Source organism: Cheilinus undulatus, linkage group 17, assembly GCF_018320785.1.
Source record: "Cheilinus undulatus linkage group 17, ASM1832078v1, whole genome shotgun sequence".
Classification (NCBI taxonomy): domain Eukaryota; kingdom Metazoa; phylum Chordata; class Actinopteri; order Labriformes; family Labridae; genus Cheilinus; species Cheilinus undulatus.
The window spans coordinates 11608614-12158758 of NC_054881.1; the positions used below are offsets into that span (position 1 = coordinate 11608614).

Here is a 550145-nt window from a genome sequence, read left to right on the forward strand (position 1 = left end):
CTGTCAGGCTGCACTACCAGAATAAGTGAGGTAAGCACTCTCCAGCTCTCTTTGTTTTCAATATTCTACAAGCGCAATGTTATCCCTTTGAAAAATCGACTGCTGAAGTAAGACATGGGGTACTAAACATTTTCTACAAGAAGCTTCTAGCCTGGTGATCAAGCTGATGTGTAATTGGCCACAGCTAATGCCTTACAGATATTGGGATTTCTTTCTCTTCTGGGTTGACTCTCTACTTAGCTGCCACAGCCGATTAAAGTTTTCTCTTTGTGTTGCTCTCTCCGTTAGCTGCTAATGCCGGTCTCTAAGGGAGCACTTTCCATGTTTGCTGTTGTACCACGCTTACTAAGTGCACAGTTGAGGTGGTTTTCCTTCATGTCATGTGTATTCTGATGATAAGTAAATAAAGACAGACACTTAAGAGACTGAAAAGGAGAGCTACCCATCGATTTAGGGTTGTTATGTTTTTGTCAAGAAATAAAAAACTTTTCATTTTGATATAATGCACTAAAATGACCTGTTTGAAGGAACAAAATATATATAGTTACATGAAAATAAGTGGATAGTGATAAAATATCCACACTGGTCATACAATTGATGCAGCCCCAATTCAAAAACAGTTGGAGCGCTGTGTAAAAGGTAAATAAAAACAGAATGCATTGATTTGCAAATCTCATAACCCATATACAGAACATAAACAACCTATCAGATGTTGAACCTGAGACATTTCAAACATTTTATGAAAAATATTACCTCAGTTGAATTTGATGACAGCAACACATTTCAAAATAGTAGGGACAGGGCCATGTTAACCCCTGTGTAGCATCCCCTCTTCTTTTAACAACAGTCTGTAAAGGTTTGAGAGACAAGGAGACCAGTTACTGGAGTTTTAAGAGAGGAATGTTGTCCCATTCTAGTCTGATACAGGATTCTAGCTGCTTACTGATGCACCAAATGTTTTCTATCAGTGAAAAGTCTGGACTTTTGGCAGGTCTGATCAGCAGCTAGACTTTTCTACTGTGAAGCCATGCTGTTGTGATGAAGGCGTTATGTGGTTTAGTATTGTCTTGTGTAAAAATGCAAGGCATTGTCTGGATGGGAGCATATGCTGCTGTAAAACCTCTGTATAATTTTCAGTAGTGACAGCTCCCTTCCAAATGTGTAAGCTGCCCACACTATAGACACCAATGCAACCCCAAAGCATCAGAGATGCAGGCTTTGAACTGTGCACTGATTCATCTGACTACAGAACAGTTTTCCGTTTTGCCACGCCCATTTTAAATAAGCTTTGGCCCAGAGAAGGCAGCAGCATTTCTAGATTGTGTTTACATATGGCTTATTCTTTGAATGATACAGCTTTAACTCCAATTTGTGGATGGCACAGTCAACTGTGACAGACAATGATTTCTGGAAGTTTTTGTGAGCCCATGCAGGGATTTCCAGTACATAACCATGCCTGTTTTAATGCAATGCGGCCTGAGGGCCCTGAAGATCATGAGCATCCAATTTGATGTTTGGCCTTTTCCCTTGCACACAGAGATTTCTCCTCTGAATCTTTTATGATATTATGTACTCTAGATGGTGATATATTCAAAATCTTTACAACCTAAGTGATAGCAAAATGCACCTGCAGCTGATTTTAGTTAATACCGCTTACTTCTCCAGCCTTTTGATGCCCTGTTCCTGCTTTTTTGAGATGTGTTGCTGCTGCCCAATTCATTGAAATGGGAAAATGTCTCAGTTTCAACATCTGATATGTTATGTTCTTTTTATTTACATTTTACGTGTGCCCCAACTTTTTTTGGAAATAGGGTTGTACTGCAACAAATAAGTTGCACAATAAACAGAGCTTAGCTTCCTTAGCTTGTACAGTTAGGCCAGCAACATGGATTTCTATGCACCACTTACAAAATCAGCGATTTAGCTCTGGCTGTGTTGACTGCTAATGGCATAGCATAACACAGATAGCGCCATCACAGCAAGAGGGGACACTAAATGCTCACAGTAGTTGGACTTAGTTAAAGTACTCGACTAATCAGAAATGTTTTGCACAGCAGATACCAAACCCTAAAGATTCTGGGCCATCGGAAAGCAAAGACTTCTCAAGTGGTAGATCCTGGGTAGTGTGGTCAGCATAAGTCCTCAAAAGGTTAGAAGTTTGTGCTGTCAGAGAGTCCATTACAATACAGTGAGTGTACAGAATTATTTAAGGATGGTGGGGCCACTTTAATATATCTCACTTTGACATTAAAGTTAAAAAAAAACAATGTAATGTTGGTTAAGATATGCTCCACGATTAGGTATGCTTAAATTGTTAGTTGATGGCTGACAAGGCAAATGGCCAATCATTTAAGGATTTCGGGGAGGCCAATCAGATTTCAGGGGGGCTAGTAAGTTCTGTCTACCACTGGCCCCGCCCCTGGAACATCATTGGTGCTTCTATTTGCTGCTGTGATCCCTTAGGGCATTATAAATCAAGATATCTTTATTATTTTGGTTGCAAATATTTTTACAATTTATAGTGTGGGCTCAATTTAGTCCTGAAAAGCAGCTATAACTCCTTGACAGGGTATTTGTTTACAGTATTACCATGGTAGTACTGCCTTGTTTGGTAACTAAACTGTTAAAAGCAAAGATCATTACTGATCTCTTCTACAACTGCTGTTTTCCGTGATGACGAGGTTGTTGCATCATTGCTCAGCCTCCCAGAAAGTGAGGCGTGTGCACTTTTGTGTTGCTGAAACATCTTTTGATAGTCATACTCTAATGTTATTGATGAATTTCCCTCTCTAAAGGAAACCCTGCCCACTCACTGAAAGATATGGTAATGTATGGAAAGGAAAACACAAATGTAAATGAGTTTAAACAGTAAGTGTAGCACTAGATAAAACCCTGACTGGCTGTAAAGACGAGTGCCTCCGTGCACAGACTGCTGAGCACAGCTAGCCCCTTGTAAACAAAGCTTCTGCTATTTAGTTTCAGTTGGCTTAATTAGAATGAATGAGGGGGCCTTGTGCAAAGAGGACAGTTTTTTTTTGTGGGTGGAGGGAAAGAGGAATTGGCCACGCTGGATGGAAAGCTGGACAGAGAGATAAAGTTACTAGCGGGTGGCACGGACCAATTGGACAATGACAGACAAAGCCTCCAGCCAAAAGCGCACCGGTAATGAATTTAGGGGGACAACATACATGTTAATGTGTGTTCAAATTCAATTAGTGGGATTGGGTTCCATGTTTTATCTGTAGGCAGAAGGGGGAAAAGTGTGTTTAGGGGAGGGGTGTTTGCTTCTGCAGTTGTGATTTGTTTTTGCAGTCTAATATTTCACATTAGGTTTTACTGAAGCGTTTCAGCATAAGCATAACACATAAAAGAAATGGGAACAAATGCAAGTCATTTATATTTCATACCAGTGTAAGGCAGATTATATCCTTAAATGAAAATAACTTGTCAGAGAGAATATTCTGTGGAAAAAAATGCCAGTGTCCCACTAAAAGCACCACTTTAACACAATCTTTCCTCACCACTGGCTGGAATTATTATTTATTTTGTAATTAATACCACTGTGAGATACAAATGCAAAATTCAATATGCAAACAGAAAGTCTCGGCATGTAGCTCTGAGTGGTGAAAGACCCATATATGACTGTTACCACATGCATTTATTGAAAAACAGAGGGGCAAAATCTACAAAGATGTGCAAACAGCCATAGAGCTATATTGACATATGGCATGTTAAAATGACCAGATTTTGCACTTTTAAGTGTCTACAGCCCGTTTGCAAACTGTGCACATGCTGTAGAGAGATATCCTGACCACATTAAAATAAGTCAATTCATTTTTTTGAGCTGTAAAGAACAGAGACAAACTAGGACAGCAATTTGCCAGCTATAAATAATCAACTTTATGCATTAAATCTACCTTAAAAGACCTTGTAAAGTCAAAATGAATCGGTATTTAGGTTTGTTGTATGACAGGTCACTGTGTTATAAACCCCTAAATCAAAATTCAGTCAACTAAAACACCTCTAAATCTATGAAACTAAGCTTCAAAATCATGAAAAATTAGGCAGTAAAATCTGCTCCAGGGTGTTGTGGGCGTGTCTGTTGAATAAGCTGAAGCCACGCCCACTCAGGAGAAATACAGTCCTCTCAGATTTAAAAAAAATGCTACAATCGGAATGGAAGAAAGCACTCATGCTATTAGCCTGCCTCTTGACCTAGTTTAGAGGTAAACTTTTCAGCTTTCATCTTTCAAAAAGCTAATCAAGACATAATAAATAAATTCAAAATGAAAGTGCTAGATGTCATACTATTTAGAGGAGAGCCTGAAATTCCCAGGGCAGAGAATTAAATTTTTAATCAATGCAGTTTGGGCAGCAAGTGCACAATGCTGCATGACGCCACGCTATGACTGTGGGAAATTCGTCTCTTTTCAGTGATCTGGCTCATTTGGCTCAGCTCAGCAAAAAGAGCTGACTCTTTCTGCTCCCAAATGACTCTTTATTCAGGTACCAGTTTGGCTTCATTTGACCTGCCAGTTTTAGCAATGTTAGAACAAATGGTTTATATTTGGGCAGGTATTCTTCTCCAACTGTGCTCAATTTTGAAAATAGATGAAAAAAATCATGTAATTATTTAACAAAATCTACTGTCTCCCCAAAACACCTTGCGGGTTGGATGAAATTTGCTCTCTGGCTGGGCTGTATGACACATCTGGCATAAAACATTAATATTACACCATCAAACATGGGTCCTTAATGCATGGTGTGCCTGTGGTAGAGGATAAAATATCAACCCCACTAATAAATCAAATAACACACAGGCACACACAACCTATATAAAAATAATAATAATTACAATGATATAAAACGTCTCTCAAACGGGATCCGGCTCTTATAGTTCAGTTACATAGTGCTGATATCAGGTGACTGGGGTGCTCTGTGGAAATGGGATCAATGCCCTTCCCCTTTTTGAAAGTTATTGTACTGACAGATTAACACTGAAACAAATATTTTAAGGTAGAAATGTACGGAGCCCCAGACATGACATGGTAAAAAAAAAAAATTAAACTGTGGCCACAATTTGCAATAACGTGCGTACGAAATACTAATTCATGGCCACAAAATACTTATTCGTGGCCATGAAATACCAATTTGTGGCCACCGAATAAGTATAACATGCGCACGAAACACTAATGAATAATATTAATATCATTTCTGGACTAAAAGGTAAGCAAATTGAGCGCACCTTCTCTAAGGTCTAAGATAGAAGCAGTAGAGGGGCTAAAGCTAAACAATGGACAGGGGTAGTATGATTTAATTTTATTTTAGGCTGAGAATGAGCTACAAAGACATTCTGAGCAGCCTGGCATTGCAAGTTACCATTATTACCAAGAGGCATTTAAACAGAATATTGAGAGCCATCCTGCTTTACTGGCGGAGATACGACTTGGACGCCGGGATAGGAAGGTGCACTTGATTTGCTTACCTAGCTGTCCAGGAATGATACTAATATTATTAATTAGTATTCCGTGTGCACGTTATACTTATTTTGTGGCCACAAATTGGTATTTTGTGGCCATGGATTAGTATTTCGTGCCCTCGTTATAGCTATATTGTGGCCACAATTTAATTGACAAAAATTGACACATTTTTTGGACTATGTCACGTCTGGGGCTCCATAGAAATGCTACTTTTTGGTACACTAACTATTTATATGTTAAGAGGGTCTTAAACCTAGGGCTTACAATTCAATCACATTAAAATGTTGAATTCAAACAACACTCCTGCTTAGGCCTAAGGAAAGAAGAGTCAAGTTTTTAACTGCACTTCTGAGATCTTCCTTAAACTTTATCTCTTGCAAGCCGTTGACATATGTGATGGTTTAAAACCTCATGGGAGCTTTAGTCACCCTTTAAACTGTCAAAAAAAGCATGAACAAGACGAAGAAAACCATTAGTTCCATGTACGGTCCCTTGAGACGTGACACATTGAAGGTGAAAAGTCATGTCCACATAGTGAAGGTGATAATGACTAAAGTTTGGGACAAAGATAGAGGCTGGAAGCCAATCAGGTACATGTCACACTGAGTTTCATCAAACCCTGGATGATCGAGGTCTTGGTGTTAAATGTAAATGACTAACCAGTAAGAAAGATGGTTTTATTCTTAGTTTAAGGAGATAGAAAAATGCAAATGTACTCACACATTGACATTAATGAATACAGTTCATTTACATTTATCCTGAGATGCATCAGGCCTTAAACAATGGCGGTGAATCTACATCTCTGGAATATTCTGTCCCGTATAAGTTCAGCATGGAACAACAATAACACAGAGGTTAGCGTGTGATGTGTTCAAACCTGAACCGGTCGCCCATATTGACTTTGTGTCACCCCACCACTTGGCCTTTTGTTTTGGCGGGGATAGCCTGTCACGGAGATGGCAGTGGAGGGAAGGAAGATTTCTCTGAGGGAAGACGGCGAGGGAAAAGGTCATGGTGAATAAAAGGCTTTTAATCTGAGTACCTTGTGTCGTGTGCCCAGGGAATATCAAAGTCATCCCATTTCGAGGGAGGTCAGACCAGGGCAGCCTCCCTGTTTACCCACTGCTCTCCTCTGTGTTTGTGATGCCTAAATACCTCCAGTTGGAGAGCTTTTGGAAAAGGTTAAAGGCAGCATGCTGTGTTGTCTTGCTGGTTTTTTCTACCTTTGGCTGTCTCCATCATTACTTTCTTGTGCTTTTTCAAGATTTGCTGTCATATTGTTTGTGGTTGTCGAGAAAAATCAGTATTTCCTACCTGATTCGGGCTTAAACACATCACAAATGCTATTAAATATCTGTAGGGTTTGTGCAAGCGCATGTAGGTTCTTCTTTTGTTATACAACACGTTTGGAGTGGCTGTCTGGCCATGCCTGTGGAGACAGATAGTACGGCTTTAATTTGATGTCAGCAGTGTTGGCAGCTTGGTGAAATGTCGGAGCCTTTATTTAGGAACTCTAGCAGTCAAAGGGATGGCTGACTCCATGAATGCACACGCCCTCTGCTTTGTCAGACAGATCTGGCCTCCATGCAATCCATTATACCTAAAAAATGGTCATATTTATACCACAGGCCAACTGGCCATACATTTACTATTGTATTTTCACATAAGATAAAAATACTTTTACCAACCTGTAATCAAACAGTCTGGAAAGGGTTACAAAGCAATTTCTAAGGCTTTGGGACTCAAGTGGAACATGGTGAGAGCCATTGTCCACAGATGGTGAAAACTTGTAACAGTGGTGAACTTTCCCAGGGGTGACTAGCCCCTGGGAACCCCTTCAGGCCTCACTTGACTCATGGAGGTGTTAGATAATGGCTTCATTTTATTAAGAGAAAAAAGCCATCCAAACTAACCTGGCCCTATGTGGAACAGTAATTGCTATCTAAACCTAGGTGGCAAAACTGAAACAAGCATTTGCCATAACTTGCAATGATCCTTTCACATTACTACGAAGGAATTTTGACCCACTCTTCTTTGCAGAATTGTTTGAATTCAGCCACATTGGAGGGTTTTCTATGAGACATGAACGGCCTCTGTGAGGTTAAGCCACAGGAACTCAATCAGATCTTAGTACGGTCTTTGACTTGGCCTCTCCAAAACCTTCATTTTGTGTTTGTTAAGTCTTTCAGAGGTGGACCTGCTGGTGTGTTTCTGATCATCGTCCAACCACTTATCCACTTGAGCTTGAGGTCACAAATTGATGGCCAGACATTCTCCTCAAGGATTTTCTGGTAGAAAGCAGAATTCATGGTTCCATCAATAACTGCAAGTCATCGCGATTATGTAGCAGCAACACAGCCCCAGGCCATCACACTACCACCACCATGTTTGACTGTTGGTCTGATGTTCTTTATATGAAATGCTGCGCTAGCTTCATGACAGATTTTTGAGTGTTTTGTAGGAATATGTGTCCATTCTGTAGAGCATTTAAGAGGTCAGGAACTGATGTTGAACAAGAAGGCCTGCCTTGCAACCCCTATTCTGATTCCTCCCTAAAGTGGTCAATGAGGTTGAGATTAGTGTTGTGTTTGGGCCAGTCAATTTCTTCCACATTGAACTCATTAAAACATTTTTTATAGTCCTTGCTTTTTACACTGGGGAACAGTCATGTTGGAATTGAAAGGGGCCTTCCCCAAACTATTGCCACAAAGTTAGAAGCACAGCATCGTCCAGAATGTCTTGAAGCATGAAGACTGGTCTTCACTGGAGATAAGGGGCCTAGACCAAACCAAACAGCCCTATACCTTTATCCCTCCTCCCCAGACTTCACAGTTGGCTCAATCCAGTCAAGCAGGTACAGTTCTCCCGACATCTGCCAAACCCAGACTCACCCATCTGACTGCCACTTTCCACTGCTCCACAGTCCAGTGTTGGTGTGCTTTACACCACTCCAGATGACGCTTGGCATTGGACTTGGGAATGTGAGGCTTGCATGCAGCTGCTCGGTCATGGAAACTAATTCAGTGAAAATTCCACCACGCAGGTTTTGGAGCTTGAATCAGCAGAGCAGTGGTGACTTTATGCACCATGCACCTCTAAGCAACGACCCGTTTTGTATCACAAATCTTTGCAAATGGAGACTGCATGGCTAGGTGATGATTTCATACTTCTGTGGCTACTGGTCTGTTTGAAACACTTGATTTCAATGATTTAAACTGAATGGGAATCTGCCAATAGCTTGTAATCACGCATTTTAAAAAAATGTTGAACAATTTCACATTTATCCAATAAAAAAAAAATAAAGGCTTAATACATGAGTGTTTTTATTTTCTACAACCTCCTTGCACCAACAAAAATATCTGCTGCCAGCATCCATAACCCCTCACTGACCTTGTTTATCATTAAGACTGATATTTCATGTTCCTAGAAGCCTTAATCTAAGGATTTCAGGTTTATTTGAGCACATGTGGGCTCTACTTTTGTTGTGCAACATGTTAGGAGTGGTTGTCTGGTCATGCCCGTGGAGACAGATAGTACGGCTTTAATTTGATGTCAGCAGTGTTGGCAGCTTGGCGAAATGTCGGAGCCTTTATTTAGGAACTCTAGCAGTCAAGGGGATGGCTTGCCAGTCCATTAGGTGTGAAGTGGAATCACGTTTTCCACAACACTGGCCCCGAGCATCCATCATGTCGCACATTCACAACTATTCAGCTCCAGCACTGGGTTCTCGGACTGCTTTTAAAGTTGCACTCTGTTATGCCCAAACATAAACAAAAGCTTCAGACGGGCCGAGGATCCGAACACAACAAAGGAAAAAGCTATCACTTGAAAAAGTGACTGGCAGCTGCAAAAGAACAAAAGCATCCGATAAAATCTGAGGTCAGGACGGTGAAGGGCAAAGAGTTTGAGGGCATACTGGAGTTTATGAGTCTGTCAAACTCAAGAAAAAGTCCCCATCTGGACAAAGACATACAAAACATTATTGTCTGTTTCAGATTGTGCCTGAAAAACAAGATTACAGTAATTTTGGTGGAGCTATGCTCTGTTTAAGTTTGGTTCACTCATTTATAATGCTCATTTATAGGGACACAATACACCAATGAAACTCTGCAGGTTGTGTTTGGGTTTTATGATCTATCTGTAAACAGTTTATTGATCTATGAAGGATGAAGTGACTTAAGACAATGGTTAAAGTTAAGCCTTTAAATTGAAGTACATGGTAGAAGACAGATTCTTTTAAATTGTGTCTCTAAACAGTCTGTAATGGAGACAGTGGTCTGAAATTTTTAACTCTCTCGGTCTTTAGTTGGATCCTCAGTTAGATACACAGGGACAACTCATGTACAGTTGAAATAGTGACTAAATATCAAGGCCACTTTTTATTTTTGAAGTATCTAGCTATTTTGTTGAGCAGTTAGGGTCCAAATCTTACTTTAATTTCCACATTCATGTTAGACACATGCATAAAGCAAATTGAAACCAGGCAATTGCTACTGATTTTTTGGATTGGTTAATGTAGAAACACATGACATATGTGATGCTTTCATACCACAGAGCTCAAAAGTCACCATCCACCTTTTCCAGGACTGTTTGCTGCAGCAGCTGCGGCCAAAAGCGGCTAACAGCAGGCTTCACCAACCAGAGATAATGCTTGGACACTTTAGGACTGATGGTAATGTAGGTCTCTGACTCAAGATCATAAAAAAAATCATGTTTTTCCTTAAAACCAATAGGGATGAATACCGAAATCTGGTACCAACATGGCACCAGTGCCAGGACGCCTTATACCTACCAAACCAAATCAAAGCTTTGCATGTAATTGTTTAATACGAGGCAGGACGTTTAAGCACTACCTCATGTCCTTTCTAAGTTTCTTTCTGATATTTGTCATCCTCAGTATGAAATCAGAGCTCTCCGTCCTGCAGCTGATTGCTAGCCTGACGCACACAACATGGGTTCATTCGTTTCAGAGCAGGGGTGCACCTAAAATTGTTGGATGGGTGGCCCGGGCCCTTGTGCATGGGGGGAAATGAAGTTTGTGTGCACACAGACAATAGATCATCGTGTGTGATTATAATATTTAACTTTGATTTAAATATACTTAAAAAATACTAAAATAATAGAAACAAAGTACTATGAACAATTTTAACAAGTAATTAAAATGTTCAAGTTCGAGTGGGACTAAAACATTTAAAGAACTTAAAAAATAGGTCATTAAAAATGTAATGTAAATATAATGTAAATGTAATGTAAATGTAATGAAAATGTAATGTAGAGTCGAGGGTGGTGTTGTAAGTAAAAAAGTTCAATTATCACAATTGGGTAAGGTTTGATTAAACGTATTAATTTTTCCAAAGGGCATTTTATAATTGCAAATGCCTTTGAGTTTTCAATTATAAAACTGCAACTAATTCAACCCTTTTCCTAAAGCAAGCATATGTCTACAGGAGCACATACCACCGTCTCACACTCGCGCAGCTAATGTCTACCTGTTATGATTCTAACATTATGTTGAATAATCAAATCTCAATCAAATCTGCAAAATTGTATGAAATTGTTGCTGATGGGGACAGTGTGTAGGAGTAAGTGTACAGTAAAAACTGGAATTAAAATGGCCTTTAGCATTGTAGTTGTGGCGCCCTGGTTATTTGTATCAGTAGGATAAAGCCCAGAATTGTTGCTCATCAGTTTCTGTTATCATATTGGTCCCCCCATCTATAATTTTTCTGGTTAAATTACATTTATTTAGATGCTTTTTGTCACTTTAAACAGGATAAACTCACCTGCTTGAGTCTAATGTACCTTCAGGGCGATATCCGTTTTGGCCAGTAGGTGTCAGTAGTCGCGTTGTTTTGTTGTCAACTGACGCTGCTCTCCTGGCTTAGCAGGAAGTAAGCTCAGTTGTATTGCATTAGACAGTCTGTAAGGAAGCATTAGACGCCGGTTCTCAAACAAGACTGTCCTTCTGTTATGTTTGCAGGTGAGAGAGAAGTGCACATTTATATTAAGTTTATCTATATTTGAGAAGTAAGTTTACATGTTAGAACCGTTGTTTTTGTCATAAAACAAGGATGTAAACTAGCGCTAGCATCCGAAGCTAATGTTAGCATGTGAAGCTCGCTAGCGGTGTTTAGCATTTGTTAACTGACATATCTGTTAAGGTTGTTAATAGGTACAATGTTTGTAAGATGTCATATGCATTACTGGCTATCAGAAATGTATTTTTGTCAAGAATAGCTGTGCATTTCATGTCCTGTATTTGCACTTTGTTCAGTCTGGATATATTTAGTCAAGGTATATTGTTATCTGAGTTACATGTAACTGTAAACTTAGACTTAGCAGGAAGTAAGCTCAGTTGTATTGCATTAGACAGTCTGTAAGGAAGCATTAGACGCCGGTTCTCAAACAAGACTGTCCTTCTGTTATGTTTGCAGTTACCAAGGCTGTAAATAAAGACCACCTTTTCTTATGGAACCACATTGCCATCATTCAGTGTGCGTAACATAGTTATTTAAAAGTGTTGAATAAAAAACATACAATTTTAACCAGGATTTCTAACTATTCTACCAATGTATGAAAACTTTGTCTGCGCCCACTGCATTCAGCAGGTGCCTCTTTTATTATTCCCCCCTACTCCTCAAACATCCTGGGTCCTCCTTTCATTCATCTGTTCCTGAGTCTAGGTCCAACAGTAGAGAATATCAGCCATAGGCTTCACTGGGATACATGTGATATAAGCCTGTAAAACAAACCAATAGTTTTGTTATTTGGGAATTAAGTCAGCAAAATTACCAACATCATGATGCAGATTTGTAGAAAGCAAAAATATAGACTGGTACCTCTGCAACTGCAAGACCAAATTACAGACTTTGTCTGACCAAGTTCTGGACTAGTGACTCTGATTCTAAGTGCATGCTGAATATGCTGTCTTGTCCAGACTTGGTCTAAAATTTAGATTGATAACAGGAGGGGTTCAGGTGTTTTTGTGTCTGTTAGACACCTACAGTGATCCCAGCACAGCAGCAGAAACGATCAGAGTGGCTCCTCTGTAAAAGAGGTGAATTGCACATACAGTACAGGCACGACCTGTAGTGCTGTAACTTCTTTTATAATTCTTGTAGCAGAATCAGTGAGAATCTAATGCTGAAAAATGAAATGTGCTTTCATTTATGGCACATAGTGTGCAAGCTAATGCAACCGCCAGCTTAAATTCTCTATATATTCAGTCATATGTTCAAAGGACAGGTGCTGCAGGATCTTTATGTGTTGAATGGTCAGGCTGATTCCATTATTCTTGATGTAGCTGTAGCTATTGTTGAGCTCCAGTGCTAATGTTTACTGAGGTCTTGTCCTTGACCTTCTGTAATTAAACAGACTGAGCATTCTCTTAACAGTGCCAGCCTCTCCTTTCAGACTGAGAATGTTTAAGTTGTTGTGCTCTTAACCTGTAACAGCCGACAATACTGTGACTCACACAATTGGATGCACTTTGTCACCATTGTTAGCAGTATCTACCACTATGCCTGAAGTCTCTCACAGTGCAAAAATATGGGCAAAATGGATTATGTGTTTTGACCAACGGCTGTTTGAATGCAGTCAATAAAATTCAATGCTGTTCTCTCCGCTCCATCCTTAGTGCCAAGGTCAAACTCAGTCTGTGTTGCTCTCCATTGTGCCATTAGATTCAGTTTGCTACTTTGATACCACTGTGACTCCTGCAAGTACATTACACACCCAGAAACTCCACAGCAGTGCTGCAGAATTGTCACAGAAACTTTCCAATGCACTCTAACTTCCGACAACATTTACAGAGCGCTATGTTTTCCAGGAAGCAATATTCTAACAAAGTCCACAGGGAGGCTCTTTAGAACCTGAGGAACTTTGCAGAAAATGATCCGAACTTGTCCCTATTAAGACAGATTTTCATCATTCTCTTGGGAGCTAAGTTAGGGATAATCTCCTGTGTTGGCGTGTTCTTCCACTGTTCCAGTCTCCATTATAACTCAATAAATGGACACCTCCTAGGGCATCATCCCACTCATACATAGGTCAGCTGCCAGTAAGGCAAAAGTAAGACCACCTACTTATATTTTCACAAAACTAAAGTTTTTTTCTTAAATCTTAACTATTTCTCCTTGCTTGCACCTGACTCTAAATTTCCATGTAAGGCAATCTGCATGGCGTTCCCTCCATGCTGAGTGCACCAGGGAAAATTGCTCCCTTTCTAGTCAATCTTTGGGTTCCTACAGCATCAGAAGTGCCGGATGCACCCCTCTGCTCTGCTCGTGCTGATTCTATTATCAGTGGAGCTTGCTGAGTGTACATGACAATCTGTACAGGGTAGCTCGACTTAAACAGGAAGATACACAAGGGAAAGAACAGAGCATCTTGTCTATTTCAAAATAAGATCGTAGGTATGTACTGTCTAGGGTTTATCCCAAAACTAAATCAACATTACATCAAAGATGAGGCATCAATGAACAACCCCAGTAGCAGAAAACCTGGGGCATTTAAGCCCAAATTTTAATTACAATCAGATGATGAAACTGAGATATTTTACCATTTCATGAAAAATATGACCTCATTTTCAATTTGATGGCATCAAGACACCTAAAAAGAGTAGGAGCAGGGTCATCTTTTGTAGCATCCTCTCTCCTTTAACAATAGTCTGTAATTTTCTGGGAAATGAGGACAACAGCTGCTGGAGTTTTGGGAGAGGAATGTTTTCACATTCTTGTCCGATCAGTCCTGGGTCTTCTCTGCTGGAAGTCTGGTTTTATATTGAGCAAAATGTTTTTAGAAGACTTTCAGTATTGATGGTGCCTTTCCAGATGTGTAAGCTGCCCACAACATAGGCACTAATGCAACCCCATACCATCAGAGATGCTGGTTTTTGAACCGTGCACTGATAAGCTTCTCTCCCACTCCTCTTCAGTCTGCAGGACACAGTGTCCATGCTTTCCAAAAGGAATTTCAAATTTTGATTCATCCAACCACAGAACAGTTTTCCTCAGCCCCTTTAATGAGCTTTGGCTCTGAGAAGACAGCATTGTTTCTGGGCCATATTCACCTATGACTTCCTCTTTGTATGATGCAGACAATTTCTGGAAGTGTTCCTGAGTCAATGCACTCGTTTCCAGTACAGAATCATGCTTGTTTTTAAAGCAGTGCCACCTGAGGACCCAAAGATCATGAGCCTTCAATATTGACCTGTGGCCTTGTCCCTTGTGCACAGAGATTTCTCCAGATTCTCTGAATCTTTTGATGATATTATGTACTGTAGATGGTGAAATAGTCAAAATCTTTGCAATTTTAAATTGAAGAACATTTTTTGCTCCACAATTTTTCAAGAGGATCTGGCTGCAGACCTCTACAGTGGGGCAACCTAGACCGTTGGGCAGTTCGTGATGTACATTACCCAGGCCAGAACCAGAATGATGTCCTTAATGATATATATTTTCTGCTTGCTGTCAGAGGTTATGATAAGTGGCAATTTTTTGCTACAGCAGAATTTTAGGGAAAACATATAAAAATGTACTGAGGGGGTTAAATTTAAATGTAACACAATAAAAACAAAGGAAAACCCGAAGTGGGTTACGGTAAGGTAAGGTAAGGCATCTGAACCCTAAAGATTAGGGTAGGGGGGGAAGGTGAAATTAAAAATAACACACCACAAACCAAGGAAAGACTCAACAACGGTTAGTCTGTCACTTCCAGTCCCACGGTCAAGGTGGTCCCATTGTAGAGGTCTGCAGAGATGAGCCCAAAACGCCCCACCATAGAAGTCTGCAGCCAGATACCTCTCTAATGTTTAGATGCATTTTTAGGCAGATTTGATAAACCTCTGCCTATCTTCTGAAAGACTCTGCCCCTCTAAAATGCTCCTTTCATACCCAGGCATGCTACAGGCCTGTTACCAATCAGCCTAATTAGTTGCAAAATGCCCCTTTAGCTGTTTTTCATTTGTACCATTTACTTTTCCAGCCTTTTGTTTCCCTGTCCCAACTTTTTTGAGATGTTTTGCTGTAATCAAATTCAAAAAGAGAATGTTTTCATGAAATTAAACTTTTGATATGTTGTTTTTGTTCTACTGTGAATAAAAAAATGGGTGTATGAGATTTACAGATCATTGCATTGTTTTTATTCATGTTTTACACAGTGTCCCAACTTTTTTGAAATTGAGGTTGTAGTCATACATGAGGCTAATTCATGGTATCCTTTCTTCATTTGCTTTAGCAGCCCTTAAAGGGTCTTAAATTGCCTGTTGCTTCTAACAACTGCCATTGTTTGGCTTCACATACAACTCCAGCAAACAATGAGTGATGTCACTAAGATTATGTCCATGTTTATTATTATCTGTTAGGTATAAAACAGTTTGTCTGCCTCATAGCTTCATTTGAAGGTGAAAAAAGTGATATCTTCTGGTGATAAAGACTTTGAAATTGTGTTGTTCTGTAGTTTCTTTGAGTACCTTTTGACTAGCAGCCTTGTATGTCTTCTTCTAGGCTCATATTGACCGGGCGTGCATCGAGTATAGATCTATTTTCATTTATATGAACCACAGCACACTGTAAGGGAGGGATTCAGACAGATTAGCATCCTGCTGGGTTGTCTAAATGAGAAAAGTCAAGGATGACACGTAGGTCAGGACTAGTCGATGTCTGAGTGACTGCTGTACAGCTATTCATCCTGACACCGTACTCCTCCCCTTGTGGTCTGCTTTCAGGCTGAGTCAGCGTGCCAGATTGCCTTTGAGGGAAACTAGTTCATCAAAGCGCAGTGAGACACTGGAGAAATCAAGCTAAGAAACACAGCCGTGGTAACTTAATAAAAGTGTTACATGTCCCACTTTGTTTCCTGCTGCTGGACTGGTTTTATGAAATCATTTGGACAGGCAACACCTGTTGCAGCAGCTTTCCTGTCATCATGTTTTCCCAGTATCCTCTCTGTCATGTGTGCTTCTAGTGCTGGTGGCTGTTTCTTTACTACCAAATATCATCTCAAAGCTGAAAAAGAACCCCATAACAAATTAATTTCAATGCTCTCACCAGAGCTGGATTGTAAAAGAGAAGAATGGCGGTCTTTAATGAGATTGGGATGAGATGCCACTGTATGGAGGTCAGTAAGATGTATTGACAGGAGGCTGAGGCAGTGGAGAAATTCACTGTGGGAAGGACATTCTGGATTAGAGAGATGCGTCTGATGTGGATGTGATATGATGAAAATGCTTGAAAAAAAAGCTGCTTTGGGACATGAATGCCAATTTTAAGATCAATGAGGATGACTGTTATACAAAAAGGTGTGTTGGAATAGGATGTATTGCGGCCATGCTTCACTGGAGGAATGTGCATCCTGGACAGGTTGACCTTTCTTACCGGGTTCAGGTAAGGCAATAACAACAGGAATTTTCCTGGTGCTTTTCAGCACGTCTTCCTCTTTGAAAAAAGTCTGTTTTTCTTCTGTTACTTCGTAGCAGCACAGGAACATTCTTGTAGAGAGTTCTCTGAAAGAAAAATCACAGTATGGAGATGTATGACAGGAGTACTTTTCAACAGTGCAAAAGTATGCAGGAGGAATTACAGCTCTTTGAAGTGCAGAGGCATTGATTACCGTGCTCGGCCTTGGTAGTCTGTAATATTAATAGGCTAACTTGTTGAGTAATTTAATGCAGAAATTACTTTGCATTTCTGCAGAGTGATTTCAACGTTAAAATGCACAGTGGGGGTTTGTGCCCCGGAGGCATGGAAGATGGAGCGCAGCTCGACCCAGGCTTAAGAGGATGTGTCTGCCATGTCGCCTTTGATTAATGGCGCCACAGGTCTGCTCATCAAGAGCTAATAAAATATGAGGGCATAAGTCAGGCCTCATCACAGGGTTCTGGCAGGTGACCAGGTCTTTCAGCACAAGCTTCCCCAAGGTAGGCCACAATGAAAGATCTGTCTTTTTATGCAGCTCATGATCACAACAGTAAGGTGGAGGTGCAGAGCTGTATGTCATTTCTGGCTTTTTAAATCTTTAGATGCTTTATACTAGGGATGAAACATTTTCAGTCTGTTTTACTGTATAAAGCATGGACGCAGTCTCAGTGACATCACTATTTGGTGACTACAGAAACATCTGAATCCAAACAATGGCAGTCACCATGTTGGAAAGTCTTTCTCCTTACAACTTTTGATAATCCAAGCAAAGAGCTGGATGGCAAACAGTATCAAACACCTTTCTTGCATATTTCTCCCACTTCAATATTTTAACAAAATTTAATATTGGACAAAGATAACCCAAGCAAATACAAAATACCATTTCTAAAGGATGATTTCATATATTAAACAGAAAAAGGGCATCCAAATCTATCTGGCCCTATGGCCCAGTATCTTTATAATTGCCAAATCCTGAACACTGACCTTAACTGAGTCAAGTGAGGCCCAAGGGTCTTTAGATTTTGTTCTGGGTTCTTTTGTGACCTCCTGGATGAGTGGTCATTGCACTCTTGGAGTAATTTTGGTAGGCCAGCCACTCCTGAGAAGGTTCACCACTGTTCTGAGTTTTCCCCATTTGTAGATAATGGCTCTCACTGTGGTTCAAATGAGTCCCAAAGCCTTAGAAATGGCTCTGTAACCTTTTCCAGAGTGATGGATGTCAAAGACTTTGTTTCTCATCTGTTCTTGAGATCCTTCAGCCTACTTCACTTTGTCACAGGTTCTATTTAAGGGGTTTCCTGTTGTTGAGCAACCAGTCCGAACCAGACCAGCAAAACAGAAGAATATTGCTTTGGAAATGGTGAACTTTCTTGTGCCAGTTGGCTTAGAACTAGAAACATACAGTATTTATTATATTATTTTAGGCAGGCACACAGACCTCTGAAAGAGAACAGCTGCATAGATTGGATGGGCATCGATTAATATGAGTGTTAATTATAGACTGTAGAAATACTGTAACTCAGTCTTATAACAAAGAGTTGAGGTGGATCTTCAGCCTCCTGAAAATGACTACAGTGCTCTAGTTTTCAGTTAAATTGGCTACAGTATGTCCCCAATAATGCACAATATAAATCTTTATTTTAACCAAAATGAGCAAGATGTAGAAGGAAATTCAACCCCTGTACAGTGTTTGCCCATGAAAGTCTTCCCAATATGGCAACCGTCATCTGTCGGCTTCAAAGTGCATTTCAAAAACCAGTGGGTTACATCACTGAGGCTATGTCCATCTTTTTCACCATCTTTGATTTTCTCTTGCTGTTTTTATAAGAAATTGATGCTCCAAACTCAAGTCACACGTCTTCTAAAATTCACAAGCTTTACAAAGTGTCTTCTCCAGACATCTTCTCCACCTCAAATGGACTGGCCGAGAAATGCGCTGTCACAGAATGACATTCTAAAAGATGGCAAATCCTTAAGACAGTCTTAGAAAAATCCAGTCAGAGGAAATCTCTCTGTAGCTCCAAAACCAGCTGCCTCCAAGAACTTTATAGTGGAGTTTATGTGACTGAAAAATAGAACTGGAGCTGATACCCAGCTTTGAAAATCAACAGCTGAATCCATAGCTACTTCTGAGATGCATCACAGTCTCCACAAAAACTTGTCCTACAACCATGATATGTAGATGCTTTATCTTATTGGCTGATTTCCTGCTTCTTCTTTAATTAAGGGTTGTCTAAATGTGACAATCAATGAAAAGTATTGGGCAGATTTTAATGAGTCTTATAACCAAGCTTGACTTCTATCCATTATTTACATTCTGCGGGTGCTTCCTGTTCTGTGTATGCTAGACGTCTTGGGAGCCAGCCGGTCCAAGCAAATGTAAATGTGATGCACGCACAGGGAATGATCTTTAAACAAATATTCCATACTGTCAAACACAGAGGAAGAGGAGCTGGTGGAGACTATGCTAATGACTAATGAGATAGCAGCAGAATATAGATTCTTACATACCTACTAAATAAAACAGTGAGCACATTCCCAGTTTAACCATGGTGGTTTGTCGGGGATGTTTGCTGTACAAATGTGTTTGTCTGCTGCTCCTAATGACTCTCCAGGAAGAGGAGATACTGAAAGGCTTACTGCTGGAACCGTTTTCTGTCAATATTTGTGGAGAAAAAAAAAGTATGAAATATTGACATGACTGCCAGACACTACATGTGTTACCAAACTCAAAACAATCTTTGAGACTGAAAAGCACAACAAATGTTTGAAAAGAAGAGTGGCCTCCAGTGCTCCACACCACATCACGTAAATGAGAATGCCAGTCAATGCACCAATCAGACACACTGAAACTGATACCTCTCTGCTTCCTCCTGTTGTACAACATTTCAGCCCAAAAATCCCTGCTGACATATTGCACAGGTGACGTTATTCGCAGCCAAGACATGTGCAGTTGGGATTCGGCTGGTGGAGTCACAGTACTGATGCCAAAGCACACAATTTCCTTACTGAATCAACTGCAAAGGGCTGGTACGCTCCACAGCAGCACTGATTTTTCTGTCAGTTTGAAGCACACCTCATGGTTATGGAAAGCTCTGGCTTGAGTTAGTTTTCTATGCATTGGTCTTCCTCTTCTAGTGTCATCAGGTATGGAAGACTTCATAGCCACAAACTGAGCTGTCCATTATGGCATTAGACTCTATAGTGCATTGATTAAGTGCAGCTAAACTTGGCACAAAACGTAAGGAAATTTGTGTTTGCTAGATGCTTCTTGAAAATCTAATGGCATTGGAAATCTTCCTATTAATAGTACCACATTGGTAAGGAACATGCATTCATGGGATGAGCAGCAGAGCTGAGTATGTAGGTTGCACCCATTCAAAATTTGCAAAATCTTCTCTGCCAAAGCCAAACAGGTTATTTTGCTGTTGCCAGTGACTCTTTTTGAGGTTTCCTCACCTTGTCAGCACTTGGGAACTGTTGGCTGTTCCTAAGATGAGATTCTGCAACCAGTGGCAATCCCATATCTCCACAGTCTGGGACTGAACTCTGTCCTCCAAGATGACAACGCTTACCCCATGGTGGGGTTAATCAGAGACTACCTGCAGAATTTGGGAGTGGAGAAGATGGAATGGCCTGCAAGCAGTCCTGACCTAAACCACACTGAACACATGAACAGTATGCATGGTCTTTTCATGTCAGAATGACAAACACAACCACATTGGCTGACATGAGCAAATAATGGTTGAAGAATGGGATTACATCCCACAGCAGTGTGTGACCAGACTTTGGCAAATTTTCCATGGACACAACTGACATACTCAGCTCTGCTGCTCATCCCACAAATGCATGTTCCTTACAAATGTGGTGCCATTTAAAAGGAAAATAAACAGGCTTTCCAGTGGTGTAAGATTTATTGAAGGCTGCCCTATTTCAAAGGTTCTTTCTAATGTGATGATAATTATGTTCTCCTTTACCCGGCTAATGAAGGATCATTCTGGTCCTCCTTCATGGCCAAACATATCTCATCATTCATCGTAAGCCAATTCAAATGGGCTTGTGGGCACCCAAGAAAGACCTTCAAATGTCAGTAATTAGCTCAACATAACAGCTCAAACATTGCTAAAAATACTAATGTGAAAAACAGACAAGGCCTTCAAATTTCAAATTATTTTTAAAGAATGGATTAAAGGTGTTTTCACATTAGATTTGATTTCATTCATTCATGAACATTGTCCCCCTCTCTCCTATCCTGCTGGTCTTCTTTTACATCAGCAATGTTTTACTGTGCTCAAGCATACCTGCATATGAACACGTTTCAATACAGTCTGTGGCAATGTGCACTTGTAATTGGTTTGCAAATCTGCCAAGAAGAAGAAAGAATAAGTAGTAACCATGGAAGCACATGCATCATCAACTGGGCGACACCAACAACAACCCTCTTTCTTCTTCCACATCTACAATAAAGGCCAGAGAATAAAAGTAGTCTATGCTTGGCTGATGTAACAGTTTTTGCAGAAACATTAAGATTTACCTTAAAAACCCCGTACTCAAGCACAGTTGCACAAGCCAGAGCTGACACATGCTGCAGACGCCATGCAGCCAGCATGCACTCAGTCTAAAACAGCCATTAGAAATGAAACTGCAAATGATGGAGACAGCTGGTGACTCATTCGGGAATCCTTAAAAGACGGTACCTTCTCATTTCAGGTAATCTGATTGGTCTCTGCAGGCTACAAAGGTTGGAACCTGAATTAAGACAAAACACTGCCAATGTTTTGCCTACCATGAACCACTGTTACTTTCTCTGCTGCATGGCGAAAAACTGAAATCCTGTTTTAGAAATTGTCTCTAACCTTTAAATAGACTAAAGTCAGACTCACTATACAGTTCATACCAGACAGTATTTTATTAGGCATTAACACACACCTGCTATTTTTCTGCCAGTCATGCAATATTTCTGCAAGTCCTGCTCTGAATCATGTTTTAAATTTCCTGTTCTCAGCAGGCCAGTGATAGCAATAGTTGATACTGAGAGCTACAGAGAGATCATCCAATGAGATACTGCTGAAATTGACTCCTTTGCCAGACTCTTCCTCATATCTGGCCTCCCTGTTCCTGATACAAGGAGATATTCTTTCATGTTTTACCCTAAAAACACATTGATTTTCACATTGTGACCCTCAGAGTGTTTGTATAACTTCACCTTCTCAATATTGTTGATAGCTATTGGCAGTCTTGGCCTTTTTGCTAATCCAAGTCAATCTGGATAATTGTCTGTAGCCTATCAAAGTGCCAGTCAACTTCCTGAAGGTCAGATGAAATCAGAATATGTCTATCAGTTTATGAAGACAACAGCAGTTTATAATGAGCAGGATGATGATGTAACAAAATGTATCTGTGAGGTGAGAGCTGTATATATTCTGTATGGCGGACATGGTGTATAATTACCATATTGAAGACATGATCTATTCATCTGTCTTTAGCTTGTCTGGGGCTCGACCGTGGTGGCAGGAGGTTATGCAAGTTGACCCAGACATCTACCCTGGCCTATCCTGGGTTTCCCCCCAGCTGAACATGCCTGGAAGACTTCCCACAAGGTGTCCTTTTCAGATGCCCAAAGCACCTCAAGTGGCTCCTTTTTTCAGTGTGGAAAATCCTGCAAAGAACATGACACAGGAGGGAGTGATTTGTACTGAATAGCAGCAGTGTTCTAATTAAGTCATGGGCAAAAGGCCACAGGCAGAATGACGTAGATGATCAAAGTAGTATCAACCTTCAGTGTGATATTCTTAAAATAGAACTACAACCAGCATACAGAAGACAATTACATGGGGGTACTGGGAGGTAGAGCAGCAGACATCAAAGGCATGCTGCTGTGGATCTGCCATCTACAACTGCTTCATCAACCAGCATAACCCTCATTTCTTTTACCATTACCAGAACAATTAAATTGAGTCCAAGTGCAAAGACACTTAACTGAAAAAGTGAAAAGACCCATGGCACTTTAAGAAGAAGGGAAGTGATTTACTTTTGAGGCAACAATAAACACAAAGGTTATGTTTATAAAAGTTTTTCTTTAAGTTTTTGATTAAAATTTGGCAAGCATTGCTTAAATTTAGGATGGACTATGTTTTGCCTACCTCCATGGACCCCTTTCCTCTGCTCGGTCCCAGAAGGCTTCCCCCCTTTCCCCCCTGGGGGGCCCTGCAAATCACGGTAGCAATTTATTTCAATGGGCCATTATGACCTAGTAATTTTATGGTGTAATTATCTAGTTATTTATCAAGATTAAGGTGTAATTATCTAGTAATAAGTTGGCATTTTACCAAGAAATGACTTGGTAATATTTAGGAAATATTTACCTCGTAATAATGTGTTTATTATCAAGTAATTCCTTGTAGTATTGTGGCAATTCTCTGGTAATTAGGTGGTAATTTGCAGATACCCTAACCCCTACCCTCTAACTTTCACTCTCATAACATTGTGGAAACTTTAATTGTTTTCCCCTAACCCTAAAACCCTCACCCTAACCCTCATAATATTTTGGCAATTCTTTCGTAATTAATTATTTCCCACTAACCTTAACCCCAAAACCCTCACCCTAACCCTTGTAATGTTGAAGCAATTCTCTGGTAGTTTAGTGATTTTTTTCCCCAAACCCCAACCCTCAGACCCTCACCCTTGACCCTCATCCTTGATAACTGATGCATTATTTCTGGGAAAACACTTCCTTAATTTGACCATACATCTGTTTTACTTGCCAACTTATGGGGTAATAACCACAGTGCTGCTAATGTGAGAGCAAATCAGAATGGGTGAGGAGGGAGGAGTAATCATGCTTGGGCATAGCACAAAACAATCATGTTTAAATTGAAAACACCCCTAGTTTTATGCATATTTATTTGCATACTAAGAAGGAGTCTGTTTTGTGATTTGTAGGCAGCATAATCAGGACAGATGTCTCCTATAATGCTAAATTACTGTGTTCAGCACACCTGGCTTGAATGGGGATGCACATTATTCGTGTTTTAGTCTATTTAGCAACTCCTTGTCTTCTTACTGTTGTATCAGAAACAATAAGGGACTAAAAACCAAAGTTTCCAGGTTAAAAATTTGATGAATCAGTGAAGGAGGATTTTGATTCTGAAGAAGCTTTCCTCATAATGAATCTTTCCATTGTATCTGCACTGAAAACAAGTTGCCGGATTTCTATGCAAGAATTTGCTGGTCAAAAGACTTTAGACAAAGAAAGGGAATTGTAGCTGAAGACAGCACTGTAATGTGTTCAAAGGTTGCTACAAAACAAAATCACAACAGAGCCAGAGATTGATATGCTCTCTTTCATCCAATTGACTGTAATGGGGTGCTGTCAGAATGACTTCATGTCAAGCTGTCACTCCAGGCTGCGCTCAGTCAAACTGATGCTCTCGGGCTAAAACAGAGCATTGTTTTTAACAAGCAGGGGCCATTAGCAGAGTTATTTACGATAAAAAATTAAAGTTTCCACAGATGGCAACCTAATTTAACCTGAAAGGTAATGAGCTACCACTACCACTGCACTCATAAGCCTCCGAAGAGGCAGGCTGTTTGTATGTTAGAAACTGGCTGCAATAATTAGCATGCCAGGGTTAGTGTGGTGATGCTGTTGACTTTGTAGGTCTTTAGACACCCTTTCCCCTTAATTTGTACCACTTACTTTCATTTGGAAACTTGAAATCTTAACCTTTCAATTATGTCAAATATTGTGAGAACACTATTAAGTTTTTCTAATTTTGAGGTGCTACAGTTGTGCCTTTTCCTTCTCTATTTGGCTCCAAATCACATTTAAAGCTTGGGAGAAGCTATGGCATTTGAAAGTTAAAAACTTCTCTTACTTTTTATGTTTCAAACAGAAAGTATGCATCAAAATTTTCCCATAAGTCCCCTCTCTTTGAAAATATAAAACTCTCACCCACAGGAGTTACAGTTTTGAAGGTTTAATGCTTGATTTAGTGGTAGAATACTGACTGTAAAACTCATATAGATGTCAATTAAAAGGAAGGCTGAAGCTCTTCTTCATTTTCTTCTTTTTTTAACATATAAAGGCTCACTTAATTTAAATGTCATCATATTCAGCTACTCCTGTTCACACTCAAAGTGTAAAAATGACAAGTTAGGTGACTTATTGTTTGAAGTGAGGGCTTCAATTTTGTCTTTTTACAACTCTCTGCTATCATAAGGCTTTCCTCCCCACACAGGTGTATGGCATTTGGATAATTAGCCTTCTCGTCAGGAAAGCTCACCCTGGAGCCATGTCAGGTCAGCGGTTAGCACTGTTGCTCTGATATAAAAGGTCCCTGGTTTGCCCTCAGTGTGGCCAACTTTCCATTTGGTTAAAATAAGATGCTTCTTAAATCACTTCTCACCTCAGCACTACCCTGATAATTGAACTTGGTGGATTTAACTTCCTGCTCTTAAGGACTACACCGCTACTGCAGGTGTTTGGCTAATTAGCTCTATCCTTAGAAAACCTTAAGCTTGTGAAACGCAGCGTCCCCAACTGAAATTCAAATTCAGCTAACATCAGACTCAAAGGACCCGAGTTTAAATCCAGCCAAGACAAAGGCTAATGATGATTTCCAGAGTTACGCCTATTGCAACATTCACTCATCCATACTAATGGAGGTGGCTGCATGAACTTTTTAGCTTTCTAGTATTTCTTTATGCCGTAGACTGTAAAAAACACGTTTCTTAGTGGTGTGACCTCCAATTTCCACATACTATGGCTCCACTGCCCCCGCCCCAGTTGGACTCTAGAGCATCCCTGGTGGCTGCAGCTCTATTTTCGAAGCTGGCCACTGTGCCACGCCAGTTCACATAGAGCAGATCGATCCAAACAGCCAGACAAACATGCAATGTATTCGGTCAACTTCAAAACACAACACAATGCACAGACTCCCAATTGTATATCATCATGATAAGTCATTACATCTCATCCTGCAACATGAGCAAAAGGTAACTGGGAAGTCGTTGGATCACAGAGCTACGATGGCATCAATGAGAAGGATAAGTTCATTTTTGAGATAAAGAAAATCATAGAATTTTACATAAAGCCACTGATTCCTGCTAGCGAAAGTTAACCTTTTAACCTCATAATGTAGTCATTAATGGTGAAAGCAATAAAATCATGGAATCATGTCAAAACTAGAAAAGCACTCAGAGAGTGCAGACCTCCGCTATTAGCCCTATCTCCCAATAGTAAAGAATCCTTTAAAAAATTCCTGGATCCGTCCCCACGTGCCCCCCACCATGGCATTCACACCCCGGTGGGGTGGAAACACAGTGAGGCAAAGCATTGGCTACACTATGGGTTAACTGTCATGGCGGACGCATTGCCTGCCGGTGCCAACAGATGCACTGACAGTCTCACCCATGGTCTCACTGGATGACTGGAAGTCATGGCAGAGGATGAATATTCCTCTATTCCTCCTAGCGCTGTGAGTATTCTCACTACAATTCACTGTCTTTCTCTCTGTTACGCTCTGACTCGTATCCTCGACCAGGCGTGTGTCATTCAAACTCTATAAACTCCAAAACTTTGAATAGAAACACACACAAAATGCTGCTGGGATTGAAGTTACTCATGTCCGCCATCTCCTGGTGTAAAGTGGTAACAGTGCAGACCTCTGCAATAAGCCCTATCTCCCAATAGTACAGAATCCTTTAAAAAATTCCTGGATCCAGACGGTGATCTGGATCAGTCCCAAAATCTAATCAATTCTTCCTTATGCCATCTCTGACATTTCCTGAAAATTTCATCAAAATCCGTCGGCAACTTTTTGAGTTGTTGCTAACAAACGAACAAATGAACAAACGAACAAACCAACCCGATCACATAACCTCCTTGGCGAAGGTAATGAATGACAAATGAACCCCAAAAACATGACATAATCCACTGTTGGCATTCTGTTCCTGCGTGAACTTGCAGTTTTCCTGTGATCTCTGCTCTCATGTGTCAAGCTGACCAGGGCTACCCTATGTTGTGAGCGCCAGTGTGCAAGGTCACGCGCCTTCAGGTGCACAAACCATGGCACTGCGGAGCGCGTCACAACAGTTGTATGTGGAAATTACGTGTAACTCTAGGACTCTGATGACGAGATATAAAGCCCAACAACAGAGATTGCCATCTTAAAACCTAACTTAATAAAAAAAAAAATGCAACCCCCGTACAGTGTGTACCAAAAATAAACGAGCTATTGATACAACATTTTTTTTTGGACTGGGCTGTAAACACGTTTATTTCTGTTGTGAAGATGTTATGAGACCTAATAGAGATTCCTTGGTTGTTTTTTCCAGCCTCAAGTGGTCACTAGAGGAACTGCAGCCTTTTACACTGTCTGCACTGGTTTATTTTTGACACATGAATGGTAAAGGGAATTGTGGCTCTTTTTAAAGATCTGGATCATCTGGCTCATCTTAGCAAAAAAATACAGCTCTTTCAGGTCCCAGCCAGCTCTTCATTTGGTATCATTTCAGCTTCATTAAATCTACCAAACTCAACATTCTTTTGGCATACGATTGATCCACGTAGTAATGTTTAACTCCAGTTGTGCTTTATATTTTCAATGAAGAAAAATTATTTTCTGAAATATCCTGTCTCCCTTGTTGGCCAGGGGAAACCAGCTCACTGACTGGGCCGACCCCAGGCATAAAATATTTATGTTATACATTCAAGCATGAGTCCCCATTGTGCAGTGTGCCAGTTGTAGAGCAATGTGAAGAAAAGATAATTCTTATTCTATCAGTCAAATAACAAAGAATAAAGGTTCCAGAGCCCATAGTCAACACACAAGAGCCAGATCTATAGAACCGGTTCATTCACAAACATGTCATTACACTCTCTGCTTGGTTAGGGTACTGCCTTACAGCAACAGCAAGCCGTTTTTAAGGGTAGAAAGTGTTCATTGCTCCACACTCAACACTTAGATGCCATATCTTAAAAAGGCTTTGAGAGAAAAACTGACAACATTTTGGAAATCATAAGTAAAAGGCAAAGGTTATCTGGCCTCATGTTCTCCCCTTACTTTCCAGGCATCCTGGTGAACACAGTATCTTTAGGACACTTTGAGGAACTTTCTTCAAACTTTGCACATATTTCCTGAAACACTCGAGGATTAAACTAATACGGCTTTGGAGGTCAAAGGTGAAGGTCACTGTGCCTCATAATCATCCATTGGTTATGAATGTTGTATCTCTTGATCACCTAAAGGGATTTTCTCGAAAATATCTTGAATGTCCACTCTGACTCAGGGACTGATCATTCTGGTGGTCGGAGGTGAAGGTCAATATGACCTCAAATCTTGTAGTCGAAGGATGCATTGAAAGGCTTTTGTCAGGTTGGTGCAAGCCTACACTTAGACATGAGGGTGACTGATTGGATTTTGAAAGAAAAGTCACTGCAAATTTACATATTGTGAGGTTGGCCTTCTGGTTGCCTCACAGTAAGAAGGTTGCTGGTTCCCTCTGGGACAGGGCCTGTCTATATGGGCTTTGCAGGTTCTCCCTGTGCTTGCAGGGGTTCTGGGTACTCCTGCTTCCACCCAAAGTCCAAAAACCTGCTTGTTAGGTTAACTGCTAACTCTAAATTGCCTGTGGGTGTGTGTGCCTGGTTGTTTGTTTCCCCAGTGACAGCTGGGATAGGCTCCAACCTCCCACGACCCTAAATTGGAAACCAAAAACACCTCTTTTGAGTTGTTGTATGCGGACATACAAGGAATAACAGTCTGTTCGTACTGCATTAGAGAGACTTAAATGTTGATAAAAATACAGCAAAACACCAACAATTTTTTTAGCAAGGTTGCAGAGGCATATAACCACCTGGTGGTTGTTCTGTTTTTGTCTTTATCAGTCTCTGAGGGAAATTTAAGCTTTATAGGGGAAAGTTTCTTACACTTATGCAGCTAAATGCACAACTTAGTAGCTGCTAAATTTGTCTTTCCATCTGATGGCTTTTATGCCAACATTCACTCTCTTTTAGCTCTGTTTTGGTTGCTATCAACTCCTTAGGGAAATAACTTCCCTTGTAGCAGATAAATGCATCACTTGCTAGTCACTAACTCTGTCAGTCTGCCATTATGTACACATCAGGTAATGTATATTTGTTTTCTTATATAAATCACCATCTGTCATTCTGTTTGCTTTCAAAGTGCTTACAGTAAACCTTTATCAGAAGCTAAACATATGCTAAACAAAAGCTAAACAATAAACTGAAACCAACTGCAAAGGTGCTATTATCCTTGGCAAGCTGGAACTACCCCTTTCAAAGAATTACTCTCACATTGTCATTTGATACCTTGTTATTATAGATCTGTCCATTCTGGCTGCTTTAAACACATTATGTTCTGTAGATAGGTCTAGACCTATCTGTCTGTATCTGCCAGATGCCCCTTCAAACATGAGGCAGGCGGGGATTTGCTTAAGAGGCGAAGCAGAATGTGCTAACTGCTGTGAAAATGAAAGCAAACAATCTCCCAGTTGTAATGCATCTCTGTGCCTGCTCCCTAAAAGACCTCCTAAATGATGGAGCCTTTTAGTGAAATCAGATTTCGTCCTAATTGGATGACGGCTCTGTGTAGACTCCCTCAGGACACTGGTGCACATACATGGGGCGGATCAAATAACAACATACTACAGAGAAATGTCATGCCATGCAATAACAATGCAACAAACTGTGAAACTTAATTGTTGATACTGTGAGATAAGATGTTGATTCAGGGTGGTAAATTACTATGCTGAAGTTTATGGTGATAGGACAAGACCCGTGATGGTCCTTCTATCTGTACTAGTGTAGTTTTGCTTTTCTGGTGTTGTACTTACCTGTTTGTTTCTTGATACATGATCGATTTTTGGAAATGAGACCACTGAATGTACAACGCATTCAGACAGCATTCAGACCTCTTTCACTTTTTTCAATTTTGTTATGTTGCAGCCTGATGCTGCAATCATTTATTTTTCTTTCTTAAGCTACACTCAGTACCCTGTCATGTCAAGGTGAAACCAGAATTTTTAGAACATTTCTGAAAAATAAACCACTGAAAAATCACATTGACAAAAGAACTCATACCCTTTACTCAGTAGAACACCTTGGGCAGCAGTCTTTTTGAGTCGTTTTGAATATGCTGCAAGCTTTGCACACTTGGATTTTCTGCCATTCTTCTTTGCAAACCCTCTCAAGCTCAGTCAGGTTGGTTGTGGACAGGAGGTGGACCACCAATCTTAAGTCTCTCCAGGGATGCAGAATAGGGTTCTAGACAGGCCTCTGGCTGGGCCACTAGGACATTCACAGAGCCACTCCTGTGCTGTCTTGGCCGTGTGCTTTGGGCCATCGATATGTTGGAAGGTGAACCTTTGGTGAGTGCTGTGGAAAAGGTTTTCATTAAGGAGATCTCTTTCCTTTGCTCCATTCAGCTCTCCCTGACCAGTCTCCCAGTCTCTGCTGCTGAAAAACACCCCCACAGCATGATGCTGCCACCACCATACTTCACTGTTGGGATGGTACTGGGCTGGGTTTCCTCTGGACGTAATGTTTAGAATCGAGGCCAAACTGTTCAATCTTGGTTTCATCAGACCAGAAAATTTTGTTTCTTACAGTTGGAGAGTCCTTCTGATGCTTTTTTGCAACCTCCAAACAGGCTTTCATGACTTTTGCACTGAGGAGATGCTACCATCTATCCACTCTGCCATAAAGCCCGGATCAGTGGAGGGCTGTGGCGATGGTAGTCTGTCTGAAACGTTGTCCTATCTCGGTCACTCTTGACTTGACTGGAGCTCAGTCAAGTCAAGAAAGACCGTCAAGTTCTTAGTTGCCTCTCTTTCTAAGGCCCTAATTCCCCTGATTGCACAGTTTGGTTGTGCAACCAGGTCTTGGAAGAGTCCCTGTCATGCCAAACTTCTTCCATTTGAAAACAATGGAGGCCAGTGTGCTCTTGGGAACCTTTAGTGCAGCAGAATTTCATTGTAGCCTTTCCCAGATCTGTGCCTGGACAATGGCTATCAGGAGGCCAGAGCAGTACAGGACCAAGGTTGAAGTGGCAAAGTGCCAAACCGGCACATGCTCCCAGACCTTACCTGAAAAGATCAATATCCATGCTTTCTGATAGAGTCCCAGGACAATCCGGTCTCTGAGCTCTGTAGCCAGGTACACTGACCTCATGGCTTGGTTTTTGCTCTGATATGCACTGTCGGCTGTGAAGCCTTCTGTAGAACGGGGTGTGCATTTCCAAATCCTGTCCAATCAGTTTAATTTACCACAGGTGGACTCCAATCAAGGTGGAGAAACATCTCAGCAACAATCAAGCGAAATTGGAGGAACATGGGCTAAATTTAAATGTTGCAAAGGTCTGAATGCTTGTTTTCCACTTTTATAAATTTGCAAAATTTCCTAAAATTCTGTTTTCAGTTTTCATGATTGGCAATGAGTGTTGATTGATGAGAAAATAATGTATTTTTGACTGTAGCATCAGGCTGTAATATAAAAAAGTTGGAAAAAGTGAAGGGGGTCAGAATTTCTGAATTCACTTTATATTAAAATGGACACTACACCTCTGTCTCCTAAGTGAAGCCAAAATACCTCCACTACTAGTGCTGACATGTGATGGTGTTGTATTTTCGAGCCAATAAATGGGTTGAATTGGAGTCTTTCTGCCCAGTAAAAGACACATTTCACCTACCGGTAAAATGTCAAAGATTCCTCACATCAGAGCCCAGAGCTGAACCGAATCTTTTGCCAGTTTAGCAAAACACTCGTCATGGTTATGTAAAGCTCAGTGACTGTCATGCTTGTATTCAGTGTGTTTCTTTACTTTGCTGACTTTGTGAAGAACCATCATTTTTCAGCAGTGCTGTCAGTCACGAAATTAAAGCCAATTTTTGGCATCAAATATATCATTGCAACAAGTTACTCTGAAACAATAACACCTTGACATGAATCGTCATGATAATAACAAACCATCAGAACAGGATCGAGTTTCGGCTAAACTGATTTGACATGTAATTTCACTTCATTGTTTGACTCATGTCCCATCTGTTAACATGGAGGAGTTTATGATCTATATTGCATCTAGTCAGCAAGGAGAGATCTAAACTTAAGCAGCCGTTGCTAAGTCCATCTTCATATTTAGTCCATGGTTCACCATGTTTGACATACTTTTTACATTTAACCCCTTGTTGTCACAATTTTTCACTTCATAATCATAAGGACAGATCTGGGCAAGTTTAGAGTTAATCCACTGAGGAAGATCTTAACTGTGACAGAAGTAAATCAGCTAAATTCATTAAGCAGCTGAAGTTAATCTTAAGAACTCTTATAAAATAACAACACATTAATCAGCTTTTAACTCTGTCAATACGTATAAGGTTATGTGAGTCCATTATGTTGTTGAAAACTCAAGATAACACCTTTTGTATTGAAAATCTTCAAACAGTGGAAACCTTTTGGTTAAATCACCCCTGTGTTTACTCAAGAGGCTCTCCAGAAGTATGCAACTTCAAATAGGTCAAGCAGCATTTCACAATAAAAGCGCCCAGGGCAGATACAGATATATTGGCTCATTGTTTAAGACACTCTCGAGGAAATGTGCTCTCGTTCAGGTTTTCTGTGAGCCATTTTACCAAATAAAAACAGGGTTTGGGTTATTACACAGAGGTCATTTGGTAAAAGCAAGTTTATAATGGCCAAGTCTATTAGAATTTTAAAACAATCAAAGTAGATGTTAACTTTTAGACAGGAATGTGGAACTTTATTGTAAGTGGGTCCAAAGCAGGCTTCTTAAGTCACAAATTGAAGGGGCTCCAAGGAAAAAGGTTATGAATAGACACACTGACCCTCAGTTATCAAATGTGAGTACAGCAGCAATTTGAAAGTGTGGTCATTTCCACCCACAGATCAGCATTTACCAATCTGGACGAGAGCGTACAATATGGTCAAATCCTATGCCAGCACTGAACTTAGATATGGTTTATTCAACATTAAACCAAACCTCTGTCAATCCATGTGAGAAATATAGCTTTTAGATAATCCTTATTGTTTGGAGACTGAACTATTACTGATTTATTTTAAAAATAAAACTAACAGACTGCCTTCAGTAATTATTTAAAGTTCTGTTGTACACTGTAATATCACTTTGAAAATATCTAGGGAGAAGGTCAGCAGTTATTTGGGGTAGAAGAAAGGAGGAAATTGAATGTTTGGCTTCTTAAATAGGAAATATATTACACTGCTGTGATTGGGTTAAAAATTAAACAGGAAGAGGAGTGACTTACTCCAGACTATTTAATTGTATAAACCTGGAGTCTGTGTTTAAGAGCTGACCATAAAAGAGCATAAAAAATAATTTGCCATTAGATCAAAATCAATCGGCATGTCTGGAGACTTGAATAATCAATCTAATCCGCTACTGTGTGCATAATTGCGCACTGATGCAAGGCTGAAGGCTGTAAAACAGAGACAGGATCTCACAATTCTCTAAAATATAAGAACTATAACTGATGTGTTTGTCAAGAAAGTGATTCAAATTAGAAATAGAAATTATAACAACTATTTGTTTTATTTGCTGGTGGACATTTCAGGCTTTCTATAGTCTCTCGTTAAGTCTTACAGAGACTCAGAAGAGAGTTTGATCTCTCCTTCAAACCAGCATATCACTTTCTGACACTTAAAAATTGCCTACATTAATAATAATAATACCTGAAACTGAGGTATGGCAGCAACTCTCCTCTCAGCCCAAGCTCAACAACGCTGTTAACCACAGCTGTGATTTCCCTCCACATGCAGTGTTTTTGATTCAATTTAATGTCACTTTTCAGGCTGAAAAACAAGAAATGTTTATTTTTCTTTACTTCTCTGACTGGGAGACTGATCCCATAGTAAAAGGGAGTAGACATCTTTGCCATATTGCATATCTCAATGTTGTAAACTCTGGAGGTGAGGCTGGCTGAACTGCGACTATCTCAGGGCGTGTTATTTCACTGACAGTTGTTTTAGCCACTGCTCATTTATTTGCTGTGACTGGCCAGATACGCATGTCTCATAAATCACATGTGGACCTTGTCATAAGATGCTTTCTGCACGATTCCTACGTAAGTTTGATAAACAAGGGCGAGTATGTGCAAAAATTTCATTACTGCACTACAATTCAACTAGTCCTAAAGGTCGCAAAAGGTTCAGAGGCTGAGATGAGGACAAGAATAGCTTTTTCTATTCAGATATGGTTGGCCAAATAATGGATGCTTATTGTCATAAAAATGTGAGTAAAAACAGCAGCAAACAATCAACAATCTGGAGATGCCATCCAGAGGATTCTGGAGCTCCGCAGGTTCTCCTATTGGTTCATCCAGCTGATGTCTGCCCAATATTCTGGTAAAGAGAGAACTGTAACAGGTGAGGCAGGGGTGCTCCTCAGTACCTGTATGGACTGGATAATAGACAGTTGGACATTTGGTAATTTCAAGATCACCGATTTAGTCTGAGTTAGGAAGCTGAAGCGTTGGGAATGCATGTCTCCCAGGCTGACAAAAGATCGCGGCATTTGGGTATGCCTTGGATGCTGCCACTGAATCTGGATCTGTGAATGTTGAGAGCATGGAAGTTGTAGAGCAGTTCACCTACCTTGGCAGGGTAATCCATCAATCCACTGAGATAAACCATGGAAGTGGACTCACACACATGGTGCTGGGTTACCTGAGTGAGACAGTGTGGCGTTCCTGGTGTCTGAGCATTTGGATGAAAGTTGAAGTCTTTCAGTCCTTGGCCCTTCCGGTCTTACTCTACTCTTGTGAGGCCTGGGCGTTGATGGATGGCCAGAGGTGCCTTCCCAGGCCTGATCTAGCTCGCCGCATACTGGGGGCACATGATCCTGTGGGTTGGTCCTGATGATGGGGGCAGCTGGGAGGATACCTGGAGAGATGGGGCATGGGCCTTGCACAGGCCTGCACAATGACCGTCAGGAGCCTGGAGCAGTACAGGACCAAGGTTGAAGTGGCAAAGAGCCAAACTGGCACATGTTCCCAGACCTGACCTGAAAAGATCAATATCCATGCTTTTTGATGAGAGTCCCAGGACTTTCCGATGGCATGAGTGATGACAACATCAATCATCAAGGGACTGGTACCATCTGAAACAAGGAACCTGTCAACTCCAGCACCTCAAATCCAGCTCCTGAAGAATAATGGCCCTCACCCTAATCCTATTAGGACTTTCTTCTCTTCCCTCCATGGTCAGGATTACACATGATATAGATGTACCAGTTGCTGGAACACAAATAGATCTGCTGTCTCTTCTCTTTGGAGCATTGGGGTAAAAATTAAGTCAGCAGAAGCAAAAATAATAAAAATGACATTAAGAGGCACCAAATTTTCTGGAATTTAAAGGTTTTGATAATTGTTTTCCAAATTAATGTCCATGTTAAAAATTAATTTAAGCAAATAAATGCAGATAATTAATCACTCACAGATTAGCAGACGTGCACACAGCCCTGCAAAAGAACCATTTAATTACAACTTAATTTGTTTCACTTATTAGCCAGCTTTTAATTTGTGTGATTCAATAACAGATTCTTGTTAAACAATCCAACTGGAAATGTAAAAAGAAAACCTTTCACATTTCTGGCAAAAAGGACGTATTTGTCACGGCAGACATCACAGGTGCAGCTGCTAATGCTCTTGTACCAATCAGACAGCCCAGTAAGCCGCACAAACTTTCACCCTAAATCTCAATGGCAAGCATCCATTTTTTAACCGTGCATGATTATTACATCTATGCTCTTTAATATGAAAATTCCTACAGACTGCACAACCTGGTTTCCTGCAGATTTCTAGGGATGAAAGAGTATTTTAGGAGAAACTTCAAACATTCATCAATTTAAATGGAGATGTTTATCCAATTACAAAGACAAGAATCATGTTTTTTCCTATAAATGGGAAATCCTCTTAATTACCCGGAGCTCAGATGGACTCTGAGTGAAATAAAGCTCTAATAGCAGCTTCTGCTCTCACTCAGAGCCCTAACCACTGGAAGCCTTTAAAGGGTCTCTTTCTGAGATATGTCCTGCTGCTTTCCCAGAAGGAAGATTCGGGGCTATATCGTCTGTCAGGGGCTTCAAACAGGAGCAGAGACAGAAGCGCTACTGCTTGTGGCATCCATGATATCTCCTCTGAACACACAGCACAAGAAATTAAAATAAGATACTCTTGGGGTGATGCTTTTGCTCTTCGGCGGGGAGCTGCGGTGTTAGATAACACCTCACTTTTCACGCAGGTACAAAGCAGATGAGGCATCATTAAGAGCTGTCACTAATTTGTTTTTGTCAGCATAATATAAAGGTGATGTGGGGATAGCAAACCCATTTGACTGTCTTAAAAAATGAAGGGTGAATTCATTCATTCTCCTCTAAGCACTGCTTTGGGATTCTATGTAATATTTGATAATGGCATAGCTGGAGTGCTTCTCAAGATGTGTAATCAATCCTGAGTTTCCATCCAAGGGATATGTTGACCCATATTTGCACGCAATTGTGTGGCACAAAGCACAGTTTTGTGTTTGTAAAAGCACCTCTGCAGGGAAAAAGAAGAAAAAAGGAAGGCAGACAAAGGGGATTAAAAAGGAAACAAAAGCATGAATTCACACTCAGTCATTACCTCTCTAAGCTGCTTTTTCAGAAAGTAATGATGCACATCGAATCGCCAACTTTTAAAACGCATAGTAAGAGAGTAAAAGCTTTGAAGTGTCCCAAATTTCCCTCCTTTTTTCAATCCAGCTTGTTTGGCTTCCTAACAATGTTGACTGGGCGAACGAAGGAGGAGGAGGAAGGGCTTCTGACTAGGCGCTGCTGCAGTCCATCGACTGTTTTCTTCAGAGGGAAAGGTCAGAGGATACAGTACGGCGGGACACCTGCTGAAGGTAATCATTAATAAGCCCGCTGTCCTGTCAGCAGCCCCCGGCTTTGCCAGATGTGTTTCTTCTGAAAAGAGGGAAATGTGGCAGCGTCCACACATCATTACAATACTGTTGCTTGCATGTAAGCCTTGCATGAGTGAGGAACTGGATGCCACAGAGCTTCTACTCTACCCAGGAAGGTTTCTAATTTAAAGGTTACCAAGGCAACCCTCTCTCATACACTAGATGACTTCCAAGGACAACTGCTAATGTTTGAAACTAGGTTCTGTGGCTGCTCAAATAGCATGGCTGAGGACAAGAAAAACAGAATTAAACTTCATTTATCTCAAGGGAAATATTTATGCAGAATTTGCAGAGGAAAGTAGGAAAGAGTGGAAATGAAATATGAAGTCAGGAAAATAGGTTGCATAGTGCTATAAGCTAATGGCATGATAATAAAAGGTACCTGAAATGAATATAAATACAGTTTTGCTGCAGTTTGATGTGGTTAAGGTTGTACCTTGGGAAACAAATTATGCTAATTCAGAAAGTTTTCTGTTTACCCATTTTGTACAGAACTTTAAGTGGCAACTGTAAAGTTAGCAATAGACCAAATCCTTGAAAGCATAAAGTCCCCTAACTAATACATTTGGCAGCAGCAACTTGTAGCTGCTGTCCTAACGTATTAAAGAAAGGCTTTAAAATACCTGTGGGGTAAAAGCAATAAAATATTCACTGTTCTAAAGGCTCATGCGAAAACAAAGAATAAAGAACAATTATGCTAAGGTTTAATGTGTTGAATCATGCAAATTTCAAAACATTATTATGTATTTTGCTCATACAATACATGTGCCGTCCAAGCTAAAGTTAGCAGTTTGGCTAAAGTTAGCAGTAAACAAATTTATTGCTAGCATCAAAGTTACCTAGCTAATACAGTTGCTTTAAATATGTTTGTTATTTTGTATCTTGGTACAGCAGCAGATACAAGACTTGTATTTGATCTGCCGTTGTTATTATCACGGTTTTCCAGTGGTAGTGGATTCCTGGTTATTGCTAATTCTTCACATATAACCTCAATCATTTTGGATGTTATAGCTATATCCTACAAAAACAGAAGATAATTTTATGGCCACTACAGCCACAAATATGCCTTCCTACCATTTGTTGTTTTGTTGTTTCTCTTGTCCCCCCCTCCCCCAGCCACAGTGCGGCTTTGGCTAATGGCTATCAACATAAGTCTGATTCTGCTCATGGTTCTTGCCCGTTGAAGGGAAGATTTTCCGGACCACTGTTACAATGCTACAATGCTACAATGCTACATAAGCATTGGTCTTTATAATAATACATATGGTTGAGACATGCCTTCTTTGTTAAGTGTCTTGTGAAATTTTTGGTTATAGATTTGTGCTGTATAAAAAAAAAACAAAAAACGATTGATTGGCATGATTGGATGGATGTGAAGTGGTAACATTTTATTCAAGCTATTTGGTGTTAGCATTAACCTTGGCTTGATATTTCTACTTTTGATAGGGTTCTATGCCTTTCGTTTCTTCTGTAGTGTATACTATAACGTGATTATGTTTACCAGTAAAATATGCTAATATTCTCTCATTCAGCAGAAATGAAAGGTTTCTAATGAGAAAAAAAGTAGACTAAAAGTTGCAGCACTTTAGCTATGACAGCATTTAACCGATAGCTTGCTAGCATTAAAGTAAGATATCATTTATCCAGAAGTAAAAGGTTAGTGAGATAACAAAGAGATGTAAAAACATGTAACCAGGCTGTATGTTGACCTATTCTGTACCAGCATCAATCTTAGCTAGCTAAAAGTACTGTTGATAGAAATAAATGGCATTCATTTCTTTGTAGTAACATGTCAGGATCTTTTTCATTGCTAGCAAATAAAAGAACAATGAAAAAGATACATTTGGCATCTTATTAAAATAATTTCATGCTAGCACTAACCTTAGCTAGCCACCACTACTGTTAATAGGAATGTTTGTTTTTAATTTCTTTTTTACATAAAAATGTTTGCTCGTTCGTTGTAAAGTTTGCTAATCTTTTCTTATTCAGTGAGAGGTAATACGTTTAACAAGCAAAACTTAGCTGTGAGAACGTCCCACCAATAACTTTTTAGCATTAATGTGAGCTAATTTGCAGTAATAGGTCAGGTCTTGTTTACTAATATGCAGTAGGTAAATAAGGTTATGCAGAGAAGCAGATTTTAAAAATGTAAATTGGCAGTTTGTTATTCAACCTTTTTGATGCTAGCATTAGCCTTAGCTAGCCACCACATAGGAATTTATGCCTCTGATTTCTTCTTAGCATTAGAAAATGATAATGTTTGCTTGTGTTTGGTAAAATATCTTAACATCTCTCATATAGTAGGAGTTTAAATCAATAATAATGTAGAAAAAATGGCAGCAACTTAGCTATGAGAGCCTTTAGCTGATTGTTAGTGTTAGCTGCTGTTGATAGAAAGATATGCCTTTTATTTCTTTTTATTGTATCAATGCTAGACAGTTTTGTTAGCCAGTAAGTGCAAAAACGCTAATTTTTGAGGTTTTAATTGGGTTTAAAGAACAGTGTTAATGAAATAAGTGTTTAAATTAGCAGCAAATTATTCAAAAGCCCTGAGCAAATTTCATGTCCCAATAAAGTTTAGCTAGCTCTAACTTTTGTTGAAAGAAATGTATGTCTTTTTCTTTATTTTCAACAAATATTATGTAGCTAGTTAGCTAGAATTGTTAATGTAAGCTTCAAGATAGGAGTAAGTAACAGGTCAGTGAGGTTATATAAAAAATGTAGATTAGCTGCAATTTATCTATGACTCCGCTTTTAGCTCTTTGGCCCTGTCTAACCTTTTCTTCCTTGTTCTCCCGTCTCCACACTTTACACTTCAATTGCAGCTTCATGCAAATAAGTCTCCTGTCCTGCAGAGGAGAAAAGGTGGGAAACCAAATTGGATCGAATGTAATTCAGTTCACCTAGCAGAGAATGAATCAATAATGCTGAGAAATGGCTTTCGAAGGACTGAGTGCCCACCTTGGGTAAGAGCTTTCTTCTGTTTACGGCTCAACCCGGGCCTGCCTGCTTATGTATTTTACGACAGGTTAATCAAGAATCACAGTTCCTCCCTGACATCTCTTCTTGTGATGTTCGCTGTGCGGCACCTCAGAAAAATGTCGTCTCGTTTGCATTCAAGTGTGATAGGTCAGCTTGAATGGCTTTTTCATTGACTGTAGATTTGCATTCACATCTCTGTGTAATGTATTCAAAGAATACAGCTGAGCAAACAATTTGGTATAGTTTGTATTTATTTTCAAGGCCCATCAAGCTCCTTACAAGACACAGTGATTGTACTTGTGTACTTGCACAGATTCCTTATTCGGTATCTGCATATGCTCTTAAAATGAAACTTTACTAAAGCAGTCGTTTTATGCTGGTCTTACAGGCAAACATAATCACACATGGCATGAGTGAACACTGCATACAAATCACTGCAGGCACAGTGAATGAATTTATCCTCTTAATTTCTACTTTTTTGCTACTGAATCCAGCCTAATAACTAGTTAGCACTTTCTTCTCACATTATAACTTAATTATGTATTTCTAATTATACTTTGATTTTTATGTTTTAATGCAGCATTTATAAACGCAAGTATGTAAGTGCTTATGTTGCAATTACCCAGAGGCACTTTGTATTGTAGGGCAAGGACACCAGTGAACTGTAGGGACCTTGGAGTCAACAGAGAGAGTTTGTTCAGGCACCTGGAGCTGATTTTTCTTTATTGAGGGTAAGACTACAACCCTGCGTAGTACCTGTTCGAGGGATCATGTCGGATAGCAAGGCAATAGGAAGGAGATGCTGAAAACAGTGTGGTTTCTTTTGTAAAGTAATGCTCACTCAGATACCCGCACAGCTTAAGAATGGATGCATGGAGAACCCAAGGCTTTATCAGGGATATTTTCCTTGCCAAGGGCTCGGAGGCATCTCACCAGTGAAAAACTGCCTCACCAACGGAGGGAGTGTTATAAATTACTGTTGGTATTTGGAAAGAGAGTCCAGAGTTACTGAGACTTTTGGAAACTATTTCAAAGAGGCCTTGAGGCTGGGTAATCCTGTTGGTACATGATATTGAGGTAGATTTTGGGCCTGATTCCCTACACTGAGAAAGTAAGCAAAGTTCTGCTGACTCTAAAGGTTATTTTGCCAGATTTTCCTGTGGTGTGAGGTATTGTAACAATTAGATAATCATTATTGTACAAAATAACAGCAAAAGACAAACCTTTATGTTTTAGTATCGAGATAGGAAAAGTTGTTTCTCTCAGATAGCCATGTTTAAAAGACCTTGAGAGGACTCTCATTCAGTGATAAGTTGGTGCAAGCAAGGCCACCCATAAGGGGGGATGGAGGGGAGGGCTTTCTGGGGCCCAGTTAAACTGGAGGCCTGGAGGCTCATGATACATTGTAAAGTTAACCTGTGATTACCATATTCATTTTTTTTTTTGCCCCTTTTTCTTTTATTTATTAATAGTATTTTCAAAATGTAAGCCCATGTTCTTGAAAGAGAATGACCTTTTTCTGGTATTAACAATGTAGATAGGCACATTAGACAATACTATTAGGAAACTAATGGCAGGCATCATTGTTCAGCCATGATGTTCACAAACGTCAGTATGCCAGTGAATAAAGTAAAAGGTGGCATAAATTGGCTAAAAGTGGTAAAACTGGGCAGTTAAAATGGTAAAAAGGCAGTTAAAAGTGGCCAAAATTGGTGGAAATAAGTGGTGAAATGTGGTTACACAGTGGCAAAAAATGGTTAAAAGTCACAAAAAATAGATTAAAAGGGCAATAAATTTGAAAGCATCAAATATGGGTTATGAAAGGACAAAAATGGGTTGTAAAAATTGAGAAAGTGGTTAAAAAAGGCAGGTAAAATGGGTTAGAAGTTGCAAGAAGAAGCAAAAACATGGGCTGAAAGTGGTGAAAAAAAGAAGAGGTTGTAAAACTGGTAAAAGGTGCTGAAAAAAAAGTGGCAACAATGGATTAAAGTGGAAACAATGGGCTAAAATTGGCATAAATTGGCTAAAAGTAGCAGTAAAAATGGTAAAAGGCAGTTTAAAAGTGGTAAAAATAGGCTATATGTGGTAAAAATGGGTTAAAAGTGGCATAAATGGGTGGACATAAGTTGTGAAATGAGGTTAAAGACCGGCACAAAATTGTAAAAAGTGGCACAAAAAAGGTTAAAGGAGGCAAAAAGGGACAATGCCGCGAAAGGGGTTTAGTGGCAAAAATGGTTGGTAAAATGATGAAAAGGCAGCAAAAATGGGTTTTAAGTGGAATACAGTAGCAAAGAAAGGCTAAAAGTGGCAAAAATGAGTTGTGTAAGCCAGCAAAAAGTGGTAAGTAAAAGTTGCAAAAGGGCAAAAATTTGGTGGTAGAAAAGGGTTAGCAGAAATTGGCTAAAAGTGGCAACAAAAAGGAAACATTGATGTAAAAGGGTTTCAAAAGTGGCATGAATAGATAATAAGAACCTAGTAAAAGCTTCACACATTTTCCAGCTCCAAAGTGAAGTAACTGTTAGCAAGGATGCTAGCACCAGTGCTACTGATCCTACACTCATGCATTCATATCATCAATAAATCACAACTGAGGAGGGCCCATTCTCTGGGTTTTCAGGGGGCCAGGCAATTCTATGGGCCGGCCTGAGTGTAAGTTAAGCCTATGTTTTACTGATCATGTATTCATAAAGCACCATGGAAGACCTTGCATTGTATGGTCAGAATAAAAGTGCCGTGTGATCATCCTTACTCTTGTTGTCAGTCAACTGTCTGAGCTAACAGCTATAATGTGACATTTGCTTACTTCTGCAAATTCCCTTAGCCTCTACACCCAGTCATGTTTCAGTATGTTAACAGCAGCGTTTAGTGCTTTATGGCTAAAGTTACATGCACGGTGCATTTGTTCTTAATGCAGTAATGTCATCAGTTGTGCTTTTTCATGTATGCTTATGCATTTGTCTGATAGTACATACGCCAGGTTGGCTCCAATCCAACTAGAAGAGTCTCTGGTCCACACAAGAGGAAAAAGAAAACAGCAGGCTAAGATCAAGACGTCTTTCGAGCCTTTGAGATATAAAACACTACTTTGAATTTGAGTGATGCAGATGATAAGAGCATGATGCCAACACCAACCAAAGAGCCGAGCTTCGATTGTAAACAAAAACAGCTGAGAAGTGTAACACAGAGCAAGATTAGACAGTAAGACATGCCCTGTTAAGCCTAAAGTCAGTATTCTGTGCCAGGAAGTGGTCTCTCTTTTAACCTGACCAGATCACAGTAGTACCTGACTCCTACCTACTGGTAATTGTAGCCTGGTCGAGATTAGGTTTTGCTATGGTTAAAAATGACCTCAAAATGTTCTTTGTGTGCCTCAACAATCTTCTGCTTAGGGAAATTGTTTATTGAAACTAGAATTATTGTAACTCTACTATGCAGTTACATCAGTACATGCTCTACACATCATAGGATGAAGCAATAAACTTGTATCACAGAATTAGTTAAGTTTATGGAGGTCAAATTGACCTTCATAAACTGGTAGAACTGGTAGAATTTGAAATGAAATGAAAATAAAACAATGGCCTTTTGCTTTGACTTCCAAAGGCTGATCACTTTGTAATTTAGTCAGAGTGGATATTTGTGCAAAGTTTGAAAGAAGTTTTTCAGAGGGTTCTAGTGATATTAAGTTCAAAATGAAAGTATGAAAATGAGGCACAATACCTTAAAGTTATGACTAAAATTGAATCAATTCATCTTCCAGTGAGATTGGATATTTTTGCAAAATTTGAAGAAATATGCTCTAAATGTTCTTGCGACATCGTGCCGTCAAGAAAGGGATGGACATGTCACAAAAATAACCTTGACGTTTGAGCACTAAAATCTTCTTCAAAATTCTTCCGCCAGAGTTGACATTTAGAAAAAGTTTGAAGAGACACCCTAATGCTTCCTCGAGATATTGCACTCAAAAGCAAGGTATTAACATGAGGCACAAAGACCTTGACCATTATGCTATGACCTCCAAAACTGGATCAATTCATTATTGGGTCAAAGTTGACATTTGTCCTAAATTTAAGAAAAATCACTCAAAGTATTGGGATGTTGTGTTAAGAAGCAAGGGATAAATAAAAACCAGAATGACATTTGACTTTTGAGCTACTGTATGTCTTTCAAAGTCCAAATAGTTCATACTGACACCAAGATGGATATTTGGGAAAAGTTTTTCAAGTTATAATTTGGGCTTGTATGCCATTATTTCAAGCGAACAGTGGATAGAAATAGGGATAGAGGGGTGGGTTAAGACATGCTGGAGAGGGGTCACAGGCTAGACTTGAACCCAGCTTTCTGAGAACATGGGGCGTGACCTAACCACTAAGACATCTGCACCCCACATTTGTGCAAAGTTTGAAGAAAATTCCTTGAAGTGCTCATGGGATATTATGGTCACAAGAATGGCTGGGACACATGAAAACACAATTCTTTCAGCCTTGACGATACCCAATGTAGAGGGAGGAAAAATCTGTTGAACCCTAACCCTAACACACTCTCTCATTGTCCCCTATCAGGATAAGCTCACAGTAACCTTGCAAAGCGGATGGATTAGCCAGATTTCATGGCTGTCATTGGGCAGTTTCATCTCACAAAGCTGCAATCTGGCATTATTTGTGGAGAATGAGACAGTAGCTACGGGCAGGGTTCAGTTGTACTGGAAGCGGGTTTATACAATGGCTGCTGGTGTAGCGATTAGCTCGGATTTAGCCATTGTGTAGAAGCAGTTTCGGCAGAACTGGGACACATTTCTTTATTAAAACAAGGGCAGGGGCTACACTGAAAGCTTCTCTTGGGGTAGACAATGTTTTTGCTGTTCTCATGGCCAGCCTTGGCATGAATTTTATCCACCAACAAGCTCCACCATTCATTTGGCCACATACGCCTGTCAAGCTCAGGTTACGACTGGAGCTGTGCATGCTCATTTGTCTTGTCACTCTGATTGGCTCATCATGATTGGGACAGACGGGACGTTCGTCCAATCACTTTCCAAGAATTTTGGAAGAAGTCCTGCCCTTCCCAAACACTTTGCATAGGAGGTTTCTGAGACGAATGTGAAGTATATCCCATGCAATAGATATTCGAAAGACTTTATCTGGCTTGTCTGGTTAAGCTCACAAAGCTCTTACCTTAAAGATAACTTCCTCCAGAGCAGGTTAGGTTCTTGGCACAAGTTACCCTGGTGAATTGAAGTCGTGAACTGTCTTTTTAATACTGAAAAAGAAGTCTGAGGTACCTTGATAACTGGAAATCCTGCTTTGTATTACAGGCCCATGTCTTAGGCACTTAGGCACAACATCAACAGCACTTTCTTAAAGCAGTGCCACTATGGCTGGGCCTTTTTCTCTTTGCACAGTGTAAACTCTGTCACAGACAGTAGTTTTCCAGCTATCAGGCAAAGCTATGAAAAGCAGGGATCCATTAGCCACCCATTAGCATTTTGTTTGAACAGTTCTGTGCCTGTGTCTCCCTGCTTGATTTAAGACAGAGGGGGGAAGGGACAGAGGGAGCAGGAGGGAGAAAGGCAGACAAATAGACAGGGTGATGATGTACTGTGAGAGGGAAAATTAGCTTTTCATCTCATGACAGACACAACTCAAAAGAGATAGAGAGACGAAAGCAAAGCTGAGGGAGTAGAAGAGCTGAACGATGCAAAGCCGACGATACAAAAAAGTGTGGCACATTGCTGGAGGGATCAAGAGACAAGAGGTAGAAGAAGGTGGGCTGTGAATAAAGTGAAGGGAATCAGGGCAGGATGGCAGGCAAAAAGACATCAAGGAGCAGAAGAAGAGAGAGGTGGCAACAACCTTACAGTACGCACATTAAGGATGACTGACTGGTAGAGAAGAGGTGTAATTAAAGTTCCATTAAGCAATATTAACATTAGATAAATGCCTGTGTAATTAAACTGTCTGAACAATGTGGAAAGGTTGAATGTAGGCGACTGACAAACCTACAAGACACAAAGCAGTTTCGAGCCTGAGTTCTCAAACCTATACTCTGGCTGTACAGCTCTTCCCCATTGGCTCTATCTATAGGCTCCCAGTTCCAGCAAACAAGATCAAACACGCTGACTTTACATCACTTGAAACAGCAGACAAAGAAAGCTATACTCTCAGATTCCTCCGGACCAAAACAGAGCTTTAAGTTGGAGGAATTCTGCCCGGGATGAAAGAAAATACAACAAAGGCATACCCATGTTGCTGTTTCAGCTGATTGTGAAAATATGTTATTGTGAGCTGTGTGACCTTGAAAAGCCAAACTAGACTAAGGCTAAGGTGCCTTGATGTTTTTTTGAAGTTTTAACTCTGAAAGATTCAAAATCCAACAGGCATTCAAAACACTGTGCATGTGGGACAAACTAGAAACTAGAATCACTGACAGTCAAAAGGAAATGGCTTTAATACATAAACACAAAATGACACTTATTGACCGCAATGTTACATCAAATTAAAAAATATACTTTCATGAACTGCCTGCCTGTCTCTTCAGCAGGCGTCCTGACACTTCGTTTTCAACTCAGAGGGCCTCCTCACAAATTTATCTCAAGTTTTAAGTCTGAAGTTGGATTTTTTTGCACTTGAAAGCTAAGTTTTTCCTAATTTGCATAGAGAAACATTCCTTTAATGCACATCTAGACCTTTATCATGTGACGCCACAGTCCGTCCCACCTGGTCCTGACCCCTACCTAAATAGCAAATGGGACATATTCCCTGGATACTAGCGCTAAACAACTGCTCCTGTCCACAAATTCCCTGCAATAATCTGTGTAGTGCACTTTCTGTACACGAAAGTTTAGAGAGCTTGGAAAGTCATCATTAGATACCTGTGAGCACTGGCAGTGCCATATGTGCTGAAAATCCAAAAAGCTTCTCAGTCGGTTGAAGAATAACAGACTCTCCAATCGGTCAGGCAGGCAGCGGGTGAGTTAGCGTTGGCATTGTCGTTCTTTTTCTTGCCCATTCTCCACCTCTCTTGGTTCAAAAGTGGCCACAGACTGTTACCTGGCTTACTCTACCTATTGATGCACTTGGCACTCATAAAGCGTTGGCGAAATATTTATTTAGAAGGCATTTGCAACAATTCAGGTGAGGAGCTCAGTGAGGGAAGGTCCTCACATGCTTCACCAGAACCCGAAGTCTTGGCTGTGCTTAAAAAAAAGGACAGCCCACAGAGTTTTTGCTTATGGGGCAGTTGAATACACTATTTTTACGCAACTTGAAACACACATTTAGAATTAAAAGGCAAAAGATATTTGCATAATTTTGGCAAATATAACGCAGTTCAACTTAAAAAAAAAAAAATCAAATTTTTTTCTCAATCCAATTGGCTGGCAACGCTGCTGAGAAGTAAACTACCTGAGCTCAGGCAGCATTTCTACAGTGTTTACTATCAGTGGAACCAGTTAGTATATAAATGCTTGCCAAAGCTGGTTTAGAAGACAGCAAAAACATCTTTTCCATGAGCTTCCCTTGATAAGAAAGTTTGTCAGGTTGTAATTAAACTGCTGCTTTAGCTGAATCCACGTGACATGCTCCAGCTCTCTATACTAGTCAGAGCAGGGCCCTGGGTTCTTTTAGCTGTGCCAAAATAGTCAGTTTTAACTTTGTATGTGTATTATTTAGCTTGAGAAATGTGTTCTTTATTAGCTTGCTAAGTGAACTTAACTAAAATAAAATCAGTTTACTCAATAATGCAATGTCTTTTAAAATCCTTTTTAACTTTTTGGAAAGAAAACTCTTTTTTATCACAGAGGTGGAAACTCTTCAAGTAAGTACTTTAATATCTTCCCTTCAGTAGATTACAGCACTTCTGTACCCAGACAGTCCACAAATAACTACTTATAACCTATAAAATAGCTTAATCACTATAAACACAATGAAAACCAAGTAAATCTTAAATTTTAGAACATTTGCATTTAAAAATGTTTTTTCAAAGCACAGTTTTGTATACAGCAAATTTCCAGATGACAAAATATGGGTCCACAAATTGCACCAAATATCTTATCAAAGCTGGTACTTACAGCCATAACTTTAGTTGCAGGTCTGGGTCAATGCTCAGGTTCGGTGTATCCCAAAACTTAATTGCCCCTTTGCTCAGCAGAGCTAAAACAAAAGAGTTACCTTAAATGATTCACACGTGGTTCAAGGTCTCTTCCATTTGAAGCCCTTCGTGGCAGGAATGTCCATTGAGCTCTGCAGGATCACAGCAAGCACTGTCTCCTCCTGTTGTCCAGGCAGCTTTGTAGTCATGACTGAAAACTTAAGCTTTACAAAGTCCCGCCATGCTAGCCAGGCTGTATTCCAAAGGCTTATATTCGTCTGCTATGCTAACGAACTGCTAAACACTGCTCACGCGCAGCCTTTTCTGCACAGTGCAAACAAACGTCGGGCTGGAGGTCTGATGTACTTTTCCAGGTGTGTAGTCCACAGTTTCTGCTCAGTTATCTTGCTGACACCTTTAGAAAGCCCAAATAACACTCAAAAAGTCTGTTGCAAAACTTATTTGTCTGGTAATTGTCCTGCTGTTGTGTTCTCTTTCCTTCTCTCTCCTGCTTGTTCTCCCTTTCACACTTAACTACATCTCGCTTGTCTTTACATTTCTTTTGACAGCTTTCTTTTTCCCATGAGAAAAATATACATAACCTTATATATAACATAAACAAAAAAATACAGAGCAACAAGAAATAATTTAACACAAATGAAACAATGCTCTGATAATAACAAGCAGAACTAAACATTAAGTTTTAAATGTTGTATTTCCCACAGGGTCATACATGCTAATCTCTTCACCAGCAGACATTTGTACAGGCTTGCAGTCGCCTCAACTAACCCACAAATACTGCCTCTTCTTCCAAAATGAAGCTGATTGGTCCATTCTTCTCTGATGGAGAGCCAATCCACTGGCTTTGAGTCCTTTTTTTAGTTTTATTATTTTTTTATTAATTTAGATATGGGAACATTGTGCCTTTAAGAGGAACATATTTTAAAAGCTAAACCTCATTGACCAGCCATAGTACCATAAGCTAAACCTGAATGCCACTTGAAAGCCCTTCTAAAAGACAGGAAGACAGATGTACTCAGTGACTCAAGTCACCAAACCCAAGGAGGCCTGTGTTGCCCCCAGCAACGGTCTGCTGTTCTTCCCTTTGCCTGTAGAGAGGCATCCATAACAAACAAGCGTGGCCTAGAGCACGGCTGGATCTGGCTAGCTGCCCCGCTTTCATGTATCCAGGCTCAAAGCCGAGGCGAGAAATGGGATGAAGAAAAAGTTAGAGTAGGGAGACTAACAAAGTTAAAGAGAATGCAAAGGGAGGGAGACGCACAAAGTAAGGCTCAAGGGTTGGAAACAAACAAGAGTCACGTTCGCGGGGGCTAAAGCACACACACAAAACAATGGATTGGAAATTAATGGGTCGGTCATACACACTTAATCTGAAGCAGCATTGGCAGTGGCCACTAGAGAGTCTGAGAACAATTAGAACTGGTTTTGGGGCACTGATTTTCTGATAGATGGCTACTTAGAGGCCCTATACCTCCTGAATAAGAAACCCTGGGCAGTCTGTGGGGATGATACATCAATGCTACTCACGTAACAGGCAGAAAATAGAGGGGGTGACTGGCAGTAGGGGGGAGCCGTGCTATTTGGAGTAAATCCACTGATGTACAATGCACTGAGTGCACATAGCAGCAGGGGCAAAAAGCAAGGCTTATAGAGAATGCAGAAACAATCTAAAGGTACATAGTGACTCAGAAATAAAATATGTATTTGACATCCAAGTGTGGTCACCTTGAATAATTGTCGCCTTTATAGATGTTCGAAGTTGGAAGAAAAACTCAATCTCTGCAGTGTAAAATCCTGAATGCTGTTTATGAACCGCAATCTTGTAGTTTCTTGTAGCCTCCTACTTACTTCTGTGATTCAGTTTTTTCTCTACAAACCTTTGCATAACTTCTGAAGGTCATTTTATGCTCTGTGGTCTCTAAGGTTTAATCAGAAATATTGCAGTCTTTGGACGGTGAAAGACACTGGAAGAGTAATTTGTCATGGTCATACATTAATTGTAGTAGCCAGTGTATTATCAAATACATCTTGATTAAAGATGAATGTTTTTGGATGTATAAATTAAGGTTGTAATAGCACCAATTTCTTTTATCAACCATATTTCATTTGTAGAGCACCTTTCGGACAAATCTGATCCAATTCTTATAAAATAAAAAAAAACAATTCTACCTGTTTTGATACAATAGAAAAAAAAACACAAGTTCTTTTCTCCAAGTGTTGACCACTATTTGTTTATTGTTGCCAAAATGGCAAGAAAACTCCTGCAGAATATCTTAATTTCACGGCTGCAAATTTTTTGAACAGAAACATTGCAAATGCATTTGTACAACTACCACTGCTGTCTCTCTTCCTATTGTGGCAGATTAGGGTTGAAAATGACTGATGGTCTGTAATTATTTACAGATTTACTTCTGCCTAATCGTCAAAAACAATGGAGATTGCATGTTATGAAAACACATGGTGTTGAAATGTACCAAAAAATGTAATTTAACTCACCAGTAAATGAGAGACAGTTTATTTTGGGCCCCTCCCAGAGGGAACAAGGGCCTGTGCACATTCAACATGTTTATTGTCCTGGCATTGCCCACCACCTCAGATGGGCCAGAGTTTATTGTTTAGGTAACAAAAATTGACTTCTGCTTTCAGCATTAATTACATGCAATGACATATGATAATTACCGCATATATTAATTTCTTTTCATGGCATTGTTCACATGCTTTAACATCTTTTTCTGCACACTTTGGTTAAGTCACTGCAATGCCCCCCTGCAGCTACACTGACCACCTAAAAGTCTAATTTCAGTTTAAAAAAAACTTACAGACAGCTGAGAGGACTAGCCAGAGTCATCTGCATCGTGTATTATCAAACTTTTACCTTTTTTTGTTCCTGTATTTCCTTTTTAATCCATAACAAGCTCCTTTTTCATGGTTAAATTTTCACCATAATCTTAGATCTACCAGAAGTTCCTCATTCTCTTTCAAAATAAGATTAGGTCTGTGTCCAAACAGGAAGTCAGTTACCCTTATATAAGGACAGTACAAAAATCAGGACAAAAATGAAAAAAAAAAAAAAAAAAAAAATCAAAATTCAGTTTTAAAGGTCAGTTTAACCAAAATTTGTGAAATTTCAGATTGATTAGAGCCATTTGTGAGCCCTTAAATAAAGCTGACTTGACTTGACTTACCAAGTACAATTTGGCTTTGCCATGCAGAGCTAGCACTACTGTGAGCCACAGGTATAACCGTTGAGTTCTCGACCTGCATTGATAATTGTGAAGTACAGATCCAAAACCCGTGAGTCAAAATGTCCATCTTTTCTGGTCACTTTTTGTCTATAACAGCCTTTTCAATCAAATTACCACTTCACAAGGTTTATTTAATAATCTGTGGACCACAGTTTCCATTAAATGCATTTATGACTTTACAAGGGACAAAAGGTGTTAAAAAGGTGTGCCACTAGCCTGGTCTAGGTCAGAAATCTGGGGAAGTCATTACGAATGAATGAGAATGGAGGAAAGTTAGTACTTTACAGCTCTAAATGGACGTGTATGCTGGAATTATCATCAGAATATTTCTACATACATTGAAAAGTGTTTTTTCCCCAGTTTGCCTGGTGTGGAGGCAAGCAATATCACAAATTACTCAGTCCTGCTGACCTCCTAGCGTCTAGCGTTGTCTAGTCAGATGAAGGGAGACAAGAGTCTCGAGGTGTCTTGTACTAAGCTGAGTAGCTGAGCCACATAAACAGAAAAAAAAGTGTCATTTTGACGCAAAATGCTTTTAATTGAAATGATGTGCTGTTCATGAATGAACTCCTTCTACAAAATGGGTCTTTAATGTGAGCACAGTAGCTTCCTCCTGTTTGGATGCCAATGTATTGTTCTCCATCCTCTGTCATTATTTAATAATATTGATATTAAATTGGTTCCAAATGAAGAGTCGTTTGGGAGCAAAACAACCAGCTCTGCTAAGCTCAGTCAAATGATCTGGATTTCTTACAAGAGATTTCCTGTCATGATGAGAGAGGCTGGGCCGATAACAGCTGAGGAAATACGGGTAGGACCAGAGTATAAAAGGGACATATTTGACCCCTTTAAGACAAGTTTATATTCATCTCAGATGTCCCCAAAACATGCCTGTGAAGTCAGTGTTGTAGTACTTGAGTCCAGGACTCGGACTCAAGTCCTAATTTAGAGGACACGTGACTTGGACTTGGACTCAGACTCAAGCTTTAACTGCATCAGGACTCGAGGATAAAGAGGAGGACACGAACCATTTTTGCTTAAGACTTTTTTATTCTGTAATATTTGTTGTTTTTGTGTGAGAGAACCCTGCATAACTGATCAGTGTTCACGCAGTGCCCGGTGTGCGTTCACATTAATGAAACACATCAGCATAGCTCTCCTGGAAAGCTGGAATGGCTTAAAAATAATAAATAATTCAATTTAATTTGGCTTTATGTTTTAGGTACAGGGGACTCGTCTAGGACTCCAATCTGGTAATAAGGACTCGACTCGGACTTGACAACAAAGGACTTGGGACTTGACTCGGACTCGAGGTTTTGTGACTTGACTACAACACTGTGTGGAGTTTGTTTCTGAAAAACACTCCAGTGTATGATTTTTTGCATATCTTAAAACACATCTGTTTCAGCCTTGCTCAGAAGGAGCTGTTTTTGTGTCTGTGCCTTTAAATCTTATTGAGCTGTCTGACTCCGCCCCTAACTCTGCCCATCTCAGGAAATGGATGTGGCATAATAGATGTGGCTCTCCTGATTGTCCTCTCAGCTGGCAGATCAGGAGAGGAGGGTGGAAATTTCTACCAAGAGGGTAGGACCAACCGAACCTAGGGGCGGTGCTAACTTCCCACATGACATCATGAGGGGAAAATCTGAGAACAGCTTGTTTCAGCACATATTTTCTGAAAGGTGAAGAAAGAGAGGGGGGGATTTTTCTGGTACTTGAGGGGATTGTAGACAGGCCAGGGGCATATGTTTTTGTTAGAAAAGCCTGAAAAAAAGTTTTTTTTTTTAAAATAATATGTTGTCTTTAATATCCTAAAAATTGGCAAAACTGTAACTGACCATACGGGAGTGTTGTGTGACGCTAGTCCTTTTCAATCAAATCAGCACATCACAATGTTTATTTACAAATCAGCAGAACACAGTTTTTCTTAAATTCATGGTTATGACCTAAAAGGAAGGAAAAGCTGTTAAAAAGTTGTGTCACTAGACTGGTATGTGTCCCTGTATTCCAACGTGCTTTGAACAGTGCTGCTTGCATACATAACAGATGGGATTGAATTTTCAGTGCTGCTGGGCCATGTGCAATAAGGAATGGTGGCAACTGCATGTGGGAAAATGACAATAGGAGTCAGAGCATTTAATACTAGTGTCTTGATCACAGTGGTACATAGTATGAAGTCACTTTAATAGACAAAAACATGTTTTTTAAGTATCTGAATGTTTTTGGCAGCTGTAGTATTAACTACATTCAATGCCATTGCACCATTTATTCACAGTACCTGCAGACAGAGTGGAGTATATTGTACACAACACTATATGGCAACTACTCTCCGTGAGGACACTTGACTAATTGGAGTATCTGTTACCCGTTCAAACCACTGACATTGAACCGAGCTGATCTGAGCCCAGCTGCCATGGCTGATCGGGTTTTAGAAGAAATGCTGGACTCCTACTGGGAAACTGCCATCCCTAAAGAAGAAATCAACTGATTGGTTCAAGTTATGCTCAGTGCACCCTAATTAGCTGCAATTTTTCTAATCCAGTGATTTAGAGCGTGCACTGACTAGGTACCAGTTGTCAGGGAAAGTGCTTGCTTTCTGGCAGAACTAAGAAGCCAGCTAATTATGTCATATAGAGCAGATGCAGCCAAAGCCTTGATCATAATTATTATTATTGTGATTTTTGGCCGACCAGTCGGCAGCTCTCATAGCTTATCTAACCAGGATGTGTCACAGTTTTATTGTGTGGCTTTGTGACAGTTTATGACAAGTTTGTAGATTCACGGCCTTGAGTCTTTAGTGCATGGGTCTTTGAAAAGTTCTCTTGGATTTAAAAGCAGGAACACCTTTTATTCATGGGTAGAGTGTAGCAGATTTTAAAAATGATTCAGTGCTTTATTCTCATCTCCTATAGTTTAACATCACTGGAACTTTGTACAAAGTTTCCAAATAAGGACCAAGCACTTTAGTTTTGCCAGCAATTGGCAGGAATTTATATCCTATTTGCCTACTACAGCTCAAGTATGGCTCGTCAAACATGGTCAGAGATGGTTTAATCTTTTCTGTTTTTTTTTAACCCAGCTGAAGAACTGTTTCATTTGCAATGCTTTGGTTGGCATTAGTGCTTTACTCCGTCTGTTAGGTTTGACATAGTCTTGCATTTTGTGAGGAAAAAACATGTCTCAACAGTTTTTGTTAAAGTATTTTGGATTTTCCTCTAGCACTTTTTGTTTTCAATAAATATACTGACTTCTGTCTAATACTTATGCTTCCTTGGCTCTTGTACATCCTTGATTGGCGCGTCAACCTGAAGGAGCCCACTGGTTCCAACAAAGTATGGTAGTATTAAAGTTTAAGGCTTTAAATGATGCCTTCTAACAGCCGCGTTTCTTGGTTTCAATCTCAAAACCATCGGCTGTCATCAGTGGCAGCGATGGCTAAATTTAAGGGCTTTTTAGTCGTGGAAGTGCCCACATCCTCAGCTTCAGAATGCTTTTAACTGTTGCAAAAATGATCTTCTGCTCCCCTCGACTGGGTCTGTTTGGTCTGTTTTAAAAAGCGCCATACGCTTTTCTTTTATTTGAAGAAATGTCACCATGAAAACAAGAAAACAAAGTCAGCTATGTGCAGATGTGGCCTCAGGCCTAAAATCTCACTTTTGGCAAGAGTACGCTGCCTATTTTTATAAAATGAGAAGTATATATCACAGCTACTCTTTTAATGTTAAGCTCCAAAAATGGACAGGGAAGGAATTTAACAGACCAGCAAATAGATAAAACATACAAATCAAACAAAATACTGTAACTTTATTTATCCATGGTGTCACATCACTGCTGTGACCCTCTGGCAGACTGATGACCTGTGGCTTTTGCCAACAGCTGTAACCTCATATTGATGTAGTGATGAGTTTATCTAGTCCAGATGCTGTGCATTTTGTTATATTTTGACATTGACTGGTTGCTTTGTGTGTTTTAGTTCCTGCTTGGGATGATCGGCCACTCTATGTACATTGGTGCTTCTGGCATGTGCCAGATGTGGATCACTAAGCATGGAGTTGAATTACAAAGACTGGTAAGAAAGACAGCAATTTGCACCAGATTCCTTGGTTCGCCTAACCTTGCGAAGTGGACGGCTTGGCCAGATTCCATTCAGTTTTCATGGGTCTGCATCATGCAAAGTTTAAATCTGAAATGATTCGGCCCAGTCTAAGAATGGACCAGACCAATCAGCATCATTTGAAGAGAATGAGTCAGTAGCTACAAGTGAGGTTAAATTGAACAAAAGGCATGTAGCAATGGCCACCACCGATGTAGCATTTAGCTTGGACATAGCTATGGCAACGGTTTTATCAAAACTGTGCCACATTTCTCTATTAGCCTTTTAAGACTGACTTTTTCATTTACAACCAGAGGTGACACAGTTTCTAAAAACTTGAACAACTTTTGCACCATAAATAGTAGCCTCTTACTTTATTTTTCTCTTGTAGGTTAGGGAAGTTTTGCCCTTCCAATGACGCTATCCATGCCTTCTTGGCCCTTACGATGGCTTTTCTAGTGAGCTTGGGGACTTTCTGGGGTCTTTAAAAGAAGAGCAAAGAACGGTAGTCAGAGCTTTTCATGACTGAAGATGGTTTTACTCTTCTCCCAACCAACTTGGGCGTGAGTTTGTGACAGTTACAGGCAGAGTTTATTTGTACTGTATGCTGGTATATACAATGGCTGTCGGGGTAGTGATTAGCTCAATAATAGCTATAGTGGCAGTTCTTTTTAAAATCAGATCTGAAGATGTTTTCGCAATTATCCTGACCGGCCTTGGCATGAGTTTGATCCAGCAACAAGCTCCACCATTCAAAGAGTTTGTCTGACAATCTCACTGGAACTACAAATATCTACAACATTATTTTGTCTTGTTTGTTGGTCAAACATTCTGTCTTGTGACAAACAGAATGTTTGACCAATCACCTTACAAGAATTTTTGGAAGGTCCTGCCCTTTCCCAAATACTTTGTATGGGAAGTTTCAGTTTCCCTTTCAGATGGCATGCCAGAGTATGGTTTGTTGGAATACTTCACAAACAGAGTATGTGCAATTTAAGGGTAAACACTGAAAACACTGAACTGCATTGGCTTTAAATAGAAGATAGCCATAGCTAGCACTAAAAATTACATAAATTAATCCTCAAGTCTTCCAAAGCAGTAAGGATTAAGGACTTCTGCCCTTTGGTGATGTGTGACAAAATTACAGAGTGGTTTGTTAGCTGCACGGATAAGAAGAATCCTGTTAAAAAAACACATATTAACAAAATAATTGTTAGATGGCTGCCAATAGATGTTGGCCTTACACTTTATTAAAATGTTTTCAGTCTTGTGCCCTCCACTACTTTCCTCCAAAAATTCAGGGCTTAGTGAAATGCTACCAGACAATTATACTGGCATGGAAATAGAAAAACAAATCAGAGGGACAAATGCAGTGTGTATTTTTGTCTGGTTTCTTTTTCAACCCATGCAGCCACTTCAGAGGATAAATCAAAGAAAAACAGAACACTCTTGCAGCAAAAATCTAGCCTGGCACCCATCGCTCCCCCAGAAAATGTTGCACCTGTAAATAGAAAGTGGGAGCATTGGGAATGGTTCAAACTTTATATGTCATGAAATATTTGGCCTTCAAATAGCAGCTTCTACCGTGATGACATACCTATCTGTGTTTTATCTCCCTGGCTCAAACAGAACTAGAAGTTGGACTGACAGTTTGATAGGTTGTGTGACTGGTAGGCATTTACAGTCTGCTTCCAATTGTATTCCTACAGATCAGATGTTCTGCATGTCTTTACCTTTTATATCAAACAGCAAGTTATGCTCATTATTGCATCTTGGTGGCAAAGAGTTGGACATTTAATCCTGTAAAGAAAAAAAAGCTTCCACACATTTATAATTAGACCCTCCTTTTCTGAGTGATGCCTCCACACAGGATACATGCAGCTCCGTTTACAGCGTGCAGCCTGGCGCCGCTTTGCCACTGAGACGACTCGCAGCGATTCTCACCGCAATCCAAAGTATGAACTTTAGTCGTGTCAGTGGATTATCATCGGGGGGTTGTCAGTTAGTGTAGTTCTTAGCAGGATTTACTTTGAATTGGTGCATTCAAGGACTCCACAGATGAGCAGCAAAATATTCCACTTTACTCTGAAAGAGCATGGGGAAGAGTGACTCAATTAGGGATTTTAGAACCAAAAATTAAGATCTATTTTTTAAATAGCAATTTTCAGATCTCAGATACATTCATAAAAATGTCTAAAATCAGAATAATACATTGGAAAGTATTAGCTGCTCTTCTTCTATTGATTTGCAATTGTTATAAAAGCACTCTCTGGTGTTTTGGTTCCCATTGAAAGTCTCTAAGTGCAGGCCTGTCCATTATTTACTCCAGTCTGGCTTCTTGCTTCATTTTCCTCTTCATTTTGATGTGCTAGCTTCTTCTTTATTTCTTCTTCATTGGTTGTTTCTAGTTATCAAACAGTTACGGGAATTATTGCCGTCTGATTGGATTCGGGCGTGGACTCAGTATGGAGACCATGTATGATTGCATTTTGCCCCAGATGTGTGTCAGATGTGTTTATCCTAGGACTGCATGCACAAAACGACATCTGATATGTGATGATTCAGGATATAGACAAATACCATCACACCCCTAATATAAAGCCTAATTCCTAAAAAGTTGGGGCACTGTGTAAATAAAAACAGAACACACTGATTTGCAAATCTCTTAAACTCGTGTTTTATTCACAATAGAATATAAACAGCACATCAGATGTTGAGACATTTTACCATTTCATGAAAAATATAATCTCCTTTTGAAGTTAATGGCAGCAACACATCTCAGAAAGTAGGCACAGTGCAACAAAAGGCTGGAAAAGTAAGTGGTACTCATGAAAAACAGCAGCAGGAGCATTTTGCAATGAATCAGGTTCATTGCAACAGGTCAGCAACATGACTGGGTATAAAACGAGCATTCTTGAGAGGCAGAGTCTCTCAGAAGTGAAGATGGGCAGAGGTCCACCAATTTACAAAAAACTGTGTCTAAAATTCTATAACAATTTAGAAAAATAATCCCCAACATTAAATTGCAAAGACTTGAAATATCCCTCAGTCTACAGTACATAATATCATCAAAGATTCAGAGAATCTGAAGAAATCTCTGTGCACAAGGGACAAGACCAGTGGTCAATATTTGATGTTCATGATCTTCAGGTCCTCAGGCAGGACTGCATTAAAACAGGCATGATTCTGCACTGGGAAAAAAACACACTTAAGAGCACATCTAGATCCATCTTGTGCTGGATAAAAAAAAACTGAAGCAAAAAAGTAAAGAGGTCCATGCACCAGGAAGCTCCCACATTATTGCAGGTGATGTTTCAGTTTTAAGGAAGGGCATGTTGGCTCAAAATGTCACAATTCTATATTGGAAATAACTGCATGGGCTCAGGAATACTAATCACTGTCTGTTAACACAGTTTTTTTGTGCCATCCACAAATGCAACATAAACCTACATCATGCAAAGAAGAAGCCACATGTGAACATGATCCAGAAATGCTGCTGTCTTCTAGGCTAAAGAGGAGAAGGACCATTCAGCTCGTTATCAGCACGCTTTTCTAAAGCCTGCATCTCGAGAAGCATGGCTGCAGACTTCTATGGTGGGGCGTTTTGACCAAGCTGCAACCTCCGGTCCTGAAAAATGAAGCCAATGCAGAAGTGCAAAAAATTGCTATGCCGCTAGTGTCCACTTGAAGCTGGCTGCAGGAACACCAGAAGTCCCGTCCGGACACATGTTAAACAGCTGGTTTTGACCCTAGAAATAAACTGGTTTACAGCCTGGTTCAAAATACCAAACGTGTCTCATTAGCTAGTGTCTTACTGTGCTTCTTCTGTACTCCTACTGGGGGATGAATTTTTTTGTACCATGATCGTTTGGAATATATTTAGGATGAAAGCTGATTGGCACATCTCATTTGATTGACAGATTTCTGTCAACCAGAATCCTAGCTAGCTGACAGGAAGTCGCGCTTAGTGGGCGGGCTGTTAGGTTGATCCAAAGTTCGGTTGAGACCGCGATTTCAATATGGATGCCTCCACTGATTGGCTTCAAGAGCCGTTTGAGTCCACCTATCGTAAGCAGACGACTGACTTCACATGGGGTTTGTCCAATTCTTTCTACAGTGTATGGTTTTGACCTCTACAATAGGTTGTAAAGTGACATACTAACCCTTGTTGGTTTTATCCTCAGTCTAGTGTTTTATTTTATTTTTATGGTGGATTGAAATTTAAATTGATCACTCTAGAGTATATTTTCGAGTTTTATTTATTAAGTTTTGCTGTTGTGAGAAATAACCACTTACCGTAACCTCTGATGACGAAAGTAAACATCATTCAGTACGTCTCTCTAGCGTGAGTATTGTACGTCTTTTACAGTTGAGGTCTACGAGTTCTGTGGCCTGATTCTCTCATGCATCTCTGATAGTATGGGTTTGCATTAGAGCCTATGGCATGGGCAGCGTGCACATCTGGAAAGGCACTATCAATGCTAAAAGGTATACAGAGGTTTTAGAGCAGCATATGCTCCAATCATCTCTTTCAGAGGTGGCCTGGCATATTTCAGCTAGACAATGCTAAACTACATACCTCATCCATTACAACAGCATGCCTGCTTCCTGCAGTCCAGACCTTTCAACAATAGAAAACATTTTGCACATTATAAAAATCCTGCAAAGAAGACCTGGACCTGTTGAGCAGCTAGAACCCTACACAAGACAAGAATAAGACAACATTCCTCTCCCAAAACTCCAGATACTGGTCTTCTAATTTCCTATTATTTACAGGCTTTTGTTGAGGAAGAGGGAATGTCCCTTTTTTTTTTTTTTTTTTTTTAGAATCAGAGTCAGCTTTACTGGCCAAGTATTCTCACACAACAAGGAATTTGACTGGATCCATCTCCATGTGCCCCCCACCAAGGCATCTGCTGAATACTCCCTGGGGTGGAAACATGGTGAGGCAAAGCATTCACTTCGCTACAGGTGGACTGTCATGGTGGAACCATTGCCTGCCAGTGCCAACAGATGCACTGACAGTCTCACCCATAGTCTCATCGGACGACTAGAAGTCATGGCAGAGGGTGAATATTCCTCTGTTCCTCCCAGCATTGTGAGTATTCTTGCTACAATTCGCTGTCTTTCTCTCTGTTACGCTCAGACTTGTCTCCTCGACCAGGCGTGCGTCTTTCAAACTCTACAAACTCCAAAACTTTGAGTGGAAACACACCCAAAATGCTGCTGGGATTGAAGTTACTCATGTCCGCCATCTCCTGGTGTAAAGTGGTAACAGCGCAGACCTCCGCCATAAGCCCTATCTCCCAATAGTACAGAATCCTTTAAAAAATTCCTGGATCCAGACGGTGATCTGGATAACTTTCAAAATCTACTCAGTTCTTCTTTATGCCATCTCTGACATTTCTTGAAAATTTCATCAAAATCCGTCCACAACTTTTTGAGTAATGTTGCTGACAAACAAACAAACTAACAAACAAACTAACAAACCCACCCGATCACAAAACCTTCTTGGCGGAGGTAATAAACTGACAAAAGTAGTTCCTCTCTGGTAAATGTGGACAGAGAGGGGGAGCAGTAGCCAGAAGAAATGCACAATAACACAAAAAGTATGAGAGAGCAAAGTACTGAGGCTGCTGAGGCTCAGTACTTTAAGGCTGGAATTGGGGTATGATCAAAGCAGACATCTTGGATCAGCCCTCCTCACTAGACATGGTTGATAAAGTCCTGGTGCCGTACAGGAAGCCTGCTTTTCAATGAAACAGCCTGCAGTTCATATCCAGTCTCCGGAATATTTCCTGGCCCGGTTCTGAGCAAACAATCACATTCACACCAGTTCTACCTCAGCTCACCATGGATTGCCATTGATTTCACAGTTTCTCTAGGTGGCATCTGGTGCTCAGTGTAGTCCAAAGCATGTTGGCAAACTTAATAGCCCGACATTCTTAGCATATTGGCTTTTGAACGCTTTCACTGGCTGAAAAATTGGCTTTTGAAAATGACTGAGTACCACTGTCTGAACCTTGCTGAAGCGTGCCTGTTGCTCCTCTCTTTATCAAAACTGATATTAAAAAAGGTGTCTCCGCTGCTGCATTGGAATGAATGATGATAGGATTTATAATTAAAATAACACTGGCAACTGGAGCGTATATCTGAACAACACTTTGCATGTTCCCCCTTTACCTGCATATTACTGAAGTCTTTTGTCTTTGTAGAGACTTTAAGAGATGAAAAATAAAGCCTGTGTAGTTTTAATATCATCTGAGAGGAAATTTGTGCTACAGCAGAAACAAATAGTCATATTAAGAGGACATCAATTAGGCTGAAAACAAAAATACTGCAGAGAAGTGTCAATATATTTATTGAAAGCATCATTAACTGCCAGTAAAGTACGTTTGCATTTTGGTTCTTTAATTAGCATTCTAATGAGAGCTATACAGATCTGTCCTATTGCCTGAAAACATAATGACAAGCATTTATTCAGTAAGCACTGCATTGAAATAGCATTTTCTATGGAGCCTTACCTCGGAGAAGGACTTCCGCAGACAATTAGTACTTCAAACAATCGTGTCACTCTTTCAAAGAACAGCCAGATGGTGAATAACAGAGCTGACAGCCAGGGAGTGTGTTCACCAAAATGACTCAAAGAGGGTAACAGCACCAACAGCGAAAAAAGAGAACAAAAGCGGGTCTTGTTTCAATTGGAAAACATAATTCGCTGTCCCTTAAAATCAATGGGAAAACACTTAAATTTCATAAATTACACTGACAACAGCAATGCGCCGATATAAGGGAGAAAGCCATAGCTTTGACCACTGTGGTTCGCCATTAATCGAGGTTTGCAATCACAAAAAAAGGTCATTCCATTGTGTCCCTGGCCAGGCAGGGGCTCTTTGAAGGGAGCAATTACAGCATCACTGCTGCCTCGCCTCTGACTTATTTCTCTTATTTCTCTCCAGCGCTGTACACGCAGTCCTTTTCTGCTTTTGCCCTATTTCAACACCGTTCTGTCTTCACATGCTGTTCTGAGCACTTGTTACGACCGCCGCGGCTCCCAGCACAAAGACCTAATTACAGTAATGGCAAGGGATAAACAGATAAACAAGCAAGCAGATGAACTCGCCGGCCATGCCGGTAGTTTGATAATATGTAAACCTCCCACGCTGCTTACATAAAATCCATCAGGACTGGCCAGTTAGCGAGCAAAGAAGCAGATTACCAATAAGGGTTAATATGAAGCAGCTCTGTGTAATTATTCAGGAGGTGTGCGGCGGTCTCATAAAACATAGTGTTAAAATTAAATCCAATTCCATCTCAGACATATTTTTTGATTCGGAACATCTTTGAACATCTGCATTAGTGTCTATGTGAGGTGTGGATGTATTCAAAGCATGCTCACTACCTCCAGGCAATGATAGGGAGCGGCTGACTAATGAGAACTTGTTTTACCACCGTTGCCACCACTCTCTGGATGTAGAGCTTAATCGTGATCGTGCATCGCGTACGTCGTTTAACCGCGGGGACCTCCGTCTGCACAATAAAGGGATTGATGCAGGCGTTGGAGAAAGGATGGCCGAGATCTGGGAATCTGTTGTTGTCCTTGATGCTGCATAGTCCTGGATTATTGATCCAAGGAAAAGCACTCAATCATGACTGTGTGCCTTCTGTAGAGCCAGCAAAAAAATCCCCCTGCCGGAGAGTCCCGAGGTGCAGCCCCCTCTTCAGTTTTTCAATCACAGACAGACACAGAAATTACAGGGAGAATGTGTGTTTGTGGTTGTGCATTTATCCTGATTTTCATTTGATTTTGATGGAGATAAATATGAACAGCTTGCATGTGTGATAGGAGGAGAGACGATGTGAAAAATGGGAAAACAAGCAAAGAGGCTGCAGCAAATAAAAATGAACAAACCACTTGTAAATTTTGCTGATAATTTAAAATGATCCTTTTTTTTTAGCACTATCATGATTGTTTTCTTACTCCCATAGCATCAGCTAAACCACCAATAAATTGATCATAGGCAATAAAGACAGGCCAACTGGATACAAACGACTCAAGTATGGATCTTTCTTTTACTACCAAACCATCTGCCACATTCCTATAATGGGGCACTGCCTGGAATTGTGCCCCCCCCCCCCACACTAAAGGCCCTGCCACCAGCCCAACCCAATCCTGTGTGCTTTAACACTCATTCCAGAGTGGGTGTGTTGCGGCTGCGTTACAGCTGTGTTGTGACTTGATTTTCATTTGGGCTTGCATGTTAACAAATCAGGGCTTTCAGACTGCCTGCCTGGGTGCCGCATCTCACAAATCTAGAATCTAGAGAATAAAAGGCTTGCCTATTTAAAATAAATACCTCACTTTTTTCATATTCATATCTACCTTACTTTAAAAGACGTACGGTATATAGGCACTCTATATCTACAATGCCTATGACAAGTATTCACCCCGTTTTATTGATTTCATAAATCAATCATGGTCAATATAGTTTGGCACTTTTGACAAAAAAATTACAAAAAGGGCCTCTTTAATGTCAAACAGAAAAAAGATTTCTACAATGTAATGTCTATTAAATAAAAATATATAATGTAAAATAAGTGACGATAAATATTCAGTATTTTCCTATATTTTGCTGCATTCATTTATTCACCTTTACAAGCCTTCCACTGCTGGCTGCTGAGAACCATCCCCACGGCATGATGCTGCCAACGCCATTCTTCGCAGTGGGGAATTGGTGTCCACTTTACAAAGCATCTTGTCCAATGGCCTGTGATCTGGGCATTGCAAAATTACACTCCACAGTTTGCCCCTGCCCCATTACCATGTCCGTACAGGAACTGAGGACAGGGGGTCTAAGACGCATCCCTGCTCATTTAATTTGTGTCCATATAATAGAAAATATTGAATAGAATTTTTACTGACTGCATGCACACAGAGGCAAACGTGAGCGTGTTTCATTTCTAATTGGATTAAAAAGAATAGTAGTACTAATGCCTGCCAGCTATAGGCCTCTATGAAGGTTTCAATTGCTGGGCAGTGAAAGTATAATGGTGGGTTGACAAGACGGTCATGGTACAAATGTTATAAGTAATGGGTGACCATGAGTCCAGATGACCTTTACCTATGAGCTCCAAAATCTAATCAGTTCATGAATGAGTCGGTGTAAAAATATGTGCAAAGTTGGAAGAAAATCCCTCATAGTATTCTTGAGATATTGTGTTTACAAACAAGGGATGCACATGAGCCCCATGATCTTGACCTGTGACCTCCAAAATATAAACCATCATTTCTTGTGCCTTAGTGGGCATTTTTTTTTTTGCAAAGTTTGAAGAATATCCCTCAAAGTGTCCTTAAGACATCTTTTAAGCAGGGGATGCACAAAGACCTTGATCTTTGAACTGTGACATCCAAAACCTACCCAGATCATTGAATCAGGACAAACAATTGTGCAAATTCCTAAACATTTTTAGAAAGACAAACTTGTGTTGGAGATTAATGGATGAAAATGGGGCCCAGTGACCTTGACCTTTGACTTAAGAGGTCCAAAATTGAATCACCTCATTCTTGCGTGAGCTCAAACATTTGTGCAAAGTTTGAGGAAAATCGGTCGATGCTTTCTTTACAAGAATTACACTGACTGATGCACAACCTGAAGACATAAAGCCTTTGGCTTTGGGGAGGCATTAAATTATCAATAGTGCTGAAAACCTAGTTTTGTATTGGTTTTTCTGATTGATTCAATATTGCATTTTATCACTATAACATAAAATAAACACCACCTTGACTCATGAATGTGATTATACAGAGATAAATGACATAAATGCTGTTTGTATGACTATTACCCAACATTGGCTGGGTAACAAGCCAACATGAAGCCAACATGAAACCACTAAAGGGTTAAACCAGAAGAAATAGGAAGCGAATCAAACTGCCTTCAGTTCAGGTTAAAGGTCTCCTTGCTTGGTTCTGTTAACCACACAACGCTCTGACTCCAAATGAGGCCCCAACTGGCTTCAGAAATCCAAGAAGGCATTGGCCAAAATGTCAAACTAAATGCCTCAAATCCATTTCACAGAGTGATACATGAAGTCCATGTGGATATAATATGATTGGACTGTATTAAATGGTACACTGCTCTTGACACTAAATTTTTATCTCTCTTTTTATCATGTGGATAAAATAACAGAAAAAGTACACCATTAACTGTTGTATCTGGGTCAATGATGGTACAAAGAACACCTAAAAAAAACAGGTTCTACACCTCAGTCACAGGAAAAATTACATCGACTGGTAGAATTGCTTTTCTTTTCATGGCAAGTGCCAGAGCACTCGCTCTCAAGTGAAAAGAAACAGAATAAAGACGAAAAAGAACAATGGTAAGAGGAGGTAGCCAATGAAGTGAAATACTGAATCGCACAAAGCACAAAGAGGGATTCAGATTTGTAGAAGTTGAATAATCGACACTGAGTTAATGTTGTACCGATTTAGGAACTCAAGCTGAACTTCTGCACCGACAAGCAACTGCTAATGGAGTGAAGGTGAGAGGAGAAGCTGGGGAGAGGAGAGGGGGCCTGACCTGTTTGAGCTGACTGATGACATCCATGTGTAGAACAATGAATTCTCCTCGGTGTGGTATCAGTTTCTTTCAGCACATGAAAAACAACCAAGTCGATGTTAGTTTGTGAAGTAGTCTCAATTTAATCATATATAGACCCATGTGCAGTCAGAGATATCCCATATTTTTCCTGTGGGTTTGCACAAATGTCAAGTCTTTCAGTAGGAACTAAATCGCATGCTTTTGACATGAAAGCTCAGGGAGGCCTGTGATGAAGCATGAACCCCCCCGGGGTTGTGGTAGAGGGTGAAGGAGGGGTCAGACATACAGACCTTCACACAGGAAACTGGAGTTTGAGTGCAAAGTCAAAGTTGACTTATTTTGACAGATCCAAGGGATTGAACGTAGCTCCACTCCCTGCTGTCATCTTTCTCTGAAGTACTGTTTACAAGCCTGAACCTGACTCGTCCATAAACCTGAGCAAACTCTGAAAATATATCAGCAGGTGAAATTACCAATAAACCAGGGTTTGAGTTTTGGCATGAAAAGTGTGGTAAGGTTTGAAAAATATGGGAAATTGGCTAAAATCACACCTTGAGCAACTTCTGGTTTCGAATGGGACCCGAAAGCTGCTTTTATGTCATTGACTTAAAGGAGACATCTTCAAAGTGTGTGTTCTGTGAAATGCACTGTTTCTCTCTGTCATACAGTAGAAGTATGCAGGAGCGCATGTACAAAATGACTCACTGATCTCCAAGTAATGTGAAAGCATTCAAACTTTCAGGAGTTCCAGTTTAGCTGCTTTCTTTGTGTAAGAAACTCATTTTAACGTTACAATTAAGTAAGAAATCATGAAGCTGTTCTTTGTTATGCTTTTACTTTGTTATTACTGTCTCAACCTTAAGGTACTTCATGTTCAGATAAAAACCTGCTTTTAATTTGAAAGAAAAACAATAGTGTGGATGCTTATTCAGCATCCCCATTAATAAGAAACTTCTTATGGATCAAATGTAAGGTTAATCATGAGATAATCCATCTTACATATAGAAAAGTAGGGTGCGGTCCAAGCAGCACTGAAGGGCCCTTGCCCCCCAGTGTATGTCTTCCTGTTTGGATTTGGGCATGGGTCCAAGACACTTTTTTTAGGTCTTATGATGACCCACATGCAGACTCAAAGTTCATATATTTTTTATGCTAGAATATAATTATTATTGTTATCTATGAATTTTCAAATTTACTGATTTACAAAAAAAATGAAAAAAAAGTAAATCACATTATTATTTCTTGATTAATATGTCAAATTATAGTTATTTACTTGCATTCTTGAACAGAAAAATGAGTTATAGTGGTTGAATGTTATGCTTGATTAATTTCTGACTTCTCAGAGAAGCCCAGTGAGCTGGCTCAAATTTGGGTATAAAAAGGTGAATTCAGTTTGAAATTCCCCTTTCCTGTTCAACATGGTAAAACATGGAGAGCTCACTGAAAATGAAAGAGTCCGCATTAAAGCACTTCATCATGCTGGATGGTCTCTGAGACAAATATGACAGGTGGTCTAATAAATTTGTTAAGGACTGTATATATAAACATGTTAATGTTACTATCCTCATCATTTCTCGTTTTTAAAGACTGATGAAGGTGAATTGGGCTGTTTATTTGCATAAGAAGAGGGAAAGTGTTCAGATGAGACATTGGGATATGATGAGGATCAGACCAGGTGTGAATAGTGGTAATTAGTGCTGCACAGGTGCCAATGGCCAGGACTCACTTTTAACCCAGGTAGGATCACCCTTTCTCTCTCTTAATCTCTGCAGTCATTAACAGAACGCTGTAATATCAGCTCAACTCACGTCTTTTTGCCTCTGACTACATTTAATTTGATTTACACTTTATGTCTTCATGATTTTTCTTTCCACTAACAGTATGATTATGTTCATAGAGGAAATTAGAATACTGTGATAAAGTTAATTTGATTCAATTAAAAAAAATTAAAGTCATACATAGATTAGATAATATATATTTCAAGCTCTAATTTCTTTTAATTTGGATGATTATGGCTTACAGTCAATGAAAACTCAAAATTCAGCAACTGCAAAAATTAAAATGTTACAGAAGACCATTAAATAAGGATTTCTATGTTTATAGAAAATGCTGGCCCTTCATTTAAATGCACCCAGTGCTTGGTTGGGGCTCCTTTTGCATACTTTTTTTTTGTCAGTGCAGTGTGGCATGGGGGCGGTCCATCTGTGGCACTCCTGAGGTGTCATGGAAGTCCAGGTTGCTTTGACAGCAGCCTCTGCTACACTTTTTCCCTTCCACTCAGCTTTCTAATAGCTTGGATACAGCACTCTGTGAACAGCTAGTGGCTTTAGCAATAACCTTCTGCAGCTTACCCTCCTTGTGAAGGGGGGCCAATGACTGTCCTCTGAACCAGAGTGAACCAGATTAAGGGATCATTTAAGGCTCAGGAAACATTTGCAACATTTTCATTTTATTCTAATTATGTGGGATACTGAATTTGGGGTTTTTAGTAGTTGTAGGTCATAATCATTACAATGAAAGGAAATAAAGACTTAAATATTTCTCTCAGTGTGTCATAGGATATGTTATTTACACCAGGGGTTTTCAAAGTGTGTGAGCCTCCCCTAAGAGAAAATTAGTCATTCGGTGGACCCCCACCCACATAGAGATTCAGATTAAAAAAATATACTTAACCATATTTTCAAACACTTATGTCTAACTTTAAATACTTTCAACATTTCTATATCTTTGATATTTTGGTCTGCAAATGTTCTTAAACATCCGTCTTTACCAGGTAAACAGTTATTTGGTGTTAGTAATGAATTTATTGCCAATACTACCTGATTATTCTGCTCTGATAATCCTTAAAGCAGTGTTACTCAGCCAAAGAGCCAAACTGTTGAAAAATACCTTTGCAAGAATGTAAGCGGTGAAAAGTGGCAAAACCAGCTTGAAGTAGCAATAAAAATAAGTTAAAGATGTCAAAAATGGGGATAAAAAGTGAAAAAAAGATGGGTGAGAAGTTACAAAAAATGAGTAACAGGTGGCAAAAAAATGGTCCAAAGGTGGCAAAAACAAGGCATTAAAAAATAGAGTAAAAAATGGTTAAAAAGCAGTTAAGAGTGGTAAAAATGGGCAAAAGGTAGGAAAAAGTGGTATTTAAGGACAAAAATTTGCCTTATTGGGCTAAAAGTGGCAAAGAAATTGTGATAAGGGCAAACATTGGAAAAAAGTGGGAAAAAAGTGGTATTTAATGACCAAAGGTGGCTTAAATGGATAAAAAGTATCAAAAAATGGTATAAAGGGGCGAAAAACTAACTATAAGTCTATTCATTTAGCTCCATGCACAGCAGAAATTAGCAAAGCAAACCACCTTTTTTCTTTTTTTTTTTTTTTTCTGGTTCATGGTTCCACGCCTCCCCTGAAGTTCTGTGGCGCCCCCCCCCCCCAGGGGAGGCCAGCCTCACACTTTGAAAACAGCTGATTTACACTTTTTGAATGGAACTACTGAAATAAATTAACCTAGCCACAATATTTTAATTTATTGAGATGCACCTACTCATGTGAGATTGGCCTTGTGTAATAGAGCATCTGCCTGGAGCCTCATGCAGATGTATCTGTGACGGCTGATACATTAACTGTACCCTGAACATACAGGGGGCACACAAAGTCTGCATGCACAGTGCTCAGTTCTCTAAATACTGGTTGTTATTTCAGGCAGATTTCAATGCAGATTAATCATAGATAAAAGGAAACAAATGGTTTTGGTTCTCATCTATCAATACAGATGTAACAGTATGACCTGCTTCAGGTCATGTGACTAACATCACACATCTTACAATGTGATTGTTGTGCATGACTGATATGGAGAGATAGAGAAAATCTTGTGTCTTGTGTTTTAACCTCAGTTAAATCTTTTTTTTTTTAAATTATAAATCAGCTTTTTAATAAAAATATATAGCATTCAGTGTTCTCATTTGGTTTGTTTTGATTGCTTTTGTAATACAGCCAATACACTGTACAAAATGCAGGATTTGGTTCTGACTACCATGAGCTCATGCCAAACAGAAAACCAGAGCAGAACATCCAACTGATCCTCCTTGTATATAAATGTCAGACAATGTTAGATCACCAATATGAGCAGTAATAAAACTGGGGCAAATCTTTTATTAGTGACTCCCTGCCAAATGTCACATCTCGATTTGTTTTATTCAACAGCAGCAGGGAGTCAGAGAAGAGCAGCCAGTACTGTATACGCTTATGTTTGCTCATACAGGTGAACATATGGAGGGAGGCCTTTCATCAGCCCTGAATTAATGAACCTGACAGTCTGACATGAGCAGAATTCTGATAACAATTATTCAGAGCTGTGTCCTTCATAGCCGTGAAGCCGGGCTGGATTATGCAGTGAGGGTTTGAAGAGTATAATGACAAAAACATGTATGAATGTTGAATCTTAATCGACACCACCAGGAGTCCTGCCAAGGCGGTGTTTGCCGACTGCGAAGCAAAAAAAAACAAAAAAACAGAGATACAATCCATCAGTGTGAGATACTTAAATTCTTCATATGGTGCAACAACTCAATCCAAGCTGGGAGTGTTAGTTGGGGGCGAACCGCCCTTTTTCTGGCAGAGATCTGTTGGCATCAGACTTGACACAAACAAGGAATTAAAGCTGCAGTAAGCGATTTATTTTTAGGGTCGAATGCCCCCAAATACAACACAAATGGTCAGGGTCTTGTTATTGAAGCCATCTAAAAGAATAACACACCTCTGCAACGCCTCCTCGCGCTGCACTCTCACTTGAGGAAAACCAGCAAGAGATGATGCTCCAGCCAGTGAGGAGGCTAGTGCTCACGGCCAATCAGGACGGAGGGAGCGTTCCTATTGGCCGATGTTGTAGGTGCGCTTGCGCCTCAGCTCAGTGAGGCCATAGCTAATGGGGATCCAAATAAATTAAATCAAATCAAATCAAATCAAGGTGATACAAAGGCGGAGTTACCAGCGTTACCAGCGGTCCTATGTACAATTTGTTCATGCTGAGACGAAATGTTTTCTAACCTGTAATTCGGCCATTGATTTCAGTGGAAAAGTGGAGCAAAATCACTCCATGAGAGCTTTGCCACCCTCAGTATTCGATTCAGCGGATGTGCACATTCACAAAGAGATATGTGAGAAGAGGGGCAGAGCTACGGAGCCCAAAAACAGAGAAGAACAGGAAGGGAGGGGGAAGAGTTGATTCTACACTGTTCTCTCTGAATTTTACATACTCAAGCTTTAATATATTAACATAATCATTGTAACGGTATTTCAGTTAGGAACTCTCGTGATACATTTAACCATTTTTTGCAGATATACAGTTTTACTTGTTGGAGAAGGCTCTGCTTATAAGAGGCTTCCTGGCAGCATGCTTTGACTTTCCAGGGAGTGCATGGCTAGAAACCCCCCTCTGGATACACTAAAATATATTCTAGGCCTTAATAGTGATTAAGCTTTATTTTTGGGGCAAAATGCAGCTAAATTAGACCAAATTAAATGATATTCAATAATAAAAGCTAAATCCAATGTAAAATATGCTTTGAATAAACCCAAAACAAGTAAGCTCTATGTGATCAGATGGGTTTGCTCTGCACATATGTGATAGTACTGGTACCATCAAAAGTTAGTGTTCATGTTCAGAGAGTACAATAAAGTTTCAGTAATCATAGACGAACTAATTTATTGTGCATTTGCATTAACAAATAAAGATTATGTGAAAGATCAACTTATGTTTATATTTAGTAGCTACATGAACACTTAACCTTTATGTAAAAGTTTGCATAACTCTCATTTAACTAAATATGATCAAGATACCCAGCTGTTTCAAGCTTTTTCTACAATGTTTTAATCATTTCTTTAATGTAATATTTCACCTTGGACTAATGTAAGGCATTGACTGATGTGTTATTCAGATTATATCCTGAGAATAATGGACTTCTTGGCCTGCTTTTTCCTTTGTACATCACCGTATAAGTTAAGGTCTTGTTGGAGTAGAGGGGACGACGTTGGGGCGTCAGTGTTGACACGGTCTCCCACTTCCATTTGTTCAGTCTCTTTTAACGAAGGGACACGAGCCCCCTGCCAGTGCCTGTGCCTCTTAAATTCCAGGAGAATTTAGGTGGCCGGCAGGCGTGAGACATATAGCAGGAGGCTATCACTTTATCTTCCACCTGCACTGACAGAGACGGTACTGGAGAAAACCCTGCAGAGAATGAATATACAGTGAATGAAAGATCAAAACCAGTAAGCAAAAGTGCCTTAGATGATCAACACTTACGTATGACATTGATGACCACTGCTTTTTTAGTGGAGGAGTAGCTGTTGTAGTGCCGTATTTCAATCCTGAAGTAGACACGATCCTTATCTCTCCTCCTGATGTTACCCATCAACATGGTGCAGTTATCCTGTTTCAGATCTCCCAATAAATAGGTCTGTTTTTTTAATATTCATCTGTCAGTTTCAATCCTCGCTTACTAGTCGTGATGGTAGTGTTCCCTCTTTTCCAGAATCCCCAGAATGTGAGCTGGGGCTTGATGAAGTAGAAGCGAGGCTTGGGGTAAGAGAAGGTGCAGGGGATGACCATGCAGGAACCCTCCAGGACTGAGACGGGAAATGACGGGACGTTAATGAACCATTCGCCAGGAGAGGACTGCACGTGAATGACTAGAAAAACATGGAAACAAAATCATTTCATTCAGGTGAAGCTTAGATGTTTCACTTAGCAATATTTTAAGACTCACCAAGTAGACATGGAAATAAAAGCCACAGCTTCAGCCCCATTCTTGTAGAGGAAGAAGTCCAAGACTTAATCAGTATAAAGACAATAAAAATATGAATCTTTGCTCCTGTTTGTATCTAAATGATTTACTCACGTGTGTCTGCTCTTTGGTGCTCCTTAGATGTGATCCTTTGATGTGTCATTGGATCTCTGATTTATAGCCTGAATCTGCCCTTTAAGATCGAAAGTGTTAACGATGTTTCATACAGACTATTTTCCTCTTCATAATGCTCCATACATTTTCAATGGGAGACAGGTGTGGACTACAGGCAGGCCAGTCTAGTATCCACACTCTTAGTGTGAAGCCATGCTGGTGTTGTAACTTATGCAGAATGTGATTTGGCAACACATCCTTGAAATGGAAGCATATGTTGCACCAAAACTTGTATTTACCTCTTCCTATTAAAGTCCCTGGAAAGTGAAATCCAAATTTTGTGTCTTAACACATGAAATATGTTGGAATAATGCTGCTGTAAACGTGTGGAAACACTGAGATCTATGAGTGACTAAATTTTTCATTTTGACCGTTAGAGAGTTGTTCAAGTCTTTCCTGGTTTAATTTGGCCTTGGTAAATATATGAGCCCATGACATCACCAGTCATGATGAGGAATTACCCCACCTCCTAACACTACAACAATATAACATCACCGCGCTGATGCCTGGGCCTTCATTGAAAGTTAACAGTCGGTATTTTCCTTTCATTTACACGGCACGATTAGCATAAAATCTAACTCTTTCTGGCTCAGTAAGTCATTCAGAGGTAAGACACTATCAGCTTTCAAACCATCTACGGTAAACATTAGAACTTAATTCCAGTGGATTATGCTGGTCTTCTGCTTTGCTTACCATAACAATGTTCCTTCTATCGATGTTGTCAGTCACGAATCCACATTTATAGCGGGACGCTCCTGCTCAGGACAGGAAGTACAGAGCAGGTTATAAATTTGTGACATTTCTGAATGAGCGTTTTCAAAGTAAAAGGCATTAAAATATAGATAGATTCATTTGGTACCAACTTTTGCTGTCTTATTTTGGAAAAACTTACAGAGATCAAGACCTCGGTGACCTCATAGCTGGCTACAGCCTAGAATGTAGTGACGTTAGCTTTAGCAATGTGAGCTTTAGTTAATGTACCCTAACCCTAAACGGTGGTTTAATCTGATTTTATTTCTAAAGTTTTAGCAGGTATTTCTGTCCTGAGAAATATGGTTGCTCAGATGAATGATTGTGAGAGCTGTCAGGAATGAACGGGCTGCAGCCACACTGTCTTGGGGGACTCTGAAAATGATTGGTTGAGCAAAACATTTTTTAAGCCTTAAAGCATCAAATCATAAGAAAAACTCAAAACCAAGATACACAAAAAGCCCACCTTCTTGAAACTGTCTATCTTCTTGAAACAAATGTATTTTCATCGATGACTGAAATTTGTTTAGTTGCTTCATTTTTGTTCATTCGGTGTCTGCATACTCAGTCACTTCTCACTGGGACACAATTCGAGCATCTATCCAAAACGTAAGAATTACAACTGTAACACCTTTGCTTTCCTAATCTGACAAGTAAAAATGTCTGCTCTGAGAAGGCCTATTAGATAAAATGTACATCTCAATCCTTGGCACTAATGTGAGTCAACTTTCACTCATGTATTGACTTTAACTCTTTTCTGATTGAATTCCGATTGATTCTTTGCTGACATGCAACCATGGTCCAAACACCTCTAGTTGAGGTGAATTCGGAGATTGGGAATTAAAAAGCAACAAGTGTGCCATTTGGTTCAGTTTCTGTAATTATCAGCCCTCTTCCATGACAGAATAATTTAAATGTTCACGTATAAGAGTAATGCAGCTTTACTTTCAATTAGAAATTAGAATTAGAACAATTAGAAAACATTTGACTCATAGCCAGCTTAACCTTAAACGAGCTTAGACTAAAGCGTGATACAATTTGTGGTTTTTAAGTAGTCTCCATATCAGATGAATATTCTGGCTTTAACTGATCAGTTGTGAACGGGATGGATTATCCCTACTAATATTTCATCAAATAAATCTTTAAAAAATGTGCTTTTCCCCAAATTGAAACCATTTGTTTTTATTTCCTTATCACTGCTAGTCATGTAGACCTTATAACAAAGAATGGTGTTGTTTCACTCCAAGCTTTCTTATAATCTTCATTCTTTGGCTTACAAGTCAAATGCATAGCTTTATCTGGGCCAAAAATATTCATTTATCATGATAAATGTTACTTGCTGAATGGCTGTATTAGATGCTTGATTTTCTCACATAGAAATGACCTGCTATCTCTCGATAGCATACTGTTGTTAAGAAAATCAACCATGTTTGTGGAGACCAGATGTTAGCTTAGGAGACCGTTCAAATCACAGACTCTGGGGGAATAACTGTTATCATGTTAAACAAGATTGCCCAGTTAAACTCATGGTATGTACATTTGCTGCAGATGTTATGTTGTTCACCCCTTGGATTGTACCCTTTAATTGATTTTATAAACCAATTAATATTCAATATTTTCCCCACATCAAGTCACAATCACAGCACTGACTCTGTGTGGATCGGTCTTGGAGGCGTTGGTCCAAAATGCTATGTAGGAACTAGAAGAATCAAAGATGTCACGGAGACAGTCTGGTTCAGAGATCTGTAGCTTTTACTGCACAGCTGGGTCTTTGACAGAAGAAAGACATGGTACACAGACAAGAACATCATTTTATACTCTTGACAATTGGTCACTGGAAACCACCAAGTACATGTGTCAGTCCTTACAAGGCCATCTCACTATTTCTGGCTTGCTGCCAACGTAGGCAAACACAATTTTAGCTGTTACTTGTTTCCATGCATACCATAGAAAACTCACACTAACAGGTCTCAGTGAGCCCTCCAGAGCTGGCTGCTGAGAAGCACTCCCCTAGCACGATGCTGCCACCTGGGTGCTTCACGGTGGGGATGGCATGTTTGTAATCATGTGGTGTTTGGTGTCTTGTCTGATGGCTAAAAAGCACCACCTTGGTGTCATCAGACCTAAAAACTTTCTTCCACTTGATTATGGAGTCTCCCACATGCCATTCGGCGAACCGTTGTCAAAACTTGATGAGTTTTCTTTGACAGCGGCTTTCTCTTTGCCACTCTCTTATAAAACTTTGACTGGTGAAGAACCTGGGCAACAGCTGTTGTATGCAGAGTCTCTCCCAACTCAGCAGCTGAAGCTTTTAACTCCTGCAGAGTAGTCATAAGTATCTTGGTGGCCTCTATCACTCGTTTCCTTCTTGCACTGCCTCTCAGTTTGTGAGGACGGCCTGATTAAGGTGGATTTACACATGGCTCGTATTCATTCCATTTCCTGATGATGGATTTAACTGAACTATGTGGGATGTTTGGTGCCTAGGAAGATTTTTGAATCAATTTCCTGCTGTATGCTTTTCAATATTCTTTTCTCTGAGTTGCTTGGAGAGTTCTTTAGTCTTCATGGTGTAATGGTAGCCAGGAATATTGGCTACCTCACTTTTAAGGGGGTAAATATTTACACACTTGATTTACATGACTTATTTTGGTTGATTTGACATAACTTTGTAGAAATCTGTTTTCACTTTGACATTTAAGAAGATTTTTTTTAGTCAAAAAGCCAAATTATATTGACCATGATTGATTTATCAAATCAGTATCAAAGATGGTGATTACTTTTTTCTTTGCTTGCCAGGGCTCAAAACAGTCATGTGACAGAAATGTATGACTTGCCTTTTTTTGTTCTGCCAGTGTGAAAGACTGGGGCGATGTAGCCTGTAGAAATCAACACTCCAAATCCTTTAAATATTTAACGGGGGGCAATTTGGAGCAGAGAAAATCAGAAAATCCTCATTGCAACCTGAGGATTTAGTGGCATTTATCTTATCTCCTTGACAAATAACCTAAATGATTAACCAATTTGTCAAAATTGTTGTCCGTTCTCTAACTTTTGACTAACTAAGAGATTAATCAACTAATCCTTTTAAGCCCTAATTGAATTCAATAAACGCTTCTCCTGCCTCCACTCTCTGAGCCCACTCTTTCATATTCCTCCCCTCCCTTTTTTTTCTTTCTTTCTTTCTTTCCACTTCCTTTACAAAACTAAACACTTTAGGGCACAATCAGGGACACCTGCCATTGTCACTCTCGTCACTCGCGCGTAAGCCCTTGTCCGACCCCAAGGACGAGTGCACTCAATAACTGTCCCTGTCCAGACGCGGTAAGCCTGTGCCACAATCCCTTAAACCCCTGAACTCTGACATGCTTCAATGAGGTACATGAAGCCTCCTCCTCTGGGAGATTAAATTGAAACTCTTTCCCACTAAACTCCTGATTAATTGGATTTTTTTCCTTTATAACTGCGCTAATCTTCACTGTTGTGTATTGTCCTCGAGCAGTGATAACATCGGGGCGTGCTGATGAGACGTGACAAAGCTCCAGATCGAACTCGGAGACAGAAAAATGATACTTTGACGAAAGCCTTGGATATTTCTCCCAAGCAACATTGATTAGGTTTTGTCTCCACACATTAAAAACTAATCAGAGAGCAGAAAAAGACAATTTTTGCCACTAAGTTTTTGACTCCTTCTTGCCTCTACTTTTGTTTACTTACGAATTCAAGATAAATGTGTCAACTGCTTTTCTTCTGTGAGGCGATTAGCTGTCATTTCCTGCTATCTGCTGCCTGTGTCCTACATACGGTTCTGTATTTACCCTTCAAGTTGTCTTTATTTTCAGAGTTTTTTATTCATCAAATTGTAAGCATGGCAATCACAGACACGCTTTTATCACTTGCTTCAGCAGCCTGCTGTGTCACGAACGAAACCTTGACACTAATCAATATTATGACACTGGGAATGCCAGCAAGAATATGAGCTATTCTCTAAAATCTAATCTCTTTTGACCTATCTCCCCTCTCTCCGTCTTTCTTTTTTTTTTCTTTTCCGTCTCGTCTGTCTGGTATCCGAAGACGCCACAGTGCACTTGTTTACTTTGACTGCACACTATTGTAATCCCTGAGGTGAGGAGAGATGCCAGAGACAAAATATTGTCTGAAGTGGGGAACTGGAAGTAAAAAAACTCTCAAGCTTGTGCAGTTTTTTTGTGTGTATATTTGGGGCTCAAGTCAGATCCTGCTGCTCTACAGTGAGCAGTGCAGTCACACACAGTGCTAAACACTGCTTCTACTTTATAGCTTTTCCAGCAGAGTAATTGAATCTCTACCTTGGCTGACCTTTTGCATCAATACTGACTTTATATTTTTGTTTTATCCTGAACTGAACCTTTAAATGTTCTTTTTAAATGTCTATAGCTGGACTTTCAATTACATCTTTCATCGATCTGTGATTATTGTGTGAATTTATTTATATGTTTTATTTCTATTACTGCCAGTAGGCTTGGAGCTTTCTTACTGATACCTTTAAATGGTTTATGGTTCACCACACCAGTATGGCTCCTAAAATGTCATTTAACTGCAAATAGAAATGGAGCTCAGATCTTGAACTTATCCTTTGGAGCGCTTTTTTCCCAATTTGACTTCACTATCTGACCTTTTATCTTAACCTCCTTTATAGCCTTTATGTATATCTATGAGAAAAGGCACTTTTTATCCCTATTTTGCATAAAAATTCCATTAATTTCTCTCACATGTTATGGCTGGATACGTTTTGGAGGCCAAGATTGAAGGCTGATTCATCATATTATTCATAGCAGTTTTGTCCATTGGTGCGCAGGCGGAACTGTTTTTAAAGTGGGTGGAAATATGAAACATGAATATGAAAATTAAAGCCGATAAACTGTTTTTGTTTCAGTTTCTACAACCCCAATTCCAAAAAAGTTGGGGCGCTGTGTAAAATGTAAATCAAAACAGAATGCCATGATTTGCAAATCTCATATATTATTCACAATATATCAACTGTTAAAATTAAAACATTTTAAGCTTTTGGGAAAAATAATTAGCTCAAATATTAGCCCTCTTTTCCTTAATAACAGCCTGTAAATGTCTGAGAAGTGAGGGGACAGGTTGCTTGAGTTTTGGGAGAGGAATGTTGTCCCATTCATGTCAGATGTAGGATTCTAGTTGCTCAACCATCCTGCGTCTTCTATGCCAGATTTTTTTTTGTTTTATGATGGACTAAATGTTTTCTGTTTTCTGTTACACTGAAGACCGTTCATCTGAGACACCATATAACTGCGAAAGGAAGTGCTGTTATTTGAGCAACGTATTTCCAGTTTTTTCAACTTTATTTACAAACAAGCTAAAGCTAGCATAGCTACCCTGGCTATTAACATTAATACATGCTACATAATGCCAGTGTAGATAAGAAAGCTTTCTCTACAAAGGTAGTTTAGCAAACGTACCTTAAACTAAACTAGCTATGTAGGTAACATAGCCATGTAGCTTACATAGCTGCTTTGTGACAGTAGCTTTAGCTACGTGGCTACATTGGCTATGTAGCTTCATAACTGTTATCTGCAAAGCTAACAGAGCAATGTAAGATAAACTGTGTTGGAATGTTTTTGTGAAGGTTGAGCTTAATTCCTGTAAGCAGACTGTTTACTTGGCTTGGCATACATTAAACTTTAATTCAATTTTGTTCTAAAAGTTTGAGCTTGTATTTCCGTTCTCGGCATAATGGATGGATGATCAGTGAGAGTTGCTGTCAGAGATGAATGGCCTGCAGCCAGACTTTCCTGGAAAGGTCTGGACTGCAGGCAGGCCAGTTCAGCCCCCGGACTCTTCTAATATGAAACCATGCTGTTGAGGTGGATTCGGTTTAGCATTGCCTTGTTGAAATATGCGAGGCCTTTGTGTGGATGGGAGCATACAGTATGTTGCTCTTAAACTTCTATACTTTTCAGTATTGATAGTGCCTTTCCAGATGTGTAAGCTGCACACGCCATAGACACTAAAGCAACCCCATACCATCAGAGATGCAGGCATTTGAACTTTGTGCTGATAACAGATGATTCATCTGACCACAGAACAGTTTTCCATCTTGTCCCAGTCCATTTTAGATGGACTCAGTTGTGTACCCATATGACTTCTTCTTTGCATGATAAAGCATGTTGGCACCTGTGGATGGCGCGGTGAACTGTGTTGACAGACAGTGACTTCTGGAAGTGTTCCTAAGCCCATGCAATGGTTTCCAGACCCAAATCGTGCCTGTTTTCAATGAAGTGCCACCTGAGGGCCCAAAGATCACAAGCATCCAATACTGACCTTCAGCCTTGCCCTTTGCACAGAGATGTCTCAGACTCTCTGAATCCTTTAAATGTATTATGGACTTTAGATGGTGGTTTATTTGAAGCCTTTGCAATTTTATGTTTTAGAATATTTTTCTGAAATTGTTCCACAAGTTTTAGATGCAATTTGCTGCAAATTGGTCAACCTCTGCTTACATATACTACTGAAGGGACTCCTTTTATACTCAGTCACTACTGACCCATTGCCAATCAACATGCAAGTTGCAAAAATGCTGCTCCAACTGTTTTCCATCAGTACCACTTACTTTTTCCAGCCTTTTCTTGCCGCATCCCTACTTTTTTTGCCATCAATATATGACATCAATATAATGAGCTTATATTTTTCATGAAATGGTAAATTGTCTTAGTTTTAACATCTGATATGTTGTTAGTATTCTGTTGCAAATTAAAATGACTTATGAGTGCCCCAACTTTTTTGGACCTGAGGTTCAATTACAGCACTACTTTTAACAAATTGTAACAATTAAATTATAATTGTGTCTTAGTAAATTATTAATTTGCCCTCTGGGTAAAAAGCTTGTTACATCCATGATTTAAAAAACAAAAAAAAAAAAAACAAGGAACTGATATTAAAACCATCCTTGCAGCCCTACATTAAGTATGACAACTCCTTCAAAGTAAACTTAGCCGCTGAATAAAGCAGCCACTTCAAAAATACTGGCAGGCATTTATTTTACAAAGGTGTCAGTGTCAAGATAGCATCAGCGCTGAGAAGCCCCAGAGCTCCTCTATATCAGGAAGAAGTCATTAACAGATTCACACTTCACCTCTGGAATTAAATAAAGTGCAAATTTCTTTCCTGGTGCTTCAAATCCAGAGGTACAGCTCTATGTCATTTTAGTAGGAAACAACTAAACCCATATAATGCATTTGAGAATACAGGAAATGCTCAACATGTAGGTGTATTCTGTTTCTGTGCCAAACTACAAGGTTTAAGTCACTGGGTTTAGGCCATATAAGTGAGGCACATATTCCATGTTTTGAAAACCGTTTGCAGCTGTAACAGCTTCAACTCTTCTGGGAAGGCTTTCGACAAGGTTTAGGAGTGTGTTTATGGGAATTTTTGACCATTCTTCCAGAAGTGCATTTGTGACACGCACTGACGTTGGACGAGAAGGCCTGGCTCTATGTCTCCGTTCAAATTCATCCCAAAGGTGTTCTCTTGCTTTGTGCACTGGTGCACAGTCATGTTGGAACAGAAAGGGGCCATCTCCAAACTGTTTCCACAAAGTTGGGAGCATGGAATTGTCCAAAATCTCTTGGTATGCTGAAGCATTCAGAGTTCCTTTCATTGGAACTAAGGGGCCAAGCCCAGCTCCTGAAAAACAACCCCACACCATAATCTCCCCTCCACCAAACTTTACACTTGGCATAATGCAGTCAGACAAGTACCATTCTCCTGGTGACCACCAAATCCAGACTTATCCATCAGATTGCAAGATGGAGAAGTGGAGAAGTTTTTCACTCCAGAGAACGCTTTACACCACTGCATCCAACGCTTTGCATTGCACTTGGTGATGTCTGGTTAGGATGCAGCTGCTCGGCCATGGAAACCCATTCCATGAAGCTCTGTACACACTGTTCTTGAGCTAATCTGAAGGCCACATGCAGTTTGGAGGTCTGTAGTGATTGACTCTGCAGGAAGTTGGTGACCTCTGCGCACTATGCGCCTCAGCATCTGCTGACCCCACTCCATATTTTTAGGTGTCCTACTTTGTGGCTGAGTTGCTGTAATTCCCATTCGCTTCCACTTTGTTATAACACCACTGACAGTTGACTGTGGAATATTTAGGAGTGAGGAAATTTCACCACTGGACTTGTTGCACAGGTGGCATCCTATCACAGTACCACGCTGGAATTCACTGAGCTCCTGAGAGCGACCCGTTCTTTCACAAATGTTTGTAGAAACAGTCTGCATGCCTGGGTGATTGATTTTATACACCCGTAGCCATGGAAGTGATTGGAACACCTGATTTCAATTATTTGGATGGGTGAGTGAATACTTTTGGCAATATAGTATACTAGTTCAACTCCTATACGTGAATAAATTGCTTGCTGGGGTTATATATTTTTGTAGGTCAACCAAGATGATAGCATTGCACGAGTTCAATTGCCTAAAAATCAGGGATTTTCAAAATTGATTTTCAGATTATTGCTGAAATTAAGGTCTGCTGTGAAAAAACGTTTTGTTCAACAAGATATCTTCATAGATACAGGCAGGTTACACCAACTTCCTGTGAAATTGGCGAGGCATCAAAATGCTTGCCAGCACTAGTGAGGTCCATTAATAAGACATGCCAGTGTTGTGGACTGTTATTGCAGAGTTCTGTTGAAAAGTTTCAGCACAGTAAGTGGCACAAATGACCTATTTGTGCCACTTCCTGTTGGCAGATGTTTACCATGTGGGCGATGAGATGTTGTGTTGCTTGAGAATGTTGAAGAACACAGGATAATGTGTACAAAAGTTACAATAGGTTAAAGTCATTTGGACAATCAAAAACACCTTATTTTGAAATTGAGATGAAGCTGGTATACTTCCTGTTGGGATTTGGGTATGAGTTCAAAGGCTTTTTTGTAGGGCTGATAATGCCCCATAAGTAGACCGAAAATCATAAGCCTATGTTGAATGGTGTGTGGGGGCTGAATGTTTTAAATTTATTTTTAGGAAAAAAAAAAAAAAATCAAAGAGGAGAGGAAAGCAGAGGAAATGTTCAATTGGCACAAGGTGACGCTGTAAAAAAATAATAATAATGATGCATGAATGTATTCAGGAGCAATGTGTTACCATCCCTGTGAAGTTTGGTGATGCTACACATAGGCACTGTAGAGTTATATAGAATAAAATAATTGGTACACTGTAAAGAAATAGCAATATACTTTTTTTCCAACTTTGGTCCCCTATTACGGCCCGACTCTATGGCGAAAACTCCTGTATAGCATCATTTTAGATCCACATCTTGTCTAGAATAAGCACAAAAAAATTTGAGAGAAACTGATTACATTTGTAGGCGAAGTTTGTTCAGATGTGACACTGGGGATGGTGCTCCAAAACAGCCCAAAGTGGCCAAAATTTGACCTTTAACTGTTCATAGTGCACTTCCTGTACATTTTAGAGGATGGCCCCAAGAGACTTTTATTTTCATCTCATCATGGTACATATGTATACTGATTTTCATGCATGTAGCTTTTACTCAGTCCCCTAGCTTGCATTTGGACTTGCACAATTCCACTACCAGACAAAAATGTTCCCTGAGGGACCATTTTCTGGAAGGTTTTTGGGACTTTTTAGGCATGTCCCAAACATATCTGAACGATTCAGGCCCCCAAAGCAAACTGCAAGGGGCCAAAATGATAATATCTAAGCATGCAGTTTTAATAGGGTCCCCGATCTGAGGTTGGTGCTCTAGCCCCAATAAAACAGTCTTATCTTAAACCCAGCTCAGAAAAGCTAAGGACAATCTCTGACAGCTGTCCAAAGTCTTTAAAAGATTTTCTTAATGAGGGCTGATAACTGTATGCAGGGAAATGCTCTTAGTGCTTTTCATCCTTCATTTGCTGCCTAGTGTTGTCTTCACACAGGTGGTGTTGGTAAGGTGGGCAGATAAATGCATTAGCATCAAGGGCAGTCAGCACCACATTTGATCCTTTAAACATGAGAGAAAGAGAGAGAAGTCTGACAGAATGAATCAAACCATGAGGCTTTGACTAATCAGATAATTAAGAACAAGTAGACGAGCTGGAGGTCAAGCTCAAAGGGAGTTGTAAATAAAAGAGTAAAGGTAACACTCCCAGCTCTGACAGGAAGAACATACAATCAAGTCATAACATATAGACATTAACATGTCCGAGCATGACAAATTTAGCTCGTTGTCACCAAATATGCCTGACACACTCCACATGTCAAACAAGCAGAACATGGTAATCACCGACACAGCCACACAAGGCCCGGCTTCAGAAAAGTCAATATCTGTCAGCAGAAAGACATCAGCGGTGTGGTGCTGAGGCCTGCCCTCCTACAGCAGACCTGTCAGTATGCCTCAGGCAATGCATCATTAGTAGAACCCCATGGCAGGGCTTGCTCATGTTGTAGCCAAAAACCCACTGTTTGTGTTTGCAAAGAGCATATCTGTGCGCTCATATTCACCTGTAAAAGAAAGATTAGGACAGGGAGTTGACTCACGCTGAGGCTGACACGTTGAACTTTTGTATTCTGTCATACTGTTTAAGTATATTCTGACTGTTGATTTACCTTCAGGGTGCATTCAGGGTCCACAGAAAATGGACATCCTAAGAAACAGCTAAACTACATTCTTTTGACTTTATTTATAAAGCACTTAGAGCATGAGTCCCAGAATACTTCACAGAAGAACAACAGCAGGGAAACAGCGCGGGGGATTCTTGGATACAGAACACACAACCAGTGGCAGATAATAATTGTAGTCTATCATAATTACATAGCAAAAAACGTGGAGGTACAGCAACAGAATGGAGGCTTCCAGCTTCAGTTCACATTTTCTTGTATAACCCCAAGTCCAAAAACATTGGGGCACTGTGCAAAATGTAAATGTAAACAGAATACAATAATTTGCAAATCTCATAAACAAGTGTTTTGCAATAGAACATAGAAAACATATCTGATGTTAAAAGTGAGACATTTTACCACTTCCCAAAAAAATACAAGCTCTTTTGGGATTTGGTGGTTGCAACACACCTCAAAAAAAGGAGGGACGGGGCAGCAAAAGCCAGGAAAAGTAAGTGGTACTAATAAAAACAACTGAAGGATCATTTTGCAACTAATTAGGTTAATTGGCAACAGGTCAGGAGCATGACTTAACACAAAAGGAGCATTTTAAAAAGGCAGAGTATCTCATAAGTAAAGATGGGCATGCATCATGCAAAGAAGAAGCCATATGTGAACACAATCCAGAAACACAGTCATCTTCTCTGGGCCAAAACTCATTACCTCCATCAAGGCGGTTATGTGATCAGCAGGGTTTGTTGGTATGCTTGTTTGTTTGTTAGCAACGTAACTCAAAAAGTTGTGGATGGATTTTGATGAAATTTTCAGGAAATGTCAGAAATGGCATAAGGAAGAACTGATCAGATTTTGGGAGTGATCTGGATCACCGTTTGGATCCAGAAATTTTTTAAAGGATGCTGTACTATTGGTAGATTGGGCTAAATGCAGAGGTCTGCGCTGTTACCACTTTACACCAGGAGATGGCGGACATGAGTAACTTCAATCCCAGCAGCATTTTGGGTGTGTTTCCACTCAAAGTTTTGGAGTTTATAGAGTTTGAAAGATGCACGCCCAGTCAAGGAGACGAATCGGAGCATAATAGAGAGAAAGACAGCGAATTGTAGCGAGAATACTCACAATGCTGGGAGGAATAGAGGAATATTCACCTTCTGCCATGACTTCCAGTCGTCAGGTGAGACCATGGGTGAGACTGTCAGTGTATCTGTTGGCACCGGCAGGCAATGCTTCCACCCTGACAGTCCACCCGTAACGAAGCCAATGCTTTGCCTTGCCATGTCTCCACCCCACCGGGGAGGGAGTAATCAGCGTATGCCGTGGTGGGGGGCACATGGGGACGGATCCAGGAATTTTGTAAAGGATTCTTCACTATTGGGCGATAGGGCTAATGGTGGATGTCTGCGCTTTCTGAGTGCTTTTCTAGTTTAAAATGGACTGAGGCAAAATGGATAACTGTTCTGTGGTCAGATGGACCAGAAATTGAAATTCTGTAGAAGGCTGTGCACTGAAACAACATATGCTCAGGTCTAGACAACATCCCTTTCAGAGAAGGCCTTGAATATTTCATCAAGGCACTAAACCACATACCTCATCCACGTTTTTACGATGATTTTAATAACTGAAAGTTTTCAGTAAATCTTGGCAGAAGGTAGTGCTGATCCAAAATAATGATATGGAGGCATTTATAGATTCAGGATCAAAGTGTGACCATCCCTGTGAAGTCTGGTGATGATACACATAAGCACTGCAAAGTTATATAGAATCAAAATAGTTGGTACACTTAAAAAAAAAAAAAAAAAGCAAAAAATGTTATTTTTTTGTGCCAACTTAGGCCCCATTTACAGCCCCACCCATTGGTGAAAACTCCTGTGTAGCACCACTTCAGATGCAGATCTTGTCTAGAATAAGCACAAAAAAATTTGAGAGAAACTGATTAAATTTGTAGGCGAAGTTTGTTCAGATGTGACACTGGGGATGGTGCTCCAACACAGCCAACAGTGGCCAAAATTTGACCTTTAACTGTACATAGTGCACTTCCTTGTACACTTAAAAGGATGGTTCCAAGAGACTTTAAGGCTGGTCTACTTTTAAGGTGCTACACCACATACCACATCCACATTTTTACTATGATTTTAAACAACTGAAAGTCATAAATTAACTTCAAATGTAGGATGTTTATATTCTCTAAGGGGTAGGGGGCAGACTTCCAGATGCTTCTTGTTACCTGTGCCTCACTTTGCTTTTTACATTTTAATGTCTTCCTTATTTATCTTCTCATCATTGTGGCCATTATTTCCCTGCATTATCTTCTCATTTAGTCATGTTTCATTTTTCCATTTTTGGCTTTTTTTTTTCTTTTATAATGAAAAGAAACAGTTCTTCATATTCTGATTTAGATTAAAATTAATAAGACTCAATTTAGCAATCATGAAAAAATATGCCCAGTTAAGTCTTCTATCTATAATTCTTTTAGCTGTAATTTAAACCAAATGCTTCGACATCCTGTGTCTTAAATCTGAAGATAAACTCATTAAATGCAGCCTTTTAGCGTCATAAAAAATGGAGGCTAATTAAACCATAAAACTGCCTTTAATCAAAATGCCTTTGTTAAAAATCAGTTCAGACTTATTTCTATACAGAAAATGTCGCTATCCCTTATAAATAAATGAGTGCCAACAAATATATATTATAAAACGATTATTCAGTTTGAGTCAAATGCTGCCTTTTCCTCCTTTGTGCTGTTAGCTTCCCCGGGTCATATGTCCCCTGTAGTCATACTTTATGACTCATTTGGAGCTTTTCCAATGAGTCCTTAGGGGCTGAATTATTTTTCCTGATGAGGACACTGATTAAACACTTTGTGCTTTAGCAGTATCGAGGTTGTTGTCGGGTCAGAGGCACCTTAGTTAATCAAACAAAACCAAAAATTAAGATCTTTAATCAGATCCAGGTGCAGAAACAGAGGAAGAAAGCAAACAGAGGGAATAATAGCTGTGCAGAAAGCTCATGCCTGGTGTCTGCCTCCTCTCTTCTGTGCTGTTAGCACATACAGGATGCCTGGCATGAGTGTCAGGATGAAAGAGTGAGGGATCACAGTCATTTTTTACCCTGTAGCATGCTCGGTCTAAAGCTGAGGCAACAAATGTGCCCTCCGGGGAGTCTGTGTGCTTTTTACAGACAGAGGATGTATGGTCACTGTCACTGATGTCACAGTCGATGCTTGTTAGGACGCATTTATGAGAGCTCTGCACTGCCTGCCTTTGTTTTGGCCAAAAATGACACAATTATACTAAAGAAGTCATTTGAGGCCAACAGGTGCGCCCAATTTCCTCCTTTCATGAGTCAGAGTAGAATGGCAAATTTAAGAAAATTTGATGTTATTATTTGTAAAAATCAATACTAAACAGTAGGGCTGACAATACAGAAAAATAAAGAAATTGAATTTTTTATGCAATATATTCTATGATTTTTTTAAAAAGGGAAAAAGCTACACCAGATAAATGCAGTGTTAATTGGGGAAATCCATTAAGTTTTCTATCAAATTGTGTTGTTTTTGTTTTATTTGGGCCTATGATTCATTTTAGGACTGCAAACCTTTTATCACATATTCCAAAAATGTTGGGATGTTGTTTAAGTTGTAAATATAAACAGAGGACACAATTTGCAAATCCTTTTCAACTTATATTTAAGTGAAAACAACATCAAGACAAGTTATATAATGGTCAAACTGATTTACTTTATTGTGTTTAGAAATATACACTCTGTCTGAATTTGACACCTGCAATATTCTCAAAAAAGTAGGGACAGGAGGACTCGTACAACTGAAAATGTGCATAAAGCAAAAAGAAAAAACAAAACAAAAACAAAAACAAAAACAAAACAAAAAAAACAAAAACAAAAAACCACTTTCAATACTTCAACAAGTGGTTGATTTAGTCCTAGACCAGGGGTGTCAAACTTAGTCACAGCAGGGCTGGATTCTGAATTTAGGTCCAATCTGAGAGCCTAACAGGGTCAAAATCCAACCATAAACTGTCAACCTCATTTTCACCAGTAAAAAACTTGATGATAAATAATTTTGAGATTTTAAAAAAGTCAAAATAATAACTTCAAAAGCCCCAAAATTTGAGATTCTGAAATCTGAATTAAAAAATTCAAAATTTGAAGTCATGATTATGAGGTGAAAAAACAAAGTACGGAACAAATACAAAAATTAATTTCTAATCCCCCATTCCTGACTTTATATCTACTTATTTTTACCCTTCATAACATAACAAGGATATTTTAAATCATCATGGTTAAATTGACTTTTTTTTCTACTGGAGGTATCAGCAAACCTTATTCTGGTGGGCCCGTTATAACAGACCCCCTGGGCCTTGCATTTGACACCCCTGCCTTAGACACCAACAGAGAATTGTTAGAATAGAAGCTACTGTTCACAGCTGTTAACAGGCTCTCTGACTAACATTTTTAAACATGCTGTAGGCTTGAAATTCAGAAGGTACTTTTTTTTCTCAAAATAGTTGTTTTATCATTTTGTTTGTTTTACATTCTTCGAACAACTCTCCATAAGTGTCTAAGGTCTGAGGGTTATAATTATTAAAGTATAGAAAGTGAAATTCTTTCAAATTTGTCGATGATATACATTCTAAGTTTTACATGTGCTTCTGTCTCAACTATTTTGGAACATGTTGAACATTCAGATGATGTCAAAATTTCCACAAACAATAAATTTAACCATGGGGTTTCCATTGCTGTATTCTGTACATCATAATTCTCCATACATTTTCAATGGGGAATAGGTACTCACTCTTTTACTGTGAAGCCATGCTGTTGTAACTCATGATGACTGGGCTTGGATGTTAAGCATTGACATCCCTGAAAAGATGTTTGGTACTCCAAAAACCTTTATGTACCACTCTGTATTACTGGATGTGCAAGTTACCCATACCACGGGCACTAATACACTCCCACATCGTCACGGATACCGCCGATTACAATCTAGACTGCAATTAGAAGAAAAGTTAATGCAACACATTGGACAACCAGCCCCTGTCCCAACTTTTTTGGAGTATTTTGAAAGTCTCAAATTCATAGTGTGGGTGAATATTTCCAAAAAACAGTAAAGTTTATGTATTCTAACCTTAAATATCTTGTCTGCTTAGTTAAATAATCTGAAAAGGATTTACATATCACTGCATTTGGTTTAGTTCATATTTTACACACCTTCCCAACTTCTTCATAATTGGGGTCTCAAAACCCCCTCCTTCTCTCATCACTCCTGGTTCTTCCCTCTGGCAGCAGCTCTGAATCACTCAGCGTAGGAGGAGGAAGTGGAGAGAGTGCCACCTGAGAGAGGGCGACTCTTCTTCACAGGCTAAACTTTACTTGCTGCTTGTTATTGATTTAATTAAACTTCATCAACCATCTCTAACAACATTCAAAGTTACGTCTAAGTCACACAATCAGGCTTGTGAGTGTCACTTTTTATTAAATGAAAGCATCAGCTGCCTGCTGTGACCCTCCCACACTACAGCATACACCTGCAGCTGTAAAGTAAACACCAACAGCCACGTCCTTACAGTCAGTAGTGTATCCGTGCCACCTGTAGCCTTTTCACCTGCCAGGGACACAGAGACATGAAGACTCTGCATGCACAGTGCTCTAGCACAGAAATCTACTTTACAGGAAGAAAGAAGTCCAGCAAAGAAATCCCAGGACTGTTGGGTAACTAAAGTCCTACACCAGACAAGAATGGGACAACATTCATTTGCATTCTCCACACCAAGCACCCTTTCTTGAAATGATAAATGAAAATGTTTGCGAGGTAAACAATCAAAATTAATACATCTGCATATATTTTCCTCAAATTGCAACATTCTTAATCCTCAAAGTAATGAAATGCCTTCATAATTTATCTCTACATTTTCCATATCAGATGCATTTTTTAAATTAACTTCTCTTTTTTTAATTTAATATATCCTCTTGAGATCCAAGCTTTGATTTGCAATGCATGATTTGTTTTTCTCACTTATTTAAGACCTGCAGGACCTGATAAGAAAAAAAAACCTTAGGACTGTCTTTAAACAGGATGTAGTTTTGACCAAAATATGATATGAATATATATTTTCAAGACATTACCAGAAATTCATATAAAATGACAAAAATCCCATGACAATTTCACCAAAAATTTCATGAAAATTCCTGCAATTTTTCAAGCAAATTACCCCGAATTTCAAAACAAATTTCACTTAAAATTTCTGATCAAATTCCCCAAAATTTACACATAAATTGCACCTGAATTCCATGGAAAAAAGCCCCAAAACCTTCAAACAAAGTCCCTTAAATTCCATGAAAATTCAGGGAAATTTTGAAGGAAGTTCCCTACCCAAGTTTCCAATCAAATTCCCAAAACAAAAAAAACATAAGCTCCCTGTAAAACTAGTGGTAAAAATACCCCAAAACGTCCTCATATATCCCCAAACATTTTAGGTAACATGACATTTTCACCAAAAATTCCATTAAATCCCTAAAAATATTTCAGGCAAATTCTGTGAAATTTCAAAACAAATATTTCTAAACATTTCTAACCAAATTCATGAAAAATTTTGAAGAAAATTCCCTACCCAAGTTTCCCATCAAACTCCCAAAACATAGAAAAATTCTCCATGTAAAACTCCAAAGATTCCTTAAAAAATACCCCAAATATCCTCAAATATTCCCCAAATATTTTAGGTAATCTTTCTGGAAAATGCCCAGGGATAAGCATGAAATTTAAACCAAATATTCCATTAAATCCCCAAAAAGTATTTCAGACAAATTCCCCTAAATTCCAAAACAAAAATCACTAAACATTTCTAAACAAATTCTAAAAAAAAAAAAAATGAAATAAAATAAAATAAAATAAAATAAAATAAGATAAATAAATAAAATAAAATAAAATAAAATAAAATAAAATAAAATAAAATAAATAGATTCCATCCTAAATCCATGGTAAATTTACCCCCAAAATCCTCCAAACATCCAAACAAAATCTCTAAAATTCCATGACAATTCAGGAAAAATTTTGAAGGGAATTCCCTTCCCAAATTTCCAATCAAATTCCTCAAACTCCTGAAAGACATCCCAATCAAATGACTAAAACTTTTATTGAAATTCTGGTCCATCATTGTGTGTGTGAGCAATGTGTATCATGTGTTTTGTTTTGTTTTGTTTGTCTCTGATCTGAGAAATGTGTATCATGTATTTTATCTATTACCGATAAAATAAAGATTTAAAAATAAATAAATAAATTCTGGTCTATCATTTATAAAAATCTAATAGCAGAATTTATAACTATGTTGTAGGAAAGTCAAAATGTTACAATGTCCTAATATGTGCATGCAGGGTCTCAGGAGGATATATTCACCCCTAATATCCATGTTGCATGTGTTAATTGCACACATGTTTTCTTAGACTGATGCCTGATTGGCTACACAGAAAAAGTATCAACAAACAGCTATGTAACAGATTTAATTCAAATAAAGTATTGCAAAAACAAAAAAAGTTTTAAAATGAAAAATTGGTGAAAACTGAATGTAAATGCATCTTTTTAAGAAAGGAGGATCGACAAAGCAGCAGGTAACACAACTCTCAACAATAAGTCTTAACTGACTCTGTTTCTCTTTCGTGCATCAGTAAAGATGAAGGCCGTGTTTTCTGGGCATTGAATCCTCATCAACATGTCCATTCATCTTTTAACTTGTGTCTGAGTGCCTTTTTGAGAGCTATCTCAACCAGACGGGCCCTCTCTTTTTGTTTTCAGCAACATGTGATGCTCGCTGCTCGCAGCCAAATGCTTTTAAGAGTTGTTGTTGCATGTTTCAGTGGATACCTCCATCACAGAGACAAGGCTGAGAGCTGAGAGTGCTGTCCGTACGTGGCCTCGAGTGCACACAGCTCCATCTTTGGGCAAACTCACTCCGTCTACATCATGTTTTTTTTTCTCTGGATCTTTGCTCTGAAAACAACATATTCAGATTTGGAAGAGTTCAGTGCAGGTTAGAGATGGATCAGCTTTGATGGATGAACAGTGTTTCTCATGCCTCTGGGTCTGATTCAGCAAGCCCGCTAATGACCTAGCTACATTACTCTTTCTTTTTCTTGCATATCATCCATAAAGCTGTTAAACACACTCTAAAGTTTGAAATTTCAACTGTGCAATTCAACCTTTTTATAATCCACAAATCCAGGCTACTCTGCATGCATATTTGGCTTTGTTTTTGCATCTGCAGCTCAATCAGTAAGGACCTCAAATGGTGTAAAATAAAATCTCTGTAAATGCATTATGCACTGATTACAAATTCAACACCATATTTCTCTCTTGTTTTGCTCTGCCTGACAGCTTCACAAATGCAAAAGTTTTTCTCGATGTATTTTTGAGTGTTTTAGTGCACAGCCTTCACGCCCATTTTCTTGTCTTATAAGGCAAGTGTCTATAAAACAGCTTTAACGCTGCTTGACTGCTTTTCCATAACTTTTAGGAGGATGTTTTTATATAACAGGCTTTGTGCCCTAATACAAATCCTGAGTTACAAGCAGAGTATAAACTTTCAGTGCAGTGTGGATTGATTTCTCTGGGAATAACCGCGATGATAACCATGGGGACTGTATCATACACCAGCCCTAACAATGAAACCTGCCGTCTCTTTGCTGTAGTCTTGAATCATTGGCAGCATTTTTTTCTTTTATGCTGGATGACATTTGCAGCAAGGCGGGGAAATGACAAAGTCCTCTATGCTGTGTGTCATGGAGTGTGTTCACTTGAAGGCAGACTGAATCATTATCTGTGCAATTACGCAACTTAATTACGACTGCTAGGGGCTGACCCTGCAACTCTTCTGTCCATCTGTCAGGCTTCCTTGAACTCAATCCATCTTTTTTTCCTGTCCTTGGTTTCAAACCTAAACCAAGCTTTAAAGGCAGCTGAGGGCCGTCACCCATCCCAGTTTTATTCCCCTCATATTACAGCATCATAAGCTGTTGTGTTTTTTATTCTCTATTGAGTGAATGATATTCACTTTGAGCTGAAGTTGTTTTCAGAGTTTTGGCATTCTTTGCTGAGGACGTATAGAAACCTTTTTTCTTTCAAATGCATTCAGGCTGCAGTCTGTCTCAGTGGTGACAGAAACAAGAGTCTGAGTGAAAAATAGACTGTTATCCTCTCAGTACCTCTACGGCTGGTTTAACAAAGTGGTTAAAAAGATGCAGTGTTTAGATTTACCCTTTCTTAGTCCATGCATATTAGCAAAAAGGGGATATGTGGCATGCTAGAGCATTGTATTTAAAAATAACAAAGAACCAACTTAACAATTTAAGTAAGAGTAGATGTGCAAACCCCAATTTCAAAAACATTGGGACAGTTTGGTGGATTATTTCTTGTTGTAACAATGCTTTTGGGTAATAAATCTTATACCTTTGGAAAGCCTGCTTATTTCCCTTTTAAATGGTGCCACATTTGTAAGGAACATGCATTTGTGGGATGAGCAGCAGAGCTGAGTATTTGGGTTGTGCCCATGAAAAATTTGCCAGATCTTCTCTGCCAATGTCAAACAGCCTATTATGCTTTTGCAATTGATTTCTGCTTTGAGCTTCTGGTACTCCCAGGTTCTAGTGTTCAGGCGCTTGATTATTTGGAGTGAACCCTAGAACCATCTCCAAACTCAAGGGCGAGTTCCATGTAATAGGGGATGTCAGAGACAGGCTGTGAAGAGGGCGCCCCAAGTCGACCACACCCAAAGAAGACTGTTTCCTTGGCCTGTCAGCACTTAGGAACCGTAGGCTGTCTTCTTCAGATTTGCAGTCAAGGTTTGCAGGATGATATGGCGGATGCCTCTCTGTCCTGACAATCCGGGACAGACTGCTCACAGCCAATCTCTGGTCTCATAAGTCTGCCAGGAGGCCTAGCATGACTGCCCTTCACTGTCGGGCCCATTTGAACTGTTGGCAACATGTGCACTAGAACCTAAATATGTAGAGGAACGTTATGTTCAACAATGAGTCCAGAGTCCCTCTACGGCAGTCAAGCCATAGGGTCAAAGTGGGGAGGAGACGCATGGAACACAATGCTGATTGCTTCACCTGTAGAGTAACATCTTTTGGTGGAGGCAGTGGGATGGTGTGGGGCGGGGCGTCATCTTTGAGGCAGTCTCAATGCAGAGAGGTATCGAGATGAGATTCTGCAACCAGTGGCAATCCCATATCTCCACCAAGATGACAGCACTCATCCCCACAGAGCAGGATTTATCAGAGACTGCCTCCAGAATTTGGGAGTGGAAGATAGAATGGCCTGCCAACAGTCCTGACTTCAACCCTGTTGAACACTTGTAGAATCAGCTTGAGCATGCTGTTTTAGAAGAGTGACCGACAAAACCACATTGGCCAACTTGTGACAAATGCTAGTTGAAGAATGGGATGCCATCCTACAGCTGTGTGTGACCAGGCTGGTGACCAGCATGAGGAGGAGGTGCCAGGCTGTTGTGGCTGTGTATGGTTCTTCCACACACTACTGAGGCTCCTGCTTGTTGAATGAATGAATTTTCAAATTGCCAATATGTCTTATTTCTTCAGACTTCAATCATTTGATCCACCAAACGACACCAACCACACACAAAATTCCGTGGAGAAACAGTAACCATCTGTTACACTGTATAGTATAGCTTCTTGGTTGCTACAACCAGTGATTCCTTCCTAAAGAAGCAATGCTCACTTAAATCACTGGAGGCTAATGCTACTTCTGCGGCTAGGTACCGCTTATGGCCCAACTTCAAAAATACTGAAATGTCCCTTTAAGAGAAAAAGGACCATCCAGATTGTTATAAACACAGGGATCAAAATCCAACATATGTGATGATGTGAGGGTGTATTAGTGATCATGGTGTGTGTAACTTGCACATCTGTGAAGGCATCATTAATACAGAGCGGTATATATAATTTAGGTTTTAGAGCAACTTATTTTTCCACCCAGACAATACCGAGCCACATTCTGCACAAGTTACAACACCGTAGTTTCACGGTAAAAGAATGCTGCTATCAGACTGGTCTGCATGCAGCCCGAACCTGTCTCTCATTGAAAATGTATGGAGCGTTATGAAGCACAAAATACAACAACAGAAACCCCTGCTGAGGTATTTCAGAAGCACATCAAGTAAGAAAGGGGAAAGAATTCCAATTTTAACATTAACATAGAGGTTCTTCAGTCCCCAGACGCTTACAGAGGATTTTTAGCAGAAAAAGTGATGTAACCATGGTAAACAGGCTCATTTGCTGTTTTGAAACATTAATAAAATGCATTTATTCCCAAAAAATAATTAGGCCATGTTGAGCATTAAATATCTTGGGTATGTGTTGTATTCAATTAAACATAGGTTGAAAGGGATTTGTCAATCATTCCATTCTGTTTTCATTCATGTGCCATTTTCATACTTAGCATTATAAGCTAAAGCCTGTGGATGTTGATGACATGTATCTATATATTGCATCCCTGCTGGTGTCATTGAGAATATTTCTCCATTGTCTTCATATGAGGCCAACTGTACTAACAGAGTGTAAACTTTTTGGAGAGGTGTTTTCATGAAGTGAATTTGGACAAATTCTGGTTTTGTCATGTAAGCAGTTATTGCTAAATATTGGCTCTCTTCACTAATGGTACCTAACTTTTTAGCTTGTTCAGCGCCTCTCCATCATTCAATCTTTTTTTTTTTTTTTTGGCCTTTAAGTGTATTGGAGTGAGTATTGTTGGCTGTCCTTGCAGAGAAGGCAGTGGGCCATCCTGATGAGAAGATTGGTGCTCTAAGGTAAGACAGTTTATTTTGTTTAGCTACAGTTCGCTCCAGTCAGCTGCAGAGGCAAATACTTTCTTTATATGGAGGTTATTAGCTATGAATTGCTTAAAAACTTAACCTTGAGTAAAGGCCTATTAACTTTTTAAAAAAGACTGAAGGAACACTGAGAATGACTGGAATGCTGAACAGTTTTCGGCTCAGTTGTTGGTGCTATGGCAGCCACATCATCTTCTTTTTTATTGTGTAAGGGAATTCCATGCAGGCTGTGGCTTTTTCGTCATGGTAGAGCTAAAAGCACTGCACAAGTTTAATCAAAATATTTGGACTCTTTTTAACCAAACAACCATTTGTAAAGTTGGCAAGAAAGTTGATCAAATTGTGATGCGCTTTTTTAAAACTGAAGTCACATTTTTTTTTTGTGATTCAACAGAATTATTTAAAAACAGAAACTAATGAACCGGGCCGGACGGTGTTCTCGGCCCTGAAAAACGAGTCAACATGCCAAAACCAAAAGGGATTTGGTAAAATAACAAAGAAATGCATCAAATTCTCACACTGGGGAAGCTGGAACAAGAGGGTTTTTCTGCCACTATTGCTAATTAAAAGACCGATTTGTAATCAATCACTAAAGTGTTCGGCAATAATTGATTGTCCATTGATTTTGTAATTGTTTTAGCCTTAGTGTGAGAATAATTCTTTACATCTTTATGAGTCCATAAAGGCTTTTATTTCTGAATTATACTTCTTTATTGCTTGGCGTGAATCCAGACTGAAAGACAAAGAGAATTTTTTTTGCTGTTTTTGTTTATAAGTATTTATAGTCCCATTTTTCCATGAATAATACTGTTTCCATGTGGTTGGATCGGTATATTTGCCTGATTTATTGGTAGATAACGTCTCACACCCAGTGTTTTTCCATCTCTGTGAAAACTTCTCAGATTCTTCACTTAAAATTCAATTCAAAATGCACATTTTTAGTAGTTTCACTGGGCCATTACCCTTACATCAGTATGAGTAAGGAAGATTCAAATTATTAGCAACAGTCGTCCTGCTTTATTAATAAGAGTTCAAACACGCTGGATGATTTCCATATCAGTGGGATGTGCAGTTTAACAAAATAAACAGCACACAGAGCGGTGAGTTGATTCACTTTAATTGATTAGTTTTGATTTACAATGACTCAGAGCTTTACTGCCGTCCTATACTGTTGGACTTCAGATGGATGCAAATGTACACAGTGACATTATTCATGAAGCCGAGGAGTGAGACTGCAATGAATGACTGGACTGCATATTATTCAAACACACATCCACGGCGCACTCACATCGGGCACACACAGGCTGCTTTGAAACCAGTTTTCTGAGTCAAGAGTCAGAACAGCTCTGTCAGGCTTATCAGCAGTCAACACAAGCTCAAGATCCATCAAAAGAGAGGGAGAGATACACAAGATCAGTCACTTTTAAATACTTTTATTTATTCTCACTCTCCTTTGAGAGATTTTTTTACTAAACTGCACTAGAGGAAACATGTTCATGTTGTGAATTTTGCTAATAAAAATCACTAACTTTACTATAAAAAAAGCCTTACTTCTCTGTGGCTCACAGCACTATGGGAAAAGAGGGAGATAGAAAGCAGTTGAAAGAAATTAAAGGAGGATAAACTGGGGGTTTGGGGCAAAGGGATGGTGAGTTAATATTGCCTGTAATGATCAGACCTGGGGCGGCTGAACGGTGGAAATAGTCTGGTTCATTTTCTCAAGGCAGGCATGGAGCCAGCATGAACACATCAACAAAGGAGAGAAAGGGTGTTTTATAACGGCGAGGGTGAGTTAAAAAAGTGTGCATATATGTGCCTGTGTGTGCCATTGCCATGTGTTTACCCAGTTTTATGAGCTACAACCTTGGCACTGTTTTCATACTCCAGACATGCTCCTCCACCCACACAGTTCTGCTGGTGAGGAGATCTGGAATGAACCATTTCAACCACCCACAAAGCAGCCTTCTAACAAGTAGTCGTGAAGCGTGTGTGCTCAAATGCAGCAATCAAAAATCTATTTGGCCAGGAGTCCGAAACGTCCACCCAGCAAAAGAAGCAATAAAGCAATTTTCTTCATTCTAACCCCCAGAATTTAAAGCATTGACGCTGGTTTACCAAATGTTTTTGTGTCTCTAAACTTTGCCATGTGGCTCTGAACTTCTCAGCATCTTATTAGTTTAATAATTCTTTCTCACCTTTTTGACACAATACCTTCACTAAGAAGAACTAGAGACATAATGTCATGTGAAAAAGACATCTTTCAACCTGTTTCCAGCAGCAATTTTTTGTAACAGCCCTCCTTTTCCTGCCAGTCAAGTCTTTGGGTGAGGTTACTAACAGGTATGGATTATTGCCTGTATGTTTGTTGATGCTTTCAGGTCAGAGCTAGGTATGCCAGTTCAGCACTTTACGACATCAATCAATGGCCTTGCACTGCTTCGGTGGCGATCATTCTGGTCTGTACCTGGTCCATGCACATGCCCCATCCCCTCAGGTTTCCTCCCAGCGGACACTTCTACAAGGCCTCGTCCAACCACCATTCTTGGGCACCAAGCATGAGGGGATCTGGATCAGGCATGAGGAGATGCCAGGTGCCCATTGAAGTGTAGCTGGTGCTTCCATATCCAACAGCTGACCCTTCAAGGGGACCTTGTCTCCCCACCATTCTTGGGCACCAAGCCTCAGGTGACCTGGATCTAGCTGGGTGCCTATAGAAGCGTAGCTAGCATGCCCATATTCAACAGCTGACCCTTCTACAAGGCCTTGTCCACCCACCATTCTTGGGCACCAAGCATGAGGGGATCTGGATCAGGCATGAGGAGACACCAGGTGCCCATAGAAGCATAGCTGGTGCTCCTATATCCAACAGTTGACCCTTCAAGGGTGCCTCACCTACCCACCATTCTTTGACACCAAGCATGAAGTGACCTGGATCTAGCTGGGTGCCCATAGAAGCGTAGCTCCCATATTCAGCAGCTGACCCTTCCCATCCTCTGTCTCCTTTCACCATTAATCTGATGATACGCCGTATGTCATGGAGTGGAAATACATGCTAAAACTTTCTAAATAAAATTGCATGTAACTTCCATTTATGGTTAGGGTAAGGGTTAAGCTAACGGCTTGGATATCAGAAGTTAAAACACAACAAGTCTTGCAGGCAAAACCAGATGACAAAATGTTTAGTTCTAACAGCCAGCACAGCTTATGTAGCTCTGTTACTTTCATAAGCTACATGAATAATGTAGCTATGTAGCTAACAGAGCAGCATAGCAAATGGAGCTGTGTAGCTAACAGAACTAAAGCAAAGCTCAGAAAGAAGCTATGTGAGCTATGTATCTTTGTTATCTCTGTAGCTAAGTAAGCTTTAGCTACGTTTGATAAAGCTCACATTGCTAAAGCTAACTTAGCAACATTGGCTTATGTAGTAACATTAATACGTAGCTAGTATAGCTCTGTTAGCTTTTTAAGCTAGTTTTAAGTGCTGATAGTACTGAAATGTTCAAGCAAAAGTTGAGTTATCACTGCAGGACTAATATTTTTATCATGTTTAATTCTAAGAAGGTGGGAAGGTTTATGTAAGAGGTGTTACTGGCTGCTAACAGTAGGTGGTGCTGCAGAAAAAAACATGAAATGAAAATTTGATTGTGTAGAGGGGTAGACCCTGATCATACATGTGAGATTTGAAGCCAATCAGATGTTTCGTCTGAGTATTATGCCTACTTCCTGTTAAATGGCGAGCTATTAAAATGGTTGCTATCGACCCTATGGCAACATTTAATGAAACATGTTAAGTGCTGTGTGGCCTTTATTGGAAAATCTGAGCCTGATGGGTTCAACAGAGTAGTCTTCATATGTCTCAAATATGTCCACACAGGTGTGAGAGGTGTTGATATCTTCCACATCCTCCCTATCTCACCTCCTAGCTGTTAGCAGTTGCTTGATTACTGCTAGCTTGTTTGGAAGTTCAGGGCAGTGTTCAGCTGGGCAGAAACTATCCAACAGGAAAGTTAAAAATAGAGACGTAGCTTAAAGACGGTGTGGAGTGATGATTAGTCTCTATTGAATTTTTTTCAGATACAAAAAATGGATATATTGATCCACACTGACATCTATCATCAGTCTAGCTTTAACCAAGCTTTATTTTTGTTTTCAGATTCAAGGATGCATTTCTCAATGCTTCACTCCAGACCATAAGTTACATAATTAAAAATGTATATACAACCAGAAGCACCATCTGGCGACCTTACAAAGTACATTCTGATTGTTTTTATTCACTCAGCGGTTTCTATTTCACTCTGACAGAGTTGCCACAATGCCCTCAGTCCCACTTTGAATGCATTAGTTCCAAGTAAAAGAGCTCAACAATAACAACAACAAATACAAGTCACCATAATGCATTAACACATCACAGTTGTGACTGCAGCTTACACAAACCTGTCTGAACTGTCTAAATAAAGCGAGCTGAGTGGAACCTGTGTGACCCAGAGTCATCGGGGCTTGTGCTGACTGAAGGTTTTGTGTCTGCTGCTTCTGATGAAATGCATGAACACAAATCAGTAACGCCACGCTAAGTGTTGTTTAAGATTAGGAGCAATTGATGTAACTTCTTCTAAACTATCACGAAATGTTGAATAATTGATGTTTTGTGGTCTTAGATCATTTAAAATTGCACTTTCATCTGCAGCTTTGAGATTGTGAGTTTAGAAATTAAACATTCAATCATATGATGAAACATTCCCAAAAGCTAAAATAAATTTGTGTCTACTTTTTTACAAGTCAGACTGATGTGGGAATACTAAGACCAATAAAGAAATTGATTTCAGGGGTGAAAATTTCTCTGAATACAGGTTGATCACAAGTATAATTAAATTTTCAGTATTGCTTACTTAAGCAGATGTAGTGCCTATAAAAGTTATTCACCTCCTTGGATGTCTTACCTTTTTGTTGATTTTGTACGTCTGAGTCTGTGTGGATAGGTCTCAATCAGATTTGCACATCTGGACACTGCAATTATACACCATTCTTCTCTGCAAAACTGCTCAAGATCTGACAGATTGCATGGGAAATGGGCATGAACAGCCCTTTTCAAGTCAAGCTACAAATTTTCCATTGGATTAAAGTCTGGGCTTTGACTCGGACACTCCAGAACATTCCCCTTGTTGCTGAAATCATTTCTGTGTAGCTTTCGCTGTATGCTTCAGACCCTTGTCTTGCTGGAAGATAAATCTTCTTCAAAGGTGTAGTTCTCTTGCAGACTGAATAAGATTGTCCTCCAGGATTTTCCTTTATTTTGGTGCATTCATTTACCCTCTACCTTTATGAGCCTTCAAGTGCAGGCTGCTGAGAAGCATCCCAACAGCATGATGCTGCCACCATTGTGCTTTACAGTTATGATGTTGTTTTTGTAGCGACATGCTATGTTTGGTGTCTTCCCATAAAGTGATTAGGTATGCTGTTACCCTGAGTTATGGTTGCTTACGGATGTCCAGTGATCTCCCATTGGTACAATAAATGTAGCTTTGGCTAGCTGCTCCACTTACGTTGCCTTTCACTGCCATACAATTCATGGATTCTTGTGATAATAGTTCTTCTCATTGGTGTTTTGCAGCATGGGTCACCTGAGGCGATCTGGATGATCTTTGAAGCCCCTTGTCTTCAAGGATGTTGATGTCTGCAGTCTTTGGTGACCCATTTAGCAATTGCATTGGTTAGCTTAATTGTCTGCTGCACTCAGCCAGTGTAGCTTGACGACCACAGCTTGTGTCTTTGCTAACAATAGCAAGGATGTGCTTTGCCTGTAAATAGTCTTTTAGACTCGTTGTGCTTCGGTGGAAAGACAGTTCATCGCTGCAGTATGTACACACAAATTTGGTTTTATTTAAACTTCCATTTGCCGGCTTTTTAAAACGTAATTGGCTGTTAAGCTAGTGGTGTGTCATTCGCGAATGAACCTATTCAAAGAGCTGGCTCTTTTTTTGCAAACGAAAAGATCCGGTTCCCTTCAGAGAGTCATTTTATATCATTATTACTATTTCTATTATTATTTTCATGTGTATTATTTGTGTGTCATGGATTCGTAGGGATAATCTTTTCTCCACACTACTCTACCATAGGCACACCATGCAGTGGGACTCATGCTTGATAGTGTAACATAAATGTTTTATATCAGCCCAACCAGTTAACAGATTTCACTTGACTCGCGAAATGTTTAGAGGAGAACGGTGTATTTTGGGAAAAAATACATATTTTCAGTATTCAAAAAACACTGAGCACACTTTCAGTAACATACCAGCACAAATATCAATCATATGTCATGATTTTGCTAAATTTTGCGTAAATGAAGCCAGACCTGTACTCAAATAAAGAGCTATTTGAGAGCCAAAGGCACCGGCTTTTGCCAAGCCAAATGAATCAGATCACTAAAAAGAGCTGAACTTCCCATCACTACATTAAGCAGACCTAGGTCAGCCTCATCACTCATCACTGCTGGTTGTATTTGATCCCCCTTCACCTCCTCATCCCCAGGTATGTAAACACCATGCTGGAAGACTACGGGAGGAAGTTGTGGTCAAACTTGGTCATATGATTAAACTGAGTTTTTTTTTTTTAAGGCATTAAGGTTTAGAGATAAATCACAAGCGTTGGCATGTTAATGTTAACAGCCCTAGTTTTAAGAAAAAAATACAAGCTAATTTGCCCACTTCATGGTACTTATAATACTTCTTATTTTTTATTTTCTGATTTGAGAGCATTAATGTGTCAGTTATTGCTTTACTGTTGCAGTGGACAAACTGAGCATCATTAGAACAGTAAGTTGGAGGCTTTCAGGGTGGAAAATAGGTTGCTACAATGAATGGTTCAAAAGTGAATCAACTTTAAATAAATGGTGGCCTTTTTTCACATATGAAAACGTTCTCACAGAGTTGAATGTTTCTATGTAAATGAATAATAAATCTAAGTATTATCATGTGAAATTGATTTTTTCTAGGTTCAAAAGAAACTATGCTAGATCTGTTAGCTCTTTAATGGCAATTTCCACAATGTTTTAGCATCAAGCTAACAAACTGAGACTCGTATCCCCGTCTGTCTGTTGGATTTTATTTGAATAAATAACTATCAGTGGCTTTTCCCTTGAAACGTACAGCCCTGGTGTATATCAGGAAACACAGCTGCTATGAATGATTTATCTCAAAATGATTTTGTTTATCCATATTCTTCCCCCCCTTTTTTTTTAAGCTGGAGCAGGACTTTAAGTTTCAAGATGTGGTTGTCGTAGCAACCAAGTCTAAGCATATGAAGTCTATAAATTAGTTGTGTTTTCTTCCCTTCTTGCAGGCCACTTGTTCCCCTCCCTGCAGCACGTTCCCACTTATCGAGCGTTCGCCATAGAATTCAAAGTGCTGGCTACAATATTTGCTGATAAACAACTCCGTCTCTGTCTGTTCCCTCCAAGGACTGAACGAGTGAGGTACACATGCTCTGACGAATGTAGTCCCTCAGCAAACAAATCAATAAAACTCATTTCCTTTTGGTCAATTGTTAATTAAATGCCAGTTTTCCTTCAATTAAAAACTGACAGAAGTGCACTATATGGCATATAATCATATTTTTCCCTTGCATCCCTCCTGAGTGATTGCAAAAACACCCTGGGATGCTTGCTAATGCAAAATCATTTTTTTGATTTGTATCTGCAAATTGCTGCAGCCCTCGTGGTATCATCAAAGCAAGGTAAGCTCTATCAGCCCCCCACTTGGTAAATGATTTTAATGTTGATGGTTTGATTACCCAGAGAGAAAGGCTTGCCAGTGCGCTAAAGGTCATTCAGCATTATCTAAAGGTTATGCCTGACAATTATGTAGAATAGGAATGTGGTCTTAAATTCAAGCAAAGGGTTTGTGCTTTTAAATGGGGAATATAAAAAACTCCAGCCATGTGATTCTGCCAGGATGAGGAGTTTAAATAAGACCGTGATATTTCTCCGAGGGATGACGAAACCTTACCTTACCTTCGAGTTGAAATATCTGCAATCTGCCGTGAACAGCGGTAAGATCTCCCTGTCTTTAAGCTACACTACATTACACGAAACCTATATCTGACCCTTAGAGTAATGCATTACACGGTGGCCTTGGGTGAAGTCACCATCAACAAGGATCATGCATGATTGGAGGGACAGGTGTGGAGGAAAAAAGAGGAGGGGAAGTGGGGTGAAATGGACTGAGAGTCGACAGGGGGGAGGAGTGACCATGGATCAAGCTGTGGTGCAGAGATGTTGCTCAATGGGCCGCGCTCGCACTGAGATATAAAGCTCATGACAGATGCTTCTCTTGAAAACGCATTACTGCAGCACACTCCAAACCATCCGAGTCCTCCTGGGTGTTAGAGGGAGGGAAAAACCTAACCAAAGCACCTGAAGCTTTCACCTAGTCAACATGCATTCTGTCTGTCATACTCCCAGACAAACATGTATCCTCGCTGTCATGTTTCCACCCAAACACACTTGCACATGCATAAAAAATAAGGAAATTCCTCCCCTAAGCATTAATATTCTCATGAAACCTCCACAGTTGTAGTCAAATATTCCTGTTCTTCTGTTTCAAAGCTCCCCTGAAGCAAAGTCTGCAGGACCGATTTGCTCTGCACTCTGTAACACCGAGATTTAGCATTTTTCTCCCTTTCTATTTACACAGCTTTTACCCGCACAAATATGTGTTTATCTTGTGCAGTTTCCTAATACAATGATAGACAGAAAATGCATTTAATCGAGCAGTAAAACTAATTAAAACTGCATATACAGTGGGCAGTCGCAGCTCAGTTCTGTGACTTTAGAAAATCAGACGTGAAACAAACAAAATCATTTGGTCACCTAATGGGCTTATGCAACACAATTGAAAATCTCTCAATATAAGGGCAAAGCAGTGCTTTAAATACTCCATTATGCTGAGAGGAAAGGCTTTATTGTCTTGTAACAGAACAGACTGTGGATCCTTCATTCGTCCTAGCAATTTAATCCATATGAGTGTAAGAATTCATCAGAGGCTTTAATGAAACGAGGGTTAAGGAGAGCTCAGCTGTGATTTCAGAGCTGCTTCAGACAAATGCAGTCTCTAGTGTAAGTTACAAATTTTTTCTTAGTTAAAAATACACTGTTTCCAAATGTGTACTTAGTCCTGAAAACAGCAATTGCACCCATCACCTGCCCAATTTGGTCATTTTTGTGCACCGTTGGGGGAATTTTCTCAACCTAACGACCATGGTGGCAGATAAATAAAAGTAATATAACACTGATTTGTGACAGACAATCTAAACTGAATCCCAGTCTTCTGCTTGTTCCAGGCACAGAGCTCTGTGGCTAAAGAGCCCTACCACCTCCTCATGTCACAGCAGGTGTCAAAGTTTACTAAATGAGATCGTGAGACAGGTCTGGCTGTAGGTCTCAGATGCCTCCCCCATGCAGATCACCACAGTACACTGCCTCTGTCAGAACAGATGTCCCCCAATTTGCTGGTAAAACATATTTCCAGTTATAGTTTTGCACATTGCAAACATTACAGACCTAATTTAGTAGTAGTTACATGAACAGTGGCTCGCTTTAGCTTTGTTAACTTTAGATTCAGCTATGAGGCTATCTTACAGCTAATGTAGCTTCATTAAAGTTCACTACATTGCTACGTTATCCGGTAACTTGTGTAATAAACGAAGCTTATATAGCTTTTTAAGCTTTAGGTTTAGCTATGTCAGCTACATAGCTAACATAGCTTCAGTAGCTTTAGATTAAGCTACTGGTTTATTAGCAAAAGATGTGCTAAAAGAGATTGTTTGCTAAAAGTTGAGGATGCTAAAAGAAGCAGGCTAAAGCTATGACTCATAGTTAAAGTAGTGGCTGTAAATGTCTTTACTACTAACAACACTATGAAAAATATGTGATCCACTAAAGCAAAGTCTATGCAGCGAACCCATGTTAGTATGTTATAGAAATGCTCTATTATGAACATTGCAGACTAGGCAGCATTTCATAGATAAAACAGAAAAAAGGAAGACATCTCATCAGGGATTGTAGGATTGCAGGATTATGTGTAGACCTGTTAAGAAGTAGTTACATGAACAGTACCTCGTTTACGCTTTGAGTTTAGTTTTAGATACATATTTACATTATCTATGCAGGTAATGTAGCTTTGTTAGCTTTCGACTTGTTAATTTTGTAGCTATATTAGTAAAGTAAATTATGTAGTGAAGATTTTGCTGGATAGCCACATTATGTACATTGCAAGTGTAGCTTTGTTACCTTTAGATCAAGCTACATCAGCTACAAGAGCTAGTTCTTTTACCATTGCTTTAGATTTAAGCTATGTCAGCTGTGTATTTACATTATCTATGAAGCTAACGTAGCTTCGTAAACTTTAGGTTTAGCTACTTAGCTACATTTTCTATGTGGCCAAAGTAGCCTTGTGAACTTTAGATGTAGCTTAATCAGCTACTTTATCTACTTTCTTAACTTTAGATTTAGTTATGTAGCTCCATTATCTATGAAGATAGCTTAGATTTGTGAACCTTAGATGTAGCTTCATTTCCTTCGCTGTCTACTTTCTTAACTTTAGATTTAGCTACCTAGCTACATTATCTACGAAGCTAGCGTAGCGTTGTGAACTTTAGATGTAGCTTCATTAGCTATGTTATATATGTTCTTAACTTTAGATTTAGCTATGTAGCTACATTATCTATGTAACTAACATAACTTTTTAACCTTTAGATTAAGCTATGTTAGCTACATTAGCCATGTTATCTACCATAGCTTCATCAGGTTTGAAGCTGGTTAAAAGAAGCAGGCTGTGCCTGTGACTCATAGTCAGAGGAGTGGCTTTAACACCTACACTCCTAACAAAAATCTGTGCTAATTGTAGCTCGGCTAAAGCTCAGTTAATTGATTGAAGCCTTTTATGATGTAATTGAAACACTTTCTCATGAAACAGCCATGTTAGGAAATGGGATGCTTCCAGTAGTTGCATTTTAGCATGACTCAGGTATTGAAAGCATCTTTCTTAGGTACTGTGCACACAAGTTTGGGAGGAGGGAGGTGCAGATGTCACGTCAACATGGGATTATTCACAAAGTATGAAACTCACACTTTCTGACAAAAACATATATGACTATGAAGCCTCTTTGCATTAACCATAAGCATAATTAATTACCTTGCCACTAAGTCAAGCTTAATTGTGGGTATGACTGCAGTAGAGACTCTAACCAGACTTAAGAACAATAAGCTAATTCACAAAAACTTTTTTCTGTTTATGAGGGGGCAACACATAATAAAACATTAATGCCTAACCTGAAAATGCCCAAAAAGCATGTGAGTACAAAGGCTTCAACATTTAGTTTCATGAAACAGCCTGCTGCTTGAATACTAAAAGCTGTAGTAATTAAATAGGTTTTATTAAAGTAGCTGGTGAAAGAAAAGCTGGTTTTTAATCCAGAAGCCACAAGGGCAGGTAGTCAAAAACTCTAATTGTTAAGGGTTAGGTTTAGGTAATGTGACATTACAATGGCACAGTGACTATGATTTTAATCAAAAGGTTTCCAGTGTAAAAAACCCTTAACACCTAATTTTCTGAAGCATTAATTATTTCAAACAAAAAGTCAAACTTTCAAACTCAGTATTTAGGGAAAAACATCAATTTGAAAATGTCCTCTGCAGGAATGTGTGGGAGTGGGATGATCAGAAAATACTAGCTTGTAAATGTCATGAGATATGATTCAAATGTTGCTCAATCTTTGCTTCAAACTATGAGGCACACTTGACTTTTGAAAAAATTAAATATTTTGTGTTGGCTGTTTTATCAACTGGTGAGAAAATGAAATTAAATCCACAAAGCCCAGTTGGAATGAAAGGGCCAGTGATGGGTCTGAAAGCATTTAAAATGCAAAGGACAAAGAAACAGATGATACAATTATAAGGGAGATTTAATTTATACTGTTTTAGAAAGTATCATGGTTTAGATCACTCAGTGTTCTGCTTTAGTAATCCAAAGTTACTGAACTTTGAATACTTGTATACTTTTAGGTACCTAATGTAATCACAATGCAATCACTTTTGTGTTCTTATTGATTTGATCTAAAAAAAAAATACCAGTGTAAAAAAAGAAAACACAAACTACAGATGTTCATGAATATTTCACCTCAAGATTGCCATACACAAAAGAGAAAGCAGCAGTGATGCATTCAGATTACCAGATCAGCAAACACTGACATTTTTGTTTATGGCTTCTCACCCAGATGGAAACCATACAAGGAGCAGATGAGGGTTCACATACTGGATTATTGCAGCTATCCAACTTGCTGTTATTTGTATTTACAAATTTATTTTGGCCAGTGCAGATATTGGTGCCAACATACAGATGTAGTTGAGACCTAAAGCTTAAAGGTCACATATTTTACTCTTTTAAGACAAGTTTACATTAGTCTCAGAGATCTCAAAACACGCCTGTGAAGTTTGTTGCTGAAAAAACACAAGTGATGGATTTCTGCATGGCTAAAAAACCCTCTGTTTCAGCCCTGCTCAGAACGAGCTGTTTCTGTGGCTTTAAATTTTAATAGGCTGTCTGACTCCGCCCCTGACCCCGCCCCTCTCAGGAAACGGATGGGGCTTAATGAATGTGGCTCTCCTGATCCTCTTCTCAACTAGGATCAGGGGAGGAGGGCTGAACTTTCTTCCTGGGGGCGGGGCTAACTCCCAACATGACATCATGAGGGGAAACTCTGAGAATGGCTTATTTCATCACTCTTTTTCTGAAAGGTGGAGAAAGAGAGGGGGGCATGGATTTTTCTGATTCTTAGGGAGATTGTGGATAGGCCAGGGGCACATATTTTTGTTAGAAAAGCCTGAAAAAGTGTGTTTTGCATAATATGTGTCCTTTAAGTCAATTGAACACACTTTAATGCTTAAGGAATGAAGATGAACACTTAAAAGACTTATTTGTGTTTAATTCAATACTGACAGCTCTTATAAACCTACATTTACAGCAGACATGCTGGTTGTAAATGTAGAAAGACAATTTTATATCTGCAGCTGCGCTCGGTCATCATTCAAGGTCAACATTCAGATCAGTTTGAGAGGATAATATGTCTCCTGAGTGGGCGTGGCTTCAGCTCATTCAACAGACACGCCTACACCATCCTCAAGCAGGTTACTGCCTCATTTTTCATGATTTTGAGGCTTAATTTCATAAACTCAGAGATTTTTTAATTTGACTGAAATTTAACCTGGCGGTTCATGACACAGTGACCTGTCATACCACAAACCTAAATACAGATTCATTTTAGGACTTTAACAGTTACGGGTCTAAAATGCCCCACTGACAACAGTTCATTAATCTTTAAAGAGCTCTGCAGTGAGTTCCAAGCGGATGGTGCAAAGAAGTATCCTTACAAAGCAGATGGATACACCAGTTTCTGTGTTTCTCACTGGCGAATCCTTCTTGCAAAGCTCCCGTCTGAACAGTTTGGGCCAGGTTAGAAAGTGACAGAACTAATCAGCGTCGAGGGGCAGTACTTTTAATAAGGCTGAATTTTCTGATAACACGACAGCCAAGCTGCAATCTCAGGGTGTCTAGTTGTAGCCGTCTTTCAATGTAACCCCCCTCCACCCTCTTCTTTTGGCTAAGCCCTCCTCTTGGCACCCAGATTGTGCTCGGATGGGTTCAAGTTAACCCCTTCTGCGGGAGGGGGGCACTTTCTTTTGGCACAGACAAAATATCCAAGGGCATATGCAGGGTATGAATCACTTACAAACTACTAGTGTTCTGTTTGAGTTATTAATCAAAGATGATGACTTCATTTATATCCCTCAGGTCTAATATTAAAGAGGTAAACTTTATTAATTTTTCCCTTTTATCTCCAGTCTTCTTTGTGCTATTATCATAGTTTTTATCTAGATCATAAAATTAGTTAATTAGTAATTTTATGCTTGCTAAAGCTAATCATTTAAATGCATTCTAATATGAACTATCATCTGATTCATCTCCTTTAAAGGCTAAAATAGTTGGACCCTTTAAGTAAGTTTCCAAATATGTTATTTTTCTACCCTGAGAGCCCTCAGTCATGTTGGCCTATCTCCCTGAGCAGGACAGCCTGAGTGTGGTCTTGTCAAACCCCACTACCTCCGTCTCAGCTCTGGGAACCATCACTGGATGCCAGGGATTCATGCTGGTCGTCCATAATGTTCAGCAGTCTGTCCTCTGTTGTTGGAGATGGCGCGAGCGTGGAGCAAACTGGTCCAATGTTTTCATGCCAGATGCAACGGTGCAACTCCTGTTCTGCATTGGGAGCAGCTTGTGGATGATTCATTTGAGTTCCAGACGGAAATTATCTTCCAGCAGGTAAACAGGGAAATTATTAATACCTTCAAAAACCTATACACAGGCAAACAATCACACACAGAGATAGATTATTAAAAGATAGAGTCAAGAGCTTACCAAGGACTGAATCTGTACTTCAGACTAGCATTAATGGTCACATTTAAAAGGTCATTTGGATATGCAATAATTTAACAATGTTAAGGCTCTGTATGTCCCATTTAATGATTGCTTTTATTTATTAATCTTCAACATATAATTGCTGAATTATTCTACAAAATCTGGATCTCTATTTACAGATTAAAGCTCCTTTTATGATGCTTTTGTTTGGAATACTTTTTCTATTTCACCCACTTATTTAGAGTTAGTGGGACCTTTGAAGTAGAACAAAAAAACACATCTTTTTGTTTACCTGTAGGAAGTATTTTCACAAAGAATATGATTTTTAAAATGCAATAAATTGTGGTGTTATTTCTCTCATGGTAGCCTTGACCTTTGATCTCCAAAGATATCAGTTCATTCTTGAGTTAGAGTGGATATTTGCAAAGTTAAGAAGAATTAATGTGTTTTGAGAAGTTTGACTGACAGACAAGGGGTGAGCATGAGGCCCAGTGGGACTCTGGCCTCCAAAATTAAGCAAGTTCATCTTTGAATCAGAGTGGACATCTGTTTACGTTCTAAAGAAAAATACTTCAAGTTTTCATGAGTTATTGAGTTAACTAGAAAGGGATGAGCCGTATCTCTTAACAGTTCGTGACTCGTTGTGTTTGAAAGCAAGAGATGGCCATGAGACCCCTTGACTTCGACCTCTAACATAATCAAAAAATCTGTCCTTGAGTCTGGGTGGACATTTGTGAAAGCTTAAAACCTGTTAAGTCCTGGCTCTTTTTCTTAGGCTACTGCTCAAAATGACCAGCCCATCTTTAAATGAGTATACCTCTGTAACTACAATGTCTATTTGAATGATCAAGCTACAACAATGAAACAATGAGGGCCCTTGTGAAATTTGTTCAGAAGTGTAAATATGTGTATATATGTTACTGGGTCAGAGTGAATAAACTTAGCACACACATTATAAATGAAAAATTTCATTTTTGCCTAATTTATTTTTTGGAAATTTTAGCATATATATCCGATAGAAATAATGCAGTTGAAGTCCAAAAATCTCCAGTAGGCTTAAGCACCACATTTTGACATTACCTGTTGAAACTTTTATGCCACTAGAGGGTTATCAGGAAAACAGAGAGAGATTTTAGTAAAAAAAAAGATCCAAGCAAAATTCCCTCTTGTGTCATTTGGGCACAGTTTGGCCCGATTTGGCACTATCTCTGCCATTTGAAAAATCCACGGTATAATTTGTTTTTTTGTTCTCAAATGCCATTATAGGTGGTCACTGCATCATGGAATTCTCCTTTTTTTGCCCCCAAATCACCCAGACCTCTATATATTTCCCTTTCAAAGAAAGTCTGTTGAAACAAATGGAAACTGCACAAACAAGACTTGAATCTCCAGCAGAGGCTGGGCTTTCACATAAGACCATGTTTGTTTCTGTAGTACCAGGCACCATCCTGTAAGGGGAGGAAGTGTCTGGCTACATAGCGCTACAGCTGCTTTGATATGTGGTCATTAATTTGCTTCCTATTTGAGTTGTTTGGAGTATAGGTAAAAATGGTTTATTTGGGCTTGTAGCTGAGCTACTTCTGTTTAATTTGATGTGTAACATGACTATTTTTGTGCAAAACTAGAGTGCACAGAGAGCAAGGTTGTTCGGATCAACCTAGCAGGGCCAAATTTGGTCCCGCTAAGGCTTAAGTGGTTAAGTGAATCTCTTGCATCTGTTCCAGGGTCGTTTAGTTGATAAAAAAGGGATGAACATGAGGCCCACTGTTCTCGATCTTTGCCCTCCAAAATGTAATCAGCTCATCTTTAAGTCGGAGTGGACATCTTTGCATAAAGTATATAGAAAGTCCCTCAAAGTTCTCTTGATATATCAGGCTGACAAGCAAGGGATGAACAATAGACCCAATATCTTGACCCCCTAACTTTTATTATTTCATCCTTGCATCAAAGTGGACATCTGTGCAAAGTCTGAAGGCAATCCCTTTAAATATTCTTGGGATATGGCACTCACAAGAATAATGCTGACTAACTGATGGGCAGACTTGTGAACGCCTCCGCCCCTGGCTAGCACTGTCACAAGATGAAGAAGTATAGACCAACTAATGCTTGACATTCTTGCATGTTTAATGTCTGCAAGAATCAATCGATTATTAAATAGTAGGCGATTAATTTCCTTTAAGCTGATTAATCAACTTAGTGACTTATCGCTGCAGCTTTATCTTGATGCAGTTTTTCATTAAAAAGTGCATGCTTGAACTAATTTATCTGGTGTTTAATGTTGTATGATGCTAGGCAGCACACAGTGAGGGTGCCTGAATATACAGCTAAAGATCCCACAGTTGAGGACAGTTGACAAATGGGTGAGCCGATGGTCTTTGCAAAGCCAGGTTTAGATGAATGCATGCTACCCTGCACGGAAAAGCTGCCAAGGTAAAATCAAGGAAGATTTTGCAATTAAATACTATATAGTTTAAACTACTATGCAGAAAATTTGTGTATTTCACAGAAATGCTTGTTGTGGTCTGCAGCCTTTTTAGCTGAGGTTTCATCCACCATGTGCAAACCGCGAACCTGCACCACTGCCTGATAAAGACGGGCTCTGCAGCGAGGCATGTGAGCTGCATGGATCATATAAATCGATTGTTTCTGCCACTGAAGTCAAGGGGAGGTAACTGGTCCAGAGTGTACTTGCAGACAGCTGGGGATGATTTGAGGGTTCTGAGGCAGCAGAAAAAAGTCGCCATTAAACACACTATGCTGTAACTCTCTTCATTACAACACCAGTATTAACCTTGACAAGGAATATGCCACATTTTCCAATTCCCGATTGCAGATATATAAAATAGAGCAGCATGAAATGTGTAGAAATAATAATGTCCTTGAAAATTATGTCTTTGCCACAGCACAAACTGCTCTGACATTTCTTGTTAATACAGAAAACGAGGTCCTAAATTGTTCCGAAGCTGTCAGTGTTGAAGGATTCTGCCACCTGGCCAGACATCACGCTGTGTGGGAGGGCGATGGTGATAATGGAGTTCTCAGAAATGGACCCAATGTGTTCTTTGGATGAGAACAAAAACTCCTTTACCGTCAAGGTTTTACTGGTTGGATTTGTGAGGCAATGCATAACTCATATTCATAATAAGAAAACTGACATCCATAAATAACCACCACAATTATTTCCTAAGAGGTTTGCAACCAGCTTACGAGAAAAAAAAGTTAATAGGATCAACTTTAGTCTTTCGTTGTGTAGGAAATTATGAAAAATGAGATATCAACTTTAGTTTCCTTCAGAATTTCAATTATGTATATAGGTTTAAAAAATTAACTACAGTGCTGTGAAAGAAGTGTTTACCTCCTTCTAATTTACTTTCTTGCATATTTGTCATACTAAAATCATCAAACAAATTTGATATTAAGGAAAGGAAAAAAATACCCCCAAACCTACCTGGTCTTATATAAGAAAAAGTAATTGCCCCCATCCTTCACATTGCTGTGGAGGAATTGTGGCCCATTCTTCTTTGCAGGATTGTTTGAATCCGGCCACACTGGAGAGTTTTCAACGATGAACGGCCTGTTTAAGGTCATACCAAAGCATCTCAATCAGATTTAAGTCTTGACTTTGATTAATCCACTCCAAGACCTTCATTTTGTTGTTTCTACCTTAGACAGAGGTGGACTTGCTGATGTGTTCCCGATCTGCATAACCCAAGTGCACCCACGGCAAGTCATCCAGGTCCTGAAGCAGCAAAGCAGCCCCAGACCATCACACTACCATCACTTTTGACCATTGGTATGATGTTTTTGATGAAATCTTGTGTTAGATATAATGGGACGAACACCTTCCAGCAAGTTTAACTTTTGTCTCGTAAGTCTACAGAATATTTTCCCAAAAGTTTTGGGGATCATCAAGATGTTTTAGCAAATGTGAGACAAGTCTGTGCTCTTTTTGGTCAGCAGTGGTGTAAGCCTTAGAACTCTCCCACAGATTCTGTTTCAAGAGGGGTCTGGCTGCAGACCATGGATCTCGGTAGCTTTGTTAGCTTTGTCTAAAGCTAATGAAGCTAAAGTGAGCCACTGTTGGCATAACTACTTCTTAATCTGGTCTACCGTTAGCAAATGTAGCATAATCTAACGTACCTTTTGTTTGCTTTAGCTATGTTACTTATGGAGCTACATTACCTACATTGCCTTTGTGTTCTTTGTGGTCAACCTATGTAGCTATTGTAGCTTTAGGTTTAGCTATATAGCTATGTTTTCTACATATCTACTGTAGCTTCCTTAGCTTAAGCATTAGTGATATTAGAGTGTTTTCAGAGGGGACAAGCACACCATTTACTTGGCTTTATTAAATGTTTTGTAATTATGTTGTGCAGGTAAGAATTTTGATTTTAAACTTTTGGTATCCTAGCCCATACCTTAACTCTTAACCCTAACCCGAACCAGAACTTTGATTGGATTTTATCTTGAAGGGTGTTTTTCTGTCCTGACAGCGGTGGTGTCTGACAGTGGTGGTCTGCAGAGTGGTCCTCTGAGAGTGACTTTCTTGACCATTTTTTCCCAGTCTCTGTCTTATTGTTGAATCATGAAAACTGACCTTAACTGAGTCAAGTGAAGCCTGCAGGTATTAAATAGTTATTGTGGCCTCTTGGGTGTCTCTTCAGTACCCTCTTAGAGTAATTTTGGTTCACCACTGTTCCAAGTTTTCTCTGCTTGTGAAGAATGGCTCTCACTGTGGCTTGCTGGAGCCCCAAAGCCTTAGACATGGTGTTGTTACCCTTTCCAGACTAATGGATGCCAATGATTTTGTTCTCATCTTTTCTTGAGTTTGTATAGATCGTGGCATGACTTGTTTTGAGATCTTTTAGCCTACTTCACTTTGTCAGACATGTACTCTTCTGAATGATTTCTGGATTCAACAGATCTGGCAGAAATCAGCCCTGGGTGTGGCTAATGAAACTGAACCCAGTTTTCCAAAAAATGTGGTTAATCACAGAGTATTCATGGGTGCTGGCATAGCTCAGTGGACATAGCAGTTGCCCATGAGCACAGGCTGGAGTCATCGATGCACTGATCGTGGTACTGATTCTTAGTCTCGCTGCATGTTGGTGCATGTCTTCGCCCAGTCTCTCTTCCCATGTTTCCTGTCTTTCTTCAGCAGTAATATATTAAAAAGGCAAAAAAGTATGATTTAACAAGGGAGCAATTACTCTTAAACATAGGGCCAGGAAGGTTTGTATTTTCCCTTTATAAATGAAATCATCATTCAAAAACTGACTCTGTATTTTCTCAAGTTACTTTTGTCTAATATTAACATCTTTTGATGATCTGAAACCTTTAAGTGTGACAAATATGCAACAAAAAAGAAATCAGGAAGGGAGAAATACCTTTTCACAACACTGTATGTAACAATTTTTAATGATATTGTAGTATCAGCTTCTTTTCTACAATACTGTCACAGCTTTGAGTAGTGTTGTACTCATGACCTCCTAATCCAAGAACAGTCAAGACCAGGACCAGAGTGTCCCAAAGCCGAGACTCGACTAAGACTGTGAGGGATTAAGGCAGAGTCAAGATGAAGATCAAAGCATGGTAAAACTGAGACAGGATCAGAATCAAACGAGTCCAACACATGATGAAACACTTAAAAGGTGGAACCTGAAACCACAGGTGGTAATTAATTTGCTCTGCAAGATCCATGTTTACTAAGAACCCACAGAAAATTAGAAATAAAAACTCAGAAACTTGTTGGTATCCCCAGCAGTTATTAGTATTAATAAAGTAGATCTATCAATCCTTCTAATAACAATTTAGAGATACAAACCAGAGTCCAATGCTGAGACTAACCAAAATGAATGTGAGAATTTCCAGACTGGCACCTATAATGGTGCAACGACAAATGGACAAGACCAATCTAGAGCTCCAGCTTTGATTGTAAATGCAAAAAAATCCCCAAATGATGCTCATATTTACAAGACTTAGAAATTTCAGCAACTCTCAGAAAAAAGGAAGCCATGGCTAGAGTCGAGACCTGAGTCTGAAACAAGACTGATTAAAACTGTGGGTGATCAGAGATGAGACAGAAACTTTCATTAATTAGTCTCAGCAGTTAAATCATACTCCTTTTTCCACCTTTGAACACAGTCCCCTGTAGTCAAAATAAACAGTCTGTGCCGTGCTTTGGCAAAAATGCACAGTAGCTTTTCTCCAAAGGAGGTTTTTGATCCTGTATCAATCATCTTTGTCATTCTGGTGTCACTCAGGGAGACGGTTTTGCACAGACTATCAGATCTCATGTTTTCAGACATAGGTGGACCACTTACAAAGAGCTGGGCTGACTAAATTCCCATTTGGTTGGTTGGTAAACACTAGGTACAACAGTCTTCAAGCAAAAACACTGTGAAGAAGTTATGTCCCCCAACGCAGCTGTCTTTTATGGAGACATTATTGTTGCAAAACTCCAGAGTGCATTTTAAAGATTTGTGAGCGTGACTTGTTGATTTTGGGGTCAGATTTTTCTTTAAACTGTCCATTAAATCCTGCATTTGATCTCAGAATTACCTCACTGTTCTTTGATTTTTTTCTGTTTATGCTCAGCATGTCTGTTTTTGGGCAAAAATACGCAAGACGTGTTCTCTAGATAAGCCTTTCCCAAACTTGATTATGCTACGGCCAAAAATGAAACCTAAAATCTGAGGCCGACTGAAACACTTCAACAACCATAACAAGAGATTCAAAGTTTTTACCTATATATTTCTACTTCATATAGAGATAATTAGTTTTTAAGAGACACTGACATTTATAGGAAGGTTTTTGCAGAGTCTGACTCTGACTCTGTGACCCTAAAAATGAATTCCTGGAAACCTGTCTCTAAAGGCACTGATAATTTCCTATGTTTCTGATGGAGAACAGTAGAATTTTAACAGCGTTGCCAATTAATCCAACACCATTTGAACAATTACATCACTTCTGACCATCCTACAAAATCCAACTGTTTTCTTTCATTCATCCATTTACTGCAATGCTTATCCTAATTGGGGAATTGGGGTAGTGGGGGGGCTGGAGCCTAGTACAGCTGTCATTGGGTGAAAGGCAGGGTACACCCTGGACTGGCTGATATACAGAGACAAACACCTTTACACCTAACACCACTGTCTAGTCATCAATGTAGGAGAAAGCTGGAGAACCCAAGCAAGTATTACAAGCATTTTAAACATTATCTTAATTTTCAAGATAAGTTTTATGGTCATGGTGGACCTCTCACAGCCCACCTAGAGTTCCTCTGTGGCCTACGAAAGGGCCCCAGCCCAAACTTAAGGAAGCACTGTTTACAACACTTGTGAAATGCATACATCAACCGTGTGAGACCCCACACTCATTCAGGTAGTCTGAAAGCCCTAACTGGTTAACTTAAGCACTATTCGCACGAGATTAGTATTACCTGGGAATTCAGATAATTTGTGAATTACCCCTATACATTTTCATAATCGGTATCAAGCTGTCCATGATCAATAAGCAAGTTATTCATCTAAGTTTTCTGCTATTGATGCTATTTTGCACCTTGTTAATTTCAGATGTTTACAAACAATAGCGCTCCTCGCACAGATCAGCTGTTAGAGCCTAATCACTGAACGTTGAACGACGCATTTCAAAATGGGAATTGTGATATGCATGAAAAGTGTGGTTAAATAGCATAATATCAGGCACAGGTGAAGAAAATAGGGAGGCATAGCAGAAGTGTTGTGCCTATTTAAAGCAGCGGTGCAACCACTTGTGCTTGGAAAGTACTGTTTAGAATGATAAATCAAGCATAATAAAGTTATTTGTCAACATAAGATGAAATTAACTAAAAAGAAAAGCATGACAATGGCCTATTTGTGTTAAAACTTTGTAGCGACAAAACAAAAAAGCCACACGAACTGTAATAAACACACAAATACCATCCTAAATTACAGTGAGGCTGACTCACACTGGATTAGTATTACCTGTGGACCTCTGTGTGTGCTGAAATATTGTTGTTTAAATTGCCTTGAAATTTTACTCTGCAACTTTCAGACATTGTCAGTTCACATGGGATAAAAACACAGACATAATGTGCTATTATTATGAATTACCAGAGTTCCATCAGCAATACTAATCCCATGCGAATACGGCTGTACATGTAAGAATGAAATTCAATCCATCAAACAGCTGTCAGGCTCTTACTCTGAAAAGACCTCATGTGTAAATTGCAGATGCAAAAGTTGCAGGTTAACAAAAGCTCCCCAAATGCTTCTATTTACAGGTTTTAAACATCTCTGACAATGGCAACTCTGGGTGCTTGTTAAAACGAGAAGATTGCATTAAAAGCTCAAGAAGTTACTCTTGTTAAACTCAATCCAAACACATTTGCTGTTGGTTATTTTTGTTCCTGCAAATGTCAAAACATATGGATAAGTGGCTCTTTCTAGAAGTCAGTTGTCATGCCATGCTATTTTCAGACTTAATGATGTACACTGTTTTTGTGTTGCAAGTTATCACACCAAGATGCCAGTGAGCCTTGAAAACTGAAGAAGTTAACAGGTTAAGAATCTATAAGTCATTAATAATCACATAAAGTCCCAACTTTTGTGTTTTTAGACATTATTTTCTCATAAAACTATGAGTTATTACTTGTCCAGGCACAGCCTGACAGGCACTTTAATGGTCAAGAGTCTTGCACACAAGCCATAAAATGTGACCAATATAAAAACATTCCTTTTGGGGATTTGGGAATTTCTTGGATGAAATGTTTGCCTAAGCTGGAACTGAGCATTTCGTGTCCCCAGCCCTTATCTCACAGTTCCAATTCTGCACACGTAGGACGACAAAAGAAGTACTGTACCTGCAAAGTTTCTGCAACAGTGTGGGAAGGATGGAATGTTTGCCTTCCTACGAGGCAGGTAGCACAAAGGCTTTAAGGGATTTAGACGTACCGGGGGGAAGATGAGGAATAAAGATGAAACACAGGTTTGATCTGAACAATGGATTAAAGAGAAATGGCATATATATTCAACATAATGTTCGCTGAGTGAAGTCTTTTGAAAGAATATGACGATGTGGTTTACTGTTTCAACCTTGAGGGGTCAGATACTATATTTTCTGATAAAAATAGGTATTTTTAAAGGTCAGGAATATGTGTTTTTAAAGCACTGATGTGTTTTCATCTGCTCCCAGCATGGAAAAATAGGAAATTCTTGCAAATTCAAAACTTTCCTGGTTTTGATGAACTTACAACTTTCTAACTCAGTTCTGATATCTTTTTTTTTTTCCTGCTGTCGCCTCTTTCACCGCCGTGCCGCCAGAGTGGTTAAGTGTTGCGTCTGACTAAGCTCCTTCCCATGAAAGACTTCCAGAAGATGGAGAATTATCCGTCACTCTTGTCACGCACATTATTTGTGGAGAATCAAAATGATGTGTCTCATATGCGACTATTCAGCAGTCCCAGTCTCAGTCTTTTGATACAGATGGTGTTGGCATCCTTGAGTGTTACCTTTCAAAATGCAAAATGACTAAGGTAAACGCTTCTGCAATTTCCTCTTTTCAAAAACTGCTAAAGCAGGAATTCATTGAGAGCCAAATGGTTTTTAGTCCCCGGTGTAATTTATGCTTGTTAGGGGTATAAATTGTATTCTCTACCTCAGGGAGCGTCCAAAAATAAAAAAATAAAAAGGAAAAGAAGTGTGTTTACTTCAAGTAGGGATCCCAATTGGCTTTGAAATCAAAAATGCACAGACGAAAGAACTTCAAACCAAGAGATGGTTGTACACTTTGATTTCACTGCAGTGTAATTTGAAGCTGCAATGTTTTATCAGGCAGACAAGCTTCATAAGAGTTGAGACAAAAAAATCCTCCACGCCAGTCAGACACAGCAGTAGGTGGGTGCTACTTTTGTTTCAGGAAAAATTGACTGAAATGCTAAACAAAGGAGGGGTGAAAGTATAAAAAATGATGAAAGTGGAGGTGATAAAAACACCAAAAATTAAGTGATTGATGAATTTGAGGTCATTTTGATGACAATAGTGGCAACATTTTTCCTGTTTTTCATTAATCATTTTCCAGTAACAGCAAACATTTTTATTTATCTTGAAAGGAAAAGAGCCTCAAGGGAGAGGGTAACAAAAAGGGATGATAAAACTTACCCCAAAATTCCACATACTCCATCTATGCAGAAATCCTCACAGAAAGCACACTGTAGCAGATAACTACCTTTATAATTCATTTGTGTAGGTCCCTTGTGCACACTCTGGTTCGTCTCCAGTGAGTTTCAGAAGTGCCACTCTGCTCCACTCCTCGCACCGTTTATTTTCAGCAGAAGCCGCTGCCTAAACCTACAATCCACGTACGACAGATCGACCAAAAAAATGTGCAAAGCATCCAGTTAATCTCAAAATACAACACAGTGCAGACACTCCTCACTGTCATCACAGGGGTCATCGAGTACATCTGCACAAGGGCATGATTTAGTCTTGACAGAAACTCTGGGGGCTGGACTTTCACATAAATAAAAATTAAATAAAGATTTTGGTCTTATAGAAATATTATTGCAGGACATTTTTAGTCATTACCAGTAAGATCTATGCCTATTATCTATAATGCAGCAGGCCACTAGGAGACAGGCCTGACAACAGAACTGGCAGGGCCCTCCCAAATTGTGATTTAGCACCAATATATACTCATGTCTTACACTTTTAATTGCTTTTAGATACTTTTTGCCCTTTTAACCAACTTATTGCTATTCTTTGACCCCCTTTTAACCACTTTTCCTGCATGTTTAACCCCCTTTGAGTCACTCTTTTTCTATTTTTTCCACTTTTATACCAATTTTTGCCACTTTTCACCAATTTTACCACTCTTCTACCCCTTTTTGCATCATTCCTGCCAGTTATTGCTCCTTATTTTAGCTACATTTTTTTGATACGTTTTCCCCCTTTTTTTTTATCTCTTTAACCCAATTTTTTGCTATTCATTAACCCCTTTTAAACCACTTTTCCTGCACGTTTTATACCTTTTGTGGCATGCTTTTGACAATTTTTGCAACTTTTTGAACCCTTTTTATTACTTTTTGCATAATTTTTGCCACTCTTTACCCATTTTTGTTACTCTGCCATTTTTTCCCCTCTTTTACCAATTTTTGGCACATTCCTGCGCATTTTAGTCTGTTTATGTCACTCCACAACCCATTTTGTCACTTAGCACTCATCACTTAATCACTTAAGTCATTTTGGAAACATTTCTGCAAACCTTAACCCCATTTTTTTAATGTTTACTAAAAATGGCTTTTATATTTACCATATAAACAAATCAAATGTTAAGTCAGTCCAAAACTGTTTCAGTATTAGTCATTTTTGTAATGGATTTAACAGCTGCAGACATTTAAAGCAAAAGGATACTCTTAAGACCACATCTTCTTTTCCTCTTTTTCTTAATTTATTGATCTTTTTGGGGCCGGACAGAAAGCTTTGGGGGGCCTGATATGGCCCCCAGGCCGACAGTTCAGTGCTATAGGGTTTAACGGTGTGGTTCCGGAAGAAAAGAATCCTGTTCATTTTCTTTATGGTAGATTTAATTATTAGCCATATTATCAGAAGTATTCAGGCTAGACTTACCACAAGCTACTCGAGAGTGAAATAATGGTATATGCTTCTGTTCAAGAAAAAGTTTGTGATGTATCAACTTAGCCAGACATGCCGCACCGTGGCACTTTACGCCACTTCTCTATTCCTGGCGTGGCTGACTGCAGCTAGGAGAGTGTTTTATTACTTTCACGTTTTAGGTCCATTTCGTTAAATGATAAATTTGTTTGCAGTGTTAATGAAGAATGGTGAATGAAAAGATATTAAAATGACTGAATTTGCCAATTTTCACCTGAGATTGCAGCATCTTTTTATATCAAATAAACCTCAAATTCATCAAATCATGTCAAATAATTCAGTGCTCCAGCTTTCATTTCAAATAAATTGTATCACTTCATCTTTTAAATAAATTTGCTTTTATCACCTCCCTTTTCAATATTTAATTTTGCTACCTTCACCTCTGATGTAACAAACAACTGAATTGCTAAACACTTTAAAATATTCATTTCTTTCTCTGCCAACTCTCATGCCTTTGTTACAGAAAGCCCTGCAAGTTTCACCTGATTTGTGTCAAACCACAGCATGGATGGATAAATCAATATACAAAATTCAGTATACTGAACATTTAGAAGCACTAATCTGTTCAGAAACAGAGATTATCCAAATGCTAATCATGCAGCACTGCTAGCATTCTACTAAAGGATAAACCTTTTTACCACCTTAATCCTGCAAAGCATAATTTCTGCACTGGATATAATTGTGCTATCTTACCTGGGGATCATTCGGAGTTCATCCCTCACACACTGTTTACCCTCCAACATCACTGCTGGCTATCTGTGCTACTGCACAGTCAGGTTTTATCCACCCAGTCGAATTAATCCTCAGGAACAGCTTTGAATATACCGTATCACTGCTGGATTTGGCACCTGCACATAAGAAAAATGTCTTTCAGAGGGAAATTACAGGCTCCTGTTGGCAGACATTTAGAGACAAAAGATATGTTAGCAGCCCATGTGGTTTTCTGTTCATTGTCCAAAGTACCTATCCACTCCATATGGTTCTACGTAAAGTTAATTAATGTGGAGAACAGTCGAGTGCTCTGTTCATAATATTGTAGGAAAGGATTTCACTTTAGGAAGCAGTGCTACCAACATTTATAACTCAAACAACAATCCACTTACACTTGGAGCAGATCCCACTTCTTTATTCAGATGGCGATGGTTAATAACATTTGATCCATCTGTAGTGCAGTAATTTGCCAACATCTATGGTACCTTCAGAAACATGCATGGTTAAAAGTGTAGAAGGAGCCTGATTATATCCATATCTATAAAACATGGACATCGTCTCTGTGACATCATCTATTGGTTTCTAAAGGTGCATTTAGAAACCAAATGATGGTGGCTGCCTTGTTAAAAATGCTCTGTCCATATATTTTTCAATCAGTCTAGGAACTGGCAAAGTATTGAACTAAGGCAGAGCTGAAGTTTCATGGCAAACCATTACCATGCATCCACTAGTCGGTCAGTTCAGTCTTGCCCATGATTGGGCATGGTGTGTATGTGGTGATGTGCAGTGTTAGGTGTCCACCAAATGAAGCATCTTAAATCAATCATGGTCAACATAATTTATGTTTCGACAAAAACAAAAAACAAAAAACAAACAAACAAAACAAAATCAAAAACAAAAAAGAAACAAACAAATAAAAACAAAACTGAATAACCTATCTCCAGAGGCCTTCCAGGGTCAGCTGCCGAGAAGCAGCCCAAAAAGTCTGATGCCAAAAAACACCATTTTGGTCTCATCAGACCAAAGAACTCCCGTCCACTTGACCATGAAGTCTCCCCCATGCCCTTGGCAACTATAATCAAGATTTAACGAGTTTTCTTCAGCAGTGGCTTTCTCTTTGCCACTTTCCCATAAAGCTTTGACTGGTGAAGAACCCAGACAACATAGATAAACTGTATGCAGAGTCTCTCCTATCTCAGCTGCTGAAGCTTGTAACTCCTTCAGAGTAGTCACAGGTGGATGTGTTCAAAGGCTGACTGCCAAGAAGCATCCCCACAGCATGATGCTGCCACCACCATGCTTCACAGAGGGGATGGTGAGTTTGTGGTGATGTGTCCACCAAACAGTATCTAGTCTGTTGGCCGGAAAGAACCACTCTGGTCTCATTAGACCAAAGAACTTTCTTCCACTTGACCATTGCGACTCCTACATGCCTCTCGGCTAATTGCAGTTGAGTTTTCTTTAACGTACAACTCTTCCATAAAGCTTTGACTGGTGAATAACCTGGGCAACAGCTGTCGTATGCAGAGTCTCTACCATCTCAGCTGCTGAAGCTTCTAACTCCTTTAGAGTAGTCATAAGTATCTTGGTGGCCCCTCTCACTTGTCTCCTTCTTACACGGTCACTCAGTTTGTGTGGCAGCCTGATGTGGGCAGATTTACACATGGACCATATTCCTTTCACTTCTTGATAATGAATTTAACTGATCTTCAGGGGATATTCATTGCCTTGGTCATTTATCCATATCAATCCCCTGATTTATACTTTTCAGTAACCTTTTCTCTGATTTGCTTGGAATGTTCTTCTGTCTTGATGGTGTAATGGTAGCCAGGAATACTGATTAACCAGTAACGAGACCGTCCAGGCACGGATGTCTTTATAGTAAAAGCACTTGAGACACATTGACTGCACTCGGGTGATCATCATTTCACTAATAGTGAGACTGTTAGCACCAGTTGGCTGGATCTCTGTGGAATTAGGTCAGTCACTTAAAGGGGGTGAATATCTATGCAGTCACTTATTTTAACATACATTTTGTAAACTGATATTACTTTGTAGATTTCTGTTTTCACTTTGACATTAAAACGTGTTTTTTTTGTACAATTTTTGGTTAAGAAAAGCCAAATTATATTTAACATGACTGATTAATGAAATCATTTAAAAGGGTAAAACATGCAAGGGGTGAATGCTTTTTATAGGCACTGTACAAATTAAGGCCTTTCTTGTACCAGCCAGTCAACGTGTTAATTTCTGTTTCTAAAATAATAATGATATCATGGATGTTAGAGGAACTTAGAGGGCTTTTGGAGCCAGAACCAGAAGCTGCAAGTTTATTGAATGCGGTTGTCTTCTTCTATGGTAATTGTACATTTTATTGATTGACTTTAAGGACACTGCCAACCACTGACTATATATTTTTAAAAGATTTTCTTACTTTATAACACTATCAATTATTAGAATAACAAATCCTATTGTTTAAATACACTTGGTATCATAAAGTATTCGTGTATGGATAGGATAGGATAGATATTTTGACAACCTTAGTGTATTTTTAGTACAGGTAAACACCTTCCACATCATTTTTTTGTCTCTTGTAGACAAATATTACACTTGCAAAATAAAAATCGAATTCAGCACAGTTCAAATGTAGACTAGCAGAGAGAACTTGTAACTCTGAGTCCATCTTGTAACTGACCCACACTTGATTTTTTCAAAGATCCTTTCATAGAGTTAAACTATTTATAAATGAGTAGGAGCAGAGCCAAAATTATCTCTCAGCCTTGCACTGTTTTTGTAAATGTTCTTTTTGACTCTCTTATCCCAGCGATAAAACTGGGATATCTTCAAAAAAGCCTAATACAGTATAATTCCTTATCTTGGAGACTTCAGCAGACTTAGAAAAAAGGTGAAAGGAGACGTGAGATAAGAAATACAGAACACCAATACAAAAATGGAACATTTGTACAAAACCTGCATGGGGTGGTTGAGGATTTGAAGATGATTCTGCTGCATGAAAAGGTATAAAAGAAACTGGGTTAATAAGGGTTGTTCATTTAGTTTAGCTGTGCAGTCCTTTTTCATGAGTGTTAAACCACCGTACTTTAGAGCTGCTTTAATTTATGTTTTTATATATTTGAATGAAGAGGAAAAAAATGACTGGTAAATTAAGCCTCATGGTGTTATGATGTTATGAGAGATTTCAGAGAGCTCTTGTAGTGTCACAGTTACCTGACAAAACATTAAAAAACATTCTCTGAAAGTAGATCAGGATGACCTTTATTTGTAAATTCATGTATTTATTCAGAGCTTTTGAAAGCTTGGGATTACATGAAGTTCCCCTCATTTGCAGTGGCACGGAGATGGAGGAAAACAGGACTCACTCACTGAAAACATCTGCAGACCGAGGTACAGCAGATTCTTAAATCAACAAGAAACTAGAACTCCTGTCTGGCAATTATACATCTCTGTGACCTTGCTAACCATTGTTGGTATTCTGCTGTATTTCTATTCAGATTTACATCAGTCAAATGCAGTAGAAAAAAGACAATCCAACTGTATTTAATTGCTTGCATCCATGTTTATATGCTCCACAACGCAATAAAACCTTTTTTTTTGGTAAAACGTGTGTTGCCACTGTCACTGAAAGGCGGTTTAGCTATGACTAATATGCCTCAGTGCATGATTGAAATATTATGTTCATAAGATTTGATGGAAATTTTTACCTTGATTTGTCTTTTTTGAAAAATCAAAACAAAACAAAAAAAACTATTCAGTGTCAAAGTGAAAACAGATTTCTACACTGTAGTGTCAATTAAACAAAAACAAATAATGTAAAATTAGTGACTGCATGAATATTCACCCCCTCTAAAGACAGTGACCTAATTCAACAGAGGTCCAGCCAGTTGGTGCCAATAGTCTCGCAGTTAGTAAAATAGGTATCTAATGAGTGCAGTGAATGTGTCTCAAGTTACGTAACATAAAGACGCCTGTGTCTGGAAAGTCCGGTCACTGGTAAATAAGTATTCCTGGCCACCATCACGCCATGAAGACAAAAAAAAAAAACACTCCAAGCAACTCAGAGAAAAGGTTATTAAAAAGTACAAGTGAAAAGATGGACCCAAAAATTACCAAATTACCAAGGCACTGAACATCCTCTGGATTTCAGTTAAATCCATCATCAAGAAATGGAAGGAATATGGCACCTGAGTAAATCTGCCTGATTGGGCCATCCACACAAACTGAGTGACTGTGTAAGAAGGAGACAAGTGAGAGAGGCCACCAAGACATCTATAACTACTCTAAAGGAGTTACAAACTTCAGCAGCTGAGATGGGAGAGACTATGCATACAACAGTGGTTGCCCAGGTTATTCACCAGTCAAAGCTTTATGGAAGACTTGTATGTAAATAACAACTCTTACAGACCAAAGAACTTAAAGAAGAAAATTCTTTGGTCTGATGAGACCAAATTGGTTCTTTCTGGCTAACAGACTAGATGCTTTTTGGTGGACACATCACCACAAACTCACCATTCTCTCTGTGCAGCATCATGCTGTGGGGATGCTTCTCAGCAGCCAACCCTGGAAGGCTCGTTAAGATAGGTTTTTCATTTTTTATTTTTTGTCAAAAAGCCAAATCATGTTGAACATGATTAATGTATAGAATCAATAAAAGGGTGAAACATCAGAGGGGGATATACAGTACTTTTGTGGGCACTGTAAATGAACATTCTCTGTTACTGAGAAATACATTTATTTTGGTTGATAATTTGTCAATGCTACTGCTACTCCTTAGTTTCAGTGGTCCCAGCTGGCCAAAATCAGAGAAAAAACTTAGGTTTATTGTATGATACAATGAGTTTCAACATATTGCAATCAAGTGGTTAACATCTAAAGCTGAAATACAAAACCTGCAGTCCCCTTGTGCCCTTTTTTAAAGTAAAAAGAATTAAGTTCATTGCCTGGCTCCTTAAACAGATTTTATCAAAATAGCCCCTTTGTGTTGCAATTGCAAGAGAGTTTGAGACAGCATTTCAAAAAAGGATACTGCCATCATTGGGCTTCATAAGCGTACATCAGAAACCATTTGGTAATGTCACTGAGGCAAAATCCATAGCCATACTGTGTATAATTGTGATATCATATTTCTTGTCTCACATAGGGTTAAAATATTTGAACTTGAATGTTTTCAGCAATGTTGTAAAACTGCGAGAGTTCCTGTGTGTACACGCGATTTCAACCTCCCTCCAAGGAGAAATCAGCCGATCACATTTTCAGCCACTTTGTTAATGACAATGACTTTCTTGTCACATTTTTCAGACTACTGGAGCCTTACCTTACTGATGCTCGTTTTATCTAATTACATTTTATCAAACAACAAAAGGCCAAAGCAGGCAGAGGAGATTCACACTAATTACATTAGAGCTGGAGGTAGATTGGCACGTGTGATGGAATGATTTGGCCACTCAAAGCCCTGCCAGCCGTGCTCAATAACTTCAAGCCCGTCCCGGTTGTTTATGAGATTGAGCTGTCATTGAGCTGACATCACTCACATTTAAGACGCTGCTTTAGTCTCTAAGTTACAGACCCTCACCCATAGAAGCAGTGCTGTGGGGACAAGAGGAGATGTTATTGACCGACTTAATCCAATTAGGGAAAGATTGGGTAAAGAATGGTCGACTCGCAGGAACATTATTCATGCCATACAGTACAGCTCTGTGAATAGGATGCAAATGAAACAAACACACACTCTGTATTAGATGAATGGATCTCCTATGCTATTGTAACAGCTTGTCAGCCTAATAAAAAGCAATATTCATACAGTGGGCATAACCTATTTCCTAGTGAAAACAATAAACAGTGAAAATCCAGGGGAGTTCTATGCGTATTTGACTAATGTAAGGTAGAAAGATCACTTGATGTTTGTGTCACACAATTAAACTTCAATAGAATTGACTTGCAGACCTGGTAATTGTCCCGCTAGCTAAGAAATAACTGTGTAACAACCATAATGTTGGCTTGATCCCTACAATAAAAAAGGTAATGTTGGCTATATTATGTCCAAGTAATGTATTGCAAGCGTTGAATTTGCAAACATAACGTAACGTTGAAAATAAAGTGTTTAATAGTAATTCTATTTTTAAATACTGCAGTGTTGAAATGTTCTTCTTGCAAAAATAATGTTAGATGTGGATTATTTCAATTCTGCTAGCTAGGAATCTACTGTCTAGAAAGTTAGAGCTAGAAATTTGACAATTACTAGCTAGGAATTCATTTAAAAGCTATACTAATGCTACCGAAATGTTTACCTCCAAGCTAACATTATGTTCACAAATGTTGCATACACAAGCAAAGCAGAGTTTTGTTAGTTGGGTATATACTTTCTAGGAACCAAAGTATTTATTAGGACTTAAAGGGATACTTCAACATTTTGGCAAATTCGTCCATTGCCATTATCCCTGTAGTCTTAGTAATAGGTTTGTTACCTTCAGTCGTCAGTGCAAGCTGTTTTTAGATCGGCCGCTGCCGAGTTCGGATCTGCTGTGCCAACTCAATGCAAGCAGAAGGTATTCTGGCTTTCCCTCATCAAACTCATCAGATACACAATCCAACAACTCCAAAACGCTCTCGTGGACAAGTTGTGACCTGCACATTCACCACGCTATGGAATAATCATGGAACATTACGAGATGGAGACGTTTTAAAGCTAAATGCAAAGCCGGAACTACACTCCAGGCATGGCTGCTGCACTGTGTCACTCCGCCCAGTGGTTTACTCAAGAAATAGTTCTATTTGCTTCATGCATCGTAATGTTACATAATTATACGTTATTATTTCATAGCGTGGTGAATGGTGGTGGTGCTAACAAACAAACTAACAAACTAACTAACTAACTAACTAACTAACTAACAAACCCTGCCGATCACATACCTCCTTGGTTGAGGCAATGACTACAGATAGAGAAAACTTTCTACTGCCAATACACTGCAAATGGGCCGGACGAACCATGGTAGCTACCAACATGGCGGATCTCCCACAAAGAGTTGCCATGTGACGACATGATCCCATTTCTTATTGCTAGCTAGGAGCTAGGAATTCCCCAGGCTAATGTCTAAGAAATTTACCCCTAGGCTAATGCAATGTTGCCTTACATAGTATAAGCTAGCAATTATCTACATTTTACTGAAATTAATTACAACCTAAGGGATATAACTTGAAGAAAATGCAATGTTGGCTAAAGGGAATTGACCTTCTTGCTTAGGCTATGTATGTTAGCATAAAATTTGTGTTAGCATACATTAGCTACAAATTTATCCCAAGAAAACATGGGGAATGATTATAAATTAACCTCAAAGCTAACATGTTAGCCTGGAATTAGGTGAATTCTTGGTTAGTGGTTGTCACCGACAGATTATGATGTTTAATGTTCCTCTCCTGCCAAGTGTTTCTCTGTTCATAAACTAGAAAATAGTAAATGATAATCTCAAAGTCCTTCACATTTTCAGGAAGCACAACATTGAGTACAGCAGTAAAACATCATGAGCTCAGAAACTGACTATGCACGTGCTATAATGATGAGTCTTGTGGATACTCTTCTCTATAATTTTCACCAGATGTTGGTGTGATGAGCTCCAAAATTACCAGCTTGCTCAAACAGGCCCCAGACAGCAAATCCGGCAATTCTTTACGGCACTCAGCGAATTCTCCCAAGAAGACAGAGTGTCGCTCTTACTACAGTACGAGCTTTCAACAACCCAGAATCCTCTGCTGACACAAAAGGGTGTTTGCCTGCGTGTGAGAGTGTGTATGTGTGTTTATTCGTGTGCGTATGTTTTTGTCTGTTTGCTGAGGGGCTACAGACAGGAACTCAGGAGTTTGCAGCTGTCACAATGAGATGTCAATATTTATGACATGTTGTTTGCAGTCTGGTTCGTGTGAACTCCTTCTCCTTCAGACAACTGCAACGGATATTTGAACGTTCAAACTCTCAGGCATTTTTTGTAGAAACTAGTTCCTTGGTAAATTCAAATTAACTATAGATAATGATTTTATTTTCCCTTTCAGCTCATTCTGTATGATTTTTCCTCCTCTGAAACTTTGAAGAAATTCCCCCTGAGAGAGATGCTGTCTTATTACCCCTAAAAATTCCTGCTCATGCTTGTAATGTTATCGTAAACACCTACAGCATTCCCAGTACATCCACAGTCTGATCTGTTTGCTACTGGGGTAGCTGTGGATTAGAGGCCTTAAGTGCTCAAGGGAAATGAAGGAGGAGCTGCCGGTCCAGGTATCGAACAACCCTCCAGTTACAAGCCTCTCCCTCCATAAGCCAGAGGTCAAACATTATGGATTGATTCTTTCTTTAGAACAAGTATAAGGGAGCAAGGTGCGATGGCTCGCAGCTGCTATAAAAGATTACGGCTGCAGCTTTATTACAGGTTTATGTGTGTGGTCAATCCCATTTTCAAGACCCATTCAAATACCTCTAAGCTCCAGCAACGATCTCATAGTCGCACAGTGAGCACACAACTGTGTAAGGCATTTTGGCTTGTTTTTGAGCTGGATAGACCATCAGGGAGATGAATTTGGCTTTTGACGCTTCACTTGCACCTCTGTGATTTCTATCTGCAGCCTCTAACCTGCAGCTGTTTATATCAGCCCATATGGCTCTTAGATAGTACAGTACAAGTGGACTTAGTCTCTGGTTTTAAAGTGATGCCAGCTCTAAATTGCATTTAACCAGCATGTATTCCCAATAGCCACCTGGGTTCAACTGTATTTGCAAAAACAACCCCAACAGTATAATTGGAGATGTTCCAATACCATTTTTTCCTTCCCGATACTGATTCCTATACCAAGGTGTTGGGTATCGGTCGATACTGAGTACCGATCTGATTCCAGTGCAAACTTTCTGGACTGACTGTGCAGATCAGCAAATTATTTCAGACCTATATTTGACTCAGAACATGGCTCAACAAGCTCTCTCTATCGCCATCTCCATTATGCTCTATTTAGGCAGCATGATGTGGTAACGGAACAGCCTGCCATTGGCTGACAGACCCTCACAAAGGGTAAACAATATGATGGTTGGCACACAAGCTAGCGATCATACATGATCAAAATTGGACTAAAATGGATAAAAGACATTCAATTTCAGAGTGGATTTAATCATTAAAGTCCCCAAAAAACACAACTTCCAGGCTCGCTGAAAATGATACCATAAGGGATTCAAAGGCATCAATAGCGTTGATGGGAAGGCACAGCTAGCTTCAAGAGGGAAAACAAGTAAGAGGCAATGATTTATGGTTAGAAATATATTTCACTTTTGATAAACTGTGTCACTTCTTGTTGTGTATTACATTATCAGTCTAGAAGTTATTTTATTGATCACATCCAGAGAGAAAAAAAAATCAAGCAGCCACCATTCTTTGCTACTGAAATGGGTCCTTTGCTTCTTCCTCACTGCTCTAAAAACAGTAGCTTGTGCATGCAGAATTTTCTGGCAGCAAAGAAAAACAGATTGGTTAATAGCAACATTTATAACATTTAGCATGGTTAAATGAATCAAAATATAAAGTTGAACAAAATGGCATTGGATAGGTGCATAAACACATGGACTTGCTGATACCAATACCTGCATTTTAAGCAGTACTGGACATATCCGATACTGCTGTTGATTTAGTTCCTCAGAAAACAGTTCTCCTCAATCACTCAGTCAGCAATATTATTGGTAAAGTTTAACCTTGCAAAGTCAGTGGACTGGCCGGACTCCATGTTGATGATCAGGTGGGTCCTTCTTGCAAAGCTTCCATCAGAAATACTTGTTCCTGGTCAGAAACTGTCCTAACCAATCAGCCAATGGTTAAGTTCTGCAAACATATAGTGAAGAGATTAGTATAGTTGTAGTCATAGCGGTAGTTGTGATGGAAAGAACATTTGTCCAGTCACCCTCTGAGATTTTCTTGGAAGGTTCTGCCCCATGGGCTGTTGCCCAGATAGATGTGAAATATATCCCATGCAGTGGATATGTGAAACAGTCTTTCTGGTGTGTCAGGAAACATAAAGTAAGCACCAGAAATAATGGTCTCCTTTACAGTAAAACTGATGATAAAGCAAAGAAATTTGCAGGGCTTGGCTGCCTCCGATTAGAAACACATTGGTTATGCCCGCTGTTAATCTACAGTCTCTGGTGTAGATCAGAACATCTGACAGTTTTTTTTCCTTTTTTTGCTAGGATGCGTTACCATGAACCACTTGTGACAACCAGATGCTCCGCTGTCATTGCTCCTTGACTACACCTCTGCACCACCCACATTCACACCCATTCCCCTCTGTCTGCTCACCCACTGGCTCATCATTCGTGCCACCATTCAATTCTCCACCTGTACAGCTCCCCAGCCTGAGACAAGTAGAAGGAAAGAGGAGAACCAGGAGAAAACTGTGTGTTTGGGTTGGAGCTGCAAGCGCATTGTGTGGTATAAAACATAATGAGATCATTCAAACCCTTCCATGTTCATCTGCAGCATCTACTTTCTGATCCCTCCATATTCCATGTAACTCTGACTGGAGTGAAGATTGACCATAAGTACAAACAATCAATTGAGACATCTTTGATTGTAAGGTACATTTAATTTGATCATTTTTTAATACTTATTTTCAAATCGAACAGAACTGAACTGAACCAATTGTTTTTTTTTTCTGTTTTGAACATGGTTCTTTTTAGCCTGGTATTGAACTGAGAAAAAAAAAGGCAAAAAAAGTGTAAATTTACATTGGACTTACTTTTTTGGGGGGAACTGTGGGATCATGGGGTTTTGAGTTTGAATTATATACTGCAGGGGTGAGGGCCACACACAGAAATATATCAGGATGATGGGGCCACTTTCATATTCCTCGTCATGAGGATTTTTAAGTTATTAAGACTAATCACATGTAAGTTAATACAGGCTTAGCGATCGAGCATGCCTAAATGGCTAGTTAATGGCTGACAGGGCAAATAGAGGGTCATTTTCAAGATTCTGGGGAGCCAATCAGATTTCAAGGGGCCCCGTTTAGCCCTGGCTGCCACTGGCTCTGCCCCTGAAAAGTTACTGGTGCCGCTATTTGCTGTGATAACCCATCAGGATATTATCAATCAAGATATCTTCTTGTCAAAATGTTTGTTTACAGATTTAACACGGTAGTACTGCCTTGTGCTGAAGACAAGAAGTACAGTCCAGTTAAGCAAAAGCTTAATTTATTAATATGGGCCATATTTTATTTAATCTCTAGAATTTGTTGCATGCCAATCAGAAATGAGCTGCGGGCTGCATTTGGCCCCCGGGCCATAGTTTAGACACCCCTGATACACTTTGAAATATTGTTTTTTCTTGGAAAATGTGATTATTTTTCCTCTGATTTTATGAGTTTTCCCTTTGATTTTCTTTGTTCTGTGCATTTCTTGTATGGGTTTTGTTCAACATTCAGTCTAAGAGTTTGTATTTTTTATGTTTAACCCTTGTGTGGCATTTTGGTTAAAACTAAAATTAAACTCAAATCATACTAATATTTAAAACAAATAGACAGACTATATTATACTACACCAGGAGAGAGACCTGGCCGGCACCCCTAACAAATGTATAAAAAATAAAAACAAGAAAGAGTGCTTAACCTAGAAAAGTGGCAACCTCTAGTCTCTCTTACTTGTTTCAATATCATTACCCCTGATAGCTGCAGAACCTGGGTCATGGCTCACCTGACTGACAGAAGGAAAGCTTGAAAGGGTAACCGACTGAAACGTTGTTGTGACTTTATTGCAAACACACTTTAGCTGTGTCTCATTTCAGGGCTTGCATCCTTTGTAGTCTGCATAGATACTTCACCTTTAATTTGTAAGCACTGCTCATGTTGCCAACGGCTGCTCCTGACAAGCTATTATTTTGAAGATGAGTTGGTGTTTTAAGCCCCATTAACTATTTTAACACTACCAGTATGATAAGATACCATACAATGCAATACTATACACTTATTGCCCCCTAAGGGAAATTTATCTTGAACTCCAAGTGGTGCACACATTTAGCTGCAGGTAAAAACATGCAAGTAATAAACAGTAGTAAGTAGAAGCAATTCAGCTGAATCGGAACCAATTAATTACCTACTAAAAGTGCAATATTTAGCTGTGTTAGAGTCAGCTAACCTATTTAAATGGCTGCACAATGGATCTTGGGACATGCTGGAGCAGGAAGGATGCATAGGGTGAATCCTTTGTTGGCCCATGGAGTGAGGATGCATTTGATGACCACTTTTAAGAAACCTTTGAAATAGGACAGCCTTTGACACTCCATTAATTTTTAAACAGCATTCAATCACAAGTCAACCTAAGACAAATCCAGAAACTTCAAAGTGCAATGAAGGCTTGCACTGTGTCTACGTTTGTAAGCCCATGTATTTGAGTGTTGTTTCACCATTTATTTTTTCTATGAAATCAATAGATCACAAATTGACTTGCTGAGTTTCACCTGCAGCTATGGCTCCCTTGCTGCCCCAGTAACACTCGGGTCAATTGGAGAGAGTTCTATCACCTTCTGAACCCGCCTTAAGACAGGCATGCTGATGTTTTGTCCAATTTCACTCGTTTGTAATCTGAAACTGTTTTCTTACCTTGTTAAGAGAATGAAACTTTGCCCCCACAGAATCCCTAGCCTGCCTGGCCTTCTGTCACCTCGCTTTTTTGAGAAACAGATTCCATCCAGCAAGAAAATATTGTTTTTCTGTTGCTCTCTGACTCACATTTCAGTAATATTTCTGCTTCTCTGTACTGTCCACACCGTCCTTTTTTTCCTCAAATGCATTGCTCTGCTTATTGCCTTCATGCTGTGATTTGTAATAAGACACAGGTGTATGCAGTGTTTGCAATTTTCTCAACATACATAGAAACAAGGCGTTGTAAATGCACATTGTCTTGCAAATTAGGATGTTAATACTTTGGGTGAAAGCTTCCATAATGTACCAAACTCCTGCCAGGCCCAGGCATCTACACGCTCTCCTTTGGCTTGAGGTGATTAAAATATCATCACAGCTTAAATTAGCACTTCATTAGCAAAAAACTAGTTATTCCAAGACGGAGGAGGTAGGACTCTCTGCAAACACAAAAATATACAGGGGTTTTAAGAAATGAAAGAGCACGGCATGAAATGAAATGTCAAAATGATTAAATGAATGTGGAAACAAAGCATCGTAAGTGTATTATGCTCCAAAAAGTGCCCTTAGCTGAGAAATGGGAGTCTTCACAGCGCTACGTAGAATGCATAAATGATGAGTGGGTACACACATGAAAAAGGCAGAGGAGCAAAATATAAGCTGAGGAAGAAAGACACGTAGATGCAGACTTAGAGGGAGAGAGAGAATGCTAAGGACAGTGAGAGTTGCTGTCAAGTGGAAAATGGAAAAGTGGGAAGCATGAGATTTCTTCTCTGCTGGCTACAATAATGCATATTTTTGCAAACGGAAGGCTTCAGCATGGGCCACAACATGCCACAAACTCTTGTCAGACAGCCTTTGGACACAACCTAATCACTGCTTAATTATTTAGTCTGAACAACTGCTCTCAAGGCTGCTTTGTTTCCCTCTCCCTGGTAATCTCATTGCATATTAAGTCGCTTTTCCAATCCCGAGCAAGACACCAAAAAAATAAAAAATATTTTGTTTAAATTACACAGTGTGCCAAGAGCAATAATGGGACAGAGAATTCCCCAAAGTCAGCACTTACAACAGTTAAGACTCTTCCTCAAATTGGCCCACATTTCTACTAGAGATTCTATGTAATGGCTAGTGCCTCACATAATAATTGGTGAGCCATGTGGAGATTCAAAAATAAGTTAATGTTCTATAGCACACAATTATCTCTCTGTAACGCTGGTATACCTGCACAGAGTTCATACTTAAGAGGAAGTTTCAACCTACAGAAAGCAGAGAGGCAGCACTTTCATATTCTTTGTGGTTCATTGTTTAATTATCCTTGAACCCTCTGTTATGAGCTTCCAGTAAGAAAGCACATGATGTACAAACTGGCTCTTCTATATGTGTGACTCAGCTTTCTGAACATCCTTTCATAATAACCCATACTGCCTATTTGTGAAGGCTTAGCACAAGTGGTTCCTGAATATGGCTGCATGATAACATATTTTAAAAAAATCATGATCTTCATAAATACATGCAGACTGTTTTCTAAAAACGGTGATTCATGTGTTCCAAATTCATTCAGTACAAGCTGCATGCGAATGTTCTCGTATTTACGTCACAACAATCCAAGCTGCATTCGATGTTTTAATGAATATGGAAAAGATGTGCGGATTCCAGCTAGATATTGATGCGCAAGTAGTCAGGATTAGGAAGCAATGCTTTGGCATTGTTGTGGCACCAGATTTATCATGACATCATTCATCTCTAGCCACCTCAAACATCACTGCAAAATACAATGCATTATCAGTGTGGCACAAGGTGTGCACACTGAGACTGTTATTCTTTACATCCCAAAGTTTTACCTGACATGCCAGATGGAGAAAACCTCCCATAGACAATGTTTGGGAAAGGGCAGAGGGTGATTGGATGAACGTTCTGTCTGCCACATCTTAATGGGCCAATCAGAGCAACAAAACACGTGACGTCATAGGTGTGCAACCACTACTGAGGAGTAAACTTCATGGAGAACTGCATAACCTGAACCATGGAAGCTGTAGACATGTCAGTACATGACTTTTGTCGCTTTTGAAAAAAAAGAAAACAACTTTGTTCTTTGCTCTTCCTTTAACGAAGAAATGTCACCAAGTTCTGATAAAACTGATGCTATGGCAGCATCCATGCTAATCTCTTCTACCATAATTGCACCGGACTCTTGTCGCTGCTTGCTTACGTCACGACTCTGCCGAGCCTGAAAGTACTGCCTCTTACTCCTGATTGACATCCGTCTGACTCCTGTCACTTCATTACAGGGCCCAGTCTGTTCAGATGGGAGGTTTGCAAGATGGATTCAAGTGTGAGAAATACAGAAATGGGCGAATCAATCTTCTTTGCAAGATTAAAAATTAAAAAAAAAAAAAAGATAAATTATCTTATGTTGTTCTAATCAAGTTTACACACTGATGCAGAGACCTATTTTTCCTTATTTTCTCTTGGAAGAGGTTCAATTTTTGTGCTTAAATGAGTGGCCAATTTGTTTCAGAATGCTTCTGCTGCTCCCTTCTTGCTCGCTCGCCCCCTTCCCCTGTCTCCTTTTCTGTCACACTGAAACCTCACTTTTACACACATGAATTGCCCATGTGTTATATGGACGTCAACCATGGAACATATTCGATCTTGTGCCAAAGATTGTACTCTCAGTCACGTAACAGAGATTGAAAAAAAGTTGCTTTCCATCTCTCCAACTTGACACAGGGTTACGATGCCCGAGCTTGTGCCATATGAAGATCTCTGTTAGGATGGATGGATCCAGTGTGTTTATCAAGAAGCAGGAGGAACAGAATCAACTTAATTTTTTTTTTGGCTCTTTTCTGTATGAAACACTTTTCACATCAAATGCATTGGATTTAGTCCGCAAAGTTTTAGTGCATGACTTCTTTTCGGATTACAGATCTGAAAAAATGCATTCAAAACTATCGGACTCAGTGTGCAAAGGCCTTAACTTAAGGATGAACTGATTAGACTTTTGGAGTTTAAAATTAAAGTCAAGGCAATTGGCCTTATGAGCTTCCTTGCTTGTGCATGCTATATTTCAAGAACAGAGATTTTAGCAGTCATAAATAAAAGTGCAAGATCACTGGCTCTTTTGGTCATTTCTAATTGTGCGCTAAGAGATTTTTTTTACACTTTGCATGAATATCCACTCAGACTTTAGGGATTAACAGATTAGGTTTTGGAGGTCAGAGGTCAACACTGATGAGCCTTGTGGCCATTGTGTACTTGTGAACACAATATCTTGAGACTACATTTACTTATTTTCTTCAAAATTTACTCAAATGTCCACTCTGGCTTAAAGATTAACTAGCTGAATTTTGGAAGTCATTGTTCAAGGTCACCGTCTCTAGAACAGCGCTGTTCGGTGCACATCTTCCCCCACTGACTTTATTTCTTACCCCAATTTAGCTGTCCTATTAAGGCATAAAATCCAAAAACTAATCTTTTAAAAAAGTTTTGTAAAGCTTACTTTTTTGCATGTGCGGGCCACAAGAAGGGGGCTGCATTTGGCCTCCAGGCTACTGGTCTCTGACACTGAGCTACAGATTAATGAACGAAGCAAATGAAAGTAGTGTTGGAGTAGTAGTAGGAGATGGAGTTGGAAGAAGCGCTGTCTGAGAGGAGAGCAGCATGTGCATGTGTGAAGGTTTTGATAGTTAATCCCAAAGGAAATAAACACCCTTGACAGCCTCTGAGTTTTCCATCAGTAAAGAGAAAAATCAGGAAAAGTCACAGATCATCATGACCAGAGGTTCTCAACTGGGTCAGGACCCAAAAGAGTCATTTTCAGTGAGTCTGAATGTGTGCCATGTAAAGAAAAGTGTGTCATAAAGTCTATGAAATCCTCCTTAAACCTGTTTCCTTGTTCTCTGTCTTTGTTTTGTCACATTTTGTACCTTCTGAGGGCCAAACTACATTTTTTCCCAATAGAAAAAATGAGATTAATTGAAAATCTTTACAAAATTAAGGTAGTGATTTTCCATGAAGGAGTTGGTGGTGGGTTCTGAGGCTATACCAGTTGAAAACATGATAATCCAGACAGGACAACTGGAATCTGCCCTGGAATCTTACTTTACAAGTTGCAGATAGGAATGCAATGATAAATGGGCTGTGCAGCATCAATTTGAACATACATAACTGCTGATTTAGATTTTTTTTTTTTACCAGGTACAGCTTAAATCTCAGGCAAACTGTGATCTGTTGTTGTAGTCAAACATGACAGAAAATGACTCTATTTTCTGAGTCTTACACCAAAAGAAGAAAGAAAAAAAAAAAATCTTCATTGGTATCAGCAATCAGCTGAACTGTTATCATAAACATTGGTATTTGCCCTGATTTTCATAATCAGTGCATCTCTAATTACAGACATGGGCAATTTACACTGGATTAAAAACACAGACATCCTCCGCAATAATTACAAATGATCAGGGATCACAGATAATACTATTCTATTTTTAATTTTCAGTCATGCACAGGACAAATTTGGCAAAAAGGTGACGGTTTGTCAGTGGGAGGTGCCAAAATTGACACTAACTAATGCTTTGGATGAACATACTGAAGCAACTTGATTGTAGATGTCATTCCTCAGCCCCCTCTCCATTACCCTTTTCTTAAATTGCTGCAAACATTGACCAGTAAATCGCAAAGGGGGTCTTGTCTGGCCCCCATTCGCTCCCAAAAGGATGCATAATGTCATCAGTAATGGCTAATGAGATCAGAGATTTATTTAACTGCAGTTCCTGCTTACAGTGCTTGAAATCAGTTGTCTGTCTGTCTAGCAGTTGTTTTTGTGATGAATCTAATGTTTATCCTAATACAACTCTAAATACTCTGAAATGTTTTGGACTCATGAATCTCTCACACCTACATCTGCCGTGGGTGGCTGTTAGCAGGCAAGACTTGCCCTCAATGACCTCTGAGCCCCCACCCATAGCCCACACTTATTCTTAAGTTATCAAGTACTGACATTTGGCCGCAGCCCTCGGCATCCCATTTAGAAGTACAACTAAGATACTGGCGTGAGGATGTTAAAGTTATTTACTATGATCAGAGAGAAAAAGAAGTAGAACTCTAAGTAGTTTTTAAAATTGAAAAAATCCAAGTTGGTTGTTATTTTTTAGAGCAGTGGTGTATGTACATGATTGCTGTTTACATGCAGGAGATGCAGTAGGCTTGGAACTGGTGCAGGGCCCCAAGAAACAACCCTGAAAAGGCTGGATATGTAAAAGCCTAAATATTGATATATCAAATCCAAATGTCCCCTATTTCAATATTTTGTGAAGTACTGACTGACTGAAAAGATGGTGAAGTCAAACTTTGGGTCTGTTGTTCTCAGCTCTTTGTTTACAGATATCTAAAACTTACATAAATCTTTATGAACTGTCACATCTCTAGAATAGACCAGCCCAGAAAGCCCCCCAAAAGGGACTTGCTACTGTCCAGATACAAGAACTAAATACTTTTGTCCACAAATTCCTTGCAATAATCTATGTAGTGCACATCTTGTGCAAGGAAAGTTTACAGAGGTCTTAGAGGTAAATTGGCAGTAGTGACAGCTACAATTTCTTTTCCATATTGTGTTATTTGAAACTACCAACGGGCTGCACGGCAGTGCAGGGGTTAGCGCTGTTGCCTCACAACAAGAAGGTCCCTGGTTCGCATCCCAGTCAGGGCCTTTCTGTGCAGGGTTTGCATGTTCTCCCCGTGCATGCATGGGTTCTCTCCGGGTCCTCCGGCTTCCCCCCATCACCAAAAACATGCTCATTAGGTAGAGTGATGGTTCTAAAGTAGCCGTAGGTGTGAATGTGAGTGTGCCTGGTTGTCTGTCTCTCTCTATATATGTCAGCCCTGCGATTGACTGGCGACCAGTCCAGGGTGTACCCCACCAGGATAAGCAGTATAGAAAATGGATGAATGAAACTACCTATAATAGCTGGTATAGCCTGAAATGTTCATTACAAACAGCTGGCAGCAGCAAAGATACACTCTTGATAGAACCTACTGAGGTAGCATGGGGCGGTGTGTACGAATGCAGCGGCCCGGCACTCCATCGGTAGCAGCGAAACAAAGCTCTACTCATACCAGAACTGACATTCTGTGTACAAGAGACTGCTTTTTCGACTACTGCAAAGGAAAAGTGCCCACAGAGTTTACATCTTTCCTGACGAAGATTATCTGGAGAATGGGACGCTTGAAGACTGAAAGGAGGAGGATGTGGAGAAGCACAACACCTACAGCCGGGTGGGGAGGACAGCTTTGTGCGACAAGGCGGAAGCTGCACAAACAAGGCAGGCTGCAGGCTAGGCTAAGAGTGGCCCCACACAAACCTGATGTACAGAGCACCTTTCTCCCGGGTGCCCGCTCCCTTGCCAGCAGGATGGATGACGTGAGGCTGCAGATTTCCAACCACCACTTGGACGACTGTGTTTGCTGCTCCAGAGGAGACTGCCAAACGTAATTTCGTTGTGTTTTTACAATGCAATGACAATAAACAACTATCTAAATAGCTAAATGTCTATCTACAACACATGAAAATAGAGCAAAATGATGCAAAAATTAACACAAAAATTAACGATATATCCTGATTTGAAATCGAATTGTCCTTATTTTTCTGAGATTATTGTGGCTGTCAAATTTTAAGATAAGCTAATGTTTTTCATGGGGACTGGAACATGTTTACCGTTGTGAAGCATCCTCCTTTCTTTTCATTACAGACTGTAAACATCTGGGAAGTGAGGAGACTATTTCCTGGAATTTCGGGAGAGGAATATTGTCACATTCTTGTCTTGTCTCGCAGTTTTACATCAAGGAAACTTCTGAATTTCTTCCACAATTTTGGATGCAGTTTTCCATGGATTGATGAACCTCTGCCCATCTTTACTGTCTCTCTAAAATGCTCCTTTTATACCCAGTTATCTTACTGACCTATTGCTAATTAGCCTAATTAATTGCTTAGTGCCCCTTAAGCTGTTTTTTCATTGGTACCATTGACTTTTCTGAACTCTTGCTGCCCCAAACCATTTTCTGAGATGTGTTGCTGCCATTAAATTCAACTGAGGTAGTACTTTTCCTGAAATTTCCAATAATAATTGTTTATATTCTATTGTGAATAAAATATGGGCTTATGAGACTTACAAATCATTGCATAGTGTCTGAATTTACATTTCACACAGAGGCCCAACTCTTTTGAATTTGTGCAGGAATATGGTCCTGTCACTTCACAAATCTTTAGTCTGAACTGGGCTACAGCGAGCAGGAGTATAGGATGATATTGTCAGCAAACAGCTGAAGAAGAAATCCTAAAACGACAGTGTAAATGTATGAAATTTTAACATGCACTCTGGCTCCACATTAAAGTGCTTTCATGTATATATGCAAATTATGTAAGTGGACACCGGTCTTGTGCTTAAATGGTGACTGTATATGGATTTAAAGGGAAAGAACAAGAAGGAGTGGTCAGCAAATATACCTGGGTGGATCACACCAGTTTCACCTGCTGTATGCTGGGGAAAGACTTACTAATGTGTGAAAGCATGCATGGAACTGTGATGTCCAAACCACTAGGGACAAATATAAATTACTGCTACACTGCTAGACTATACCAGACTTTCAGACTTCATTATGACTCTATTAAAAATGGAACAGCATCAACACCTGCTTTAATACCATGACAGCAAAATCAGAAGCCCTGAGGCACCCTCCCAAAAAGAAGGCAGACTTATCTTGACTTAATTACACCAAATGTTAGTGTATTTGTGCAGTTTAGACAGCATGAGGATCTGTACTTTTCAATGCTGTTTATAAAAATAAAGTAGCCTGCATTGTTTTTAAGCAAGTGCTATTGAAATCTCCACAGCCTTCCTTCTACATATCTGACTACTGTTCCTAGACTGGACATTTAACATCTCTGGCTAAAGATACAGAAGTGTTTTGAGCTTATTTTATCATCACCAGGTCAAAAATGTTCCTTCCTAATATGTCTGTTTCATTCTGCTGCAAAGCAGTGCACTGATTTAAGGTTTTCTCTTTGTACTGAAGGCGTAAAATAAGTCTAAAGCCAGGGTTACAGAAAAGAAAACAAGGGGAAACACTTAAACTTGATGCTGAAGTGAATGTGAAGCCTGAGAGGCAACACTCCAGCAGTCAAGCACTGTCCTCTGTTAAGAATTCAGCAAAGTCATTGAAAAACACTGTCAGGTTGTTTATATCTCATCTGGCACTCCAGACTTTTTCAAAGCCTGCTTGAAACTTGAGTTTCTTTTTAAAGCTTTGATAAACTTGGTGATGTAGTTTGCACCTGCAGTGTTCTACGTCTTTGCTTTTGTGCCAGATGGGTGATTAGAAATATTGCTATCGCATGCTGAGCAGCCACCCACATACTGGCTGCTACAATGCCACATGTGGCGAGATTACCTGTAACACCACTCATAATCTATAAATCAATTGAAGGTCCTTGTAACGGCACCTTCAAACTTTTTGTGCACATAATAGCTTGAAGAAGAGACCGAAAGAAGCACTGACATGTTTGATTTTGGAGCAGTGAGTAGTAAACAGCTCAGTCACAGCATCAATATGGCCTTAGACGGCTTTACAAAGATGTCATTGCTCCAGTAATTTCACCCTGTCATTGTACTTTAGGTCGGTGATGAACAGTTGGATATGAATGTTGTGTTGATGCCTTTGGGGTTGATGGTGCTCTCTAAAAGTGCTTAATTTCATGTTCCTTGGTCCTGTGATGAACTTTTGTCTTGTGTTAATTCTGCACCCCTGTAGACATACAGGTACTCTTTAGAGATCTTGTTCTATGGACACAACTATTTGGCCACTTGAGGTAATCTTTGAATGTAGGTATTTCAATCAGACCTGTTGCCACAGGCGTATGGAAAATGGGCTGTTCTGAAGAGCTCAGTCACTTCAAGCGTGGTACTGTGGTGGATGTCACCTTTGCAGTAAGACAGTTTGGGAAATTTTATCCCTGTTGGATATTCCACTGTCAACTTTAAGTGATATCATTATAAAATGGAAGCATTTAGGAACGACGGCAACACAGCCAAGAAGCAGAAGACAACGTGGAAATCACAGAGTGGGGATACATCACCAAGTCCAATGCCAAGTATTGGATGAAGTGATTTATATCATCCGGATATAGGTTTGGTGGATGCCAGGAGGATGGTACAGGCAGGGGTGGACTGGCCATCTGGCATACCGGGCATCGTCCCAATGTGGGCCGGATTGGTCCGCTACGTTTTTTTTTTTAATTATTATTTTGACATGGCCTATCAGACGGCCTTTGTGGGGCGATGCAAGTTTCTTCATTTTCTAAATTCCCTCCAACTGGGCCTGCCAGCCACTTATCATTGGCTACAGAAAGATAGCAGTGTGTTGCCAGCAGCCATCGACACATATTACTGGTCCATTGTTTGTCATTGTCAATCAATCACCTGACCGTGCTGTCAATCACTACCCGAGCCAGGCTGGGGCGAGACCTCATGGGCGGGACGGGCAAACTGTTTACTAACTTTGCTAACTAGCCAGGAAAAATCAAATGGACAGGAAGAAAAAACGCCCGGGTGGCGCTGAGAAACAGCGGACCAAAAAGCTAAAATCTCTTGAAGTTGAGGCTGCTAAATGTGCAAAATTGTTGGACCTATTTGGTGGCATTGTCACCAGCCCAGAAGCAGCGGGTGCTGCTGCACCGCAAGACGAGCAAGAAGGGGATCAGACTCAGCAGTGGGAGCCGGTGGTGATAAAGTCTGTGATCAGCGATGATGAGCGATTGGAGGCAGACATGGTAAGTAACGTTAGCCTGGGGCTGGCTAGGCTACATTTTTGAGACATGTCCAAAACAAAGTAAAAAACGTTTTTACATTGAATGTGATGTTACCTTTATTGAGTCAAGTCAAGTCAAGCAGCCAATTCTTCATGCAATGCTTTACCTGCAAAGTGGCCCATGAAGCTTTTTGAGAACAGAGTGTAGTATTTAGTCCGTTGGAAAAAACATGTACAACCATTCAGTAAAGTATCCAGTTACATTAAACAGGAAAAAAACATGACCTGTTTTGGATGTAAAGACTAAGGCATTAGTTTTGCCTGATGATTTTGAATTATTAAGGGTCAAACACCTTAAAAGTATAATGACTGCACAGAAAATGTTTATAACGGTATACATATTTTGATCTGGAGTACAAGACGAGGAGAGATAGGATAGGAAAGGATGGTTATTGTCAGACATTGTCCAATTTAAGGCTTCAATAAAAGTGCTCAGGCTATTTTAAAGCTCTCAAATATATTTCTTCTCACTTGTTTTGGTGCATTTCTCTGATCAGAATTAAGTCTCATAACTGTTAGTTCAACCTCCACAACATTGAGTCATCCCTGCACATCATAGCAGCAGTTTGTCATTCCTTCTAACAAACTGCAAATGCTTTTGGGTATGCATCAATTGCTTTCATACAATTTTCTGCTGTTTTGTAACATTATCATTTGCTTATGTCATGTCAGTCAAAATGAACTATACTTATGAATGCTCAAAAGTCATTCCCTATAAAAATGAATAGTCCTCATTTAGTTGCTTGAGTCATTACATACAAAAATGTTCAACTAGTCGTCAAAATCTGTCAAGCAAATTTTAAACATTTCTTTATCACCTTTTTTCCAGACAATGTTGCCTAAATTAAACAGCTCCAATGGACTATAATATTGTTTGTGCACAGCTCTATCCAAAGGTTGTATTTTTGTTTTGTGAAGAAATTAAAATTGCAAAGAGCATTATGCAGTAAAAATGTGAATCATATGTATTCAGTATCTTGTACTCAGTTACCTCATTAAATGCAGTAATTTGTAATTTCTACTGTAGTTTTCAAATGGCTGTGCAAATAGTGCCGTCTTGAGCATTTTCAGGTAGTGTCACAAAGATCTGACTTTTTTGCATTGGAAAACACTGGTAGTTTGAATGAGAGAAGACGCCGCTGGATTAGTGGACTTCTACGTGGTGTCTGCTGATAATGTAGTGGGTAGTCTGGACAGAAAATGCCAGGGCTGAATTTTTTCCCAGTCCACCCCTGGGTGTAGGGCTGTTTTCAGGGTTATGCCAGAGGTGTAAGGTGGGTTTTGAGTTGTTTTACTTTCTCCGATCTGCTCAGAAGATAGTCAGGTGGCTCTGATTTGAAATTGCAGTGTTTCTTGTAGTGGCCAACCATTCCAATTCAACACCGTGCTACTTTTAAGGCAAAGCATACTTTGTGGAATTAAGCCTATTTATTAAGAAGAGCTCAGCATCTTTTGTTTTTCACTGTCCCTAGTATGTCTCTGCTGAGGTTAAGGTCAAGAAGGGGCAACAGCCCATTGGCTGTTTTCTCCGTGCCCATAGTTGATAGGCAGTGGTGATTTTGGCAGCTATTTTAAATTTAATCTTACTTTTTATACTAAAGTGCTATTAAGTTTAAGTCACATTTCAGTCATTTTTAATCCTTATGGTTTTAGTCTAGTATTATGTTATAAAAACAGTCCTTACATTATAGTCTTTACTTTTAGTCACAATGTTTGTTCTCTGAAATATAAATGTAAAGCACTCATATTATGTACTATCAATACATAAGGTGATTTAAAATACACAAATGAAAATACTGACAAACAGTTTTATTTTGAAAGATCTATTTGTTGCTAGTCTTGGTCTAGTCTTTCACATGAAAAACAGTAGATTAATATTGTAGTCATAGTTTTAGTTGATGAAAGTAACACTGTAACTGCTCTTAAAGGTCTGTTTACACTCCTCTCCCCACACTGCATTTGCTAGAAAGTGAAAGTAAAGTGTAAGGAGGAAGTAAAACTTTTAGACAATAATACAATTTGTACATAATCATCAAATCAGAAAACTTTTAAACAAGTTGCTAGAAAACTGATAAAGACTGCAGATTCTGCAGCAGACATGGGTTGATACTGCAGGCAGCTACATGTGGAGGAGGAGAGATGAGCCACAGAGCAGGAGAGGCAGAGGGGTGACAGGCAAGCAGAAGTACATCGTGAGCATGAGGAGAGTGAAGCAGGGAGCAAGTTAGATCTGCAGAGTATCATGAACATAATCAGATTGTGGGTTTGGGATTAAATCTATCTGAGATCAAAACAAATAAATGGATGGTTGTTTCAGTCATCTGTCATACTTCAACGGTATCCACCATGAGTACACACGTCCTGAATTCAGACATAATTATTGAGAAGCAGGCTTCGTCAGTATTTCATCAGTTTTCAATTTGTCATTTTGATAGTAGAGTAGAATTTGTCCTTTTTAATGTCACAGTTTAATGAATGTGTGCATGTGTTGCCTTTTTTGCTCAAGATGTTGAATGTTTTTCATATTTGCATGACCTTAGAAAACAACTGATTCAAGAAGAACAGCACGAACAGATGCAATGTACTAGGGTACAAATATAGAGTACTATCAAATGGAAATTAAAGACAAGTAACTATTTCTGAAATGTTTAAAATTAAATTTGTATTTATCTGCATTATTTCTACAAATCTAATTAACTAATTTTAACAGTAAATTTGTAATTCGAAATATATTTATATTTAATGCATGCCTATTTAGCTTGAAATAATAATAAATTCTAGCAAACATATTGTCCTTCTTCAGTTAGGATATTGTGTCCACCGTACCCACCTCTGACCATAAAGACCATATTGACCATATTGGCTCTATTTCTGCCATAATGGCAAACAGTATAGCAGTTCACATAGCAGCAAGCAGCAGTAAATGATCAAAAATGGATTAAAAATGAATCTTCAATGTTGGATATACCTGCGTGGATTTAACCTTGAAAGTCCCCGAAAAGTCCCCTTAGTTCAAGGCTTGCAAGAAAAACTTCCATACGAATATTGAAGACATGGATAGCATCACTGGAATGGCACACTGGCTAGCTTCATGAGTGGAAAAAGTAAGAGGCTATGATTTAAAGTTTTATAGCCTGTGTCACTTATTGCCATATATGACTACTCTGGACTGGAAGTGTTTAAGATAATTTGACTCATGACCCTCTTGTTTTAGGCCCATGGTGACTCAAAGGACAGCTATACACGCTGTAGCTCCATACACTTCTTGGTACCTCTGCTAAAGCTTGGTTAAATCAGTGATAAACATGCTATTTACAACAAGTTTCACACAATGAAACTCCTGTTATATTGTTTGAGAGTCTGTGACTGCTCACATCAGGAAATAAGGAATTTGTTTTGGCAGCTAGATGGACCTCAGCAGGAGAGAAATGAAACTTAAAACTATAGATGGAGTGAGAAAGGAATTAATGCAGACAGACTTTAAAAAACTGGAGATGTGTTGAGTATCTTATCAAGGGTTTTTTAGGGGGAACAGGTGGGTTGCATCTGAATATGCATTAAATTGCAATGCATTTTAGGCCATTTTGTCTTGCCCTATCTTGATAGCCGATGTCAGTATGCTGTAACAACCCAATCAGAAAGCCATGTTCAACACATTTGCATTAAAATCATGAAAAAGACTCTTTAACATTGAATTTCATTTAGTTGATATATTTTGCATTTATCAGATTTTGCCATCCTTTTACCTGACCAGTACTTGGTGTGCCTCAATTTCACAAACTTTCACTGTGTGTCAAAATCATGAACTAAATGTGTTGTTTTTCATTTGTACCCATATTTTACTCGATACATTTCATATTAGAATTATTCCTTTTTTTCTTAAAGCAATTTTCAAGTCTAAAACATGGCGCATCACTGAAATGTTTCCCCCCTTTTCTCACATAAAATTGAAGATTCAAAGCATGGCTTCAATAGAAAATAGTCAAACTTTGAAAAGTTCCTGTCCTTACGCTTGGATCCGGCTGGCTGACTGTCTTATTACTCAGAGAACTTCCTGAAAATGAGTTTGTTTTTCATTAGAGAAGCAGAGCGGCCGGAATGGTGTCATCTCCATTTATCTGCGCGTCTCCCACTTGACCCTCCCTCCCTCGCTCTGTGATAAAAAAAAAAATCCTCATGACTGATGGACCTGCTGGCTGTTTGGACATCTGTCTTCTCCTTCATAGCCGTGGCGAGGATAGGTCTGGGTACAGTGTGACAGGCCTCCGCAACAGCGTGTACTAACACCGGGTAAAAACATCTCTGTGGCCTGAGCCTCAGAGATCAGCCATTAGTAGGATGTCAATCCAGCGAGTGCTAACAGTCTTCTGGGCTGTTACGCCGAGGATTTAGCCTATGGCTTCCAACAAGTGGGAAGATGTGTCTGGATAAATTTAGCTCCTGTAAGGGTTTTGTGTCTGGGCAGGCGCTGAATGTGGCACAATTATTACAGTTATGTGGATAATGGAGTCAGATCTGCTAAGAATAAAAGTGTATTTTTACCTGACAGTGGTTCTCCCAGAAGGCTGACAGTTGGAAACTTTGCTCATGTTTGACATTAAGGAACACATGCTCAACAATAATGAGCTTCTGACTGGCATGCACAGCATATTAGTCCCTAATTCCTCTTACAAGAAGTCATTAAGGAGGCACATAGATGGGGTTTTTAGTATGCTTTGCACAGCAGGCTTCAGGTGTTTCCAATGAGAAGGCTTAAAAGCAAACTAATGAGAAAATACAATTAGTTTCTGCAATAATAATAATAATTCAAAACACATGACAAAAAGGGTTTAAAGAGATGTCGTGAGCAAAAGCAAAAGCTTTCTGTGTCTATCCAGTTACAGCAGATGGCTGCAAAAGGATTTACCCCATTGGAAAACAGATTTCTAAATAGCAATGTCATTTAAATAAAAAAAAAAAAAACATACGTAAGGTAAAATGAGGGATTGCATAAATATTAGGGGTGTGTATTGGCAAGAATCTAGCGACACGATATGTACCGCGACACAGGGGTGCCGATATCAATATATTGCGATACTATATGCAAGGTAGCGTTTTTTTGGTAATATAAATGTGTATTTGTAGGTGTGTGTATATATATATATTTTATTTATAGAAATAAATAAATGTAATTTTAAGTTAAAACGGAATATAACAGAACAGAATTAAGCTATTACTAAAATATATTAAAATTAAATGAATAGTATGGAAATAAAAAATATATGGTGTATTATAAAATATATGGTCCTGCATCATGTGGAGTTTTAACTCTTTCTGTGCAATTTGAAGATGAGGAATTTTCCCCTTTGTTGTCATGAATTAAAATGCTATCAGGATTTTCCAAAGAAAAGAGGAAAAATTAATCAATATAGAGTAAATGTATTAAATCTTTTATATTTCCTGGTATGTCAGCTTGTATGTCAACATGCTGACAAGGTGCTTGTGTAGAAAGACTGATCTTCATGTCCGGCTTTAAGGACTGACGGACTGTGTTGTGAGGACGGCATGACGAGACGGGTCAGTGTTTTGTGTTTTTTTTTTTATCATATTACAGAAGCCTTCATTCTTAACAACACTACGATGGCACAGGTCCTTACCAGAAAACACAAAGTACTGACTGAGTAATTGTGGTGGCATGAGTAAAAATCAGTGGTGGCTTCAGCAGGCGCCTTTTGTGTTAGCTGTTAACCGCTAAGCTATCGCTATGATGCTCAGGTTCGTCTTATTGTCCAAGTATTTCACTCTGGCGTGGCATATCTTACAAACGACTTGAATCCTGTGTAAGTCTGTACCGTCCTTAATTATTTGGAGCCCAAAACAAGTCCACATATGTGAATGCAGCAGAAGTTGCAGTGCTGGATAGGACTGAGCAACCGGCTCGCTCAGAATGGAAGTCTTGAGTGATCTTGTTGTCTAAAGCCCTTTTAACACCGCAACGCAGCAACTACCCTGAAAATCGCCTCCCTGCCGGAGGAGTCCCCCGAAATGCCTAGCGTTTTTTAAAGTGGCTGCTGCTGCAGTACGAGGCAGCAATGACGTAGAGGTGCTTCGGTGAACGTCACAGCAGAGACCACCCACAAGTCCATCACACACCCCTCCCCAAAAACTCGGTAGAGTACCTCACAATCTCTGTATATTAACATGTATAATGTACTATAAAACGAAGGGAAAACTATGGTTCCGTCATCAAAATAATTCCCCCTAGAGAATATGTTTCAGTGGTTGGTTCCACAATTTTTCTTCTAGTTGTCTTTATACAAAGGTAGAGCTGTGTTGTAGAGCTCAGGATATTCAGGATACACCAACATTATGAGCTCCTCCATTGTTTGCTTGGACCCACGAAGACTGCTTTTCTGGGTTCTCTCCCTCCTTCAAAGTGATTGGCTGCTGCCAGGCGGTGGCCGCCAGAAAGTTCAACACGCCGAACTCCGAGCGGCAGGGCAAAATCTGTGCGTGTTCACGTGGGCGGCAACCGCTTCTGGGTCCTACCGCCGTGGTTAAAACCACTTCCCGTCTGCCGCCGGTCCCTCATTAAAATGACTGGAGGCGGAAAGTTGCCGCATGGCGGTGTGAAAAGGGCTTAAGCAGAAGAGAAGAGGGAAGAGTCAACTGCTTGCTGCCAACTAGCAGTCAGGGTAGGAAATTACACCACAAACTACCACACCAACAAAGTAAATTATTAATTGAAAAAATATCGATACTGCATTTTAAAATACTGATAAAGTATTGCACCACGAAATATCGCGATATATCAGTGTATCGATATTTTCTAACACCCCTAATAAATATTAACACCCTTTAAAGTGGCTGACCTAATTCAGTAGAGGTCCAGTCAAGTTATGCTAATAACAGCAATTCCTAGACGTGTGAAGGGGGGCTCAGTGGAATAAAAGGTTGGGAACCACTGCTACAGAATATAATGTCTAATATCTTCATAATAACATAAAATACTCACAGCATTGCCTGTCTTATGCCTCCACATGGATGGTAATGGGTTGTCCTCAGCCGTCTGGCTGAACTGGCAGCAACTGTCAACCAACTCCCCAACAAAACAAAGCCCACCCGTGACAGTTTTGTAAGCCAACCCAGGAAAGCCAGGAAAGTCAACCCCTCAAGTGACGAACGCCACTAAGCAGCACAGTTTCAGTTAAATGTCAGTTCATGACAGAAGACACTGGAAGGGAAAAACCCCAAAGCATTTCTTTTTACACAAAAAACACAATGCAATGTCTGTCTTTTTTATGTTACTTTTCAATGAAAGGAATAAAAAGTGGACATTTACCCTCAGACCTCTGAAGGTACAGACCTGGACCCTGGCGTATGTACACAAACAGTGATTTTGATGATAGCGTCCTAAAGACAAACTGTTTGTTAGCAGATATACTGGCGAATAAGAGGGAAGCCATTAAGCATCTTAACTGACCAATGCTGGAATTTGCATGCACTGAATTTTAAATATGGTCAATTCTTCTTTGCCCGACAAGTACAACTATCTGACACCATCACCACCATACGGGTCGAAGCTCTTTTGCTAGTAAGTCAAAATTAACCAACACTTGAATGGTTCTTAGACTTCTTCAGCAACGCTGTTTGCCCTTCAAGAGCATTTCTTCATAAGATACAATACAGCTTTACCAAAATCTGAGACTCAACTTGTGTGGATGTTTTCAGAGATTTCATTTGGGTCTTTTTCCAACTTTTTATAGAGGAAAAAGCTCAAAAGAAAAATATGGAAATCACATGTTGCAGAGTACTGTGGGTCAAACCTGGTCTGCCTGCTTTGTGGCTACAGTCTCCGTGATAAAAGGCTGAGATTAAAACATGAGGCCAAATGGTGCTCTGGTTGTTTGGATTTTTTTTGCAGGTCACAAAGTTGAGTTTTTTCTCAACAGGCAGGGGGGCCCGACCCCTAACTCTGGCAATACTTAGGTGGTCCGAGAGTTAATCTGGTGCCTGATATTCTTCTCTCTCTATCCTGCTTTTCCAAGGTTAATATGCCTCCATCTGCAGCAGTTCTCTTTTGCATTTCTTCTGTTTGTTTGCAGAGCATTTTGCTATTCATGCAACTGTTTTGGCTTTTTAACAAATTTTTTTGCAGTTATTTTCTGACTTTGTATGTTTTCTGAATTGGCAAGTTTTCTAGGTTTCCAGACTTTTACTCTCAATAGAAATCCCCGTGGGCTATGGAGCACATTTTACTCCATTGTCTGTTTACGAATTTGAATAATACATCTTTGTCTCCCTCAGTTGTACAAAACTGAAGCAAAAATTCGACCCCAATTCACAAAAAGTTTGAGCGCTGAGTACAATGTAAATAAAAATAGAATGCAGTGATTTGCAAATCTCACATCCCCATATTCTAGTCACTGTAGATTATAAACAATGCACTGGATGTTCAAACTGAGACATTTTAGCATTTCATTAAAAATCTCAGCACACTGAATTTGATGGCAGCATTACATCTCTAAAAAGGAGAGACAGGGGCATGTTTAGCGTCCACTCTTTTTTAACAACAGTCCATAAATGTCTGGAAAGAGGGGAGCCCAGCTGCTGGAGATTTGGGTGAGCAATGTTATCCCATTCTTGTCTGGTCTGATGTAGGAGTCCACCTGCTCAGCGAGTCTATGGTCATCTTTGTCTGGACTGAGATAGATTTGGTTGTGGTTTAATATTTTCTTCCGAAAATATGCAAGGCCTTCCCTGGAAGAGATGCTGCCTGGATGGGAGCACATACTGCACTTAAACTTCTATCTATTTTCAGTATTGATGGTGCATTTAGATGTGTCAGTTGCCCATGCTATAGGCACCAAGGCAACCCCATACCATCAGAGGTACAGGCTTTTGAATTTCAAATTTTGATTAATCTGACCATAGAACAGTTTTCTATTTTGCCTCAGCCCAATTTAAAAACAAGCTTGGCCCAGAGAAGACACCGGTGCTTCTTGATCATGGCTTCTTTTTTGCATGATACAGCTTTAAGCTGCATTTCTGGATGACCTGTGTTGTCAGACAATGACTTCTGGAAGTGGTCCTGAGCCCAGGCAATGACATTCATGTCTGTTTTTAAGGCAGTGCCGCCTGAGATCCCGAAGATCACAGGCATCTATCATTGACCTTCAGCCTTGCCCAGTGTGAATGGAGATTTCTCCAGATTCTCTGAATCTTTTGATGATATTATGGACTGTGGCTGCTATAAATGCTCATTTTATACCCCGTTATGTTACTGAACTATTGCCAAGTAATCTTATGGGTTACTCCAGCTGTTTTTTACTAGCACAACTTACTTTTCCAGCTTTTGGGTGCCCCATCCCTACTTTCTTGAGATGTGTTGCTGCCCTCAAATTCAATATGAGCAAATATTTTCATGAAATGGTAATATGCCTTGAATTCTACATGATATGTTGTCTATGGTCTGTTATGAATAAAACATGGGTTTATGCAAATGATTGCATTGCGTTTGTATTTGCATTTAAAACAGCATCCCAACTTTTTTGGAATTAAAGGTTGTAAAAACTATGCAACTGTGCTGACTTACTGCACTGGCGAATTAATTTGGTTGAGCCAAGACATGCTTGAAAGGGATCTAGCATGTGGAGCTGCAGACTTGGGCTTATTTTTGACTTTTACTCCTTGCCCTCGGTTTTGAGCACCCTCTTGTGGCTTGAAACAGAGTTACAGGGGAAGTGATGAAATTGTACCATTTCCAAAGCTCCTCAAAACCTGGTAAATTAAAAAAAGAAAATGTTAGAATTGTCACAGGATGTGTTTTGTTATGGTGGCTGAGACAGACATGACTTATTGTTGCCAGTGAATCACTGCATGTCACTTGAACACTGCCACATAATGAAGTGGTAACTGCTACTGGAAGCTGCCCATCTTTTAAGGCCAGATCTGCTACCTCTGTGGCTCATTTCTTGTTTGTAATTGAGAATGCTGTTTATTAAAACTGCACTCAATATGGTGTGCTGACCAAACAGTAAAGCGTTGTTTTTGTTTCATGGGGAACTTTTAAACAATCTGTGGGAAAAGCGGTTAAAAGTACCCTAAATGTTTCATGCTGTGAGACATCCCAGAATGCTTTCTGAAAAACTCACAGTGTTAACCAGGAAGGCAAATGAAAATCTTTTCTCTCTTATGATGAAAAAGGCATCCATAAAACCATAGTGTTTTGTTTTGATTGAGCGCCCCCTGGTGGCGGAATTTACATCACGTGCATTTCAAGATTTGAGATTTTCCATCTTTTAAATCAGGGGTGTCAAACTGAATCCCAGCAGGGGCTGGATTCTGAACTTGGGTCTAACCTAAAGGGCCTAACAGGGTGGATATTTAACCATAAAATGTCAATCTTATTTTCACTGGAGATGAAGTATGGGGAAAAAAAAACCTTGGCACTGATGATAAATGATTTTGCGATTAAAAGGTGAACATGATAAGTTAAAAACTCAAAATCTAAAATAAGTCAAACTTATAAGTTTAAAAGGTAAAAACATGAAGTTTAAAGTGAAAACAATGTTTTTAAAAGTTAAAATATGAGACAGAATACTGAAACCATAAATTTGAAATGTCAAACACTGAGATAGATTTCGAAATCGTAATTTTTAACAGTCAAAATATGAAGTAAACATCGAAATTTAAATGTCAAAAATATGAAATAAAATTAAAAATCATGTGTTTTTAAGTTAAAAAGTGACATAAAAGTTAAAATTAGGAGTTGAAGAAGGTCAATACGTGAGAAAAAAAAGTCAAAATCATGATTTTAAAAGGTCAAAAATCGGAGATAAAATTAAAATCCTGCGTTTTTAAGGTTATAAAATGAAATTAAAGTTAAAGTTAGGAGTTGAAAAAGGTTAAATGTGAGATAAAAGTCAAAAACCATGACTTTAAAAGGTCTAAATAGGATTTAAAAATTTAAAATTATGAATCTAAAAGGTAGAAATATGAGAGAGAAAATGTAAAATGTAGAGAAAACACTAATTTCTTTCCCACGTTCCTGACTTTTTATCAAATTATTTTTACTTTTTATAATTTTTATGACTCAACAAGGATATTGTAAATCATCAGGGTTTAGGTTCCGTTTATATACTGGAGGAAAGTGCAGACCTCCTAATGGTGGGCCAGTTATAATAGAAATGTCATTTGATCTGGTGGGCCAGGTATAACTGCACCACGGGCCGGATTTGGCCCCCGGGCCTTGAGTTTGACACCTGTGTTTTAAATGAAGGAAGTGTGGTCGGACTTACATGGCGGCTCAAATCTTTCAGTTTCAATTCCAGGTATTTTATGTGTCCGTGTTTATATTCTGTCTGGTTTGCCCTTGTTGGCCATCGTACAATAAAACATCTCTTACAAGCTTTAGTAACTCAGCTATGATGGCAGAACTTAAGGAAAGTGTGAAAAACAGAAAAACTCCTTGAAGTCTGTCTTGGCAGCATCCTCACTTTATTCCTAAAGACTCAGACCCCAGCATTTAAAGAACATATAATTTTCCCAGCGAATATGTATGCTGTTGAGGAAAATTACACCGCAGTCTGCTCAGAATTGGATTTGAAGAGTTTGATTTTATCCTTCATCCAAATTCATAAATAAGTCCCTCGTATATCTGCTGAACTGCTCTCCTGTCGGCTCTGCCTGGGGCAAACTTATCCTGGATTTATTCGTATGAAAGGTGATGTAAAATCACAACAACAGAACACCTCATTTTATCTCTAATACCTGCTGTACAAAACGACAAAAAAGTCTGTTTGCTCGCCGGGGTCTCTATCATCTCCATCGATTGACAAACACAAACAATAAGAATGAAAGACGGTGAGCTGTAACGCTGCAGGTTCCTGATCAGATGCAGGAACAGTTTGATTTTATGCGACTGGGAGATGCAGAAATGTCATTTTTTGGCTTTTTTTCCCCACTTCCTAGACCTTATTCTTCTGACACTTTTTTCCTGTGCAGTCTTCTTCTCCATCTTTATACTTAAAAAACAGCTCCTCTCCAGCACTCTCCCTCTGGAGAAGGTGAAATTTGAAAAATGCATCTCCCCGACACTCCTATTGTCACCACCTGACTGCACACACAGTCACTGTGCGACACATTGCATCAGACAGGTACCCAGTAGTGCAGCAATGGTATTGATGGTTCACTATAGCATTCATGCAGCATACTGAAAACACAATGCCTTTTTTTCTGCAAAACTTCTGCAGCTGCAACAACACATGACATTTCACAACACAAAGGTAGCTTTTATTTCTTTGGTTTGTTTGAAAAAACCTCGAAATGCATACAGATGTGAGCGAACACTCCGGCTGGATACACACTCAAAATCCAAATCTTAACAGGTTATAAAAAAGATGTGAGACCACAGACATAAGGATGGGTTCAAGCCAAATTATAAAGTCCATGATTGATTTATAAGATGAATAAAAGGGTAAAAATTCCAAGGAGGGGAATACTTTTTATAAGCATTGTATATTAAATACCCTGACAGCCGGCTATGGACATCAGTTACCCTCCCTGTTTGTTTTTCTTCTGAAACCCTGTTTGATCATGCAAGTTTTAGATAGATTTGAAAGGCTCTTTCTCTTTACTCTGTCATTTTGTAACAGTCAGGGTCCAAACTTCACCTTTTCATGGAATAAATCAGATTGGTTGGAGAATGTCCAAAATAAGGGTTGTGATTTTCTTTTTAGTAAGGATTTGTTGGTTGATTAGAAGGCTTGACCTGTTGAGAACCACTGGGCTAATATGTAGCCAGCTAAGACCACAAACAAATTTCACTTCCAGGCAAGACTGCCCGTAAAAGGGGATAAAGAGCAATGCTTAATGGGGCCCAGCCAACGTGGGGGCGCATGGAGGTCAGGAAAATCATGATAGAATGTTAGTTAATCTGTGGAAACCATATTTTACACCTGAATAATAACCACTCAAGAAGGAAGGAATTGGAATTACTTTTGAGTTAATTAATAAAAGAATTGCAGAATACAGGCAAAAATTTGTTAAAAATGACTTTAAATGGCAGAATGGGTGGTAAAATGGTGAAAAGCAGTTAAAAAGTAGCAAAAACATGATGGGAGTTTGAAAAAAATATTTAAATGGCAAAAGGGGTTTAAAAGTGTCAAAGTTGGGCAGTTAAATTAGTGAAAAGCAGTTAAGAAGTGGCAAAAAAATTGGTTAAAAGTCAAAAATAGTTAGCTAAAACAGGGAAAGTGGTAAAAGTAACAAAAAATGGCTACAATTGATTAAATGGTTGGTAAAAATTGTGAGAAGTGCTTTAGGAGTGGTAAAACTGTGTTGAGGTTGCAAAAATTGATTAAAGGAGGCAAAAATTTGCTTAAAGTGGCAACAATTGGCAGTTAAGATAGTGCAATGCAGTTACAAAGTGGCAAAAAAATGGGCAAAAGTGGCAAAAATTGATGTAAGTTGGTGAAAAGTTTATTTAAATTGCAAAAAGGGTTTAAAGGTTGCAAAAATGGGCAGTTAAATTGGTGAATAGCAGTTAAAAAGTGTTAGGAAATTGGTAGAAATTGTGAGTAGTAGTTAAGGAGTGGCAATACTGCGTGAAAGTTGCAAACTTCGATTAAAAATGGCAACAAAAAAAAAAAGCTAAAAGTGTCAAAGATTGGCAGTTAAGATGGTGTAAAGCAGTTAAAAAGTGGCGAAAATGGGTTTATAGTCACAAAAAGGGGTGGCTCAAGTAGTTAGGTTAAAAATTGATTAAAAGTAGTAAAAATTGGCTAAAAGTGGCAAAAATGGGCTTAATGTGAAAACGTGTGGCGATTTAGGCAGAAACAGTAATGAAAAAGGGTTTAAAAGAGGCAGGAATGAATAGCTTGAATATCAGAACCCAATAAAAGCTTGACACACGTTTCAGCAACAAAATGAAGTAACTTTTAGCCAGGACGCTAGCGCCAATGCTACTGATCCAACACGCATGCATTAATATCATCAATAATCACGACTAGGGTGGGCCCATCTCCTGGGTTTTTCAGGGGCTCTGCCAATTCTGTGGGCAGGCCTGCCTCCAGGTTACCAAATCAATTCAAGTGTCTTGTTACATCCTAAATTTAGGTTTTCTTAAAAACATAATATTATATCTTGTTCCCAGTCCTTATATCAACCCTTAAACACATCATTGTGTTACATCATGTTGCCTTGTTTAATTAACTTTACAAGTTTTTATCTAAGGGATCTTACCTTGGTGGGTAGAGGAGGATGACTGTGACTAGAGGCATTGTTTCTGATCCAATAATTACATATTTATAAAGGATATCAGTCAGTAATGATTGGTTGCCAATCAGTCGGGGCATCTCTAGTCAGGAACTAAAGCATTGTAGGGAAATACTAAGAAAGTATGTGAAAGAAATGATGTATAAAGGTTGCATAAAATAAGCACACCCTCTGAGAATAAATTCTTGAACACATTCTCCCAGGTGAGAACAGTAAATCTCTTATGCCTCAATGAATAACATACAAAGGAAGTTTAACATCAAAGCTACGACCATTGCGATTGCCAAATGTAAAGGCTCCAATGATCCCTGGAGTATTTTATGTCTATGATTGCAGAGGCAGCTTGTCACATGTCACTACCACTTCCAGCCTAATGACTCTGGAATGGCCCCATTCATCCATTTGGCCTCATTGAGTTCTATGCAATGCTGGTCCCGCCAGGTTCTTTGCCCATTGCTGGATGCTTCAAACACTTGACTGCGAGAGGACCATTGGAGAGCTAGTGAGTTGCAAAGCTGTCAGAGACTGGGATGGATAAAATGATGTCAAAATCAATCTTTTTTTCACACACTTAAGCTTTGAACTACAACAAAGAGTGTAAATGAATGTACAACCTCTGGCTGCTGTCACATCCACACATCAGATGTTGGATTATCTGACAGGAAATGGAGAGCTTTCTGGGGATTCTGATGAGGGTTACTACTGGAGTCTACTCAGCTATAATACAGGGCATGATACATATTATTTGTCTGAAAGAAGGCCAGACTTGAAAGTGAAAGGGACAACTGTAAGTTCAGCTCACTTAGACATCATTTTCATAAGAAAGCTGAATATTTTTCAGTTGAATTTACAGAGAAGGGGGCAGAATGTGTAAATTTATACTTCTTCCCTCGTCTTTTCAGAAATCTAAATCAATGCATCAAGTGTTGACAATTTCCTCAGCACGTTACCTTTCATTGTTTGTGAAAGTAATGGTTTCCCTGCCTGCCTGCCCATTTGTATAGACTTTTTTTCATTTTTTACAAGTTTGAAATAGATGTTTACAATCAAATCACAATCAAATAAATCCCTTTTTATGCAGTAGTGACAGTAATAGCAAGAGCTAGAAAAATAAGGTTTTAAAGTTTTCCACGTGGGCCGTTTTTGTGAGTGTGAAATTTAAAAAGGATTTCCCTCAAACTTTACACAACTGTCCACTTTGACTCAAAGATGGATTGATTGGACTTTGGAGATCATAGGTTGGGTTATTGGGATACATGTTTCACCCTTGCTTGGGTCAAAAGCCACCCCAAATTATCAACAGCTATGTTTGACATCCTGTGGCTAGATTGACAGTATGTCTATTGTTAAAACACAATAAATATGCATGTTTAGGTATTTAATGTAATTGACATGACTGCAAAGTGCAATCGTATTTGCACCAAGGACAGGTATTGGCTTAGCTTAGTTGGGCGCCCATGTATACACACACGGGTTGCAGTATCATTTCCCAATCCAGGCAATATTTGGTGCATGTCTTCTGCTCTCTCTCCCTATATATCCTGTCTCTTCAGCTTTCCTATCAAAGAAGAATCTTTGCTTGCAAAGATTGAGTTTTTCTTTGGTGCAGACTTTGGTTTTTCCCACAAGGTACAAAAATTGCTTGTCCAGTTGCCACTGAGACATTAGCCATGTTGTTGGATAATATACCCATGGAGCATTGGGAAATGACAGATCAAAAAATCTCAGCCATCCACTAAGAGTTAGCTTGCCTCTGTAAAGTAACTCATCTTCCACTGCCAAACAGTTAATTGAAATACTGTAATAGAAGAAGGCATCCACAAAGTCCAGAAGTTTCCAATGTAAATAAGCAACAAGCAGGTGCTAGCTAACTTCCTGCCACCAGTTGGCTCTTCCCTTAAAGTACACACTCAATCAGCGGGAGCAAACACAATAATAGTCTGCCAGAAATTTTCTAGGAATTTTGGGTTGTGCACTTTGCACACAATCGCCATATCCCCAAAGAATTAATTGCATACACTAATATCAACAAGACTAGTTTTAGTGTCTGCCATTTCCCCTGTTTTTCCACAAATATAAATTTGAACTTATTATATGCTGGAACCAACACATCTGTAAAATATGGTTGCAGAGTGCAATTGCCACAAGAACACTGACAGAGTGAGACAGGATAAAAAAAAAAGACAATATGTAGACTGAGAAAGCATATCTGCAATTTTTTAAATGAGTGATTAATAGATTCTGCATCAACGTTTTACTGTAAAATGTTACATGACATTAGAGAATACCCACTGTTCCTCAAATACTGTTGCTCACAGTCTGCGTGGCTTAGTAGTTTATGTAATTTTCCCCCTTGCACATGCTCTGTGGATTGTACTGTCATTTGCACAAGCAGTGCTATTCTTTTGTGGATCCGTCCCGAAATGTTTGAGCCCATCATGCACTTCGGGTCCTGAACTTTGTGCACAATAACCATAGGTCAGCACTAACAGTCCCACAAAGTCTGGCAGCTTAGTGCACTTTGCACATGTATTGCCACAAGCCAAATGGCACATCAGTGGCTTTGAGCTGGGTTCACAGACACTGAAAAAAAGCAACAATTTTCAGACTGAGTTAACATATCTTTAAACCTTTTAAACTTAAGATTCAGGGTGTCCCCTATTACAACATGTTAAACTAGAAAAGCACTTGGAAAAAGTCACCACTGCTTCCTAAATACTGCTTCTCACTTTCAACTGGAGTGTTTTTTTTTTTTTTTTTTTTAGACAAAATAGATGGTAAGAACACATGGCAGCAGAGCATGATGTATTAGGGTAATAATGTTTTTAATACATGAGTTCAGCTGGTGTAAAGTTGCACCACTTTTCCTCCTGTTGCAATTAGCCCTGGCCTTTGTGAATTAGTTTGCACAAGGACTTATAGACAGGACTTTTGTTCCAACTTTTTAAATCTTATTTACATGGATGCAAATGAGACAAGCACACCCAGAGGTTTGTGTGGCTTACGTCGATTTCCGCTTTGCGTATGCTTTTTGGATTGGATGCTGTCTTTTTTGTTATTTCCACACACACATGCAGAAATAGTGCTTTTCTTCTTTGGATCCTGCCAATATGTTTTGGCACCATATACAACAACCATCTTAACACTGATTGTTTTTTAATATCATGGATACCAAAATGGGACTGTAACACATAAGTGAGGTAACAGCAAAAATGAACTCTGCTTACAAACACTATAAAAATAGTGGACTATACACATGATTTAAAATCCAAAACTTTAGGACTGCCGATAAGGAGTCTGGGATTTTAAGTAGCCTGCATTAAGTTTCTAAGTTTCAGTTGCCATCCATTATAAACTTATCACATTAAAAGTCCATACATACATATATTTTATTGTGTTTTTTTAATACAGCACAGAAAATGAATTTTGTATCCCTGGTATCTAGTATGAAAGAAAGCAGCGAGTACAGCAGTTCTTATATATAATTTAAATCTTTCTACAATGGCCTGGAGAGAATCTGCTCCTGAACTAGTCATGTTTTTCTTGTTTTATCTCTAAAGAAGGCACCCCAAAGGCAATATCTGTAGATATTGGTAGTATTTAATGCACAGATCAGGTGTTGCACCATAAAATACAACACAACAAACTCACAAATTAACAAAAGTGCCCTGCTAAGACTTTCAGACATAGTTCAAAATGCTTGGAAATTCAAAAGCCTCATATAATGGAATCTGATTATACATTCTCACACTCTTGCTGCATTGTCATGGCTTTCACAAAAGGTGAAATGTAGAAGCTTAAGAGTGGAAATATTCAGTGGGAACACAGTATGTGGGCTATGAGTTACACATCACTTTAGAGCGAAGACAGCAATTAGACTCCCACATAGACTGAAGTTAGCATTGCTTTATGAATGTCTAGTTTGTTTTGATTTATATGGATTCAAGTTATTAAACTGCCTTTGAGGGAGAAATTGTGCTTTACAATATGGCTCCATTGTAAGCTTGACACATTGAGTAAAGAATGGTTGAAATGGCTGAGCTTTAAACAAGCGAGTAGAATATCTTGAAGCGACAAATAAAGAGTGAATGTGTTATTCATACTTTGCTTGAATTGAACCATGCCCTCAGATTACCTACAGTGAGCATAATGATGAGTTTCAGGGATGGAGGCTGGGTTTAGAATATAATCAATAATGTCAAAGATCATAGCCTCCCACACCATAACATGCAGTCACAAAAAAGGCTATAAATACACTGGATTTTTCTTTCATACATGCATATTATTTACTACAAAAAAGGGAACTTTAGAATGATAACTAGGGATTAAATTATCATGTATTTCCATGTACAGTTATGAAATATTTATCGTGAAATTGGAACTCTAAAATACCAATTCCTACTTTAGAATCTTGAAAAGACTCCTTTGCTCTGAAGATTGAACATTTAATTTGTAGGAGTCCAAAGTCCTTCATCTATAGAAACAGTTGCTGCTTAACATTAACATTGTTCTCTTTTCAGCACCATGGACAGCATTCTCCCCCATACTGTATGTGTAATCACTGCAGAAAGTGAATGTTACAAACTTACATGTGCACTTCATGACTGTAGACATCATTTTTTGTATCTTTAATTGTAATGTTTCAGCACCACGGACAGCACCTTTTCCCCTGTATTTCCCCAGCACCTAAAATGTTTGCTCTGGGGAATGGACTACTTAATGAGATATGGGGTAATCCTAGTCTGTGGAGCCTAAAAGCAGAGTTTCAATGTCACAGAGCTGGTGATTGATCACCATGGTAACTGACTCTAAACTCATAATCTTGTCCAGACCAATTTATGTACAAGAGTGACAGATTAAAACAGGCTTAGACTGTCATGTTTTATCACTTGTTGTTTGGGATATTTCCTTTACTGGCATTAAACTGATCTTCAGTTTATAGATTTTATTTATAGAAACATGACACTTCGAGGCAAGGCATAGTAAGTCATGTAAAGTAAGGTCAAGTCGGGTCAAGTAAAATCACTTAATATCAAGGCATATCAGGTCAATTCATGTCAAAAAGTACTGTACCTTTATGACCAGTTAGCATCAAATAACGTAACATAATGCCATTTTACATCACATCACATCAGGTCAGGTTGGGTCAGGTTACTCAGTGCCATCTTACATCAAGTCATGTAAAGTCATGTAACTTGACATGATGTTGAGTCACATCAATTTTCTGCTCCATCAAATCATTAAATGCCACATCTCATGATGTCATGTCGACTCATGTGACTTGTCACTTACTGCCACATCACGCCAAGTCAAGTCTCGTAACTCAAGGTCATGTCATGTCTTGTCACATTTTTTAAAGTTACTTAGTGCCATGCCACATCATGTCAAGACAAATCATCTTATTCAACATCATGTCAAGTCACTTGAAGTTGCATCACATCAAGTTGATGGCAAGTTACGCCAAATCAAGTCAGGTTTCATAACATTATTAAAGTCACATTACTTAATGCTCCATCACATCACTCAATACCAAGTCATGTGATGTCACATAAAACCCATTGATGTGGCAATGAGCAACTTGTCACTTCCCGTCAAGTCACTTAATGGCATGTCACATCAAGTCACATCACACCACTTGAGGTCAAGTCATGTCTCATCACATCAAGTCTAATTACTTGACACCAAGTCATGCCAAATCAAGTCATGTAACTTAACGTCACATCAAGTCACACTATTTTATGCCACATAATGTCTCTTAATGCCAAGTCACATGATGTCATGTCATTCGTGATGTGGCATTAAGTGACTCGTAACTTCACGTCAATGTACTAAATGCCATGCCAAGTCAAGTCACGTACCTTTAGGCCGAGTCACATCTCATCTCATCATATTAAGTCAAGTCACATACATTAATGACACATCACATGATGTAATGTCGACTCATGTGACTTGGCATTAGTTGACTTGTCACATCACGTCACATATGTAAGGTCATGTCATATCACGTCATGTCAAGTCACTTGATTCCATGTCATGCCAAATAAAGTCATGTACCTTAATGTCATGTCAAGTCACATAACTTTATGCCAAGTAAGATCACTTAAGTGACTTGTCACCTCTTATCAAATTCCCTAATGCCATACCACATCACATCAGTCACCTTATTTTATCACAAGTTGTGTCATGTCACTAAATACCATATCACTTGATGTCATGCCAATTCATGTTAGTAACCTATTCTAAATTATGGAACACTACATCAGGTCACATCATGTCACGTCTCATCTCGTCTTGTCTCGACACGTAATGTTTGTTACTTTTGATGCCACAAAACTAAACCATGCTGCTACAGTGACACATACTCCACACGGGTTCCAATTTGGAAGGTGTAAAACTAATACAGCATTTCATAAAAAGACCATCACACCAACGGTCAAACCTGGTGGTGGCAGTGTGATGGTAGTGTGACAAACGTGCAGATAATATAAATCAGGACGGTGGTAAATACATTTTTCACAGCACTGTAACAGCATAACAGAGAGCATCATTCAGATAGTCACTTGTAATGTTTCAGCACCTTGGACAGCGACATGATATAATAGTTTCAGCAGTGGATTAGGACTCAAGCTGGTGTGTTTCAGCACCACGGACAGCAACTACCAGCTGTAGTTTGACTTTACAGTGGAGAAACGGAGACTTTGCAGGAGCTGGGCTCTGATTTTTTTTTTCACTTCAAGCTTTTTCACCTTTACATTGAAAAAGTCACGTTGTATTTTATGCAAACCACACAGCCTACACGTGGAACAGTGGGGCACCTTCTATGCAACTCAACGCCTTCTCACTTTTTTACAGTTCCTGTAATTTTCCAGCCTTTGGAGTAAATCTAGCACTATGCAAAGACTTTTCCTGTCACTATAGCTCTCTGGTCAAGCTTATCCCATAGCTTTGGTGCTAATGTGTACCTATGGGCATAGAAAAGTCACGACACGGCTTCTTATCCTCATCCACCCTCACTTCCCTTTGCCTTCCGCCTCATCCAGTCCAGACCCACCCCTTTACTGTCTGCCATGACCGTCCTCTACAATATGAGACTGTATTCTTTGTACCTCCCCTTTCTCGCCCTCAGTCTGTGCATCCCAGCCTCCCCTTCCTAGAGATCCATCCCACACCTCTCCACCCGCAAACAGCTCGGTGAGAGGGAAAAAAAAAAAACGAGAACAGTTTCAAACACGTCGGCATAAAATCTCACATCCTGAGCTCCCTATTTTTCTCTCTCTCTCTCTTCTTCTCCCTCCTTGCCTGCAGACGGACTTCATGACTTTATTCCTCCTCTGCGCGCTAATGCCCGAGACCACACCGAAACGAAGGATTTTTCTCCCTTGAGCATGAAAAGGATTGCCAAATCATCCGCAATCCAACATCACCGACTGAGCCACCAGCAGCATGAGCACTGGATACATATGCTCCAGCAGAAGTTGTTGGCTAGAGAACTAACAAACCTCGGAGCACAGATACAGCGAAGAGGGGAGAGTCAGTTTTAGGTGAGTACGCTTATCCCGACTTGGACCTCTTAAAAAATACCATACCGTGTGTTTTTCTCTGTCCGTCTCTGACCACGAGGTAGTGATCGGGGTAGGCAGGGCTATAGTGTGCCACGATTATGGCGATGTTGCGTGGTCAGCATGTTAGTAGGGTGGCCGGTGGTGTCCTTTTCAGGATGGAGGTAATCTGCCCTTCTGGAAATCATCTAGTGCGTAAAAGCTCCAAAAACGGAGCTATTTTCAGCTTCGCTTGTGAGCACAGCACGAGTGTTTTAATGTCATAAACCTATGCACCTCTTAAAAAAAAACATTATGCAAATGAGTTGTCCCCTCGGTTATGTGCACTCGGCTATGAAGCCAGCATCTTCCCGGGTGATTCTGCAGGAGTGCGGGGCAGAAAACATTTGGAGAAGCAGTGATTTTTTTGAATCAGTGGTACGTATTTTACGCAAAAGCTTTGTTATAAACGCTTAAAGTGAAGGTGTATTTTCAGGCCTAGATAGATCACTGTGCAGTCGGCATCAATATTTGCATTCAAGCTAATTGCGTTTGCAGCCACGTTGATCAATTCCTCCCGGAAACTGCATGATCCAATAACTGAAAGTGAGTCTCATGCCAGCTTGGATGTTGGATGTGGAATGAGTTTCGGTCATGCTTCCTGTTATTATTCCTCCACATTCAATGTAATGGGTGAATTTCTTCCTGTAATAAATTCTGTGAAAGCAGCCGGATCTGTGTTAGTGCGCGCGAACCTCTCCTTGCCTTGTCTTTCTGCGTGCATGGCAAGCAAGCACGTTCATGCTTATGGGTTTTTTTTTTTTTTTTTTTGGGTGTATGCGTACGTGCGCGCCCGTATCCGTGTCTCACCGTGTCTGTGTGAGAGAGTGTGTCACCAGTGAGGCAAAGTTGCCGTTCCGTGCCCCCCTCAAGTTGCTTTGATTGCTGTTCCGCTGTCTAACTGCGAGGGGAGCTCATGCTCTTTTACACTCGAGGTGTCATTACTGTGGCTAAAGGCGAGACAACTGTGTGTGATACTGATACCAACTCTATGAAATTAGAGGAGCAGCTTCTGTTTTTGAAATTAGTCCTGGAGCATTTATCTGCACTTCCATTACTGCCACTGCAATTCCTGTTTTGTTTGTCATTGTGTCTCTTTGGAAAGTTGGCCTTATCTGTTACGCTCATGCAGTATTTAGGCGTATATGCGGAGAGGAAGGCACTTTATGGAGTCATGATGGAGCGTAAGGCTTGGAGATGGGGGCTAAAAATCACATCTCCATATTTTAAGCTTATTGGGGTTGTCACAATACTAGAAATACTAACTTTGATATGACTCAAGCAAAATTCATAAATCTGTTTGATACAACAGCAACAACAAGAGAAGCTGTAGACACCCAATATTGGATAATATGTCCTTTCTTAACATCGACATGCACTTTAATTTACACCATGGATGTCAGATGACAATACACTGAGTAATTATTAAATGCAGTTTTTAAATAATGATTTCATTCGTTAAGGAGGCAAAGTTATCCAAACCTACCTGGCCCTATGAGAAAAAATAATGACCCCCCTAAACCTGATAACTGGTTGTGCCACCCTTGGCAGCCACAACTACAAGCAAGCGTTAGCGATAACAGTCGGTGAGTCTCTTGCGTCACTGTGGAGGGATGTTGGCCCGCTCTTCTTTGCAGAATTGTTTCATTTCAGCGACACTGGTGGGTTTTCAAGCCTGTGTTATGGACCGCTAGTCCACAGAATATTTCCCCCAAAAGTCCTGGGGATCGCCGAGATATTGTTGGCAAATGTGAGACAAGCATTTATGTTCTTTTTGGTCTCAGTTTTGGCCTTGGAACTCTCCCACTGATGCCATTTTTGCCCAGTCTCTTTCTTATTGTTGGATCATGAACACTGTCCTTAACTGAGTCAAGTGAGGCCTGCAGGTGTTCAGATGTTCTGGGTTCTTTTGCGACCTCCTGGATGAGTTGTCCATGCGCTCTTTGAGTCATTTTGGTAGGCTGTCCACTCCTGGGAAGGTTTGCCACTGTTCCAAGTTATCCCCATTTGTGGGTAATGGCTCTCATCAGCATTTGCTGGAGTACCAAATCCTTAGAAATGGCTTTATAGCCCTTTCCAGGTAGACAGATGTCAATGCTTTTGTTTCTTATCTGTTCTTGAATGCTTCCAAATTGCAATTTCTTTTGGATTGTGTTGCTTTTTGAGATATTTTAGCGTATTTCACTTTGTCGGACTATTTAAGGGATTTCTTGATTTAGCCAGTCTGGCAGTAATCAGGCCTTTGTATAGATAGTTAAATTGAACTCCAAAAATGTGGTCAATCACAGATAATTCATGATTTCACTGTTTGTTTTTCTCACAGGGCCAGGAAGATTTGGATTATTTTTCCCCTTCATAAATGAAACCATCATTTAAAAACGTTGCTTTGTATTTCTTTTCATCATCTTTGTTTGATATCAAAATTTTTTGGATGATCTGAAACATTGAATTGGGACAAATAAGGAACAAAAGAAATCAGGAAGGAGGCAATTATGTTCTCCCAGCTTTGTAGATGTGTGGTTTGTTTTTGTGCTGTGTTGTCACTTGTGTTAACTGTACACTGATGCTTTTACACAAAGAAGTCTCCTAATGGATACATAGTTATTTAAAACTGACATTAAAAAAACATGGGCAGCATATGTGTGCACACAGGTTGTCAAAATGTTCTCTAATCTCAAATACCATGTGTTTCAAGATGATACAATTTAAGGTTTATGTTTAAAGGTAGGTTTGTTAGTTGTGCAGACAGAAGTTTTGCAATTCCAGAAATAAAATGTACAAATAACAGCGACACATATTCACAGTTCAAGACACATCCAGACAAAACACATTAAAAAACTAACATTAAAATGTTCAAAGAAACATAATCATCATCAGAATCTCCATTATTTTAATGATCCATGAAATAAAAAAGAACAGAAACTTACTGTGCTTTCCCACCATGTCGTACCAGCTCAACTCATCTTGACTCTCCTCATTTTTATAGTTTAGATGGTCTTGTACCTCACACTTTATAGGGGCATTCGCTCAGCTGAGCTGATATAGAAATGTGAAGTCAAGGCACTGGCAGCACTGATTGGTCAGAGAGAATCCTTACAGGAAGCATTTTGAGTGGGATGTACAACCTAGGAATCTAACCCTTGTGTTATCTGTTTCCTTTATCTGTGTAACTTTGCAATCTCTCCTGCACTTTTAATATTTTGACTCACTGCTTGCAACCGTCTTGTCAACGTCCCACCAAAGAGCCACAGATCAAGAACCAGGTTCACTGTTGCACCAGTGTCCTCCATTGTTCTTGTCGTGTTTGACATTGTGGCAGATTTGTTGAGTCAGTTGAATCAAAAAGGAGCATGTCTGATCTTCAGTCATATTTTAACAGAGAGAGAGAGAGAGAGAGAGAGAGAGAGTATGTAAATTACAAAATGATTTATATGAACTAAATGTGTGATCTTGAGCCTAAAACTAAATATTTATCATAAACTTGGCAGTGGAAAAATGCCATGATCATAAATCTAACTTCTTCACTGTCAGTGACACTATAGGAGTCTGGCAGGTCTTTAAAATTAAACAGATGTTGGATGTTGCTTTATTGTCTGTTCGGTATTGGCTGATAAATCCCTGTAGCGTTACTCAGCTGTTGGCTGTTGTTCCTCTTATTTGAACTCCTGGTGGTGACATAGGATGTGAGCTCACACTTTTAACACTTTACTCAAGTACCTCATGTTCATTTAGCAGACTTAGGGATGTACACTCTATCAGCATGATATCAGTTATGCCAGATATTACCCTGAAAAGTTATATAATGGTATCAGCAGATATGTACATTTCTGCTGATATTTACAACTGATATATCAACCCTAAATATCAGCAGAATAAGTCATATATTGGATGTAAAAATTTGTAAAATGTAGGTGGTTGCCTTGGGCTCCAGATACTCAAGAGGGGCCCACCATGATCCCTGAATGCTCTGAATTAAGCCTCAAACAACTACTACCCCATTCACTTGACTCAGCCTCTCTTTGCACAGCAGACACTTGGTGCTCTTTACAATAAAAAGGTGCATATTTTGGTACTGAAGAGTATGATAAGCAGAGTGTCTAACAGATCCCAAGACATTTGCAGTAAGACATGTCAGCCAGTGTAGCTATGATAGCTTTAGCTAAACCTAATGTAGCTAAAGCAACTGATCATTAGTGCACCTATTTCTAAAACAGGTCAAGCTTTAGCAGATGCAGCATAACATAACTAACGTAGCCTTGTTTGCATTACCTTTAGCTACTTTAGTTGTGTTGCTACATTACCTCCATAGGTAACATAGCTAATGTAGCTTCATTAGCTTTAAAGTTAGCTACATAGCTTAATTACCAACATAGCTAAAATGGCTTTTTTGGTTTTGTTGGCTTTAGATTTAGCTACGTTAGCCATGTTAATTACAAAGCCACTCTATCTACATAGCTAAAGTAGCTTTATTAGCTTTAGCCTTGGCTACATTAGCTGCGTTCTTCCTGTTTACAGACAGTTTACTCGCCTCTTTAAAATGTTTTGTGATTAGGTTTTGCAGGTCAGGTTTCTGACTTTTAACTTCTGGTATCCCAACCAGTACCCTAATCAAAACCATTAGTTTTATCTCATTCTCTTTTGAAAGTTTAAGTGTGTATTTCCATTCTGACAGATAAAGCAACCCCACGTAGTGGTCTGCAAGGTGGGTGTCTCAGATCTGTTACCTACATAGCTTTAAGCTAAAATAGCTTTGTTAACTTTAGATTGAGCTACATTTGTGATGTTAATTACAAGCTACTCTATCTACATAGCTAAACTATCTTCATTAGCTTTAGCCTTACCTACATTAGCTGGGGTTTTCCTGTATGAAGGCTGTTTGCTTGGCTCTTAAATGCTGTGATTAGGTTTTGCAGGTCAGGTTTTTGACTTCTAAATTCTGGTATCCCAACCCTTATGATGTTTATGATCTGCAGCCATATGTGATGTTGATGTTGAGAGCTAGCACTGCTAATGCTAACGGTGCAGCCAACAAGCCTCAAACCAACATGTAAGAAAACATCAGTTGTAGGGTTTGTGGTGATAAAATTGGCCTCTGTTAAAATATCTTTAGGATGAAGTAAATTTCCGTTTATAAATACTGATTTTCGGATATTTTCTTTGAATTCCGAATCACAGCAATTTGGAAATTCTGACTTGATTTGAGTTTGTTTGAACCATCTTGTGCCTAGGATTTTTATTGTTGTTGCGAGTGTATGAACAGGTATCACTATAATTTTAATTTTCCCTGATAATGAAAATAAAAATGATAAACAACGTTTCAAGTAGACTATGTTGGAATTTGGATAGGATCCTGGGACATTCTCCACTGGACATTCGTTGCTAGCAGGCAATTAAATGTATTTTCTTCAAATATGTAGGATACAAATTGCTTGCGTTGAGCAAAAACTCATATTATCCAAAATCAACACTTTTCAGTGAATGGTAAAAATACTGTATTTTTAAAATAAACTAACACTGAATGGTCATAGTTAGTTTTTGACACTTTTTAATTGGTCTAAAATTTGTAAACAAGCAAAAAAACAAAACAAAACAAAAAAAAAACTGACAGATATATAAGGTGTCCAATAACCAGGGCTGTGAATAGGAGGAGAGGTTCATAAAGAACCAAAAGTGGTGTAGAAATAAGTAAGCATTTTTCCCAATGTGGGGGGTTGGAAAGCTAACATGGTATATTGTGTCAAATAAACACATAATATAAATAAATAAAATGAATAAAATGCATGGATATTCATAAAATGACAATTTTCACTTTGCTGGCCAGCTAAGGGGGGGCTGTGTCATTTTCTTTCTGGGGCCCAAAAATCCCTGGCTACGCCCCTGCCAAAATCTGTGATTTTTGGAGAAAAAAACCCCACAAAAAAACACAAAAAACTTCGAGATACAAGATTTTGGCTCAACGCCAGAACAATTTAGTTCAAAAATGGCAACAAATGGGGCACGCCGGTAGTCAGGTGGTTAAGGTGGGCATCATGTACGCAGGCGGTCTGGTTTCAGGTCCGGCCTGTGGCACTATTTCCTGCATGTCTCCCCCCTGCTCTCTTCCCTGTTTCCGAGTCTATTCACATCTAACAAAGGCATGAAAAGGCCCAAAAATAAATCTGAAAAAAAGGCAACAAATCTATACATCATTATAGCAAAAATGATACAATTTAACCTTACGAAAACCCTGCCATCATTTTTAGTTTCTTTCGATTTCTTTCTGAAACAACACCCCTTGTTAAAATCAGAGATTTTCTCTCCTGAAAAATGAGCAGCAACTGTTGGTTTCTTTATGAAAGTTGCAAAAAAGGTTTGGTGGGAGTTAAAAGTGGAAGAAAAGAAAAAAACAGATGTTTCAGGTATGGATTTATCAGTGAAAAAGCAGACATTTTTAAAAGTTTGTGCAATGAGGATTTGTATTTTTTACACTGCATTAATAAATCTTTAAAGCTGGATGTATTGCCCAGCCCCAGTGGAGAACAAGCTCTCACTTTCAAGCCAAAAAAACAGATATGATTCTACATAAATGAACAATTCAAGATCCAGCCTTGCTGAAAAGCTAGAGTTCATTCTTTAGAGAGCAATTTGACTGATCCATGCAGCACCGAGCCGTAGATAATCCTGCACACATCCTTAATGTGATCGTTACCTAAGCTTAAATGTTTAAAAATAACCTGATATTGACAGCACATCAATACATCCTGCCATATTGTGTCTGTCATCTTCTCCACCAAATGCTTGGTGGAGAAAATTGCACTGGCAGCGGAAATTGCAGAAAGAAAAGCCGCCTTATTCAGTATGCCTCATTCAATCTGGTGGCCTTTTCAATGGGCAAAAAAAAAAAAAAAAGCTGGCAACATGTAATCATTTTCAAGAGGGAGGGAAAGAAAAAAAAGGCATTCTACATCACGTTGCCAAAATGAAAATGCCAGCAGTAGCTTAAAGCCACATTTGTGTCATGGCTTTAGATGACCCCGATGTTGATGATGATGCTTTCAAGGACCTGGAAAGCGAACATTCAGCAGCAGGCAGAGGCTCCCTGGCAGCAGCGAGACGTAGCGATGAATTGTCTGCAGGAGCGCGTGGGTGTGATTCTTAAAAGGCGAGGAAATAAACACGCATAAACATAATTAGGAGGGAAAAGGGTTATAGGATTCATGCATTCACCTTTCAGAAGCTTTACGTGCAGCGTCTTACATAAAGATAAGGCCGCTTTTTTCTCTGTGCTGCACTGAGAGAACAGTATGATATTTATTGGCAGCACCCACCAGCTCTCTCGCTCCCCCTCTCTCCCTCTCTTTTTTGTATTATTCTCGCATTGGCACGCCATTGTTTTTATGTGGGTGCTGGCTCGCTGGCTGCAGCTGTAGCGGCCAGAAGGCTGCCTCCCAAGAGGTTTGAATGGAAGAAAAAAAAATCTGTTTTATTTATTGCAAACAAACACTAGGGTCACGTAATGACATGTGACAAAAAATCTCACAGTGATGCCGGGGAGCTAAGAATATTTTGGAGAGGCAGCTGAATCATTTGACCTCCACTAGGGGCCGTCTGACCCGTGCACCGCCGCTATCACTCACATGCATGCAGCTGTGCTTGTGCAGCGTGTTTGGAAAGAATTCACTCTGCTGTAGGCTCATAATTAAAGGGTTGGGAGCTGATCACAAGTAGTAAATTGCCCTCTTGAACGGCATTAAATTTAAACCATGTTAAGCCTTGATTACAATTCCAGAAGGAGGGTTTTTTGCTTTATATTTCTCACAATGGCCTCAATAAAAGCACCCCTTGCCCTCCTTGCACAGCACAGAAACTCTCAAAAAGTGCTGGAAATTCTTCTAAGAAAGTCAAAGGAACATTTTTGAAATTCATCGCTGCAGCTACACCTCGTTCCTGTCTTTTTTTTTTTCAGCCACAAAATTCAGCTCGCTATGTGCAGCCCCACGGGAGCTGAAAGCAGGGAATCCTCATAAACGTGACGATTTTATTCCTTAAAAAAACTATTCAAACATTCAGCACGCACACTTCTGCTGTGGCCTCTGTCCAATCTCTGCATCTCCTCCTTTTCCCCCTTGCAGTTGGAGCGTTTTACCCCTGTTCTCGGCGTAATTAAGACAGAAATTGCACTTCAAAAAGTCAACAAGAAAACTCAAATCTTTAATGGATTAGACAAATATGTGCACTTTTACTTCCAGAGACTTACGTGGTCTGCTTTGTGACTGCTGAGGAGCTTGAATGTGACGTTATGTAAAAAGCATTAAATATTCAGTTTATTTGCAGAAGCAGCTGCATAGTTTTATCATGGGATTATGTCTGCACAGCACTGTCTCTGCTTCTATATATGTACTTTAACATAAGTGAAAATAAACCCATAAGAGCTGACATAACAAGTCCACTCAGACTGGTGGGTGTAATTTAAATTCTTTGAATCTGCAGTGGCTGTTCATTTAAAGTACTTTTCTGTGCAAAATCACAGCCTGATTTTTGGCAAACTTTGATTAGAGTATATATCAAGCAAGTGCTGGATTGTCTGGAGTAAAAGTTTATGAAAAATCCAAATAAAGTCAGTTTTTTCCCCATATTTCTACTTTGTGTAACAGTTTTAGAACATGATTATTCAGAACAACAGAGCCGGTGAGTATCAACAGTGGTTCTAATATGAAACCATGCAAAATATCCCCCTAGTGTTTCATTATAAAGAATTTGGCAGATAAATGCACAAAGATGACCATGACCATAACCACAGCGTTTTTTATTTTCAGGACTTCTTGCATAATTAGAAATGTTGGCTAGTGTGTGCAGCAGCCTTTTCAGATGCTTTAGTTGAAAACCATCCAAAATATCCTCCTTACAAATGATTTCTGAAGAATTTAGCGGATATTGTTGGAAATTTTGACTGAATTCTGGCAAATTTGACCAAAGAACAGTAATTTGGCTGTCATTGTGAATTCTTGAGAATAAAACAGTAATACAGATCTTTGTTGGGGAACTTTTTCTAAGGATTTCTGCTCTCTGATGTTCATTTTGTTTTTTCAAAAATAGTGAGCTGGGAAAGCCAAATCAAAAATCCTCATAATCTGACTTTTTTCATCTTATTTTGGCATCTTAAAGTGCAGCATTAGCCCAAAGACTCATATCTCCAGAATACCCAATTCCCATGGAATGAAAAACAACAACAAACAAACAAAGAAACAAACAAAGAACAATACATGAATTAATAAATACATAAATAAACACATTTTTCAAATGATATCACACAGAATGGTCATTTTTGACAGTATTTATTGCTTTGAGATTTGTTAAACCTGCTGACAGATGTAAAGTATGACAAATGGCACCGACTTATTAAAAAAAGTAAAGACATCCTGAAAAAAAGGGGGGGGGTTGGGGCAAAACAAAACAAAAACAACCAAAAAAGTTAAAAAAAAAAAAAATGTTACAAAAATTATAAAACACACATTTTCAAATAATTTCACACAGAATGGTCCTTTCTGACAGTTTTTGTTGCTTTGAATTTGTCCAAATCCACTGACAGATGTAGAGGTTGACAAATTTCACTGACTTGTTGCAAAAACGTAAAGACATCCTGAAAAAAAAAAAAAAAAAATGTTTTGGCCCCATGCCAGCAATACAAAGGGCAAAACAAAACAAAACAACAACAACAACAACAACAACAAAAAATACAGTAAAAAATGAAAAACAAATAAAAACTATACATTTTTCAAATAGTTTCACACAGAGTGGTCCTTTCTGACAGTTTTTATTGCTTTGAGATTTGTTCCAACCCACTGACAGATGTAAAGGATGACCAGTAGCACTAACTTATGAAGAAAAACTTCATTAAAAAAAACAAACAAACAAACAAAAAAAAAAAAAAAAAAAAATCAAAACCATGAAAAGACAGAACTACAGGGTTTGGCCCAATGCCAATAATATTCAAGACAATTTCCCCAGTGTGTATCAGCAGTGGTTTTCAAATGTCCTGAATTCAAACCACGCTTAATATCCCCCCTAATGTTTCATTTCAAAGAGTTTGGCTGATAATTGCACAAACACTGAGCTTGAATTTGGCAAACTGACTAGAAAACAGCATGTCACCTCTGAATTTTTTTTTTTTTTTTTTTTAATATCTTGCATAATTACAAATATTGACTAATGTGTCCAGCAGCGATGTTAGATGTTTTAGTTGAAACCATTCAAAATTACCCTCCTTACAAACATTTTCTAAAGAATTTAGCTGATAATGTTGAAAAATTTGACTTTAAATCCTGGCAATCTTGAGCAAAGGTAATTTGGCTGTTGTGAATTTTCAGAATAAAACAGTAAAGCAAATCATTGTTGGGGCTCTTTTCTCAGGGTTTCTGCTCTCTAATGTTCATATTAAGATTTACATGACAAAAAAGTTGGCTGGTGTGTACCAGCCTCCTTTTCTTTTGCTTTTTTGGATAAAAGCCATGTTAAAAAAAAAATCTCCTCTAGTGATTGTTTCCTGGATAAATATTCTCACATATGTAGAATCAGGGCTTGCATTTGCCAAACTTTGACTTGTGTTGTTTTTCTGTGGTGCAGACAAATCAAAAATCCTCATAATGTGATTTCTTCATCTTATTTCTGCTTCTTAAAATGTGGCATCAGAGCCTACAAAATGCTGGCATCAGCTCAAAACCTCTTCTCTTCATAGGAACCACTTTATAAGGGATGGAGAAAATGCTATTTTGTTCAGACAATTTCACACAGAATGGTCCAAGTCAGCATCTTTTAAAGAACTTTTTATTGCTTAAACATTGTTAAAACCCACAGACAGGTGCAAAGAGTTTTAAGCCGAGCCTTAAATTTATCAGACTTTGAATAACATCCAGAGTGCTGGCTCTCATTGTGAATCTGTAAGAGTAAAGCTTTGTTAAAAGTCCTCATCAGAAAGCTTTATTTTCAGGATTTCTGATTCTTTGTCTACATATAGAGATCTTGTAAAAATGTTGGCTAGTGTGTATCAGCAGTGATTTAAAATTGCTTTGGATTAAAAGATTGTGAAGAGATTGTGAATTTTTAGGAGTTAAACAGTAAAACAAATCTTTCATAGGAAACTGTTGCTCTCTTATGTTTATATTGAAATTTTGACTGATATAGAAATGTTGGCTAATGCCTATAAGCAGTTGTTTTGGAATGTTTTCGGTTAAAAGAATGTGAAAAATTCCCCTGTTGTTATCATTTCAGGGAGAAGTTTTCTGACAATTTTTCACAATCTGGCCTTGCATCCAGCCAACTTTTGCTGAGTGCAAAACTAATGTCCTCAAAGTATAACATCTGTTTGATTCCTCTATTGTAAAACACAGCGTTAGCTATGCATACTTTGAACGTATCAGCCATTGTGCATCAGAAGTGTTTCTTATTTGTATTATTTAAAGTTACATCACATATAAAATAATATGTGGAATTTAGCAGATAATTGTTAAAATTTGGACCTTTAGTTTTGCCAACTCTGATAATAGACAGCACGTCAGCTGTTACTGTGAACTTTCAAGACTAAAGCGGTGTTATAAGTCTTATTGTGGAACTTTTTCTCTGGATTTCTATATTTTATCTCCCTTCTGAGATCATGCATGACTGGGATGTTTTGGGTTAAAACCACGTGAATAAAAATATCACTGGGAATATTTTTATTGAAAAGTTCTCTGACAAATGTCCAAAATTAGATCTGGCAAACTTTGACTGCTGCAATTTCCTAGATGAGAAAAATGATCCTCATAACGGGACTTGGCAAGTCATTGGACAAATAATGGACCTTGAATTTGGCCAAGTTTGACTAATATACAGAAAGTCAGCTATAATTGTGAATTTATACGAGTAAAATGATGTTTAAAAGTCATCATAGGGTAATTCTGATCAGGTTTTCTACTTTCTGATGTTTATTCTAAGATCTTTACTGGAACGTGTTGGCTAGTGTCCAACAGCAATCTCACTTTCTGAAGAAGGTAATGACAAATATTCAAAATCAGGCCTTCCACTTGGTAAAATTTGACTTTTGTATTGTGTCTTTTTCATTTTTATTTCTGCCTCTGAAAAACACAACACCAGAACGTGCAAACTTAGAACACATTTGCCAGTGTGCATCAGTTATAATTGTTAAATGTTTTGGATGTAAAACTGATAAAATGATCTTCTTTCTGAGTTTGCAAAGATTTTAATAGATTTTAATTTCAGTTCAAGGTTAAATTTGACTGAATTAAACCTTGAATTTGGTACATTTTGACTAATCAACTGTAGGTCAGTTCTGACAGTAAATTTTTAGAAGAAAAAAAGTCTTCATCAGATCTTTTTCTCAGCATTCTATCTTCCCACTGTTCAAAAAGTGACCTTGCATGACTAGGAGGGTATTTACCCATTTGCATTGGCAGGGATTTTTGAATGTTTTGAAATAAAAACATGCAAAAATACTCCTTGTAACAAGGTTTTTGGAGAAGTTTTCTGACAATTTTAGAAAATCAGGCCTTATACTTCTCAAACTTTTATCAGAATAATTTTCTGGAGACAACGCTGGTAAAAAAAAAAAGTCCTCATAATGTGACCTTTTCTCTTCGCATTCCCTCTTTATGAAAAAAAAAGGAAAAGACAAAAACAACACTAGAAATTGCAAACTCAGAGCACATCAGCCAGTGTTTTATCAGTGCTTTTTAAATGTGTTAGATTCCTACTATGCAAAAAAATTCCTCCCCTACAATCTTTTCCTGAAGAACTTAGCAGATAATTGAGAGAAAAGTCAGTCATTGAGTTTGTCGAACACTGACTAGTACACAGTATGCCAGCTGTGTTTTTAAAGAGTAAAAAAATGTTAAAAACTCCACATTTTCTCAGGATTTCTCCTTTTTTATTTATATATTGTGATCATCCATGAGCACACATGTGTGATAGTCTGCATCAGCAATGGTTTTGTGAATGTTTAGTGTTAAAGGCAAGAAAAATCATTTATGTGACCATTTCCTCAAGAAGTTTTCAAACAAATGTACAGAATCAGGCCTTATATTTGTCACATTTTTCCAGATGCAAGGCCTGAAAGCACAAAAATCCTCAAATTTGACATTTGCATCGTATTTTTACATGATAGTGAACAACTGTGGAATTGTTTGCATTCAGAAAACTTTCATGTATCAGCATTGGATTTTGAGTGTATTGTTATAAATCACTGTAAAGCCCCCCTCTACTTTCGATTTAAGATTTCATCTTTCCAATGCACAAATGCTGCATATCAGACATCTTTATTTGATGTTTTTGTGAGATTTCACCTCTCTTACTGTGAAATCAAACCTTACACATGTTGTAGACTCTGACAACATGTTCACGACTGAGAACAAAAAAATCCTCCCCGAGGGCGACTTTTCTTTAGATTTCTTGTTTTGAAAAGTTCATCTCAGATGTAAGAATTATGCTCACAAATGCACAAATCAGACCTTTAATGAGACAAAATTCTTATTTAATTTTTTGAGTAAATGCATGTGGACTGTCTTCATTCAGTCTCTTTATTTTCTTCTTCCTAATATGCAAAATCAACTCTTGCATATTCAGCAAAAAATCACTAGTATGCATCAGCAGTGGGTTTCTAATTTTCTATTAAAACTAAATTAAAAAACATTTTTTATGTGCAGTTTCAGTGACTTTCTACCAATGCATAAATTCAAACACTGCACATAGACCATGGTATGACTGATAATAACAGCAGCTGTTGACTTTTAGTGGTTTCTAAACATGAAGAAAATCCTCCTTAAAAACAGAAATAACATCTTGCACATCTGGCTTAGTTTGTCAAACATGTTTCTGTTTTGTTTGTAAAATAGTTGGAAGTGAAACTATTCTAAACATCCTCCTTGTTTGACTTTTCTGAAACCTCTTTTTTATGATATGTAATTCAGATTTTACACATTTTGCAAACTTTGAAAGCTTTGAGCCATTAGGAAAATCCTTTCTGCTTACATTTTCTGGATAATTTTGCTAAAAATGTACAAAATCACACCTTGGATGTGGCAAACTTTGTGGTTGTTGAATTTTCTGGTTATTTCTATCTTCTCAGATTGAGACTTAGTTATTTAAATATATTGAAACTTTTCATAGTGTGTATCAGCATTCTATCTCATATATTTTCCCTTTAAAAACATTGTTTTGGCTTTGAATTTTGTGTTTTGACCCTTTAAACTCAGAAGTTTGACTTTCATCTCAGATTTTGACCCATTAAACATGTATGTTTGACTATTTAAAATCTGAAAACCATTTATCATCAGTGCTCTTTTTTTTTTTTTTTTTTTTTTTACTGGTGCAAATGACAGTTTATGGTTTAATGTTGACCCTGTTAGGCTCTCAGGTTAGACCTAAATCCAGAATCCGGCCCCTGCTGTGATTGAGTTTTGCCCCCTGTCTTAGGCAAACAGGGAGGTGATGAACATTAGTAACCAACCTCATCATATTTTGGCTTGTGAGTTTATTGGAATGCCCTCAGGTCCTTATTACTGCTGAGTAAAACTAACCGTTACTCTAAATCTGTCAAGTTACTGAGCGCTGACAGCGCTCATTTCAACTGAATTCTTTAACTGCTTGGACTTCTACCAGTCTATCTGTTGACATTGTTATTTATATATTTTCTGGTGTTTTGGACCTTGTGGTCCTCCGCTGTTGACTTGTCGGTGCTGACGTGTTTATGTTGTGGACAGTGTCCTTTTGGGATCAGTAAAGTTGTCTGAATCTGAATCTGAAACAAATTCAGATTAACTCAGATTATCAGCATTAACACTGGCTAAACCTCTCAACATAAAATAAGAGCTAAATAAGAGCTCAAGCTATTTTAAGACCAGACGTACATTTTAGAACAATCAACAATAAAAAGACGGTTCCTTTGTTCTTTAATAGTCAGTTTTTGGTTTGAAATTTAAAGGCAATCTTTGCTTGAATTTCAAATGGACCACGTCTTTGCTGCCCTCTGTTGGCCACTCCATTACTCCAGTGGTTCTCAACCTTTCCAGCCTGTGACCCCTGAATTAAAGGTGCCAGAGACCGAGGACCCCCACTGTACCTGAAAGTAGTTGAACACAGCCATGCACAATTTGGAATAGTCATGTGCAGACAAAGCCGCCCATAAAGGGGGATAAATGGGAGAGCTCTCTGGTGCCCAGCCGAACTGGGGGACCATGGAGGTCAGCAAAACCATGGTCCATTGTAAAGCTAAGCTGTGATATCCATATTTCATATTTAACCTGGGAAAAAGAACCATTCTTATCAAAGAAACAATCTTTTTTAATCATTTGTGTAATAAATAGCCTTCTTAAAAATGTAAATCCCCCTTTAAAAAAAAATAATTAAAATGATTTAACAAGTTCTGCAATAGGTTGATAATGGCGAAAAATTGTGGAAAAGGTGGTGAAATTGGGTTTTAAAAGTAGAAATGGTTTAGATGTGGCAAAAATTTGATAAAAATGGCAACTAGAAAGGCAAAAATTGGTTCAAGGGGCAAAAATGTGCGTAAATAGTGGTAAAAATTGGCAAAAATGGGTTAACTGAGAATGAAAAAATATGCAGATACTGGCAAAAATTGGTTAAACAAGCAAAAATGGCCGTATCAAATGGTGAAATGGGCTAAAAATGGGAAAAATTGGGTGTAAAAAGTGGTTAAAACATCTACTATATTGGTTGTAGTTTTTGGCTGTTTTGGTTTAAAAAAAATCCTCCTTAAATGCATATTTCCTCAGTATTAAAGCTCATAAATGTTGAAATCAGTCCTTTAATGTTTGGCATACGTTGACAAGAATGTTTTGGTTTTGGTTGCTGAGAAAATCTCCTCTGATGACTTTTCTAAAGATTTCTACACTTAAACGTCCCATTCATACCTTGAATATCTGGCATAATTGATAATTAATACATAGATTACTCAAATTTATCTAACTTGTGTACTACATGTCAGCTGCTTTTTATATTTACTGAATATATGTGGTCAAATCATATCCTTTTTCTCATGATTTCTGCTCTCCTGTGTTCACACTTGTGTAGCATATTCTGGCACACTTTGCCTCGTGTGCATCAGCTGTGATCATTGAATATTTTGGTTTGAAATTATATGAAATTCCTTCTAACATACTTGTTTTGAAGAATTCTGCTTTCAAATATGCAAAAGCAGACCTTGCACATTTGTCTCACACGCACACAGCCCTCTGCAGACTCTGCATCTTGACCTTCCATTCTCCGCCTGCCAGGTTGGAGACGGTACACATATAAAAAAGTGATGTTAAATGTAGCTTCTGAAAAACCTGACCCCTTGAGTCATTAAGCACTGCCAAGGAGCTCAGTTATTACTCCTTAAAAATATGATAACTCTGACAACACAGTAATAACTGCTGTAATTTATCTTCCCTGACACCGCCTTGGTCTTTGCTGGCGTGGCGATAACTCAGCTCCATTTGAATTTTCTGCCTCGTGTTGCTGTGAGGAGGAGGAGGAGGGGGAGGGAGTTATTTTGATTCGCTGTGGTCTCACATCACTGAAGAATAGACGTCTGCGCCGGACAGCGATTACAAATAGAACCTTTAATGTAATTTGCTTCAGCGTTGCCTCCCGTGTTTCCTCCAGCGGTATAATTTGATCTGCTCCAGACTGAAAGTTGTGTCTGAGGTATCTTAAACACAATATAGTCCTCTCACTGCTGAAATATTTTCAGGTCTCAATTTGTATGGAGATGAGCTGAAGCTGAAACAGGAATTTGGAAAATGGTATTTCTTCAAGGAGATTTTTTTGTTTCACCTCTATCTGTTGGGTTATTTTGTTGGTACCAATGGGATTAATACATTCAGGTTCAATGAAATACATGGTGAATAGCTTGTTACGCATTTTTTTAGTCCAGAATCCAAAAAGTTTAAGAGATAACAGTTAGTGTAGGGGCGAGGAAAGCTGATTAAATTACAATTTGACACAATATGACTCAAAAAGACACGTTATGATGGGATGCATTGTGAAACACTATTTTACAGTTCATTCTGATAGGATAGGATGCAACACAATATGACACGGTAAAAACGATAGAGTACAAAAGGATATGATGTATTATGATATGTGACAGTGCATGCCCATCTGAAGACACAACAGGACATGGTACTATACAATTACATGCAATACAATAGGCCTGATACAATATAATATGACATAATACAATCAGATATGATCTACATTACGATGAGCATCATGTGATGCAATATTATATGATACGATACAATACCATGCAATATGAAATAATACCTTGGTTCCCAACCTGGGGTCCGGGACCAGAGATCTCAGTGGGGGGGTTTCGAGGCTCTGTCCACCCTGAAGTTGTTGAAAATAGATTTTCACATAATAACAGAAATAATGGTATAGCACTTATAAATAATTCATACAATGGTTGTTTGGTAAAAGAATATGTGTTTAGGACTGCTTTGTTTGGATTTACACAAAAAATAATTAAAAATTATGTTAATTTTGGCCAGAAAGTATCACTATTTTTCCTTCGTGTTGGTCCTGGGGGGGCTCGTTTTTTTTTTTAGGGCTTAAAGCACAGGCGTAGCTAGAGATTTTGGTCACCCAGAAAGAATATTATACAGGGCCCCCGACAAGCCAAGCAACAAATGTTGCGTAAGTTTTACGTATATCTCTGCATTTTAATGTATTTTTGAACCATAATTTCCCCTTTTATGATGAGTATTTTTTTTACTATGGTTCAACTGAATTTACTTCCATTATTTCAGAGCAGTGGACTATACCATTTGGACATTATTAAAGGAGCAGAGGCCACCCCAGTATTTTTTTTACTCTATTTCATACAAATTTCAGTCTGTGGATTGATTCATTTAGTTGCTTTTGATTCATTAATGATGCTAAATATTAAGAAAAAACAAATGAAAACACACTTTCATTGCAGTCTTATTAAGGGCCCTTACCTACTGTGGGCCTGGGTTATCGGTACTCTTTTTCCTCCCTGTGCTACGCCCATGGCTCAAAGGAAAAAAGGTTGGGAATCACTGATATAATGTGATATGATAAGATAAAATACATTACAATCTGATACGATATTACATGATACAAAATGTAATCCAAACAAATATGATACCATTTGATACTATATGATATGAAACAATATAATATAATATGATGTGATAAGGTATGATACAATACTTTCATAACAATACAATTTTATTGGATACAATCTGATCTGAGCTGATACAATACAATCAGGGGTGGAAAGTAACAGCATTTACTTAAGCTACTGAAATTGAGTAGCTTTTTTGGTGTACTTGCACTTTTTGAGTACTTTTCAAAATCACTACTTTTACTTTTACTTTTACTGGAGTCTATTATGAGAGAAGTATTGTACTTCTCTACAGTTCTACTTTTACTTCTACTTAAGAGAATTTTATCCCAAGTAACTTTACTTTTACTTGAGTACAATAGTCTAGTACTATTTCCACCTCTGAATGCAATATATGCCATACAATACCATTTGATTCTATACAACCATAGAATATTGTATAATATATAGTGATAAGGCATGACACAATAAGATTATTTCATACTTTAATTTGATGATACAACACCATCTGACAGTGTCATACAGTAAGATATGGCTTCATTCTCTCAATTCATTATAACATATGACATCCTGCAATATTAGTATGATATGGCATGACATTTCAATACAATCTGATATGAAACCATACGTTATCATACAATATGACATGTTGCAATACAATATGATATTGTTAGATTAAATTTTTTTATGACACATTAAAATACATTAAGATACAGTAAAATATTATACAATACCATACAATACCCTATGAAACCCTAGAGTAAAATAGAATATGTTATGATGTGATACAAGGCAATACCATACAGTTCTACTTGATCTGAGACATTAAGATACAATACAATACAATACAATATGAATTCAGAACAATACATTCAGAAAAGATATAATATATGATAAGACAGGATGAAGATACACAAAACAATACAATATGGAATAATACATAAGTTATAACATACAATGTATCACACCAATAGGCCATATTTACATACTGTTGTATTACATATGATAATATGGTGTGATACAATCAGATATGATAAATGTTATCAAAATAAAATATAAATAAATAAATAAATAATAAAATAATAAGTAAATAAATACCTAAATTCCAAAAAGTTGGGACGCTGTGTAAACGTAGACGAAAAACAATGCAATGATTTGCACATTGCAAATTGCAAACCCACATTTTATTCCCAAAAGAACATCAGCACCATATTAGATGTTGAAACTGAGACATTTCACCATTTCAGAAAAATATTAGCTCAGTTTGAATTTGATGGCAGCCACACATCTCAAAAAAGTAGGGACAGGGCCAAGTTTACTACTGTGTAGCATCCCCCCCTTTTTCAACAACAGTGTGTAAACATTTGGGAAATGAGGAGACCAGTTGGTGTAGGTTTAGGAGAGGACTGTTGTCCCATTCTTGTCAGATGTAGGTTTCCAGCTGCTCATGAGTTTTGCTGGCTTTTGAACTGTGAACTTATAACAAACTTGATCCCTCTCCTCTTTAGTCTACAGGGCAGCAACAATTATTACAAGGTCTGATTCATCTGACCACAGAACAGTTTTCCATTCTATCCATTTAATGTGAGCTTTGGCCCGGAGAGGATGGTGATGTTTCTGTACCGTGCCAACTTGTGGCTTTTTTATTTACTTGTTACACAGCGCCCTGTTTTTTTTTTTTTTTTTTTGACTTGGGGGTTGTGAATATATAATTAAATAAATATGATCTCCGAGGCTTGTGTTGTTTCCAAATTGCCTAAATTGTAGATGTGTTTTCGAGTTGGTTGAGTATAGGATGTAAAATAGCATGGTTGTGCTGCACCAACAAGTTGCTTCTTATTTTTGGGCACTCTCTTCACTAAAATGTTCCCCCTCCATCAAGTTAGAGTTTTTTTTTTCCAGTGTTACCTGCTTTAAAAAATCCTCAGCCATGTGCCAAGCATATCATTTTAACTTCTACCTTCTGCCCTGAAGTCATTGATCAGAGCTGTTCAAAATCAAACCCCCTCCTTTGAACACAGTTATTCACACCAAATCCAGCCTCATTCCTTCTGGCTCAGTGTTTTTTTTGTTGTTGTTTTCATAGCTTTTTTAGACTCTGCAGGCGCACTTTCTTTTCCCCGGCTGTGTTTTCCTGACTACACACTGCTGCCTGCTGCAAATCCATCAAAGATTTTTGGGGATAGTAAGTCTGTATTCTCATAAAACAAAACATTGTGTTCCAGAGGTGGATCAGTAGCGTGTGTTGTCTTGTTCTTCCCAGAATGTCTGAAAATAACTGAAAGATGACAATCGTCACAGCAGAGTTTGATTGTGTCGGGGTGTTTTTTTTAACTGACTGATGATTGGTTGACAGATTTAGCCCAAACAAACCAATAAAAAGTGAAAGTAAGCGCTTAAGTCATTAGAATAAAAATAGGACCACCTACTGAGCGCAGCCTTTTAAAGCAGAATGAGGAAAACAAAATACTGGAAACAACAAACAGATGACATGTTTTATCTGTACTGTCTGAATCTCTGTCTCGTAATTACTTTGGGTCAGACAAGACGGAGCTGGGGATTTCACGTCTTTGCAAAATTAAGACCATCTTAGAATTAAGCTTGGCTCTGTCTGTAAAATTGTCAAAAAGCTATGACAGCTTCAGGCTTGATTGGCAAAAAAATGAATTTGGTCCATGTGCAGATGAAATACAGCTTGCAACACTTTAATTATTAAATAAATGAAATGATGATGAACCTTTGAGTCCACCTTATTTGAAGATATTTTAAAATTTCATTGTCTGACTCATTTTTTCATTCCTCACCAACCAATCAAAATTCAGAACGGTCAGGACTTTTTATATCCACTTTGTCAACAGCAAAGGAGGGCCTTGTCTTATCGAGGATGCAGTTTCCAGATCTAAAGCGGCTGCCAGGACATCCCTATTTTACATTGTTGTCTTTGTAATATTTTCTTCAAAAGAAAAATTATTTATAAGAATCATACAAACAAATTTAAAACAGATCCAGTGGACACTACTGGGGGAAGTCGAGGTTGACTTTTGTAATCTAGCCATTGTAAGTGTCAGTGAGAAGCAGGGCCGGCTCCAGCCATAAGGTGCCTCAGGTGAGATTGCAGTTTGGTGCCCCCCATCCCAAACACTACATCATTATGGACTAAAATTAGAAACTATAAAGGGTAGAAATGGCTAAAATGTGATTAAAACTGAAAGGCATTAAACTTAAAGACTAAGACTGAGACTAAAACAAAAAATAGTTGTCAAAATTATCACTCCTTTATGCTTTGTTTGAGTTCTGCTGCTTTGTTTGTCTGCATGATGAAGTACTTTGTAAACCTTTGTTTTTAAGTGCTATACAAATAAAGTTATTATCATTTAATGTATGTAAATGGACATTAAGCAGACGTGATTGGGCCAGTAGACTGCCATTATAAAGAAAACAACTAATGGGCTGCTGCCCCTTCTATACAGTATTTTGCAAAAAAAAAAAAAAAAAAAAAAAAACACACTAATGTCTTTCATCATAATTGCACCGGCCTCTTGTTGCTGTTTGCTTACATCACGACTCCGAGGTGCATGAAAGTACTGCACCTCATCGCTGATTGGTCCTGTCACTTTCTAACCGGCCCCAAATGGTTCAGACAGGAGCTTTGCAAGATGGGTTCTCCAGTTAGAAACAAGGAAATGGGCGTATCCATCTGCTTTGCAAGGTTAGGTATATCATTAGTTAACTCCGCCAAGGAGGTTATGTGATCGGGTGGGTTTTTTCGTTGGTTAGTTTGGTAGTTTGTTTGTTAGTTTGTTAGCAACATAACTCAAAAAAGTTATGGATGGATTTTGATGACATTTTCAGGAAATGTCAGAAATGGCATAAGGAAGAACTGATTAGATTTTGGGAGTGATCTTGATCACAGTCTGGATCCAGGAATTTTTTTAAAGGATTCTGTACTATTGGGAGACGCCCGGTCGAGGAGACCAGTTGGAGTGCAGTGAATTGTAGCGAGAATACTCAAAATGCTGGGAGGAATAGAGGAATATTTACCTTCTGCCATGACTTCCAGTGGTCCGGTGAGACCATGGGTGCATCTGTAGGCACCCATGGCAAAGCCAATGCTTTGCCTAACCGTGTCTCCACCCCACCAGGGAGGGAGTAATCGGCGAATGCCGTGGTGGGGGGCACATGGGGACAGATCCAGGAATTTTTTTAAAGGATTCTTCACTATTGGGAGATAGGGCTAATGGCGGAGGTCTGCGCTCTCCAAGTGCTTTTCTAGTTTAAGATCAATTAGAGCTTGTTGGAATACATTAAAACCAGGTAATAACTGAGACAATGCTTGACTGTTTGAGGAATACACTACTGTGTCATCTGCCCATCGACTAACTTTACAGTACTTCTTTTTTTCTCCAATGTCATTGAGACATAGTGTAAACAAGAGTGGACCCAAAAATGGACCATGGGGTACTCCTTTGCTGACCACCTTGAAGGTAGACCTTGCATGATCTGCAATGTACCTGAAATGAAACAATGACAGTTTCAAATGAGTGCTTTGAACGTGCTTTACCAACAATATAATTTAACTTTTACTGTTAAAATTTCACATTTCTCTGCATTTCTTCTACATTAGATCAATGTATTACACTACTGTTGTTAGTCTTATTTTGTTGTTTAATTATAATGAATATTTTCACTACTTTTGTTGTTTTTCCTTTGGAGGCATTGACAATACTTATTTACAGTCATTTCAATTGTTCTTGAGATAAGTACGTAAAAAACAAAACAGAACATAATGGTTCCAGCCTTGCCTATCACCAATTGTTCAGAGGCATAAAAAACAACAGACATTAGAGAATGTCTAAAGATTGAAAATAAAATCCAATGTAAATTCAAACCTGTAAAATTGCTTCAGTTGTCAGTGCTATACATTATCATTTGATTGTAGGTGTAAAGAGTTTCATACAACTTTAACCATTTTCATTAGATGCAAATTGGATTAAAAACTGAATTTTTAAGGTGAATTTCCTAAAGAATGGATCATAAACTGCGTCCCAGACTCTCACGTGTTGCTCAAGTTTAAAACCAAATCTACCATGTTAATTATTTCTGTGAGTCAGCTAATTGTCTTCTATTGTTGAAAAAAGCCTCATTCTGAGATGTGAACAATCATGGGATGTTAATCTTCCTGAAATTTTTTTTAATTAGTCCTCTCACAGAGCCCATTTTTAATCTTTTCCAATCTTCCTAGTGCTGACTTGCAAGCGAAGAAGCACTCCCTCTTGGAACATTTGAGGTACCCCCAATTATTCCTCAAGAATAGAAATACATTTGCTAAAACATTTCCGAATAGTCTGGGATTTATAAAGCAAAGCCTTGGAGGAGATTAAAAAGCCTCTATTTTCAGAGCGTCTCAATTTTTTTTTTTTGGAAAATGAACCAGTGGAAGAGTCATTTGGGACGGAGAGGGGAGATTCATAGACTGACCCATGAGTGATGGGATGCTGGTGAGTCAATGCACTGTTGGCTCGTGCTCGTGGCTCTCAGCATCACTGACCTATTTTGCAGCTCGGGGCAGCGGCGGCCTACAAAGGGTGATCAGATGTGAATGCTCAAAGCAGAACTGAATATTATCATGAGGTGCTGGGAAAAGCCTCCATGTCCTTTATCAACAAGATGCATGAACTCAACAATTTTTGCTTTCTTACATAATCTTATAATAGCAGTGAATTTGTGGCCGCACTTGTTATCTAATTGTATGAGTATGTGAGCATGCTAATGAGTAGGTACCCTGACACTCTGATTACAAGCCGCGGCCACAAATTATGTAAATTTACTTCCCTTCACCCCAAGCTGGAATTTTGTGACTGCTGTGAATACAGTGATTTAGATAACTGCAGAAAGCCCCATACAGAGGTACACTTGTTATGTAACAGTGATGGCAGCTTCATTTTACAGCTTCAGTGCTGTTAAATGACCTGAAATCACTTCTGTTTACATTCGAGAGACAAAGACATTGTTACTTGTGTAATTATCGTGTATCTGCAGTAGCAAGATCTTTGCTTATGTTTTTACCATGAACATGATAACAAAGGTTGCCCCATTGAATCATGATGTAGTGTTGAACAAGGATAGACACAGAGGCATATATACAACTGTAACATTACACATAATGCACTCATTGCATATCACATTTAAGCACTTGTCCTCTTTTACAGTCTGTAATCTAGGCGTCATTATTATTTCAGCTTTTTGGGTGTGTGTTATTTATTCATAAATTTTGACTTTGTTAGACCAAAGTTAAGCTTATGTTGTCACTTTTTCTCCCAATTTTCGACACTTTCGACTTATATTTGACCCTGTATAATCTAACTTTGCCACTTTTTCTGCCCATTTTGACTCTACCAACCCAGTTTTCACACTTTTATTTGCCACTTTCCACCAATTTTTTGAACTTTTTATTGTTTTTTTTTTTTTGTTTGTTTTTTGTCTTTTTACTCATTTTTGGTAGTTTTAAACCAATTTCGCTCATTCCTGCCCATTTTTGCCCCTTTCACCTATATGTGTCACTTTTCTGCCGATTTTGCTTCTTTAAACCTGTTTTTGGTTATTTAAACCAATTTTTGACACTTTAAAATCTCATTTCATACCATTTCTTTTGCCACCTTTTCTTCCCATTTTGCCACTTTCAACACAAACCCAACATTTTCTGAACATTTTTGCCTCTGTTAACCATTTCTTGCCAATTGACACCCAATTTTGACACTTTAAACTATTTTTGCTCTGCAAAATCTAGCTTCTCCACCTTTTCTGCCCATTTTGACACTTCTCTTGGCCACTTGCCACCAATTTTTCGAACTTTTTGCCAAATTTTTGTGTCTTTTTACTGATTTTTGGTAGTTTTAAACCAATTTCACCACATTCCTGCCCATTTTTGCCCCTTTTCACCTATATGTGTCACTTTTCTGCCAATTTTGCCTCTTTAAACCTGTTTTTGCCTATATTTCGCCTCTGTTAACCCATTTTTGTGTGTTTAAACCCATTTTTGACACTTCAAAATCTCATTTCATACCATTTCTTTTTGCTGACTTTTCTTCCCATTTTGCCACTTTCAACCCAAACCTGCCATTTTCCGACTATTTTTGCCTCTGTTAACCCATTTGTGCAACTTTTTCTTCCCATTTTGCCACTTTTTATGCAATTCTTGCCATTTTTAATCATTTTTCACCACTTTTTAAGCCATTTTCAGCCATTTTCCATTTTTTCACTTTCATTGCCACTCTAAACCCAGTTTTTCCATTCCCCCCCTTTTTGACTGAATTATTCAAATTTTCCCCTCAAAATTGTCTTAGTTTCTTCATCTTTATTTTTTCTGGTGTCCTGATGTTTGTGCTACAAATGAAATCTTAGACCAAATCTTTGCCTTTAAAAGTATTGTTAACATTTTAAAATAAGATCTTGCTTTTTTACTGCCCCTTATGAGCACTTTCAAACCTGGTAGGTTATTTGCCTCCTTGAATGCACAGTTTGTAAAATTTTACCACCAAGGGTCTTGCAACCAAAACAGTAACACAGTATGATGAGGGTGGACCAGTGCTGCCCACCTCCACCAATCCAAATTCTGTAGAGTTCATCTTAAAGTCAGAGTGGATGTTTGTGTCGTCAGTTGGAAACAAAAAAATGTTCAAAGCATTTTTGACATATTGTGTTCACAAACAAAGAATGCACATGAGATGATGAAATTGACCTTTGACTTAGATCGTTTTCACACCTGATAGTCCGGGGACTCGGTCCGTTTTGGAACAGAAATGGCAACACTGTTGCACTTTCCTTTGGTTTGGTTTGCATTCACACTGCTCTCTTTGGTCAAACGGACCAAGCCGTCTGAACACCTACAACCTCTGCCCACTAGGGGCGCTGTCACCAAAAACAAACGGCGACCAAGAGGAAAAGATAGCATATACATGAGGAAGGGAGGAGCATATGTCTCATGACCTTGGCATTTGTCTCATGACCTTAAGTCGACATTCTAGAGTTAAAGTGGACATTTGTGCAAAACCTAAAGGAAGGGATGCTCTCAGGCGGACGAGCTTGAACTTTGACCTATGAACTCATAAATCTAATCAGCTTGTCTTTGAGTCAGAGTGGACTTTTGGTATTATTTATGGAAAAATCTGGTGTTTTTGAGATATCACCTTCACAAGAATTCCCTGGTATGCAAGGGTAAGATGATGAGGTCATTGACTATAACCTTTGACCTTTAGATTCTAATCAGTTCATCCTTTAGTTAGAGTGGACTTTGGTGCAGGGTTAAAAACCTGTTGAAGTCTTGAGATATTTTGGCCTCAAGCACAGGATGCACATCAGCTGATGAGCTGATCTTTGACCTATGACCTCCAAAATCCTATCATTTCATTCTTTTGTCAGAATGGACATTCCAGGAACATTTAAAAAAAATCCCTGGTGTTCTTGAGGTATCACATTGGCACGAAAGCATCAGAAGCAAAGATGCTTTGATCGATGACCTCTGAACTCTGATCGATTTATGCTTGGATCAGAGTGGACACTCTGGATATCTCAAGAGATGGGCCTAGGTGGGTGTCACATGGGCTGATCCCACTGGAAGCTCACATGGACCATCACAGGTGGGGCCACCATGGAACCCAAGCTCACATGGGACCCAGTTTGCAGCCTGGAGCCTAAATGGACACATATTGCTCGTATATTCCACATTGGAATATTGTTTTAGATTTTTTAGATATTTTTATAGATTTTTATGGTTACACAGATGATGCTCAGCCTTACAATAGTGGGTAAGTTTCAGCCCATAAAGAGCATACACCCAAGATCTTGACAGGAGTTTTGCTTGTTTTCTGCTGTTTTGTTTAAAACTGCTTGGTTTCTTTACCAGATTTAAAAGGTTCAGACATGTGATGTCATAGTGATGGAGGATCAGAAAGCTTCAGCGTGTCAGGGGCGGATGTGTAATTCAGACAAGTGAAGACTTCTGAGAGAGGTCTGGATTCTTTGGTGGTTGGTGTTTTTCTCACTGCCAAAAGAACAAATATTTTTTGATGTGATTTTACCATAGTAGAGAGCAGCTACATGAAAAAAAGAAGGAATTGAGAAAACCATCTCATACCAGAAGCCAGAGGCAAAAAAAAAAAACTTGAAAAAGTTATGACTTATATAAAACGCAGAACTTCTGGAGCCGTACGAGTGCACCAGTCTGGTAGAATGTATGTGTATTTACATCAATACTGCACTGAAGTTAACATTTTCTCTGATATGTGGGAGGAAAACATCATCCAGGCAGCAGTTTTCTCTCTTCAAATGTAACTGCTGAAGCAAAACTGACATCATCCGCAGGAGATACACATGATTAGAGCAGCATTCTTTTTTTTTTTTCCTCTACAGCTTCAGAGCTGTAAAAGACAGAGTGCTACCGAGTCCAGAAGTAGCACATGAATGACCTGACACAGCACTTTCACAGAAGTACCAGCCTAGAGATTTTATGTACCTGACCTTGCCTGTGCCTGTATATTTGTGTGTGTGTGTGTCTCCTCTTCCAGTGGCGGTAGGTAGCAGAAAATGTGCCACGACAGCAGGCATGTATATTAATTAGGCTGCTAAACATAGATCCTTCATATTCGCTTATGTCAGTCCTATATGTCCCAATGGATAAAGCATTAGTACATTGGAATTCATAGCATATGACGTCCACTAGCTGAGCTCTGCTTCCTGTAACATGTAACCCCAGGGACATTGATTGACTACAAATCCATGCATGCTAGTGATCTTTTTTTACTTTGCCTGCATGGTTGTTGTAACTTTTATTAGGGTAGTCACGATACAAGCATTTTAAAGGGCCAGTATGTGATTTTTATTCCAGTAGATGTCACACCAGCCCCCCTCAGAGCACCACCCCATCCACCACCACTCTTTCTTTAGTGTTTATTTGTCTGAATGCTGCATTGTAGGACGTGTCTCCATTCAGATATGCAGCCCAGAAGCCAAAAGCCAAAGCCAAAATTGACAATTTTACACAAAAACTCAAAAAATGGGCCGAACAAAATTGTTGGCACCCTCAACTTAATATTTGGTTGCACACCCTTGGAAAGGGTTTCTTTAATTTCAGATTAAAGAAATATTGCACCTTCTGCGGTTTGAAAATTGCATCAAGCCAAATTGCAATTTTATCCCATTTGCGATTAACTGGCCAGCCCTAACTTTAACTCATTTTGCTGAATTCCCCCTATTTTTGCGGCTTTTATCTAATTTTTTGCCAGTTTCAACTCATTTCTCCTGTTTCTAAAATCCAATTTCACCAGTTTCTTTTTTTTTAACCTTTTTATTTTGCCATTTTTAACCCACATTAGCTATTCTAACCAATTTTAATTCTTTTTTTAAGAAACTGGATTTGGCTATAGACTACAGCACAAATTAATTAAAAAGACATTTGTTTCTTTAATAGAGTGGTTAAATTCAGTCAAAAAATAAAATAAAATCTGGTTATCACAGATTAACTTTACAATGGACCATGATTTTTGCTGACTTGTTGGACCCCCAGTTTGGCTGGGCCCCTTTTCCCCCTCTTATGGGCGGCCTACAAGTCTTTGATATTAAATTCTTTTCAATTCTTGGCAATGATTAATACACCACATTTCTCATGGTGGACATGTCCCATAGCAACAACAATTACTCAGGATTTGTCTGGCTTTGAAAGTGCTGGGTATATTTAAGGTAACAGAAAGAGTCAACTAGGAATATAATTCTATATATAATTTAGTTTCAATCATTTCTTAAATAGTTCAGGAATTTAAATGCAAAAGTTGCTTATATTATTCCTTCAAACATTCCCACCACAGTGGACAAAACAAACAAAACATGATGTAAGAGCAAGGAGAAAGAGTTACATATTAAGTAGACAAAGCATAAATCAAACAACCAACTTAAAAGAAGGGCATGGAAGCACGAACATTTGTAATAATTCAGATATTCTGAATATTTAAAATCTGTTGTCTAAAAATGAGGCCAGCTCTGGGCCTTCCTCCATGCAGATAAACTCATTTGAGCTGCTTCATTTGTGAACTAAATCAGTAAAATTGACTTACATTAAAAGTAATAAAACCAAAAGTGTTTACTGTTGTGTCTTCTGCTGTGCTTCCAGATCACTTCAGCTTGACCATTGCTCAGCTTCCACTCATTTCCTCAGCTGAAAGGCAGTGACCTGGGATTAAACATCTAAAAAAAAAAAAAGGCAAGATTTTAACTGAACCCTGCCAAATCCCACATGTAATGTCCACTGAAGATGAAACAAGTGAGCAGATGTTACTGAAAGACACAAACAGATGGAGCTATGCATCATTTCTAATGAAGAAATCTTCTTCTCGGTTATTGATGACTTTGCTGTAAAATGCATAAAAGTAACCATTACTCCAAATGAGACTCTGCTAAGTATTCAGACACTTCAAAGAAGCCTTACTTTGAAAAGTCCTGGCAGCATTTTTGAAGCATTTGACAACAGAGATATTATTTCCAGCCGTGAGGAAGGCCAACTGTGTTATTATTATTTTAAAACTCTGGATGGAAAAGGTCAATCTTCAAAAGCGGTCATAGTTTGCTGAAAAGAAGGTTAGGTCAGCTGTCATCGTGGATTCTGAGAAGGGGATCAGGCCCTGCCTATTTTCAAAGTGAGAGGGAAATGTGGCCAGAGAACCAGTAAAAATAGACAAAAGGCTGATTTTAAAAGGTTGGAACTTAGCAGGGCAGATTTATGAGACAGACAGTGGACTTTTTCAAAAGGGTGCAATTATTCAAGTATTGCTGAAGTTTTAATAACCCGTCATAACGTTTTATCTCCTCTTCTGCTCATGAAAGTCTCTTACAATGTTGATCAAAGTGTTTGTGGGTGGAAATGTGCCCTGAGGTGGCTGTGGATCTTTTCTTTTTTAATTTGTAGGCAAGTTGTGACATTTGATCTACTCTGTATTTAACAAAAACACAGCTACAAAAGCTGGAGATAGAAAGCTTAATGCAACATCAGCCAACCTTTAACACTTTAAAGCTTCTGTGAGGGTTTCTAACTGAACTTCTGACTGTCAGAAAACAGGCTGAAAAAGAATCAGATGCCTTTTAATGATCAGGGGATGCAAACGAAGTGATTAGTACAAAGCAAACCTGATTCTATATGGAAATTTAAATGCCTGAAACTGCTGCTGGATGGGGTAGGGGTCAAATGAAGTGAAGCTAAAAGACTGTTAATGGGTTGATAAAATAAGGCTAGTGGTTCTCAGTGTGGGGTCGAGGCAATGAGAGGGCGGCGCCAAATGCTTGGAAAACTTTAAAGAATATTTAAATATTTAAATAATTTCAAACTGTATATTTTCACTTTTTTTGAAAGTATATGCAAAAAATAATTATAAATGAAATGGTCATTTGGTGAAATGTATGCTGAATTTAAAGAAATTCTTAAAAAGCTGTTAAAAGTAAGTCTTCACACAGGCCCACCAACAGAATTGTCTGGGCCCCTGACAAACCCTGTAGAATGGGCCCGTCCCAGCTGTGATTTATTGATGGTATCAATGCATGAAAAGTTTGCCAAACAGTTAATAGGCTTTAATGTTGATAGTATTTATTTATGCCACTTTTTAACCACTTTTCCCAGCCAATTTTGTCACTATTATTTGCAACTTTTCATCAGTTTTTGCACAGTTAGCCCATTTTTGCCTCTTTTTACACACTTTTGCACTATACACCAATTTTGCCCAATTTTAACACCTTTCTGAGACTCTAAACCAATTTTTTTCAATTTTAAACCCTTTCTACCACTTTTACCATCTATTGTTGCCTATGTTGATCCATTATTGCAACTAGTCACCCCTTTTTACAACTTTTAAGGCCCATTTTTGCCCATTTTAACCACATTTCACCGTCATGCCAAATTTTGCCAGAGTAAACTACTTTTTCCCATTTTTTAACCCCTTTTCATCACATTTTCCACCTATTTCTGCAATTTTTTTTAAATCTCCTTTAGTCACATCTTTCCACTTTAACCCATTTTTGCCATTTTTTTGTTAATTTTTTTTGCCACTCTTATCTAATTTTTGCCACTTCTTACCCATTTCTGCTATTTTAAAATCCACCTTTTTGACATTTTTAACCCATTTTAGCAATTTTGAACCAATTTTAATTTTACTACAAATGAACAGAAAAATATATTTGCTGCTTTGATAAGAGATGTATTTTTTCAGGTATGGATATCAGAGTTTAACTTTGTAATGGGCCGTGATTTTGCTGACCTCAATGGGTCCCCTGTTTGGTTAGGCCCCAGAAAGCTCTCCCTTTTACCCACCCTTTCTACTGCTGACCATGCACGGCTGTGTTTAATCACCTTCAGGTACAGTGGGGCCTGCAGTCTCCTTCATCTCTATTTTGGGGGTCCCAGGCTGAAATAGGGATGATTGTTATTACATAACGTTGCTCACATGTACACAGTAATTCAAAAATTGAGTGGGGTAATTTCAAGAAGTTGCAGTGTGAGAGCTGGTGAGTACAACCTCGTCTTGAACCCGGGTATAATCAACAGTGGTTATTGGCTTAACTGACTGAACCACAAAGGGTGTGGATGTGGCACATACATTTCCATAACATGAGCCTATGACACCATATTGAAAGAAAATGTATCTTGCCATGAAAGTTAAAATGCTTTCACATTAATATGTTGATCATTCTAAACATTTAAATTCAAGAATCACACCATAAATAGTCAAAAAACACACATGAACAAATTTTTGTTAGTGTTCGTTGGGATTTCTTGGTAGTCATGAGATGCATCTCAAAATAGAAAAACTATTTTGCATATTAAAGGCATTGCAGCATGGTTATTCATATTAATGTTGTTACACCATCAAATGTTGTACAGTAGCAGCTGAGTGTTACAGTGCATCAGATGTTAATGCACCATGAATAATGTAGTATTGTGCATAAATGCACAGTGCTTATAGTGTCAAATGTACTGTGGGTCCTTTAGAGTTCACTGTTAAGTGTTTCTTGGGGATTGGGGGTTAAAAGGTGTCAGGCTGTTTCTGTTGGGTTCAGAAAAGAGCAACATCATCTGCATACAGTGGTAGCTAAGTGGTGTTCCTGCAGTGATAGTAGGAGTCAATTTCCCACGGTATACCCTAACATGATGCCACTAGGAAGTAAGCTTTTATTATTATTTTTTTAATCATTCATGGTTGCAGGGAAGGGTAAAGGGGCCCAGCCAATTAGGGGGCACATGGAATCAGGAAAATCATGGTCTGTTGTAAAGTTAAGCTTTGAAAACCAAAATTTATTTTTATTTGTACCTAAATAATAACCACTCGTATCAAAGCAACAAGTATTCTTTATTCATTTGTGCTGTAGCATAAAGTCTCCTTGAAAATGCAATCCCCTTTAATTAGAAATATCTTTAAAATGGGCTACAAATGACAAAGATGGAGGGAAAATGTGTTGACATGGGATTTGAAAAGTTGTGGAAACTGGTTAGAAGTGTTAAAAATACGTGTAAAGTGGCCAAAAAGGATTAAAATTGGCAGATAAGGCAGGAAGTGGCAAAATGGGTTTAACAAATGGGGAAAATGGGTTATAATTGACAATACTGGGTCAAAAGAGGCAACAAGGAGCATGAAGTGGCAAAAATGTGATAAAAAATATGTTTAAAGTGGTCACAAAGTTTTAAAGTGGCAACAAAGGCAAAAATAGATGGAAAGTGGCAAAATGGGCATAACAAAAATATTATATGGTTTAAATTTGCAAAAATGGATGTAAAGAGGGGTGAAAATGGGTTAATAGTGGCAAAAATTAGTAATCGGAGGCAACAATCGGCAAGAAGTGGCAAAAATTGGCTTAAACTGGCACTGAAAGTGGTAGAAATGGTTGAAATGTGGCAATAATGGCCTAAAAGTAGCAGGATGGCTTGTAAATGTTGTGAAACAAAAATTTAAAGTTGCAAAAATGGGTAAAAAGTGGCAAAACTGGGCAGAAAATTGATGAAAAGGGTTAAAATGTGGCAATAATTTGTATGAAGTGACAAAAATGGGTAAAAAGAGCTGAAAAAAGCTGAAAATGGCCAAAAGTAGGCAGGAAAAATGTTAGCATGGGATTTTAAAAGTAGCTGAAATGGGTTAAAATGTGGCAAAAATGTGTTCAAAGGGAATAACAAATACAAAAAAGTAGATGGAAAGTAGTAAAAAGAGCAGAAAAAGTAGTGAAATATGGTTTAAATTTGCAAAAATGGATGTAGATGTGATGAAAGTTGCAATAATTTATTAACAGTAGCAATAAAAAGGCAGAAAGTGGCAAAAACAGTCAGAAGAAAGTGGTGGAAAGGGTTTAAAAGCTGCAAAAATAGGTTAGATAAAAGTTGCAGAAAAAGGTGGTGAAATGGGATTTTAAAAATTGTTAAAATTGGTTGAAGTGCCAAATATGGGCAGGAAAAGGTGATGAAAAGCAGTTAAAATGTGGCAGGAATTTGTGTAAAGTGGAAAACAGGTAAAAAGAGGCAAAAATTAGAGGTAAAAGTGGTCCAAAAGTTTCACAAATAAATAATTTAATATCAGAACCCAATAATAGTTTGACATGTGCTTCAGCTCCAAAATAAAATAGCTGTTAGCCTGGATGCTAGCATCAAGGCTACTGATCAATCACACATGCATTGATATCATCAATAAATCCCAACTAGGGAGGGCCCATTCTCTGGGTTTGTCAGAGGCCCAGCCAAGTCCTGGGCAGGCCTAAAAGTATTCATTTTCCCCCACTTAGTCCTAAACCTTGATATCTTTAAAGCTGCACAGATCTGTGGCCTTGTTATTTGGCTTAAAAACTATAGACAGGAGAGTTGCCAGGTAAGGAGGCAGGTTTCCAATAGACGTATTCAGTGTAGTGTCAAGGGGTGATATTAACATTTCACCTTCAACATGAATGTGCAGAGATCTAATGGTGGGATATTGTTCTCCCCTCTCTGTGCTGGGTTCAGAGGTAGTAACAGAGGTCTTGCAGAGGTGAGAATGGGTTAGTGGAGCCGGTTAGGGAGCACAGCACTGTATGTGCGCATGTCTGACAGCATGTGCATGTGGAGCTCCCTTTTGTGCCACGCTCCCTCGCACTCCCTCAAAGCCATAATGCAATGTGAATTAACCAAAGAGACATCAATATCACACCTTTGCGGAATCAATATGAATGCCTTCAGGCGTAGAAACAGTGGAGCGCCATTACTGCGAGCATCAACAGAATACTGTGCTGCTTTCTGTATTGGCCCAACAACAGATGGCTGTCAGAGCTATGCAGGTCACAATGTGGGTCTGTGACCTGTGATAGAGAGAGGAGCCCTTGGACATGGCCTTAATTCACTTATATAGAGTGCCTCACTATGGTAGAAACTGGCAATGCTGTAGCTAACACAATGTTTTTTATTCCTTACCTTTAGGCTGGACTTGCATCTGCAAAGAAAACCTCATGTAGGCTGGAATTTCCCAGTTAAATTTAAAATGCGTGACTCAATAGATAACCCTTCATCTAGCCAGATACCCACACACTTGAATCGTTGAACACGTTCAATGTTTACATCCTTTGAAGAGGACAAGGTAGCATCATTGAGGTCAAGATTCACCCTTGGTAAAGTATAAAAACAAAGCAGAATCCCTCACCCTCCCCTTCTCAAACAGAAATAAACTGAAGTATGACAACAACTCAGCCAGGTTAATGGAGTACATACTCTTTGGGCATAATTTAGCCCATCCAAGATGAGGCTTTCTGGCACAAATATTCAATTCTACATTAGCCTTGTTATTTCTTAGATGGACTGCTTGAAAATGCCGTGTCTCACCACCGCCTGGTTGCTTGCCGAGTCAACTGAACCTTTAAATTCTCTCATATGACAGCATGGAAAAGAAACTGTCTCACTGCAGCAGAGGCTTTCATGCACTGTTGGACTCCATTCACCTCGACTTTGGTTTCCATCAAGGCTGTTGGGATTACTAATAAACAATGGCAGCGGGTTGCCACCTGGCAACCTATAGCAATTGCCCGGCGGAGGGAGGAGACCCAACCAGCTGGCCGTTCTTTCTCCACATGTGCCAGATGCTTTCCCTTCCTCTGCACATGTGAAGTGTTCAGTGGAGGATGCTTGCTTTGATCTGTATTCATCATCCTCTGTCTGTTATAACCACAGACTGTGGCAATAATGGATATAGCCAGTGTGATGTCATGTATTGGTTTGTCTAGCCCTTTTTTTAGAGCAGTGGTTAAGAATATCTTCCACATGGGGCCATGTAGGTCTTTTGGATGACTGTATTTGGTAAAGAGGATAACCCTGGAGTGGTAGGGATGTTCCTAGGCTACTTATTTAAAAGTCAAAGAAACCCAGTTTGAATTTGGAGGCGTGGCAAAACGCAGGATCACAGCGCCTGCAGGTAAACCATTTTAAACTGGTTTGCCAAGTGTGGCTAACATTAGCGGGGCTAGCATAAACAGCTTTCAGTCCTCCTTGCAGGTTAATGTCAACATGCCTCTCTCTATCCAAATCCACCATATGCCAATCAAGCATGACATATACATCCTCAACATCAAAACACTTCCTCTCCACAATCCACATCTGGTCTACAACCACATAGTAGAGCATTAATTGGTGCTACAGCCATGGTTAGTTATGCATGGAGCCAACATTTGACAAGAACTGGATTAACAATATTATCAGCTAGTTTGAGTGACTGGTAAATCTGGTTTCTGCTCATGTTTTAGATATTGTTTTTATCATTCTTATGGCCTTATTTACCTAATAAATACACACTATACTCTCAGCTTTTATTTGCCAGCTGAACGAGCTACTTTAGCGTAACATTTCACTAAAGTTCTCTAAGGCTCAGTCCCATAACTTTTACTGCCACCCCTCAATTTAAAGTGCCCCCTTACCACTTGAAACAGAGTTACCAGGAGTAGTAGTGAAATTTGCATCACAAAATGTGATGAGCCTCAAATTTCCTGATATATCATCGGTAGTTGTCAACAGTATTTGCATAAAAGACACACAGCATTCCCAGTCAATTCTACTACCAGTGATTTTATTTTTTAAATATCAAAAGCTGAGTGTCGACCACAAGGCGAGCAACCATCTGTCCCAGCCCCCTCGATTCTCTTAGCTGAGTATCCCGCGGGGTCCAACTGTATCCTACTCATTGTCTTGCAATGTGCTTTTTCTTGTCTGCATTTTTGATTGGGACCCCCCTTGAAAATGAGATTATTCATCTCAAGAGGCTATCCCTCCACTGAATAAAAAGAAAAGGACCATAATGTGCTGAAACTGCATTAATAAATGATTTTAGATGTAGATGATTTGCAAAGTATTCTGGGAGACTTCCCCTAACACTAGGATCGGGGTGCTCCGCTTTTCTTAGGTACATGTAGGGGGGACTCCAAGGAAAAATGGTTGAGAAACACTGCAGTAAACCACATAGTAAACCATAATATTTGTCTGATATTTCAATCTAAAAAAAGGCCAAAATATTAAACAACAAATACAATTAAGAACGTTTTACTTAGCAGCTGAATTAGCAGAGGTACACTTGGCAAATACATTGTTTCTTTTGACATTATTTTATATTATATTGTTGTTATTTTAAGATTTAGCCTTTGCAAAGTAAGTATAAATTGACAAATTACCTATAAAGGCCAAAAATGTTGCTAAACCTGGCTAAAAAGATGCACAATCCTGCTGTAGTTTGATATGGGGCTTAACGGAGATGAAGTTGCTTTGGTGCCTGCCCCAAGTGGCCACTGAAGGAACTGCAGTTGATGGGGTTGTAATGTCAGGTTTATTTCTCAGGACTAGAGGTTGCTGATTGTTGGTAACACTATTGGGGACTTAAAGCAAGGCATTAACTGTATGCTCATAGTAGCAGCTTAAGCTGTACTGTGTCTGGTGTATGGAGTATGGTTTACTTCCATGCAGTATAAGCTGGTGCCATTGTGCTCTGACTGTAGCTGCTTTATGTAAGCCTCGTACTGTGAGTCCCACTTCAAAGGGGAGACGATTGGAGGGCGAATAGAAGCTCAGAGTCAGTCAATTGGCCCTGAATTGCTTGAACTTAACTGCAATATCAGCAGAGAGGGGGGAAAAAAGTGGCTAGCGTGGTCAACTTTTTTTTCATCGGCTTTCCTTGCTCAGCCCCTCACATTGACATCAGGGCCAGGTGGACGGGGAAGAAAGTGGAAGGAGAGGAGGCAGTGCGCTCGATTTATCAGTAATTATGGAGTGCTATTTTCTCCGTCTCCTATCTGTGTCTGCCCTGGGAAGCGGTAGCCATTCTTTAATCTTGACACCCGGTGATCATGTAACACGGGGAAGAAGTGCCTATTAGAGGTGGAGAGAAATTGAAGGGGGGCTTCTCTCCTGATCCTCTTTAAGGAGGGGGTTGGGGTGACGGAGGTGGCGAGTTTGGGGATACATAAGGGAGGAAAGGGTTGACAGGAGATGGAGGGCGAGGATGTGAGGACAATTATGGAAGAGGTTTCCAAAACTCTAGAGGTTTTTTTAAGGAGAGCGAGGTGAATGGGAAAAACCTAGGGACTCTTCAGGAGAATTTTCTTCTGGTATATAAAAGGAAAGATTTTCTAAAGGACACTAGGACTAATCTGATTTTTGAAACGATTTAAACAGCTGTAAAAATCGGAAGTTTAGCTGTTAAGCACAACAAGTCCTTGCACTGCTCCTAGTGTGATAAACACAATGAAAAAAATGTTTTTATTGTATCAGTTGGATTTTTACTGGATACCTAAACCCAATCACTGCAGATGCAAGCAAGGTTCAAGGTTGCATTTCAGTGCCTCATCAATACAAGGATATATCTGTAGGAAAAACACGTCTATACAAAATAAAACCGTCTGAAATGAAGTTCAATTTCTTTCTTGAACCTTTTACCAGGGATAGGGATCAAAACGTGGCTCTTAATAAGGAGCATATTTAATATTTTCAAAAGCCTAAAATCAGTAACATATAAGCAGATGCTAGGTCAGGGCTCTGTGCAGCCAGTCAAGTTCTTTCACATTGAAGTGGAGTGTTTTTGTGGGAATTTGTGCCCATTCATTCTGTAGAGCATTCATGAGGTCAGGCACTGATGTTTGAGAAGAAGGCCTGACCGGCAGGCCTTGAGGTCATGGCTCTGTGCAGGCCAGTCAAGTTTTCTACACCCAACTCACCAGACCATGTCTTTACAGTCTTTTCTTTGTGCACTAGGGCACAGTCATGTTGGAATAGAGAAAGAGCCTTCCCCAAACTGTTGCCACAAAGTTGGAAGCATAGCATTGTCCAAAATGTCTTGGTATGCTGAAGCATTAAGATTGGCCTTCACTGGAGATAAGGGTCGAGCTCAAACCCTGAAAAACATCCCAATACCATTATCCTTCCTCCATCAATCTTCACAGCTGGCACAGTCAGGCAGGCAGGTAACATTCTCCCAGCATCCGCCAAACCCAGACTCACCTATCTGACTGCTATGTGTCTTAGCAGTCATTGACCCTGCTCTGTGATTCCACATGGTCTTCTGCTTTGCGTTTTAGTTGCTGTTGTTCCTAAACACTTCTATTTTCTAATAACATCACTCACTCACAGTTGACCGTGGGGTATCTTCTCTCAGAGTCAAGCTTGACACATGTCGACATGCATGTGTCTTCCTTGACCTTGTCTGCCAAGGTCAAGCTCGACTGCATCTCTTTTGACAGGGCCTTTTCACCCCTGGTAATATGCCCAGAGGCCACCAGTGGTTTTTGGGCCCTTGGGACATCCACAGAATATTCAGGGGCTTGTGGAAACCTTACTACAAATCCAGATGTTACCCTAGGCCATGCTTACTCATCACACCCACCCCTTACTGTGCCCTAAAGGTGTGGACTTTGTTATTTTTCAACATATTATTTTCCAGTGTCCCTGGTAATCTGCAAGGACATCCAGAGCACAACCAGGGTGCGTCAATCCTCCTTCCCACCCAATAGTACCATCAGACATTTTACTCACATCTATTCTTTACTTTAGCCTTAATTTTTGGTTTAAACATGCCTAAAAGTTCTGCACAACACTGTATGTAGAGTCGCCATTTCTCACTTGTACTATTCATGCACATCTTTACTCATTTAAATACCACTAATGCAGCTGTCGAGGCAATTTGGGAGTTAAGTGTCTTGTCCAAGGACACGTGACTGCAGAAGCTGGGGATCAAACCCCCAACCCTCTGACCAAAAGGTTAGCTACAGAGCTAAAGTCTCTCAAAAAGACTATAATGTGAAGGTTTTGACAGGAAATTTGAATAAATACAGTTGGTTGGAAGATAAAGGGTTTGTTTCCCTATAATATCAAATAGATTTACCAGTTTTGTTGAAAAGGTATCATTATGTATCTACCATATTATAGAAAAATGTTGATTCAAGTATCAATATGGACTTAAATTGTTCAGGAAGCCTGACAACAATAGCAATATTTGTAAAAAATAACAATTCCTATGCCTACCTATTATACTATTAACCAAAATAAATCATTGGAATTCTGTCTTAATTAACAGAGTGTGGATACTAACCTCACTTCATTATCACTTATTAAAAATAAAAAATAAATAATAAATTAATATGTCAGTAATATCACAGTAAAATATTCCCAGTTTTATTAATTGTGAAGCCCTTTATTGGATGACTCACTTGTTGCCTTCTATCAAAAACAGCAGCAGCATTTGAAACACACAATGATTGAGTCCCTCAACATGAATAATTTGCTTCTCAGGAGCGCCGCTCCATTAATGATCCTCTTCTAAATTTGGAGTAACAGGAAATCACAAGGTGCCAAGATTATCAGTCTTATATGTTGTTCTTGACACAGAGAAGACAGACACAGACTAAGCGTTTGAAGTACGTATAAAGAATCACAAATCAACCCCCTCGTTGGGCCTGTTTGCTGCGCTGAAATGCTGTTTTAGCAGGAAAATACCCCACAAAATCCGACAGGCACGCCTGAGCCAGACAGGGAAGAGATTTGTGTTTCAGTCAGATTTGTGTTTGAATCAAACTGCTGACAGTGTGCTGACTGGGAGGAGATGCACAGTGTGTGCACTGTAAATTCACAAGCATCTCATATATGATTTAATCTTTCACTGTATACTGAGATTTACTCTGAACTTATTCTGCTATTTTTAATTCCTGTCAGATGAATAATGGATGTAATGCTTCAACGATGTGGGTATTCTGCATACTGTAGTGTTGGAGCTACTCTCTTGTTTATTAGGTTTCTTGCTGAAGCTTTGCTGGCTGGTAAAAATATGTTTTGCTGGCTTGTGGTTGTCTTACTGTGAAAGAATATAATATTTATTCTTGGCCCTGTCTTGTTCTATATTTGGAATTTTCCATTTTTTGGTGACTGCTTTTGCATGGACTTATATATTATATTTATGGTTGTTTTTTTAACCATCCCAATTTATTTTTGAGCATGCACAGATGCATTTACTCCAGAAAGATAAATTTCCATATATTCTAGATGGATCTAATACAACCTGAAAAGTTCAGGACTTTTTTTTTGTTTTAATCTCAGTAATTATGGCTGACAGCTCACAAAAATTCAAAACCATTCACTACTTTAAAGGTCACATATTTAACCCCTTTAACCTCCTAAGACCCTGCATGCACATATGAGGACATTACATTCTAGCTTCCCTACAACATTTATTTATTGATTATAATTTTTTTAAATAATTGTCTGGAATGTCCATTGACTTGTAAGTAATTTATTTGAAATAGAGGGAGAATTTGCTATGAAATTTTCAGGAATTTTTATGGATGTTTTTGGGAATATATCTTGTAGAATTTTTAAGTATTCTCATAGAAATTTTGGGATGTTATACCTTTTTGAGTGTTTCATTGGATTATTTGTGCAGTGAAGTTTTTAAGCATTTTCATGGGGATTTAGGAAAGGTTTTGCATGTTTGGGGGAGTTTGAAATTTTCATACATTTTCCGTGTAAGTTTGGTAAACTTATTTGTAATTTTTGGGGGAATTTTGCTTTGAATTTTTTAAGGTGTTCTCAAGAAAACTTGGGAAATTCATTTTGTTATTTTAGCAGTTTAATTAGACGGGGGAGTGTTCGTTGAAATTTCTAGAACTGTATGGAAATTTCAGAGAATTTGTTAGGATTTTGGGGAATTTTCTTTGAGATTTTTGGGGAAATTCTTATCAAAGTATAGGCTTTATGATATGGTTTCACTAACCATTTGAGGAAAACTTGAGGAATGCATTGGGTAGTTTCTTTGAAATTGTAGGGATTTTGTGCAGCAATTAGACATCATTTTTGGTCAAAGGAAAAGGCTGAGATTTAAACTTATCGGTTACTACTGAACCCAAACAAGTGAGATAAATTAAAAATGCATTCCAAACAAAAGCTCAGGTCTCAAGAGGTTAAGACAGGTTAATGTAATATTGGTCTCAGAGGTCCCCAAAACATACCTGTGACGTTTGTTGCTGAATAAACAGTCCAGTATTTTTGCATGTCTAAAAACCCCCCTGCTCAGAACAAGCTGTTTCTGAGTCTGATGCTTTAAATGTTAATGAGCTGTCCGACTCCGCCTCTGACTCCGCCCCTCTCAGGAAATGGATGTGACTCTCCTAAAAGTTCCGCTGATTTCAGCCAACACCTTAGAGGAGGATCAGAGTAACTCTCAGGAGAGTGGGGAGGGCCAACTGAACCTGGGGGCGGGGCTAACTCCCCACATGACATCATGAGGGGAAAATCTGAGAATGGCTTGTTTTAGCACATGCTTTCCTGAAGGTGTGGAAAGAGAAGGGGGAAGGAATGGATTTTTCTTATTCTTAGGCAGAGGCGGACTGGCCACCTGTGTGTTCAGGAGCAGAAGAAGAAGTAATATTGGCAGCAAAGCACAATAATTGAGTAGTGGAAGTGGATCTTTGGAAGTGGAAGTGGCAACAATATGGATAATGAAGGTAAAAAAATGCAAAGAAAAGGGTGGGGCTGGGACGGCGGGGGAAAAAATGCAACATTTTGAGAGTGAAGCCGCTAAATGTCACAAATTACCTGAAATGTTCAGCAGCACAGCCAGCAGCAGGAGCAGCACTGCAGCACAAGTTCATGTTAATATTAGCAGCATCCAAGAAGTGAATGTTGAGGCCAGGACTTGCAGGAGCCATACAGCTGTGCAGCCTCAGCATGGTACGGCCACCTGTGATGATGAGGGACAGAGAGATGAGCTGGTGGAAGTTCCACAGACAGATACAGGGCACGTAAGTATAGAACATGAGAAAGGGAGAAAGAGAGTTACCTGCTAAGGCTGATGTTAGCAAATGTCATTCAGGTTGCTACATTTTTTTCTATACCCAGTTTGTGTAGCTCAGTACAATGCAAAAAATGAAATGAAATAATGGTTACAGTAGTTAAAACAGCTCCACTTTAAACATTTTAGTTGTAAAAATGACACATGCAGCAGTAATATTAAGAAATATATAATAGTATAAAACTGTTAGGGACTGTTGTGTTTTTACCTTTATAAGTTTTGGTAACATTCCAGTTTTCTGATAATACTTAAAATCTTTGAAGACTTTGAGTACAGAAGTTACATTTGTAGTGGTGTATTTTCATTAAAATGTGGTATTATTATTTGTGCAGTAAGATTGATTACTGCATAAATTAAGATTATTTATAAAGTAATTTTAAGATTGCATGGAATAGATGATATAATATGCAGTTATAATCAACGGGATACATAAAACCTGTTTTTTAAAAATCCACTCCATCATTAGGTATCAAATAGGGGGAAGATAAAATGAGAACGAACCACTGAATGAAATTGTCTTTAATTGATTTAGACAACTTCAGCGTTGTGTGCCAGGCATTGAGTTTCCGTGCACCAGTTATTGTTGGCCAGGCTGAGTCAAAGTCCAGGGCTGTTATTTAGTCCCAGTCCGTCCCTGTTCTTGGGGGATTGTGGACAGGCCAGGGGCACATATTTTTTTTGTTAGAAAAGCCTGAAAAAGTGTATTTTGCATACACTCTAAGATATTAGAATATTGTGGAAAATTCCAGTCTGTAATATTTCCCTTCATTCGTGGGCGACTGAGGCTCAGTAGGTAGAGCTGTCAAAACACAATGGGAAGGTTGTAGGTTCCATCCTGGGGTCCTGCAGTCACATGTCGATGTGTCCTTGGGTAAGACATTTAACCCCAATTTGCTCCAACTGTTGCATCACTGGCGTGTAAGTGTATGAATGGGATTAACTAATTCTAATGGGCAATTTGCCATAGCAACCTCTGCCATCAGTGAATGAATGTGTGAGTAAATGTGTGTGAATGGGTAGGTGTGGCTTGCAGTGCAAAAGCGCAAATATTACTGTCAAATTAAAGGCATGGAAGCCTGATGTTAACACGACTTTGACTGTCCACTGTGGTGAGTGGCATCATAACTGACATATCTGCAAAAGATATACATGAAGTTTACCCACTTATTTATCAGTCCCCAAGGAGTATTCCCACTTCTTAATTCTAGGATGCATCCTCCTGTAGGTTTGCAAAAGCAATGAAAAGTAATCTGAGCACACTTGTGCAGGACTTAGCAATGCATTACCCCCAAAACTGCTGCAGAATATGCAATAATTTAATCAAAATGCATCATCCTGTAGTCTCAGCCTGTAGTCTGTGGGGTCACTAGTGATAGTCAAATCTGCTCCTCATTGGCTTTTAATTTCATGTTGATGCTAACTGCATGAAGCAGCTGAAGTAAAGCAACAATGTGCAAAGAAAACACCCACATTTAGATGAATTAAATATGCAGGATGGGCCTATGTGCCTTTGTTTACAACACAGCGTGGTTATGCTTTGTCGGATGGGGATAAATTAAGAGTATACCCTCCTGTTCAGGCACCACTCCACCACTGTGGATGCCTGTGCCAATAGGATGCAGTCAAATGATGATCCTAATATTCATCATTTATACAGAGATAGGAATTACCACATTTCTCTGTGGTGTGCATGTAAACTCCAAATGATAAAATATGGGATAAGGTTCATAACTGGCATGGGTTTGCATTTGCTTCTCCACCCCGCCCCCATAAGATTCTCGTAGCTTTCAATTTCTATCAAATATGAGAGCAGCAGGAAGTGCCCTCAACAAAGGAACCACCTCATGCTTGATTTAGTAACCGAGCGTCCAAAAATAGATGGTCGGACTAAATGTAGACATGAGATGATACCATGCAATGCAATTAAAAAATGATGGTACTCTTTTCTAGCCAGCAGAGAATGTCTGTCAAGTCAAGTCAGATTTATTTATATATAAATTTAAAAACAGCATGAGCTGACCAAAGTGTTTAACAGACAGAGGAAGATTTCTGCTCTCAACTTCTCTTGCGCAACGTCAGTAGCTGGAGAAGAGAAGTGTGCAGAGTAGATTTTGTGTCTTGTTTTAAAGCGTAGACATGAGGTGTGAAAAAAAGAGTACAAACATTGCAAGACGCTGATGACAATGACAAAGTCAACATGATGCAACATGTAATACAGTGCCACTCTGAGAAGCTGTAGCTCCTTGTAGGAATTGCTTGAATGACAAACAGGGCTGTGAGAAAGTATTTGTCCCCTTTCTGATTCATATTTTTCTTTCTTTCTTTCTTTCTTTCTTTCTTTCTTTCTTTTTTTGCATATTTCTCACACTTAGATATTTTAGATCATCAAACAAATGTCAAAATATTATTTCACTTACTAGGGGAAAAAGCCATTCAAACCTAGTTGGCCCTATGTGAAAAAGTAACTGTCCCCCTTTATTATGAATTAACTGTGATAAACCTCATTTTTTGGAATGCTGAGACTGGCCACTGCCAGATTACCTGCCAGATCTGTTGAGTGAAGGAATTGCTTAACAAGCAACACATCATACTGCAATCTAAAGAAATTCAAGAACATATAAGAGAGCCATTGACCGAGCAGTCTGGAAAGGGCTGCAAAGCAATTTTAAAGGCTTTGGGACTCACCAAATGCTGGTGAGAGCCATTACGCACAAAGGGGGAAAACTTGGAACAGTGGTGAACCTTCTCAGGAGTGGCCAGCTTGCCAAAATTACTCCAAGAGTTCATCAACAACTCATTCAGGGGGTCACAAAAGAACCCAGAACAACATCTAAAGACCTGCAGGCCTCACTTGACTGTTAAGGTCAGTGATTTAACCATAAGAAAGAGACTGGGCAAAAATGGCATCCATGGGAGAGATCCAAGACTAAAACCACTGTTGGGCAAAAAGAACATTAAGGTTTGTCTCACATTTACCACAAAAACATCATGATGATCCCTGAGAATTTTTGGAAAATATTCTGTGGACTGACAAGACAAAATCTGAATATTTTTGAAGGTGTGTGTCCAGTTACATCTGGAATAAAACCAAGACAGCATTTTGTTAAAAGAACATCATACCAACAGTCAAACATGGTGGTGGTAGTGTGATGGTCTGGGGCTGCTTTGCTGCTTCAGGACCTGGACCACCTGCCGTAATTAATGGATCCATGAATTCTGCTCACTACTTGAAAATCCTGAAGGAGAACGTCTGGCCATCAGCTGGTGACTTCAAGCTCAAAACATACCCATGAGTCCACCTCTGAATGGCTTAAAAAAGTAAGGCGTTAGACTGGCCTAGTCAAAGTCTGGACTCAAATCCTGTTGAGATGCTATGGCATGACCTTAAACAGGCTGTTCATGCTAAAAAATCCCTCCAATGTGACTCAATTAAAACAATCCTGCAGAGAATAAAGAGGAGTGGGCCCAAATTCCTCCACAGTGATGTGAAAGACTGCTTGCAGTTGTTTCCGTTAAGGGTAGCACAACCAGTTATTTGGTGTAGGGGGTAATTACTTTTTCGCATAGGGCAGGTTTGGATATTTTTCCCCTTAATAAATGAAATCCTCATTTAAAAGCTGCATTTTGTATTTCTTCAGGTTATTTTCGACTAATCCAAAAATTTGTTTGATTATCTTAAATATTCAAGTGCAACAAATTTGCAAAAATAAAAGAAATCAGGAGGGGGCAGACAATTTAAACTGCCATGATGAAACTGTAGTCCCAGTATTGTGATAAATCTCTTACAAAATGTACGAGACTATAAAAACTTTGTTCCAACATACAGAAGCCATATCATTGGGGATATACATATGTTTTTGTTTAGTCATGTGTAAAATATGACACATTATCCATTTGTGCCACATTGATCCTCTTCATTGATCCTATATCAGTGCTCACTCAACCACATAAACGCATATACAGTAAATACATATACTGTGTGTTCAGTGTCTGCAAACAGAAAAATATTGATTGAATCCTATGGGACAAGGGCAGCCACACATTATCATACACACGCCAGTTTCCAGGAAGCACACACAAACGTGTACCATCCCCCAAAGTCCTCCGCACCGCCGTGCTGATTGAGCTGGCATTGTTAGTTTTAATGATGGCGAGGCCGAGCCAGGTGAGCAGTATCCTTTGTGGTGTTTTTGCAGACTCAGCACACCGACTTGACACCGATGTAGGGCAGAGAAGAGACAACATGGCAAGTCACAGCAGTAAGCAGAAAAAAAAGTGCTACGGTGGTGTTCGCCTTTGGCTGGGTAACAGTCTGGGTACATTCAAGGAACAGCAGTTCAGAAAACAGATCAGGACACAGATACAGATACATTCTTCCTTATTGTGTAAGATCAACAAAAATAATGCATGGCATTTTTCTCTGACATCACTCTCAGAAAGAAGCTCAGATGTGGTTCCTAAGCCAGACTGCAGTGTTCTGATTTACAAGTTATGATATTTTCTTTCTTTTTATTGCTTCTTCATTAAAGCTTCTGTGAGGAATCTTTGACTGGTTACAAAACAGACTCAATTCAACACAGTTGCCTTTATATAACCTTAATGATCGACCTAGACTAACATCAACAACATTTATAATTCCTCTAATGTCAAATGTAATGTCTAAAACCACTGCACCAGGGTATCTGTCAGATGAGGTGATCGTCAAATAGTTTACTTACATTTTCCAAGGCAAAATTTCAGTGTGAGTGATAACCTTAATTGCAGAAAGCAGAACAAGATTCTTACTAAAGTGCAAAACCAGATCAGCAAAAAGGCCCAAAGATGTACCTACGGAATTGTCCACAGGAGGCGACAAAAACCACACAAACAAAAAAGGTCCTGACAGGAGCTTTAAAAAACCTAAAGAGACAAAAAATAGTGAAAATAGAGCAGGATATCTGGTCATGTTTAAAGTAGAAAACACTGATTTGATAACCTATACTGTTATGCAGTAGTTAAAGTTAGCATGTAATGACTTATGCTACGCTAGCTAATGTTAGCTAGCACTAGTAAATTCGTATGTAAAATGTAACAATTCTCAGTGTGCTACCTTTGACTATAAGTTTTCTGGGTCAAAAATAAACTTAATTCAAGGCAAGATTAGTGTGGCAAAAATGACATTCCACTATGTCCAAAGGGGGCACCAAAACTCCCCAAAACAAAATATTTCTCATAGGAGCTTTAAAAGGCTTATAAGGAGCAAAATAGTGAAATCTGTTCACATTCAAAGTAAAATATAATTTGATGATCAGTAAGCTAATGTTAGGCAACAGTTAAAGTTAGCATTTAATGAATTTCTTCCTTACATTACACAAACTGAGAAAATTTTATATCTCATCAGAATGCTATCTAGAAAGTTCTCTCTTTTCTAATGTTTTTTGTAGCACTACTTATCGACTTAAAAAAATAGTTTTTGTCAGAAGAAACTTCTCATTTCTGTACAAGACAAGATCAGCAGAGACATAAAGTTGTCCCACTTTGTCCTTCGGGGCAACAAAAGCCACACAAACCCAATGTTTTTAAAAGACTACTGAAAAGACAATATAGTGAATCTGGCCATGTATTCTAAGGAAAAACAACTGATTTGATGGCTTGTTTTTGTTTTGTAAACCTTTAATGTTAGCATTGGACTTCCTAGCTTGAGCTTTGTTTTTAGGTTGCATGTAACACTACAAAATAATCACATTTTCCAAATCCTAGCAAACTGAGAAATTAGCTAACAGTCATATTATCTGACAAGTTAACAAACTAACAGCCGTGCTAAACATCTACTAGCCATGTTTTGTTATTTATTCATTTATTCTTAAGAATTCTCGAACTCTAGCACACCCTTTTTAGTGTTAAATGTAGCACAGCAGATGAATATAATCTCTGCCATTTCTTAGCTAACACTTATATCTTCTTGTAAGTTAGAAAGCTAGAACTAAAAACAAGCTAACATCTATTCATGTCAAGCTAGTCAATGTAGCCTGTTCTAGCTGTGCTTTACTTAAAGCGTTTTTTCGCCCTGGCAATTTCCACCTTTTCCAATGATACTGTGTGTTAGTGCTGCCATTACTCAGGCAACAGCTAATGTTAGCATGGGACCACTTGGCTCCACCAGTTCCAGGCAAACAGTGATGTAACAGTGACATTTATCATCACTTAACAAGCTATCAGCTATCAACAAGCTAACAGCTTTGAGCAAGCTAACATAACAAGCAATGCAAACAAATTTAGCCATGTTTTATTGTTGTTTTTAGCATTTTTAGATATAGACAGTTTTCTGTAATGTGAAATACAACAGTACAATAATAGCCTGAAGCATCACCACTTCTTAGCTAACAGTGGTATTGTCTAATAAGTTAACATACTACAGATAAAAACAAGCTACGTGGAAGCTAGTTAGAAAGCTAGTACATTCAAGTGCTGTCCTTCAGCCATGTTTTTTTTTCATTCCTTCTCTTTCTTTCTTCATTGTTCATATTTTTTGTTGTAAAGGGAAAATTACACCCTTTCCAATGTTAGTCTACATAATGATGTTAGCCCTGTATTTTCTTTGCAAACAATGATGTAATATAGGAACGTTTACAAGCTAACACATAAACCTTATTGTTACGGCCATGCACAGAATTTTAGCCATCTTTCATGAATATTTTTAACCATTTTCAAACATTAGTTTTTTTCCTTGGATTTTTAATGCATCCAAAATTTGATTATTATACATTGTACTCGTTTTTACTGTGTTTTATGCACTAGTTGTTATGTTTTATAGTCGTCTGTACTCTTCTTTTTGTGTTTATGGTTTGCGAGCTGCAGGTTTGTATTTTTCTTTACACTTTTGCCCTATGCAATTTTCCCTCAGAGATAATGAAGTACGATATTTCTAATGTAATCTTTACTAATCTGGTTGTTGAAAGATAATGTCAGCTTTTGACTCACTGTAGCTCATGGATTATTTTAATTGAAAGTATTGCTGTACTTTGACTTTTAAATGCTGCTCAATGGAGAAAATGTGAAATGGTAATGATTTGTCTGAAATTTGTATGACCTGGAAAATATATAATAGACATCATTTTTCAACATTAAGGGGTCTCCCTTGATATCAGAGGAAAATGTTTAGTCATTGTAACCGGGCTAACTTTATTGAGGTCTATTTCCATCCTTTCACCTCTAGGCTACATTTCATTCATTACACCTTCCAGAGCCACGCCTCTTGGCTGCAACCCCCTCATTCCCACCTCCTTACATTGTAATATCACTTTAAATTCAAGTGGCACATCCTCTTAGTTCATCATCCACTCAAGTGAGCCTAAAAATCACTCTCTCTCCAACCCACATGGGAGCTAATCGCTAATCAGTGCGCTTTTTATTAACCCATTCAACTGCTGCCGAGGCTCACCGAGTCTTGGTTCCCTTTCCTTGGCCTCGAGCGAAACAACCTTGCCATTTTCATTACAAATTGATCCAGATGCTGGCACAAAAACATCATGTGAAAACAATGATTCAGCCAAGCCACAGTTTTGTCTTAAAAGAGGAGAGCAAATTTCCAGGCCAGACAAAAATGGCCCTCCTAGTGGGATTTTCACTCAGACATCATTTCTCTAAAACATTTGAACATTACAGTGTACTGATACACCTTTTTCCCTTCAAAAGCAAAGTCAGTCTTTAAACTATGATGAGCACACTCAGAGAGAGATAAACTGATATAAAAAAAGAAAAACGACTTATCCGGACATGGCAAAGAGTCTTAACATCAGTAATACTTTGCAAACGAGCAGAACAGGATAAAACATGTAATCAAGTTCATATATTTACGGCAAGCACCATAAAACAAGATGGGAGATTTTCCACAAAGGATCCACATGTAAGAAGCTGCCTGTATCTGTTTTCTTATTGCATTAAATGGTTTACGTTTCACTTTGAGCCTATTAAATAAGCCTATAGAGGCATCTTGTTTGCCGTCTGTCTAAAAAGCTGTCTGGGTTTCTTTCTGGTAACAGAATACGGCACAACAGAGGCCTCCTGTAAGACAGAATATAATTATTTTTGTGTGTTATGACACAGGCTTTGCAATGCTCAATTTAAGGCAGTTAATAAAAAAATAAAAGAGACCTTGACTCTTCCATCTGGATGACATTTAATCCTCCGCTGATCCTTGATAGATCTGAAGGATGAGGGCAGATATGATTGGTGTTTGTTTTGTTCACCAATGGAGACCTGGCTGTGCCAAATCCTTCTTTATGCCATCCTGCCTGTACATCTAAATTAATCTCTTTGTTTCATGTTTTTATATTAATCATAATTCTGAAGTAATTTGAAAGAATAACATTAGAATATTTACAAGCACTGGAGTCGGTTAATCTCCCAAGGGCCTTGCACCGGCAGCGACTATTTCCAACACAAAACCAGTGCAGTTTATTGTGTGTGGTGTTTAGCATAAACTAAAATGCCCTCATTGTTGGCTGTTATCTAACACTGTGGTCACAGCATTAACTTTGCATAGCAGATAGATCGACCAGATTCCATCTCTGTCAAAGCTTCCAGCTAAAAACGCTTATACCTGGCCAGAGAACGACCAGTCAATCAGTGTCAATCCAGGTTAGGTCTAGTTATAAAGTGACTGCAAACTTGTAAACAGTGGAGGCTGTTAAAGGGATTATCAAGGGTGAAGATAAAGGGATAGTGCAGTTTTTAATACAAAAATGATCTTCAGTGCTAAATAAAACTGAGAGCTTTTCATGGCAGAAAATATGTTTTTTTTTCCTCTTTTTCTGAATGGCTTTGCCACAAGTTGGATTTACTAACTGACCACTAACAGTGATAACAACTGTCTTCAAGCTTGTGCTTCATAGTTTACCCCCATGGGGTGGTGCACTTCAACTATGTCATATGTTTTGTCTCAAATTAGCTCATAGTGACGGACTCCGAGTATTTATTTGAAATATTCTCAAACACCTTCTAGATTGGATTCTGAATTTAGGTCTAGCCTGAGAGGCTTTGAGGGTCAACCTCATTTTTAACAGTAATACATTATAGAGACATTTTTTTAATCAACAGTGTTAAATAATTTTGAGATTTAAAAAGTCGAAATGATAAGTTTAAAGGCTCAAAATCTGAGATTAAGAGATAAATTTATTACTTCAAAAGGCCAAAATACGAAATTAAATGTCAAAATAATGATCTTAATAGGCAAATATATGAAATAGAAATTATAAATCACTAGTTTTAATGTCAATATATGATTAGAAATTTAAATTGTGAGTCTAAAAGTTCTAAATATGGGATTAAAAGTCAAAGTAAGAAAGCAAAAAGGTCTACATGTGAGACCAAATTTGAAGTAATGAGTTGAAAAGATCAAAATATGACTTTAAATTCAAAGTCGTGAACCTAAAAGGTCAAAATATGTGATTAAAAAGTCAAAATCACAATTTTAATTCATTGTGAGATGCAAAATGGAATAAATAAATTGAATAAATAAATAAAATAAATAAATGATATGCCTAGCATACGCCTAGCCGTGATCAGCAACCAGCTAGCTGACCCCAATTATCACCTCCCACTTCCCACAGCCAATCACAGCCCTTTCTCTCAACAAAGCAGTCCATTTAAATATGACGTACTTCTCACTAATCCCTGCTTGTAGTATTGCTAATGCACCATACTGCTGCTGCTGGCAAAGCTTAACCTCCTCCACCCCAGCCTCCTCCTTTATGGCATGACGCTTGCTGCACCCTGATATTGAGAGTCTTAATTGCTTTTAAACTAGTTTTACTTGATTTATTACCCCTTGTCATTAATGTAGCCATACATATAGGGGTTTCTAGCTGTGCTCCCTGGAAAGTCAAAGCATACTGCTTGACTGACCCAGGGAGCATTTTTTGAGCAGATCCTTCTCTGCTAAGTAAAACTGTCCATTTCGCAATAAGATGGTAAAATGTATGACAAGTGCTCTTGACTATTTATATATAAAGCAACCTATGGAACACTGTAGGTTTGTATGTAAATAAAATGTCTTTATCTTACTGTACATGGAAAAACACATTTTAAAACAGCTGATGTGTTGCACCCTACTCAGGTCTTCATAAGGGCTTTTGCCAACAGTGGCTTGCACACCTGAGAAGAGTTGCACTGATCAGGTAAGGGTGTGGATCATTCCCCTTGGAAGTGCGAGCCCATTGGTTCAAAAGCAGGAAGACTAGAGCACTGTGAGTTGCATGTTGTAACAGACAAGTCAGGATTTCATGGGCTGTATGCCCTGGTTTTCTGAGGAATTTTTCAGGACAGTATCTGCAAAACAAAACAATTTATTTCTCTGTTCTAGGCGTCACCTCTGTCTTTAAAATACCATTCAGGGGCACCAAAGTAAGAAATGTAGCTCTACTGTAAACAACAGCAGCTCTAATTTAATTTACGTTTGATGTACAGTAAGTGCTTTAAACCCCAGAGAAAGGAAGGATTACCTATATCACCCGGTTTAAATGTAAATTGTTAAGAGACATTCATTGAGGCTTTATTGGAACATAAACATTTGGAGAAGACCTGAGAAAATCAGCCCTTTTCTTCCTTGGCCCTGAGCACACATTTGGAAAAATTAGTCTTTGAATTATTAAGCAGCTATAGGCTTTGTAAAAGGTCCGCACTTATACAGCAGTGCTCTAGTCTTGTGACCCCTTGGGGCGCTTTACAATACATGCAATTTCCCCCATTTACACACACTTGTATATTGATGGCAGCGGCTCACGCATACTCACACTTATGCATAGCAGAGCCTTTGGGAGTCATTTTGGGTTCAGCGAGGACGCTTCAACGTTGGATATGAGGATTGTTATTGGCCATCTTGCGCTGAGGTTTTCCTTAGTGCTTATAACTACTGATATCTTAAAATGTCATGCATTTTAGCTGCCATATGACTCAGTTCACTTCCGTTTGAGCAAGGCAAAAGAATCCACAGAAATGGTAGAGCTTGGGAAATGATAGTGCCAGCCTCGTGGCAAAAGCCTCTGAGCTATACGCCATGAAAAGAGGACAGCTCGGGGGGAGGAATGGAGCGACAGTGGTGGAATTTCAAAGGCAAGAGGGGGGTCAAGAGCAGTCTATTTTCAATCCTAACATGGGGAATGGGTGCAAGTTGGCTGCTGTAACCCGTATCAAGGGCATATTTTTGCAAATGATAACCTCCGATGAAATATGGAGAAGAAAAAAAGAGGGAAAAAGCTCTTCTCAGCAAAAATTCACAATCCTTTTAGTCATATCAGGCCTGGAAACGTCTGCTTGGGATGCCTTCGTGCATGTGGATCAATGCACTTGTGCATATTACAGACTGTCTCCCCAAAGCTGTGCCACTTTGCACTTCATCCCTTCTTGTGAATACAGTAATGTATTTCTAAAATGCTGTGAGAAAGTATTTGCCCCTTCCTGAGTTCTCTTTTGCACATTTTGTCACACTTAAATGTTACGGTAAATCAAACTAATTATATATTAGATAAAGATAACCCAAGTAAATACAAAATTCAGCTTTTAAAAGATGATTAGCCATCCAAATATACCTGGCCCTATGTGAAAAACCTAATAATAGCAGCAACAACTTCAAGCAAATATTTGCAACAACTGGCAATGAGTCTTTCACATCCCTGTGGAGGAATTTTGGCCCACTCGTCTGTGCAGAATTGCTTTAATTCAGCCACACTGGAGGGTTTTTGAACATGAATGTATGTTTAAGGTAATGCCATAGCATCTCAATTGAATTTCAGTCCAGACTTTGATCACTCCAGGCCACTCAGAAACCTTCCGTCTGGTTTTCTTTTGAAGCCATTCAGAGGTGGACTCGCTGGTGTGTTTCAGATCATTGTCCTGCTACATAAGCCCAGTGCAGTTGAACTTGAGGTCAGGAACTAATAGACGGCCATTCTCCTTCAGGATTTTCGAGAGGGGTCTGGTTGCAGAGCCTACATCTCTGACAGCCACTCTTATCTGAGACACTGTAAATCTCAGAAAGCAAGTAACGTTATTTGAATCAACATTGCCACATAAGCCAATGTAGATAAGTTAGCTTTAGCAATATGAGCTTTGAAAAACATAGCTAAAGCTTACATAGCAAATGTAAATATGTAGCTTAGATAGCTAATTTGAGAGCTTACCTTGGCTTTGTTGGCTATATTAGCAACTTGCTCTGTTATCTATAGCTAAGTTAGCTTTAGCAACATGAGCTTTAGTAAACAAAGCTCAAGCTTACATAGCTACATAGATAATGTAGATATGTAGCTTAGATAGCTAATTTGAGCTTACCTTAGCTTTGTTGGCTATATTGGGGACTTGCTCTGTTATCTATAGCTAAGTTGGCTTTAGCAACATGAGCTTTAGCAAACGAAGCTAAAGCTTACACAGCTACATAGATAATGTAGCTTACATAGCTGCTTTGGTACCTTAGCTTTAGCTATGCTTACTGTGTTAGAATGTTTTTATTGAGGATTTTTTTTTCTGTAAGCAGACTGTTTACTTGGCTTGATTAAATGTTTTGTAGTCATGTTTTTGTGGATCAGGTTTTTAACTTTTAGGTTTTGGTATCCTAACCCTTACCTTAACCATCAGTGAAAATTTGAAAAAAATATATGATTTTATTTTAAAGTTTTAGTGTGTGTGTCAATTCTGATATGTATGCCTCAGGGGAACAGTCTGCAGCTAGATTGTCTTGGGATTTTCTGGTAGAGAGCAGAATTCATGATTCCATGGATTACAGCAAGTCATCCAAGTCCTGGAGCAGCAAAGCAGCCCCAGATTGTCAGTAACACCGCCTTGTTTAACTGTTATGATGTTCTTTTTACAAAATGTTGTGTTAGTTTTATTTCAGATGAAACAGGAAAGTTCAGCTTTTGTCTCATCAGTCCACTGAATATTTCCCAAGAGTCTTGGGGATCTTTAAGATGTTATTTTGTGAAATGTGAGACGAGCCTTTGGGTTGTTTTTGGTCAGCAGTGGTTTTAGCCTTGGAAGTCTCCCATGGGTGCCATTTTTGCCCAGTCTTTCTGGTTGTTGAATCATGAACACTGAACTTAACTGAGCCAAGTGAGGCCTGCGGGTCTTTAGATTTGTTCTGGGATCTTCTGTGACCTACTGGATGAGTCATCAATGCGCTCTTGGAGTTTTTAGTCAGCCTGCCACTCCTGGGAAGGTTCACCACTGTTCCAAATTTTCCCCATTTGTGGGCAATGGCTCTCACCATGAGTTCTAAAGCCTTAGAAGTGACTTTGTAGCCCTTCCCAGACTGAAAGATGATCTGGTCTTATATTTCTTTAAATGTGACAAGTATGCAAAAAAATAAGAGATCAGGAAGGGGGTAAACAACTGACAAAAACAGTAGCTTTTAGACAAACATGCTGCATTTTCCACCACATTAAGCATCTGTGACCTCAATTTTTTAACGTAATTGTACAGGAATGCATCTTTCAGATGTATTGGATAATTGCATGTGCAATAAGACAGCGAGAAACTCTTACAAACACATCCAGGCGAGCTATTTCCAACTGCTTTGCGACTTAATTGTCATTGTCCTTGGCACTGCAGGGTAATCACTAAAAATGCTCCCAGGGCTAAACGGCAGATGCATCCAATTCATCTGGAGACAAACAGCACATAAAAGCACCCACGTCCTCCTTCTTATATATGCTATAGGCTGTAACAGACTGCAGAGTGTGGCTGGAATAACAAAAAGGTAGACGTAGAGGTATTCTCTGTGCATCACTGTGTGGCTGGAGCTGTAATCTACATTATGTGAATTGCAAATGACAAACTGTAGGTTAATAGATGACACTATATCGCGGTTGACACAGTTCATTCTAACTGTGAGGGAGATTGAGCCTGGCATTGCAGAAAACACCGTCAGAATTTTGATACTCATGCACAGCACCGACACCAGGCACACAGTGCAGTTTAGCTTTGCAATGCTTAATCTGCAAAGAATTGAGACGAAAGCACTTTTTTTTCCTGCCATCTGCTGTGTGTCTCTGCAGATTTTGCTGATTTATGAAACCCACTGAGTTTGTGCTTTTTCCTCTCTTCCATTGCACAAATTTATGGCTTTGAATTAGGAACAATAGAAGGGGTGACCGTCGCCTTGACACCCCCCCATTCCGAGAGCGAGGCGGTTGGTCAGAGAGGCAGGGACTCTTGCCAAAGTTTCGGATTAGCAATTGGCCAAAATTGGAAGTAAACACCAAATTGGGAGGAAAACGAGGTCAGTAAATTCAGGGATGGCGTTGCATCAGAGTGTGCGAGCAACTGGGGGTAGCAGTGCGAACCAAAATAACCCACTGCAGCTGGACAAAAAAGCTCCACATCTCCACATAATGCCAGTGGTCGGTTCTCTTGAGAGGGCAGCAGCTGTTATGTGTTTCTGTCAGAGAAGCACCCCCCGTGAAAGAGAAAAAAATGGGTAAAAGTGGAAGGTTGTGTTGAAAAGGTTAGGTGAAACAGCATTAACACTCAGTAATGAACTGGCACAACACTTCCCTCTTTTTTCCTCAGACTTTTTCCCACTGATTTATAATCATCCGGGTGCAGGAATTGCTCGAGTATGACGGTCATTAGGCGTGCTAGTGCGAGAGTGAAACTCATTGTTCTGCTCAGGCTCCATTGTGTGCACACGCTGATAAAATCCAGAATGAAGAAAACAAGAAAATATTCCTCCTCTGTACCTCAGATCCTGAAATGGGATTTTGCAAATCACGCCTTCACCCTGATAAAATGATACTTTCCTCACATATGCCTGGAAAATAAAATGCGACTCTGCAATCCAATTGCAGTCTCACAGTTGCCTCGCAACGACACTTCATCACACCCAACCCGGTAGCACCAATAGTGAGATTTGAATAAAATGTTTCAGACGTGAGCAATTATGACAGATCAGTCACAGAAGGGAGGAAAAAGAGGAAGGAGGATCTGCTGCTTAATTCTGCTGGTAATTGCAGTGGGAAAAAAACACTAATGTGGCCTGGGGTGAACTTTGCAGCGGCTTTACTTTTATGCCTGCTATGGTTGTTTATGCATCCACAAATGTGTCACAGAGATATAAGAGTGCATGTTTGCACACACGCATTAATATTACACCCTTTTCACACATTCTCCCTTCAAGATAAATGTGTCCAAGACATTCATTTTCTCCATTTTTCTCCAGTCTAGACCTTTCGTTGAAATCATACATCGGATAACATCACCTGACATTTACATGCATGAGCAGGGAAGTGCTGCAGAGCAAAGAGTGTCATTTACATCCTCCCAGCGACTCTCATCCAGGCTCTTTATTCATGTCAGGAGCTCCTCTGGGTGCATTTTCACTCTGACCAGCTAAGGGAGCAAAATTCACTCTGGCATTTTTTTCCATTCCTGCCTTTAATCTCACATTGTTTCAGTGAAACGTGCAGAACAAGAAAGAGGCAGCACGCGGGATCTGGAGCATTTTTGAAGCCCATTTTTATCCGAGGAAGGTGAAAGACAACATATTGACAACAAAAGAGCAGGCCCGGTGAGGTAAATCGAAGGAAAGCAGTCAGTGGTTTCTCATCAATAAAACCGCAGAGTAATTAGAGAAAGCACTTGAAAGCCAATTTGTGAGTTGACAAATGATCAATCTTCATCTGTTATGTGGCCACAGTAGCATAAAGAAGCGGTGGTGATATGAGGACAAATGGCATGTTCATGCTACCCGTGCTAGCCCCTTATTCTCATTTATCAAAGAGCTGAAATACTTCTTTTTTTTTCACCTCCATGAATGAGACAAAAATAGACGCTCATAAGAATTGCTGTTCTTTTCTTTTAAATTAGCCTAATACGCTGGATATAAGGTGTTCTTGCCGTTTGTGTTGGTGGTTACCCCAGAAAATAAACATGTCTTCCTATACATTCATCACAGTCCACAACATACAGTTTCTGTGCGGCAGGCCTGCCCACAGAATTGACTGGGCCCCTAAAGATCCCCAAAAATGGGCCATCCCCAGCTATATGATATCAATGCATGTGTGTTGGATCAGTAGCATTAGTGTTAGCATGTGTCCTGGCTAAGAGTTACTTTATTTTGGAGCTGAAAAGTGTCAAACTACTTTTGGGCTCTGAAATTGGAATTATTTGTGTTACTTTTTAACCTCTTTTCATCACAACTTCCATTTTACCACTGCTTTTTGACACTGTAAACCCATTTTGTTGTTTTTTTTTCTCATTTTGTGACTCTTTTTTTGCCATTTTAGATCCATTCTTTGCCAGTTTTATCCTGCCTTTACCACTGTTTTTCCACTTATAGCCCATGTATGCCCTTTCTATTATACACTTTTATCCCTTTTTTGCCATATTTTACCAATTTTTGCCATTTTCATCTTTTATACCATTTTTTTGCCCCCTTGACTCATTTTTGCTGCCTTTTGCCAATTTGTGCCAGTTTCATGCCACTTTCCCCCTGTAATTGCATCTTTTTTTGCTACTATTATCTGTTTTGCCACTTACAACCCATGTTTGCTACCTTTTTTATGCACTTTGATCCCACTGTTTGCCTAATTTTCCCAAATTAACCCTTCTGATGCCACTTTTTTGCCCGTTACTCATTTTTGTTGGCTTTTGCGCCAGTTTTCATGCCACTTTTAACCATTTTTCCCACTGTGTTGCCACTTTTATCCCACTTTTGTTACTTTACACCCATATTTGCCTCTTTTTTGCTGCCTTTTTTTAAACTCATTTGCTTCTTTTTGCCTGTTATTGCCAATTTTTGACACTTTAAATTAAATTTTGACACTTAGATCCCACTTTTACCACTCAATACCACTTAGGACTCATGTTTTTCACCTCTATTGTGCACTTTTATCCCATTTTTTTGCCTTAATTTTCCCATTTTTGCCAATTTTACCTTTCTATGGCCACCCTTTTGCTACTTTGATTAATTTTTGCTGCCTTTTGCCCATTTGTGCCAGTTTTTATGCCACTTTTAAACCTTTTCTGCCATTTAACACTCATTTTTTGCCACTGTGTTGCCACTTAACAGCAATTTTTGGCACTTCTTTTCTTGGCACTTCTACTGCCATTTTTTTTTGCCCATAATTGTCCCCTCCACCTATTTATTTTGCTTCTTTTGCCCATTATTGCTACTTTATTGCAGCTTTTTTTAAACCCAATTTTGCTGCCTTTTCCCTCCCATTTTTCCCTTTTATGCTACTATCAACCAATTTTTGCCTCTTTTTTGGGCACTTAACCCATTTTTGCCACTCCTCATAATTATTTAATTATTCCCTGTTAAAGTTGTCTCAGTTTCTTCTACTGTATTTTCTGCCATCTGGATAGTTCCCATCCACATTGTTAACATCACCAATAAAATATAGTTCTGTTTTAAGAAAAAGGGTTTACATTTAAGAAAACAGCTATATACTTTAGCATGAATTAATTAAATTGATGTTTCTTTTTTTGAAAAGTGCAATTATTATTCATATTAAAAAGAAATGATGTATATCACAGATTTATTTTACAATTAACCATGATTTTCCTGATCTCCATGGCCCGCCAGTTTGGTTTGGCCTTCCCAGAAAGCTTTTCCTTTCATCCCTCCTTATGAACGACCTTGCTGTGCAGCTTGTAGCTCTTTTACAATCATTCATTTAAATCATGTGGAGTTTAAAATGTTGCCTGCTACAAGCAGTCATGGGAAGGCCGGTCTACAGACATGGCTAACAGCTAAAAAAAAGCAGGGTGTGCATTAGGGCTGAACAATGTATCATATTTCTATCATGATGGCAACCCAGTGCATGTCATGCCGCTGCTCCTATGCTTTTGGATTTTGGCCAAAAAACCCTCATTTTCTTGTTTCCGTGGTGGACGTGCAATTTAAGTCTGCCTGAAATCACAATGAGAGGTCAGAGAAGTGAGCTCTGAGCCGAGTCTGTGAGCCTCCTCTGACGTTTCTGCCGTCACTTCATTTGATTGACCCTTTCAGGCAGACGCTAAGTTAAGTGAGGCTGAACCTAGGTGAGTTAAATCCAGCTATAAACAGCACCTGGTCCCGGAGCTTGCTGATAAACGGTCTGTTCACACTACGGACATGCCGATTGTTTATTTTACAACTTAAATGTGTGCGCATCAGCAATGTGCATTACACACACCATGTGCAAAACATTGCATTTTTTATATGAACTTTTGAAATAAAACTACATTGTGTGTTTTCACTGCTGCATCCGTGCAGAGACTTCATGTTTTCATTCATGCCTGTATATTTAAGTGCATTACAGACTTCACTGCTCCAAACACTGACACCAGGGGGTAATTCACAAATGATCAGAGGTCCGCAGGTAAAACTAATCCTGTGTGAATAGTGCTGTAGTGATAACTTTGCTTGCAGTGATAGTGGAGCATGTCTGTCCATGTACTCGTATACTGATTGCATTAATAGGATGCAGCCAATGTTTTTAATGGAAAAATAGGTTTTCAAAGTGTGCCTTATACGTTGTATTTTATGGTAATGTATCCCAGAGACATATGCTTTTGATAATTAATTCAGCTCTCACATCCAAAGTGGTGATGGGAAGGTGAGCTCTGCTTATTTAAAAAAAGGAAACAGATGAAGAGAAATGAACAGCATGGAATAAAAAAATTCAAGTGCCAGAGTGTTTTTATGTCCCTTGCTGCAGGATCCCACATGGAGCAAATTGATTTCATTTTTGTATTTCACGCTTAATTTAAATCTCTTTTGGTAACCTGGATTTATCTGAACCTCACAAAATAAACCGTATACCTTTACCTTCCAGTGTTTACTCCAACCTTATTAATTAGTTTGCTTTATGACAGAAAGCGGCCTTGTTTAGAAGCAGCTCATAAACCGCCCCCGCATTGCCCGCTGTTCAACTGGGCAGCTATCAAATAAAGCCTCGCTCTCCCAGCACCCTCCTCCTCCTCCTCGCCCTGCTCTTCCTCGCACCGCTTCACATGACAGATGCAGCCGGCTCCCCTTCTCCGGCTCGCATTGATCCCCTCCGAATAGATTTGGACACAATAATTCAGCAGCCAGGTAAATTGGAATAACTCTGACCATTAGTGAATTAGTTTGCGCTTTAAAATCAGCCATTGATCCTTGAGCCCTGAGCTGATTGGTTGCTGACCAACCAGAGAATTTAATTATCAAACAGAGTGTTTGCTTGCTCAGCCGTGTTTTTTCTCTGAAGGTCAGGGTGTCACTGCGGCCTTTTTTTTTTTTTTTTTTTTTTCTTTTTTTTTTTAAGCGACAGGAGCAAGGAGGTGAGAGATTCAGGGGGAAAAAAGGAATCCAGTACAAACAAAGTTATCCACGCACGGCTTTCCCATTCCTCTGACGCTGCCCTGCAATTGCAAGTGGCAGACCATTACCACGCCTCTCCAGACATGGCTGTGAGCTGTGCAATAATAATTCCCAGACTGCACATGACACTGGTTTGGCATATTTAGATGCATCTGTGCTCTCTGTCTCCTCATTCTGTCACTCCCTTGCATCACATAACCCTTTAGTCCCATTGAGGTCATATTAATATGAAATGTGGACCTAAAATAACCCAGAGGAGTATAAAATGCAGAAATCCATTACTTTAAGTCAAAGCTTTTTCCTGTATTTGTGCATTTTACCCATATCAGAGGAAAGTAATCACTCTAAAATATGGTTGGGAAAAGGAGATAAAGGTAAGATATTTTTTATATCTATAAGTCGATTAAAAATGCCACAAAGCTCCATCAAAGATTGTCCACCCAACTGAGAACATCTGCAAAATTCCTCCTCTGCACAATATTTTCATCTGGAATAGACCAAGACGATGTAAAAGAACTGAGACTGTGTAACCATGCTAGCTTAGCTAAAAGGCTGCTAACTAGCTAACATTTAATTATTGATATTAATTGTCCAGTGAGTTGTATGGTTGAAAATTTGTGAATCTGTGTCATGTTACTCTGCTAAAATTTCGTTGTACCTTACATACAGCCATACATTTATCTGATTGCTATGATACACATTATTTATTAGTTACTATGAGGTGCAGTCACATCTCTTAGCAATTTCAAATATTTATTCATACATTTAACTGAAGAGTTAGATGGCATAATTAAATAAAAACAAACATTTCTATGGCTAAATGAGTTTCTAAGCTAAATTGGATGCTTATAGATGTTTTAAATAAAATGTTTCACAAAACATTTGCCTCTTTTTAACTGCTTTTCACCGCATCTGCTCCCATTTTTGCCACTTTTTTCCCCCACTTTCCACAATTTCTCGACCATTGTTCCCCTCTTTTGCCTTTCCTGGTCCATTTTACAATTCTAACCGGTTTCACAATTTACTGTCCTTTATTTATTTATTTATTTATTTTACTCCTTTTTGCCTTTCTTTGCTTACTTTTGCATCTTTAAAACCATTTTTGCCACTATTTAATCCCTTTTCACCATTTTTCCAACAGTTTTTTGACCCTTTTGCCTTTCTGACCATTTTTGCATCTTTTAACCAACTTTTGCCACTTTTTACCATTTTCCCATTTTATTTACCTTTCTTAACCCATTTTTACCTAATTTAGCCAATTTTGACTGTTCTCCCTCCCATTTCTGCCTCTCTTAATCCCTTTTTGCCACTTATTTTTCCCACTTTCCACCATTTCCGGCCCCCCCCCCCCCCCCTTTTTTTGCCTTTCTTGACCTATTTTACCATTTTTAACCTATTCCACAATTTCCCTGTCTCTTTTTGCCCATTTTGCCTTTCTTGACCTTTTTTTTTTTTTTTTTTTTTTTTTTTCATCTTTAACCCTCTAAATCTGATAACGTTAGATTTGATACACAGAGATTTCTGGCTCATCAACATGATCAACAATTACCTTAAAAGCCTTCTGGATACAATCTGATAGATTATTTTAAAAATGCCTTCCTGTGGATTATCAGCCAGAAATGTTTAATGCATTAAACATGATACAAAAAAACTGACTTTTATGGCTTTTTTTTTTTTTTTTTTTTTTTTTTAGAATTCTCTGGCTTTTACTTGAGTTTTCAGGCTTTAAAGGGTTAAACCCATTTTTGCCACTTTTTAACAGCTTTTCACCAGCACATGCTTATGTGAGGATGTTCCTACCTATTTGCCAAGCCACAGTTATGACAGCATGCAGTAAATTTACCAAAGTAAATTTTACTCAAATTGAATCTAATTTTAATCTGGAAAACCTAACATTTGGTCCCAGTGTATTTAGAGTCAAATTCACTCTGCTTGCAGAGTAATGTTATCAAAGTTCTTTTTACTCTAAAAAGTGTTGTTATTTAACTCTAATAGATGATTATGTGCCCTGTCATAAACAAAAGTAACTGTACTTAAAGAGTAATACAGACCATAGGTTTCTTATCAAAAAGCTGTTTTTATTCAATAGTGTTGTATTTAATCATTTTGGAGGTGTTTCTTATTCCTTATAGAAATGATTCCCGCTCATTCTAGAAATGGATAACACTTTATATAGAGCTGTATTAAATAGATTGATGTTGCTCTTTATATAAAGCTACATTGTACTTCTGCAGCCTTTCCACCTTTTAATGAAGAAACAACCGAAGATGTTTTTTGTCTATATATAGGTAATAAACTTAATGTTCAAATATTATGAAAACCATCGTTATGAACACATGACAAGGAGCAGAGCATGAAATGAGGCGGTTAAAAGAGTTTATTTGACAGCAACAACAAAGCAAACAACAGTGAGTGAACCTGCTGGTGGCTGGCAGAATCAGTGGCAGCTAGACGGCGACACTCCAAAAAAAGAGGACCAAATGGAGTTAGAGAAAGCAAAAAAAAAAAAAAAGAAAAACCTCACTGAGAAATCACTAGCTTCAAAGGTTGAAGGGAGCCAGGTTATCTGATAGAAGCTGCTGTACTCAGGTGTCTGAAGGGTCATCATAAGGTGTGTAGATCTTGATTGCTGAGGATTACCTGCAGCTGGGACACCTAACGAGCTGCAGCAGTGATTGATCATGACGGCAGCTGAGTTAAAACTTAAGTGGCCGTGGTTAAAGTTTTACTTCAGCAGAATTTCATTTGTTTTTACTCCAACTCTGGCAGTGGCTGCTTATAAATACACCAAAAAAATAGAAAATTTACTATTTTTTAATGAAATATTTTAACTCTGGAAAATATCTCTGCAGATTTTCCTGTGTGGCCTGACAGTGAAAGAGAGTAGGCTGTAGCTTGGCCTGAGTGCAGTCTAGACCGTTTTACCACTGAAAATGCAGGGAGCATTATGAAGCACGTTATATAACAGAACAGAAATCCGGCACGGTTGAGCATTTTAGGATGTGCATTGAACAGAAATGGGAAAGAGTCCCACCTTAACACTTAAATGATCAGTGTCTTCAGTCCCCATACATTTAGAGCAGCCATGCCCAAATGGTGGCCAGACCAGATGACCTGGTCCACACTGAGTCAAGTCAGAACATTAAACAGAGAGGAAAAATGAAATAAAGGCCATAATGTGAAGCATGTTGTAATTAAATTTGAAGACTTAATCCTTTCTCTTGACACCTGACCCATTACATGTTTATGTACTCTTTGCGTATTCACTGCTCTCAGGCCAGTTAGCAAACAATGTAAGTCAAAGATACTCGGTCACCGTCCCGAGCCAAGAACAACACGTCCAACTTGAAAATGTGACCAGTGAAAACTGTCAGTTTAAATCTGACTGGTGCCAGTAATAAATTATATTCCTATGTAATTAGAAAGAAACAATATCTGTGCACATCCTAAAATTTCGATGGTGTCATGGGTAGGAAAAAAATCTGACCCCTGGCCTTTGACGTTCTTTACTTAAAGACCCTGTAAAGTGAAAATTAATCTGCATGTAGGTTTGTTGTATGACAGGTCACTGTGTTATGAACTCTCAGGTCAAATTTCAATCAAATAAAATGTCTCTAAAATTACACTTCAAAATCATGAAAAATTAGGCAGTAAAATCTGCTCCAGGATGGCGTGGGTGTGTCTGTTGAATGAGTTGAAGCCACGCCCACTCAGGAGAAACATGATCCTCTCAGATTTAAAAAAAATGCTATAATCACGCCATTAACCTGCCCCTTGACCTTACAATGACCTTATGGTCAGAGTGCAGCTGCCTGGCTCTGTGCCAGAGAAGAGACAAAGTCCATTTCCTGGCTCAAATCTCTGTTATGGTACTTTCAATGCTCCATAGACCACTGTGGCTGATAGATTTGGCAAATTTACCTCACAATGACCAAAAACAGCATTTAACTGACTGTTAACTTTCAGTGAAGGCAATGACATCATCAGCCCACATATTTACATATAGAAAGAGGTGAAAAACTTTTGAATGGTTTAAACCAGGGTTGTCAAACTCAAGGTCCGGGGGCCATATCCAGCCCGTGGTACAATTATACCCGGCCCTCAAGATCATATCACATTTTAACTTTAACTGGCCCACCGGTTTGAGGTCTGCAGATTTCCTCCAGTATAAAAATATAAACTAAACCTTGATGATTAAAATATCTTTAAGCCATCAAATTTAGAGTAAAGAGTAAAAACAATTAGATAAAATTAATTTGTGTTTTCATTTCTTCATCTTACAATTACAACTTAACTTAGGTTTTTGCATTTTTATTTCATATTTTGACCTTTTCAATGAATGATTTTGGCCTTTTAAACACAATTTTTAATTTCATCTCATATTTTACATTTTAAATTCACAAATATTAATTTTACCTCATATTTTGGCCTTTAAAACTCATGATTTTGAATTGTATCTCATATTTTGGCCTTCTTTATTCACAACTTTTAATTCTATATTTTCATATTACACCTTTTAAATTCACAGCTGTGAATTTTGTCTCATATTTCGATCTTTTACACTCATGATTTTGACTTTCAGTCTCATATTTCTGCCTTATATATTATTTTTTCTATTCTATTTTTATTTTTAATTTGTGTTTGGACCTTTTGAACTAATAAGTTTGCCTTTTTAATTCAGATTTTGAACGTTTAAACTTATCATTTTGACTTTTTTATGTTGATGTTTATGGTGTTTATCATCAGAGCTAAATTGTTTTTTACTTCCCATAATTCATCACTAGTGAAAATGAGGTTGACAGTTTTTGCTTAAATGTTGACCCTGTTCGGCCCTCAGGTTAGAACTAAACCCAGATTCTGGCCCCTGCTGGGATTGAGTTTGACACCCCTGGTCTAAAACAAAAATCAGCCACGTGTAGATCTCAGTGTTTTCACATGTTTCCAACAACCATATTCCAACATATCTAGTGTGTTAAGACAAAAATTTTGGATTTCACTTTACAGGGTCTCTGAAATATTAGGCTTTTTGGATAAAGTAATAGGGGAACCCTACTTAATAAGTGTTGTTAGAAAAAAAGAGGAAATGTAACACAGTGGTACAAATGCTTCTGTACCAACTTTTTGGAAAAATGTTGCATGCCTCAAATTCAGAATGCGTATATCTTACCTAAAAACAGTCAAGTTGATCAGTTTAAACTTAAATCTCTTGTCTTTGTGTTATATTCAGTTGAATAGAGGTTGAAAATGATTTACAAATAATCTTTTTTCATTCAAATTTTACTCCACATCCAAATTATTTTGGAAGAAAAATAGGAAATTATCCTGTTATTGATTAATTTCATTGTTATTAAAAATATGATATCCATACTTAAATTCCACTTACAAAAACAGACATCCTGTAGGTCCAATGTTGGGATATTTATGTTTTAAATGATGAAAACTGCAGTCAAACTCCTACATCACATTTCAGTTCCACAAATGCATTTGTTTCCTTCAATTCTTGCAAGTTCCACCAACTTTTCAGACATTTTCCTGCTTATTTTTGTTATTCAGACCACGCTCTGTCTCTTTCTGTTAAAATTATGACTGAAATCATTTTCCTGTACTTTCTGACTCCTCCAATCATCAAAATGATGGCGATGTTTGAAACACATGGTTTTATGGACATAGTAAATGTTGACAACCCTAGTACCCACCGTTTTTGTCCAGTTTTGGCATTTTTCTGATGATCAAAAATGAAAAATCTCCCCAAATTTAAGTCATAGACTGCTCTTTTTGTAGCAATAGCAGGTTTCACTATAGATGGTTTCATGGTTGGCTTTTTACTAGAATCATTTCCCTTATTCCCCCACTCGCCATCCAACTAAAAAAAAAAAAAAAAAAAAAAAATCAATATGAGATTTCAAGTCTATAATGCCCAGCCCTGATCTGAGGCTCAGAGCTGCAGATTCCATTTCTTTCCATTGAAAAGTCATGTAGAAAATAAATATTACATATCAGTGACCGGGTGTCATTTGTAGTGCAGAGACAGAATATTTTGTCCTTATTCCCTCGGGTCTACCTGTCCCCCCACAGACGCCTTCATTCCACCCTGATCCCTCTCCTCCTCTGGATTTAGAATCCAAATAAGCAGAACAAGCCTCCCCATTCTTATGAACTTTATAGAATAAAGAGCGACACTTAGGGCGCCACACAGGGTAGAGAGGAGGAGGAGGAGGAGGAGGGATTGATTGGCAAAGCCAGCGACGGCACCAGAATGGAGATTGAATCCCCTTGAATGAACCAGAATGGAGGGGGGGAGCGGCTCCATGAATAAGGCTGTTTAAAAAAGGAGGATGGAGAAAACAAGCCTCCCTTGTCCTGTCTTGTGATTTCCTGAGGCAGACATCCTCCCCTCATCCACCCCCCCCCCCCCCCCGTTTTTTTTTTTCACCCTGCTTATTCAAGGGTAGCGTGATCCACTCTGTCTGTTCCTCTCTAATCCACTCCGCAAATATCTGTAATCTGCAAATATCAGAAGATAAAGGATATTTTTGACGTACCGCCAAAGAAAATCTGTGAAAGATAAGGGATCCCTTTGTGTTATCTCACATGGTAGCTGGATGCAACTACCTCAGGATGGAGAGAGAGTCGGGAAATTAGAGCTCTGAAGGGAGATTTGAGCTGGTTATGGAACAGACTTAATGTCACTTTGATGCCTGAAAAACAAACAAGATCATCAGCACTGAGAGTCACTATGCTATATATTCACATTTAATTCCTACTGGATAAATGCTGGACCAAATCATTAAGTACAACGACTTTAAAAACTTTTTTCAACAGTAAAGACAATCAACAAGTGAGATATCTGATTGTTTAAAGAATGCATGGTGGTCTGTTTTAAAAGACACTATTGGACCATTTATTAGACAAAATCAGTGCCGATATCTACACTCCATTCTCCAGAGGGAGCGCCAGAACCAAAGTTCTGCACTTTAAAATCTGTGTTAAGGCTCTGTCTATCTTCAGGTCTTTGGATTAGTGGTTCTGAAAGGGATATTAAATAATGGACATCATGTGGATATTTGATTTCTTGTTTATACATAGAGAGATTAAAATTGGACTATAATGCGATTTACAATTTTGCGGTTCATCCAATCCATTTGTCTTTTCTGCCATGTCGATGAAAACATCCAGTGTATTGACATGCTTTCGTTTCCTGAAAACACATGCTATTTCAGTTTTAATCTGCATATATTAAAATGAAAAGCAAATACAAAGCTGTTTTTTTATTGTTTGATATCCGTTTTAGAACCATAAATCAAACAACCAAGAGACATAGACCATGAGGCACATGGTAAAAAATGATTTGTTGTTGTAGTTGTTCAACTAATAAAATAAAGGTTTAGTTTCAGGTTGCCTTAAAATTTAAAGTAGACTGAATATGAAAGGATAAGTTGAGATAACTTTGGTATTGAACAACAGAACTTCTCATTGTTAACCCTGCAAAGCAGAGGGATTGCCGGCCTCCATGTCTGTCATCAGGCAGATCCATCGTGCAAACCTCCAATCTACAACTTTTGTACTGAACTGAAAATGGTTCTGACCAATCAGCGTCATTTGAGGAAAACAAACCATTAGAGCCTGCAGAGCTCAAGTATACTGGAGTTGCATGTGTACAACCTCATTTTGTCTTGTCGCTCCGATTGGCCGTAATGACTGAGGCAGGCAGAACGTTCGTCCAACCGCGTTTTGAGAATTTTTTGAAAAGTCCTGCCCCTCCCAAACACTTTGTGTGGGAGCTTTCCCAGATGAATATGAAATATATCCAAGCAATGAATGAAACAGTCTATCTGGCATGTCAAAAAGCAGCAAATGTTTCAGTTGATGCCTGTATCGCTTGCTGCTGTCATAAGTGTTTCACAGGGCTGATATAGACAAGAAACCCTGACTGCAATGTGTAGTTCGGGGTGGAGCTCAACGCCGCTCAACATTGGCATTCCATTGGCTGAGTTGGAGCTCAGCGTCAGCATACTATTGGCTGAATCCAGCATTTGACTCCACCACGAGTTAGCAGTATTTAGAAAGGTATTTCGATGCTGACGTATAACAATTTGATTGCTACCAAAATGCTGCAAAATGAAGTGAAGTTGTATGTAACGAGACTGAATCGATTGGTTTATGGAACGTTGAGATGGGTGGAGTCAAACGCTGGACCTGCCCCAAACGTTGATATAGACATATAGACATATAACTTTTTGTGTTTGAGTTTGTGTTGGTTTTGGCGCCCCATGTGGACAAAGTGGTACCTCTTGTTCCCTCGAAATTTTGTTCTGTACTTAATCATCTGACACCTACCCATGCCAGCAGTTTGCAGTAATAATAATACTTAGCTCCGCTCTGATGGTCTTGATTGCTGGAGTTGGACATTTTGATGCATCAGGAGTAATTCCAGTCTGTTTCATTGTCAGCTAAAAACTCACAGGAGCTTTAAAATGTAAACTCAGAGCCAGCTGGGGTCCAAAAATAACTGCAGATTTTCTCAATGTTAGGTATTCAACTTTACACTTGAAATCTGCAGACATTCTTGTTTGCTGGCATTGAACTAAAGGGGATCGATTAGCTCAGCTTTGCACATGGAGGCTCTTAATATCAGAAAGGGCTGTCGATACATTTAATTAATGCAGGAGGTTTTGGAAGGGTTGATTGGGTTTTATGACGAATTGTGCATTTTTATAATAACAAAAAGCAATGTTAAATCTACTTGGCATGAGATGAGATGATCAATCCCTGAGGAAATGCCCATACTACATAGCCTCTACTGTTCTCATACTGCAGCACTACAGTGAGGGTGGCCCAAAGCCCAAGTGAAGTCATGTGATTTGTGGTTTAAATAATGCCAACTTTTGTACTCTAGGGGATGCATTTCATTGACAGCAACTGTCAGGCTTAAATTGTCCATATTACAGCATGGACAAAATGCATACATGTCATAGGTAGTCAACATGTTGTGCTACTGATTATTAAAGACCACACAAGCAGCTAACCCAACCAGAGTGACATTAGCAGGTACGTTAACACGCTGTTGAATCTGCCACAGCTGAGCAGCTAATTAGCTATCTTGCCTGCTAACTGTCATTAGCATTGCATTTGGATGTTAGATAAGGGGGGAGCAGGAGCAGGAGAGCTGATGTAGTTGTTGTTCAGTGTCTGCTGCTGTAGTGATGTGTAGCATGCTGCTGACGGTAGAGACTGATGTTGCTTTGTGCAAGATTTGACCACTTTTTATAAATATATGTCCAGGGTTTCACACAGAAAGGTACTTTACTTAGGTGGTGGAAGTAATGCATGGTGGTTTTTTCTTTATTTATTAGGCTATATGTAAATAATAGGTTTCTATCTATCTAATTTGCTTAATGCACTTATTTTAGCGTGTCTGCTTAGTCCCAGTAGCTTATTATAGGCTGTCACAGGTTGTAGATTATATATGACCATACACAGATTCAAGAAAGGGAGAAAATGCCAAACAACATTACAACCCCATTCCAAAAAAGTTGGGAGACAATGTAAATGTAAATGAAAACAGGATGGGCTGATTTGCAAATCTCATAAACCCATATTTTATTTCACAATAGAACATAAACAACAAATCAGATGTGGAAAGTGAGACATTTTAACATTTAATGAAAAGTAATGGCTCATTTTGAATTTGATGTCAGCAACAGATCTCAAAAAAGTAGGGATGGGCAACAAAAGGCTGGAAAAGTGGTATTTTGCAACTATGCTATTAACTGGCAACCAGTTTAGTAACATGACTATAAAAGGAGAATTTTAGGGAGGCAATTTCTCTCAGATGTCAAGAGGGGCTGGGGAACACCAATATACAAAAAAATGCTTTAAAAATGGTTGAACAATTTCAGAAAAGCGTTCTTTAATGTGCAATTGCAAAGACTTTAAATACCCCACCATCTATAGTATACAATATCATCAAAAGATTCAGGGAATCTGGAGAATTCTCTGTGCACAAGGGACAAGGTCAAAGGTCAATACTGGTTGCTTGTGATCTCTGGGCCCTCAGGTGGCACTGCTTTAAAAAAACAGGCATGATTCTAGACTGAAAATCGCTGCATTGGCTCAGCAACACTTCCAGAAATCATTGTCTGTCAATAGTTTGTTGTGCCAGCCACAAATTGCTGGGCAAAAACCTTTTACCTCGAAATCACCACTTTTCATTGAATACTGAACACTGAATGGCCATAGTCAGTGTCTTCTGACACTTTTATGGTGTAAGATTTGTTGAAATCCACTGAAGGACGTAAAGGTTGACCAATAACAAAAAAAAAAAAAAAAAGTCAATATAATAAAAATGGAGATATGAGGTTTTGGCATGACGCCAGCGAAATGCAAGTTAAAGCTGTATCATGCAATGAGGAAGCCATATGTGAACACAGTCCAGAAATGATGCTGTCTCTTGACCAAAGGGATTTAAAATGATCTGAGGCAAAATGGAAAACTGTTCTGTGGTCAGATTATTATTTTTTTTCTTTTCTAAGAATTTTTTTTTCCTGGGGGGGGGGGCAATTTGCCTTTATTTGATTAGACAGCTGAAGACAGGACAAATTGGAAGAAGACATGCAACAAATGTGGGCCGAGGCTGGGAATCAATCCTGCAACTAGTGGGTTGAGAATTTTAGCCTCCTGCTTATGGGCACCTGCTCTACCACTGAGCTACATCGACCCCCTAAACGTCAAAATTCTTATTGGAAACTATACTGCTGTGTCCTGCAGACTAAAGAGGAGTGGGACCATATAGCTTGTTATCAGTGCTTGGTGAAAAGCCTGCATCTCTGATGGTATGGCATTGCATTAGTGCCTATTGTATAGGCACTAATGCAACATAACTAGAGCAACATATGCTCCCATCAAGACAGCATCTCTTTCAGGAAAGGTCTTGCAGGTTTCAGCAAGACAATACTAAACCACAATCCACATCTATCACAACATCTACTGGCTTCACAGTAGAAGAGTCTAGGTGCTAAGCTGAGCTTCTCCAATTGAAACCATTTGGCGCATTATAAAATAAATAATCTACAAAGGTAACCCAGGACTGGAGCAGCGAGAGTCCTACATCAGATTAGAATGGGACAACATTCCTCTCCCAGAACTCTAGCAAATGGTCTACTCACTTCCCAAACGTTTACAGACTGTTGAAGAGTTGGTGAACATAGTCTGGTATTGTGATTGCATATAGGTGGCTTCTACTTTTTGCAGATGATACTTAACTGTACCTTTGAAACGATGCAAAATAAGAGCATTCTATTAACATAAAATCACACAAGACATAACCTTCCCCATCACTTCTTTAACTATAATGGTGACAATGTTAGAAGTTATATTAAAAGCTGATATGTATGATGCTACCTAATAATTATTATTTAAATTCACTTGGACTTCATGAATCCCTCTCATCCACTTCAGAAGAGACCAGGGAGCAGTAATGTGCTGTCTTTCTTTTAACGCTGCACTGCTTTCTTTCTCTTACCCGCTCTGACCTTGATGTGGGTGTGACAACACCTACGACTATTCTTTATCTGTAGCAAAAGGGACTGGGCGTATTTTGCACAACACATAAAAAACAAGAACAAGGAGTTCTTTATCATCCGTTCTGAGCAGAACAAATAATGCTGTTTTCTTTGGGAACAGATAACAGCATTAACAGATGAATGCATTTTGATTTAAATGCTCATTTTTCAGCCTATAACAAAATACACTACTCAGATCTAGTATGTGCTGTCATTTGTGTGCAGATTTTCATAATGGACAAACATAGACAAATTAGTCACCCCAGGGGTGCACAGAATTTCTCAAAACATCAACATTAAAGCTAATTAGAGAATTGTCAGAGTTATTAGTGTTTTCAAATGCCAAGCCCTTTACCCTTTCACACTTTGAGCTTTCTTTGCAGACTCAGTCACACTCTCAGCACCAGCGAAGGCCCGGCTTTATTGGATGGCACCCATCCAGTTGTTAAACTGTCCCTGAGGTTCTAAGCCAAATTATTTGGCCGTCCTTGTGATGGCATTGAACTGTTTCCTGCATCGGACAACAGACCTCACAGGACCAGAGCAACAATTATTAACCACACATGTTATCTCCTCCCATGCTAATTCAACAGCGCCTGGCCTCAGTGGCTTATTTACAGAGCTGCATATTTGCTCCTGGTGAGTCAGCACTTCTAGCACGTCGAATTAAATTCTGAAGAAACTTTTCAGCATGGTTAATGCTCCAGCCTGCTCTCTGTAGTTTCCATATTTAAACTGAAAGAGCAGCATGAAGTCGAGTTTGCATCCATTAGAGGGAAGAATAAACGTGGATCTGATCCTTAATCTCAGCTGATCTCCAGCTGTGCAGCTGCGGCTCTTCACAGCATGACTCCAAACCCCCAAATACCAGAAATCTATAATCTCAACCCATGTGGACAATGTTTCATCTTTGTATGCAATGATTTACCAAAGGCTCCCAGAATTTCAATGTATGTTTTGATCAGTCTGTTAGCCTATTTTTCAAAAAAACAAACATCTATATAAAAGAACTTTACAGGTCTTAACTTTGGTCCTCTGGTCATTTACAGCTTGTTTCTTTGGAACTAGAAGTGACAATGCTTAGATAACAGTATCTAACACATTGCTCCGTCTCTATCCTGCTGATAGAAACACTAATAGCAACCTATCAATCAATTTGCTACCATAGCAACCTGATTTACACCCCCTATAGTATAGCCAGCTTTATTTACGCAAAATGAGACAAGTATTTACAGATTTGAAAAAGCAGTTCAGATCATTACCTCATCAGGAAAATGTTAACAGCGCTTATAAGTCAAATGAGATGTAAGGCTATTTTCCATCTGGCTCCATACAATCAAGAGGGAACTCACTATGAATGCATTTCAGGTGCAAATACACAGAAGTCCTGCTGAAGTCCCTGCAGGTTGCAATTCTTTTTTGTGATTTAGTGTGGAGAGGAGCAACCTGGAGCTTTGTGGAGCTGTGCTCTCATTGTGATGGAGTGCATTTCTGTCTACATAGAGTTGGTGATCGCAGCAGCTTGATTAGGTTGAAAATCCTGATCACGATTATTTCAGGCGGACACTGAGATGACAGTTTTAAAACATGATGTACTGCTGATTTTGCAACATTTATATAGAATGCATCTATTGGATGTAAACACTCAGCACAAGCAATACATGAAAATAAACTATACAAATATAAGTTAGTAGTGTTTGTAAGTAAGCCATTGGAAGCCATCGGAAGCCATTATCGCAAATAAAGTTGATTAATTGGCCAGCACTAAAAGGAGAGGTGGGCAACCTTTTTGAGGAAACTGCTAGTCCAGCTCTAAAAAATGTGATGTAAGTTTCACTATAAATAACATAGCTTCCTCTCTGAATAAAGCAAGCAAAGACAGCTTGACTAGAAAAAAAACACCTCATCCTCACTGGTGGCATGAAATGTCTCCATACATGTGGATGAAGTGTGAAGCCTTTGAAAGCCTTGCACTGATTTAACTCTTAATTAGAGGCTGAATTTGAACTGTGACCAGCCAAATGTGGCCCCTGGTCTTGAGCAGGGCTGAAACAGGCCTAAGCAGGTCAGGCTTTATTGTTAGATTAGTATTTGATTGGACAGCTGGAGGGGAAGGGGAGGACATACACCAAGCGTGCTGATTCAAATCAATCACACAACCAGTGCATTAAGGACTATAGCCTCTTCCTATTGGTGCCTCCTCTACCTACTGAGCTACACTGTTACCTGCATCTGCCCATTGAGGGCTTTGTTGTTCTGTGGCACAGGTTACAGTTCAGTAAATCTTTTTGTGCTTTTTCTGAATCAGACCACATCTTTTTACCTATTTGTACACATTTAGTGGTAGAAAATGGTATACAATCCATTTATGTAATGCAGGGGTCATCAAGTACTTTTCGCAAGGGCCAGCTTTTGTTTTGACAGAGACTTTGGGGGCCGGCTTTCAAATAGGCAAAAATGAAATAAATATTTTGGTTTGATTAACAGATTCTTGAATGAGTATTTTTATTTTCTTTTAAAATGCAGGACATTTTTATTCATTACCAGTGAGATCTATCCCTATTATCTATTATCTATAATGCAGCAGGCCACAGTGACACAGGCCTGCCCACAGAATTAGCTGTGCCCCTGAAAATCTCAGAGAATGGGCCCTCCCCAGTTGTGATTTAAAACCAGTATTAACTCATTTTTGGCACTTTTTCAACCCCTTTTCAATATTTCATTCTGCCATTCCTGCAGCATTTTTGTCCCCTCTTAACCCATTTTTGATCATTTTTAGCATTTTTTGCCCATTTTGCCACCCTTTTTGCAACTTTCCCACCAATTATTGCCCCTGTGTACCACTCCTTAACCCTTTCCACTAGTTTGCTGGGCTATTTATTCTATGTTTTTGACACTTTTATCCCATTTTTTATTCTTTTTGCCTCTTTAACTCATTTTTTTTCAGTTCTTTATTTCCTTTTAAACCACGTTTTCTGCATGTTTTATCCCCTTTGTGCCACTCTATTTTATCCATTTGTTGCCACTTTTTACCCCCTTTTTGTTAACTTTTTGACACTTTTAACCCATTTTTAGATACTTTTTGCACCTTTTACAAGATTTTACACATTTTAACCTCTTTTCACCAATTTTCAGGCAAATTTTCATCCCCTTGTGCCACTCTCGAACCCATTTTCATTGCCTAATCTGGCCATTTTTGCAACATTTCAGCCAGTCCTAAACAATCAAAAAAAAAAAAAAAAAAAAAAAAAAGTAACTAATAATGTCTTACAAGAAAAATGTAAAGTAATTCTAAAATTATTTCAATACAACAGCTGCAGATATTTAAAGCTCAAAGATAAAATTCAAATCACATCGTCTTTTCCTTCTTTTCTGAATTTAATGATCTTCAAGGGGCCGGACATGAAGCTTTGGTGGGCCTGATTTGGCCCTCGGGCCGCCAGTTGATGATCAGTGATGTAATGCAACAAAGAAGTTGAATCTCCCTCTAGTGGCCAGTAGAAAAATTGCAGCCTTAAGACAATCCCTCATTAGCATCTTCAAATGTAAACATGTCACATGGCCATGCTTTTTAGCCATATTTTAGCATTTCCTCAGTTTTTGTGATACAGTTTGCTCTTTTCAGATCTTTTTATTGTAACACCTCTCGTAATCAAAACAACAGAATCTTTAATTATTTAGAATAGATGCATAATGAAACAGGTGACTCCAATCATGGCATCATAGGAGCTAAGTGGTCTCGATGACTCATCCCTCCCCAGACTCCCCTGTGTCACCAGGTGCAGTTTGTTGACTCAGAATCTCTTTTATTTTTGTTTAAGGTGAGATAATGTTCAGTTACAAAACCCACAAAGCAAAGAAGCAGAAAATCCACCATGAGATGAGAACAATTTCACGGCAGTAGCAGATAGACACATTCTAATCTGCAAAGAGAAACTTGTCTTACAGGGAGTAGAGCTGAAAATTTACTCTCATCATGTGGCCAAATGAATGTAAATGTTCTCACTGCAGGGGGTGTCCAGGATTCAGACAGGGACGGCTCACCGGGGAGAGAAATGACTCAGCCTCTGGGTCAACTGCAGAACTGGTTTTCAAGAAGAGCAGACAGGAACTAACTTCTAAGTTAAGGTTCATTTTGTAATTGTAAAAGTGAAGATCAGGCTCTGGGGTTCAAACTGAGTTTAATAAGTGGGACATTTTCAGGAGCATGTAAGGGAAAATTATCTGTCTGAGATGCTTGTATTTTAAATCTACAAAGTCTAATATTAAAGCCACTGTTAGGAGTTTTAAACTGGTTATGTAACACGCTGAAATTAATACTGATGATTCTCTTTGAGCTACAAAAACAAATGAGACCACGAGTGAGAAGTCTGATTATTTCTATGTGGTTATTTTCAAGGCCTATTAAAGCCTGCCAAGGGGTAGGTGTCAGACCAGATGATTCACAGCCAGACATTTTTTTTAACATCTTTCACAGCGAATATTCACAATGATGACACATTTGATTTCAGAGAAAGCAGGACTAAGTTTCTTTGGCACATAGCTCTACATTTACAGGCACGTGACGATATCAACACAGAGGTGTGAGGTTGTACTTTACCCATAGGGGGTCAGAATCAAGACTAAGAGGAAATTCCTCACAATACAGTTAGCAGACCGCAGATTCTTATTAAAACCCCAGTCTGTAAGAGTTTAGTTAACCTGGGGGGGTTTTACAATGCTTTGTCTGCTGGATGAGAACCCACACTGAACCAAGTTTTGTCCACTAGATCAGTGTTTCCCAACCATTTTTCCTTGAAGCCCCCCCTACATGCACCTAAGAAAAGTGGAGCCCCCCAGGACCCAAGAGTGAAGAAAAAGTGACACACTGATGCCAAAAATCAACAAAGATTTGAACTGTTTCACTGATAAAACCCCAAAAAGAGGCCTATGAATGCTTTTATAGATCTAAAGACTTTTGCATAAACTACTTACTAATTGTTTTATCATGGTTTTAGTCAATATTTGCAAATCTATTTTTGGCAGCCCCCCGGGGGGTCCTGGATCCCAGGTTGGGAACCAAGGCACTAGATGGTCACCTTTGAGGGCAGTCAACCAGGTTTTGTTCACTGAAGGATATTCTAGAGGGCATTTTATCACATTTTGTCCCCTGGAAGGGCACCCTGAAGTGAACTTTATCTCATTTTGTCCAATGAATGGGCACATAAAGATGGTTTTTCACTGGACGGGCAAACTAGATGCCCTTAACCAAGTTTTTTTTCCCATTATAAGGTCACCCACTTAAGCTAATTTTGCCTGATGGAAGGGGAACCTACAGGGTGCCAAACCAAGATTCTTCCACCAGATGGGCAACCTAGAGGGCATTTAACCAAACAAGGGTCACTGAAAGGATATTCAAGAGGGCACTACATCATATTTTGTCAAATGAATGGGCACCACAGAGGAAACTTTAAGATTGTGTTCCACTGGAAAGCCAAACTAGACACCCTAAACTAGATTTTCTCCTAGAGGGCTTCTGCATAGCTTTGTCCACTAGATGTGCTACATTAAAACAGGGTTTTTTCACTAAAAGGATGTTCAACAGGGCACTTTATCATGTTTTGTCCCCTGGAAGGGCACCCTGATGTGCACTTGATCTTGTTTTGCCCAATAAAAGGGTGATATAAGGGAGCTTTAAGATGGTTTTCCACTGAAAGGGAAAACTACACTCCCTAAACCAAGTTATGTCCACTAGAAGGGCATCCAAGAGGGCACTTAACCAAGTTTTGTTTCATGGAAGGGTTAAATACAGGGTTTTTACATTGCTTTGTCCACTGGATGAGAACTCAAAGTACACTGAACTAAGTTTTGTCAACTAGATGGGCCTAGAGGGCAATCAACCAAGTTTTTCCATTGAAAGTATAATCTAAATGACACTTTGTCACATTTTGTCCACTGGTACGTTACCCTGACGTGAACTTTATCTTGTTTTGTCCAGTGAAATGGCCCCTCAAAGAGAACTTTAAGATGCATTTCACTGGAAGGGCAGACTAGATGCTACCTAGAGTGCAATCAACCAAGTTTTGTCCATTGAACAGATCTTAAGGAGTTCACTTTATTACTTTTTGTCTAATGGAGGGACACCCTGAAAGGCACTTTGTCTTGTTTTGTCCAAAGAAAGGGAACCATAAAGAGGACTTTAAAATGGTTTTCCACTGGAAGGGCAGACTAGATGCCCTTAACCAAATTTTGTTCTCTGGAAAATGTACCCTGGAAGGCACTGCATCACACTTGTTAGGCCACCTCAGAAGGCACTTCAGCGTTTTTGTTTACTAAAGGGGAACCCATTAGGGCACTTCACAGTGTTTTGTCCATAGAAAGGGCATCCTGGCACTTTAATATGTTTTGTCCACTGGAAGGACACTCTGGATAGCACTATGTCATTTTATTTGTTGTTTTTATGGGGGCATTCAAAAGTTCATTTTCCTGGTGCTTTTACAAACATCAGGAAACCAAAGGGGTCGATGGTCCCTCCTGCCCCCATCTGAGTTCACCAGTGAATCCAACACCAACATTTTAGTGTTGTTTTACACCCAAAACTGACTTTTCGTCAGAGATTTTATCACCAAAGATGATTTTTAGTTAGCCCAAGTTGACTCAAATAATTCATCATAGTCAGCTCAGTTTCTAAGCAAAGAAAAAGTGTGACAAAACCACTCTTCTATCTTCTAATTACAATTCATATCAACAACAAGCTGGTCAAAGTCATGGACTGATGGATCCACGATAATTACTGTTACATAATTTACTCAACCCTTATGTAGAGTCACTTGTATACTTTAAACAGTCATTGTTGTGTGCTGACATGGGTAATGATAGCATTTACACATAATTATGCATAGCATAACTACCATATTTTCATTAAATGCACACATGCTGTATAGTGATTACCTTTAACAAGAATGTCAAGGTTTATAGAGAATAAAAAGAAGAGATGTATCTGTAAAAGTTTATCTGATGTATTCGTTTGCAAGATTTTTCTTTAAACACCCAATAAAACGTTGACTTCACGATATAAATCAGCTACTTATGCATCATTCTGAACCAGATTTAATCTTTTTAGGTTGTAATTCACAGTCATTCTTGTAATTTTCTCTATATTCACATGCGAGGTCACAACTCAAAATACCCCATCTTTGCAAAATGGCAGATAATCATTCATCATCCCGAATGAGATAATGGGCTTTTTCATTTTGACAGCCAAACTCAAATCAGTCTAACATAGTAGTATTATAAGTATTCTTTCATATCTTTTATATGCAACTGACTGGTTTAGGCTTCCTTCTGTCACATGTGCATTAAAGATTAAATGAAATGTTTGCAGATGATGGTGTAGAATCCATTACAATCAGCTGTAGGGATTTTGCTCCAAATATGGCAGTATAATGAAATTAGCTGCTCAAGTTGGCGTCAGATAATCAAATTATCTCTGGTTGTTTCGAGTCTTTTGGCATGTATGTGAAGCAGAGTTTGGTAATTAAAAACATTAACTTTCAGATCATAATAAACCGTCACCTATTTTAACTGATGTGACAAAAACTATCCTGCTGTGATGTCCTTAACGTCTGCAATCACACACTTCATCATCTATTTAACAGCAAGAGATTAGAGCCATTACATTTTCCCTGCTCTTTATGGTGTTTTATTGTCTAATAAAGCATGAAAGAGGGGAAGAATTTTTGCATACAGTGGCAGATGATAGCACACTGTTGGCTGCTCCACGGCCAGGGGGCCAAAGTTCTTTAATGCAATTACTGATGGAAATCATTTCCTTATCAGTAACTAGGAGACATAATTCCACTGCCAAGTGGATAATAATGTTCAAAGTCAATGCACAATGAGGATATGTGTCATATTAATGGTCGTCCAGAATTAAAGGCTTCCAATATATTATTTTAACTCTTTTCCTATTAAGCGTACTGAAGCAAGATTTCATTCTTGCCTTTTGTGGTTCAATGGAGCATTTGCTTTAAGGTTAAAGTAAAAGCGGCTGGATTTACTTGGCAAAATGTATAAAAATATGGTGGTGGTTCCAGACTCTGTTTGGGGCTCTGGGCAAAAATTCACAGGGGGGCTCTTCCAACCAGTGCTCATCATCACAGATGCCCTTAGACAGCACTTTATGCTCCAGCAGTGCCTACAGCCTCACTTTCACAGTGCTATTACTAGTGCCAGTTGTGAAGATTGACTTGTGTTTTGCCCTTTAGTATTGTAAGGTCATTTTTAATAGCTGCATGCACTTGATATTTTCCTTTATTCAAGTATATTTCACCAAGAAGACATAAAAACAATATGAGGCGATTTTGTTTGCGTCAGATCGGCTTGCCGCCATTGTTGTTGACACAGCTGGCACCATATCCCACTCCTTCTCACATTTTGATTGGTGTGTGGGGGAGAAGTAACATCAATGAGTGCATTGCCTTTTCAAAATGTTAAGCTTTTGCAACCAAGAGCTCAGGGATGATAAAACAACTGATCCAAAGAGGTTTTTGTTCTCAGGATGCCAAGGGCTGAAAATGAAGAGCTGCTGATGCAAAAGGGACGCTTTGAACACAGGCCACTGTGGTACTAATTGTGTGTCACCAACAAGACAAGGTTTGTCTTAAATGGACAAACCATTTTTCAGTCAGGCTAAGAGACTTGAGCTCTGTCTCTGAGATTTGGTTGTAAAGGTCGGCAAGTATATCATCAACCAATCTCATGTTATTTGGCTTGTTAGTTCATGGTAATGTCTTCGGGTCATTGTCAGAAAGACAATTTTATAAATCCACGGCATGGGATATGCTTCCAATAAAAATTATTTCAGAAGGGCAGGGCTTTGCCAAAAAATTCTCAGAAGGTGATTGGACGAATGTTCTGTTCAGTTACAGTTACAGTTTACAAATAGTGGAGCTTGTTGGTGGATAAAACTCATACAAGACTGGTCGGTTAAAGTGCAAAAACAAAGGCAGGCTTTCAGTGTGGCTCTTTTCTCTTGTTTTAATAAGGAAATGTGGCTTAGTTCTGATAAAACTGCTGCTATAATATAGCTACATCTGAGCTAAATACTACACTGGCCACAGTCATTGCTACCAGCTTCCAATACAACAAAACCCATCTGTAGCCAATCCATCTTTGCAAAGAAAGCCCCAACTGTTTTCCGAGCAGATTGTGGAGGATAAAATTGCTCATGGTATACAGTACCTCATACTGACAGGAAATCTGGCAAGATAATCTTTTGGACCATTGGATAGTTGGGCCTTTACTGACTTTGGCCATTAGGGGGGATCAGGTGCAGTAGAGTCCTGCGTACCTTGCTGTGTACTTCACATTTTAATTGACGTAACATACTCATAGCTAAAAATATCAAGTTGACAGAAATTTTTCCAATAAAAATATAGAATTTGGTCAAACTACAAAAGTTTGGACAACTAAACTTAGCACAAAAAGTAAGTACATTTTCCTTTTTAAATGGTGCCACATTTGAAAGGAAAATGCATTTGTGCGATGAGCAGTCGAGCTGAATACGTGGGTCGTGTCCATGAAAAAACTGCAAAATCTTCACTGCCAATGCCAAACAGCTGATTTTGCTGTTGCTGACTTGTTTTGAGCTTCTGGTACCCAGGTGCAGACAATCAGGTGCCTGCAATAGGGCAACTTCAAGCTGGTGTTTCGCAAAACCAAGTTGCAGCATTATTTGGAGTGAGCCCTACTGTAGTACCATCTCCAAAGTTCCAAGTATGGGGATGTCAGAGACAGGCCTTGAAGAAATTAAACACTCCGAGAGGACAGTTTCCTCCCCCGTCAGCATTTAGGAGCCAGCTGTCAGCCAAGGTATTCAGGACGATATGGCCAATTGCTCTCTGCCCAGACAAACCAGAAGAGACAAACCAATAGATCAGAGCAGTGCAACATCACTTCCCACTTTCCAATTTGTCCATGCCCCCATTTGGGAGAAAACAAACCCTCACAGTGAATAGCAGTAGGTTAGAAAACGTGTAACAATGCCATTAAAATAAATTTTGTTGTTTTTTGTGCCTTAAACAATCAAAGAGCCATAATTTAAGGCGCGTCTTGTTATTCTCAAATGACAACATAGCTCCAAAGAAGAGTTCTGAACCTTTTGGCTGAAACTAGAAAGGAGTAAAGAGAGCATATGTTGGACCAGTGCTGTGTTTTTAATGACTTTAAGCTACCCATCACCCTGTGACTGCAGAAGCTGTAGTCTGTCTGCCTGTTAACAGCTTTTCACACATTAACTAACATATTAACCACATTCATGTGTTAAGATCTAGCTCACATAAGGTATGTGATGTTGGTTTATAACATCTCCAGTCACAAGAGCCTTAACACACACTCATGTACATCTGTAATTTTGTTTATTTCATATTGTTGCAATCCATTATTTTTTTCGTAAATGGCCTCCATTACATGTTAATCTCATTGGCCATTAGATTTTTTTCTCCCAATAACTGTTTAACCTTATGGTTTTCATATTCTAAGCTCTTAAATCCCTAATGACCCAAACTTGACTGCCATTTGGTTTTTAAGTAATGTTTTCCCCCAGAAAGGGGCGGGGCTCGCATCGTCTGGGCAAAGTACCTGGATGGGTTGCTCTGCTCTATCTACAGTCTTGTAGGGCTGCCAGGAGGCCTGCCATACCTTCCCATGGCAAATTTTTCATTGGTGCAACCCACATACTCAGCTCTGCTGCTCATCCCACAAAAGCATGTTCCTTCCAATTATGGTGTCATTTAAAAGGGAGATGAACAGGCTTTCCAACAGTATAAGATTTATTACCTGGAAACAAGGAAATAATATACCAAACACAAATTCTCCTTACTTTTTAAGCTAGTTGAGTCCCCAGAAAAAGGTGGGTTGACTTAAATCTGTGTTTACTTTGTATATACCTGACATAGTTAAAGAAATGGGATATAAAGTTTTGTATGAAATAGTTCAGTTATCAAAAGTGCACTTTCATTAAGAAATATTAGTTTTCATATGAATAATACATGACTGAACAAGTGTGAGTGCTGTTAAATGGGGCCCCCTAAGGGGGGTTTCCTACTGTCATTGTAAATTTTGTGCAAATGCTGTCGTGTAAAGTTCATCAGCCTTTGGGGCCCTCCTACCAGCCAGGCCCTCAAGTAGGTGCCTGATTTACCTGTTCACATCAGCACCTCTGTTGGGATATCAGAAATACATCTGTATCCCTAATATTCTGTAGGTTTTTGTGGCTCCTACAGCTCAAATCTGTGTTCTTATTCTTATTTAAATGTATTGCCTTTTAAACATTTATTGAATTCTCGGACCGATTTAGTATTAAATTGCCATTGTAGACTTCTAAGGGCAAGAGTCCAATTGTAATAAGCACCTCGAGCAGCTTAAATTAAGTTCTCATTTTGCTTTTGACAAAAGAGGTAACATTTTGTACCACATTATTTTTAATAATTCATGAAGTCCCGAGCCAATAGTTGAAAGTTTCCTCCAGCGGTAATTGACACCGCTGCGTAAAGGGAGATGGTGTTCCTCCACATTAGTGGCTGGGTGTCATAACATATCATAAAACCAGTCCTGTAACCTTGTCAGAATTTATCATGACACCAATTAGCTTTAAAAAAAGAGACAGCCATGCAGCTGTAAGTGTTCTTCATGCTCATCTGAAAAAGGGTAACAGTCCTCGTGCGGAGAGGCCCGATCTGCGTGGCTTTCTAAAAAATAACTCCAGGGAGGCATGAAGGGTGAACGATCTGAGCGAGAGCAGGGAATAAATACACATCATGTCACAGTAAAGCGTCGATGACAAGGGCACTATCTTATTTGTTCGGTACAACACAATTAACCTAACTCTATGACATCTTCTTGTACTGCTAAAATAGACTTTGTCATGTAACAGCTCTCTTCTTCTGTGTCTCCCTCTCTCTCTCTCTCTCTTCTTCTTCTCTCTCCTATTAGGTCTCCACATAATGGAGCGAGAATGAACAGAGAGCGGCTGAAAAAAAAGCATGAACTGGAGGTTTATTGAGGTCATCTGCTTCCTGTTTATATGGGACCATATAACAGTTCAGTCTTCCCGCCAGGACCCATTGGCCACTGAGCAACATGTCACCAAGCAATATGACTGGCTCATCTCTGACCGAGGACCTTTCCACCACGCTCGGAGTTATCTGTCCTTTGTGGAAAGATTCCGCCAAGGATTTACGACCAGATATAAAATTTATAGGTGAGTTCACTTTCCGCCTGTGTGCTGATGCCACGCAAGCTTTTTAACAGTCCTTTCTCTTTTAATGGCTTTTCTATTTTGAGTTTTTTGCTCGCAAAAAGCTGCACTCTGTACATTTTTAACCTGTTAAATGTGTATTTCTTATATTGACTTGCAGCTGCTCTCAGCACTGTGGATATTTTTCTTTTATAAATGAAGTGCATTGCAAGGACTTTTTCTTTTCTTTGCTATTATCTAAGATCCAAGATGTTTTGTAACTTGGTTCCCCCAAAAGCAGACGGAATTCAACACAAGAAAAGGTTGAACTCACCTTCACTTCTTTGAATCTTCAAAATAAAACAACAGTGAATGTAGTTACTCTAGAACCTAAAGTGTTTGGTACTGTGATTGTAGGTGCAAGTTCCTTTAAGAAAAAGCACTGGTGTATTGGTATTGAATTGAAATATCTCAGTAAGTGAAAACTGTCAACAATTAAAGGGGCACTCCATCAATTTGCATTTATGATTTCTTCTAGTATGGAGACCCCTAAGAGACAGTTTTCACAGTTGGAATCAGAGAAACAGGGACAGAGATATCCTAACTTTAATCATAGTCAATAGTCATAAATAAAGGCTCCTAGATTTCCCATAATACTGTGTGAGTATGCAGTGTTCGTATTACACATTGTAGTTGTTAAGCGATCTTATGGTTAGGTCCAAATCTGCACACTTTCATATTGAAAATGAATTTATGTTAAGAATCTAGGTGTTTAGAATTCAAACTATGCAATTTGATATTTAAAAAAATGTCCAAATATGCACAAAATTGCCAGTAATTTCATAGAAATTATACAAACTTACTCATCACACCCAGTCACTTGCAATGCAACCTGACTCTTTTATTATCCAATGGCAAAGCTTGTGCAATGCAATGCAATTAAGAGTCACCATGCTGGAAAAAGTTTTAGAAAAAACACTTAAAACTCAAATGTAGCTGTGTAAGTAAGCGTTGTTGACTTTTCTATAGAGCCCAATGGGTATGCTAGCCCTGTGTTAGCTTATTCAATGTAGCTGGTTAAAATGAACTCATAGTGCTAGTAGAAGGCTCTGTCTATATCATATTGGATATGCAGTAGAATAAAAATAAGCCTGAGGTCCAAAAACCTAAGCAGAAGAACCATGATGGTATCACCAGAGTGCACTTTCTTGCATTCAGTCACCATATAAACACAATTTAACTTTTTTTTCATACCACATAACAACTTTCTTATTTTGAAGCTGTAAATGCCTGACAGTTTTAAAAATCTTTTGGTTTACCAATTATCTCAATTATCTTTTTTTCCATTAAAGAGGGGGTACATGTAAGGCCGCCCATAAGGGGGATAAACTGGGGAGGCTTATGGAAAGTAAAGCTGTAATAACCAATATTTTTTAACCCTAAACAAGAACTATTCTAATCAAACAAAATATATTGTTTTCATTTATTTATGTTGTAGTATATAATGTTCTTCAAAATGTTATCCCCTTTTCTCAAAACGAAGTTAACAAATGACAAATATGTGTTTTAAGTGGCAAAAATTGGTTAAATTACACTATTACAATTGGCAAAAAAGGCAGAAAAATCAGGGGTTACAAGAGGCAAATATGGGTTGACAAAGGGCAAAAAGAGGTGGAAAGAGGCGAAATGGGTTAAAAGTAGCAAAAAAAAAGGCCAAAAAATCAAGGAAAGGGTTTAAAAATTGGCAAAAGGCTAGAAAGCGGCATACATGGGCATTGGTGAAACAGGATTTCAACAAGGCAAAATGGGCAAAAAGAGTCCAAAATGTGTCAAAGGAAACAGTGCTGGAAAACAGTTATAAAGTTGCAAAAATTGGTTAAAATGGGGAAAAGTAGCAGAAAGAGGCAAAATAGGCTAAAAGTGGCCCAAAAGTCGGAAAAAAATGAATTCAAAGTTTAAAAAGTGGCAAATTTGCAGAAAAGGTGGTGAAATAAGGTTAAAAACTGGCAACAATTGGCAAATAAACAGGCAAAATGGGTAAAGAGACTCAAGAAATGTGACAAGTGGGTCAAAATTAGTCAAATTGGGCAGAAAAGTGGTGAAAAGTGGTTAAAAAGTGGCAGAAATGTGTTTAAGGTGGCCAAAATAGGTCTCAAGTAGCAAAAACAGACATAAAAAATGACAAAATTAGTTTAGCGTTGAAAAAAATGGTGGGAAAAAGTGATGAAAATGAGTTACAATATAAAGTGTAAAAGTGCAAAAATGCTGAAAATCAGCACCCAGGGCCCATTCTTTGGGTTTGTCAGGGGTCTGCTAAATCTGTGGTCAGGCCTGGGTACATGTATCATCCACTACTGAAACAGTAATACTTTACAGGCCCATACAATGTTTAACTACATTAAGCTTCAAGATACAATCTTCCTTCAGGGCATTTTGAGGCATACGCCTACATTGGTTAAAATTTGCACAAAAAAGACAAAAACAATCTCTTATGTCACTTTCCAGTCTCCGATGCTAACCCTGGCCCTTATTTGCGTTGGTGCTGTTCAAAATACTGCTGTCTTTCAACCCTTGGTCACATATTTCTGTCAGCTTTCACCTTTTTTGTACTTTTACCCAAATGATAGTTTGACATTAAATGAATTCAGCTTGGTTTTTACTTCCTACTTTGTATTTTGCTTGCAGCTGTGTACAACACATCTCTGTATGTGTCACATATAGAGGTAGAGAAATTGGATTGCCAGAAAGCCTCTTTCTCACAATGAAGTGCTTTGATTTCCTCGCATCCCTCTGCAGTCTTCTAACTCAGAAACACAGAGAGACTGAGTCGGAGAGTCATTTGCCACATTCCTTTGGCAGTTATTTCACAGAGTTTGTTCTTTCTCCCTCTCCTCCGTCTCTCTTGGTACCTTGCCACAGCCCCCCCGGTCCCCACTGGCTTTTCGTGCCTTGATATTGTCACATGAACAGTAAACAATGTATTTGCATAATGTGTAACTTGACAGAGCGGGATGTTGCACAGAGACGTGAATCTCAGAGGCAGAACTTCTGAAGCCGCTTTTCCACACACACTCGCTGTGTACAGCCGTCGAGCACTGTCTGTGATGCCGCGGTGATTTATTAAAACAGAGTGTGAGTGTGTGTTTGCATGTCGGGGTGCTGCTGGGAACGTTGCCGGGCCCAGGTGGCTTTTGTTGTTTCTCTCTCTTAACAAACCATTAGTGGCATCAAATTCAGCCAGCAGTGGTAGATGTCCCTTTTCTCATGACAGGGAAATTAAGTCTGGTAATAAGGGTTTCACTTCTTTTTGGTTGAATGACGAACATTCTTCCTCACATCTTCAGCAATTCTGCTTTTTTTAAAAGTGATTTCTCTCACATTATAAATATGAAAGCATTGCGTAACACTACATGTACTATCAAGGGGACAACATAAGCCAGGGGCCATCAAGTACATTTGCACAAGGGCCAGATTTAGTCTTGACAGAGACTCTGGGGGCCGGACTTTCAAATAAACCAAATTTAAATAAATATATTGACCTAATTAATATATTATTGTATTAGAATTTGTATTTTTTTTTCAAAATGAAGAATTTTTTTAGGCAATACCAGTGAGATGTTTCCCTTTAATCTGTAATGCAGCAGGCCTGCCAACAGAATCAGCTGGACCCTTGAAATTCCCAGAGAATGGGCCCTCCCCAGTTGTGATTTAGGACTGATATTAACACATTTTTGAACCACTTTTCAATATATTTTGCCATTTCTGCAAGATTTTATTTTGCCACTTTTTACACATTTTTGATAAGTTTTGCAACTTTTAAAACAATTTCACCACTTTTCACCCATTTTGCCACTCTTTAAGCCCTTTTCACTACATTTCCAGGCAACTTTTGCTATATTTTTGCCACTTTTAACCCATTTGGTTAAGTTTTGCCCCTTTTGCCTCCTTGATCCAATCTTTGCCATTCTTTTTCCGATTTTTACCAATTTTCCTACATGTTGTGTACCCTTTTTTCCACTCTTTAATCCATTTCCGCCAATTTCAATCTATTTTTGCTACTTTTTAACCCATTTTCATTCCTCATTTTGCACCAATTTTGCCACTTTACCCATTTTTGATACATCTTGTCCTTTTTTCCTCTTTCAATATTTTTTGCCACATTTTAACTGCTTTTCACCAATTTTCCTGCCAATTTTTTTCTCTTTGTGCCACTCCATTTTGCCACTTTCACCCCCCTTTTTTGCCTCCCTCTAAACCTTTTTCACTAATTTTATTTTGCCATTTCTGCAAGAATAGTTTCTGCCACGTTTTACCGATTTTTGATAATTTTTCCAACTTTTAAACCAACTTTTGCCACTTTTCATCCATTTTGCCACTCTTTAACCCCTTTTTGTCACTTTCCTGCCAATTTTTGCCCATGAATGCCACTCTTTAACCCCTTTCCAATCCTTTGCCAGGCAATTTTTTACTATATTTTTGCCACTTTTAACCTATTTGAATACTTTTTTCCCCTTTTTGCCTCTTCAACCCAATTTTTGCCATTCTTTTCCCCCTTTTCATCATTTTTCTTGCATATTTTCTCCCTTTGTGCCACTCTAATATCCATTATCACACCTTTCCATCTATTTTTGCCACTTTTTAACCCCTTTTCATTACTTTTTATGCACCAATTTTGACAGTTTTGACCCATTTTGGATATGTTTTGCCCCTTTTTGCCTCTTTAACCCAATTTTTGCCATTCTTCCCTCCTTTTTACCACTTTTCTGCATGTTTTGTCCCCTTTGTGCCACTCTTTTATCCGTCCTCGCAACTTTCCATCTTTTTTTGACACTTTTAACCCCTTGTTATTACTTTTTGTACCAGTTTTGCCACTTTTAACCCATTTTTGATCATTATTACCTTTTTCCTCTTTTACCGTTTTTTTTTTTTTTTGCCACATTTTAACCTCTTTTCACCAATTTTTTTCTTCTTTGTGCCACTCATTGTGCCACTTGTCACCCTTTTTTCCTCTCTCTAACCCCCTTTCAACACTTTATTTGGCCCTTTTATGCAACATTGTTGCCAGTCTTAACACGTTTTTACTTTTTTTTTTTGACTAATAATGGCTGACAAATTAATTTGAAAACCGATCAAATGTTCAAATGATCAAATGTTTTTTTCTGTAAGGTTATGAATTCAACATATTTAACAAGTAAATCTTTGTCACACATGCATAAATGCATACTGAAGCAACATGCAAACTATAAACCGCTGCTAAAATGATTAAAATACTACAAACTGTGACTTATAGCTAATGCAAAAGTCCATGAATTATACTGAATTCCATGTCATGACTTCTTGCATGTGACTCTGCAGGCCACCACCCCAAACTGATATCAGTGAAATGTTTACATTTTGTGTAGATGTTATGTCAGCAGAATGCCAGTGCATGCAGGATTTCTATCCTTCTGGTAACCCTAAAATGAACACATAATCAAAATTATACCACAATTTTTTAAATATATTTAGGATTTTTTTGGACAGGTTGTGCTTAGTTAGTGCTCATTGGGTACTAACTCATAATCAATGGCTGCTAAGGCACAAGATATTGCTGCAGATGCATCATGGATGTCATGTATTACCTTGCAAAGCTGTCTGCTTGGCCAGATTCATCCTGCAGCAGCAGCAGTTTCATCAAACCTGGCCATGTTTCTATTTAATAAGATCTTGCTGGAAAAGACATTTTTGTTCTTCTCCAAACTGGCTCCATCATTTGTAAACAACAACAATGGCTACCTGTCCGACTTGCCTCGATTCCTCACCATGTCTTGTCTCTCTGATTGGCCTGGAATGGATATGACAGACAGAGCATTTTTTCCAATCAAACTCCAGAAACTTTTTCAAAGGTTCTGCCCTTTCAAAGCACTTTGCATGGACGGTTGATAAATACCATTGATATATGAAACAGCCTATCTGGTGTGTCACGGTTAAAGATCAGTGTTTCACTTTAAAAAGTGACTGTGCTAATTGGTGTGTCCATGTCTGGTTGTATTGTTTAGTTTTTAAATTCACATCTATTAGAATATTTTGATATAACTAATCTGGTTTTCAAATTAATGGTAACATGGTGTATGTGCATGAGCTTATTCCTTGTTTTTGAGTTTAAAAATAATCTCTAAATTATGTTTGACTAAAGTGAAGTTCTTAGCAGCGTTTCATAATGGATGACAGCCAAACCATATAACTTTTTAAGTGGTAGCAACAAATCGCACATGTTGTCCTCGTTGGTTGACATTACGACCCCGTTTGGTTTGCCTCTTTAAAAAGTGCATGTTTAATTTATCACCCACTTCTCTTTAAGAGCTTTTTAGTCAACTTTATTCCATCATTAGCACAACTTTTTTACTCCCTTCTCTGATTTATAGTCAATACGCCTTATTTACATGGAACTATTTGCATGAAACTTTATCTTGTTTTAGAGTTGAAAATGCTGATTATTTCGGTCATAGTGATTTTCATTGTGCCCGATGGTTATTTCTAACCCTCCAAGACAAGAAACAAAGTAAGTTTTTTGTAAAAGTTTCATAACTTATTGTAGGTTGATCATGAAGGATATGTGTAAAAGGTGTCATAAGGAACTTTCCATAGGCTATCACATCTGGGGAATACATGTTACCCTAAAACATTTCAAAACAGGTCAAAATGAACCTCAGGACAACAGACAGGTTAAACAATAGAAACCTGCTTTTCATTATCTGACTGCATGTGTGGTATCTGCCCTCCTGACCCGCATCTGTTTAAATGTGGTTTCCCATTAGGGACCCAGGCCTGGGTCCTACTAGACTTGGCCCCAAAGTCTAGTTCTTTCAATTAATGTAAATACAAGCACAAGAAGCCAGGAGGCAGTCAGAGACAGACATAAGTCAGTCATATTCTGATCAAGTTTGATGTCAGGATTAGGAGAAGTCTGTTTGATGCTGTTAGTCGTAACCTACAGAGACAGAAGAACGTCTAACAGCATCAATCTGATACTTTCTCATCTTTTTTCCTCACGGGTTCAGGAGAAGTATAACCCGGCCTTGCCTCCTCAGTTAAACAACTTTCCTTCATTAAAAAAACGAAAATAAAACCAGTTGCTCCCATGTAGCTAGAGTGTAGCTGCAGTTTTATCAGGACTGGATCCAATACTTTTATTACATGAAGAGCAACGAGACACACTGACATCTTTTCATGATGGAAAAGATCTTTGTGATCTTCTACCGCCCTGCTTTGGCGTGAGTTTGCAATAGTTCCGTTGTACTGTAAGCTGGTAGACATTAGCTTAGATGTAGCTGTAGAAAAGTGGACGTTTGATCAGACCTCGATCACATTTCTTTATCAAAACAAGATCAAAGAGCAACACCAAAAGCTTCAACTTGAATTTTAGCCAATGATAAGCTACTGGCGTTTAAATACTATGGCGAGGTTAGCTCTGAAGCCATGCATATCTACTACCTCATTTTGTCTTGTCACTCTGATTGGCTAGTCAAGAATCTGACTGACAGAATGTTTGTCCACTCACCCTCTGAGCATTTTTTGGAAAGTCCTTCCCAGATGAATGTGAAATATATCCATGCAATGTATATATGAAATTACTGGAAGTGGAACTGGCTCATCTGCAGCCAGCACATCATTAACCTACAAAAGTTTATTTGCTTTTGATTTCCATCAGAATCATGTTAATGACAAAACAAGGGAGAAAAGCTGTTAAAGAGGCACAGCTAGCCTGTTGGCTCAGTACAAGACTCCTCAAGAATCACGCTTTCCTTTAATTGGCTAGACCAGTGGTGTTCAGCCTTTTCAGCCCGCCACCCCCACAAGTAAGGGGTCAGAGACTGGGGACCCTCACTGTATCTGGAAGGGGTTGAACACAGCCATGCAAAATCACAAGGGGGGAATTAATGGGAGAGCTTTCTGGTGCCCAGCCGAACTGGGGGACCATGGAGGTTAGCAAAATCATGATCAATTGTAAAGCTGTGATAACCATATTTTATATTTTACCTGAATAAATGGCACTCTTATCAAATGAACTTTTAAAATATTTTTGTGCCATAGTAAATAGTCTTCTGAAAAAAAGTAAATCCCATTCTTAAAAACAGAATTAAAATGGGTTAGTAATGGCCAAAATTGGTTAAAAAAATGGTGGGAAAAGTGGTGAAATGGGATTTTGAAAGTAGAAAAAATTGGTTAAACTTGCAAAGAATAAATAAAAGTGGCAAAAAAAAAATGGATTAACTGAAGCAGAAAAATAGGCAGAAATTTGCAGAAAATTGGCAGAAACAGGTATAACAAGTGGTGAAATGTGGTTAAAATGGGCAATAATGGGTCAACAGAAGCAAAAATAGGCAGACAAAAAGTGGTGGAAAGGGATTAAAACCGACAAAAAATGGGTTTTAAGTTGCAGAAATGTGTTTCAACTTGACAAAAATGGTGTGAAAAGAGATTTAAAGAGATTTGACTCATTGTAATGAAATATGTTTGGGACTTAAACATAATCTATTGTTTTGGTAACTAAACCTAAGCAAAACAATTGGCTCAGTCATTTGTTATTATGTTAAAAACCCATAAAATGTGCCCCTACAAGGCTTTTTGACTATGTTTTTCTGGTTTGTGGCCCTCAGCATGTGAAAATAAAACAAAACATGATTTTAAACTGGGCCGCTGACCAAGCTGCTGTACTGGGCGAGCTGGGAGTAAGAGCCTGCAGTGTTAGCAGACTAAATGAAAGATCCTTTGGGCATGCATTCCATATTTAGTGAATAATCATATACATTCTCAGAGGGAAGGGTGTGAGACATTTCCTCAGAGAGGTCTGAGTGTTTTCCAAGAAATCCTCCCAACATGGACCACCAGTTAATTCCAATGATTAGCACATCCTCCAGCAGAGATGCGGGGAGGAAATCAGTGACATCAGCTGCTGTAGTGTTTGCTTGGAATGAAATCATACATACCCTCGGTCCTCTTCGGCACATGATTGCCCAGCCGTGCTCTGCTCTAACCAGCAATGAGGACTGAATCGCTTTGTAAATTTCCCTGGGGGCTTTCTCTGCCTCTGCGATTTAGTGGTGGAAAGTGTTTGAATCAGATTTGCAGCGAGACAAAGCATCCATTCCTTTCTGGGTTTCTCTTATCAAGAGAGATTAGGCTGTGAGGACAATGCCAACCTGATCAGCAACAAACAAATCTGCCCCATCTTTAATAACATGGGCACGGCGCCTAATTTGAAGGATAAACACAGATTTTAGGAGGCGCCAGCCTCTTGTCTAGTGCTCTGAGGAGGTCACAGCCGCTTGAAGGGGAAAGATAGACCCATGAGGAAGCAATTATCCTCTTCCTTTAGACGTATGTCTTTTAAGGAAATGACTGGAGTATGCTCAGCTGAAGTACTCATCTCTACCGTGCCGTTTCCGATTGCAATCTCTGAACTGAAATCCCTTTTCTCCTGCTGTAATTGTATGTGCAGGTGTACGTTTCCTGTAAGGTATTCATCAGTCACAAGAAAGCCTCTCTCCCTGCTCTTGTATCCGACCTGCCGCTGAATAATGCCTATCACTCTGCACTTCAGTCAGCGCTAAGATTCGATGGCCTGTTTTGCTCACACTAGCATCCCCTCGTTCTCTTCCTTGTACTCTATTATGAGGTCGAATGTGTTTCAGATGATGCGTGTTCCCTCTCTTTGGTCTTTTTCGTCGCAGAGCTCTATCTCAGGTTCTCCTGTGCCTGCGTGAAAAACCAATATAAATGCAAATCTGGTAGCCATTAATGCATTTTAAAGGCCTCAAATCAGCATTGCACTGTAATCAAAGCAGGGAGATGGGGGTTGTTATTTAGAATAAAAATATTTATGAAAATGAATAGCTCTGATTGATCACTCTTTGAAAAGCCACGCCGAAGTGAATGAATAGAGGGGCTTAAAAGGGACGCTCTTGTCATTCGGCCCAGGCTCATCAAGACCTCAAATATGAATCCAATATTTGCCACTAAACCCTGAAACGGCTTGTGGAAAAAAATATTTGAGAATGATGTTTTGATGAATATTGTCCAAGCTATTGACTTAAATGGAACCAATTTTGGCTGTAATTAAAAAAGATAAATAAACAGTGGTCCTGTTGGACATGGCTGCCCTGTAGGTCTGATGAAGCACTGAGGCTGCATAGTAAGGCATGGACTCATTTTCAAAGGGAATAAACCTTCATAAGTACTGTCATAGTAATGTATAAGATAGTCCCTAAGGTGTTGAAAATGGACTCATTTAAAATGGATTTCTTTACAAAAGCTACAAAAGTCGAGTACTTACGCACGCACAGCTCATTAGTGGCTACGTCACGTGTTTTGTTGCTCTGATTGGCCCGTAGAGATGTGACAGACAAAACGTTCATCCAATCACCAAATTTTTCATTTTTCAAAGCTTCTGCCTTTTCCAAAACGTTTCTTATTGAAGCTTTCCCAGATGGATGTGTGAAACACATCCATCTGGTGTGTCAGGTTACCCACTACTCACATCTAAGAAAAGCTAAGCACCCCCATGACCCACTTGTTGAAAGTACTCCTCAGTTTTAACAGTTTTTGTGGAAAATATCCAAATACAACAGGCCTACAGACACTTATTCTAGAAAAATAAAATAATTAGAGCAGTTAATTCTCAAGAAAGGGCTCAGTATCCTCACATTTAAAATGTTAGAAATTTACTAGAAAAAAAACAAACAAACATTTTTGTATTTTTAAAAGTCCTACATGCATGTCTTAAATTGCCCCCTGGGGAAAAATAAAGTTTTCTGAATTGAATTGAATTGGACAATTTTTTTTTATTTTTTAAATTAAAAAATAAAAAATTCAACCTCTGATTTTATTTGGTTTCTTGTGAATTTATGACTTTATATTGTTGTTTATTTATAATTTAAAAAACTTGAAATTTTGAACCCTGATATTTGATTTTTTCTATAAATCTACAACTGGAAATTCTGGGTTTCTTTTCCTGTAAACATAGACTTAACAATCTTAAAAATTTCTGTTTTTCCCAAAAAATTCAATTTAATGGGTCGTCTTAAGTTTTTTCAACTTTTCAGGCTGGCTCAATTTCAATGTTTATTTTTTCTAATAATGATTTTAAAAATATATGTATATACTGTACATCTAATTTGGACAATATAAGAGCATAGAGTGTCCTGTGTGGAATGCTTTTTAAGACAATAAGTCCAGGAAAAACACAATGTTTAAGAAATACCTTATGGCTTAAGGGGTTGACTTGTACTGAGAAAAAAAAAAATTGCTGACTCTCTTACTGGAGAGTTTATACCTGAGGTCACCAATTATCATTTTGATGAGTGTTTCAGTTTTGGCCTTTTTGGCATTTATGGAAATCTGTTTGGACCTGGACTTCTCTTATCATTGTGGTAGCTACACTTGGCTGTGGTAGCTACCTCAGAGAAAGCACAGTAACTACAGCAGAAGAGATACACAGAGAAGTCCTGAATGTCTCAGAAACACAGCAGTGACCAAATTATCAAACATGTCAGAAATCCAACCGACTGTTTGGGAGCTGCTGGTCGAGCGGTGATCAGGTTGTTGTTGCCCGTCGTATCTTCAAGTTCACGGCACGATAAACAATCCACAACATGATATAATCGATAGCACAATCATTCTCTGACCAACAATGTTTCCTTAAAGCTGTTTTGGTTGTAGGTCTCCCCTTTATCCCCCTTAGTGGGTAGCTTTGTATGGAACCACTGATTCAGTTCCCAGTGGACCGTGTTCAAAGATGGAAAAAGGGGTATGATTAGCATGTCTGCAAAGACAAAGAGTCTACACATTCTCAGGTGGATGTGTGGTTTGGTCTGCAGTGAGATGTAAAAAGGTTTTAAATCTTTGGTAATACACAAAAAAAATACTTTTCTCACGTAATGCACTGCAGCAAGTAAGATTTAAAACTCCACATATTGAACAACGAAACTACACCACTGTGGACCTAGCAGACTTTTTTCCCTCTTGGTGACCCCCAAAGCAGTCTGCATCTAACACATTAGTATGGCTTATAATCTGCATACTGCAGGGATAAAAACATGTTTATCTGTTTTATTAATTTACTTATTTACCATAGGAGACAATGCATATTGATAAACATGGGTATTTAAATGAGCCAGCTTGTAGCCATAGGCTAATTTCCATAAGTGCTTCTTCTTTTTTTTTTTTTTTTAATCTCATTCATGGAATACACTCATTTTTAATCAACACTACCTACTATGACTATAGATTCTTGAAGAAAAGAAGAAAACAAATGCTATGCTTTTCATTTTTCACAAATTGCCAGATGCAAATCCTGTTTTTCCTCTCCTGGGGACTCCTTCTTTCTCTTTAACTTCAATTCAGTCCTTTGGGAAATCACTGAGGCTATTTTTATTGGTAGACTATTCATAAATTTCCGATAAAGCTATTGGAGCTAATAGCTAGCTAACTTTTGAACAGCCACTTGGTGACAGCCACTGCAGAGAGGAGTTAGAAATACTGATTACCTACCTGGCACCTGAGATGGTAAAAAAAAAAAATGGCTGCCACTAATTACTGTCAATGCAAGCATTGTAGATTTCCAAATGCATTAAAAAAAAGACCAGAAACTACCCTCTTTCTGAATGTGGACTTTCCAAACTAAGTGCTACTTTAAGGTGCATTTTACTACTTTTTGACATTGTTTTAGTATTTACGAAAATAATTGGATTTTTTGGGGAAATAACTTCTTATTCTTCTGCCCAGAGTTAGATAATTGGATGGATACCACTCACATGTCTGTAAACAAACATGAAAAGGTGCTAGCAGCAGGAGGCTAGCAATGCTTGCCATTGGGATTGAATCAGTGGGCACAGCTTTAAAAATTATTAAAGCAGCATCTATGTGGTAGAAATTGAGGCTTCAATAAGGCAGAGGAAATCTACTTCAAAATCTTTTATTGAAATATACAAATATATGGAGAAAATTAAGGTTAAACCAACAAATCCATCACTTAAAGAAACCAAGAAACCGCCCCACTTTTCATTCAGTTGCCCTTTTGGTAGTATTATCCATTCAGGACAACCTCCTGATCATTATGCATCATTCAAAGGCTGAAGGAGTATCATCGTCTAATAAAACTCACAGCATCTGTTTGTGTATGATGCCCAAACTACTGACCTGAGAGCGCTGCAGACATGACTGGAATATCCCACTTTGTTTATCCTTCCAGAAGTTAGAGCAATTATACAAGAGGCAAGCAAGGATTCACCTGGGTTGACTCGACTGTAATAAATGAGAGTTCATGCAGAGAATAGAGTGCAAGAATAACTCATTATGATATGAGAACATATATAAATTCATTCCTTTATGCCTGACCGCTCATACTTATGGAGCTGCTTGACTCCTCGGCTAGAAAGGTGTCCTACTGCTGCACGCCACAGAGAAGTTACCAGGCTCTGCTGCTTCCTACGTGTCTTAACCAGTTATTCTTCAAACGGAAGTCAGCTGATGTTCACTTGCATGCACCAAGCTACAAGCAGACCAGGCTGTGCTTCTATGCTCAGGGTCCCATCTGAGAAAGAACGCTCAGAAGGAGGAGATTTTGGATTAATGCTGTTAGACGCTATGCTTTCCCCCCAGGAAACAAAAGAACAGATTTCTCCTTATCCTGCCAAAATTGTAAAATTGAGAAGAATATTACAGCCTTTGAACTAACATTTATGCTCCACAACACCACCTGACAGTGACTGATTTGCAGTGATCTCCATGCTGATGTTAAGTAGTTAATGTTAACTAATTAGCACTTATGTGAGCTTTAACGATGACGAATTTCTTGCACTTCACTTCCCAAATGGCAGTGTTATTGACCCATCCACATTAAAAGTATATAAAGCTGCCTGTAATTAGGGCCCATGCACCGACCTTTGTGCGAGGAGCCTATTGAAACTGTTGGCACTGTAGGCATATTATTAATTCTCTACATTATTAATTTGCTAATTTTGGGGCCTTAACATGACCAAAACTCACCAAACTTTCCAGAAAATTGTCCCTGATGGGAGTTTATATGTGGTAGTGGAAACATGCAAGTTGTTCAGCTGATCCTAAACATGAGTAGGGGGTTTAGGTGAGACATACATGCTTGAAAAATGGTGCAGATGTGTATCAAGACGAGATGAAAAAAAAAGTCTCTTGGGACTCTCCTCTACAATGTACAGGAAACGCACTAAAAACAGATAAAGTTACATTTTTTGTGTTTTTTTGCCAGTGGACAGGTTGTACATTTTATCGCACTGACATCAGATTTTGTTTGCTTAAAGTTGAAAACCAGGACATCTAAAGTTGTTCTAACTCTGAGTTTACAACATAGGGCGGGGCCCTAATAGGGGCCCAAACTTACACTACTTTTTGTGTGTTTTTTGCAGTGAAAATGCACTGACAATACCTTATAACTTTTAAGTTTTCACTTCAATTATTACCAAACATCACAGGGATTATCACACATTGATTCTGAATACATTCATGCATCAATATCATCACTTTGCCACAGCTCCCCCTTCTGCCATTTGGACATATCCTCCCTTGATTTTTTTCATTTTAACATGAAAAACATTCAGCCCCTGCACACTTTTCAACCTAGGCTTAAGATATTTGGTCTGAATATGGGTCATCATCAGACCTACAAAAAAGTCTCTTGGACCCCTGCCCTAATCCCAACCAGAAATCCACCAGTTTCATCTCAATTTCCAAATAAGGCGTTTTAGATGGTGTCAAATGACTTTAAAGTGTTTTAACTTTTCGATGTATCATTATGTGTTCTTCAGCATTCTCAGGCAACACAACAGTGTCACACTGAACACACCCACATGCAAATATCTCATCATAGTGCCCTCTACTTCCAACATTACTGTTCAGAAGTTTAAGGCATGTTTGGGCCAAAAATCAAGGCTGAAGTGAGGCGTGAAGTTGTGAGCAAGTCTTTCTGGAGGCACCATCTGGTGAGAGGGATGATTGCCACAACCCTGGCTGTGCTCTGGATGTCCAGAGTGGTATCAGAAAATAATCTGTTGATAAAAGAACAATGTCCACACCTTGCCTCATCAACCTCTGATTCCAGGATGGAACAAGAGATGGGTGTGGCAAGTAAGCACAGCCAGGCCCAGACAAAAGAGATACCACTGAGCTTAGCTTTTAGTGCTGAGTGACTCCGACTTTTAGAGTGCTTTATTGTGAGTTCCAAGTGGACAGTACCAAAAAGCCATAAGCTGATCTTCTTGACTGGATGTAATGTGCACCAGAGAACAGACAATCATGGAGGAGATATTAAAAGGAAGCATTCCAATAAGTGCTTTATAAATCAACAAGCACGTGTGTAAATGGCATTTTGCATACACAGAGAAGCAGCTGACCTTTTTGTACTGAATGCAATGATGAGTGTTGTAGGTGTCACCTGTATTGAATATAAGTGCAATATGGAAAACAACAGCATAAGCCAGTCTCAACAAATTATCACTGGAATCTAGCACTGATGAAAACAAGGTTTGTCTACATTGCTTAGGAGTGCAGAATTGACTTATAGAAATGTGGGTAGCTTGCACGTATTAACACAGGGATAAAACACAATAAGTAGAAGCAATGCTAGGCATTTATTTCCTGTTGGACTTTTGATGCAAAGGGCTTATCGTTTTCATGTATCATTGTCAGAGGATTTAAATTATGTTTATTTTTCACATCTAATACCATAAAACAGTCATTTCTGTCACGACTGGCATCAATGTCTTGATTAGAAATTCATAATGTGTAGAAAATGTACCTACGTCCTTAAGCTAGTTTCATTCCTCCATCAAAACAGTGCATATTAAGCGGACAAGCTTTGACACGTTTATACTTAATGCAAGCTCATTATGTATGTCTTTAACAGAACATTTCCTTCATGATGGTAATTATTCCCTAACTATAATCAGTCCACAGGCAAACACTTGATCAGCACTAAACCTCGAATGAATAATCTGCAGCTCTAATTTGCATCTGCAAACAACTTCTTTTATTCAGTCTCTAATTCAAAGTGTTCATCAAACACATCGGCCGCCACCTTGGGACTCATTTCACCTTTTATTTTGCATTTTTATCCTAATTTATCTTTTAATTTGTTATGAGCACAACATTGTTTGCCCCACTGATGTAATTCTTTAATGCTGGCATGAGTTTCCTCATGTGTTCAGCGTGGAAGTGTCTGTCAGAGCTGATCAGGCCTCCATTTGTTTTTAACAGAAACATGGTGTAACATTTGTCCGACTCAGGTCTTGAATTAGTTTGGATGAGCCATCTGTAATTGGATAGAGCGAGGGAAGGCGGATTTGATGTAGTCGGCAGATTTGCTGCGAGAGGCTGCGGCGATGTTTAATTCAGCAGCTTGTAGCCGAAGGAAGAGAAGGAGAGAGGGGAGCAGGAAGTCAGGAGGGATAAAACAGACTGGAGAAAGAGGATGGGGACACCGAGGGGTCTGGGATGCCATTAGGTAGAGCCACAGCAAAGTGCTAAAAGTGTAAGATAAGGAAAATGTATATAAATGCCGGAGACGTGAAAGTGTGTTCGACAAGTTCAGCGTCCAAACGAGTAAAGGGGAACAGACAGGCGCCGAGGTCAGAGTCAAGGTGAGGACGAGCAGCTTCACTGGAGTGGCTCGGATGACTCACAAAAACCACGTACTCAGGTGCAGCTCTCACTTGAAAAACAAAAAAAAAAAAAGCAAAGGCCATCTATTATTAAAGCCTGCTCTGCATTTCATCATAGCTTGCTTAGAAGTCACATGTTTGTCACCCATCACAGTGAATATCCAGTACTTTGAAAAGGATTCTGGGCACCACATTTAACTGTTTTTATTACTTGTTCCTCTAGTCAGCGGCTGACACAACATCATTTCATTTATTTATAACATTTACAACAGGAAGTTGACAGCGACAGTCTCTTAAGGACAAACATTGTGGTTTAACCAGGATTAAAGGGGACAATTTAATGGAGGCAATGCAACAGTACATCTGTAACAATTACATATACCATAAAATACATATTTTTAGAACCAGAAGCAGAACAAAAGCTCTGAGCAACTAACAATGTCAAAGTAACTGGCAACAACGGCATGGAAACACTTTTAACATGCAGAATCCTCATTAGTGAACATCCATCAATAAAACATGCAGACAGCTGAGCAAAATAAACAAACTCAGCAGGAGGAGCAAAAAAACTTGTGGAAAATACAGTAATAGAACATGAATGCAGAGTTTTAAAAATCGGAGGAGTTGATGAAATAAGTTTTCCACCAGTCTGAGTTTAAAGCAGTTTAACTGGGAGCTGACTAAGTCTGAACGAGCCCCATGGTGATGTGAGGGTGTCTTATTCCCAGCTCATTGTAGATGATTCCTAAGCAGAGGGACGTCATAATGAAGGCCCTAACCCTTACCCTAGCCAGGACGTTCTGAGCATAAACACACAGCTACAGGGAAGTGAGATAGTGCTCTCGCCATCAGCGCTGACCATCCGTATCCACCAATTCTCTCATCCACGTCAGAGAATTGGTCATAGGTAGATTTAACAACTCATCAAAGTCCACTAAAACTCTCTGCTCAGCCCAGGCCCGTCCTTATCCTGGCTGCTGCATCGGTGTTTATGCCACTTGGCTATCTCCACTTCCCTGATTTCCCTGCATAGTTTTCAGTAGCTCTAAACTTCTCCAGAGATAAGCTTTGTTTGACGTCATCTGCATTGATCATGTGAATATTCCCCGCCTGAATTAGCCATGTGATGCCTACGTAGATCAACAAGGTTTTTGTTGTGATTTTCAATTATTTAAAAATGCCACTTTTTAACCTTCTTCATCACTATTTCTGCCAATTTTTCACTACTTTTGCCACCATTTTCACCAATGTAAACCCATTTTTGCCACTTTAAACCACTTGTCATCCTTTTTGGCCTATTTTTTTTTTTCACTTTTAGCCAATTTTGCCCATTTGTTTTGCAATTATTTATTTTTCCCTTAAAGCTGCTCCAATTCCTTCTACTTTATTCTGTGGTATGCTGACATTTGTGCACATCATGACTCAGCTATAAAGTCTGACATTATCTTCCAAATGGTTTAGCCAATGTACCTGAGTATGCATTATCAATATTACAAAAAAACAGATTATTCTGTCATAAGAAAATGGGTACAAATTCATTGTTTTTTGCTTTGTTAAGGATGGTATTCATTCAAGTGACATATAAAACAAGGTCATCACAGTGTAACTTTACAATGGACCCTGGTTTTCTCCATGGGCTCCCCATTTGGCTGGCTTGCCTTGCTTGTCGATGTATGGTGCAAGCTTTTTAAATCAGTTGATATGGATGAAATATGCCATACATGATCCCTTGTAAACTTACAGTTTTCTGATTTTTGGGTTCTGATTCTCAAGTTATTTATTAATGCCACTTTTTAACCCCTTTTCATCACTGTTTCGGACAATTTTTTGCCACATTTGTTTCCATAATAAATCCACTTTTGCCTCTTTACTTTAATCTTTATTTTTTAAAACATTTTAACCATTTTCACCCCTTTAGCCACCCATTCTCCCCACTGTTAACACATTTGTGCCACTTTTAACTGCTTTTTACCCCCCACCCCCCCATTTCTACCCCTTTATGCCTTTCCTAACTCATATTCTCTGCTAATATCCAATTACTTGGCTGTTTTTTTTTTACCTACTTTTGCCAATTTTAACCTATTTTTGCCACAGTTTTACCACTTTTCACAATTTTTTCTGACATTTTTTTCACTTTTAGCCGATTTTGCCCATTTGTTAAGCAGTTATTTATTTTTCCCTTAAAGCTGCTCCAATTCCTTCTACTTTATTCTGTGGTATGCAGATGTTTGTGCACATCATGGCTCAGCTATAAAGTCTGACATTATCTTCCAAATGGTTTAGCCAATGTACCTGAGTGTGCATTATCTATATTATCCAAAACAGGTCATTATGTCAGGAGAAAACATGTAAAAATTCATTGTTTTTTGCTTTGATCAGAGTGGTATTCATTCAAGTTAAAAATGAAATATGTTCATTACAGCTTAACTCTACAATGGGCCTTGATTTCTCCATTAGTCCTCCATTTGGCTGGTGGTCTTACTTGTAAATGTAAACTTTAAGCTCTTTCAGCCAGAGGATAAGAATGTCATATGCCATACTTAATGTGTTGTGAACTTCAATGTATTCAAAGATTTTCCACTGCTGTTGCCTTGAACACAACAAATGTAGTCAGACAAACCTGCCAGACTAAACCAAGCTTTTTTTTTTTTTTTTTTAATCAGTGTTATTTTGGCAGAGGCCTTTTCAGTCAGAGATACATATTTTGAGCATTCCCTCACTGATTTTGTCATGAGGTGATTGTGAACATTTAGATTAGATGACTCATGAGCATTCTGTCACTGAAGAGGATGTTGGCTGTAGTCTCTTGCTCTGGCAGCGATCGTGAATTCCCATTTGCTGACTGAAGCAGGAACCTTTTCCAACGGTTGGAATTCGAGCGCTCACTTCAGCCAATCAGACGGGCTGAAATTACAGCACAGCCTGTGTCTGTTGTGCTCCAATTGTTTTTCTTTTAAAACATTTTTCATACTTGAGATAGGAGTATCACAGACACGACACGGAAACATCACATTTTACTCATTGAGAGGCAATTTTGCAGGCAATAAACCTGCCCAACTCTGGACTTGAGTTCCTCTTTATCTTTGTCTTTTACACACATGAACACCCACAGTAAACGTGTTGTTATCCCTGTGCAACACTGTAATTACAATCACTGAAGCAGTGCTGATACTGGGTGTTGATCCGCATTTCTCGGCTGTCTAAGTTTAGGAGAATCAACAGGGGCTGATCTTGGGAGGGAGTCCATGCCACTTCCTTTCTCTTCCTGTTGGTAAAAAGCCCCCGCTGTGGGAAGACTTAATTACTGGCAAGGAAGGGATGGTAATTAGAGGAGGAACAGGAGGCTAGAAGAAACTGTCAGGGTTAAGTACTGACTAATTCAATGCGTGGGACGGCTGTGCCACTCTCCCTCGAGACTGGAAATACAACACCACCATGAGAACAGCAAGCCCTGAAGAGAAGACAGAGCAGCTATCTCTCATCACTATAAACACACTAAAAAATCATTAAAGAGCAACCTCTAATGGGACAAAACACACGTATTATTCATTTAAATGTGAAGTAAACTGTATGATTCCAGGCAGAAAACTGTTAGCCATGAAATTAATGAAGAAAAAGAGTGCTCCTTTCATGCACTCCACTTTGAGTCCTCCTTACACGATCAGGTTAAAGCGAAGCATACTTCAGGTTCCCAAACATCATATATTCAAGTGAATCAAAGCTGTACTTGTGTTTTCCTTAAAGGTACAAAATAACCAACATGCTGGGGTCAGGGAGATGTCAGTCAAGCATGAAGTGTACAAACACTTCATAGTCCAGGGAACAGGGCTGAACAGGTGAACTCATAGCAGCAGTGTGGGTGTTCTTTGCAGAGGCTTTTAGATAGGAAAGCAGATAGAAATGTCAGGATAAAAGCTTCAAAAGGAGACATTAACAAATAGCCTTTATGTGATTATAAAGACTGGGAAATATAGCTTTAAACACTTTTAAAAAATATGTTTTCTCAAGTAGATGCCCTCTCTTATTATTTTAATTGTTCAGCTGCAGGGTCAAGTTGTGAATCCAGCTCAGTGAATCCATCTAAACAGCAGTTTAAACAGTTACAATGGAAGACATGTTAATATTGCTAAAATAAAGGAAAACTCTAGGCAAGCAAATCTCTTTCTGCATTCAGTTTTGTACTTTGTGGCCATGGTTCTCCTGATTAAGGATTAACGAGTTACTTTGCAAGCTAAACATCTACATACTGATGGCAAACTGTACTTGTATGGTTGGTTTAGTTCATCATTTCATTAATTGCTCATGCACTTTATGTTCGAAAAGTGCACATCCTTAAAAGAACTGCGGCTCTGACTATACATGCAACAATGAACGTTTGCATTCTGCAAGGTCACTACAGGTCACACCTACAGAGGTGGTTAGAGGTTGCTATGGAGAATGGCCATCAGTATTAGCTAATCTCATTCAAATGCATCTGTATGCATTTACACACCACTGACAAAGCTGTGGGAGCAAATAGGGGTTAAGTGTCCTGCCCAAGGACAAATAGACATGTGACTGCAGGAGCTGGGTATTTAACCCCCAACCTTCTGATTGTGGGACAACTCAACTACTGAGCCACAGTCGCCCTGACGTATGCAAAGTTTGAATAGACATAATCAATGTTAATATGACATTTACCCTGAAACTAACCCCTCAACTTTTAACAAGAAGTCAAAATTAAACCAGAAACGATCACCTGCTGCCTTGTTGCAGATTTTGGGTAAAAAACTGACTGTTTTTGAAAAGAGTCAAAATTTGACCAAAAATAAAAAATAAAAAACAAACAAACAAAAGGCATCTGTGGCCCTGTTGCTGATTTTTGGCTAAAAAAATCAACCATTTTTAAAATGAGTCAAAATTTGACAAAAAACGAGCACCTGCGGGCCTGATGTAGTTTTCTGTGAAAACTTGACAATTTTTGAAACAAGTCACAATTTGACTCAAATCAAGCACCATGTTGAAGATTTGGGCATAAAGGCAACAGTTTTTTATATTACTCAAAGTTCAACCCAAACGTGGCACCCTCAGCCATGTCGCCAGATTTGGGCGACAAAGGCCCAAATCAGGTCAAAGGTCAAAATTTGACTCAAAAAATGGCACCCGCCGCAATGTTGCTGGATGTGGTTGAAATGTGTTAAAATTGGACCAAAATTGGCACCCATGGCCCTGTTAACACCATGTAGCAATATGCAAAAGCCCTAAAATACATAGGGATAAGGCCATCCAATCCATCCATTTTATATACCACTTATTCTGTTCCGGGTCGTGGGGGGGGGCTGCAGCCTTTCCCAGCTGTCATCGGGCGAGAGGCGGGGTAGACCCTGGACACCAATCAATCGCAGGTCTGACATATAAAGACAGACAACCAGGCATGCTCACATTCACACCTACGGGCAATTTAGAGTCACCAATTGACCTAATGAGCATGGTTTTGGTGGTGGGAGGAAGCCAGAGTACCTGGAGAGAACCCACACGTGCACGGGGAGAACATGCAACCTCCACACAGAAAGGCCCTGGCCTTGACCGGGAAGCTAACCAGCGACCTTCTTACTGTGAGGCAACAGTGTTAACCTCTGTGCCGCCGTGCGGCCCAGGGATCAGGCCATTGAGGCGTAATGATAAAGGTCTGATACAGGGGCGTAGCCGGCGATTTTGGGCCCCTAGAAAGAAAATACCACATGGCCCCCCTTAGCTGGCCAGTCAAACAAAAAATGTTGCATCTTTTTATGAATATCTATGAATTTTAATGTATTTTTGAACAACAGTTTCCCTATATTGTTGAGCAATATTTTTACTCTGGTTAAATTAAATGCACTTGTATTATTTCCTTTGCATTAGTTAATGTGTCTATTTGCGAAATCATAAGACAATAACCCCCCACGTCTTAGGCAGGTATGTCTTGTAAATCGAAGTTTTCATGATCAAATACATTCAAATAAAATTTTTAAAAAAGCATTAGAAAAGTGCTTACAATAGTGCATAGTGCTTTTCAGGCCTGTTCAATTAGCAGCAGGGGCAACATGCAGTCCAGAACCAACCCCCAAATGGCCAGCCAGTGGTCATGCCAGAGATGCAGAGGGCAACCTGTTTTGCAGGTTTTCATAAATAACCAGAGTATTTCAGACGGAGAATGCAACACTCTGCATAGCCTAGCAAGTCTACCTACAATGCACTGCAATGCACTGTGTACTGAGTATAAAACATGTCCTTTTCAACTGTAGCTACAACTGTGCAAATTTAGTTTTCATGCACTTTAAGATATGTTTCATAATATTATTATTTACAGAATTTCATTTTATTTTTTCCTTCTATTTACTTTATTTTTATTCAAGTGAAAAAAGAAAAAAAAAAACTACTTGCCAAATTTAAAAGGGAGACTATGAATAAAAAGTGTATATTTTTTATCAGATTGATCTGTATTGGTTCAAAATTTGACACTACCAGCTGCTTACTGGCCTGGCTACATAACTTGATTTCAAAATTTGGCGCAGTTGAATTTGTAATTGAATAGCCCTGGTGTATTTCTTCACCTCTAACATTATGCATCTTACACTGATTTACTAAAAAAATAACAATATACCAGGCTCTTTCATGTTTGAACAAGATGCTGGGCATCTGCTTTTATTTATCTCTTCTTTTTTATGCTCACTGACATTAAGTCTCGTTTGATTCAATAATGACACTGATTACAAAAATATATATGAAAACAAAGAAAAACACTCTTTTTATTCCAGGTTTCTCAAAGCCCCCTGCTTACGGTGGGTCAAGGCAATCTCAACTTTGCAGGAATTCACAGTTTATCATTTCTGGAGTATTATTATATACAGCTGATGCTTATCAGCCACTGCAAGAGCATCTTCAAGTCTTCTATCTATTTGCTGCATTTTTGCAAATAGATTTGACCTAACGGTGATAGTGATTACTTTATTTCACACTCTAAGTGAAGAGACTGAGTATTTAATTACTTGATAAATTAGCATATAACTTCACATTTATTTTCACATTAGAAATGTACAGTAGCTAGTACTGTTATAACACCTCAGCAGAGGTTTGTTTTACTCCCTTTCTGTCCGTCACGCTCAGCTTTGCTGCTTTGTGTGACCTAAACGAGCACAACAAGGTTTATTCTCAGCCTCCTGCGGAACATCTGAGTCAGTTCACTCCCAGCAAAAGAACTGAAAATGTTGAGGCTCTATCATAGCTCTGTTGGAGTTGTGGGATATGACAGATTCTCCTGTACTGCAGGGATTCAGAAAGGTTACATGTCTAAATCCTTTTTCCAGTTGGTGCTGTACGGGATTTCTACACCACCATGCTGGCTCCTTAGCTGGCCCATGGTGGTCCTGTGGTTTAAACTCAGTGGAGGGTTTTATTTTACTGCTTATTGTTTTAGTATTCAGTTACTGATATGAAGGTTGTTGGCCTGAAATTTTGTTTTGAAGGAAATTTTTTTTTACACCTGTTCTGTCTGCTGGTGTCTTCCTGTGTGATTTTGATAAGCTACTGCAAGCACTAGAATTCTAGGAGAGGTAACAAGCTTTAAGTTGATATTCTCTGAGTACATTTGCAAATTGAAAGTGTGCAAAAGCATTGGCAGTGGAATAAATGTATGGAATGACAGACTCCTCTATTAACAAAAACAATAAAAATAGTCCAAAATGTACACACCATGGTGGCAGGAACTGGCTTTAAGGACTTCTTCATTGAATGCTTTTTTTTGTATCCTATGTTTGCTTCAAATTGAATTTAAAAATGCTTGAATGTAAAAAAAAAAATAGAATAAATTTGATATAGTTCTAGAGTAGAATTTGTAACGTGCCATAATAAAGATAATAAAGATAGACACCATCTCTTTATTTTCCAGTTACTTCCTGGTCGAATGTTACAATACGTACAATACATTTCCACTGCTCTACAGTCCAGTGTCAGTGTGCTACTCCATCCGACACTTGGTATTGGACTTGGTGATGTGCTTGCTTACAGCTGCTCGGCCGTGTGAGCCCTTGCCATGAAACTCCCACCTCTTTCTTTTTTTTTCTGCATTTACATTAATGCCAGTGGAAGTTCAGAACTCACAGCCATGAAATCAGCAGAGTGTTTGCAACCTTTATGTATCATGTAGCAGTTATTGACCCCTCTCTGTGATTTTACAACTGGCTGAGTTGCTGTTGTTCCTAAATGCTTCCACTTTCTAATAATACCCCTGTGGCAAGGTTATAAAAGTTTGGGATTTTTCATTAGATTTATTTCATTTTCACTTTCTGTGTTCAATTTCAGGTTAGTTTTAATTCATTTTTACTGCTGGTTTGTTTTTTTACTTTAGTTTTATTTTGCAAAAACACTTCATTTTAGTTTAGTTTTTATCAGTTTTAAATGTAAGACTGAGTGAACATTATACATTTTTCAAAACATATTCAAACTGGACACTCTCACTTAACACATTGGTAGTTTTAAGTCTTAACCAATCAAATCAGGCCATTCTACACTCCCAGACTTGTGTGTAGGTGCCAGTCAGAATGGTTGTGTCAAAGAATACAACTAAGGATATTTTGTCACTATTTTTATTTTATTTTAGTTAGTTTTGTAAGCACACTATACAATTTTTTTTGTTGAAGCCGAGTTTGTATTTGGTTTTGGTTAACTAAAATGATTTTTGAATTTTATTTCTTTAGTTATTTTTAAATTAACTTTAATAACCTGTGTCAATTGGTTTGATTGATGCACCTAAATTTAATAATTAACAGGTGTGGCCAAATACTTTTGTCCATAAAGTGTGTATGTATGTACTTTTGAGTATATATGGTGCTTTTTGGTTAAGTATATTGAAGGTAGATGGTTTCTTTGGTTATAACTATTATGCTAATTTGGTTAGCCTGTTAATAAGAGTTTTCCATTGTTGGTTAACATGAAGCTTTGAGCTAAAATGGTCGATCTGTGGTAAACAACAGAAGAAAATTTCAAAATTTAAAATTTTAAACATAAGCTGTCTGAAATAAAGATGGACTCTACACATGTTATACAAAGATAACATTATTTTTTAACATCAGTGCCACCAACAAGTTCCATTAGAAAATGCAAAAGCATTGATACTAACATACAATAGCTCTGAGAGGCAGCTTTACAGGGTAAGACCTGGACCAATACAGTTATGACTCCATATATCTTCTTCATATGCCTTTTTATGTCAAGGTCAGTCAGTCCCAGCCCAGGGACCAATCATTTTAAGACATGCACTTGTGAAGAAGGTGTTACATGTGTGCTCAAATCAATTCATTCTTTGCGTGTTATTGAAAAAGATATTTCAGTTGATTCAAGTTAAAAATAACAAACATCTTTGTCTGTATGCAGCTTTCCAGGAAAAAAGGACAGATTTAACCAGCCTGATTTCCTGGAAGGTTGTCCTGATCTCTAGAGACTCTCACAGCACAGGTCTGATGAGTGGGTTTAACAAGAAACGACATGTTTCTCATTTTCAGACCTGATGCTGTGGAGCAGCAGGAGTATAGATTACTACTGACATGTTCATGCTTGTGTCTGTTCTGTAGCTTCTTATATGACATTTTACAGCTAAAGAATGGCTTCAAAACAAGGAAAATGGCATCTGTAGAAAACAGTCTTGCAAGTTAAAGTGAAAAAATATCTGTTAAAGCCAAAAAAGTAAACAATGGATCATTTCCATACACATATGTATACAAAGGTGGGAAAAGTTGAGTAAAAATCAGCTTTGTTATTCAGTAAATCTGGTAAAAGGTACAAAATCTAAAAGTTTCTGATGGATTTTTTTAAATTAAATTGAAAAATATAAAAGTTGAGCACAATCCATCCTATCATGTACAAGCACGGTGTGGATCCATCTTCTGTTGCAGTTGTTGATGTTGACTCTTCAACCTTAACCTTGAAAACAACATATGTTATATCTATCTAAATTCAGAGTTTACTTAAACTGGCTTTCAGCCATCACAACATTAGCCGCTCCTCTTGATTTATTATTTTTTTTATTGCTACTAAATGAACAGCAGGTTGCACACATATCCTCTCTGGCTCAGACTGAATGAGTAATGTCTTACCTGGCTGTGATTTTAATGCCTGATGTTGGATGTACAGCAATTCTCAAACTGGAACATTTCATCTATTTTTCTGAGAGATGCTTCCCACACAGCTTGCAAAGACCGTTTCCCTGAATTACCCTTTCATTTTTTCTCTCTCTTTTTTTTGAATCTGAATTGCATACAAAGGTTTCTTGTTGTGAGGGAGCTGTCACTGTCCAAGGTGCTGAAATCCATTCCAAAAACATTCTCTTTTACCTCAGCACTTTTCGCTGCAATCCTCGGCAAGTTTGAAAAAACAAATTCTTGTGCATTCATCTGACTGCCAGAAAATATTTGACAGCTTCTATTTGTCTCTTTTGGTCTCATGGAGTTTTAAACTTTGATGTGATTCTGATCAAATCAAACTGTATGTCAGTGGAGGTCTGTCAGGGCCTTCAAGGCTTTCACTGCTAGTGCTGCTATTTTTGAGAAATGTGTCATTTTTTTAATGAATACAAATAAGTAATTCACAAAGTTATTGTTAAATAATAACTTGAAATAAAAAAGTACACTTATCAATTTGACATGTGTGGTTGAAGTTAAGATTTACTGAGACCTAAATGGACTCCAGTATGCTGGTAAAGACTTTGTGAGGGACTTTACAGATATTGATGATGACATCTACAGCTGTCTTTTATGTTGGTCAGTTGAAGCTGCTATTGTTGGCCATGCTGGCTGGACTGATGAATGGTTTATGTTCACAAGTGACTAGTACATTTTGCTCTATTTTTGATTTATCAGGTTGAATTGAGTAAACATGAGTGTGTTGTCTGACCACATGATGGCACAGTCATCAATCTGATCACTAATGTCCCATTGTGAGATCCAATGGTTAACTCCTGTTATTAATATTGATATCTAGTTTGATGCCACACCAACACAAACAGAGATCCTGGTGTCAAACATTGTGTAATTTGTTATTTCTAATTTCCTAAAATCACACACAAGCTGCTAGAAAAGTGTCTTTCCTGCATGAAAGCACTGGCAATGTTTTGGTACTCAAATGATGCCAAGATGTTTGTACAAATTAGACAGTAGGCAGGAGTTTGCCTGCCATATTCAAAGTATTCATTCCTCTTGTGCATGTTTCATTAAATTGCCAAGGCAACTTCATTTATAGAGCACCATGCTTTACAGAGCCAAAGAGCATCAACAAGTTTGTTTTCTATTATTAGTACTCTTTGACTTACCTTGCAAAGCACATGGATTTACCAAATTCTACGTCCATCATCAGGTAGTTCCATTTTTCTTTTTAAGTCTCTTGTTACTGTCTGGCATGCAAATGGCTGGACCAATCAGTGCCATTTGATGGGAACAAGGTAATAGCTAAAGGCATGGTTTATAGTGACTTGAAGCCTGCAAACAATAGTGGCCTGTGAAAAGGTTAACATGGATGCATCTTTAGCAGCAGTTTGAAAGAAGTGGGCAACATTTCTTTAATATTAATTAAAAGAAGAGCAAAGAAGCCAACCGAAAGATTTTCTGGGTTGAAAAGATGTTTTCACTCTTTTCTTGACTGACTTCGGCAGAATTTAATTTACCATCTGGCTCTACTGATACTCAGTGAAGTCAATGAGAATAATGCCGGCCTGTCAAGCTTGCATTAAAGTGTGCCCCTGGTGCACTCACCCACTATGTCAGATATTTTGTTGCTCTAATATGAAGGTTTGATCACCTTCCTACTTTCTTTTTCTATTTTAAAAATTGCCTTTAGTCTAGACTGGGTTTGCTTTGTTTCAGCTACTGGAGTTTCTGGTTTGAGCTAGTTTCGTTGGCTTAAACTTATTGAATGTAACTTTTGCTATGTGGAATCAATGATGCATTTTGCACAATGTTTTGATTTTTGTGGATAATGGGGCAATGAGTTGCTGGCAATGAGTAAACTGTGTGTGCATGTGCCTGGTTATGGTAATAAATCTTATCACTGAAAGCCAAGCGTGAGACCCAGTCATCTGCTTCTGTTAAAGTGATAACTTGCTTGATAAGACATCATAAGCTCCCAATATAAGGAAATTTCATTTTCAGTTATCAGAAATTGCAGGAAAACTCCTGAGATATGCTAAAATGTGCACAAACACTGGCAATATTTTGACACTGAAATGTTGCCAAGTTGTTCAAGCAATTTATGCAGAAGTTTTGCATTTTGATGGATTCATGTCTTTCCTGTGCACATACATAAAACAGGACATAAGAGATTATTTTTTAGTTTTTGTTTTTTGATAAACACTGCAAGGCTGATGATTGCCCAGATTCCACGTCTGCCACCAGGCAGATCCATGTTGCAAAACTCCAAGCTGAATCTTTTGTGCCTTGTCAGGGAATGATCAAACCAATCAGCATCATTTGAGGAGAACAAGGCAGTAGGTAAGGATGGTTTTGTTGAAAAGACTGCAAGCCTGTAAAAAATGGAGGCTGGTGAAGAGGCGAACATGGATGTAGCTAAAGTGACTGTTTTATCAAAATTGGACACTTCATTAAAAGAAGAGCAAGCAAATGCACTGAAAGGTTTTCTGGGTTGAAAAGAGGTGTTTGTCTTCTCCTGACTGGCATTGACAAGACTTACCAGTTGGAATGCAGCTTACTCCACAGGGTGGTGTACGCACGGCAATCCCTGGTCCTCCTGGTCTTACTATACTCTTGTGAGGCCTAGACACCGACTGATAGCTTGATGCACAAGCTAGACTCCTTTGTGACGACTTGTCTTGGGCACATTTTGGGTTTTGTTGGCAAGACACCTAGTCCAGACTCGTTAGGCTGGACCAGACACCAGGGAGGGATAAACTGGGAAGATACCTGGAGAGATGGGTCATGGGCTTGGTATAGGCCTGGATCATGGCCATCAGGAGGCTAGAGCTGCTCAGGACCAAGGCTGATGAGGGAAAGTGCCGAACCAGCATGCGCCTCCATACCTGACCTGTAATAGTGCAAGCACATCATACGTTTAGTTGCTCTGATTGGCCCGTAATGATTTTAAGAGACTGAATGTCCATGATGTGAGATTGCGACGTTATTTTTTAAGGTTCTGTCCTTCCAAAAAAAAAAGGAAAAAAAAACTGTGGGATATTTCTCAGCTAGATGTGAAATACAGTACTATATTCCATGCAGTGCCAGGTTACTCTTTGATATTACTGATCATGGTAATAACAGCAATTTGAAAATGTATGGTATTGACAGGGGATTGAACATTCAAACAACTTTTTGCAGAAACCCTTGAATTAAAGACAGAGTAAATTGAAACTTTCTGTCTTTCCAGTAGATAAATGATAAAGGGATTACAGTATTGAAAGACTTGGGTTTCATTTTACTTTTTACACCAACAGCATTCACAGAGCATAAAAATCATCAGCATAATGCTGTTTTATTTGGGGTGTGAGTGACAGTTATTGTGGGGCAAATTGAGTTCAGCTGCAAATGGATGGGCTACAATAAGCCGCATCTAGGACACCGGCAATAGCAGTCGTTTCTTTTTACTGCATGAATGCCTTGACCTTGCTGGGTTTTTTGTTATACATGCGCAGGGAGAGCTTTGTTCTGGATTTCATTACAGGACACAGAAGGTGATGAGGTGTTTCATCAGCTGTAAACAGAAAACAGTATACAGGAAGACTTAACGTGTGAGATGGAACCATGTAGGGATAAAAGATGAAATAATCTGCAGGCTTTTGTGGAGGCAATGTAAACAATGTTTTCAAGGTGATCATTCAGATATATGCTCTTTTTCTTTGTTTGGAATAATCAAGATACTGAGTTTCACTTGAATGCATCTCAGTCCTCCCCGTGTTATTATTTGTAGTGATGGCTCATAATAATTTCCATGCAGGAACCTGCCCACACAGTCAGACGAGTTCATCAGCGCAACTTCTCACATTACACACATAATTACATTCAAGCACACGCTCGTGCCGCTCACCCGTGCATTCGCTTCCGGCACCATGTCCCATCAAATTCTTGAGATTAAAGTGAATTAAGAGATTGTTTTTGATTAGATCCATTTTCGTTTCATTGCCTCTTGACAATTACAGAGTGCACTAACAAAGCGATTATGCCAGCAATCATATTCCATTTAGGCAACCGCGTCCCATTTGCTGATGTGCTCCAATTATTGGTTAATAACTAAGATCCTTAGGTGTATCTTCAGAGTTTGTAGAATCATTTTAGGTAGCATAAATATCATAAACTTAAGGTTTTAGTGGAGAACTTATCCCTATAAACACTCTCCCTTTGAAATTCCCTAAATATAGCAGCTTCGATGTTTTGTGTAACTGCTGAGCAAACTTTATTGCATCAGCCGTATCATTATGGTTTAAACTAATTAGTTTAATGTTGTTTACTTTCCCTATGCTTTCATTTCAGCCTATTTATGAATTATCTTGGGGTCAGTCCACTTACTGCATTTGCAGAGTTACAAAAATTGATGATTAAACCAAAAGTCCTTCAGAAAAGTTTCATCAGAGCACTTGTGCACTATAAGGATAAAAGATAATTTCATAGAATAATATCTGAGTTTGAACAGACTTCTCTCCACCCCCCTTTTATACTGTCTGGGTCAGATTTGGCCCTTTTCAACAACCTTCAACAATCACCCGTCTGATTGATTATTTGGGAATGGCTGTTGATCAATCTGTAATTCATTACCATGAAATGACTTCCAATCAAAACTTTCTTTGACCATTACACCAAGAGGAACTGTACTGACATTGTATTCAAATGCTCTAATATGGACTTGACCTCAATGTTGCAGCTATAACAGTCTCCACTCTTCTTGGAAGACTTCCCACTACAGTTTGGAGTATTTCTGAGGGAATCTGTGCCCATTCATTCTGTAGAACAGTTATGAGGTCAGACACTGATGTTGGACAAGAAGGCCTGACTCCAGTTCATCCTAAAGGTGCTTGATGAGGTTGAGGTCAGGGCTCAGTCAAGTCCTTCCACACCGAACTTATCAGACCATGTCTTTATAGTCCTTGCTTTGTGCACTGGGGCACAGTCATGTTGGAGTAGATAAGGGCCTTCCCCAAACTGTTGCCACAAAGTTGGAAGCATAGCATTGTCAAAAATGTTTTGTTATGCTGAAGACTTAAGACTGCCCTTCACTGTAGATAAGGGGCCTAACCCTGAAAAAGCAGCCCTGTACCATCATCCCTCCACTAACCTTTAGAGTTGGCACAATGCTGCCAGGCAAGCAATGTTCTCCCAGCATCTGCCAATCAAAGACTGATTCATCTAGCTGCCAAACAGAGAGGTGTGATTTGTCACTCCACAGAACACAATCCCACTGCTCTAGTGTCGGTGTGCTCTACATCACTTCATCTAGTGCTTGGCATTTGACTTGGGAATGTAAGGCTCGCATGCAACTGCTTGGCCATGGAAACGTTTAGAAGAAGAACTGCTCACAAAGCAGCTATATAAGCTATGTAAGTGCAGTGACGTTTTCAAGAGCTCATGATGCTAAAGCTGAGTTAGCTACATGGGCTTATGAGTATTACAAATAAAGGGTAGAAATGACTCAAATTTGACAAAAAATAAGACATTTAGTCTAATGAACAAGACTCAGACTAAAATTAACAATAGCTGTCAAAATTAACATTGTAACATAGCTACATAGCTAACATAGCTATGTTGCTAATGTAGCAATGTAGTAACGCAGCTACATGGCTAAGCTCACAAAGCAGCTATGTAAGCTATGTTCTGTATCTGTAGTGATGTTTTCTGGATCTCACAATGCTAAAGTTGAGTTAGCTACATGGGTTTATGAGTATTATAAATAAAGAGTACTAATAACTCAAATGTGACAAAAATTAAAAGGCATTAGTAAAAAGAATAAGACTTAGACTAAAATTAACAATAGCTGTCAAAATTAACAATGCAACATAGCTACATAGCTAACATAGCTTTGTCACTAATGTAGCAATGTAGCTAAAGCAAAGCTCACAAAGCAGCTATATAAGCTATGTAGCTATTGTGATGTTTTCTAGAGCTCACAATGCTAAAGGTAAGTTAGCTACATGGGCTTATGAGTATTACAAATAAGGGGTAAAAATGACTCAAATGTAACTTAAATTAAAAGGCATTTAGTCTAAGGAATAAGACTTGGACTGAAATTAACACTGTAACATAGCTACATAGCTAACATAGCTTTGTCACTAATGTAGCAATGTAGCTAAAGCAAAGCTCACAAAGCAGCTATATAAGCTATGCATCTGAGGTGACATTTTCTAGCGCTCACAATGCTTAAGGTAAGTTAGCTACATGGGCTTATGAGTATTATATAATACATAGATAACCTGATGTTAGTTTCAGCTTAAACTAATGAAGCTAAAGTGAGCCACTGCTCATGTATTTATTTCTAAAATGGATCTATGCATATCTTAATCCCAGATTAGATGTCTGACCTTTTTCTCTCTTCTATTGATGGCATGTTGCTTTGTCTGTAATGTTTGCAATGTGGTCAGTTCATGAATGTAACTGCCAGACTCTGTTAATTAATAAAGTTGAATGATAAAATATATCTTAAACTGGAAATATATTGTACTGGCCAATTACTGCATTTCTTTTCCAAGATATACTACGTCTAAGATGAACAGTCTGTTAGAAAGGCCATCAGAAATGTATGGTCTGCAGCCAGATCCCTCTCTGAGATTTGGCCAAGTCATGATAAAGTGCTTCAAATACACCCACTCTCAAATAATAAATATCCTACCAATGTTAAAGTGCATTATCTTGTGCTAGTTTTGTTGAGAGGTGCTATAGCTGCAGGTAAAAGAGTGTTCCTGTTGAGTTTTGTTCTCCCTTTTGGAGCAGCAAACGGATAGCTGGAGTGAAGAAGATGAACTCTGAATTTAAAGAACAGTGAGAACAGTCACGAGAAAGCAAATAAAAAGCAAATAAAAGAGAAGGGGATCCCAATAGACATACTGTAACAATGAAGTGGTGGATTGCTGTGTGGTGAAATGGAAATCAAAAATTAGGATTTTGGTGGGTTTGAGTTGTGATGCTGTTCTAAGAGCTGTTGGCTTTGTTACTTGAAAAAAAGGCTTTAAAATACTGTATTTTGTTCAACTGCTGTGATTGCTTTTAGCTAAGTGGACCTCATTTTGCTCTCCAAATGACTGAACCCACCCCTGCCTTTGTGGAATTCTTCCACAACTACTGACTTCCTGTCTCTTTTTCCATTAGTCCTTCCCTTCCGATGGCCCTGACAACAGAATGGTCATTATTGGCCCAATGCCACCACTTTAACCAGATGGCCTCTGCAGGCATCCGGCATGCTGCATGATGTCACGACTTGAAAAGATGTTGCATTTAAGAGAGAGAGATTTAACATGTATTCCTTGACTGATTTATAATAAAATTATACCACTTAACAGAAGCCTTATCCTGCTAGAATTAGAAACAATACAATAGCAAACATCCCAGCCTATTAGATAGTTCGTCTTTTAAATACTGCATAACCTCAAAGCTGTCACTTATCCGATCCATCATATAGGCTGTCAGTTTAAGAGCTCATCGTCTGCCAGATGAGATTTTTAAAGTGCGTATAAGGACACTTTGGGAACGTCACTTGTCACTTGATAAAGAATTCAAAACCCTCCCTCTTGGACAGTGTGTACAGTATCATCATTAATTTGACAGACACGTGAGAACATTGACAGTGAGTCAAAAGCGATTTACTGTTAACGCGCATCTAATTTTATCTAAACCCATTAGCTTGGAACAGCCTCTCGGATATTTTTACACGGCCTCTCTGCTGAATCTCTACCTCCTTTTTTTTTTAGCAGCACTTTAACAGAATTTCAAAATAGCCCTCTTTCAATTTCCTGCACTATTTACTCTACTGTGTTCAAGAAATCTCACCCGTGCCAGTATTGAAGCAAGAATAAATAAAACAAGGACAAGCAAACAGTACAGGCCAGCCAAAATCACATCTGTCCTCCCTCACTGTGCACTGAAGCATGGGATTAAGACTCGTTCTTTAATGTTTTCAATGGTTTAGATTTATACAGGATTTCATTGTATCTCTGTCTGTTTGATTTATTACTAGGTTTTGCCTTCTTATTACCATGAAAGGCCTAGATTTTCTCTCTTTCATTTCATCAGGCTGCTGCATTTTAATATAAAAGCACAGGAACAAGGGTTTTCAGGGTTACATTTATGGGGGGCCTTCCCCAAAGACATAACTGTTAGCACTGCAGCCCAAGGGACAAAAACATGCAAACCATCTGTGTAGAACATGAGAGTGCTATACTGCCTTATACAGTCTTCTGGTTGTTCAAATCAGTTTTAACCTGGGATAAACCAAGAGTCAGAAAGTCAAACTTTCCAGCTATTTTATCTAACCTTATGGTTTCGCTTCCTCTCCACCGGCTCCGGATAGTCCTCTAGCTGAGTGATGCCCTGTGACCTACAACATATGCTGTGGTGGAAAATGTAAGCCTTATTCCAGACCTGTGAGTCATTAACAACCAGGGGCATCTCTGAGATTTCTAGGCCCTATGAAAGGATGTCACATAAGACACCTCCACCACAGCTTTAGTCAGCCTTGAGATATTCCTATAATCATATCTCATCATCTGAAATATTTGAAACACACTTTAAATGGATAAAACCTTTTAAAAGGGTGTTTTTTTACAAGTCACAGTCTAAATTGTACAAATATGTTGACAGCATTTCACTACAAAAACACTGGCAAGGTATTTGTACAGTTCAGACTGTGCACGGGTATGTGCCTGGATTTTTTCTGGCAAATTAAAACTAAGACATGAAACAATATTGAGTGCCCAGGAAATCCTTCTTTGGTTGCCACTGCATCAAAACAAGTATCACTGTCAGTTGATTTTTCCAAGAGGTTTAAATTTCCTGTTATGGATTGTTGTGAATAACTGTAACTCTATGTTAGACTTCAATTCACAGATAAAATTAAACAGTTAATTAAACTGCATAATACATTAATATATTGAGCTTTGAATTCTTTTTAAGCATCAACAGGTTTCTTTTTGTTTGTTTTGTACTAATTCATTTTAGTGATAAGTCAAGAGTCATCTTTGTTTATTCAACCATTTTCAGCTTCAGTTTGATGGATATGACCTAAGAGACACAAATCCAAATGAAAATTGGTATTTGTACTATTCCAGGGCCCCTTGCTCTTATGAGGCCCTATGTTGTCAGTCTCATTGATCCCTATCCCCCCCAACCTCTACCCACCCTTTGCAAATCATTATATATAGTTAAACCATACTTTTTAATAAAAACCTTAGTATCATCTGCATATTTAAACACCACACAATATAGGCTGTGGCAGAAATCACACACTACTCGCTATATAGTGAAGTATATAGGGCATGCATCATGTTGTAGCACTTTCAGAATTCTGAGAAGGCATTATGATACTTTATCTTGTATTTAAACCTTAGTATCATCTGCATACCGAAACACCATAAGATAAAGGCTGTAGCGACATTGGCACACTACTTGCTTTAAAGTGCGCTATATAGGGTATGCATCATGGTGTAGCACTTTCAGAATTCTGAGAAGGCATTATGATTCTTTATCTAGTATTTAAACCTTAGTATCATCTGCATACCGAAACACCATAAGATAAAGGCTGTAGCGACATTGGCACACTACTTGCTTTAAAGTGCGCTATATAGGGTATGCATCATGGTGTAGCGCTTTCAGAGTTCTGAGAAGGCATTACAAAACTATACCTTGTATTGAAACCTTAATATCATCTGCATATGGAAACACCACAAGACATAGGCTGTTGCAGAAATCACACACTACTCGCTATATAGTGCACTATATAGGATAAACATCATATTGTAGTGCTATCTGAATTCTGAGAAGGCATTACTAAACCACATCTTGTATGTAAATCTCAGTATCATCTGCATATCGAAACACCATAAGACATAGGCTGTTAAAAATCACACCCTGCTTATTATATAGTGCCCAACTGAGGGGATACATCATGTTGTAATGCTGTTTGAAATCTGGGTGGGAATTACTTTAGTATAGTGGATAGTGTAGTTATTGTATCCCACAATGCATTGTGGACAGATAAAGTACAACCAATGGTCACAATAAAATACCATTATATATTGAGACGTAAAGCTCCCCTAGCTTGAAGAAGGGAACTTTTACCGTTCTTGTCCATTGCAGATAAATGAGAGGTGAAGTAGTTTTGTTTAAAGACAATAGTCTGTCAGTACAAATAAATTATTTGTGGTATTAAAATATTTTTGAGCGTTTTATTTAAAATGCATAGCATTTATCTACTATTGTTTTTTTTTTAAATGCCCAGTATAAAATGAGATGATCACTGAAATTACACTGGAATATATTGCTGACCAACAGCAAGCCTTGCTGCATAATTTAAACCAATATTTAGCTTTCCCACCTGATAATAGTACTTATCAATCTATAACTGTCCTTTCACATTCAGCATGGATAATTCTATTTAATTTCCACAGAGCCCCCCAGCTGCCTTTTTTTCAGCACTGTATGACTTTGGCGGGGGCCATGGTTCTCTTATTACAAGATTATACAGCTGTATGGTACTGGTTCACACACCAGCCTTCAGCTAAAAAGAAGCCAGTTACCCCATCTTAATAGTGTTTGATAGATGAGACTTAGACATTGAAGAGAATGGTGACAGGAAGCCAGACCAAAAAAACCCCAAAAACAAAATGAAAGAAAACACTAGCAGTGTTGATTACAAGTACATATATTCTATATGCAGATTACCTACAATGGGCTGAAGACACATGCAAAGTCATATTTGGACAACATCTAGTGATTTTACTGTACAAAGTCAGGCCTCATTGGTCTTTGGCTTCTCACAACATTGTTGCTGGCTTTGCACACAAATGCACCATAAGACCTTTGGTGGATGCTAAAGTGAATGAAACTGAAGTCAGACGTATTTTTTTTCTGTAATTATGCAACAATAAAGATGTTGATATTGGGAAGGTAGTGAATAGCATCCAAAAGTAACAACTATTAACTCTAAAATAGGTGACCGCATTTAGTGACTTTCCTAAAAGTCCTATTTTCATTATAATAATCTGTTATATAATATAGTAGAATACAATGAAAAGTGGCTAAGTGAAGCTAACCCATTCGAAAGACTTCCAATTGTGTTAAAAATATATATTTTTTTCCCATTTTTATACAAGCAGTGTATGCATTCCATGCAATACCATGAGCAGTATGTCAGGATCAATAGTATGCCATTTATTAAACATGCTGTCTGTCCTCATCAGGCTCTGAAATGCCTGTATTAAGTTTTTTTCCACCAGATGTTTGCCCTTGAGGCCTCAGTGATCTCTGGTTAATGACATGAACTAGACAGGAAATCATGGTGGCCTCTTGTTGATTTCTTTGACAAGTCGTTCCTCGCTTGTGGCAGCCTATGAAATCCGCCTCATATGGATGCACATAACCCCTGCTGGGCCAGGCGTTGGTCTTAATGTAATAACATTTATCTTACATCCCTGGAAATGTATCTTATCCAAGTAGATGAGATCATGCGGCAGTGTGTCTGTGTGGGAACGCCATGTACAGAATGAAAGGGAATAAGTCAATACTGTGTGGGAAGACAAAATCGCTTCACAAAGTCATTCATGGGGGAATTACCATTATTGGATCAAAGTCTCCCCCATTTCTTGCAGCCTGCCAGCGTTTTTCTGCCGAGGCCCTCATGGTGCATCACGATCAGTCAGCTGAGCCTGGCTCTGCACAGAACTGTGTGGCACAGATTCAATCAGTGATTTCTATGGAATGTATAATGATCTTTTGTAAATAATTTAGGATGCTGTAATGTAAAATCTACATTAGTGAGCTAATTTACTAATTAGATTTAATAAGATGGCATTATGGACTAAGAGAATTTATATCATGATGAGGGAGATCAGTCCCTCCTCACTCTCCCCGCCCATAAGCTCTTATAATGTTGCATAAATCATAACTTTATCTTGATTTAATCTTGTTTTCATAGCATTTATTTTCTATTTTGCAATGAGTCATAATTCAATCAACATCTGTATTTGTCAAAGTTTGCTTTAACTGAAAGCAGATGAAGAACTCAGTGCTTGTTTTAATGTTGTTCTTTTTATAACAGTTGTTTGATGGATCATTATGTTTATGCTGATTGCAGCAGAAGCTCATTAGCATAAGTTTTATCTTTGTGTCACAATATTATGTTAGAATAAACCTATAAATAGGGAGATTGATAATGATCTCCTTGAGCTGTAAGTGAGCATGTAACTTGATTGATTCATCCACTCATTCAAAGGCTGAGATCAACCACAGACTTGGACTAGCACATGGGACGATTGGTCCACTAAGCAAGATGGTATGGTGTGACCGTGTGTCTAATGCTGACATGCTTAATAGAGCAGAGATGGGAAGGGTCAGCTTCTGGGTACAGGTGCAGCAGCTGCACTTCTATAGGCATCTGGTGCGCTTTCCAAAGCCTGATACAGCTCACCAGATACCAGATGCTTGGGACCCAGTGGGCTGGACCAGGCATCAGGGCCTACCACATACATTGTGGAGGGGGCGGCTGAGAGGATACCTGGAGGAATGGGGTTTGAGTCCGTGGCAGGCCTGGACGATCGGCATGACGAGGCCAGAGCAGTTTGGGACTGAGGTTGATGTGGCAAAGAGCTGCTCCCATACCTGACCTGACCTTTTGGTAGCAGCTGGAGACTCACAATTTATCCAAAAAAATACAAGCATTTACGAATATCAGTAAGAAAAAAGTATCAGGCAGAAAGCTACACTGATTGATGGAAATCCATTTGTTGTGACTGGATGATATGTAAAAGAACTCATGTCTTAAGGTTTATTTTGTTCGTTTGTGTTGCCTTTGGCCTCGATGGAAGATGAGACTTACTAATCCCTACCCTACTCTAACTCCAGGGTTAGAGTAGGGTTAGATTTAGGTAGACTAAACCAGTTTGGCGTCTAGCCCTGAAGCCTTAACTCTCACCCTATCCATAAGCATTCATCACTTACTACTACTATAGATCCAAGTACAGCTATCTAACACCTGGCCCTAAGGTCTTAACCTTAACCATTCCTCATTTAGTACAACTTAAACTGGGAGCACAGCTTTCTAAAACCTTACCCTAAAGCCTTAACCCTAACCCTAACCATTTGGAAGAAAGGCTATACCTCTTCTTGACATATTGACATCCCATCTGAGCCTACAGATCTACATTTTCAGAAGTTATTCTCCAGTTGGTCTACCTAATTCAGGGTACTTCTTAAAAATCAGATTCTCATTTTTCACCTTTGTCTCCTTTGCCCCTCTTTCTTCCTTCTCCTGGAGGGAGTGTGTAGGGTTGTAGAGAAGCCAAGTCCGACATGGGTAGGGTTCTAACCTTGGTTGAGGTGTCCCACTCCAACTCTGCTTCCTCTTGTCTACCCACTCTTCTTGTCTACTACTTCTCACTTTAATTTTATTTGTTGGGTTCAAAATATGGTTGGGGGGATTCCTGGAGTCACATGTGTCAGCCAGTGCATTGCCTTCAGCCTCAAGACAACTATAGCATTATAGGGAGGTAGGGTTAGGTTAAGATAACCCCTAACCCAAACCTTTGACAACTGTATAAGCAAAATTAGTGTGGATGCTGAGCATCCACACTATTGATGTTTGCGTTGGCCATTTTGTTTATTATTCTTCTTCTGTGCAGGCTATCTCCTCCTTCATTCTTTGTCGTATCAACACCGTTTCAACTTAAAAAAAAATTCTGATTCTTCGTCATTTGACTGCTATGACTTTTCTCATTTCTAACTTTCATAATTTTTTAAATATAGCTATTTTATGCCATTTTCAGCTATTTTAAGGCCACTTTCAGCTACTTTTAGGCTATTTTCAGCTATTTTCATCCTTTTTTGAGCTATTGAATGCCATTTTCAGCTACTTTTATGCCATTTTATTCAAATTTTGTTTTTGCTATTTTCAGCAGTTCTTCCACAATTCAGCTCTCAGCATCCCCACGCAATTTCAGCTGAAATTGCAATTTTGATCTAGTTTTAGAATCGCAATGTTCACAAACTTTTTCTCTGTTGAAAAGCTTTTCAGTCTTTCCAATAGACCACTAGCTTTTAAAAAGGCTGAGACCTCAAACAGAACCAGACTGATTGGTGGATCATCATGTGTCAAAACTAGCAAAAAAAATAAAATAAAATAAAATAAATAAATAAATAGATTTAAATAACCATTTTAAGCATACTTGTCATATTTATTGAATCAAATTAGTTTTGTAATTTTCTGTGTTTTCTCATCAGGTGAGCTCATTAATCAAACATTCTTCAAGGCAGGCTGAAACCCTGATCAGAAACAGACTTAGTTGTGAAAAGATATCAACTTTTAAATGTTGGGCCACCAAAGTGGGACAAGAGAGGGAGAGACAAAAAGGTAGAAATGGGTCGGTAAGCAGGTAGACAGAGATGAAGTGATGGAAACAGCAACAAAAACACTGGAATAGAGTCTAGTACCGCCAGTGTCAGTAAGGGCATACAAATGGCTGCCCTGTTTGCATGAAGCTGCCATGAAAACTCATTTTGTCTCAGCCAAAGCTGATTTAAACTTTCCAAGTGGGGATCAGATAGACAGACATTGATGTCTCAGTTCCTTTGATTTGTTGTTGGAAATGGCCCGTTACCCTCGGGACTGTTTTGTTATGTGACAATAAATTTGTCTAAAGTAGATCATTCAAAACGCTGTTGTTGTGTTGTATCCTTTTCAAAACCAGCAATCGACGCATTAGTCAAGTCATCCCTGACAAACAAGTAGTGGAACAAATGACTAGAAATGAAAGGTTCATCATTCATCAAAGCATGAAAAAGGATGTCTGTTCTTTTTCTCATAAGGAGACGAATATCCAAAACTAATCAGCGGACTAGAACATGGTTTACACTTCATGAATAGTTGCATTCACACACACCTTGAAAACAAGTTCCTTTGAGCTGACTGTATGGTCTGCAACAAAGCTTAATCCAAAGGAAACACTTTGCTGTGATAATGTGAGGTTTAGGGAGCAGGATAAAGGCAATTCATTCTCTAGCCTCTCTGTTGGTGTTGCTTTTACTTTTTAAGGCTGGGCTTAGGGATGGGTCAGTGGTACTTGTGATAAAACCCTGCTATCCTTTAGTGGGTGGGGCTATTTCCCAAGCAGCTGAATGGGGATAAACAAATCTGAAAAAAGAGAAAAAGTTGGATTACTCTCTCCTGGTGGGAAATAGGTCTTTGCCCCTAAGTAAAGGAGTTCAAGTATTCCTGGGTCTTGAGATCACAACTGAGGGTGGAAGTTTCTGTGGAACTGAAAGACAGATTGGTGCAGCATAAGTATGTTGCAGACACTGCACTGGACTGTTGTGGTGAAGAAGGAGCTGAGCTGGAAGGTGATGCCTCAAATTTACCGTCTGTCTTCATTCAGACTCTCAACTATGGTCATGTTTTGTGAGCTTTGTTGGTATGATCGAAATAAAGATAACAATCAGTCAATGAGGTTCCAATGAGATAGTGCTGTAAATCCAAAAATTGGACATGACATCTCTCTGATTGCGGCAGGGCTCAGCCTTAGAGATATAGCGCCAAGCACGGTGAATCGTTGCTCCTCTGCATTGAAAGGAGTCAGCTGAGGTGGTTCCTGCATCGGGTCAGGGCTGCCTCCTACCAGGCACGTCCACCTGGGAGGAGATCTCAGGCAGACTTAGACGCCAGGGGTATTATGTACATCTGGTCTGGGGACGGAATTGGAAACCCCTGGACATGTCACTGGGGAGAGGGATGTCTAGGTTGACTTGTTAGGTCTGCTGCCATCACAACCCAGCGCTGGATAAAAAAACACTGGATGGATGGATAGATTGTTTAATGGATGGATGGACGTATTTTTTCACTGAGTTAAGGATGGATGGATGGATGGATGGATTTTTTTGACTAAGTTAGGATGGATGGATGGATGGATGGATGGATGGATTTTTTAACTGAGTTGAGGGAGGATGGATAGATGGATGGATGGATGGATTTTTTGACTGAGTTAAGGATGGATGGATTGATGATAGCTGGATGAATGGATGAATGAACAGACGGACAGACAGATGAACGGGCGTAGGGACAGATGGATAGATGGATGAAACTGGGTGATGGATGGATGGATGAGGAGTCGATGGATAACTTGATGGATGATGAATGATGAGTAGAAGGATAAATGGATGGATAAATGGAGGAATGGATGGATGAAACTGGGTGGATGGATGGATGATGGATGGATGATGGATGGATGATGGATGGATGATAAATTGATGGATGGATGATGATGGATGGATGGATTGATGATAGCTGGGTGATTGATGGAAGGATGGATGGATGGATAACTTGATGAATGATGGATGATGAGTAGATGGATGGATGGATGGATAAATGGATAGATAAATGGAGGGATGGATGGATTAAACTGGGTGGATGGATGATAAATTGATTGATTGATGGATTGATGATAGCTGGATGGATGGATGGATGGATGACTGATGGATGGATGAATGTGTGGAAGAATCTGGATTGATGAATTAGTGGATGATGGTTGGATGAGTGAATGGATGGATGGATGGATGGATGGATGGATGGATGGGTGCATGGGTGGATAGGTTAAAAATGTATGAAACATGTTGAAGCCTCAGACTTACACATTAACATTGAAGGAAATATTGTTCCTTACATGTAAACACTGAGCTGAGAACAACAAACCCACAGGGATGTTTCCCTAACTGTTTTTTTTTTCAATAATTACTTAATGTAATAATCAATTAGACTATTTTTGATATATGCTACGTTTAAAAATCTAGCATATCCCACTGTCATGGTTTAAGTTCTGATGTTAGTACCGTCTGTTTTTCCCCAACATAACTGGTTCCATTCACCATCTTAAATGCAGAATCCTGTCTTTGACACTTTCCATTTTTCAATAAAGCACTAAGGTTTCATATTCATGCAAAGCCAAATTTATACACTATTCTGAATGGCAACCATAAGCTTTTCCCGGATCTAATCCTTTGTAAATTCAAATATGCCTCATGGGGAATATGGGCAAGAATAGCAAAACTGACTGAGTCACCAGATATGAAACATGTACCGTATGAAAGGTGATATGAAGAAAGTGGCTGCCTGAGGACTGAATTTGCAGGAAGTTGGAGGAGTCTGGTTTGGCCCATGGCTATTGAGGCTTACAAAATAATGTAACTCTGAATTAAACATTTGGTGTGACTTCAGCCGGATAAATATTGCATCCTTGTATACAGTGAGACTCTCAGCGCCATGAATATTGCATCTTTATCTATAAATTAAAACCTTGAGGCTAAAAATAAAAGGATGGTTCATTTGGGGTATTTCTTTTGCACTACAAAGATTTTAAATGTGTTAAAATTTTATGACTTTAACACGTGTAGCTTTTATGAGTCACACTTAATCTATAATTAATCATACAGGAACAGAATCCTCATCTTAAGCCTTTGTAAAATGAAGATGTGCTATGTTATTGATAAGCTCTGTGATGATTAAAAGTCTTACCCATAATATTCAATCAGTAATGTTGTTGAATGAGTGCCAAACAGATGCTGAAATCCTTCCTCCCTCTTTGAAAATGTCAGCGAGCAGATGTGACTCCTTCGGCCTTACACATTAGTTCAGATTCCACTCCTCTGTATGAAACATCTATTGCTGTTTTATTACAGCATCAAAGCTGTGGTAATATTACATTTTTAATACTGCCAAAAATTCTCATTTTCATTGCACACTTAATGGCATTTGTGTGTGATAGACAAGCTCACTATAAGAACTGCTCCTACTGCCTGGGAGTGATGTAACTCAGTACAACATAAGCATAAACTGCAGCTGCAGAAATTACAACAGGGTTGAATCATCAACTCTCTGACGGCGTCTTTGTGAAAAGGAATCATTATGAGCAGAATGTACAGAACAGAAGAGGTTGATTCCCCTTGTCTTTGTTCTCCTCTATATCGTACACGAGAGCTTATCACACGGTGTATTCAGCTAAAAGTAGAAGTACTGTACGGTGGTACGCTCTTAGCATTTAAGCTCTATTCTGAATCAGCAGACTGCAGCATGTTCCTCTCTAGTAATACTTAAAATGATGCAGAAACTGTGAGTTTTATCCTGTGAAAAGATGTTTAATATGCTAAATATTCAAGGGCCTGTGTCCATAAAAAGCGCTCTCTGTGCCAACAGCGCTCAGAGTCTCAGTTTTAAGTGCTCTGACCCAGCATTTCCTTTTGCCAGGTTATCAAAATTGACCTCTAACTCCCTCACTAGCCTCCTTAAGGTCATTTTCAAATAGCGTTCTGTGCTTGATAGTTTTCTTTTTTAAGGAAACATGATGTTTTGAACAAAACTGATATCAGATGTGCTCTATGAGGGAGAGGTGACACTGATGAGCACAGCGCTGTTCCAAAACTACTTCGTATTGAGAGTGCTGTGAAAGATTTGACAAAAACTTATGACATCAAGGGCATTTTCAGCACTGAGCATCCTGAAAATCCTTGACTGCACTGATTTTGTAAGGAAAATGAGCACTGAAAGTGTAATTAAAGGCAGTGGTCCTTTATGTCTGCATAGTGTGTAGATAGATCATCCTGAAGGAGATTCAAGTTGTATTTCATTCTATGTGGTACTCAACCCTGCTCAACCAAAGAGCCGAATTGTTGAAAAATACCTTTGCAGGAGCCACAATCTAAGTGGTGAAAAGTGCCAAAAACAGGTTAAAGAGGCAATAAAAATAAGTCAAAGGTGGCAAAAATTGTTAATAAGTGGCAAAAAATTGGTGAAAAGGGGGCAAAAAAATTGGTTACAGGTGGCAAAAATGGTCAAAAAAACAGCAAAGAGTGGCGAAAATATAATAAGAGAGTGGCATTCAATGGCAAAAGGCAGCTTAAATCGGCAAAAAGGGGCAAAAAGTGACAAAAAAGGGTTATAAAAAATTGCAAATAGCAAAAAGAGAGATAAAAGAGGCAAAAACTGGTGAAAAGGAAAAAGAAGGATGTAGCAAAAAAAACTTAATAGTGGCAAAAAACTCAAACAAAGGTGCAAAAGAATTCAAATAAGGGCAATGGAAATATACAGACAAAAAATTAAAGTTGACATATAAAGCTTACTGTGCAAGTGTAGGATACAAACCTAATATTGTGACTTGCCATGGATAATTTCTGAGGTCAGAGTTTCCCTTTTTTAAAGGTTTTCTGGGGGAATAATATTTCAAATAAAGACAAAAGAGCCACATGTTGAGTATCACTGCTGTGGACTAAGACTAAATATAAAATAGCTGTCAAAAACAAAAGCCATTATTAAGTTCAGTGTATGTAAAAAGTGAATAAAGTGAATTAACTTCACTTTAAAGTACCTTAAAGCTGTGTGGAGATTCAAACTGTTGAAACAAACTGAAAATAATACCAATGGCTCCAGTGTTGATTTTGACAGCTGTTATAAATCTAATCTAAGTCTTTTGATTAAAATATCATTAGTTTTAGTCACATTTTAGTCTTAACAGTTTGAGTAGATGAAAACAAAAAAACTTGGTCTCATTTTGGTCAAGAAAAAGTTGTTACATTTAAGCCAAACTTAAAAAAAAAGATATACGTTTATATGTATATATATATATATATATATGTATATATATACATATATATATATGTATATATATATATATATATATATATATATATATGTATATATATAATTCTCGTTTATTTAATAATAAGCCAAACTATGGAGTTAATGTAACAGTAAACCACTAATATAAATTCATTATCGTTTTCGGATAAATTTGACGTATACTGAAAAACAGCCTCATACCATTATCCCTCCTCCATCAATCTTCACAGTTGGCACAATGCGGTCTGGCAGGTAATGCTTTCCCAGCATCCGCCATATCCAGATTTAACCATCTGAGTGCCAAACAGAGAAGCATAATTTGTAACTCCACAGAACACATTTTCACTGCTCTACAGTCCAGTGTTGGTGTGCTTTACACCACTCCATGCAACGCTCGGCATTGGACTCGGTGATGCTCAGCCATGCTCAGCCATGGAAACCCATTCCATGAAGCTCCTGCAGCACAATTTTTTACACACCATCCACCTTAGCAGTGGTTGACCCTTTCCTGCGATAGTCCATGGAAGCGGAAGCATCATAGCTGAGTTGCTGTTGCCCCTAAATGCTTCAACTTTCTAATAATTTCACTCACAGTTGGCTATGGAATATCAAGCAGGGATGAAATTTCACAAAGTGTCTTATTGCAAAGGTGGGATCAGTCACAGTACCACGCTTAAAGTCACTGAGCTCCTCAGAATGACCCATAAATTTTTGCAAATGGAGACTGCATGGCTAGGTGCTTGAATTTCAACACCTGTGGCAACGGGTCTGATTGAAACACCTGAATTCAATAAGTAACAGGTGTGGCTGAATACTTTTGTCCATATGGTGTATGTTGCCTTGTAAAATGGAGCGGTTTGGCAGTATTTTGATCCATATAATGGACTGAAAGTTTTAAATGTGATGGGTTAAACTGGCATTTTACCACTAAACTATGTGAAGCCAGCACAGGCATGTGGACAAAAGCTGGCTGTGCTAGCACTGCTTGAGTTAGCCACACTTAGGCAAACCCATCTGGCATTGTTGTTTAGACACTATATTAGATAAATAGAGCTCTATTTTGACTGTTTTCTGAACTTCAGACAAGCCTGTTCAAGCGTAGTACCTGGATCTTCATGTTAAAGCAAAGAAACCACAAACCAAGCTGCTGTTGGTTTTGACAGGTTTAGACTAAGAGGATATTGGAATAAATGTTGCAAAGTTGAACATTTATTGCAATCTTTTGCATTTGAATAATATTAAATTATGCATACTGTATGTCTACCAAAGTGCTTTAGTAATACTTTCCTGATTTATTATTTAGCACTACATGCTGAGAGTCTGCAATCCTTCAAAAAGATGAACACAGAGAAGAAGTGTGAGATTTATTTTGGCCTGCTTTGTTCTCCATCCTTTTTTTTTCCTCTTGTAGGTGCGTCCTTTAAATCTTCCTTGTGATACACTGCGTGTCACGCCGTCACCCTTTATGACAACACCTCGTCTGCTTCAAATGAAGCCAGGCTGTTTTGATAACGCTCTCACGTTTATAGCTAGGTGTTGCATTTTTATTTGCTTTGTTTCATCATAAATGGCTGTTTTTGTGCCTTGAGTGAAGAGAAAATGGTTCAGGCTTTTTTGTCAGATATTCATGTTTTTTTATAAACACAGACAGATAAAGGTCAAGATGTAAGTGAATAACATAGCTTTGTGTTAGATTTGACAATTCAGACATTTGAGGAGGACAGAGGTAGACAAGAATGACAAGTTCTGTATATTACCGTCACTCCAGCTTTTACTGCCTCTCCGTGTCATTTATGAGGCGCCCACGATCATGTTGTCTCTAGCTTCTGCCGAGCCAGTTTCCCACTCAATTAATTAGAGATTTTCTTCCGACAAACTGTGCCTCCCTTCCCTCCACGCCGCCACGCTTCCTCTCTGAATGTCTGTCATGCTCTCTTCAGGTTTTTTTAATCTGGGCTCGAGCGCCAGGATCAACTAAGTGCCTGTGGTGACACGCTGTATGATGGCCGTTTCCTGCCCGTGTCGCAGCTTAGGGGAATATTCTCCAAACGTCAATACAGAGCTCGACTCTAATTGAAGCAGACAACATGTGGGCTGTGAGGTGTTGTGACATGTCACTGCCAAGCTTAAGAAAACCAAATCGTTCATAACACCAAATAAAATGTGCAAATCAAGAAGCTAAAGTGTCAGAGCCATCAAAAGCACTGGGTTAGAGAAGTATTATGAGCATATTTATATTTATATATGGCTACAAACTGTTTTCATATGACTTCACTTCAGTATGAGATTTAGAGGATTACAGCATTGCTTAATGCAGCTTAATACATTTTAAGGAACATTTGTGACACTTTTAGGCTGCAAAAAAAAGTAACCAAACAGTAAATCACAAACAGGATGTGTTTATGAGATAGTGGAGAGTTTGACAAATAAAGCATAAGAGAAAAAGTCAACAAAAAAGAATTAATGAACTTTAGATGCATGGAAAATATGTTCATCCAAATGTTAACTTTATTTACCGTTAATCTGTAAGACAGCGTGAACTTTGATCGTGACTAAATACTTTAATTCCTTTGACAATAAACTGAAGTTATGAACATGCTATCATGAACCAGTATGACCATAAAACAACAGAAACATCATTTTTTTGGTAATGTTAGGTCAGAGTAGTAAAGAGGCCATGGTGGCTTACCCACAGTTTCCACGTAGGACGACTGCACCACGCATCGAAGCGCCCCAGGTTTGGTCCGACTGAAGGCGAGCGACCTCGCCCACTGGAAGTGAGCCTAGAGCGCTGCGCGGCAGCTTGCTGCCCTGATCAGCAGGAAGAGATCACGGGAGAACTGTGAGTTCATGCAGGAATTAATATGTCAACAGTGGACTATTTTACCTTTTGGGGTTAATTTATCATCCTTTCCGGTATAAGTCCATGATATTATTGCTGGGAGTTAAAAGGTTAATGTTTGTTTCAAGGATCTGTGGTTTTATGGAAAATTCTTTGGCTAAATGTCCTCAAAAGTTAACTTTTCCTTATCAATGGCGCCGTTGTAGCTCTGTGACCCACTGACCTCTCTGTGACCCTTTGCTCTCACTGCAGGATGAGACGTAATGTTGATATAGTGAAGATTTACAATCAAGAATCATTGTGTGCATTGTACAATTCACCAGTGGTTTGCAGTGTTTTCACTGTATGTGGAAGTTGGAGGTTAGAAAGTTCAACACACCTTTTGATACTGAAAATCTACAAAGAATTGTTTTTTTATATATTACCCTGGCTATTGTTGAAGTAGGTAACTTTATATGCATTATGCAGCACTTAACATTAAATATCCTAGTGAGGACTTCTCATCCACTGATATCTTCCAAAGATTTTTTCTTAAATTTGTTTTTATGAATGTCTCTAAAAGAAACCTAAATGGAATTCATGACACTTCCTGTTCTCACTTGTGTTCTTAAGCTGATAAATGCTAGGTGCTTTTAGGCTGGAAGAACAAGCACATTTCCTCAAATTAGCGTATAAAAATGCCCCATTTATGCCCATATAAGGGCATGAGACGACAGGGCAGTGTGCATACAAAGAAAGCACACATTAGTGACAAGAGAAGAGAAGAGACGAAGCAAGATTTGATGGACGTCCAGATTAAAATAGACTGTGAAAACAATCACAGAACTTTTTAATTCTTCATTAGTTTTAAGACGTGTTGCTCCAAATGAAAAGAAGTTTTAATGACATTTTCAGCACCAGTTGTGGATAATACATACCTGCATAGTTTCAACAAAGTGTTGGAAAAATTCCTTCGAGATTTTGGTCGGTATTGAAATGATAGCGCAAGCAGTTGCTGCAGATTCAAATGCAAATATCCCGTTCCACCACATCCCAAAGGTGCTCTACTGGAATGAGCTCTGATGGAGTACAGCGAACTCAATGTCACGTTCAAGAAACCATTTTGAGGTGTTTGTGACATGGTACGTTATCCTGCTGGAAGTAGCCATCAAAAGATGAGTGCACTGTGGTCATAAAGGGATAGTTGGCAACAATATTCAGGTAGGCTGTGGCATCTAAACGATGCTCAGTTGGAACTAAAGGTCCCAAAGTGTGCCAAGAAAATATCCCCCACACCATTAGACCACCACCAGCCTGTGCCGTTGATACAAGGCAGGACGGGTCCATGCTTTCATGTTTACTCTAAATTTTGACCCTAATATCTGAATGTCATTGCTGAAATCGAGACTCATCAGAGTCCTGGTGAATCGCAGCCTTCCTGTTCTTAGCTGACAGGAGTGGTCTTGCTTGTAGCCCATCTGCTCCAAGGGCTGACGTGTTGTGCGTTCAGAGATGGTATTCTGCACACCTTGCTTGTAATGAGTGGTTATTTGAGTTACTCACTTTCTTTCATCTCGAACCAGTCTGCTCATTCTGCTCTGACATCAACCAAGCATTTTCGTCCACAAAACTGCTGCTCACTGGATATTTTCTCTTTTTTGGACCATTCTCTGTAAACCCTAGAGATGGCTGTGCGAGAAAATCCCAGTAGATCAGCAGTTTCAGAAATACTCAGACCAGCCCCTCTGATACCAACAACCACGCAACATTCAAAGTCCCCCTTCTCCCCCATTCTGATGCTCAGTTTGAACTTTAGCATTTCTGCATGACCTTAATGCATTGAGCTGCTGCCATGTGATTGGCCAATTAGCTATCTTTGTTAACAAGCAGTTGAACAGGTGTACCTAATAAAGTGGCTGCTGAGTGTATGTGCCCAGTTCTGCAAACTAGAACATTTTTAAACATCAGTAATTACACATCGAAATCATCAAAATTACTTAGTTATTTGACTAAAGTTCAGAAATTTGGTCTCAACAATTACTAAAACTGAAGAGAGTGACATCTTCTGTTTTTTCTCATTCAGGATTCAGTCAGTTTTAAAGCTCCAGTGAGGTGTTGTTTTTTATCTAGATACGAAACAAACTGAAATTAGTGTTGACACTTGCATATTTTGTGTGAATGCAAAGAAACCCATTCAAGCAAAGACAAAAGGATGTTTTTGTATGTTTTTTTTAAATACTTATTGCAGCTGACACACAGCAGGTGCCAATTAAAGTTCTTAGGATGGCAAAGAAATCCCAAGCAGCTGCTTTGTCAAAACACAACTGTAGTTTAGTTAAGTGGCAATAAGTGGCTTTTATTGTCTCCTTTAGACACATTTTTTTAAATTAACAATATGAGCCACCTTGTAATCCCTAGCTGGAATTACAAATTAGAGGGAAGCGCAGGAATGGTGCAGCCTGTACAGACCTATCAGTAAGGCTAATATCAGTGACATAAACTGCTTTGCCTTACATTCATACCATGCTTACTGTCAATCCTTAATGCTGCATTATAACTAAGAGAACAGGATGTGAATTGTAGATTTTAGAGTTATTGAATGAACTGAAACACAATAATAGATGGAGAAAAATCAGCAAGAAAAAGCTGATTTTATAGTATGAAAAGAATGTTTGATTTTGTGAAAATCCCACGGTAGACAATTGAGGACAATTTTCGTCATCTCGAAAGCAAGATCAACTTTTGAAAATAGCTAGTCGTTTACTTTTCTTATCATCTCCAGTTAATTATTAGTGAAATCACAGCAATTCATCCTGTTTATTTCTCTTAGCAGATTGAGGCAGTTGAATTGGCATAATTTACTGTCGATGCACTGATGCAGTGAATGAATCGTTACGCCCCTTGTAAACACCAATTTATCCAAGAATCATAAAATCCCGACACGGGCAGAAATGTTTTAATGCATTCTGTTAAATTTTTAATTTGTTTTCGTTCTGCCATCTAACTTTTATGTTGCATTTTGCCTCCTCAAAAGACGACTTTCAAGTGTATTCATGCAGCGTTCTCTGCAATTTAGCTCCATCAGGGACATAGTGTATCACAGACACTGTATTCCTTTCATATCTGCTTTTTCCAAAACAAATCAAAAGTGCCTTTGACATCCTTTATTGCTCAGGTGTTGACTTTGAAAGATTTACCTTGAATTTCCCACGGTTCCTCTTTTCGACATTTTAATATTTGGTCTGCATTTCTCTGTAACTAGTCAGCCAGAAAGCAGAATGTGACACACAACATTTCATTATCCATGTCCTCAAACATTTTTCTCAGGGCTTTTCAAAACCAAGGCCTTGAATAGACAAAGTCATGCTTTGGCCATGGGCACATTTATTAGTCTCTGAGTGAGTACAGCCCTGTTCTGATCTATGGAGGACGATAAAGTGGGATGTTTGATTGCAATAATGTATTTCCTAAAACAACTGTCTGTACTAGAATGACTAATCACTGTCTCAGAAACATTCATTCACAGCTCTTGGGGATAACATGAATAAAAATGTTAATTAAACTTAGAAAAAAAGAGAAAAGGTCTCATCAGACAAACTGCTATAATGATGCATGTTAGAAACATGATAGTTGTCAATATTTATGAGAGACAAACGGCAGCTCATTATCCATATTCATACATAAGGCCCTATAGACAATTAAAGACTGCCATAGGTGTGAAAAGAAGTGCAAAAGGTTTTTTAATCCCTACCTAGTATCAGTGTCACTCAGCCCACACCTTCATGTACACCCATTCACTCGCTCAGACTTCCACACAGAAGATCACTCAACAGCCAGTCACAGCTCACTCCATTTACCTGCGCCGTCATAAACTGTTCTCCAGGACACCTGTTTGTAAAAGTGGCTGAGGCAGAGGTGAGTGGAGGCATCATCCATCCGCCCATCCATCCATCCATCCATACATACATCCATCCATACGTACATAACTCAGCTCATCCATCCACCCATCTGTTGGTCCATCTGTGCATCCCTAACTTTGTTCAAAATAACATCCATGAAAAATTCAAGCAATCATTCCATTCATAACTTGACCATAGAATACATATATCAATAAATCCATCCATCCATCCACCCGTCCATCAACCCGCCCGCCTATCCGTCTGTCATCCATCCATCTATCCATCCATCCATCCTCCCATCCATCATTATATGCCACATATGCAAAATACACTCTTTTAGGCTTTTATAACAAAAAAATTTGCCCCAGTCCTGTCCACCCCCCCCAACAAAATTTCCCAGATTTCCCCTCATGATGTCATGTGGGGAGTTAGCCCCACCCCCAGGTTTTCATTAGAAGGGCGGAGCCAGGGGCGGAGTCGGACAGCTCAGTAACATTTAAAGCCACAGACATATAAACAGGCTGTTCAGAGCTGGGCTGAAACAGAAGGATTTTTAGACAGACAAAAATCCAATTCTGGAGTGTTTTTTCAGCAAAAAAACTTCACAGACATGCTTTGGAGACCTTTGACACCAATATAAACTTGTCTTGAAAGGGTTAAATTTGTGACCTTTAACTTAAAAAATACATTGATCCATAAATTCAGCCATCATTCCTTTCATAACTTAACCCATTAATCCATCTTTTCATCATTCTCTCATCCATCTATCTGTTTGTCTGTTTCTCCGTCTGCAACTAAACCCATGAATCCATCTGTCCATCTAATCAGTAGTTCATAGTTTATATCTGTCCATCCATTGAGGCAATCTGCAGCATAATGGCCATCTGCTTCATTCATAAGATATACAATAAGTATTTATACATGTTGAAAGTATTTACATCTTTCCACCTCTACATCATGGATCCTGTACTGTCTATAGGTCACAGCCATCTTTCCACACAGGCCGTTGTAATATACCCTCCCTCCCACACCAGTTACTTGAACACCATAAAGCAATAATCACCTACGCTCCCATTTCCCTCCTTTGCAGCTGCTGTGCCATTTATCTCCTCTTAACTTCCTCTGATAGGTCATTAAACTGGTCTTGGAGCTGTGGAGTAAAGCACTGAATCATGTCGCAGGTTCCATCTGCTGGCATGCTTAATCTGGGGCACAAGGGCCTGAGTACATATGGCTGCCATATAAAGTTTTATACAATAATTGGCAGTGACGGAGCCAAGAGGAGAATTCAGTGGCAGTGATTTGCTATTGAAAAGATGGTTCTATTTTTCAGTGAGAGTGCTGGGCAGAGCATGAAAAGGGAGACATTTTGGTACATGGCTGCAAATCTGAAAGCCTCTCGCAAGCTCTCCTGACTCGAATGTTTTTGCTCCAGATTTAAGAAATAACAGCAACGTGTACCTCCTCTGTGGAAGCTGAATCAGCATGTAGGAGATGGAGCGGCGAGTCCTGTCCCACCAGATTAGTACTTGTGTCTTTGCAGCTTTCAGAAATTGCAATATTCTCCAAAGGAAGATTCTGCAAATCTGCCACAAAACATCTATTGAAATCTGGCAGAAAAAAAGAAGATTTAGTGATGTGACGGAGAATAGAAAGGGAGACAATCCCAGTCAGTTGCACAGTCCCTTACAGCCATTATAGAAGCCTTCTGGTACTACATGTTCGCTTCTTACTGCTCTTTGATAATGCTCAATAACCCCTTTTTTGAATGAGTTGTCAAGATATTACCTCTGAGATGCTGAAGATTACATAACTGTGCATTGGCAGAAAGAAAATTCAACTTTAAATGCTAATTTGGAGTGCTGAATGGAGCATTAAAAAGTGCTGCTGTCAAACCCGACTCAGGCAGACTGACACATCGCTGACTGTGTCAGAGAGATTCAAAAGAAGTAACCGGGGATCAATTTGAGGGGACCCACCTATTCATGACTAAATCATTATGAGGAGCCCTGGAGGGCTGTAAAGGAAAAGACTTAAGAGGATGAAGCTGTTATAAAGGCACTAAGCTGGAGCTTTTATCTGCATTGCTTACTTTTTCAATGAAATAATCACTTTATATAGAGGTGATAAAGCACTTTTGGGACGTAAAGCAGTCTCTTTGACAAACCTTTACAAAGTTCTGGGCTATTAAGTGCTTTTTTCAGGTAAACTACTCTATAATTATCATTTACAATAATGACTCTGAAAAATGGGGTTTCTTTTCCTATTTTTAAGGTTACATGGTATCATGGATCATATCTGAAAGGGCTTGAGGGAGAGGGTCAGGCAGAGGGTCGTCACAAACATTTCTAACCAAGAAAACTACCTCCAGAGATCAACTTTTGTTGTTTTTACATATGATACAATACAATCTTAGAAATTACATCAATTCAATATGATTTGATCTGACTTGACATGATACTGTTTGACACGATGTGATACAACACCATATAATTTTGTTTAATTTTACATGATACCATAGGATACACCCCAATCTGATACAACTCAATATGAAACAATTAAGATGATACCATATGATGTGATTGGATATAATTCCATTTAACATGATACAACTCAATATGGTTTGATATGATTCATCATGATACAATTTAGTTTGATCTGATACACTATGATGCAATATGATAAGACACCTGACTATATGATACAACACGGTCTTATTCAGTAAGATAAGATAGAATACAGTACAGTACAGTACAACATGCTAACAATCTAATATGATTGGTATAGTTCCATTTAACATGATACAATTTGATTCTATATAATACAATAAAACATGATATGATATGATACAGCACCATGCAATGCAATAGGATATATATATAATACATGATAAGCACAACATGATACATTGTGATGCCATGTGATATGAAATGATATGATATAACTTGATATAATACATCTCAATCTGATTTATACGATATGAAATCATATGATATGATTGGATATAATGCCATTTAACATAGAGTATTTACAAATCATTGCAATATGATACAAGACCATTGGATTCAATACAATGCGTGATGATACAATATTATATGATACGATACAATAGAATATGATATACAATTAAGTTTGACATGATACAAGATGATACAATATGATGCAATATTAGATGTTAGAAATGATATGTTACAAGACAATACAATACTTTTGGATATGATACCAATGGTACAATATAGTGTGATAAAACAGGATAACCTACAATAAATTAAGGTTTGATACGATATGATCAATACGATACGGAACAATACGATACAGTATATTGTGATATGATAAAATACAGTATGATACAACATGATACAATACAATTTGGTACGACAGATACAACACGATGCAATGTGACGCAATACAATACAATACAATACGCTAGAATACAGTACAATACGTTACAATACTGTACGCTACAATACAATACGATACGATACAATATGATGGGCCTTGATACAATACGATGTAATTCAATACAGTAGGATACGGTGTGCTACGGTAAATTTCGATATGTTACAATATGATACAATAAAATACTATATTATATGATACAATATGATCCAATACGACACGATTTGTTACATTACAATACAATACAGTACAATACAATGTGCCATGATACAACATGATAAGATACGGTATGATAAGATACAATACGATATGATACCATAAAATAGAATACAATGCGATATATTACAATACAATACAACAATGTTATTCAATTCAATTCAAAATAATACAGTTCAATATGATATGATAGTGAGACAATGCAATTTGACAGAGTGCTCCGAAATTTTTACCAGGGTTGCATCACAAAGCTTCCACTGATTACAACTTCAGTTCCCTGCAAACATTAAACACATTAAATATATACCTAAAAGAATGATTCAACTGCGTAAAACCTAAGGAGTCATCACGCGTTGGTTTCTGAATAGGTGTTATGAAGCTGAACAATGGCATTCGCCATTAGAGATGCACTGATGCATCAGTTTAACATCAATATTCGCCATGTGGTATGAGCAAATGTCAGAGGCTGGGATTTAACACATCTGACTGCTTTTCAAGAGAAGACATTAACTATTGGAAAGAAGATGTGACCTGCTGGACAAACTCTAATCTGTTTCATGGTTGCCATATTGGAAATGTTACTTGGCCTAAGTCTTGATCTATCTAGAAACAGAAATTGTGAACAAATTAAGACTTAAGCTAATGGGACTCAAACAGTTTTCGTACCGACTGCATATATTTTTGTTGTTAAAACTGGCATTATAATGTTGATGTTATTAGAGACTGGCTTTTAGAGCCAGCCTCTAGTGGAAATTAGAGGAACTGCAGTTTTTGCACTTTAGCATTATCTTCATTTTCTAATCCTATGAATTTCTGTTTGGACAACTCAACAGTTCTTGGCTGGTGGCTCATGACCCGAAAGTGGGTTCTAGAGTCTTTTCAAGTGGGTTGCAGAAATGTGCTTGGGAATCAAAAAAAAAAAGTTTCAATGTTTCACACTTGTTTCGAGGGCATGATAGCGAGGTGGTAAGAGTAGTTAATGCCAATTGCTATTTTCAATATAATACAAAAGATGTAGTCATGTGTCAGGTGGGATTTTATGCTGTTTAGCCTAGCATAACACCAACATTTTCTTTCTGTTCTTGAGATGTGAAGCCATTGAGAAGACATACATGATGCTTTGTTCTTACTCCGTCTTGTAATCCTGATTTTTTTTTTTTTTTTTTTTTATAATTTAGTCATGATTTGTCATCACTAAGAAGGTGGTTGGTGCTGAGGCCAGACCAGTCAAAAACCACTGCTCTAGAGTGAATTATCTGATTTGAATTAGTAATTTATGACTATTCTTTTTCTGTTTGATTTTTCCCAAGGCTGCTTTGAATGCTTCTTATATGAAGTAGCCTGAAGATGCAGAAAAAGAGAACAAAAGAATGGCTAATGGGATTGGAGAGTGCTGTGTATTGGGTATTTACTTTCAATTCATATGAATCTTTTCAATAGCTCTCATATTTCAATCACTGCTGGCTTTTGGGATTATATTATTGAGAAGATCGAGCCTTTTGTTTCCGACTTTATCAATGCAGCTTTTGTTTCATTAGAAGTCGAACACTTAATGTAATTAGTCTCATTATTTATATCCTACAGTCTGCGTCAAGAAACATATCTTAATTCAATCTTTATCTAATTCTGTGGAAATGCTTTCAAAACAATCCGTAAATATTGCACATGAGTTTTCTGCCTTGTCTTATAGACTCAAGGTTTTGCTCATCTTTACAGTGCAGAAAGACACCATCTGTATGTCTGCAAACTCACACCTTTTGGGTAATGTGTGAACATATGCTTCACACATCCACCTACATATATATGTTTGATATAGATGTTTGAGACTGGGTGTAAACCATATGGATATAAAAGTATTTTATGGCAGATGATTTACAGCGCGAGTTTGAAAACAATATACAATCTCAGTGGTGGACTCAGAGAGTGGTGGAGGGGCATTTGGTCCCCTTGGTATCCTGATGTGGCCTCCAGGGTGCTCTTCCAGGGTGGTGCTTTACAAGCTCAAGTCCGAGTCTGTTCCTTCCAGTGGACAAAATGCAGAGTATCGAGTGGACAAACATGTTAAAAGACCCTGTAGGATGTCCTTCCTGTTGACAAAAACATGGTAAAGTTACGTACCATCTACTGCATTTCTCATTGGGCTAAACTACCCTTCAGGGTGCCCTTCCAGTGGACAAACATGATAAAGTTCCCTCCATGGTGCCTTTCAGTAAACAAAACTATCTTCAAGGGTGCCTGCCCAGAGGATGAAACATGGTACCCTCCTGGGATGAGGGGCGAAACTTTTCCACCGATGGCCACATCCAGAAAATTTCAAGGATTGTGGGGCCACTTTTAAATACCTTCCCTTTAGGATATCAAAGAAAGTCAATCCGGTCCAATTTAGGTAAAGACAGACTAAGTGAATTGATATTATTTAAAGTTAAGTCATGAAAACAGTATTTAAATGAATTGTGTCAAAATGTTTGTTTACAGAATTAGCGCAGAAAAAACATACGCTTATCCAAATAGAGTCATACTATATTCACAAACTAAATTTTTTTTCTGTTTTCCAATTGGCAGACAAGTGTAGTTTTGTGTTACCTTCCCGGACGAGCCCCCAAGATAACACAACACTGTACTCGACTGTCAATAAGAAAACACAGATGAACTATACACTACAGTAAAGCTCAAGTTTCATGCCTTTATGTGGGCCATTTTTCATTTATGTTTTAGAATTTACTGCTGGCCAATTAAAAATGGGCCAAGGGCCACATTTGGCCCCTGGGCCATACTTTGGACACCCCTACTCTAGGGTGTCCTTCTTGTGGACAAAAGGTGATAAAGTTCACTCTGGTGTCATTCAGCTGGAAAAATTACAATTTCTTTCATGGTGCCCATCCAGTGGACAAAACATGATAATGTGAACTCTTGAGTGCTTCTTAAGTGGTCAAAATATGGTAAACTGCCTTCTAGGGTGTCCTTCCAGTGAACAAAACAGGATATTGTCCTGTAGGGTGCCATGAAAGGGATGAACTTAGATAAAGTGGTCCTCAGGATGCAGTGGACAAGACATGGTGTCCTTCGAGTGAAAGAAAAGATGATTTCCCCTCCAGGATGCCCTGTCATTGGATAAAATCTGATAGTTTGCCCTTCCCTACTCAGACCAAGCTGTTTTATTACAGCGTTATTGTTTAAGAAATGAATTTCACCATATTATTAAACAATTATACCTTCAAAATTTAACATTGTTTAGTGTGCTTGTAGGCCCCACCTGACATAGTGGGTTCCCTTCTATTATTTTTGCCCCTGGTCCCTCAAAATCCTGAGTCCGCCTTTGCACAAACTTTGTTTATAAGATTTAATTTGCATGCAAGCCTCAGTATATGCTTGGTATTAGCCACTCTTTTCTTTTGCATTTCAGACAGCTGTTTTATCCCCGGGCAGGGTTATGTATTTATTTATTTATTTCTAACAGGACTACAGCAGAGTAGAAATGTTCTCTTAATATTTGCCTCAGTGGGCGCTGAAGCAAACTTCATGAACATCTAACAAATATTTTACAGCATGTTTTTAATATTCATGCTGCTAGGTATATTTTTAACTGCAGTCTAAAAGAAGAGTGGTGTGATGTGCAGTTTAAAAAGTGGTATTGCTGGTTGATGTAATCCCATGTTGGCTTTTGTATTTTTTTTTTCTTATTGCTTTAAGTTAGAACATTTTAAAGCAGAGGGACCCCGGGTAATTAAAATTAAAACACACTCGACACATGAAATGATGCTAATCAAAGTGAAACCAAATCAAGGGAGATTTTTGTATATTTGTCTGATTGATAAATGAGCACAAAAAACACTATGATTCACATCTGAAACTGCAGACTCATTAAAGATGTGCAACAATGTGCTTTTGCACAAATCCTGACTTAAATCATCATTTCAGATCTTGTAGCTTGGAACTATTTCATCACTTATTACAGTGTTCCTGCCTAAATTATGTGACAGATTTGACCATATTCTGCTCTACTAGATATGCACTGTTATTGGCAGATGCACTGATTGTGTGACCAGACATGCATTCAAACACTTTTGCTTGTCTCTTTGTACTCAGCACTCGTTTTTTCTTTCAGGGAATTTGCACGTTGGAAGGTGAGGAACACCGCCATCGAGAGAAGGGACCTGATCCGAAACCCGGTCCCGCTCATGCCTGAGTTCCAGCGCAGCGTCCGCCTGCTGGGCCGCAGACCCACGACTCAGCAGTTCATCGACACCATCATTAAGAAATATGGAACCCACATTCTCATCTCAGCCACCCTGGGAGGTAAGAGACCTTCACTGGTTTCATTTCCTCATTTCCATGCTTGACTTTCTACATGCTGTTTTATTACTTAACACATGAGCTGTAGTTTTTATGGTTTTCATGCAAATGGGACTACTTCATGGAGAAAGTCTTTCTTACAAGAAACAAAGTTTATCAAGCTGTAAGCAACAAGCAACAAGTTTTCTCCATCACAAAAGGGCCTTCAAAGCTTTTTATGAGCCTTCTTTTCTTGTAGATTTTGGCGCCCCCTGTGGACAAAGGGATATTTCTTGTTTCTTAGCTCATTTTGCCCTTTTCATGTTTTCATTTTTGACCAAATACCTCATCCTGTATACTTTTAACATTCAAATGTCCCAATCATTTACATTCTTTTTAATTGAACACAAAAAAGGGCTATTTCATCTGTTTATCGCTTCGTATGACACCTATCCTGCTGCAGTGGTTTCAAGCACATATGATGATGGTATTGAAATAATGGACTCTGTTTTTATGAACTTTAAATTCAGTCTTCCTGCAGAAGCTTTGATGACCATTAAGAGTGCAATACAAAGTATGTCAATTGCATTGAGCCAAAAGTAAAGACTAGAAAACACCTGAAATTTAGGCTTTCACTTTGGTCCACAACAGCCCACTGTAACACAGGTGACACATGACCTGTAAATGTTAATTCATGAAGTCCCTGAGACAAACACACTGAACATCCTGATGTGGTCATGTGACTGGCCAATAAGGGGGGATGAACTTTCTTGGGCCCAGCCAAACTGGGGGCCCACTGAGATATATAAATGGCTTAAATTTGGCAAAACAAGTTGCACAACTGGTCAGATATAGTAAACAGGGCTAAACATTGACAAAAATGAGATAAAGTGGGAAAAAAATGGAATGGATGTAGGAAAAAAGTTGCAAAAAGGCATGGAAACATTAGTGAAAAGGGTTCAAAGACCCAGAAATGGGATCAAAGTGGAAAAAAATGCTTTAAAAAATGCAAAAAGGAGGAAACACGAGTGGGAAATGTTTGAAAGTGGTTAAAGAGTGGCAAAAATTGGTGAAAATGGTCCAAAGTAGGTTGAAGAGGCAAAATGGGCAATACAGTCGCAAAGATTGGTTAAAATAGCCAGTTAAACCAGTAAAAACAGGTTAAAAAGTGACAAAAATGAGTTTAAAGTGAAAAAAATAACTAAAAGTAGCATACAGTTGCATAATTTTCAATTAAAAATAGACAAACATGGGATACAGAAATACATTAAGGGTTTAAAATGGGTGGAAATGGTGAAAAGAGGTTGAATAGTGGCAAAAATGGGTATAGAGTGGCAAAAAGTTGCATAAATGACCCAATGACTTTGGAAAATTGGGTTCAAAAGTTGCAAAAATGAGTTACAATGAGAAAACATGGGCTGAAAGTAGAAAAAAGTGGCATAAATGATCAGTTACAGTGGTGAAAAGGGGTTAAAAAGCCAAAATTCTATGAATCCAGCACACATGCATTGATATCATCAAAAAATCATGACTGGGGAAGGCCCATTCACTAGGTTTTTGTGCTGGAAAAATAAACTGAAAAAGACGTTTGTTGTTAAATCTAATGGATATTGACCTATGCTGTATAAATACTAATGAAAATATATGGTTAGTGTTATGCCCCCTATAATTTTTCTATTAGGGAAACTGGGTGCAGGTCTTTATGAGTTAGAGTATTAGAGCAGGTGGAATTTTCCAAACCAAAAAGCATATAATATACATATTTTACAGAAAAGTTGCACTTCTGTGGCCAGTTACACCAGCTATGAATAAGCTGGTTCGTACTTTAAGCAATCATTCAGCAATGCCCTCAGTGTTAGCAGTGTATAAACTCAGTCATAAATGAGAAATTACATTCAAGCAAGGCTATGTTTGAACACAGTGTAGCTGGTGCAACCCAGTGCTGGGAGTGTATTCACTGACCATATCAAAAGAGATTATTCATCTTTATTTATCAAACACATGTAAATAAGTACATACAGTACATTCGTGTTCATTGTATAAATATCTCTTTCAGTGGCTCTCCATGTGATACACTTTGAAACTGCAACACCATCGTGTCTGGGATTATTCATCCCTCTGTTTGCAACAATGTCAAAACAGCTCAGTGAAGCAGTTTGGGGTCAAGTTGTTCTCCAGGGTGTTAGAAAAAAAAAAAAAACTCCCCTACAGCAAAAACTGCAGCTACATCACAAGAGGGCAGAACAAAGCAGACAGCAGAAATGTTCACGAGCTAAATGACTTTCCTCTGAAGCGAGATTAGGCCTGTTTTAAATGACCACAGTGAAAGACAAGTAGACTTACTAAACCATTTTAATGAGAAGGAGCCATGCCAGAGCAGCACAAGCATCTGTAAAGCCAGAGAGACTAAGAAGAGCTTTGAGCAGCATGCTAACTTTGGCCTTTAGCTGCACAGCCTTAAGATGTAATAGTAGGAATGGAAAGTCAGAACTTCCACAGTAAATGTGATTATAATTAAACATATGCCATGGTTAAAGTGCAATATGACAAGCTAATATATCAGAGTATGAAACTAATATTTTCATTTACAATAGCTATAGACTGATTTTTTAGTTTTTGAATTTGTGACGTGTTCTGTTTTGGTGACTTGGAAAGATCAACTTCATACTGACTTAAGTTGATTGAAGAAGGCACAATCTTTCCCAGAATGCATGGCATTGATGAAATGCAGTGTAGACAGAGTATGTGGAAACTAGGGGTTGTACGACTTCCACTTCCACTAGACCTCATACCAAATGAAGATGAGGTAGAAAACATATGAAAAGTCAAAAAATGGTTGCATAGCATAATGCAACATCAGAAAGTTATTAAGGCTGCTTCAGAACTGTAGACTTTGTCTTGGACATGGGGCGATGAGTTCGCTGAGCAAGGCTATGTGGTGCTCCCGTAACTGACCATGCGGTCGAAAGTCAATGCTTTTGGTCCTTGGTCCTCCCAGCTTTACTCTTGTGAGACCTGGATGTTGACTTGTGGCATTGTGATGTAGTTCTTCCCCTTCCATTTTGGATACCATTTTCAAGACCGTATGTCTAATGCTGACATGGGTGGGGATGGAAAGGGGCTGCTGTGGATATGGGAGCGGCAGCTGCCCTTCTGTGGGCACCTGGTGCTGCCTTCCCAGCCTGATCCAGCTCATCTCATACTGGGTGCCCAGGACCCAATGGGTTGGACCAGACATCAGGGCCAGCCACATGCATCATGGAGGGGTCAGTGGGTCGATACCTGGAGAGACAGAGCATGGGCCTGGTGCAGGCCTAGATGATGACCATCAGGGGGCCATCCATTGATTTTGATATCATCAGTTTGAAATGTCAGAGAAACAGAAGGTAAAGAATTGGACTTGGGTAAGGTTTCTTGGCAATGGCAATACAAAATTTCAGTGAACACCAATTCTTACACTTCCTTTACAGTTGTTGAGTGGCAGAAGCTCTGTTTGTAAGGCCTCAGTTAGGGAACTGGTGAGTTGCTGGGGCAAGACCTGACACAGACCAAGTATGGAATTTAGGCTAGTTGCTGGAACAGAAGTTGTGAGCCGACTCACCCCTTGATATTGGAGGTAAGGCTCTTCGATGAGCGTTCACTGCACACGAGACTGGCTCATTCGTTGCTTGTTTATTACAGTCCATGATGCAACAGGGGTGAGTAAACTCTCAGAAATGGAAGTGCTCTACACCAGACTCAACTCGGTGGTAGATTTGGTCCCCAGGGGTGATGCCTTGGTTGTTCTTGGTGACTTCAGTGCTACTACTGGCAGTGACAGGGAGGGCTATTTGGCATGTGTTGGTCCACATGGAGAGTGAGATGAAAGCTCCTCAATGCTTGACTTTGCCAGTAGTTGGAGCTTGAGGATTGCTGGATCATGGTTCCAGAGATGTTGGACTTGGTATTCTAATGATGGCGTCACAATGAAGGAGATTGACCATGTACTTGTCAGCAGATGCTGAAGGCTGCTCAGGGACTGCAGGGTGTAAGTAGTGCCTAGTTCTTTCGTAGTGACCATTGGCTTCTGGTCGCGACCCTGAAAATTGCGACTGAGGTGTCCCAGGAAGGCTGACACTGGCCTAATCAGAATGGATGTTGGTCGCCTTGGGGAACCAGGCGTTGCATAGGCGTGTCTGGCTCTGGTGCCTCTGGAGATCCTGAGTCTCTCTGGGTAGACTTTAAGGCCGGTAACCTAGCTGCTCCCTGTGAATGCATCCTGAAGGTAATGAGGAGGAGGGCGTACCTCATCTTTGAGGAAACCAATGACATAATTCAGGCCAGCCACAGGGCAAGACTGGAAAGATGATAGTTTATTTCCTGAGCACTGCTGAACCCCAGTTCCTGTGCTTCCTGCTCACTATGACATCACTCTACATGTCCATCATTGTTCCTGTGTGCTTTTTGGTCTATGTGCAGTGTTTCTCACAATAACACTGTGAAGTTCAATTTCCTCAGAATAATCAAAGTTTAACAAACAACAACAAAAAATAGAATCCAGTACCGGCTGCTTATTTGGCTAAAGTGCCTAAATGGGTACTTTGAGAAACATGGAAAACAATTCTATTTTTCTCAACAAATGCTTCAATTATGGGTTTATTTTTATTGCTTTTGCCAATGACAAGAAATGTCCTCGACTTCCCATGAGTTTTAATTCAGTCAAATATATGACGGTTGTACAGTGTTGTCCAAGCACAGCCTTTTTAACATTTTCCACAGCTTTGATCACTGGCATGGAGCTTAAATATCCCGGGGCTATAGTCTTGGCCTTTAGCATGCACTTCTTAGTGCTTGGGGGGATAATAAACAATTACAAATCTAACACATGCTGCCTGCAAATTGATGAGCCAGATACAAACACAGGACATTAATTTTAAACTAGTGCTTGGGAAATTATTCAGGCAGAATTACAATGCTGGGTTAAAGATTAGTAGCCAAAAGGGCAAGTCTGGACAATTTTGACAGGGATGGCTAATTATGTGGCCAAGCCAGACAGTGCCCGTTGACCACCTGATACATAATCCTGCGTCATTTACTGCCCCAGACATCGAGACTTAAATATGGACACGGTATAGTCAGCAGTTTCCTGTTCACGTCCTTAATGGTGGTTGGCGGTAAATTTGATTACGACCTGCTGATTCCAAAAGACCTGGAAACAAATCCATCATCTGGATCAGCTGCCTCAATGCTGAAGGATCTAACAACACAGCTTCACTTACATTCTCACAATACTCCCAACTATTACAGTCATACATATGGTAATTGCATTTTACGTACATGCCAAATTTAACCTGAAGATAATCATCTTCATAAGTGCTTGTTCCCATGGACCTTTACGGTAAATGGGGGTGGATGATTATCATATGTATTACTCAGATTCATCTACAGGTGCTGAGTTATTAAAGAGCACATCACAGGAGACATAGCATGTTAAGTACTTCCAGAATCCAGCAGTTACACTAGTATTTATTTTTCATACAGCATTTTTAGTCGATCCAACCCCCACACTTATCAATCCTCCAAACACATTTTTTAATCATATCTCCTTTCCAGTTGCTCTACAGAAAGAGAAATAAATGAACGGATTTGGATGTGCCTCCCAAAATAAAAGTTAAGCATCCCTGCTGTCCAAGTCTAAATATAAATGGCTTCTCCCTCGATTCTCTTATCTTATCTCGAGCTCTGAGGGACGCATGAAGGCAGCTAGCAATGATTACTTTGCCAATTGCATTTCAAAGATATAATTAGTAAGATAATGCGCTCTTTTCCCAAACCCTGTATCATATAATTGTATGCATGAAACACTGCCAAGCAGTTACTCCAGTTGTGTAAAAATGACGTTTGATGCTTTGTAATCTCACTATCAAATTGCCTTGGAGACATATTCATGATACATTGCAGTGTTCTATATGAATATAAGGAAATGCATTAGCAGACATACTTAGTGCATGGAACTTAAAGGAACAATATGTAGATTTTTCTCCATGAACTGTCTACATTGATTTATATTTACTATACCAATGATATCTTTTAGTTGCCCTTTATGTGCCCTTATGGCGTTGTGGCCCCAACAAGACTAGTGGTTGTCAAAGTGTGAAGCGGACCTCCCCTTGGGGTGCCACAGGACTTCAGGAGAGGCGCAGAACCATAAACCACAAAAAGGTGATTTGCTTTGTTAACTTCTGCTGTGCATGTGGAAAATTGGACAGAATTTTAGTTTACGTAGAATGTAACTATTAAAGTTAGGATTTTTCTGCATTGGTCTTGATAATGCTCAATGGTCACAGTGTTTAATGAGCAAAGATGTACACGCTAACAAAAGCATGAGGCTGCTTAAGCCCTGGGGTCCTACTGAGAATAAAGCTCTAAATCTAGTGACCAAACCAGGGAAATTTTTTGACAATAAAATAATAAATTGTGGTCACTGAGAATTTGAGCACCATAAACACTAAGACAGCCTGTGCGAATGTTTGTTTGTTGCACGAACAATGATCAAAAGCAAGTACTAGGCAAGGCTGAAGGTAGAGGATAATCCATTGATAGGCAATCCTGCATCAACCGCATAGATACAAACTTAAAGTTCTCACTAAATAAGAGGGTCGAGCATAAAAATCAGGTTGTATTGGCAATAAGTTCTTCACTGAAACTTAAAAACTGATTGTCTTGGAGAGATTGCTATTTAAAAATATGTGCTGAACGGAATATCAAAAATATAAAACTGGTAAAATAAAAATGCTTAAAGATGAGACATGAATGTTTGACGATATAGTTGTTAAAATCGTAAAAAAATTTTTATAGTTTTAAAAACCCCTTCACTAGACTTCGAAGCAATGTGGAAATGCACTTTTCAGCCCCATACAACTCCTCTGTTTACCCGTTTTGTAAACTATTGGCCATCAATAATGGGATGAAAAAGGATATAAACTGGCAAAAAAGGATTAGCTGAGGCCGAAATAGTCAGAAGCTGGCAATAATGGGCATATCAAAGTGTGAATTGTGGCTTAAAAAGTGGTAAAAGGGGTTAATATTGGCAATAATGTGTCAACAGAGCCAACAATAGGCAGAGAGTTGCAAGATTTGGTTTAGAAGTGGCAAAAACATGCAGAAAGAAAGTGGTGGAAAGTTTAAAATGCAACAAAAGGGTTTTAAGTTGCAAAAATGTGTTGAAAGTGGTGGGAAAAAATGATGAAAAATAGTTAAAACTTGGCAAAATTGGTGTAAAATGGCAACAGTGTGATTCAAAAATGTTCTTAGTTTTTTTTTTAAGGCATCTGGAGACCCCCTCTGGGGGTCCTGAACCTAACATTGAGAACCCCTGTCTTTGATGACCATCCAGATTATTACCATTCTAATGGTTGACCAATATTCCTTTCGGGCCCCAGTTTAGAGCTGAAGACACTGTTAAGATGAGAGATGGGGTGTCATCAAGAACCTTAATCTAGTCCAGGTGCCCCATTCAGATAAAGTTTTGGATGTCCTGGGTGACTGAAAACCTACACAAACATTAGGTCAAATCAGTGGTTCCCAACCTGAGTCCCCCGTACTTATCTAAGGAAATATGAGCCCCTCCTGGACAGACATGCAATAAAAGTGATACTTTGCATTCAATAATAATGTTTACCGTTTTGGCCTAAGCTAGCTCAATGCTGCAGCCATGTGAGGCCAGTCTCAGGTTTGGTTAGATAATCAAACTTCTAAATGAGGGAGAAAAGCTGTTAAAAGTGGATTCAAGAATGCTTTGCAATTACCTTGCAGCCCAGGAAGGCCTCTTTTAACAGCTTTTGGCTGCTTTGATGGTTGAAGTTACACACTGTGCCTTTAACCGTTCTAACTTGTATAAATTAGGGCATTTTGTGTCAATTTTCCCCACTTTGGGGTGTTTTCTCCAAAAAAAAGTGAGTGCTCTTTTGTCTTTGTGAAAAAGTCAGAGCAGAGTTTTGCTGATGAAAAAAAATATCCGGTCGGAGACTTCTATCTCTGCAGAATATTGCAGTCCACTTAATGTCAAACACCAGGCTTTAATAATTTAGCCAAACTGAGCAGAAGGGATATCAGGTGTGAAGGGTTAGAGCTGCAATATTGCACACTCCATTCTGCAGGAAGGTTCATGCTGGGACTCTCATTTTGGAAAATTGGAAATATAATATTGGGCTGAAATGTAATATGAAGGTTGGATGTAATTAAGTGTGGCTAAGCGAGGAAGAACGCCACCGCCACAGATACACCATGTGGCTCAAATTGGCGAGCGGCTCACAGTATCATTTTCAACCACAGCATCCTTCCTAATCTCATTGTATTACATCACCATTTAATTTTTATTTTTACACTTCTTACCTCTCTCTGGATCCTCTCCCTTCCATGTCTGAGTTATCACCTTATTATCTTTAACCTTGAGGCCATTTTGTTTGAAGTTATGGGTCAGTACCTTCTTATCTCAATCTTGGGATTGCCCATTACAGACACTGTTATATGAACCCATAAATGTGCACACCAGACTCGTGATAAAGTGCAAAAGAGAGGCTAATTCTCTCTTTAGCTACCTACATTTTCAGGTCTCAAGAGTCATGTGAATCCTGAGAGAGGAGAGAAGTGAATTCTCCTTCTTATGGGCATGTAGAGATGAGATGTCGAGTGCAAGGAGCCCCATTAGAAGCCCCCCTCCTCTGAAATGAATAGAAATGGCTATAATTCAGGGTCATCCACCCATTGTTAAGTCACAAGGCATATATCTTTTTCTTAACAAGATCTTACATATGTGAGGGTGTGCAATGGAGAAAACTGACATAACTATGTTCTTCAAGAGTTACATATATGACGTGCTACAAACGGAGATAAGACTGCAAAAAGAGACAAGGCTCTCTGTGTATAGATTTAGAATTATGACAGGAAAAAGCTGCCATATAGTTCTTAGTTTCTGGCTCATTTTCTGCAAAATTTAGGTCAGTTTGGTGCTGCTTATAAAGAGTCAAAGGCTTTTTTCTTCAATGAGTCTTAAAAACATCAGAACTAGCGATGCTCCTAGACGGTTATTTCCCTGTCTGGCTAGATGCACATTTAAATTGTATTCAACCATCTAGTCCAAAGAGGTAGAATGCTTTTAGAACAGTCAAATTCATCATTGTGCCGGTGGGTATGTAATTTAAGGTGAGAGTGCAAAGTAGAGTGTGGCTAAAGTTAGCAGCTCGCGTTGCTTGCCTTCATTCTTCTTTGCAGATGCTTAATGTGGTTGCTCATCTCTGCAGTTAAGCAGCTTCACGTGAGCACAACCTAGCACAGCCAACCTACAACTGTATCTCCACTTTTTAGTTCAAAATACTGCCATAAAGTGCAGTTGATGCTAACTAAGCTTCTCATGTTTACATCAAGTAAAAAGTCAAAGGGAATGTTCTAGCAGGAAGGCAGGATAGTTGCTGTTTTGTTGTTAATGTGAGAGACATTTGCATCATGAGTGAAGTTATCCCCCGAGTTTTTCTGATCTATGAGGTTGATTCTCTGCTTTGTTCTTGCCAGAAGAAACCCTCCTTGCCACAGATTTTCAAGTTACTTCATCTCTGTCATATTGTGAAATATCTAACACTTAAAAGTGTAGTGGTGTGCACCAATAGAGTGGTGCAGTTGCAACGTAATTTTGTGGGCAATACCTGGAAATTAGCGTTGCATGAGTTCCCTCAGTGGCAAGGCTATGGGATTTTTCAATGGGTTTTTGGATCATTGCTGAAAATAAGATCTGTCTCCAATAAAAGTTTATGAAACGTACACATTTTGTTCATAAAAATTACCTGCATAAATTGATAATGTAAGTATCATATCTGGTTTGTTAATATAACCGACGAAAGTAAAAATGCCAACATCATGCTATACTGAACGACAACTCGGTCAACTGAATTTAACGTCGTCACCCACAGATACGAGTGAAGAGCAGGTTGTATTTGCCGTGCCTTGGATGATGACATATAGTCTTCCAGACAAATGCTGTAGTCCTAGTTAGCTGTCTTTTAGCAACCGCCTTTATTAAGACGTGAAGAGATACACAACTCTAAGATGGGGCATGTTTCAGATATATTTTATGTTGTAGGATAAAACATTGTGTTCACCACAGACCTTATTTCAGGCATTTAACTGAAAACTTAGTCAAAAATCTGATAGACTTTCAGACGAGGAAACCGGACGTGCTAAAATGCTGACTCACTTCCACGTTTTAGGACTCATTCCTGCACCACTCTATACAGTATGGACACTTTTTAAGTGTTAAATTGAACTCCCTATGAGTTAAATCAACACTGTCAATTTTGAGGTGTATTTCACTCTACTATTAAGTTGTGACTTTACCTGAAGAACCTGGTTGGAAATCTTTTCTCCCGTTGTTCTTGACCATTAGGAAAAATAATATTTTACCGTGCAACTCTTCAGTATCTATTCAGTGTTTAAACTTTAAATCAAAAACTTTAACTTTTACTTGAGTAGATATATAGATCAGTACTTTTACTTTTACTGAAGTACATTTTAACCAGAGAAACTGTACATTTACTTGAGTACAAAAGTAATGTACGTTTTCTACCTGTGATAATTAGTTTAGCTTACTTATAAATCTTGCACTAGCTTATATAATATTTGAATTTAGCCATTAAACTGCACCTAATTAGAACTTGTACTTTATATGCCTGGAACTTCTAATAAGCTTAAGTATAAATTTGTGAGTTGGGCATGTCGTAACTTTTTGACAGGAGGCTTAATTCTTGAGCTACTCTTGTGTCTGAAAGTAGTGAAACATTCAATAGAAACAAAAAAGTTTTAAAACTCCCACAGTGAAATGGCAGTAAGCAGGAATGATAAAAGCCTCAGTCACACGACGCTCATGCACCACAAAGCAGTCAGGTTTGGTTCAATACAGTTCTGTAACGGTTTAGCTCAGTAAACTCTGATCTTACCCCTGTTTTCTCAGTTGATGTCCATCCAGTCTTGCTTACTCTGACGGAAATCTATCTTTCAAGAGATCCAGATAAGGCTCAGCTCAACAGAGCTGGTTGTTTGGCTCTTCATTGCAGTGTTAATTTCATCAACTAAAACTATGACTAAAACTATTTGTCGACAGTCTTTTTCCATGACGAAAACTAGATTAAGACTAACAAAAATAGATCTGTGATGACTAAAACTGAAAAAAACTGAACTTTATTTGTGTCAAATTGACTAAAACTGGACTAAAACTATAAAGGGTGGAAATTACTAAAATGGGACGAAAACTAAATTGCATTTCTTTTAAAGACTAAAACTAAGACTAAAATTAAAAATAGCTGCCAAAATGAACACTGCTTCATCTGTACTAGTTTGGCTTCTTGAATGACAGCAAAGGATGGAGGAAAGGAAACTGCCACTCAAACGGGAGCTCGCTAACATTAAAGAGCCGTTTAGTAGAATCGACTCGTTTGTGAACAGCACATCATTATTTGTTTCTTACTAAACAAGGTTTATTCTGTTGATAGTACATCGCCGTTTCACTTAAAGGCATTTTTGTGGAAAAATGAGGATTTTCTTGTTGATGTTAAAAAGGCTCAGCTAGCCTCTTAGTCTTCATCTAGATGACACCAGGCATTCGGAGGTCTGAGTAATGTGTGATATGAGCCACGTCCATGCTAGGTAAATCAGTGGAGAAAAAAATACCTTTTTTTTCAGGGTAGGGCTCGTACCCAATGTATGTAGAAATTGTCAGATGGTGATTGCATTATACAGGTCCATTTAGAGATTGAAGGTAGAAATTTTCCTCTGTTCTCAGTTATTCCTAATGGCCGTCCCCCACTTCCTGACCCCCAACTGATCACATGATGGCAAACAACCTATAATTCTTTGGTTGTCCCCTTCTCAGCCCTTTTTGCGGCATTAACAGTCCCAAAAAGTCATGAAAATTGGCACATCCATCAGAAGTTGCAACTTTGATGTGAGTTCCAGACGTGGGCATGGTGAATCAGCTCGATTGCGGCCTTTAGCAATTTTCAAAAGTACAGCCCGTAGAGTCTGTTTCACCTACGTAGATGGAGAAAATTTGGTACACATATCAGGCATCCTGACACCTAAAAAAGCTCTAAAATGGCAAGGAAGCCCACTAGTTTGAAAAAGTAAAAATCAGTGCCATTTCCAGGGGTTCTTCTTGCTCTTAATTTTTAAATTATTTTTGTTTTAAGCATGTTAATTGCTGTTGTTGGAGGTAATAAATGCACTACTGTAGTTATGTCAGAGTTCGTTTCATTCTAACAAGGCTTTAACAGAGAAGATTGTCAGTTACTTTCTATGTCAACACTACTGACTGACAGCTTCTGCTAAGGATGTTTGGGGAAACAAGTATCAATTACATGCTGCCTCTCCGCTGTCAGAACATTTTAACTACCTGAAGCTGAGTTTATGCGGATGCCTCTTTAAAGAGACATCGAGGCATGTCTATTTTGAAGTGTGAGCATATGACCCGAATGCATCCTGGGTGCACACAGCGCGTGGGTGACTTGAAGTTGAAGCAGAACAAACACGTCTCAGACTTTCCCCAGCAAAAAAAAAAAAAAAAAAAAAAAAAAAAAAGAGAGACACCACCGCTGTGAGTCGACGCTCCAGAATTTAACAGAGTTCTAAAGCCGGAGCTGGAAAACACATCAAAACGTGTTGACACAGATGCTTAACATCTTTTGTTTGCCTGCAGCCAGCGAGAACAATATTGTAGGTGTGGTATGTTTATTTACAGTACAATCAAAACCCCCTCTTTGTGTCCAGGGCTGCAGAATGAGGACTGAGAACAGCACAGGCAAGGTTGTATGGAAATGTTAGAGAGATGCTGCAATCAGAAACAGTGTGAAGGACAGATTTGCATTTTGCTGAAGCTGTGAGGGACATACTTTACCACATCTGTCATTGCTGATTGCTCATATGTTTGAATTCGGTTGGTGTTTTCACAGAGGAACAGACAGGCAGAGACAAAAGACGTGACTGTTCATTAAAAACTGAAAGGTGAATATGCTCAAACTAACTAGAATTTCAATTTTGGAAAGTCATTGCCAGACAAAATTTTCAAAAAGGACAAAAAGGCTCCATTTCCATCAAGCGGTCCAGCTCAGTTTGTTTCAGTATAATATGCAAATATTTCTGTTTCCACTGTCAAAAACTGAGAAAGGTACCAAGAAGACAATTCATCAAGTTGTACTTTTTTGGCGTCCGTTTGCTGGTGTACCAAGCGTACCCAGCTCTGAATGGTGAAAATAAAGGCTGGAAGCAATGATGTGCAAATCGAATAAACCTATTTGATTTACAAAAGACCATTAACATCACATCAGATGTTAAAACTGAGACATATTACTATTTCATGAGAAATATGGCCCCGTCCTAACTTTTTTGAGATATGTTGCTGCCTGCAAATTCAAAATGAGCTTATATTTACCTATGTATTGCATCCCCTCTTCTTTTAACAACAGTCTGTAAAAGTCTTGGAAGTGAGGAGACTAGCTGCTGGAGTTTTGGGGGAGGAATGCTGTCCCATTGTATACATACATACACATATATTTATATATATATATATATATACAGTACTGTGCAGAAATTTTAGGCATGTTTGGGTCGAAATTTGAGGCTGAAGTAAGGCGTGTAATGGCGAATACGCCCACTTGAAGGCCCCATCAGGCAGGAAGGAGGACTGACACAACCCAGGTCATGCTCTGGATGTCTTTGTACATTACCAAGGGCATGGGAAAATAATCTAATGAAAACAAAATGAAAACCACAGCTTTCGGGCAGAGTTATGGGTAGATGTGGCGCTTAAACATAGCCTAGGGTACTGTTAGGGCGGGTAGGAGGGTTGCCACAACAGTGTCGTGTGTTCTAAGCACCTGAAAACTGTTGATGGTTGCTGGGCGTATTACCAGGGGTGCAAAGGCCCGGACAAAAGAAATGCTGTTAAGCTCGACCTTGGCTGCTCCGCCCTAAAGCTGTGGTTTTTGTTTTGTTTTCATCAGATTATTTTCCCATGCCCTTGGTAATGTACAAAGACATCCAGAGCATGACCTGGGTTGTGTCAATCCTCCTTCCTGCCCAATGGGGCCCTCAGGTGGGCGTATTTGCCATTACATGCCTTACTTCAGCCTCAAATTTTGGCCCAAACATGCCTGAAACTTCTGCACAGTACTATATATATATATATATATATATATATATATACATTTTTTAAGTCTCAAAGTAAAAGTAAAACTCCTTTGAACCACATAAGTATAATACAACTGTTCTAAACTTATAAAGCAGACCAAAAATCACATGTATTTTGTTGTTTATCCTTTTTTCTATATGATTTCATTCCAGTGTCATCTGTACAGGTAAAGGGTTATGTGTACATAAGGTTATTAATTTGTTCTTTAATAGTCAATAACTTTGTATTTTCTAGTATTTTTTTAATATTGTCATTATTTTTATTATTATTATTATGACTTGTTTTGATGTACTCTGCTTTGGCAACAAAGGTCTTAACCATTCATGCCATTGAAGCATTTTTTAAACTTTTAACTTTGAAAGTTGCCATTCATTAGTAAAATTTTCCACTGGATCACTCTTTAATTTTTTTTTTACAAAGCTTTTTCAGAAAATCGATCGAGTAGTGTTATCTTACATTATGATGAGGTTTTTGTCAAGAAAAAACTGTGAATAGCTTGCTCGATGAGTTTATGTCTAAATAAGGTTCCTCCATTTTTCATGCTAAAATTTTATTAACTGCTAAAAATCCTACACAAATAAAACGTATCATGACATTTAGCACTACTAGTCACCTTTATAATGTGTAATATTCATCAGCTTATCATGGTAAGTGATGATTTTAAGGCCATTTGTTTGGGACCAAAAGAGACATTTTTCGAGTTGTGGAGGAAACAGGAAGTTTGACACATACATGAAAACTGCTGATTGGCTGGATGGTGTCAACTGAGAAATATCATCTGGTTCTACTGCATCACAGAGAGTTGGTGCAGGCCATGAAGGAAGTTGACTGAAGTGACTGTGTATAATTCCTTGTCTCATAAAGGGTTAAGGGAAGAATGTGTGAATCACAAAAAACAAGATCATGACTGGTAACAGGTGCTTCTATTGGAATTTGGATCATTTCAAAGCATCTAAAAGTTTTAGAATTATTATTGTTTCCCATGTTTGAGTAAAGAGGGAGAGAGAAATTATCTTCATTTGTTCAGCCATGACAGTTTTGAAACAAATCCAGACAAATCTACATATTTCCTTAAGGACTCCCTCCTCCAGTAGAGCCCTGTTTAACTTGTCCCATTTTCCCCACCTCTGCACAGCCATGACTATCGCTCATGATTTTACAGATCAAGAAAAGTTGCACATACCCCTGAGCGACATCTTTGTTTTTGCCATTACTGAGCTGCCGAATAAGAGTTCTCATTTAGGAGTGACTGTATCTCAGCCCTGAAGATTTTCCCTCCCACTCTCTGGAGAATACTCAACCTATATGACGGGATTAGAGACCTTTGCAGTGCAACAGTCTTATGCGCTCAGCTGAAGAGAGGAAGAAGTACTTTATCGAATTGACTCGTGGTCACTGAAGCCTGAGGCTGGAGTTCATATGCAGAGCGCCGGCTGTGCCCTGGGCCGTAAGCAGAAGACTACTCACATAAAAACCTCACAGAACAACCTCTGCCACATCACACTTGAAACTTTGTTTCTGTAGGCGCCGTTGTTCTGCTGCCAACATAAGAAGTACAGGGCATAACTGAGCAGCAAGAGCGTGGCGTTCTGTATGTCTCTGTCCCACTTTTACAGCATATCTTGTACAAAGCAGGGACCAACAACTTATAGTTGAATGGAAAACTGGTTCAGTTTATACAAGTAGTTCTTTAAATATATATGTTGTACATGTTACAGTAATTGATTTTAAGTTATCATATCTTCTTGCGCTCTTTTGGAATTTTGATATAAGACAACATCATCTGCATAACATGCTCTTTTATACTATACTTCATTAATAATAATTCTCTTAAATGTGTGTCTTTTGTACATGTTAGCATAAAAAATAAAGTGAAAGTACATTTGCTTTGCGGCGGGATTGTTTGCATTAAGCATGAAGATATGAAACCAAATATATTTCTTTTTTCATACAACCATACAATCACATCTGGACACTGCGATTTTACTCCATTCTTTGCAATTTTGCTCGAGCTCTGTCAGATTACACGTGGATTGGGTGTGAACAGCCCTTTATAAGTCCAGCCACAAATTCTCTTTGGGATTGCGGTCTGTGCTTTGACTCGGCCACTCCAGAACATTCACCTTGTTGTCTTTAAACCATTTCTGTGTAGCTTTCACTGTATGCATCCAGTCATTGTCTTGCGAGGAAATCAATCTTCTCCCAAGCTGTAGTTCTCTTGACTACTGAAGAAAATTGTCCTCCAGGATTTTCCTATATTTTTCTGCATTCATTTTACCCTCTACCTTTACAAGTCTTCCAGGGCTGGCTGCTGAGAAGCATCCCCACAGCATGATTCTGCCGCTGTGCTTCACAGTGTGCATGGTGTGTTTGTGGTGATGTGCAGTATTTGATTTCCATCTTGTCTGATGAAAAAATCAACATTTTGGTCACATCGGACCAAAGAACTTTCTCCCACTTAACCATCGAGTCTTCCACTTGCCTTTTGCCAAACTCCTGTCCAGATTTAGTATGACTTTTCTTCAACAGTGGCTTTTCTTTGCCACTCTCCCATAAAGGTTTGACTATAAGAACCCGGGCAACAGTTGTTGTATGTGGAGTTTCTCCCATCTCAGCTGCTGAAGCTTGTAACTCCTTCAGAGTAGTCATAGGTGTTTTGGTGACCTCTCTCACTAGTCTCCTTCTTGCACGGTCACTCAGTTTGTGAGGACAGCCTGATCTAGGCAGATTTACACATGTGCCATATTCCTTCCATTTCTTGATTTTCAGTGCCTTGTCATCTTTATGTATCCATCCCCTGACTTATACTTTTCAATAACCTGTTCTGACTTGTTTGGAGTGCTCTTTTGTCTCCACGGTGTAATGGTAGCCATGAATACTGATGAACCAGTGACTGGACCTTCCAGTAATAGGTGTCTTTATGCCATGACCATGATTGATTTATAAAATTAACAAAAGGGTAAAACATCCAAGAGCAAGAACACTTTTAATAGGTGCTGTGCATTTACATAGTACAAGACAGGGATTAGTATTTAGTTGAAAGGAATGACTGATTTTACACTTTCATTTACAAATTTGAAGACAATATAATGACCAACTAATGCATTTCAAATAGATAAAAATGCAGGAAATACTGTGTTAAGCATCCACTTTTTCCTTAAGGAGGGCCCCCAAACCCCCTTCCCAACATTTTTATGTGTCCCCTTCAGCACTAAAGCCAAACCTGCACCTATGCAGTGCCGGATTTGTAAGAGTGAAAATAATGAGATTTGCTGTGAGGCTGTCAACGCGAGCCTTAACAGTGTTTAACACCACTTCTTTGAAACCATATTTATACAGAACTTTGTTGAGATATTCCCAAGTGACGGAATCAAAAGAAATCTCTGCGTCTATACTTAGTACTACAGCTTCTTCTCCGTGTCCCAGCGTATGAGCCAGACATTATGTATCTCATTTTATGTAATAACTCTACCCTCTCTGGAGACAGAAAGACAGAAATCATTGGGACAGTTATTTATGGATATTTATGATTTTAATGCTTATTTTCTTGATTTACATTTAAAACAGTTGTTTGTTCGTGTACATTGAAAGTTTTGGCTGTAGTTAAATGAACCATGTTGGCACACTTTCACTCATGACTGTTTGCTCTTGTCAGACGTTCTTCTTTGTCTACATGCAGACATGAACACTGGCATGTTCTTAATTATTAGTCTATTTCAGGAGTTCTTCCTTTTCGCCTACATCAGTCAGACGAGCAAAGGAACTTAAGATCTGTCTTCACAGGATTTTTTTCTTTCTGACTTTCCAAAGGTCAGAACTGGGCCGGGGGAAATAAGCATCTAAGATTTCCACTCCTTTTATATGGAAAGAAAAAAGACCTTAAACTTAATCAGCCTGTCTCATGCAGAATGCATAGTAAAGCTAAGCCATGGTTTTAGCTTAATTAGACCATTTAACTGGACTATAATCCTTGTCCCAGTGCAGGCAGAGGTGGTATTTTTCGGACGTTTTATAGTACGCATTATACAACCCTAATTCCCAAATAGTTGGGGCGCTGTTTAAAATGTAAATAAAAAATGAAAGCAATGATTTGCAAGTCTCATAAAACAAGTTTATTCACAATTTACCATTGTGTAGCATCCCCTCTTCTTTTAACAACAGTCTGTAAACGTCTGAGAAGGGAAGAGACAAGTTGCTGGAGTTATGGGAGAGGAATGTTGTCCCATTCTTGTCTGATGTAAGATTCTAGCTGCTCAACAGTCCTTTTTGGTGAAATGTCTCAAGTGCTGGCAGGCAAGTTCAGCTCCTGAACTCTCCTACTGTGAAGCCATGCTGTTGTGATGGATGTGGTAAGGGGTTTAGCATTGTCTTACTCAAATATGCAAGACCTTCCCTTAAAGAGGCCTTGTCTGGATATTGATCTTTTCCCTTGCCCTTGCCCCTTGCACAAATATATATTTCTCCAGATTTTCTGAATCTTTTGCTGATATTCTGTACCTTAGAAGATGGCGGGATTTCCAATGTCTTTGCAAGAGTTTTATGGAGATTGGTGAACCTCTGTCCATCTTTGTTTCTGAGAGACTCTGCCTACCTAAACTGCTCCTTTTATTCCCAGTCACGTTGCCAACCTGTTGCCGATTAACTACCTTCTTTATAACATTGTAAAATTCTACTGTTTTGCATTTAGACTGTTTTTGTTTTGGTCATTTTGGATTCTTCTACTGTCTTAAACTAAGGCTAACTTTATTTCAGATTCGATACACACCTGATTTTGTAGGTAGATTGAAGATTTTAACTTAACACCAGAAAAATAAACTTGTTATGTATTGAAAAGGAAATAAGGGCACATTAAAAATGTGGATTTTTAATACCACATGGTGCACATGAATTCTGACTTGTCCACTGAGCTGTCTGTGAGATTCTTATGTGAAATGAGATGTTAAGGAGCAGTGGTGGACACATCACTGTGGCTGCAGGAAGATGCTGACATGGATTAACAAAAGTGTGCTGAACGGGAAAAACAAGCATGCATTTAACTGCCATCCATCCGTCCATCCATCCATCCATCCATCCATCCATGTATCCATCCATCCATCCATGCATCCATCCATCCATCCATGTATCCATCCATCCATCCATCCATCCATCCATCCATCCATCAATCCATGTATCCATCCATATATCTATCCATGTATCCATGTATCCATGTATCCATCCATCCATCCATCCATCCATGTATCCATCCATCCATCCATCCATCCATCCATCCATGTATCCATCCATCCATCCATCCATCCATGTATCCATCCATCCATCCATCCATCAATCCATGTATCCATCCATATATCTATCCATCCATGTATCCATCCATCCATCCATCCATCCATCCATCCATGTATCCATCCATCCATCCATCCATCCATCCATCTATCCATCCATCCATCCATCCATCCATCCATATATCTATCCATCCATCCATCCATCCATGTATCCATCCATCCATCCAAGTATCCATCCATCCATCCATCCATCCATCCATCCATCCATCCATCCATCCATCCATCCATCCATCCATCCATCCATCCATCCATCCATCCATCCATCCATCCATCCATCCATCCATCCAGGGTTGGGGTCACGGTGGCAGCAGGCAACATAATTCAATCCAGACATCCCTCTTCCCAGTAGTGTTTCCCAGTTCCTCCTGAGGGATTCCGTAGCACTCCCTATATAATCCCTATGGCAAGTTCTGGGTCTACCCCGGGGTGTCTTTCCATTTGGATGAGCTTAGAAGACCTCCACAGGGAAGCGACCAGGAGGCATCCTGATCACCACTTGAACAGGTTCCATGTAATGTGATGGAGCAGCAGCTCTTCTTCTAAATCTGTAGGGATGTCCAGTAAGGTTGAGCCCAGATACCCTCCTGAGGAATTTCATGAACCTGCAGTTAATCATATGTTTGGATTATTCGCTATAAGCAACATTAGTGCACTAATTGTAATAGTTAATCACTAGTAATGTGATTAATCTTGATAGATCTAATTTTAATCAACTGCCTCAGTTGTTTTTGGAATTGAGGCTGCATAAAATGGCGGAATCTTCCTTTAATGTTTAAAGTCCACAAATGTGTTTAAGAAACAAGTGATCTGATTCCAAATGTATCCTTTAAAGCCTGATATAACTAAGGTACAATGTAATTGTTATGTTCTGGATCCTTCCTGGTTCTCCTGTAGTTTAAATGGTTTTGTTAAAGTTGTGTGAAAAAGAAAACTGAGCAGTTACATCCATTAGCATCTTCTCTCTGCACACTGCAAAGAAGTAATGCTGCAAAATGACCCACATTTGTACCATAACCACCGAACGGAGCACTCCCAGCCATTCCATTATTTTAAAAACCCCTACTTGCACTCATAACCCTCATTGACATCCATATGCATGCACGTAGAGGAAGAAATACATATGCAGCAGAGGCCTTTGCACACTAACACGCACACCCTTAGTGATTTTGAGGTGAAACAGTACATTGTTTTTAAATACCTCTCAGCTGTAAACACATAAGCTCTGCGTGAGCTGATTAATTCTGGCAGCGTGCCAGTGTGGTGCCTTGTAATAATGTTACACAATGTATTACTTACAGGAAGGTGCACACAGATGAATTTTTTAAAGCCTCCGAGGTAATGATTTTGCCTGACCAGCAGCAATAACGACAAAATATTTATGCACAGAAGGCCTCCTTTATGCCACGCTAAGTCGCAATAGAGATAAAAAAGGGCAGATCAGGGGCTTAATGTGGGACTATTATTCTTGTGCAGCAGCGTAAGTCAAGTGTGGGTAAGTAACTTTGCTAACCCCCGAGGGAGCGAGAGCATGGCAGCATCAGAGAATGGGGGCCGTCGCCCGTTCAGTGCTAGCACTCTAACCAGGCATGAGACATTGGCGCTGACTGCTACCCACCCCTGGTCACGGTCACCACAAGTTAAGTGACCAACTCCCGACGTATCACTACGGGCCAAAATAAGCGCTCACATCACTGGGGACCTGAACATATGTGACGTGCTCTTGAGCGAGCTCCAGGAATACGGTTTGAGCAATAATCTTCGAAAGGCGAGGTTTTGTGATCTCGTGGAATACGACTTGCTGTTTGCTTGTTTGCTCTGCATGCGTCTGTTTCTACTTGTAGGAGCAGGAGATGGGGAAATATGATGAGTATCGGAAGACGGAGCAGCTCAACCCTTTATAGTGTGTCAACAAACAAACATATGTGATGCAAATCAGAGAGATTGTCTGGTGTTCTGCAAATATTTGGCCCTGTTACTGCTTGGAGCGCTCGCTTTCTTTCCCTTTGCCTTGTTCTCACGTTGGCTGAAAGGTCAGTGGAGCCGTTTATATACAATCCCCTGCATTTTTTTCTCCCCGTGGATATTAAAAACTTGACGTGCAAAGTACATACAGTACTGGACACAGATTTGGCAAGGGTAAGGCCTTTTGTGGGTTTATTTATTCATAATGTTGCATTATGGGAAAGGATTAGAGGCATGCTGTGTTTTGTATGCATAATCAGTTTGATATTCACAGCAGTTTTGACCTCACAGCAGTAGCAGCGAGTTAAAATTCACATCACACTTCTAAACATCTCAAATCTACGTCTTTACCTCAGCAAATGAGAGGGATTATAAGCCCACATCAGAGCATTTTTGAGACAAATCCACAAACTGAACAATAATCACCCTGCAGAATTGTTTGGCTTAAGTCTGGGGTAGAGTTATGTCAGGAAGACACCGAGTGAATGCCTGAGATCAGATGAGATCCCATATAATCTGATATGGGACTCAATAATCTGAAAATCTGCTCGAGAGTGCCCCCTAGCAGTTCTAAACTTGAGTTGATTTATAAATATTTTAGTAGGTGTATTATCATGTTAGGATGTGCAATTAAGCCTTTTGCTCCAAGCAAAACAGGAAGTTTCTTATTTTGACTAAATTAGTTACAAATGTGTGTGTGTATCAGAGTGTAGAGACATATTGTAAACAACCCACATTTGTCCTAAACAATCTAAATGTCTCCATCTCAATCCACATTTTCTTTCTCTATAAATGCTCTCTGTATTAAAGTTCAAAAAGGTATTAATGATGAAGCTCCATAGCAAGAAGCACAGTGCAGCCTTATGACATTACTACTCTTCCCATATGGAGGTTCATCCTTAAGTTATTATAATATATCATCCATACAGCCTGTCCTATTCAGGGTATCAGGGGTGCTTACAGTCACATAAACTAAATAATGCCATTTTGCTATTGCCATTTTCTCCTCAAATTGGTCATCATTTGATTCTCTGACCCGCAATAAAATTTTCATCTTGTAGATTATCAAGATGGATGTGCCTGATGAAAATCATTAAATTTTGCTACTCAGTCTTACAATGTTATTTATATGTAATTTATAAAGACATTTGTAAATGAGTACTGATGGATTAATAAAACATTTGTAAATACTTGACACATTATTTATAAAGAATAATATGCTTAAAATGTTTGTTTGATGCATTTGTAAAGTATTAGTGCACTGATGGAAAAAAAGAAAAAAAAAAAGAAATCAATGAATGCACCGATAGTGCCCTCTAAGAGGACAAAACATGATAAAGTGCCTTTTAAGAGTGCACTCTCAGTGCACAAAATGTGATAAAGTGCCCTCTAGTGTGCCCTCTAACAGGACAGAATGTGGCAATGTGCCCTCCAGAGTTCCTTCCAGGTAGACAAACAGGATAAAGTGCCCTCTATGGTGCCTGCGAAGAGGACTAAGAGTGATAAAGTGCCCCTTAGGGTGCACTCTTAGTTAAAAATTTGTGATAAAGTGCCATCAAGTGTGCCCTCTAACAGGACAGAATGGTGGTAATATGCCCTTCAGGTTCCTTGCAGTAGACACACAGGATACAGTTTCCCAAACAGTGCCCTCTAAAGAGAAAAAAAGTGATACAGTGCCCCTTAAGGGTGCTCTCTTGGTAAAGAAAGTGTGATAAGGTGCTCCCTAGGAAGCCCTCAAAGAGGACAGAATGGTGACAATGTGCCCTCCAGTTTCCTACAAAATGGAAAAAGTGCCCTCTGTGGTGCCTGCTAAAAGGACTAAGAGTGACAAAGTGCCCTTTTGGGCGCACTCTTACTTTATAGAGTATGATAAAGTGCTCCCAAGTGGGCCCTCTAACAGGAGGTAGTGTGCACTCTTAGTCAACAGAATGGAGTAATTTACCTTCCCATGTGCACTGTCTATGGAAAAAAGTGATAATGTACCTTCAGGGTACCCTCCCAGTGGTAAGACCTTGACAAAGAGCCCCTCCAGGATTCCCTCCCAACGGATATTAACATGATAAATCACCTCAAGGATGCAATCTTAGTGTAAATAGTGACAATTGGACCTTAAGGCTGCCATCCCAGATTAAAATTTGTTTGTAAAGTGCCCTCTACTGTGCCCTCTTCAAGGACAAAATGTAATAAAGATCCTCTTTGGGTTAAAGTGCCCTCTTGTGTGCCCTATAAGAGGACAAAATTGTTGACAAGCTTTTTAGGGTTCCTTCCTAGTTGACAAACAGGATAAACAGCATAGTGGACAAAAAAGAGCCCTCCAGGGTCAACCCCCCCCCCAACCCAAAAACATGATAAAGTGCCCTCATGGATGCACTCTAGGTGGACAAATGGTGACAACAAGAATGGACAAAGTATGATAAAGTGCATCCACAAACAAGGCCTTTGCATGCTTTTCTAATCAAAAGACCTTATGACAGCTTCATAACCAACAAACCCCCCCCCCCCCCAGGTTGAGAACCAATGCCCTTGTCTTTTGAGATATAGACGAAATTTTATTAATGCCCCTATGAGGGTCAGAGTTAGGGTTAGGTAATGAAGGAACATGGCAGACAATGCCACAGCACAGAAAACAGAAAACAGCTACAATCCTTTTGTGTGGTTAAGGAATAAATAGATAAAGCTCCCCCTGAGTGAACCGCAGAGAAAGGGTCAGGATAAGGGTTACTAATGCTTAACTCCTGCTCTATTGATGGTGAGTTTATGATTTACTAATGCTTGATTATTGCTTGAAGCGTAAGGCTTACCCATCTGTTCCACATTACTTTGTACGAACACTAAGATGCCTTGCCGGAGGACAGAAATTGAACTGTTTTATTTCTTTCATAGCTAACAGCTTGTTTTGATGTGTGCAGACTTGCCAATACAAGGTTTTTCCTCCCAGGTTTAATATCATTTTGGACGAGAACAGATGAAACAAAGCAGACCCTGTCTGTGTCCAAAATAGAAAAGTAACAAAGCAATAGTGTATTCCCTCTGCAGGCAGCTTTGGTCTCAGCAAACAGGGTCAATAATTTGATTTCTCCATGCACATGAGTGAATTTACTCAGCCATCCAGATAAAAAAAAAATATCATTGGAAGCTTAGTAATCAAGGAACATGGCAGACAATGCCACAGCACAGATAAACAGGTACAATCCTCCTGCGTGGTTAAGGAATAAATAGATAAAAGCAGCTGCAGCAGCTCCTCCTCTCAACTTGTTTTTTTCTCATTTTCCTGGCACCAATTAAATCCCTGCAATCTGAATTGTTGTTTCATATCTGCATGTTTGTATTCAATTTTTCTTTTCCCTTCCTGAGGTAGCGTAAGGGGAAAGAAAGATACCGGACGTGATATATTTGTTCTCCACAGGATAAAACTCCTGTGGTATTTGGAAGGCTGGGGGTGGGGGCTGGTGGGATATTATATCTCCAGACCTCTCATGGAAATAATTCTATCCCAATAGGGGTAAATCCGGGGACAATTCTGGGGATGGTGCCAGCTGGGGATAAAGCAGGAAATACTGAATCTGTTCCTGGAAAACTGGGGCATCCGGTTTCTCAAGATGAAACTGCTTGCCTTGGTATTTAGACCTCTGACTTATCTCTACTTTATGAAGCTCAATTGCCAGAGGAGATAAGCTGGGATGGGACAATCCTCACAAATTATATCCAAGATACACTCACATTATTTATAAAGTGCCTCCAACTCTTACTCGTTCTTTTTGATCAACGCTTACAATCAACTTTTTCCCAAATACTTCTAGGGCATTAAGTTGGTATAATCCTAATCATTTCTCTTCCCTTGTGCTTCCTGCAGGAGAGGAGGCGCTGACGATGTACCTCGCCAAAAACAAGCTGGACAGGAAGCTTGTCAACGCTACTCAGAATGTGGAAGCCCTTCATCAGCTGGCCTCATCCTACTTCATCGACCGAGACGGGACGATGAAGAAGCTCCATGAGATCCAGATCTCCACCAATGCCATCAAGGTTGGTGCATCCCGGTAGAGTAAATACAGATCAAACATTTAGTTATTGACACATTTCAATAAAGACCATTTACTCTAGTACAGAGATGATGGTCTCTACATAGACACGGCTTTTCTACTCTTTGCTTTTACACCAACTGTGACTTCCTTTCCTAAAGTGAAGGACAGAAATATTTCATCTAAACTGTGATGAGATTCAGTCCAATGCATTTGAATATTAAAACAAATACTTTCATGAAGTGGAGGTATTAACAAAATTATGGTTTTAAAACCATAATAAAGTTTCCTTCTGCCCAGCCTTTGCTTCTTTCCTTCTTTCTTCCCTGTCTTCCTTCTTTCTTCCCTTGCTTTCTTTCTGACTCACTTCTTTTTCCCTTCAACATTCCCTTCATCCCTCCTTCTTGCTCATTATCAGTTCCTTCCTTCCTCTCCATTTTCATACTTCCTTGTTGTCTTGTTTCCTGTCTTCCTTCCTTCTCCCCTTCCTTTCTTAGCTTCCTCTTTGCCTTACTCACTTCATTTCATTCCTCCCCATTTCCTTCCTTCCTTTCTTCCTTGTTTCCTTTTGTTCTCATTTTTCCCCCTGACTTTCTTAGCTTCCTCTTTGCCATTCTCAGGTCCCCCCCCCCCCCACATTTTCTTCAATCCTAACTTTCCTTCCCCTCATTCCTTCCATCTTTCCTCCCTAGCTCCCTCCTTCCCTCCTCACTTCTTTCCTTCCTAGCTGCCTCCCTCCCTTCCTTACTCACTTCCTTCCTTCCTTCCTTCCTCACTTCCTTCCTTTGTTCCTCTCTTCCTTCCCTCTCCCTTCCTTCCTTTTCCCTTCCTTGCTCTCTTCCTTCCTTCCTTCCTTCCCTCACCTCCTTCCTTCCTTAATTTCTTCCTTCCCTCCTCCTCCATGCCTAGCTGCCTCCCTCCCTTCCTTCCTCCCTTCCTTTCTTCCTTCCATCCTTCCTTCCTAGCTCCCTCCCTCCCTTCCTCCTCCATTCCTAGCTGCCTCCCTCCCATCCTTCCTTCCTTTCTTCCATTCTTCCTCACTCTCTTCCTCCCTTTGTTGGTTCCTTGGTCCTGCTCTTCCTCCCTCTTTTCCCTCCGTTGTCTCCCCTTCCCTTCCTTCATTCCTTTGTTCCACTCTTCCTCCCTCTCTTCCTTTCTTCCTTCCTCCCTCCCTTCCCTCCTCTCTCCCTTTCTCAAACTCTCATCAGTGAATCTGGCTTTAGCTGGAGGACTCAGTTGTTTGGAAGCGTTTCAATGTGGCTTTTTTCACATGTATGAACTGTCACAGGATTGCTGTATTGTCACATCACTGTTATCCATCATGTATCACACATTGTATCAAATCAAAGGTTACTCTGATTCCTACTTTTTTATGATTCTCCATTATTAAGCCAGTCTATTGGCTGTGGTTGGAGTCTTTATGTTTTCAGGTTTACCCTTTGTCTTTCTCAGGTATCCTTTAAATGATTTTTTCACACTTGCACTGATTTCCAATCTAATTCATTGTTTGTTTGACTGGATATTTAAGGTCAAAGGCCAAAGGTCAACATCATCCTTCACTTGTGAGCATGATTACCTAAGAAAGCTTTGAGCAATTTCTTCAATATTCACACATATTTACAATTACACTCAAGGTAGTATTGATTGTCACTGGTGGTTAGAGGTCAAACGTCAAGGTCATTAGACCTCTTGTTCATCTCTTGTTTTCTGTGAATCACACTACCATGAGACTTACCTAGCCCTATTCTTGACCACCAGTGTAGTTTAAAGAGGCTTATAACTGCCTGGTACTAATACTAGTTTTCTAGGATGTATTTTAGTTGTGCTGACAAGCAGAATATAAGCAGCAGGACCTCAACCATGCCTGTTACTGTGTTTCCTCCCCCCCCCCCCTTAGTGGTCCTGAGGGGGTTTGTCATGCCCAGGAGCTACTGCCAACGCCCTAAGCTTCTCCAAATCAATGTCATCAAACATCACTGACTCATTAATATATAATAGTGAAATTGCATTCTGTTGATGCTGTGGTCCTTTCCAGTGAATTTGATATTTTTTTCAAGTATTCTTTCCTTGAATACACAAACAAAACTCTGACTTAAAACAACAGAGTTTTGGAATATCTTCCAAAGAAAGGGCTCCACGTTTTTCCAGATTTCAAAACAATCTGTGTTTATTAAGAATAAACTACACAATCTGTCTTTTAAGGAATTTGGGGAAAACGTGTTTACAAAGAAAAATACCTCCATTAGTTTTGTATTTGCAAGTTTTTGGTAATCATATTTCAGCTCAAAAGCTACCCAAGGTGCTTCACACAAGACATCCACAGCATAACGACAGAAGCCAAGAGAAACAATTGAGAAAATTTAAAACTAATGAAGCAAACTGTCACAAATCAAAGAGAAAGGCATAACACATAAGTTACCCACGATATAAGAAATCAAAGACCACTCCTAACTTTGTTGGACACTAGATGAAAAAAGAAAACCAGATTTTCGTCCATGTTAATTCCACCAATGGGACTCTTGAAGAGGAGGCTAGGGAGAGGGGTTGTAAAATATAAATAACATCAAGTTAAATCAAATAGGCCAGAGTTTTGGGATACACCTCCCATACGTCCCAGAAAGTAGGCCAAATGCTAATATGTGTCTCAGGTGAAGATGGAGACTGTTTCAGCTTCAGGTTTAAGTCTGAAACGCTCACAGCACTCTTGTAAAACCAAATATTGACATACTGACAAATATATGACACCAAATATTGAACCAGTTGTTAAGTATAATAACAGTAATGCACATGTAATTAAAATTTGCAAAGTTAGATAAGTGATTGCATAAACAGTCCCCCACTCTAGTCAGTATTTAGTAGATTTACCTTTGACTGCAATCACAGCATTGAGTCTGTGTGGATAGGTCTCAATCAGGCTTGCACATCTGGACACTGCAATTTTACTCCATTCTTCTTTGCAAAACTGCTCAAACTCTGTCAGGTTGCACAGGGATCGGGCGTGAACAGCACTTTTCAAGTCCAGCCACAAACTCTATACTGGAAGTAGTAGTTCTCTTGCAGGCTGAATAAGATTGCCCTCCTATATTTTGCTGCATTTAGCCTTCCTGGGCTGGCTGCCTAGAAGCATCTCCACGGTATGATGCTGCTACCATCATGCATCACAGTGGAGATGGTGTGTTTGAGGTGATGCCCAATATTTGATGGCTAAATAGCTCCACTTTGGTCTCATCAGGCCAAAGAACTTTCTCCCACTTGACCATGGAGTCTCCCACATGCCTTTTGGTGAACTCTAGTCAAGATTTAATGAGTTTTCTACAACAGTGGCTTTCTCTTTGCTACTCTCCTATGATGCTTTGACTGGTGAAGAATCCAGGCAACAGTTGTTGTATGCAGAGTTTTTCCCAACTCAGCTGCTGAAGCTTCTAACTCCTTCAGAGTAGTCACAGGTGTCTTGGTGGCCTCTCACACTCCTTCACGGTCACTCAGTTTGTGAGGACGGCCTCATCTAAGCAGATTTAACAATGTGCCATATTCCCTCCATTTCTTGATGATTGATTTACTCCGGCTGATGTTCAGTGCCTTGAAATTTTTTTCATGTCCCCTGAATTGAGTGGTGGTTTGAGTGTTCTTTTGCATGCATGGTGTAATGGTAGTTAGGAATACTGGTTAACAAATTGTAGCCAAATTAAATTGACCATGATTGATTTTTAAAATCAATGATAGGGTAAAACAACCAAGAGGGTGTTAATTCCACTCCTGTAGTCTTAGATTGAAAACTTTCCCAGGACTTAGATAATTATCTTGGATTTAGGTTACTATGTTAACTCCCCCAGACTGTTTATTTCTACTTTTCACAAAAAAAAAATGTGTTTGCTCTTTTACTGTAGGAGTTTATTTACAGTGTCTGTTACTGACATATTACAAAGCAATAGTCATACTTATTGAGTTTATCTTTAACGCCTGTTGCAAGGTGGAGAATCCTTAGAATGAAGCAAAGGGCAAGCACAAAGCTAGGAAATGCACTTTGACGTAGAACAGCACACCAGCCTGAAGTTGGTGGCATGCAGGCAGGCATTGGCTAACTCAGTGGTTAACGTCACTCATGGTGCAAAATATTCTAATAGCAAGAATAAACCACGATACAACAGGCAACATCCAATATAACACATCTAAACACTCTGCCCAAGGGTATGATGGGAAAACTCCACCCACATATCCCCTTAGATGTGAATGGCAGTGGGCAAAGCTTGGTGAATACACACCATCAAATATGCTGGACACAGAAGACCATTTCACTCAGAAATCGACTTAGAATTTTTTAACACTGAGATATGAACACTCCAGTTTTTGTTGTGTACAGTTTGAATTTTTTGCCACTTTGTTGATAAGTTAAAACAAAAGAATCACTTAATTCAGAAAATGATTTTAGATTCATGTGTTTAGTGATAAGATCAGCCATTAGAAAAGCAGAGGAAGGATTTAAACAAAGCTTGAGATACAAATGAGTGTTTTTATGTTTGTATATAAATAACTAACCATACCTTGCAGCTGTGGAAATCACTAACTATCTGCTTTGACCTTGCTCGTGTGCACTCTTCCTGCACAATAATACATATGCCACAAGTGAGAAATAAAGTTGGAGTGATCCAGAGTGTGCGGCGCCGCTTCTGGGATGTTGTGTGAAGATGTCAACTTGATTAACAAGTGGGCAGCTCAGCAGCAGGCACTGCAGGCCTCTTTTACGCTTCCAGTATGGTTACAAGGACCCTGTTAACACAAAGCAGCTAAGTGTTGATTACCGACTGTGAAATACATCTGTGTTTTTCTGTTTTTAGTAATGTTCCCGTGTTCACACAACGGTAAATATGCCGAATGTGTCAACACTCAGAGACAGGACGGATGCTCATGGCTGTTTGGTGACATCAGAAACATATAAGCGATAGTAAGGTCTTTCTCACTAATACTTCATGTTTAACATAAGACCCAGAAAAAGTTGGGGCTCTGTGTAAAATGTAAATAACAACAGAATGCAATGCATTGCAAATCTCATAAACTCGCACTTAATACACAATAGAAGATAAACTACATATCAGATATTTAGACTGAGACATTTCGCAATTTCATGGAAGATAACAGCTTATTTTGAATTTGATGGCAGCAACACATCTCAAAAAAGTTGGGATGAGGCAACAAAAATCTGTGCCATTGAAAATCCGGTGGAGGAGTATATTGCAACTTATCGGGTTAACTGTAAACAGTTCAGTAGCATGACTGGATATGAAAGGAGCCTTTTAGAGAGGCAGAATTGATCAGAATTAGAGATGGGTAGGGGTTCACCAATCAGTGAAGAAATACATCCAAAAATTGTGGAACAATTTCAGAAAACTATTCCTTGAGGTAATATTGCAAAACCTTTGAATACCTCACCATCTTTAGTACATAATAAAACAAAATTTGAGACTCTGAAGGAATCTCTGGGGCAAGGTTGAAGGTCAATATTGGATGCTGGTGATTTTCACTGCATCACAAATAGGCATGATTCCGTTGGCCATGCCATCCACAAATGCAAGTTAAAGCTCCATCATGCACAGAAGAGGCCAAATGCAAACACGATCTGGAAACATCAGTGTCATCTCTGGGCTATTTAAAATGAACTGGAAATTTTAACTGGAAAACTGTTCTGTGGTCAGATGATTTAAAATATGGAATTCTTACTGGAGACCATGGACAAAGTGTCCTGTGGACTAAAGCATAGAAGGACCATCCAGCAGTGTTAATTTTGTCGACTAAAACTATGACTAAAATTGCTCGTTGGCAGCCCTTTTTTCCATGATGAAAACTAGACTAAGACTAGCCAAAATCAATCTTTGATGACTAAAACTGACTAAAAATAAGTTTAGTTTTTTTTAAGATAACTAAAACTTGACTAGAATGTCATTTAGTTTCCGTCAGACATTCAAAATCCATGAAATTTATCCATGTGAGTAAATCTGACAAAGAACAATGCATCTGTAGCTACTCTGCCTCTCAGCTGTAAAAAGCAGAGACCCTGGGTTTAACAGAGTGTATAGAACACATTAGCATGATTTGGTACCAGATTTAGGCAAGAGAATAAATGCTTGGACTAAAAGTAAAGACTAAAATGTGAGGACTTTATATGGACTAAAACTAGACTAAAATGATTTTGAGTTTTTGTCAACTAAAACTAGACTAAAACTAAAAAGGGTAGAAATGACTAAAATGTCGCTACAGCTAAAAGACATTTCATCTAAAGACTAAAACTAAAATTAAAAATAGCTGTCAAAATTAACACTGCCATCCAGCTTATTTCAGTGCACAGTTCAAAAGTCTGCATCTCTGATGGTTTGGGGTTGCATTGGATCTGGAAAGGCACTATCAATGCTGAAAAGTACATTGAGGTTTTGGAGCAGCATATTGCTGGTGTGGTGCGAAAACCGTGTGTATCCATTTTTCATGATTTTATATACATAATCATTGCTGTTGGTCACCCTTTACACCTGTAAATGAGTTGTAACACATTTCAAAAGTCATAAAAGTGTCAAAAAGATGCTGACTATGACCATTTAATGTTAAATTATTTGAAAAATACTTTTTTTTTTTCATTTCATGAAAAGTAGTGATTTGGAGATGGGACATTTTAGCCAGATGAAGCAATATACTCCTATCAAGGAAGTCGCTTTCAGGGAAGGCCTTGCATATTTCTGCAAAATAATGCTAAACCACATACTGTGCCCATCACAACAGCATGTCTTCACAGTAGAAGAGTCCAGGTGCTTAACTGGCCTGCATGCAGCCCAGACCTTTCACCAAAGGAAAACACCATTAAACAAAAAATCCAGCCAAGATCCACGATAGTTAAGCAGCTTGAATTCTACATCAGACAAGAATGGGACAACATTCCTCCCCCAAAACTCCAAGAACTGCCCTTCTCAATTCCACATTAGATATTAGACATTTACAGACTGTTGTTTAAACAGCAGAGGATGTGTTGCTGCTATCAAATTCAAAATCAATTAAATGGTAAAATATCTAAGTTTCAACATCTGATGAGTTGTTTATTTTTTGTGTGTGTCCCAACTTTTTTGGATTTGGGGTTGTACAGTATGCTGCAAGAATACCTGTTAGGAATCTCATCTGTGTGGCTGTTTCTGCAGCACGCCGTAGCTCACTTTGTCCAAGCCTTCTCCACCACAGCAGCTCCAGTCTTCAATAACGGCTCTGTAGAAATAGTAATGTTGACACTGATTGTTCTGCTTGCCATATGGGGTCACATAAATGCCACCGTCTTAATTTCACTCTGTTTCATAACCACTGAAAAAATTCCTCACTGAGAAAAAAGGTTTCGAAAACATCAACAAAGCTGCAGGTGAAATTGTGTTACCTGCCACCGCCAAATTGAAGCGACAGCGAACGAGTTAGCCGGTGTTAATTTCAAGCCCAGGTGATCATAATTATTTAGACTTGTCTGCTTTTCCATGGGTCTGCAAACAGCCAATTTTTAGCAGAAAGCAGATTGCAGATCTGAAAATAGTCTGCACCCGAGAGAAATTGGAATGTCACCCGATGGTGTAGACTTTCATCCTGCAGCGCTGCATCGCCTCCTGCAAAATATCAATGAAAACCATCTGAACTTTAATGCTCAAGGTTTGATGTCAGACTGTGAGGCTCTGCAATTAGGAGCTGTGGAGGCAATTTTTAAATGGTATGTGATGGTAAAGCGAGGGTGGAGAAAAATAGCAGGAGTGAGCTAGGTTAGGGAAAATTATACAGCCATCTCTCGCACATAAATGTGCTCAGACGCGGTAATTAAAGGCTTTTGACAGCTACAGATGAGTGCTTTTTTTCTTTGGTAGCCAATTTGACTTATTGATTGTGATAAGAACATCAAAGGAACTTCAACTAATTCACATCTTTATCAAATGTCTTCTGCAGATAAAACAAAAGAAACAGATCAAACAGAAAAACTGCCTTTCTTCACATCCTTCTCCATAGACACAACACACCAACTGTCTTAGTTACCTTTCATATCCTGTTACCTGTCCTCTAAGGGCCAATCAGAGAGGAGCTCTCTTATCAGTGCCATCTTCAGATCAGATGTCATCAGTTTCACTTTGCCATGAGTAAACAGGTCTTTTTTTACTTGCTTAAACATTTTAATTTGATTGAAGTTTCTCCCTAAATGAATTTCTGAATGACCTGCATACGCCTTTAACTGGCTGAAGTGTGTACCTTTTGAAAGTTTGCTAGACAAAATATTTGATTCTTTCTTCAAAGTATTGGTATCAGTGTCAAGAAAATTACATCAAAAGTATTGGTATCATTTCAAATGAAAAAAACATTGGTATTGTCCATCTCTAGCAGCCATCTTTCTCCTTGCGACAACTCGACACACGTGAGGTGTATCAACATATTTTTGTCATCAATTATGTCAATTATGTCGATGTGTCACACCAGCTCCGCAAAATACATGAAATCCCACTCATCTTTCATGTGGAGTTTTTTGTGAACTTCGAATAGGCTTTCACGCATTTTTCACTGAGGAGAGCCTTCCGTCAGCATAGATCATCATAGGGCTTGTCCTTCTTGAACTTTGCCATATCCACACAGGAGCTCTGGAGCTCAGTCACAGTGACCATGAGGTTCTTGGTCACCTCTCTTACTAAGGCCCTTCTCTGATTGCTTAGATTGGCCTGGGTTGTGCCAACCTTCTTCCACTTGAGAACTGACCCATGGCTAAGTCCCGCCCTCAAACGCGATGAGCCAATCACAGTGCGTATACCACTCCAATACACTCGGACATCGGCTGCCTGGACGTCCATTGAAATTAATGGGAGAAAGTCTGTTTTCGGCTGGTTTTATGAGTTTTTTTTTTTTTTTTTTGTGATTTTAATTTAAAAATGGTCAAACGGTGTTCATGGGGTACATGCAACTCCAACACAAGGTATCCTGAGAGGCTGGACGACAGAGTGTATTTTTTACCCTTTCCTAAGCCACATCTAAACCGAGAAAAGTGTCTTCTTTGGATAAAAGTGTTGCAGTAGACCACAACATCAACTCAACATGGATAAAATTAACAACATCTGTTCTAAGGTAAGCCAACATCGTATTTGAGGCAACATATTGTGACTTTGCTGGAAAGAAATATAAAGTTATCTTTAACATCTCTAAGGTTAGCTAAAGTTAGCCTAACGTTAGCTCCCAGCTGCGTTGTTCATTGTGTCACGTTGTTTGTTGGGAGTTCATTGGCTTTTTTTTTGTTCTAGTTTTTGTACTTTGGTGATCATACATCATTGTTAGCTGTTGTCCAAAGCGCTCTAGTTAAACTAACGTTAAATTCTGGAGCTTAGCTTCATGAACTTATCTGTAATAGCCAAGATAACAAAGGTTGGCAAACGTTATGCTGAATGATTCAATGTAAATACTGCAGCACCAAACTACCGGAGAGACACTCTTTTTAAAGATGGTAAAAAGGCCGTTATATTTTTATCATATTATGAGCCAAAAACCTTAACTTCAGGGGCACTTTGATGCTGATCCTCTATCTTGTGGTCTGAGATAGTGATGGCAACGAGATGCGGTTTATTACGTTTGCACGGGGACCTGTAAATGTTGGCTTGTAACTGAAGCTTTTTATCGACCTTCTCGACAATAAAATGATTAATATATCCCTCCATAGTGCACGGTTTAGACCCTTTTGGTGACTTCTAGATGATATGTGATCTTTCTGTCTCCAAAAATCATCAATGACTTCCTGTGAAATGTCTCCCACTGTGACAACTGCAATATCGTCTGTCAGTGAATGTTCATTGTTTGTCCGAGTGAGTGGAGGGGGCGTGGCTTAGCCATAGGTCAATTATGGAGGCCACCATGCTCCAGTGCTGCACGATTTTTTGTATCTGTATCCTTGCAACAACCCTGCCTCTGAGCTCTACAGGCAGTTCCTCTAACCTCATTTGTACTTTTAACTGTCAAGTAAACTGATTGTTTCCTTAGGTTAAAATGACCATTATCTCAGTATTTATTCTTAGATTGTTAAATTCAGTATCTATTATGTGTCAGCATCAAGCTAACACACTAAGATCCTGCTCCATCTATGAGAACCGACTGCAGCTGGAAGCAGCGGAAGCAACATTCAAAAGCACCAAAATTTCAAATATTAAAGTGAATATTGAATGCCAGAAGTCTGATTTGAGTTGAAGATGAATGGGATAAATATTTGTTCATAAATGCATGAAGACTGTTTGACTATTTATTATTAATTTGTTTGAATTGGGCTGTCTGACTGCAAAAGAAAGTGCTTTGAAAAGTTAAAGTGACACATTACTGAATAAAAGTTCAGTTATCTAACTCTGCTGAGGGTAGAATATTTAATAATACATTATAGGTAGTCTTACCAAAACATTAGGTTAGGCTTTCTGGAGGCAAACAGCTAAAATAAGATCCATGAAGAGCTCTTCTATTGTTTCATGCATGCAAAAAAAAAAGTTGGATTTTTGGACTTTTGTGTCTAAGTGAAGGTTTTTACTCCCATCTCAGCAAAGTCTCTGAATAGTGTGAAACTTTTTCTTGTCTAAAACTCCCACAGCTGCAGTTCTGCACCTGTGCCTGCACACCTGCACATAAAAACCCCTCCAATCCATTGCACACAGCAATGCTCCACCTCCCCGTCTCCATTCAAGGAGCACCTTCCCTCGCTTTTTGTTGTCCTGAGTGACAAGTGGATTAAGGGGCTCTGGCAGATGAGACTCTAGGTAGCAGGAAGTCAAGCATGACAAAATTAAGCAGACCTGACAGAAGCTGCTGAGTCAGGGAAGGCTGGAGGTGTGGAGCGTGTCCACACATACACACGCAGTAAAGTTGCTGCAGAGCTGAGTGGACTTCATGTCTGCTCTGCTGATCAGGGCTGATGGAGCCGTAGCATATGTCGAGAGGTCAGGCTTCGTCTGAATGTGGAAAATGGTGAGGAATGGATTGTTGATTGAGCTTCTTAGTGGGGAAGTTAATGGGAACAGTGACATGGCTGATCGCTTGTCTTTGACCTATCAGGGATTATTTCCTCTAAAGTTAGTGTGGACTCGTTTGTATCTCAGGCTGGATGCCTCTTTGCTCCTTTGACTGGATAAAACAGCAGCATAATAGGTTTGCTCTCAAGTGAAACGCAGCTGTGAACCTGACGAGGCTGTCGTCCTTCAAGCAGATTTCCTGAGTCTGGGGTTCGAGTCTGACTTTCAGCCACTTCCCTACGTCATCACCAACTCTCACTCTCCACAATTTACTTCCTGTATCTAAATCAAAGCCCTGAACTAAATTTAAATAAAGAAAACTAAATAAGACAATGTATTTTTTCTATTTAAATCACGTTTTTCACAGTTTCTCTGCATATTTTCGGGCTGGATTATTACTTACTAATTGCAAATTAATGGGTTAGGGTTAAGGTTAGGTACAATAATAATAAGGTATACTATTATAAGGTCCAATATGTGGAATTTTTGCGCTTCAATGTCTCAATCAGTTTAAAAATGCATAAACCTTTATTATCTATTTGAGTTGAACACTTACAGTATGTAACTTTGGAATAATTCAGACAGTAGCAAACCTTGCACCCCCTGCTAATATAGACTTAAGGTATGGAACTTGACTGCAAAACTTCATAAAAACTTGAGTAACAAGAGTAGTTGCGGTATTTTTGAAACTAAACCACAACTAATTGTTTCAACTGCCACCATTCCAAAAAACAAACAAAGCATACCAACTTTTTTGTTGTGAGTCACTAGAAGAATAAAGCAATAGTCATAAACTTACTTGAATGACAAATTTTCATTCCGGCTCCTCTGGTCGTGTTCGGTTTTTCAGTTTATCTTCAGAATGTTGAAGAAGGTCCATAAAACACAGGTGTTAAGTCAGGCAGGGAACTCCCTATGTGGGTATGGGTCCCATTCGGATTTGTTCGTGGGTTCCATAGTGGCCCCAACTGAGATCGCTCATGTAAACTGCAAGTGTGGATCAGCCCATTTGAGCCCAATATAGGCCCCATCTCTAATGATTCAAGATAGATCCTTCTTTTAGAAAGCATGGGCAATTGCAAGGATCTCTAGATGGGGCCTATATGGTCTCATACGAGCTGAACTACACTTGCAGTTCACATGGGCAATCACGCTTGGGGCCTATATGGGGCCAACATGGACATGCTGGCTGAGGGTAAATCTCCATGTTCATGTGCATGGCCTCACAGTTTACACATCTTTACCACCAGGTGACTTGGGCTCTCTCCTGCTAAGCAGCTTTCACTGAAGTATTTCTCCTCTCTTTTTATTCCCTCTGAGTCTCCATCTGCAGAAGTTGTTCCTCCAGGCTATAAAAGTATCCCCTCGTATCCAGTGTAAACAGCCCGTCATTGACACTTGAGTCTAAATTGGCCATTTTTAGTTTAGTTTTATTTATTTATTTATTTATTTATTTTTTGTTGTCTTCTCTGAAGAAACCCACAGACCCCATTAGCTGATCAGATATGCTGTGGTGGAAGAACACATAGCCAGTTGTCAAAGCTCACATTGCAAAATAGTGCCAAACACTAAGGCTTTCTGAGTGAAAAATAAAACTATTTTTGGTATAGTGTACAACTCAGGCAACATTGTTTTTCTTTTTGTGGCTCATTTTCCTTAAAATTTGCTAAATTACACAGAGAAACCGTACCCATCTGCAGCAGTGTACAGCTTAGCTTCCCCACTGAAATCTCTGGAGGTTGATGCCACTATTGCCAAGTACCTTATACAGTCATCCCCAAAAATTATATTACAAATGCAATACGAGATGTTGAAATGAAAAACATGCAAACATTAGGAAAGTAGGATTTTTTACAAACTATTCCCAGAAGAGATTGATTCTTGGATTTTTGCATGATTTGTAGAGCTTAACATCTCTGATGCAAAAAAATGTTGCGGAAGAGCATATTGCAGTGTAATCTTTTTTTTTTCTGTCCATCTAAATTTCGTCATATCTACAGAAAAAAAAAACAAAAAAACATTTGCCCTTTTATTTTAGAGTTGCTTTTTTTTCCCTTTTATATATAAATATACTATGCTTACAATAGCTCCCTTTTTTGTTTTTAGAACAAACTTCATTGTTATCTACAGAAAAGCAATGCTTATTTTGCTCCTTTTTATTGCTTTTGCTTGAAAAATTGATTTCTGAGCTTATATGCTTTTATTTGAGAGGAAAGGGGATAGAATAGGACTTTTCAGGGAGAGAAAATGAAGAAATATATACAGGAAAGAGCAGCATGTTTGACTTGAAGCAGGGCTGACCACATTGACAATAACAGTTTTTGTACATGGAGAATGCCCTAAAGGCTGGGCCAATAGGTTCTATGCACAGCAGGGTGTGGAAAATAAGGCAGTTTTACAAATTCCGCCCAATGATACGTGCTAAGCAAAAATAGAATCTAAACCATCCCATACTGCAATTATACGCCAGGTCTTTTTTTTTTTTTTTTTTTTTTTTTTTTAAAGTTTTGGTTGTTGTTTACTCTTTATCATAATGTCATCCAAATGTTTCAAAAATGGGTTAATAGCACTTCTGAACACCATTGCTGTGTACTACAATGTACATCTTCAGCTAAATTTACTCGTCATTGTAAATGATGACCCTCTTTTTCTTTGTTTTTTTTTAATACAAATAAAACAAACATGCCCTCCTTTTGAAAAAAAAAGCACCAAAATCAGTGACACAAAGTACAAAATACAAACAGTCTAGATTAAATCTGAAATATTGGGCAGTGCTAAGGTTTTTTTTTTTTTCTAAATAATTTATTTCCGATGAAAATGAGATGGACAGTTTATGGTTAAAAAGGTGACCCTGTTAGGCCCTCAGGTTAGTCCTGAATCCAGAATCCGGCCCCTGCTGTGATTGAGTTTGACACTCCTGCACTAGACAGTCTTATGTCAAGATTTAAGTATCTGTTTTTTTTCTAATAGGCATGGAAGATGAATTTATTTCAATTTTTTTGCACTGGTTGTGGAATGCAGAATACTTATGAAACATAAATGCTACAACTTTAAATTTACAGCCCTTATATGAATGCAGGTTTTGGACATTTTACCTCAGATGGCAATGTTATTTTTTTTAACGTTATCAAAGGTAAAAGCAACCTTTAGAGTTCATGTTTTATAAAATATCTCCATGCATCAATTTCATTACATTTTGAAATGTCTCAATACTTCAAAATGTCAGAGGAATCATGACCCAAAATCATGAGGGGCTGATCTTGCATTCTGGTGTCTGTGGACTTTAAATACAGGCAGCAGAAGTTGCAGTTCTCTGGTCACGTTGCCAGCAGACAGACTGTGATCAGAATGTGCAGAGGAAGCAAAGTCCAGCAGAAGGCACGGATCTATAAACAGAGAGAACAAGGGCTTTGCTCCTCCAATATTGATTCAGCCAGGCTGTGAGACCTGCTTTGGAGTGCAAACTTACAATCAGGATGAAAAACATGTGTCAATACTGCAGAAATGTTTGAGACGCTTCCTGTCTGTGAGTAAGCAGGTTCAAAGTCAAGTCTACTTTGTTGTAAAAACCTTTTCCTTTAAGGGAGTGACTGAATCTTTTGCCTGTGAGGAATTCAATATCACATATTGTATAGTATTGTACTGTATCTTCTAACTTAGCTTTGTCATTTATAGCATTTTGAAAAAATAGACTTTGCACATCCACCAATCCATTCATCCATTACCATCCATCTGTGTTTTTTTGCAGACCAGTTATGCTTAAATTAAAACCTCTAACAGTGGCATCAGGCCATTCTGCTTTTTAGTTTGGTACTAACATTCTTGCAGGTGTATAATACTGATATTTGAAGCTTTATAAACTTTCCATGTGTAAATTGTGCACTACACTGATAACCAAGGTGAATCTTGTGCACAAGGGTATTCAGTTGGCAGTAGCATTCAGCGAGTAACAAGCCCTTTTTCCTGTCAAACTAGGGATAGGACTGGGTTGGACAGATGGTGTGACATCATATTTGACGATGCCAGCTCTGCCCATCGGTTAAGACACCCCATCAAAATGAATAGCAATAAATGGGAATGATGACATTTTTAGGATTTAAAAAGCCTTGACAATAGACACTCAAAAATGTCAAATTTTTGAATTCCTGTATTTTCAATAGTGTTAGGCCAAAAATTTACAAGAAACCAAACTGAAAATAGTGGTTGGCTATTTGACTTTATAATCACAAAAACGCTAAGTTTTGGATCATTTACATTTACAACTTTTTAAGTAAAACTGTCAGTACCAGAGTGGCCCTAATACACTGTCGTAACAATGGATAATTTACACATTGATTTTTTTCAAGAACAACTGCATGTGGGTCAATAATTTTCAGATTTTAAAAGGATACATACAGATTACAGTTCGAAGAAATGAGGCTTTCTAGCTATTTTTTGAGATAAGCTTTAAAGGGTTAGGGAGGTAGTGATTCGGGACAAATGCTACCCCAACATGTCAGCAAACTCAAAGCTAATCTTGGCATGGCCCTGGAGACAAGTCATAGCCATGAGTTTAGTGCTAATATTGCTGGTCAGTGTGTTGATATTAAATCAGATCAGAGCTTTGATTAGTCTTGTTAGGGGCACAGTTATTTTGATTGGCGAGCCAGCCAGGCTCACCCACACTTAAGGACACTTTAGAGTGCCAGATTAACCTAACAACAAGCATTTATTACAACTGTGGGAAGAAACTGGAGTACCATGCATTCATGGAGAGAACATGCAAACTCAAAACAGACAATGCATTGTTCAATGTTTTTCATTTTATGCAGACTTGTGGTTATAGAAATACAGGTTTGTTCCTGACATCCACCCCATGACCTCATTATGGACTTGTCAACAAACTCGGAGGTCTTGGAAACAAATTGTAGACATGAGGTTATTGCTAATATTGCAGATCCATGCATTCATATTGTTACATCAGATCTGAGATGGGCCCTTTGATTGGAACTGTGAGGGATACAGTTATTTTGGTGAGCCAGCCAGGCACACACCAAACAACAAGCATGTTTTTAGACTGTGGGAGAAAATTAGAGTACAACACATTCACATAGGGGACATGCAGACTCCACACAGAGGGCCCTATCTAATAGAGATTCAATGGAATCTAGCAGTCAAACTTTACACATATCTGATTTGATTTACATTTTTGATTATGTTAGATCCATTATAAAGATGAACGTGGTTTCTTTTATGATATATTTTTTCCAGGAATTAATAAGCAAATATATGCAGATGGCATAATTTTACTTCAGAGGCAGTGAATAAATGTGCTAATTATCTAATAATCTTTCTTTCTGACACTAAATACATTGAAATATGTATGTTCTCTTGTATAAGGAATCATTTTCCAGCAGTGATAATGATGAGCCTGAGGCAAACATCAGGGTATGGATTAGAGAGATCACAGAGTGAAGGAAGCAACCAGACTTAGATGTATACTGTGAGGAGTTTTTATGACTGACATTACAGAGTCGATGCATTACTGATGCCTCTTTATGATCTACAAAAGCAAAAACAGTCGACTTGACGGGCCAATTTGTTGTTCTTTCTGATCATACTGTGCAAGTTAGTTTTATCTTGACTTTAGGACATTTTAACAAACACACACACCATTAATGCAGAGCTGAAACCGCCCACACAGCTTCCTGTAGAAGTCTTAAGCATGGGTTAGGGAATAGATAAACAAATGATCATCATTTGAGTAAGTATGCCTGTAAATCTGTGGCTTTTCTTATTTTTCACTTGAAATGCTTGCCTGTTGTGCTGTTGTACCACTCTAAATACTTGTTTATCCCCTCTGCTATCAAGAAAAGTAAACCCCCTTTGAGAAGAAATGTTCAAATAGAATTTAAAGGAAATGAGAAGGTGATATTCCCTCATGTGGAAATGGCTTCATATTGTGCAGATGTCAGGGACAAGCTGCTGGTAGCCCGATCTCTTCAACAAAATGTCCCAAATGGCTCGCTGCCAACTTTTGTTTGGCTCATCGCCTGATTTCACTGAAGTGTTTCCTGTGATGGATAGCAGTTATCTCTGAATGAAAACAAAATGGTAACCAAATGTGTTATCCCCCTCAAAGGAAATTTTACCTCAGTATGAAATGACAGCTGCAGTCTAGAAGGTAGTTTGTTGGTACCAAACAAAAGCCATTTTAGCATAGAAACACTGTCTGAGCTGGAGTACAACAGAAAAAAACAGTATGGTATGATTTCTTAAATGCCTATTTTAAAGATCCTTAAAAGGAGTTTATGCAGGAAATCATACGTTCATATGACCCACAAAACAAGGCTATCGGGGATTCTATTACTCTTATATTGAGTGATTTAGTATGCCTGTTGGGGGGTAGGTGTCAAACGAGGTGATAAACATCACACTGGTGAAACAGACTTTTTTCCACACCAAAGATCCATAATCAGAGTGCATTGATTTTCAAAGAGTTTAGATTTTTAATTCTAAAATTACTGTTATTTATTTATAAGATCAGTACTAAATGGGCAGGGTACATTAATTTAATAATCCCACAAGCATAATGGATTTTTAACAAATGGAATATTAGTTGACAAATGCAAAGCTAATAGCAAAAATTCCAACAAATGAAATAACTATGACATTTGCAGGGATTTGTTACATCTGTGAAAATTAAAAAAAATGCAAAATTTCTCACAAATAAAACTTGAACATGAAAAGTAAATGTTTTCTAGTCGTTGTTTGTTGAAGCCTTTTTACAACTGCCAGTAAGCTCAAGTTAGCTCGAGCTCAAGTCATACTAAAAAATGTAGTCAATGTTCCTGTTCGCCATGAAACAGGAAGTAATTTTTACAGTCTTGAAACACTGGTAGAGCCATGAATCTTAGCAGAGTGGGTTCAAATGTGTCAAAAAGGCGCTCTGAGGAAAGTTTAAACAGCATACAGAAGCTCTGTTAACCAGTTTTATTATTTTACCAGTTTGGAAAATTCCTGTTCCCTGTGTTTTTACTCTCAGGAAGTCTGCACACTGATTGTTTAAAATATTGATATCAATCATCTCCTTTTCTTCTACAAATACTTGTGCTAAGATTTTCTGTAAAAAACCTCCCGTTTCATGGCAAAACAAACAAACAAACAAACAAAAAAAGACAATTTTGTTCAAAAACAAACTACAACAATGACCACACCTTTTTTTTCATTTTCACATTACATTCGGGGGAAGTTAAGGGGTATTTAGAGGCAGTGAGTTTTTACCTTCCCCTGCAAATGTCATAGTTATTACATTTACAGTGGGCAACTGCTATTACATATGTGGGATTGTTACATTAAAGCTGTGGATTAGTATTATGTTTGTGGGCAGTTATTACGTTTGCAGGTGTTTGACTCTGTATTGGACATCCCACTTGTAATGATCCTAGTGAGGATACTCTTTGACCACTTAGTGGTTGGCTGTGTTTTGATGTCCCATTTTTGTATCAACTCAGTTTGCTTGGAACCTTGCAAGAGGTCATACCATAAAGACTACAAGGTACCAGAAATGACTCCTTATGGAAAATCAGGAAGAAAAAAAAAAAAAATGAGGGGAGATGAGTAGTCACATGCTGTAGTGGAAAGGAACAAAGTGCTACTGTGAAAGTGAAACCTTACAATCAACCAGTAAAAGACCTTGAATAAAACCAACAAAGGAAGCAGTGAGAGACCTCATTTCTAACAACCCAGTATGACATTTTACAACAAAGAAAGACAACAAGAGTCCTCTGGACTAAGAGTTCCAGGTTCAGGCACTCAAGATGGTTTGAAAAATTGAAAAGCCCTTCAATTCATAGTGCTAAAAAGATTGGATAAAATAAACCAGTGCTTGTCAGCTTGTGTGCCTTCTTCAGGGATAGAGACACCAGTAAATTTAAAAAAATCTTGAGTGCCTGAAACTGGGTCAATTTTACCAGTGGGCCAACAAGACCAATTACCACTTCCTAGAATGGATTAAAATAAGAAAAAAGTCATTAACATCCCTGTTAATTCTTATATTTTGGATTGCATTTCACTAAAAAATAATTTACATTTTGCTTGTACACTTTTCTTTTGCTTATACCCTTTTATTTTGCTTTCACACATCTTTGCAATAACCAACAAAAAGGAATGATAACAACATGTCTGAGTTACAGGAGCACAAAGAAAACTAAAAAAAGAAAAAAAAAAGAAGAAAAAACATAACGGTATCTGTACTATGCATCTTTTATGGGAAAGTTAGTAGTTTGATTCCTTACCTACACAAATAACACAAAAAAACAACGTTACCCCTTTGAACTCTTGGTAAAATTTGTCAAAACCAACTATCCAGCAATATTCAGATTAAACTGTGTTTGAACCATTTGGAGTTGACAGACAAAAAAGGTGTCTAAAGAAAGGTAACAATCTGAAGTTTCTCTCCAAACTCACTGTAGCTGCTACTGGTACTAAGTAATACAGCAAAACATATCAAGAAACAGAGGCCTGTATATGACTGCAGTTGGGAGGTATTAGCTGGAAAACTCAAAAAGCAAAAGCTAAAAATAGAACAGGAAATCGGGATTCTACAACTGTTTTTTAAAGGAAAAGGTTCAAATAGTGGCCATACAGTAGCAAAAATGACAAAAAAGTAGCAACATGGGTAAAAAAAATGACCAAAAAAATGAATAAATAAAAAATAAAAGAAATAGCCAACATGGGCAAAAAGTTGCAAAAAGAAAGTAAAGCAACTGAAATGAGCAAAAAGCAGCAAAAATGTGATATAAATGTCAAAAAGAAGTGACAAGATTGGGCGTGAAGTGGCAGAACAATGAAAAAACGGGCGAAATGTGGTAAAAATTGGTATATAATGGCAATATAGAGGCATTAAAGGGCGAAAAATAGTAGCAAAAATTGGTGTAAGGTACCAAAATGGACTAAAAGTCGGGAAAAAAAGTGGAAAACAGCCAAAATAGATTAAAAGTAGCAGAAGGGGAAGGCAAACAGCCAAAATGAGTTCAAAGTAGCAGAAAAGGCTGAAAAACATAAAAAATATAACACAAGTGCCAAAAGTGGCAAAATTTGTGTCAACAATTGGATTTAAATGGCAAAAAATGAGTTAAGAGTGGAGAAAAGGGGCAAAACACAGCCAAATTAGGTTCAAGGTAGCAAAAAAGGTGGAAAAAACAAACAAAAAAAATGGTTAAAAAACAGCGGCAAGTCAGCGGCAACAAATGTGGCAAAATGGTCAACGAGTGGAACAAAATCAGAAAAAAAACAGCCAAACTGGATTTAAAGTAGCAAAAAAAGCAGAAAAAAACATTAAAAAATTTATTGCAAGTGCCAAAAGTGGCAAAATAGCAACAAAATTAATAGCAAAAATTTGATTAAAATGGCAAAAAATGAGTTAAGAGTGGAGAAAAAGGGCAAAAAACTGCCAAAATTGATTAAAAGTAGCAAAAAGGGTGGAAAAACATAAAAAAAAAAATAGTGGCAAGATAGTGGCAAAACTAGATTTAAATGATAAAAATGAGTTAAGATCAGGGAAAGAAAGGGGGAAAAACAGCTAAAACATTTTTTGCTTTTTGTTTTTTTTTTTATATTAATTTATTTTCATTCTTTAAGCAAAAACAATTACACATATGACAATAAAGATACATAATTATCATAATGACAACCCAAACAAGAAGAGAAACAAACAATAAAACTAAAATGGGGTTTTAATGGCAAAAAGCAGTAGCAAAAATTGTTGGAAATTGTGTGCACCACTTCTACAAATCCAACACACAGGCATTTCTATCAATTAATCACAGCTGTGGGGGCTTATTTTCAGTTTTTCAGTGGCCAAGACAATTCTGTGGGCAGCCCTGCCCATAAGCACACAATCTTAATGTAAGGAAGATTTTTTTGTTTTCTTCCATTGTTAGAATGAGGTGGATACCATCTCTGCAAATCAATGTTAAAAACTTCAAGCCCTGAATATATCAGAATATTCACGGAGGTCTCATTTAAATAACCACAGTTTGTGCTGTAAAAAGAAAATCCTCACAGATGCCTGAACAGATAAAATGCAGAAACCAGGATACTAGTATTTCTCATGTATGCAGAGATATGAATAACCCTGTTCTCTCTGTGCATGTTAACACAATATTCTGAATCATGATACAAAGATATAGAGCATGTATGCTGTCAATCTACCGTGAAACTACTGCTGAATGGAGTTCTTCTTGTGGTACTTTTTCTCCAACACTCCTGAAATTAGAGCCAGCAAGTACCAGCCAAACTTTGTGTGTAATTAACATGTTCAATAACCTGCAGCCAACAGCTAATTACCCATGAAGACTGGTGTTAGAAGGTCACTTTTCTTGGAGACTTTTAAACAACCAAACAAAGTTGGAGGGAAGCTGTGGAGCTCTTACAGCTAGATAAAAAAGAGTAAATTAATAGAAAAGTGTCCTCTGCATGGATTGATTCAGCCCTGATAATAATGCACATTAAAAGTGAAACCACAACAAAAGCAAAGTATAGAAACTTTAAGTGCTCTCCATTTGTTTGGATGTGTATATGTTGGTGTTCTTAGGCTGAAAAAACAAGCGCTTTAATTGGAGTTGGAGTATAAATGGAAAAGTTGATAATTGTGTATCGGCAGTATAGCCAAACAAAACCAATGCAGTGTATAATTTTGCTTCACTATTTGATTAACAGTGTCATTATCAGACTACTAATGAGACGGCAGAACAGCACGTAAACATCAGGGCAGCCAGCAGGACATGTACGCATCAATCATCGATGACATCAGACATCTGTGCCGGCGCTAATGCAAAGCTTTCTCATTATAAACTCAGTCGTCTTTTCATCAGTGACAAATGCAAATAATTGTTTGATTGTTATTGGACTCCGACAGGTTGCACACGCTGAGCAAGCTGCAGTTGTTGGAACACTGGAAACACATTATAAAATGTTATTAGGGTTAAATTTGTCTCTGAAGAGAGGTGGTTTTATTAAGATGATAAAAATACACAATTCTCTGGTTCTCAAAGAGATAAACATACACTTTAAACAGGCTGGAACATCTTCCTGTGCATGTGTGCGTGTCCTTTGTGTATCCTATATCCAATTTCTCACCGCTAAACATATGGCCTGATAGATTACGTGCATAGAAGCTGACTGAATTTATCAAACCTTTCATCCCTGACACCCGGCTCTGTCTCCCCAATCTTTTGCACTGCTTAAGAGGTCTTAGCAACATGTGAGCATTAATCAAAAACCAAGACATATCCCCGCTGTGCTGCTGCCGCCTTTAGAGGAGGAAGGATCTTTACCTTGTTATTTACCTGTGACTCACATATCTCGAAATACATCAGCTTGAAAATCTTGCTTTTTCTTCTCTTTTCTGCCCGTCTGCATCAAACCCACTTCTGTTTAATGGATTATACATAAAAACTTAAACCAAAGTGAAGAAAATGTGCATTAAAATTAAAGGTTCTTTATTTATTCCCTTGAGATGAACATTCACACTCAGATGGTAACATAACAGCAGGAAAGGGTTCGATCTTAATCTCATTTATAAAGCCTGAACCCTTTTAAATAAAACTGATGTCACTGATGCCCGAATGTCCAAAAATTTTCAACAATGCATGTTTATTTAATGAATAATATTGCAGTTTGGATCATGGATGGTACAAAAGACATGACTGAAGAAAGAGACAGGACAAAATTAACAATTTAAATACCCATTTCCTCATGATTATCTGCCAAATTTTGCCAATTTCCAGAGATCTTGAGTAATTACCTTATTAGAATGGGAAAGAAGCCTTGTTATTTTAAGAATAGGAAATAAATAAGTTAGAAATATGTTTGGATTCACCCATAGAACAAAAAATAATGTATGGATGCATGTCAACCAAGAACTTCAGGATTTCATAGACTTTTTGCCACCATTTCATGATCACTGAAAACGGCTCTACAACCTGCTTTTCGGTCCCGACCCACCAGTTGAGAACCACTCATCTAAATTAACAATGGAAATTGTCAGCTCTTCCCTACACACATGTTGTCAGGTGCATAATATACCTCTATCTTTGACACTTAAATTGCAGCAGCACATAGCTTCACATTAGTTAGCCCGTTAGCACCTTAGCTGCTACTATAATTTAGCGGCCTACAAAAGCCAAATAACATCCTCCACTGAAACTACCAACAAAATCCAAATATATAGGCTATTTAACCAGGGCTCCATTAACTAGACACCACCTTAAAGCTCCCCTTTACAACAGAAATTGAGTCTTACCGTCAATTGTCCCACATAAGTCCTCATGAACTGATGATCTCAACTGTAACCTCCACTACAACAGTATATCTAACCATCATGGTTACTTTGGAGAAGTCCCAAAGAAACTGAACTTTGCAGTGTTTACTGTGGATAGTTCAGGACTTCCCCTTCTCATCTATGGCTCCCTGCAGCTGAAGTGGATAGGCTTTATTTGACACCATCCACGTCGATCCCATAAATATTCACCACCTGAATTTACCACATGCTGTATAACGTAGACGAAAACCCACAGAACCAAACAGAAAGTAGGATCCTATTAAAACTGCTTATTTTTATCAGCTGGACATTATTTCCTATTATTTATTATTTCCCCCCAAACCTGAAATTGGTTGTGCCATCCTTAGAGGAAACAACTGCAAAATGTTTTGGTCATCTAAAGTTAAATTGTGAACAAGTTTCATTGCCCATGCCCCTTGAAAGTTGATGACACTGGCCCAGAAATACCAACCCTAGGTTAGACAACAGCTTTCAGGTTGTATCAAGTTGTAGTAGAAGTAATGAGAATAGGTTGTAATAAGAGGGATACCTTAAAGCTACCACAACCATGGTGGTTGTCACATGACTCTAAAGTTTCAGTAGACATTATGCATTTTCTTGCACAAAATTTCAGTCCTGCTTTATGCAAAATTTGACATTAAGCATTATTTTTTTCTTTCTTTCAACATACATTTAGTTGCATAGCTCTGATATCTGTGAACCAATTCTGACCCATGACTTAATGTATGCTCTCTTTATCCCAACAGATAATGTATGTAATACTAGGGACATGTAATGACATACTCAAACATACTTTCAATCAGTGGGGCTTATATAAAGAATACAAAGAGTGTCTTCTTCCCACTGTTAACAAAATATACCTTGCTGATAGAAATAAATGACATGTGGTTGTTTGTCTTTGTATGGATGAACCTGGTTTGCTTTGAGCGTTGTCTCCAGTGGGGAGGGAGTGTCGTTTAGGATTGAAAATAAGACGCCCAGTGGAGTGTTTTAATGGAAAGAAAATGTCAGTTCTATGAGTGAGTGTGTATCGACGGTGTGTATGTGTGCTTGCATGCTAAAGCAGAGTGTGCATGTGGTCTAGTGTCTGGCTGTGGCGTGTGTACTGCATATGCATTCATGCATGAAGCCTGCATGTATGCCTTCCTGCAGGGAGAGTGTGCATACTACATCCCTCACAAGGTCACCTATCCATACAGTCACTATGGACTGATTTACAGTCGCCTTATACATGCATAGACCCGCGTAATCCTGCAGTGTTTTGGGCAGTTATAATAGAGTTGCAACTACAGCCGTACCGTCGTTTTTTTCTCATGTTACATTCCAGTCGTGTGAGCCTCGTGGCAGGTGATGGGAAATTCAACATGTATACAATATGACCCTGCTTTTTTTTGCAGAAGCCACATTGGAAGTAGTTTGCATCTCATTTGCATTCACCACAAGCAAGCGTGACAGATTTATATGCAGTGTTGCTTGAGTTACGCACACAAGGGTGCCACCGCTATAATAAGAAATGCTACAAAGTTAAACCTCCCAAACAAAACAGTAACTTCAATATCTATTCTTCATAGGGAATTATTATTTTGAAACCCCAGGAATAATGACTGGCCACCCTATATTACCTAAGAAAAGGGTTTAAAGATCATGCAAATGCCCCTAAAATTGCCATTATTGTTATTTAATGCAGTTAAAATACATTAGTTTTGTTTAGATGTGAAATATTTCTTTAATCCAATGAAAGTCAGTCTGATTGGGGATTCACTGTTCATATGGCTGCTAAAGAAAGTGATCAGATAATGACTTGTGCATACATGCATCAAGCCTTAATCAGAGTGAAAGCATGCATTACACATGCACACAGCTGTCCTGGCAGTCAAATCTGCCTGAAACAATAGAAGAAGAGGCTGTTCTTTCCTTTTAATGGAACATTTGCTCTAACTGGTCTGACATTGATCTTTGTTGAGTATTAACTCATCAGCAAAGTGGACACTGGCTGCTTTAAGGATATTCACTGGTACTAAGAACGTATGATGAGTCAAGTACACGCCTCATCTGCTCATCTCCTGTTTGTGACCTTTGACATCTGTATTTTCTTACATTTTCTTTCAGAATTCAAAATGAATCTAACATGCACAGTTGGAAAGAGAGGCAGGCATGTGCAGTAGCAGCAGTTTAATGGCCAAATCAGACTACAGGATTTTGTTTGTCTTTTGTGATGGCACCATGTCAGATCATGCAACAGAAATCTTGTCCTGTCTTGGTTGACAGACTGACAACACCACAAGTATGACCCCAGCCAATCATTGTATGCTGTCATCATGACTGTGTGCAAGTTCAGAGGTCCTCAGGGAGGTGGGACAAAGAGTGTCAGTCATGTTACAACAGAAGAGCTCTATGTGATGCTAGCAGTACTGTCTTCTGAAAAGAATAAAAAAAACAAAAGGGAAACATTTGTGGACCCTATGTATTGACAAGACAAACGTAATAGCAGTTGCTTCTGCAAACATAATAACTATTTCATTTGCAGGGATTTATTACCTTTGTGGGAAGATGAAATCACTGCCTCTCATTATTTTATTAACTTCCAACAAATGCATGTCATCATGAAAAAAGAAAATTGAAGTCATTGTTGTTTGTCGTAGCCTTTTTATTACTGCCAGTGGATTCAAGTCAGTTTAAGCTCAAAGAACATAGCAACAGCAGTTTGTAGGCCATAAAATAGGACGCTTTTTTTTACTCTAGTCTTGAAACACTGGTGGAGCCATGAATCAGTATTTTTGAATAAGAAAAGGAGATGACTCTCCTTATTAAAGCCAGTTACTGTGTCTTACACTTACAAGATACAAACTTCCGAGACTAAAACTAATTTTGAGTGGATGGGGATTTTGGTTGACTGGGTGAGCAGTGTTTCTATACATTATGATATACAACACGATATGATCTAATACAATGCAATACATTATGATATGTGGCGATGCAATGCAATATAGTATGATACAAGGCAATATGATGTGATACAATATGAGGTGATGTGATCAAATGCCATTCAATACAATACAATATAAAACAATACAATGTGTTTTGATGTGATGCAATACAAATCGATGCAGTGCAAAGCAATGGCAGTTGTTTGTTCGCCGTGAAACTGGAAGTTTATTTTTTCTCCAGTCTTAAAACACTCGTAGAGCCATGAATCAGCACAAATCTCTCAGAAAAGGATATGCCTCTTCCTATTAAAGCAACAAGAGTGGCTAGGTGTTATCTATGATATCCCCAGAGTGCTGTTTTCACACATTTTATCCACTCTGCTAAGATTCATGGCTATAACAGTGTTTTAAGACTGAAAAAAAAAAACGACTTCCTTTTTCATGGTGGACAAAAAAATCACCATTATTTTTATCAGACTTGATCTTAAGCTGGCTGGAACCCACTGGCAGTCGTAGGAAAGGCAAAAACAAACATCAGTGACTACAAACATTTAGTTTTCATTTCACATTACATTTGTGGAAAGTGATAACAATTTCTAACAGCTTGAGATTTTTACTTTGGATCAAGATTATTCAACTAACACTAACTCGGTTCTTTGGTCCATTCCAGAGATCATCTGAGCATTTATATTCAAAGGGGTGTAATTAAAAAAAAAAAAAAAACACTCTGGACAATAGTGGGTTAAATACTGAAGTAAAATATACAGCTTAACCAAAGAAATTAGCTAAAACACGTGCCCCTGAAATCCGGTTTGTATCGTCCTTTTGATGTGACATAAAGTAACTCCATATCCACTTGTAAAATGATACGAACTAGGCAGGGAAAAAACATCCTCTGAGATCTTAAACAGCCAAGCTGGGAGAATTACTGAGGAGCTGGTCTCTTCATTTCTATGTATCCCAAAATAGTAAGTCATTAAGGGAATGGCAGGTGACGGGCATATTAGAAAGGCTCAGCAGAGGCAATGCGTAATGAAGACAGTTCAGCTTTACAGTGTTCTTCCCCCCTGTCCCACTCACCCATCTTTTTTACCTTCAAACCTTGTTTTCCCTGTCTCAAAAAAGCTTCAAAACCGACTTTGTTATCCTCCCCGGTCTTTCAAGTTGAAAAGCAACTTGGGGACGCTGTATAATGTGAGGTTTGCTTTCCGAGAAATGAACTCCTCTTAGTGTGGTTTCGAAAAACACAAGTGAGAACACACAGCTCCCATGACAAGGTAAAGGAATTAGAGAAATAATGAGAGCTGCGTGTGCTGTGATAATTTTAATGAACTCGGAGAAAAGGGGTTTTACTGCACAAGTGAAGCAGTCGATACATGTCAAAGGGAGGTGTTTAATTCATATGATTTCTTCTATTTCTCTCTGACAGGCCTGCAGTGCTAATGTGATGATTTCAATAATAAAGTCTAAAGAAATGTTAGTCTTTTATTTGATTCCATATGTTCCTGCTGGAGTTATTCAATTTAACATAAGAATGGTGCCTTTGGAGTGGTTGCATACTCTCTCTTGTGTGGGGCCAGGCATAAGCTCTGTTTTAGCACCAGCATGCTATTCATACTATTTATATTAACAGAATCATATTAAAAGCATATTATTAGGTCTCTTACAGCAACATAAAAAAGATAACTTAGCTTGCCGTTGCTTTAATAGCTTTGCCATAGTGATCATTAGTAAGGCTATGATTTTATCTTGAAAGCATAAAATGAGTCAATCATCATAGTCAGTCCAATGGTCAACTCTTCATTTAACTCTTTATTTAACAACCATGGTTGTGAATGCTGGGCTTCCAGACAACACCTATGTTGCATGTAAGTGACCAAATAGCAGAAGTTTGACTTTTTGCTATTATAGAATCAAGGAACATATTTACAACTAACATTTTGATGTTGGACACAGGCAGCCTATGGTATCACACAATACTGTAAAAAAAGATTTGAGGGCGCAGATGGTTAAGGTGCTACCCATGTGTGCGGGTTCGAATCCGGCCTGTGGCCCTTTACCGTATGTTTCCGAGTCTATCCACGGTCCTTCCTTGATCCAATCAAGGCATGAAAAGGCCAAAAAATAAATCTAAAAAAAAAAAAAAAAAAAAAAAAAGATTTGATTTGATATGATACAGAAATAAATCATGATGGGATACGATATGATACGAGGCAATGCAATGCGACAGGGTATGATGATACAAGGCAATTCGACACGATACAATACAATATGGTAGGAGGCAACGTGACAAGAAGCCATCCAATATGATACAATAAAATTGGTTTTGAGGAGATGTGATAGGATTTGATACAATGTGGGGTGATGCAATGTGTAAAACACAATACAGTGACATAGAATACGATGCACTACGATGAGATACAAGACAAACAACATGGTTCTTTATGATATAATGCAACACAACACATTATAATGGAGTACGCCACAATAAATGATGAGAGATGATGATGAGAGAGACTCCAGACAATTGAATTTCCTGCGGGGATAAATAAAGTTATTGTATTGTATATTGTATTGTAAATTAGGATAAGATATGATACAATACGATATGAAACGATATGACACATGGCGATGCGATACAATATGATGCAATGCAATGCGAAGTGATAGGATATGAGGCAGCGCAATAAGATGCCACACAATCTGATACAACACGATGCATTCCGATGAGATGTGAGACAATTTGATGCAATGCGATTCAATGCAATACAATGGAACAATATAAAGTGATAAAATAGTATGATACAATAAGATTTAAAGCAGTACAAGCCAGATACAACAATGGTAGGTACAATAAAGTAAGTCATTTAAAACATACTTAAAATAATTAGTACTGAGTAGCTACTTTGATACCTGAGCAGGTTATACAGTAAAATGTGATCTTTTTTTAGTGTGAAATTACTACAAGAGAAAATGGTTGTTTTTTATAAGGCGAGATTTTACCTAAAGTCAAATGCAACAGTTGTTTTAGGATGAAATGTGGGTTCATTCTCTCTCTACTGACTGTCATGTGCTGTGAAAGTCAAACTTTTGGCCAGTTTCTTGTTGGCAGAAAGTTAGAACCTCCTTGTGTTGGCTTTTAGTGTTAATCTTTTTTACTTAGTACATGATACTTTTTAAAATCTAATGAAGTACAATACTTCCCTAAAAATCGACTTAAGTAAAAGTAAAAGTCATGATTTTGAAAACTGTTCAAAAAAGTACAAGTACACAAAAAACTACTTAATTAAAGTAACTTGAGTAAATGTAATCAGTTACTTTTTGCCCCTGGATGCAATACAACATGATACTACACAATATGATGTAACACAACTCAATATAAGGGCATAGGATATGATGCAATATGGTAAGATACAACACAATACATTATAATACAGTAAGACACAATACATTATGATAGGATACATTATGTTAAGTTACATTATGTTGCATTACAATGTAATACAATATGATACGTTACATTGCATTTTGTTAAGATACTGTACAATGTTATACATTACGGTATGGTAAGATATGTTAAAATATGATACATTATAATATAGTATGGCACAATGCATTATGATTAAATTATACAATAGAATGCATTATGACACAGATACAAAATGATGTGATGGCACGTGGTACAATGTATTAAATACAACATGATACAATTTGATACAGTTCAAATCAATCGTGCAGAGTTTTCCACTAACATATGGATAAAAAAACCTCTTTCTTCAAAATGCATAATTTTTAGGCTATTTAGTGGACCTATTATAAATCAACTTACCACGGAGACAGCAAAGTGCAGACTGGCAATGGTGCCACTGACTGTACCTCACAAGTTTGTAGGGGCCCCAGCAGAGGGCGCTCATTTTAAACAAAGTACCAGTCCCAGTGGAAACTCATAAGAACACATTATAAGCAACATTTATGCAAAGAAAGTAGAAAAAGAAAGGTAAATGATGGCATGAATGTTTAATGATTGAAAATTAACTGGAAATGGATGTAGAAGTTTGGTGGACACAAAGCAGGCTCCACCAATGGGATACATTAGATGCATTGGACTCTGGGTAATGTAGCTTTTCCCCTGTACTTTAGTAGAAGCAGTGGACAGCTAAAATTGGAGAGCAACAAAGGGCTCCACCAATGAGAAACATTGCTCTGACACTACAAATTTGTGGATAGTGTAGTTCATTACCCCAAGATCACTAATTAACCATGTTCTTCTTAAAAAACAGATTGATACAAGACCATTGTTTCCTCATTTGAAATATCAATGGTTAATCAATGAGTGCACCTTTCAGCAGCCAGACGTTTTGTAGCTATGACATCCTTGGACTGTGGCAAGAGATCATGAATAAACCATTTATTCTTAAAACTAGCTTAAGACCGTAACAACTTGTTCTCTACAGAAGCATCTTTCATATGCCTGAGGTCAGATGCTTTGCTGGTGTACTGGCAGCTGATTGGACATGTCACTTCTCCAGATGGGAATCATTTGAATTGGGAAACAACGACTTAGAATCACACGAGACACACAATTTACACAATCACAAATGAAGTAGCAGACAGGCAAATGATGCCAAGTGGAATCATTGAAATGCAAATGCATATTTCCTCTTCAGATTTGAAAGAAACTCACCAAAATCACTGACTGAATGTGACTTACCCCAATTAGGCAAGAGTCTTAGGTTATTTATAACACAGCTGATGGTCTTGGAAGCCCAAAATGTTCTCTCACTAAATCTACTTAGCAGTATCTCCCCAATAATATTTGCATTGGTGCAATTATACCATACATTTTTGTCCTTTGCCTCCCAAGTCGAGCCTCCTAGTATGTTTCAAACTCTGTATTAAAGAAAATTTCAAACTCCAAGCTCCTAATGAGGGTTTTTTAATTGGTGCTTTATTAAAAGCAAGGTGCATCGGAAATGTCAGCCAGACAAGTGAATTAGCCTGTGTGCAAAAAGTACATGGCCAGTGCTGGCATGAGTTGTAAGATAAATACACTACACAGATTTCCAACCATCGCCTAATTAGAGTGGTTTAACTAGGCCACGTCCAATCAAAAAATGACAAATTGTTCTATTTTAATTGTAGAATATTTAAAAGAGTGGACTTCTTAATGCTCCTGTAAACTTGAAGCAGTGAGAATGCAACATTGATCAAAGTTGGGAAGCTCATTAAGCATTCACAAACATCCAACTGTAAGTAAACACCGATACCAATTAAATGACTTGTGTCAAAACTTCACATTTGGAACATTTCTCGAGACTGTACCTGACATACCGTGTCTGGTTCCACAAACAAGCAAATTTGATGGGCAGCCTTGTGCAGTCCAGAAGGAGTGGAAGAAACCCCAAAGTCTGCAGGGACTCAACTCTTTAGGGACTTAGCGGGGACTGGACAGTTGTTGGTTTGAAGTCTGAAAATAGGTCTGATTGCTGAAGAGATGCCAGTCTGCTTAACTGTGTGCAGCCCCCTCACTCTGCTTGTGCATGTGTGCATTTCAACTCTATGAGTGTAAGTTCCAGTCGTCTCTCAATAATAGCGTACAGAATTATAAAAAACAATAAATTAAGTAATTGTGTTTTGTAAAAGCATATGCAGTATAAACACTCTTCAAGAGTGCAGACTACTCAGAGCACATTTTCTGAGTCATCCACTTATACACACATAAACTCACTGATGGCAAAAGATGTTAAGTGAAGTGTCCTTAAGTTTTATTTCACCCTATTTGTATTCATTCTGGCTATTCCATCTGGCTCTATTTGCGTTCAGTCTTACCCATGTAAATGACACCAGTTAAGGATCAAACTGAGTGACAACCAACTCTATCACTGAGCCGTAGTCACCCCTTTTGAGTCTGAGTCAAAGAGGAAGGAATCTTGTCATCCAAAAAATTATCTTTTTATTTTTCAATTAGCAGCAACTACATGGTTTGATATTCAGATCATAGCCGTCACTTTGCTGATATGCCCTTATGTGTTCTCAAGGCTGTGATTTTAATGCCAATTGACATGTTGGTAGTTTTGTGTAATGCAAAAATATAGTGGAGCTAAAAATCTATTTGTCAGTGCTCAACAGCAGTCGATTATTTTCATCCATAGTACAATGTTAACTCTCACAGCCAAAGATAGCGAAACACAGTCTTCATTTATCAACCAATTGCTATCAGTAGGTTTGAAGGCAAGGCCAGTGTGGCATGTAAATAAAAAAAATAGCTGAATATTACATATTTGCTAAGACTGAATTTATAGCCCATGATATGACACCAAGGTTATAGTGCTGGATTTTTCATTAGTCTTTATTTCATTTCATTTTTACTGTTTGTTTTTAATTTCAGTACACTTTTTTATTGATTTATTTGTTTATTTTACAAAAAGACTTCACTTTTAACATGCTTTTTGTTAGTTTTAGCATTAGGTTTTTTCTTTTTTTGCAACATGGGAGTCTAGTCAAAGGGCTAGACTCAAGAGGGTCAGAAAAAGTAAAATCATACAGATTTTTAAAAACACATTCAACAAGCTACTCCTCACTTTTCATGATATTTATTCAAATTTGATGCTTGAATACAACTCAAGACCTAAAATAACCATTTTGTGAAGTCTTCTTCTATCGAATCAGGCATTTTACTCTTGGATTAGTCAGACACTCTGCTGCTGTGACTAAACCTGAGGAGATTTTGTCACTAATTAATTTTTTGTTTTTGTTTTGTAAACACATAACTAAGTTGATTTTTACATGTACTTTTAGTTACACAGCTAGTTTTAGTTTTCTATAATAACCTTGTATGACACAATGCAGTACGAAAAGATATAATACGATACAAGGTCACTGGGATATGATATGATACAGCATGATGCAATACATTATGATATGATATGACACGATACGATATGATAAGTTTTGTAAGGTAACATTTGGTTGCATTGAGTTTTGTTACGTTACGATCCAATGTGATCCAGACTTGTTTGATAGGACAAGACACTATCAATATGAAACAATGCAATATGATATAATGTATTTTGATATGATAGGAGACAATAAAGTAAAATAAATTATTATAAGCCATGAAAAGATATGATTTGGTTTAATAAAATAAGATGTACTATGAAACAATATAATAGGAGACAATACAGTACAGGTTATTGGATACAATAAAATACATATGCATGAATGCGTAATTGCCTAAGACAGATTTGAATGTTCTCTGAAAAAAGAAAATGCGCATATTTTGTCAAGCTTATAGGAACTTTTTATCCATACTGTAATGGTTAGCTCTACCAGATGTCTAAACAAGTTTCTTTTAAAAAAGAAAAGACACAAGGACTACATAACAAATTAGAAAAGCACTCGGAGAGCGCAGACCTCCGCCATTAGCCCTATCTTCCAATAGGAAAGAATCCTTTGAAAAATTCCTAGATCCAGACGGTGATCTGGATCACTCCCAAATCTAATCAGTTCTTCCTTATGCCATTTTTGACATTTCCTGAAAATTTCATCAAAATCCATCCATAACTTTTGAGTTATGTTGCTAACTAACAAACTAACAAACCCTGCCGATCAAATAAACTCCTTGGCGGAGGTATTTAAAGTGATTTGATAGATAATAAGTAATGAATGACTCAGGCATATAGTGATTATGGACTGTAACAAGCACTCTGATTGGCTGAGGATATAGGCAGTAAGGCACAAAATAAAAATATGAAAATAAATCAGTAGTGTTAGGAGGGGAGAGTCAGGCAGATATCACAATTTGGCTAAAAAAGACTTTGGCGCTGCTGTGAGGCTAATGTTTCAGTAAAATATGTTCGGAAAATTCATGTATATGGAATCAAATGTGGAAAAATACTGTTATTTGACAGCACTGGTTGAACAGTCATGCAACACAACTCGGGATAAACATTTCTTGCTGTATTGGTATTTCTTCTTCTCTTTCAAACAATTGAAAAAACTTCATTTGTAAAGCATTTTTAAAAAACAGGGCCATAAACAATGCTTTGACATACGAGCAAAGACATATGTGAGAGCAAAGCAGCATACGAAGAAAGCAAGAACACAAACATAAAGGAGCCAATGCCCAGCAGCAAAGCACCCAAACAACTTCAACAAAACCCTGACAGCAGAAGATCCCATGAAAAATTCATCCCAGACATCATGATTAACCCAGACATCAAGAACAACAGCAGCACATCATAGGAACCCATAGGAACCTATACGATCGCAGGCAACAGGGACCAAAGAACATAAATTAAGCCCGATGAGGACAGAGATTTAAGGAGATATAAGCAACATGAAAGACATTCAAGGGTAGGTACACCTCGGTTTAAACTCTACAATAGTAAGAAGCATAAAAATGCTTGAGGTCTAGTGTCTTCTTGGTAGCTGATTGGGCTTGCAACTGGTCCACATGGGACTCGTTTTCACAGGGAAACAAAGTAGTATGGAGTAACCTGATCTACTCTAGTCTTACTGCATTCCACCAGGACATTTTTCACTTTGAAACACAAAGAAAGTTGCCCAGACATGAGGAAACTTTGCTTTCCAACATTCGGAGCTTTGGGAATAGCACGTTTGGTCGCCAGCAGAATTAAAACAGGAACAGAGGAAAGTTGGGATCTCAAGTGCATCATCTCCTATTTACTTGGTTTGATGCTTCTCTTGATGACAGATGACAATTAGAGAGGATGTTCCAGAACCATGGTTTCTGACTGTGGGCTGTGATATAGTCAGCGCCCAGTGGGATTCCTCTGTTGTGTTCTGCTTAATAATCCAAATCCTCTAAGTCCCCCTCGGCCCACTTCAGTCCTTTGATTGCTCCTTGTATTTTTATTACGTTATACTCCATTTTCATAATCTGGTGCACAGAGCTCTGTGTGCTTGAGAGAAAGAAAAGAGAGAGAGAGATGAACAAGTGCTGCATACTACTTTCCTAAAGTCATTCAGATTACAAGGGTCAGTCTCTAATCCATAAAGCCGCGTATGTCTGCTTCCAGTCCGGCTTCCAATAATTCTTGGAGGAAAATTACTGTATGCTAAACTGGCTGATGCAAGCTGTGCTCATGTTTATGCACAGGCACCCAAAGCGTGTCTGTGTGCTAGCTCCCGCATACGTCTGCCATGCCACCTGGGAGCATGTCCGTTGGCGACAGAGGACAGATTTTCACTTTGCTCAGTCACCATGGATCATGCAACACAACCTTTTGAGGGAAGTAATTCATTTGGCAACAACAAAAAGGGGAGGAAAAAGAGCAGCGTCAGCAGCCATCAAGATGGTAGAGTGTGATAGGCAAGTGTAGCTCTGTAATCAATCTGTGCATGCACTTTGTGCAAGGCCATGAGGTGCATTTCAACGGCCATTGTGGTTGGAAGGGGAATGAAGATGGAAATATGCAGGGAATATTGTGGTCTTGAGGATGCAGTTGCAGAGATATGATCATTTGTCAACACTGTTAGCATTCAGGTTGGAATAAATAATGTTCCAGCTAACCTTTAGGACCCTCATTTTGTGTTTGGTTGTATATTTTTGTGTTTGGGTACCAAATATGCTTCTTAAGATTTAATATTCTCCTGAAAAGTTCCATTGGTTCACTTATTTTAAAATATCTTTTTTATGTCTGTGGTAGTATCTCTTGCAACTACAGTAGCACTGCTAAAGTGTATAATAAAATTCACCATTTGTAACTTAGGAGGTCTGTGCCCTTTCCAAATAACTAAAAGGAAAATCATGCATTTATAAAAATAAGATTTCCAAAGCAGTGAATCTCTACTGGCGTAGCCTCTGGACCCACCAGCACCTCTTCAATGTAAAATTCCCCACACCATTCTTAAAGACTCAAGTTTATTTTATTGAAAATATTGCAGTTTGGATTTCAGATGGGCATAAACTGTTTCAAAAGGGATAAAATAAAACAAAAATGTTTGAAAAATGTGCAATTACACAAAGCCAAGGAAGAAATGCACGTATATGGTTGATTTTTTACTCTATTTTCTTGTGATAACATGCAAGTACGGATATTATTCTAGACCTCTTGAGAGATTAACACATTTAATGGACAAAACAAGTCAAGATCTCAGAAAACAACCACAATTTACTCATTAACACTGCAAAACTGATTTAAAAAATGTGGGATCCACCTAGGGATCCTTTTTGTCACATTTTATGAGGGGTCTGGCTGCAGACAGCAGCTCTCAGACACCCCTCTTGCAGACCATTACTGCAAGGCATACCTCCACCGCCAGGACAGAAGTGACATAATTACAACACATTTCCTGTTTTAGTATGCATATGGTGGCTTCGTAAGATGTAGCAAAAGATGACAAAGCTACATAGTTGACTTTAGCCTGCTATGTATAGCTAGTTAGCTTTATTGATTTGCCTAGGAAAACATAGCTAAAGCTAATGTAGCTTTAGCTAAAGTTATGTAACTAACGTAGCTACATTAGACTTTTAATGATTTTTCTTGTAGTATGAGGCCTGCTTAAGCTAATGAAGCTCTGTTAGCTTTAGCTGCGTTGGAATCTTTAAATGGAGGTTGATTTTATTTCTGTAAGCAGACTCTTTAGTCAGACATATTAATTATTTTGTATTCAGTCTTCGCAGGTCAACTTTATAACTTTTGGTATTCTTACCTGGATTTTAACCTCGTATTTCTGTCCTAACAGCGAGGGTGTCTGCAGAGCAGGCGTCTGACCCAGGCAAGCATTTGTGACACACTGAAAACTGCACGGCAACCCAGTTTTAGGTCCTGCCCTACCAGTTGAGAACCCCTGTTCTAAAGAACCTGATCAGTTTTAGGGTCCATTACTTCATTTATTATGCTTAAATACAAATTATTAAATACAGAATAAATTTATGGATACAATGACAATGCACCCATGCTATTTTTGTATAGAAAAAATTTTGTTGAATGTTTTTAACAGGTGTGTCCAAACTATGGCCTGAAGGCCAAATGTGGCCCGTGGCCCATTTTTGACTGGCCCCCCGGAAATGTCCTTAAATTAAATCAAATATGGCCCTTAATAGAGCATGAAGCTTGTGCTAGACTGTATTATTCGGAGTAGTTTCAACACAGGGCAGTGCTACCATGCTAACACTGTAAACAAACATTTTCAACATTTTTATGCTGTTTTTTTTTTTTTTTTTTTTTTTTTTTAGGCCAAAATAAGACAACAGTATAAATAATAAACATATAGGCAACCAAAAATAATAAAGATATCTTGGTTTATAACACCCTGATGGATTACGGCATCAAATAGCAGCACCAATAATATCTCAGGGGTGGAGCCTGAGCCAATCTGAAGTCTGATTGGTCTCCCAGAAATCCATTAAATGATTGGCCATTTGCCTTGCAATAATAATGATAATAAATGTATCTATAAAGCACTTTCAATCAAAGTGCTGAACATAGAGATTGAAATAATACAAATAAAAACACTTGGCATAAAAACATTAAAGAATCAACAGACATAAACACATATATGCCATTTAAGCATACCTGATCGCTAAGTATATCTTAACTTACATTAGACTAGTTTTACTTACTTTAATATCAAAGTGGGATAGATGAAAGTGGCTCCACCATCCTTATATACTTCTGCATGTGGCCCACAACAGAGAAAGTTTGGACACCCCTGGTTTATATGGTATCTAATGTCTATTTTTCCATTTGCCATCCATTATAAGTAATAAAACATGTTAAAACACAAATTTTAAAATTTCCCTCTTAAACAACAACATTGTGGATTTCCCCTTCAATACATAAGCTCCTATTGATGATAGCTGTCAAACATCCAGTGAACACGCCCTCATCTTGGTGAAAAAAGCCTTGAGAATGAATGGCGGAAGATTAGAAAACACTGCTAGCTATGGGATTCAACACCATGGTACATTTTGTGCCTCTAATAATTTAAAGAACACAAGTTATGCCAAGTTTGGTGCTGAAAGGATGTAAAAGAAGAGCTCTGTGGCTTTGGGCTGAAACTGTTCCAGGAGCTGTAGTATGTTCCCTGTTAACAGCTTCTTCACACATTCACTAAAATATTAACTATGTTTTTAAGAGTTATAAGATCCAGCTCAGATAACATGGTTGAAAATCTCTCTTAAAGGTGATTTTCTTGCAGCTCCTACCCCAAAGTCACTTGTCTCGCTATGTCAAAGCAAATTAAAGGCACAGTTACCAGGAAGCAACAACAACAACAATCAACTGTGCAAATTGTTGTTTACATTTGAACTTAAATTACCGACTTGATAAACATCATATCTGCATTTATGCTGCTACAAACAATACCTCCCTGTAATAAAAAAAACTGATATATTCAGTGCAGTCAGTGCATAAAAACCCTCTTTAATAATAGAAGTCATTAAACCATATGGAACAGCACTGTGGTGCAAATACAATATATTCAAGAGAAATGTAAATGAGCTGAATTTATTGAAACCTAGACTCATTTGATATTAGGACTGTATTGTTCCTCTGCACAGTCTGTCCCCGTCTGCATCCCCCTCACTCCCTCCCCAACAGCCTGATGCCAAGGGTAAGATATACATCTGTCTAATTTCTTGCTTGTCAGCTCACCATCTGCTGCAGGATCAACATTAAAGACAGGAAATATGGCTTCGAACTGTCAATCCCAGACCAAACACGCAGGCAGACAGACTGATAGATAGGCAGACACACAAACACACCAGCAGTGACACCATCATGGAGGATGCACAAGTTACTGGGCTGATAAACAAAGTGTTAATCAATTTCTCCCGTCAATATGATGTTCTTGTCAGGCTCAGTGAGACAAGAGATGCATGGCTGGTTCTAGTTCAGTTGGAGGCACAACTCCATGATAAGTGCTAATTAAAGGTGCAGTAAGTCAAATTTTTGCACTGAAATGTCTACATTAATTAAAAATGACTACTTCTATGTTATATCTAGTTAGTTATCAAATTCATAAAGGGAATGAAAAAATAACCACCAGTGCTTCTGGTGGTTGCACAAACCTTCCTTAAAGGTGTGGTTCTCAGGAGAGGATGAAGAGTGTTTGATCTACATATGGTCCTAAACTAAGAGCTACCTGAGCGTCAGTCTTCTGTGTAGCATTTAAATGTTTCCTCTAGTGGGTTCTCCATCCAGGCTCACTCATTCAACCATAGTAGCAATGGCAAAACTTTTTTTTCAGTCCACCTCAAAATCTAAACAGAAGAAGGCTGAGGAGACTTCAGCCAAAGGCTGAAATACATTTAAGATGGATTTATGGCCAGGACAGCTATAAATCTATCTTCTTCATTGGTGCTACTTAATTGGTTTTCTCATTCTCTGTGTCTCCCTCTTCTCCTTCTCTCTTTCTACATCTCCCTTGTCTTCCTTTCTGTATCTCCCCTGTCTCTGTTTCTGCAGCTCCCTCTTCTTTGTTTCTGAAACTCTACACATTTGCATTTCACTCCCATCTAGTCTGCATCTCTCTTCTCTCTTTCTGTATCTTCCTCCTCTCTTTTGTGTCTCCCTCTTGTCTTTTTCTGCATCTCCCCCATCTTTCTGCATTTCCTTTTGTCCTTTAACACAGCTTTGGCAGAGGGCTGTTCAACATAAATCTGGTTTCTGCCTGTTAAATAGAAGTTTTCCTTGACGATGATATGTAAAATGACACATAGTGCTGAGCAACAAAAAGCTGTTAACCCCTGAAAGCTTGAAAACACAAATATTAGCCAGAAAATCCTAATATTTTGGAACTGAAATTATTTAACTCTCTACTGAAATCAAGAAACATTAGGCATTTTTGGCATCTGATAATCTACTTGAAGGCATTATTTAAAATCATTTATCAGATTGTATTCAAAAGTTTTATTTTTAAATAATTCATTGATCATATTAATTAGAGGTATAATAAGAGCGTCAACGTGACAGCAGGCTTGAAGGGGTTAAAAGTGGACCTACTTTCCTACTTTGCACTGTGATCGATCCAGGATGCTCAGCTGCTCCTCCGTATTTTCCAAAATTTCTCCATGAAATTTAGTTTACTGTTTCGAAAATGCACCTCATAGAGTAGAGTTTTTATTATTATTATGAATATCCTCATTATTATTATTATTTAATAGCTTCTTCAATTTGAAACAAGAAATAAGCAGTGGCAGTTGGCAGAGGTTGGATGAGCTGAGCAGAACCTCTGTAAGGCTTGAAAAGGTCCAGTGGGAACACTGTTGCAGGGGTTTGGAGGGTGGGGGTACCTTCTACATAAACTTTTCTTGTTTTGATTGAGAGTCCCGAGTGAGAGTGGAAAGTTTACATACAGTACAATGGGTAACATAATATCCCATATATTAAGCTGTAGTCCACATTTAACACGGTTGGAAATGGATGTTTTTTAAATAGGTCATATACTAAATGTACTCAAGGTTACAAGAAGCTCAGTATTGAAAACCCAGCAGCCTGTGTCCAAACTGGCCCCAATCCCAATCCTGTGATCAGCTTGAAAAATCCTCCAACTGTATCTAAGCCTTCTAATCTTATTAATATAATGGCCATTTCCTATACAAAGCTTTAGCCCCCTAATCTTATAAATGCAAGTAAATTTCCTGTACAAACCCTTTTTTTCCCTTAAACAATTTCTTCCCCAGTATGATAACATGATAATGGTTCTACCGTGGTGTTAACAGGATTTCTCTTCTTTTGCGCTTTTTCTTTGTTTTTATTTTCCATTTCCTGCCTTATTTGTTGGGATTCTTGCTGTCTTTTAAATCTGTTCTAAAACTTTTTGTTTTTTTCTTTTTACCTTTTCTTTAAACACACTGACTGACTTAACCAGTGATGCTCTGTCTCCTCCAACCCGCCCACACACCTGTTTCCAAAAAAATGAAAAAAAAAAGCAGCCGTGTTGATGGAAGTGATTAAAACAAAAAAAATGGGTAGAAATAATCCAGCTCCAGGCACCCGAGGTAATCAGAAAAATTTAACAGGCTTCGAAATTCATGGAGTGTGTCATTCTATTTCATCGAAATGTTTACAATTTCTTGTGTGTATTAATACCTAACTTCTTTGTCTTTAATATTTGCAACAACTAGTTTTTCTACTTACTTTTACATTATGGTAATTTATTGATCTTAAGCATAAGTCTTTAGATCCTTTTTCAATTTTTCATCTGTCATCAGTAACTTTTCTGCTCAATTGAAGCTGATGGAAAGGAACTGAAAAAATGTATTGTTGAGTGAATTGGTGCAAAAAGCTGTTTGAGTTGTCAAATAACAAGAAAAGTGCTATACAACCTCAAGTCCATTTAATATTTTACTATTTCATCAGCAGGTTTCCTCTACCTGTACACCAATATAGAAACTGATTTATAAAGTTCTCGTAAGAGCGGAGTTTTTACAGCCAAGTTATAAACCACTTCCTGCTTCATGGCGAAACATTTTAATTTTAAGGGCTCTCTGCAGCCACACCCTTTCAGTTTTGCACACCAGTTTGATAACTATTCCTCATCAAGGTCTCCTCTCATTGGACACCAATTTTGAGCTTGGTCAGATCTACCCCCTTGGAAAAGTTTGACCAAGTGTGACCTCTGGGAATGAGTTAAATTACACCTATATTCTAAATTCAATTGAAAACAGAAGACTTGCTGTTATGTTTAGAGTTTGGGCTGTGGGACTTTTAGGGTAGCTTTGAGCATGATTTATATGCCTGTTACATTTTAAACATGTAGGTATAACACACTGTACTGTGTACTTCTTGGTGTTCTCTAAATATTTCTAGAGGGTGCCTTGGAGACATTCAGCAACATGCATTTACATGATCTGACAAAATGCAACTTGAGTGCAAAGTTTTAAAAAATTGTAAGCAAGTTTGGGTCCTAAAATGTGATTCAAACTTCAAACTCTTGCAAAGGAAAACAATAAGGCCTCTGTGCCAAGTTTGGGCTAAGATTAGAACATAAGCAGCTGTGTTATAGGCCATTTCCTGTTTCATTAAAAAACATGTCAATACTAAGGCATTAATTGTAGCCGCACCCTTTAAGATTTGCACAACAATTTAATAAGTTTACCACATCAATATCTCCTTTAGCTGGACACCAATTTTTAACTTGATTAGATCTACCCCCTTGGAGAACTTTGTCCAAGAGTGACCCTTGGAAATAGGTTTAATTTCACCTACAGTATATTCCAACTTCATATGAAAATGGTGGACTTCCTGTTTAGTTTAGAGTTTGTGTTGTTGGACTTTTGGTAGCTTTGAGCATGATTTATATGCCTATTAAATGCCATACATGTAGGTAAAACACACTGAGTTGTGTACTTCAGTATATCCTAAATATTTGCATTCAGCAAAACCCAATTTACATCATCCAAATAAAATGCAACTTGAGTGCAATGTTTTATAAAAAATTGAGCAAGTTTGGGTCCTAAAAAATGCAAGTCAAACTTCAAACTCTATTGCAAAAGAAAACGAAGAGGCCTCTGTACCAAGTTTGGGAAAGATGAGACTATAAGCAGCTGAGTTTCAAACTACTTCCTGTTTCATGGTGAATCATATCAACTTTAAAGGCTTAATGCAGCCACACCTTTTCAGTTTTCCACACCAGTTTAAAAACTTTTCCTTATCAAGGTCTCTTCTAATGCAATACTAATTTTGAGCTTGATCAGATTTACCCCCTTTGAAAAGTTTTTCCAGCTATGATCCCTAGAAATTGGATAAATTATACTTATATTCCGTACCATTTTGTGTTCCAAGTAAAATGCAACTTCAATGTAAAGTTCTGAAGATTTCTGAGCATGTTTTGGCCCTAAGAATGCAATTCAGACTTCAGACTCTACTGCAAAAGAAAGCTACAGGGCCTCTTGCCCATTGGGGTTCAGGCCCTAATTATTTTCGTAGCCTTAAAGATAACACAATAGCCAGAACATGGTGAGGCTTACCGCCTTATTTAGATCCCCAGCTTTGCATAACCAGTTTTTTATTTTTCTGCAGAACAAAGAGCTTCAAGTTAAAACGCTTGAGGTTTTTTTTTATTTTTTTTTGTGAGATTCATCTAATCTCTCCTTTAATCTCCTTTGTTGAGTAAAACCTCATTTGTCATCTTGAAACCTTGTAAAAGTACTAAAAGTACGATCAGAAAGTGCCAGAACAACTTAATGAACAAAGGTAACAGAAAAGAAGAGAGAATTCTCACTTCCTTTCTTTTCAACCGCAACCTCTTCAAGGTCTCAAATGTGGAGGCTGTATATTTTAAAGCAGTCTTTTCACATCTGAACAGCATCATTACTTCTTTTGACGGTAGTTTGAGGTGGGCAGGCAGAGCCACTGCTTCACTCTAAGGCTTTTTGTTTGGACCCGGACAAGGACAGGGTTCTGGAAAAAGGGCCATTTATGTGTCGCCTTCGGTAAAGGTTTTGCAAACCTTGCAGGAAATTGGACATTCTACCAGCTGCTACATTATGCAGAGGTGTTGTTTAAAATGCAATTATAGCCCTTTTTTGAGACATGACTTCATTAGTCACATTATGGCCAGCGGGAAAAAAATGCTGATATTATCAGACATGTTTCTTGTGTCAGACACTGTCACCATACATCCTGTTAAATCTTACTTTATCTGCAGGCCTGAAGGTGTGAACTCAGTTCATTTAGCACATGTGAAAGTCGAAGTCAATCAAAGAAAGAAAGTTGCCTAATGACTGTGACATTATTCCCTGACAGCAGTAATGAACAGGTGCTAACATCCCTCTGCTTGCTGACAGTCTTAATCGCTGTTATATCTCGTGAAGCCTATCTTGGGTTTTGTACTGAGATCATTAAGAGGCATGAAAAAGGAGCTTTTCAGTTCTTCTAAAATGCTGTATGTCTCAATTTTCTTGCAGGTGACAGAGACTCGGACAGGCCCACTTGGTTGCAGTAGCTATGACAATCTGGACTCAGTGAGCTCGATCCTTCTGCAGAGCCCTGAGAGCAAGATTCATCTGCAAGGTATGGGTGATTTTCTTATTGGTCAATTCTGTCCTCTCAGACTGGAGGAAATCTAATTTCAAACAGAATGTTCTTTAGTGGGTGAGACCGATAGTTGGTGTCCTATTGCAAATTGAATGCCGATGGAGACCTAGAAAGATACTTCAGAGATCTATCTAAAGACAGGAGTCTGCTTGCACTGCAACATGACTGAGAGACAGTTTGGTATTTCTGAAGTGGGACTCTATGAGGTACTAGTCTGTGGTCACTGAATTAGCCACAGGAAATGCTGGCCAGTGTGGCCTGTTGAGTTGTTGGAGTGCCTGTGCAGGAGCAAGGATATACTGGTAAATATATGCAGGGATAAATAAATGGGATGTAAGTGGTTTGCAGTGATACACAAAAGTCAGATGCGACACAGGTCAATGTATTTTCTGGCTGTTCTATTTCGTGGTTGAAACAAGCCTCAGAAATCTGGAGGAACTCTTGTAGATCCTTTTATTTTTTATATTTTTATATTAAAAAACAGGGAAAAATTGCTGTTTTCCTGTATTTCATTTCAGTCAAAAATAAGAAAACAGAAAAAAATACATCTTTTTGTTTGTTTGTTTGTTTGTTTTAAGTCATATGATTGCTTTTTCCTCAAGTCTTTCGTAAAAAAACAAACAAACAAACAAACAAACAAAAAAAAACAACTGAATTTTTAAAATTCAAAAATTGGACCTTTATATATATATATATATATATATATATATATATAAAACAAGAGTATCTCAAGAATATTTCCACCAGTAAATGGAACTGCCTGAATGTACACTGACCCCTGTACACTACAGTATAAGAACATTGCAACATACATTAAGTTTGATGCTAGCACTACATAGAACCATGATTTTCCCCTTAGGTTAACCAATTTGCCTGATGTGGAGGTGGTCAGTATCACAAATGACTTAAGGGAGATGGCAGAGAAGTCTTGAGAAATCTACCAAGCGAAGAGGCTTAATGCACCCTTTTAACAGCTCTTCCCCAATGTTTTGTCATTAACATGCTTTTTGTGAAAGTGGTAGACTATTAAACAAATTAAATTCGTGGGGTAAGAGGCCGAGTACTAATTTGACATTTATGAATGACTCAGTTCTACAAGTAAATTAAGAGCAGGCACTGTCTCCTGTTTCAGAGCCAGTGTCTGAGCTGTTGAAGCCCAGAAGACTAGCTCTCATTTGTGAGCTAAGACAAATAATCCAGATTTCTAAAGAGACAGATTTCCCATCAAACTGAGCAAAGCTGAAAGGTCATTACCAACTGAGACACAAGCAAGTTCAGACTTTACAGTCCCCTGGCTTTATTGTGTCACTACTTTGGGGATGTAAAGGTATTATGCACATTTCCAATATTTCCAATATTACATTTGTATCTTCCTAGTAATTCAAAGTTGGTTAAGTTACTTTAAGGCCCCAGGTTAAGCTGTAAGGTCAGGACTGGGGGACTCTCAGAGTCTCTAATCTCTTCCTGGGCTGATAGTCTAAACTCACTAGCTTTAGTTAGATAAGAGGCTGTTTGTTCCTACTGTCAAGGTTGTTTCTTCACAGCTCGTGTGTCTGTGAGCCTTTTAAAGAGACAGTCTGACTCCAGAATGTCAACACTCGACGCCAATTAGTGGAGTCTGTGTAATCATATTTAGAGTTATGATCGAGGTTAAGGTTGCCCTAAATGCATACAACGTTGAACTACTTTAGGCTTTTTTTTTAGATATCTGGTTTCAGCTTTACAATGTGTTGATGTCGCAGTTTCTCCTTGGCCAAGATAAGTAAACAGCTGATCAACTATCTCAGTTTATGATGTGAAACTCAACTTTTATTGCTGAGTAAATTGACAGCCATATTGTGAATTAGTGCATCTCCTTAAAGATTCACGGTAAAGGTTATAAAGTTTGTTTATTTAGTTCAGTTTTCCTCTTCAACAGCAAACACATGGTATGTTTGATCAAGTAAACATATTGTGCCGGCCATGTGTTGTGTCATTATGTAATATTTTTTTAAAAAAAAAGGTGTGAGCTGAATTTACTTTGTAGAAAAACCCCCTGTTTGGCTCTCCTCGTGTTTTGATTTATTTTGTGTCACATGCAGAAAGTACATGAAACATCAGTGTTCAGTATGGCAGGGGGTTCTGGCTGCAGGCATATGTGCTCTGCTTGTACTCTCAGATCCAGAAAGGCCTTGAAGTCCTTTTTATACTAAGTCCCACTCTTGGGGTCAAGGGATATACAGTTAACACACCTGCACTAACAGGTGATTTTGGATCTCTCCCATCCTTCTGTTTCCACAGAAGTTCTCTCATTCAGACCTGCTGAGTCTCCATCTGCAGAGATTCTCTAGTCTATAAAGCACTGGTTCCCAGCCTGGGGATATGAAGCTCTGCCTGATCTTGTTGTCAAAATTAGATGAGCAAGTATTAATTGGAATCATGATTAAAGACTTATAAAAAAGTTTATTAGAAGGCCTTTTGATAAGAACAAGTGCATACAGGCCTGTAGAGATCAACAGTGATGCCCTTGTTTTGAGCAGCTCTGGTTCAGGAAGTGAATTTCCTCTTTCAAATCCTCCTATGACATTTCAGAGAATCCTTATGTCAACATTTCTAATCAGGAAACCAAGCCAAGCAGCTGTCTGAATACTTGTGCATTTTTTTCTGCGCCAAAACAGCATTCAACAATGAGGAAAAATTAAAATGTGCAAGACTTTGTACACATTTTTTCCCAAGGGCGAATGAACTACAAATCCCATGATCCATCACTGTTCCCTTAATTCATCGTTAATGATAGCTTTTGGTAATTTTCACTACAAATCACTTGATCTGCATTTAGCCTTGTGCAAAATCATGTCTCCTGTACATCAGGGAAAGGCCTCAGACTAGCTTATATAAGCACAGGATGGGACGTTGTTATGGAACCTGAGCAGAGCACTTACATACACACTTGTAGCTGCTGTTCTCTTTATATCCGCTCATAGCCTTTAGAATATATCAGCGTCAGTAAATCCCATTTTAGGATTTTTTTTCCATTACAAACTGACAGATAATTTTCATGGGTCTTGTTGATTTTTGGCTTGCCCTTTTTGGTTGCTACTGCCAAGAAAATAGAAGAAATTGTGACATCATGATTGGTCAGCAAGGTGTTGTCTTTTATTTCCAGTGGCATCATAGAGGACTGGTGGCAACAGTGCAAAGTTGTTTTTTTTTTCTTTTTTGTTTTTTTTTTGTTTTTGTTTTTTTTTTTTTTACCATGGAAAATGTAATCAGTTATCATGGATTTAGCAATGTAATCATGAATATAGCAGCATGGATTCATAGTATCAAAGCTCTGAATCAACACCATGCTTTGTACCTCGACTGAAAATGTTCTGTGAGGGAAATAAACATCAGGAGCCATCTACCTTCAAAATTACTCCATGGAGGTAAATCTGGTTTCCGAGATACTGTAAACAACAAATACATGACTGCCAGCAATAGTGACAGGGGTAAGCAAATCTAAAGGGCAATCTTGACATTGCACTTCACAGTTGGCACAGTGTGGTCCGGCAGGTAATGCTTCCATGTCATCTGCCAAACCCAAATGGCTGCCAAAGAGAGAAGCGTGATTCGTCACTTGAAAGAACAAATTTCCACTGCTCCACAGTCTAGTGTTGGTGTGCTTTACACCACTCCATCTGACGCTTGGGATTGGACTTGGTGATGTGAGGCTTGAGCTGCTTGGCCTTGAAAACCCCCATGTGCCTTAGCAGTCATTAGCTGCATTTCCATCACCCTTAGAAATGTAAAAAATGAAACAGCACAATAAAAAAACAGGTAATGGAAACACCTGAATTTCAAAAAACCTCTCAAATATTGCAAAAAAAGTTTTTATGCTCTCATGATGAGGTTTTGCAGACGTTTCGATATAGAAATATATCGCAAACGTGCGATGGAAACACTTTGTCATTTACAAGTCACAGGACATAACGTATGATGTCATATGACCAGTTCACTCCGAGACAACATGGCACAGTATGTGAGGACAGAAGAGGAAACGAGACTTTTCTTAACATCACACTTATTCCCTTACCCCCCCATTCCACATAGGATGACTGCACTACGCAATGAAGCGCCACAAGTTTGCTTCAACCAAAGGTGAGCGACCTTGCTCACTGAAAGAGTGTTTAGAGCGCTGCGCCGTGGCACGCAGCCCTGATTGGTGGGCAGAGATCACAGGAGAACTGCAAGTTCACGCAGGAATAGTACGTCAACAGCAGACTATTTTACCTTTTGGGGCCTAATTTATCATCCATTCTGGTATAGGTCCATGATATTATTGCTTCCACTGTTGGGTGAGTACATTTGGAAGTTAAAAGGTTAAAGTCTGGATCTGTGGTTTTATGTAAGATTCTTTGGCTAAATGTCCTCAAAAGTTAACTTTTCCTGGTCAATGGCACCGTTGTAGCTCTGTGACCAACTGAACTCTCTTTGATCCTTTGCTCTCGCTGCAGGACGAGACGTAATATTGATTTGTGTGCTCCGCAGTATGATTCGCCAGCAGATCGTGGCGCAGTTGCTGTATGTGGAAATTGGAGAGTGGCTTTTGCCATACATATGTCCTTTTTCCCTTCAACTATCATCTGTTGTCTTCGTCTTTTGTTCGAAATTGTCAAGGCAACTGCTGTGGATTTAATCATAACCGTAATCATAACACACAACAGGTTTTGAGTATCAAGCTTCCTTGCAGCGGAGTCTTGCGAGATGAGATTTTACGAGAATTACAATCTTCCTGCCCAAAACACCCTTCAGTGGAAACACATTTAAAGGGCTTTTATTTTGCAAAAAAACTGTAGTGGAAACGCAGCTATTGACCCCGCTCTGCATTTTTGGTGGTCTTCCACTTTGTGACTGAGTTGCTGTTGTTCCTAAATGCTTCCGCTTTCTAATATCACCTATGGTTGACTGTGGAATATCTAGCAGGGATATTTCCTTAACCGGCATCAATCACAGTACCATACTTGAAGTCAGTGAGTTCTTCAGAACAACCCATTTTGTATCACACATTGTCAAATGGAGACTGCATGGCTAATTGCTTGATTCAATACATGCTTCCACAGGTCTCTCCATAAAGGAGCCATACTGACCAACATCTCCTGTAGCTAACAAAATACTATTGACAAATACTTTATAAAAATCATAATCAAAAATACTAAATTATCCTCTTATCTGATAATTTACTGGGCAGGTCTCCATTGAAACTAGTTGCATGAACTGTGCAAGTTGCTTGGATATTGGAGCGACTATCGTGTAAAATGAGGCAATTAGAAGATTCTGCAGGTGTTGTTGTATTCTTTAAATATCAGAGCTGAACTCTGGTGTTTCTTTTGGATTGTTTCTTAGCACATTTCATGATCGATATCTGAAACGAGTCTTCTTACACATCACTCACAGATCATTTGTCACTGAATGCAAATAGCAATTTTACCCATTAGTGGCTCTGTTTTCCAAAGCACGACTATTTTGTTCTTAAACATTGACACAGCCAATAATTAGCAGAAGAGAAGGATTTCACTCAGTGACAGTCACCCTGGGGAAAAGGAATGATGAAAGACTGCGCAACTGTGGTCAAGTGTTTGAATAGCTCGATTGGTTCTTTGATTTATTCAAGTTTATGCAGGTTATTAAAACCAGTTGGAGAATCACAGAAGCTTCTTTTCATTCCAACTCCCCTCCTTCTCTTTTTGTTCCCATCTGAAGGCATCATTACCCGTCCTCTGAAATCAGAAAACTAAGTGGTTTGTCAAAGAAGCACTTTTAAGTCCTCAACTGCCACTTATTCAAAGGACTCCATAGGTTTTGGGAAAAGCTTTATTGTCATGCATCAAATGCATTAGCCTCGCGCTTTGAAGACTGGCTTTCCAAGGCGATTGATAGATGACAGGCCTGGGAGAGATTCTTTCTTTCGGCTCCAAAAGAATGCCAAAGCTCTTTTGATTGGTTTCTGGCTTTAGGTTTAATGCAAGGCCAAATTCTATTTGTGCATTTGGGTGAAGGGTGAGCCAAGGTGTTAAGTATTCTCCCAAAAACACTTTCTTTTAAGAGCAATTATCGACTCTGCCTCTAATTAGAAAGACAGGGTGTAACTTCTTCAACAATCATAGCACTCTTCATGGTGCTCTTCAAAGTGATAGCACTTCACACAGCCCACGGAGAGGCATACAGTCAATGGAGAGCTTTTAAGGTCTATGCCTCTCAAATATATTCATAATGAGATCCAATCGTTTAATTCAGCCTGCAGTTCTCCTCAACACTAATGTATGGGTAACAATTAGCCTTATTTAATCTCTTGGTGAACCATATTTTTCTCTCATCTCAAGCCAGGCATTTGCAAAGCATAAAGAATCTACCCCCCTGTGCTCAAAATTGGCATAGGTTGAATATTTCCATTCATTTAGGTCACAGGCTTTTGTTTGCATTGGCTCCCATGTTGGTTGGATAAATGGTTCTTATTTTTCTGCAGCCTCAGAACAGTGTTATTTTTTTAAGCTATACAGAGAGCGCAGTACAGAGCCATTACTTATTATGCAGGATCACTAGGGCTCTCTCTTTTATTCTTATAATATTAAGAAACATGAGGCGGTGTCCACAGGTCATTTTTTCCCTTTCAACAAACACAAGCAGAGACGATAGAGGAACACAGATAGTTTATACTTTGATATGTTTATCAGAAAACAACATCTTACAGTTTCAAAGCTACACAAGGTCTCAGGAAGAAACACTAGTGGGTGTACATGTGGAGTTATCAGAGTCAGACTGATTTAAAATGATGTGGTAAATGTTAACTGTTTGACTTTGGGGGCATTTTTAGGCCGAGATGGTGCTCGGTAGGTTCTAGGACATAGAACTGATTGTTTGTACAGATTACCCGCCAAATTTGTAGGTTAGTAGGTGGTTGCTATAATGTTGTGGATGTTTGGTTTAAAGCCTGGCACACTTAAAGAGTTTTTAATCTTTATTGATTTTCAAAAGTGAGAGAACCCACAAATCATTGCAAATGATAACATTAGTGCAGGGGTCATCAAGTCCATTTGCACAAGGGCCAGATTCTTCTTAACAGGCACTTTAGGGGCCAGACATTGAAATTAACTACAATCAAAATCAATATTTTGGTCTGATCAACATATTCGTGTAAAAATATTTCATCCTTCAAAAATTAATGAAACGTTTAGCCTTTTGAGATCTTCTCCTATCACCTGTACTGCAGCCAGCCACAAGGGGGCGATTTAATTTTTTTCGCTGCATATTCCCGAACCGCTCATCTTTTCCATTACTGAGTCTGATACTAAAACGATCTGTCATGATTTGCCAAAAACAAATAGAGGAAACAGATCTTCAGTTTAGATTCTCAGAGAGGGGAAACTGCACCCTAAAAGAAACTTACATGGGAAATTGACGTCAAAAATCACAACTTGAAACCAAGATAAGACTTTTAAGCATATGTCTAGCCAGCTTAAAAAACAAAACAAAACAAAACAACAACAACAAAAAAAACTATACTTGTGTGCATCTTGTTTGATAAGTTGCTGGGTTGAAGGTTTTATAAACTTTAAGGGAAAAAAAAGAACAATGCCATGCTGGGTGGCCAAGGTTCAGGCCAGCTCCCTTCCTGCATGTCTCCACCCTACTCTCTCAGTCCTGTTTTTTATTCTATCTACAATTCTCCTTTATCAATAAAGGCATAAAAGCCCAAATATTCAGTGCTCTTAAATTTTCTGGATTGTTAATCATGGCCTAGAAGTCATGTCTCTGTTTTTTTTTTTTTTTTTGCGTAGTATTATATCTGCTGTCAAAAATCCCCTTCTCGCCTAACCTGACACGCCAGATGGATTTGCTTCACTCTTCCATATAGTAAACTGTCCATAGGCAGCATTTGAGAAAGGGCAGAGGCTTTGAAAAAAAAAAACTCAGAGGGTGATTGGATGAATGTTCTCTCTGACAATCAGAGCAACAAAACAGGTGACGTCGTAGCTCCAAACCAAGGTGCGATGCTATCAACGAGTAAACTCCACAGAGAGCTGCATTACGTGAACCATGGCGACTGTAGACGTGTCAGTACACAACTTTTATTATCTTTAAAAAGAAAACAACTCAATGCTGTTCTTTGTTCTTCTTTTAATAAAGAAATATCATTAAGTTCGATAAAACTGATGCTTTAGCAGCATCCACGTGAATCTCTTCCGCCATAATTGCATCGGCCTCTTCTCGCTGCTTGCATGCATCACGACTCTGCCGTGCCTGAAAGTACTGCCCCCTGACGCTGATTGGTCCTGTCACTTTCAAACCGGGCCCAAACTGTTTAGATGGGAGCTTTGCAAGATGGATTTGCCAGTAAAAAACACAGAAACACTTTGCAAGGTTACCTCTCGCCTCCAACTGGTGCAAAATGCAGCCAGGCTTCTCATCGGTTTTGGCAGACGATATCTCAACAACCCAATTTTAGCATCTTTACATTGGCTCTAATAACTATAGATCTATCTCCATGATTGTGTACCCAAAATATTTGAGAAATTAGTTTTTAGTCACCTTTCTCAATATATTAATAGTTTCAATATCCAATCACCACGTCAATACAGTTTCAGGCCCAATTTTTCTACAACCACAGCTCTCTCAAAAGACTTACTCAGCTCAACTCAAAAAACTTTGTTTTACTAGCTATATGTAGAGTAATGGGTCTGAACCTTCAAAATTCTAGTGGCCAAGAGCCGAGCCCACTTACTACTGCATTTACTAACTCTTTTATTTGAAATAGATCCATCCTATAGAAAGACAGAAGATATGATCACAGCTATATGTGTTCAGCTGTTATTCCCATTGTCTAAACGCTCTTTGAATAATTGAATTTGTTAAAAAAAAGTGGTAAGGTTTTGTTTGAGCCGATTGGAACAACTTGTGAACCTCACAGTAGCTCTAAAAAGCAGCTTGATCTCATTTATTCGTACAAAAGGCCGTTAGATTCCCTGACAGATTCACTGTGTCCCTTGGCTGGTCTTTACAGTGAATACCCCAAAAACAAAAGCTTTGACAGCATTGTCCTCTTCTTTGACAAGCAGCCATAAATGGACTTCACAAAGTATCCCTCGAGGAAAAAGACGTTGGCTGTGCCCAGAACTGCTCTTATATGCTCTAGCAGCTTTCAGCACAGCTAATGAACACCCACGATGTGTCTCATTTTCACATGCCTATTGACCTTTTACCAGGCAATTAGCTAAATCGCTAACTTTTGGCATTTAAACTGTGGGGAGGAGTCTAACCCAGCCAATGTGGAAGATCACGGATCACTAGCAGCACTCAAAATATGCACTTCTTGGAGCATTTTACTTGAAAAAGTTTTGGATTTTACACAACTAGATGAAACTAACTTCTGTCTATCATAAAAAATCCTTGACTTGCTGCTATTTTCTCTTTTTGCTGGTGGTGGTTTGTGTGGGTTTACTCCATCTACACAGGCTTGATTTGATCCAGAATGTGCAAGAATGACTATTGGGACAAAGGATGAGGTTCAAACAAACACATTAAACTTGTGTTGCAGGACTCCACAGGGCTTAAAAGCCTGACTATTCTGAATGTTTGGTGAGTTCAATCAATGAAGAACTGAAGGGGAATGCATAGCTATTCTCATGCGGTAATGGATCACAGGTAGACATCAAAGAAATGGGGCGAGAGCTGCACTATTTAAACTCTGATGCAATCCTTTTAGTTTTTACTCTTCTAAGTGACATAGGTATTGCAGGTCGGTTGGCTTGCTTTCAAAATCTTTGGGAGCCAAATTTGTGCTCAAAAATAAGAATCTGCTCAATCTGAGGTTGCATCAGGCGCTGCCTATCATTTTGACTGACAGTGTGGTAGAAATTCAGTCATTCCATGTTTTAACTAGTGGATTTGATGATGTTTTTTCTTAATAATAACATGTGACTATCACTGGATCTGTCTCTGAACAAACAAAGAAACTGTATCTCTCATTCAGTCTTCTGTCTGCGTTGTTAGAATTCAATGACTGCCTTTCCTGAAACCACAAAAACATTTTTTATGATTGTGGAGCCACAGTGATAGCGCTCAGAAGTGACCGTTCATTTTTTCAGGAGCTCTGGATTCGGAACAAATTCTCCCTTTCAATCCTCCACTGACATTTAACAAAATCCCTCCTTTTTTTTTTTCTTAATCCAGAAACCACACCAACTAGCTACCTGAATACTAATGAGCATTAATTATTTGATTTGGTGCAAAAATGTCTTTTGGAAATGGAGAAAAAGTCCCAAGACTGTTTATATATATGATGCAAAGGGAAGGAACTACACCTCCCATAATCCGTTGTGATTCCATCAATTGATTGCATATGATAGCTTTTAAAACTTGCACAGAGTGTTGAAGTTCTTTCTGTTTAATTTAATTGCAATGTTTCAATTAACATGTTTCATATATCTATTGCATGGGATATATTGTCTGGGACACCTCCCATATGAAATGTGTGGGAAGGGCGGGACTGTAAAAAAAAAATGTTAGAAGGTTGTTGGACAAACTTTTTGGCTGCCACATTTAATACAGGCCAATCAGGATGCTGAGCTCTGATAAGTAACTTGAGCTCAAAAGTAAGACACTGTTGTAGCCTATAAACTGTGAAGCTTGTTGTTGGATAAATCTCATGCTGAGGCCAAAAGGGAGAAGTTAAAAAAACATCTGTCCCACCGAGACAAGCTTTGGATTTGTTGTTTTTTGCTCTTTTGGCAAAAGAAATGTGGCCCAGTTCTGATCAAACTGCCGCCATTCAAAAGCTACATCCAAGCTAGAAGCTGCAGCAGTCCATGCTTCTGGCTTGCAATACAACTAAACCCTGCCCATAACTATTGCTGACTCATGTCAAGAGAAGTTGGGAGGAGAGTGGAAATATTTTTTCAACCTTGAAAAACTTTTTTGTTCAATTCTTTGGACTTCTTTGCTTAATAAAGATTTGTGGCCAAGTTTGGATAAAACTGCTGCTGTGGCTACCTCTAAGATAATCGCTCTGCCAGCAGCCATTTTGGCTCACAATACAACTAAACACCACCCTTCACTATGGCGAAGTCATGCTGAAACTGGTTGACAGAGGAGCCAAAATATCTTTTCTGTCATGAAAGCTTTCAGTGTGGTTCCTTGCTCTTTATTTCATAAACACATGTGGTCCAGCTCTAAATAAAAAACTGCCGCTATACTATAGCTACAACCAGGCTAATTGCCACACTGGTGGCAGCCATTGCTGACCCCATAGCTACCACCTCATCCTCCTTAAATGACACTGATTGGTCAAAATTGTTTTCAGGTCTGGTGCAAACATATGATTGGAGATTTGCAAGATGAATTTGCCTGATGACAGACATGGAGTCTGGCTAAACTATCTACTTTGCAAGTTTAATCATTTCCCACTTGGATAGTTTGTGGTAAATCCACCTATGATAGTTTTGACATTATAGCTAATAATAAAATCCATAATGCTGAATACGAATGGATTTTTACACTTTACTTTTAGTATGGCTAATATGGCTAACAATCAGACCATGTTTTTTCTTAAAATGAGGTTGATATATGAACTAATTAAATAGATGTGGAGAAAATGAATCAGATTTTGACTTAAAGGTCCACACTGAGTCCTATACTTTAATTTGGCTAACCTTAACATTTGCTAGCTAATGCTAATTTAACTTCTTAGTTACTGGGGTGCACATATTTAGCAGTCACGCCACTGTTAGGGCATCATTCACCACATTAGATGGTGGAAGAACCGATGGTGACGTTAGCTTCTGTACAATACAGTCAACAATGACATTTTAGGTGTATTTCTGAGCTGTAAGTGTAACAGAAAGTAACAGAATAGAGTTAGCCTACTCAATACAAATGTCAGTGACTCTTTCAAATGTAGAGTACCCACAAACAGAAAAATGACAGGACTGAAACATTACTGCCAATGTGGTCATGTTTTAAAGCATAATGAAGTCTGCAAACATTAGCCTACTCTGTTCTTTTGTTGCGAATGAGACGTTGAAAGGGAAAATGCTTATTTACTTTGCTTGAAATAATTTGCAGGCATCTAATATTATGATTTCAAGCTTTCTAAATTTTCCACTTACATAATGTGCACTACACTCATTACTACATAGCATCTTTGTTTAGCACTAGCATCCAGTGAGTAACATGCAACTTGTGCCATCCAGGTGGGACCAGGGCTGGATAGAACAGAATGTGTGACATCAGAGAGGTCTATACTATTGTGCCTTTACAGCTGTTTCAGAAATATGTACTGGAACATGAGGTTACAAAGACGTCTCGGCATGATCACTGAGCATCGAGACGATAAAGTTTTAAAAAGAAAGTGGTTTTCTAATAATTAAGTATGACAAAACAATGTTTGTCTTGGTTCAAATACAACTCAGCCCTCAGTTAGACATTATAAGTTGTCCACTGTTGTTTTGAAGCCGTGGAACTAACATAGAATACGTAAGTAATGAAAAAGATTTATGCTGGATTGTTTCTGTCCTATTAATGCTACAATGACAAATGGAACTGATATCCTTTATCCTGATGTAATAGGAAATCACCATTATGCAACCCATTTGATTTAATCCTCTATCTTCTAAAGGCAAAACATAAGAGTGAGAGTGTATCATTGTCTTCTTTGTTCTCCTGTTCTAACCAAACCATTTGTGATGTAAAGCACATAAGATGGTGTGTGCTGCCAGTGTTGGCCCAAAGATTCAAATTGTTGTTTTCTTCTTAGGCGCGGGGAATATAATGCAGCCAAATGCTCCAGCTTTCAGCCCGAGGCATTTCCACCCTTAAACTGAAAAAGGCCTCCAGCCACTTTGTCAGCATAATCCAACGTAAACATTCGCTGGCTAACAAACATGGAGAGATGTCAACACAAGGCCGTCTGGATGAAAGTAACCAGGAATAAAGTGTAGTCTGACTGACTGGTGACTGATTTAGCCTAAATGCAGCCCGGGCCATGGGGAAAAATGACTAACACAGTTTCATTCCACTTCTTGTTTTTTAAGTTTTTGTGGCATCGCTGTCTAGACATTGCCTCTCCCTGCTGTCAGGGAGGGTGGATGATATGAGATTTTTGTTTTCTTTGAGACAGCTGTCCAAATCTCTACCAGCTGGGGGAATACAGAGGTTTTGAAAAGTTCAGCATACGAGTTTTATAAAGCAAAATTTCAGTGACTGAGCTCCAACTTTGGCTGAAGCAACAATATGTAGGGTTTTGGCTCCAACTAAAGGTCTCTGAGTGCAACTGCACTTTCATTAAAAAAAAATGAAATGCTGTTATGTCTCCCCCTTGTAGACAAAATGAACAAACGGTGATGGCAAAGCTGGCAAGCTGTTGGCATGTTGTCTGTAGTCCATGGTTAAATGGCTACACTGGAGAGGATGATTTATCAGATGCTAAATAAGACAAGGTTGAGGACATTCTAAACGTTTCAAGCTAACTCGAAGATTATAAAGGAAAGGCAACTTTTTGATGACTGCAACATTGATTGGATTTTTGTATGCAAAGTTGAGACCAGACTAGATGACTTTCTCCACCCACTTAAGCTGCAAAACATGAGACATTGATGGCACTGATAGCCTAACAGTATATCCCAAAATCTGCTGGAATGTCCAGTCTAACATTTGAATGTTGCTTTATGTGCAACTTCTTGCTCGCCTACTCTCTTTTTCTCTGCATAGACCATGTGAAAATTGTTATCTTTTGTTCTGTTTTGGCTGTTAATTTACATAACAGCCTTTTGGGTGTCTGCAAATTTCTAAAACAGCACCTTCTCCATCGTTATACAAACTGGCAGTATGCAATTCCTCTCAAAATGCAGATAATATGCAGATGGGCATTTTGCCTTCAGACAACAGCCATGTGTGAGTAGGTGGACATCTACAACAATGGCAGACTTTCAAGTTCTGTTTGCTCTGCACAGTCTCAGTCAACATTTTCTTGAAAGTTACTCATTTTGTAGTTAAGGGTCACTTGGGGTAGCAACCTTATCTTATGGTCCATACATTCAGTTCTGTTGTGCATTTTCCATTTTTTATGCATGCATCTAACTGCTCTGTAGAAGGAGTTTGTGCACGTGTGCATCGTTTCAACACAATGCCTATCTGCCAACCACTGGCCTGGCATGCATACTGTAGCATTTGTAGTAGTTTATTTGCAAATTCCATGTGCATGGTTGTTTGCACATGAACTTGGTCCTGTCTTCATCCATCAGAAACCGTCCCCTGTATCTTAGCCTCGGCTGTTGTATGAAACAGTACCTAGGCTGGCTTCTTTACACACTTCTACCAAGAGAACCATGACCCACTGCCTGAAAGTTGTTTCATGTGAGATACCCAACCCTGGATCTGTGTTCTCTTAACCTCAAAGTCTGGTTTATTCAGTCAGGGTGAACACAAATGTTCCGTACTCTGGTGCCTTGCTCAAGCAAGCCCAAAGAGATGATCTTGGGAATGGTCTCTGTGTAGCCGAGCACAGTATGCAAATGATGTGCAATCTTGCCCAAGTATAGGGTATCATCAGCAAGTAGCATTGTAAAAACAGTCCAAAAGGTCTCCTTTTTTTATGTCTGTGTGGTGTGGGCCAGTTTTTTACTTACCAGTACAGTGGATGTTGCAGTAGGAAGAGGGATGATGGTGGCATCATAAAAATCCTAAAAGTATTCCTAGTTGCCTGCAGGATGGACTCTACTGTCCCCAGAGAACAAACTTGACTGTGCAATTGCTTTGGCTGATTCTTCTTCTTTCTTCTTTCTGAGGGATTTGCAAACCAACCCATGTAAACTACTACTGTATTAAACTATACGTATTTAAGCATTCTGAGGCCTGGAATGATGTTACCAGTGAAACAGGACTGGAGCTTGTACAGTGCTTTTTTAGTCATGTGACAACCCAAAGTGCTTTTGCAGAGGTTGCTACTGATCAATAGTTAAATTTGCTATCAGCTTTAGCTAATTCCATTTATAGACATCCATACCTCTTTAAAAGCCACCGACAAGCATAGTGGGGTTAAGTGTCTTGCCCAAGATCACATCGTTATGTGACTGCAGGAGCTGGCGATCGAACCCAACACCTTCTGATTATGGGATGACCAACCAACTACTAAGCCACAGTCACACCATGAAAAAGTAGACTTTCAGTGGAGGGGGTACAATTGTGCTCAGGCACAGAATGAAACATCCATCCATATTCTACAACGCTTATCCCCTTTTGAGGTCCCGGGGGGCTGGAGCCTATCCCAGCTGTCATTGGGCGAGAGGCGGGGTACACCCTGGACTGGTCGCCTGTCAGTTGCACGGCTGAGACAGAGACAACTGTTAACCCATCAAGTATGTCTTTGGTGGTGGGAGGAAGCCAGAATACCTGCAGAGAGCCCACACAAGCAAACTCTGTAGAGAAAGGCCCTGACAGGGGAGTGAACCAGGGAACCTTCTCACTGTAAGGCAACAGCACTAGCCCCAGCAGCCCCCAGAATGAAACGATTAGATAAAAACACTAGGAAATCTCTACCATGCCCAAGCATGCTTGTCCCCAAAAGTCCAGTTTTTTTAACCGGTGTAAGACCCCCATCTATGCTGAAGTATGGTACACTTTCTTAGCCTGGCACAGGTGGCTGAGGTGGCTTTTGGGTTGGTGCAATTGCTCATGTATGCGCACAAGCATGGGTGTGCAAGGTGCATGCGAGATCGTTCATCTTGGCAATAATTTTAAACAACAGAAAACTTTTATCAACCATATCTGACCAAAATGACTGAAAGTACACTACAAAGTGAGTAAAGCCACAGTCATGTTGTCTCTACTTCTCTTTGTTTTACTGACTACGTGAGACTGGGCATCTCAACAACTGTGTATCCATACTCAGGACCAAAGCAGTACAAGTGCAGGCCAGCAGGGGACTGGGGAGGCAGCACAGCTGTGCTTCAGCACAGCTTGCACCCCAAATTACATGCTGCTGAAAGCAGGTAGCTTGGTCACTCTGTGGAAATAGGATAGACACCATTCTTCCTGTTGAAAGTTGTTGTACTGTTTGATTGGCACTGAAACCTATTTTTTAAGGCGCAAAAGTAACATATTGTTGCTTTAACAAGCCATTATAAGGACATTTGCTAGCTTTTGCATATTTTTCCTCCCACACTTTGTGTCATTCCAAAATGCTTCTTAATTTTCCTACTCAGTCCTCAATCCATCTGCTTTCATGGCTGTTTTCTCCCATTTTTTTTTACAAGTTTTTACACTTTTCTTCATCAGTTAAAACTTATTTGCTTTACTTTTCTTTCATTTTCTTTTGTGTTTTGCAATATTTGCTTCACTCTTTTCATTTTCTTTGTGCTTTTTGTTTGCTTCCTTGGCATATGCTGTCTTTAAATCTGTACTCTGACAGACAGTCGATCAATATTTTGGACATCTGAACATGCATTTTTTGATTTTCTCCCATTGACTTTCAAACACTAAACAAAAAACCTCCATCTGCACCCTCTCCATTTCATTTTTCTCTTTCTGAAATGAATAAACATATAAAAACCCTAATCTAGACCAGCTATTTTAATTGCTTATGAATTAAATAAGGAGGGGATCGTATTAGTATGCAGCACCATGTGAGTTACAACAAGGATGCAGTAATAGAAAACCCACTCCATTTCGCTCTTCTAATTAAACTTTTAATCATGCCGTTTTTCTTCGTACCCACTTTTATTTTTTGTCGCTCTAAACCTCAGCACTTTAAAGACCTTGAGGCACACAAGTAAGTGCAAAACTTTGTTAGAAAACACACACCAGGAAATGATTACAGACCTGTAAAAGAACATTTTACCAGCTTTTTGAATGATTGGATGTGGAGGAATCAGCTTTTGAAAGGCTTCGGATGGCATTCGAGAGAAAATTAAGATGCAGAAAGCTGTTTAGTCGTGGTCAGATTTCTCCTGCAGCCACTTTAAACCATCTTCTCAAAATAACAGAGTTTTCAAAAGGGAATGTTTTCCCCTCTTACCCGTGTGGTCTGCTCTTTGTGAGCCGGCGCTGCTGCGAGCAACAGATAACACAATGCGGCAATACGACACTCCCTGGATATTCCCCCCTCTGCTTTCACTTAGATTAAGATTAGAATTTTGTGTTGGACTCTGACATCAAGGCAGGCTACCTATCAAAGCGTTAACTCTGTTTCTCTTCTCTCCAACTGTTTGGCTTTGTAAAATATTTGGCAAATTAAGCAACACTGTCTGCCATTTCCCCAATAATCATCAGAATAAGAGATGGCACCGGAGCTAATTTTCACATCAGATTTCATGCAAACTCAGCAACACTTTGAACTATGAAACAACTTAGCATTTAGCATGTTTTATGATCTGTGCAAGCTACTAATGTACATCTTTTCATGCAGTTAAAAAAGGGCTAGTAGGGGCTACTTAGGGACATGCAGTGATCTTCCTCTCCCTCTGCAAACTCTGAAAATGTTTTGATTGACCTTTTTGTGTTTTTAATTTGCATCTACACAAAGAAATGTAATGCAAAAGCTTTAAATGTGTACCCTTTAACAAAAGTTGTCCTCTCCGAACGAATCCTGTTTGTTTGGTCCCCCAAGTTTAATCAGAAGGAAAGATCCACACTATTTAGCTTTATTACAATTGGGATTTAAATACATTTTGTTCCCTGCACATTAATTTGTTCTGTGTTTGTTTGTTTGTCCTCTCTCCAGGCTAAAGCTTAGAAACCCGATGATATTGGTTTTGGCTGGATTCTCACTTCCTGTCTCCACTGGGAGTGAGAAGCAAAAATAGCTTTATAGAAAGCTGTGAAATAAATGAAGGGGGGAATTAGCAGGTTGTAGTTAAACAGGCAGGATTTTCAACAGTTACTTCAACCCTCATTTTGAGGTGTTTTTTCAAGTAGTAAAGGGAAGGAGTCCCCAAACTTTTCCATGCCAAACTTTCTTATTCAGGGACTCTATAAAATCAACACATCACTGCTAAAATTATGTAAAAAATAAAGCCAAGATACATCATATTAATGGTCAGACTTAATTGTCAACCCTTATTTTTTCCCCTTTCTTACATTTGTTGCCACTTTTAATCCATTTCTGCTGCTTTTAGCTCATTTTAACATCTTTTAGCCACTTTTTCAACCTTTTTTGCCCCTTTTATTCAGTTTTAGACACTTTATTCACCTTCTTTGCCATTTTTCACCCATTTCAGCTGCCTTTGCCATTAATTGCCACTTTCACCCTATACTTCCACCTTTTTACAGCTTTTTTGCCGCTTTTGTCACGTAACACATTTTTGGCTGCTATTTGACCACCTATAACTCATTTTTTTGTGACTTTGCACCCATTTTTGCCACTTTTCACCCAGTTTTCTGCTTTGTATGCCTATTTTGCTCCTTTTCCCCCATTTTGTGCCACTTTAAATCGATTTCTCTTGCTTTTAGCCCATTTTAACCACATCTTTTAGCTACTTTTTCAACCTTTTTTGCTCCTTTTATTCAGTTTTAGACACTTTATTCACCTTCTTTGCGATTTTCCACCCATTTCAGCTGCCTTTTGCCATTAAATGCCACTTTTCCCCCATTTTCCCACCTTTATACAGCTTTTTTGCCCACTTTAGTTCCTTTTCACTCATTGTTGGCTGCTTTTGACCACCTGTAACTCAAATTTTTTGTGACTTTGCACCCATTTTTGCCACTTTTTACCCAGTTTTCTCCATTGTATACCTATTTTTGCCCCTCCCCCCATTTTTTTGCCGTTTTTAATCGATTTCTGCTGCTTAAAGACCATTTTTACCACTTCATTTAGCCACTTTTTCATCAGTTTTTGCCACTTTTATCTTGCTTCATTGCAATTTTTGCCCATTTCATCTGCCTTTAGCCATTAAATGCCATTTGTCCCATTTGTTGTTTAGTTAAATGCGGGCTACAATATGGGTCCATGTGGGTTTGTCTGTGGGTGCCATGGTGGCCCCACCTTTGATTGCCCTTGTGAACTGCAAGTGTGGCCCAGCCCATAGGATACCCATATAGGCCCCATCTAGAGATCCTTGCAATTGCTTACTACAAGTAGGATGTATCATGGATCTCTAGAGATGGGGTCTATGTGGGCCTCATATGGGCTGATCCACATTTGCAGTTCACATGGGCAATCACTGGTAGGGCCACCATGGAACCCATGGACAAACCCACATAGGACCCAAACTGTAGCCTACATATAATCCATGTGGGGCCCACATGGACATGCTGCCTGGGTAATTGTAATAGGCTGACCCAAAACTAGATTAAGACAGTATTTCCAAAATGGTGACCACCACCAATGGGCTTCAAAAAACCTCCTTAGAAACCAATGGGTGAAATCACTGCAAGGACGTCCATGTTTCTATACAGTCTATGGTAATTTGATAGAGGTTCCTCTAGTTAATTTTCATTGGTAGAGACACCGTCTGATAAATAAATGTTACTTATTGTGGAAACCCTGATTGAATGTGCATGACAGACGTACAGATTGTGAAAATTAGTCCTGATAGTGATGTTTAAAGTGCTAGTTTACATGATTTCTGCTACCAATGATTTGTTCATTACTTCTCTAGGTTTAAGACTCCCACCTAGGCCAATATTTCTCCATGTTGGACCATGAAAACAGATCAGAATTCGTCCAATGTGTGACTCTTTGAGTCAGCAGTAGGTATACTAGATGTAAGCATTACATTTTAAAGAAACAGCACATAAACATCGGCTACCAACAATGGTTTATGCCACATTATCTGGCTGTTTGTCGTACATATTCCTATTATATAAGACAAACCCAGCCTGCATTTTGAAAAATAGAGAAAAAGTAGTCCTAGTTTATTTCCTTTTAAACGTCTCCTATCTGTCTGTATTTGCCTCTGATTGTCGTGTTTTGGATTGGTGGCATTTTGAGCAGCAAAAATCACCAAGGGCTTTCAGTATATTAAGCAGAAAATTGGAATATTCTTGGTGTAATTTGGTTTACAACACACACAAACAAACACCGGGGGTTGAAAATAGCAAATTGGTGACTCATATTGGGCCAAAGAAAGATAAAAGGCCCTGGAACCTCCACAAGCCATTACCTTCCAAGGACCCAATCACCTCCAATATGGCTGTCATAAATTAGCTCCACAACAAAAGCAGGCTAATTTGCTTCTTTCAACCCGCTGCCACGTGATCCCTCTCTTTTCTTCTTCCTCCAGTTTCCTCAACAGCCCCGTCTTAGAGGAGCCATGAGCCTATCTCGGAAGATTTATGAATATGTTAGAATAGCCTGAGCCAACAGTTTTCAAAGTGGTGAAGTGAAAATAAATTAAAGCGGCCCTGTAGGCGAGTCGTGCGGAGAGTGATGAATGAGATACTCATTGCTCTGTCGCTCGATGCCTGTCCCTCTTCTTTTTTTTTTTTTCCGAGTGAAAAGCCTGCAAACATTATGGGGGGAGACAAACAAACATACAAATCAATTAAGTTGTTTTTGATGACAGACGGGTTGAAAAATTGATTTGGAGACTAAAGTATATCAGTAAACACAACATCGCGGGTTTACCAGAGAATAATTTACTGAGGGGAAATCTTCGGTGGAGAGCAAATGTTGGACGAGCACAACAATAAACAGATGGAGGCATTTTTGTCTTGTTCCCTTTCTCTCTGACTCACATTCGCTCTCTCATTTTTCTCCATATTTTTCTCCAAACACAGGCGTGAAGCATTGTCTAGTCGGTCTGAAAAGATAAAACGCTAAATGAACTTTGAAAATTTGAAGTAATTGATCCCAAGTAGCATTTAACACTTCCTTTTTAGCGTCAGTTATCATCTAACCTTTTATTTTAACTCAATGCAAACTCATTTATCAGGGTTATGGACATTTTTTCTTCAGTAAGGGAAAAATAATTGTATAAATATAATTAACTGTCACTGGATTGCACTTGCAATTATGCAAACCTCAATCTACTGACTGTACACTTCAGATGAACCAGTCCGTGTGGCCTTTAAAGACTTTTTTGCAGTAAAGAAACCCCTGTCCAATAAGGAGAAACTAGCAAATGAATCAAAAATAAGCTCTTATTGCATGAAGACATTGTCAGAGAACTGTCGACCACATCTATACCCCTGGAAACACAGCTAGTGGAGGTGTTGATATAAATAATGATGTTCAAGGCTTATGATGTGAAAACACTGATCAATCTTTGAAGACTGCTGTTGACCCTTGATGGCAGAAGATTGTGCCTGAGGCAGATGAGATTAAGGATGATGAATCTATGAGGTGCTGACCAGATGATGGCTGAAGATCTTGTCAAACTGGCAGTGATGGGGAGGTGGAGGGTCACACGCAACAATGACGTGAATTAACTGGTGGAAGGGAAAGTCATTTCCATAAAAAGACGGCAGGAATATAAAAAGCTTACAATGAGAGAGTGCTATGGATAGACACTGCCAGATGTCTATCCTATACAAAAGTAGTTGGCGACCTGACCATTACACCAACACGACATTGTGTTCAAATACATGTACTTCGACTTGGAGAGCAAGGTTCATCAACCACATTTGTACAAGAGCCAGTTGTATCCTTGATGGATGCTTTGGGGGAAGCTTTCAAATAAGGTAAAATAAAGAGACAAGGAAATAAAAGCTGAAATGTTGATCTCTTGTCTCATATTCATCTTTTGATGTCAAACCCAAATGTTTTCAGTCTACAGCCAAAATAAAGGGATTGGCCTCAGTGTAACAATGTGAACACGGCTTTTACACTGACATTTGGCCCATTGCATGGTTATCCACGTTCATCACCCCTATTTTGATCTTTTTGGCCGGCGCCTACTGCCCTTTTTATTTCATTGATTTCATTCACTACCTGATTACTTTGTGGGTTAACTAAAGCTTGGAACATTATTTTGAAACCCAAAATCGTTTGTCTGTGTCCTTTTGTATATGTTGCTGGTCTCTTTTTTGTTCGAGCCTTATTTGCTAATTATTTTATCCAAGAGGCCGTAACATATAACTATACATTTTAGCCGACAGTAAAGTCAAGGTGTATTTGGGGGCCATGAAAGCAAGACAATGCAACAAAATAGAATTGGTATTTTAAATACAAATTTCAGTGACTCTCTCAAATAAGTTAACCCATGTACAGAGTGCTAACAGAGAAACTTATGAAGAGTGGATGAAACCCTCAGGCCCTCCTTTAAAAAAAAATCACACTCTCCCTCGTAAAGCCCTTTTAGGACTCTGGATATATTTGAAAGTATTAAAATGAATGAAAAATTTTATTTTTTTGGTCCTCAACTCCCGTCCTCATCGTGTATAGATGTGTATTTTTTTTCATAATATTAACCCTGTAAATAACAGTTTATTTACATAATGCTCATTTTTGGCACACAAAAAAGAATAATTTTCTATTTCAATAATGCAAAGCAGATTTTTTTTGTGCAGGGGTTATCAGTCTTGGATATGTCAGTGATTAGCAACACTGATTGGATGTACTATCAAGTTTTGTGTAATAACAAAAAAATAAAAATTAAAAATTAAAAATCACACTCTCCCTCTTAAAGCCCTTTTAGAAAATCAGATATATTTAGAAATATTAAACATGAAAGAAACAAACAATTTATTTTTTTAATTTTTGGTCCTTAACTCCAGTCCTCATCATGTATAGCAAATATGAATTCATTTTCATAATTTTAATTTTTCACTAGACAGTCACGGATATATCCTATCAGTTCAAACAAGGTCATTATCACCCACAATGCATCTCTGCAAATACTGAAAATGGCAAAATTTGGCAGCCATTTTTCTGGTGTGCAAATATTTTTACCTCTGAATGACTGAATTACAGAGGAATTAACAGGATTTTTTTATTTCTGTATTGCAGTGGCAGTAGAATCAAAAGAGGCACAAAAGGGCTTTAGGGGGGAGAGTGTGAGTTTTTTGTCTGTCAACACAGTGTGGATAATGAAATTTCAAAAATTCATTAAAAAATGAACATCTTTGTCAAATATCATCTTAGCATGATAACTGCCAAAGTTAAGGCAAAAATACAATCAAATACAATCAAAAAGCCCTAAAAGGGCTCTAGGAGGGCCTGAGGGTTAATTTCTTTCTGATTTTAAGTACTCTTTAGGTTGAAATCCGTCAGTACATATGTGTAAATTTTAGAATATAATACGAAGTTTGCTAGCATTAGCATTAGCACATTAAGATTATTCTTTGCAAGTGGAAGCACTTGCCTGTTTAAAGGTTCTACTGCAAATGAAAAATGCTATTTCACACTTCCTAAAACGATTCGCGGCTATCTGGCATTTCTTAACTTTCCGTGTCCATGATGTGCACTACACCAATTACAATTGAAACTTTGTGGGCAGGGGTATGCATTTAGCACTAGCATCCAGTAAGTAAGATGCCCCTTTTGCCATTAAGATGGGGGCGAGACCAAGCAGGTTTAATTTTAATTCTGAGAATAAAGTGAATTTAGTTTTGCAAATTAGCCAACAATAGTCTGTAACCAAAGCACTCAAGTAGCTTTTGTCTACTTTCTCTTTATTTATGTGATGAAACAGGCATAAAACTTCATTGTTGGCACCAGCCTATCATTAATTGTGATTAAAAACAGCAAATTAGGCCTCTCACTGCCACTCTTGTGATATTAAGCCCCAAACATGCTAAAACACAGAAAAAAAGTAATTTGGCTATCTGTTACTTATCAAGCTACACCACAGAGATTAAAAAAAAAAACATGGTGAGCCTAAAAACATGGATAAAATGCACCTTTATCAAGAAAATGAACTTCTTTTCAGATATTATTATAGAATTCATTGCACATCAGTAAACCACAGGGAAAGCATAGTGCAAACTGACCACAGATTCCTCACAGGAGCCTTACTTATTATCAACATACAAACTTAAAACAAGCATAATTTGACTGTTTACCACATACTGTGGTTACGTTTTTCTTCCCTCTCAAAGATGCCGTGGTTTCTTGGAACTATGTGTCACAGTTTGTCACAGTAGTAGCCTGAAGTATTGAACCACCTCTCAGACAGGCCTCTGAATTAGACCGAGGCCCAGCTTCCTTTATGAAACATGCGTCATACCGCTCTGAGAACTGATAACTCGGGATCATTTCCATCAAGATAGATGGCTGCACACATTTTTTCACTTTTCTCCAACATGCTGAAACCCTCAGTACCTGATGAAATCTTTCCACGTTGACCTGAAGGTCAGCTCTCAATTGGAAGTGGTCAATCAAGAGTGAGTTTCCATTTGGGCCAGCATGACCATAAATCTACACCACCCCCCCTCCCCAATCCCCCCCTCGCCAGCTGCAGGCTGCCATTTCAGCAAGGGCCATGGTTTCCCACTCAGTCTTTTTCCTCCCTCACAGAACGAGCTTCATCACTTGATAGAGGGTTGTCTTTATTTCATTCCTCATTTATATTTAGACCAGACCAGGCAGAATTGAATTGTTGTTGGAAACATTTGCTGATTTTATTGCACCTCATTGTTGTTGAGTTATTTAACATTATGCACATCCCATGGTTTTCTCATATCAGGCAACCAAGCACACATGAATATATGTATGTAATTCAGTTCTGTTCCTACAAATTTATTGGTCAGCAGTCCTATTGTTTAGCCTCTTTTCTGATTTGTTCATTTGTTTTCCTTCTTTTTTTGCAGAATCAAAGTCTCTTCAACCATTAGTTATGATGTGTTGCTAATTTTTTTATTGCAAAATGGATACAGAGTTTTACTTGGCAGAAAGGGCTCTGCTCAAAAGTTGCCCCCTGGATGAGTCAAACAGCATGCTTTGACTTTCCAGGGTGCCTATGGCTAGAATATGGATAGATACGTTTATGACAATACATATTGAATACGAAAAACTTAGTTCAAAAGCAATTAATCCATAGTAGCATAAATCTGAATGGTGCAAGAAGCTTTATGCTATAAAGGAGGAGGCTGGGGTGGAGGAGGTTAAGCTTTTTCAGCAGCAGTGTGGTGCATCAGTATTGATGCAAGCAGGGGTTAGTGAGAAGCATGTCATGTTTAAATGCACCACTCTGTTGAGAGTGAGAGCTGTGATTGGCTGTGAAAGCTGGGAGGTGATAATTGGCATCAGCTGGCTGTCAGCTGATAACAGCTGGGTGTATGACTACTGTATCCTGCATGAACTAACGCTAGGCTTCATTAAGTTTGATGCCAGTTGTAGCAGAAAAGGTCAACTTATGTCTCATTAGTCCACAGAATATTTTCCCAAAGTTTCTGGGATCATCAAGATGTTAGAAAGCATTGCATGGGTTCATGTTTGAACCCTCCCATGGATGCCAATTTTTGCCCAGTCTCTGTCTTATTGTTGAATCACTAGACTGACCTTAACTGAGTCAAATGAGGCCTGCAGGTCTTTAGATGTTGTTCTGTGTTCTTTTGTGACCCCCAGGATTAGTCATTAATGCACTCTTGGTGGTTTTGGTAGGCTGGCTGCTCCAAGGAAGCATCACCCTATTCCAAGTTTTCCCTATTTACCTCTTACCATGGTTTGCAGGAGTCCCAAAGCCATAGAAATTACTCTGTAGCCCACTGATTTTGTCTGTTCTTGAATTTCTTTAGATCGCAGCATGATGTGTTGCTTTTTGAGATCATAGTGTTTGCGTCCAGTGAGTAGAAACTCTTGACAAGACACCAAGTAAAACCAATGTCAATGCAGATGGAGTTGTAGTAAGGTTTCTCTCATTTACGAAAGTCTTGGTCCGCATTGACGAAATGGTGAATGCTGCAAATTAAGATACAGTATGAAACTTTGTTTGCCATTTTACACAAGAAAAGCACTTCACATGCACATGAAACAAAACTACAAATTACTCAAACATATTCTTACAATACCTTATAAAATATGTTGTCTAACATCTCCATAATAACTTCAAATACTCACAGCATTGTCTGTTTGATGCCTCTCAGTGGATGGCAGTGGATTGTCCTGAGCTTTCTATCTAAACTAGCAGAAACTGTCTACTAATCCCCCCACAAAACAGCCTGCCCACGAAAGTTATTTTAGCCAGCCAACAAACACTCAAACAAGCCAAACCCTGAAAGTGACGAACGCCACTAAGTAACACAGATCTTTCAGCTTATGTCACTTTATCGGACAGGTTCTTTTTAAGTCAGTGTTACTCAACCCTGCTCAACCAAAGAGCCAAATTGTTAAAAAAAAATACATTTGCAAGAGCCACAATCTAAGTGGTGAAAAGTGGCAATTAAAATAAGTTAAAGGTGGCAAAAATGGTCAAAAGCGGCAAAAAATGGCAGAAAGTGGCAAAAGGGTGGGAAGTGACCAAAAATGAGTTAAAGGTGGCATAACTGGTCAAAAAAGTGGCAAAAAAATGAGTGAAAAGTGACGGGCAAAAATCAGGAAAAAAAGTGGGAAAATGGCAAAAAGTGGCATTCAATTTCAAAAGACAGCTTAAATGGGCGAGAAGTGGCAAGAATAGGTAAAAAGGGGCACACACTAGGAGAAAAGTGTCAAAACGGGGAGAAAAAGTGGCATAAAAGGGTAGGAAGAGGCAAAAGAGGGTAAGAATTGGCAAGAAAAATGAGCTACAGGTAGCAAAAATGGTCAAAAAGTGGCAAAACGTGGCAAGAAATGGGTGAAATATGACTAAAATAGGCAAAACGCAGGGTAAGAAACACAGGTAACAAAAATGGGAGAAAAGTGTCAAAAAGAAGTGACAAAAATGGGCTAAAAGCAGCAAACACTTGGACAAAAATGGTAAAAAATGGGGAGAAAATTTTGTGAAAAAAAAGGGTAAAAAGTGGCAAAAATAGCTGAGAAGTGCCAAACAAATTAGTTACATGTTGCAAAAATGGTCCAAAAGTGTCAGACACATGGCAAAAAATGAGTGACTAAAATGGGCAAAGATCAGCAAAAAGGTGGGATAACAAGCAAAAAGCATCAGAGAGTGGCAAAATGGGAATCAAATGGCATTTAATTGTAAAAGCGAAAGTGGCAAAAAAAAAGGGGGGCAAAAAAATTGGAAAAGCAGGATAAAGAAAGTATCAAAATAAGTGTCAAAAATGGGCTAAAAGCAGTAAAAATTGAATTAAAGCAAATAGTTGTAAATAAGGGCAATAGAAATATACAAACAAAAACCAGAGGTTGACATCAAGTTTGACAATAAAAGACTACTGCAAAAGTGTGGGAAACAATCTGATTAATGTGACTTGCAGTGTATTATTTATGAGGTCAAATTTTCCTTTTTAAGGTTTTCTGGGAGAATAATATTTCAATAATAATATTTCACTGATTAAAGTGATTTCTTTATTCAACAGGTCTGGCAGTAATCAGGCCGGGGTGTGGCTAGAAAAATTGAACTCAGCTTTCGAAAAAAAAAAAAAAAGTGGTAATTCATGATTTTACAAGGTGGGCATTACTTTTAACAAATGTACAGGTAGGTTTGGATGGCTTTCTTTCCCTGAAAGAATAAATTCCTCTTTTAAATATTACGTTTAGTATTTAATCAGGTTAACTATGATGTAAAAATTACTGTCATTATCTGAAACATTCAAGTGTATCAAAAACAAACAAACAAACAAAAAAAAAAAGGAAATCAGAAAGGGGGAACTACTTTTATTTTTTTTATGACTCTTGCATTTTAATGTCCCAACTTCACCGAGTGTTGAATGCTTATATTGCAATAGGGAACAAATCCTTTAATAAATATTCAATACATGATATGGGAAGCAGTTGAAATCACAAAGGATTTGGGTCACCATTTCCATGATCTAGGTTTGTCTTTACTGGTAATTTAGATTTTTATTATTATTCATACTTTTACAACAGATAAATTATGAAGTAACCAAAAAAAAACTGTCCATTTAAGACCCTTTTTTCTGCTTTGCCTCTTAATATGAGGTTTCTGTACCACCATTTTTTCATGAATGAGAGAATATTCCCTTTAAAGCAGCGTGTACAACAAATGCTTTCCTCCCAGTGCAAACAGATGAGCATTATTCCAGCATTTATGGATGTTTGATGTAATTTCTGTGAATAATCTGCACTTTAGATCTGACATGTGTATACAGCACATCTTGACACTTTGAGGGCAGTTGTATCTTTTATAGCTGGAATAGAAATGTCAGAGCTTGTCATACATGTCTCCTCCCCTCCTCTCCGGGGTTCTTGTAAAACATGTGATTTCTGCAAGAGCCTGCAAACAGGCGTGCACGAGCGCTCTCTTGTGTGTGCGAGCGTGCACATTAAGCGTGTGACAGCGGTACAATCTCTCACCAGCCGAAGCCCTAGTGCGACTGCTGTGCGGGGACACATGCAGCACACGATGGAACAGCTTGAAGAGTGCAGCTGAAGTGCACAAGCCGCCAACAGCAACTCCACTCCGTATTTTGAAACACAGCCATGATTAAATGTGTTTGAGAGCATTTTTTTGCTAATTCATAACAAAATGACTGTATTCAAGCTGCAGAGGCAGACACTTTGACGGCCTATTTCCTGAGAAATAAACGAGTCAATTTTCTGCCAGTTTGATCTCCCACACAGGAAAAGAAAGAGAAAGTAATAACTGACTTACTTTTGCTCAACTTGTTTGTCTGTGTCCAGCACGGCTGGCAGTAATTCAGCACCACAGAGAGCTCATCTTCCTCTCCAGACGGCCTGCCCTCCTCAATCCTGCAATTGCTTCAACATGCAATTTCAGCAATTCTCTTTTTTTTCAGGAGGCAGGATCAGGAAGCACTGAATGCCAGGGCCATTTTTAAATATAATTTATGCTTTCACAGTGATTACTGCACCTGTATCCGTCCTTGCTGTTTTGAGTTAACAATAAGGACGAATGGGCTCCTTCAAAGCCAATACTATACAGGGATAATGTAAGAGACACAATGCGTTTTACTCTTCTTTGTGTTCTGCAAAGATACGGATTGGTGTGTCTTACAAATGCTGGTGCTTGTATGTTAATATGTTCTGTGTAATGGGATTTGCCTCTCTATTTTTGTTGTATTTGTGTTTCAAAAAATGCCTGCTTAACCCTTAGAAATCTGAGGGAAATTAGTAAAAACGCCTATCCAGGCATGCCCAAACTGAATTGAATGCTGTGTTTGAACCTACTGGAGTACAAGCACGTACAAGGTGTTTTTTGAAAGGCAATACTCCAGGGTTTGTCAGGTTTGCTGTAGGTGATATTGAGTTATATGACTTTAAAAAAAATACTTTATGGTGAAACAGAGGCCTGTAGATGACTGTAGCTGGGAGGCATTAGCAGGTATTCATGAAGCATGAAGCCTTAGCTAGTTCAGGTTAAGAATTGATGACAGCAGCAGAAATAAGTATTTATCATCTCTTTTTATGAGGGAAAGGTCCAGGCATTTTCAAACTGGAGACTCCATAAAGGACCCCTCATACACCTACAGTGTAAAGGCTGCTACTCCTGAATGCTTCAAGGCATCATCTTGGTTTCAATGGAAAGGTGACACTGAGAGAAATCCTGCCTATAGTCCAGTATAAGTATGAGTATTACTGGTGCCCATATTTATAATATTAGAGACATTATTTACAAATGTTACTGCAGACCCAATTCCAAAAAAGTTGGGGCGCTGGGTAAAATGTAAATAAAAACAGAATGCATGATTTGTATGCATGGACATCATATTAGATGTTAGATGTCCAGTTGCTGGAGTTTTTGGGTGGAATATTTTCCCATTCTTGTCTGATGTTTGATTCTAGCCAAATAACAGTCTTGGGTGCTACTGGCCGTTTTTTTTTCTTTTATAATGCAGCAAATGTTTTCTATATGAGAGGCCTGGACTCTTCTACTGTGAAGCCATGCTGTTGTGATGGATGTGGTTTAGCGTTGTCCTGCTGAAATATGCAAGGCCTACTTTGAAAGAGATGTTGTTTGGATGGTAGCATCCTCTATACACTTTTCAGCATTAATAGTTCCTTTCCAGATGTGCAAGCTGCCCACGCCACAGGTGCTCATGCACATCAGAGATGGAGGCTTTCGAACTGATAACAAGCTGAATGGTCCCTTTCATCTTTATTCCACAGGACCCAGCATCCATGGTTTCAAAAAAAGGATTTCAAATTTGGATTTATCTGACCACTGAACAGTTTTCCATTTTGCCTCAGTCTGTTTTGAATGAGCTTTAGCCCAGAGGAGACTGTGGTGTTTCTGGATTGTGTTCACATATGGCCTCTTCTTTGCATGATAAAGCTTCAACTTGCATTTGTGGATAGCACAGCAAACCCTGTTGACAGATTGTGATTTTGGGAAGTGTCCCTGAGTCCATGCAGTGATTTCCAGTACAGAATAATGCCTGTTTTCAATGCAGTGGTTTACCTGAAGGCCTGAAGATCTCAAGAATTCAATATTGACAGAGATTTCTTCAGATTCTCCGAGTCTTTGGATGTTAATATGTACTGTAGATGGTGGGATGTTCAAAGTCTTCCATTGTGATATTTGGGTTTTTTTTTCTGAAATTGTTCCACAATTTTTGGGAAAAAGTTTGTCACATAATGGGTAAACTTTCCACATCTTCACTTCTGAGAGACTCTGCCACTCTGAAATACTCCTTTTGTACCCAGTCATGTTACTGATGACTAATGCTCCTCCAGTTGTTTTTCATTAGTACCACTTACTTTTCCAGCCTTTGTCCAGTGTTTGTTACCTGCCTGACAAGACCTTTCACCAATGGAAAACATTTACTGCATCATAAACAAACTGGCAATGAAGACAAAGGGCTGTTGAGCAGCTAGAATCCTATATCAGACAAGAATGGGACAACATTCCTCTCCCAAAACTCAAGTAAATGGTCTACTCATTTCCCAGATGTTTACAGACTGATGTTAAAGGGCGAGGGGATGCTACATAATGGTAAACATGACCTTGTCCCTACTTTTTTGAGATGTGTTGCTGCCATAAAATTCAATATGAGCAAACATTTTTCATGAAATGGTAAAAACTGTCTTTCAACATCTGATGTTGTTTATGTTCGATTGTAAATTTAATATGGGGTCATAGATTTGCAAATCCATTTTACAGAATGCCCCGACTTTTTTCTGAACTGTGGTTCAATTTTCACGTTGAGGCAGCATGCCAATTTTTATATGGCTGAGGCTGGTGACATCACCAGAGAGGTGGAAACCTCCCTTCAACCCTCATTAGTATTGTAGGCTCTAGACCGAGTAAGGAAGGCCCCAAATGAGGTGTCAACCTAAAGGTCACAGGTTGGCAGCCAATTTTCTATATAGCAATGTGAATTATTGCATGGAAAAATACATTAAGTTGCTATTTTTGACTAAATTTTTGACTGGATTTAGATTGTGGGGACTCTTTTTGATGTCGAAGGAGTGTTTTTGATGGTATATTTTGATTAGAAGAGTACAGGAAAGGTTGTAATGGTGAGTTTTGTCTCTTTCAATATAATTTGTTTGATTGTAGTTCAACAAATGCATTAATTATGGTTACCAAGGTGGCTTTGTCTTGGAATGGTTAACATAGTCAGATCTGGAGAATGAGAGCTTTCTGGTGGTGTATGGCTTGTGGTAAACTTATGAACACTTACTTTTTAAACAGCCCTTGGAACTTTAAGGGGTGTCTGTGCAGCATGAAGATCCCTCCTGTGAAGAACCCTCAATGGGACCTTAAAGGAAGAAAAAAACAGCCACACTTTGAATGCAAAATTCAAGATGGAAATATTGATAGAAACGTCCCAAACAATTATTCCCCACACACAGATTGAGACTGCACAATACAATTTTCCAACCCTGTCTGATAGCACAGGCTGACTCCTTCCAGAGTGCCGAGAACACTTATGATAATCTGCGATAATCTACTCAGCACAGACACAGCAACACATTATCCTTTTTGAATGCTAAGTACGCCTCATTGAGAACTTTAAAAAATGCTAACATATTCTGAGCGCTGAGAATAGCTGCGGTGAAACATGTTATCCTCCGTCAGGCCCAACACACACGCTGTCAGAGACCTAAAGCTCTTTATGTAAAGGGATGAAAAGTGGATAAATACCTACTTTAGCTGCACCTTTACCTCTTTTAGTTGTGCAGGAGGAGCTCATGTGTGAAATGGGCCGACGCAGCAAATCTAAAACTATATATTTGAAGTGTCTAGGGATCAGCGGGGTGCACCGGGCAGGCTTGGACTTGCAGAAAAACAGGCAATCTTCCAGTTCAGGGGTCTTTGGTTTTTGTATCAGGGCTGCAGCGATCACCTCCAATGGTAATTTAATGCCCCCCATTGAAGTAACGCACTTTATTGCACCAGTGGATTAAGTAATGATTATTTTGCGAAATTGCGGCCACACAATGGTCAATTAATCTTTAATGAAACTGTAACTTATGAGGCGGAGCGCTGCATTGCAATAAGCAAGGCAACTGCTTGCCAAGGTAGTTACAAGGCTCAGTTGTGGCCTGCATTCCTCATCCATCCATCAGCGTGCAAAAATAGAGGATGCAGGGAGGAGATGTAATGAAAAGGCAAAGTCACGGCTGAAGAATGTCTTTTTTTAGCATTCGTACGTGTACGTGAAGGAAATATATCAGCTTCTCTTGTATGCAATGAGATTAACTCCCATTTTGAGGTGCTATTTATTTAGAGCGAGCCAGGAATAAGGGTTGCAGGGAATTATGTGCACTGACAGAGCATGAAGTTGGAGGTTATCAAACGGCTGCATGGGAATTCCAATACCAACCTATTTATTTCTTCGGCAGCTCTTTTAATGATTGCAAGTGCAACTCCCTACTTCAATACCCAATGTTTTTCTCGATGTATACCCACCTCACAGCGGAATAAACGGCAGCTTTATGGCCGAATAATTCCACAAGTTCACGCACTAACACAACAAAGCCACAAAGATAAATGTTTCGACTCTGATTGGTTTCATTTTTGGCCTGAGGGGCTTTCGAATTCTCTGACTCATTCCCCCACCGTGCTAACAAATGTTGATGGATTTGCTTTTATTGCGTGACATCATTCCTACACCAGGAGTGGGAGGACGAGACATGAAATTTTCCAAGCAGCAGAAGAGGTGTGGAACGAGGAGAGTGATTGATGGAGCGGACGAGAGCCAAAGGAAGGCGGCAGGGACGAGTCAAGGGGCATGTGTAAGAGTTCTGCAGGAGTAAGAGAGAGGGAGTAATGAGGTAAGACAGAGATGTGTACGCAGATGGAGAAGCAGAAAGAGTGGAAAACGAGATCGTGAGAGTGATAGTGCTGAGCTGGATGTCAGCAGCATCCCCAACGATTTCTTCAGCAGTCTCCTGGTACCCACACATTGATAGCTGAAAAAAATGTGTTGGAGGAAACTTGGGGGGATGATGTACACATGAAGAAGAAAGGGGAACAAAAAAAGGGAGGGCCGGGTGCACGCGGTGTTATTGTGCACCCGGCCGCTGGCACCAGCACTGTCAGTGAGCAGCGTTGATCCGTGAACTTGCCATCTGGATTCTCCCACAAATCACATTAAAGTTTCAAGCCCAGGAATACATCAAGCTAAATGAATATTGGATCCAGGGGCCGCAGACAGGCCTGATGGAGAGAAAGCCCAGTGCAACCCAACTCTTTTGTGGTCAGACATGATCCATCCATCCCCCCCACTCTCCCTCCTGCCATGCCTTCCCTCCGTCTGTTACTTTTAGTGCTGATGGGCAGCAGATCTGATGGGTGAACCTTCTGATATCTGATGAGAAGAACAGTTGCTTGGTATCAAGAGCGGGGGAGTATTGGCATAGTTGGGGTTACTTTCATATCATACCAACTTCAAACTCAATTTTTTAAAAGAATCTATACAGTATAATTATTATGTTGATGCAGTGCTATGAAAAAGTATTTGCCCACTTCTTGTTTTCTTATTTTTTTTTTTGCAATTCATCACAGATCATCAAACAAATTTTAACATTAGACAAAGATAACCTGGGTATGTGCAAAAGGCAGTTTTTAAATGATGATTTAATTTATTAAGAGGAAAAAAGCCATCCAAACCTACCTGGCCCTATGTGAAAAAGTCAATACCCCCCCTTGTTACATCACTAGCCACACCCAGGCCTGACTACTGCCAGACCTGCTGAATTAAGAAATCTCTTCACAAGTTGAAGCAGGCTAAAGATCTCAAAAGCCATTTTGAAGACTTTGGAACTCCAAAAAAAAAAAAAAAAACACACTGAGAGCCATTACCCACAAATAGGAAAAACTTGTGAAAAAGACTATAAGATCTCAAAAAGCAACATGCCATGCCACGGTTAAAAAACAAAAATCAAGAACGGATGAGAAACAAAGCCTTTGATTTCTATCACTCTGGAACGAGATGCAGATGCGTTTCTTATGCTTTGGATCTCCAGGAAAACCACACTGAGAACCATTACCCACAGATGGGGAAAACTTGTGAAGTAGGCTGAAAGATCTGAAAAAGCAACACACCGTACTGCAATCAAAAGAAATTCAAGAGCAGAGGAGAAACAAAGCAAGTGATATCTATCAGTCTGGAAAGGTATACAGAGCCATTTCTAATGGTTTGGGGCTCCAAAAAAATAAAACGGTGAGAACCATTATCCACAAATAATCCACAAAAAAATTGAAGAAGGCTAAAATATCTCAAAAACACCATGCCGCATTCAAAATTCAAGAATGGATTAAAATCAAAGAAATTGATTACTACTAGTCTGGAAAGGCATACAGAGCCATTTTAAGCCTTTGGGACTCCAGGAAACCCACAGTGAGAACCATAACCCACAAATTGGGAAAACTTGTAAAGTAGCTAAAAGATCTGTAAAAGCAACACACCATGCTGCGATCAAAATAAATTCAAGAACAGCAAAGAAACAAAGCCACAGATTTCTATCAGTCTGGAAAGGGATAAAGTGCCTTTTATTATGTGATGGGACTCCAGGAAAACCACACTGAGAGCCTTTACCCACAAAAGGGGAAAACTTGTAAAGTAGCTAAAAGATCTCAAAAAGCCACACACAATGATTGATTAAAATAAATTCAAAAACATATGAGAAACAAAGCAATTATTTCCTTCAGTCTGAAAAGGGATACAGAGCCATTTCTAAGCCTTTAGGACCCCAGTGAGCCATCACCCACAAATGGGGAAAACTAGGAACAATGATGAACCTTCCCATGAATGGCCAGCCAACCAAAATAGTACATCAACCACTCATCCAGGATGTCACAGAAGAACCCAGAACAACATCTAAAGACTTGCAGGCCTCATTAGACTCAGTCAAAGCCAGAGTTTAGGATTCAACAATGAGATAGATGAGATGTGAAAGACTCGTTGCCTGTAACTGCAAATGCTTGCTTGGAGTTGTTGGTTGTTGTTGCACGTGGTTGGAGATCTATTCTCTTGTTGTTCTTGGTAATAAGAAAAATCATATTTTACTGTACTCCTCAGGAGCTATAAGGTACTCGGTACTCTAAATTAAATTTAAATTAACTTTAAATTAAATACTGAAATAATTAAATTTCTAAAACCAGTACTTGTACTGTAACTTAGGTAAAATTTAATCAGAGTAACTGTACTTTTACTTTATTGCTGGGTTAGGACAAACATTTGTGCAACCCTTGAAAAAATCTGATGAAGTGTTGTACAGATATCATGGTCACAATAATGGCTTGGAAAGAAAAGGATGACCAATAGGCCCAATGGCATTGACCTTGGACCTATGGCTTCCAAAATCTAGTCCAGAGTCAGTATGATCATTTGTGTAACTTTGATAATAATCAGTGAAAGCATAATCATGCTTGCTAACCACCACACTGGCAGAAGCCATTGGTGTTGGCTCACAGTACAACTTAACCCTACTGGTAGCTGCCATATCATTCTTCTCAAATGATGCTGACTGGTGGTTCAGCACAGATGTTGTAGATTGAAGCTTTACAATATGGATTTGCCTGATTACAACATTGCATTGCAAGGATGATAGCCTGCACAAAAAGGATAAGAAACTACAAAAACTTTCTAGAAGACTTTTAAACCCCAAAACGAACTTCTCAAGACGCTTTTAAGCACCTTAAATAAGGTTAATGCTAGCTAGGAGGTCAGACCTGCCCTGCCAGTCCATTTCAACAAAAATAGAAACATCCCTACCCATAACTGTGCAAAATGTAAGGGTAGGACTAAGTGGTAGGGTAAAGCAGTTTTGGGACTGGTGTGTCGTTTCGAGAATGACCCCAAAAAATAAAACGCCTTAAAAGTTTGATGCTGGCTGGCAATTAGCATTTATTTCAATATCCTCATGCAAATAAAGGTAATGGTGATTTTCAACAAAGGCTGTTACTATGATGACAGATGTTAGTCATCCTGTGTTTCCAATGCAATTCTTAGCACACATTAAGACCTTAATTTGCTTCTCAATTACCCACACTTCCTCATCTTAGTGAATGCTGTGTCTGAAAAAGCACAGCTTTAATTACAGCATGCATATCCATAATAAGAGATACCACTGGATTCCATGACAACACCCTGAAAATGATTCATGTGTACAATATGGAATTATATGCCTACTTTCCCTTTCATTTCAGCTGCATTACGTTGATTTTGCATAAATGGATTCCTTTCTCAACCCAAAGGTGAAAATAATACGAGAGCAAGGGGGGAAAAATAATGCAATCATTCATCATTCAATAACATGTTGCGTTCTGGTTGCTGGTTGCATATTTTTCTGCTGAAGCACTGTTTGTGCTCAAGTAAAACCTATTAAGAAAATATTGCCTCACCAAGACGCTGTTTCATATGAGAGGGAAAAAATCTATTTAGTTTCTTTTCCAATCCAGTGGCTTGCAGAGCGAGGGATTTATTTTACCCCAGCCTGGAGTGAAGAGAAAGCCTTTACTGTTAGCTGTCCAGGCTTCAACTCGATGAGATCCCAAGGGCGAGATATGGATTGGCTCTGAGTCTAAAAATTATAAATACCTTGTCAGAGAGAGAGTGAAGTGGTGCTTTAGCTTTAGCCCCAAATTGGCCTCTGGATTACAAATTCAGCCATTGCCATTAGTGTATAATTAGGAGAATGCTGCCAAGCTGAGTATGAAAAACACAAGCAGACATGAATGCTGCACACACAAAAGCACATGCAAGCACTGCTGCAAAATGCACGAAGCAGATTCTGTGCTAAATAAACCAACACGACACAAAGCAAAAAGCAGGCACCAATCACGGTTAGACGTTGTCACGTCACGGTTGACCTGCAGCAGCTCGAGCTGAATGCAGTCAGGCTTTGATGCACATGCTTTAGGAAATAAATGAGCGTTTATAACACAAAACAGTCTCTGGAGGGCAATCAGCCACTTCACCGCCACTCTTTAAAGCCCGTTAACTTTTTCTTGTTTACAAGATGCAATTCATTTCTCACTCTTTTTGGTTTTAATTGCAAAATAATGACAAAGGTTGACATTGGCTTTCAGGGGAGATTGGATTAAATTTCTATGATTCAGTGCTGCACCAACTGCATCTTTTTTACAACAAAAATTGAGTAAAAGATTCAATTATGTTTTCTTTTGAATGTCACTCTATATCCAGATCATGTTCAAACACATTATGTGTGACTGTATCTTCTCATTCCTCTTTGTTGCAGGTCTCCAGGTCATTTTCCCAGAATACCTCCAGGAGAAATTTGTCCAGTCAGCTCTGAGCTACATCATGTGCAACGGAGAGGGGGAGTACGTGTGCCACAACAACCAGTGCATCTGTCAGTGCGCAGACGAGTATCCCCAGTGCAACTGTCCTATCACCGACATCCAGATCATGGAGAACACGCTGCTGGGCATGTCTGAGTCCTGGGCCTCCTCTTACAAGGACTTTGAGAACTCTGGTGAGTCAGTTAAAAAAACTCCAACTTTTATTTACTAAGAAAAGGGTACAGGACATGGACTGAAATGTTGCAGAGAATAGAATTTAAACATTTTAGACATAAAAAAGAAAGCCAAATCAATATAAGAAATACTGTAAGAGTTGCTTACAGGTCAAAAAAATCAAAGTAATTGTCTACTTTATTATATGAATGAGGCCTAATAGGCTCAAATAAACAGATATTTTTCCATGGCTATGACATGACATATTAATCATTGACATGCAAACACCAAATGTAATGCCGAAAATTAATGATAATGGTTGCTGGATCTACTACTTGAAGATGCTGTTCTGTTGCTGTATCTCCTTCATGTTTTCAGCTCCTTGTTCTGTCACTAAAGCTCCCCCAAAATATATGATTCCACCCCCCCACCCCCCCTCCAGCTCACCTCTGCCTCCAACCAGACAGAGCCAGAGCCAGCCAGATTCTTATATTTAACTGGAGATTTCATGTACTATAGTGATAAAACAGTAAACCGTTGTTTTTGTTTCATAGATGAATTTCACATTCTGAGCAAAAGTGGTCTGAAAATGCTTTGCAAGTCCATGTGACACCAACCAGGAATGCCACTTTTAACAGCTTTTCTCCTTCATTATTAGGAATTTATCCATGAAATGAAAGCACTAGTTTACTGTTAAGTAAATACATCTTGTGGAGTACGTTTTTTTAATTTAACAAAGCCCTCAATTTGAAACAAGAAGTAAGCAGCAGGGTGGGCAGAGATGAGCAGCATTTCTCTATCTGACTTGAAAATGTCTTGTAGGGCCTCAATTTAACAGGGGATATAATCTTTTGCTACTGTTTTGACAGAGAGCCTCCCTTGTTGCATAATCATAGACTGTAAAAAGACGTGGACAAAGCCTGTGTGACATCAGCCGTTTGATTACAACAGGCGGACTCAAGCAGCTTTGGAAGGCAATCCATGCTGGCTTCCATACTGAAATCGCTGTCTCAGCAGAACTTTGGATCAACCTAGCAGCAGACAAGGGCCCACCCTCAAAGCTTGACTTCCTGTCAGCTATGCTATCACTAAAGCTAGCCTTTCTCATTGCCTTTCTCGTGAGGTTTTTCTCAATATAAGCGAAACGATTATGGTACAAAAAATTCACCTCCGTACAGTGTGCTCATGAAGACATTGGCTACTCAAACATGTTTTTTTTTTTATTTATTTTTTTAACTAGGCTGTGAACCAGTTTGTTTCTAGTGTAAAAAACAGCTTTTTAACATGCGTTGTGTGTGTGACCTACAGTATTTCTGCAACCAGCCTCAAGTGGGCACTCACAGTATTGTATTTTTTTGCACTCCTGCATTGGCTTCATTTTTCAGGACTAGAGGTTGCCGCTTGGTTAAAGCCTATTGTACTATATACGATACACAGTTATGTGGGACCTCTGTCTAATCAACACGATCAATAATTTCCTTAAAAAACATTTTAATACAATCTGATAAATGGTTTAAAAAAAAAATGCCCTCAAGTGGATTATCAATTGCTAGAAATACCTAATGCATCAAGTGTGATGCAAAAAAATGTATGTGAAATTTTATCGCATTTTTTGTTTTCGGGTAGAAGGTTAGATTAACATCTCAGTTTTGGAGACATTTGTAGACAGGATTTTAAAACTGCAGCTCAGTTTTGCTGTCAGATTTCTTTCTTTCTTTTTTTTTGTTTTTAACTGCATTTGCTGTTATATTTCACCACTGAAACCTTCCAGCTCATTGACAGCATTATCATTCATAAAGGCTACAATCACTGCATTTAAAGGTGAACTGAATCCGATTTTTTTGCTCATATGAGACACATATCTGATTTTTTCTGACAGTGTGAACAGCACAAGTTGCAGCTGATCTTACCTTTTTGAATCAGATTCAGGTCACTTTCATATGTGGTTCTAAGTCTTTGTCCACAGGTAGGGCCCCAAAATCCCCACAAACTACAAGTTTGTCACAAGACCTTTTGGAAAGCATTCTGGCTACAGGAAATTCTTGTCTATGTGTCTCATTTTTGTCCAGTGACCTCAGATATTACAAGCAGAATGAATAATGGATGGTTGGATTATAAAATAATAGCTTTGAAGAAGTAAAGGTGCATAGATGTGATCACTGAATGGCCTTATCCAGTAGAATAGAAACAAAAGCGCAATAATTTAAATTTAGTAAGAATATTTTTGTTACTCAGCTTAATGTTAAAGGACTATGAACCTAAAATGAAATATTTCTTATGTCGAATGCCTGAAGGTCACATAATAATATTCTCCTCTGTGCTTAAGTCTCCTTTTCCTTTGAATTCCTCCGCAGTCTACAGTAAAATATTAGACACAGTGCAGGGAAAAAAGTGCTCCTACTGCCCAGTTGTTACATAGAGAGGCCCCGCATTTATCTATTATTGATACGATATAAAAGTGTCCCAATAAAAACCTGCCAGCAACAGATAAATATATTTATGTGCCATAGAAGAAAGTTACAGTGAGTCATGGAGGTCGTTGAGTCCGGTTCAGCTGTGAAGAGGTGCTTGAAAATAAAAGTACCAAATAAAGTGAAGAGGCCAAAATGTGCTGTTCACATACACAGAACAAAAGAAAGGGATCAGTATGATTTCAGAGTCAAAGGAGGGTGCTGTGAGGAATATTTTACTAAATTTGACAATTTTATCTTTCATTTTAGATGAGGGACTTTGCTGTTATCTTGATTTCTTTATTTAATTCAATGATGAACATGTTAAGACACAATAATTACACAGACTAGGGAAATTATAATATTATACTTGCTGAAATCTAACTGTAGTGATCTGGTTTGATATCACAAAAACAAAAAATATGCCTTGGTTCCCCAATTCTGAAGAGTAAAATGACCTCAGGACAATAACAGCCACCATTTTTACCTAAATAATAACCATTCTGATCAAAGCAACATATATTTTTTGTTTGTAGACTTCTTAAAATGCAGACCCCTTTTCCTAAAATAGAATTAAAATGGGTTGGAATGGGCTAAATTAAGCAGAAAAGGTGGTAAAATGGGATTTTAAAACACAGATATTGTGGATTAAAATGGGCAAAAATAGGTTTAAAGTGGCCACAATGGGTCAACAGAGGCAACAGTAGGTGGAAAGTGGAAAAAAACAGAAAATAATGGTTAAAAGGGGTTACCAAGTCACAAAAATAGGTTTGATGTGGCAAAATTGGGCGTAATAATGTCAAATGGAACAATACAGGCAAACAATAGGTGGGAAGTGTCAAAAAGGGATTAAATGTGGCAACAAAAGACAAAATTAAATGGTGAAAAGGGGTTTCAGGTGGCAATAATAGGTCTGAAATGGCAAAGTTGGGTGGAACATATAGTGAAGAGCTGTTAAAATAAGCAAAAATTGGGACCAAAAGAGGTATAAAAAAGGGGGGGGGGGGGGTGTTTAAAGTGGCAAAAATAGTTGAGAAAAGGTGATGAAAAGGGATTAAAGATTGGCAAAAATTGGCAAAAAGAGGCAAAAATGGGAAAAGGTGATCACAAAGGGGTTAAAATGTGGCAAAAATTGATTTCAAGTGGCAAAAAATGGCAAAGAGAAGCAAAAAATGTAACTAAAAGGTGATGAAATAGGATATTTAAAAGAAACAGGTATGAATTTAAAGGTGGCAAAACTTGGCAAAGAGACAAAAACAGGTCATAAGTGTCAAAAATGGATTAAGAGTGGGAAAAACCTGCAAAAATTCAAAATTGACAAAAATGGGTGTGAAAAAATTTGTCAGAAGTTGTTAACAGCCTTTGTCAACAGAGGCAACAATAGGCAGAAAGTGGCAAAAAATGGTTTTAAAGCGGTAAAATTGTTGGAAAAAGTTGGTGAAATTGGGTTTAAAAGGGAACACGGATTGTGTCAAACATGTTTAAAGTGGCAAAAAAAGGGTAACAGAGGCAAAAACAGGCAGAAAGTGTCAAAAGTGATCCAAAAGAGGCTAAAGCCAGCAATATATATATATATATATATATATATATATATATATATATATATGAAAGAACAATAAAAGGTTTTAAGTGGCAAAAATGGGTCTAAAGTATGAAAACGGTGAAATAAAACAAAAAGTGTCATGGTGTTAAAATTAGCAAATATGGACATAAAAAGTGGCAAAAAGTGGTTGAAAGTGAAAAAAAAATCAGTCAACAAAGGCAAACAATAGGTGGAAAGTGGCAAAAATGGGCCAAAAGTAGCAAAAATGTGTTGAAAGTGGTTGGAAAAACATGAAAATGGGTTAAAATTTAGAAAAAATTCTCAAAGTGTTAAAAATGGTAAGCAGAGGCAAACATGGGCAGAAAAATGTGATTTAAAGGGGTTTAAAAGTGGTGCAAATAAATCCATTTAACATCAGAACCCAGTAATAGTGTGACACAGTTTTCAGCTCCAAAATGAAGTAGCCAGCATCCACGCTAGCACCAATGCTACTGACCCAACACATATGCTCTGATATCATCTTATCTAACTTATGTATGATGTCTCATTTGGGATGGCCCATTCTCTGGGTTTTTCAGGGGCCAAACCAACTCTGTGGGCAGGCCTGGAAGAGAATATGGACATTTAATATTGAGTAACTTTCTAGAAATAAGCAGTTATTAAGCTCTTGTGCTCATTTGCTTTGGTAGCTCATAACCAGGCATCAATAATGACTCCAGTCTGTTTCATAACCAGCTGCATAATCCGCTCACAGGAGCTTTAAGTGTCTGTGCTGTGAATATTTATCAAAGCTCTGCTTTTTCTGACTTTTAACTATTCAGTATTCAACCACAACTCCAGTAAAATGTTAAGCAAATGAGATGTATCCTGTCAAAACACTTTTATTCTGTCATAACAATTACGCACAGAGGCTTCTCTACAAAGACCCCTCATTCCTCCAGGGGGGAGACTTTTTTGGCCTTGTCAGTTGCCGTATAAGAGGATTGGGGAAGAGGTGATTTGATTTGTCATGACTGATATCCACTCCCACAGATAATGTATATTTCAGTTCATATATAACCAGTGGCATGCATAAATCAAACCAAGGGTTTGACTCCAACCATGGGGACCTTTGGAGCATTTGTTGTGTAGGCTAACTGTGTCCATGGGTCTACAACATAATGCTACAACATTATGTTGCACAAGTATTTATTTACCTATTTATAGATGTAATAAAACATGTTTATTGGTAAATTTTTGCATATTTGTCATACTTAAATTATTTCACATCATCAAACAAATTCTAAAACTGCCTTGGATCTCCTTTGCCCTGTCTCTTTCTTATTTTTGAATCATAAACATTGACCTTGACTGCGTTAAGTGAGGCCTGCAGGTCTTTAGAAGTTGTTCTGGGTTTTTTGCGACCTCCTCAAAGAGTCGTCGATGCACTCTTGGGAGTACTTTTGGTAGGCCGGCCACTCCTGAGAAGGTGCACCCCTGTTTCAAGTTTTCCCCATTTGTGGATAATGGCTCTTGACATGTTTCACCTGAGTCCCAAAGCCTCAGGAATGGCTTTGTAACCCTTTCCAGACTGATAGATTTTATTGACTTTATTGTACTATCTGTCTAATATCAAGTACTATATAATATTTTAATGTATAATATTAAAATGTGTTTGATTATCTGAATCAGATGTGACAAATATGTGTAAAAATGGTTAATCGGGAAGAGGAAATTCCCATTTCACAGCACTGTATGTATGATATATTTTTCAAACTTTTCACTCAGATACAAAAAAACTGATAAACTAGTGTAGCTGAAATAGTTTAAACCAAGTTTGCAGAACATTTGATACTAATTTTAGTGTTACAAGAGATCTACAGTAGTTAGCTTTGATAGCTCTTCCTTCTTCCAGATTCTGTGTTGCATGAATAATTTAAACGCATCATTTTGCTCAGTACAAGTACAACAGGAATCTCAATGGTGCTTAAAAGCTTTGGAAACATTAGATATGATGAAATATTTGTGATGTTATGTCCGCAAGCCAACACATTAAGATGTAATGTTAGAAAGGGTCAAGTGGGGTGACGCTGTAAGGGCTGGTGTCTCTTTATAGATGGTGGTAAAGGCCGTTTGGACTATTTGGTAGCTGAATATTTGGTGTTTTTGCAGCTTGAGAGTATAAAAATTAACCCTGCGCTTGGGTTAAGCTTTTTCTGTTGATGGAATCAGACACTATAGCATCTTGGAGTCTTCCACTTTTTCCCAGGAAAAGAGCAGCAGAGGTACTTGACACCCCTGAAAACTGGGTGGAGTTATATATGGCAAGTTGAGAACGTGGATAGAAGGGATGCGGTGTCTTTGAAGAAAAAGGGGGAAGGGGGAGCTGCGAGCTGCCTGGGAGGAGAGTGAAGAGAAAAAACTCCTGACATTTCTCGGCTGTTGCTGAAAAAGAGCTCTCGACTGTGCGGTTAATGCTGTTAAACTGTCGTGGAGAGGTCTGCAGGGGGGGAAGTGGCTTACTGAGCAGGTCTTTTCTCGGATACAGGGATCTGTGCTTTAAGGTTTCAGCAAGGAGACGCTTGAGTTCTCTCTGCCAACATCTTTGTTATCTTTAACTCTACCAGCACCCTTGTTTAGCACTGCTTTGCCATGCAGTAGGTCCATTAGATCGTGTCCAAACTTAAGATGAAAGAGAAGACGGTTATCAGTGTGACTTCTTTTGCACCGTCTTCAAATTGGCTGCTGATGTGAGTAAGGAGACACTCTTAGCCTTAAATTGTTCACTCTATTATTTATAATGATGTGCTTAAATTTATCCTAGCGGATGATAATGAGGCGAGTTCTTTGAGTCTGTATTTGTAATTAGAACACCAAATAAAAGGAAGGGAAAGGAGGTTTTGGTAACCTCTTCGTAACCGTTGTAGCTGAAAAAAAGAGAAGTGGAGTTGTTTCTGAAAATAAGGACGATAGAGCCGGACTCACGGAGTGTTTTGGGAGACAAGCAGGAGTAACATAAGGACAATCATCACCACTGCTGGGAACAAATGTGTTGAGGCGGCGCTCTTCAGTGAGAATGTGAGAGCACTGAGTGTGAGGGTGTTTACTGCACATAGGGCCTCTATTCTCGGCAAATACTCCCAACAGAAGCAATCCAACAAAGTAAACCGGAGACGTCCACAAGTGTTAACTCGAAGGAGAAGACAGGGTGTGATCGTAGGCTCCCGCTGACCGCTGCAGCATCAGAAAGAAAATAGCCACAGTCGACTCTGAGACTGTTGGGGTTAGGGTTAGAGGAATTTGCATTACTTCCATAATGATTTGTTTTAGTGTGCATCATGTAAAAAGGTTTGATTTTGTACCTATTAGCTCGCTAAGTTAAAGAAATTGCAACTTTAAACAATGGTTTTCTGTCATTATCTTGACTTCTTCAGAGGACGTGATGACTAACAACCAGGATATTGAATTAGAAGCCCTGGGGCCAGATCAGGCCCTTTCCTTGTTTATACATATCCTCTCATTCATACAAAACACAAGAAAAGATAAATAAAAAGAAGAATCAAGGAGCAGACAGTTCAACAGAATGGTTGGAGAGGAATAAGATTTTATCTGGGAGTGCAGGGCCTTCTGACATACTGGTGTGCATGAAATTCAACTTGAGGAGGCATTTTAAGACGAATGCTACCTTTGACACCTCTTGGCTCTGATTTTTGCCACAAGAAGATTTTAGATGCTGACTTCATGGCACCCTTTTCCAGGCTTGAACAGAACAAGAGGAAGGTTAAAAAGCATCACTGCTAGTGGCATGGGTTTTAGGCAAAAAGTTAAAGCCATTTGCAGCTGCAAAGAAAACATAAAGCTGTTCAGCTGATTGATGCTATATAAACTACTACACATACTCTGTCATACAATCTCTCTGGCCCTTCATATGGGGGTCTTTTTCAAAATCTGGTTCTCATTCCAAGCTAGATGAATAGCCCTGACTTAGAACAGTGGTTGGGGGTTGATGGTTATTTCTTTTTTTCTTTTTCTTTCTTTCTTTTTTTTTTTTTTTTACTTTTTTTTCACATATAAATAACAATAAAAATATGATGCATTCAAAGAAAGAAAGAAAGAAAAACAAGATCAGACCAAATCAAAACTATCAACTGATTAATTTTTACAAAATAAACCCTTTCAAAGCCAGTCTAATTGCAAACCATCTGTTCTATTAAAAACACAAACAAATAAAATATTTTTCTCATGTAACATCAAAATTGGATTTCAATGAAGGGGATTATTATTATTAAAATAGACTTGAGAATGTTTTTTTTTTTTTTAAGAGTTTGTTGAGTTGTTACTATAGTGTCGCTACAGGGAGCCAGGAAAACAAAAACAAGCAATTTTCCCTTCATGCCAAATGTGGACAAATGGCTGACATTTGGCAAATTGGAAGCAATAGAAGACGTCTTGTATACATTGCAATGGTTGCCCTGTAATAAAATGCAAAAACACCCATGTATTGTCCCTGACAAATAAACTTAGAAATAGAAATGTTTGGGAAAAAAGACAGTAGTTGTCAGCTGGTGGGTCAGTACCCAAAAGTGGGTCACAAAGCTGGCTTCAGTTGGTGCTTGGACAAAAAAAAAAAAATTGTGGCAAAGTATCGTGGAACAGACATCGTCTAAAAACATGTTTCCAAGTTTTTCATTTCTTTACTCTGTTTTCAAGACAAGGGAAATTAATGCTATTAATGCTATACTGATTAATGCTATTATCTTGGATATTTTAAAGAAAGCTGACTCTCCCATGAAAATGTCAACTGATTTTTAAAATCTTAAAAAATAAAACTACACTTTCATGGTAAAACAGAATATAATGACATGTTTGCATGCATGCCCTTCCAAATTTTTGAACAATATCCTTTCTCATGTTCATGTTTGGCTCTATCAAGGGTCTAATGTGGAACATTTTTTTATAACATTAATCCTAGTGGTTGAAAATTTGAGTCACGTTAGGTAGGTGGTGGTGGGTCCCATGGCTAGACCAATTGAGAACCAGGGCTCCCAGAGAGATATATACTAATGTGGCACAAGTCCTGGATGGTTCAAATACAGGTCTTTAGGTAGGAACAACTATACAACTTCTACATTTTCATGTTTTTCTCTTCGTGGTGCAGAAAGACTGCATTCAGCCTCTGAAGACAACTCATTTTTAGTTAAAACAAATTATCATTACAGCTGAAGTAACTGCATTTTTCTAAATAGATAGTTGTGTTTCCTAAAAAAGTAGCATAATTTGTACCTATATACTTTAGAATCAAGCTGCTAGACTAGTCAAGATAATATTTCACTAATTTTCCAATGTTGAAAGTGCTTTTGCTGAAAAATTAAAAAAAATTCAAGAAAAACTGAGAAGGGATTTACTCTTGTTAAAGCTCTATTTCAAGCCTTTTTAACCCAAAGACAACACAAGGATTAAAGTTGAAGTTAATGGTCATTTTTGACTAAAACTCCATTCAGAGTAGAGGTACATCCATCAAGTACATTGTGAAGCTGAGAATGCTGCATCTTTGCATTCCCTCTCAAGACTCAATGTCAGTAAAATAATCCCACTGTCTCTCTCTTCTTTCTTATTTTTCTGACTCTCTCTGTCACACCACCACTTCTTCCTCCACTCCTCGTGTCCCTGTTCGGCCATCTGCGCCCTCTCTTACTCATCCCATCCCTCTCTGTCATCCAGATGAGTTCAAGTCTTTCCTGAAGAGGCTTCCGTCCACTCACTTCCTGCCCATCAACAGCGTGCACCTCCTCTGGGGCAGCGACTGGGACCTTCAGGCTCGCTACCGGCTCCTTCAGAGCTCCCTAGAGATCCAGCGGCTCAAGATCCAGCGCAACGCCCGCAAGCTCTTTGGCCTCAGCATCCGTTGTCACCACAACCCCAACCACCAGATGCCTAGGGAGAGGTGGGTAGAAACACAACCTGATGGGGCGGAATTGCCTAGAAACACAGAGTAAAGGTGATGCTTTTGACGCTGATAGTATTGGATGCTTCCTTTTCTTTGTGGTGGCTGGAAAACTAGAAGGGTTTCCACAGAGGAGTGACATCTTGCAAGGCAACCTCTCCTCTGAGAGGATTTTATTTTGATTGTTGCCTCCCGAAGCATGCTCAGTGCGGATGTCATCCATTATATATTTCTACTTATAGTTCTGTTGTTTCTGTCCATCAGCTCGACTTAGTGCCAAAGCTTGCACATGCCCAAAGCACTCTTGCTCACTCTTGTATTTCACATAGCAATATGAAAAGAAAATGTAGCTGTGGGAGGTTTTTTGATAGGTCATTGCACACATCTGTCACCACCTACTGCAGCTAAAGCTTAAGAGCCATGCCGCCAATGTGCTACGGTGTCAGCACCGCCTGGAATACCAGAAATTCCTCCATCAGCTGCAGGGAAAATATCAGAGAACACTGTGCAAAATATGCAAAGTTCCCAATTGCCACTTGAAACAGCCCTAAATCTGCTCTGTGTAGGGGATGACACCTTATAAATGGAAACAGAAACTGTAAAATATTCATGTAAGTGGTCTGAAAATGAGCAGCTGTCAACCGCCGCTGACAGAAAAAGGAGCACACCCACATTTGTGTGCGAGAGTTGGCAAAAGGTTTGTTCTGAAGTGTTATCAAAGAGCCGCGGTGCGCGCTTCCTCTTCCATGGAGTACGCATCAAGGGTACCTGATGGCACTGGAAATAAGAGCAGCGTGTTTATTTGCTCGTCGTGTGAGACAGCTTTGCATCAGATGGAGGACTTGTTTGTTTTCATCACCTCTGTAGGTTAGTGTGTGGATGTGTGTGCGTGCTTTGCATACGTGTATGAGTGGGGCTTAAGTGGTCTTTTGCTTATGCAAGGGTCCTATATGATGCTATAGGCTACCGTCCTGTTTTTATCTAACAAGCATAAAGATGTACAGGAAAAAATGCTGTTTTTTTCCCAGATCTCATCTACTACCTATTATGCATGATTTCCAATGGATAATAATAATGTCTTTTATCAGAAATAAATGGAGACATGGAGGCTTGAACCATCTGACATGAAGCAGAGGAGAGCTGCCTCCATGTAGTTAATTAATTCCAGATAATGGACACCTCAAAGGGCAGGTTCCTATTAGTGAGGAGTGAATAGTTTCACATCTGATTAAACGCAAATTATGATTTTATTTAATGGATTAGTCTAAAGTCAAGAAAACACCCAGAATCAGTCAAAATCAAGCAATACATGAAACTGAATGCAGCTAACGTTAGCAGTGTTAGCACTGCACGCCTCTGCTCCTCTTTGCAGAACTTTTTCCCATTTTGTTGATCAAAGTAGAGCTAAAAATACTGTTTTTACAAGATGCTAACAATATGAGCTCATTTTTGTTTACATCAGGTTAATTATCATTCTGGCTAGCTAACTTGATATGTCCAAATCAACTTTAATATTCTAATGAAGAAATGGTGGTGGACTTTTTCTGTCAGGTGTTATGGCTAACACTTAACCCCAACAAAAACAAGTGCAGTAAATATTCAAGCGCTAATAGTATATGTTTTTAAAACTGTGAGCCATTGTATACATTTGGCACAAAGTAAAAATACGCCATAATGTGTGCCATGCTCAATAACATGTCTGTCTAGCTAACTAGTGGTGTCATCATCCCCAAATCAATTTCAGATTTGTCAATGAGAATTGCTAATGCTAACACTTTGCTAGGGCACTTGTTAAACATTAGAGAGCTAACGGTTTGCTAGCAGTACTATTAGACAAAAACTGTATGTAAATAGAGTCATGTTTTTCATAGGTATGTCTCACTACAACATGTCTTGCTAACCAGCAATGCTACCGTGTCTAAATAAAGTTCAAAATTCTGAGTGGAATATTGGCTGTTGGTTTCACAAGCTAACACTAAGCTAACACACCGATTAAGCATCGTACACATTGAAGAGGTAATGTAGGCTAGCAAAACTGTAAGCTAATGTAAATTGTTTAAACAACATGTCTAACTAGCTAAGTAGGGAAGTTGTCATCTCCTAACCAACGAGCTAGCTTACATATGCTGGTAAAAATATACACCAGGAAACACAGTATACATGATATGCAGGCTGTATGTCACAAAACTTCTTGCTAGCTTATGTCATTTTTCCCAGTCTGCATCATAAATGGCATGGATTAATAATAAACCACATTAACTTTTAGTCCCATAGGCTTAATGTAATGTAGCTAGCATTATAACTAAGCAAAAGAAATATACCTTTTATTATACTTAAAGCTCAAGTGGGCAGTTATAATATATTTGGAGAACATTATTTCTAATGCCTTTCACACGGTCCACAGAGGGTTTTGAAATAGACTCAAATGATAATTCCTCAAAGGAGCTTTAAAAAGTGGCAGAAATTAGCATAATTTACTAAACTAATCATAATCCAGTCCCCACCAAGGCAATGGTATAATGTTAGCTAAAGGCTGACACTATTTGTTATCATTATTTGGCCCGCTGATTTTTAAAAGTTACGGCATTTAAAGGGGAATTTGCTTAACACACAGCATTTATCATGGTCCAATACCATCTATCAGTCTCTTCTCTTATCCCTGATTTTTAAAAAATGGGGCCCTATCCATCAACGCAGGGACTTAAATCCTCCCTTCTCCTCTGGGCAGCCTGATCAGAGGATGAGGGAATTGATGCAGAGCCGAATACCCATAAAGCATCAGCCCAAGTGTTTTCAAAGCGTGAGCCAACAACCTGAGGGAGGCCTTCCAGCACGTCTCCAACCTGTCAGTGAGACCGCAGAGGGGGCTGATGATGATGTGAAAAGCATCTTGCCTGGCCCCACCGGCCAAGAACGGGCACGCCGGGGTTCTAAATGACAGCAGGCCAGATCCCCTGTGAGAGAGTGTTTAGATCCCCTCCAGTTCATACATTAGTCCACAATGGGAGAGGAGGAGGACGCTGTCATCCACCTGCTACTCTGTGCGTGGTCCCGCTTGGAGAGGCACTGCAAGAATCATGCTCATTGACTTCTCGAGTGGTTTTAACACCATCCAGGCTCATCTGCTGGGAGAATTACCCTCAGCTATGAATGTGGAAACACAGATTACTCCATCGACATCACTGTTTTCAACACCCACAAGTTTCTGACAGATTAACTAGCAGGAGACACACTGGCTGTGATAGAAGATGTGCCATCTCTCCTGCTTTTTTAACCGTAACATCTTAGGCTTTTGGCTTGAAAACTTGAAAGTGTAGTGCATGTGTGAAAGCAAGGAGGGAAATATTACACGGCTGTTACATAGAGAGGCAAGGCTTTCATATCACTTATGACTCATGGTAGCTATATTAGGAAAGATGATCAACTATGTGGCAAAATCATCACCCAGAACTTAAAACTGTTTGAAAAGACACCTCATTTAACATCAGGATCTTACATTGTAGGGTTAGCAATGGTTGATGCACCCACTTATTTTACCTTACATGCTTTTGTTTAACTGACATTTGCATAAATTGGTTTTCACTTTGACATTTTCTTTGAGTTTTTTTGGTCAAAAAAGCCTAATTATATTGACCATAATTGATTTATAAAATCAATAAAACAGTCAAACATGTAAGGTACTGTTTATAGGCACTGTACTGTATGTATGTGCATTGGTAGAATTTGTTGCAGTCTCTCAATGACCCAGGCGAAGGCTACAAACTGAAATTAGTCTATTTAATAAACCTGTACTCTAAACGTGTTCTGTTAGTGAAGCCTTCTTTTCCCACACAAAATAGGCTACATATGAACAATAACTGACATACATTACATCACAAGAAAGATAGATACAGTTCTGGCAAACATCTAATTTGTGCTTCTTCAAGTAAAAGCACCGCTTATTTCTCTGGAGAAAAGAGAAAAGTGGGAAGCAACAGGTAATCGAGGTAGAACAAGATAAACAAAGCAGTTACACAGAGTAATAAGAAGCTATTTTCTTGATTGTTTCATTGCATTATGCAGTGGTTCTCAACTGGTGGGTCGGGCCCTAAAAGTGGGTCTCGGAGCAGTTTTCAGTGGGTCGCGAATACGTGTCTTGAAAATATGGTGGCAAAAGCCTAAAAAGAACATGCAGCCGAACCGTTTATTATAATCTGTTTAACCCTTAGAGCTCATGAGGCACAGATCTGTGCTGCAGGCACTCCCCTTTGTAATTGCTTGGTAACTTTTGAACCATAGGTCGTAGACCCTAACTTTTTTCCTGTGAAAGCTCCGTGTTGTGCCTTTCTATATACAGTGCTTAACAAATTTATTAGACCACCTGTCAAATTTGTCTCAGAGACCATCCAGCATCATGAAGTGCTTTAATGCAGACTCTTTCATTTTCAGTGAGCTCTCCACGTTTTACCAATTTGAACAGGAATGAGGAATTTCAAACTGAATTCATCCAAATTAGGGTGGTCTAATGAATTTGTTAAGCACTGTATGTTCTTCATGCATTCGTAGCTCTTGCAGAACATTTTCTAGTGAGCCCAGAACTTGGCTGACTTCCCGGGGTCTCTGAGGACAGCGTTGTCGTATACAACAAGAAGTGACACAGTTTAGAGAAAACATTAATAACTTTTGAACCTTAAGTCATAGACACTTACTCTTTTCTTTTCCTCTGAAAGCTGACTATTTTGCCATTCGTTTGCTACCCTGATGTCTCTGTAGCCCGTAAGGACGTTGTTCTAGCGAGCCCGGAACTTTGGTGACTATTCAGGTTCTTTAAAGATTAAATCCACGGCATTAGATCCGATAATAAGCTTCTTTTTGTACATTTTTAATGCATTTTTGATCATGTACTTTGGCTTTCTTCGGTGGGTAGCACCATATTTGTGGAAGGCAATGTTTATATGCAATGCATTGTGGGAGGGGCTGTCCTCCAATAGCAAGATCTTGCGTCTCTACTGCTTAAAGGGATGGCACAAATGAATCTAACTGCAAAAAGCACATGGACTTTTTTGTATAAATGCAGATATTTTGAAAACCTTTAGTCACAGAATGTTTATTTCTTCCCTGTTTTGTCCCCAAGAGCTGGGAGAATAAGTCTGTGCAAAGAAAGTTTTCTTTTTGTCTTTAGAGTCCTATAACTTTCTCAGAATTCAAGTGAAATTACTAAAGTAGATAAATTCTTAAAGCCCAGCTTGTCCCAGAAAAAGATATATAGAGCTTGACTGTGCACCACAGGGTTGATGTTTTATAAGCTTTTTAAGAAAAAAAGTCCAGAGAAGACATAATGGTGAAAAAAATAGCTGTGAGCTCTAAGGGTTAATTGTGATAATGGGTAAATGTATATGTTTTACCAATATTTCAACTTATTTCTCCTTTTCTTGCTATAAAAGAAGCTTTTACCATGTTAATGAAGTGATTTCTCAAAATCTCTGCAAAATTGGCTGAAATGTACATGTTATCATGGATATAGAAGGGTGTAAAAAATGTGAGTTTTTTCCTGTCTCTTGTTACTGTCATAAATTCTGTTCCATCCAAGTTCTTAGGTGCAACAATTTTATTTATTTAAAAGTAAATTGTTGAATTTTTTGGGAAATTTGGGTTGCGATTTATCATCAAAGATATCAGTGGGTCCTGAGGCTAGACCAGTTGAGAACCACTGCTCTAAAGAACTTAGAAACACATCGACAACACAACACAAAGGTGCAGGATTCTGTTTGCATTGAAGTCTGCGAGCATCTCTGTTTCCCCCTCTGATACAGCCTCTACTACCACTACCTTGTTTAAGGCTAATACAGTTTCTTAAGTCCTGAAGTCTTCCATTAATATGCATGATTTAGTGTCTGCTACAGATAGAGAGCAAAGGAGAGAAACAAGTTCTTCTAGTCTATTAAAGTTTTAACATCCCAACCTGCTGACTTATTTTTAGCTGTCTGTAGTTTGTGTTCCCAAATTACACAGCATGGGCTGGAACAAACGGGTCCTGCTGATTGTCCTCATTGTAAAATGATAAAAAAAGAACAGGTATATGAAGTTATTTCATTTCAAAATTCTCAATAGTTAATGTGCTCCCTTCTTGGTATCTTTTTCTGCATATTTGTCACACTGAAATGTTTCAGATCATTAAGAAAATTTTAATACTAGGCAAAGATAACCTAAGTAAATACAAAATGTATTTATGATTTCATTTATTAAGGGGAAAAAAAAATCTAAACCTATCTGGCCCTGTGTAAAAAAGTCATTGCCCTCTAAACCGAGAAACTGGTTGTTCCACCCCTGGCAGCAACATCTGCAGGCAAGAGTTTGAGATAACTGGCAATGAGTCTTTCACAAGTACCATGGAGGAATTTTGGTCTACTCGTCCTTGCAGAATAGTTTTATTTCATCCACACTGGAGGAATTTTGAGCATGAACGGCCTGTTTAAGGTCAAATCACAGCATCTCAGTCAGATATGTCTGGTTATGACTTGGCCAAGCCAAAAGTCATCCAGGTCCTGTAGCAGGAATGCCTCAGAGAATCACCATACTAACATGTTTGACTGTTTCATGATGTTCTTTTTAGGAACAGGATGTTCTTTTGTCTTATCAGTCCATAGAATAGATTTTTTTTTTTTTTTTTTTTTTTTTTTTTTGCCAAACATGAGATGAACCTTTGTGGTCTTTTTGGACAGCAGTGGTTTTGGCCTTAAAACTCCACCATGGATGCCATTTTTCCCAGTCTCTTTCTTATTGTTGAAACATGAACATTTAATCTTAACTGAGTCAAGTGAGGCCTTCAGGTCTTTAGATGTTGTTCTGAGGTCTTCGGTGACCTCCAGGATGAGTCGTCAGTGCGCTCTTAGAGTAATTTTGGTAGGTCGGCCACTCCTGGGAAGGTTCGCTGCTGTTCCAAGTTTTCCCCATTTGTGGGTAATGGCGCTTAACATGATTTGCTGGAGTCCCAAGGCCTTGGAAATGGCTACTTCACTTTGTCAGACAGGTTCTATTTAAGGGATTTCTTTCTTTTTTTTTTCAAAGATTTACTTTGGGGCTTTTTATGCCTTTCTTGACAGAGGAAGACAGAATTGGTAACAGGGATGAGAGAGTGCGGTAGAGACGTGGGAAAGTGCCACAGGCCAAATTCGAACCCAGGCCACCTGTGCCCCAATTAAGTGATTTCTTGATCCAGCAGGTCCAGCCATAATCAGGCCTGGGTGTGGCCATTGAAATGGAAGTCAGCTTTCAAACAAGTGTGGTTCATCACAGTTATTTAACAAGAGGGGGCAATTATTTTTTAACATAGGACATTTTCCTTTGGTGAAGGAAATCATCATTTAAAAACTTCATTTTGTATTTACTTATGTTTTTCTAGTATTAAATTCATTTAATCATCTGAAATGTTCAAGTGTGGCAAATATCAAAGTAATAGTAGTATAGAAATGCAAAAAAGAATTCAGGAAGGAGAAAAATCACAGCTCTCTAGAACCAGGTGGGCAGCCAAAATACATACTTAACCTAACAGGAGGGAAAGCAAAATGAATTCCCACCATGACCTTTAAAGCGAGCAAGAAAAGATACCCTTAATAATCTCATGAGACAGGCTATTTAAAGTACAAAACTAAGAACAAAACTTGGACAGAATCTGCTTTAGCAAAAATAGTAGAAAAAGGATGACATGACCAAGGCAATATAAATTAGGGCATTGTAATTAATTATAGTGAGGGTGCGTTCATATTTGTAAATATGCTTGACTTCTAACATGAATAATTGAAGCCGATGCATAGCCAGGATGCAAATGATTTGGCTGGGAGTGATGCTACTTCATATCTGTCACTATTAATCATTTATACCAAAGACAAACTGCTGTGTTCATTCTACTTGAAGCAAGCCGCTGCGCTCATTACAGGAAATGCAATAGCAAATCCAATATAGTCTGGCTATAAAGTTTCCACACAGTTATTGCTGTTGGGTTCAGAGGAGCTATTTACGACGCTTGTAATGAATCTGTGCCTTGTGGTGAGGTAAACTTTAAAAAAAATGATAATGTGAAGTCTTTATTGGAGTGAGCTAACAATGGATCTGGTGCCTGTCTTTCATTAGCTGATGTAAATATGTTTATGGACTGACCTTAATTTATAAACCTTAGAGGAGGGACTACGTTATTTAAAATCCTTGCATAAGTTTAACTTGACAACTTAACTTTGCATTATGATAATTGCAATTAGTATTAAGTGACTCCAGCATGCCCTATTTTGCATACATAATTTAATTAAACTGAGAGCGAACAAGGACTGACATAATACAGATGCTTCGAGGCTACATGTAAGAGATAAATGAGATAAATGAAACCGAAAAGGAGCTTGTGGTTGGTGAATGCATAACAGCAATATGTAGACGTGTCAGTCAACACATTATCGCTGAATGCATGTAACACTACAACTATTTTCATCTGAGTTGCTCCGAACATATTGCGCATTTCATTGCATTTAGGATCATGCTTGCACATATGGCATGTGCATGAAAAATACATGAAAACTGTTAACACGCAAGTCCAACCTCATCCCTGAGACTTAACTACCTTCTTAACTAGAGTACGTTCAGCTTCCTGCAGTGCCATGGTGTTGCCCTTACCTTGGAAAGCAAAAATGTGATCTGTTGTTATATTCTTTTATATTATGTTATTAGTGGGGATGCTGAGCATCCACACTATTGATATTCGCGTCGGACATTTTATTTATTATTCTTCTTCCACGCTGGCTATCTCCTCTTTCATTCTTTGTCGTATTGACATCATTTAAACTTTAAAAAATTCAGTTTCTTTGTCATTCGACTGTTCTGACTTTTCTCATTTCTAACTTTTATCATTTTCTAAATATAGCTATCTTCATGCCTTTCTATGCTTTTTCAGCCATTTAATGCAATTTCCAGCTACTTTTAGGCCAAAATCTGCTATTTTTTTCCTATTTTCAGCTATTTTAAGGCTACTTTCATCTATTTTTATGCTATTTTCAGCTTTTTTAGGCTATTTTCAGCTATTTTTATCCTTTTTTGAGTTATTGAATGCCATTTTAAGCTACTTTTATGCCATTTTATGCTATTTTCTTCTATTTTCAGCCTTTTTTGTGCTTTTGGCTATTTTCAGCAGTTCTTCCACAATTCAGCTCTCAGCATCCCCACACAATTTTAGCTGAAATTGCAATTTTGATGTAGTTTTACCTGAAATATTTCCAACAGTCTACAAGCCACATAAATCCTTAATCTCCATTGTAATCTCTGCCATGACGAACATGACATGTTTGAGGCCGTTGTGGAAACAACAGATGCTGCATTAAAAACTGCTATATAAGGAAGCAAAACTGCTACTGCATGCTGCTGTTCTGTTGCTGTACCTCACTGATGTTTTAAGCTGCCTATATGATGGACCACAATTAATAACTGCAATTGGACAATCTGTTGCCCAAACTTCATTCCTTATTGACTTTTTCCATTTGGAGTTTCTTTTGATCCAGAGGATGCTTAATATCCTCACACAAAATTTAGTATTAGACAAAGATATCCTGAGTGACAGGAAGTCTCCCACAAAAGTCATCCAAACCTACCTGGCCCTATGTGTAAAAGTAATCTCCCCCCTTTGTTAAATCATGAATTAACTGTGATAAACCACATTTGTTAGAGAGCTGACTTCAATTTTGCTGGCCACACCCGAGCCTGATTATGCCAGACCTGCTGAATCAAGAAATCACTTAAATAGAATCTGTCTGACAAAGTGAGGTAGGCCAAAAGATCTCGAAAAAACAACACATGATTCTCTAATCCACAGGTGTCAGACTCAAGGCCCGGGGGCCATATCCGGCCCGTGGAACAGTTAAATCTGGCCCACAAGATGATCTCATATATCTGTTCTAACTGGCCCATCAGTCTGAGGTCTGCAGATTTCCTCAAGTATAAAAATGTGAACTTATCCTGATGATTTAAGATATCCTTGTTAAGTCACAGAATCTGAAAAAGTAAGGAGTAAAAATATTTAAATAAATAGTCAGGAATGTGGGAAAAGAAATTAATTTGTGTTTTAATTTCACATTTTCAAATTAGCGTCTCACAATTAGGACTCAAACTTAGGATTTTGTCTTATGATTTCATACTTTGAGCATTTCAACTCACAATTTGACTTCTCATATAATTTTTTGAGCTTTAAGATTCATTATACTAATTTTTAAGTGATATTTTGACTTTTATAACCAATTAGTTTTTATTTTATCTCATATTTTAACTCCTAACTTTGACTTCATGATCCAAGAGTTTGACCTTTTAGACTCACAATACAAAATTTTGAATTGTATTTTGGCTTTTTAATTTCATGATTACAAATTTATTTCATATTTTGACCTTTTAAACTCATGATTTTGACTTTCTTTCTAATATTTTTGCCTCTAAAAAGACATTATTTTTCAATTTCAATTTCAAGTTTTGACCTTTTTGAACTAATACATTTACTTTTCTCAGATTGTGAGTCTTTAACGTTATCTTTTTAACTTTTTAAATGTCAAAATCATTTATCATCAGTGCTAAGTTGGTTTTTTTTTTCACATTTTATTACTGGTGAAATGAGGTTGACAGTCAAAGCTATTTCTAAGTTTTCAGGACTTATCCACAAAGGGAAAAACTTTGAACAGTGCTTGACCTTCCTAGGTCGCCCGGCCTACCAAAATCACTCCCCATAGGAGACTGGGCCTCCTAGGACCCAGTCTCATCTGGGTAAACAATTATTACTTTTGTCCTAGATACTTATAAAAACTTAGTAAAGCAACAATGAACATTTTAATTTATGGTTACTTTAGTAAGATGTTGCCTGTTAGAAAACATAAACCCATTTTCCTGAAAGGTGATCAACCTTGTTTATTGAATGCACTGTCCGGAGGTCAACTGAGCTAGCCATTTCAGAATGTGCTAAAAAATTGGGATGGCAAAAAAGAAAAAGAGGGAGCTAGTTTCATCATTTGACCCCAACAGTAACATGTTCATAAATTCAAATGCAGACAAAAGCAAGCTTCTTAAGGCCTTGGCCATTTCTGTGGATCGGCTTTCATGGAGATATAAGGTTAAATAAAAATAACTGAATGTAGGATCCAGGCCTTTTTGCCTCACCCATTGTAAACCTATTTGTTGTACCTATAATCAGGACTATCCCCACAGATTTGTTTGGGCCCCTTAAGAACCCAAATCAATGCATGTGCATTGGATAAGAGACATTGTTGCCAATTTCCAGGCTAACAGTTACTTCATTTTGGAGCTGAAAAAGTGGCAAGCCATTATTGGGTTATGATGTTCAAATTACTTATTGTACTGTTTTTTAACCGCTTTTCATCGCAGTTTCCAGCCATTATCTGCAGTTTTTCCCATTTTTAAACTAATTTTGCCTCTTTCAACCAATTCTTGCCACTTTTAAACCATGTTTGCCACTTTCTAACAGCTTTTCGCCCTTTTCCATAATTTTTTACCCTTTGTTTCCTTTCTTAAACGATTTTTGCTGCTTTAATCCCATTAACCTTTTTTTAACCTTTTCTCACCACTCTATAACTACTTTCCATCACTTGTTTTGCCCATTTTTGCCATTTTTAACTGCTCTTCACCCCTTTACCCTTTATAGCCCTTTATTGCCTTTCTTAAGCAATTGTTGCTGCTTTATCCCAATTGCCTTTTTAACCCTTTCTCGACACTTCTGACTGCTTTTCACCACTTTTCTACCCATTTTAGCCCTTTATTGCCTTTCTTTACCTATTTGCCACTTTCATCTCATTTTCACATCACTTTTTTTTCCATTTTTCCACCTTCAACCATTTCTTTTGCCACTTTTTAACTGCTTTTCACCACTGTCCCTCCCATATTTGCCCTTTGCCCAATTTTTACCACTGTATTTGCCAAAGATTGCCACAAAGTTATCTCAGTTCCTTCTTCTTTATTCTCTAGCATCCCAGTGTTTGTGCCGATCTTGGCTAGGCTATGAATTCTGATGCTAATTTCCAAAATGGTTTAGTCAATGTTCCCATCCACATTGTTAACATCACCAAAAAAAAAAAAAAAAAAAAAAAAAAAAAACACGGGTGTTCTGTTTGCAGCAAAGGAGTTTACATTTTAAAAAGGCTGCACTGTACTACAGTATAAAAAATTTTTTTTTTTTTCATTTCTTTGATTAGAGTGGTTATCATTCAGATTAAATATAAAATATGGTTATCAGAGATTAACTTCACAACGGCAACAGACCGTACTTTTCCTGACCCCCATGGCCCCCCTTTCTGGCTGGGCCCCAGGATGCCTATCCCCCCTCATGGGGGGCCTTGCCTATAATTAGAACAATATACTCCTAGACATACCTACAGCTATTTCCCCTCCTAAAGCCTGTCTCTGTTAGCAGCCATTTAGAGAGTTTTCTACCTCTCACTCAAGCAGTGGTCAGCACCTGTGGTGGTCTGCTTCATTATACATAATGTTTTATCACAATACTGCTGAGACTTTTAATTGTATCAGAAGAAAGGCAAAATGTATCGAAAGGTTAAACAAAAGCACATCACCAGTGAAACTTCCACTCCACTCTGTATTATCACACCATTGTTAAAATATAACCTTTTTTTTTTTTTTTTTTTTTTTTTTTTTTTTGTGCGTGCCTGTTTTTCATGTTTTCTTTTTTTTGTCTTTAATCAGCAGCAGTTTCCTTTCACCAGTGCTGCTTTTTCTTTTTCTTTCTTTTCTTGGCTTGAACAAAGGCAAGTGCAGTGATACTGGACACAAAAGCTTACTGAGCGTGGATCTGATAAAACAGATCATATAGGAGTTCATTATTTAGAATTGGATATGCATACAGCTGTGGAAATATGAATAATAACTGCTTATATCAAGAGATGAAACAGATACATGGTTAAAAAAAGAGATTTTTAAATAATATAACCTTTGACACTTTTATGCTTTTTGAATGGTATATCAAACAAAGCTTTCATAGTTTGAGTAAAGTCTGAAAGTAGATTGAATCATAAGACCTTCAGCATGCCCCTCTAGGTGTTAATGTTTTAGTTGCTAGTAAAGTCAGTTCTGATGTTTGCATATTAAGTAATTTAACATTCCTATGAATTATCTTTCATTCTTAGTAGTGTATTTTTGTCTTTCCAACTTATCCACCCATTCTTCCCTATACTACTTATCCTTTTAGGGGACACAGGGGGCTAGAGTAAATTCTAGCTGTCACTGGGTGATAGGCCACTGACGTTGGCATTGGCTGGATATCTGATTGACGCCACGTTATTTGCCACTGGTGAGTGTTGGCCAACTGGGCTGATATCAGCTGATACTGATATGTTACACTTGTGTGTCATTGCAACTCTAGTAGTTACCAGTATAACCTGTGGCTCTCTCTGCTCCTCACTTAAACTGAAGTGAGAGCTGTTTGGTGGGATCTTATTTTCATGATTGAGGGGAGCCAAAATCCTAACTGTAATTACCCAGCACTATTTGTAAGAAAGACTAGCCCTAACCCAGGTGTGTCAAAACTATGGCCCGGGGGTCAAATGTGGTCTGCGGCACATTTTCGATTGGCATCCCCAAAAACTCTTTAAATAAAAAAAAATATGGCCCTCAATATAGCATGAAGATTGTGCTAGACTGTATTATTCATGCTAACACTGTAAACAAACATTTTGACAACAAATTTTATACTGTTTTTTTTAACAACACTACAAAAAGTAAACACATTGGCAACCAAAATAATAAAGATATCTTGGTTTTTACCGCCCTAATGCAGGGGTGTCAAACTCAAGGCCTTGGGGCCAAAACCGGCCGGTGGCATTTTTATTATAACTGGTCCACTAGTTTGAGATTTGCATATTTCCTCCAGTATAATGATGTAAACTTAACCTTGATGATTGAAAATATCCTTTTTAAGTCATAAGAATTAGAAAGAGTAAAGAGTTAGAGTATTTAATTAAAGTCAGGAATGTGGGAAAAGAAATTTGTGTTTTCATTTCATATTTAATAATTTGCATCTCACAATTCTGACTTAAAGTTTTGGTTTTGACTTTTTTCATATTTGACCTTTTACAATAACAATTTTGACTTTTATCTCATATTTTGACCATTTAGATTCACAATTTGAATTTTTAAGTCATATTTTGATGTTTTAAACTCACGAATTTGAATTTTATCTTGCATTTTGACATTTTCAACTCCTAAACTTTAAATTTTAAACCCAAATATTAACCTTTATGATTTAAAATCTTAAATTTTTATCTCACCTTTGGACCTTTATAACTCAGTATTTTTAACTTTATCTCATGTTTTGACATTAAAAACTCTTGATTTTTAATGTTATCTAATTTTTTCACCTTCTAAACTCTTGATAAAGTTATTTTTTTCTCAGATGTTGACCTTTTAACTCCTAAATATAATTTTTAATTCCAAATATTGACCTTTTCCATTCAAAATTTTCATTGTTTTAATCTCATCTTTAGACCCTTTAAAGTCATGATTTTAGTACTTCAACTGTTAAACATCATGATTGTAATTTTTTACTTTTTCATCACAAACTCATTTATCTTTAAGATTGTGTTTTTTTCCCTATAATTCATAAGCGGTGAAGATCAGGTTGAGAGTTTATGGGAAATTTTGACCCAATTAGGCCCTCGGGTTACACCCAACTTCACAGTTCAGTCCCTGCTGTGACTGAGTCTGACGTTCCTGCCCTAATGGATTACAGCAGCAAATAGCAGCACCAATGATGTTCCAGGGCCCCCTGATATCTGATACGCCTCCCCAAAATCCTTAAAATGATTGGCCATTCACCTTGTCAGCCATCAACTAGCCATTTAAGCATACCAATCACTGAGCATAAACGGGAAAGGTCTGCAAACACTTTCTCCAAAGATATTTCAAATCAAACTGAAATACTACAGAAAAAAATGAGGTGTGGTGGAAAAATCACTAAAAACAGAGCCTGCATCAGGAGATTAAGACATTTCATCTCACGAGGAAAGGCAAGAGCAGACACCAGCACACTGGTGCACTTAGGAAATTGCTGCTCCTCACTAGTCACATACCAAGCCTGCAGCAGAACAAACAAATGGGGAAACCATTGATTGACATCATTGAGTCTGTAGCAACACTGGAAAGTCAACATGGCTATGATAAGAGCACAAGATTTTAGAGAATGCAGCAGTCAGGAGATTGAAGTGAAAAAGTAGATCAGAGAATAGTGTTGCTCACACTGAATCTAATTTTCTCATGCCGCTATATCGTGTTGCGAACAGATATCATTCCAAACAACAACTAAATATACAACCGAGACATGGCACTTTCTATCTGATTTAATACTCGGAGAGAAGATTAAAAGCCATAAATCTACAAACATCAGTAAGTCACAAAGGACAGCCAAAGCGTTTATTTAGAGACATATTATGTGACATAACTTTCTGATCAAGAGACAGCTGAAAAAACAATCTAATAGACAAGACTGTTGAATAGCACCAGCCCAATCCAGCTCCTCTTTCATTTAATGTAAGAATAATAGCATAAATCCTTTCCAGACTTAATTGCAATCTAGTTTTATCCATAAAAAAGCGTACCTTGTGACTCACACCATTATGCATTCTGCCAGAGGGAGAGTTGGCAGAATACAGGCGTAGTAAATTAAAGCAATTGCTGTTTCCGATTATACTTAATCTATAGGAGAATTAAAAGACAAAAAAAACAACTGCAAATCAATTTATACGTAGTTATCGTCTTTCAAAGTGATTTTCTCTGCAAATTGGCACTGCTCCTACTCTTTTACAACCATTTTAGTCTTTGATAAGGTTTTTCCCATTCCTTTTCTGCTTTAATACTTGCCATTAAGCAGGTTGTAGTCTCAATTAAGGGCATGTTGTTGCAGAAATAAATAGGTTAAATTGTATGCTGATGATTCATTGTTCTACTTTGCAAGTTTCTGTTTCTATCCCTCTTAACAATGCAAGTTGTGACATGCTCCATGTCTCAAAGAGTATAGCACACTGACTCTGTTGTCCATAACTATACCTTCTGTTACTCTTTTTGAACTTTTGGAGCAATTTTGTGGTGATACTGGACCGTTTTGTTGCCAGGTTATGAAGGTTTGCTTGCAGCACTTGCGCTTCTCTTGGAAGTGACTATTAGTTAAATTGTTGCAAGTTATTCAGGACAGGACACATGCATATATGTATATACAAACGTACAATTATGTGCATAAATTTTAGGCATGTAGGGCGCTAAGGATTAATCATGGGGCCTGATGTGCCACAACCTGGGGCTGGAGAGGGTGGTTACGTGGTCAGAAGGTCACACATGTCACACTCATGTGACTTGGCAGCCAAGGTCAAGCTCGACAGCATCTTTGTTGCCCAGGCCTGGTAATATGTCTTAAGATCGCTGACCGTTTTTGGGTCCTTTGGACATCCACAGCACGACCAGGGGCTTGTGGCAGCCCTGCTACCTATCCACATTATTTTCCCATGCCCCTGGTAATATGCAAGGACATCCAGAGCATGACCATGGTTGTGTCAATCCTCCCTCCCGGCCGATATCGTTTTTAGGCGGCTTACTGCCCACATCTGTCCTTACTTAAGCCTCAGTTGCCCTGGCTTAAGTGACAGCTTTATAATTAGGGATGGGGATTGAAACCTGGGTGCCTAAGAACCCGGTTCTCTGTTTTTGAAATAACCTGAAAAATCAGTAACATTTAGCCTATTGCTCCTGCTATCAAGTCTCACAGATTCTGTGACATAAAGTCATTTTAAGTTACAACTGGTGTAAAAACATACATCAGTTCTTGCAAGGGGAACATAATAGTCACATCAATATAGTTCATCACATTAAACCAAAATGTGGGCTCCCTCTGCAAGTCGCATGCAATCAAATCTGCATGCGCTGGGAGTAACATGCTCTCATTCCAGTCTCTTCAGCTGCTTCAGGACAGTTTTCTTCTTCAGCTGCTCAGATAAATGCTGAAAAGTGTTCCAAAACTTTGTAACAAATCCTGTTTGTTAAAAATATTAATCCAGTGTAGAAATCTGTGGTGGAATCGGCAGAATTAAAGTAAATCAGAGAATTTAAGGAGATGAAAGATGGAAAATATGATGCATTCAGGTAACCTCAGTGAATTAGATGACTGTATTCCATATGTTATGATGTGTTCAAATGTCATATAAAAATGGGAACATTTGGTTTTTGATGAGAAACTTCAATTAATACAGTTGTGAATATGAAGAATGTGTGTACATTTGAAGGATATAAAATAGATGTGACAGACTGAATCACAGCATTTTAACTCTAGCACTACTCAGCTAAGACAGCTTGTAGTTTAAATATTTGCCCTCATTTTGTCTTTCCATCAAACTATAGAAAGTATTGATAGTGTTATCGATAAGGACTCAGATCAGAGATGGCCTCTAGGAGGGACCATAGGGTCCATTGAAAATTTTATGCTCAATTTTGTGATTACTCAAAGGAATATAACCAAGAAAACATTAAACTAATTGAATGGGATTATGTCTAAACATGAGCACAAGTCAGATTTGTAAATCAGTTATCTTATTTTCCCAGCCGCCATTGTTGTTGACAAAGCCAATATAAAAAGTTATGCTCTGTCTTGACTTTAAAAGTTTGCTAAGAGAAAATTGACATTTTCAAGCATAATGGTGTTCCAAAAGTTAAAATCTAGTCAAAAAGTGTTTTTTTTTTTTGTTTGTTTGTTTGTTTGAAGTAACAAAGAACATGCAAAGGGTGCTTTTGTGCTTCATTGTTGAGTGCTAAAATTGTTAAACTGTGTTGGATTTGTAAATTGGGAAATTAGCTTTAGTATTGCACAGATTCCCATAACATCAGGATACTGAAGATGCCTGAACAGTGAAAGATGTTGTAGAATCAGTGTAGGCGTAGCACTTAAATGAATTTCCTCCATTTTTTTTAAACCAGTTAAAGGAGTTGGCATCATGGTTTGTGAAATTCTGTTGTGAGGTGGAATGCTGATCGAGTGCCCTTCTTAAACAAAGACTTTAAAAGCTCAACATTTGGTAAAAGTGGCATAAAAACTGTAATCACGGACATGGTAGTACAAATTCCCTTCCTCTATCCCCCTGTCCGGAAGTTAAAGTTAGTAGAATCTGAGAATGTGCTCCCATTGTCCTCTATAGGTGATCTGTTCTGGGCTCATTTTGGGTATGGCTTGGGGGCTCGCTGGCCTGCTGAGAATGCAATGTCATCCATCATAGTTAAGGCTTAGGTTCATTAACATGTCAGGCTAACCTTGACCAGCCCTTCTCTCTTGAATCAGGATTCAGAATTCACCTCCTAGAGCCAGAGAAGAAGTTCCAGGACTGTCAAGATGACAAGGAAAGAGGCCTGAGGGGAAAAAAAAGAGACAAGATAAGAATAGCAAGTGATGCCTTCCACCTAGGGGAGATAGCACAGCTCCTCCCACATGAAGGGAAGAAATTAACCTATTCACTGACAATCTAGACTAGAAGGTTCTCATGAATACAGAGATGCCAAACACTCAACCCCTTCTTAAAATAATCTTTAAAACATTTCATTCCTTTAAGCCATTGGCGCCCATTCAAATATGTATTGTACAACAAACTCTCTTAGACATATAGCTTTTCTTAATTGTCTAGAATGATCTGCCTAAATTAGCTTATAGGTTTGACTTTTGCTAATTAGTAACTTTGAACCCCTTATTTTTGAGTTGTATTGTATAAATTCAGTAAAATTAAATTTGAAAAATATCTTCGTCCCCAGAGGGGCAATTCAAGGCACTTACAGCAGCAGCATTACATAAAGCGAACAGCAAAGACAATAAAAAATATGAGGAGAGATACTTTTTTAAACATATAAACAGTATTTGTATGACTATATACAAAAATGAACTTGCAGCAGCTGTTGAGTAGCCATCAGTGTCACTCAGTGACTGCTGCGTGATCACCAGAGTGGCTCTGTGACTGTTCATTGGTCATCAGAGTAACTCTGTGACTGTTGAATGTTGGAAAAACTCAATAAATGAATTAGTGCAAAAGCCCTACTGCTGTTTGCAATAGACTAGCCCCTGAGGCACCGGAAGTCGCATACACAACCAATGTTAAAATGCCCATTTCAAGCACTAATAATCATCTTCATTGGTTAAGACAGCTTTTTTGATAGTTCATGTCTTGTTATTCTAAAATTAGGGTATTGGTCTGGTCCGTTTATATACCAGGCACAACCATTTCAGATTGGAGCTTTGCCAGAGGAGATTACCTAATGGCAGTCATGGAGTTGAGCCAATCTATAGGCTTTGCAAGTTTACAAATGTAGACATCCTTGTAGATCTTCTTTATGTTCAGCTGACTGTGTGGTCTGCCAAAAAGCTCCAGCCACTTAAGTATCAGTGTTGCCTTTACTCCATCCACAACATTCGACCACTTTTCCAAGGGTACATCTCTATAGATTTCAATACAAATGCTGTAAAATCCAAAGCCTTTCTTTGGTGGGCTTTGAACCGGATGCCTGAGCGCATTGTGGGGCTGTGAGAAATGCGATTGGCTTATGGCCTTTGAAGGCAGGGCTTGGCAATAGGTCAATTTCAGTCAGTTTCTCAGGATGTGAAGAAATTAACTCACTGTAATGGGAAAAACAGCATTGTTGTCGCTAGCTAATGAGATAAATAAGTCATGATCTTGAGAAAACAGTCTAAATGAGCTTGTTATTACAGGAAAACTGAGTGAAATATATGCATAACTGTATGTCCACCAAGGACCTCTGCAGTATTGCAATGTAATATTTCAGTGTTTCTAGTATTCTGTGCATTACCTCAAGCTACAAGATAGTTCAGTACAAATAAATCCTTACATAAAGTCCACAGTTACTAAAAGGGTGTCCAAGCAAGTTTCAAGTCCCCGAAGGTCTAATGTGCAAGACAAATCCAAAGACTGCAATGGAAATTTTGGTTGTGAATAATAGGCTATGGCAGTGGTTCCCAAAGTGGGCCGTGGGCCCTCCCAGGGGGGCGCAAGGTCATGATGGGGGGGGCGCACAAAGCTGAGCAACACAAGCTGATGACTTCAGCACTACAGAATAGGAGCAGTTCATTGATGTCACCTTGGATTCAGCGATGTCACTGAGAGCCTTGGCCACACTCTTCCTTTTTGCAACATCCTACCTGTGTAAGAAAGTTTCTTTAAGCTGTTGCTGCAATTAAGACAAAAATCAAATCAAAGCTGGATGTTGAAAATGGCCTGAGATTGTCACTCATAGCTGCACCCAAGACTCAAGAGTTATGTAACCAAAAAAGCCCAGAAGTCACTGAAATTACTGCAGGATTTAGAAATCTTAAAGATGTTTGTTAGGTTGTATATACTGTTCATCTTCAGAGAGTAATAATTGTAAAACTCAGTTTTTTAAGGTTTTATGTTGTGGTAAATTCTAAAATAAAAAGGAGATGGATTTATGTGCAAAAGTTGTAAATGTCAGTGTGTTTGCTGTACATTTACATGCTTTTACAATTTGATAAGAAGGGAGGGGTAGGGGGGGCCTAAAAATATTTTCCTTCAGCTAAAGGGGGGCCCAACGAAAAAAGTTTGGGAACTACTGGGCTATGGAAGGCCCTTAACTACCCATCTTACCATTGTTAATGCTAGTTCCCTGTTTTTTCTTGTCCTGTCTTTGCAGATCTGTGATGCAGTGGCTCAACAGGGTCCAGTCCTTCCTCTACTGCAACGAGAACGGATTCTGGGGGACCTTCCTGGAGAGCCAAAGGACATGCGTATGCCACACGGGAGGCACTCTATGCCAGAGACCAATCCCGTGTGTAATTGGTGGCAACAACAGCTGTGCCATGTGCAGCCTGGCCAACATCTCACAATGCGGCTCCTGCAACAAGGGTTACAAGTTGTACCGCGGTCGCTGTGAGCCCCAGAATGTGGACTCGGAACGGAGCGAGCAGTTTATCAGCTTCGAAACGGATCTGGATTTTCAGGACCTGGAACTGAAATACCTGTTACAGAAAATGGATTCACGATTGTACATTCACACTACTTTCATCAGTAACGAGATTCGGCTAGAGACCTTTTTTGACCCTCGATGGCGCAAGCGCATGTCCCTGACGCTCAAGAGTAACAAGAACCGGATGGACTACCTCCACATGATAATTGGTCTATCGATGAAGATCTGCCAGATGCGAAATAGCAGCATTGATCCCATGTTCTTTGTATATGTCAACCCATTTAGCGGTAGTCACTCGGAAGGCTGGAGCATGCCCTTTGGGGAACATGGATACCCACGTTGGGAAAAGGTCCGACTGCAGAACTCCCAGTGCTTCAACTGGACTCTTCTGCTCGGCAATCGGTGGAAGACCTTCTTTGAGACGGTGCACATTTACCTGCGTAGTCGCGCTAAGATCCCAACCGGCCTGCGCAATGACACAGGGCAGGGTCCGGTGGATCTGGCAGACCCTAACAAGCGTCAGATCTACATAAAAATATCAGATATCCAAGTGTTTGGCTACAGCCTTCGATTTAACGCCGACCTGCTCCGCAGTGCCGTACAGCAGGTCAACCAGTCGTACACACAAGGAACTCAGTTCTACTCGTCGTCATCCGTTATGCTCCTCTTACTGGACATCCGGGATCGGATTAACCGCCTTGCCCCTCCGTCTGCGCCTGGAAAACCCCAGCTGGACCTCTTCTCTTGTATGCTTAAGCATAGGCTCAAGCTTAACAACAGCGAAATGATTCGGGTGAATCATGCCTTGGACATGTACAGCACAGAGATACTAAAACAATCAGATCACCTGACTGCTAAACTCTGCTGAATATAGCAACATTAACATAAGGACAGCAAAGAGAAACACCCGACAAATGAACTACAAGAGGGTATTAATCCTAATTTTGTTTTCTCTTCTTTCATTTTTGGACCTTTTCTGCCTTTTGATGTAATATTAACTTTGTAAGCATAATTCTTAAAGTGAAAAAGGAAAAAAGAAGTGATGAAAAGCATTTCGGGCAGATAAAGAAGATAAATGGAACCACTATAAGGACTGTATCATATTTGTCCCAGCATGTCTGTCATTCCCTAAAAGAACTCAAAAGAGAGAGAGTGAACAAAAAAAAAATTAAATCTATTTACTGGTGAAAAAGAGGCCTTGATTTTACTCTGAGGGATCAAAGGTTTTATCTGAAACTGCCATTCTTTATTGAGAAAAAAAAATACATTTTTAAAGGAGTAATGACACAACACAAGGGCAGACCAGATATGCTTTTATTTCAGGAGGATATTTCAGACATAATGCAGAGTTTAATATTCAAAATGTTTATACATCGTAAGGATTAAATAGCCCTAGCGACGACGTAGTCAACACATTACTTATAGACTCTTTATTACATTTCAAACCCACAGCGAATCTGCATTTCTCTTTGTGAGTTATGAGGCACTCTGTCATTGTTCTGACACACACGGCACACAGCAGGGCGGTAATGGATAGTCATGTCAAATAACAAAAGCCAGCTGTTTATATATACATATATATGTGGGTGAATGTGAGCGTGGGCAAGTGTGCGTATCCCTTTTTTTGGCTTGACGCTTATTGCTGTTCGTTACTTGAATGTGTCATTTGAGATTGACTCCAGTCTAAGCTAAAAACTTCGCATTTGGAGCGCTTCTTTCCCGTGTTTGAAATTCAAGCTGTGTTTTTTCACAAGGCAGTACCTCCTGGTGCGTGAGTGCAATATTGTGGTCTGAAGAAAATTTAACAATCAATGCTATTTTGTACAGCTTTGCAAAATGTACATGTTGTGACTGCTGATTTGTGGAGCTTTTCAGCACCAAGAGCAAAATGTAAAACACTCATCGTTCAGGCACATTTGCAAGACAACTTAAAGCCATACGCTCCCCCCTCCCTGAGATAACCATACGGTAAGACATAAAGCTCATCCCTGTTTCACAAAGTACCATTACATGAGGAAAATACACACTTCCATTTGTTTGTTTTTATTTCAGCCTCAGTTTTATGATAAGAGCACAGCATAGAGACAGTGACAAGAGGCGGCGTATTATGTTGGATAAGAATCGTGCTGTAAAGCCATTGAATTGCTCTGTTGTGCCACCAGGAAAAGAAAAAGAAATGGTTATATTAAAGCTTCAAATACCTTTTTTGGCAGTGTTAAATCTGTAAGCTTTTTTATGATTGCAGTTTTTCTTTCCAGATATGAGATTTAACCTTGTTTTGCATGTTGCTGAAAGTGTCAACAAAGCTGCAATGTTTTATTTAAACACTCTCAATCATCAAAATGAGAAATGAAACACTACCTATGAAATGTTGGTCACATTTTATTTGGGTAATCCAATGCTGAAGTATTGCTTTTGCTGATGTGATTTGGAGGTCTGGATCATTATCTGCATGATTGCTTACAACAACAAAGGCAAGGTCACTCATGCCATACTGCTTAGCATTTTTAATATGGATGAGTCTGGACTATTGACTGTATATAAATATGGACAACACAGCTTTATCGCCTTTCATTGTACAAAAATAAAGCCAAAATTCCCCTGTAGAACCTGCAAACTTAGCAATTGCCCACAAATGTAATACACCACAAATGTAAAACAAATTTGCAGCTTTTAGTCTGATAATCCAACAAACGTAATAAATGTCCTACATATTTACTGCTACATCATTTGAAAGGTTTAACTCCCTGTCTCTCACATTGCATTAAATTCCCATAAATGCAATGTGAAAATGAAAAATAAAATTCGTGGTCATTGTCCGTAGTAGCCTTTTTACAAGTGAGCTCAAGTCACATGAAAACATAAGCCGTTTTTACACATAGATTTCACAATAAAGGTGAAAAGGATTGTCCGTCTCTGTTCCGCAACGAGCAATCCACACAAAGGTGTAACAGAGCCTTGCACGCCCAAACTTACACACACACCCCAGCGTCTCGTAATCAGATGGCAGCCACTGCCCAAGCTGGTGCTTTTAATGAAACTCAAAACTCTGGATTTCTCGGTTCAAAACTTTGTATTTTCTAAACGAAATACGGGGAAAATAACATGAACATTCATTTTGATCGATTGGATCCAATAGAGTTTTTTTCCTCCACGTTTCTGAGTTGGAGGTCCGACTTTAAGTAGTGTCACAGTACACGAGGTCAGAAACTTCAGAGTACCGAGCTCACTTGAACACATCATGGAACTTTTCAGACGCTGCTGTGAGCAGAGATGTGTGTGCTCTCTCCTCTCCTGTACAGAGTGTGATCAGCTCTCTAACCTCGCAGTCTCACCAGTTAATCCACATTATTCTTCGTTTTATCCCGCTGTTGTTTTCTCAGATGAAATGCTGCTTGATTAAACCGCGCTGGTTTTTTAATCTCCCGTTTATGGAGACAGCAGCGCACACTTGCCGTTGCGGAATGCTTTGACGTCCTTTCACACCCGTTGCGGAAAAGTCTGTTACAGCTCTGATACTACCTCTCGAGCCGGATCAGAGGTGGGGCGAGATCGACCCTCCATTGCGGAATGGTCGCTTTCATACAGAACGGCATTGCGGAACGAAGGCATAACGGACACGGAAAAGAGAGGCAATGTGAAAGTTGTTTTAGTCATTGGGATTTTTCCATTCGCCATGAAACAGGAAGTTATTTTCAAGGGTCTAGAAAACACTTGTTAAGCTACGAATCTTAGCACAAAATTTCTGAATGAGAAAAGGAGAGAATTGATATCAGAAATATGGTCAACGCAGCTTTATCCCTTTCTCATTGTACAAAAGTAAAGCCAAAATTCCCCTGTAAAACCTGCAAATTTAGCAGTTGCTCACGAATGTAATACAAATTTGCACCTTTCAGTCTGATAATCCAAAAAAAGTAATACATTTCCTACATATTTACTACAATGTTGATTTGGAAGGTTTAACTCTCTGTCTCTTAAAACTTTAACTTCCGAAAAATGTAATGTGAAAATGAAAAATAAAAGTTGTGGCCATTGTTTGTAGTCGCCATTTTATAACTGCAAATGGGTTGAAGTGAGCTCAAGACACATGAAAACAGTCATTTGGGTTTTTCCGTTCGCCATGAAACAGGAAGTTGTTTTCAAGGGTCTAAAAACACTTGTTAAGCTACAAATCTTAGCAGTGAATGTTTGACTTTCTTACTGTACAAAAGTAAAGCCAAAATTCCCCTGTAAAACCTGCAAACTTAGCAATTGCTCAAAAACATAATAAACTACAAATGTAATTCAAATTTGCAGCTTTTAGCCTGATAATCCAAAAAACGTAATACATTTCCTACATATTTTCAACTATGCTGAATTGGAAGGTTAAACCCTCTGTCTCTCAAATTTGTATAAACTTCCCACAAATGTAATCTGAAAATGAAAAATTAAAGTTGTGGTCATTGTTTGTAGTAGCCTTTTTACAACTGCAAATGAGTTCAAGTGAGCTCAAGTCACTTAAAAAAATATGGCTATTGGTATATTTTTGCTCGCCATGAAACAGGAAGTTTGTTTCCAGGGTCGTAAAAGCAGTAGTAAAGCTATGAATCTTAGCACAAAATGTTTGGATGAAACAATGAGAGGATCAATATCAGTTTTGGAAAATCTGCAATATCAAGTGGTTCTTCTTGATTTAAGCCCACAAAGGGGATTCATCTAAACAAAGCAATTTTACAGGTGATAGAGCTGAAAAAACATAATTCTTTCTGCATGTGAACAAAACTCACATGCTTGGACTGTGCTGGCTCTCCCTATTAAAGCAAGTTATTGTGTCTTGAACATAGAGTGTACAAACTTCCTGACACTAAAATGTAAAATTTTTTGTGTGGATGAGGATTTTAAGTTTATGTTAAAACAGTAACACTCCAACACTCCTCTGAGAGCTGTTTAGACAAATTTTAACTTTTTTTATCCACTTGGATAAGATTCATTGCTCTACCAGTGTTTAAAGACATTGAAAAAACTACTTCCTGTTTCATGGCGAAAAAAAAATATATATAAAACTACATTTTTGATGTGACTTGAGCTTAAGCTGACTTGAGCTTACTGGCAGTTGTAAAAAGGCTACAACAAACTGACCACATTTAGTTTCATGTTCATATTATATTTGTGGGAAATTATTACAGTTTTTTAAATTTCTGGTCAGGAGAAGAGCAAAAACATCCTTTTCTTTCAAAGAAAAGTATTCAGTGTCACTCTTTGCTGTCCAGCTCTGATAAAACTGACTCTGACTGGGAAAAAGTATTTCAGATCCAAGCTTTGCAAGATGGATCTGTGTGATGATGAAGGTTACTTATTTTGGCATCTTACCAAACACTTGTTCAAAAATCCCATTGACTTTGAGACAATGAAATAAGAAGTTCTTCAATGTTAATGCATTTCCAGGGTTTAGGACTGCAGCTCTTTTAACTAAGAGTATTAAACATCGATCAGTGTGGTACAGCCCACAGCAGAACACATTGCAGGAGCTACATTTGTCACGTAACATTTATCCTTTTTGCATCAAATGACTAATTAAAATCGAAGTTCTTAGAAAAATGAACACTTGCTCTCAAATCAGCATCACTTTAACTACAAGTGAAGACAGAGTCCAGTTTTGAGAAATGTTGTTTTGCGTCGTATTTAACTTTCAAAGTCTGGCGCTTGCCCCATCTGTTTACATGGAGGATGCAGGGTTTATGACTCAAGTCAGTCACTAGGGGGAGCTGTAAATCTTTCCAATTTGGGAAATCATATTTCAGATTAAGATGTCCATCTTTTTATACAGTTGATGGTTTAGACTGAAATTAACGAGACATTAAACGTACAGTAATTGCTGCCGTGGCTACAAGACTCAAGCCCAACCCCTTTATCTTTCCAAGTCTGCTACCTCAGTTGCAGGCCTTGAGAAATACATTTAAAGAGTAGTATTTTTTGAGTTGTTATGTGACTCCCTATGTAGTTATAGTTTGATTGCCTTGCAGGTTTTTTGTTTGATTTTGTGCTTTTTTTAAGTTTTTATTCTTCCTCCACATTGTGTTTTTTATTTGTTCTGTAGGGTCGGCTGTAAGCAGAGGTACCTGCTCCTGATTCTCATGGACTCGGCTTTGTTCACTGCTTATCCCCAGTCACAACTGTATCTAGATGTGTGCATATTTTAGCTTTGTGTGATGATGACTATGCTTTTCCCCTCTTTTTTTTCATTTCCCAGCTGTTTTTGAACCACCATAAGAGGTGCTTTATAAATAAATCAGTCATTAAGTGAAGAAATTACAACACTCTATCCCAAATCTTATCAATTTCTAGTGATTCTGAACGCTTACAAACCACTGAATGATTTCTATGGTATTCTTTAGCACCTGTGTAATGGCCTGCTCAGGACAAATACGGCTCAGATTGTAAGGCTCAGGGCTGAATTGTCCAATTAATCTGACAGAACAGTGCATTAATCAGTTTCTTATGGTCAGGTTAATGGCTCAGCATCCATAAAGGTGCTTTCAGTAAGTGTGCTATTATCTTTGCAGTGTTTCAGGTGGACACAGGAAGAAGAAGAAGAGAAGAGAATGCACCTGTACAAATTGATATCAGCGCAATTTACAATTCAAGATTAAAATAATGTGTGAAGCTGGTGCATCTGCTCTGGTATATGTGGCAATTACACAGCACCGTGGTATTGTACTTTCAGCTGGTTTAAGACATTTTAGCTCATTAGAGTGCTAATGCTAACATGGTGAGCTTCGCTTTTCTGGACACACATAAGCACCTGTATCATTGCCATTGTACGGAGGCCCAATGCAGACATGCATCCATATATTTTACTTGCTTTTAATGCTTTTCTATTATACTGTGTCATTGCTAGTAGTTTTCTTGCTATCTGAAATGATTTACGTGATTATTTTGAGATGACACTCTTTTTTCCAACAATGGGTGAATTTCTCGAGATCTCAAAAAAAAAAGAAAAAAAAAGAAAAAAGAAACTACCGTAAAATTCAGTGTTTAAGACCAGTGTGGAAGGTAATACACAACAAAACACTCATATAGCTTGTTTGTTTTAACCAGAAATGTAAGGAGTTAGTTATGCAATTCAATTTAAAGACCCTATAGCACCACATTATGTAATAACGCCGCATTATGTAATAATGTAATACATTTTCCATCCATCATGTAATAACGCTGCATTTTCTAAGCCACTAAGCGGTTAGAGCTAGGGCAAGGTAGCTGGGTAGGGCATACCTTGGAGCCCACACTAAGTCCTGTGGTTAGGGATATTAAATAATGTGGCTTTACAGTCCCTGTAAAGTGAAGTCCTAAATTTGTCTTAACACACTAGATATGTTGGAATACGGTTGCTGTAAACGTGATAAACATGTGACTGAATTTTGGATTTACACTATAAGAAAGTTTTGTCCCTCCTTCCTGGCTGGGTTAAATTTGGGCGGGGCAAATATGTGGGTTGGTGACGTCACTGGCCCACAGTAGGGAATGACCCCGCCCTTCTAACACTAAGATATAAAATCACAGATCAGTTATCTCAGTACAGTCTGTTGTTCGCTGATGTCACTGCCTTTATTGAAAGTTCATGATGTCATGTAAGGCGTTAGCCCCGTCCCCAGGTTCGGTTGGCCCTCCCCCCTGGAAGAAAGTTTCACCCTCCTCTACTGATCCTCGGGATCCTGATCCTGAGGATAGGGAGAGCCACCTCCATTAAGCCATATTCATTTCCTGAGAGGGGCGGAGTTAGGGGTGGAGTCAGACAGCTCATAAACTTATAAAGACACAGACAGAGAAATGGCTAGTTCTGAGCAGGGATGAAACGGGGGTTTTTAGACATGCAAAAATCAAATACTGGAGTGGTTTTTCAGGAACAAACTTCACAGGCATGTTCTGGAGACCTCTGACACCAATATCAACTTGTCTTAAAGGGGTTAAAATATGTGACCTTTAAATACATGGGCTCACTTAGCCTATAAGCTCAGTACAAGACTCCTCTAGACTCTTGTCTCCCTTCATCTGGCTAGACAACGCTACACTATAGGAGATCTGCAGGACAGTTACTTTCTGTTATTGATTGCCTCCACGCCAGGTAAATCAGTTAGAAAAATCACTTTGTATTCAATGTTTGTAGAATTTTCAGATGATAATTGCTGCATAGAGGTCCATTCAGAACCATGAAGTACTGACTTTCCTCTGTTACCATTCATTACTAATCCCCAATCTGGCGTATGCAAATTATTCATACAAAGAACCTAAAAAGTGATTGGACGCGATAAACCATGGGAATTCTAAAATAATTCACAGTGAAAATTCTTAATCATTTACAGCCCTAATCCATAATGTTTGTTGTAAGTGGACATTTTCCTCCCCTTAATCCCTAGATGTAAGAAAATATACATGATACCATAGGGTTACAACATTTACCCAATGGGAGACCCCCACTTGGTCTTTTAACCTCCTGAGACCCGAGCTTTTGTTTGAAATACATGTTAAGTTTCACCTACTTATTTGGGATAAGTGAGACCTGATAAGTATAACAAAAACACATCTTTTTCTTCACCTGTAGGAAGTCATTTTCACAATGAATATGTTTTTCAAAATGCAAGAAATGGTGGTGTCATTTCTTTTATGATGGGCTCACAAGAATTTATTTAGGCCAAGTATGAACTAAAAATGCTGGAGGTCTTGGAAAATTTTCTTTAAATTAACTAGAGCTTACCGAAACATAAAAACAAATCAGTGAAAATTCTTCAATATTTTTTTAAAAATCCAACAAACAATAATAAAATAAACTGAATTAAATTCCAAATAATTTGGGCAAACTTTCAGCGTAAAAGCCTAAAGATTAAAATACAAATTTAACCAAAATTCCATGAAAATCCCCCCAAATTTCAAAGCAAATTCTACCCAAAAATTTGAAACAATTCACCAAGAATAATTTTCCGTGGAAATTTTGGAAAATGTCAAAAGATATTTCCTTCCCCGAAATTTGTAATCAAATTCACTAATATTCACAAATAAATTCCCAAATTTCCCTTGAAAATACCCCAAACTTTGACACACAATCCCGCCAATGCCTCAAACAAAATACTTCAAACATAACCCCCAAAATTTTCAGTAAAAATTGTAACAATTTTAAATACATTTTCCCTAAGATTTATAACAAATCATTCAAATTCTACAGAAATTCTGGAAAATTATCTAAAAAATTCTAATAGCAGAAGCCAAAATGTAATGTCCTCATATGTGCACCGAGGGTCTCAAGAGGATTTACTGGTGAGAAAAGTAGAACTGTTATCACATGATAACAGGATAGAACAGTTGAGATCTGGAGAAAGCAACCTACTTGTTATCAGTGGAAAATAGATGATAAAAATGTGTGGATGCATGTCCATTTTGGGCTTCTGTACTATTTTAACTTTACTAGCTGCATTTTTAAGCTTGTGAACAGCTTATTTGACGCATAAATGCCAAGCTTTAGATGGCAAAAAGCCAGTACTGAATATCCAAGAGGTAAATAGGGAATCAGTTAAGCATCAACATTGGAGTATCCAAATGAATTGTCACCTTATTATTATTATTATTATTATTTCTATTATTATTATTATTAAGTGCCTGTTATCTATCCCTTTAACACATTTAGAGCTGGAGGAAACATTGAAAAGCTTCACAGAAGACTGATTCTCAATTAGCTCTGAGTTTAGGACCATAAACGTAGATCAAACACTCTTCATCTCCTCCTGAGAACTACGCCTTTAAGGAGGGTTTGTGCATGTGGGGAAAATCGACCACCAGACCGAGACAAGAGGACGACTTGAAGTACTGGTGGCTATTTTTTTCGTCCCCGTTGTACAGTATATGTGTAAATATTAACTATGTTACAGTAACACTGCTCTGCTACGGTAACAATATTATAAAATATAACAGTATTGAAAGGGAATACAAAGACTACTTCATCTGAGCCCTCTGTTTGGCACAAATTAAAGGGCACCCATGTCTTATGTAACTAATTCGACTCATGAAGATTTATGACTGTTTTTATATTGTCGAAACATGCTGTACATTATGATTTATTTTATTTTGCCACTGCAAGGTCCATAAAACAAGCACATTTACTCGTATGGCATTATGCTACCACAGTGTTGCTTACATGTACCCATGATATGTCTGAAGATTTTTACACCTAATACCTTGCCTATGTACTTTTTTGCTGTTCTGTTGAGACCATTATATCAGCTTATTTCAAAATGAATGTTTCATATAATAATCTATTTCTCATTAAAAGGCTATATTTAATAAGAAGAGCAAGGCTTGTTTGTACAATTTCACTCTAAAGCAGCAGTCATCAAGTACATTTGCACAAGGGCCAGATTTAGTTTTGACGGAGACTCTGGGGGCCGGACTTTCAAAATAAACAAAAATCTTCATCACATCTTCGTCTGGCCATTTCTGCAACAATTTTTACCACTTTCAGTCTTTTTTTTTTTTTTTGATCATTGTTGTCACTTTTTGCACATTTTGCAACTCTTTATCAATCTAATTTTACCACTCCTGTCATTACTTGTTTTGCACAATTTTTGCCATTTTTTAACTAATTTTAAAACTTCTTGACCCCCTTTCCCCCTCTTTTATCAACTTTTGCCACATTTTAACCTCTTTTCACTTCTTTTCCTGCCATTTTCTGTCCCTCTGTGCCACTCCACAACCCATTTGTGATACTTATCACCTGTTTTTGCCGCTCTCTAACCGCTTTCACCACTTCATCTGGCCAGTTCTGCAACATTTTTTTACCACCCTTAATCCATTTTTTCGATCATTGTTGCAACTTTTTGCCAATTTTGCCACTCTTTAGCCCCTTTTTGCAACCTTCCTGCCAGTTATTGGCCCCATGTGCGACCTTCTTATGCCTTTTCACTACTTTGCCAGGCTTTTTTAACAATATTCTTGCCACTTTTAACCCATTTTGATACTTTATCCACTTCTTGCCTTTTTAACAAATTTTTTTCCTTATTTTGACACCTTTTATCCCCTTTGTGCCTGTCTTTTATCCATTGTTACCACTTTTAAACTAATTTTACCACTTTTAATCCCTTTCATTACTTGTTTTGCAGAATTTTTATTCTTATAAACCATTTTGAAAAATTCTGGCCAATGTTTCCCCTCTTTTACCAATTTTCACCACATTTTAACCTCTTTTCACTTCTTTTCCTGCCATTTTTTGTCCCTTTGTGCCACTCCACAACCCATTTTGATACTTATCACCCGTTTTTGCCACTCTCTTACCACTTTCACCACTTCATCTGGCCATTTTTGCAACATTTCTGCCAGTTTTAACCCATTTTTCTTTTAAATATTTTCTAATTAAGGCTGAAAAGCGAATTTCTGCAAAAACAAATCAAATGTTTAGTCATTTTAAAACTATTTCATTATTAACTGTTTTAAAAAGCCAAAAGATATTCTTACAACATCTTCTTTTCCTCTTTTTCTGAATTTAATGATCTTCCGGGGGCCGTTTAGGAAGATTTGGGTCCTCGGGCCACCAGTTGATGATGAGAGCTCTAAAGAATCTATTATTGCTGTTTTTTATTGTATTTCTCTGGAATATTTATCAAATCCCAAAGCAACATTTTTCCCCTGGCATGGTCAAAGCCAAATGGCAGCCTTTGGTTCTTAAAAGATTCTCCGCACGAACGTTAGCCTGTCTCTGAAGTTTGCTGATAACAAAGATTTCTGCCTTGGCACCCCAATTCTTTATCTGGCTTCATGTTTTATTGTTTGCTGAATGCAGAGAAAGGGGGGAAAAAGGCTTGTGCTCAAGGATTCACGTCCAGTCAGGCAGAAGCATTCATCACCAGCACATTCTGTATTTATTCCCCTATCATGCAGAGCCAACAGTCCTATCCATCTATTTAGCCCTTTAATCATGCTCTGCTTCTGTCTGTGTACTGCTATGATGGCTACAGGCAGTGCTGGTACGAGCATCCAAGCAGAACTGTTCTCAGAGCATAAAGTATGATACCTGCCCAAGATGACATGTTAGGGGTGTGTTAGCAGATGCCTGACAGCTGCAGCTGCACACACAGGCATTCTCTTCAAATAAAAAACAGCAGAAAAAAAAAGGAAATATGCATTACAATGTGTCAAATGCTGATTGTGATTGTTGGCAGGTTTTCTGAACATTGTGTTCCAGCGTCAGGGCCCCCCTACTGCTCACATCCCCTTAAAGTATCCCCTTAAATCATAATTAAAGTAATAAAAAGAGAAGTAGACTTTCTCTCCAAGAATAACATATTATTATGGTAATATGTGAGCATTAACTGTTGCTTAAGGCTGTTTTTAAAGTGGGAAAAAAGTGCCACTACTCCCCTTAACCACAGGTGTCACACTATCACAAAACTAATTTGGAAACTATGGACTGAAAATAAACCTCACATCTTTTGTATCGGCTATTTTTCTCCTGCATTGAATTTTTCAAAAACATAGCGACCTCTAGTCACATCCATATGGATCAAATGTCACACTGGCACTTTCATTAAGCTGAACAGTGCCACATGGACATAAAAATGACACTGAAATAAATAACATGTTTGTGTGGTAAAAAAAAAAAAAACAGATAAAAGCTTTTTAGATAAGGCATAAGACAAAATGATATGTCCCCATTGGATGAAACATTTCAGATAAATTATCTTGTGATCAATATGCGTTTTACTGAAGGACTTTCTCTCCCGGATTTCCGACACCATCCACTGTCCTGTCCTCCCAACATAAAGGTCAAAAATCCCAGTATGCCAGAAACAGTCCTGGTAAGCCAAGGAGTAAAATTTAGAGGTAAACAGACAAATAAATGCATAAATAGATAAATTAAAGTGGCATGGAAAGCAATGCTAGCCCCAGTGTTGTATTCTGACCTAAAGACTTGGCGCACTGACCTTCTACTCAGTCTAATGTATTAAAATTGTTTCTCCTTTTCCTAAAATTTGGATAGATCACCAAAAAGTTTTCATGATTCTTTCACTCCTTAAAAACTGTTTCATCCACTCATGACAAAGTCCTTTAGATATATTGGTTATTTGGACAAGCTTGTGAATCACGATACAGCATCAAAAAAAAGTACATTGGAGAGATAGAACACGATTTTCTTATAGTTTGATTTTTCTTGTTTTATGTGGTTGTGGCAACAAATTTTGAACTTAATCTATGAACTTTCATGGTTTAAATCCACAGAATGAGTAAGCAGAACATTTTGTATAAAATAAAGTTTGAGTACAAGACATACAAAAAAACAACTCCCCTTTTTTTTTTTTTTTTTTTTTAAATCTAACATCCCCTCTGAATGTTTGGTTGAAATAGAAAATCATAACATTTAATCTGTTTGAAAAAAAAAGAAGAAGAAGAAGAAGATTTGGCATCCATGTGCAAACATTATTGATACACGATATGTGTTTTTTTAAACAGCAAATCAAAATTAATGTTTTGACTTTTAAAGACACGATACTTTTATTTTTCTTGGTGTGATATGGGCAGTGTCCAAAACCACAATGTATGCTACATCCTGATAAAATAACCTCCAGCTGTGCACACTTGATCAAAAGATTTAACTCTGTCAACTGGTGAAATAATAGAAAACAACATTAAACAATCAGTTCCAACCTGACAGTAATGTTAACCAGCATAACACTGGAAATGGGGCAGAACCGTGTATCTCCAAATCATCACTTTTGAATGTACAAAAAGTGAATGTGTATAGTCTTTTTTTATTGCTTTAAAATTGGTTAACCCACTGACAGATGTACAGGCTGACAAAATAGCACTGATTTATGGAAAAAAAAAATCATGGAAAATTGAGATATGAGGTGAAAAATGTCAGCTATAATCAAAATCAACAAAAAGTATCTGCTTTTTTCAATGTTGGTATAGTAGTGCTCCAAAAATATTAACCTTATATCATCCAAATATTATATGACAATGAAAGTGACCGGGGCAGAGACAGGACTTTTTCAATAAGCTCTCTAAAGCAGCCTTTCTCAACCAGGGGAGCCTCTGAAATGCTTTAAAATCCAACTAAGAATTATCATGAATATGCAGATCATCAGCCATGTTAGCATATAATCAAAAAGGCATTTTTTTCTTGAAATCACATCTGTTTCAATGAAAGAACAGGCTGATGTCAACGGACGCTACACAAGAATCATGCTTGTCTGGGTTTGTCTTTTGTTCCAGATTGGCCAAAATGCGCTGAAAGCATTTTCAAGGTCTACATGCCCATACTGTAAAAATAAAGATATTGAAATGGTTTTAAAAAACTGCTGTAGAGATTTATCTTATTAATTCTACACCCCCCAGCATTCATGGGCATGCAGAATGTTGTTTTATATGGAATGCATATTGTTTAGTGTGACTTGAGATTTTTAAATATCTTAAAAGGTGCCATAACAGAAGAAAAGGTTGGAAAACGCTGCTGTAAAGAACAATAGACCGTATGCTCCTGCTCATGTAGTTAGTGATATCTCTCACCATGTAAGAGTAAGGTTTGTCTCCTTCTTCATTATCAAGTTAATCAATAGTCTGTGGGTTAAACCAATTGATTGAAACAAGAATGCTGTGAAAGTTAAGCAAATTTTCGACAGGGGAAATATTTCATTGTGTTGTTGTTGTTGTTGTTGTTTTTGTTTGTTTGTTTGTTTTTTAATTAAGCCTAGGAGCTCACGTGACATACCCGTTTGTAAGTTGCTTGGTAACTTTTGCACCCTAAGTTGTAGGAACTAACTTGTTTTTTTCCTATGAAAGCTCTCCGTTGTGTCTTTCTAATTATGTTTTCCATGCATGCGTAGCTCCTACAGAATATTTTCTAGTGAGCCCAGACCTTGGCTGACTTTCTTGGGTCTCTGAGGATGGTGTTGTCATATGCAACAACAAGTGACACAGTTTATGAAAATGTTGATAACTTTTGAATCAGAATTCATAGACAATTATTCTTTTTTCTGTCTGAAGCTGACCTTTTTGTCATTCTTTTGCTACCCTCAATGTCTCTGTAGCCCTAAAGGACACCATTCTATTGAGCCCAGAACTTCAGTGACTTTTCGGGTTTTTAAATATTAATTCCACAGCATTAGATCCTATGATAAGTGTTGTTTTACCCATTTTTAATCAATTTTCAATCATTTACTTCAGCTTTCTGCCTTCGGCATCATTGTATTGTTTACCCGCAATGCATTGTGGGAGGGCCTGTCCACTCATGGCAAGCTGTTGCATCTCTACTGCTTTGAGGAATGGCACAAATTAATCTACCTGCAAAAAAGCACATTGACTTTTTGAATATATGCAGATATTTTGAAAACCGTCCCAGAATGTTTATTTTTTCACAGTTTTGTCCCCAAGAGGTGGGAAAGCAAGACTGTGCAAAGAAAAGGCTTAGTCACTTTTTAAAGCCCAGGTTGTCCTGAAAAAAGGATGGATAGAGTGTGACTGTTCACCACAGGGTTGATGTTTTACAAGCTTGTCAAGACAAAAAGTCCAGATGAGCCATGATGGTGAAAAGTTAGCTGTGAGCTAACATCCAAGTGAAAAACCAATTCTTCAATCATGTTTTTTTTCTGTTCTGTGTTACACTGAATAAGCTAGCTCCTAGTTTGCACAACCGTTGGGCCGTCTACAGAATTTACCACTACCCTGTATTGTGCAGAACTATTAGGCATGTTTGGGCCAAAAATTGAGGCTCCAGTAAGGCATAGATGTGGTGAGTAAGCTGCCTGAGGGCACCACTGAGTGTGAAGGAGGATTGACACAACCCTAGTAGTGCTCTGGATGTCCTTGCAGGGATATGGGGAAATAACTGCACCTGTAGGGTGGCATACAGGGTGGATGTGGAGAGTAAGCACAGCCTCGGGTAGCATCTAAGTGGGTAGTGGGGTGGCCACCAGCACCTGGTAGGGCATATCACCATGGTTGAAAAGGCCCTGACTAAAGAAATGTCGTTGAACTTCCAAGAGACAGACGTGTCTCTCCAGCCCTGTGGCACGTTGGGCCGTGATGATCCTTAGCGCCCTGCATGCTTATCTTTTATATATATATATTTTTTAACCAAATAAGCATTTTGCCATAGGGTTACTTTTCTTGTTGGCTGGAGAGCTCAAAAACAGCAACTAGAGCGTCTGAGTATAACAAGCCAGCTCCCTTACTGTGCTAACAAATTATGGCCAATCTCGTATTCATCTGGGCATTTCCTGAACACTCAAAAGTGCCTCCTATTAATCTTGAATAAGTTTCATGCTCAATTTATCGTCACACTTAAAACAAACAGTGTGAAAGTATGGGGTTACAGACAGCCACAAGCGTATAATGATGCAATAAATGACAAAGAAGAGGTAGAAGTGTGTATTTCTTTGCATATAGACTCCACTTACTCTGCCAGCCGTTCTGTTTGCTGACTATATTCTACAACACCAAACCACTGGAAATGCATGTTGCCTAATTAAACCCTGGTGTATTGGACTTGCAACAGTACAGGAATGTTTCTGTAGAATCAACTGCACTAGGAAGCACAAACAAACAAATATCCTCAGTTAACCCGAGCAGCTGCTGGCTACCAAACAGCCGTCTCAACTCAGACAATTAAAATGTTGTCAATCACACATGGAAGGAAGATTCTGAAGTTGTGTAGCTCAGATTTTCTGTGAGAGTCTTTAAGCTTTGCTCTGCCGTATTTTCTCCACAGTCCCTTCATTTGCACAGAAAATGTAAATTTTGGTTTCAACCCTCAGTCACAGCTCCTATTGCAGATACCTGGGCATGCTCCCTTGCTGGCTTCCCACCTGTCCTTTCTGCCAGTTGTGATGGTTGAAATACCTGGTGGAGCCAAAGGAAGCTCTGCCAGGAGATGAACCTGCAGGTTTCTGCCCGGTGAGCCACCTGGACCCTCTTCTGCCATGCATTTGGGTTTATAAATCAATGTTTCTCTTTCAGTATCGGCCTTTTCTGCTTATCTAAAATGTGCAATGCAAAAAACCCAAATCTTAACAAGTATATTTGCCCTATTTAGTCATAAACATATCAGTAATATAATATAAGCCACATTCTATAACTATTAGGGCTACCTAAAAGAGAGAAAAAATCCCGAATTTGGAGGTTGAAGTTGTAATTTTACAAGATTTAAGTGATGTATTATCCTATGCCTATTTTACCTTTTAAATCAGTCCTTGTGATCTAAATGAAATGTCTGTGCCATGGCTTTAATATGACATGAATCTTATGGATCACAGAGGAATTTGACCCTTTATAATCCAGCTTTGTGTCTCTTTAAATGCAAATGCTTCTTTTCAGTCCAGGCCTCACCTCAGTGAGGTGAGCTGGCACAAAGACAGCTCTTGGCTCCCATGATTATGGGTGGAGATCCCAGGTGAGGGTCATTCATAATGAAATTACTCATTGTGATGTCAGAATATTAAACAGACTGTCACATTCCATGTTTTCAGGCATTCACAGACCAAAAATAAGAGACTGGGTTTGCATATCCCACTTTTTTTTTGTCTGTAAAAACTCTGAATACCCAGCTTTATGGGCAAAAATACTGAAAAGTTTTCATTTTATGATAGGTTCCCTGTTAAAAGATGAACCGTTTCAAATTTTTTTTAGGTATCTTCAAATCAGAAATTATGTCAAAGAAAACATCCCCAATTTTAAAACTTTCACTTCTCCTGTTAGATTTCAGTCTCTATCAACTAGTGAGCCCGATTCCAGAAAACTAGTCTCTAAATTTGTAAGTGTATTCTTGGATGAGACTGCTCCATCAACGCAGCACCTGAAAGCATCTTTGGAGAGTGAAACAGGAGTAGAAAGAACAGAGGATGTATGGGCTAAATCTCTCAAAAGTATTCACTCCTGCTCAATTAACTCTAGACATCAGCTAATTCAGTATAAAGTCATACCTAGACTTAATTACTCACGAACTAAGCTACAATCATTTTACCCATCTTCATCATCTCTCTGCATTAAATGTAAACACACTGATGGCACCTTGGCCCATATGTTTTGGTTCTGTGTGAAGCTCAAAAAGTTTTGGTTGGAAATATTTCTTTGCTATTCAGAAGTTTATGGACATAACCTTCCTCCAAACCCAGAAACAGCCATTCTCGGCTGGTCACAACAGCTAGAAGCTCTAAGCCATTGGAAATCATCCTCAATTCAGTATGGAATGGTAACTGCAAAAAAAAAAAAAAAAAAAATTAAAGTCTGGAACAAAGAGGGATCGCCCTGCTTTGAGGCCTGGCTTATAGAATTCTCTAGTACCTTATATATGGAGAGGATCGGATATGAGTTGTTGGGCAAAGCAACCAGGTTCAGACAGATATGGCAACCTTTTCTTGTTTACATCACTGCTCTTAGAGGACCCACATGACACTTCAATGCATCTGCCTTTTAATCACACAGTATAATTGCACAAAAGGATGACCATTGTTTTCACACCTGGTAGTTTGTGGCAACATTGTTGCATTTTCATGTGATTTGGTTTGCATTCACATTGACCTTGGTCAAACAAACCAGACCATAAGTTTGTGGTGCTTTCGTTCCAGACAAAGAGTTGCGAAGAAAAAAAGGAGGCGTAGAAGAAGATGAAACTGGAAATCCATCTCCTTCCCCTGATCTTTATTTACACATAAATGGTGAAAAACAGCATTTCTGCTTTTGTTTTGGGGAGTTATGAGCAGTCTGTGAAGCAGCGAGCAGTCCAGCATGTCATTCCTAAAATTAGACGAATTAATCGGTACCAAAGAAAAAGGCAAGCCAACATGTGAGTGAGAGACTACGCCGTGTTGCTATGGCTACACAGACGCCGAACGAAGTACTGACATGTATTTTAGCGCATTAAATCACATATTTAAATCCACAGGTTATCAGGTTTTGTGCTGCCTTATGTCTTTGGTTCACAAGTTGGTCTGCTTTGCTTTCACACCTCAAATGAACCGCACCAGGGTTTGTTCGGAAGCAAACCAAGACAGCAAACCAGAACATGACGGAATTTCTTTGTCAAAAGAAGAACAAAGAACAGCATTGAGTTGTTTTTTTTTTTTTTTTTTTTAAAACGACAGAAGTCAAGTACTGACATCTACAGTTGCCATGGTTCGCAGCGTTATGCAGTTCTCTATGGAGCTTGCTCCTTCGTTAGGGGCGCAGGCGTGCGCCTCGGTCGTGGCTACATCACTGTTTTGTTGCTCTGATTGGCTCCTAAAATAAGACAGACAGAACGTTCATCCAATCACCCTCCAAGTTTTCTTCCAAAGCCTCTGCCCTTTCCCAAACAGTTTGTATGAGTGGTTTTTCTAGATGAATGTGAAACAAATCCATCTGGCATGCCAGGTTAATCTAGCCTGGGAACGCCTCAAAATTCCCCAGGAACAACTGGAAAATGTTGATGGGGAGAAGGAAGTCTGGGCTGGCTTGCTAAGCTTGTTACCACCAAGACCCAGCCCGAGATAAGCAAAAGAAAAAAACTGGATTGATGGAATTAAGTAGAATAAATAGTCATAAATGTGTGAAAAATGGTAAATTTTGATGATTAGATGTGTTAGTATCAGGAAACTAGCACAGCTGTACTTACCTGAAATTGTCTAGTGAATGTGGCTCATGGGCTTTTTGCCTGTCACAGCATTTTACAACTTTTTTCCATAAAAAAAGCCCAAAAGTTTTATTCAAGTGAAAATATAATGTCTTTATGTAGTGTCTGAGTTTTATTTTTGTACCTCTACAGCAACAGCACTGGCAGATAGGACTTTAAAAACATTAACCTCAGAGCAACGACTGAACATCTGAAGCGGCAAATGATGCATTTGATGAGCATAAATGACTTCTCCATTTCCTAGAGTCCCTTTCTTTTCAAAGAAAACTGCTGTCGTCCCAAGCTGTGATTTGAGCTTAAAGGACAGGTTTTTTCAAAAGGAAACCAAGGGAAAGCTTTTAGAATAATTAGACTTAAATGCAATAGAAGCGAAAAGCTTTCCAAATAATTACCTCACATACTGAAATATCCTTGGCTGTCATATGGGTATACATGCACCATACTATTTAAGCTCTACATTTAATACACAAAGCAACCAAGATTGTTAGGTACTGTGAAAAGAAAGCAGGGTAAACATAAAGGAGCCTCATGTAAGTCAATTTTACGTCTAAGCTGCATGCGAGTGTCTGTGTGCTTTGATTTTGTCCTCTATGGGTGAATTGCAAACTGAACAACACATTTTCTTCTGAAAATAAGCTAACCCGGTAGATGAATAGAAATTGTCTTCCGTGCATCTCATGTGAAACACATACAGCCAGAAAATCTCATTTCTGTTTCTTATGGCACACTTTGCACAGTCTTACTCCCTTGTATCTGGGTTTACAAACTCCCCCAAAACAGTATTAAACGCAACCCCCTCCCCAAGCCCTTGGCAAGATTCCATCATCCCCGAATTATTTGACCCCTACCCAGATCCCTTCACCCCATCCCTGTACCCTGATTCAGATCCCTTCATACATCCCTTGACCCTTACTCTCATCCTTTCATTCCACTGCACTGTCCCTTGGCACATCCCTGTTTCGCTTCACCCTTGACCCTAACGTCAATCCATCCATCCCTCCCTTTAACCTTACCCAGATCCATCATTCCCCAATCCCTTAACCCTAACCATGCCTTTACCCTTTACCCTCATCTCTACATCCCTTGACCCTTACCCCGACCTGTTTATCCCTCAACCCTTGACTTCATCTCCGGACCCTCTTTCTCATCCCTTAGTCCCCCTGTTCTTTGGCCATTACCCTCATTGCTGAACCTATTCAATCATTGACCCCTGAGCAAGATTATTTCATCCCTATATACCTCAACTCTTACTTCCAGTCCCTAAACCCTGCTGAAATTGCTTGAGCCTTCTTGCCTTAACCTTGTCAACTAGTCCTTCCATTTGTTGAGCTATTGACCCTTACCTTTATCACATCATATCCCCATTCCCTAACCCATACATTCATCTTTCCCTCTTTTCATCCCTAATCCCAACTACAGCCCTGTGTACCTCAACCTTTGACCCTACCACCAACTCCCCTATAATCTTACCCAGATACTTCATCCCTACATCCCTTAACCCTCATCATTTTAACCACTACCCTCAACTCTACATCCCTTGACCCCTACCCTGGCCCCATTATTCCTTAACCCTTGCCCTTATCTCTTTGCCCATGACCCTTTCTCTCATCCCTTAATTCCTCTGTACTTTGACCCTTATCCCTGTGGCTAAACCCATTCTGCCCTTGACCTTTACCAAGTTCCTTTCATCTCTATATCCCTCAACTCTCAAAATCATCTCTTTGCAAGTCAATCCCTCAACCTTTTCTGAAATTACCTCATCCCTTGACCTTTTCACCTTATCACCAATAACACCAATCCTTTCATCCCTACCTCTAACCTTACCCAGATACTTCATCCCCATACCCCTTACCCTGATTCCTTCAAGCCCGTATTCCTTGTTATTTTTTACCATTACCCTCATCTCTACATCCCTTGACCCTTACTCTTATCCAATAATTCCTCCATCCATTGACTCTTACCTTTCAATCCCTTTATCCTTTTCCTTTTCTTTGCCATTACACTTTCACTTCATTTCACCATTTTTTATCCCTTTATCCTTAAACCCTTACCCTTATCATTTAATTTTTTCACTGACCCTTACCATCATCCCTTGACCATAACCAGGATCCATTTATCCCTGTTCCTAAACTCTTACCATCATCTTTTCATCACTCAGTTCCTCAGTAATAATCAAAATGGTCTCATCTCTTGTACTTTACCCTTATCCCTTCATCCCTCCATACATTCATCACTCATCCTTTACCATCACCCCTTCAAACCCCAATGCCTTGACTATTAAAATTGTCCTTCTCTTCTCTCATCCCTTATACTAACCCAGATTCCTTTATACCTCCTCCCTGAGACCCTTACCCCAATCCTGTCATCCCCCATTCCTTTACCCTTAGCCAAATCCCTCAACTCTACATCCTTTAACCCCTATCTTTGTCCCTTCACCCCTTTACCTTCATCTTATGATCATTTGACCCTTGCTGTCACTCCTCAGTCCTTACCCTGACCCTTTCATCCCTTTACCCTCACTTTCATCTCTTTGTTTCCTTTCTTTCTCCCACCCCTTAATCCCACTATTCTTTAATCCATCATTTCTCCATCCTGCCATCCCTCCCAACCGTTACCCTCATCCTGCAATCCATTCATTCCTAAACCTTAACCATTTCATAAGTCAACCCCTCAACTCTTACTGAAATTTTTTTATTTCTTGTGACTTACCCTTATCCCCTCATCCTCCATTGATTTATCTTTTAACCTTTACCCTCTTCCCATTGTATTCCCAATCTTTGACCCTTATGCTTGTCCATTCCTCCATGCATCCTTACCCAGACTCCTGTGTTAAGTTACCCAGACACATCATACCCCATCTTTCAACCCTTTCCTTAACCCAGATCTTTTCATCCATCCTACCTTGACCCTTACCCAGGTCATCCCTCCATCCTTCAAACCATTACCAACATCTCTTCATCCCTTGCTGTCGTCGCTTCACCCAACTTAATTATCGATATTAACTCTAATTTTCATCACCCGTTTCTCTCAACATTTTGATCCTGTCCAAGCATTTTGCAATTATTTATTCTCAGTCCATATCCTCATTGGGGTAGTCTTTTTTTTTTTTTTAAAGGGTTGCCTGCTATTAGCAGTAGAAAAACTTTGCTTCACTTTAAAGGAAATGCTTGTGGTCACTTTAGGAAAAACTCTAGCAAGACATGACTGCCAGATCATGGCAGTGATGAAGACTCAATAGACAATTTCTCCTATTACAGCCAAGACTGAGCACAGACAAGCAAAGAAACACTGAAAAGCAAGGAAAATCTCTGAAATGAGAATTAGGATGAAGAAAAAAAGAAAGCCAAACACAAACAAAAGGAAAACAGTCATGCTGAATCAGTTGTTTTTGGATGCAAATCATATTTTTTCTTACATTTCACATTGTAGCTCTTTGTCATATGTTGGACGGGAATCCGGTTTGGGTTGCTGTTTTTTGTGTGATGGTTTTGGATTTCTTTGTGCTGTAATTTGCAAAATGAATCCCATAATCTAGGCACAAAGGCATTACATCAAAATGCATTGCATCTCAATCTACATAGCAAAAGAACAAGCTGTCAGAGTTGTCAGTGTTACTTTATCACATCCCTGAGGTCAGCATTGTTCACCTCAGAGAATGAATTTGTTCAAATTAGAGTTTTCTTAAACTAATTTAAGCCAAAAGTAAGAGAGAAAGGGAAAGTTTGCTCATTAATTCCCAGATGGAGAATAAAATCCATGGCAAGACAGAAGCACAAAAACATGCAACTTCTGTATTCAAAGATGACATATGGAAATTCTGTTGGAAAAGTTTTATCATGATTTCCCTCTCTAAAGAATGGAAACTTTGCAGGGTTCGCAATCTCTCCAATTCCCCAGCTTTCAAAAGAGTTTCAACAAAAGCTTGAAAAAATTGTCCAGAGAAGTTCTGGGTACAAAATATTAATGTTTGTCCAACAACTGTGCTCAAGAAATGCGTCATCACCTCTGACTTTATGTTAATTTAACATAATGAGAATCCACGGGTGGCAAACCAAGATATTTTTTGAAACAAAAGCCTCAAAATGCTTTAATACTTGCACAGAATTCAGCAGCATTGTTAGAGGACCTCCCATGTCCTCTACGACCTCTCCTCTGTATTATCTGAGATTTCAATTCTCATACAAATATTGCATCTGACCCCTTGGGTGAGATCTCTTGTCACATGATTTGCTTTGTACATGAAAAGAGCCATTGTTACAGAATCACTCTGGATCGGGTCCTCGCTCTGAGTACCACTGTTTCTGATGTAACGCTTTTGCTTCAGCAGGCATTGTATCTGATCCCTTTGACATGAGTTCTAATTGGAACTGCTGTGTTGATGCTCTAACCTGGTTGGGACCAAAACTTATATCTGCTTGAAGCACTCTAAAGTCAATTTAAAGACGAATACAATCTCTGTGCTTCTTTCCCTTGACAAAGCATCTACCCCTGCTTCCTCCAGATGATTTTTTATCATCTTGTTATGACTCCTCTGATTTCTTAATGTTCTGTAATCACAAATAATTGATTTAATCAGACATGACATTATGAATTTGCTTAATGAGGTCTCTGCTCTTTCCAAGAATACACACCTACTGCTTTGGTGCCCATCAGTCAGGGGTGGTAAAGTACAAGAACTTCATACTCAACTATGGCTATGATTACTTTTACTTTTATTTGAGTAAAATGTCAAAGTACCTGGAGCTACTTAAAGGGGAAAACTTGCTGAGTATTTAGTGGGGTAGGAGCATGAAAACATTAACTTTTGATGATTTTAAATACAATGCAACAGCAAACAGTAAATTTTGCAAGTAATGTGGAGTATGGAGTCATTCAACTGGTCCTGCTCCATAGCTTCAAAACAGACTAACTGAAAACTATTATTTTAAAGAATGATTACATCTTGGCCTGATTATGTCATTACACCCCATCCTCAAATGTCAGATAATCGATGATGCTTCAGGGACACCTTACAACCATGATTCAACAGGACTAGCAGTCGGGTTGGGTATTTGAGCATATGCCACTTTGCCAAGTCAGCCTTGGTCTTGTACTGATCTGTCCTCCTGATGGCAATCATCCAGGCCTGCGCTAGGCCCATGCCCCATCTCTCCAGATATCCTCATAGCTGCCCCCTCCACAGTCACCCCCAGCATCTGGACCGGCCCACTGGGTCCTGGACACCCAGTATGTGGTGAGTTGGCTCACATCTGGGAAAGCACACCAGGTGCCCTTAAAAGAGCGGCTGACCCTTCCCACCCCTACTCTCCTGAGTAAGTCAGTATTAGACATACCGTCTTGCCAATAATACCCAAAGATGGGCCGAAAAGAGGTTGTCACAAAGGAGTCCAGTCGGTGCCTCTGGCCATCATAACCTCCAGGTACAAGAGTATACTAAGACTAGAAGGACCAAAGACTGGAAGACATTGACTTTTTCCCACATGCTCAGATACCTGGAACGCCACACCATCTTGCTCAGCAGACTCAAGTGTAGGTTGAGGGGTTGATCTTGATCACAGTCAGCGGATCGATGGACTATGCTGCCAGGGTAGAGCCCTCACACGGACATATACAGTCTCCGCAAGGATCACAGCATCATCAGCAAAGTCCAGATCACTGATCTGGACATCGCCAAATGACACTCCACAGTTCACTGCCCCTGTTGTCAGCCCCATCATCCAGTCCATAAAGGTACTGACAAGTGTAGGGGCTAATATGCACCCCTGCCTCACCCCAGAATCAACTGGGAAGATGTCAGAGGTTGAGCCACCACACTCTCTGAATCAGAATTTACGGCAGACATCACTTGAATGAGCAACATGGGATCCGGAATCCTCCTCAAGGCATCTCTACTCACAGAGTCGAACGCCTTCTGGAAGTCAGCATAGGCTGCAAGCAACTCTCTGTTAAATTCCAGGAAGTGGCGGGATGTGATCTACCGTAGACCTTTTAGGTGTAAAGCCCAACTATTTAGGCTGCTGGTGTTGGAAGAACACATCAATCCTGTTCAGCCGTATCAGTGTAAGGACCTTGCCCTACCCTGTAGTTGTTACACATCACCCTTTCCCTTCCAGATTAGAACATCAGTACAAGACTAGCAGGTCAGAATTTTGTCTTCTGGCTTGACATTTATGTCAACCACGTTTCTTGACACCAATAGGACTGCATTTGCTCCCTATCCTTGCATCATCATTTACCGTAGTCAGGTCAAGTCAGGTATGGGAGCATATGCCAGTTCAGCATAATGCTGTGTCAATTTTAGTCCTGACCCATTCAACCCTTTACCCTTTCTTTTATGTGTTCCTTCCTCTTTTTCCATCCCTTTATCCCACTTTTCTTTAAGCATTACCCAGATTCCCCATGTCTCCATCCTGTCATCCCTGCCAACTGCTACCCTCATCCCTCAATCCACTATTGGTCATTAGAACTGAGGTTCTATTGTTTAAAACACTTGGCAATGAAAAGGATCAAAAGCTGGGACAAGTGTAGTTGCTAAAAGCAACTCGACATTGAGGCTTTAAGCGCTCAGTACTGCACAGATGGTAAGGACTAAAAGATCTATAACTATATGCATTAAAAGGGTAATGATAGTAAACAAACATTTCAATGAGAAAACATAAACATAGAAATGATTAAAGTCATTCCAGTGAACAGTCTGACATTATTTCGGGTAATTTCATTTATCCCTTCTGTTTTACTCTTTCTGTAAAAAGACCAATGTAATGGTGCTGATAATAAAAGAATAGTTTCGAGCAACAACTAATATTTTTTTCAACTGTCCTCTGGCAGACACTTCTTTTCTTAAAAAGCATCATTAAAAAGTTTTAATTAATCCCCGTTTGACACAGATATATGTATATATTTAACTGTTCAGGTTAATTATATTTACTGCTCATTGCCGTGCATATCAGCGCTTTGAATACATATCTTATGTGATATCTGATGTTCCACAGTCAACACCTGGCAGAGTCCAGTCTGAAGGCAGACAAGAGGAAACAGATGCCAAATATCAAAGTCATTGCATCTATTAGGAATTTGGCAGGGGATCAATGCTGTATGAGTTAGAACAAGAACATTGCAACATTGTATGACACACGGTTCATGAATTTTAAATGAAAAGTGAATGTGTGATTTTTACGGAAGCCTGGAAAGGACACAGCCATACTTTTTAAAATGAACTCTGTCTGACAGTGGTAACAAGTAAACTAAGATTTTTTTACGTGAGATCTCAATTGTGAAACTAAAATCGTAAAGCCTGTGGAGTACCATGCATTGAACATCAATGCCTTCAGTGCTATTCTACTGCAATCAAACCCTCATGTGACGACTTCATCAAGACATGACTGCTATAATTCACCCTATATTCAGAGGTTCCTTTAAACTTCACACATTAGGGCTACAAAGCACTCACTGCAGACACATATTAAAAACATCAAGAATGTAGTTGTACTACTACTATTTATCAAGATGGGGGGGCTTCATCACAAATCTCTGACATGAACACTGTGACAAAAACACGTTCAAAGTAACCTCACATTTGCTCATGTTCCAACCAAGTGGTTTAAAATGCCACAAAAATATGCACCTGCTCCACCCATTTTTCTTGGGTTTCTCCCATATTCTGGACCATGTCCCACCTCCCATGATGTTATTTCTCCCAGGAAACTCATGCAATTTTCACAGCTCTACTATTAGATAGAAAAAAGATCATAGTTCCCAGACTGTGTATGAATCATCAAACACAAACATTATGTGTTAAAACATAAGGTTTGACCCCTCTGTCTCTGCAACCTGGCAACTCAAAACTAGATTTAAGGGTGAGCTGAGCACATCCGTTACATGTTGAAACCAGATGTTAAAACCAGACTCACTGCCACAGGTTTATTAAATCAACACCTAGCCATGCAGTCTACATTTAGAAACGTGTGATGCAAATGGGTCGTTCTGAAGAGCTCAGTGACTTCAAGCGTGGTACTGTGATAGGATGCCACCTTTGCAATGAGACCGTTGGTGACATTTCATCCCTGCTGGATGTTCCACAGTCAGCTGTAAGTGATGTTATGAGAAAGACGAAGCGTTTAGGAACAACAGCAGCTCAGCCACAACGCAGAAGACTACGTTACCCCTCTTAACCCTGAGCCTAGTTTTTAGGCTTCTGCTCGAAAATTGCATACCCATAATAAAAAGGGTATATCTCTGCAACCACAAGGTCTATTTGAATAATTTTGGTGTCATAGTAGAGGAGAATTTTTCTTTTCTTTTTTTTTTTTTTTAGAAAAAGAGAAATTTTACAGCTATAGTTTGGAAAAGCAATTTCTGTTTTTGTGATTCTTTGGCCTCTATCTCTCTAAAACTTTTTTGTAGATTACTTTGGCATATATCATCGGAATCTGTGTCGTCTCTGCTTTCATTTGAGATGTCGATCATGTGTTCTGCATGAGGTGTCGTAGCGGCAGAGCCTGAAATATGGCGAGTGGGTTGACACGGCAGAGCTGTACAGAGTTTGATATGTTGTAATTTATTTAGTTGTTATTTGAGTTGTGTTTGGGGCATGTAAAAAAGGTTTATATCGTCTTGTAGCCCAGGTTATACTGTTTAATTTGAGATGCAACATTACTATATCTTTCATGATTGGTGCATTATTTCACACTGTTTTTGCCAGTGCCTCTCAAAGTCCCCCAATTGGGTGACCTCAGGGTTCAAGAGGTTGGTGCGTGGTGCTTAAAACACTGCTGATTCCATGGCTAAAGAGGATTTCCTTTTGCATTAATGTAAGCAGAAAACCACCAAGCACAAGGCAGTTGAAGCTTCATGGAATGGGTTTGCAGCTGCATGCAAGTCTCACATCAACAGTTCCAATGCCAAGCGTCAGATGGAGTGGGGTAAGGCACACCCCCACTATGACTGTGGCACAGTGGAACCTAGTTCAGTGGATTTTCTCTTCTCTGTTTGGCAAGTCTGCTACTTTCCATTCCCATATCCAAACTCTTAACCTATGGAGACAGAGTCTTCAGTGCTGCAGCCCCCACCCTGCGGAACACTCTGCCTGCAGACATCCGTAGCGGACCATCTCTGGACATTTTCCACAGCACAGCCAGGGGCTTGTGGCAACCCTACTACCTGCCTGGTCATGTTTCCTCACCACACCCACCTGTACTCTATCCTGAAGGTGTTGACATTGCTGATTTTTCAACAGACTATTTTCCCAAGCCCCTGGAAATTTGCAAGGACATCCAGAGCAGTTAAAGGGATTAATCATTACACACCTTTTACTTCAGCCTCAGCTTTTGGACAAAACATGCCTAAAAGTTCTGCACAGTACCGAACATACATGCATGGTTTCCTGAGAGGCGATTTCACTACTAGATTCATACGTCAGACTTTCAGGTCTCTGAAGGAACATCAAGCTACTTGTTACAGGTGCAGCCAGCTGTTTACCTGCCAGAGCTTTGGATATTTCAGCAGAGGAGTAATTATAGCAACATCCATCTATTTTCTGAGTGTCCCACTCATTCTTTTAATCAAAAAATGCTTAGGCTTCGTCTCTTTGGATGTGAGCTTTGAGAAACAGAATCTTCATCATGACAGAATCCTGTTCTCCAAACCTGCCGGCTGATAATGAGTGCTAATGTTGAAGCCTCAGTGACAAGAGGATGTCGACATGTGTCTGTGGAGTGGGACGGATGGGGAAAACAGGATTTATTTTTGAAAGTACATAAGTGAGCCCCACAGTACATCCTGGTGAGATGATTCACGCTCCCTCATGAGCTGTGAGAGAAGCAGCAGGCACACCTGTGCTGTTCATCAGCCTCAGGTGAAAACAATCACCAATAAATCAGGACTCAAACAAAAAGGAGGGAAGCCATTATCTTATCTCTTCAGGTGTTTAAATCACACCACTTAAAGAGTTGAAGCAATTTCAGCTTTTATACTTTTATACAACTTTCATCTTTTTGGAGAAACATGCCATCACATTACCTGTAAATTTAACACCACATTCTCATTATTTGATTTCTTGGCTCTCCTGATTTTTGTTACACCTCATCTGCTGAATTCTGAACCTTTTCTTGGTCTCCAAATATATTTCTTCTCCTGATCAAACTGAGAGTTGACTGAGAGTCCCTTCGAAATCCACATACTCACTGTAACAAATTGGCTGTAGAATTTACAGTAAATACCTTGCAAAAAATTTGCCGGTAGTGTCCTGTCAAAAATGCTGTATTTAGTATGCTGTATTTAAATTACAGCTAATTATTGCAGTTGTTTAACAGAAACAACATTTAACTGTAATCCAATTCACAACATGTATTCAGTTTGAAATACAGAATTTACCTGGCAACTCAAATTGCTATCTATTAACTGTTAAATGTTCCCTATACAGTAAGTTGCTGTTGAAGATTTTACAGTTAGGGTTAGTTTTGTTTAACATTAGCTTGGCAAGGTTTCCATGTATACAAATAAAATAGCAGGAAACCAAACTGTAATTCCCAAAATGCATCAGTTATACAGGTACATCTCAAAATTTAGAATATCATGGAAAAAGTTCAATATTTTTTGTCACTCATTTCAGAAAGTGAAACCCATATATTATATAGACTCATTACACATAGAGTGTAATATTTCATGCCTTTATTGCTTGAAATGTTGATGATTATGGCTTACAGGTAATGAAAACACAAAATTATGTGTCTCAGAAAATCAGAATATTACATAAGATTAGTGAAAAAAGGATATTTTTAATAGAAATGTCAGGCTTCTGAAAAGCATGTTCATTTATGAACTCAATATTCAGTTGGACCTCCTTTTGCATGAATTACTGCATCAATGCAGCTTGGCATGGAGGCGATCAGCCTATGGCACTGCTCAGGTGTAATGGAAGCCCAGGTCATCTACATTGTTGGGTCTGGTGTCTGTGACGATATGTTTATTTAAATGTGCTACTCAAATCCATGATATTATTATTATTATTATAATTATTATTATTATTATTATTAAGTCTGGGTTTGCTGGAACATCATCTGCCTGACTACACTGTATCAACTGTGAAGTTTGGTGGAGGAGGGATAATGGTTTGGGGTAGGTTTTCACATTTGGGGCTAGGCCTCATACCTCCAGTGAATGGCAATCTTAATGCTTCAGCATACCAAGACAGTTTAGACAATGCTATGCTTCCAACTTTTTTGCAACAGTTTGGGGAAGGCACTTTTCTATTCAAACATGACTGTGCCCCAGTGCACAAAGGAAGGACTGTAAAAACATGGTTTCATGAGTTTAATGTGGAAGAACTTGACTGGCCCACACAGAGCCAGAATCTAAACCCCACTGGACACCTTTTGGATAGACTGGAACAAAGATGTCAGTCCCATTGAAGCTTCCTTAGGTAAGTTTTACACATTTCACATATGCCATCTGATTTAGAGGAAATGATTTCGAGTTTAAGGCATAGAAACAAGAAGGGAAACACTGTTCTCAGAGTTCACAAAATATATACCCTCACAATGACAGTTAAGAAGATGAATGTTAAAAGTGGGACGATGAAAGAGCTTGTGTAATGGCGAATTGGGGGAACATAACATAAATGTCAACTAAATAAAGCCTACAATACAAGGCCTGGTAAAGTTACCGTAGGTTTGTGCTTACCTCTGGGCAGAAAAACAGCTGACAGGAATAAACACACTTGTTAGTGTACACTCTCGCCTTGCAAGGAATTAGACACAACCTGGCAGGTAGCTCTCCTGATAATTGAAGACACTACACCGTAAACACCTCAAGGCTGTTGTTATTCGAGAATCTTGTTAACAGCTGTGGATGACAGAAATGTGCGAGTACCAATGTTGAGGGCATTCTGCAGACTGAATTTGTGACAAGCCCCCCCCAAAAAATACCAGCATTATGTTTTTTAGGTGCAATATGTTGTCATATGGCTCACAGCTAGAATAATATAAAACTGCTTAATGCAGTTTGGTGTGTATTGAAAACTGAGGTGGTGTGAGGATTTGTCCTCATATTATGATGCCTTTGTGTTATTTATGACGGCCTTTGGGAGTGAAGAAGAGAGCATAACTTTACAACAAAAATATGGAATAATGAGCCCAAGAATCCTGAGTTATGCTGATGACACTCTGCTCTGTGTGGCTGTTCATCCTGATGACAAACTAGCTTGCTTTCACTGTATTTTAAGATTTGTGTTTCTGTATTTTGGCTTTATGTCTTTATTCAGGTAAGATAGAGGAGAGTCAGAAACCAGAGAGAGAGAGAGAGAGAGGGAATAATATGCAGGAAACAAGACAGGCCAGATTTAAACCCAGGCTGCCTGCTGTGAGAACAAAAGCTTCTGCACATGAGGTGTGCAGACATAACTACTGAGCTACCAGTGCCCCAGTGTGTTTAAGATATTCAAGCCAGGGTGTCACTGAATTCTATGCAGCTCACACGGAACAAAACAAAATGATAGTCCAAGAGGAGGAAAGAGAAACTGAACCCTAAATTACATAAATCAGGACTTAACCCAAGCCAAGAAAAACATTTTTTTCCTTTCTGTGTTATTCACATTTTTAGTCTTTGTCTTCTATTTTATGCCTTTCTAATTTTCTGTCACATATCTTTATCTTGTTGTTATTTTATTGATTTCATGATGAACTTTAAACTGAGCACAAAGGGGCGTGGCCACCAGCATTAGCACCAAGCCAAAGACTAATGCCTTGTGGAGTGTCAATTCAGCAGAAAGTCCCACAGTCTCCCTTCTGAAGCAGGCCACACATTAAAGATCCTAAACTTTTTTATTTCTGGTTATTTTTTTTTCTTTTGTTTCTTAACTTTTTTTTGTAATGAAATTAATGCAACAAACATATTCTTAAAGACCATCCTGTCCTGAGGAAAAAATGATGTTTAGAGCTTAACTGTGCACCACAGCGTTGATGTTTTTCAACCTTTTTATGACAAAATTCCAGGCGAGACTCTGTGGTTAAAAAAAGGTTGGAAAAAGCGAGGATAAACCATGTTAGTCATACTCAGGTAGAGGTATAGTTACTAGGGTTTAAAAAGACTTCTGTAGAAGTTGAAGTATCAACTCAAGCTTTTTACTCAAGTAAAAGTCTAAAAGTACTGGATTCAAAACTACTTTAAGTATAAAAGTAAAAGTAATGTAAAGGGAAAAAAATTCCATTAAGGACAAAAGCTTAGGCAGCGCCACAGGGGCCAATTCCATTCTACCATTCCATTTCATTTCATTCCACCATTCCATTCCAATATACTTTCCATTGCATTCTACCATTCCATCCCATTCTATCATTTAATTTCATTCCACCATTCCATTTCAATATAGTTTCCATTTCATTCTACCATTCCATTCCACTGCATTCCATTCTACTATAGTGCACTACCCCACCTCCCCAAAAAAACATTTTTCTAAAGGCCATATATTGTCATATTAAAATGTTAATGTTGAAAAATTTGGGATGCACCTGTTTTGGCCGCATTGATGCCCACTGAAAATAAACGTATTTTAGTACAATGCAAATACATTCAAGAACCATATACAGTATGTGTACTACCAACCTCCTCGCTGGTGCTTGGTTGGGACATTTTGCTTCAGTTCTCTTGAGTCTCTGCCACAGACATCTTTGTACTAGGCTACATACGTCTGATATTTCCTTGCTGGAGTGTGACGTGATTTGTGTCATGTTTGAGGTGCAATGGGTCGCGTACAAACCAATAGGGTGTTGGTATGGTATTATGTTTTTACTTCTTATCCAACCACAATTAAATCCACTCTATCCGGATGGCGCGATTTATCTGGATAGTTTTTTGGGTTTTGAGCTGGAATGAAAACAAGCTGAAATGAAATAGGAGTAACAAGGCTATTTTTAAAATGTAAGGAGTAGAAAGTACAGATAATTGTGTGAAAATGTAAGGAGTAGAAGTAAAAAGTCTGCTGAAAAATAATTACTCCAGTAAAGTATAGATACCCAAAATTTCTACTTAAGTAAGGTAACGAAGTATTTGTACTTAGTTTCTTGACACCTGTGCAATTCAAAGCCAAAGACAAGCTCAAGAGCATTCCTTTTGTCCGTGTCTATTCTCCACAGCCAAGGTCAAAATCAACAGCATTTTTTTTTTGTTCAAGCCTATTCATCAAACCCAAGGTCAAACTAATGCATTTCATTTGTCCAAGTCTTTTCACCAAACCCGAGGTCAAGCTCAACACCATTTTTTTTAATCAAGCCTATTTATTAAACCCAAGGTCAAGCTCAACAGCATTTCATTTGTCCAGACCTTTTTGCTAAAGCCAAGGTCAAGCTCATCAGCATTTTTTTTTTTTATCATCAACTTATTCACCAAACCCGAGGTCAAGCTCAACAGCATTTTTATTTTCCGGGTCTTTTCACCCCTGGTGATTCACCTTAAGTCAGCCATTGATTTCCAGGACATGACCACTGCATGGCCAGTGGCTACCAGGCAACCCTACTACCTGCCTGGCTGTGTTTCCTCACCACTGTTTCCCACCCTGTACTGTGACCTAAGGGCTTGGACTTTGTTGATCTTTTAACAGATTGTTTCCCAAGCCCCTGGAAATTTGCAAGGACTTCCAGAGCACTACCAGGGATGAGTCAATCCTCTTTCCCGCCCAGTGGTGTTCTCAGATGTGCTTACTTGCCATTTCACACCTTTTACTTCAGCCTCAGTTTTTGGACGAAACATGCCTAAAAGTTCTGCACAGAACCCGTACATCCATGCATTTCTTGAGAGGCGTTTTAACTACTAGATTCATGCGTCAGACTTCCAGGTCTCTGAAGGAAGACCATTCTGCTTCCTACAAGAGCAGCCAGCTGTTTGTTTTTGAACATATCAGCAGAGGAGTAATTATAGCAACAGACTCATCCACTTCCTGAGTGTCCCACTCATTCTTTTAATCAGAAATGCTTAGGCTTCGTCTCCTTGGATGTGAGCTTTGAGAAACAGAATCTTCATCATGACAGAATCCTGTTCTCCAAACCTGCCGGCTGATAATAAGTGCTAATGTTGAAGCCTCAGTGACAAGAGGATGTTGATATGTGACTGTGGAGTGGGACGGATGGGGAAAACGGTATTTATTTTGAAAGTACATAAGTGAGCCCCACAGTAAATCCTGGTGAGATGATTCATGTTCCCTCATGAGCTGTGAGAGAAGCAGCAGGCACACCTGTGCTGTTCATCAGCCTCAGGTGAAAACAATCACCAATAAATCAGGACTCAAACAAAAAGGAGGGAAGCCATTATCTTATCTCTTCAGGTGTTTAAATCACACCACTTAAAGAGTTGAAGCAATTTCAGCTTTTATACTTTTATACAACTTTCATCTTTTTGGAGAAACATGCCATCACATTACCTGTAAATTTGACACCACAATCTCATTATTTGATTTCTGGGCTCTCCTAATATTTGTTACACCTCATCTGCTGAATTCTGAACCTTTTCTTGGTCTCCAAGTACATTTCTTTTCCTGCTCAAACTCAGCGTTTCTTTCCAGATTCCCTTTTTTGGTCTACACCCTTCTCCTTCTCAAAAATAATCTGTCATTTTCAAGGTCTTCCTTTACTGCTCAAAAATACGTTTGCCATAGGTTATTGGATCCCATTGTGTAATTATTTTATATTGAGCAGAGCATTTATTTCTGATAAAACTTTCTTTAGTTATTGCCCTACAAACTGTGTGACCAAATCAGATTTGAAAGGTGGCAGAAGCAGGACATGGCACAGCAGGAACATGAAGAGAAATGCTGGTAACAGAATCTGAAAGCCATTACTCTATTGGAAGGGAACACTGAACTCCTTTTTATATTGAACTCAGTGGTTTTACCTATTACCAGTCTGTTGATGGCAAAGAAAGGGAGACATGGGTGACAGTTTGAGACTACCTGGAACAAGACTGTCACCGGTGAGCCGCATCATAAATGTCTAATTCAGTTTAAAGACCCTGTAAAGTGAAAATGAATCTGTATGTAGGTTTGTTGTATGACAGGTCACTTTGTTATGAACCCCTAAATCAAATTTAAGTAGAAAAAAAAAAAAAAACTCTCTCTCTCTAATTTAAAAAAAAATAAGCTTCAAACTCATGAAAAATGAGGCAGTAAAATCTGCTCTTGAATGGTGTGGGCGTGTCTGTTGAATAAGCTGAAGCCACGCCCACTCTGTAGAAATAAGATCCTCTCAGATTAAAAAAAATGCTTTAATCTGAATTGTGGTAAACACTCGTGACATAAACCTGCCCCCTTGACCTTTTGTTGACCTTAGAAGAGGAGACAAAGTCCATTTTCTGGATCAAATCTCTGTTATGATGCGTTAAATGATCCAGAGACCACAGTTGCTGATAGATTTGGCAACTTAACCTCAAAATGAACAGAAAAATAGCATTTTACTGACTGTTAACTTTCAACAAAGGCAGTGACATCCACTAACAACAGACTGTACTGAGATGAACTGCTCCGTGAATTTATTTTGTAGTGTTAGAGGGCTGGGGTCATTCCCCACACATATTAGCCCCGCCCACATTCAACCAAGCCAGGAAAGAGGTTAAAAAGTTTCTAACAGTCTAAATCCAGAATTAAGTCACATGTAGATCTCAATGTTTTCACATGTTAACAGCAACCACATTCCAACATATCTGGAGTGTTAAGACACAAATTATAGATTTCACTTTACAGGGTCTTTAAAGGCACTAAAACAACAAACAAATTTTGGTATGTTTCCTAGGAGTACATGTTAGGAGTGGGGGAACATCAAGGCCATCAAGGACCCCAGAAAGAATCTTGTACTTGAAAAATATATAAATTAAATGACATCAATTTTAACTATATTTTAGCGTAATTTAAATATCATGTGAACAAATGTCTCTGGGACAATAAACCCCATGAAATCAGCCTTCTTTGCTTAAAATTTCTCTATTTAGGCTAAAAATGTCTGGCACCAAGGTCCACCTTAAGGGGGGGTAAGGGGGAAATCACTGAAAAAAACCACTTATACCAAAGCAACAAATAATGATTTTTTAAACTTTTGCTTTGGCACAATAAATCCTTCTTTAAAATGTAAAAGCCCTTAAAAAGAATGACCTCTTTATTGATAATATTCAGAACATGGATGGGCAAACTGAAATAAATGATTGGGAAAGAAATGTCAGCTACATGTATACGCTATAATGTGCACAAACATGTTGGAAAATGAAGTAGAAGAAACTGAGACAACTTTAAGAACTGAATAATTGTGATAAGAGTCAAAACATGGGTGAAAAGCTGCAAAAAGAAGTGGAAAATTATGCAATAGCTGGCATAACAATGGCAAAAATGGGAAAAAGTGATCAAAATGGTTTAAAAATGACAGAAAGGGCAAAAAGTGGCAAAAGCATTCTTACAAATTGGCAAAAAGGGGCGGAATTGGATAAAATGTGGCACAAATGGGCATGAATAGGAAAAAATATTTAAAAGTGACAAAATAAGGGTGTACCCTCACACCCAATGACAGCAGGGATAGGCTCCAGCCCCACACGACCCCCAACAGGATAAGTGGTACAGAATGTGCATGGAAATGGATGGCAAAATAGGGTTAAAAAAAACTTTAGAAAAATATGTTAAAAGTGGCAAAACTGAGGAAAAGCATCAAAAATGGGTGAACATTTGTAAAAAGTGGAAAAAAAGACAAGAGCACCAATAAATGAGGTTAAAATAGAAAAAAAAGTAGCAAAACTGGGAGGAAGCATTAAAAATGGGTGAAAGTAGGCAAAAAGGTGGAAAAATAAGGGCAAAATAAACCAATCAATGTGTTCAATGTAGCAAAAAGAAATGAAAAAATTCAATAAAATTAGGGGAAAACAGTAACAAAAAGAAGTGGCAAACTGGGTGAAAAGTGGCAAAAGAGGAAAAAGGGCTAAAGCTCCGATAATTGGGCACAAAGTAGCAAAGAGAAGTGGGCCGAAAATTTGATGACATGCTCAACAGCAAAAATAAATAATTGCAATTTTGCAACTGCAATTTTCAGAACCCAATAACAGCTTCACATACCTTCAGCTCCAAAATGAACTAACTATTAGCTAGCTAGCTCCAATCCTGATCCAACACACATGGCTTTACATCGTCAATAAATCACAACTGGTGAGGGCCCATCCTCTGGGTTTCTCAGGGGTCCAGCTTATTATGTGCCTGATAAGCCAGATAGACTTCATATATCCATTATATACGTCGATATATTTCACATTCTTGTGGGAAACCTTCTATTAAAAGCATTTGAGTGGGGCAGGACTTTTCAAATTTTTCTCAGAAGGTGATTGGTGATTCCATCTGTCACCTCCAATGGTCAATCAACAAAACAAGACAAAATGAGGTAGTCAGGCATGCAGATGCAACTGAAACCTGAGCTCTACAGAGCAGCGCTGCAAGAAATTATGAATGGTGGAGTTTCTCTGCGAAACTCCAAGAAACAGATTCTCCTTGAAGCCGGTTGGGGGATGTGCAAAAACATCTTTTCTTGCCAAGAAAAGCTTTAAATGTGGCTGTTTGCTCTTGTTTTGATAAAGGATTGTTATCAAGTTCTGAATTAACTGCAGCTATGCTACAGCTATATCCATGCTAATAGCTACCATGGCAGTAGCCATTGTGTACACTGGAAAAACCCACCCATAACAATCACAAATTCAGACAAAACTTGGCTTCTTCCAAGCTCAGAACAATTCGCTAATGGCAGTGGTTGTATGTGAAAACTGGAAGTTAATAACTCAAGAGTGAAAAAGACTAAAATGTGACAAGAATTTTTAAAAATGCCAAATTTAACACTGCAGCCACCACCCTAAATGATTACTAGGGGAAACGCTGCATTTCATCTTGACAGGAAATCTTGCAATGTTTCAATCTTGATCTCAAACTAGTTCACCATTCTCATAAAGAAGGCATGAGTTGTTGTATTTCTATGACTTTATTAATACAAATATTAAATATTCTAAAAAGCTAAGCACTCCATCTTTATGGCAGAAAATAAATGATCCCAGGTCCTCCTTCCTCATCCATCATACCACCTAGAAATTAATTATAAGTTACATTATTAGAGCTGTTGTTTTTCATCTTTTATGGAAAAAGTGACCTTTCTGTTCAGTAAGGATATGTTTTAATACTGGATGACAATTAGAATGATTGTGACCATAAATATTAAAGTTTTAAAGAGGGGTCACTGGCTGAAACCGGGTCAATGTAAGGACAGTTAAATGTATCTGACATGATGCTACTCCCTTATGTTTACGTGCCTGCAAATAGTCCAGGGAGCCTGTTCATTAACAGCTCTTCCTGCCCTACTTTCACTTCCTGATTGACAGAATGGGGCAATGTATTTACATACTGATGACCGACAGCGTCACCTTTTACCACTCGGTTGTGTGTGTGATTCTGCTGGCAGCTGTTTTGTCTCCTGGGCGTCAGGATGGTGCAGCGTGCAACGCACTGATCCTTTGTGAACACTAACAAACTAGCTCTCTGGCCTGCTTGATCCAGACAGGCGCTGGTGAGATTGATGGCTGTGACTTGAAAGCTGTATTTCAGAAACTGCCTACTCTCCCTTGACAATATTCTATAAACTGCTTCCTCTGGTAAATTCGGGGGCTCCCACTCCATCTGTCTCTGTCAGGGTGGAGAAAACACACACACACACAATGATCACAGTTTCAAAACACAAGCCAGGAACACCTTTCTAGCTTCACTTTCTAGGGACTGTTTGCAGGCTGCAGGATTATGCGGTTGCTTCCATATGCATCCATTTATCAGTATCAGGTGTGTGGGGGTCAATGACAAGAAACCAGCTATTGTCTACAGAAGGGGTCAGTGTGCTACTTTTATTAAGGACCTGCTTCTGTTTTAGGGACAGGCTCCTCCTGGGTGTTCGGGGGAGCTCTGAGAGCTAAATGCCCAATTAACCTTGCCTGGCCCAGGCACATTTTTACAAATTTAAATGGTTCCCAAATGGCTAAAGGTAATTAATTAATTTTAATGGGACGGCATGCTCACCTCATTGTTGAAAGGTGCTGAGTTCACACGACACTAATCAATGGGATTACCTTTGGCCTTATTTTGCATGCTACTGAGAGGAATCTTAGGCAAAACAAATTATGATTTGTAGGACAAGTAATTAGTCTATGCTGATACCACCCTGCTCAGTCAAACCTGGACCAGGAGGAAATGTGACGGTTTGGTGCAGCAGTTCTGCAGCTAACTGCTTGACAGTAAGTATGATAATTAGTTTGATTACTTTTAAGAATCTATGGAGGCTATTAAAAGTGCTTAAGCATGTAATATTACCAGTTCAAAAAAAGTTGGGACATTGACAAAAGAATCAAGTGATTTGTAAATCCTCTTTAACTCATGATTAATTGAATACAACAGTAGACAAGATAGTCAGTGTTCAACCAGAAACTTTATTTTTGATAAATATACATGCATTATGAATTTAATCCAGGCATCACATTCCACAAAAGTTGGGACAGGGGTAAGAAATGACTGGGAAGGTTGTAGAATGCTTAGAAACATTCCACAGGTAAGTATTTTTATTGGCGGCATGTGACTGTAACATGATTGGCTACAAAAGGAGCACTCTTGAGAGGCTCCTTTAATCACAGTCTATGGCACTGGTGGACTCAGAGGGGGCCAAAGGGGATTTCTGCCCCCTTTGGTGCCTTAATGTTTGATCAAATGCCCTCTTAGATACTCTTATGTTGGATAAACATGATAGTGTCCTCCAAGTGGACAAAGTTTGACAGACTGCCCTCTAAGGTGTTCTTCCAGTTGGTAAAACCTGATAGAGGCTGTGTCCGAAACCATTCAGTCATTCCCTACTCCCTATCCACTATATAGTGAGCAGCATATAGTGGACTATATAGTGGACTCAACTGCAAAACACAAAAATGATTTCGGACACTACTCAAGCTGCGGGCAATGACGTCATCGCCTTCTCACAATTTAAACGTTTAGCAGCAACGGCTCATAAATTTCCTTGACAACGGCTGAGGATCGAAATTAACGGTAGAATTTCAATAAAAACTGCTACAAAATGTAACGTATTTTCAAAATAGATATACTAATAGATAAAAAAGTTGTCTCTATAGTGACAACATAATATACATTTTTGTGTGTATTATCACTTACTTTTGCATAAAGCTGATGGTCTCATGTCTTGTAACCATCATAAGGGTTTTGAATCCTTAATATTATCCTACAGATTTGGCAAAACCAATAAACAAAAAGCATTTTAAAAAGTTTTCAAATATGTTCCTGTGCTCCTCTCGTTCGTCCGTCATGCTTGAGAGCAGCGACCGCGATGCATTATGGTAAATATTGCTGAGCTAGTGACCATCAGTTGCTCACTACTTTTCACAATGCATAGTGGGATAGAATGAGTGCACTATATAGTGAATAACAATGCCCACTCAGAATTCGGACACCACTACAAAATGGCATGTTCACTATATAGTGAATAGGGAGTGATTTCGGACACAGCCAAAGTGTCCTCTAGAGCTTTGGTTCTCAACTGGTCAAGCATTAGGATTCACCATCAACTCTTCATTGAGAAACTGCAACCCAGATTTCTGATATTTTTTCACCAAATGGGCTTAGTTAATAAAGAATAGTACAGTTTGGTCCTCGTAGAATAAAAGACAGGTGACAAATGAAAGGGGGGGGACAAAAAAAAGCCTGTTTTAAATGAGTTTCGTGGACTTTTTAGCCCTACTTTTGCTTCCAGGACACCTTTGCGGCCCCACTGAAAAGGAATCCGCTACCCCATTTTCGGTCCTCACCCACCAGTTGAGAACCACTCCCCAGAGAACACCTGTCCAGTAGTGGAGAAAATGAATAATGTGCACCAAGCTCTTGGGCAGGGCCGACCATAGAGGGTAAAACTTTGGGACCAGCCAAATCGGGGGCCCATGGAGGTTAATGGGAACAATGATTAAACCACTTGGAAAGTGATGTCAGACTTCATAGCTATGCCATAATGTGCACATATGTAAGGATGCCAGAAAATGAAGCAGAAGAAACTGAGATAACTATATGGGAAAAATAATTAGATAATTGCATAAATTGGTTAAACGCAAATTAAATGGATTTAAGTGGCAGTAATTGGCAAAAAAAGTGATAAAATTGGGTCAAAGAGTGGCAAAAAAGGACAAAAGTGGCAACATGGGTTTCAACAATGCAAACAGAGGCAGAAATGTGTTGAAAAAATTGTAGAATAAGGTGAAAAGTGGAAAAAAATGGGTTAGAGAAAGCAAAACTGGATCAGAAGTGCCAAAATATGTGGTAAAAATGGCTGAAGAGTAGTGAAAAGGGGTTAAAAGTGGTCACAAAATGAGTGAAAAGAGTCAAAAATAAATTAAAAGTTGAGACAATTCTTCACAAGTGGGAAAATGAGAGGAAACAGCGGTGAAAGGGGTTAAAAGTGTTTTAAAATTGGTGAAAAGTGGCTTAAAGTGGGAAAATGTGGCAAAACTGAGTGGACACAGTTGTGAAAGGGTTAAAAGGTGGTAAAGAAGAGGCACAAATAATGTCAACATCAGAGCCTTTTAACATCAGATCCCAATAATAGCTTCACACACTTTTCAGCTCCAAAATGAAGAAACTGACAGCCAGGATGCTAGCACCAATGCTACTTATTCAACACATATGCAATGATATTATCAATTACTTACAATTAGGGAGGGCCCATTCACTGAGTCTGGGGCCCCTCCCCCTCAAACATCCTGAGTTCAACTCTGATTAACAATGACGTAAGCTGGGCAAATAGCCCCAACAGTTGAAGAACAATGTTTCTCAACATGCACTTTCAAGGAATTTAGAGATTTCACGATCTACAATGCCTTTTGTGACTCTGCATTGAGTCAACACCAGTGTGTGATGGATATTGCAACGTGGGCTTTGGAAAACTTTGGAAAGTTGTCGTTTCACACAGTACACCACTGTATCTAACAATGCATGTCAAGACTCTACCATGCAAAGTGAAAGCCATATACTGTATCAGAAACTGCATCTGTGATGGTGTGGGAGCTTATTAGTGCCCATGGCATGGGTCACATGCACATCTGTGTATGGCACCATTAATACTAAGAGGTACAGGTGTTGGAGCAAAAATATGCTGCATCCAGGGAATTCAGCTTATTTTAGCAAGACAATTCACAGCCACACCGTGCACCAGTTCCATTATGACTTTGCAGCAAAAAGAGTACAGGTGCTGGACTGGCCTGCTTGCAGTCCCATTAATAAATGTATGGTGCATTATAAAGTGTGAAGTATGACAACAGAAACCATACACTGCTGAGCAATGCAAGATGTACATCACGCAAGAATGGAAAAGAACATGATTTTAAATCCTTCAACAAATGGTGGCTTCAGTCCCCAGATGCTTACAGAGTGTTATTAAAGGAAGCAACGGTGAACATGCTCCTGTCCCAGCTTTTCGGAACATGTTGCAGACATCAGATTCAGAACGTGAATATATTTCCAGTTTGTGTTGAGCCAGACTTGTACATAAATCAAATTTTCAGGCTGTTTTGCAGGCTGCATGTGACTTTCATTTTACGGCACATTTACTTACTTGAAATTATGAAGTCTGGCATCTTCTTTACCTAGGAATAAAACATTTGTAGGCTGCACATACACTTGGCCACAGCTGGGCCACAGTGGTCAAAAAATGTCAGGACAAACTCAACACAATATTTTTCCCCATTTTGATAACCATCAGATGGCTGTATTGCCCATGGTACAAACTTTCTCTCACTGGTGTGGGAAGTCTGAGAACTTGAGAAATGAAGGTGTTTACTCATCTAACCAGTAAAGGAGCTTCAGACAGCCTGTGGGTTAAAGCTGTCTGGCCATAGCAGTGGGGGACCCTTCGCTCTGAGAAAAAACAGCAGAGACAGAACAAAAAGTTAATGTTGAGGAGTAACAGAGACCTGCAGCAGCTTTTATAAAGACTCTGGGTTACTAAAAACACATCAGACCTGGGAAAAGAGTGAAAGGTTAAAAGACCTAACCAAGAAGTTTCATATTTACAAAAATTTAGTTTATAGTGTACTCCTTAAATCCTTGAAGAGGCACTGAGAAATCTCTGTGGTCATGTTAACACTGTCAGAGATAATACTAACACTTTTACACTGTCTATATGGCTCACATCTCTAAGTGTTACCTTAAATCTTGGTAACACTAATTACTGTAGGTGTCATTATAGATGCTTTGTTGCCTTAGAAAATGGCCCTTCCTAACATTAACCAGGAAATATTGCTGAATATAGATTCTAACTGAAGAATGTATTATATCCTTTCACTTTGGATGTAGAGTTGAAGTTTTTCCATGTCAGTTATTGACACATTTCAATGCACTTCTCATTATATATACAGTTTACCATTTTGTATTTTACACTGACACAAGGAGACAATGCAGAGCCTTGCACACCCTTTGATAGGAATCTGCACACCACCCTTGTTACAGGCTGGAAGTCGGTAACTTGGTGGATAACTTTAAAAACAACAGTAATACACCAGAAGCAAAGGCAGATAAATTCCAGCAGTAAAAACTGTACAACAGGAAACACCTAAACATGGATAAATATATCTAAAACATCTAAAACACATTTGAACTCATATAAATACATCTAAAACCATCTAAAATACATATCAACACAACTTAAACACAACTAAACACGTATAAATATATCTTAAAACATCTAAAACACATAAACATATCCATGGATCTATAAAACATATATAAACAGATCTAAAACACATCCAAACACACATAAATACATCTAAAACATATCTTAACACATATAAACAGATCTTAAAGACATACAAACACACATAAATACATCTAAAACACATTTGAACACGTATAAATCAATTTAAAAACAACTATAACACATCTAAACATATGAATGCATCTAAAAATGCATATAAATACATGTAAAACACACTTGAACATATGTTAATACATCTTAAACACACCTAAACGTATATGAATCCATCTTAAAACATTTAAAACACATGTAAACATACATGAATGCATCTAAAACACATCTCCAACACGTCTAAAAGACATCTAAACAGATAAATTGAAACATGTCAGCACACACAAACACAAATAAATATGCCTAAAACATCTGAACCCCACGTTAAACATATGAACACATCTAAATACCTTTGAGCAGATCTGAAACACATATTAGTACATCTAAACATTTATAAATACATCAAATCACAAATAGATCTGAAACTCTCTAAACACACCTCAGAGCATCTAAATACATCTAAACACATTAACATATTTGTAACTCTGTTTTTAAAAGTGCTCTATAAATAAAGATTTTTATTATTATTGTTATTATTATTATATTACTATTATTATTATTATTATTATTATTATTATTATTATTATTATTATTATTAGTACATCTTAACATATATAAATGTAAACATATAGAAATACATTTATACATGTACAAATCCCATCTCAGACACATCTAAACACATAAAAGTGCATCTGAATACACCTAAAACACAACTAAATATACTGTATATGAAAACATCTGAAAACTTCTAAAACAGTGGTTCTCAAACTGGGGTCCAGGGACCCCTGGGGGTCCGTGAAATAATTCAAAATAAATTATTAAAGTAATGTCATGTAATTAAAAATCAAATAAATACATATAGGGACCACAGCTCCGTAAAACAACCATACTAAACCAATCACTCCCACATAAGTCAGCTTTTTGCAAATAAAAACTCAGATATGATTGTGAGATATCATGTGAATCTATCACTCATCGGGCATTAAAAAAGCACAAAGGGTTTTGACAGGAGCTTGTACTTAGGTTGAAGAGTTTAAAATACAGCATCTAGGAGTACAAAAGGCATCTAACATATGTTTAATCTGGGTGAGGGTTACATGGGGGTCCTCGGAAAATTTTCTGCCCTGGAAGGGGTCCCCAGCCCCGAAAAGTTTGAGAACCCCCGCTCTAAAACACATCTATACACATAAGTTTATCTTAATACATCTGAAAATATCTCAGTACATCTTAAACACATATTGATTCATCGAAAAAAAACTGATACACATCCAAGAACACTCTACCCAAGGGCATGATGGGAAAACACCGTCCCCAGATTTGAAATGTAAGTGGGTGGAGCTTATATCAACTGATTCTCTACTGAGCTGGACTGACACTGAATGCATCATCACTGTCAAGAAACTCCAACACTGAAGAATATTTAAACCAGAATAGATTTAGAAATTACACTTCATAAATTAAAACAAACTCTAAAATGTTTAACACTGAGGATAAAACACCCCAGTTTTAACTGTGCTCTTTTGTACTTGTTTTCCAACAAGTCGTGATTTTCTTTCTTTAAATGTCTGTTTTTCCCACATGTTGTTTATTTGTACCACATTTCCCTAGTTACATTTACTTCAAATTTTAGAAATCATTAAGAGCGATGCAGCAGTGCATTTTCCCCCGTCAGCTCTTTGCGGGGTATTGGCTGAAAAGCAAGTCATTACAACTCAAATGTAAACAAGATCAGCCCGAGGCTGCCACTTTGAGACAGGGAAGTCTGATTTTTTTCTTACAGTTCACTTCAGTTTAATATAACTGCATCAGGACTTAGTAACCCTTTCCAGTCTCTCTACCCACATAAGAACACGCATGCTTTAATAAGGGGTTAATCAGTGCCCTTCATGTTGTTGTGTTTACTTCACTCACATTGCAGTACACAAACTGCGACTGCTCTGCAATAATTTCATCATCTCCTCCAGACTGTTGCAGCTATTAAAGCTCTCAAGCTGAAGCCTACAGTGGGATTACTGTTACCTTCATGCAATACGCCATCGTTAACGAGCTTGTCGCCTAGCAACCCCAGCCATGTGCATTTGTTGTGGTGTTATGTCTCAGGGTTGTTTGCATTATTTATGAGGCCCTCTTGGTTGCGTTGTACAGAAACTGGAATTACCACATTACACTTGTCAATCACAACAAATGAGACGAGGACCTGTTGAGCCACAAGGCTGATTTCCAGCAAATAGATGTGTTACAATCTGCCATTTTAATAATATGCAAATGACTGTTAAGAATTGTGCATTTGAATTTTTTCCTCTTTTGTTGAGCAAAATACATTTTCCTTCATTTCTAGGCTCCCCTCAGGCATTCTTGGAGCTTCATTCAATGGATAAATTTCTCACATAAAAGAAACAATAATACAAAATAAATAAAACACACTGAATTGTATCCCATGGCATGAATAGAAGTGCAATTCTAGAGCAGTGAGAAAATATTTCATATTTCAAAGCAAATAAAAGCTCCAACTTTATTGCTCACCCTAGTCACAGTGGTAAAGAGAGGCCAGCTGGCTGACACCCCATGGGAGAGCACACAGTTTTGCCATCTGCCACCAAAATTTAGCAGGTCTAATATGCGCCTCTTGCCGCTGCAGTAACAGCCAGGAGCCGCCGCCGCTGCCAATCAACGATAGGATGAGATATGATGCTGCTGACAAACACAGCAGAGGTGACAGACCACACTGCAATTTCACTTGCCTGGAATAACAGAGCCTGTATGTTCCATGTTGGGTTTGAATGGAAAGGTTCGTTCATGTGCAGGCAGCAAAGGAAATCTCAACTCCTGCAGAGGGAAGGAGATTTTTGGACCTGTTTACAGTTTTGTTGAGTTCAAGCAGCTCTCAGAACCATGTAGAAGGGTGCTGTCAACAACAAAAATAAAATAAGTGGACATTTTACCCTTTAAAGTCTATAAGCAAGATAAAATATGGTCGGTGCCTCCCAGTGTGGATTGATGCTTAAAGGTCACGCTCACAAAAAGGGGGAAAAAAACACAATAGCTAAAAATATAAATTAGTGGCAATGCAAGAACACCAAGGACTCTAGAAGACAAACCTCACAGCAACAAGGACTTTTAGATAAATGTTATGTAGCTGTTTTGCTTCTCTGGTAGAGAAATTTTAATTTTGCAAGAGAGAATTCCTTCAGAATTAAAAAAAAAAAAAACAACAATATGCAACTTTTAAATCTTAAATACTAGTTTCAAGCCTCAGTCCCCCCTTTAAAAAAATCACACTCTTCCCCTAAAGGCCCTTTTACACCACATTTCAAATTATTATGCATATGATATTTGTCTCTGATTTTCCTAAATAGTCAACTAAAATGACAGTCGGTATCATATTCAAGTTGTCATCAGTTAGAGCATATTTTAAATTTTATTGAAAAAACCTTCCAATGATAACAATTTTTCTTCAAAAAAAAAAAAAAAAAAATCAAATGCACTGTTCCACATTATTATGCACAACAGAGTTACAAAACATTTTACAGGTTGTAAAGGGCTGAAAATTGTCATTTGTTGAAATCTTAGGATGGGGACCACACCATGAGTTTCTCTCCTTTTATGCCCAGCCAATGACAGAGGTATTCTTTGCAGCATGAGATGGTGCATTGTCATGCATGAAGATAACTTTGCTACAGAAGGCACGGTTCTTCTTTTGTACCGTGGAAGCAAGCGGTCAGTCAGAAACTCTATGCCGAGGTCATTTTCACACACTCAGGGATCCTCAAGGGGCCTACCAGCTCTCTCCCCATGACTCCGCCCCTCCTTGTTGACGTCGCAGCCTTGTTGGAACATGGTGGCCATCCACCAACCATCCAATACTCCTCCATCTGGACCATCCAGGGCTGCACAGCACTCATCAGTACACAAGACTGTTTGAAAATTAGTCTTCATGTATTTCTGGGCCCACTGCAACCATTTCTGCTTGTGAGCATTGGTTAGGGGTGGCTGAATAGTAGGTTTATGCATGACTGCAAGCCTCCAGAGGATCCTACACCTTGAGGTTGGTGGGACTCCAGAGGCACCAGCAGCTTCAAATACCTGTTCACTGCTTTGTAATGGCATTTTAGCATCTGCTCTCTTAATCCGATGAATTTGTCCAGCAGAAACCTTCCTCATTATGCCTTTATCTCATTAAACCTCCTGTGCTCTGACTCAGCCACAAATTTCTACACAGTACGATGATCACGCTTAAGTTTTTGTGAAATATCTAATGTTTTCATACCTTGAACAAGGAGGTGCACTGTCTGGCTCTTTTCAGCAGCAGACAGATCCTTTATCTTTCCCACATTGCTGAAACCTGTGGCCTGCTTAATAATGTCAAACATCCTTCTTAAGTAGTTTTCCTTTAATTGGGCTCACCTGGCAAACTAATGATCACAGGTGTCTGAAATTGATTTCAGTGATCCAAAGAGCCCTGAGACACAATACTATCCATTGGTTTTTGGCCATCAGTAGCGCAATAAAAAACTGATGGAAACACCTGCATTTTGAAAAACCTCTCTAAAATCGCTAAAAGGTTTTTACACTCTCACAAGAAGGTTTTTCAGATGTTTTGATATAGAAATATATCGCAAACGGTGCAAGTGCAGTAGAAACACAAATAACAAGCATATTTGATCTCCAGTGTCTCAGTGTCTGTCTCTATCAGTGAAGTATGACTCATGTCTCTGTAGTGTTTCATGTACACAGAGAAGAACTTTATTAAGAGGAGAGCTGATATTGATCTTTATGATGAAGGAAAAAGAGAGAACATGTGTTTCATCTTATACCAGAGGTACATTTGATATATAACACATATTTTCCCAACAACACATTTGTGGCTAGTGAAAACACTAAGTGTCTAGAAGCCATTAGCCACAGTGGATGGTGTGAAAAAAAAGTTAATCTCACACCCTGATCATATGTAAACATACACACCACGGCCAGCCAGCCACAGACAACAGCTAACCCACCCTGATGATGGTGATAATACAGTACAGGCTTTAAATTCCTCTATAGATATAACAGCACCATGGTCTAAGCAGACTGGACGTCAGAAGCAGATCATATTACACTCATAACCAGAGGAGAATTGAGACTTGACTTGGACTCATGGCCAAAGACTTGTGACTTGACTTGGACTCATGACCAAAGACTTGAGACTTGACTTGGACTTGCCACTCAAAGACTTGAGACTTGACCTGGATTTGCCACTCAAAGACTTGAGACTTGACTTGGACATGCAACTCAAAAACTTAAGACTTGGCTTGGATTTGCCACTCAAAGACTTGAGACTTGCCTTGGACTTGCCAATCAAAGACTTGAGACTTGACTTGGACTTGCCAATCAAAGACTTGAGACTTGCCTTGGACTTGCCAATCAAAGACTTGAGACTTACCTTGGACATGCAACTCAAAAACTTAAGACTTGGCTTGGATTTGCCACTCAAAAACTTGAGACTTGCCTTGGACTTGCCAATCAAAGACTTGAGACTTGACTTGGACTTGCCAATCAAAGACTTGAGGCTTGACTTGGACTTGCCATTTTAAGACTCGAGACTTGACTTTGACTTGCGATCAAAAACTTAAGTCTTGGCTTGGACTTGCCACTCAAAGACATGAGACTTGACTTGAACTTGCCACTTGAAGACATGAGATTTACCTTGGACTTGCCACTCAAAAATTAAAGACTTGGCTTGGACTTTCCACTCAAAGACTTGAGACTTGACCTTGACTTACCACTCAAAAACTTAAGACTTGGCTTGCACTTGCCACCAAAGACTTGAGACTTACCTCGGACTTGCCACCAAAGACTTGAGACTTGACTTGGACTTGCCACCAAAGACTTGAGACTTGACTTGGACTTAAGCTCAAAGACTTGAGAGTTGATTTTGATTTGCCACTCAAAAACTTGGGACTTGACTTGGACTTGAGCTCAACAACCTAAGACTTGACTCTAACTTGCCAATCAAAGACTTAAAACTTGACTTAGACTTGCAAAAACTGACTTGTGTGCATCTCTGGCTAGTGGTGCATCTTTAACAGCTTTTCTCCTTTTTTGGTCATAAACATGCTCTAGAAGGACAAAGTGACTACAAGCTGGCTCTTTCAGTGAAGACAGGTGCTGGCTTCTGTGTGAGAGACAGTTTTGTTTTAGTTTTTAAAGAAGGCAAAATTTCACCAAATGACAAAGACTGATATTACCACTACGCTGTAGTCAACTTCTCTAAAGAGCCACAATTTATATCACTCTGTGCTGTTTGATGGATATAAATAAATCCATACTTTTTGTTTACTAGTGGAAAATTACATCTCACTACAGTTCATGGAAAGGTATTTAATGCATGCCAGTATGTCCAGATGAAGGCATCCGAGACCACCTCAGACTGAGCTATCTGATATCAAGTGCACCCACACAAATCATTAATGATTACCCCTTAATATCCAAATGCCCATGATGGATGTAAGTGAGATGAGAATAGAAATTGTCTCTTCAAGAGAAAAAGATCAGAATTGAACAGCATAATTTTTATCGGGCAATTCAAAGTATGAAATTTAAATATCCTGACATGTTCTAGTTCATTTAGACATCATCATTTACATAGAGCTCCATTTAAAGAACACAAGAGAAACCCACTGGATTCGAACCAGGACGTGAGCAAGACGCATGAATGGAGAATGGAAAATTTCATGCAAAACTGTCAAGGCTGATGAGTTAAGTAGGGCAGGGATTCATCTAAATTTACATCAGATTTATACCCATGCAAAGATTAGCGTGACTGATTCTCTCTTCAAATTGATGAGATGATTGCACAACCCCATGTCAGCCACCCCAGGACAGAGAGACCATTAAATACAGTGACCTTTTCCATCTCAATATGACAACAATGATCTGATGAATAAGGCTGAATATTCCAACATTTTAATCCTCTCTCTTTGAGTCACCCTTTGTCTGCCTCGTGCTCCATCTCCTACTTTTTACACACTGTTCCTCTATCCCTGCCATCTATCTCCCGCTTTCTAATCCTTTGCTCTGCTCTTCCTCACTGCGCATTCAACCCCCTCTCAATCTGTTTTGATCCAATTCTTAACAGCCGTGTGCACTTCTGTAAGTAAGAGTGAATCACCCAGGGGGGCTCTCATCAAAGAGCTGCCAGGAAGACAAAGCGGCCGGGCAGCCCTGCGCTAACTGCCAATGTCCTTAAAGGGAACTTGCTGGCAATGCCACCTTTGATCAGTCCACCATGACTGTATCTCCTACAGCTCTGGGACTGTCAGATGGCTCTCTGTGTCATCCTGCAGCATTCAAACAAGCACGGTCAGTTAAAGAAGCCTCTCATCAAAACACCTCATATCAACTGTTGTTGGTACTCCCTATTGCTTTGTTTTCAGTGTTAATATTAATAATTAGCCCTTTGGTAGCATAAGTAGTCTGGATTAAAATGGATGAGAAGGATCACCTCTGTGCACAGCTGTTGCATGCCTAGGGGTGGCCTTGGTGGAGTGGGCCCCCAAAGAAATCCCTCTCTGTCCTAAATGAGAACCCTCTGAAAGAGAGATTCTGCAGCAGTGCTCTAATGAAGCTCCACCAATATGACATCTTTACTGAACCACACAAAGCTGCTAAATTGCCATCCCTATGGGCCATTTGGCATTGCTCTATGTTTAAAGTAACATCTCCTCACTTCTAGGCCTACATGCAGTGCCTATAAAAAGTATTCACCCCCTTGGATGTTTTACCCTTTTATTGATTTTAGTGATGATATAATTTGGCTTTTTGACTCTTTAATGTCAAAGTTAAACAGATTTCTAAAAGTAATGTCAATAGTATCTTGCAGACTGAATAAGATTGCCTTTCAGGATTTTCCTAAATTTGCTGCATTTATTTACCCTCTACCTTTACAAGCCTTCCAGGGCCAGCTGCTGAGAATCATCCCCGCAGTATGATGCTGCTACCACTGTGTTCCACAGTGAGAATGGCGTCTTGTCTGATGGCCAAAAAGCAGCATTTTGGCCTCATAAGACCAAAGAACACTCTCCCACTTGACCATGGAGTCTTCCACATGCCTTTTGGTGAACTCTATACCAGATTTAAAATGGGTTTTCTTCAACTGTCGACTTGCAACTTCAACTTTCATCTTGAACTTTATAGTCCCCTGTTGAATAGGTTCAGTCACTTTAAAGTGGTTGAATTTCTGCAGTCATTTATTTTACTTTACATATTTTTTTTAATTGATATTACTTAGTCCTTGTACTTTGATATTTTCCCCACCTCTATCCCTTGCACTAATACCTCACTTTAACACTGTGATTTGCCTTACCTTGTTAATATTAGCCATAAAACATAGAAAAGCTTACATTTGACTCACTAGAAATAAATTAGAAAGTTGCTCTTGATCTCTCCAACTTGGCAGCGTGATGTGATGCACAGGCTTGTGCTGTATGAAGCTCCTTCAGGATGGATGGATCCAGTATGCTCTTCCAAGTTGTGAAAGAGACACGGAATCATCTTCACGCTTTCTTTCATGGCAGTAGTAAGACATTTGCCACATTCTATGAATTTTCACATTGTCGAGGCAACACAATGTGAATTTTACTTTGCTAAGCTGTAGTTCAAATATAGCTTTTTTCAAACTGTAAAACCTTTTTCTTAAAACAAAATTACCTTTCTAGAGGTATGGTAAATCATGACACGCTAAACTAAACCACTTGGAAACTAATGTTCAAATTTAGGCCAAGATGTGGGCAAAAAGCAGGATGCAAGAAAGGAAAACAGAAAAATATGGGACAACTTTAATGGAAGATAATTGCATAATTGTCTAAAGAGGCAAAAAAGAAGAGAAAAACCTAGGTGAAAAGTGGCAAAAGGGGGCAAACAACATGAAAAATGGATAAAAACTGTCAAAAAGAAGTGGTTAACATGGGCAAAAAAGTGTAGCTAATGAATGAAAAGCAACTGAAATGGGCAGAAAGCGGCAAAAATGGGATATAGAAAGAGTCGAACAGCATCAAAGATTGGACAAGACATTGGCAAAAATGGGCATACGGAATTTGGCAGTAAAGTGGAAATACATGGTGACAAACAGCAAAAATGGGTTAGAAGTGAAAAAAACATTGGCAAAAGTGTCCAAAATAAGCGTGTTCTGGCAAAAAAAAGTGGAAAATGTGCACAAAGTGGCAGAACAGTGGCAATACAGTGTAATAAACCACAAAAAAATGGGTTAGAAGTGGTAAAAGGGCCAGACAACTTCAAAACTGGTTAAAAGTGACAAAACGCTGGCAAAAATTGGCAAAAGGTGGCAGAATGGGCTTAAATGGCAAAACAGTTGAGAAATAGGCCTAAAGTGACAAAAGAATAGCTTTTTAAACTGCATAAAAGGAATTAGAATTGGCAAAATAGACGAACAACATCAAAAATTGGCTAAAAGTGATGAAACAAAGGCAAAAATTGACTTAAAGTGGAAAAAATAGTCGTAATACAGGGCTAGAAATTACAAAAAATGGATAACAGGTGGCTGAAAAATATCAAAAACTGGTTAAAAGTGACTAAACATTGGTGTAAGGTGGCAAAACATTGGCAAAACAGTGGCAATACAGGGCAATAAACTGCAAAAAGAGATTAGAAGTTGCATAAAAGGCCAATCAACATCAAACATAGGCTGTGACAAATGATTGGCAAAAGTGTTCCTAAAAAGGCAAAACAGTGGAAAAATGGGCGTGAAGTGGCAATACGGTGGTAATTCATGATAGTTAACAGCAAAAAGGGGTTAGAAATGGCATAAATGGATGAGCAACGTCAAATATGGGTTAAAAATGGCACAACAGTGCAAGAGAGTGGACAATAATGTGTTAATTAGCGAAAATGATTAAAGGTGGCAAAACAACTGAAAAACAGCCAAAATGGGTTTAAGTTGACAAAAAGAAGTTGCAAAAATGGGCAGAGAAATTGTTGAAAAGGGGTTAAAAAGTTGTGCAAATAAGTCATTCAAACATGAAAATTCAGTAACAGCTGGACGAACTTTTCAGGTCCAAAGTGTGGTCACTATTAGCCAGAATTTTAGCATCAATTCTACACATCCAACACACATGAGATAAAATATCCATAAATCACAACCCCTCTTTGGGTTTTTCAGGGACCCAGCCAGCTCTGGGGCAGGCCTGGGCACATTGAGAGTTGCCACAAGGCACACCACTGCAGCTAAAGAAGATACAATAGATAAAAATGCTACTTACATTGGTGGATGCACATGCTTTATGTCCCCTTACTTTGGCTGTTAAAGTAGTCCGAGAGCCCTGGAAAAATTTTTTTGGATGCACCTGTGATGTTCCTAAGAGGATTTTCACACTAAATTTCAAACGTCATCGATATAGAAAGAGTTTAAACCCAGCAGTTTTTTAATACCTGCACTCTGCTGCTTATCATCTTTTGGCGACATGGGAACTTTTTTACCCTGCTGTGATTTAAAATTTCTGATGATGCATACTGGAGTTGACATCTTTATGGGGGGGAATTATACAGAGGTTGGAGTGAGGGTCCTCCTGCTTCATGCAGAGTAGTAAGCTTCGGTTTTGATGTGGCAAGGTCAGGCCAGAGTTTAGGCCACCTGCTGTCAAAGCACAAGGACAAGGGCAGCCTTGCAGAGCTGAGCCAGTGCAGTGTCAGTCAAGCTGTGCACCAACGCGACTGCTATCCCCCCCCTTCTTCCTTTTCCTTCCCCTCCATACCCACAACTTCCTCCGTGCTGCCCCTCGACAGAGGACGAGCAGAGGGTGGGAATGGTGCTGTGTCCCTCCCCTCCATCTGGTGCCGCATGCCTCTGTCAGGCTGTCAGCCGGCACATAGTAATGAAGGGTGTCATCAAGGTTACTGCAGGCTGGAATGCTGCCTGCTCCTCCTCCTCCTCTCGCTCTCACTTCTCCCCCGTTTCCCTCAGCCTTGTCTCTTGTAGGACATGTTGTCTGTCTGTCAAAGACGCCTGTCGTTGGTGATCACTATATATTTTTCTTTCAAGGAGTTCGTTTGAGTCAGAAGTTTGGACATTGTACCCTTCAGCTCTGAGATGACTGACCACGGAAGAAGCCTGGTGGTGCTTTTACAATGCATTGGACCAAGATCTGATGGGTACTATATGATATGATAAAGTATTGCTGTAAGTGGTGCAATTAAGAGTAAGGTAAACATGCATTATGCATGGGGTAGATGTAATAATATACAAGTGCCTACTTACATAACAAAAGAGGCAGTTTTGAAGACATTTTGCTTCATCATTCAGATGGAAAATACTGCAAAAATAACTAATTAATCAATTCAAGAGCTCAAATATTTACGTTCCTTAGATAGCAGAGGTATTAAAATTTTAATATCTCCTTCATTATAGTATGCCAAGATGCCCAATGAGACCTTAGTTTCCATCTTAATCCAAGTATTGCAATGATCATTAACCAAACATTAACTTTTAATCACTTCATCATGTTTGTGACCCTTCAGCTAACATGATGAATTGTTTCTCCCTGAGACTGATCTATAATGTGTTATTAATGATAGCATAATTAAAGCGGGAGCCTCTCCGTGAGAACTGCTCATCTCATCACTCCAGTTACTCTCCTTGTGTAAAAAAGTGGAATTTCTGCTTAAGATATGGCTGTCTTTACTACTCATTTAACTGAACTCTTTTTGATTGGATTTTAATTTATTGCAAGGATGCAGATTCCAAAAGGAAAGTCTGCTCTTTAGCGTTTCCTCAAACATAAAGCTGAGGCGAGGCTGCTGATCTCTAATGTGTCCAGCCACTGTGCAAGATGCCATCAGTGGCATTGCCCAGCTCTGGATGTCTGTGACATTAATTTTCCAGTGTCAGCGCTGATGTATGGGGCGACTGGATGAACATGGTAGGGAGGCCATGCTAACCTTGCGGGAAATTGTTAGGGGTCAAACCTTACCCGTCTCAGTATCTGTTAGGAAGGCGTGCAAAATGCACATTTGTAGAATGTATCTGTGGGAGCTGTGCAGCCTGGGTAGAAGATGTGCCAGGATTTTGGGCTGACAATCTGTTTCTTTTTCCATTTTCTGCAACCAAATTATTTCAACTAATAATCTCTTCAAGTGTATTAAATATGAATGAAGTAGGATCTTTTGTATTTCAAAGGGATAGCTCACCCTTTTAAAGTGGGGTGGTATGAAGTACAGCATGAGTGGTTTCATACAAGAGACCAAGGCCTTGATCTGAGTACACTTGACCCTAGAAGTCCAGTTCATTTGGTCAGTTTGAATACAAGCAGGCCTGAGCTTACTCAGAAAAAGGTGGTCTTGGGCATGATTCATGCACCTGAGCACAGTTTGCAAGCGATGTGGCTAAAGTACAGGTGCTTGCAGTAAGTAAAGTCATAAAGGCAATTCTATACGCCACCTTCTCTCTTTAAATACTCTCATGTCTGCACAGCATGGACCCATTTCATCCTCTGAGCTGCAAGGTAGAGGTAAAAGAAGGAAGAAGGTCATTGTTAGCATTTAAAACATGTTAAACCATCCATAGTAGGATGACTCCATTGTCCACATGCAGGAGCATGAACAAATGTTAACATGAGTGGTTGCAGTGGTGGCTTCTTCTTTCCCCTTTTTGGCAGATATGCAAGCCAGCTACATGCATACCCTACTATATGCATGAGTGTTGCATCAGCAGAAATAAATAGATGTCATCTTTGGCCTGTCACACGACACTGAAGCTTTGTCTTGTAGCCGACTAGACAAAATCATGTTTTTTTTTTTTTTGTTTTTTTTTTTTCGTTTGTTTGTTTTTTCTTTTCATGACCGGGGCTTTAATTTGAACATCCAGTCCGCACAGAATGAGTCCAAGGAATTCAGTTTGAAATTAGTGGCTTTTATTTTGAAAATCTGATTAACTAATAAGAGAACCTGAACCTTTTGATTTAGAACATTTCTTTCAAGTAAACTCTTTTGAATCTTCAAATTGAACTGGACTTTCAAAATCAAAACTTCAATCATTCAATGCAATTTCAGTACAATATATGATAAGGGTGGCTTTTCAAAATAAAACCTTTAATCATTTTCAAGGGATTACCCTAGAATATCAGGAGGTTTACTGTAGTTGAAATATAAAAGTCTGTTAATAAAAGTGAAATTCTTTCGATTTTCAAACTAAAAGCAAATTACAATAAAACTTTAAATCCCCTAAGTGGACTAGACTTTTAAAATAAATAATAATAAAAAAAAAAAGTCTAAATGATTTGAAATTAAGTTCAGTGGTATTTCTTATTTAAAGTGGATTTTATAAATAAAAGCCTCAGTTTCTTACAAGTTAATTCTTTTGAGACTTTGAATTAGACTACACCATGGCTTTTATTTAAAAATTCATTTTACATAAGAAATACTAATTAACTGAATTTCAAATTGTTAAGTCTTTTATTTTGAAAGTCCAGTACACTTGAGAGATTTAAAGACTTTAGTTTTAAAAGTTGACTTTCACAACTCAAAAGACGAAAATAACTTTGAAATGATTGAGGCTTTATTTTGAAAATCCAGTCCACCTAATAGATACTTGATTTCATTTGAAAATTTGGGGTTTGAAAGTCTTGTCAGCTTATAAGCGATTGTAAATAAAGTAAACGGAAATGATCAGGACTTTTATTTAGAAATCCATTCTACCTAAGAAATTTTAAAGGTTAAGTTTAGAAAAACGCGATTTTACTTTGAAATTAAGTTAAGTCATACTTTATTAAACCCCGAAGGGAAATTCACAGTTTAAACTCTATTGTTATACATGCTACACACACATAGGCTGAATTACATGCAAATACACATGCACAAACAGGATCTCCATGGACATGCACTAATGGAGAGATGTCAGAGTGATGGCCCTGCTGCTCTTATTGAAGCGCTGCTGTAAGCTGTTTGGGGTTCAGTGCCTTGCTCAAGGGCACTTCGACAGTGCTCAGAAAGTGACCTGGCACCTCTTCTGCTACCAGGCCAAAGTCCAGATATGGTCTGACCGGGACTTGAACCGGCGACCCTCCGATCCCCAGCCATCCCCAGAAATTGCAGTCTATTTGAATGGCATTCTCTGATTTTCATTTTCACTTCTAAATGCTCATAGCCTATAAAACATACTTCTTAGAAAATGTCCTAAACACTGTAAAATAAGCCTATAGAAATATATCAGTCCTTTGTGGTCCTCAATGGTACACTAGTTTCCTTCACAAACAAAGTTATGTAAGCGTTTAAAGCTTTCTTTTTCTCTTGAGGAGGCAAGAGAGGAAATTGTCAGTCCTTGACATGTTGTGTTTTTGTTCCAAGTTGATAAATCTGGTTTGAGAAATGTTACATATCAATGGCACTTAGGGACTGCATTTCATAGATGAAGTTAAAACTGTGTTTTGTTTCACCAAATAATGCCCAGATTTTTTGGCATTTTAAATCTTGGCTTGAAAAATGCACACATAAGGGAACAGAATAGGAAAAAAGAACCAATGCATCCCCCTGTTTTCTATTGGTTTGGGCAAAGTTAGATATTCCCCCCTTCTGGCTATGCTCCTGGCTTTTACTCTCACCATTGACAAGTACAGCAGCAAAGTCTTCAGAAATACTGAACTATGTCTTTAATAGTCAGACTTTATTTTGAAATTCAAATATACACTGTCTACCTCCATTAGAACAATTTTTTTTTTTGAAAATCAGTGCAGACAGTGCTCAAGTTTCAGCCCCTCTGGCTCCTGAAAGGGCCTGATAATAAGTCTGAATTAATTTCCCTGTTTCAAACCTAGAGCTGAATAAAAGTGTTTTGTGTCTTATCACTCTCCGCTATCTGTCTCTTCCCTCTCTGCCCTGGGAATCAGGATACAATACAGACGAAAAAGAAAAGAGAAACACTCTCAACTGCTCACTACAGATCCTTGGAATGAGGGCGCGACACTGCACCCGTGAATCTCTTTGTGCTGCATAATGTCTCATTGAATCAGGATAGACTCCATGTCTGCACACCTGAAATAGAGCTCTTATGAGAGAGTAGAGGGTTTGGGAGGGGGGGGCAGGTGTGCTACAAGGCAGGCTCTGACCATTGCTGCCCAAGCTTGTCAGACAGCAAAGGGAACACACCTCTGCCAAGCTTTTAAAGAACCATTACTGTCATAGGGAGTGGTCCGACACAAGCTAGGAAAGGGACTACAGAGGGAAATAACACAGTAACCTTAGCTTTGCAGTGCACACACACTGATATGCTCTAATGGTGCCAGAAATACTGGATGCTGCTCTGAGTAGATAAACAAAACTTCTACTTTTTCACAGATAACAGATTCAGGACATTTTGAGAAAAGTAAAACTCAACCCTTGTGCTCCCTTTTCCCATTTAAACTTTCTAGTGTAAAAATCTGGATGCCTTAGAAAATTATAAATAATTAAGTCCATTTGTGACAGGTCAACTTCCTTCAGGTCTTATAAACACTCGAAAATAATAATTATACAGACAGCTCAGTAATTTATGCAGCTGTCCTCAGGGGGCACAGAGTGTGACTGGAAGTGTCATTTAAAACTTAAAAACCTATGTAAATAAAATTACAATATATTATTGTTTGGGCCTGAGCACCACAATAGTGTGTGGATCTGTCACTTCAAAGTTCAATTTTTTTCTCCATCTTTTGTTGGACTTTTGAGGGTCTCTGCAAGATCAAAAAGTGAGGTTTGCATATAAAGTAGTGTTGAGAAGATTGCAAAACTTTGAGTTTTAATGATGCACATTCCAGATTGCATATAGCATCAGTAGCAGTTTTCAAAGTTAAAGCCCCCTACTTTAACTTTATCCTAGAATTATGAAATTCGCAGGGTAGATGCAGCTTGACAAGGTCTACAAAAAAAGCCTCTTGGGACTATATCTTAAGATCAGTACAAAATCCACCATTTTGAATAAATTAGCCAAAATTGGCATGTTTTGGTCTATTTCCAGGATATATTCTAGGGCTTACTTGTCCTAAGTGGTTCATTCAATTCAGCTCAGATTTGACCTATAGCTAAAGAAGACCCTGATAATGATAAGTTCTTCAACCCCTACACAAAACTTAAAGGGTGTGGCCTTGGTAAAAGTTTAAATGTACTTATTTTTGAAGAAATTGGAAATTGCTTTTATCTCACCTGGACATGGTCCAATAACACTGAAACTTTCCATGTATTAATGGGGTCCAGCCCTAAATTCATATACAGTATATCTTAATATTTTGTACAAATCATAGCACCTCCTAGTGGTGACAGGAAATATCATTTCCAGTGTGATTTACATTTTGATAAAATTGCAGGACTTTGTCCAAGTTAAAGTCCTCCACTTTAACTTTATCCTAAAATTATGACGTTTGCAGGGTAGATGCAGCTTGACAAGGTCTACAAAAAAGCCTATTGGGTCTATATCCCAATTCCAACACAAAATCCACAATTTCAAATAAATTAGCCAAAATTGGCATGTTTTGGCCCATGTCCAGGATATATTCTAGGGTTAACTTGTCCTATGTGGTTCATCCAATTCAGCTGGAATTTGGCCTAAAGCTAGGGAAGACCTTGATAATGATAAGTTATCCAACTCATATACAAAACTCAAAGGGTGAGGCCATGGTAAGCCCATAAATATATATATTTTTTGAAGAAATTGGAAATTGCTTTTTTCTCAGCTGAACATGGTCCAATAGCACTAAAACTTTCATGTATAAAAGGGGTCCAGACTTGAATACTTATACTAAATAGGATAATATTTAGGACAGATCCTAGCACCTCCTGGTGGTGACAGGAAATATTGTGTTTTATAAGACGAGCCACTGTTTCAAGTCAATTCAGAATTTAAATAGTAAAATTTGTGTCAGGACAGCCAAAAGTTTGGACTGTAAAAGATTCTGACTGTAAAAATCTGTGACTTTTCATCGAAGGTGCTCTGCTATGGTTGGGCAACAAAAATTATTTGCCATTATGTCTTTCTGTATAAATTTGAATAGTAAAAACCTAGCCTCTTTTGTCATATCTGAGCAAGTTTTCATGTGCTTAAAAAGTGCAACCCATTTGAAAATGTTCTAGCATTCACAATGGCACCATGTGGAAAGAGAAAGTACCTGATGCTGATTTATCACTTAGATAACCACTCCTGTTGATTGGCTCAAGCTCAAAGTTGATGAGGCAACTTCAAAGAACTTCACCTTACTCTATGAAAGGCAAACGTCAACATATGAATGTGATGAATGGATATTAGGGGCTTTCTTGGTTCATCATGAAACAGTAAGTTGTTTTTCAGGGGTTGAAACATGGCATAAAAATAGCCCAATAAGACAATAAAATGTATAAAGATGATGTTGATGGCTAAATGACTAAGCGATGCCCCTACAGTATTTTTAGAAACTAGCCCCCACAGCCCAATGAACGTAGAAACTTGAAATTTAGTGGGCATATGTATCATGCCAGGAACTACATAAAGCCTTTAGGAACCATATCACCAAATCATCTCAAGTCCACCATTTTGTTCTGCCAGATTTTCAGGGGGTCCTTCTAGGCCTAAGTCCTCCAAGGGGGTTCACCAGATCTTTCTGAAGAAGATTCAAGAGTTAAGTATTGTCCATTTGTCAGAACATAGATGTTAATACATGGTGTAAACAACGTAGTCACTCTAGAATTTCTACATTTTTAGATTGGTTATAATTGTTGTCTCCTTAAAAGAAAGCAGACTAAAACATCTGGCCAATGTACTACAGGTACAGTAACTGTATTTGGGGTTCATGAAGTAGTACTAAATCAAACTGGCCTACCAATGGGAAAGTGAACCACTGAAAAACATTGGATTCGAAACATGTATTTGCATTGACATCTGTTTTTAGATGGGCGTTTCTTAAGATTAGCTGAGCAATATGGTAAAACCAGACCCTGCTGCAATGTATAGACTAGCTTCTTTGCTGACACTGACGAAACTGGAGGCTTCATATACTGGAATGTATGGTCAACCACTCAATCATGCTTATTACATATATGTGCATCCAAGATTTCAACAAAGGATTTGCATATCTATCCCTGAGCAAAACCCCCAGATTTCCTTCACTGTGCTCTCCGACATTGTCCATAATGGGACTCTGGAAGTCCATATTCCAATCAGACTTCAACAGAAGGCCAAGCATCTGTCTGTCTAGATATCCAGCTCTGGCACTGTGTTAACACAAGTTCACTTTGTTTATTTTCTACTATTCTTTGCACAATTTACTCCATTATATCTTTGTCTTGACTAAGACATGGAATTTGATTACGGAGTAATATCTGTCTAAAGGCAGACCGCAAATGGATGCCCATTAAAGTTATTTACCAGACTAAGAGATGCTGTTATGACAATAGCGGAGATCTCTCATACTCGTTGACATTATTCACCCGTTATTTAAAACTTAACTCTAATTTCCAAAATATAAAAAGATTAAAATGCCATTCACATTTTAGATACAGTCCACATGATAATTCTGTTAGTGTTGTTTTGAAAATATAGAAGGAACTTGGCCTTCTTGGACAAAAAAACATTACCAAGGGTTGGAGGAAAATATAAATGGAAGTGGAAGAGCTCTGTGGCTTTTAAATCCGTGGCCTAATGGACTGTATTGACCACATTAATAAAACAGGATATGTGTTTCTAATGTCCTCTCCGTGGTGCATTAGGCTTTGCTTGGACTGTGGTTCCATTTGTTTGTCTGCATGGCGGCTGGGTGCAGGCAAAGATCTGAATCCAAAACTCATTCGATGACTGCCAGTATGCAGTTAAAAATCTGCAACTCTTCCCTATGCAATGTATTATCACAAAGCTCAAGATAGGTTATGTGGCGATGGCATTCGGGGCACAATAATTTGTGTAGGAAATTTGACTTATAGATGTAAGAAGAGCAAGAAGATAAAAGGGTAATGATAAAAGCAGCACTGGAGGGGTTCCTGATACTATACATAGTGTGATAATACCTTTTTCTCTGTGAGCCCTTTGGTGCGGCAGACATACTCTGCTTTTGATCCTCAGTATGTGCTTTCTTGTCTAGACTATAAAGGGCTGTAGCAATCCTGAATTTGTTCTACAGACAACCTGTGAGCTTCATGCTCTGACATACTTCCTGTAAGGTAATAGTTGTTCGGAGACATATGATGAGACTACAGTTGTCTTATAAAAAGCTGAAATAGACGTTCTTTTTTATGTCGAAAAAAATACACTTTTTCCCAGTGTAACCATTAAAGAGTAACTAATCCCCAGAGTTTCGGAGCTGGGGGGTATCTATCCTAGAAATTAAAAAAATGCCAAAAGAACATCATGGTTAGGACTGGGAAGGATTAGCTATTAGCCAAGCCCAGTCCTTCCTTCCAACTGTCCCTTATCAGCCACAACATTCAGCCTACTGATTTCCAGATATGATTGTTTGCCATAATGTCATAAGGTGGACTTACCACGAGCTACATAAAAGACACCAATTCATTTGTTATACTCCTCAATTGAAGAGAAATAGTTTATATGTGATCTTGGTCCACAGCACTACATTACCCACAATCCTAGTGTGACACAGTGACGTCTCTGCTTGATCTCACCTATGTCCGGAAACTTGTGCGTTTGCTGCTACTAGTGAATTTAACAGTTTTTCAACTAATGACAGTTGAAATAAGGAAACAATTTCAAGTCGAGAACACAAGTTAGTATATTATTGGATTAGTTTAAGAATGACGTGACTGATTTGCAATCTACAGCAACAGCATTACATTATCCACAATCCAAAAGTGTCACAGCAAAGTCTCTGATGGATGGAGTCTTGAATAGCCCAACATGCGAGTAGCAATGTTTCAAAATAATTCAGTTGTAGCAGGCTGTTTCAACTTGTAGGGAACAGTCACTATGCATATTTTTCACACAAACTGTTGAGTTTTTAAAAATTGAGCACAAACGTCATGATTTGGGACCTAACTGATCAATAGTACTATGAAATCCCCATATGCATAGGTTTTCAAAAAAAATTGTCAGAGGGTTTAGTTGCTCTTTACTGTAGAGAGTGAGAGAAAGGTAACCTGACACAGACGAAATAGTCTGTTCTACATCCGTTGCATAAGACAGTGTTTCTCAAATGGTGTGGCAAGAAAAGCAATTCCCATACAAAGTGTTTGAGAAGGGCAGGACTTTTCAAAAAATTCTGTGAAGATGGTGTGATGAATTTTCTGTCTGTTACAATCATTACGAGCCAATCAGAGCAAAAAGACAAATTGAGATAGTTATCATGAGTATCTCGTGTTGTACCTGAGCTAGACAGGCAGGCACTGCCTTAGTTTATGAACAGTGGGAGTTGCTGGTGGACAAAACTCAAGCCTAGGCTGGTCCAGAGAGGTGCAAAAAATCTTCGCCAAGAGAAGCTTTCAATGTGGTTCTTTGCTCTTGTTCTAATGAAGAAATGTAAAACTCTGATTAAAAGGAAGCTGCAGCCGCGGGTTTGATTGGTCAGACAGTTATTTAAATGACTTGCTCCAAAGATGCTCTCTCAGTTAGTCAAGCAGCATGTTTTGACTTGCCAGGGAGCAGACAGTTCAACCTCATATGGATGGATACAGTAATTACAACGTGTACCTAATACAATGAAATTAGTTCAAAAGCAGTACATAGTTGCATGAATCTCAATGTGAGGGTGCAACATGCTTTATGTAATAAAGGAGGCAGCTGGGGTGGAGGAGGTTAAGCTTTGCCAGCAGCAGTGTGATGTGACATCATACTGTGTTGAGAGAAAGAGCTGTTATTGGCTGTAGGAGTTGGGAGGTGATAATTAAGATCAGCTGGCTGTCAGCTGGTCACAGCTGGGCATACGTATGACTACCGTGTCCTGCATGAACTAACAATGACCTCCTAAATATGAAAGTTCTAGACTCATTTTGCGAACATGATTGACCCAATGTAAGCTTGCATTTCTTTTTTCCCAAATCTTTTTATCCATTCTTTTTAAGACAATACAGAAAAATACAAAACAGTAGATCAAGTATGGAGTATGTTTGTATGCCTATATGAATTACGCCTTCCCAATCCTCCCAGGACCCAGCTGCACTGCAATCCACATTGGTTATGGTCAAGGTGCATTGCTGATTACGTATTCGGAAACCCATATTTCTTATTAAATATGCAACAATTTCTGACACATAAAATTAACTTAGAGTTAATTGTGATTAATTTATTAACAGCCCTAATTTAAGGCTTTTGCATACTAAGATCCAAAACTGGTGCATTTTTAAAATCGCAATTTTGTATTGTCCCTTTCGACACAATTTGGTTAAGCCAATGCAACACCTCCCTGCAGCCACAGTCATGTAAAATAAGTCCACTACCACTCCTTAATGTCTCATTTCACTTTAAAAAAAAATCACAGACAGCTCAGTAGGCGAATCACAGGTCATTGCACCTTGTGATATCATACATTTACCTTTTCACTGTTCCTTTACTTTGCTTTTAATCCATAGCAAGTTCTTTTTTCCATGTTTGAGGTCATGCCATTATAATACATCTACCTGAGGTTCCTTTTTTACTTCTGAATTAAAGATCTTTATCCAAACAGAAAGTCAGTTATCCATGGTTTAAGACACTACAGAAAATAAATAGTTTAAATTCAAAATAGAGGAATTTCAAAATGCAAGAAAAAGGTGAGATTAATCACAATTAACTACAGAAATTCAGAGAATAATCATGATAAGATATGACAGTTTTTTGGGGTTTTTTTTATGTCTGCTCCACCTCCACAGAATGTTGCTGATAGGACATGTAGATTCATTAACATCTAACATCCTGCTTTGCCTTGTCAACAGAGGGACACTTAAAGGTTAAATTCAACTATTTTTTGTTACTGATATCCACACTTGAACCCGCCAGGTGTCCTTTTATAAAATGAGAACTTTGACAAGGCTGTTGCTTATGTAACAGTCTCTGTCAACCCACTCATCTTCAGATTTTCATTTTCCCCCCATGACCCTTGGTTTTCTGTTTTTCCCCGTTCACTGAACTTCCCATGAACCAGCTTACCTTTTATACAAAGTTCCTCTCCACCTTATACATTGATGCTTTTGCAGCTGTTTTGAAGAAGACTTGCAATTCTGATGATTTTCTGCCTTTATAACAACTCTGGCTAAAGAAGCATGGTGTGTACAAGTTCAACAAACAAAGCATTGTGGCAGCTCCTCCATTTACACAGATGTCAATTTGCTTATATGGTTTGTACATTTTGAAGTTTGTTTTTGCCTCAAATTGGCTGTGTAAATGGGCCTGTAGCCATAAAACTTTCCAGCTTGCACTCATATTTGCCTCCCCTGCTGTTTTACAGCTCATGTCTGTTTATATTTTTCACCTGTCTGTTCTTTTATTTTGGTTTTGTTTGTCTTTACAGTCTTGACTGTCTGCCTCAGTCTGCGTTTCAACAACATTCAGGGAAGCTCTCTTTTTTAGAACATGTTGTTTCTCAAAGTTCTGCCTCGACTCCTAACTGACTTCCACCACCAGAGCCTCAGCAGCTAAGCTAATTATCCTCAAATCACAGCCTGGTGCATTACATATAGAAGAAACATCTCTGTGCTTGTTTTTGCACTTAAAACGAAGACGTTAAAACTCCCCTATAGGTCTAAAAGATGACCTTTAAACTTTTTTAAACCGCTCAAGCACAAACTCAATGTTGCATTCAGGCCCTTTTCACCCTTGAGCGAGCATAGTAGAGAGGGAGATTCATGGCTTTGCTAATTAAATTTTTGCAAACCTGGTGGAGCCCCTGGCAGCCATTATCTGCCAACATGATTTTGATTAACTGGACATGAATACACTATTATCTAGACTTACTGTTTGGGGCTTATAAACATCAGCCCCCTAATTAAAAAGAATAATGCAGCTCATATCTTGTCCAAAGCAATCTGCATCGGGCTTCACTATCATGGGAAAGAATGAGGGAAGTAAAACACCTCTGAAGTTTGTGCATGAATAAATAATCAAAGCGGAGTGATGATCCCTGCTTTGCTGTGGATTAATGTTAAAGTAGAAAAATAAAACAACACAATGTAAGACTTGTTCAATCAGACTTTTAGCCTAGGAGAAATCATTTCATAATCTCAAATAACTGCACTCCCATAAAGGGATATTTTCATATTTTTGAGGTTGGGTTGTCTACGGTTAAGTCTGTTAATAGTTTTAACAGAGAGGCACTTTTTTATGAATTTGCATCCATATAGTGCTGTTAAAAAGGTCATTCAAAACTACCTGGGCTTATGTGTAAAAGTAATTGCCCCCTAAACCTAACAACTGCAAGCAAGCGATTAATGAAACTGCCAATGAGTCTTTTACATCTCAGTGGAGGAATTTAGGCCCACTTTTCATTGCAGAATTGTTTGAATTCAGCCTATCTGGAGGGTTGCCAAGCATGATTTAGATCATCCAGCAGAATCTCAATCATATTTAAGTCTGGATTTTGACTTGTCCACTGCAAATCTTGATTTTTTTTTTTTTTTTTTAGGCCATTCAGAGGTGGACTTGCTGGTGTGTTTCAGACCATTGTCCCACTGCATAGCCCAAATGCTTGAGCTTGAGGTCATAAGCTGATGGCTGGACATTCTCCTTCACGATTTTCTGGTCGAGAGCAGAATTCATGATTCCATCAATTATGGCGAGTAGTCCAGGTCCTGAGGCAGCAAAGCAACTCCAGACCGTCACACTACTACCACCACGTTTGACTATTGCGGGCCGCACAACTTCCTTTGGTCTCATCAGTCTACAGAATATTTTCCTAAAGTCTTGGGGATCGCCAAGATTTTTTGGCAAATATGAGACAAGCACCTCCAGCAGGCACTGGGGCAGTTTGTGGCTGAGTGCGAAGCGGTCGGGATGAGGGCCAGCACCTCCAAGTCCGAGGCCAAGGTTCTCTGCTGGAAAATGGTTGGTTGCTCCCTCTGGGTGGGGAGGGTGTCTTTGCCCCAAGTGAAGGAGTTGAAGTACCTCAGGATCTTGTTAAGCAGTGAGGGTAGAAGGGACGGTGAGTTTGAAAGGGGGATTGGCGCAGCATCTGCAGTTTTGCAGATGTTGTACCGCACCACTGTGGTGAAGATGGAACTGAGCCGGAAGGCAAAACTCTCAATTTACTGGTCAGTCTTTGTCTCAACCCTCACCTTTGGGAAATGACCGAAAGAACAGGATTGCGGGTTCAAGTGATCGAAATGAGATTCCTCAGAAGGGTGGCTAGGCTCGGCCTTAGGGATAGGGTGAGGAGCTCGGACATCCAGAAGGATTTTGAAGTAGAACCACTGTCCTTCGTGTTGAAAAGAGCCAGTTGAGGTGGTTCGGGCATCTGATTAGGATGCCACCTGGTTTCCTCCCGGTGGAGATGTTCAGGGCACGTCCAACTGGAAGGAGACCTCAGGGTAGACCCAAAACTCGCTGGATGGATTATATTTCTCATCTGACGTGGGAATACCTTGGAATCCCACAGGAGGGTTTAGAAAATGTTGCTGAGGAGAGGGATGTCTGGGTTGACTTGCTTAGCCAGCTGCCTCCACGTCCCAACCCCGGATCAGCGGAAGAAAATGGGTTTGGAATATGAGACAAGCTTTTGTGTTCTTTTTGGTCAGCAGCAGTTTTAGCCTGGAATATCTCCCAAGGATGCCATTTTTGCACAATCTCTTTCTTATGACTTTGCTCCTTATCTGTTCTTGACGTAAATTTCAGTGCTGGAATTGTTTTCAAATGATGGCGTCACAAAGATGGAGATTGACTTACAGGGGGACAGAGAAGGCTGCTCAGGGTCTACAAGGTTTTCAGGAGTGCCTATTTCTTCAGTGGTGACCATCAGCTTCCAGTTGCAACCCTGAGGTGCCCCAAGAAGGCTGACTCTTGTAGAATCAGATAGAATATTGGGCACCTTGGATAGCCAGACGTTGCACAGGCATATGCAAATGAGTACATGGCCCCTCTTGAAACACCAGAGGCCTCTCGAGATCCTGAGTCTCTCAAGGTAGACTTCAAGTTGAGTACCCTGGTTGCACCTAGTGACTCCATCCTTAGGTTACTGAGGAGGAGTGGTAGCCTCATCTCTAAAGAAACTACTGATTTCATTTAGGAGAGTCGCAGGGTAAAACTTGATGGCAAACTAAACTAGACCAGAGACTGAGGTGTGAGGCTTCAAGGTCAATATGGAGAAATAGAGGCCAGGGTTCATGGCCTTAGGAGACAGTAGACGGCCACCAGGGCACAACTTATGCCCCTCCCAGTTGACAGGGCCATACAGAGCCTCAAGGCATGCTGCATCCGCTCTGTGTCGCTCTGCAGTAGAGGTGCCTGATGGCAAGATCCTGATAGAGGAGTTCGATATCAAGGAATGATGGTCTAAGCAAGACAGTGTGGTATTCAATGTTTCTGAGCATGTGGGCAAAAGTCAGAGTCTTTTGGTCCTTGGTCATCCCAGTCTTACTGTACTCTTGTGAGGCCTGGGCATTGGTGGCCAAAGGTGCCAGCTGGACTCCCTTGTTAATGCGTCTCTTTGGTGCACTTTTGGGTATTCTTGGCAAGACTGTGTGCCTAATGCTGTTGTGCCCTGGAGACGGCCTTATCCAGCTCACTGCATACTGGGAGGTGACCACATGCATTATGGAGAGGGCAGGTGGGAGAATATCTGGAGAGATGGGGCATGGGCCATGCACAGGCTTAGATAACGTGTATCAGGAGGCCAGAGTAGTACAAGACCAACAATGGCATGGTAAAGTGCCAAAACAGTATATGCTTCCAAATCTGACCTGACCTGACTTCTTTCTTGCTATTGAATCATAAACACTGACCTTATCTGAGTTGGGTGAGGCCTGTAGGTCTTTAAGATGTTGTTCTTGATTCTTTGGTGACCTCCTGGATGAGTCATCTATGCACTCTTTAAGTCCTTTTGGTAATCCGGCCATTCCTGAGAAGGTTCATTACTGTTCTGAGTGTTCTCCATTTGTGGATAGTGGCTCTCACTATGGTTTGCTGAAGTCTCAGGTAGGGTTGGATTTAGATGACTTTTTCCCTTAAGTAAACAAAATCCTCATTTACGCACTGCATTTTGCATTTACTCAAGTCATCTTTGTCTAATATTAAAATTCATCTGGTAATCCAAAACATTTCAGTGTGTACCATGTCTGCAGTAGCTTGTCTAAAATCAGCCATTAGTTGCCAATACCAAAATATCCCTTAGAAATACAGGATCCTGATGATACCATCTCTTTACTGATAGTCAGTGATATGTAGGGCAACATTTCAGGCAGGAGGGAACATTGCTTAGTGTGTGAAAATGTAGAGAAATAATAAATGTGGCCTCCCTCTAAACATACAGTATGTAGCAGATTCTGTGCCATCCATTTTATATGACATGCCCCAATTCTCTCTGCAGCAACTTGTAAACAAATGCAGTTGTTCAGCGCCTTCTGCACAGCCTTTTTGTGTGGTATAAAATTAATTAATGAAACGTCACATTTCAGGTCCAGATGCTTTGATAACAAGTCAGTTTGTCACAATACGAACCAGCTTTGTTGTAATATAGAGGCAGTGTGATCAGTAGTAAAAAGTCCAGTGAATAAAGTGAAAACTATGACGAAAACGGAGTCAACAATTACTTTTGTCAAACTCTAAAATAAATGGAGGCATGTAGGTTGCTGAGTAAGATAAAAGTGAACACATCTAAAGTGGAATACAAGGCTTGGGACTACCATATATTACATAATGATGCTCTATGCATAAGTGGAGGGGACATCTGGTGTTTCTTTTACTGTTAATGTGCCTCAATTCCTCCTGAAGTCTGCCAATGAGGTGTCAGTTTTAAAGCTTAAACATGCAGTATGTACGTTCCTCCACCAGAGAGGCTCTTAATCAAAACAGTAACAAAATTGGCGAAAGATCCAAATGCTCGTTATCACGATCCAGGAGTCCTTTGGTGAAACATGTCAGTGTTGTGGACAATTACTGAGGGCTTCAATTCAAAATCTGAGTGTGATAGTTTATTACAGTAAAAGCGCATTCAAATTATCCAGTTGTGTGCACTCCTGTTTAAAGAAGGGATGAGATGTTTGGGATGAGATGTTTGCATGTAGGCATGTTCAGTGTGATGTTGTCTTGGCAGAAACTGTTAGAGAACACATCATAATATGTACAACAGTTACAACAGGTTAAAGTCATTTGGCCCCATAAATATGCCTTATTTTAAAATTGTGCTGAAGCTGGTGGACTTCCTGTTGAGATTTTGGCATGGGTCCAAGAGGCTTTTTTGTAGGTCTCATGATGATATGCAGACCAAAAATCATATCCCTAGGTGCAACGCTGTGTGGGGGCTGAATGTTTAGAGGTAAAAATGAAAATCAAAGCAGGAAATGTTAAACTGGCAGAAGAGGATGCTGTAACAAAGTAATGATATAAAAGCATGACTGTATCGAAAATCAATATGTAACCATCCTTCAGTAGTTTGGTGATGATTGTTGAAGCACTGCAGTTATTTGTGGTTATTGCTGCTGGAGACTGGAAAAAACAAGACAAAAGATTTTCTAAATTTTGCCCCTGGTCATGGCTCTGCCCTTTGAAAAAAAAAATCAAGCTTTTGATAACATATGACCTCCAACTTGTCAAGAATGAGCCAAAAAAACCTGAAGTCAAACAGATGAAATCTTTCAGAGGAGTTCAAAAAAATGTGCAAGCTTTCTATCAGCTGAAAACACAAAATTAATTGACCTAAAATTATTTGTAGTGTGCTTTCTGTACATTTTAATGGATGGTACTAAGATGTGGGCAGCAGTCAGGATCTGGTGATAACTGAAATAAGCACTAAAGAGATACAGTATGTGTGGTTATGTTTTCCTGAAGACTGCAAAAAAAGCAGCAAAAAGCCTTTTCAAATTTGGTCACTGGTCATGGCTCCACCCGAAGGCATAAACTCGAGCTTTTCACAACTTTTGATCTCAAACTTGTCTAGAATGAGCTGAAAAAATCTGGAGTCAACTGGATAAAGTCGTTCATAGTAGTTCGAAAAAATGTGCAAGCTGTCTATCATTAAAAAGCACAAAAATCTGGCAAAAAATTGAGATAAAACAGTTTGGTCAATAGGTTGCCAAATTTTCAGCACATTTTAGCTCTTTTTTTATTTAAAATACTAATAATAATGCTGTCCAGTTCTGATGAATCTGAATGATTATATCCTTATCTGTTGCCATTATTACCAACTTGTGAAATAAAACTAAACCCTGCCTGTAGTCTGGCCAGTCCATCTGCTATGCAAGGTTAAAACTAGATATCGAAGCATTTTAAGACAATGTGAGCAGGTATTCCCTCTAATTTCCAAATAAAGGATACCGTGAAATCATCTCAAAAGTAAGAGGAGCACAGTGAGGGACATGTAGATTTATCACGCATTTAAAGTTTCCTGACACCTCTTGAAATTATGGCGGTTCTGCTTTAGAAACGTACATTTCTAACACAAGAAAGTACCAGCAAACAAGGCAGGTAAAAACCATCTTTTACAAGGTAGAACCCTGGAGTAAAACTAGGCTCACTGGTGGGCAGCTGTCTGCCCTGATCTGCATTAAGCCAAACAGAGATACACTGAAAGTTTTCGTACGCAAAAGACACCAACCAGCCTGACTCTGCTTTTGGTTTTTGCCTACTAAAAGGAAGTTATTTTCTCCTACTATGTCCACTGTTGCTAAGCATTTGTAATAGTATAAAACAGGTAATACTTAATAAGGTTTGTGTTTGCTGTCTTTTTCCTTAACATAAGAAAAGAAAAAGTTATTTTTTGGCTGGACTACTTTTGCCAATCTCAACATTAACCACAGAGATTAGAACAGAACCACCTCATTTAGTGCTAAAAACAGCCAGACAAAGAAAAATGCTCCATGTTCCTGTTTAATTAGCTTTTTTTTAAAAGTCAATATAACATTTTTGGGCACAGACAGACAGCTTATTGCATTACTCAGCAGAGAGGTAGAAGCTGTTCCACAGAAAAGCCAACAAAGTTCATAGTATTATCCCCCGGGAGATGTCAGGACAGAGAAAAAGAATGAAAAAGATTGAAAGAATGCTGGCTGTGCAAGAGACGATGCCCGCCACTGGACGCCCTTAGCACCTACAGGCCTCATAGCTTATTCAGAAATCTATTGTGTGTTACTCACCTGCAGAGCCAATCTCTCAGCTATCACCAGCCTGCCAATGACACTTTAGGAATTACTTTTGTAATGCTGTGTCGAGGGTTATAAAAGCACTGGGTATTTTAAGTTTTCCAAGTGCATTATGATAACAATGAAACCTTGTCCTCTGACAAAAAAGTGGAGGTGCTACTGATATGTTACATAGAAGGGCAAAAGGGAAAGGGGAAAGGCTGCTATTCTGGGACATACAGTACACTGTTAAAGAGGGTATGGGCATATTTTGTCCTCCTGTGCTTATGTAAGGCTTTTCTTTTTTCCTATCATGAAAGTCAGACCTGGAAGTTGGTACTTAACATAAAAAGGTCTCTATTTAAGAGCGCTGGGTGGTTCTTAAGGTTATAACCTGTACATGAATTTGGCTTTTTGTCAGCTGCAAATAAGAGCATCTCCAGTTCTGTATTTTTATTTTGGAAACTAAGCATTTGAACATGCTAACTAATGCTAATGCTAACCTTTCAGACATTAGCGTTACCAGTTAAGTGTTTCAATGCCAACAAGTTCAATTATTAAGCAAACATTTTTTGAATTGTCTTGATCAAGCATCTGCGAAGTCACCCGTATGTTCTTTCCTACAAATCTGGTTTCCAAAAAAGTTGGGACACTGTGAAATGTGACCAAAAAAAAAAAAAAAAAAAACAGGAATATGGGAATTTATAAATCATTTTCAACTTGTATGCATTTAAATACAGCACAAAGGCAATACAAGTGTTTAAAATGATAAAAATGATTGCTGTTAAGAAATTTGACAGCTGCAAAAATGTCCAAAAAAGTTGGGACAGGAGCATGTATACCACTGTTTTCCACCACCTTTTGTTCTAATAACACTCTCTAAGTGTCTGGAGACTGAAGACACTAATTGTTGAACAATTAAATGTCAGATTCTTTTAAACTATTGCTTGGTTTACATCACAATGCCTCAACATTCTTGGTTTCCATTGCTGTATTTTGTGCTTCATAATGCAGCATACATTTTCAATGGGCGATTAGTCTGGGTTTCATGCAGGCCTGTCTAGAGCCCACACTCTCTTCTGGAATCTTTTGCAGGCAGAAAAGTCAGAACGTCTATATATTTCCAATTAATAGCAGAAGAAAAACAATGATAACAATAAAGTGCACCAGTTTAATCATTAAATATGCTGTCTATATGCTGCAAGGATTTTCAGACACTGTATTTTGTCTGTATTCTTTTTAACACAGTGTCCCATTTTTTTTTTTGGATTTGTGGTTTGTAATATTCATCTCTTTTATAAATCAGTTCGGCCACATTACTAATTATGCTCCTTTAATATCACCAAAATAGATGTAGTCAGATTTATCCCCTTATATTGATGAAGATATAAGCTTATCAAACCAAATTTGTTTTTTGAACCCGGCTGTGAGACGTTTATTTTTCCTGTTGAAAATGTGCATTTTAATACAGCCTCAAGTGGACACTTAAGGAACTGCAGTTTGTTACACTTCTAAACTGGACTTTGCAACTTATTAAAAAGGAACCAAAAATGCTGCTTATGGGTTGGAAAATCATTCTTTCTAAATTTAGCTTTAGAAGATGGTGCTGGATTGAACTTCAACCTAAACAAATTAGGTTTGGCGTATATATGCGAACATTAAACTGATATAATCATCAAAAGAACATCAAAATAACACATTTGCTTTGTTCTACTTCCTGTTTCTTTTAATTAAAACAGTTTTCATTAATGCCCTTTTGTCACAGCTTATTAGGTGGAAAAAGAAATCTTTGAAAATGGGTGTTCTTGTACTTATATCTATGTTTCGCTTTTGCAGCCTCAGTTGAAAAGCATTATAAGGTAGTGTCTGACTAAATGGGGTGAGATTAGGAAAACACACAAGGCTTAATAAATTTTCCATTAATGCAAACTTTGTTAACCGCTTAGAAGGAACATATGTCGAACCTCTGAAGAGCACCATATTTCAACATGGATGAATCAGTGCCATAAGTTATGTATAATTTAGCCTCAGCTGATTAGAAAAGCCATGAATGAGTTAAAAAGGCTCCTGTGATCTCAGACTGATACAAAACCACATACAGCAACCTTTCAAACGATCTTCCTCGGCCCGACTCTGAGAAAGACGTGCAATTACGTTTGAGGATCACCCTTTGAAGGTTGCCCTTTGAGGATCATATCTTTTACTTTGGCATCAATCTCAGCAATCAGAACGGAGCTTCCACAGGATGTTAACGCAATAGACTGTAGATATCACCCACACAGCTTCAAAGAGACTTAAGATTTCTTGATACAGTTTTTTTTTATCCCCCTGTGATAGCTGCTTAGCACAGGTGCTCTGAAATTATGTGGATATATATTGCACAGATACCGCCCTACCTGACACTAAATACTTTCTTTCAAAGTGTTTATAGTTTTAAGGCCTTGTTTCACCAAATTACTTATTTCTGACTGAATACTTACAACTATGAGATTATTTCCATCCAAAGTACTTACTCTAAATATATTTTCAAAAAGTAACCAAGACGTTTTCAGCTAAAAGCCTATGTAAAAAAAGTTCCAGACTGTTTGTACTCAAGTAAAAGTATAGTTACTCTGGTTTAAATTTACTTAAGTAGAAGTAAAAGTACTGGTCCATTAATTTACTCCAGTAAAAGTAAAACGTCATTTAAAATGTACTCAAAGTACTGATTACTGAGTAGATACTTTTGACACACTCAAGGGGCTTTCACAGTGAAATATGACCTGTCCTTAATGTGCAACAACACAAGAAACTGGGGCTGCAAGCAGCACTGAAGAGCCCTCGCACCCCAGCACATGTCTAGAGGGTTTTTGTAGGTCTGGTGATGATTTGGAGGACAAAATCCAAATTCAGAGGAAATTATCAATTAGCAGAAGGGGGTGCTATGACATAGTGAAGAAAATGATGCATAAATATATTCAGAGTCAAGGTGTGATCATCCCTATTAAGTTTGGGGATGATTAACATAAGCACTGTAGAGTTACATAGAATCAAAATAGTTGGTACACTTCAAAAAATGTGGCAAAGGGTTTTCCAACTATGGGCCTTGTTCACAGCCTCGCCCTATGATGAAAACTCACAGTTTGCACAACTTAAGATCTCCATCTTGTCTAGAATAAACACAAAAGAAATTAGAAAAGCACTCGGAGAGTACAGACCTCCACCATCAGCCCTATCTCCCAATAGTGAAGAATCCTTTAAAAACAGTCCTGGATCCAGACAGTGAACCGGATCACTCCCAAAACTAATTCGCTGATTATTCCCTCCCCGGTGGGGTGGAGACATGTTGAGGCAAAGCATTGGCTTCGCTATGTGTGGACTGTCATGACAGCGCACCCATGGTCTCACCGGATGACTGGAAGACATGGCAGAGGGTGAATATTCCTCTATTCCTCCCAGCATTGTGAGTATTCTCGCTACAATTCGCTGTCTTTCACTCTGTTACACTTCAACGTCTCTCTTCAACTGGGCGTGCATCTTTCAAACTCTATAAACTTCAAAACTTTGAATAAGTTACTCATGTCTGCCATCCTCTGGTGTAAACAGCGCAGACCTCTGCCATTAGCCCTATCTCCCAATTGTACAGAATCCTTTAAAAAAATTCCTGGATCCAGATGGTGATCCGGATCACTCCCAAAATCTAATCAGTTATTCCTAATGCCATTTCTGACATTTCCTAAAATTTCATGAAAATCCGTCCATGATTTTTTGAGCTAACAAACAAACGTACAAACCCACCGGATCACATAACCTCCTTGGCGGAGGTAGTAAAGTCAATCTGATGAAATCTGTAGGTGGAGAACCTTCAGATGTGACAACAGTGATTCTGCCCAAATAAGCCAATAATGGCCAAAATATGACCTTTAACAGTTTGTAGTGTGTTTCCTGTGCATATTAGAGGATGGTACCAATTGACTTTTTATTTTGTCTTGACCTGGTACATATGTGTACTGATTTTCATGCATGTTGCTCTTATCCAGTCCCCTATGTCACACTAGGGATCCCTGTTGGGCCCATGTGCAGTGGACTTGCACAAATTCACCAAAGCACACACGTTTCCTCTGGGAGCAATTTTCTGGAAGGTTTTCAGGACTTTTTAGGCATTTCAACCCCCAAAAACAAACCACAAAGTGTCCGACAAATAATACCTAAGAACGCACACAGATAAAAATACAGTAGGATCCCCATACTGAGGTCAGTGCTTGGGCCCTAAATATGGCCCTCCAACCGGGTTGTTTATTATAAGGTTTGACCTGACCTAAAGTACAATGCAACAGCTGTTTTGGGAAGATATATGGAATTGTATACTATCTATGTGCACTGCACTGACCGTCAGGTGTTGAGCCAAATGATATTTCATTTCATTTTCATGTTGGCAGAAAGCTTGGACCTTCTTGTTGTGTCTTTTAGTGTTTTATTTACTCAGTACTCGATGCTTTTTAAAATTTAATTAAGTTCAGTACTTCACCCAAAGTATACTTAAGTAAAAGTAAAAGTAATGGTTTTAAAAACTACTCAATAAAGTACAGGTGCACAAAAAAGCTTCTCAATTAATTTGAGTTTTAGTTACTTTCCACCCCTGATTGTGACTGCTCCATAGTTTAAAAACGCAAATGCAATTATTTCATTCTATTGCCTGATCTTGGTGCATGGACATACATGGTGCCACATTTCATGTTCACAGAGCTCAACAGTCTTTGCAGTCACCAAAGACATGTGCCTAAAATGCAATAATAATTGCAGCTGGTAATGCTCTACAATCAAATTTGTGCTCTATAGTTTTCATTCTCCTTCTTTTTTTGGCATCCTCTGTCTTGTGCTCTGATTTATCTCGATTCTAAAGCACGGGCCCTACAGCTACCTAGGCTTCAGCTCGCTCCCATCCTCCATGTAATTTTGTTTTGGCCTGCCACGGGCCACAACATAATTTGACATAACGGAGTTTTACCTCCTCCGTGTCTGCAGAGTATTGTGACCTTTCATTACAAACCCCCTCATGTATCCAGTTCATCACCAAAGCTCAGGGATTTGGTGGGCTGGGGCTGGTGGAGTGGATTGGATTGAGAGAAACCTGCAGGGAGCACTCTTCTTAATGCTGGCACTGGAGCGATGTTTAAATGTGCTCCAGGGCTCTCAAGCAAAGACCCTTCCCCTCAATTAGATTGATTCGGAAGCCTGTGGCTTTAACCTCTCCTGAAACACAATTTGTCTAATTTCGCTCTGATTTTAGGATGTCTAAAGCAATCTTACAAGTGCTTACAGATTCTCTGCTCTGCAAGCTGTCAGCCTCTCTTTTTTCATCTTCCACCTTACATGCACATACTCAGTCTTTTATTTCTGAGCTACATGAGATAATGGAAATCCAAAAATAGATATGAATATCAGAATGGGAGAATATGTCACTTGATAATATCTGGCTTGTTGAATGCAAGTGAAAGTTTCCACTGATAAACACGTGCAACACTAGTTAACACCATAAAATCTCCAAAAACAGCCCTGAACCAAAGCAAGAGATGCTGGATGGGTTTCCATGGCCGAGCATGCAAGCCTGACATCAACAAGTCCAAGGCCAAGCTTCAGGAATGTAATGGCGATTGCAAGCCAGGTCTTCTTGCAATCATAGTCTTACCTCAAAATGTTCTTTGGGATGAATGGGCACAAGTTTTGACAGAAACACTCCAAAATCTTGTGAAAAGCCTTCCAAGAAAAGTGGAGGTTGCTATCGCTAACTAGCATTAACAACACATTGGAACTTAACCTCAAATCTGGTCTAGTAAGGCCATTCAGAATGTCCTTTATAGAAAAAAAAGTGCTTTGTTTACATGTCATAGAGCAGTGGGTCTTAACCTTGGGGTCCCGAGACTAAAAGGGGGTCTCTAGATTCCCTGGAAAAAAAAAAAAAAAAAGTTTTTTGTTTTTTTTTAATTCCACGGTTGCCACTTTACATCAATTTTGCCAAATTTGAACCAGTTTTCATCATTTATTCCGACAAATTTTAACACATTTTTGCCATTTACACTTACATTTGCCATTTAAACCCTTTCCACCACTTTATTTCTGCCTGTTGTTGCCACTTCTACACCAATTCTTGCCACATAAGCCAAATGTTGCCTCTGTTGACCTATAATTACCACTATTAACCCCATTTTACCACTTTTTGTGCCCATTTTTTTCCCATTTTAACCATATCTGTGCCCATTTTTGCCAGCTTGACAGAAATCTGCCTATTTTTCCTTTCTCATTGACCACTATTTTGCCAGTTTATAACAATTTTTCTCCCCATTTTCCAGATTTCCACACATTTTTGCCAATCTAAAGCCTTTTCAGCCACTTTTTAATTCTCTTTTACCACTATTTCCGCCCATTTTTGGCACTGTAACCCATTTTTGCATTTCTTTTACTATTGCTTGCCATTCGTATATCATTTTTTCCACTTCTAACCCAATTTTGCTACTTTTAAGATCCAATTTCACCACCTTTTCCGCGATTTTGTGCCATTATTAACCATTTTTTTCTATTTTCAACCCATTTTACTTTTTTTTATAAAAAAAAATATTTACATTTTGAAGAAGGCTGTTTACTTACACAAATGATTTAATAAATAGATTTATTTCATTGATAAGAGTGTTTATTATTCAGGTTAAATATAAAATATGGATATCACAGCTTAACTTTACAATAGACCATGATTTTGTTCACCTCCTTGGCCCCCCAGTTTGGCTGTGCCCCAGAAAGCTCTCCACTTTAGACCCCCTTGTAGACGGCCTTGTCTCCACATGACTATTCTTGAATGTACATGGCTGTGTTCAACCACCTTCAGGTACAGTGGGGGTCCCTGGTCTCTGGCACCTTTATTATGGGGGTCACAGGCTGCAAAGGTTGAGAACCCAGCCATAGAGGGCCAGATAACATTAGCTGACGTCATTATCTTTGAGAGTCACTGGCAATGCAAAAAAAAAAAAAAAAAAAAACACTTGAATGAGTCTTCAGACATTTCAAGTAAACTTCGTACTGTAGCGCTGTCTTCATTCTTCCCAACTGTATAAAAGAATCTACTCAAACATCAGTAAGAGTTTATGAAATTGCAAAGTATTTTCAATTGTTAAAAATGGGAAGAAGCCCAATAACAGGGGATTTTTCAAAACCAACTAACCAGTAGATTAGGGTTTGACAAATGGTCATGTCCTCTCTCATATTGGCAAGCATGTTAAAAAAGACTTCCTATGACAAGGACGTATGCCTCAATCATGAACTCTTCAGTACAGGTTAAGTCTATTACATCCATTAATGCTGTTGTTGGCTCAAAACCACACACTGCAATGAAAATAAAATCACTTACAGCCCTGAAACAGCTTCATTTAATTCCCTGAAAGCTTTACTTCAATGACACACACAAACACTTCATGGAAAGAAATTCAACTGAGGTTTATGTTCATGCTCAATCTAAAATGCAGCACTTGACTAAACCTTAGCTATTTGGTGGACTTCTCCATCTGTTGAAGAATCTCCCAGAATGCATTTCTCTAAGAGCTCTTCACTTTTTAGTGCTGCCATTTGAGCAAAGAAGCTTTTTGAATGGCTATTATCTTTACAAGGATTCGACTTGAATATCCAGGGCAGAGAAAATGTCAGCACTTTAAGAATGTCATTGAAGATTCAGACAGGACAGAACTCTTCAGAGGTTAAACAGTCAAGGGAAACCTGGTGCAGGTGTGAATGGGGAAATAGGTACATGTATTCAACAGACGTGCCATTGTCTGGTTTGACAGGAATGTTATCTAGAAAGAAAATATGACGTAAAGAGAAACAGGCAAAAACTTGTACAACAGAAGAAAATCAAGGTCTTAAACCAATGGTAGAAATATAAACCAATCTTTTTCAAAAATAAGGCACCAAATTACAACAGGTCATTTTAGCATGCTTAACAAAATTGGTGGGCCTTGACATTACTCTTTTATGACAGGCAGAAACTTTGCCAAAACAATTTTTGATAAGCCTTTAAATGACTCAATGGGCAGAACTTCAAGTAAAACCAAGCTCATAACAAGAATGACCAAGAGGGGCAATAAAAGAACATTGTTTGGTCTCCATTTTCTCCTTATTTTTCACCATGAGGAAAGAAGAGTCTGGCCAGGTAGGCCAGAAAAGAAAATATACTGGTTTATGTTCTGGCAAGGTAATAGTGCCGGTTAAAGCGTCTTTTAACCGGCATTAACTTTAAGAAGAAGTATCTGCTGAGACCGTGTTGGGCTATGAGGTAAGATGGAAAAAGACAACCACACAAAGACACAGCAGCAGGAACAACAGCAACTATTTAAAACAGATGAATGGCTACAAGGCCTGGAATAATGCTACTACTAATCAGTCCATTACTTACATTAACAACTAGAATGAAGATAAAATGGGGAGGGCTGATAATGCTTTTCTAAACTTCTTGCAGAAAAGTTGATACAGAAACTTCCTTTTATTTTACCTTATGTTCTCCAAGTCATTTAACAAAGATCATAGTACTAAGCCAAATTCCAAAAAAGTTGGGACGTAATGTAAAATGTGAATACAAACAGAATACAGAGATTTTCAAATTCTTTTCAAACTAGATTCATTTGAATGCAGCACAAAGATAAGGTTTTAGAGTTCAAATTGATACACTTTTATGTTTTTGAAAGACGCACACATTCTGAATTTGATGCCTGCAAAAGACTACAAAAAAAGTTGAGACAGGGTCAAGAAAAGGCCAGGAGGGCCCTTGGGAAATCCACAGCACAGCCAGGGGCTTATGGCAGCACTACTGCCCACCTGGACAGCACCCTAGGCCAGCACGAATGGGAAAGAATTGCACATTCAAAGCTTCAACAACCAGCGTCCTCAGCCCCCAGACCCTTACAGAGAGTTGCTAGAAGTAAAGATGCTTGAACACAGCTGTAAAAAGCTAATGTCCCAACTTTTTTAGAATGTGTGACTGGCATTAAATTCAGGTTCAATGTTTATTTCCAAAAATCAGCTTTTACATTAAATACATAGTCCTTGTGCTGTTTTCAATTAAATACAAGATGAAAATAGTTTAAAAAATGACTTTATATTGATTTTTTTACATTTTACACAATGTCCCAGCTTTTCTGGAATTTTAGGTTTGTACATGTTAATCAATTTTGTTTTGTTATGTTTCTTGTTCACAAGTGAGAAGTAATTAAAAGTCATGAAAGAAAAGGTGAAAGCTGAAACAATCAATGCGACCCTCCTGTGGGAGACCTTGAGGTATTAGAACCAGCAGCTGGATAATTGAGCAATAGGGCATGACATGCATAAGTAACAGCAGAAAGGAATGAGGAGAGAGTTTGACGTCTTAAATTAACCACCCTATTGGCCATGACAACATGCACACTCAGCGGATCCTGGACGCAGCATCTTGTGGTTGACAAAAGATATGTCTCTATTCGAATCCTCGTGTGGGTTTGGATACCCGAGACCAGATGTGGCCCCAGGGAGGAACAGGCCTCTCCTGGATATCTTTTATAAGCCTTGCATGAGAGATGACGGTGTTGTAAATATTTATAGAAGTATATCCTCACTGTTGCGTTGAAAGAAACATAAGCAGTAGGGGGGGACTGCATGGCTCATTAGCCTAAGAAAATAGATTGATTTAATTGGAGAGTTATAAGGTTGATAAACTCATTGGTGCTTAACTTTAATCTCTGCTTACTTAATGGTCTTTTAGCATAGATTTCAATATGTGCTATGGATAAAGGTCGCTTATCCTTCTGGTGTTTGCTCTTCACTTTTTAAACTGACCTTAGTGGGTTTGACTTTGGTGACACCGTGACTCTCCGCATTGTCTCTGCTACTGCATTCTATAAACAGATAGCGGCTTAAATAGGATTTTCTCCCGAGGGTGCGGTGGCAATAATCCACTTTGTAACGTTACCTTACATGACAGGCAAAATTCTCAATTTCCCCTAAGTGGTGTGGAGTCAAGACTTTGCTTAGGTTTGCATTTCAAATCTGAGCACATGCACATTTTTCAGTATTAAGATGTTAAAGTCCAAAGACGAGGCTGGGACCGACTTAGTCATGACAGCAGGCCTGCCTACAGAATTTCTGGGCCCCCGAAAATCTCAGTAAAAGAACCCAAAGAGGCCCAGTTATGAACAACTGATGATATCAATGTATGTGTTGGATCAGAAGCAATGGCTCTGGTGTCCTTTAAACAGTTACCTCATTTTGGAGCTGAAAAGTGTATCGAGCTTTTTATTAACCTTTTTTTCACCACTTTTAAACCCCTCCCAGCAAATTCTCTGCCAATATCTGCCACTTTGAATTTTTTGCCACTTTTTAACTTCTTTTCAACACTTTCCTTCCCCTTGTTGCCTCTTTTAGCCCCGTTTGCCTCTTTCGACCCATTTTTTGCCAATTTAAACCACGTTCCGCCATATGAAACCAATCTTCTGCCCCTTTTAACATTTTTATTGACCGTTTCTAATTCCTTTTCACAACTTTTAATCAATTTTCACAGTTTTTTCCAGCCCATTTCTGTCTCTTTTTGCTTCTTTCAACCAAACATATTGCTGCCAATTTTGACTCATTTCAACCCTTCTATTACCTTTTTTCTGCACCTTTTTGCATCTTTGTACCAAATTTTGTCACATTTTCATCCATTTAGACCCATTTCAACCATTTCTGCCATTTTTTTGACAGATTTTCACTACCTTTTAAACCCTTTCACTACAGTTTGCCCAGATATGCAACAATTAACCTTTTATGTTACATTTTAACCCCTTTCAAAACTTTTTCCTGCTCAGTTTTCCCTCTTTTTGCCTTTGGTTAACCTTTTTTTCCACTTTCAGACCCTTTTGGATCCCTTACAACCCCTTTGAACCAGTTTTTTGGCCCATTTTTGCCACTTTTTGACATAATTTAACTACTTTATTCCCCCATTTCAACACTTTTTCTTGTCCATTTGTGTCTCTTTTTTACCAATTTTGCCAGTTTCGGACACTTACTACTTTTTGAGCCATCTTCACCACTTTTTTTGCCCAGATATGCCATTTTTTATTCTTACTTCTTTGAACTTCTTGTCAGGACTTTATCCTGTTCACCTTTTGTCCCATTTTCACCCTCTTTCATTACTTTTTCTGCCCCTTCTTCCTCTTTTAACACAATTTTGACACTCTTTTACCCCTTTTCATCAGTTATCACCACTTTTCACCATTTTCTCTGCCCATAGCTACCATTTTTAACAAATTTTTGACTTTTTCTAACCCCCGTTTAACAACTTTTCCAGCCAGTCTTTACTTGTTCTAACTCATTTTGTCTCTCCTTTACAAATTTTTGAGTCTTTTCCCCATTTATGCCTCTTTTTTTGTTACACATTTTCACCTTTTATTCTGCCATTTTCTTCCACTTTAAAACTCCTCCTTTAAAAATCCTTTTCGTCACTTTATCCTGCCCATTTATGCCTTTTTTTTTTTTTTTTTTACAAAATTTAACAACTTTTTAACCCCTTTTCACCAAATTGCACCTTTTGCCTCTTTTGACCATTTTTTTCCACTTTCAAATTCTTTTTGACACTTGTTGCCCGTGTTTCACCCTTTTTTCAACCGCTTTTCTCACCCATATTTTCAACTTTTAATAATAATGTAGTCATTCTTCCCTTAAAGTTGTCTCCATTTCTTCTACTTTATTTTCTGGCATCCTGACATTTTTGCACATTATGTCTCTGTAATGATTTCTGACATGGCTGTTCGAATGGTTTAGTTCAGTCTGCCCATTCACACTGTAGACATTACCTTAAAAAGGTTATTCGATTTTTAAAACAACAGAGGCCTATGTTTTTTAAAAATGCTATATTGCACTACAGTGTTATGTTATATATTTAGAAAATAACATTGTTTGTTGCTTTTATAAGAGTGGTTGTTATTCAGGCTAAAAATAAAATTTGCTTATCTTTACAATGGACCATGATTTTGATGACCTCCAAGAACCCCCCATTTAGCTGAGCCCCAGAAAGCCCCCCCCCCTGCATCCCCCTTTATGGCCAGCCTTGATGGCAGTTGGGTGTTATTTTGAAATGCTATCTATGGCTTTACTTCCTGCTCCAAATTTGCTATAGCCATTTGGACATCTTTCTCTCTTTCTTTTTAAGCAGTGCCCAGCCATCTGTAGTGTCCTGGAGGGGTGTCCGAAAACACAAACATACAGCGAATGGTCAGACAATGGCACACAAGAAAAGAATGAGAAAAACATGTCATCAATCATAAAAGCTTAAGGCCAGGAAGGCTACAGCAACATCACACTATTCATCTCTTTCTCTTTCATCCCCTCTATCTTTCCTGCCTCCGTTTTATCCTCCCTCCCTCCATCCATCACCCCCTCAACCCATCCTTTTACTCCAGCCTTAATCCCATTTTCCCTTCATTCACTTCTCCTCCCTCCTGTTTCTTGCTTCCGACTTCTGTCAGAGGCCAGTTTTTGTCTGAATGTGTACTGTTGCTAGGAAACATGAAAGTCCTTAGATGCAGTACACTGACTTGGTCTTTTTGATTTGTATGTGAGTGTGTGTGTGTGTGTGTCTGGTTGACTACAGATTGACTGCAGAACAGGTGTTTCTCTAAGTCATTCCCTGCAGCAAGGGCTACAAATCTGTGAAGGCGATGGGAAATGTAGGATACCAAATTGCATCAGGGAAAAGAAAATATCAGTTTTAAGGCATTTTAGTTTCAAAACCTATTGGTATTTAGTTCATGGGATGAGACCAAGTGAAGTAAATATGTTAAAGGAAATGGTAGCTTATGTTGTTCCAAAACCTAAATAGCCTAAATACCCAAAACCAACCAGCCACAAGAATCTTGGAGGGTGAGTGGTCAAACATTCTGTCTGTCTTATTCACTAAGGGTCATTCAGAGCGACAAAGCATGTGACATAGTTCTGGAGAGTGAACTCGACATGTTGTTAATCAAGTCAGTTGGTGAAATAAACAAAGGAACACTTTAAATGTGGTTCTTTGATTTTCATGTAATAAAGAAATGATGCCCAGTTCTGAATAAAAACTGCCACTATAGCTACGTCTAGGCTAATAGCTACACTGGTCACTGTTGTTTACCTGCTTGCAGTACAACAGTTTTGCACATTCACGTCAGATAAAGAGGTATTTGAATCGAGGACTCGGGCTAAGAGCCAAGGGCTACATAGCCCTTGAAACAAAAATTTTCAGGACCACACTTGAAACCCACCATGCACTGCGTTCACTTGTGAAATGGCACAGTGGAATACAAAAGAGGTAAATAAATGCAAATATTTTCAGCATTGATGACAGAAGATACAACAGTTGTGTTTTCTCATATATTCAATCTTCAGCTTCTAGGGATGGCAGTTTATTGTGTTTTTGATATGTACGCATGTAAACGAGGGCTATTAGCTGTATAAATATAGGGAGCTGATCAATACAGAGATCCACAGTATGAACAAGATAGTCAAAGCTTCCAAGCTTTATTTTAACCTTTGATGATGTACAGTTTATGGGCAATGTGTGATGATGAACAGCATTCAAGTGGCGTCTTATTTTTTAAGGGAAGGTTTTCACCCCTACCCCTTACCACTCTGTTTCAAGGGGCCAAGGGTTAGGTCTGAGGAGGAGGGTTAAGGGGTGGAAATGGGATTGGCCCTAACTAACTAATATTACATGTTCAATTGAACGTGTTATATGTATGAATTTTATACAATGCGTAAATTTTACCATTGTAAATCCTTTTTAAAAATTTCTGGTTTTGGAAAGCATCCTGTGACCCCCAGTTAGTGTCCTGCAACCCCCTGGGGGGTCCCCGCCACTTTGGGAACCAGTGCACAAGAACAGGGGTTCTCAACCTTTTCAGCCTGTGACCCCCAAAATAAAGGTGCCAGAGACTGGGGAACCCCATGGGACTTGGGGCCCATGGAGGTCAGCAAAATCATGATCTATTTTAAAGTTATGTGAAAACCATATTTTATATTTAAGCTGATAAAATAACTGCTCTTATCAAAAAAATAAATATCTTTTCAAATCATTTGTGTAGTAGATAGCTTTTTCAAAAATGTAAGGCCCTTTTGTTAAAAAAAATAATTAAAATGGGTCCAAAATTGCTAAAATGGGCTAATAATGGCAAAAGTTGGGAAAAGTGGTGAAATTGGATTGTAAAAGTTGCAGAAATGGGTAAGAAGTGGCAACAATCACATAAAAATGGCAGCAAAAAAATTAATGGCAAAAAATGGGTTGAACTGGAAAAAATGGGCATAAATAATGGTAAAAGGGAGTTTAAAAACGGCTGAAATGGCTTTAAATTGGAAAAAAATGTGTGGAAATTTAGTGAAATGGGATGGAAAATTGATATAAACTGGCAAATATGTGTTAACTGGGAAAGAGAAAATAGGCAGATATTGGCAGAAATTGGTTAAACTAGCAAAAGTGTGCATTTCATATGGTAAAATGTGGGTAAAATTGGAAAAATTGGCTGTAAAAAGTGGTAAAAAGGGGTTAATAGTGGCAATAATGGGTCAACAGAGGCAACATTAGGCTTAAGTTGCAAGAATTGGTTTAGAAGTGGCAAAAACAGGCGGAAAAACATGGAAAGGGTTTAAAATGGCAAAAATAGGTGTTAAACATCAAAAATGTGGTAAAAGTGGGGGAGAAATTGAAGAAAATGGGTTAAATTTGGTGTAAAGTGGCAACAATGTAATTTAAAAAATATTCTTAGTTTCTTTAGGGAATCTGGAGACCCCCTCTTAGTGTCTCGCCACCTCCAAGGGGGTCCCGACCCCAAGGTTGCGAACCACTGCACTAGAGGCTAATGCCACTTCTACTGCTAGGTACCTCATACAGTCCAACTTCAAAAACACTGAAATATCCCTTTAACACCAGGAGCACCTGTCCCAGATGTACGTCACTTTGGACAAAGGTCCTCGTCATGGTTTAGCATCATTTAAAACCTTTACCTTTACCCCATGCACATCCTTTGACTGCTTTTCTAAGCTATACCCGTAAAAATCACAGCAAAACTGCAAGATTTAAAAATGCACTGTATACCTATGAGGGATGGGATTGCCTTCTGACTTTGGAGGGCGGGGCTTGGCGAATATTTCAAGCTGAGCAGAGTGGAGTGGTTCTTGTAGCACATGCTGGAGGAATCATGAACAGTGACTTGCACTGTTGCACCGTCAGCATATGATGTATTCCCTGTGGATCCTGTGGGTAAGATTCTTGATACTGGTTTTATTGGTTTTAGAGCAGTACAAGCTATCAACCCTGTGAAGATTAAGACAAGCAGGAATAAAGAGCACTGATGATGTGAGTTTATTGATTGCAAATGTAAGGCTTTATTAAGGTAGTTATTTAAATGTTTGATTGGGTTTATGATCTGAGCAGCAAAAGTTATTATAAAGCCAGTCTTTGCATCGACTAGATTACATCCTTTGCACAGTTTAATCCAACGATGCAGTGTATTCAGACGGGATACTCCCTGAGAGCTGTTTTTCCGACATGCACTGAACATTGAGAAAAATGTCTTTTGATATTTTTTCCCTCTCCTCTCCCCAAGCTTTCTGCCTGAATTTTCCCCTAAATTGGTGTTTCACTTAGACGATGTTCAGTAATGAATTGTTTGAAATGTTGAGCAGTGCAAACCATGACCAAAGCCTCCCCCTGAAAACATGGTCCAAACAAGTAATAACATAAAATAGAAAACTGAGAACAGGAGATGTAATCCATGTGTGGACAGCGAGGCAGCTACATCTGCAGCTTCAAAAGAAATAATGGCTCAGGGAAAATCGCTGTAGTTTTTCAGCGGCGGAACAGTTTAATCACATTTTTCATATGATAGGGTACGTATTAGAGGGACGATGGAGAGAGGAAAATGTCTCAAGGACAAAAGCATGATGCATGCTTTGCTGTGTGATGACTGCAGATAGGGCCTATCTCCTGGATATCTTTTATTGCTTTTATATTCGCTCCTGTCCTTGGGTTCTTCATGAGTTGGGATTTGTTTCCTTGAAGTGCATTTCTTCCTGCCCGCTGAAAAAAGGCACATTGAACCCTAACCCCATGAGACTATTTAGGAAGGCTTATGTTAGCTACACGTGAGACAATTATTGAATCTTAATCCTCTGAATGCACACAATAGATGATTCAGCAAGACCCCATGGCCTCTCATCAGTTTTTCAATAGTGGTTCCATAGACAAAAGATCTCACAGAAACGTATAGCTTTGTTTAAGGTAACCTTGCAAAACTGATGGATTAGCCAGGTTCCATGTCTGTCGTCAGGCAAATCCATCTTGCAAAGCTTCAATCTGAAATGAGTGTGCAAGGTTTGAGAGCAGACTTGACAAGAACAAGGAGAATCTTGTGTTTTAATTGTATTGGAAACCAATAGCAATGGCTGCCACTAGTGTAGAATCTAGCTCAGATGTAGCATTAGTAAGCAGCAGCAGTTTTATGAGAACTGGACCACATCTCTTCATTAAATAAAGAGCAGTAAACTTACTGAAAGCTGTTCTTGACAGAGATGTTTTTGCACTGTTCCTGACCTGCGTTGGCATTAGTTTTATCAACCAACAAGCTCCACCAGGCTCAGGAGCTATCAATACCTACTACCTCATTTTGTCTTGTTGCTCTGATTGGTCCATAATGAAGATGACAGACAATCATGGCCTGAGAATTTTTTGAAAAGTCCTGCCCTTCTCAAACACTTTGTATGGGAGGTTTCCCAGCTGAATGGGAGGTGTACAGTGTCAAAAAAGTATTTACCCCTGTGGATGTTTTACCCCTTTATTGGTTTTATAAATCAATCCTGGTTAATATACTTGGGCTTTAAAAAAAACAAAAAGTGTGTCTGCATGATGTAATGGTAGCCATGAATACTGAATAACCAGAGGGCACTTTACCACCTACTGGCCACTAGCAGGGCCCCCTTTAGTGCACTTTATCATGTGTTTTCTTCTACAGCCCATGGAGGGCGTTTCATCTTTTTATAGAAGCATCCAAAAGTTAACTCCAAGGGGGCAATCTTCTCCTCAAACCTCTTTCTGAGTCCACCAATGCAGCTGATGCATCAAGCCAACGCAAGGAAAATGTGGTGCCATCCATGTGTCCATGTAGTTAAGAGCAGGTGTTCTGAGATCACCTCATAACTGTTGAATACAGACAAATAAAGAAAAAAACTGGAGATTTTTCCTCAACCACATAGTGAGGGGAGAATAGTGAAAAGATCCAGGCTTTGTAACACATATGGTAGATATTAAACTGAATAAAAGCATCCATAGCTATTAAATCTAGTATCTTTTTGACCCTTCTCTTGTTTATCTGGTTATTTTCTCTCCAGCCCAACACTCCAGTCCCCCATCCATCCTGCTAACAATTTGTGGTGTTGCAAAGGTAATAGCCTGGTGAGAAAGCACTCACATCTGCACATGTGTGGCCAGGATTCCTCTTTAGCTGTCCAGCAGGTGTTTAAAGACAGCCAGCACTCGTATTCTGAACAAATAAACCAGATGAAGGTGCTCCGACTCACTCCAGCTGCCTCCCAGATGTCATACTGGCACGAGGAAACCCATGGGGTGCTGTCACTTTCCCTGTGACAGGGTAGCATGCAGGGACCTAATGGTTTGCCCCCACTGTCAGCTGCAACCACCCAGTAGACCCCAGCAAGGACTGCTCTGGAGGAGTGCAGCTTTGTTGTTTACTTCTCCAGAGACAGCTTGATGAATGGATTTCTGAGTGAGAGGATAAATTCTTTGCCCCTATAGATTTGTTGTCTCAGGCTGTTGTGGCCACTTCCCATGTTCCCTACAAATTGTTTCGATAAATAATCATTCCAACATGTCAGGAGACAATGCATAAAACATGCCCTCCCCACACTCGCAGCTGCCAAATAATTCTCTCCCCGTTGGACCGAGGGTGTTAAAGATCAAAATGTGCTCTGGTCTCATGTTTTTTCAATCAACACCAGTGGGATGGGTAATCAAAGTGTGCTACCAATCACAGAGCCATTGATTAAAAACGAGATGATGTTGAATTTACTTTGGGGTTTTTCTTCCATCAAACTGAGCTGAATTATTTTAATTTAACCACTTACACATGTGCAGAAAGTAAACTGATTGATTATTGACTTGACGTTTAGTTTTTAATCAGACACAAGACTGTCCAAAAAGGGTCAAAGTCATGACCTAGTGTGTCATTTCTCCTTTTATTTAGGACTCAATCATTTTCACAGTGTTTTAATGAGACACTGTAGTAGTACTATGAGGCAATAATTTAGTATCCTTACTTATGACTATCTGTGCTTTACATGTAATTTATATTTATGTCAACTTCTGCTTTATATATATATATATATATATATATATATATATTCCTTTTTTTTTTGCTAGCATCCTGGCTAACAGTTCCCTCATTTTGGAGCTGAAAAGTATGTCAAACTATTTTTGGGTTCTAATATTTAAAGTATTTATTTGTGCCACTTTATAACTGCTAACCGACCCAATTTTTCCAAAAATTTTTTTTCCAATTTTCGTCCATTTTTTGCACTATCTATGCCCATTTTGCTTCTTTTACAATTTTGCCACTTTACACCAGTTTAACCATATTTTAACTCGTTTTCATCACCTTTTCCCACCATTTTTAACATATATTGCCTGTTTAATCAAATTTCATCATGTCTTTTGCCTGTTTTTTCCACTTTCAATTTTTGCCATTTCTAAACCAATTCTTTCCACTTACTTCCTTGTGATGCCTCTGTTGACCAATTATTTCCACTATTAACATTTTAACAACATTTGTTATGCCCGTTGATGTCAGTTTAACACATTCCTGCCAATTTCTGCCTATTTGTCTGTCTCAGCTAACTCAGTTCAGACCACTTTTTCCAACTTTCAAATCCCATTTTATCACATTTTCCAACAATTTTGCTACTTTGAAAACATTTTTTGCCCGTTATTCCCCTTTTACTTCTTTAAATGCCACTTTCTGCCACTTTAACCCATTCTTGCCACTTTTTTTCCAATTCCCACCTATTCTTCTAGTTTTGCCATTTTAACCCATTTTCATTCTGTTTTTTAGAAAAGGCTTGTATGGCACAAATTAAAAAAAGAGATATTTGTTGCTTTGATAAGAGTGCTTGTTATTCAGGTTAGAATGAAAAATGTATATCACAGCTTAAATTTACAATGGACCATGATTGTCCTGACCTCCATGGGCCCCCAGTTTGGCTGGGCCCCTGAAAGCTCTCCCATTTATCCTCTTTTCTGCACTTGACTACCCTCAAATGTGCATGGCTGAGTTCAACCATCTGCAGATACAGTAGGGGTCCCAGGCTGAAAAGGTTGAGAACCCCTGTTGTCCATCTAACCATGCTACAAATTGTCAGATATTTTTAATTTTTTATTTATTTTCAGTATTTTCGGGGGAGGGGGGGGCACTGATTACCCCAGCCCACAGTATGGAGGGGCCCTTGATAAACCTGCAATGAAAAGTGTGTATCTTTCTTTTTAGTAATTAGTGTCATTATTGAATCAAAACTGATTACATGGATTGGTCAACAGACTAAAATTTGTACCAGATAGAGTAAACTAAACTACTGGGGGTCCCCTGCTCCTCTCTTTAAAAATGTCAAAATGGTGTCGTCCAGCGCTATGAAATAATGCATGTAAAATTTAATTCAACCATAGTAAAAATATTGCTTATAAATGGGGAAATTATGGTTCAAAAATACATTAAAATGCACAAGCATTTGAAAAAATGAAGCAACATTTGTTGCTTGCCTAGCCGGTTAAGGGGAGGCCCTGTGTGATATTCTTACCGGGGTCCCAAAATCCCTGGCTACGCCCCTGTCTGGAGTAATTATAAAGAACAACGAGAGCAGATTGGTTGAATGTTTTGTTTTGTTTTTTTGTATCACATTTGATACATCCGATATTTTTTAATTTGATATTCTGATTCTAAAGATTTTCATTAATATTAAATGTGTCAGCATTCATGCATTAATCCCAGTAAGGTCCATTATTATTGTGTCATTGTGTCAACCATATATTTTTTAAATTAATCTTTATCTAAACAGGAATATTCCCATTGTGATATAAAGATCTCTTATACAGCATGATAAGTTTCACACATACAAAAAATGGTTATAACAATCAAGAAATCAGCACACACTGGTGGATTCTAGCTTTGAAATCTCCTAAACTAATACAACACTCAAGTTTAAAATGACCCTGAAACTCAGACCAAGACGACAGAGCAAAAACATTAAAAGCTCTTTGACCAAAGAGAGCGAGAGAGAGGAATCTCATACATGATGAATCCATGGGAACGAAGATTAGAGCTGCTGACAGCTGGTGGTGTCAGAAACAAATGAAGATTAGAGGTAATGCATGAAAAATAGCCCTTAAGTTATACCAATGTTCCATCCTGCAATTGTATAAGGCAGACCAACCTAGTCTCTCATACGAAACACAATGATGGGTCTGAACACCAAATCACTACGATCCAGTGATCTGCACAAACATTCAGTTCTGAATAACTTTACTGCCTTGTATTGAAAAGATACAAAATCAGCCATAATCATCCCAGTTCGAGCTCCAGATGTGTCAAATCATGCTCATGCTTTGAAATGCAACATACAGATGTTACGTAGATTCCATGTAGCAGTGCTTACAGGATGTGCAAAAAATCATGACTGACAAAATCAAATGCTGTCTCATTTTTTACACACATTTTTACCTTTAAAGTCTAGTTTAGATCAAATATTTGCATTGCAATAGGATATTTGAGAGCATGGCAGGGGGTGGTTGCAGCTGTTGAACTGAGCCCACGGTAGACTGACTTTAAATGAACAGAAAATCATCAAGTTAAAAAATAAAGAACTGGGAAAATCAATTTTAAATATGCACCGATAAATTTCAAAGCGAAAGATATTCTGTTGAGACACGCCCGCACATCATGATGTCAAAAAAAAGTGCAGATTTACATGAGTACAAGTAGAAATTCAGATAATGAATGATAAGTGTAAGCATATATTTCTAAAACCGTTTTTCAACTTTAAATTCTTAAACATAAATTTCCTTCCAGTACCTTGTATGGTGTGGTCATTAATTTGCAAAGCCCAAGTGTAATAATTTCAACCAATTAATGAGTAAATGTATAAATAAGTGATCTTAAGAGAGGAGTTGTGGCCATGGTTGTTCTCATATCAACTGCATGTACAGGGGCAGCATCATTTCTCAGAGTGGCCAAGGTCACAGTCAAAACCCTCTTTCACATGTTCCATTTTAATGTAACATGTTAAATGGAGAGCTTGGGGTTATTTCCGCTAATGCTGATAACACCAATTTCCCTCTCAGGGCCTAATAAAGCTTGCAGAGTCCTTCATTTAGGTTATTGTGTCGTGGCCTATGTGATATTGATGAGAGGAAAGTGATGGCAATCATGAAATGAAGCTTGGAGAGCCAGGTTGGAATGCACAGCAGTTAGCATGCCTTTCTATGATTTAATGGGTCGATTCTGCATGTGCATGGAGCTATTTGTGGTCATAATCACTTATATTTGTCACCAACAAAGTGGCAAAAGGTGTTAAAGAAGGTTACACAAGTGATCATGATCAGAATGGAGAGAGAAAATTCAGAGCTTTCAGGAGAGAGGGGAAGAAAGAAGTGAAAAAAGGTGGAAGTTAATCCTGAGATATACCTGGACATATTCTTTGCATTATTTTTTGGAATTCTTGACCCAGTTTATGTTCTGTTGATGCAATTGGCATTAAACTGCACAAAGATGCGTAGTTTTGCTCATTTTTTTTAAACCAAATCATTACATTGACCTTTGTGGTATTGTGTTAACCAGCAGTACTCATGTATATATCCCTTGGGGGCAAAACTTGCCCTTTTAATCCCATTATAATTGCTTATTTTGATTGCAAATTTGCAATACCATGTGTCACTGTTACCGCCATTATCTGTGATGCAAATTTGAAGGGGGGGCTTAGACTTGCAATTTTAACTCCTGGTGCCATTACCCTTTTTGGGCCAAGTGTGTATCTGTAGGGCACTTAAAAGACACACTTACAGTGAGATTTTTTTATAGCTCTGTGAAATAAAGGCATAGTAAAAAAAAGAAAAAAACACAACTAATGCTATGACTACACCTAAGCTAAAAGCCGGTCACCATTGTTCATCAGTTTGCAGCACTAAACCTTGCTCTTAACTACTGCCTTGTTCTCCTCCTTTTTTTCTACCCATACCTGCAACTTTTAATCAATTTTTGCCTCTTTTTGCCCATTGTTCCTCTTTTGGCCAATTGAAACCAGTTTTTGCCACATTTAAACCATTTATACCTATTTTAATCTATTGTCACCACTTTTCTGCCCAAATCTGTTACTTTAATCTATTGTTTGCCTCTTTTGACTCTTTTTTGACCCATCTTTACTGCTTTATCTGCCCTTTTCATCCTTGTTTGACCTACCTTTTATAATTACTATTCACCACGTTTCCTTTAACCATTTTTTTTTTTTTTTTTTTTACATTTTCATCCAGTCATAATTTTTTCAACTTGATTTATGACTTTTTGGCACATTCTGAATCTTTTAACCCATGCTTGATGCTTTTTCACCAGTTATACCAGTTCTTCTGCCCATACTTACTACTCTTTTGACTCCAATTCTGCCACTTTTGCCTTTTTCAACCCTTTTCTGCCAAATTTTAAAGTTTTTTTTTTTTTCAATTTTCTCCCGTTTCTCCCCACACACCACTTTTTTCTGCACATTCTGCCATTTCAGTTCATTTTTGCCTCTCTTTAATCCCCTTTGAACACCTTTCATGCACATATTTGCCTTTTTCATGTCTTTTAACCATTTTTTTGCCACCTTAAACCATTTTTTACCACATTTAAGACATTTTATCCTCTTTTTGATCTTTTTATCCACGTTCTTTGCCCAAATCTGCCCCTCTACACCCATTTCAACCTTTTTTAACCCAATTTTACTGTTTGTTTTACTTTTTGTTTGTTTGTTTGTTTGTTTACACTGGATCATGTTTCATAAATGTTCCTGCCCATCTTTGCCTCTTTTCACCTTTTTTCCAGCCCTTTTCTGCCACTTTTAATCCATTTTTTTCAGTCTTGCAGATATTTGAACATTCCCCCACAACATTGTTGAAATTTTTCTAATTTATTTTTTAACATCATGACATTTTTACCCATTATGGCTTAGCCATTGGTTCTCTGTATCATGAAAGACAGGCAAGATAACCTCACACAAAACTTCATTTCACTGAATATATAGTTTCATTTTCATGTGGCAGAAACCAGCGCTCACTTAAATCTATGTTTCACTGTAATAAGACCTGACTGTTTTTATCCCCTCCTCTATTCCAGAGCCACCCTTTACTAAAACAACAGTTTTCAGTCCCGTCACCATCAGATGTCACGGCTGTCCTCAGGAGAAAGTGTAACAGCGTGAACTATTCAAAGACAGGTCAAACAAATGGTGAAGATTCCCAGAACGCAGTTGCTGATGACAACATCCACTTGACAGACGGAGAGGGGCCAGATAACTTAAACCGAGACTGATGTGACGGGGCCGCCATTAAGACACTGACCAGTTGACAGACTGTGTCATACGGACAGACGGACAGCGGCGAGGAGACGACAGGAAGAGACGGACAGAGAAGTGCCAGACAGAAAGATGGGGAGAGGGCTCTGATAGATGAAGAGGATGACAGAAAGACAGATGAAGGCAGAGGGAGAGAAACTTTTGATTTAACGCCATGCAGACTGTTTAAAGTAGAGAAACAGACATCAAGAACTTTATGTCTCCTGAATGACACGGATAAAAAACGACTGTCAATAATTCACTTGGCATTAGAAATATAAAGAAGTCTTCAAA

General features: G+C 38.8%; 1 protein-coding gene across 1 annotated transcript; it reads left to right on the forward strand.

Moving 5' to 3' along the window:
• Nucleotides 1-166950: 166950 nt before the first annotated feature.
• On the forward strand, nt 166951-460113 carry brinp1 (bone morphogenetic protein/retinoic acid inducible neural-specific 1). The gene is made up of 8 exons (XM_041811183.1): nt 166951-167285; nt 252669-252936; nt 313828-314018; nt 339361-339530; nt 383684-383789; nt 421432-421668; nt 431342-431564; nt 452268-460113. The coding sequence occupies exons 2-8, from the start codon at nt 252719-252721 to the stop codon at nt 453406-453408; spliced, it is 2286 nt and encodes a 761-aa protein (XP_041667117.1). The 5' UTR covers nt 166951-167285; nt 252669-252718; the 3' UTR covers nt 453409-460113.
• The last annotated feature ends 90032 nt before the right edge of the window (nt 460114-550145 follow it).

Excerpts from the sequence above, each read along its gene's own strand:
- brinp1 (XM_041811183.1), top strand. The coding sequence starts at position 252,719 with ATGAACTGGAGGTTTATTGAGGTCATCTGCTTCCTGTTTATATGGGAC. Across the intron at positions 383,790-421,431 it reads GAGCAAGATTCATCTGCAAG|GTCTCCAGGTCATTTTCCCA; the intron begins GTATGGGTGATT and ends TCTTTGTTGCAG. Across the intron at positions 431,565-452,267 it reads CACCAGATGCCTAGGGAGAG|ATCTGTGATGCAGTGGCTCA; the intron begins GTGGGTAGAAAC and ends CTGTCTTTGCAG.